Source organism: Dipodomys spectabilis, unplaced genomic scaffold (assembly GCF_019054845.1).
Source record: "Dipodomys spectabilis isolate Male_0828 unplaced genomic scaffold, ASM1905484v1 ptg000163l, whole genome shotgun sequence".
NCBI lineage: Eukaryota > Metazoa > Chordata > Mammalia > Rodentia > Heteromyidae > Dipodomys > Dipodomys spectabilis.
Window position 1 is genome coordinate 16,312,658 of NW_024870840.1, and position 483,945 is coordinate 16,796,602.

Consider the following 483,945-nt stretch of genomic DNA (forward strand, 5'->3'; position numbering starts at 1 on the left):
AAAGCGTGTGGGTGTCCTTCAGAGTTATCGGTGGCGGGTAAGGAAGGCCCATCAAGTACTTCCATGCAGGAGTCGTGCTACGGAGTGTCAGAGTCTTCCCTCCAACGTGACCTTTATTCGGACGCCTGTGGAGAATTGGGGTGCCTGGCGAGATGGGTGCCAGGTATTATGGAACGCCCCGCAGCTTGTGCGTGCGTGCGTGTGTGCGTGTGTGTGTGTGTATGTGTGTGTGTGTGTGCGCGCGCGCGCCCCAGACCCAGGGCTTGAACTCGGGGCCTGAACACTGTCTCCAACCGTTTATTGTTTATTGCCAGTTGAGCCACACCTCCACCTCTGGCATATTGCTGGTTAAATTGGCCTTGAGAGTCTTCAGGGACTTCCCTCCCCGGGCTGGCTTTGAGCCGTGATCCTCAGATCTCAGCCTCATAGAGTAATCAGGATGACAGGGGTGACCCTTCCATGCCTGGCTCCGAAGTCTCTTATAGTTTATTATTATTATTAATAGTATCAAGGTGATGTACAGAGAGGTCACAGTTACATGCGCCAGGTAAAGAGTACCTTTCTTTTTGGACGTCACCCCAGAAATTCCTCAATATACCAAGATGTCCCCCAATCTCTTTTTTGTGTGCCCCGATCTTTTTTAACACCCGGTGCAATTTGCAAGGCCGGGTGTGATCGCATCTTAGGCTGCCTTTCCAACAACAGTAAGCTGCATACCATACCTGCCACATTTGCCGTGCCTTACATATAAAATACATTCCTTCATCCATCATTTACTCAAGCAGGCAATGCTCACTGCATTGGAGATGGAGATAATAAAGTAGGCTCCCCCCCCAAAAAAAAAAGTCCTCATAAATTTTACAATTTCTCTCAATATTTACCGAGTTATTTATTTCTGGTGGTACTGGGGTTTGAACTCAAGGCTGAGTTGCTTGAGCCACACCTTCGCTTGTTTCTATGTGTTGGACTTTCCTCTATAAAATGCTCTTCTTTGGAATTCCCTCCTCACTAAAACCACCATGAGCTTCCTGGTATATTTGCACATACTCATTTGGACTCAAAATGTTACATAATATGTGAACAGATTTTGAACCTCCAATCTGAGCTATCAAAGCATCACTTGTCACACTATTAGAAGACTGCCTAATGAAAAAGATCTTTTTTTTTTTTTTTTGGTTGGTGGTGGGGCCTGAACTCTGTACCTGGGCACTGTCCCTCAGCTCTTCAGCTCAAGGCTAGCACTCTAACACACTGGAGCCATAGCACCACTTCCAGCTTTTTCTGCTTATGTGGTGCTGAGGAATCAAACCCAGGGCCTCATGCGTGCAAGGCAAGCACTCTACCAGTGAGTCACATTCTCAACACTAAATAAAAATCAATCAATTAATTAACTAATTTTAAAAGATCTTTTTTTATACCTAGCAATACCTGCTCAATAATAAATGCTGTGGATTGTCATAGCATTGTAAAGTGTCTCTAGTTCTCTCCAAAGTGTGACCTCTTAAGGACAGCATTTCATCCAATTTGTTTATTTTTGTATTATCAACGCCCTATACAGAGCCTGACATGTGAGCTCAAATGTTAATTGCTTGAAAGGAGTGTATCTGGCAGAGTTAAAAGGAGGAAAGAAATGGCAGTGATGACAGGCCTGAATTCTGACTCCTTCAAATTACTGTTGTTGTTAGCTGGTCCTGGGGCTTGAACTCAGGGCCTGGGCACTGTCCCTAAGCTTCTTTTGCTCAAGGCTAGCACTCTACCACTTTAGCCACAGCACCCTCTCTGGCTTTTTCTGTGTATGTGGTGCTGAGGAATAGAACCCAGGGCTTCATGCATGCTAGACAAGAATTATGCCACTAAGCCACATTCACAGCCCATCCTTCAAATTCTTAAACACCTTAAATAAAAGGGAACTTTAGACACTGACACACTCATGCACACACAGACAAGGCCATGTGAAGATTGGGGTTATGATAGACCACAACCCAAAGAACTAATAGAGGTTAGGAGAAGCCTAGACTAGTCCCTTCCTCCTTGCTTATAGAGGGAGCCTGGTCCTGATGACACCCTGATTTCAAACTTCTGGCCTCCAGAACTGTGTGAGGATAAGTTCCTTTTATATTAAGCCACCAAATATGTGGTATCCTATTATAGCAGTGCTAGTAAGCCAATAACAGCAATAAAATAAATCCATTTATCTAAGGAGCCAGTATGACTTAATAGTTGTCCCACTTATCTTACCACCAGACACGTATGTATCTTTGTTTTTTTTTAATTTTCTATAAAACACTCAAAACTATGTATAAGAAAACCCTTTGCTCACCAGAAAGTGAGCCAATACTGTTTTTTTCTGTTTTTTTTTTTGTTTGTTTGTTTGTTTGTTTTGGGGGGGGGTCCAGTCGTGGGGCCTGAACTCTAGGTCTGGGCACTGTCCCTCAGCTCTTCAGCTCAAGGCTAGCGCTCTACCACTTGAGCCACAGCGCCACTTCCGGCTTTTTTCTTTTTGTTTATTTGGTGCTGAGGAATCGAACCAAGGGCCTCATGCATGCATGGCAAGGGCTCTACCACTGAGCCACCTTCCCAACCCCCAATACTGTTTATTTTTAAGCCTGGAATGAGCTTTGGGTAATTATCTATCTGAACCTCTTGTCACTTATACAAAAGATGTAGCACACAGCCACTCTGCCCTTACGTGGATTGCCTCAAAATCTAGGGCCTATTGTACTTTTAAAATATACTGTTCTTTTAATGAATTAGAAAATAAGGAGATTGTGTCCATATAAGGCTTGTTTTCAAGCATTCCCCATGAGTGTGGGAGGCAAAAAGAATATTGATCAGTGTAGAGCTGACTTAAGTTTATGGATTGTTCATTCAAAAAAGATGATTTTTTTTTTTAGCAGACAGTTTTGTGGGGGTGTATGTGTAACTTCCGTGGAAATATAAGAGCACTAATAATTAGGGGCTGGGAAGGTGGCTCAGTGGTAGAGTGCTTGCCTCACATTCATGAGGCCCTGGGTTTGATTTCTCAGCATTACATTAGCAGAAAAAACTGGAAGTGTTGCTATGGCTCAAGTGGTAGAGTGTTAGCCTTGAGCTGAAGAGCTGAGGGACAGTGCCCAGGCCCAGAGTTCAGGCCCCATGACCACCACCACCAACAACAACAACAATAACAACAACAAACAAAACACTAGTTAATGAAAAGTGTCAGTACTATCAATTGTACATTCCCCAAATACTGAATGATTTTATGGTATATAGGTGGTTGTGATTGTTACTTTAATCTGGGATTTTTTTTGGTGGTGTGTTTGCCATTTAAATATGGCTATCTCTCATTGAGCACTTACTTAATGTCATGGTCTTTATAGAAAGTAGTACCATCTTTGTGACTTTTTTTTCTAGTACTAGAGCTTGAATTTAGGGCCAGGGTACTGTCTCTTAGATTTGTTTAGTTTTTTGGGGGAATGTGGCTTAGTGGTAGAGTGTTTGCCTAGCAAGCATGAAACCTGGGTTCAATTCTTCATTACTACCTAAACAGAAAGGGCCAGAAGTGGTGCTGTGGCTCTAGTGGTACAGTGTTAACCTTCCTTGAGCAAAAGAAGCTAAGGACAGTGCCCAGGCCTGAGTTCAAGCCCTAGGACTGGCAAAAAAAAAAGTTATTGCCTCTATTTCCAAATTCACCTTTCATTGCCTCTTCCTCCTTCATGGAAGTATACCATATGAGGATTTCTCCTTTGTCACTGACACTTTGGAAGTATACCATATGAGGATTTCTCCTTTGTCACTGACACTTTGGAAGTATACCATATGAGGATTTCTCCTTTGTCACTGACACTTTGGAAGTATACCATATGAGGATTTCTCCTTTGTCACTGACACATTAGAAGATGTTGAAAGGGACCTGGATTTGAAAGGAACTCTCTCCAAGTCCTGGTGTCCTTCCCCATCCCCCACATTTTTCCTTTTCTGACCTCCATGTTTGACAAATATTCTTGGGGAAAAGACATATAGAGAACTCACTTCTTTCAAGTTTCAGTGGCATCCTTGCTGGTGGGTTTTCTGAGTTCTCAGTGAGTCTCACAGACATCCAGAAGTAAGTTATCCAGCTTCTGTCCACCTGCATCCTGGGAAAGCATTTCTGGTGGTTTTCTCCCCACCAACCTCAGTTTGGTGATTAAAAGATTAGTCCTGGCCCAGGGCAAATCTAGTCATGTTGTTCCTTATCCTAAGCCTACAACCGCACCTCAGGTGAAGGCTGAATCCCACCTTGGAGTGGATTCCTAGCACCCCTTCTTCCAAGTACTATTTCTTAGGTACTCTTCTTCAGCCTTGGTGTATTCCTTTTTTTTTTTTTTTGTCAGTTGTGGGCACTGTCCCTCAGCTCTTTAGCTCACGGCAAGTGCTCTACCACTTGAGCCATAGCATCACTTCTGGTTTTCTGAGTGGTTAATTGGCAATAACAGTCTCATGGACTTTCCCACCCAGGCTGTCTTTGAACCTCCATCCTCAGATCTCAGCCTCCTGAGTAGCTAGGAATACAGGTGTGAGCCACCGGCACCTGGCCTTGGGATATTCTTCATAGAAGTGCCATTTATCTCTCCTTAGTTAATGACCTGATGTAATTCACAATATTTTATTAAATATTCCCCATTTGAATTTGTGTGTGTGTGTGTGTGTGTGTGTGTGTGTGTGTGTGTGTGTGGTTGTTGGTCATGGGGCTTGAACTCAGGGCCTGGGTGCTGTCCCTGAGTTCTTTTGCTCAAGGCTAGCACTCTCCTACTTTGAGTCTTGGTGTCACAGATTTCTGGCAGTTAATTGGAGATAAGAGTCTCATGTACTTTCCTTCCTGGCTTTGAACCACAATCCTCAGATCTCAGCTTCCAGAGTAGCTAGGAATACAGGCATAAGCCACCAGCGCCCAGCTTCCGTTTGACTTAGTGTTTTCCATCTCTTGTTTGGATACTGATGCAATTTGTTACTGGCCCCAGGCTACAAGGATGTGCTTGTGAACAGTTTTCTTGCTTGCTATTACCATTTTTCTTGATTGAGTGAATTTGGAAAGTGTAAATAGGTACCTATGTGGCAATTTGATATTGTGAAATATTTGCTAATGTTTCCCCCCCACCCTCTCCAGTTCTTTTTTTTTTTATTTTATTTTTGGCCTATGACCATCTCCTTGCAGGCATTGGCTAAGAGTCCTATTAACTCAGTACAACAGAACTAGAGGACAAAGGTAGTTCTCAACTCAAGAGCCTTGGCCCCTATGTAAATCTGGAAGTATTCCCTAACTCCCACTTCTTTCTCTAAAACCGGGGATAAGAGTCACAAAGAAAATAAGATAGATTAAGAATTTATGTCTTCTAAAATGGGATGGTATCTCCAGTACTTATCTAGGAGCTGCTCTAGTACCTAGATAAGCCCTGAGTGAGGTGAACGAGGGTAGCTGAAGCTATGTCAGCTTCCCATCTGGAATCTGGAGGCTGAGTCTCTTGGCAGTCCTGTCCCTTTGCCTATATGGGATACCACTGGGCAGGGAGGCGTAGCCATGCCACCTGCTAGCTAAGAGAACCAACAGGTTTTTCTAAGTGTCTTCTTTTCTTTAGAAAAGAGAGGTAAAAGTTAGGTGGCTTAGTGGTAGAGTGCTTGCCTTGCATGCCTGAGGCCCTGGGTTCAATTCCTCAGCACCACATAAGCAAAAAGAAAAAAAGCCGGAAGTGGCGCTGTGGCTCTAGTGGTAGAGCGCTAGCCTTGAGCTGAAGAGCTGAGGGACAGCGCCCAGGCCCAGAGTTCAGGCCCCACAACCGGACCCCCCCCCCAAAAAAAAAGTTAGCCTAAAGAGAAAATCAGCTAACCAAAAGGGTTGTGCCAAGGGGACAGACAGCATGAGGGAAAGTGTCACAGAGGTGACCCGCGGTCAGATGGGGACATGGGCACCTTCACAGAAGCCAGCCTGCTGAGGTTACGACATTTGGCAACCAGAGAGAATTATACAGGAAGCAGATGATAGTGCAGGCGACCTTTCTCAAGATGACATGTCCCTTAAGCTTGTGGGAACTTGATGGAGCAGAGGAAGGGGCACATTTGTTTCAGAATTCCTCAAGGTGAAATACAAAGAAAAATCCTACAACAACAGAGAAGGCCTAGAATTGCCCAGTTTTCTGCCTGTGAACAGCCTGAGACTAAGCTCAGCTATAGAAGAATGACAGCGGTTGCTCTTGGATTCTGGTTTATAGACTTTATATTTGCTGTCATATCCAGCCAAGTTATTGCAGCGTCACTGCGGGGCTTGAACTCTGGGCCTGGGCGCTGTCTCTCAGCTCTTCAGCTCAAGGCAAGTGCTCTACCTCTTGAGCCACAGCAACACTTCCAGTTTTCTGAGTGGTTTATTGGAGATAAGAGAGAGTCTCATGGACTTTCCTGCCCAGGCTGGCTTTGAACCCTGATCCTCCTATCTCAGTCTCCTGAGTAGCTAGGATTACAGGCATGAGCACCAGTGCTGTGCATGACCACTTTTTAGAAAGGATAAAGGAGTATATGGCCAGCAACCCAAACCAGGCTAGTGCCAAAAAGAAGTTTGGATCCCAAGGGAGGTGGGGTAGAGTGGGAACAGGGGAGGAGACTCTGGGTTTTATACAAGCTGATTATACACAAAATAGGCATTACTCAGATAAACAAATCAGGCAGGCTATCATCAACTTCTGACCAGGTGGTCAATTCCTTTCTAGCTGTGCAGAAATCATGTCACAACTTTTACAAATAATGCCTTTGGGTTTCTGTTATCCGTAGCCCCACCTAGTCTGCCCCCAACCCACATTCCAGCAACAGCCCTGCCAGGCCACATTCCTGCAACTGGGTGGGGGCCACATTCTGTCAACTGGATGCTAGAAAATCCCTTTGCCTAGAGGTAACTGTGGTCTACTTTGAAATGTCAAAGAAACTAAAAAGAAACTTCAACTCTTCAGGATTTAATTCTCCTAATTACTGGCTGGTGGTCCCCTAGCAGGCCAGGGATTCTCTTGTGTCAATCACTTTGCACTTGCCTCTGCCTGGAATGCTACCACCCCCAACTCCTCCTCCTCCTCCCCCCTCCTCCTCGTCCTCCTCTTCTTCCTCCCCCCTCCCCTTCCCCTTCTCTCCTCCCCCCTCCCTTCCCCTTCTCCCCTTCCTCTTCCCCCTCTCCTCCCTCTCCCCTCCTCCTCCCTCCCCCCTTCCCCTCCCCCTCCTCCTCTTCTTCCTCCTCCTCCTCCTCCCTTTTCCTTCAGGGATCCTCCCAGGGTCACTTTTAGGAAATCCCTCCTCCCTGTAGGTGCTATCTAATACCCTCATCATTTCCTAGTTGAACATCCCCTCAAGAATAAATCTATGACTTTTGGTGTTATTGAGATAGAAGCACTTGGAGAGGAGATGGAAGGGAGAATCAGATTTAGGAATCGATTTGTTAACCAAAGCCACAAACGAACAGATGAGTTCTTTAAAGAAAACACACATATTATGAGTTCAAGGTAGTGGAAGAAAGACTCTTCTGACTTCAAAGCTACATGTTTGTGGTTGTCATTAAAAATTGGTTTATATTAATTGTACAAAATAAGCCCAAACTGGCCTGGAGTTTCAGATACTCCTGCCTTCACCTCTGGACTGCTGGGATTAAGAATGTGGACCAACATACCTGGCTAGATTTGTTGTTGTTTGTTTGATTTTGGCCTGAACTCTTGAACCTGGGCTCTGTCCCTCAGCTCTTCAGCTCAAGGCTAGTGCTCTACCACTTTGGGCCACAGAGCCACTTCCAGTTTTTTCTGCTTAGGTGGTGTTGAGGAATCGAACCAGGGCCTCATGCTAGGCAAGCACTCTACCATTGAGCCACTTTCCCAGCCTAGATTTTTCACTGAGAATAGTAGACAAAACTAAGAGGCCATTGAAGGAAGTCAAGGATGCATAGATAGGCAGATTGCCACAACAGAGCTCCAGGATCTCAAGAGAGCAAAGAAAGTTCCTGGTAGTGGTGCTGCCATCTGTAGGCTAGTGATAGAAAAAAAGAAATGCCACAAGAATAGATAGATTCAGAAAATCTCCATCCTGTAAAAATGCACAAGCAACAAGGCTCAAGAAAAAAAAAAAGTGGTAGTGACTAGCCACTTAAATTGTGTGGAATCTAGTAGCCACAGCACTAACAAAAATAATCCTAGTATAATAACAGCATTTTTTATAAAGACAAGTTTAATTTCCATATATGAAATGTGGGCTGGGACTGTAGCTTAAGTGGCAGAGTACTTGCCTAGCAAACACAAGGCCTTGAATGCAAATCCCAGCACTAAGAAAAGTTTAACATAAGCGTTTACTTTTTTTGGGTATAAGGACAAACTTACTCTATTGATTTATGGAGACACGAATTCAATAAGGAGAGGTCAGGTAGAAAGCCACCTCTATGACACAGAGGACATGGGCCAAATCAAGACAAGATAAACACCTGAATGAATCATGGTTGTTGCACACCATCTGGCATCCTATGGCTTGCTATGTTCCACCAAGTTCATGTACTTTGTCATTCATTCAGTGGTTGTTACTTAGGGTAACAGCCTAGAACAAACTTCCTGGGACAAAACATTAATGTAGGGGGTAAAATGTATATGAATCATCACAGCTTTTGTCTTCCATTGCATCATTCCTGCATTAACCAATCATATTAGCTAATTTGCATAGTGTGATGGAAGAGTATCTTTTTTTTTTTTTGTCAGTTGTGGGGCTTGAACTCAGGATCTGGCCACTGTCCCTGAGCTTTTTCACTCAAGGCTAGCACTCTACCACTTTGAGCCATAGCTGTATTTTGTTTTTTTGTGTTTTGCTGGTTAATTGGAGAGAAGAGTCTCATGGTTTCCTGCCTGGGCTGGCTTCAAATCTCAGATCTCAACCTCCTGAGTAGCTACGATTATAGGTCTGAGCCACCAGCATCCTGTCCTGGAAGAGGAACTGTTAAGTAACTTTCGTCAGCCACCCTTAACATTCAAAGGGATCCTGACCTACTGAGCATTTTACATTTGGTCCCCACCAACTCCATTACACATTCAAGCCACCCACTCCACATTCAAGCATTTCTTTTCACTCTTTGCAACTTAATTCTACCCCAAGGCAAACTCTTTATCAATCTTATTTATTTAATGTGACTCTCAGTCTCCAAAGCCAGATGTTGAAGAAAATTAATTTCTTTTTTGTTTTTTGTTTTGTTTTGCCAGGCTTGGGGGGCTTGAACTCATGGTCTGGACACTGTCCCTGAGGTTTGTTTGCTCAAGGCTAGCACTCTACCACTTGAGCCCTAGTGCTACTTCTGGTCTTTTCTGTTTGTGTGGTACTGAGGGCTTCATTCATGCGAGGTATACACTCTACCACTAAGCCACATTCACAGCTAGGAAAATTAATTTCTACAAATCAACTTCACTTTTCATGTCACGTTTCCACTCTGCCAAGTTGGCTTGCAATTGATCACAGTTACTGCTGTAGTTTCTCTTTTATCTCTTGAGAGTCACACAGAGATGTGTGGCGCTCATGCACCGCCCACAGTGCTCACGTGTCTCTTTGCTGGCCACGATGACCATCCCCTCCACATGATGCTTTTAGGTTTGGGTGCTGTTGATTTTGTGTGCTACGTAATTTTGTGTTTTTTTTTTTTTTTTAATGTTGCAAACCCTGCAGGTGGCTCACCCCTATAATCATAGCTACTCAGGAAGCTAAGATCTGAGGATTGTCGTTCAAAGCCAGCCTGGACAGGAAAGTCTGTGAAACTCATTTCCGATTTTCCACTAAAAAAATTAGCAATGGAGCTGTGGCTTAAGTGGTAGAGCACCAGCCTTGAGTGTTAAAAGCTAAGGGACATATCCAGACTCAGCATTCAAGTTCCAGGACCAGAACGCACATGCATATTGTTTGTTTTTTGATGTTGTTTTGTTTTCCTGTTCAGATTTTCCGCATGTTGACACCTCCCAAAGCCACTATTACAGCTCTCTGGGGATAACATCTCTTTGATGCAATGTCACTACGTATTCCTCTTTCTTTGTTGGTGACATCTCTTCATCTTAATCTCTGGCCATTGGATCCCATTTCTTGCTTCTCTGAGATTCTTTTTTTTTGGGGGGGGGGGATCTCCGGTCATGGGACCTGAACTCTGGGCCTGGGTGCTGTCCCTCAGCTCTTCAGCTCAAGGCTAGCTCTCTACCACTTGAGCCACAGTGCCACTTCCGGCTTTTTTCTTTTTGCTTATGTGGTGCTGGGGGATCGAACCCAGGGCCTCATGCATGCAAGGCAAGTGCTCTACCACTGAGCCACCATCCCAGCCCTTCTCTGAGATTCTTTACTGCTTCATTTGGGTCCTAATCCCTTTCCTAGAAATTAAGTGGCTTTTGGTCGTTAACCACAAATGACTGAAAAATCTAATTTGTAGTACTTGTTTCAGATTGTGATTGAGTTGGCCCATTAAAATTTTTTTAGCATAATACAATCCTATATTATCAGGCTAAGTTCTGAGCAAATTGATCTTCTGGACCCTTGTCAAGTTACCACACAGTAAAAAGACTAACGGCCCCTCTCAACATCTGTCCAAATTGTACAATCATGAACAGATTAGCAATTATGGCCATTTTAAGCCATTTACTTTGGTATTGGTTTGTTAAGACAGCAATGATCATGGAAACACCACTAAAAAAGCCTAATATCATCAATAAATTTAAGATTAATGTTGACAAAATTTTTCTTCTGTATGTGTGCGCATGCACACATACACATGTGCATGTATGTGCATGCTAGTCTTGGGGCTTGAACTCATAGCCTAGGCACTGTCCCTGAGCTTTTTTTAACTCAAGACTAATGCTCCACAGTTTCACTTCTGGATGTTTAGTAGTTAATTGGAAATAAGAGTCTCATGTACTTTCCTGCCTAGGCTGGCTTCAAACTACAATTCTCAGCTCTCAGCCTCCTGAGAAGCTAGAATTACAGACATGAGGCACCAGTGCCTGGCCTTAAATCATTTTTTTTTTTTTATCAAGAGGAGTAATGGAACCCTTGTCTAGCATACTCAAAACTCTGAGTTTAATCTCCAACACACTGCAAACTAGCCAGCCTGGCACACAAACACACAAAACCCCAAGTGCACATCCTGAAATCAGACACAATAATTTCATCTGTTTGTTCCTCCAGCCTAGATATGGTAGTCCTTCCTGCTGATATGATCTCTGAGTTGTCTCCCTAGAGGCTATTTAACATTTCCAACACTAGTCTAGGTATTTATTTCCCCCCCCCCCCCCGCCCCCAACTTTGTTTGAAAAGACCTAAGGAGGTTCCCATTTCCTAGCTGGTCCCTGATGATTCCACTCACTAACATCTGTGGTACACCCTAGAGTAAGTAATCTATTGGGGAGCTACTGTTATCAAATCCATTTTTCAGATGAAGGAACTATAACACAGAGGGATTTAATAGCCTAACATTCCACAATCATATTTAGTATTGCTAATGTCTACAAGTGGTGAAGTACCATCAGAAAAATATGTATATATGTATATATACATACATACATACATATATATGTATATATGTTGTGGGGCTTGAACTCTGGGCTTGGGTGCTGTTTCTGAGCTTTTCAACTCAAGGCTAGTGCTCCACCACTTTGAGCCACAGCACCACTTCCGGTTTTCTGGTGGTTAATTGGAGATAAGAGTCTTATGGACTTTCTTGTCCGGGCTGCCTTTCAACTGCGGTCCTTAGATCTCAGCCTCCTGAGTAGCTAGGATTACAAGCTTGAGCCACCAGCAGCACCCAGCGACTTTCATGTTTTTTGTCAACTGAAAATTATTTTTCTGGGCTGGGAAGGTGGCTCAGTGGTAGAATGCTTGCATTGTATGCATGAGGCCCTGGGTTCGCTTCCTTAGTACCACATAAGCAGAAAAAGCTGGAAGTGGCGCTGTGGCTCAAGTGGTAGAGTGCTAGCCTTGAACTGAAGAGGGACAGTGCCCAGGCCCAGAGTTCAGGCCCCATGACCGACAAAAAAAGAAAAGAAAAGAAAATTTCTGCCAGGCGCTGTTGGCTCACGCCTGTAATCTTAGCTACTCAGGAGGCTGAGATCTGAGGATAGGAGTTCAAAGCCAGCCCAGGCAGGAAAATCCCTGAGACTCTTATCTCCAGTAAACTATTAGAAAACTGGAAGTGGCACTGAGGCTCAAGTGGTAGAGTGCTAGCCTTGAGCTGAAGAGCGCAGGGACAGCCCCCAGGCCCAGAGTTCAAGCCAACTGACAAAAAGAAAAAAAGAAAAGAAGAGAAACAGAGGCATACATAATGTCTAACTTAAACTCAGTAGATAGGTTCACAAAACCAGCAATTGCCTTTGGAAAGATCTGTGCTACCGTTGGAATAAGTGACTAATTTTCTAAACTTATGAACACATCTATTTTTGCTGTTGAAAAATCACCTTAGAATTCACATCCTGTTTTAGGCCACAGGTCTACATTAAGAAATACATGCTTGGAAAAGCTCACTTTCAGGTGATAGAACTGTTCTAATGGTTGTGGTATACATATATATTTAACTTTGGGAAGACTTAGAATTAAATATAGAAATATCAAGTGACCAAATACATAGTACTAAGACTTTCGTACTTTTGTGAATTCACCCTGTGAATTCACTCTGTGAATTCACACTCTGTGAATATTTTGTCTTTGCAACATTGATAATGTTTAAGATAACTGATAATAAGATTGACAATTGATAATAAGATAAATAAGATTGGTAGATCAATCTTCTGATTTCATCTGGAAATGTGTGGGGAAGAAACACATAGTGTAGTTGAGTTCAGATTGGTAGTTTATTAATGAAAGGTGTTAAGAGGATTTTATGGTTTGTAAACCAGAATATTGGAATATATAAAAGATTCATTGCCTTTGTAAATTTAATTTAGTCTGTAAGTACTTGGGGATGTTTTGCTCATCAGTATAGGTGATTAACTTGCTTAAAAGAAGAAAATTGAAAATGTTCAATTTATGAATGCAGTTTAAAGTGTTTAAAGGGAAATTTAATTAAACTAACTTTGTAAGCAGAATTGATTGGAGGAAGTTTAGTTTGTTCAGCCTGAGAATATTAACCAAAATCCCCTTATTAAAATGTACTAGAGTTGTCAATAGAATAATAAGATTTGTATGGTGAACTTAAAAGGCTTAAGGGAAACTAGGCTTCAATTCTTACCATTTTCATACCTTGAATGTGAGTTTAAAAGTAATCATTTCTGAACACATCACCAACCTTGCTTTTCTCCATGGACAAAAATACTCACAAGTATTTTAATTTTTTTTTCTGCATGAGAGCATTTGCTATTCATAAGATTGGCAACTGGAGGAAATGTCCCTAGCTATAAAGAAATGCAGCCAGATGCTGGTGGCTGGTATTTAGGCTGGTGGCCTAGCTATTTAGGAAGCTGAGATCTGAGGATCATGGTTTGAAGCCAGCTGGGCAGGAAAGTCTACAAGACTCTTTAGCTCCAATTAAGCACCAAAAAAGTTGGAGGTAGCTCTGTGGCTTAAGTGTTAGGGTGCTAGTCTTGAGTAAGAGACAGTGTTGAGGCAAAAAAAAAAAAAGAAAGAAAGAAAAAAGAAAAGAAAAAGAAATGCAAAAGTTCAGAAGAAGAGGGCTGGGAAGGTGGCTTAGTGGTAGAGCGCTTGCCTTGCATGCATAAGGCCCTGGGTTCGATTCCTCAGCACCACATAAGCAAAAAGAAAAAAGCCAGAAGTGGCGCTGTGGCTCAAGTGGTAGAGCACTAGCCTTGAGCTGAAGAGCTGAGGGACAGTGCCCAGGCCCAGAGTTCAGGCCCCACGACCGGACCCCAAAAAAAAGTTCAGAAGAAGAAAACTGGGAGAGTGGAATACTTGAGTTTAGAATTGCAAATCAACAATGATCACATTTTCCTAAGGGGCCATTTATATGTAAGGAACATCAGATATCCCTTATACCTTTCTGGTTTTTTGGGTTTTTTTTGTCTGTGTTTGTTGGTCGTAGGGCTTGAACTCTGGGCCTGGGGACTGTCCCTCAGCTCTTTAGCTAGTGCTCTACCACTTGAGCCACAGCGCCACGTCCGATTTTCTGGTGATTTATTGCAGGTAAGAGTCTCATGGACTTGCCTGCCCAGGCTGGCTTTGAACTATCCTCAGATCTCAGCCTACTAAGTAGCTAGGATTACAGGTATGAGCCACCGGCACCCTACTTCCCTTGTGCCTTTCTATACTGAAGGCTCCCTTAAAAAAATGTGAAAGTAGGGGCTGGGAAGGTAGCTCAGCGGTAGAGTGCATGCCTTGCAAGCATGAGGCCCTGAGTTCGATTCCTCAGCACCACATAAACAGAAAAAGCCAGAAGTGGTGCTGTGGCTTCAGTGGTAGAGCGCTAGCCTTGAGCTGAAGAGCTGAGGGACAGTGCCCAGACCCAAAGTTCAGGCCCCATGACCGGCAAAAAAAAAAAAAAGTGCAAGTATTATTTCTTACAATTTTCAGTTCAAATGTAATTTATTCCAGCTACAATGTGAATTAAATAGGCTTTGGGAACTAGCCTAGAGAGTAACCATTGTCAAAATTCAGATTGCACTGAAATTCCTTTTGAGAACATGAAAGAGCCAGAACATTTGTGGATTTAAAGTCAGATATTGACTTTCACAAATGAGAAAAAAATACAGAAATATCCAAGGGGAGTTTTAACTGCAGAGGACTTTCTCAGAAAGACAATACTTAGTAAGAAGTCTACTTTCGAGTGTGTGATAGTTACTATGGTTCCGGTAAGTGTCCCCAAGGCTGGTGTGTTAAAAGCTTGGTCATTACCCTTCAGCACTATTGAAAGGTGGAGGACTTATTTATTATTATTATTTTTTTATTTTTTGTGTATGAGAGGTCAAATTAGGAGTCTTTATTGGAGAGCTGGTGTCTCAAAGACTTGCAGCCCATCAGATACACTTAACACTGTTAGAAAACTGAGCAATGAGAGTAGGAGAGGAAAGAAAGAGCAGAAAAACAATACCAACAAACCAGATCAACCCCAATGGAGAGCTGAAGTGGCCATGGTGACCAGAGGAGAGACATGAGGCTTGGTGTGGTGCCTGAGCTGGTCCGGGCCTAAAGAGGGGCAGGGGCAGGGGGCAGGGTCACAAGGAGCTGGAGAGTCTCAGAAGTTCAGGCTCAGGACAGGACTGGTCCAGTAACTTACTGCCCAAGTCCTTGCCCCTGCTTCTAGGAATTCAGGCATGCCCATTAGCTGGGGGTGGAACTTCACCTTGGTGGTAGAATTTTTAAGAAGTAAGGGGGAAGTTAGGGCACCAAAGACATGCCCTGGAAGAGTACATTGGGACCCCAGCCTCAGCCTCTCTTTGCTTCCTTCCAATAGGAAAATTCTAGGCCTTTTCTATTCTTTTCTTTTTTTGGGTCTGGTCGTGGGCCTGAACTCTGGGCCTGGGAACAAACTGTCCCTCAGCTCTTCAGCTCAAGGCTAGCACTCTACCACTTGAGCCACAGCACCACTTCTGGCTTTTTTCTTTTTGCTTATGTGGTGCTGAGGAATCGAACCCAGGGCCTCATGCATGCAAGACAAACACTGAGCCACCTTCCCAGCCCCTCTAAGCTGTTTCTTGTTGATGCATTCAAAGCCACTATGATGTTTTCTGCCTTGCCACAGCCCAAAGCAACAAGGCCAAGTGATCACAGACTGAAACTATGAGTCCAAATAAACTATGAGTCCTTCTCCCTCATTGATTATCTCAGGTATTGTGTCACAGTAACACAACGCTGACAAATATAGCATGCAAATAGGTTTATGATCCTTCTTTCTTTGTACTTGTTAAAGTAGAACCAATTTAAAGGTAATTAATGAGTATGACAAGGTGAGATTGTAAGGCATTGACTAAAGTGTTTTCTTACTCTCTACCAAAAAAAAATTCCTTTAAATTCTTTGGTATTATATCTTGAGATTAATCCCTTCAAATAAATTGGGGAACTTCCAAGTACCTCAGAAGGAATAAGCACACCAGGACCCATGTGCACACACTCAAAGCAACCCCCCCCCCCCCCACACACTCGGCCCTAATAAGTTTTTGGATTTGTTGGCATCTGTGGTATCTGACTCTCCAGTGATGCAAAGATTCCTGGGCAAGGGAAAAGAGAGAAAGAGAGAGAGAGAGAGAGAGAGAGAGTTAGGGGAGAGTAGTTCCACAGAGAAAGGTAAAGAAGTTAGATGAAGACCTGAAGTGTTCCTTTCTACTGTACCTTTCTACTCTGAGATCAGCTAAAATCATGACTAAATATTTCAGTAATATTCCAGGAACTCAAAGAAAGTGAGCTCATGCTTCATTTTCTGCCTGGAACCTTGGAAGAGGCAGTGTTTTAGTACCACACTATTTAGTATAGCAGCCAGTATTACTTGTGGCTGATGAATCCTGGGAATGACTCTGATCCAAACTGACATGTACAGACAATGTAAAACACATTTGATTTTGAATCTTAGTATGACAGAAGAAAGCAAAACATGTCATCAATAATTTTTATAATATATTTACATTTAGATAATTATATGTTAGATATTATTTCAGGGAGTAAGTCATATGACTAAAATTAGCTTCCACCAATAATGTCAACATCCTTGATAAGATGTAGTGAAATGGCACTGTATCTCCATGGTCATTACAAATGTAATGATCATGAGAATCATGATGTTATCATGAGGAAATCTTCAAGTTTAGTTAATGGACTTCTTATAGTATACAATGAACAGTCCTCAAAAGATCAACCACCATCAAAAACAAGGCAAGTCTGAGAAGCTGTCACAGCTCAGAGGAACCCAAGGATAACTGGCAACTAATGTAATGTTATATTCCAGAAGGGATCATGGAACAGAAAAACTAAGAAATAAGAATAAACTATAGACTTCAATTGATGGTACACTGGTTATACACCAATGTTGGCTCACTAAGATTCAAGATGTCAATTGTAGGAGCAGTTGGGGTGCTGTGGAAGTACATGGGAATCTGTAGTATTTCTATTTTGTTTTGTTTTGTTTTTTTGGTTGTTGGTAGTGTTGGTTATGGGGCTTGAACTCTGGGCGAGTGCTATATCACTTGAGCCACAGCACCACTTCCAGTTTTCAAGAGGTTAATTGGAGATAATAGTCTCACGGACTTTCCTTGCCTGGGCTTGCTTTGAACCATGATCCCCAGATCTCAGCCTCTTGAGTAGCTAGGATTACAAGCATGAGCCACTGGATTTTTTGTTGTTGTTATTGGTCCTGGTGCTTGAACTCTGGGCTTGAGTGCTGTTCCTGAGCTCCATTTTGCTCAAGGCTAGTTCTCTAACACTTGAGACACAGGGCCACTTCTGGCTTTTTCTGTGATTAATTGGAGATACAGGTCTCATGGAATTTCCCAAACTGTAACCTTTAGATCTTGGTAGCTAGGATTACAGGCATGAACCACCAATGCCTGGCTCATATATATCATATATGTATATATATATATATATATATATATATATATATATATATATATATATATAGTTTTGTTTTGTTTTGTTTCAGTCCTGGGGCTTGAACTTAGCCTAGGCACTGTCTCTGAGCTCCTTTTGCTCAAGGCTAATGTTCTACTACTTGAGCCACTGAACTCTTCTAGATTTTTCTGTGGTACTGAGGAATTAAACCTGGGGCTTTATGCACTCTACCACTAAGCCACATCCCCAGCCCATATATCTATATATATATTCCTGAATCTGGTTTAAAGGTATAGTCTACAAATAGAAACAAGAACAACAGAGCAAAAGACTATCAACACGTAGAAGTAGATGTAGGTAATAGAAAAATAGAAATCAGGGACACATGAAGAAGAGTAAGCAAGGTCTCATTTTTTTTTTACTAGTACTTATCTGAAAATAACCTGCTAGACTATATATTTATTTTGTGAGGTTGTCAGCATCTAGGATCTAGGATCTTATTTTGCCTATGGCATCAACAAGAATGTTAAAGACACCAGAAGTATTCTCAACACAAAAAATAAATTAAAGTCAAGTGCTGGTGGCTCATGCCAGTCAACCTACCTACTCAGAAGGCTGAGATATAAGGATGGTGGTTTGAAGCTAGCCTGCACAGACAAATCTGAGAGACTCTTATCTGTAATTAATCAGCAAAAAGCCAGAAGTGAACGTGTGGCTCAAGTGTTAGAGCCACCAGCCATGAGTAGAAAACTAGTCATGCAAGATCAGGAGATTGTGAGTTCAAGCCCCACTACTGGCAATTGTGTACTCACACACACAAATACACACAGAGAATCTTGACTCCTAAAGCTTTAGTTTATTAGTAGTAAGCATACAATTTTTCTTTTTTTTGATGTGGTCGTGGGGCCTGAACTCTGGGCCTGGGCGCTGTCCCTCAGCTCTTCAGCTCAAGGCTAGCGCTCTACCACTTGAGCCACAGTGCCACTTCCGGCTTTTTTTTTCTGCTTATGTGGTGCTGAGGAATCGAACCCAGGGCCTCATGCATGCAAGGCAAGCGCTCTACCACTGAGCCACCTTCCCAGCCCGTGAGCATACAATTTTTTAAGGCAATGAGACAGATAAAAATTTGGTATACAATCTGAAGAAGATATTTTCTAGCTTCTTTCTGCTTTTCCTAGCAAAAAATAAAATTGCTCCTCAGGTCTTGTTTTAATGGTGCTGAGGGTCAAATCCAGGCTCTTACCCAGGCTAGGCAGCCACTCTACCCCCGAAGTACATCCTCAGCTCACTATCAAGAGTTATTTATAATATTTTTTTCAGGTTATTTATTTCCACATCATATCACCACTTGAGAACAATTTGTTCTGAAATATTGGGTGGCCATGGACCAACTTCACTGACTTTCAGGTCAACAGTTCTCTCCATTTCCATCTGCAACTTGGCTTTTATAACATGTAGATCAATTTTAGCATCTTCTCTGGCAAAGCAGGATAGAAACATCTTTATAGATAAAATGTGCTTGCTTTCTTAAGGAACACAGCTTACTTCCTCTGCAGGTTCTCAGTACACTTTCTCAGCAGGCAATCTCTGCTGGTTAGCCAGCTCTGCTCTACTGGTATTTTAATCTGCAAAGTGCTACCTTAAAGGTTTTCTCTTGTTCAAATGGCCTTTTTAAAAATGTAAGAGCTGCTATTTCATCTTCTTTGAACATCTTGCATAAGTATATGACACAGTAATTCCAAAATCCCTTGTCTGCCTTGTGGTTTCTCTTTGGTATGAAGAAAAATGAAGAGAGTGGTCTCTTATCTTTCTGTTTACAGTCAGTAATTCACATTCATTAGCCTGCATGCTAATTACTTACTGAAAACAGAATTGGATATGTGTGGTATAAATGGAATGAAATTTAACAGCTAAACCATTTAGGAGTTTGCTTTTTAAGTGTTACAAATGCTAAAACACCAAACACTTCTATATAGATGAGAATTATGATAAAATTCTACGAAGGTTAGAATTATGATGCAATCTAATCTCAATTATTCTTCCTTATATTATTTAAACTTTTATAAAGCTTTGTGGATTCTTCCTCAAGTTTTCTAGTTAGGAAGTGGTGCTGTTTCTCAAAGTAGTAGAGCGCCTTGAGCAAAAAAGAGCTCAGGAACAGCACCCAGGCCCTGAGTTTAAGCCCCCAAAATGGCATATATATATATATATATATATATATATACATATTTATATTATGAAGACAGCATTAACTGAAAAATTTTTGGTGGTGGTGGTGGTTATGGGGCTTGAATTCAGGGCCTGGTCCTGAGCTCCTTTTAGCTCAAGGTTAACACTACCACTATGAGACATAAGACCAGTTCCAGTCTTCTAGTGTTTCCCTGGAGGTAAGAGTCTCATGGACTTTTCCTGCCCAAGCTAGCTTCAAACCTCAGTCCTCAGATCTCAGTCTCCTAAGTAGCTAGGATTACTGGCATGAGCCACTGGCACCTGGCATAGTCATTTCTATTTATAGTATTATATAGAAATCTTTTATAATCACTATTAAGTATTCTAGAGTTTTACTGTCATAAAGATATACATTTACACTATAACTCAGTAAAAGGAATTCCAAACACACAACACACAAATAATTTTTGTTCTACATTACATCCAAAACACTCCATATAGAAAGTATACACTTAGGTATTAATAATGATTGGCCTATCTTATTCTACTGTTGACATTGTTCCACTGGTTAGATTCAATAATAAATTTGTAATCACTTGTTCATTGAGCATATGAACATTCAAAAACACAGAAATGACATTAAAGTTGACATTCTGCTCTTCTATCTTCCAAAGGTCAAAGTGAGTACCTAAACATTTTTTAGTCAAATATTGTGGCTCATTCCAAACTTTGGTATAATACTCATTTCCCAAAAGTAGTTCTCAAAGGGTGAAGTGCAGCTGGCTGCCAGTAGCTCATATCCCAATTCTATCTACCCAGGAGGCTAAGATCCTGAGGATGAAGGTTTGATACAGCTGGGGAGAGAAAGTCTGAGAGACTCCATTCCCAAAATAACCATCAAAAAGCAGAGCTGGAGACATTGCTCAAGCGATAGAGTACCAGATGAACAAGCATAAAGCCCCGAGTTTGAACCTTAGTATGGACAATACAACAAAGAGTAAAAAGGAAGGAAGGAAGAAAGAAAGGAAGGAAGGAAGGAAGGAAGAAAGGAAGGAAGGAAGGAAGGAAGGAAGGAAGGAAGGAAGGAAGGAAGGAAGGGAGCAGAGGCATAGTCATTTAGGCAGACCAAAGGGTGGGCTACAACTCTAATAGGTAGACATGATTTATTGCTCAAATTAACAAAGGTTTGACAGTTATCACCAGGATAGGATTTGAAGATCATGGCTACAGAATTCCCTTTTATCAGTTATGGGAAGCCTAGATTAGATCCATCTTTTATGAAAAGTCTGCTAAATGTCACCTCATTGTGAAATGTTTTCCCTGTGTAGCTCAGATGTTTGTGAGCTTGATGAGCCCTGATAACTAGAAGTTATACCTTGACCTGGCTTCCACTTCAGTCAGTTACTTTAGTGATTCCTAGAAGATACCTCAAGGTGTAAATGAAATTTTCCCTTTGCTTCTAGGTACCGTGTGTCCATTGACATTGTCTACATTGCTGCTTGGAGAAGAACTCAGCTTGGGAACACCCAGTACCCTGACAAGGACTGATTTAAAGTTTTATCTACAGGCACTTCCTCCAACTTCAAAACCTGGGTGCCTGAGTCATGTTTTCCAAGGATTTGAGGAGGTGGGTAGACATATTGTCCTCCATATTTTGGGTTTTTATTTTCCTAAACCAACTTGACATATATCCAGGGCCTGTAAACCTCTCCCAAATAGTCTCTCACTACCCTGTGGGTTCTGGGGGACAGCATTAATAGTTTTGGACCTTTTTATAGGGTAAACTCATATTAGTTCAAGCATTGCTTCTTATTATACTCTCCCAATTTCAATCCATGACAGAAGTATGTCTTAAGAATTTTTGAAGAAAATGTATTATTAGTGATTTTAAATTTTCTTTTAAAATTATCTTTAATTAGTTGTAAAGACTATTATTTGTTATTTTCTGGCTCCCAAATTTCCTTCTCTCTCTCTCTCTCTCTCTCTTTCTTTCTTCCTTCCTTCCTTCCTTCCTTCCTCCCTCCCTCTCTTCCTTCCTTCTCTTTTTCTCTCCCTCCCTTCCTCCTCATTCCTCCCTCCCTCCCTCCCTCCCTTTCTTCCTTCCTTCCTTCCTTCCTTCCTTCCTTCCTTCCTTCCTTCCTTCCTTCCTTCCTACCTTGCCTGCTTGCTTGCCTGCCTGCCTGCCTTCCTGCCTGCCTGCCTGCCTGCCTGCCTGCCTGCTTGCTTGCTTGCTTGCTTTTTTGGTGCTGGTATTAGATAGAATTGAACACAGGGCTTCAAACTCTTAGTTGGCTTTTCAGCTCAAGGCTGGTGCTTTACTACCTGAGCCACATTTCCACTTCTAGCTTTTTGGTGGATAATTAGAGATACGAATCTCACTGATTTGTCTGCTTGAGTTGACTTTGAACCATGGTTCTCATATCTGAACTTCCTCAGTAGATAGGATTTACTGTCATGAGCCACTGGTACCCAGATATCTGTAATTTTACTAATTTTCTTTATTTCTCCAGCACATTTATTTTCTGTCTCTCTGTGTTAAGACTTATGTGAGGAGCTAGCAGTATAAGAAAGCATAAAAGATATTTCTTTTCTTGTTTTTATTATTAATTTTTTGGTTGGTCCTGGGGCTTGAACTCTGGGCCTGGGCACTGTCTCTCAGCTCTTCAGCTCAAGGCAAGAGCTCCACCACTTGAGCCACAGTGCCACTTCTGGTTTCTGGTAGCTTATTGGAGATTAGAGTTTCATGGACTTTCCTGCCCAGGCTGGCTCTGAACCCCAATCCTTAGATCTCAGTCTCCTGAGTTGCTAGGATTACAAGTGTGAGCCACTAGTACCAGGCATAAAATAAGTTTCTTTATCTTTTTTTTCCTGGTCTTGTGGCTTGAACTCTGGACTTGGGCACTGTCCCTGAGCTTCTTGTTGCTCAATGCTAGCACTCTACCTCTTGAGCCACTTCTAGGTTTTTCAGAGTTGTTTACTGGAGATAAGAGTCTCATGGACTTTCCCACCCAGGCTGGCTTTGAACTGTGATCCTCAGATCTCAGCCTCCTGAGTAGCTAGGATTATAGATGTGAGCCACCGGCACCCAGCTATAAAATTTATTTCCTTGAGGAGTACATGACTTAGTTAATGGAGATGGACAAGTAGACAATCTTCCTGTTTTTGGTGGCTCTGATTCACTTTTCATATTCTAGGACATGATTAATTTGTGTTTCTTTCTCCATTCTATTCTTGGTTCCAGAAGATTCTTCTAGATAGCCACATGGCTTTGTATTCCCATTCCTTAAGTTTCCTGCTGATGAATTGGGGATAGGGAGAAAGTAGTGATCAAAAGCAAAAATATGAAAAAAAAACGGCAACAAACTCATTATTTTTTGTATGATGCTTTGGGAAACAAGCCAGAGGGAATTTAAAACTATACTATTTCTGTTATTACCATTTGTGATTATATTCCTTTTAGTGTGGAGAGTGTACTGGGGGTTGAATTCAGAGCCTCACCCTTTCTGGGCAGGAGATCTATCATTTATTTGAGCTCTGCCCCAGAATGGCTTACTTTGTCTGTCATTTTCCTTTTTTGTTGTTCTTGTTGTTTGGTGCTGGTCCTGGGGCTTGGACTAGGAGCCTGGACACTGACCCTGAGCTTTTGTGCTCAAGGATAGCACTCTACCCCTTGAGTCACAGCTCCACTTCTGGCTTTTTTAGTAGTTAATTGCATTTAAGAGTCTCACAGACTTTCCTGCCTGGGCTGGCTTGGAATTGTGATCCTCAGATCTCAGCATTATTTTTTTTTTTATGGGTCGTGGGGCTTGACCTCTGGGCTTGGGCACTGTCCCTCAGCTCTTCAGCGCAAGGCGAGCGCTCTACCACTTGAGCTACAGCGCCACTTCCAGTTTTCTGGTGGTTTATTGGAGATAGGAGTCTCACGGTCTCTCTTGCCCGGGCTGGCTTTGAACCGAGATCCTCAGATCTCAGCCTCCTGAGTAGCTAGGATTACAGGCGTGAGCCACCAGCACCCAGCAGATCTCAGCATTCTGAGTAGCTAGGATTACAGGCATGAGCCACCAGTCCCTAGCTCTATACCCCCCCCCACTCCCTTTTATTTTTGTGCTAGTCTTGGGGCTTGAACTTAGGGCCTGGGCACTTTCCCTGAGCTTCTTTTGATCAAGGATAGTGCTATGCCACTTGAGCCACAGCTCTACTTCTGGCTTTTTTGGGGGGTAGGTTTTGAACTACTACAACGCTCTTAAAGCTCTAGTTTGGATGAGGCACACAAGTGTTATCAGGCAGAGCAAGCCACGTGGCCACGCTTCACATCAGACAGAGGGTGGCAAAGAATTATGGCGTCACAGGGAAGGACCGCAGCCTGGACCATGTGTCTTTTGCTCTCTTTGAATAGTCTTCCCACAGAATCTCTAAAGCAGATATTTTGGTACCTACTTCGTAGCTGTCTCCACTTGCTCCCAATTACCTAGTACATCTAGTTTAAAGTAGCTGAGCTGGATGCTTTTCAAAATGCTTTAGGGGAGTTGGGGATTTAGCTCAGTAAAAGAGCCTGGCAAGTGCAACGCTCCAAGTTTGGTCCTGAGCTCTGGGGGAAAAATGCTTTAGTTATGACTTTTTTTGGGGGGAGGGGGTGTCGGTTGTGGGGCCTGAACTCTGGGCTTGGGCTGTCACGCAGCTCTTTAGCTCAAGGCTAGTGCTCTACCACTTGAGCCACAGCACCACTTCTGTCTTTTTCTGCTTAGGTGGTACTAAGGAATCGAACCCAGGGCCTTATGCATGCAAAACACTCTATCACTGAGCCACTTTCCCAGTCCTAGGTATGACTTTTTCCATGTAGTTTTATCCCAACCATTAGCTAAAAGATGATTAAAAATCTGCAGAAAAGAATGAAAAATCTACACATATTTGTATACCCAGTTTTTTGTTTTGTCTTGTTTTTTTGCCAGTCTTGGGGCTTGACCTCAGTGCCTGGGCACTGTCCCTGAGCTTCTTTGCTCAAGGCTAGTGCTCTACCACTTGAGCCACAGCACTACTTCCGGCTTTTTCTGTTTATGTGGTACGGAGGAATCAAATCCAGGGCTTCATGCATGCTAGGCAAGCAACTCTATCACTAACCCACATTCCCAGTTTTGCTTACCCTTAAGGAATTAAGAAAAAAAAATCTCAGGTATCAGTCACTAATGCCTGTAAGCTTAGTGACTGAGGAGGCTGAGATCTGAGGCTCACAGTTCAAAGCCAGTGAGGATAGGAAACCTATGAGACTCTTATCTCCAATTAGCCACTAAAAAGCCAGAAGTAGAGGTGTGGTTCAAGTAGGAGCCTTGAGCCAAAAAGCCTAGACCCTGAATTCAAGACCCAGGACACACCCACCCATTCTCTCTCTCTCTCCCCGTGTCTCTCTCTCTCTCTCTCTCTCTCTCTGTCTCTCTCGCTCTCTCGCTCTCTTTCTCTCTCTCCCCCTGAAATTCATGTAGGAGCTATAGGTACCCACTAGTTTTGCTGTTGCCTCTTACCACATGTGTATTGTCCACTCTACCGCACTGTACAGTGGAATTGTACTAGTCTTATTTATTCTTGTATCCCACTGGCTAACACAATATTTGGCATTAAAATATTTGATAAAAATATGTCAAACTGGGTGCTGGTGGCTCACGCCTATAATCCTGGCTACTCAGGAGGCTGAGATCTGAGGATTGCAGTTCAAAGCCAGCCAAGGCAAGAAAGTCTATGAGATTCTTATGTCCATTTAGCCACCAGAAAATTGAAGTGGCACTGTTGCTCAAGTGGTAGAGTGCTCGCCTTGAGCTGAAGAGCTGAGGGACAGTGCTCAGGCCCAGAGTTCAGGCCCCACAACCCACAAAAAAACAGATACAAGGCTGGGAAGGTGGCTCAGTGGTAGAGCGCTTGCCTTGCATGCATGAGGCCCTGTGTTCGATTCCTCAGCACCACATAAGCAAAAAGAAAAAAGCCAGAAGTGGCGCTGTGGCTCAAGAGGTAGAGTGCTAGCCTTGAGCTAAAGAGCTGAGGGACAGCGCCCAGGCCCAGGCCCCACGACCGACCAAAAAAAAAAAAAAAACCAGATACAATAATACTAAATCCACCAAGTCTTTGAAGATTGACTACTTCTTTCTGAATAGCAAAAATCTTGGATGGACTGAAGCTCCCTTCTGTGTTGGGAGTACATGAACTGGATTATTTCCCCCTCCTTCCTTCAGGGCTTCACAGCCAGAATTTATCAGGCTGGTAATGACAATTTCTGTTTGGCTTACAGCCCTGCAAGGGCAGCACCATGTAATAGCCTAATAAAGGTCTATAGCCTGGATGAGTGAGTGGGTACCAGCTGCATGTCATGCCATGAGTTCTCTCTTGGCAAACCTTCCTCCCAGCAGTACTCCAACCATCCAGCAGGTGGCAGGGGTGATCTCTGCTATGAACCTGCCATCTGGGTTTTGGTTATTGGTTTTTTCATAACACTGTTTTCTCAGATTGCGCCATGCTTCATGTTCTCCATCGTCTCCCATGACAAAGGACAGTTCTGATAGATATTCACTTATTCATTCACCTGTGCAGTAGAGGTTTATCATGTGTGGACTCTGTTCCTGGCACTGGGACTGCAGTGGAGAGAAAAACAGTCACAACCCCTGTCCCCTAGGAAAATTCCACTGTGGGGGGACAGCTAATCCTATGGGGAATTTCCAAAAACTTTGGATGCTTGTGGAAAGTACAGGACACTAGGAATATGAATAAAGAAATGAATCCAATGTACCCGAAGGATCAGGGGTGTTTTCTAGGGAAGTACAGTTTCTAGAGGATTCTGAAGGGTATCGGAGGCAAGTAGATCCAGAAACATGGGGAGAGCCTGAAGTTTATCCTTAGGGAGTCTTTGTTCTTTTCAGGAGAAGAGTGAAGGGTGAGAGTCCCACTAGACACAGAGGCTGGAGCTCATCTTCCTTGTCTCCAGTCCTAACTCTGCCATTTCCTAGCTACTCCTAAGATTGCTCATCTGCCCAGTGGGCCATGTGAAAGTATTTGCTTCCCGAGGACAGAGTAAGATTGTTCATGTACACATCGTGTGATGCCTAGGGTGATTTCTGGAATATTAGCAGTACTCATGCACCTCAATTCCCTTTCAGATTCAGAAACTCTGTTCCTGTGAATCAGAGTCAAGCTACCCACAGTGGCCTCCAATCTGCTAAGTTTCATTTTGGGTACTTCAAAAACCAAAACCTTGACACTCATTATGGTGTGCCACACACACACACACACACACACACACACACACACACACACACACACACACACACACACACACACACACACACACACACACACACACACACACACACACACACACACACACACACACACACACACACACACACACACACACACACACACACCTGGCTAAGTTTCACCCAACAGTAGGGAGTGTGTGAGCTCTGAACCACGTAATGCCTAATGTTTCATATAATTGTGTTTTCCTTATCCCGTAAGAGTTCACAGAGATGATGTGGCCACTTTGATAAAAACCAATCCTTGAATCTTAAAAGAACAAATTGTAGACTCTTTTATATTGTCCACACAGGATCTCTGTAGTGTCTTTTTATAGCCAATCAGTTTCAATTGCAATCTTTTATTCTCACTGGAGCATATAATCCCTTCATTCTCAAGGCTACTCACTATCCTCAATCAGGAACTTTCCTTGACTTTTTAATGAAGATTTTAATGGTTACATTTTGAGGGGTGCTTTGAAGTCTCTTTCCAATAATGGGAACACTAAAAAAGAGATATACAGAACATAATTAAATGGTCTCAGACTTGCTTAGATATCCAATTGTTTCCCTTAAAAAGCCTGAAAAAATAGAGAAGTAGTACTGGCAGAAAAAAAAAATCCTCTGAAATGAAGCTAACACTTTTTGTGTGTGTGCTGATCCTAGGCTAGAAATCAGGGACTGGATGCCATCCCTGAGCTTTTTGGCTTAAGGTTCTACCATTTGAGCTCCACTTCTAGCTTTGTAGTGGTTAATTGAAATAAGAGTCTCATTGACTTTCCTGCCTGCACTGGCTTCGTACCATAAGCCTCAGATCTTAACCTCTTGAGTAGCTAGGATTACATGAGTGAACCACCAGCACCTGGCTCTGTGGGGGAAGGAGAAAGGGGGGGGCGGGTTGTAGGGGCTGAACTCTGGGCACAAGCGCTGTTCCTCAACGCTTCAGCTCAAAGCTAGCACTCTACCACTTGAGCCACAATGCCACTTCTGACTTTTTTCTGCTTATGTGATGCTGAGGAATCAAACCCAGGACCTCATGCATGCAAAGCAACCACTCTACCACTGAGCCAACTTCCCAGCCCGGGCACTAGGACTTGAACTCAGGGCCTTGTACTCTCATTTGGCTGTTTGACTCAAGGTTGGTGCTCTACCACTTCAGCCACACCTCCACTTATGACTTTTTGCTGGATAATTGGAGATAGAGCCTTATGGACTTTTCTTCTCTGCCCGCCTTCAAACAAGGATCATCAGATCTCAACCTCCTAAGTAGCTGGAAATACAGTGTAAGCCACCAGCATCTCACATCTAACATTTTTTTTTGCCAGTACTATGGCCTGAACTCAGAGCCTGGGCACTGACCCTGAGCTTCTTTTTGCTTAAGGCCACTTCTGGCTCTTTCAGTTTGTGGTACTGAGAAATTGAACCCAGGGCTTCATGCATGCTGGGCAAGTATTCTACCCCTAAGCCACATTCCCAACCCCTCTAGCATCTTTTTTTTGTCGGTCATGGGGCTTGAACTCTGGGCTTGAACACTGTCCCTCAGCTCTTCAGCTCAAGGCTAGTACTCTACAACTTGAGCCACAGCACCACTTCTGGCTTTTTCTGTTTATGTGGTGCTGAGGAATTGAACCCAGGGCCTCATGCATGCAAGGCAAGCACTCTACCACTGAGCCACCTTCCCAGCCCCTCTAACATCTTTTAAGTTGCAAATTATTTTTGTTTCCTGGAATTATACTCTAGAATATAAATTGTAAAGATGAAAGATTTCACATCTTCCGCAGCCATCATAAGAACCACGGCCAATACCTACCTCTATATCAAAAGACAAGTTAATAAAAATATAGTATAACATTTATTTCAAGTTTTACGTGACATGGGAGCCTTTAGAAATGAAAACCCAAAGACCCAGTGAAAGTTATTTCTATTCCTTTGGTTTGATGACCGTGGTGTAGAAATGGGATTGGTTCAAAAGGTTATGGTCCATTGATACTAGACTGAGTGGGGAACCAAGCAAAGACTGGCTGTTCAGATTCTTCCTGCTTTCTCAGCCGCTGCCATTGCTTCAGATGTGGAAGACCCCTCTGCTACGAGCGTCTGAGGTCAGAGTTCCTTTATGCCCAGCTCTCGACGCAGATTGGTGGCAAGAGGGCAGAGTGACCTTGCTTCCGTGGCGCTCTCTGTCTCCTTCTGTTCCTAGTACTTTGGGGTAGCATATTTTGAATCTCAAAGTACTCAAGCCCACTTGAGTCTTGGTATTGTAAGCTTCGCTTTTCTAGCTTACTCATGATTCATTTCTCAGAACTCCCTTTGATTTTCCAAAGCATGCTAGAACTTTCTTGTAGCTATTTTGAATTTCGATTCCAATTTTATTCCTAGCTACATAGATACATACATGTCTGCATAGATCAGTATACACAAAGGATGCTGTAGGACATTGCTTATAACTCTGGGTATGGGGATTATGGGAAGCTCTTATTTTTATTGTTATAGTTTCCCTATGTAGTTTTGGTTTCATATGAAGCTGTGAGTTGGGTTTTCTAAGATGACTTAGAAAATAGTTTTCAAGTCTAATCAATTCCATTGAAATATAATTCACATATTTGGGGGAAAAACAAGTTAGTTGATAAGGGAAATGTTATATTTTTCTTGGAAAATTCCTCTGTTGCGGTATGCTTTGATTGTCAAGGGTTAATCTACAATTTTGCTTCACAATTCCTAAGTATCTTGCACTTGGATTGATTCGTTATCGAAACAGAGTCCACTTTTCTGGTGAAGAAAAGTCTACTGCTCAGCAGAGCACCTACCTTCAGATGGACTACATGAAATGAAACCTATCTCCAATCTAGCCAAAGAATCAATAAAAGCCGTTGGAATTAAGACAAGTCATAAATTTGCTCTCTAGATCTCACATTGCTGCCACTCTGAGCTGACCTTGCCTGACTTGATTACAAGGTCATTTTCCCTACACGTTTTACTCAACATTTTGAAAGGTATGAGGTGTTTGTTAAAACCTGATCCTTGGGGAAATATTTGCTCATTTTACAAGCAGCCCCTCCATTCCACATAATCCATTGCAGTGAGCGGTTGCTCTGCAGGGAAGCCCACGAGCCAAACCTTGACAGCTGCCTCAGCCTGGCAGGGCGGCCCTGCCTGGGCTTGCACGGCGGCGCTCCGTCATCATGCAGTCGGCATTCACGCTGTCTTTCCTGACCTCATTTCAAGTCAAACCTTTCATAACAATCTACAAAGGGAGTCTTTGTGCTCCCGAATGGTCATGGATTTATGATAGCTCTAATGTGAGGGAAAATACTCAACCTAGAGATTTGATTGGCATGTTTTTCTCTTGTTCTGAATAATTATCTTTCTAATAACAGCATATTTCCAGTACTCTGAACTTTAAGACCACTTATGAAGCAATAGAGCTCATTGATTTGATTTCAGAATTGAAAAGGACCAGGCATATTAGTGATTTTAATCTCATTAATGAAGAAACTGCTCCCCAAAGAAAATCAAGTGGTTGATCCCCTGGACATGGCCACATCGAAATGGACTTAGGCTTTCTGAGTTCCATCTCAGTGCCCTTTGCAATGCTTCATTACAGCCTTCCAGTGCTCTTCCCAGTGTTTTGTATTTTGTATCATTATTATTAGTGAGGCTCACTATGCAGCATGGAGGCCTTGTAGGTACCTGTGTGTCACACCAGCTCCCAGAAGTAAGTGTTGTCACGAACCCATCAGATAGATAAGAAAATCAAGCCATGGGGAAGATAAGTAACATAGCTAGCATTTTGAAGAACACTGAGTGAATACTCACACCTATAATCCTAGCTACTTAGGAGACTGAGATCTGTGGATCACTGTTTGAAGAAAATTCAGTGAGCCTCTTAGCCCCCAATTAACCAGCAAAAAAAAAAGGGCAGAAGTGGAGTTGTAGCTAAGGGGTAGAGCACCAGCCTTGAGTAGAAAAGCCAAGTGAGAGCACAAGGCAGTGAGTTCAAGTCCCAGGACCAACACCAAAAAGAACAGTCAAAGAAAGATGGAGATTTTTTAATTTTTTTTTTGGGGGGGGGGGGTCCGGTCGTGGGGCCTGAACTCTGGGCCTGGGCGCTGTCCCTCAGCTCTTCAGCTCAAGGCTAGCGCTCTACCACTTGAGCCACAGCACCACTTCCAGCTTTTTTTCTTTTTGCTTATGTGGTGCTGGGGAATCGAACCCAGGGCCTCATTCATGCAAGACAAGCGCTCTACCACTGAGCCACCTTCCCAGCCCAGATTTTTAAATTTTTGTTGTTATTATTAACAACAATTCCAGAAGTCAAGTAATGAGTACAGTTCTTCCTGGACAATGTCACCCCTTCCTTCACTTTTCCCGAAGTTTCCTTCTTCCAGCCCTGCCTACAAGTTGCATAGTTAATTTTTTACAGAGTAAATATTGAATACCATGAAAAATAAGGAGATTCGGATGTTCTTTCTGAACTCCAACTCAAATTTTAATGACTTTCCAGAAGCTTTTTTCCCCCTTGGGCATAAAGTATAAAACTATCTTTTAACAGCTTCTGCCAGGGCTGGGAAGTTGGCTCAGTGGTAGAGTGCTTGCCTCACATGCATGAAGCCCTGGGTTCAATTCTTCAGCACCACATAACCAGAAAAAAGCCAGAAATGGCGTTGTGGCTCAAGTGGTAGGGTGCTAGTGTTGACCTGAAGAGCTGAGGGACAGTGCCCAGGCCTAGAGTTCAGCTTTGCCTTAAATTCTCCTACTTGATACACATCTGGTCCCGTCCTAAGGGCACTTTCTCCTTCTGACCCATAACAGAATCAGAACTGAAACCTTGAAAAAGATGTTTCCTTTGTGTTTTAGTAACTACCCCCTCACATCTCTAAGGACCTAACGTGCTTCTCTTTGGCAAATGGGCCAGTAACAAAACTCTCGTGGAGTCCAAACAATGCTTTCAAGCCCTCTGGAATTATAGTACATAAGGACTGCGTGTGACAAGCTAGGATGGCTGAGTCAGGGCCTCTGGAAAGACAAGAGGGTGGAGTCCATCTGCGCTGCCCACCACAGGGAGAAAGGCTGAAACCTCATAAATAACCTCTTCCACGGGCTGTGCTGCCAGCTCAGAATGCGCTTTGCATGTATTCTGTTTGTTTTTAAAGAGGGTGTGAGAAAAAGGTTGCCATTTAAAAGTGCCCAGTACCCACAACCCACAAGAACAGATGGGCTTAGATTTGAAATAAATGAAAGGCTGAGTTGAAAACCAAACATTCTGGACGGATTACCCTTGGGACTGTTTTAAAAACAGCAATGTCCCTTACTGCAGTTGAAATGTAAATCTGTCTCTCCAACTTCAGTTAACACCTGTGATCTTCCAGGAAAATGCTTGCTTTATTAAGCAAGAGATCCCTTGTAATGAAGGGGAGGATATATATGACTGTAAAATTCTATTTCTTAGCCAGGCGCTGGTGGCCCACACCTGTAATCCTAGCTACTCAGGAGGCTGAGATCTGAGGATCACAGTTCAAAGCCAGCCCAGGCAGGAAAGACTGTGAGACTCCTATCTCCAATAACCACCAGAAAACTGGAAGTGGTGCTATGGCTCAAGTGGTAGAGCACTTGCTTTAAACTGCAAGAGCTCAGACACAGCGCCCAGGCCCAGAGTTCAAGCCCCATGACTGACTAAAAAAAAAAAAAAAAAAATTCTATTTCCTTTTCCTCTCTAAATGGCAAAGCTGATATAAAAGCCCCTCTATGGAAGAGGAAGAGGATTTTGTTTCCAAATATCATCTGATACTCTTTTCTAAAACCCACTTATGTGGGGCTGGGAAGGTGGCTCAGTGGTAGAGCGCTTGCCTTGCATGCATGAGGCCCTGGGTTCGATTCCTCAGCACCACATAAGCAAAAAGAAAAAAGCCAGAAGTGGCACTGTGGCTCAAGTGGTAGAGTGCTAGCCTTGAGCTGAAGAGCTGAGGGACAGCGCCCAGGCCCAGAGTTCAGGCCCCACTACCGGACCCCTTCCCCCCAAAAAATAAATAAATAAAAATAAAACCCACTTATAAAGTTTGAGATTAGGTAAAGATATTTTTTGCACACCTGTCTGCTCTTAGAAAGCTCTATGGCAGTAGGTGGCGCTCTAAGAATGAGATTACTGTAGTGTAAGGGAAGAGGAAGTCAAGCATGAAAACAAAATTACCAAAGATGCCTTTCTGAGGTGCCTTCTTGAAGGCAGCAGCTTTGCTCTGAACTCCCACAGGGCCCCACTCACCCCAACTGTGCAACTCTGGGCTATTGTTTGAGCAGAAGGATGACCACAGTTGCTTCCATCTTAGGATCACAGGATAGACAGGCCAGGAAGCACCTCTTATATAATGGATTTGCTTGGAGCCTTTCTATCCATCCTGGAGTCACATCAGCTCTAACCCGGCTCACTGTGTTGATGAAGACATTGAGACTGAAATAGAGGATCAGAGTCACCTGGCTTATTCTCAGTGGGCTTGCTCCTGGTCCATTGATTCTCAGCATTTCAAGGAGCCCTTACAGTTTTGGGACTTTGTGGATAATGAAATGGTACCAAAGGAACTTTGGGAGAGGTGGCCTGTTTGGGGTTGGAAACTGGGTCCTGGCAATCTCCTTGGCTGTGGACAGGGGCCATTAGACATCTATAGTGTTTCTCCTCTGTTCCTAGATTCATGATGGTCTTTCTAGTATGCCATATGAAAAAGGTCAGTCCCAAGTCTTTCTTGTCAAGCTAACTGTCTCAGGTCTCATTTTTGTTACTCAGACTTGAAATGACATAATTTTTTTTGGCTAGGCCTTTTAGCATGAATGCTTTGAAGTCTTGGAAATGTTCTGAGCAGCAGAGTATAGAAACAAGCAAAGCAAAAAATCTCTGCCATCACGAAGGAAGCAGAAAATACATAAGCAATTATTTAGCATGTTAATGATGAGTGCTAAGGAGAGAGGGGAGAGCAGAAAAGAAAGTATTAAGGACAGAGAAGAAACTGTCAGGAATAACCTCACTGAAAGTCCGATGTTAGGAGCAGGACCAGGCTTTAAATGTTAGGAACAGCAAAGAGACCATTTGATAACCTCTCTCTCTCTTTCTCTCTTGCTCACTCTATTTTTTGTGTCAGTTGTGGGGCTTGAATTCAGGGCCTGGCACTGTCCCTGAGCTATTTCACACAAGGTTAGCACTCTACCACTTTGAGCCACAGCGTCACTTCCAATTTTCTGGTGTTAATTGGAGAGAAAAGTCTCACCAAACTGTAATCCTCAGAGTAGCCTCCAGAGTAGAAAAGATTATAGGCATGAGCCACCAGTGCTGGGTTTTTGTTGTTTTTTTTTTTTTTGTCTCAATAGTGGGATTTGAACTCAGGAACTCATGCTGTCACTTGGCTTTTGTTTTGCTCAAGGTAGTACTCTACCACTTGAGCTACCTCTCTACTTGTAGCTTTTTGCTAGTTAATAGGAGATAAGACTCTCTTAGGCTTGTCTGCCCAGGCTAGCTTCAATCCAGGATCCTCAGCTCTTAGACTCCTGAGTAGCTTAGATTATAGGCATGAGCCACTGGTACCTGGGAAATTATTTCTAAATGTTTGCTGCGTATAGTATGTTTTTCTTTACCATTATGTCCCTCACTTCTCCAATCACTCATGATGTCATCTCTTTGGATAAGCCTTCTAAACCTGTTTAAACAATTCTCATCTGGCTAGTCTCTCTATCCTTGTCTCTTCCCTAGGCTGCCCACCCCAAAATACAAATACTGGCCTGATATTGGAGGCTCACACCTGTAATCCTAGCTGCTCTGAAGGCTGAGATCTGAGAATCTCCGTTCAAAGCCAGCCCAGGCAGAAAAGTCTGAGAGACTCTGATCTTCAATTAACCAGCCAAAAGCCACAAGTAGAGATGTGGCTCAAATGGTAAGAGCACCAGCCGTGAACATAAAAAAGCAAGCAAGAGCATGAGGCCCAGAGTTCAAGCTCTAGTACTAGCATGTATGCGTGCACGCGCACGCATATACACACACCTTAACCAATGAAAGTGTGGTATTTGAGACACAACATCTACATAAAATGTGATAGATTAGATGTAGGAAAAGATATAGGACATTAGTGAATAAACCACAGGAACAAAAAATAAATAATAGATAATGTATACGTTCATGGTAATAGCAATTTCTTGGTTGTACTAGATGTAAGATGTTGACAACCAGGAATGCTCTGTTCTGTCCCCACAAATTTTCTACATATGTAATGTTATTCCCAAGTAAGTTTGTTAAAAAAATTCTATTTTTGATGTGTCACTCATCTTCTCTAGATTCTTTCATGGCTCCCTAGTGCTTTGGGTCTCAAGTTAAAACTCCTTAGCCTAGCATAGAAGTTCACTTCTAGTTAGACATCGTTCAGCAGGCCCTCCGGATCGTGTATGGAGCTGGGAGTGCCACGCTCTTCCTCTGTTTATTGGCTGGTGGAGAACTCTGGCAAGGAAACAAGCAATTGAACCACAAGGGAAATGGGAACTAACACAGAGGGCAGGCAGTAGACCCGTGAAGGGAACCTGGAAGAGGATTGGGGAAGGCGTCAGGAGAGGAGTTAGAGAAGGCATCTGGCCGAAGTGCTGTGCCAGCTGAAACCGAAGTGGTGAGTCCAAGTCAGCCTGCTGCAGTTTACTTAGAAGGGAGGAGGGAAGGGAGATGGAGGAGGACCTAACATAAATACTGTTCTTGAAGATCCATCTTGAGCTAGAGGATCCACTGTCCTTGAAACCTATCTCTGAGGCCTGACTGATTATTTTCCTACCCCACCTACTGGGGACCCACCTCACTATTTCTGTTTTTATTCTTTCACACTTGGACAATCTTTTAAGACTCAGAAAAATGATGGTATCTTTTTTTTTTGTTTTGCTTGATGCCTTGGGTAATAACCCTAGTTTCTATGTGACTTATTCTCTGCCTTGAGCCCTGTCATCTTCTAGGCTGTGTGTTTTCCATTGCTATTTAATAATCCTCTGTATTGATTTATTACTCCTCTTTGACCTGCTGTGTGTTGAGCTTCAGAAAGTGGGCACCATGTCTTCCCAACTATGTACACAGAGCTTTGCAGAGTGCTGAGATCCCTGGGTACCTGCAGCCAAAGAGGCAGCTTCTTCGCCCACAGAATACAAGGAGGGAAAGCTCTCAGAGCTGGGCTGTACAGTTTACATGAGATATTTTTAAACTGTGCTTGCATCATGCTGTGGCAAAATACCTCATGATCAACATGTAAAGAGGAAAGGTTGATTTGGGTTCATTGTTTTGAAGGTTTTTCAGTTCTGGGTCTCTTGGTTCTATTACTTTGGGGCTATGGTAAGAGAGTATATTATGGGGACAGGAAATGGGGAGGAAAAGCAAGTCTCTTCACCTCATGCTTAGGATGTAAAGAAAAACAGAGGGAGATGGGGGAAAGAGTGGGAGGAGAGTACTGCAACCTCACAATCCCTTTTAAGGCACACTCTTTTTTTTTTGTTTTTTTTTGGGTCTGGTTGTGGGGCCTGAACTCTGGGCCTGGGCGCTGTCCCTCAGCTCTTCAGCTCAAGGATAGCGCTGTGCCACTTGAGCCACAGCGCCACTTCTGGCTTTTTTCTTTTTTGCTTATGTGGTGTTGAGGAATCGAACCCAGGGCCTCATGCCTGCAAGGCAAGCGCTCTACCACTGAGCCACCTTCCCAGCCCTTAAGGCACACTCTTGATGACCCAAGACCTCCCAACTAGGCCCCACCTCTCAAAGATTCCACCACCTTCCAGTAGCACCATGGGAGGGGACAAAACCCTTAACATATTCATCTATGGAGGATGTTTTAGATTTAAAACACAGCAGTAATCAAAGTCCTTAGTTCAGGGTCTAGTTCCATCACAACCACTTGATGAAAGATAGTAATGAATTGCTCTTATTAAAAGACCATAGAGGGGTTGGGAAGGTGGCTCAGTGGTAGAGCGCTTGCCTTGCATGCATGAGGCCCTGGGTTTGATTCCTCAGCACCACATACACAGAAAAAGCCAGAAGTGGCATTGTGGTTCAAGTGGTAGAGCACTAGCCTTGAGCTGAAGAGCCGAGGGACAGCGTCCAGGCCCAGAGTTCAGGCCTCACAACTGGCCAAAAAAAAAAAAAAAAAAGACCATTGGACTTTTAGCCAAGCTTTTGGTTCTGCTGCTCATTATCAAAGGAAAAAAAATTATCCGTCGGGGCTCTCTGGTCTTTCTTTGCTCATCTGGAAAGGAGGATTATAATAACTAATTTTACAGGCTGATGTGGAGACTCAAATTTATAATAACATACAGCGAATCAGTTCTTTGAAGGCTCTCATTCCTTTCCAGTATAATAACCATGATGTACTTTTCATTTTTCCCATTCACTGCTTTGAACCATGCTGTTCTATTCCTCTTTTCCCTTGGGTAGGGATTTTTGGTGATAGCTTGGGCAGATTTAATAACTTCCTAGTTGCCTAGGTGAGGTGAGAAGTTCTGTTTCATAGTTTAAGACATAGTTCTGTTCCTTTCCGTGACCCCAATAATAAACTTGATTAAAAGTTCTGTTTTTGGCCTCAGGCACATCATGCTCTGGGAGTTAGGAGTGGGAGGCCAGAGATGACCCTGAGATGAACTGCCCCTCTTCCCTGGGGTCATGAGTCATACATAGAGGAAGGCTGGACACTGGTTTCCTTCTGCAGTTGCCCACAAAGAGGACAATATAAAGCACTTGTCTCTAGCTTTCCTTGTTTTGTCTGAGTTTATCTAATGTTAGCGCCCTCTGCTGGAGTGGTGGTCTCCCTGCAGGGTTGTCATCTTATTGCCTAATTTAGAGGTATACACAGACTCCTACTCTTCTGCTTACTTTGCGACTTCTTGAAGCTTCAGAGCTTTCCAAGGTCTTTTTCACTGTGTGAAGGCCACAGAAAGCAGGGATGAAGTGAGGCTTTTCCTGCCTTCTTCCCAGTCATACCACACAGTACCACTGATGATTCCTTCTCTTCCTTCCCTTCTACCACGTCACCTATCTTAGTAATGGCACCCAGATCTAAGATTGTATCCACCAACCATCTATTCTTCTTTCTCAAAGCATATAGAGGAATGGAAATATGGATAGGCCATTCATAGGCTTCTAGAACATTCTCTAAAGGCTCGCTCACCACATTATATGTGGGGATAGCTTCATAGTGAGTCCCTTGGGCATCACAGACCAGCAAAAGAAATTATTAGAGAATGTGATGCTCTTCTTCCAGCATCACCAGTGTTTGAGTTTGGGATGCCATAATAAAACACCATAGACTGGGTTTAAGCAACAGACATTTAAATCTCACAGTTTTCTGGACTAGAGGTCTAAGGTCAGCGTGCCAGCTTGTGTTGTCTGTTGAGGACCATCTTTCTTGCTTACCATTATCTCCCTTCTTGTTGTATCCTCACATGGCAGAGAAAGACAGAGTAACCCCAATAAGGAAGTCAATGATCTCAATGTTCAGAGGCTCTGGAAGCTTCTTCAGCTTAGAATATTGGGCTCTCTAGCATCTTTGGACCTCAGCCTCCAGGAGTACAACAAAATAACAAAATCCCAATCAATATCTAACTCCATATTTGAAAATAACAGAACACTCTACAATGAAAGTCATTCATCTTAGCACTACTACTACTACTTATTATTATTATTATTTTGATTGGTCATGGAGCTTGAATTCAGGGTCTGGGCACTGTCCCTGAGCGTTTGTGCTCAAGGCTAGCACTCTACTGCTTAGAGCCACAGCTTCACTTCTGGTTTTCTGGTGATAAAATGGAGATAAGAGTCTCATGGACTTTCCTGCCTGGGCTGGCTTTGAACTGAGATCCTTAGATCTCATCCTTCTGAATAGCTAGGTTGCAGGTATAAGCCACTGGAGGCTGGCTTAGTATTATTATTAATTGTCTGTCCCGCACATGTTTTTCAAGTAGTGAATGAGATAAAGGCTCTGCAATCCTTGAATATGGAAACAAACTTGTAAGCAAATATGTAAACCAAATGCTGAGGCAGCGTCTTGGAAGGGTCCTGATTTAGAGTGAGCGCTCCAAAAAAGTCATTACTGAGGAAGCTATGTTTGAACTATGACTTCATGACAAGCCGGAGTACTCCAGAATGGCGTCCTAGCTGAGCATGATAAAGGAAAATGTCCAAAGACAGAAATAAGTATGGTGGGTTCTAGGAACAGACAAAAGACTAGTGTGGGTAGAGCGTGGAGAGGCAAGAGGTAAGGTCAGGGAAGGGTACAGAGGTCAAAGGATATTCTAGACTACAGTCATGAACTAGGCTCATTTCTGAGTACAAAAGAGATCTTGAAAACGTTAAAATGCACTGTAGTAACCTAGACCAACATAGGTTATAGGTTATTGAAGCGCATGTTCCCTGAAGAAGGAAAGTGAGCTCTAAGACTTGTAGTGCTTCCAGTGGTAATCCTAAAAAGATAGGCACACTTTCTAATCCCTAGAAGCGATGCATGTGACCTAACTTTGCAAAAATGCTCTTTGTAGATAGAAATAGGGATCTTAAGATGAGATCCTGCTGGATTAACTGATGGGCCCTAAATCCAAAGACAAGTGTCCTTGAAAGGTCAGCAGAGAAGGTTCTCATAGGGGGAAAAGGTCCTGTGAATGAGGCAGAGACTGGAATGAGGCAGCCACAAGCAGAAGATGGCCTGGAGTCACCTGAAGCTAAAAGAAGCAAGGAAGGCTTGTGTGTCAGTCAGGGCTCTCCAGAGAGGCAGAGCCGATAGATGCACACGTGCAGCCCCAAGGCTGACCTTGGAATTCACCTTCAGTGGCTGCCAGAGGCTCCAGGCCTCATCCCTGTCGGTAGCTTCCTGCAGCGTCAGATCCCTTGGATCATCCCGTCCAAAGGAAGGGCAGCTTGCAGAGCCTTTTCTTTTTTTCAAAGGCTGTCTTAAAACCAGCAGCTTTTTTTGGGTCACTCAGAAAATGGGCAGAGGTGAGTATAGAAAAGCCTTAGCAGGTGAGTTTCCAGCAATTGTGTTGTCTCTCCTCCCACCAAAGAAGCAGAGGGCACGTTGACAGAGATCTGCTCCAATGTGGGCAGCCCCTGATGGCCTTCACCCCTCTCTCCACGAAGCTGAGACTTGTCTTTCCTCTTCACATGCTCTCTTCTGTCCTTCCCATGTTGCATTTAGAAGCCAAGCTGCAGACTGAACAAAGTCCAGATGATCCCCACTAGACTGTATAGAGAAGAATCACGTTAGTAAACTCCACCCCAACTTAATAATGTAGAAGCGAACATTTCCCTCACGTTATGTTTCATAACATTAAAAATGCAAACATTAAAACACAATCAAAGGGCCCCAGAATGTTCCTTAGAATATTAAAACATCCTTGTAGACATATTTTTTTTGTGTGTGGTTGCTTAATAATCAGTTGTACAACCTTCCTGGCTATTAAAAACAGCATGTGGCCAGCATCTTTGTGGATATAGTTTTTGCCTGGCTTTGCAACCATTTATTGAGAATCAAGTTACTGGATTAAGCTTGTATTTGGCAATAATAAAAACCAATGTAAAATTGAGTAAGTGAATAAGCTTGTGTTGTTTTAAAGAACAAAATAGTTGCCATGTGTTAAAAGTATGCTTTTTTTTTTTTTTTTTTGTGGGCTTGAACTCAGAGCCTGGGTGCTGTCCCTGAGCTCTTTTGCTCAAGCCTAGTGCTCTACCACTTCTGAGCCATAGCACCACTTTTGGTTTTGTGGTAGTTAATTGGAGATAACAGTCTCACAGACTTCCCTGCTTGGGCTAGCTTTGAACCTCCATCCTCAGATCTTAGCCTCCTTAGTAGCTAGGATTACAGGTGTGAGCTACCAGCACCTGGCTAAGTATGAATATTTCTAAGGCTTTTTGTAGTTATTGTTTGGTGATAATGGGGTTTGAACTACACAGCCTTATGCTTGCTTGGCTGACACTCTACCACTTGAGCCATGCCTCCAGCCTAACTTTTTGTTGGTTATTTTGGAAATGGAGTCTTATACAGTTTTCTGCCCAGGCTGCTTTTAAATCTTAATCCTCAGCTCTCACCACTAGGATAGCTAATGTTACAGGTATAATCCACCAGTGCCCCAGCATTATTTTATTTTTTTACTGGACATATTAAATTGTGCATAGGAAGAGGTTTTCCTCATGCTGTTTCAGTACATACCTATACTAGATTCTTTCTTTCTCTTTCTTTCCTTCCTTCCATTTTTTCCTTCCTTCCCTCTTTTCTTTCCTTCCCTCTTTTCTTTCTTTCTTTCTCTCTTTCTTTCTCTCTTTCTCTTTCTTTCTTTCTTTCTCTCTTTATTTCCCTCTTTCTCTCTTTCTTTCTTTTTTTTTTTTTTGTTTTGCTGGACCTGTGGCTTGAACTCAGGACCTGGATGCTGTCCCTGAGCCTCTTTGTACTCAAGGCTAGTATGCTACCACTTGAGCCATAACACCACTTTTGGCTTTTTCTGAGTAGTTTATTGCAGATAAGAGTCTCACAGACGTTTCTGCATGGGTTGGCTTCAAACCTTGATCCTCAGATCTCAACCTCCTGAGTAGCTAGGATTATGAGCAGAAGCTACTGGCACCTGCCTTATTCTTGATTCTTAACAGCTAGATTGAACTAATGTGCCCATGCCATGTTTTTCCTTTCCTTTCCATTCAGAATGCTTTACACTGTCTGAGATGTACATTCTTCTTGAGAGAGACCATGAGAGGCCATACATGAGGACAAAACCCAATTTGTCAAGACTGAGAGGGCACTAAAATGAACAATTCCAGTGACTTTAGACATTGTCTACTACTATTCCACTAGTTTGTGTGTGTGTTCAACCATTAGGTCTTTCAACAGACATGTTAGAGAGGAATATTATTTTCATCTCCACTTTACAGATAAGAAAACTAGACAACTGGAAAGAGATGAACTTTCCTAATGTCACCCAACTAATTAGTAACAGGGCTAAGACTTAATAAGAGCAAGTAAGTGATACCAGTCCAGAGAACTAGGGCTGATTCTCCAGTCTTAACCACTCTACCACCCAGTCTGTTTACATAAATAGATCCATCCTGGGTCCTGGGGTCATTTCTGAGGAGGTATCTCTGGACTTCCTGTATTCTTTTTTTGTTGTTGTTGGTCATGGATCTTGAACTCTGGGCCTGGGCGCTGTCCCTCAGCTCTTCAGCTCAAGGCTAGTGCTCTATCACTTGAGCCACAGCGCTACTTTCAGTTTGCTGGTGTTTTATTGGCAATAAGAGTCTCATGGACCAGGGCTGGGAAGGTGGCTCAGTGGTAGAGCTCTTGCCTTGCATGCATGAGGCCCTGGGTTCGATTCCTCAGCACCACATAAGCCAAAAAGGAAAAAAAGCTGGAAGTGGCGCTGTGGCTCAAGTGGTAGAGTGCTAGCCTTGAGCTGAAGAGCTGAGAGACAGCGCCCAGGCCCAGAGTTCAGGCCCCACGACCCGCCCCCCCCCCCCAGCCCAAAGTCTCATGGACTTTCCTGCCCAGGCTGGCTTTGAACTACGATCCTCAGATCTCAGCCTCTTGAGTAGTTAGGATTACAGGTGTGAGTCACTGGCCCATGGCTGACTTCCTATATTCTTATTTCTTAAAAAAAATTAAAAAAAATTGCCAGTCCTGGGGCTGGAACTCAGGGCCTGGACACCATCCCTAAGCTTCTTTTGCTCAAAGCTAGCACTCTACCACTTGAGCCACAGGAAAACCCAGGGTTTCATGCTAGGCAAGCACTCTACCACTAAGCCATATTACCAGCCCTGTTTCTTTTTCTTTCTTTTTTTTTTTGTCGGTCATGGGGCTTGAACTCTAGGCCTGGGCGCTGTCCCTCAGCTCTTCAGCTCAAGGCAAGTGCTCTACCAGTTGAGCCACAGCAACACTTCTGGCTTTTTATGCTTATGTAGTGCTGAGGAATCAAACCCAGGGCCTCAGGCATGTGAGGCAAGCACTCTACCACTGAGCCACCTTTCCAGCCCCACTGTATTCTTATTTCTATGTTTAAAAAAGATGTATCTATTTACTTGGATCTATAAAATGACAAAAAGAAATCTCTATTTGTCAAAGCCTCTTTTTTTTTTTTTTTTCCAGTTGTGGGGCTTGAACCCAGGGCCTGTGCACTGTCCTTGAGCTCTTTTGCTCAAGGCTAGGGCTCTAGTTGGAGCCATAGCACCACTTCCAGTTTTTTGGTGGTTAATTGGAGGTAAGAGTCTCATAGACTTTGTTTCCTGGGCTGGCTTTGAATCACGATTTTTGGATCTCAGCCTTCTGAGTAGCTAGAATTACAGGTGTGAGCCACCAGCAGCTGGCAGAAAGCCTTTTTGTATACCCAAGGTTCCTACAAAGTGTGGCAGAAAGCAGTCCTGATCTTCAAGCTGTGGTATAGCTAAAATCCTCAGCTATTTTAATGCACTATATCATTCCACCCCACTGTCATTAGAGTACTAGTTTAACAAAGACAGGGAGTAGGCCTGGCATGATGGCTCACCCTATACCCCCTACCACTAGGGAGGCAGAAATAGAAGGATCATGGTCCAAGGCTGGCCGGGACAAAAGCACAAGGCCCTATCTAAAAAATAAACTATAAGCAAGAGGACTTGTAGATATGGTTCAAGCGGTGGAGTGTTTGACCCTTTGAGTTCCATACCCAGGACTGCCAAACAAACAAACCCAGGACAGAGATCACAGTAATTTTGTGCATTTTTAGCACAGTGCCTGATATATATTAGATGTTCAATACGTATGGTTTGAATGAACGTATAAGTTGAGAAATGGTTGAGAGCTAAGATTATAATAAACATAATCTCCTCCTCATGCTTTGCTTATCACACTGACATGCATTCTTCCTGCATAGGCTAGCGAGGAGAAAAGACAAGAGGTCTGCGCTTGGTGGTCATGTCAGTGCAGGCCAGCATAAAAAAAACAACAAAAAAACTCTGAATAAATAACCAAGTCAAGAAACCACTGAGAGGCCATTGTACTCTTCAGCTTCGTTTCCCAATCTTCTTGTGTCCTCATTCAGTCTTGTCTTCGGCTATTAGTTTCTTGCTTTTAATTCTAGACCACCTCTAACATCAATTTATCCTTTTGGTTTATGTGTCTCATATATGCTCTTTTCTTCTCCTTTGTCTCTCCTTATTTCCCTGGACGTAATGCAGGACTCCTCTCCACTCCTGATCAAGTGATTTCTCTCAGGTATACAGAGCTGTTTGCTACTCTATAATATACCCTGCTTCTGCCCTTCTCAACACTCATTTCAATTTCCGAGTGTGATTTATCCAGCAATCACACCATTCCCACAAATTGGCTTTGCAGAAAGCCTTAATGCATTTGTCTTGGCCCTGAAGGGCCAGCTCCTGACAATCCACAGCAATGCTTAGGTCTCCCTTTTGCTGATCCTTCACAGATTGGCCATGTGAGCCATTATTATGCTTATGACTAGACTGAGCCATTCATTCCGGAGTAGTGAATGTGGAAGGAGTCTGGCCTTCTCTGTCTGCTAGGAGGGATTCTGTATCCTCCTGGGAGACACCTGCTTTTACTCCCTGGGATGCAGTAGACAGAGCACTGGAAATGAGTTGAGCTGTCTCTGATGCCCATCTCTGCTCCAACCTCTTGACAAAGTCATTCACCCCCTTTGAACCTCGGTTTCCCAATTTCCAGAGAGTTGAACCCAGTGAATGCCAAGGCATAGTCTTGCCCTGGAATGTATGATTTTATAAACAAGAAATGGCAAGCTATCTTTTTAAGAAATCAATATTGCAAAGGCAACCTCACTCATCTATCAGGGGGAAAAGTCTCAGATTTTTCCTGTAAACATTTATTATAAAAACTAATCAGATTCTCTCTCAGAGATTGTGCTGAGTAAAATAGACAGGCTCAAATAGCAGGTAACATGAGGAATAAATGATTCAGGGTTAGATTAATGCCACAAATTCAAGAAAGAAAGGGCCTTGAAAGAAACAGAAGATGCTTCCAAGAGGAGGAATTCGTTTATATGTTTGTGCTCTCTTGCTTCTTGACCCCTGGCTCTCTGAGTTTTTGGCTTCTCCCAACAAGTATTTATTTTCCATTCACTGTTTAAAAATATTTTGTTCTGTGTGTAGTGTAAAAAGTTATCCTCAAAGGAAATTTATAAAATAACAAAGCATGTGCTGTTTGCTTTTTCTTCTTCTATAAATGTATTCAGGTAAGTTCAGTCCTCCTGGATCACAGCAAACCAGTAGGCAAGGTAGCTGCAGTTACTGAGGTACCAGACTCATGCCTGCACATCAGCCAATGCATGAGAGCATCACTGAGAACCCGAAATTTTGACAAACACAGACACAACTTAGGTTATTTACACAAACTCATGGCCACTTTTTTTTTGGCAGTCCTGGGGCTTGAACTCAGGCCCTGGGCACTGTACTGAGCTGCTTTTGCTCCAGGCTAGCACTCTACCACTTGAGCCCCAGTGCCATTTTTAGCTTTTTCTGTTTATGCATGCTTTATGCATGCTAGGCAAGCACTCTACTACTAAGCCACATTCCAGCTCTTAGAGAAGATATAACTTGACAGGTTAAGAGTAAACCAAGTCACCTTCCATAATGAGGAAGATAATTATCCAATCAGATGAAGGACTTGACAGAAGAAAGTTCCTTGGAGCAAGAAAAGATTCTTGGACATTGAACCTTCATCATCACTCCCTCTGTCCTCAGCCTTCTGATCCATCCCATTAGTTTTTTTGGGGGGGGAGACTTGCTTCAACAATCATTTGAGACAATTCCTTAAAATAAATCCCTTTTTCCTGCTGTATATATTACACACACACACACACACACACACACCCCCCACACACACCCACACACACACACACACACACAGACGTGCTCATACACACATTCATCCTGTTGGGTTTTCTTTTCTCTTTCCTGTTTTTCTTTTTCTATTTTCCTTTTGTCAGTCCTGGGGCTTGAACTCAGGGCCTAGGCTCTGTTCCTGAGCCTCTCTGTGCTCAAGGCTAGCATTCTAGCACTTGAGCCACACCTCTTCTTCCAGATTTTTCTAAATAATTTTTTGGAGATGAGAGTCTCATGGACTTTCCTGCCTGGACTGGCTTCCTCAGATCTCAGCCTCCAGAGTAGCTAGGATTACACGCATGAGCCATAGGTGCCTCTCTTCCTGTTTTTCTTTTGTACTTGCTAGGTAGCCACTTGAATTATGCCTTCTGCCTCCATGTTGGTTTATTGATTTGTTTGTTTGTTTGTTTTGTTTTTGTTTTTTACTTCCTGAAGAGCTTTGACTAGTGGAGATTTCCATGGTTGGTCTTACCCAGAGATAAAAACAGTAAAGACCTGTAGTTCAGATACAGATAGCAGAAAACTACAAAGTGGAATTCTATGTATTAGAATAGAAGCTCCAGCTTAGATAACCTGAGTGGCTGAGATATAGAATTATTGCTTTATATGGACAGATTAGTTGTTTCCAGCTGCTGCCATGTCTGGGAGTGCTGAAGGCACTGAGGCTTAGTCTGATTTAGGTGCACCTCTCTCAGGATGGGGAACCAAGTCCTGCCCCAGCAATTCCATCCCAGTAGTACTCTTTGTGCGAGTGGAATGTGGTATCTTTCTCATCTACTCTAAAACCACACTTACAGTCTGGCTGCGCTGTGATGGTAATGAATGGCACTGTCACATGCAGATCTGCTGCTCCATTTGCTCAAACTCCAGCTGCTTTTGGCTACCTTGCCTTCTAGATTGTAAGGCCATAAACAATCTGCATGGTCCAGTTTCCACTTCCTAATTTTAACTAGTTTTGTTCCCCATTAGGACCTTTGGATCTTGTACCCATTTCCTTAAATTCAGAGTTTGTGTTTACTATTTAGTCCTGAATTCTTTCCCTTCTGTAACATCATTGATCCTCCCTCCTCTAATCAATGGTGCTCATTCAGTGGTGCAAAGAAAATAAAAAATCTTTACATTCTGTCATTCAGGGACAGTTTTACTCATGTATAAACTTGACCAAGAAAGTGACACCATTTATTTATTTATTTATTTATTTATTTATGTAGGGTCCTGTCGTGGGGCCTGAACTCTGGGCCTGGGCGCTGTCCCTCAGCGCTCTACCACTTGAGCCACAGCGCCACTTCTGGCTTTTTTCTTTTTGTTTATGTGGTGCTGAGGAATTGAACCCAGGGCCTCAGGCATACAAGGCAAGCGCTCTACCACTGAGTCACCTTCCCAGCCCCGAGTTATACCATTTAATTAGACTGGAAGAACAAATCTGACAGATGAACATTGAGGTGTAAGGGAAATTAATTTTTTGAATTTTTAATTTTTTTTAAAGTAATCTTATGAAGGGGTTTCAATTCAACGCGTCAGTTTATGAGAACAATGCATCTTGAACAATCTACTTTCATAATTCTCCCTCATTTCTCCCAAGCCCATTCATCCCCTCAATTTTTTAGTTCCATTTTCACATATATACATTGAATATTACAACTGCGTGCATCCACCTTTTCTTTTGCCATTTGTATACCCCCATTCCCTGGACCTTACCCTCCTCTCCACACTGCATACCACAAGTTCCAGCTTCCCTGGTATTCATTTTGTTAAACTGTAAGTTCATTGTTTAAAGTAGTCACATAATTGGAAATTAAGAATTCTATTTTGGGGGCTGGGAAGGTGGCTCAGTGGTAGAGCACTTGCCTTGCATGCTCAAGGCCCTGGGTTCGATTCCTCAGCACCACATAAGAAAAAAGCCAGAAGTGGCGCTGTGGCTCAAGTGGTAGAGTGCTAGCCTTGAGCTGAAGAGCTGAGGGACAGAGCCCAGGCCCAGAGTTCAGGCCCCACGACCTGACCCCCCCCCCCCCCCAAAAAAAAAAAAGAATTCTATTTTGGACCCATTTGAGAAGAATAGGGGACTGTCAAATGCAAAAATGAAATAGGCGGTTTGATGTAGGAATCCAGAGTTCAAGGAAGAAACCCATATTAGAAATAGAAGTCTGGAAATCATCAGTACATGGATGAGAAAGCTCTGGGCTGGGTAAAGTCAACAAGGGAGAGTAAATTCCAGAACACTACAGTATCTGAGAGTGGGGAGAATGTAGAGGAACCAGCTAATACAAAACAGGAAGAGAAAAGGTATAAGTAGATAGACCAGGAAAAGGCTGAGGTTTAGAATCCAAGCGAAGGAAGAACTTGTAAGTCATCATCTGGGCCAAATGCTGTTGGCTGGTAAGGTCTAAGAAAATGAGGACTAAGTATTGAGCCATGGCCCACAATGTGAAGTCATCAACTTTGACCAAAGCAGTTTTGGTAACTTCTAGAAAGAAGGGAAAAAAACAGTGGTGAGTCTAGGTTAGTTTAGATAAACCTTTCTAAGAGTTTTTTTTTTTGAAAGGGAGAAGAGAAATTGTGCTCCTAGAATAGCACAAGTTAGATAATGTTCATTGTAGCTAAATAATGCTGCAATGAATATCTGAATAATTCCAGATGCATGTGTTAAACCCAAATTGAAAAATAATGTCCATCTCCATCCCAAGAGGATGATCAAGAGGGCAAGAGTTGTTCGTTTGAGCCCAGTTGGGTCCAAGCCTTCTTCAATCAGTGCTAGCAGGGAACTTTGATGGATGGAGAAGGTACCATTTAAACCACAGGGGATGTGTGTGTAGGAGTTGTTCTGACCAGATTTTTAAAGGTTAGCTAATATAGGTAGGGCACATCCCACACCTGGTCCACATAAAGCTCTCAAAGTCATTTGATATATGGTAGGACAGACACACGATGATTCTTGCTGGCTGCACAAGGTCCATCTGCCTGTATTAAAAACTTGTATGGCCCATAATGACATTATAAATATCCAAAAAGCCTTTAGCAGAAAAAAATTTCCCACCAGTTTACATTTCTGCTTATTTCTTAGGACAAACTCCCAAGTAAAATTAGCAGATCAAATAATATATTTTTAAGGCCCTTACCAAGCTGTTTGCCAATCTTTATTTCCACTTCCTGAGTATTAAAAGAACACTATAGGTACCATCAGTGTTTATTTACCACTATTTACCAGTGTGTACTTACTAACAATGCAAGTATTACAAAAGTAGAAAATGCTTTTTCATTGTTGCTTTAATTAAAAAAAAAAAAAACAGCAAGCTAGAAATCCACTGTTAATCAACACATGCATCAATAGTCCATTCATTGGGATGTTTAGTGTGGCCAGTAATGGCCAGGGAAGAGATCTCCAAAAGGGGAAGAGGCCTTTTCTGGGACCCTGGGGACTGAATTTTTGATGTTGCAGCAACTGCTACAAAAAGAAGAATTTGAGGGCACATCAAGGTAGATAGAGATCAAGAAAGGTCATTAGTCAACCAACATGAAGGAAAGATAGAAAGATAGTACACCACCCAGACGTGCGGGCAGGCACATCTGAGAAGAGATACTTTAATAATGTGAAATGGTGAAAAAGTAGGTTGGATTTTGGCTCAAATTCACCTTAGAACACCTTAGAACAAAGTGTTTCTCTCTTCGCTTTAACACCCGGTACAGCAGCATCGTTGACAGTCACACTGTCTTATCACTTGGGTCCAGAGACCTCAAGGTTGCTCTGTTAAAGTTGGCTCAGTTGGGACCCTTCACACCTGCGCTGTTGAGATCAGACAGTGGATGGGCTTTGCCACCTTCTCCTTTCAGGACAGGTGTCTATCCTTGAGATGAATGTTTTTTAATTTAATATTTTTAATATTTTTTTTGTGCCCAACGAAGTTATTTTCCCAGAATATAAGTGTCTGTTTGCTTTTAGAATATGCTAATCAGTGGTGCATGTGGACAAGGTCATTTGAGAGAAAATTGGTTTTTTTCCCCCATTTTTTTAAACCAAATGTTGCAGCTTAAAAAAAATACAAAATGAAAAAAACAAAACAAAACGCAATACAAAAATAGCACATGCTTGAAATCAAACTGTTCATGAACACAGTGCTATGTCCCTTTCTTCCTATATACTATATACCTATATGCAACTGCCTTGATGGAATTAATGGTAGACAGAGAAGCCTGGGACTCGCTCTGTCCCTCATGGTGGCTCTGTCACAGAATGTTTCCAAGCATAGCCTCACAGGCCTGATTCCTTCTAGAACCCTCTAGCTTGAGGGATTGGACAGCCCAGGAAGGGAAATGCAGGCTCAGGAAAGAGCAGAGGTCAAGGGGCCTACTCAGAGGCTTGTCCTGATGGCTCCAGCATGGCAGCTCCAGCCTCGGCTCCTGATTCCTTTTGTGATCTCTGTTCCCTTCAGTGACATTGCTGCCAATAGAAATTGAACATGCCCGAGGCCAAGGAGCAGGAGCTGATGGTGGAAACACTGCCAGGTCTCTCTGCCCTTTCGTCTAGCAGTGCTCCTCAGATGTCAACATGATCCATGATGCCTCTTCCCCATCAAGGCCTCTCATCACAGGGCTGGCCCAGCAGCTCCGTGCTGAAAGCGTGCACATTGTTCCCAGGCTGCCATGATTGAATTCCTCGGTTGAAAAATGAACCTCTATTCCAAATGTGGAGAGGAAAGCAGAGGGAGAGTTTCATCTCTAAGTGCTTCTTCTTTTTTTTTTTTGTCGGTCATGGGGCTTGAACTCTGGGTCTGGATGCTGTCCCTCAGCTCTTCTGCTCAAGGCTAGCATGCTACCACTTGAGCCATTATGCCATTTCTGGTTTTTCTGAGAGGTTTGTTGGCGATAATAGTCCCACGGACTTTCCTGCCTGGACTGGCTTTGAACTCAGATCTCAGTCTTCTGAATATTATAGGATTATAGGCATGAGCCACCGGTGCCCAGCTTTAGTTTTCTTAAGTCTAAGAACTCTGAGACCTGTACAACCTCCCAAGTTATATGGACAAGGCTCATCCTTCACCTTCATCCATCCCATGTCAATCAGGTAGGTCTGCTGTTTTTAATGGGACCATTATTTGATCCCTTCATTCTGTTTGGTCAAGTCTTCACTGGTTTCTTTTTAACAGAGAATATAGCATGGGGGAGCTAAGATGCAAGGCACAGTCAGTATCTTTTAGTCTCTAGCTTCTTCTTAGGAGAGTTCTTGGCCAGCCCCTGTAATCCTAGATACTCAGGAGACTGAGATCTGAGGATCACAATTTAAAACCAGACCAAGCAAGAAAGTCCAGTGAGACGTTTTATCTCTAATTAACCACCTAAAAGGCAGAAGTAGAGCAATAACTTTGAGCAAAAAAAGCCCAGAAACAGCACCTAGGCCCTGAGTTCAAGCTCCAGGACTGGCACTGGCACGCACGCGGGCACACACACACACACACACACACACGCACACACGCACGCACGCACGCACATACACATGCATGCATGAAGGTTCTTGAAAAAATATAGAGGGAAAATAAGTATCTCCTTTCAATGGTTACTAGCTCTGGAATGAGACAAATTCAAGTTCAAATTCCAGGTCTCTCACTGTCTGACTGCCTGTGGACAAATTTGGTAACCTGTCTTTATTTTTCTCTTCGATAAAATGGAGACGTGATCTGTGTGCCAGGAGGCTGTGGAATTGAATACATGCAAATTGTTTGGCACATAGCGCTTGGTATAGATTGACTATCATTATTACTAAGCTTTAGAATTATGTAACTGGGAACTGAAGCTTTATCTGAGATAGATCTTGGCCCATTTTTTCAGGTCCCTAACCTCCCTGTGCTTGTTTCCTTATCGGTAATGTCACAAAACATGCAAGTAAAATATAGATTTGGATAGCACACCCTCCCCCACTCAAACACTACAATTGTCCCCTCAGCTGTGCCAACCCTAGGCCAACTTATGAAACTGGTGGGTTCGTCTGATGGCCCTAGAATCCAGAGCCTGGTTCGGCCATGGGCTCCTCCTACCCTTTTCTCTCAAAGAGTTCATCCATATTCTGTTACTTCCATTTCCCTGTTTAAAATCCAGAATGAGTCAGGCATTGGTGGCTCCTGCCTGTAATTCTAACTATTCATGACTCTGAGACCTGAGGATTGTGGTTTGAAACCAGCCTGGGCAGAAAAGTCCATGTGACCCTTGTCTCCAATGAACCAGCAAAAAAGAAGTAGAGCTATGGCTTAGGGCTGGAGTTCAAACACCAGTTCTGGCACCAAAACAAACAAAAACAAAAACAAGATGGGCTCTAAGAATGAAGTCTAGTCCCTAAGACAAATCTCTTAAGACTGTTTGCAAATTCAGACCTTATCTTGAGAGCTAAAACAAGTTTCGGTTTGCTATCTCAGGAAATTTTAGGTGTCAGCAGCCTTGTAAGTATATTCTCCAGTATCTGACTTCATCAGTGCTCTTAATATTGCAGTCATTTACTGGTCACTCTTGAAGGAGGCCAGAGCTGAATGGAATATTAATTCACAGATGTATGAGATGGCATTTCAGTTAGCAATTGTGTCCAGCTGCTAATAGCAGAGATCCAACTTCAATCAAGTACAAGAAGCTTAACATTAAGAGACAGTGGTTACCTCTGTGGTCACATTAGGGACTTTGGTGTATCTTCTGCTTTGCTGTGTCCCCTCGGTATAACTTTTTATACTTGAAGTCACTCCATGGGCCCAGTCTGGCTCTGAGAGGTGCAGCCATTACATCTTTTTTCCAGAAAGGGAGACAAGGAAGGGAACAAGACAAAAAGCACCCCTCCCTACCCTGCTGAATTAGCTTCTTTATAGAGCTCTGCTGAAAACTCTCTGCAAAGATTTCCACTCATATCTCCCTAGCTGCAGGGAAACAGGGAAAAGTAGGCTTTTAGCTAAATACTGCCCTGATTAAAATCTAAGTTCTGTTGCTGACAAAGAAGGACAGTGGGTAGAAAAGTGCCATATTTACTATGAAGACCTTTCCTCCCTCCCTCCTTTCCTTTCCTTTCCTTCCTTCCTTCCTTCCTTCCTTCCTTCCTTCCTTCCTTCCTTCCTTCCTTTCTTCCTTCCTTCCTTCCTTTTCTTCTTTCCCTCCTTCTCTTTCTTTCTCCTTCCCTTCACTCTCTCTCCCCCCTTCCCTCCCTCCCTTCTCCTTTCTCTTCTCCTCTTTCTCTACTTCCCTCCTTTCACTTTTCCCTCCCTCCCTCCCTCCTTCCTTCCTTTCTTCCTTCCATTTGGGCTTGAACTCCAGTCCTCAAATACTCACTCAGCTTTTTCCCACTCATGGCTAGAGCTCTACCACTTGAGCCACACCTCCACTTTCAGCCTTTTGGTTAGTTTATAGAAGAGTCTCAGATTTATCTGCCCCATCTGGATTCATATCTCAATCCTCAGACCTCAGCCTCCTGAGTAGCTAAGACTGTGGGCATGAACAACTGGCACTCAACACTAGTTATCATTTCTTCTAAACCGGGTATACTCTTTGTTTATTCAGAGCTGAATAGGTGGACATATGTGAAGTCACTGACAGAATTAAGTCACTACCAAAAAAATAATAGTGTCCCCTAATTGTCACCCCCACCCCCATCAAAATCAAAGGTCTGCATCATTATAGGAGAGTTTATACAAGCTGTGTACAGTATTCATATTTACATTGTATAGGAGAGTTTATACAAACTGTGTACAGTATTCATATTTACATTGTAATTTCTCCTTCAATTCCTAACTATAGCTTCTTCTTTCTTAGTAGTTTCACTTCAGTTTGTTTTTAAATATACTGCACTGTTCAAGTTACTCCTATAACATCTCCATTCATCTTCCCAGTTGTGAGATTCAAGCTGTCCACTTTAGTGCTTTCTTTATTTTCCTCCTTCCTTCCCTCCCTCCCTCCCTTCTTTCCTTCCTTCCTCCCTCTTTCCCTCCCTTCCTGTCTCTCTTTCTTCCTTTTTTACTCTTATGCCAGTACTGGGACTTGAATTCAGAGCCATGAACTTTTGCTATTTCCATCAAGGTTGGTGTTTTACCACTTTAGCCATACTTCCACTTCCAGGTTTACTGGTGTATTAGACAAATCTTACAGATTTGTCTCCTCAGGCAGGCTTTGAACTTTGATCCTCAGATCTCAGCTTCCTGGGTAGCTAGGATTACAGGTGTGAGGCACCAGCGCCCCACCTATTTTAACATTTTTTAATGTACACCCACGTACAGTATGGCAACATTGTGTACAGTCACATTGAAGTAAGGAAACTGGGTCTATGTTTCCCCTAGATAATTGGCTCTTGATTTCCCCTGATTGTTTCCCTAGATGGTTTGCTTTTATTTAACACTTCTCTTAGGTTTAAGTATCCTTATCTGGTGTGCTTTTCTTCTGTATAACACTTTGGTTGGGTTAAATTCACACACCTTATGTGGTTTTGACCTATATAAGCTTTGTGCTAGCTGCAGTCGGGGCTGCTGGTCTTTGAGACAGGAGTTATCTGGCTCTCCAATAAAGACTTGTAATTTGGCCTCTTAAATTGTGGCTTCTCTGTTTCTCTGACTGAGTTTCCTTACAACAACATCATCGTGTAACTATTCCAACTATCCACCCACAGAACTTACATTCATCCTATAAAACCAAACTGCTGTACCCATGAAATGACATTTCTCCTTTTCTCACCTCTATCCATCACTACTACACTTCCTGTCTAAAAAAACAAATCACATAGGCCTGATCTATTTTATTTGTGCCTGATCTATTTTATTTAACCATAATGTTTTCAAGGTCCATCTGTGTTGTAGCATTTGTCAAAATTTCCTCCTTTCTTAAGGCTGAATAGTGCAAGTATATATTATGTTTGGTTTATCCATCCATCCATTGGTGGGCACTGGCTGTATCTACCTTTATGAATGCTGCTGCTGTGTAACTTTTTATCCTTTCATGTTCCTGCTTTCAGTTCCTTTGATTAGATACTCAAACATGGAGTTGCTAGACCAGCTGTTAATCCTGTTTTTTCTTTTCTTTCTGGTGCTGAGGATGGAGCCCAGGACCTCTTGTGTGCTTAGTTAGCGTGAGCTCTGATACCGACCTACATCTCAGCTTGGTAATTCTATTTTTCTTTATGTTTTAAGATAGGATTTCACTATGCAGTCCAGATTAGCCTAGAACTAATTTTTTGTTGTTGTTGTTGTTGGTTGTGGGGCTTGAACTCTGGGCCTGGGCGCTGTCCCTCAGCTCTTCAGCTCAAGGTGAGTGTTCTACCACTTGAGCCACAGCGCCACTTCTGGTTTCCTGGTAATTTATTGGAAGTAGGAATCTCACAGTCTTTCCTGCCAGGGCTGGCTTTGCACCTTGATCCTCAGATCTCAGCCTCCTGAGTAGCTAGGATTATAGGCGTGACCAGCGCTCGGCTACAGCTTCTGTTTCTTATTTAGCAATAGTTTCCTCACTGCTTTCTATCCCTTCTACATCAAATGATTCTCTCTCCATTGTTGACAGAGTTTCGTTTTTAAGTGTAAATACGATTTGTCATTTCCTTGATTAAAGCCTTTCTATGACTCCTGATTAGTTAAAGATGAAATTCAAAGCTTTGGCACAGCACAGAGATCTTCATGATTGAATTCCTTAGCTTGCCTTGTGTCATCTCCTAGTGCTCTCTCTACAACACATTGCCTGACATTCTGCACTTGTCAAATGGTTTAATTAATTCATGGAACAATTGTCTACTGAGACTGTGTGCTGGAGCAGTGAACTAAACAAAGTCCCTGCCCTCATGGATTTTCCATTTTGGTGGAGGTTGGTGGTGTTGGTACAAGTCTATAACCAAATTATATATGATGTTACCAAATATTAAGAGGCATAAAGAATGCTGGAAGTCATTGCTAGTTTAGATACAATAGTCAGGAAAGACTTCTCTAACCAACTTGTGAGCAAAGAGCTGAAGGTAATGAGAGAAACCCATAGGAATCTATGGGGCAATGTCTTTCTGAGTGTAAAGCTTTGTGAAAGAATGACCCTGGCATAAGCAGCAAGGAGTCAGAATGGCTACATAAAGCGAGCAAGGAAAAACATAGTTGAAGATGAGTTCAGAGAAGGAGAAGGGAAAGCAGATGATGTAGACTCTTCAAGCCATAGGAAAGACCCAGATGGATCCAAGATGGACAGTTATGGGCAGTTTTGAAAGGGGAGGATCAAGCTCTGATTGGCTGTTTGAGAAGGACCTCCTCAGTGCAATATGGTGTACACATAGTAGGGAAAAAGAATGGAACTGAAGAGGCCAGCTGTGAACATGCCAGGCAGAAGATACAGGTGACATGGACAAGGAAGGCTGGGATGGAGGTGGTGAGCAGTTAAGATATAATCTGAGCTGAGCACTGGTAGCGCACGCCTGTAATCCTAGTGTAAGGTATATTAAACAGGTAGGTTTCACTAGGTAGCCGATGAAGAGAACACTGCACACTATTCAGGCAGGAAAAGAAGTTTATTTACCGAACTGCTGCCCTGGCCATGCATGGTGGAGAGGCATGGCTGAAAAGGAAGGGGGCAACCCATCCCTGGGCCAGGACTTACCTAGGCCAGGGAAGAGGTGTGGCCAGGTGGGGAATCTGGATGTGACCTCAGAGTCTGGGACCCTCCTCAGGTCAGATGGGAGGCATGTGACCAGAGGTGGCCCAGGATGTGACCTAGCAGGAGGGGAAGGTGACTGCTTCCAGGTCTGCCAGTTACCTAGGTAACAGATAATGGGTGGAAACTTAGCCAAGAGGAAGGGAGGTGTTCCTGTACAGCCCTTGCACCTAACTACTCAGGAGACTGAGATCTGAGGATCACATTCACAGCCAGCCTGGGCAGGAAAGTCCGTGAGGCTCTTATCTCTAATAAACTACCAGAAGACTGGAAGTGGCGCTGTGGCTTAAGTAGTAGAGTGCTAACCTTGAGCTGAAGAGCTGAGGGACAAAGCCCAGGCCCAGAGTTCAAGCCCCACAAACCTCCAAAAAAAATAAAATAAAATCTGAAAATGGAGCTGACAGGATTTCCTGAATAATTGGCTATGGGATCTGAGAAGAAGGGAAAGATGATGCCAAAATTTGTGGTATACCACTGACATAGAATAATCAAAACTGTAATTATATAATCTTTCCGGAAATGTGAGCAACTATGATAAAATGTTAAGTGAGGAAACAATAGAATTTAAAATATTTGCTATTGAATACAAGTGTGTATGTTCCAAACAAAGAGTAAGGTGCCAAAATAGAAATATTTCTGTGTTAAGTAACTTCTTTAAAAAGCATCAGCCTTAGATCCTAGGTAGCAATGACAAAAAGTTAGCTTGCTCTTTTTAGGATCTGACCATCATGTGATTACAAAATTTAACTCTCTTGGTCTCAGGGCCTATGAAAGAGAGCTGGAGAATTTAGACATGACCTAGGACTGGGGGAGGGCGTGGAGGAGATCCCCTGGTACAACAGTGTCCTCTTACAGGTGACAGAACGGAAGCCCCCCAGATGTTAGAGTTCCGTAAAATCACACTGCCAATCACAGACAGAGTCCAACCTGAATGGAAGCCTGCTAATTCTTAATCCACCAGTACATATAAATCCTTACGTGTATTTCCCCCCTGCGTTTGGAATTATCTTGGAAATGGGTTTCTTACAGTTCACCGAAACCTTATTTCTTGGTTATTTATTCAAACTCATTGTATTCACATAGATTTGTTTGCAGGCAGAATATCCTGTTTTCAAAGTCAAGACGATGGGAAATGTCTTTTCCTCTGCAAAGCTTTGCACTATTTGTGAATCCTAATATTAGACGTGGAAACTTGGTAAATCCCATATGTGCAGAACAAATGCTTACTCCACATTTTTTCAGGGTCTCTCATTTATTCAGCAGGGCAAGTTATTAATAACTCTGTAGTGCCGGGCAAGATAGAGTTACTTGTCATAAGAAATTTTAGCCTGAAAGTAAGTAAAATCAAAACTTGGAAAACCTCACAAAACCCTCCAAGACTTACATTTATTAGATTCCCATCAATGTCACTTTCTTATTACTAAGGCATTTGGATAAATAACTACAGAGCAATTGGAGAGAAAATCTCCAATAGATGGGTTGTGTATCTTTTTTTTTTTTTTTTGTCAGTCATGGGGCTTGAACTCTGGATCTGAGAGCTGTCCCTCAGCTCTTCGGCTCAATGCGAGAACTCTACCACTTGAGCTACAGCGCCACTTCTGGTTTTCTGGTGGTTTATTGGAGACCAGAGTTTCACGGACTTTCCTTCCCAGGCTGGTTTTGAGCCATGATCCTCATATCTCAGCCTCCTGAGTAGCTAGGATTACAGGCATGAGCCACTGGTATCCAGTGGGTTGTGTTTCTTTTAGGGAAAATTCATGTGCTGCAGAGAAAGAGAAAGAGAGAGAGAGAGAGAGAGAGAGAAAGAAAGAGAGAGAGAGAGAAAAACAAGACTCTTGAAAAGAATGTTGGGTGGGTTTATGAGTATTGAGGTAATAGAGTAGATGGTTGAGAGAGCTGTAGGCTAGAACTCTGCACACCAAAGTCCTAGCATCTGTTCTATGGGTAAGTTCAAATCATCCTTGAGCTCCAGCTATGCCATGGGCAGCAGCAGATACTGTAGTAGTGAACTCAAGATCCATGCCCCTCTTTCCTTGCTTTTGGTAGGGACAGCAGTGTGCTGAGTCATTCTTCTGCAGCCATGGGTCCTGTTCCAGTGCATCCATCCCACTACAGGTTAAAACCATCCGAAAAGAAATTCCAACATGTCACAAAAACAAAACTTAAATTTGCCGTGCACTGAACACTATGCCAGATCCACACAGAAGGAGGGATGTGGAACTAGACCCTGCTCTGGCCTCTTCCCAGCACTGCTTGAGCCTTTACCACTTGTCTTGTCCATGGGCTATGTAGTTGTAACTGTAATCATTGCATCTGTTCTGAACATGTACAGATTTTTTTCTTTGTCATTATTCCCTAAACTATGTAATATAGCAACTATTTAGCTAGCATTCATGTTAAATTAGCTATTAAAAACAATCTACAGATTTAAAATAAGAGGATGTGTAGGTAATACACAAATATTGCACCATTTTTATTTTTAAGAAATTATCTGTAAGTACTTGTACAAGGGAAACTAAGTGCAATTCAACTCAATCTCAATCTAAATGTCAATCTATGAGTACAGCACATCTTCATCAATGTCACCCCTTCCCCATTTCTTCCAACCCCACCCGTCCCTTCAAATTATCTGGCTCCATTTTCATATATGTGCATCGAATATCATGTCTGTAGTTGTCCACCAGTCCTCTCTCCATTTGTCTGCTTCCTCTCTTGTTGAACTCCCCTGAAAAAATGTGTTTTGTCTTCCTAGTATTCCTTGTGTTAAACTATAAGTTAATTGTTCAAAGGAGTTACACCATTGAAATCCTCCCCTGCATATACTATACTTTAGTCAATTTGTTTGTGTATATGTATACATGTGGTTCTATGTATATTTTCATATGTGTTTATAATTTAGATCTAGCATGAGAGAAAACATGCACCCTTTGTCTCTCTGAGCTTGACTTCACTTAATATAATATCAATTTCCCTACAAATGATAGGATGTTATTCTTCCTGATGGATGATTATATTCTATTGTATATATACCACATTTTCTTGATCCACCAATCTACTGTAGGATATCTGGTCTGTTTCCATAACTTTTCTTTCTTTTCTTTTCTTTTTTTGGTTGGTCATGGGGTCTGAACTCTGGGCCTAGGTGCTGTCCCTCAGCTCTTCAGCTCAAGGCTCTACCTCTTGAGCCACAGCACCACTTCCGGGTTTTTCTGCATATGTGGTGCTGAGGAATTAAACCCAGGGCCTCATGCATGCAAGGCAAGGCAAGCACTCTACCACTGAGCCACCTTTCCAGCCCCTCCATAACTTTTCTATGGTAAATAATATAGCTATGAACATGGGTGATGGTACTACTTAACATAAAGGATTTGAGGGTCTGTAGATTTTGGTATCTGAGGGAGATGTGGGACCAGTCCCCACAGTGACTGAGGGACTATACTCTCTTTCAGTCTTTCTTGCAATTAAAGGTATCCTGCAACACAGGAGTAGAACATGATGGAGTTCACATGAAAGGCAGAGGTCTCTGGGAGCCAAGAGGACTCGGCTCCTTGAGTTGTTCAAAGTTTAGTTCTAGCCAGGCACTGGTGGCTCACACCTGTAATCCTAGCTACTCAGGAGGCTGAGACCTGAGGATCATGGTTCAAAGCCAGCTGGGGCAGGAAAGTCCATGAGACTCTTATCTCCAATAAATCACCAGAAAAGTGGAAGTGGTGCTATGGCTCAAGTGGTAGAGCACTAGCCATGAGCTAAAGTGCTGAGGGACAGCACCCAGGCCGAGTTCAAGCCCTATGACCAACAACAACAACAAAAAATTAGTTCTATTACCAACAAGTTCTGTGATAGAGAGAAAGGCACCCCATGAAGAAGAGAAATCTTGGCAAATCCATTGTAGGAAGTGATGTTTAAATTGGTTCATAAAACGTCTTTGGTCCTCTACTTTCTCATTTATAAAATGTAAGGATTGAACCAGATGCTATCTTTTTAAAAAATTAGTTATCATATGACTCTGTATTTTTTGTATATGGTATATTTGCATGCACATCTGCAAGGGGGGAGGGCACAGAACCAGAGGGAAAACAGAGAAAATGTGCAGCGGCGGAGCACACTGTCTGCACTGGCCATTGATGAAAGTGAACCATGCAACTCATGGGTGGGGAGGGAAGGGGAGAATGGGAGAGAACGAGGGAGCAGATGCAGCTGTGGAAAGGAAATGTCCTTAATACCTGATGTGTGAAAAGTTAACCCTGCTGTGTATCACCTCTAAAACAACAATAAAGTAAATTAAAAAGATAAAACTTGTTATCACAAAGGTGATGTACAGAGGGGTTACAGTTCCATGTGCCAGGGAGAGTTCTTTTTGGATAATGTCATCCCTTCCCTCACTCTCTCCCCAGATGCAATCTTGAGTTAAAAAAATAACAATTAAAAACATACTGCTAAATAGAGAAGAAATTTGAAATAGCAAAAAGCTACATTCTATTTGGAATTTTGAAAGACCCAGAGCTTTTGGATATTGTGTTGTGTGTCTGCATGTGAGAAATTCAACAACGTCAATATAAATCCACTGCTGAAGGCAAAAGACGGGCTTGACTATAAACCAAATGTATAGAAGGCTTTTTCTCTATTAATTTATTTTAGGACCTTTTTTATTTTTCAAGTCATTCTTCCATGGGCACAACTCAAATTGCAAAATTTCCAAACAATAAAGAGAACTACTTTCCTATTAATAGAGGTGAGAATGAAAGGAAGTGAATTTTCCATCAGAAAAAAAGGAGGGGCTGGAAATTAACTTGACAAACACTGGGACCAAAGAAAACGATCTCAAAAGGCAAATGCAACTTGACTTCCTTTTAACAGCTGAAAACTAATTTTGTCTAAGGCTTGAGAGTGAACAAAATGTTTTCATGTCCCTTATCTTATTTGATCCTCACAACAACCTGACAAGGGAGGCATTATTAATATCCTTGTTTGACAGAGAAAAGACTGATGGGCCTGCTCAAGATCAGGTAGCATAAGTAAGTGGTAGAACTTGGATTCAAATATAAAATTCTTTCTGTGATTCCAGAACTGTCTCAAATTTAATACAAAGATAATGATTCAGGCCACAGGTTGCTATTATTTGAAGCCAAGGGTAGGGAATTAGAAACCAGGATGTCAGGAGGTAACTACAAAAGACATGCACACACACATAGTAAAAGGATATATGTATCACATATATATATAATATGTATAATATTTTATATATGAGAATGAGCTAATAACTGCAACCAAGAACCAGCCATTCTTCACACAATAAAAGTTTACTTCTCCCTTTCAAGATGTAAATACTCCTGGTCACATGTCTGTCCTGAGTGGTTTTCATCTAAACGGTAATTTAGTGTTTAAGGATCTTTCCACTCCATGTTGCCACTGTCTTCAACATCTTGATGTTGCTGTGGAAGGGAGTGTGAGCAGAGAGCATGAAGTCACACATGTACTTAACCATCCACCTTGGCTCCATGGAGGTACATAGCATGTTTGCTCCCATTCCATTTGCCAGAACTGGTCACCTGACCCTATCTAGGAGAAACTGAGGCCGGGAAATGCCCTTCAATGAGCTGCTTGCTTTCTAGAATCAAGGCTAAGTAATAGGAAGGTAGCATGAATCTTTATCATCATCTGTCTCTGTAGTAGTCTGCAAAATAATTACAAGTGTGGTTCTTCTCATCATGAAAAAACAGAGAGGCCCACAAAACTTGTTCCATTGCCATGGAGAATCTCTAAGGCATTTTGTACCAAGAATATTTGCAAAATTAGGGAAGAATTGCACCATGGACATTGGCTCAGGTAGAAATATATCTAAAGGAAACAGAATTGGTTAGAGGTAGGGGAATGTTTCAGGAACACAGTGTTTTAAAGATGGGTCCTAGTTACTGCTTAGCAACCCCATTATGTGACAGGTTTAGAGTGCAGACCTGTGGAGGCAGGTTGCCTGAGGTCCTATGTGGATCATCTGTCTACTCTTACCCTTTTCCACCCTGCTTTCTACCCTAGAAAGCTTCTCTGTCAATTCTGCATTAAAGGGCTTTTAGCCATCCAGCTGTGTCTTGCTGGCGGGAAATGTAGGAGGAGAGGAGAGATCAGGGGTTTGTGCCCTAGGCTCCATTCTTGCTAGGTAGCCTTGAGTTTGCTGAGACCTTATATGGCTTCTCTCAGGCTTCAGTGCTTGCTACAACCCTCTAACCTTCTGGTAACTTCTCTGTCCTTGAGTCTGTCAAACCTAGGGTTTGAAGTAACAGCTCTTTAATCATCTACCCAGGGTTTCTGGACCATTCCATTCACACTTCTGTGGATAGTTGCTTTAAAAATATTATTCTTGAAGCTGGGCATGGGTGGCTCACACCTATGAACCTAGCTATTCAAGAGGCTGAGATCTGAAGATTGAGGTTTGAAGCCCAGCCCCAGCAAGAAAGTCCATGAGATTCTGTTCTCCAATAAACTACACAGAAAAATCTGGAAGTGGCACTGTGGCTCAATGGTAAAGCACTAGCCTTAAGCAGAAGAAGCTTAGGGACAGAGCCCAGGCCCCGAGTTCAAGCATCAGGACTAGCAAAAAAAATAAAATAAAATATTACTCTTGGGATTTGGGATTGGAGGTGTGGTTCAGGTGGTAGAGCATCAGCCACTGAGTAAAAGCTGCAGACCAAGAATTTCAATCCTGGTCTCAGATAAAAAGAAAAAGAAGCTGGACACCAGTGGCTCATGCCTATAATCCTAGGTACTCAGGAGGCTGAGATCTGAGGATTGCGGTTCAAAGCCAGCCTGGGCAGGAAAAGCCGTGAAACTCTTATCCCCAATAAACCACCAGAAAACCAGAAGTGGTGCTGTGGCTCAAGTAGTAGAGCACCTGCCTTGAGCTGAAGAGCAGAGGGACAGTGCTCAGGCCCAGAGTTCAAGCCCCATGATGGACAAAAAAAAGAGAAAGAAATGAAATGAAAAGAAATAACCAACCCTTCCCAGGCACTGGTGGCTCAGGCCTGTAAATCCTAACTACCCAGGAGACTGAGATTTGAGGATTGTGGTGGTTTACAATCAGCCCAGGCAGAAAAGTCCAAAAGACTCTTATCTCCAATTAACCACCCAAAATAGCCAGAAGTATGAGTGTGGCTCAAGAGTTAGAGTGTTAGCCTTGAACATAAATATTCAGGAATAGTGCCCAGTGCCTGAGTTCAAACCCCAGGACCAGCACACACACACACACACACACACACACACACACACACACACACACACGCACGCACACACACACACACACACACATACACATATACATATACTACATGTATAGATACATGTAGTATATGTATATGTGTGTATTTTGTATTTAAAGTTGTCATTTGCTTCCACTTTTCTTTTATATGAATCCATTAACATTATGTGTTCAACTCCAAGCAATAGGTCTGTTCTCTAGATAAACAAAAGATTTCATTTTTTCTGTTTATATATATATTTCTTTTTATCAGCCTCTGAGCTTTGAGGCTTTAGCCTCTTCCACATTATCCACCCAGGGCTGGGCTAGTCCTGGCACATCCTTCTTGATTATGTGTCCCTCTTGAGCATGCCCTTTGAAAATCTGATCTCATCAGCACAGTCTCCCCCACCCCCATCCCCAGTCACATGCCCCTCATGATTGCTCCCTGGATCTTCTAAAAGAAGAAATTGCTAACAAGGCAAGTGAAAGATTCATCAAATGTTTTGCTTTTTGCAGAATGAGAACTCCATCAGATATCAAAAAAGCTGAATTAGGAAGAATCCAGTATAGGAGGTAAGGAATTTGTTCTGAGATTTTTTTATTTCAGAGAAGTCCAGATGCACTGATTTCTGAAGTTAACTGTTCTTTGCCTAATTTTTCCCCCCCTTCCAGATTCTGTTAGAAGTCTCTATTTTATTTTATTTTACTTTACCTGTTTCTTTCCTAGTAATATGCTGAGTCTTCTTCCTTAATTCTCTCAATTTTGCATGGAAGATTTTGTCTGATTTCCAGTTTCTTCTAGCCTACCCTTCTTTGATCCTGTCTGTCTGAGAAGTAACTTTCTTCTGGCCTTGACTGGAACAGAACACATTCTTCCCTTTCATCCTCCTCTTCCTTTTCTTTTCTGGGAGGGCAGTGTGGGACAAGCAAACAATGGATTCTCAAGTCATACAGAGCTATGCTTCAATCCCAGTTCTGCTGCTTTGTTGGCTGAGTGACCTTGGAAAGGTGACTTACCTAAACCTCCCTTTACCCACTTGTAACATGGGCTTAACAAAGATTTCCAGCTCAGAGGACTATTTAGAGCAAATATACACTAGGTGCCAGTGGCTCACACCTGTAATCCTAGCTACTAAGGAGACTGAGATCTGAAGATCACAGTTCAAACCCAGCCCAGGTAGGAAAAGTCTGTGAGATTCTTACCTTCAATTAAACACCAAAACAAAAAACAAAAAACAAAAAACTGGAAGTGGAGCTGTAGCTCAAGTGGTAGATAGCCTTTAGCAAAAAGTTTAGGCATAGCGCCTAGACCCTGTTCAACGCTCGCCTGCCCCCCCCCCCGCCCCTTCCCCCCCCCCCCCCCCCAGAAACACACATGCATGCACACACACACACTGAAAGGAATCCTTCACCTCCATCCCAGGTGACCACCCAGAGGCAAGTAGGCACATGAGAAAGATTATTAGAAGGTTTATCAGAGGGGCCATATTTCCCAGGAAGGGGAGCACATGGCACCTGTCCCTATCCAGGTAGCAGGAGGGTCTAGGGGCAGGAAGTGAGGTAGGTGAGTGCTCAGGTGGGTCTGGGCAGAGAGAGGAAGTAGCCAGCTGTATGGTGGGAACTCCAGGGCAGGGAGGAGCTCAGGTATGGGTAGAGCTGAGGACCAAAGGTGGGGATAATGCTTACACACACAAATGACAAAATGAATGTACATGATTTGATACACATTGGTTATTTATTTATTTATTTGTTTGTTTATATTATGAGAATACCGTACAGAGGAGTTACAATTACATGGGCAAGATAACGAGTATTGTTGCCTCCTCTTTGTTTCCCCTTCCCATCCCTTCCCATACTCCCCTTCCTCCCCCACCTGGTCCTCCCCCACCCCCACCAAAGTTGTAAAGTTCGTTTTTCGACATAACGACTTGTACATCTCATTGTTGCAATGGGTCCACCTGTATCCCTAAACGATTTGTTTTTTCCTTTCCCCTCCACAAATTATACCAACATCAAATACAGTGAAAGTATGGGTTATACTGTGGGGGAAGGACATACAAAGCAACATAGAAATCATCTTATAAATATGTTAGAAACAATTGCATGAAAGGAAAAAAAACAAAAAAAAAACATTTGAATACTTATCTTCAGGTTCATTCCCCTAACATCAATTTATCTGACCTTTTCTGGTTGACTCAGACATATACTAGATATTGCAAATAAGGGAAACCATGGGACCTATGTTTCTTTGGGCCTGGCTTACTTCACTTAATATAATTTTTTCCAAGCCTTTCCATTTCCTAACAAATGGGGCAATGCCATTCTTTCTGATGGAGGCATAGAATTCCATTGTGTATATATACCACATTTTCTTGATCCATTCACCTATTGAGGGGCATCTGGGTTGGTTCCATATCTTAGCTATGGTAAATAATGCTGCAATAAACATAGTTGTGCTGGTAGCTTTAGTATGGTCTTGTTTGTGATCATTTGGGTAAATGCTCAAAAGTGGGGTTGCTGGGTCATAGGGGAACTCTATGTGGAATCTTTTGAGAAACCTCCATACTGCTTTCCAAAGTGGTTGAACAAGTTTACACTCCTACCAACAATGTAGTAAGGTTCCCTTCTGTCCACATTCCCTCCAGCATCTGTTGTTATTAGAGTTCTTGATTATAGCCATTCTACCTGGGGTGAGGTGGTATCTCAATGTTGTTTTGATTTGCATTTCTTTTATGGCTAGAGAGGTTGAGCATTTCTTCATGTATCTATTGGCCATCCTTCTTTCCTCTTCAGAGAAATTTCTCTTTAAGTCTTTAGCCCACTTATTTATTGGGCAGTTGTTTCTTTGAAGATTTGTTGGTGGTGGATTTAATTTTTTAAGTTCTTGGTATATTTTAGATATGAGACCCTTGTCTGTTGTATGGCTAGTGAAGATCTTCTCCCAATCCGTGGGCTTTCTATTGATCTTGCTAGCTATGTCCTTTGCCATGCAGAAGCTCTGCAATTTCATGCAGTCCCATTTGTCCAACCTTTCTTTGATTTCTTGTGTTTCTGGGTCTCTATTAAGAAAATTTCGGCCTGTGCCAAGGAGACCTAGGGTTTCTCCTATTCCATCCTGTAATGTGTCTGCTTTGACTCCAAGGTCTTTGATCCATTTGGAGTTGATTCTGGTGCAGGGTGATATACAAGGCTCTAGCTTTAGTTTTGTGCAGGGTGATATACAAGGCTCTAGCTTTAGTTTTTTACAAATAGTTAACCAATTTTGCCAGCACCATTTACTGAAGAGGCTGTCTTTCTTCCATTCTATTTTTTTAGCTCCCTTATTGAAAATTAGATGGCTATAGGTCTGTAGGTTCATTTCTGGATTTTCAATTCTATTCCATTGGTCCTGAGGTCTGTTCTTGTGCCAGTACTAAGCTGTTTTGGTTACTATGGCTTTGTTGTAGAGTTTGAAATTTGGTATTGATAGTCCTCCAGCACTGTTCTTTCTGTTAAGGATCGGTTTTGCTATTCATGGTCTTTTATTGTTCCATATTAATTTTTGGATTGCCTCTTCTATTTCCTTGAAGAATGAGGATGGAATATTGATAGGTATCGCATTGAATTTGTAGATACCTTTGGGAAGTATTGCCATTTTCACGATGTTGATCTTTCCAATCCAGGAGCATGGGAGTTTTTGCCACTTTTTAAGTTCTGTTTTGATTTCCTTTTTCAGGTTTTTAAAGTTTTCATCATAGAGGTCCTTCACTTCTTTGGTTAAGTTAATTCCTAGGTATTTTATTTTTTGTGGGGCTATTACAAATGGAGTTGCTTTCCTAATTTCAGCCACACTTTTCTCATTGTTGGCATACAGAAAAGCCATTGCTTTTTGAGGGTTAATTTTATACCCTGCTACTTTGCCAAAGTTTTGAATCAGCTTGAGTAATTTGGGAACAGAGTCCATGGGATTCTTTAAATACAAGATCATGTCATCTGCAAAGAGGGAGAGTTTTACTTCTTCTTTCCCTATTTGGATCCCATTTTTTGTTTGCATCTTGTCTTATTGCTGTAGCTAGGCATTCTAATACTAGATTGAATAGCAGTGGAGAGAGGGGGCATCCTTGTCTTGTTCCTGAGTTTAGAGGAAATGGCTTTAGTTTTTCACCATTGAGTATAATGCTGGCTGTAGGTTTGTCATATACAGCCTTTATTGTATTGAGGAATGTTCCATGGATTCCTAATTTTTCCAGAACCTTCATCATAAAGGGGTGTTGGATCTTGTCAAATGCTTTTTCTGCATCTATTGAGATAACCATGTGGTTCTTATCCTTGCTCTTGTTGATGTGATGAATTATGTTAATTGATTTGCATATATTGAACCAGCTTTGCATCCCTGAAATGAATCCTGTTTGATTGGGGTGTATGATTTTTTGGATGAATTGTTGAAGTCTATTGGCCAAAATTTTGTTGAGAAGTTTTGCATCAATGTTCATCAAAGATATGGGTCTATAGTTCTCTTTCTTTGATGAGCCCCTGGTTTTGGGATGAGAGTTATTATGGCTTCATAGAATGAGTTCAGTAGTGAACTTTTACAATTTCATTGAGGAGTTGAAGAAGTTTTCGTGTGAGTTCTGCTTTGAAGGCCTTGTAGAATTCCGCTGTAAAACCAGCTAGTCCTGGAATTTTCTTAGATTGGAGGTCTCTTATTGCTGTTTCTATTTCAATGCTTGATATGGGCCTGTTAACATGGTTTAACTCATCTTGGTTTAGTTTCGGCATGTCGATATTTGCTAGGAACAGGTCCATTTCTGCCAAGTTCTCAAACTTATTAGCATAAAGGTTTGAGAAGTATTCCCTTATAATGTTCTGAATCTTGGTTGTTTCTGTGGTGATGTTTCCATTCTCAACTCTGTGTTTATTTGTTTGGGTATGTTCTCTTCTTTTTCTGATAAGATTTGCTAAGGGTCTGTCTATTTTGTTAATTTTTGAAGAACCAACTCTTTGTTTTGTTGATTCATTCTATGTTTTTTTTGGATTCTAATTCATTTAATTCTGATTTAATTTTAATTATTTCTTTCCATCTACTGGATTGGGGTTTATCTTGCTGCTCTTTTTCAAGGAGGTTCAGATGTTTCATTCAGTTGTTGGTTTCGGATCTCTCCAATTCGTTGATGTAGGAACTCAGAGCTATAAACTTGCCTCTGAGTACTGCCTTTGCTGTGTCCCAGAAGAGCTGGTACTGTGTGTGTTCATTTTTGTTGAATATCATGAACACTTGCATTTTGTTTCTAATCCCTTCCATGACCCACTGGTGGTTCAACAGTGTGTTGTTCAACCTCCATATGTTACAGGACTTTCTTTGGTGGCTTTTGGTGTTGAGTTCTAATTTTATTCCTTTGTGGTCTGAGAGAATGCAAGGTATAACTTCAATGTTTCTGAATTTGGACAAGTTTGCTTTGTGACCTAAAATGTGGTCTATTTTGGAAAATGATCCATGTGCTGCTGAGAAAAACATGTATTCTGATGCTGCTGGGTGAAATATTCGGTAGATGTCTGTTAAATCTAGTTGGTCTATGCAGTTGTTTAGGTCTGCGGTTTCTCTGTTGAGTTTTTGCCAAGTTGATCTATACAGTGGGAATAGTGGTGTACATTGGTCATTCTTGTTATAATCTTCTGTACATTATCCAAATACCAAGATTCTAGATTTGATCTATTGTCCAAAGATGGAGCTGCTACATTTATTTATTTGTTTGTTTGTTTGTTTGTTTGTTTGTTTATTTTGAGGTACTGGAATTTGGGCTCAATTTTTTTAATGTTTGGTAGGTAGGTACCAATTCAACTATGACTTCAGCTCTTTTTGTTCTGGTTATTATTATTATTATTGTGGGGCTTGAACTCTGGGCTTGGGCACTGTGCCTGCACCCTTCAGCTCAGCACCCTTCAGCTCAAGGCAAGCACTCTACCACTTGAGCCACTGTGCCACTTCCGATATTCTAGTGGTTTATTGGAGATAAGAGTCTCATGGACTTTCCTGCCTGGGCTGGCTCTGAACTGTGATCCTTAGATCTCAGCCTCCTGAGTAGCTACGATTAAAAGTGTGAGCCACCAGCGCCCGGCTTGCTCTGGTTATTTTTGAGAGGTCTTGGCCATAGTTACCCTGTAAGACCAAAGCCAAAAGAGACTTTGTTCTTTATTTTCAGAGGCTGAAGCTTCAAATCTTGGAGGATGATTTTTAAAAATACTAAGAACAATGAAAAAGGATTGTTTTGTAGACCTGCTTTTTTGCATTAAAATTAACCACTGCATAAAAAGAAAAAGCAACAAATGCAAATAGTTTGGAATCTGGAAAATTCAAGTGTCAATGGTGTTTTACAATGCAACTAAGAATGAGTAAGGCTATGATTCTCCTATTTACACTTCTGCAGTATAGCTGGGATGACAGGGGCATGCAGTCACGCTCTGCTTTTTTGGTTGAGATGGAGTCTCTCAAATTTTTTTTGTCAGCCCAGGTTCATTTGGAATTGCAGTCCTCCTGATTTCAACCTTCTGTATAGATGGGATGGCAGGCATTTCCTACTATACCCAGTTTGTTATTCCTTATTCATTGCCCACTGATGACCTTCAATTTGTTCTAGTTATTGTTCTAAATAGAGCAGAGTCACTAAAAACACTACATAAAATCTGATTCAAACAGTATTTGTGGAGTACCTTATAAATACCAGATACAGTGCCAGATTTTCTATGAAAAAAAAGAGATTACTGCCAGTTGTGGAATCAAACAGGCAGTAAATAACTTTGTTTTGTACAGGGGATATAGACAACCATCAACAACTTTATTCTGGTTTGACTTCCAGTTTATTCTCATCATAGGCCAGTGTCAGGTGGTCTTTTCTGAACAGTTACCAAAAACAACCACTAGCACCTAAGATTTTGATGTCAAGGTATCATTTAATTTTAGTTATTTATTTTTATTGTAAAGATGCTATACAGAGGGTTACAGTTACATGAGTGAGGTAATGAATACACTTCCTCTTGAACATTGTTACCCCCTCCATTGTTTTCCCCCTACCATCCCTTCCCTCCCTACCTTCCCCGAGGTTCTTTTTTTTTTTTTTTTTTGATTGTGATTAAGTGATTACATAATTTCCCAAATTTCACAGTATTGTGGAATAATGATGCTCATTTAAAGTCACAAGTTCATTCTAACTTTCCTGGAGCAAATTGTCTATCACAGTCTATAACATACAACGGTGTTCACATGTTATACACCATACATGTGATCAGCAGCATGGGGATATTTAGTAGTGGTTCGACCAGATGAGTGGGAGTTCTTTGTTTCTTAAGTCCTGTTGGTTTTGTCCTATCACCTCACATTTTGGATTTAACATCCACTTATCAGGGAGACCATGTACCGTTTGTCTCTTCGCTCTTGGCTAACCTCGCTCAACATGATTCCTTCTAGCTCCATCCATTTCCCTGCAAATGCCATTATTTTGTCATTTCTAATGGCTGCATAATACTCCATTGTGTATAGATACCACAATTTTTGGATCCATTCATCTGTGGTGGGGCATCTGGGTTGTTTCCATATCCTAGCTATTGTGAATAGTCCTGCAATAAACATGGAGGTGCACGTGTCCTTGTATATTGGTTCCTGTTGTTCAGGGTAGATGCCTAGAAGTGGTATGACTAGGTTGTAAGGGAGGTCAATCTTTAGCTTTCTAAGGACCCTCCAGACTGCTTTCCAAAGTGGTTGCATAAGTGTACATTCCCATCAAGGTATCATTTTAAAATCACCTGTTTCTAGTACTCTTTGGCTTATCAGAAGACAGCACTTGCTCCGAATGACTATAATTTCAAAAGACTTTTTAATGGTCATTTGTTTTGTGATAAAGTTGCACATTTGTTCAAATTCTATTTATTCTCCGATTCTGTTCTTAAGAACTGAACCAGCTTTCTTCCTCCTCCATAGGGACCTGGCCCAATTTTCTGTTTCTATGGACACTGCGATTTGCATTTAAGCTCTTTATGCGGGAATTGTCACCTGGTTGATATATCTAGGCTTTGCCACCTTCAATTGTTTCTTCTCTCATTTAAACTCTTCCCTTTATCTATGCCAGGATTGTCACCTCTTTATTCTCCCCCCTTTGAAGTGTTATTTAAGGCTGTGACAATTTGGGGGTGGAAAGACTTCTCAAAGTCATTTACTTGTTTTCTGTTTGGAATGTTCTTGGGGGCAAGTAACAATATATGCAAAATGCCTTAGACAGCAGGCATGCACTTTTTCGTGGACCACTAATTGGAAATAAGTTTTCTCAGGGTTGTTTCAGAGGCTCAGCAATGTCTATGAGCATCCTAGCTCTTCTTATCTTTCTGTGATGGACCTTCAGCAATTTTGTAATGTCTTCTTTCAAGGTCCTAAGCAAGGTACTAACCACAGTGAATGATCACAGCCCCTCATTTCAGAATTCCCCAAAGAGCACGCAGATGCATGCAGTTTTGTCTTTTATCAGGAAGCACAAACTTTTCCTGAAGGCCTCCAGCCCAATTCTCCTTAATCTTACTGACCATAACCTACTGACACACTTATCCTCCTATTTAGTAATGTTATAAGGAAAAGAACCAGCCAAGTGCTAGTGGCTCAGGCCTGTAATCCTAGCCATTAAAGAAGATGAGGATCAGAGTTCAAAGCCAGCCTTGGTAAGAAAGTTCTTGAAATTCTTATCTCCAATTAACCACCAGAAAAACGAAAGTAGCACTGTGGCTCAAAGTGGTAGAATACTATCCTTGAGCAAAAGAGCTCAGAGACGGTGCCCAGGCCCCAAGTTCAAGCCCCATGACTGACAAAAAAAGAAAGGAAGAAAGGAGAAAAGAAAGAAAGAAAAAAGAGAGGAAGGAAGAAAGAAAAAAGAAAGAAAGAAGGAAAAGAAAGAGAAGTAAATCCTTAGTTTGAACTGTCATAATTAATTTCCGGGAGAGATAAAGTACATTACCACCCACAAACAACCAAGGTTCTGCTATCCAAGAAGAAATGAAAAGACTGTTAGATGGGCTCCTAGATAGTTTCTCTCTATGTAGCACAGCTGAGAAATCCAAGGTCCACTGAAGTCCACAAAGTGCCTTCAAAGTGTTGCAGATGAGACTAGACCCTTGGTCTTATATTTTAGAATTAAGTCCACCATTCTGTGTTCTTCAAAATCATCTTTAACCATAAAACTGCTGGGAAAGAAATGGAAGTCAGTAGGGAGCCAAGTCAAGAGGAATTCCTTTTCCTAGCTCATGTCCTAGACTTACCAGATGATAAACTTGTTAGGTCTAAACTTGTGAGGTTAATTCATCCATTCATTCAATAAGTATATATGACCCTTCTTCCAATATATTAGAAAATAGTGTCAGGTATTTAGAATATAGTTCATTTGTATAAATTCATCTACATAATTAACTGCTCAAATATTAAGTGGAAATACAGGAGTAGAATTGTGGAAATCATTAAAAGTGAGGACAGAGATAACCTGTTTTCTTAAAACCAACATTCTTTTCCGTTTCCTAGTTATATAGGAAGACTACAATTCCCAATCTCCTTTGCAATTAAGTGGGGCCATGTGACTGGCATCTGGCCAGTGGGATGTGGACAGAAGTAAATGTATGCCATTTGTAGGTCTAGTTATAAAACCCTTGATGCTGTTGACAGGGAGCATGAGAAATTATACATTCACACACAGTGAGACCAAAGGAGGATATTCTTAGGAGAGGAACACAAAGGCACAAATGCCTATGTGCCTCTGATCATATAACATAATATTTATTAAAATGAATGCCAGGAATTGGAAACAGATGTTTTTCTTTGTTGTTGTTTTCTTTTTTTTGTCTTGTTTGTTTGTTTATCTGTCTTTGGAAGAGTAAGAGGGGCACAGAAATGGAGGGAGACAGGATGAACAAATGCAGCAGTGGTATTCACTGTGTTGAAAAATGAACAACTTGAGGGTAAGGATGGGAAGGAAAAACTGGGAGAGAGTGAGAGAAGGGGTGACATTGCCCCAAAATGTACTCATCACCTGACTTACGTGTAACCTTAACCCCTTTGTACATTACTGTTACAATAATATTAGTAAATAAAAATTTATAAAAAGAAAATAGTTTTAGAGATAGTCTCATGTTTTCCTCATTGTTACTTCCCATGGATTCCTTCTAATATATGCTTTATCTTCTTTAAAATGAAGGGAAGCCCTTCTTTTTAAGTCTGGAAGGAACAACTTGGCTCAAGCCAAGATAATGGAGGGAGAATTTTTTTTTAAAGTTTAAGCTAGAATTTAGTTTAGGAAAACAAAATTAACGTAGGGAGAAAGAGAAAAACATTTCCTGATCCTCATGCTGGAAATGGGAGTTAAAGAATCCTGTGGAAGGAGAATTTAAGTTCTGTACTAGGATCAGCTTCAGCTGTGTTTTAAATTCCCTTCCAGTTGCAAGATTCTGTGTTCTCAAACATTCATTCCATTTCTGCCTCCTGACACCAATAACTGAATGGGGAGAAGATAGTAGAAACAAGTAAGATAAATGAAAGCCTTCTAAACTTCTAAGCTCTTTGCTTGCAAAGCTGAGATAGAAAACCTAGCTTCATGGGATTATTAGAAGGATTCAATGAGATAAAAAGAGATCATATGGTTCCACAATAAGATTTAGCATATCCTAAAATGATGCCATTTAAGTGATTAGGTTGTAATTGTTGGGAAACCCTACAGCAGAGCAGTTGAGAATCTGGACTTTGGAGCCAGACTGCCTACATTTAAATCCCTGCTCAGTCATTTACTTGTCACACCATTTGCATAAGTCACTCAGTTTCATACTGTTTCCATCTGCAAAAGTGACAATAATAACACTATCTGCTTCCTAAAGTTGCTGTGAGGACTGGTTTAATAGATTTAAAATGGTTAGGACAGTACCTGCCATAAACACTCAAAAATGTGAGCTGTTGGTGTGGTGGTGTATGTTTCCTGGCTCTCTTATATCTCCAACTCAGAGGAGACATCTTGACACCAAGTAGCCATTGTGTATGTAGTCATGGAGCTCTACATGTTAGAAGATGAAAAACTCCCTGTCCTGGTTTTTGACATATAATTTGTTTTTGTCATGTCTCACAATTCTCTTTCCAGTGTTTGGTCTAAATAGTAGGTCCATTATCAATCGAATTGGTTAAAGTTAAAATAGATTAAAATTCTATGCCTCTCCTTCCTGATTATAAAATCCTATACATATACATGTATATATAAAATCATATATATATATATATATATATATATATGTATGTATTTTGGGTCTGGTCGTGGGGCCTGAACTCTGGGCCTGGGCATTGTCCCTCAGCTCTTCAAGCTCAAGGCTAGCGCTCTACCACTTGAGCCACAGTGCCACTTCTGGCTTTTTTCTTTTTGCTTATGTGGTGCTGAGGAATAGAACCCAGGCCCTCATGCATGCAAGGCAAGCGCTCTACCACTGAGCCACCTTCCCAGCCCCATATACATATATTTCACATTAAATACAAGACATTTAATAATGGAGTATTCCACATGTTCTATTATTCAAATATTAAATCATTTCTAAAATAATCTAATACTTATTTGAATAAAAGCTACATTCCTATAAAAGTTGAGGGAAAAAATTTGTTAACTTTTGAAGTTTTAACACAATTGGGAGGTGCTTGGAATTCTGACCAATGCTCTGCATTTTCTGAGTTGGTGATATTGGCTATTAGCTATTGGCTACTTAGAAAAGATCACATAAATATAAGTACTAGAAATTGAACAACAGCCTTGGTCAATATGTCATAAAAGTGCACAGGAATATTGAAAAGGTTGTCAAAGATAACTAGTGTCTTGTGTAATGTTTGGAAGGCTTATCCAACCTCTAGATTGTTTTAATTGATTTGGACATAAAAGATATGCTGCAGAAGCTTCTAAATCTTTGGAATAGGCACTAGTGGCCAATGTCTTTGGGCTTTGCAAATATCACAAGCTCCTGTTCAAGTTAACCTGTACCCATTTCCTTAAAAATAACCTATCTGTAGGGGAGATTGAAAACAGTAGAGAGAACAGTCATAGATTGACTTTCACCCTACTTACTCAGCCTTAAAGAAATCAAGTCCAAAGAACAACCAAGTCAGTGGTTCTTCCAGAAGCCACTTACTCATCAACCTTCATGTCATTGTTATCTGCTTAACCTAGGAGGGGAGGTAGTTAGAACATAATGACTCTTTGAAGCTATCTAGAGTTAGAGTTTTAGCATTCAACGAAACCAGAATTTGAGTCCTGACTCCATTGTTTTCTGGCTGTGTGGCCATGTGGAACTATAATTTCCTAAGCTGTGAAATGAGGATCTCTCAGCTTTTACTGTGAGGAACTCTGAGAATTATAAAGTACTTTGCAAGGGAAATGACATATACTCATTTACAATAAACATATCGACTGTTATCATTATGTGTGATTATATTAGGTAAGTCCCTTCAGCTCTCTGGTCCTCAGTGTTCTTCATAAGTCAAAAGGATAATGACTCTTTGTGCTTATTTGAGGGTGTGGGATTACATTCGATGACCTTCCAGGGTCATGTCCTGTAATTTCTTGGATGTAAGTATCATCTGTCCATACATATGTGTGTGTATGTGTGTATGTGTGTGTGTTGTGCAAAGAGCATAGAGATGAAGCTGACTATGATAAAGAATCAGGATGTTGGTGTGTGGGTAAAGTCCACCCCGTATGGAGTCATTTGACACTTTATTCCATACTCCATATTCAGCATATTATTCATTAAACAGATACATAACAAATATATATTGAGTGCTGTTTTAGAAACTGTGCCAGAGCAATGAAAAGGAAAATCAGTGAGAACCCAGACTCAGTCGCTGTCCTTTTGAAGATCAGTTTCTACGACCTGAAATAGACACAAAAAGAAAAAGGCAAAAACAAACAAACTGAATACTGTGACCTAATCATATCCTGTGAGCTGTCTCTTCAAAGAGCTCACGCTGCCCTTCCTGCTGCCAGTGGACAAAACACTAACATTTCTGGCCTCTGTTAGATGAACCAGTCCCTTAACTAGCTTCCCTGTGTTTCTCCTGGTACCCTAATGTCTATTGTCAGCCATCAACCTATGTGGGTATGATACCATGATGCACTCTTACTTACATCCCACCGACAGCTTTCATTCCACTGAAACAGAAACCAAAGTCTTCCCTGCTTTCTTACCCCTGCCTTCTTGCCATTCCAGCCACACTGTCTGACTTGTTCTGCCTTTGACGTACCTTTGTGCTTCCTGACCCCTCTGTCTGGGGTACATTTTCTGTGCAGTTCTCTCCTTCGTCTCACTTGAATTTTCAGCTCCTGAGACAGGTCTGTCTAACTACTTTTTTTTTCCAAATAAACTCTAAAATCCTATCTATCTCCCTTGTAGTCCCCATTCTGCTTTATTTTATTGCAATTTCCTGAGCACTTACATGCAAGGGGCCACAATAAATCTTGTGTTTTTTTTTTTTTTTTCTAATGCTGACAAGTCCAGGATGTAAACATGAAGATAATCCCTACTCTTCAGATGCAGGAGACACAGAGCAGTCAGGTTGGCAAAGGAGCTAGGATGTGAGCCTCAGCTATCTGATGGTCTCCCTTAGTTGCCTACTATAATCCTATCCTTTTTTTTTCTTTTTTCTTTTGTGCTGACACTGGGGCTTGAACTCAGGACCTCATACTCATGCTTAGCTTTTCACTCAAGGATGGTGCTCTACCACTTGAGCCACACCTCCACTTCCGGCTTTTTGCTGGTTAACTGGAAATATGGGTCTCATGGATTTATCTGCCTGCACTGGCTTTATATGTCAATCCTCATATTTCATCCACCTGAGTAGCTAGGATTGTAGAGGCATGAGCACCAACACCTGACCGTACAAGGCTTTTCTTTGAGATGACTTCTTTGGTGCTTGAAGCCTTTTTAATTTTCTTTCCTATCCAGAGTGTCTATTCTGACATATCCATTTACCCTGTCCCTGAGTTGCTGAAGCTGGAGAGCACGTGCCACTCACTTCTGCATCCCTGCCATATCACAGGTATTAAGCATTCAGTAAGTTCGCTGTGCTCACCTCTATTAAAACCTGGTCAAGACTGGCAATGACCTCAGCCATTTCTGATGCAGAAATCAACCTCCTCATGCCTTGTCAATGCTACCATGCTAAAAGTTGTCCAGGGTTTGACATTTTTTAAACCAAACAATTATAAGTAATAGTTACAGAAACTAGCTCTGCTCGAGCCTGTGAAGAATGTTCAGCATGGCAGTGGGTGGGTGGCCATCTTTTGTTTATAAGTTAGGTGAACTGAAAAATATGTATGCGCAGCATGTTCACACATGCGCCCTCTTTAGACACAGAGAGAAACCAAAGCACAAGATATTTCACATGTCTCCTGCTGTAGCCACAGTGTGTTGTTTTAGTTTACTGGAGTGAGTGATTACCCACACCACAGAAAATTACTATTTTGGGCTTTGCTAAAGGGTGGTTTGTTCTGCAGAGCAGAAGTACAAAGAGACTAGGTCTCCAAAAGGAGTATTTTTGTCGAGAGAGTAGAGCGCCAGGATGTGGAGAAGCAGGAGTGCTGGATGAAGGTCAGGAATCCCGAATCTATACCCCTCGCTACCCTGGATGAAGTGTCACACTGGGACTGGGTTCTTCCTGCATTTTCAGTGTTTCCTAGGATCTGTGCTGGTCTGTGAAAGCATATTTGACAAATAACCTTGCCTTCCATGTCTCTGTTCTGTAATCTCTTCGGTAGCAACACGTGGAAACTGGGAGTTCAGACTGCAGAGTCCATTGGAACCCAGTGAAGACTGGGCCCCTGGGGCCCCTGCTTCCTCCCCTTGTGAAACAGAGGCAGCCATTGTCAGCAGCACATCACAGTGCAGTGTGAGGATTCCTGAGGGGTGATGTGGACATCTAGTTGGTACCTGACACCTCGTATGTCAAGGATAAAAGCTGATTAAAAGAATAATACCCATAACAATTGTCCAGACAGCATGCCAGGGCAGGGCACGCAGGGCAGGGCACGAGATGGGAGGTGTGAAGCAGAGGACACCATCCCTGAATTCAATGTGTAACATGACACACATTAACCTGAAAACGCCAAGCTGTGCCGGGCGCTGGGGAGGGACAGAGAGTGGGGGTGTCAGGATTCCCATAGGAGGTGGGGTGGGAGCCTCACCATGGACTTCCGAGATCTCAGAGGTGACAAGACAGGAGCCGGTCCCGATTTGTCTAGGTGACAGGAAGGAAGGAAGATGGTGAGGAGGCCACCGAAGGATGTGATGGACTGGGAAGGTGGCTCAGTGGTAGAGCGCTTGCCTAGCATACTTGAAGCCCTGGGTTCAATTCCTTAGTACCACATAAACAGAAAAAGCCAGAAGTGGTGCTGTGGCTCAAGTGGTAGAGTGCTAGCCTTGAGCAAAAGAAGCTCAGGGACAGAGCCCAGACCCTGAGTTGAAGCCCCAGAACTGGCCAAAAGAAAAAAGAAAAAAAAGAAGGATGTGATGGACTTTCAGAGGTCAGTTCACAGACAGCTTTGATGGAGGGTTTTTAATACACTATAAGTGAAGCAGGCCTGTCTGGCTTCTTTCTCAGTGTCTAAACCAGTAGTCATTTGTTTCCTCTCAACAGAAGAATCCTAGGTTGGCTTCACTGAAGGGTGGACATGATATTAGGGATGGGGTGGGCCTGGCTTGCGTTGCTATCAGCTGTCTTCATCTTTGCATGGTATGCCACCCCCCTGGCAGGGGACAGTGAATGTGTTCACAAGAGACAGTGTCAATTCACTGTCCAGCTATGAATTTCCCTGGAGAACACTGTCAGATGAGGCCTCCCTGCCTCCACCTTTCCCACCTCCTCTAATGTCTGCTGTGGTCTGAATTCACAGTGAGAGCCACCTGGAAGTCCATGGGTCCAGAATTCTTCCATTGAACAGGTTATGAGTATATGTGCTGAGATTCTGTAACAGGGTAAATTATTAAGATGAAATGGGGGGGAGGGGACTGCCACAAAAGACAAGCTAAAATTAGATCTGCTATCCTACCCACTCTGCAGAAAACAGGGCCCACAAGAGATTTCTAAAGATCCACTGGAAACCCACTTTGGGTCAGGAAAGGTGGGAGTTTGGAAATGGGGCACCAGAGCCTGATACTCTTGAGTGGGGGCATGGCTGCTGGACACCAGGTCCAATACCATCCCAACCACAGCAGCCATGAGACACTCGGTGAGCAGTCATAAATGCACAGTGGTAAACATGGCACCCACTCAGGAGTAAAGTAACCTCCTAGCCCAGTTTTCTGGGCTCAGCAAATTTGGAACTCCTATGTTACTGAATGGAGCAATAAAAAGAAAAGGAGAGACATGGATGAAGAGAGATAGAGACAGAGAGGTATCTCTTCTTTATCCCCAATTACTGACTCCCCAAAATGTCTTGTCACTAGCCAGGAGAAGACAAGGAACCTTGGCGCAGATTACATTCCTGAAATGGTTGATCTTGCCTATTTATTGATCAGATTGAAAAGCACCTAGGAGATTAATAAAGCACAGGTTCTGATCCCTGGTGTTTTCTGTGGAGATATTTCCAGAGAAGATTAACCGAATTATAGAAGATCTGCCCTGAATGTGGGAGGCAATCTAGGATCAGAAATTTGGTGGCCTAATTCCAAGACCAAAGCTCTTGATGGCTGCATGCTTCCCAGTTAGTCTGTACTCCTGGGCTTACTTTGGCAGCTCCTGATGGACTGGTTTTTCATGCCTCTCAGCATCCTCATGCTGGCAAAATGACTCCTAAAAAAAAAATCAAAGCCAAGCTTTGTGATCTATGCCAATTTTCATTGTATAAATATTCCTACCACAGTGCTTCACAACAACTAACAACTAACTCACAAAATTCCTGAACAGTTAACTCTTAACTCTCAAGAGCGGGTGATTGGAACTCTAGCCTATCACTGCCTTGACACCTTGAGGTTTAACAGACCTTTGAGTTTGGTCTTTGGATTCTGAATACAAAGCTCTGTTTAGTACCATAGGCATCTTTGCTAAACTGAGGCATACTAATACCTGTAACAGTAACTCAGCAAACCATTTTCTGGGGGACGACTTGCTTCTATATGAAACCTGATGTTTTATGGTTCACAGAAATAGAAGCAATGTCATATTAAAGAAATGCAGCACAGTTACATGAATTTGCCTCTCTTACCTCTAAATACTGGTTAGCATACTTGTAGGTTTATTCCAAAAATGTCAGTTTTAAGCCAGTGACCAGATGACAGAAGCTAAAGTTGACAGAAGCCAGATATTCTTCAACAGGATATTTCTTAAACTGAGGCCTGCATGTTCAACGCAAATTTAAAACATAATACATGTATTAAATATATATGGAATATACATGCATATATATATATATACATGTATACATAGATACACACGTTTGTGCATGTACATCTTTTAGATGAGTCTAGGCTAGCTTCAAACTCATGAGTCTCCTGCCTCAGCCACTCAAATGCTGAGATTACAGTAGTGTGCCACTATCCCTGGCTCCATGGTAGTCTTAGAAACATCATCAGTGCTCAAGACAAAGATCAAACTTCTCTTTACATACAGTGATTTGCAATCCACAGTCATTTAGCAAAAAGGCTGTAGTGTTCCATGGTAAACGAATACTTGAGTTGAATCAGGGGTGCCTGCCTTCTTAGTTCATGAGACCGCCTGTTCCTTGCCTTTAGGATCTGGGCACCTTTGAAAACATTCGCTGTTCCACCTGCTTTTCAGGGACTGAACAGATTCTTTTCAGCTTTATTCAGCTTCTTTTGCTTTTCTCCAAACCAGAGACAGCACCCAGATCTTGCTCGGTGACATTGAGAGCAGGCTAAATTGTCAATCTGTAATCTTCCAACTGATTTCTCCTGGTTCACCAGAGCAGGAGCTGCAGGAATGGCATTTCCTAGCTGCTAATGACCAGCTTCATTATCCTGCCGCCCTGAGCTAACGTTTTTTGCCTTTGGCTTATAACGGGAGTCATTAGATTCCAGAAAATTCTCTCTGTATCCTGTTTCTAAATTTGATTCCCCCAGAATCAGAGAGAATACAGATTTTCACCAAGCGTTGTGTGTAACAAGCCAGAATCTGGAAAAAAACAAGAAGCCCCATCACCTCAGTGCCTGGGCCTGGCCCCTAATTATAAGCCAGATGGACTAAAATGGGAACAATGGGCACATGTGCTGTAGCATGCTTGACGTTTTCCATAGGAAATTAAATAACATTTGTGTTCTTTTCCTCTTGCCCACTCCACTCTTCACTACCCTTCGCAATGAGACAGCTTAAACCCAGCTCTTTAATTCTCTCAGGGGCAAAGCGTTTGACAATTTCATTTTCTTTTGACCCTTGGATCAAAAAGGAAACGTCTCTCCTCTCTTCTACTTGCTTATTCTAGAAAGTGCTTCTCACCATGGCTATTGTATTTCACTCAGGATGCAACTTTCTTAAACAAGATGTCCCGAAAGGCTTACTGAAAGATACATCCTATTAAAAAAATGGCAAAAGTGGTACTTTAAAAAAAGAACTCAATCTTGTTCCAAGTGGATATGATTCTGCATTCAACAGATTTATTGTGGCGCAGTCTAATAGCAGGTTGTTGAAGTCGTGGATGTAAAATCATCCAGTGAGTCAAAACAAGGGCCATGTCTTCCCCATGTGGTCATCCTCTTGTTTAATATGTGTGTTCCTGCCTTGTAATGAGCTCAGTAATGGAAAGTTTAAAAGGAAATGTTCAGTAGCAATCTCAACAGATTGATGGAGTGTCTTGTAGGTGCATAGCAGTGGCCATCTGCTGTAGAAGCCGGAGGTTCAGTAAATGCAAGAGCTACAAGACTCGGGGTTCTGAGGCGGGGTATGCAGCACAGGTGGGTGGTCTCTTACCCCTCAGAGAGTTTGTCATCTAGAGTGGAGAAATCACTGGAACATGGGAAATTACTCAGGAACTAAATATTCCCTGAGCTTTTCCCATTGGCCAGACCTTTGCTCAGAGGGTCAAGACACAGGGTCGGGTCAAGGAAAATTGCTGTTTCTTATCATGAGGGGAATGTGGGTATGAAATGTCCTTCTCCCTTCAATAGGTATTTATTAATCATCTGCTGCATTCCAGCTGCTACTTTTGAAGCTGTGGATGCAGCAGTGAACAAAGCACAATCTATGGAGCCATTGAATTCTATAATAGTTTACTGGGGAGATGGAAAAGTAAAACAAGAAACAAATATACATAGAGTCGCAGGTAGCACTGAGTACTTTCAGGAATGGACTCTGATGGCTTAGGCATATAATCCTAACTACTCTGCAGGCTGTGATTGGGAAGATCTTGGTTCAAGGCCAACTGGGGTAGAAAAGTTTAAGAGATTCCTCACTCAACCTATAGCTGGGTGGAGTGGCATATACCTGTCATCTCAAGCTACCTGGGAGATTGTGATTGAGATGTCATGGTTCAAGGCTAGCCTAGGCAGAAAAGTCTGAAAGACTCTCTTACAATGAAGAAGCTGGGCACTGCAGCGGGTACCTTGAATTCAGCAGTGACAGGAAGCCTAAAGTAGGTATAGTAAGGTTTATGTGCATACCTAGGCATGGATAAGAGCCTATCCAAAGACAACAGCAATAAAAACTAGTAAAAAACAGGACCAAGTGATAGAGCAGCAGCCTAGCAAGCACAAACGAAAGTGGGTAAAGTGGGTTAAAAGTAATGGAGGAGCTAGGTGCTGGTGATTCACCCCCGTAATCCTAGTTACACAAGTGGCTGAGATCTGAGGATCATGGTTTGAAGCCAGCCTGGGCAAGAAAGTCCGTGGGACTCTTATCTCCACTAAACTACCAAAATGCTAGAAGTGGGGCTGTGGCTCAAGTGGTAGAGCGCCAGCCTTGAGCACAAAAAAGCTTAGGGACAGTGCCCAGGCCCAGAGTTCAGGTCCCAGGACTGGCACATCCAAAAAAATAAAAGTAATAGAGGGCGCTGTTTTGATAGGGAAGTCAGGAAACAAGTTCCTTCTGGGAAAAGAGTGGCCATTCTGGATCTCATAGACAAAGGGAACTGAAAAAGCAAAGGTCCATGGACAGACCATTATTTGGTTTAACAACTGTATTATTAAAATATAACACACATGTAGTAAAGTGTGAAAACCAAAGGCTAATGCTCCAAGATTTTGTACAAAGCAATCCACCCATGGAGTTCACCTAAGTGAAGAAATAAAGCAGACATCTCTCTCCTTCCCCCCGCCCAATCCTGACCTCAATTAGGCTGGACTTCTAACAACATGGATTTCTTTACTTTTTTTCATCTAAATTAAATCATACACTCTATGCCTTCTCATACCTGGTTTCGTTTGCTCAAGTTATTATTTTTTTCATGAGAGTCATTCATTTGCATTGTGTAAGAGCATTTTATTCATTCTCATTAGCACATGAAATTCATTATATGAGTATGTCATAATTTATCTGCCATTATTCTATTGATGGACATTTGGATTATTTCTGGTTTAGGGCTGTTACACACAATGCTGCTATGAGCATTCTAGCAGCTGTCTTCGGATGTTCCTATGTTTGTGTTCCTATTTGTTTATACAAATGAAAAATGTTTTGGATTAACCTGAATTCATTGGACTAATTAATAACCTATGGTGGTTTTTCAACAAAGAGCAGGCATTGATTAAACATGATGACCCAAAGTTCCCATTCATAAAAATAGTTTAAAAAATAATCATTTCCCTTTCACAATTTCTTTATGCTTGGATCCTTTAAGCTCCTATTCCCTCGGTCTTCATAAAATATATAATGGTTACTGTGAACTTCTGTCATCCCTCTGGGATGCCTGGCTCACTCTGTTCCTTCTGCTTCATTGTGATTTGGTTCTCTCTCTTAGCCAGCTTCCCTTTATCTCTTCTTCCTCCATCCCCCTTCCCCCATTTGCAGTTCTGTTGGGTAAATACCAAAAAATTAAATTGTTGGGATTTAAGGTCTGTATACATTAAGCTTTAATAGTAAGGTGATTATGACCATTTATGCTCCCACAACGAGTGAGTATACTAGTCTCATCCCATTTTGTTTTCTTCACATCACTGCTAATGCTTAGTGTTGAGAGAGTTATTTTTTGCTCTTGAGTTGGGTGCAGAGTTCTTTTTTTTTTTTTTTTTCTCAAGTTGGATACTTGATAGGATGTCTAGCTTTTAATAGTGCCCCAGTGTGACAGTGGGAGGTAAAGGGGTCTGATCCATTACATGGTTTCCTTGATGAGATGTGAGTTCCCAGGAGGGCATGGCACCATACAGAGGGAGAGGAGGAAAGAACTCTAAAGCATCTTGTGTGTACATGTGCGCACATAGCAGTACTGGGGCTTGAACTCAGGACCTGGATGCTTCCCCTTAGTGTTTTACCCTCAAAGCTAGCACTCTATCACTTGAGCTACACCTCTACTTCTGCCTTTTTTGGGGGGGTCAGTTATGGGGCTTGAACTCTGGGTGTGGGCACCATCCCTCAGCTCTTCAGCTCAAGGTGAGCACTTTATCACTTCAGCCACAGTACCACTTCCAGTTTTCTGGTGGTTTATTGGAGATAAGAGTCTCATGGACTTTCCTGCCCAGGCTGGCTTTGAACCATGATCCTCAGACCTCAGCCTCCTAAGTAGCTAGGATTACAGGCGTGAGCCACCGGCACCCAGCTTCTGGCTTTTTCTTTTTCTTTTTGATGAATAATTGAAGATAAGAGTCTTGGAATTTCCTCTCTGGGCTGACTTCGAGCTATGATCTTTAGATCTCAGCCTCCTGAGTAGCTATAAAATATGATCCTTTTTAATATTTCCAATGTTTAGAAGCTTTAAGCATCTGTTTTCACAGATAGATTTATTTGAGATGCAATCACATACCATATCATCCATCCATTTAATATACCCCAATTCAATAGTTTTTAGTGTGGCTATGAATTTATACAACTATTACCACTTTAGATGATTTCCCTCACCTTGAAAAGAAACCCTATACCTGTTTCCTATCCCCCAATATTCTGCCCCAGCCCTTAGAGATTTATAGAGACCTTCTATCTCTCTACAGTCTCCTATTGTGAACTTGTATATAAATGGAGCCACATGCTGTGTGGTCTTTTGTGTTTTGTTTCCTTTCCTGAGCACTGATGTTTCTTCCCAAGGTTCAATTCTTTTTTGTTGTTGTTGTTGTTGTTTTTTGTTTTTGGGTCCAGTCGTGAGCCTGAACTCTGGGCCTGGGCTGTCCCTCAGCTCTTCAGCTCAAGGCTAGTTCTCTACCACTTGAGCCACAGCGCCACTTCCGGCTTTTTTTTCCTGCTTATGTGGTGCTGAGGAATGGAACCCAGGGCCTCATGCATGCAAGGCAAGTGCTCTACCACTGAGCCACCTTCCCAGCCCCCCAAGGTTCCACTCAATTAGAGAATGCATCAGTAGTTCAGTCCTTTTCATGGCCACCTAAATTCTGTTGTTTGAATATACTACATATTGAATATACTGCATTATGAATGGACTATATGTCATTTATTTATTTATTTATTTACTTAGTTAGTTAGTTAGTTGATTATGGGTCTTGAACTCAGGGCCTGGGTGCTGTCTCTGAGCTCTTTTGCTCAAGCCTAATGTTCTACCTCTTTGAGCCACAGCACTACTTCTGGTTTTCTGGTGGTTAATGGGAAATAAGACTCTCACGGACCTTCCTGCCCCAGCTGGCTTTGAACCAAGATCCTCAGATCTCAGCCTCCTAAATAGCTAATATTATAGGTATGGGTCACCAGCAGTAGCTGTATGCTCTTTAATTGCTTAAAATATTGATGTTTTCTGTTTTATGATATAGCACATGATATTATGTACCATTTACCACATTAACATACAAAGTCTTTCTTCTGTGGCTTATAACTAAACAAATGAATAGATCCATACATTTGAAGCCCCCAAAAGAGACTTTCTTGATAGGAGATGGTGCTCAGGAAAGTTTGAAGATCTCTACATTAGAACCGATATTCTCTTTCCCTTGAGGTTGGAAAGTAGAATTGCTCCCATTTTGAGTTCATTTGTTTAGTTCTGATAATGAAGGTGAAAAGAGAAAGGGAAGAGTGCGTAGCCCTGTTTCACCTTGTTTAAACTGAATTCCTAGTCCCTGGGTCTGGACACTCTTTCTTCAGTGCATGTACCTGGCCATGTTCTGGGCCAGTCCAGCCTCTAGGTAGGATGGAACTCAGCTCTTTTAGTCACAGGTAAGAGTCTCATGCACCATAGCACAGAAGTTTTCTGTGCCCCACCCTTACCTCTTCAGGGACATGTGCTCATGTTTGGAGACAATTCTGATCATTACCATTAGCATCTGATGAGTAGAGACCAGAAATGTTGCTAAACATTCTGTAGTGTGCAGGACAGCCCTTGACAACAAAGACGTACCTACCTGGCCCCACAAGTCCATAATGCAAGTCTAGCATAGGAGAGGAGGGGATTATCAGGAAGTGAAGAAACAGGACCTGGGATGCTAAGAGTATGCATACACACACACACACACGCACACACACACACACACACACACACACACACACACACACACACATATCACCATAAGGCTGCATGTTTCTGCTTCTCTCTGAGAACAAGTATTATCCTCCTCCATTTGCAAGGACTTGTCTAATTCTCTGAGCAGTAGAGAAAGTAACCACCACCGCTCCTGAATTCACAGTTTTCACATCAAGTGATCCACAGAGACGGATGAACATCTCTGAACCATAATTCATCCAGCACATCACACTTGTCCCCTTCTTTTTATTTGGCTGGTGTTGGGGCCTGGCTGCTGTCCTTGAGCATTTTTGCTCAAGGCTAGTGCTCTACTCCTTGGAGCCACAGCTCTACTTCTAGTTTTCAGGTGGTTAATTGGAGATAAGAGTCTCATGGACTTTCCTGCTGGGGCTAACTTTGAACCTCAGCCTTCAGGTCCTCTTGAGTAGCTAGGATTACAGGTGTGAACTACCAGTGCCTGGCAACTTGTCCCCTTTTTATCCTACCTGTGCGGCAGATGGCAGCATCTCTGTCCCATGTCACCATCAGACTCTATCCCTGAGGGCTAGAAGGGTCACTGCTCAGAGGAGTGTCAGGCCAAAGTGCACACACGGTCTCATAGACCCTCTCTGGATTCCTGAGAATCAGATGCTATACCCTTGTCTGGACCCTGAACCCCTGGTCTCCCTCTCCATAGCTCCAGAATTGAGTACAACGGCCTAGCACTAGGGCACTCAGCAAAGACTCCTTGAAGGATTGAGATCTTTGACTCATTTTCTTGCACACATTCATGATAACAAAAGCCCCTATTTGTGCACCTCTTAATAATACAGCGTTCAATGAAACACAGAAAGTTCAAAAAATAAAAGGAAGAGAAACCTAACCACAGGGAGCAAGCATCTTGAGTTATATCCTTGCAAAGGGCATGCTTATTGAAGGAGAGCAAAACAAACATGGAAAGTGCTTGCTGAGAAGTGTTCCTTCCAGGGTAGTCACTGCTAGTCTTGGGCACTGAACCTGTACCTGGGAAAAGAAAATGCTCCTGTCAAGTTTCATTATGAAAACATGTAAACCTTTGTATTTTATAGCCTGAGCTGCTCTGGCTTGAAAAAATAAGACATGGGGGCTGGGGGGGGAGGCTGGGGAGGACAAAAAGGTCTCCAGAGACTGCAGCCTAGGAGAGAGCTATGTGCTTTTGTGGCCCCAAACAATACGTGTGGCATTGGTGTGGACCTTAGTTGTCCTAGGATGAAACCTGCTTGAATGAAAGCCCATCAGCAGGAGGATGGAGTTACCACACAACTTAAAAAAAGCAGCCAAGAATTGGTGGCTATAATCCTAGCTATTCGGGAGGCTGAGACCTAGAGAATGGCGATTCAAAAGCAGGCCTGGCAGGAAAGTCTATAAGATTTTATCTCCAATTAACCAGCAAAATGCCAGATTGGAGGCATAGCTCAAGTGGTAGAATGCCAGCCTTGAGTGAAAAAGTCAAATGAGAGCTCAAGGCCCATGAGTTCAAACCCCAGTACTGCCCCCCCAAAAAGGAAGAAAAAGAAGAAGAAAGCATTAAATGATTGTTCCGGGCTGGGTCATGTCATTCTCCCCCAAATTCACATGAGTATTTTCACCTCCAGGTCCTCAGGATATGACTGTCTTTGCAGTTTGGACCTTTAGAGAAGTGGTCAAGTTAAAACGAACCTGTTAGAGTGGCCTCCAATCCAATCCGGTGTCTTTTCAAGGACATACAAAGGACACCAGGGACACAGAACGCTCAAGAGGGAAAGGCCCTGCGGAAGACCCAAGGGTAAGGTAGTCATCTGCAAACCACGGGGAGATATCTCATAAGAAATCCACTCTATGGATAACTACATCTCTAGCCCAGACTGGCCTTGAACTCATGATCTTCCTGCCTCAGACTCCTAAGTGCTGGGATTACAGGCAAGAACCTCCATGCTTAGCTCTGATGGTTATTGACCTTAGATTTTAGCTTCCACCACTGTGAGACAATAACCTTTGTTGTTTAAGTCTACCAGTCTTCGATGTTATGATAGTTCTGCTCTCCTCCCATCACTTTCTTGTCCTTTTGAGTATGAGGATTTACTCTATTATTGCCTTGACTTACCCCTTGAACCCACAAAAGGAAAGTACAGAAACACTAACACTATGACAGCTTTATCAGACAGTTCCAGACAGGAAATCTGGAAAACCAGTGCAGATACACCCCACTCAACAAATTCTAATACTGTTTTGTTTTCCAATCAATGATCCACAGCAGGACTCCATGCAGTGCTCCATGTCTCTTAGAAGAGACCTTCGGGAATCCTCCTACATGGAACTTCTGCTGCCTTCTTCTCACAAGAAGCCAGTGGGATATGTAGCCCAAGAACTCTGATGCTAATACAAAACTGCTTAAGTTCCTTTCCCTTGCAAAGAGGTGGATTGTAAACTCAAGGGAGACAGGGTGACAAGTCCATTTAAAGCACTTTTGTTTAGATAGAATACTGAGGACAAAGGGAAGATTACAATTACAGCAAATGGATCTTGAGCACAGTGCTCACTGGAAGAAGACAGGGAGCATGCGCCATGTGGTTCCACCAATAGAAAGCAACACAAGCAATAATCTGACTCTGCTGTGAGAAGACAGAAGAATATTGGTTCCTACAGTGCTGTAACACATTGCCACACCCTGGTGGCTTAAAGCATTTATTCTCTAGAAGTCAGAAACCAAGGATCAGAGGGATACCTGCTGTCGAGTTTCTAGGGGTGGCGCCTGCCTTGCCTCTTTCAGCTTCCTGTGGCTGTTTGCAATCCATTTTTCCCTGGGTGTGTAGCTCTGTCACTCCATAGCCTGCTTCTATCCTCACAAGGCCATCTTCCTAGTGCCATGATCTGTGTTTTCCAGGGGGTCCTGTCGTATGTGTGGTCTTCCTTCTTCAGACATTGGATTCACTATGACCTCACTATGCACCTGACTCAGTCTCTAAATAAGATTACATTCAGGGGGCTGGGAAGGTGGCTCAGTGGTAGAGAGCTTGCCTTGCATGCATGAGGCCCTGGGTTCGATTCCTCAGCACCACATAAGCAAAAAGAAAAAAGCCGGAAGTAGCGCTGTGGCTCAAGTGGTAGAGCGCTAGCCTTGAGCTGAAGAGCTGAGGGACAGTGCCCAGGCCCAGAGTTCAGGCCCCATAACCGGACCCCCCCAAAAAAATAAAAGATTACATTCAGTCACAGGTGCCAGGTCTTAGGACTTGAGCGTTATCTTATTTTGGGGGCAGGGGCAGGAAACACAGCAGGAAGCACGAGGAATCTTCAGGGGTTCTGATGGTCTGCTTCTGCATCTGGATACTAGTTATGCCGACGTTTCAGTTGATGAAATTCATCCAGATGTTCCCTCAGGATGTGTGCTGCTCTCCCTGTGCATGTTATGTTTCCATAAAACTTTTTTTTACATCGCCTCTGTTTAGAATTTGTACTTATTTATTCCTTTGATTTATGTTGCTTTAAAATATTAGAGAGAAGAAACATCTATCAGTGTCTGAAACTAAGGCAAAAAGAAGGCAGTAATTGGATATATCAATGTGGACTTTGATTTCTCTCCCAGATTTCTGGTGGAGAAACCATAAGTAAAAGCCACTATGTGTTCAATATTTGATACTTTTATTTTTTTGCAACAGCAGCTGTGTACATTTGAAAAGATATTTGTGCCTAGTTGTCTGGAACATTCCATCCTTGTTGTGGATTGTTCTCTGGCCAAATGGATTCATAGCCACCCTTCAGTCATTACACACTCTAGTTGTAGGGTAGGGCCCCTTGCCTGAAACCCTGTAGAGAGTATCATGCAGAGTTGAACAGCACGGAGTTAGGATTAAGACAGATTAAGTTGGAATCCTACAGTCTTGCTATTTTCTTTTTTGTATTATACCCAGATATGGCTCAGTTTCCCCACCTATAAAATGGAGCAGTGTAATAGTATCAATTTCACACTTTTTTTGGGTCAGTCATGGGACTCTAACTCAGTGCCTGGGTGCTGTCCCTGAGCTCCTTTTCCTCAAGGCTAGCACTTTACCACTTTGAGCCACAGCTCCACTTCCTGGTTTTCTGATGGTTCATTGGAGGTAAGAGTCCCGAGAACTTTTCTGCCCTAGCTGGCTTTTAACCATGATCCTCATAGCTCAGGCTCCTGAGTGATTAGGATTACAGGCATGAGCCACTAGGGCTGGGCTTTCCTCTAAAACTTTTGTGAGTATTCACAGATAGTTAAGATAGGTAGATTAAATAGGTAGACAGATAATAGATAAGGTAGATAAATAGTTTATATAGATAGATTAGATTAGATAGATAGATAGATAGTTGGTAAATGTCTTGTTTCTCTAGAGAATCCCAATTAATACAATAGCCATCCTAATGTTTATAAAGGTATCATTAGTGTTTGAATATGTATTAGAAATGAATATATCATGTAATACTGTATAGAAAACTTTAATTTTGAGACTTCTTGTGAGCCAAACTGTGAATCATGTGATGCGCACATTGGCTATGGAAGCCAGTGTTATTACAAATGGGAAAAACTTAGCTATGAGAACTGTGCACAGGGAAAGCAAATAGCTCTTTTGTATGTCATGATTTGAACTCAGCAGTCTTGGACTGGAATCCTAACTTGTGCCAGATGATGCTCAGATACCACCTGGCTGTAATCACTTCACCCAATTTGGACCATTATGGTCTGTTTTTACCCACTGGATTTCTCTTTTGTGATATGGTCTGTTTTTGTGGATTTGTTTTTATTCATGGTTCCTGGATCATTGCTCCTGTAGTTGTTGCTATTTTCTAAGAATTGTGTTGGGGAATTTTAGGTGTGTGTGTGTGTGTGTGTGTGTGTGTGTGTGTGTGTGTGTGTGTGTGTGTGTGTGTGTGTGTGTGTGTGTGTGTGTGTGTGTGTGTGTGTGTGTATCTATCTATCTATCTATCTATCTATCTATCTATCTATCTATCTATCTATCCATCTTGCTGTCTTTCTCTCTCTTCCCTCATTGCTCCCTCTTGTTTTCTCTTACCTTCTGCTGCCCTCAATTCACCAGCTCCTTTTTCTCTTCCTCACTGCGGGGAGAGGGGGCCACAGAAACTAAAAACATACTCTAATCCTTCCCTTCCACTTCTCAACCCCATCCTGGCTGCCTATTTGTATATCCTTTATTTTAAACCACTCAGCACAATTATACTGTGCTGCGCCCCCCCCCCCCCCACTATACCTAGGAGCTGCTCTAGCGAATTATGGGACCCCAATATTGAGCTGGTTCTGTAAAAGTTCTGGAAGCGATGGTCTGTGGGTGTGGAGTGGGTATGGTCTGGGGGATGAGACCTCAGTGTGTGCGATCTGTCACTAGAAAGTGTGCACACTGAAGCACATTGGAGGACACCAGGTGTCTACAGCAAAACTGTGTACTCGCTGGTGAGAAATCTCTACACTTTTGAAGGTCACAGGAATTTTCTGTGTTGATTGCAATGTGATTTGTTTGTGTTTTTTTTCTCTTTTCCAACACACCTTCCCTCTTTCTAAAAGTCGTTCTGCACTTGTGTTCCTTTAAATCAATCAGAACTAGTGCTGTAGAATTCCCTCTGGTGGCCAGAGGTGGGAGGGGGCGGGTCACTGCAGAGCCCTGAATATCTGCCCTTGAGGAAAACCATTAGGAACTGTCAAATTCTTTATGAGAGAGGGAGGGAGAGAGGGGTGGGGGGAAAGCAAGAGAGAGAAGAGAGAGATCTTTTAAAAATGAAAATGATTCCCATAGTATATATCAGCCACATAATTAAAGTATACTCATCTATTAATTACACTTCAAGATGCAAGGCTCTTCTTTTACTAGGGTTAACTAAGGACAGACTTTTTTGGTCATCTTAAATTCCACTTCAAGAAAAGTTTCACAGGCTCAGTTGGACTCGGATTTCCATCCTGAAGAATTGCCCAGCCAAGCAATGAAGTCACCTTCAGAAGTTACTTACTTTCAGCTGAACTTGGTGGAAGCTAGAAGCATCGTTACAACTTCTTCTTTCTTTTAAGGAGCATATCCTTCCAGAGAGAGGTGGGGAGGGTAGGAGTGGGGGCAATGAGTCTCTCTTTAGAATAGTTGCAGATATCTTCCCATATGATTGATCTGACTGGGTCCCATCTTTCAAAACCAAAACCTAGATGGTTTTATCAAAGCAGTTTGCTTCGCCCTTGATCGACTTTTCAGAGTAATTGCCTCTGCCTTCTGCAATGTGTCTTGGGAATGTGCAGATTCTCACACTGCAAAGCATTAGCAACTTCTAGAAAGAAGTTTAGTAATGCATATCACACTTTGCATGCTTCCAAGACTCTTAAATCAGAAAACCATCTCAAAGACCATCCAATCATATCCTTGAGTTTTATAGAAAAGGAAGTTGGCAGCCGGGTACCCATGGCTCATACCTGTAATCCTAGCTACTCAGGAGGCTGAGATCTGAGGATCACAGTTTGAAGCCAGCTGAAGCAGCAAAGTCCATGAGAGTCTTATCTTCAATTAACCCCCCAAAGCCAGAGCTGTGGCCCAAGTGGTAGAGTGCTAGCCTTGAGCAAAAAAGCTCAGGGAGAGAGCCCATGCCCTGAGTTCAAGTCCCAGGACCAGCACACATACAAAAAAAGGAAGTTGGCAGTCATTGAGGGACTTTAAGTAAGGATGGCCCACCATCTCTCTCCTTGGGCTTTCCTGTTGAGTTCACTTACTAGATCTATTGATCATACACAGGGTTGAAGAAGCATTATACGTTGGGATAATATGCCCAAGCCAATGACACAAAATTCAACAAAGAGAAATAATGAAACACTGATTTTACACTCCGCACAAGGCCAAAGTGTCAAAATATAAAAGAAGGTCAAACTATTCACTGCAGTAGTCAAGACTCTTCAAAGTAGCCTGTCAATCTGCTTTTCTGAGTTCATCTCTCACCCTTCCCTCTAGACACCCACCTCTCCAGCTCAGATGCCCCTCTTGGGACGTTCTTCCTCCCCTTTGTTCATGTTGTTTTTCCCTGGGATGCCTTTTGGCCTCCCTTTGCCTACTGAAATGCGTCTCCTGTGAATCATCAAGATAATAAGTGACTTGAAGCTTCCCTCTCTTCTAGATGTTTCTCTTCAAAACAGAAACTCACTAGACTCACAAGACTTTAGTCACACTACATGTTTACGGCTGGAGTCCGCTCACTCTTTGTTTCTGGCCTGTGCTGTATCTGGAAGTTAAAAAACGTTAAATACCTGCTTTCAAGTGACACAGGCGATGTTGTGTGATGGTTAGTTCCTATGCCTCTGGGTCTCTGCTGTTAAATCCTGGACCCCTTAAGGTTAGGATCATGTGTAGTCACATACATATCCCAGGGCTTGGTGAAGGGTCTGGCATGCCTAAAGTTATCCAGAAATCTAAATGAGTTCATGAACTTTAAATATCTGCGATTTGAATCCTTGCCAGTCAACTTGCATCTTCACAGTATGTATGCTGAGAGACTTTAGTTAAAATCAGTATGATACACAAATGCAGTATTTTTTATTACTTTAGAGGTCTCTCATATTCTGAGGATATATTTAATTTATGTAGTTAGGCTCTCAAGGAAGCAGAGAGGCTGAAGACCACAGTTCTCAAAGGGGCAGTATGAAGTCAGAGAGAGAGAGAGAGAGAGAGAGAAAGCCATTTGATCTGGAGTAAGTTACTACTATATCTCTAGGCCTTGGTTTTCTTATCCTTCATAGCATTCTGGGAAAGAAAATTTTATCATATGCTGCATGAAAAGTGCCAATTTCTAACACACCATAAACATTTTATTGTTTACCGTTCAATAAAAGTAAATATTACCAAGTATTGGTGCCTCACACCTGTAATCCTAGCTATTCAGGAGGAGGAGATTTGAGGATCTTGGTTCAAAACTGGCCTGGGCAGAAAAGTCTTGGGAAATTCTTATCTCTAATTGACTCCTGAAAAGCCAGAAATGCTGAGCGGCTCAAAGTGGCCACTCAAGGCACTAGCCTTGAGCACAAAAGCTCACAAATAGTGCCCAGGCCCTGAGTTCAAGACCCAGAACTGGAAAAAAAGTAAATATTATTCTTGCTGTATCTATCAGTTCTCCAACTGTGCTCTCTTTTTCTCTTTCACATGCACGTGCACGCACGCACACACATTTATAGTGCCCAGTTTATACAGGGAAGTACAAGATGAATACATCCAGATATGTAGTTCAGAGCGCTTGGATTTTAGAAGTACTTTATGTGTTTGTATTTTTATGTCAACATTGCAGTTTGGGTCTTCAATCCAGCAACAAATGGATTTGAACAGTGTGAGTTAAGCTCTTTACCTCAGCAAAGCACAGTGACTTGCACTTAATCAAATCCAAAATAAGATCTAACTCTAAAGAAAGAGAATTACCTTTTTAAAGTCCAGGGGGAAAGAAAGTAGGCCAAGCTCCTTTGGACAAGCTGTTGGAAGGCATTCACTGCTTCTTTCAACTTTTCTTGTTACCCACACAGGAATAAATCTATTTGTTTGTGCCAGTGTCCATTATCTTCCCACTTCCACAGAAAGTGAACATTCAAATAATATGGAAGATTCTGGACATGACATCCTAATAAAGATTTATTCTTATAGAAAGTTTAAGTTCTGACTTTAGCTGTGTGATTTTTACCATCCTGCAGCCTTTCTGAGACTCAGTACTTGCTTTTCGATGTCTAAACGAAAGATAACTTGGCCCTTTCTTTAACCTGTGACTCAGTCTCCTTCTGAGCCTATACAAACAGGGGTAGTAATACAAATTTCAGAATTTGTCATGAAATGAACTAAGGGATATGTGTGTATATATAATATAAATTCATTATACCATATGCTATCTACATATAGCATATGGTATATTTATATAAATATACATATATGAATCCAGTAATCTCCTAATTGCATGAATGAATCAACTCATTAGCAAGGAGAGAGTGCTCATCATCTCTCAAATGTCTATCTACCTAATGAAGCTCAAATTCAAGATGACAGAATAGAAGTTCCTCCATTGAACTCTGTGAAGGAGATTCATATGTGGAAGAGTAAGACTGAGAAATCGCACCAAGAGCCACAAGAGAGGAAGAGGATAGCTGAAACGTGAGGTAAAACAGAAAGGAGACAGAAAACCAGGAAAGACTTGCAGCTCCAGCCTGGTCTCCCGGTGGAGGAGCGAAAATCAGTGCTTCCACCACCAGGCAACCTCTGTGACAGAGTGGCAGACCTAGCTAGGGGACTACTCCATACCATACTTAAACCCAGTGCAGGGATTTTGCAGGTCAATGACTTCCCCAGCATGATGCATCAGTATCAGATGGGACAGCCTTTTACTTCCCATACTCAGAGGCTGGCAGGGAGGTACCATCTTGCAATAATAATTCTGCCTGCGACTGACATAGTCAGTGTAATCAGATTATACTAGTTGTGTGCAGGCAGCCTGTGGCCAGGCAGGGTTAGAGACCGAGACACAATCTGGGGCTTGGAAATGAAGGAACATGAAGGATCAGCACATTCTGCAACTCCCAGCCATTGTGTGAGTGGACATGGAAAGAGAAAGAGTCAGCCCTCTGCACAGTGAGAGCAACTCGATAGCCCGAGGACCATTTCAAAAAGACAAAGAATCTAGTTTCTGCCGGTGGAGAGCTCTAATTACAAAGTGATCAGTTTATACTGAGAGCTGGCAGGCATCCTATGTATATTTATATTATATATGAATATATGTATATTTATATAAATTATATAGGCTATTTATATAAATTATATTTATATAAATCTAGGCTAGTGGGTTACCTGGGGAGTGAGTCTGCTATAAAAGCCAGTTTGGCTGGGTCTCTTGACAATTCAGTCTCTTGATATGTGACATCCTGAGCTCTTTGGAGACTCTGATAGCAAGAAGACCCTATCCCATTTTACATGCCACCTGCAATGTATGTGGGCATGAGTTTTTCTCTGTTATAGTTCCATCTGTAATGTATGTGGTCTTGACTTTCCACTTTTTGGTTAAAATTCATTATTTTCTTTTCTAAAATTTATAAACATCATAGCAGGTACGATGTATATTTCATTGACACTTTGATTTATATTTTCCTAATAAAGTCATGTTTTCTGACCTTATATGTTTTTCATTTTTATTGTTTTCACAATGATTGCTATTTCTTCTTTTGTCTTTTTCAGGTAGTACTGGTTGAACTTACAGCCTTGCACTTGCTAGGCTGGCACTCTATCATTAGAATCATGCCCCCAGTATTGGTTGCTGTTTTTAGGTTCTTTTATATATTTCTTTAAGAGCTACTATATGTATCATATGTTATCTCATTTTACCTGAAGTTATTCTAGACTTAATTTGAGTAAAATGTCTGTACTATTAATGACATATTTATCTATATATTAGAAACCAAATAATATAATACTATAATTATGAATTTAGATAATACTTCACTGCACATATTGAGGCGTCGTTCAAGGATATTTCAGAAAGAAACCCTGGAATTTGGTCTAAGATCTCTGTCTATTCTTCTATTCTACTGTCACTCAATTATCCATCTATCCACTCATTCATTCTTTATTCCAAGAAAAAAAATGCTAAGAGTCTTGTGAGAATTCATAAAGTTCTACAAGAGAACATAAGTTAGAAAAAGTAAGAAAGAGAAAAGCAATCTGAGTTAGAGATATAAAGTGAACAAGAGTAAACCAAGTACCAAGGTGCCTGTCCTACTTACTAGCCTGCAGGTCACCAGGTGGAAAGCCAAGAACTTGGCCTTGATCTTTGCAGCATAAAAGCAAAAAAGGGGAACTGGATCAGCTATACAGTATTTGGTACCCATTTGGTACAATTCTGCATCTAGGACCAGAAAGATTAAAAAATGTTTTCTGACCCCGCCCTCCACTCCCTCAAAATGTGTTCCATTTTGTTGAAATAGTTACATTTCTGGTTCTTCTTTGGGCATTTATTCAGTTTGCTGATGGCCCTCTCTCTTATTCATATTGGGTAACACCTGGGAATGCTGCTGCTCTGAAGCTGAGAGCTTTTGCTCCCCACAGGAACATTCTAGAAGCAGCTATTGTCCCTAGAGCCCCACTGTTTAATCCTTCCTGAAACAGCACTTTTACCATGGTACCTTTTGAATAATAATCACAAGTACCATCCACTGAGTACCTGCTTATGTTACCTTGATGACCTCCACAGTCATCCTAAATAAGAAAACATCTTGGTGAAATGCCTTTGAACAACTTGCAGTTAACAAAATGAATACCAAGAAGCTAAAACGTGTTCTATCAGAGAAGGGTGGGACTCAAGGGGAAAGCAGATGAATGGAGAGAGAAAGGGTAGGTAAATATAGTCACTGTGCGGATGTGAAGATGGAACTGGGTAATGTGAGGTGATGGATTGGGTTAGAATACATGGGGAGGAGGGGGATGGAAGGGGTAACACTGAGCAAGACGCATTGTACACATAAACAGGCTGAACTGAAACTCCTTAATTGAAACCACTTAAAGAGAATTAAAAAAAATAAAAATACAAAGAAAAGAGAGCATCATCATATTCTGTAGACATAGAAAAATGATCTGCTCGAGAGCTAGTAATCAGCAGAGGCAGGATTCAAAGCTAGCTCTGTCTGGCTATCTTCTCATCACTATTTCTGGTGTTTTGATGCTTCAGATATTATGATGTTTGATGATGATATTAATTACTCCCTAACTTCTCAGTAGCTGAAGACCTCCATGCTGTTGGTATAAAGGTTACTATGCTCTAGGAGAGAGGCCCCCAACACAGTGGAAGGGCATTGTTTTCTCTCATTGAAAGTCCAGAGTTGAGTGATCTGAATAGGCAGGAAGGCTCCGCCACACATCCATGGCTCCAGTTGTCACCATGCTCAGCTGTGAGAAGTAGATTAAGAAAGTCAAGGACAAGCACATGTAAAGAAATTGTTTGTATGCTATTGTGCTGAATGGCTTTCTGCTCACATTCCACAAGAGGTACAAAGAACTCTGGGAAATTCTGGCTCTAAGTGTTTGCCCAGCTAAAATACTATTTGTTTGAGTGAAGCTGTTGTACTTAAAGGAAAGAAGAGAAAGGAATATCTAAGAAATGGTTAACAGACTTCATCATGATCTTCCCAGAAAGTCTTTTCTTTTTTTTGATCTTGGGTTTTATTATGAATTAGCGTTTGCCCACAGAAGTGACTGTCATTTCACCATTTGTTTTTTAATGTGACTAAGAAATAGAACCTTGCCCCCATTCTTTGTTGCCTAAAGCAAAGTCAGTGTTCACATAATAATTTGGGGCTAAAAAACACATTTTGATGCTACAGATGGAGAAACTGAGATTCAAAGTGAGTGACTGGTCCAGCCTCACTGAAGAACTTAGTGGAAGTGGTAATTGAACCTCACTATCTTCATTTTACCCACCATGTGAATGTGGGTAAAGCTTAAGCTCCTCCCTTGCCACTTTCCTGGTGGAATGCAGTGGCAAGAAAATGAACAACACATCAGGGAAGGCCCAGAAGCTCTGAAATGCCTCTCCAAGGAAATTATTAGAGGTGAACAAAAGCAAAATCCCGTGAAATCCTTCCATCTATATAAGGCACAGTGATCTAATTTGCAAACCAATTTATTGTCTCCATGAAGACCTCCTGGTCATTTCAAAAGCTTCTTGCAAATCCTCCTGATACCTTGAAGACTAACCAGCTTGGTTATAAAGGATAACACCATGCATCAGAAAGGCCTATCCCAGGTGACACTATCCAAAGAGAAATGCACTCTTTACCTGACTTATGTAACTGTAACTCCTCTGTACATCACTTTTATAACAACAATAAAAAAAGAAACTATCTCATGCCAACATATAGCTAGAAAAATGACAATCCAGGACAGTGTGCTTTGTGTTTCTACTTTTCTTTCCCCTTTTCTCAGATCAGCTCCAGCTACTGGAGGATTCAGTGCTACTGAAGGGTTTGGAGGAAGTCCATGAGCTCACAAATCTAAGCAGATGATTCCCTTCAGCATTGCAATCAACCAGCCACCAGTAGGCCTGCTCAGCCTGATTTTTCAAAGGCTGGTTGTTTTCCATTGAGAAGAGAGGGGGGATTCCAAGGACCTCAGTTTCTTTTTTTTTTTTATTGTCAAGGTGATGTACAGAGAGGTTACAGTTACATAAGGTAATGAGTACATTTCTTGTCATACTTGTTACCCTTTCCTCTATTTTCTTCTACTTTCCCTCCCCCCAACCTCCCTCAAGTTGTACAGATCATTTCCAACATATTGTCTTGTATATATCACTGTTGTATTGGTTTCCTCCTTGTCTTCACCATTCTCTTGTTCCCCTTCCCTTCCCTAATTCAAATAAATGTATATACAATACCAGGGTACCAAAGTCAAATACAATGACAACAGGAGATATACCATAGGGGGAAAACATACAAAAGAAACAAAAAATATCACATAGTACATTAGAAACATCAACAACAAAGAAAAAACTCTTGTGTCCATGTCCATGTCTTGGAGTTCATTTTACTTAGCATCATCTTTTTTTTTTTTTTTTTGTCGGTCGTGGGGCTTGAACTCTGGGCCTGGGCGCTGTCCCTCAGCTCTTCAGCTCAAAGCAAGCACTCTACCACTTGAGCTACAGCGCCACTTCCGGTTTTCTGGTGGTTTATTGGAGATAGGAGTTTCACGGTCTCTCCTGTCCGGGCTGGCTTTGAACCGCGATCCTCAGATCTCAGCCTCCTGAGTAGCTAGGATTACAGGCATGAGCCACCAGCGCCCAGCTACTTAGCATCATCTTATATGGTCATATGTAATAGTTATTGAGCTATTCTGTTTATATGGTAAGATTATCCTAGACATATACTAATTATTGCAAATAAGGGAAACCATGGGACCTACGTTTCTTTGGGTCTAGCTTACTTCACTTAATATTATTTTTTCCAAGTCTTTCCATTTCCTTACAAATGGGACAGTGTCATTCTTTCTGATGGAAGCATAGAATTAATATATATATATATATATATATATATATTTTTTTTTTTTTTCTTGATCCATTCATCTACTGAGGAGCATCTGGGTTGGTTCCATATCTTAGCTATGGTAAATAATGCTGTGATAAACATAGTTGTGCTGGTAGCTTTAGTATGGTCTTGTTTGTGATCATTCAGGTAAATGCTCAAAAGTGGGATTGCTGCTCTATGTGTAGTCTTTTGAGGAACCTCCATTAAGCTTTCCAGAGTGGTTGAACAAGTTTACATTCCCACCAATGGTGCAGTAGCATTCCCTTTTGGCCACATCCTCTCCAGCATCTGCTGTTATTAGATTTCTTGATTATAGCCATTCTAACTGGGGTGAAGTGGAATCTCAATGTTGTTTTGATTTGCGTTTCTTTTATGGCTAGAGAGGTTGAGCAGTTCTTCATGTGTCTATTGGCTATTCTTATTTCCTCTTTAGAGAAGTCTCTCTTTAAGTCTTTAGCCTACTTATTAATGGGGCACTTGTTTCTTTGAGGATTTGTTTTTGGGGGATTTAATTTTTTACAGTATATTTTAGCTATGAGACCCTTGTCTATTCATTGTATGGCTAGTGAAGATCTTCTCCCAATCCATGGGCTTTCTATTGATCTTGCTAGATCTTTGCCATGCAGAAGCTCCACAGCTTCATGCAATCCCATTTGAAGGACCTCAGTTTCTGAGCCATCAATATCCAGTTACTGTCTGTGGGTGAGGGGAAGTGAAGATGAGGGGTGAATGCTCACAACACTGTGTATATAGGAGAGAGGGCAAGAAAAGTTTGAGAGGACAGAGAAAAAGAGGAAGAATTCTAGACTGTGTGTTAGCTAGGGTAAGCTTAAGGAGAATACAAGAAGGGGAATGTCACCGAGAGGTGTTGAAGTTGTGAGAATATGTGCATTTCGAGACAGAGGGAGACTAAGGAAGGAAAACTTTCAAGGAGAAAGAGGTGATTTAAGAGCCAGTTCCTCTCCTTTGCCCTGGGTGGCTGTCTATTCATAAGTCAATCAGCCGGGCACAGGCCATAGGAATTTCATGTTTGGAGGTCATGATTCTATCCACAGGGATTCAGAAGAAAGACCCAAGGGTCCCTTTATGGAGGTTGGAGGGAATGAAAACCAGAAGCAGCCATGGAGAGAAAATTTCTAGATGTCAGTTTTCTGGGACTGGAGATAAGGAGAAGATATTGCCCTGAGTTCATTAGGAGCAAGCCAGTTATATAAATTATGTCTGTCATATTAGGAATAATGCTATAAATATATATTGATTGACTTGGGAAGAGCCATAATTTAATATGAAGCAGAAAGACAGCTGGTCAAAGAGTATGCCTCAGTCAAGCTATGAAAATCATCTGGATGATAGACATAAATATCCAAACAGTTTTGAAATATTCAAAACTATATGAAAAGTAGCTGAGCCACAGTGATTATTTTGGAGGGTGGTAAGACCTTTTTCTGTTTATTCATTTCTTCATTCTTTTGCAACGAGAACATATTTCATTTATAATCAAGAAAATAAGAAAGAGAATGTATATGAACTAAAGAAAGGAGAACAGGATTTGAGTGAGATTAAAAAAAAATCAAGTGTGTGGGCAGGTGCCAGTGGCTCACACCTATAATCCTAGCTACTCAGGAGGCTGAGATCTGAGGCTCGTGGTTTGAAGCCAGCCTGGGCAGAAAATTCCCCATTAGACTCTTATCTTCAATTAACCACTCAAAAACCAGAAGTGGCGCTGTGGCTCAAGTACTAGAGCACTAGCTTTGAGCACAAAGAGGCTCAGGGACATCGCCCAGCCCCAGAATTCAAACTCCACAACTGACAAAACCAAACAAACAACAAAACACAAAAAACACGTGTATATTTATTTTTTTCTATGTTGGATGGTTGTAAAGACTGCTTGAAAACCCACAACAAGGACTACACTTGACAGACATGTGGCCAATTGGTGGCTACACATCTTGGGATTTTTTTTTTTCAGTTTCACTCCTATGATCTTCCTCCTGCATCCCCTGCTTCCATGCCCCACCTCCATCCCCTACCTGGCATTGTGGGTCAGAGATCCAGCTGATCTTTGGGAAAGGGCCTTCCCCGGTGGTACAGAGTTGGACTCAGATAGACTGTGCCCTTGTCCCCAGGGAAGAAGAGGAAGAGGAAGGGAGAAAGATATGAGGAAGAAAAGGTGTTTCCATCGGTTTTTCCTGTGTTCTGGAAACAGAGCTGAGTTGGTGCTGGGGAAAATGAGAATACATGTGCTGTGGTTCAGATGGACTCAGAAGACAGCTTTGTCCTGCTGGCTATGACACGCAGATTGGAAATGCTTGTGGAGAAAATGATCTTGCCAGTTGTCCACTGTGATTCATGACCCCCATTCCCTGTCTTAAAGGTAAAGTAGGAATTGGAGCTGGAACTGCTGACCACTGGCAAGATGAGCAGGATTATTGAAAAAAAAAAAAAAAACACCAAGGAAGTTGGTGGAAAATAGCCTTTGGGTCTTCAAGAGTTTGCCTTGAATATAACTGGTCTTGTTCCAGTTCATTCTTGGACTTGCTTCTCCATACAAGCATGCTTTTTTTAAATATATAAATGATGCATATCAAATAGGAGAATAAACCCTACTATTTAAAACATAATTGCTGACAGCTGCTTCTGCTCACAAACAGTGATATGATTTTTCTCTAGAGGAGATGCTGTTTTGTTTAGCAAAATTCAATTTAATTAGATGCTCAAACAAGCACCCCTCTGCAGCCCCTTCCCCCAGCCAATGGGGATGGTTGACCAGGAAACGAAGCCCTAAACTCTCTGATAGGAAATGAATAAAGATGAATGAGCTTTGAAAAGCAGGGGAGGAGTTTTAAAGAGATAGTGATTGGGGGAGAAGCTATGGAGAAATATGGCTGGAAAGATCCTTGTATCTGAGATAGTTTAAGAACGAGAGAAAGAGAAAGAAAGAGAAAGAGAATGTGTGTGTTTAATGCTCAGGGAGGATATTTAAAAAAAATCAGTTCTAGGTCTCTGTAGCCTATTAATTACCCCCTTATAAAGAGCATTATTCAAGTGACAGAGAGAATTGCCAGTGGTTTCGAAACTGCCCTGGGTCACAGTGATCAGTGATGCCTTGCTGTGCTACTCGGGGACTGTCAGTATTATACAGGAATTCGATCGGTGACATACAGAGAAGCCACGCTTTAAGAAGTCGAAATGCGAGTCTTTATTAAAATGCTGGCAGCTGCAAGTAGACTCACATCCCAAAACAACTTTCAGCCTCGAATGCAGCTAGCGCAAAGCGTATACAGGCCAAAACCACAAATTCCTGGACTTCTTGCTGCTTCTGGTTTGTTATTCACAAATGGGCAGACAGGAGAGGATACAATGAGGTTTACACAAAGCCCTTAGTACAGTGCATGGCTCATAGGAACCACTCGATAAATGTCAGCCTATGGTCATGACCAACTCAGGTGAGAAAATGGTAATGAGGATGAGGATGAGGATGATGACGATGGTGCTGATGACAGTGAAGAAGATGGTGATGGTGATGCCAATGATAACAAAAGCGCTGAAGCCCTGTTCTGAAATAGTTTACCTGCTGATATTTAATATCAACTAAAGCGAGTTGATTACAGGACTTAGTACAGTGGTCCCATGTGGCCCTAGATCCAGCAGAATCAGCTTCACCAGAGAACGTGGCAGGAATGCAGGTCCCAAGCCCCACCCCTGCCTACTGGAGCAGCGTCTGGGTGTGGGTCCAGTAATCCACACACTCACAAGCCTTCCCCTGTGTGATTCTCCTACCTGTGTTAGGCTCTGAAAACATCAAATTACGAGTGCTGATCCAGTGTTAGGTCCCAGTATGAGCGAGACAAGCATTGTTCTTTCACTGCCTATGGTTATAAGCATTTAGATGGTGGAGGAAAATCTCATTCAGGTGGAAGAAGTAGAGCTTTTGGTTTCCTAAAACTTGCTCTGATATTCCCATCCTTCCAGGAAAGTCTGTGTGCACCTCATCAGTTTGCCAATCTACTCAGAGCTCAGACTCCTATTGGACCTATTTGTTCTTCCTCTCCTGCCTTCTTCTTAGCATAGCATCTGAGTGCAAGGGGAAGCTGAGACCTGGCCCTGGAGGCAGAGGTAAGGTATCTGCACATGCCCAGTGAGTTCCCATGGTGGAGACTGCCTATTCCATCAGGTCTGTCAATTGACTCTAATACGTAGCTCTGGTTCTGATTGCTTTCACCTAGCTCCTTGTGCTGACCCTGCTGCTCCCTTTCCTAGCTTCCTTCCCCCTCCGTAGTCTCCCATCTCAGTCCACTGCCTAGACCTCCTCACATTCTGATAATATGGACAGCAGACAAGAGCCCAGAATACTTTAAGAACCAAATTCTGATGTACCCCATTGTCACACACTAGGTTTTCTTCCTTCTCTCTCTCTCTCTCTTTTTCATCCTTTAATGAAAAAGGCAAAAGAGTAGACATCTGTCTTGGAAAATTGAGATTTAATGAAAGCAGGTAACACTCTGGGAGGCCCTAGTTGCTGTAATTGTTTAAATATTCAATTCAAGATTTCTCCCAAGGACTCAGGGTCTGGGTTATATGACAAGACACATCAGGAATTAAATTTCTTCTTACTTTAGACAGAACACAAATTAAAGTCTCAGTAAATTTAACCTTAGGATGAAACCATCCCTTTTCTAATTACTGTAGGCTAGTCTCTCTTTTCTCTGCCTTCTAGAGTATACGCTGGAGTGAAATTTTTTTCATTCATTTAGAGCTCTGTACAGACTATGAAGACTTACTCTCTCAGAGTTCATTTTCTTAAGTCTGTGCTCTACCTGAGTAGTATGATATTGAAAGGCAAAGATTCTGATCATCATAACAGATATTAACTTGAGAGGTTACCATGTACTAGCTATGTTAGGCAGGATGGACTAACAACTAACAAATGACAGTAACAAATAACTCCCAAAGCCCAATGCTTAACCACTGAAGTTTGTTTTCCTCTCTTGCTCATTCTACCTGTGCATGGGAGTCTCAGGCAGCCTCTGTTCCATATAGATTCTCAGGACCGAGGTGGACAGAGGAACAATTGTGATTTGAGTGCCACAAGCAGAGCAAATGGGATATGGCAGATGGCATGATGTCTCTTAAAACCTTGTGTGGAAGTGACATGCCATTTTTGCTCACATTCCATTAACTCAGTCAAGTCCCACAGTCACACCTAACTTCCAACTGGAAAGGTTCAAACCTATCATGAGCCCAGAAGAGAAACAGAACCATGTTGAGCAGAGCTAACAGATTACACCAGCACTGTGTTGGTACCTCACTTGAGTTGTCTCCATCTTCACAACTCCTGATGGACAAGTCTCATCTGTTTTTATAGATGGGGAGCGAAGGTCACACAATTTTTAAGTGGTAGAAGAGGATTTGCCACCAGATCTGTTTGGTTCCAATGCCTGTGCTCATAACTCAAAGGCTCTATGGTGTTTTAAGAATAATGAGTTGACTTTTATGGAATTTGTAGACCATGTGAGAATTTTAACGTTTTGTATTTTATCTTACTTAATTCTACAAGAATTCTATGTGGCGGATCCAACTATTATTAGCCCCCTGTTAAAAGAAACTAAAACGTAGAGAAATTAAGATCTTACAAGGAAATATGTCCCTTATCTAACTAAGGATTGTTTCCAAATTCCATATGACACTGCAGGTTTCTGGGAGTGAATTGTTGTTGTTGTTTCATGGTTTTTGTTTTTTGGTGATAAGCACTTGGTGATAAGCTTTATTATTAAGGCAGAGTCTTACTTCGTAGTCCTGATAGGACTCAGAATGATCATCTTCCTGCATCCTAAGCGCTGGGATTACAGGTGTATGCCACCATGTCTAGGTCACTTGTGATGTTTTCCTTCTGACTCACGGACCCAAACCAGCTTTCTGGGAAGGGGGAGGAATGACATCTCTGATGCACACTATTAGAATTTGTACCCATGATTCTCTCATTCATAGTAGCCTTACTGCTCCAAGCAAAGCACCCAGATGCTGGTGGAAACTCTGTGAATCAAAAACCAGCAACACAGCCCCTCAGGTCAAGTCAGAGAGAGATGATGATGTCTTTGCCATTTGCCACTGCTTATGGGAATAGGTAGAGAAACAAATACATTCAGTGCCAGGTGCCAGGGAAATCCACCTGCCATCAATAGTTTTTAAGACTTAAGGCAATCAGGCAGTTGGAGAGGGGGAATCAAAATTATTTCCCAATGAAATAACTCCACATTTTAAATATAATTATAGAACTCATTACTGACCAGAACCAAAAATCCAAAGACATTAAGATGCTGTGGATGTAGACAGCATTCCCCTTTTCTCCCTGCCCCACCCCCACCCCCAGAGGCAGCTGTATTCTAAGGCTCAGAATAGAGACAGCAAGTCCACTCTGCTGTTATATAGGTAGAGCCGTGTGTACCCAGCCACTGCCCCCAAAGCCTATGTAGCTTGGGTGAAGAGATGCAAGCAGGTTTTAGGGAAGCTAGTTTCTAAGCCAGTGTAAAGTTTCCCTCTCCTAGCTGGCGTATGTGTTCAACTGTCTGGCCCTCTAAAATGCCATGAAGTTTTTTGTTGTTTTTTAAAATTATTATCAGCCTACGTTCATCATACAAGAGGGGCTGCATTGGGACATGTCCACACATGTAACCAAAATATCCCAATCAACCTCATCCACTCTACCCTTCTCCCTCATCCCACTTCCCCTTCTTAAAACAATCTCAGTGTTTTTTTTTCCTTTGTTCTATTACTGTTCTGTTTTTACATATGCAACTAGACTAAGTAGAGCACAATCATCCTCATCTTCTTTGTTAGCCCTTCCCATTCCCACTGGTACCCAGGCTCCCCTGCTCAACCTCTGGACTTCTTTTACTATCCTGACATTCTTTTTTACTATTTTACTATCCTGTCATTTTGGGGGGTAGGGTGGGTAGGGAGAATGCTTGAACTTGAGGCCTGAGCACTGTCCCTGAGCTCCTTTTGCTCAGGGCTAATGCTAGAACCACAGTGCCATTTCCAGCTTTCTGGTGGTAAATTAGAGATGAGAGTCTCCTGGATTTCCCTTCCCAGGCTGATTTTGAACAGAGATCCCAGATCTCAGCCTACTGGTGGCATGTGTGTGTGTGTGTGTGTGTGTGTGTGTGTGTGTGTGTAATAATATAATAATAGCACCCAGGGATCTCATTGATTCCAATGGATTTTGAAATGCATTAATTAATGCATTATGCTGGGATTCTCAGATCATAAGCAATGGATGCTACCACTACCCCCTGATCCTATTGCAGGGGCTTTAAGTCATCTAACCATCACAAGAACATATTAGGATGTTTTGTTTTGCTATAACAAAATCTCAGATGCTGGATAAAGAGGTTTATTTGGTTCCTCTAATCCCACACTTGCGGGCATGGGCAGCAGTGTGCTGGCATCCTTTTGAGGTCCTCTTGCTGCATCACAATGTGGCAGAGAAGCAGAAGAGGAAGCACTCAGGTGCTAAAGGGACACGTGTACAAGCCAGGAAGCAAGAGACTGAGGTGAGTTGAGGCTCCTGTATTGATTACAGCCTGCTTTCTTTGCTCTAATCAGCCAAGAGAGATCAGCTCCTCCCAGACCTAACCCACTCCAGTAGAACCAGCATTAATACATTCATGAGGATGGGGCTCCATGACCTAATTACTTTCTAGTCCACTTCACTTCTTAAAAGATTTTATCACCTCAACCCACCACACTAGAGACAAACTATAGCCAAACCAAAGCACCCTATAAAATAGGTACTGTTGTATCCTCACCGCCCCCCACCCTTTTTATTTTATAGATGAGGAAACAGGCCCAGAGAGGTCAACTGACTTGTATCAGTTAACTGACTTAATGCCCCGGCATTGTAGGAAGTGTGGCTGCCTAGCTCAGTTCTGAGCTATTTGATGCTATTGACTCTTATGGCACCTAAAGGCAGAAGCTATACAGATGAAACATCTAGAATGAACTAGTTCAGTTTAGCAGGGCTGACCAGACCTCACTCAGTGGGCATGTTTCTTTAAGAGAAGTGTAGACAAATTAAGAGACAATTAGGAAGAGACTAGTTAGTACATTAAGGTCTTGAAGCAGTGTCATTAATAATACACTCACTTTGAGGTCCTTACTACAGGAAGTGCTTTACTTGAATTGTTATAATTTTCTTATGTGATAAGTCCTAACTCCCCCACCCCCATTCCCAGTTGATAAAGAAACAGAGATACAAAGAGGTAGTAAGAATGATGATCTAAGCTGGGCAACAGTGGCTCATGCCTATAATCCTAGCTACTCAGGAGGCTGAGATCTGGGGATCGTGGTTCAAAGCCAGCCCGGGCAGGAAAGTCTATGAGACTCTTATCTCCAATTAGCTACCAGAAAACTGTGGCTCAGAGTGGTAGAGGGCTAGCCTTGACCAAAAGAGCTCAGGGACAGCACTCAGGCCCTAACTTCAAGCCCCACAACCGATATAAACATGCATACACACACACACACACACACACACACACACACACACACCTGATAATCTGCTCTCACACAAGTCCGAGTTACTAGGGCCAAGGTCCAAACTCTGCAGGGTATATTTGGTCCATTTTAATCCAGTTCTCTGCATGAGTGGTCTGTTAAAATACAAGTGCTGATCTGGTAGATCTGAGTGGATTTGAGGATCTACCTCTTTCAAAGACCCCAGGCAATGCCACTGGCCCCCAGACCATTCTTTCAGTAGAAGGCTGTGCCCCAGGTGGCTATGAAGGGAGGAACCAGGGATGGAATCTGAGGCACTCAGAGGGTTAGAATGAAGCATGACATGGCTGTCCTCAAATATTTAAAGGATCTCCCAGTGAAACGCAGAGCATTCTTGATGTGTAGAGCCCCCAGGAACAGAATGACGTGGACGCTTCCTTAGTTCCAGCTTTGACCTTGTGCTTGAGCTTCAGACTTCTAATAACTGCTTACTGGACTGGTTCCCTTGGGTGTGTCCTGAAGGCACCTAACTCCATGAGCAAGTACAGCCATTGCCCTTCCCTCTTTCTACTTTATTCACCTCCGTCAGGAGCTCAGACCCATCCTGGACTATACTCCCATTACCCTGATATCTAATTGACTATCAAAGTCTTCCTGTTTCTTTGGCAGATCTTTTTTTTTTTTTTTTTGTTGGTTGTGGGGCTTGAACTCTGGGCCTGGGCACCCTCCCTGAGCTTTTCAGCTCAAGGCAAGCACTCTACCACTTGAGCCACAGTGCCACTTCTAGTTTCCTGGTGGCTAATTGGAGATAAGAGTCTCACAGATGGTCCTGTGTGGGCTGGCTTTGAACCGAGGTCCTCAGATCTCAGCCTCCTGAGTAGCCAGGATTACAGGCGTGAGCCACCAGTGTGGGGCCTGGCACATCTTCTTGTGTCTTTGCCTCTCTTGCACCAGTTCTATCTCTCACCATGTTTACAATTCCATTCCCAGTGTCATCAGTCTGACCTTGCCACTCCATGCTTGTCTGCCAGATCTTTCTGATGCCTACATCTCATCACAGACTTCCTTTGTATAAACACCCACCCATGACTCTCATGGTCCTCAGGATGAAGTCCAGTCTGTGTAGATTAGCCAGTGCTTGGTCCCTATACTTTCCTGTCCTCCCTTTCCTTCCTTGTCCTATGATGCACACTGACCTCTACTAATACCCAAGGATTAGGGGGTTTTCCTGTTTACTCCTTCCAGCCACAGCCATGCTGGCTCCACACCTCCCTCCCCCAATATTCTTTGCCTGACAACCCTTCCTCATCCAGGCTTCATGCTGGCATTTCTCCTCTAGGAAACCCTAGCTGCTTTTCTTCTGGATTCTAGTACTCTAAGTATTCTAATACTTAGCCTCACTAAACTACCTAGCATACCAAGCAGTCATATTGTAATATGATCTGAACATCAACACTATGCTTTGTTTATAGAGGGGCCACAGAGTCTCACAAGGACATTTGTTACAAGGTGTCATTACTTGTTTAAAAGAAACTTGACTCCCAACAGGTCCTGTTGCTTCTACCTTTGAGATCCGGAATCCACCCACTTCTCACTCATTTGCTGCCTGACCCTCCACAACCTGTCAGTGGGGTCTCCAGACCGACCTTCTTCCCCATCCTCCCGTTTTCACATGGCATCAAAGTAAGAGCATTAGTCAGCTCCTGTCATTCTATGCAAAACCCTCCAGTGGTTTCCCATCACATCTAATGAAATCCCAAGTCCTCTCCATGGCCCTGAAGTTGTTATGCCCGTCCTTACATTCTCTCTCTCTCCCCCACATCCTCTAGCCATCCTAGTGTTCTGGCTTCTCATTTGCCAAGCACACATGGGCCTCAGGACTTTATTCTTGGTATTCTTCCACCCAGAATGTTCTCCCACAGAGTCCATGGTGCTCTCTAACCTTGTTTTTCTTTCTTTAAGACACTCTATGTCTTCATTATCTTATTCAGTTTCCCATTGCTGTCACAGAATATTCAAAACAGTCATTTATAAAGAAAAGAGATTTATTTTGGCTCAAGACTTCAAACACTAGGAAGTCTAAAATCAGTTACATCTGATGTAGGCTGTTTGGCTGCTTCAGCTCATGGTCAGGAAGCAAAAGGACAATCAGGCACCTTTGAAAGAGATGAAATAGATCTGGACTCCCATAGTAGCTCATCCATTCCTGGGAGAAGCATTCGTCCATTTACCTGGTTCTACCTCCATTGGTCACACCTCCCATTGTGCCCCCACCTTCTAGAGCTGCTACAATGAGGAAGTAAAAAGTTCCTGCTCAGGAACTGTTGGGAGACCCCTCAATCTATAGCATTCATATTTATTTTAAATTGTGTGTCTTCCCCACTACTATCTGAGTTCTTTGGGACTAAGCATTTTGTCTTGCTCTCTATTTTCTTCAAGGCCTACATCAATGCATGGCCCATGGCAGGCACTTGATGATGGCTTCATAAATATTTCATGAGTAGCGCCAGTGATTGGAAGCTCCCAGGAGACATTTTTCAGTTCATTAGGAGAAAAGACTTCCTGTCAGTGGGGCTGAAGATGGCAGGAACCAGCCTTGGATGGGACGAGTCTCTGTCATAGAGATGTTTAATTCATGGGAAGCTGGACAACTCTTTGATGGGCATGCGCACTGGAGACTCAATGCCAAGCGAGTGGGAGAGCTGGACAAGGGGGCCTAGTTCCACACCCCCTCCCCCAAGACATCATTGAGTTAGTTTCATATCCCTGCTGTGAACCTCAGAGATTGGCTGAAGGAGCCTTGATGTCAGAATACCCAACATTAAGTGTTGGCTTCTTTTCTTTTAATATAAATTCTATTTTTCAGTTTTTCAAATACCTGACTGTCCCAAAATGTTCATAAAGGAAAAGGAAGAAATCTCACACATGTGCGCACGCGCGCACACACACACACACACACACACACACACACACACACACACACACTTTCTCTCTCTTTCTCTTTCTCTCTCTCTCTCACCATCAGACTATCACTGTGATTTATTTTGGAATATCTTTTGCTAGTCTATTGTTTGTTTATTTGGGCTTTCTTTTGCTACTGCTGTCTTATCACGTACGTATTTGTATAGTTATGGATCAATAATCTATGGCTGCATAATAAATCACAATAGATAAATAAATCACAGCAAATCACATGGTGCCTTCAAGTGGATCTACACATATGTGTTATCTGTGGGGCATCAATTCACGGGGCTCAGTTGGGAGTTTTGTCATAGCTGTTCATGTAGCTGCCATCAGCCTGGGCCAGGGTTCCTCTCTCATAGGCTTCTTCACGCATGGACTAGTGCCTGGGCTAGGGACTCAAGGGCCTAAGACTCCTCAGACCTCTCTCTTCTTTTGTGGTCTGCTCATATTCTCTTTCCAGCATCAGCTTGGACAACACCATGCACTCATCATGTCTAGATGGCAAATACCTTTTAGACACAAAGCCAGGCAGGGTTCTTTTATGATCCAGCCAGGAAGTCAGTAGAAGGTGGGAGAAAGTGCTTTACTTCACTCTTCTTCATTGATTTCATTCTGTTCAACAAATATGAATGGAATGATTCCCAAAGGCAAGGTACCTGGGGACTTCAAGATGAATTCGACATAGTTCTATGGATTTGAATGTGGGACATGTACTCATAAGTCATTGTGGGTTTTTGGGGGGGGGGGAGGAGCTACACTAATTCTTCAGTAACAGATCTAAACAATTATTGGTTACTTCAGTGGTTTGAATTCATTAATCCATGTCAAGCACTGAGCCCAGTTCTTGGTTCATGGTAAGTGCTCATTCAATATCAGCATTTGCGGATTCACTCAGATTCATACTTGGCCTTCCTTTTCTCTGCTTTACAAGGGGAACCACAGTTTCTGGGCATTCTTACCCTACAATCCCCCAGGAAGGTTCAGCCATTGAAGGCTCTGGGAAAGAAACTGGAAAGCAGATTTCAGAGTAGCCAGAATGCCTGCCCCTTCTCTCTGTACCCTGGGGCATCTGTCCTGGCCTCTTAAGTTGGGCCCTCATGTGGTTTCAGCTCCGATTGTTCCTCTAGCCCCAGTGACTCATTATTCCTAACCGTCGAAGCTGTCTTTGGGGCCTTTATTGAGTTTCTCATGTCTACTATCTCCTGTATCATTCATTTCCTGATTAAATTCCTTTTGAGCAAAAGAACTAGAGTGTTTCATGTTTCCTGCTAAGATACTTATTGTCAGTATCTCACTTAACTGTACAATAACTCAATCAGGTATACTTATCTTACCAACAAGGAAATGGAGCCAGAGAAAGACTAAGCAAATTCTCTCAGGTCACCAAGTTATTAAATAATGAAACCACGAAAGGAACCTGGGTATATCTATCTTTGATCAGGTTCCTCATGAGCATGATGAGGTAAGACACATCAACTACTCACCTTGCTTTGAGAAACCTCTCCTAAAGCTTTCTGGCCAGTTCATAAGCTGGGGACAGGTGCATTCAGATGTCTTAGTGTTATCTTCCCTCTGGGAAGGCCATGTCCTCATGATGGTCCTCTCCTCAGGAGTCTGTGAGTGAATAAAACGCATGTGCTTCCTTTCTGCATGGCCGTGTTTTAGTGATTTATTGGTAATTTAGAAGGTTTTGCTGTCTAATGTCTAACACATAGAAAGGATAGGTAGTTAAACACAGGGTTTGCGGTCATGTCTATAAAACATCGAGCACCAGCCCTTGGAAGGAACATGGCTCACGTGATGAGGTATTTCTCCGCTGTTTCTGGAATCCACTGACAATGCCTTTTTCTATGAAGCCATCTATAACAGTCCAAGAAAGGCCCTGTTAATATAAAAGACACTCAAAATTTAGAATAGCTGCCTTTGAATGGGATTTTTAAAAAAAAATGAAGGAAAGCTTTACAAAGTGGAAAATGACTATTGTTCCCTAGAGCCTGGTATGAGGAATGGGAGCATCAGATTAATCTCAAACACCAAACAAGCATTAAAACTCCCTCGTGTTCCAGGAAGATATTACACTTGAACTCTGATGAAAGACAGCTTCACCATAGAGATCAGGGCAATTGACAAGAAGAGGTTTTACCTTTTCACTTACAAAATCCACTCTCAGGTTTTACCAGACAGGGGAGAACTAAAATTGGGTGGTGGGGGGGGGGAATTAATCTCTCAGGACTTTCTGAGTTGAATCTGGGGGTCCCTCCCAGGCTCCAACTACCTAAAAAAAAGTCATCTTTTGTGCAGGCACTTGAGTGATTTGAAGACCAGTTTCATCCTCCCCTGTTTGGTCTTCCTATTGTGAACAACACCGGAGTGTGGTCTTTAATGAGCACTCTTGAAAGGGGCTGTCGTTGCATCCGGACTCCAGAGAGCATGAGGAGAAAGATCCCATGTGCTGCACAGCTCCTTCCCACTCTCTGCCCCAGGAAACCAGTGAATCTTCCCTTTACAGTCTCTTCTTGCTTCTCAATTCAAAGCATTCTCCCTCCCCAGTTACACCTAAACTTGGTACAGCTCAAGGTCACATCTAGGCAGCAAGGTCAGAGAAACTCTCAGTGTGTGTTTTTTATGGATTCGTTCCTTGATTCATGAGGGCTGAGATGCTGTAGGTCGTCCACTGAGTTTCATTTCATCCAGAGAGATAAATCCTTTTCTGTGGCGCTCCAAGGGACTACAGCAAAAACAGCTCGAGAGATCTCAGTGAATCTCCGACTCACTCCAGATTAATTTAAATTCTTTACTTTCTAGTTGAACTGTACTTTTCAGAATTTCAGACGTTCAACTGCAGGCGAGATCTTAGTGTCTTGAATTTTGCAATATAGCTGTACGTTTCTGAAATCAGCAGGCCAGTCTTGGTGTACAAGCCCAGGCTTGAAGGAGGGATTTGAAGCACGCTCACTGCATTGGTCTTTCCGATTTTCTACCTCTTATCAATAATGCAAACAGCAGGTCTCACAGCTCAGAGCAGGCCCTGAGCAGAAAACTCCTAGAGAACAGGATGCATCCCCAGGGTTGCTGCAGATAGTAAATATGGAGGGGGGGCCAGCAGGTGATCTGGTGAGTGGGTTGCTCCAGCTAGCCCTGATTATGGCTAAGGAATCATTCATGAAGGGAAAAATAAAATAAATTGGCCACCCCGTACCCTTTACAGTATAAAGCCATATCTGTTTTTTTTAGTACCTTGTAGACAGTTCTCCTAATGTGTCTGTCATCAAACTCAGAAGGCTCTGGACTTGCTCCTCATACTCAGTGAGCACAGTTCATCAGGCCATTGTAGGGACCAAACTTTGACATAGCAGTAGGCAATTACTACTAATAACAAATGCTCTTCACAAGAGACTGATTTAGTGTTAACTAAAATCTTCTATTCCCAATTCCAAGCATCCAAGGAATGGCTTCTGATTGGCTCAGCCTAAGTCACATAGCCACATGCCATCCTAATTATCTTTGGGTACAACAACACAGGCCTCTTACAGCACGCACAATGATTTGGGGCCTATCACGATGGATGGAGGTCAGATTAGGGTCCTCAAGAACTGAGTAGAAACTCTAAATAATGTGTTTTATAATTGCCTTATAAAGAAAGAAGATCTGGGTAGTGATTTCTATTCTTTTCAGACTGTCACTCTCCCAGAACGGCATTCTTCTTTCAATTCTACACTTTCTAACTTAATTGTACTTTCAGAAATCAGTACAACTGCTTCTGGATGGATCTAACACTAGTGATTTAAGATATTTAAAAAAAATTGCCACGTAGCTTGCACATTTTTCTGTGAATAGTGTGGCATTCGATACATCCACCAAGATGAAGGCCAGATTAGAGGAAGCACCAAACTGTAAAGCCATTACCCAGATATTGACATTTTCAACCTTCACCCTTTGTTCTTAGTTTCTTCTCAGTCTGGAGTAGCTTTAAATAATCCAGCCATTGAAATTCTACTCCTTATTTCTAAGGAACAGTTCAAATATCAGTTCCTTCCTGAAGTTACCCTAATTCTACTAAGTTTTAAATGCCTCAAACATACAAAGGAAGCATGGTTAAATTTGACTTTTAGATACACTAAATTATCTTTACTATATCTCCTGAATACTTCATAAAATATATTAAAATTAGTTGTCCATTTGAAAATAAAAATCTAACTGGCTATCTTGTATCTTTAGCTAATCATTCCACTCCAGGTTAAATTAATTATGACGTTTCCTTTCTCATCACATTTTTGACTACACTCTTTTCTCTCATTTATTTTATTTTGCCATGTGGGTTAGTTGGTTGTTTCTGTTTTTATTCCACATTAAATTTTAAGATACTTGAGTACAGAATTGGTAGGCAAGTGGCTCTACCTCTGGGGTTCACTCATACCCAGTTGGTCAGAACTAAGGCAAAGAGCCAATGGTAGACAGTACAACTGTTTCCACTCTTCACTTTCCTTCCTTAATAGAACCCAGGCCATTGGCCTTGTGACATTCAGTGCCTCCTCCCATGCCAGTACGTGGAATCTATATTCCAGTCCCCTGATGTTGAGCTTGGCTAAAGGACTTGTTCTGAGCATGGACTGTAGATGGAAGGAACAGCATCTCAAGTCTATGAAGGGAAAGGCCTTAAGAAACATGACAAATTTCCACCCACCCACCTGAGCCTCTTCCCTCACCATAAGAGTAGGCATCTCCTGGTGATTGCTGTCCCTTTCATCTGGGTCCTAGAATGACAATGCCTGAAATACAACTGCACCAGACCCACACTGTGAACCCCAGCCCATCAGCCAAAGTAGCCAAAATAAAATAACGGAAAACAAAAATGTTCATTGTGGTGGCTAGAGAATAATTTATTACATAAGAAAACTGACTAATCCAGTCTCCTGACTGGACTGCTTTGGGGGTTTGATTTGGGTAGGGCTAATATTCAGTGATGACACTACAGAACAGTGTCTTGTTTATCAATAGGCTTTCTCTTACTTCGGGGAGTTGGAGTCAGTAATATGGTTGCCAAATATTTGACAAGTTGCCCTAGGTTTGGTTCTTGCTAGTTATATGGCTACCAAACCTACTTCTTTGGTCTTCTTAGAGATTCTGTGACATCCTGAGACCCTTGAATACATTAGTTTCTGCATGACCTTGGAGCAGGTTCTGTTTCTGTTTGTAACTTGGAATTGAGTATAAGAGCAGGTCAGCAGATGTGAGAGTCAAGGTCAAGGTACATCACCTCCTGAAGATGTTCCAACCTTTGCTTCCTTTGGGCTTTGGATTAAGACATAAACAACCTAAGAACTCGGATTCTAAAATCATAGATTTGTTATTAGTACTTAATAACATCATTTGCATGCTGCTAGGGAAAGGTTGTTTTTTTTTTCCTTTCAGACAAGTAGAAAAATTACTTGAAGAATCAAGAGACCTGGCTTCCAACCCTAGCCACGCAAGCAAACTCCATGGGCTTGAAAATGTTACTTCCCTTGGATCTTCATTTTTCTGTACTAAGAATTCCAACATTCTAATGCCTGCTCTCCTTTTAATGGTTATGGTCTAATCCCTCCTTCCCCAAATGGTGGGTGCATGTTAGAGAAAGCCATAAACTCTAAATAATACAATATGTATGATGTGAATCTCTGTTAATAAATAAGAGGCATTAATGATGAACAACTATGTGCATAAGCACACTGACCTGTCCAGAAGGATTGTACAAACCTGTTAGCTGTGGTTTTCTCAGGGTTCTGAGATTATGGGTGATTTAAATATTCTTTTTAAAATGTTCCTGCTTTTTTTTAAAATCGTTTTTATAATGAACACACATTACTTTTGTAATGAGAAAATATTTTTTAAACAAAGGCATTAATATGCTATGTTAATGTAGGGTATTTATTATAAAAAGTTCTCTTGAAAGGAATTTGGCAGAAAATGGGACTTCTTTTAGTAACACACACACACACACACACACACACACACACACACACACACACACACATAAAATGAAGGAGAGGGAAATGGTGGGAAATGATAGCCAAGAGGTGACAGGATCCTGTGACCACTCACAGGGAACAAGGCGAGGAGAGAAGTATGACATAGAAAGCCCATTTCTAAGCCCAGAGAGCCCACGGCAGCACGGCATTTAGTCATAAAACCATCCATCGCAGGGCTAACCGTGAGCAGCAAATGCACAGGAACTAAAAGAGAAATCTGATCCCAGCATGAGCCATAGGGTAGTGGACTGCCTGGCTCCAGCACCGGCGCAAACCCGACAGGTGACCTTGAGAAAAAGGGCCAGCCACTTTGTCTGGGTCCTGAAGTTCTGAGATGCCTATAGCATCCGTGTCGTGGGAAGACTCCCTCCTTGTGAAGTAGCTGATGAAGACAAGACAGTGACCGTAGGTTGTTTGAGGTGGTGGTAGTGGTGGAGAGAGACAGAGACAGAGAGGAGGGGAGAAACAGACTCGCAGGTTGTTCGAGGGGTTGGAGTTACTACTGACTGTTGCTAATGGTGAGGGCTTGACCCTTTCTTGGTGACCTCAGTTAAGCCTCACACCAACACTGTGAGTGCAGTACTGTTCTTATCTATCTGATAGGACAGCTGTAGCTTGGGGGAGTTCAAGTAACTCTGCGGTCACACAACTTAATAGCAGATTTGCCAAGGTGTGTCCTCTCACTTCCCTGGCTTAAAGCCCACCTAGGTCATGCCTCGAAGGACAGCAGAGAATGAGGAGACAGAGAAGGACATTCCGATCTGCCCAGGGAAAAATCAGAAAGGACTTCCTGGAAGAGGGGACTCACAAAGTGAATCTTGAAGGATGAGTAGGAGTTTGCATGGGGACAAGGAGGCATGAAGGACAGGCCAGGCTGGTGGCGGGGGGAGAGGGAGAGGGGTATGTGTAGAATATTTGGAGATACCAAATACCCTGGTGGAGCCGGAAGTATGGGGCCAGCAGGGGTAGCTGTGAGAAGGAGGAACCTGTTGAGACCCTTGGCTCCACAACTCTGGTACCTGGTGGCTTCTTCTCAAAAATCAATCACTGCCATGCGGCTATGCCAGCAGGCAGGGGTGAGCCAGCAGAAGCTTCTCGGGGGCCTGCCTCTCCCAGCCCAGTCGGGGAGCTCTTTTACAAAGAACAGAGTTGGGTCTTTTCCAAGATGTTCCCTGGCGGGCCTGAAGGCAGCTGGTCTGAGTGCCAGATATAGCAGCCAGGCTGGAATGAGAAAGAGAAAGTTCTAGCAAGGAAAGACAGACTTTTCACCAAAAAAAAAATGCACAGGGGTCAGGACTGCAGGCTTTGTGAATCATGGATGGGACACCTGGCTCTTCCGTCTGTCCAGAGGGTGACCTTGAAGGTGGGGCTCAACCTGCTCTGCCCTCAACAGCTTCTTAGGCAGAGGTGGACACCAGCCTGCTTATTTCTTGGCCCTTTGTGGGGATAAAATGAAGCAGTTCCTAGGAAGGATGCGGGACCGTGTCTGAAGCAGAGTAAGCATTCAGCTGATGCTGATCTTTGTTATAAACAGTTTTGGCTACTCATCCAGCACTTAACCAGGGAAGATTTAGTGAGTGGTTTCGGATGCCTAGTGCTGGATGACCTCCATGAGCAAGAATATGACATTCTTGCCCTCCTGGCCTTTATAATCTAGGGACAGAGACAGAAATAAATAGTATGTATAGTAATGTCAAGTAATAGTAAGCATTATATAGCTAATAAAATGACCAAGTAAAATCGGTGTGATGTGTGCACATGCGAGACAGAGAAAGCGAGAGAGAGACAGAGATAGAGAGAGACATAGACAGAAACAGAGAGAGACAGGGAGAGAGGCACATGGGAGCTTTAGATAAGATAATCAGGTAAGATTTCCCTGAAAGAATGACATTTGAGTGGAGATCTGAATCAAAAGAGCTCACCTTGTGAAACTACAGGGTCAAAACGATTGAGGTAGAGGACAGAGCAAATGCAAAGGCTAAAAGACAAGAGACAGATTGCCAGATTGGAGAGCTCCCAAGGAAGACAACAGCAGGAGATGGGGAGCAATGGGAGATAAAGGAAGACACTGGTACCAGTGTATTGGTCACTTGCTCAGGATGACAGGACTCATACTCAGTTTCCTGATCTACAGGGGAGAGCTGCCAGAATCTATTTTACTCAACAAAGCCAGAGCTTTGCCCAGGATCACACAGTGGCGATGGATCCACAAGGCAGAACTTGGGCCCAACAGACAGCTACACACTCATCATCCATCCCAACCATATTCCATCCTCCCAGGGAGGACTGCAGATTTGTTCTTGGCTGAGATGTATATGTGTGCAAGATATATGTGAGTGTGTGAGTGTATGTGTGTGTGTGCACACGTGTGCTGTGATTGGCAAGAAGACGGTGAACATTACTGATTTTCTTATCTCCGTATCCTAGCTCCTAGTTGTGGGAATATACAAGAAAGCATCTGATCAATTCAAGACAGAATGTAAATGACAAAATACAAAGCACTGACCTGGTGCTGTGGGAGGTTTCTAGAGAAGAGGGACCTGGCAGGGGAAATTGCATAGTTGAGTGGCTAAAGACTCCAGAACTAGACCTGAGAACTTGAACCCATCTCGCTATCTATCAACAGTTAGATTTGGCTCAACCTTCCTGTGCTCTGTCTTCATAGAGAAAATGAGAACAGTGCCAGGCTCCTATGGCTAACCCCTATAATCCTAGCTACTCAGGAGGCTGAGATCTAAGGATTGCAGTTCAAAGACAGCCCAGGCAAAAAAGTCCCTGTGAGACTCTTATCTCCAATTAAACACCAGAACACTGGGACAGCACCAAGGCCCTGAGTTCAAGCCCTGTGAGTGCCAAGGTGAACATCCTTAGCCCAGTGCTCTCCAGCTTTGCCCTCTTCTCTTGGCAAAACAAAGCCAGGAGCCATGATTCAATACATTGCTGCTGCCCCAAGTCCAACCTATCAGCTGCATGTGAATAGAGGGGGGAAAAAATCCACACCAAATTCCTGTGGGTTTTACATGAGATTCACCACCATAGACTTTACAGAGTATCTCTCCAATGAATCTGCCCTCTTGCTCTGCAGATGACCTTTGACCTCCAGTCACCTGCTCATCTCACCCACTAGGGTGCTGTCTGTGATAGCAGCTCTCTCTTCTCTTCTGGAATTGTTGTTGTTTTCCCCTCTCTACAGGGTTACAAGCCAGATCTCCTTTTCTATATAAACCTTTATGTAGTCCCACTGCATGATTTATCTATTCAGGAGAACAAATTATATCCCAATCCAACAGCTCAAGGCAACAAAGGCATAGTATCTCAGAGTTCTGCAGTTCAGGGTCTCTTGAATGCCTCTGCTTCAAAGTCTCGCTAGCTAGCTGCAGTCAGGGTGCCAGCGCGGGGTGGATAGGGCAGCTGCTGTCTTCTCTAGGCTGGATGGGCAGTGAGGGATTCCAAGGCCGCAGTGTGGCTGTTGGGAGGCCTCAGGTGCATATTGGCTCGGGGGCTGATACTTTAATTCCTTCCTACTTGGGCATCTCTACACAACAGCTCACAGCCTGGCTGTTCCAATCTTTCAGGGCCAGCAGTCCGAAAGCTAAGCCTTTTGTCTAACATGATGTGGCATGTGGTCCTATCGCTTCTGCCGCATTCTACTTGTTAGGAGTGAGTAAGTCAGCCAAGGAGGCACTGGGAGCCATGTTCCCTGCCCTTGGGAGGGGAAATAGTGCAGTCATTGTGGCTACTTGTCTCTCTGGACACATCTGAAGTACCTCCTGTAGAACCCACCATGTTGCAGGAGCTCAGCAAATGCCTGCCAATCTTCCTCACCATTTGCCATAGGCTTGCTGCTCTGTAGCCTCTAGAGAAACTTTGTCTGTATAAAGCAGAAGATTGAGAGCAATGTGACTATGCACATCACTTACAGAACCCTGGCATCATAGTTACATGGAACCCTTTTCAAAAGGTAGTTCTCAGGCCTTGCCTAGAGCTATTGGATCTCCTCTGTTGAGAGCAGGGCCTGGGATTCTGAATTCCAGCAAGCTTTCCAGAGAGTCTACTGTCCATCCATTGAGAGGCATGAGTCTGAGTCAGGTGCCACTGGCTCATACTTAGGAAGTTGAGATCTGAGGATCATGGTTCAAAGAAAGTCAGTGAGACTCTTATCTCTAATAAACTAATATTTTTGTAAAAAAGCCAAAAGTAGAGCTGTGGGTTCAAGAGATAGAGCACTAGTCTTGAGTAAAAAAGCTAATGGATAGCATCCAGGCCCTGAGTTCAAGCCCCCTGCCCACCCCCCACCCCCGTACACCCCCCCATACACACCTACTCCCCCCCCCCCCACAAGAGCATGCATCTGGTAGAACTGTCACCCTTTAATACCCTCCTATAAGGAGGGTCTGGGAAATTCTCTTCTTCAAATTCATCTCATGAGTTTGGCCATGTCATATCGTTTATTCAGCATGAGTTTCTTCACATATGCAGCAAAATTCAAAGTTGTTAGAGGACAAGTTAGGTGACACAACAAGAGTCTTGCTCATGTAGTCTTGGAATGGTCCACAGGTGAGAACTTCTCCAGTGCTTTGAACAGCAACAGCAGAACATCTACAAAAGGCTGTGCAGCCTAAAGCCTGGCATCTCAAGTACATAAAGGAATAAGCAATGTTCCCAGAGCTGGAAGGCACAAATAAGCCCAATGAGGTGACAGGCAGGATGGATGGGATTTCAAGAACAGCTGTTAAATAATGCTCCCTATTGACTCCTGGGGTGCTGCCCCAGGCTTCAGCTTCTTGACAGGGTGTCTCCTGTCCTGGGAGAGTCTGGCACCTGCAGAAATTTCTCTGTGGGGGAGGAATCACAGGGCTGTGTCTGGGGAGGTTTGATCTTGCCACTTTCTGGCTGTGTTGCCCCCAAAATCAGCATAGCAATTCACACATCACTTAAACAAGTGCTTGAGAAATATTGGATTCTCTCATCTGATAACTTCTGACCCTGGTGAGCAATCACTGAGCCGAGTGTGAGGCATCTGACAGAGCAGCTGGCACGCAGATAGGTCCTGATCACTGGCGGCCTTTGGGCTCACAAACGCAGGTGGCCTGACTGGTGGGCAGCGAGGAAGTAGAGAACACATTCTCCATGGGGACAGTATGATGCACCGAAGGTTAAAGTTTGGGGGAATGCAAGAACTATTCCCCTCGTAGACCCACTAAATAGTATGCAGTCCTTACTTCCACTTAACCACATCCAAAGAGCCACCATGTTTTGTCTGTTCAGTTTGTATGTCTGCCACCTTAACCCAGTTACTCACTGAATCATACCTGGATGATTCAGTAGCTACCTTCCTGAACCTCACAAATGGCGAGGAAGACTGGCAGGCATTTGCTAAGCCCTGCAACAGAGTGGACTCTACAGGAGGTACTTCACATGTGTCCAGGAGACAGGTAGCCTCAATGGCTGCACTATCCCCCTCCCCCCGTCAAGAGCAGGGAACATTTCCCCTTTGTCCTCCTTGCCTCCCATCTCACCCCATTCCAGTCATCTAGGATTGTTTTCTTTTGTTTGGGCTTTTCATCTTTCAAGCCCTCCCCTCTGTCACTCTCTCCTAAGAAAGTATTTTCGTGTGGGAGATGGATGATCGCAGATTTCCCCAAGAGGTTGTGTAGGATAAAGGCCACCGTCCTTTCATGACATAGTTTATGACCTCTCCCCATCCACCCACTTGACTTATGGTCCACACCATTGGCCACTGCCAATCCTTCTGTACCCCACATCTTTGCAGGTGCTCTTCTCAGTCTCAAATGCCCTTGTTGCTTTCTGCCAGCAAGCCCCAAACTCACAGCACTGCATTGCCTGGTATTTCCAGACAGGCTGGGGTTGATGCCTTTTCTCTATCCTCCACTTGAGGTCTAAAGCAATTTTTTCATTGATTTATTTGTGATCATTTTTCCATCTCCCCACGACTGTGTGAGCTCCTTAAAGACAGAGATCAAAAAGTTTTCTCTTGCATCCCTGGTGCTGAGGTCAGTGTCTAGTAACCGCTTACTACATGCTTAAGAAATACATGTAGAATAAGTGAACAGTATATCAAAGACTGCATAAAGTTTCATAAGTTGTGTGTGTTCATATGTGAGTAATTGCAATAGCTGAATCTAAATCCAGTGTTGTCAGAACTTTTGATCACATGGAACAATAAAACCCAAACTTGGCCTACTTTAGTTAAAAAAGAGCAGTAGGTCTATTGTAGTTTTTTTGTTTGTTCCTTTTTTTGTTTTGGTTTTTGTCAGTGGTGGGGCTTGAACACTGGGTCTAGGCACTGTCCCTGAGCTTTTCAGCTCAAGGCTAGCACTCTACCACTTGAGCCACAGTGCCACTTCTGGTTTTCTGAGTGGTTTATTGGAGATAAGAGTGTCACAGACTTTTCCTGCCAGGGCTGGCTTGGAACCGTGATCCTCACATCTCAGCCTCCTGTGTAGCTAGGATGCCAGGCATGAGCCTCCGGCGCCCGGCATCTGTTGTAGTTTTACATCACTGTGACATAATTCCTGACCCCAGGGTACTTGTGAGGTTTATTTAGCTCACAGTTTCAGAGGATCAGATCCAAGACTGGATGTCACCCTTGGTCTGGGCTCTGTGAAGGATGGGCGCTGATGGCACACATCATGGCAGGCATCGTCATATCTCAAACTGAGGAAGGGGAGAAATGAGTCCCAGGGTCCTCCCAGCCCCTGTGAGGGTATGACTCCCCCAGATCTAAAGACTTCTCATTAGGCCCCACCCTTTCTTGTGGTACTCATGATGGAGTCCAGGGCTTGTATATGCTAAGTACACATTCTGCCACTGAGCTATGCTTCCAGCTCAAGTCTCCTTGTCAGGATTTAAAACAGAAGTGTACGTAGTTTAAGTTTTTTCCCACCTGTAAAAGGTCCATAAGACTTCCCAATACCATTATTCTGAGGATCAAGCCTTTGCTTATGAACCACTGGGGAATACTTAACAACCCAACAGGAAGACCCCAAACTTTAAAGCCTGAAGAGTGGTGTCTGCATATCAGTCATGGCTGAACATAGGAAGTCCAATAATGGAATTGGAATAATCATTTTCTCTCTCATTTCCCCTCCTCTCTTCTCTCCTCTCCTCTACGCAACTCCTCCTCTTCTCTACTACTCTCCTCCACTCTCCTTTTCTCTTCTCCCTTCTTCCTCCTTTCTTCTCTCCTGCTTCCTTCTTCCTCTTCCTCTTTTCCTCTCTTCCTCCCTCCCTCCTTTATTTCTCTCCTCCCACCTATGTCCCCCAGCTGTTTTCTTCTTTGTCCACTCACAATGGATGATCCATTCATTTATGCTCCATGATTCTAGAAAAACAAAAAAGAACCCAATTCCCTCTCCTATGAATGATAGATCAAAGCTGTCACAGGAACTCTGATTACATGGTCTACAGGGCTCTGGGTTTCCTTGGAATAGTAATCATTTTAATCAAGGAAATGAGGTGCCACAGTTGGCTCAGTCTGAATCACACATTGACCCTGTGGCCAGAGGACAAGCAAGAGAGTGTGCGATCCCCACAGGTACCCGGTGGGATCAGGAGATCTAGTGACCATGAAAAGAAGGGCTCTGGGTGAAGGGAACAGAGTGTATCTTCCTTTTACTCTGTGTTCCCTTCATTACCAGAAAAGAGAAAACACATCTCTGCCGCCCCGGTGCTTTAAGGACTTGACTAAAAAGAACCTTGATCCTTGTGCCTTTCAGTCAGTTCTATTTATTTAAATGTGAGTGATTTGGGGAATTTCAGCTTGCGGGGGGCGGGGGGTAGAGAACTAAATACATACACAATTTTGTTTATCCCATTTACTACCCCTAGTTAGAGTTTATTAAATCTTTCCTGTAGGATAGTAGATCCTTTGTCAAAAGAATTACCTAATTAAATGATTTTCTTGACATAAGCAGACAATTTAAATTGAATTCATCTTAGTGTAAAATTGTCATTTTGAGTGTCCATTTTCGATTTCCAAACTTCCCTGCCTTGGACAAAGGGGTGAGCTACTTACTGCTTTTTCCTCTTCCTTGTGCCTGGGTGTTGCACAGGGAAAATGGCAAGAGGGCCTGAGAAGCACTGGCTCATTTCCTCTGCTCTCCTTTCTGAATCTGCAGCCAACAGGATGCTGAGAATCAGGAAGACTGGGGTTAGAGGCATGGATCAGGTGGTAAAGTGCCAGCTAATGAGTGAAAGTGTCAGATGTTAAATTGGAGTCCCAATCTCAGACAAATAAAAAGGAGAATCAGAGAGAGACAAACTATCTACTGGTTGATAGTAGGGACATGTCTTGTTTGGTGTGACACTGTGTATGTCTGCTTTTTCTAAAAATAACACTGACTCTCTTCTTAGTCCCCCCGCAGCCTAACCCTAACCCCTCTAGTATCTCCCAGAGTTTCCCTCATTTTATAAGCCATTCCTTTTCATGGCTACCTTGGACAGCTCTATGTCTCCTGACCCTTCTTTCAACCTCCTACTGCCTGACATGGAGTTTTGGAAATCTCTGGCTCATCTCTGACACTCTCAACTAAGGTAAAACCAAGTTTGGTTAAAGAGTGCTCCACTTCCTTTCTAAGTTCAAAACCAGAGGCCAAATGGTGACTGGTGGCTCACAACTATAATCCTAGCTACTTAGGAGGATTGAGATTTAAAACCAACCCAGGAAGAAAATGTCCATGAGAGTATTATAGCCAATTAACCAGTAAAAACCAAGAAGTGGGGGTATGGCTCAAGTGGTAGAGTATCAGTCTTAGACAAAAAGCTAAGGAAAGGCTCCCTGGCCCCGAGTTGAAGATCCATACTGACACAAAGCAAGTAAACAAAACCCTGTAGACCAAATATTGCATTCTATTCTCCCTAAATTCTTATTTTAAAATCCCAGTCCCCAGTGTCACAGTATAAGGGGTTTTGGCATTTGGCAGGTGATCATGAATATAATTAATAACTGTATATGAGTCCCCAGAGAGTTATCTTCCCTTTCCATCACATGAGGACCAGTAATAAGGTGATAACTATGAATATGATCCAGGAAGCAGCCCCTTGCCACACACTAAGTTGGGCTGTGCTTCTTGACTTCAGAAGTCTTTAAGTGAGAAACCCCTGGATGCATATATTTTCCCCAAATCAGAGCTGTTATTATTATATTCACTTAGATGGGGCATTTTTTTCTTGCTTGCCCAAAACACCAGGAAATTCCCCTTCTTCCTTCCTAGTCCCTCAATCAGAGCCCAAATTCACATGAGATCATGTACCATGCCATTCCCACATTCCAGGTACACACACTTGCTACCTTCTACCAAGATTCCTCTCACTCAGATGGCAGCCAGGGTTTGCTTACTGACACTGCAGTTCCACAAGTTTCCACAGAGGGAGCCATTCTCCACTTCTGGCAAGCTGACCCACAGTGATCTTAGAACTTTTTTTGTCCTCAATTTGCTAGGACTTTATACTATGATCTATGGATTTCTGGGGGTCTTCAAGACTCCAGGAGATTCACAAATTCAACTACTTTTATACTAAGAAATGATTAGCCACGCTGAGCATGGTAGCCCATGCCTGAGATCAGGAAAATCAGAGTTCCAGGCCTGCTCAGGCAAAAAATGCTTGTGAGAACCTATCTCAACAGAAAAGGCTAGGTCATACCAGCTGCAGCAAGAAGCATAACCAGGCAGATAGCAGTCCAGGCCAGCAAGAACCTATCTCAAAATTAACCAGAGCAAACAAACAAACAAACAAATAAATAGGCTGAAAGTGTGTCTTAAGCAGTAGAGTTCATGTTTTACAAGCACCAAACTCTGAGTTCAAATCCCAGTGCTGCCTTTAGACTATTGGGACTTTTGTGCTCGTGGAATGAAACAATGGTGGGAAAATCTGGTGATAGCTTAACATTTAATGAAATTTGCAGTACCCAAATGTACCAGCCAGTCTAAATTTGATTCTTTATCACTCTGCACTCACCTGTAGGAAAAAAAAATTCAGTTTCATTTAAGAATGTCTTGACAAAGAAGTAAAAATAATAAAAATCAGTAGATCTCAAACCTTGAATACACACTTTTATAGTAATCTTTTGTCATGGTGTAGAAAGTAGAACTAATATTTCTGCTGCATAGTTAACTTGGGTGCTTATCTTAAGACAACAACACTTTGAGACCATGCTTTAAGCTGAAAAGAAAAAAAACTACAAATCACCATTTTTATTTGAAGGAAAAACTGGCATCTCATATAATGTGAATGACTTGGGCATTTGACATCTATTTGAGCCTGGCACTTCTAGAAGAAACAAACTTGATAGTTTTTGTTGCCAATAATATAAATTGCGTTTTCAAGGACAAATTGGAATTTTTATAACATTTGCATTTGATTACTTGAGAACTTTCCATATTTAAAGACTTTTCAGATGACATGGAGGATGAATGAATGTGATTTATGGCTGGTATAATGAAATGTGTCAATAGTTATAAAAATAGAATCCTATCTGTAGAGCTAATATTTACAAATGGCAGAACAATGGATTATGTTACTTAAAAATGGGTAAGACATTGTAACAATGAGATGTGTAAGACTTTATGTTGAAAATGAACTTTACAACTTCAGGGGGGAAAGGGAGGAGTTGGGGAGGTGGGGAGGGAAGGGATGGTAGGGGGAAAACAAAGGAGGAGGTAACAATGCTCGAGGGGAAATGTACTCGTTACTTTATTCATGTAACTGTAACCCCTCTGTACAGTATTTTTACAATAAAAAATATATACAAAAAATGGGTAAGAGATCCATTCTAAGTACAAGGCAGACCAAAGGATTTTAAGTAACAAGGAACAAAAGCGATGCACACAAATAATGCTCAAGAAATTATTGTAGTGCTTGTCTAGCTTTGTTGTAAGAGCAAAGAAGAATATCCACGGTTATATAGAAAGTTAGCAAGATACTCTTCTTTTCTAAGCACATATTCCCATGAGACCAGATCTTCAGTAAAGCAACATTATGCAGCAGTTTGCATACAGAAAGAGATGAGACTATATCTAGTTTCTATAAAGCTAGATGTTAGTGAGATTTAAAAAACTGTAAAACAGTGCTACTCATCGGCTTTTTGTTTTTGCAAGTGTATTTCTTTTTCATAAAAAATTTACGTTGACACATAATGGGCTTATTTTCATTGGCTTTTTAGCTAAATTAAGTAAATATTTTCTATTCCAGTTTTAATTTCTATTACTACTAATATTCATAGATATAGCTCACAAAAATAAAATCTCTTTGGAATCATTAACAATTTTTATTAGGTTTTTTTTTCCCCTGGGGGAGGTACTGGTGTTTGAACTCAGGGCCTTTTGTTTGCTAAGCAGGTGTTTATCAATCACTTGAGCCATGCTTCTAGTCATGGAGTCATCCATCTTTTTGTTGTTGGTAGTGGTGGTTGTGGGGCTTGAACTCTGGGCTTGGGAGCTGTCCCTGTGCTCTTCAGCTCAAGGTGAGCACTCTACTGCTTGAGCCATAGCGTCACTTCTGGTTTTCTAGTTGTTTACTGGAGAGAAGTCTCACAGACTTTCCTGCCCAGGCTGACTTTGAACCATGATCCTCAGAGCTCAGCCTCCTGAGTAGCTAGGATTACAGGCGTGAGTCACTGGCACCTGGCATGTCATCTATCATTGTTAAGCATGTAGAGAGGTCTGTGAGTGAAAAAAAAAATGAGCACTGCTATGCTAGGAGATAAGAAAGACTCTCCTTTCCCCTACAGGAGAAAAAGGCTTACCTTTCAAATGCAGCAGGACCCATTGGGCTGGTGACTAAATATCCAACCATTTGTCACCTCATCTCTGTGTTATAGACTCAGTCCCCTGGCTGACTTTGAGAAGTCCTAGGTGAACATCTGGTCCAAACTTCTGTTTAGAAGGTTGGGTATCTTGTTTGGGAAATTTGTTTCAGTCTAGTTGTCCACTGCAGGATGTAGGAAGTCTCTCACCCATTGCTATGTTAAACCATCTTTAGTAGTTAGATGGTATTTCATGTTCCTTCTATGTGGAAGAGTAGTTATTCTACCATAATATAGATGTGAGACTGTGTTTAAAACCCTCATTACCATTTTGGTGTGTCAATAAACAGAAGTTGTAAGACTGGGTGTTATTTTGAAAAAGAGTATGGAACTGAGCAAATCCCCCAACCTTTCCACCTTCATTTTCTCATCTGTAAAATTAGGATAAAAATAGCAACCTTTCAGGTTGCTTAGAGATCATGCATATACATCACTGGATGAATAATAGCCAGTGAAATGACCTGTCATCGTCGTCATTGTCATCCATCCATCCATCATCCCAGTGGGGTGATTGGAGAAAAGTAGTTTCTATTGGAAGATGCTGAGCTGAGCAGCCTGAGCCCTTTTCAGTGCCCTTGCTGAATTCTCAGTGTTCCTTTCTCACAAGAAACTAAGGGTTTCTTTCTGAATGCTAGGGAACAGTAGGTTCACCAAACAAGATGAGCATCCAGCTCCTCTTCCTCCATTTTGTCCTGACAACGAGGAAATGCTTCCACTGTGGTTTAGGATTCCATTTCGCTGAAGATACTTTGCTTCTTATCCCCAGGTCCTTACAGGATGAGCCTTTTTTCGTCTCCTCCCTTCTTCCTACATGTGGTGTAACCTATAGTGGACTCAAAACACCCTCCATTGGATAACATGTTTGGCCAGCAGTGGAAAAAATAAACCTCTGGGTTTTAAGAGGAGGATCTGCTATAAAAAGCCATAGGAAGCTGCCGCGGCTGTTCTCTTGAGTATTGTTTTAGTTTCTGGATAAGGGTTCCACAAGGGGATTTTTAGGGAACGACGTGTGAAAACGGTGTGCTTCCTCATGCTGCTAAAATGGAAGCCCTGGGTCCCTTTCCTAGCTGGGGGAGGCAGATTAATGAGTTAGGGAGACACAGCGACTGGCTCTCAGCAGCTGGCTCCATTACCTCTCTGTTCAAGCTGTGCTCTGGGGCCTGGACCACAAGCTTGGTCGATTTTAACCTTGCTGGAGGACTTTGTTCCTTCCTTCTGTCTGTCTCCTTTTAACTTTCATATGTCTTACTTCTTGTGGAGAGGTTTGCTGGCACCTTGGGAAATGTCAGTGAGTTTCTCTTGAAAAATAAAGGAAGTAGATGAGGTCATGAAGATGATAACAGAGGAGCAGTTCTGGGAATGAACACAATATCCATTTGGGTATTTGATTTTTTTCTTTGTTTTATTAATATTATTATTTTTTAGTGTGAAAATACTGTACAGAGGGGTTACAATTACATGAGCAAGATAATCAGCACATTTCTTATCAAGCATTGTAGCCTCCTCCTTTGTTTCCCCTTCCCATCCCTTCCCATCCTCCCCCTGCCCCTCCACTCAACCCTCCTCCCCACCCCCCTACCAAAGTTGTAAAGTTCGTTTTCAACATAACGACTTGTACATCTCATTGTTGCAATGGGTCCACCTGTATCCCTATTTAAACGATTTGTTTTTTCCCTTCCCCTCCATAAATTATAACAACATCAAATACAGTGAAAGCAGGGGTTATACCGTGGGGGGTGGTATTTGATTTTTATGAAGCATTTGAGTGTTCAAGAAACTTGATTAGAAATCATTCAATTGTGTAGCTGGGCATACTAGCACATATCTATAATCCCAGCACTTGAGAGGTTAAGACAGGAAGACTACAAATTCAAGACCAGACTGAGCTACTGTCTTTCTTTTCCCCCCATTATTTAGAGAATACCTTATTAATTACTATAATCAAACCCACGTAGTCAAGACTCTTTCAAAATGTCAAAAAAGGAAGTAGGGAGAGGAGAGAAAAGAAACGAAATCATTTGATTGCAAGTTACAGCATTTTTCTGAGATGATCTCCAATAAAATATATATTTAGCATCAAGCATTAGATTCTCAGCATGGATAACATGTATAAAGACTCCTGAAAGCTGATACCAATTGCTCATGCTTATCGCATCCTAGCTACTCAGAAGGCTGAGATCTGAGGATCTCTATTTGAAGCCTGCCTGAGCAGAAAAGTTGTGAGACTCTTATTTCCAATTAACCACCAAAAAGTTAGAAGTGGAACTGTGGCTCAAGTAGTCAAGCACTAACCTTGAGCACAAAAGCTGAAGGATAGCGCCCAGGCTCTGAGTTCAAGCCCCAGTACCAACACACATACACTCGCATGAGCACGTGCACGCGAGCACACACACACACACACACACACACACACACACACACACACACACCTTCTGATAATTAAGAAGTTTACAGTTTTACAGCTCAGTCAAACTCAAGTTGACTGGCTTCAAACTCTTGATGTATCTTTTGTACTCTATCACCTTGGACAGGCAACATGTCTCTCTGTGCCGTTTCTCTTTACTATAAAGCAGAGAAAGCTTGAGAATCTGCATTTCTGTATTGTGATGTTTAAATGAGTAGCTATATATGGAAAGTGTGGACCAGTACCTGGCACCTTTATACATGTTATCCAGTGAGGATTTAGAGTAGCTCCTTTGTTTTAGGCCACCTCTAGGCCAAGATCTCAGGAAGAAGAGAAACAAAGAGCAGTGGACTCAACGTTCCGTGCCACTTTCCCTGTGAGGCATTTGTTTGATTCTAAGACATCAAGAAACAGAATAGAAAAGACAAGGAGTTTAAAACTGAGTGTCTTCGACATGGCAACTTGTACTTCTCATTGTTGCAATGGGTCCACCTGTATCCTTATTTAAACGACTTGTTTTTCCCCTTCCCCTCCACCAATTATACCGACATCAAATACAGTGAAAGCAGGGGTTATACTGTGGGGGAGGGACATACAAAGCAACATAGAAATCATCTTATAAATGTGTTAGAAACAAATGCATGAAAGAAAAAAACATTTAAATACATATCTAAGGGTTCATTTTCCTAACATCACCTTATCTGACCTTTTCTGCTTGACTCATACATATACTAGATATTGCAAATAAGGGAAACCATGGGACCTATGTTTCTTTGGGCTTGGCTTACTTCACTTAATATAATTTTTTCCAAGTCTTTCCATTTCCTAACAAATGGGGCAATGTCATTCTTTCTGATGGAGGCATAGAATTCCGTTGTGTATATATACCACATTTTCTTGATCCATTCATCTACTGAGGGGCATCTGGGTTGGTTCCATATCTTAGCTATGGTAAATAATGCTGCAATAAACATAGTTGTGCTGGTAGCTTTAGTGTGGTCTTGTTTGTAAACATTTGGGTAAATGCCCAAAAGTGGGATTGCTGGGTCATAGGGGAGCTCTATGTGAAGTCTTTTGAGGAACCTCCATACTACTTTCTAAAGTGGTTGAACAAGTTTACACTCCCACCAACAATGAAGTAAGGTTCCCTTCTGTCCACATCCCCTCCAGCATCTGTTGTTATTAGAGTTCTTGATTTTTGCCATTCTAACTGGGGTGATGTGGTATCTCAATGTTGTTTTGATTTGCATTTCTTTTATGGCTAGGGAGGATGAGCATTTCTTCATGTGTCTATTGGCCATCCTTCTTTCTTCTTCAGAGAAGTTTCTCTTTAAGTCTTTAGCCAATGAGAAGTACAAGTTGTCATGTCGAAAACGAACTTTACAACTTTGGTGGGGGAAGGGAGGATTGGGGGGGGGGGGGAAGCTGGGAAGGGATGTGACGGGTAAACAAAGGAGGAGGCTGCAATGCTTGATAAGAAATGTACTCATTATCTTGCCCATGTAATTGTAACCCCTCTGTACAGTATGTTCACAATAAAACATAAAAAAAAAAAATTAAAAAAAAAAAAAAACTGAGTGTCACTCCTACCAGACTTATGGGATGGAAGGAACCCAAAAAGGAATGGGAACGGAGCTATTCTTTACCTTGTATTTGGTGTCCAAAGGGTTAAAACCTAGGAATATAGATTAACTAGAAATGCTTTGATCCTCATAGAGACTGAAGCCTGGTTTTGAATCTGTTCCCTCATTGATTTAACTAAGGCGAACCAATCTGCCTTTACCTAGTTATTTATTAGAAGCAAAGTTTAATCCTCTCTGGAAAAACAACATGGGATAGTCATTTTCTTTTCTTTTTCTTTCTTTCTTTTCTTTTTTTTTTTTTTTTTGTTGGTCCTGGGGCTTGAACTCTGGGTTTGGGTGCTATCCCTCAGATCTTCAGCTCAAGGCAAGTGCTCTATCACTTGAGCTACAGCACCACTTCTGATTTTCTGAGTGGTTTATTGGAGATAAGAGTCTCACAGACTTTCCTGCCTGGGCTGGCTTTGAACCGTGATCCTCAGATCTCAGCCTCCTGAATAGCTAGGATCACAGGCGTGAGTCATGAGTGCCTGCCTACAACACAGAATTTAAATACTCAGATGCAGAGAGTTGAAATAAAAGGCTGGAAAAAAGTAGATGACATGATTAAAAAGAGAGCTGACATAATTATGTAACAACAGAGAAAGAATACTTTAAGGGAAGAATTATCAGGATAAAGAGAAGCATTTCAAAGCAATGGAAAGTTGAGCGACAGAATTTGCAAATATTCTAAGTTTGTATGAACTATTCACAACATTTCAAAAGGTAGAATAATGTGACAACTAAATAGAAATTAGAGAAATACACAGCGATTTTGGAGATTTTAACAAACCTTTCCAGTAACTGATAGAACAGGAGGCAACGAGGCTAGCATGATTATAAAGCATGTCCTAGTTGATATATATAGAACCTTAGACCTAACCACTACAGTGTCGATGCTTTCTGAGTTCCATCTCAATAAGTTTCAAAGGGATGAAATGAAGAACTAAGCTCTCTGACCACAAAGAAATTGAACTGGAAGTAAATAACAATGGCCAACTAAAATACCTCCAGATATTTGGAAATTAAGCAATATACATCTAAATAATCAAGTAACAATGAAATGGGGAGTTGTGCACACACCTGTAATCCCAGCACATGGAAAAAGCCAAAGTAGGAGGAATGCAAGTTCAAGGCCAGCCTGGGCTACATACTGATTTCTAGACCAGCCTAGACTGGTCAGGGAGACACGGTCTCAATAAAGAAATAATAATAATGATAAACCAGCGTCACATAGGAAATCAGAAAAGATTTAGAATGGAATGCTTATAAGACTACCTCACAAACACAAGGTCCTGAGTTCAAACCCAGTATTACCAATATAAATAAGCAAATGAATGAATGGATAAATAATAGATAAACCATGAGTGCTTATGGAAACATGTATATTGTTGCTAAAAGGAGTGCATATATGCATTTATATGTATATGTGTATGTGTATACATACATTAAATGTATTTGTATTTACATACATATATTGGAAAAGAAGGAAGGCTGCAATTAAATTACTTGAGTATCTACTGTGGTTCAGATGTCCTTTACTAAACCCATATTGAAATTCAACTACCATCACGATATTAAGTGGTGAAAAAAATTTTTTTTGGGTGGAGTCCAGTCATGGGGCCTGAACTCTGGGCCTGGGCGCTGTCTCTCAGCTCTTCAGCTCAAGGCTAGCACTCTACCACTTAAGCCACAGCGCCACTTCCGGCTTTTTTTTTCTTTTTTGCTTATGTGGTGCTGAGGAATCGAACCCAGGGCCTCAAGCATGCAAGGCAAGTGCTCTACCACTGAGCCACCTTCCCAGCCCCAAGAGGTGAAAATTTTAAGAGCTCTCAGCCCTCGTGAGTGGATTAGTGCCATTGCTGTAGGAGTGAGTTGGTGAGTCAGAGAGTAGGCTGATATAAACAGTCAGCTCCCCTTCCTGGTCTCTTTTGCTCCCTCATTTGCCTACAAACGGGCCAGCCTCTGATGCATTATGATGTAGCCAGGGGCCCCTACCAGATGACAGCCCTGCCCTGAAATCAAACTTCCTGACCTCCACAACCATGAGATGTACTTTTTTTTTTTCTTCCACAATTCACCAGGACTGCAGAATTCTGTCAGAGCAGCAGTAAAATAGATAGACTTTATATGAACAGTAAACTGTTCATATTAAGAAGCAAGTAAGCCCCCAGCTGGTTAAATCATTACGAGGTAGAAAGAAAGAAGGAACAGATATAAAAACAGAAATTGAAACAAATTTTGAGTGACAAACTCAACAAAAACAAGGGGTTATTTCTTTGAAAAGATTTACAAAATTGATTAATCACTTACAAATAAAAGTGAAAAAAAAAAGCTGGGTGCTGGTGGTGTATGCTTGTAATCCTAGCTACTCGGGAGGCTGAGATCTGAGGCTTGCAGTTCAAAGCCAGGCTGGGCGGGAAAGTCTACAATTAATTACCAAAGAAAAGATACAAGTAAAGCTGTAGCTCAAGTGGTAGAGCACTAGACTTGAGCAAAAAAAAATCTTAGGGACAGTGCCCAGACCCTGAGTTCAAGCCCTAGGACAGCATACAAAGAAAGGAAAGAAAAAGGAAGAAAGCAAGGAAGGAAGGAAGGAAAGGAGGAAGGGAGGGAGGGAGGAAGAAAAAGACTTCATAAGTAAAAAAGCAACATTAATATAGATTCTGTAAGTATTAACAATACAGAGGCTATTATAAACAAGTTACTTAAAGAAATGGACAAATTCCTTGGAAAGCAAAACTGACAGTTGAGGAAATGGAAACTCTGACTAGTAGGATCCGTGAAAGAAGCACAATGAATAATTTAAAACCATCCCACACAACCACATATTTTGCAATAGCTGGTAGCGTTGTTTGTCTATGCCCTGAGATCCTGTAATCTCATTCCTAGGAATATACATGCACTGTAGGCGAGCATATATCAACACCAAGTGGTCTGCAAAGAATAGTCATAGCAGCATTTGAAAACAAATTCAAATGTCTATCTGAGAATCGAAGGTGTCAATGAAATCACAATGCAAATGAATGAACTATTTTCACATGAAATAAAATGGGTGAGTAGTGTATAGTATTTGGAGGAAAGAGGATGGACACAAAAGAATATGTAAGATATGATCTCATTTATATAAAGCTCAAAAAGGTAAAGGCAAGCCAAAATAATGTGTTTCAGAAGAGAGTAGTATTGGAAAGGGAGGTGTTAGAAATGCTAGTGATGTTATATGCCTCCATCCAGTTAGTTGTTCTATGGATATGTTTATTCTATATTTGCACTTTTATGTGCATTATACTTCAGTGAGCATTTTATGTATGTGTATTACGCTTCAGTGAAAGTTTTATTCTGAAAACTGGGTATGGTGGCTCACAGCTACGATCCCAGCTACTAAAGAGGCCGAGGCAGGAAGATCACTGGGGCAAAATCAGTGAGCCTTTGTCTTAAAAGGGCTTGGGTGGTAGCTCAAGAAATAAAATGTGGACCAGGTGCTGGTGGTTCACACCTGTAATCCTAGCTACTCAGAAGGCTGAGATCTGAGGATCCCCATTCAAAACCAGCCAGAGAAGGAAAGTCTGTGAGTCTCTTGTTTCCAATTAACCATCAGAAAACCGGAAGTGGTGCTGTGATTCAAAGTTGTAGAGTGCTAGTCTTGAGCAGAAGAGCCAGGGAGAGTGCCCAGGCCTCAAGTTTAAGCCCCATGACTGACAAAAAATAATAAGAAGAAGTAGAGTGAGGGTGACATTGTCCAGAAAGAAATGTACTCTCTGTCTGACTTATGTAATTGTAACCCCCCTGTACATCACCTTTATAATAACAATTTTTAAGTAAAATGCTTACCATGCTAATGTAAAAGCCCAGGCTCAATCCCTAGTACTGCAAAAGTTCTATATGATTATCATTATTTTTGCTATTATAAAGAACTAGTAAAGGAAAGCTATTGGATTCACATCATACCCATATTTCCTTCGATCCTTCCTTAGCATCTGCGGGCCTTGGAATAAAGGTAAAGAATGTCAAATGCCATTTATATCAACATGTAAAAGTTACAAATCAGGTTATGGAGCTGTAAACTAAAAATACGATCCATCCACCTACTTTGACAAATATATTTTTATCATTACAAAAATATGATACCCTGGAAGGACAGATTTAAATTTAGAATTTTCAGTTTCAGAGTGCTTTAGTGACAGCCTAGAAAGAGGCAGGGACCAGTCCCCAGCCCAAAGGAACGCTGACTGGCTCTCTGCTGGGGAAGGGGGAGGAGCCTCACATAGTCACATGGCTATACCAGCCTATAGGAGTGCCTATAGATCCCCAGCCCTCCCTCTGCCACCAGTCCCAGGACAGAGAGATGTAAATGAGCAAGCAATGAGGTCTAGTTCAAGGCTTTACAGGTCCTGGGGACATTTTGGCAAGGAATAGAGGGTCCCAGACACCAAAGCATGCTGTGGAAGAGTGGGGTGCAGATCCCAGGTAGACACATCCTTAGCCTCATGGGCCTTTCGTTGTAGGGAGAGGAGCACAGTAGAGGAGAGTCTGTTCGGGACCCCTCTAAAGAGCAAACAGAGGTTTTGGCCCGAGGAAACACTCCATTTCTTTCCCTTTTTTTTTTTTTTTTAAGCCATCTATTCACTTTCAGCCACTGAAAGAGGCAGAGACAGGGAAAGAGACAGGGAGAGATTTCTAAATAGAATAGGTGAATTCCACACAGTGAGCACATGTCTGTGTTCTAGTCTATGTATAGAATGGAAGCCCCCCCCCCCCCCCCCCCCCCCCCCCCCCCCCCCCCCCCGCTCCAATCAAGATAGAGGTACCACACATGTGCAGGTTTTGCTCAGGACTTTATCCCAGAGCCTGGTGCTTAGTAGGTCTAATAAATAATTTGACTGCTGGGTACTGGTGGCTCATGCCTGTAATCCTAACTACTGAGGAAGCTGAGATTTGAGGATCACGATTCTAAGCCAGCCAGAGCAGAAAGAGTCCGTGAGAGTCTTTTTTTTGGGGGGGGAGGGTCCAGTCATGGGGCCTGAACTCTGGGCCTGGGCACTGTCCCTCAGCTCTTCAGCTCAAGGCTAGCGCTCTACCACTTGAGCCACAGCACCACTTCTGGCTTTTTTCTTTTTGCTTATGCGCTGCTGAGGAATCGAACCCAGGGCCTCAGGCATGCAAGGCAAGCACTCTATCACTGAGCCACCTTCCCAGCCCATCCGTGAGACTCTTATCTTCAGTTAACCTCAGAAAATCAGAAGTGGCTCTGTGGCTCAAATGGCAGAGCACTAGTCTTGAGTGGAATAGCTCAGGGACAATGCCCAGGCCCTGAGTTCAAGCCCCATGACCGACAACAATAATAATAACAACAGTAAAACAACAATAATATAATAATCCACCTAATAGTGAAGCTGTGTTTCCTTCAGCTTCCCATCTTTCTCACCCATAAGATCTTGCTGCTGTGAGGGCTGAGAGAGACACAGAACTTGTGTTTTGAATTGACAGTGAGGTCTGGCCGACTCACATCACCTCTAACAGATTAAAGAGTTCAGGACAATGGATCTGAATGCCATGAAGGACTGCACTGGTCCTTGAGGCCAGGGTCTCTGGGGGTACCAGCACCCCAGAAGCTAAATGTAAGTGTGAGAGTATAGAAGATTGATTATCCTGGGGAGATGCTTAGAATTTCCATGACCATTTCAAAGGTGTCTGTGACTCCCAGAATATCAAAAGCAGAGCCCCTGGTAACCCCTCTTCTGACAAGGACTCTGGGTGATGTGACTCAAGGTCACACAGAACTCTACTTCTAGCCACTGATTCCAGAAGCTTCTTTTTTACTGCTCCATAACACAGTTCATGTCCTTCTGTAGGGAGAGGTGACTTGCTAAGTGCTCCTTTACAGCTTTTCAAATTTAACCACACGTTTAGAACCATCTGGATTTCCTGGGGGGAAGGTAATTTTAACATACAACCGGGGCTGAAAAAAAAATCACTGGGCTTGAATATTTCACTGAGAAATATAGTGTGGGTAGAAGGCGGGAGGGGGGGGGGATGTTAAAGTGTTCACTCCTGCTCCAGGGGTCTCTTAGGCCCAGCGTTCTGACAGCAGGAGTCTAGAGTTTATATATCATAGAAGCAGATTCAAATAATAATAGGAAAAACCACAGTTCCACTTGATTAATGAATGAACAGATGCCCAATCATGCCACCAGCACTCATGCAAATTAGGAAGGCAGTGGACCACAGCTGGGTTAGGAAACCTCAGTCAGGTCTCCAAATTCTTGATTCTTCAGAAAAGATAGCTTAGCTCACGGAGCGCACACCTGGCTGATCTGTGTAGGCGCAAGCCAGGATGCTGACCCAGAGGGAGAGAGAATGGCTGGTCTGTAGGACAGGCAGGGCCCCACTGTACAAGTGATCACATGGCTCCAAGTAACCACCAGAAAACCAGAAAGTGAAGCTGTGACTCCAAGTGATAGAGTGCTGGTCTTGAGCAAAATAGCTCAGGGTCAGTGCCCAGGCCCTGAGTTCAAGCCCCATGACTGACCAAATAAATAAATAAATAAGACAATGTGGAAGAGGGATAGAAGCGTTGTCTTACTTGCAGCCCAGTCCCTCCATGGGTCGGGGGGGGGGCAGGGGTGGGGGCAGGGGAAGGCTGTAGGAGTCCTGGTCTCCCCACAGAAGGAATCCAATGGCCTTGGCACAGCTCTTGCTACTTCATGGAAAGGAACCTATTGGAGATCTCCAGCATGGCACTAGCCATGGCTCTCCCATTGATTGACAGTAGGGAAAAGGTGGGAATTAGGAAGAAGGCTCTAGGGTAGGAGGGAGAAGAGCACATGGCCTTGGAAGCCTGGTGATAACTGAAATATGGCCATGAGGTTCAAGGTCTGGGTTTCCTGGGGCCTTTAACCTGCATGAGGCAGAGGCAGTGGTCAGCACCAAGGAAGGGTGAATCCTGCAGGAAGGAAGGTTGCTTTGGCTGAATCCTGAAGGAAGAATTAGAAGTTTCCAGATGGATGATGGGTGGGTGGGGGGGCCGCGAGAGAAGGGGGGGGGGAATCAATTTTCACACATATTCAAACAATATTGGGAGGAACGTAAGTGCTGAATGCCAGGAATGTAGATTGCCTGAAAAAGGCATGTTGCAAGGAGGCAGAGCTAGGGCTACACGTATGTTTAAGTCAACGGTTACTTAGCTGACTTCCAAATGAAGGTATTCTTCATCAGAACCCAAGATACATCCACCACAAGCACCAACCCTACGAACAAACACAATATGAGCTTCTTTCCCTTTCTCCTCTCCTTACTCTAGCAGAACAAGTCTCCTGGTGAGTCCATACATATTCCTAATTACCTTTACATTTGAAGGGGGATGGCTCAAGTGGAACAGCACTTGCCTACCAAGCTTAAAGCCCTGAGTCCAAACCCCATTGGGGAGGAGACATTAAAAATATCATTTCTACCCATCCATCTATCCATCCATCCACCCATCTACCTACCCATCCACCCACCCATCCACCTACCTATCCATCCACCCATCCATCGACCCATCCACCTACCTATCCATCCATCCATCCACCCATCCACCTACCTATCCATCCATCCATCCACCCACCTACTTACCCATCCATCCACCCATCCACCCACCCATCCACCGACCCATCCACCCACCCACCCATCCATCCATCCATCCATCCACTCACCCATCTCTGGCATCCTTTCTACCTGTGTATGTCCGGTTCACCTTTGTAGGCCAATACTTGTCAGGAAGTCTTCCCCAATATCTTGCATCCCTCCTCATCTCCTCATTTCCATCCATTCCTGAAGATGCATAACACACGAATTAGCACTACATTAAACAATGACTTACAGTCCAGGGTATCAGAGAATTCATGATCCTCCTGCCTGTGCCTCCCTGAACACTAGACTTACAGGCATGCACTACCATGCCCAAATTCCATCCCTTATAAAGCCACTAATGCCATCATGGGCACCCTACGTGACCCAACTTCATGATCTCCCAAGGTTCCATCCATAAATACTATTAACCTATGAATTTGGAAATTAAGTTTCCAATGCAGGCCCTCTGGGAAGCACATTCAAACCATAGGAGCTCCATAGACCACCTGATGCCAGGGCTCAGCTGCTTCCCACAGCCTTAGTTATGCTTTACTCATTTGGCCCATTTTAGGGCACCATATGCCATTTCAGCTTCTCTTTCCTCCTGTCTTGTCATTTTTACCTCTGCTCACTTTGCCATCATTCTGCGGACTAGGAGCTTGGCCCTGTCTCCTTGACTGTCACTTTTATTCTGCTCTCTGGCTTAGTGAAAATGCCCTTCCCCACACAGTGTACTGCCCCCTATGACTAATTTACCCATTGATTTAACACCTATGGAATGTGCTTGGTATCTGTGAACGCTTCTGACTAGTGAAGGATTCAGAGAACACTTAGCCCCCACTCAGAAACCTGATAATCAAGTACTGACAGAGATCTTTTAAAACAACACGGTATGCTTATTTCAGAGTTTTATTCATAGGTGAACTCAAGACCCAACCGAGAGTGGTGGGAAGTGACAGATAGGGAAGGCTTCCTGGAAGTGGTGTTCCTTGAAATGAGGATAGATCTATAAGCATTAACAGGCAGAGCAAGGGGTGGGGTGGATGTGTGTGCTCACATAAGCAATAACATAAAGCCATAAGGGCATGGGATAGCATGGGCTATGACCAAGAGGACACGTGTCCCAAATGTTCTTGAAGATATGGCTGGAAGATAAGTGAGCATGGCCTGAACTGCAAGTGAGACAATTCTACTATGAGGATTAGAGATTTCATCAATGGCACCCATGCTTCCTGCCTGAATTCCTAATTAATTGAGAGAAGCTCCAAAGAGTCCTGCAGATGGAGATTAAAATGTGAGCATTATTACTGATAACACAATAAATATGGCATGTATCTGTCCAGATTGCTCACTAACACTTCCCAGTACTGAATTTAATTCATAAAATGCAGGCCTCTTCTACAGGAACAGATCTGCCTGGAGCTATTGATAATGCTTCAGGAACATGAGAGAAAGAGAGAGATACAAATGAGCATGCTCATTTCTTTGTCTTAATTTCACCAATCAGATACGTTCCTCTTCTTTCTCTAGGGAGAGAGCACAGAAGTGTTACTCTAATAATGAGCCCCTCTCCACTTGGAAACATGAAGCAGGGGGGAATTGAGGTTCCTATCTAACAAGCATCCACCACTTAACTGCCTGCTCCTGCTATCATGCAGCAAGCTTTGGTTCCACATGCAGAAACAATTCAGTTGGAAGATCCTACAACAGAATGGGTAAAAGGACATGGAAGCCCTTAGTACCCAGGGCTTGCTTGTTTGCCAGCAGAATTTAGAGACTGCACTATGTATAGCCAGAATGTCTGTGATATTTTCACTTCCATCTCCTTCACCCAGACAGTGTTATCAGAAAACCCTCCCTCTGGCTTATTGCTCATTCTGGCTAAAACGGCATAACCATCTTCTCCTTCTTGCCATACCTGTTATTAAGATGCAAACACAATTCAGATTTGTCATTACAACCATAATGATGGGGTACATGCTGGAGCCAGGGGAAGTTCTCCTCTTAGGAAAAGAGCAGTGACCAGGAGGTACCATTAAGCAGGTATTGACATTAAGAACAACCTTTAAAACAACCTTTTGAAAAGCATGTCTTCCTCCTCTGTCTTTTGTTTTAGCAGTTCCTTGGGGGGTGGGGGAAAGGCTTATCTCCCTTTGCAGATTTCTAGAATGTCAGGACTGAACGAAACCCTGAAACTGTTTGAAGCTGATTCTCCATTAATGCTTGAAAATACCCATAGCCTCTTCTCCCTGCCAAATGCCCATTCACTCTCTGCTTTTCTATAACATTGGTGTAATGCAAGCTCCCTCAGCAGCACAGAGCAGAGAATATGGTTGAGGCTTACTTGGATGGGACTCTAGGACACGGGCATAGACTCTTTGTCTTTATTTTCTATTTTGCTGAAATATTTGCGATTTTTTTTCTTACTACTGTGAAAAAACACACAGAACTGCATAATTCACTTTTTCCCTTCATAGTCTTTCGACAGGTCTATGACATTTCCAATTCTTATCATTTTTGGTTTTTCTTGTTTTACCTTCTAGCATATTGTGATTATTTTGGACCATTGTTGGAAAAACAAACACTCTGAACATCTAGCACTGGGTTTATTTAGATCTAAACAGATCGGTCATTCCACCAATGAATGACTCCAACTTTAAGTGAATTATTTTTGTTTTCTTTTAGTGGTCGTACTGGGCATTGAACTCAGGGCCTTGGGCTTATAAGGCAGGTGCTCTGCCACTTGAGCCACAACACTAGCTCTTCACTGGTTATTTTTGAGCCTAGTATATGATCCTCCTACTTGTGTTTCCCTAAGTCACTGAGTATGAAGGTGCAAATCACTGTGACACCTACTGTGCTTCTCCCATATCTGGAATAATAGGTATTCAAAACTGCACTTAGCCATTGGTTGAGTTGGAATTTCACACATTTCTTTTTGTTCAGGCTGGCCTCAAACTATAATCCTGGGGTCTTTGACTCCTGGGGTCTTTGATTACCTAGAGTTACAGACATGAGCCCCCATATATAACTTTTAAATAAGTTCTTCCTGACTTTGAATCTGAGTGGTCACTTTGTAACTCTCATTATTAAGTTGAAGACCTTGAAACACATTCTTCTCATGCTTCTGGAAGGTCATACTGGTATATGACTTTGACATTTATTAGGCACTGAGAAATCCACCATGGAAGTCCATGTGAGTCTAGCCCTGGTTGTCCAGATCTAACCTGACAGAGACACAAAGAAAACTGGTCCCTTGGCTGGGCCCTGTAATCCTAGCTACTGTAATCCTAGCTACTCAAGAGGCTGAGATCTGAGGATCGAGGTTTGAAGCCAGCCTGGGTAGAAAAGGCCATGAGACTCTTATATCCAATTAAGCACCAGAAACCCAGAAGTAGAGCTGTGGCTCAAAGTGGTAGAGCACTAACCTTGAGCAAAAAAGCTCAGGGACAGCGCCCAGGTCCTGAGTTCAAGCTCCACAACCAACAAAAAACAAAACAAAACAAAAACTGACAGTAGACTTGGAACAGAATCATCTGGATCTGGGTACTAAGTTCATCACTTTTTGTTATGATCCCCACATGTCTTTCAGTCTCAGATTTCTCATCTGTGGCTTAAAGATAAAAAATATTTACTAGCTTCTAGGATTATGATGATTAAATAGAAGTTATGGTTGCTGCTTTAAGAGCCATTCTACCTGGGTTCAAATTCCAGTCCTACTTCTGACTTACAGACAAGTCACTGAATTTCTCAGAACCTTAGTGTGCTCATGGAGAATACTGGAATTGTGGTGACTCCTACCTCATAGTGCTGTTGTAAGCAGAAGCCTCAGTTGTGCTCAGATAGACGTTAGCAGTGAACCACAAATATAGTAAACACGTGGGAAAATTACAAAAAAAAACCCAACCAACCCAGTCCTGACACAAAATACGTACATGTCATTACACACATATCAGTTTTCTTCCTTTATTCTCTTGATCCAGCTGTCTAGAAAAACCCTTCAAAGGAGAAGTGACATGAGTCTGATATGCTTAATCATTGTGAACTCATGCTGGCTGGTTGAGATTCACTTCCCTTTGTGGGATATTAGTTTTCAGGAAAGCAATCTTGGCATTGACTCAAAGTATCTCAGTCTAGCTGGGGAAATGCCGTGAACTCAGATGAGACAGTGGAGTCGCACGGGAGCTACAGGACCTTAGGAAAAAGGACTTCCTAGGAAAGTGACTTCAGTTCATTGTTGAAGGAAGATTTAGCAAGAGAGAGCTCAGGGAGCCATAAACACAAAGCCAAAGAAGTTAATAGAACACATGGGTTAGCAGGCTTCTACCTAGGTCTGAGTGTTTTCTTATTTGGACAGCAATTTGGATGAGTAATAAAATTAAGGCTTTGGGGCTGGGAAGGTGGCTCAGTGGTAGAGTGCTTGCCTTGCATGCATGAGGCCCTGGGTTCGATTCCTCAGCACCACATAAACAGAAAAAGCTGAAAGTGGCGCTGTGGCTCCAGTGGTAGAGCGCTAGCCTTGAGCTGAAGAGCTGAGGGACAGAGCTCAGGCCCAGAGTTCAGGCCCTATGACCAGCAAAAAATAAAATAAAATAATTAAGGCTTACATAATTTATAGATTATGACATTCATTTTGTAGCATTTACATTTATCTTTCTTGCTTTCATTTTAGCAAAATTGCTAATATGTCACTATACCCAATATTTTATGAAGGTCTTTTTTTTTGGTAGCAATGATCTTACATTTTAAAATGATTAATGTGATTTTTACATTTCAAAGGTCACTGTTTTGAAGTACATAGGCCTTGAAGACACTTTTATTGAAATAACTAAATGAATGTGGGAGACATACTACCAAAGCTCAAATGCTATTGTTACCACTCTTCCTGCTTCTCTTTCTATGTGGGCTTTTTGCTTCCTTGGGTGGAGTTATCTGGCTACCAGCAGCTCCACAATCATCCAATTATTTGAAGAGAGAGAAAGAGGCTGAACATGATTGGCTCAGCTGATCATGATTGGCTCAGTGATGAGCTAAGTGACACTGTGTGAACACAGCGGCCTCAGAGGCAGCCTACAGAACAGGACTTGTCATTACCATTAAGGAGTGACTCATCAAACGACGGGAGTAGCAGCCAGATGTGGTGGCAGTACCTGTAATCCCCGCACCTTGGGAAGTAGAAGTAGGAGGGTTGTGGTCCCAGGTTGCCCTAAGCTATAATTGGAGACCCTATCTGAAAAGCACGCAAACTGCAAAGGACCTGGGGCATGGTTCAAATGGTAGAGTGTTTGCATAGCAATCAGGAAGCCCTGAATTCAAATCCCAGTACTCCATGAAAAGGAGATCAGGGGGATGGGGATTCATTCCTTGAAGGAAGGAGCTGTGGTAATCCTAAACTCTGCACTTGGTCCCACCTACAGAACCTAGCATCTGGTGTCTAAGTGGCTCTGCTCCCAGGCTTTCCTTCCCTTCTAAGAACTCCACCCTATCATGGGGGCAAGATTTTGGGAAAGCAAAAGCTGGTGAATGGCTAATTCTTTGTAGGAGCAGATGCTGACCTAACACATTTCAATTCAGGCTCTGAATAGAATGTACACTGAAGTGGGAGTCACAAAGTTCAAGGCTGGGGCAGAGAATTCTGAAGAGGCAATAGCTGAGTCAGCTCGGGTGAACATGCCAGAAGGGAAGACAATGGGCTTGTTTAGTAAGAGGGTAGGAAGACTTGGTGACTACGATCTTGCTTTTGACTCAGTAGTCACCTAGAGAGAAAGTGGAAGGCAGTGGAAGTAGTTATTGCTGTACCTGTATAGCTTTTCAAGATGTAGAAGTTTGGCGTCAATCACTGATTCTCTCTCTGTGAGGCCAATCAAGAACATGTAAGGGCTGCCCACCTACCTACCTTACCCCCAAGCAGAAGCCTAAGGATCTATATTGCCTAAGTGGTTTGAAAGATCTATGGGAGCTACTATAGAGTCTATAGATAGGAATATATTCCCAAGAATCCATATAGTCCTTGATGGATCTCAATGGTTTGTGAGAGCTATATCTCCCAATGGATCGATATGGCCCAAGGTCAATTAATTTATGCTAATAATGCAAAAACTTTGTTAGTTGTTCTTCATCTGAGCAATTTTATACCTGGGAGTCATCAGTCAATAGCTGGAGAGATTGTTGGTTGTCACAACCTAGGAGAATGATGCTACTGTCATCCAAAGATGCTTCAAAACCTCCCGAGGCAGGAGACAGCCCACCTCACACAGAGGCCCAACGTCAGTGAGTTCAAGGTTGACCAGCCTCTGCCTACATAACTGAAAGAAGGAGGCCAGGGAGAGACACAAGATGATAGCACGAGAAGGAGGTCCCGGACACCAGCCTAACCTCTGTTCAATAGAAACTGACTTCCACACAGCACAGGGCACGTCAGTCTGGGACGATATGCCAGCTTCAGAATGACTCATCCTCTTCTAGTCCTCTTCTCTGGGACCTCCCTTGTGCTGGTGTCCCTTCTTGTTTCTCTGGCTGCCAGCCCTTTGGAGATGATCCCCAACTGCATTGCCATCTTCCCCAGTGGCCCACATACAATGCGAGTTTTATATGAGAGGACACCGAGTTCTGGTCATTTTGACTTACCTTGGGACAGCTCTGAAGGGTTCTTCTAGACCCAGAACAGCTTTCCTTTGGTGCCAGTTGCTTTGAGCCTGCACCAACCTCCATGAGTCCACCTGCCCGATCTTAATTTGTTCCCTTCCCTTACTCTCACACACAGATTCCAAGGACACTCCTTAGAGAACATCTTTGTTTGCAGAACACCACCACGTGGCCTGCTCCCTGGGATGCACCCCCCTTCCCCGCTATATCCCATGTATAAAGCCAGGATTCAACACTGGGAGTCATATCTCTCGCGTCTCCATCTTTGGTGTAGGGACTTCCTTTGATTCTTTGGGGGTGTCCTCACTTTCTTTTCCTTTGTCTGTAAAGTCTTCTTCATATTCCTTCACCCTTCCAGGGCAGCTTTAAAGGTGTAAATTTAGACACAATCCCCGTGACTCCCTCTGCCCCTGTCCAGGTGAAAGCGAGGCTCCCTTTTACATGGCTCCCCTCTGCTTTTCCTTTCTGGTGCTCTGGGCCAGATGTGATGCTTTAGTTGCAATGAACATCACACCTGGCTAGAAGTCCCTTCAACCACATATACAGGTTTCACAAGTATAAGTCTCAGGTAACAAGAGGTTCAGAGGCGATTCTGATGCCAGTGCAGTGGCTAAGTCCCCTCATTAGGGATGAGGAACAGGGCTTCGCATGCATTCTATGGGCAGCAAGGTGGGTTGCTTACAAACCCTGGTTGCTCTTTTACTGTGCTCACTCCATCTCTGGGGAGAAAGATGGCTATGTGGTTTGGTAAATTTGGTCAAGCTCTCTTTGGGGATGGAGTCTGTCACACACAGCACTTGTGTCTGATCTGTTTCTCCAGGTAGAATCTGACCCTAGTGCTACATTTGTCTTAAGTAACACTCAGGCTCAGCTCGTCCTCTGTGAAGCTCAAGCCATGTTCCAAGCATTTGCCAGCAACCAAGTTGGTGGCTTCCACTTCATCCCTGTCCTAATTACCTGACTTTTCACTTTGTTCAGAATTCAGAAGGGGAAGGAAGGAGCTACTCACCAGGCATCTTCAGACTCTCGACAGACACTCCCAGAAGCCCAGCTAGGGTATGTTTATCATCACTATACTAGCAGTGAGGCCCTTAGTCTCACAGGATGACTGCCACAATGGTAAATATCAGTGTCCTGTGACTACAGCCCAAGCTGGAAGGACAAGGAAAGTAGCTTTCTACTTTAAGCACAAGGAAAATAACTCCCAGAAACCCACTGAAAGATTCCCTTCCGATAGCCTATTGGCCAGACTGGGTCACATGACCATCAAGACTCATGACTGCTCTGGGGAAATCGATGTATTATGACATTTCAGTCTGGCTCAATCAAATGCTGCCAAATCATGTGGAACCTGGAGTATGTCCTTCCCAAAACAATCGGGGTTCGGTTAGCCAAAGAAAGGAGAGGATGGTGCTCAGAGGGCAGCCTGTGTATTTGTTGCAGGACTGTTCCCAACTAGGGTGCAGTGTTTATTGCTCTGAAGCCTCATTAGCAACCTGACTTTCCTTCCCCCTGTCTGTCCCATGAGGCTCTGGCGCTCCGTGCTGGGCCTTCAGCATCTACTCGAGCACTTCTGCACAGGAGGGCTTGATAATTATTCATGGGATCACAGGAGTAATTCCATGCTCAGAACTGCTGAGCACCTTAGTAAATGCCAACAGAAATGCCACATACACTCCCCTCGTTTGCAAGGTATTATGGTGCAGTCAAGGCAAGACTAATGCATTTAAATCCTTTCCTGTCAATATAAGTTAGGCACTTCTCTTCCTTTGTCCAAATAATATTTATCCAGTGTCTACAATGTCCAGAATCGTGGCAGGTACTGGGGATACAACAATAAAGAGAAAACAGGATTTGGATCTTCCTTTTCTTGGGAAAAGGCTGGAGGAAGATGGAGAAAACTAGCACGGTAAAGATAAACAGAGAGGACAAGAGAGCTCAAGAGGGAAGGCTCTGTGTTTTCCTTCCTACCTTCGAATCCATTGGACATAGTTCAGGGTCTTGTACCTTATAAGCACTCAAAGAAATAGCAGCTATTGTTTCCATGGGGAAAAATACTTATGAAAAACCCAACCTTTATGGGCAAGCATGGTTGGCTTTACTTTGTCATCTGAGATCAGGAGAAGGTAAATGATTTTCCCCAAGGAATGAGAGATAGAGCCATGGGCTCTGCCCCTGGCATGATCCTTGCCTGTCCTTCTTGCTGTTTTCCTGACATTGGATGCTCAGTGTTGGGAATGGTTCTGTCTCGCAGCTCCCCCACCCCCCAACCCATGAGCATCTAATCTGTCTTCTCGCATGGAGTGAGGAGAGCGCTATTCATTTTTCTCCTGTCCTTCAGCGAACAGCCCAGAGTTAAGTGGATGAAAATAGCCATCAGTGTGATTTCTCTCCTTTTCACTAATGACAGTACTTCTTTTGTATTGAAGCACTAATTATAATTAGTCATTTCCTAGAAAGTGTGCAAACATCACAGCACAGCTGGGAACCTGCATAATTTAAACATTATTGCTAATTTCACCTCACAATCTGTGATCGTGTGGGTTTTACAAAAGAGCCCTCCAACCCTGGAAGGTGGGGACAAAGGTCTTTTGTGTCATTATGGGCGCCTCTCTTCTGGCATCCTGTGCAGGCCTTTGCACTTAGAAGACTTCCTATGAAAATGGGAACAAATGTCCTCAAATATCTAAATGCTATTTTTTAGGTTAATCTCTCTAAAAGCCTTGGTTTGAAATTTCCTAGCTATAATTTTTATAGTTAGGTGGGTGGGGATGATTGTTCTCCAACTCAGATGTATAGGAAAACATTAAAAAAGATTTTTTTTTGAAGTCAGCTTCTTTATGACACTATTCATTTGTTCCACTGGATGTGGGAAATGAATCTCCAGCTTTATTGGGGACTGTTTCATGCCCCCAAGTTTTAGAATCTTGGGAGCACAGGTGATTGGTGTCGTTAGTGTCTAAGCTGTAGGGGACCCTTAATGTCTATAAGTCTCAGTCTCTGGTCTATCCCCAGGTTTGGGAATATTTGTGAATGGGAAGAGAGTCTTCCTGTGTCAGGCAACCGACAAGTTATCATCTCTGAAGCTCTTACATTTTTCTCAGAAAAAGTTTAAGAAGAAGGATGTGTGTGTGTGTGTGCACGCAAGTGTGCGTGCATGCATACGCATATACATACATAATGAAATCCATCTGTTCATGGAGATGCAGCTATGTGAAATATTGCCTTATTGCTTGAAATTCTTCCCTCACATCTACATCTTCACCCTGTGTCATATGGGTTTTCCTACAGAGGCAGAGGCATCTTTCCACCCCATAGTTTTTGAACCAACAGAGTATGGGCAGGAGAGATTGACTGTACAAAACTAGACTATCATTGTCACAGAATATCGTATCTATAGTGGCCTGAAGAACAGGAAACACTGTCTGCTTAGAATTCTGTCTTGTGGAGGCCAGACCAAATCATTCAAACTGGGGGAGGCAATTAACAACAATGGAAATTCAGCTCTGCTGGCAGTGAAGGCCTGGGAGGAGAGCTAAAGGTGTGGTAGAATCCTGAGGGAGGACTTAGTGGAGTGACAGGCTTTAAAGAGATAAAAGAGAGGAAGCCTGGAGGCCTGGCCTCCCTAGAAGCAGGAGCTAGGGTTCTAGCTAGGAGAAGGGATTGTCTTCAACTGCTGCCTGACCTGTGTGCGTATCCTCCTGTGAATCAACCCCTTTCAGCCCGAGGACCCAGCCAGCCAGATAACACAGCTGATCTGCCTAGCAGAGCCCTCTGGGCCATGCTTCTACAGGAATCCACAGGGATGGACTGGCCAAGAAGGCTGCGTAGGCCTCAGGCCAGTGAACCTGACAGTTCCTTAACATCTGGCTTTCCTTTTCAATCTATCACCTAAACACCAAGGTACAAACAGCACATGTTTTCCTCTAGGTAAAAGACTAGCATCCTCTGCTTTTGCGCCCACAGCAGATTCTGCTTATTAATAAGAATAACTTTCAATGCCAGACTCTGTGTGAATTCTGATCTTGTCCAATGGCTTCTTTTATTTCCTCCCCCATTTTTTTTTTGCCAATCCTAGGGCTTGAACTCAAGGCCTGGGCGCTGTCCCTGAGCTTCTTTTGCTCAAGGTTAGCACTCTACTAATTGAGCCACAGCACCACTTTTGGCTTTTTCTGTGTATGTGGTACTGAGGAATCAAACCCAGGGTTTCATGCACTCTAGGCAAGCACTCTACCACTAAGCCACATTCCCAGCCCCACTTTTTTTTTGGCAATAGTGGTATTTGTACTCAGTCCCTCTTGATTGTGAGCAGAATGGGCTGGAACTTTACCACTTGAGCAAAACCCCTAGCCTTAAAAAAAAAAAAAAAACAGTAGTGACAAGTGAATTCAGGGCTTCACACTTGCAAAGACTAACACTCTACTCACTTGAGCCATATATGCTCCAACCCTTTTGCTTTTAGGAGGTTTTGTTGGTTGGTTGTTTTTCCAGATGGAGTTCCTGCTTTGGGGCAGGCATCTTCTGTGACCTATGATTTGCCTACCTCTTCCTCCGGAGTATTTGGGATTACAGACTTGTACCATCATGACTGACCGTTTTCTGATTTGTTTTTCAAATAACCCTGCTGAGTAGATGTGATCCATTGAGTACATTTTACATGCAAAGAAACTGAGGATCTGAGAAGGAAAATACATTGTGCAGGTACAGACAAGTGATAAGAAGCAAAGCACTCCCCAGAACTCTATCCAGGGAACTAGAGTCCATGCTGGGAGTGAAATCATCCAAACCTTCCATCTGAACTGGAATTTCAGGTTCCAGGGGTTTATATTTCAGCAGACTTTGAGTCAAGGTTCCATTATCCATTGCCACCGTAAGCTTGGGTAATAGCCACCCACAAAGCCTTAGTGACATATAGCAGTAAACACCAGTTTATTTTAGTGCTGGTGCTGGGGCTTGAACTCAAGGCTTCGTGCCCTCACACAGCTTTTTTATTCACGATTGGCACTGTACCATTTGAGCCATGTCTCCACTTCTAGCTTTATGCTGGTTATTTGGACCTAAGAGCCTTGCAGATTTTCCCACCCACGCTGTGGTTTTTGGTAATTGGAGGATCACAATCTTCAGATCTCAGCTTTCTAAGGAGCTAAGATGATGAACTATGAGCCACCAGCACCTGACTAAGCACTGGTTTATCGCACCTGTCTGCCCCATCTAGGCTTGGCTGAAATTATTCATGAGCCCATGATCAGATGGACTTTGCTGGTGGGCTCCGCTGAACTGACTAGCTTTATCATCAAGCATGGGAGTTGGCTGGCTGTTGGCTGAGCCACCTTGGCCTTGAATAAGATGACTGATGCCTGGCTTCCCAGCTCTCCCTGTCTGTCTTCTTCTAGGTAAGCCAGATCTGTTTCAAGGCAATGCCAGGACAAGTAGAAACATGCCAACGCCATTCAAGTCTCTGCGTATACCACATTTTCTAAGAGTCCTTAGTGCAAGGCAAATCACAGGCTCAGCCTAGATTCCAGGTGAATCTTCATAGTGGAAAGTCCTGTGGCAAAGGGAATGGAGATGGGGGAGTAATATGGGGGGAGAGCATTTCCATCACCTTCCCAAGCTATAGTGTATTTCTACCCATTTCCTACTGTATCAAAATGCGTCTTGAAAACAGTATTTCAAGGTCATTGTCTTCCTGGCATAACTACAGTAAAACTCCAAGCTCTGTTAGGTGGTCCTGAAAATTTGTCCAAACTCAGCTGGGACCTCTCCCCACACTCGGGTGGGACCCCTCCTCACCTCCCTGGGCTCCAGCCACACTGGCGAAGGCTTTTTGTCTCCGGGCTTGGGGAACACTGATCCCCTTACCTGGTAAGTTTGTTGCCTTACCCCTCCCTTCTCTTCCTTCAGGGCTGTCTTCAATGCCACCTTCCCTGTCCTGATCCAACATTTGGCTCTCAATGTCAGTTTCTTCTTCTTCTTCTTTTTTTGTTAGTCCTGGGGCTTGAACTCAGGGCCTAGGTGCTGTCCCTGGGCTTCGTTTTACTCTATCACTTGAGCTGAAGTGTCACTTGAAACTTTTCTGAGTAGTTTATTGGAGATGTGAGTCTCAAGGACTTTCCGGCTTCAAAATGATATCCTTAGAACTCAGTCTCCTGAGATCTAGGATTACAGGCATGAGCCACTAGCACCCAGCTAATGTCAGCTTCTTATTCATACTCCCACTCGCAACTCCTCTGCTTTTCTTCCCACCTGCCTTCCCCATTAGCATACCAAGTCCAAGATGGACACTTGTCTGTCACCCTGGTTCCCTGCCCAGCCCAGTGCTTCAGCCCAGCGCTTCATGCATAGGGAGTGTGCTATGTACACATAGCTGGAGAATGGATGGAGAAAGAGATGAGTGAAATCTGGATATGACTCCCATGTCTGGATATGCTCCCAAAGCCACCTCTGTGCCCTTATAAATTCTAGACAGTTGTTATCACAGGCAGCAATTTTACCAGGGCAAAATTAGCATACATCCTCCTGCTTGATGTGTGATTGGGGAGCAGCCCCAGGAACACCATTCCAAAGCCTTCACCTTGTGCAAGTGAGTGAGCCATGGTACAGGGAATGGGGGAGGGGAGGAGGTGTTCTGTAGCACTTCAGATGGGTTCACGGGAGCTGAACTCAAACCCTGCTTTTCCTGTGTCCTTACCTGTGTCATTGATTGGTCAAACCCCTTGGTATCTGCATGCCTTGGTTTCCTCATCTGTGAAGTGGGGATAATAACCCCAGCTTGCAGAATGGGTAGCTGGGTGAACTGCACATGGTGTCAGGTGACTGTGGAGCAGGATCACAGACAGGGCAAAGTTTCCCATTATTTTCTCTCACCCAAACAGGGTCCATACATCTCCCCCCCCCCCAATACTCATTCCTCTGGGCCTCAGCAGCACAGGCTTGCAAACATTCTCCATGCATTCATACCGAGAGCTTTGTATCTCCCATGAGGATTGCACCATTTCTGAACAAGCTTAAGTATCACCTCTCATCCTGCAGCCCCCCTGTGCAGTGGCGTGAACACCAAAACACCAGGCCCTCACAGCAGCCCAGCCCTGCTCTCCAGCTCAGCAGCTGGTAGAGAGCCAAGTGGGCTGAGAATCCTCCAAGGCTCCAACTTCTACTGGGGACATTTCCCCAAAGAGTTCCTAGTAGAAAGTCTAAAGTAAGCTATTATTGCTCTCCTGTTTTACAGATCAAGAAACTGGGGCTCAGGGCGATCCATGACTTCAGGCTCTAGCTGTTATGCAAATAAGAACCTAAAAATGTGTATGTCAGATGGCATAAGGAACCAAAGAGGAGAGTCTTCATCTTGGCTACAGAAACCCTATGGAATTCCTACCTGTGCATTCTTTGATCACCTGATTCCTATGCTTCCTGCATATCTTTCCATTTTGTTCTTTTCCTTCAGAAGTGCATATGGGTTGGCTGACTTAAAACAGGAAGTGTCACACAGAAAGTAAAAAGTGGCTGATTTCATCTGTTCAGTATAATTGCTCTGGGTTCTTAATAGTGTTACATTGCTAAGACCTATCTCTTAGATCAACATCATCAACTTTCTATTTTCCAGTCATTTTTATAGAACAGTGAGAGAAAATGAAATAAAGTAGCTAACGTTCATTAAGCACCTTACTATCTTGTGCAATACCCATAAAATGTGTGTTGCATTTGTAATTGCCTAGGCCACATTATCAAGTATTTTCCTGAAAAGACTGAAATCCTGTTTGATTCAGCATGGAGAACCCAATCTTCCACTTAGCACGATACATGTCTGATGATTAAAAGAGTTTTCCACAGATGGGACTCCACCATCCTGCAGTTCACACCTTGACTCTCTTCTTCTCCATCTACCATAGCACCTTAGGGTCAGGTATAGGGCTGGACATAGGAGTTAATGTCACAATGAGCGTTAAGAATGTTTCAGAAGCCATCCTGCTCTAGGGTGGTAAGCAATAGCCTGGCCATACACACAACTAACTGTGAACACCAAAAGTATCCCGCTGGATCTAAACCACATGTTTCCCTACACATGTCCCCGTCAGTCAGATACCCCAAAATCTATGCCCCCCCACATGTGTGTCTGTCTCTGTGGATCTGGATGTGTATGCGTATGTGTAGGTGTAGGTGTGTGTGTGTATGTGTATGTCCGTGTGTGTCTGTATGGATGTTGCAGTTTTTCATCGCTCTGGCAAGTACACAGGAGCAAGTACCCAGGAGCTAAGATTGATTTCAGCCATAGACTCAGAGGTTTCAGGCCACATGGTCTGCTGGCTCACAGCTTACAGGCTCATGCCAAGGTGGACATCATAGAAGAAAGGCATGATGGAAGAAAGCTGTTCACCTCATACAAACCAGGGATGAAGGAGGGAAGGAAGGATGGAAGGAAGGAAGGAAGGAAGGAAAGGAAGGAAGGAAGGAAGGAAGGAAGGAAGGAAGGAAGGAAGGAAGGAAGGAAGGAAGGAAGGAAGGAAGGAAGGCAGGCAAGAGAGAAAAAGAGAGAGAGAGAGTATAACAGGGAAGGGAGGAGCTATACTTGCTCTTTTGTAAAAACCCACTCTTGAGACCTTACCAGTCCAGAAGACCTGCATTAATTCCTTCATAGTGTGTTATATCCGCCCCCCCCCACCTCCAATGATCTAATTACTTAGTACCAGACTCCACCTCTTAAAAGGTTCAGATCACCTCTCAGTATTGCCACACTCAGACCCAACACATGAACCCTAGCGGGGCACACCTAAACCCCATCCAGACCTCAGCAAGAATCCAGCCAAGTCCCACTGTCGGCTGCCTGCTTTGTAGGTAAAGTTGGAGACACAGCTGAGACTGTTTGTTTGCCTCCTTGCTACAAATGGAAAAGTATAGCAGCAGCAGCACAGTCCACGAATCTCTTAAAGACTAAATTATCTACTACCCTTGCTTAAAGGAGAAGCTTGCTGAGCTCACCTCCCCATTCCTTTCATGATCCTGGCCTTCCTCACTCACTAGCGTTGCCTCTCGGATCTAGCTCATCCTTGCTCACTTTCAAGAGTCTCATGAGGCTCATTGTTGTTCCTCTCGCTCATCACCCATCCTTCTGCCTTGGCCTTGGTGCTGGCTGGTCCCTCTGCTCTGCCGGGAATTTTCTTCCCCTGGAAGAATCCCTTTCCTTGCTTTTCTCCATGTTGAGCAGGTACTCACTTCTCACCCGGTCACTCCATTTAAATTGCAGCCCGCCTCTCCTTTGACAGCTCTGTCTATGCTCATGTTTTTCTTCATGACACTAATGTGACATAGACTTTACTTCCTTCCTTCTACTCCCCCCAAAGAAAGAGGCTTATCTTTTTTGCTCTCTGCTCTGTCCTCAAAGCCTACAATTGTACTCTGCACATAGTAGGTGCTCATTAAATGTTTGTCAAATGGGTGACTATAACAGAAAAGAATTAGAAATTTGTTACATAACTCAAGCCCCTCGCTCCTTCAGCTCTCTGGGAGGTTAGTTGCTTTCTTCTCATCCAGCACAAGATGTTCACTTCCCCTCCAGCTTCCCCTTTCACCTCTGGCCTTACCACCCACCTTTGGACTAACCTTCCTGCTCTAGGTATAAAAGAAAGAAGTGATGCATAGTAAGAGGGACTATCTGCACCAGGAAGGAAAAACTTCCTAGACAAGCCTGGCACACTCCTGCTCGCATGTCTTCGGCCGCAGTCGGCCACAGGAGGAGTCAGGAAATAAAGTCTTACAGCAAGATGTGCTCCTGCTCTAGAGAAAATCAAGTCTTTCATAGAAGGAAGAAAGGAGAAATGGTGAGTGGCAGGTGAGTCATAGCCTTAGCCACAGTTAGATTTGTTTCTCAGGGAGGAGATGTATAAGGAAGAACGTGGGGAATTCCCAGGACTGTGGAAAAGTACACAGTTTTTAGCTGATTTGAAGCAGGGGTAATCAATAGACTGATTCTTAGTCCTAAAGGAGGTGCAGCCCATGGCAAATGCCAAGAAACGGTAACTGTATGAATTAGTAAATGCAAGGCAGTGAATTCTGGGAAATGTGTGTGCACAGGCACACACACACACACGTACTTACAAATGGGTGTCTAAGCACCTGATTTCTTTATTGCCTGCTTTCTATAGACTGGTCATGGAGCTTATAGACACCGACAGTGGCAGTCCCATTTATGACAAGGATCTCCTAAACCTCTGTTTCAAAACTCATTAATTTGTGTGTGTGTGTGTGTGTGTGTGTGTGTGTGTGTGTGTGTGTACACATGCCAGTGTTGCAGCTTGAACTCAGGGCCTGGTGCTGAACCTGAGCTTTTTGTTCAAAGCTAGTGCTCTACCACTTGAGCCACAGCTTCACTTCCAACTTTTTGTGGGCTAATTGGAGATAAGATCTCAGAGACTTTCTTTTTCCAGGCTGCCTTCAAACTGTGATCCTCTGATCTCAGCCTCCTGAGTTGCTAGGATTTCAGGCTGAGTCATTGGTGCTCAGCAAAACTGATTAATCTTAAGGAAACTGTAAGGAGTTAGTAAGTGCTTAAGCAAGACTTGAACCTTGGCCATGGTCTCTAAGGCCTACGTGCCCTTAATCACATTCATTCAGTCATCCAACAAATACATATTTAGTGCTTGCTATGTACCCAGCACTATGGTAGTAATCCTATTACTATGTTGAGAAGATACTGCTCAAATCAAAAGACTTTAATTGGGGCTGGGAATGTGGCTTACTGGTAGAATGCCTGCTAGGCATGCATGAAGCCCTGGGTTCGATTCCTCAGTACCACATAAACAGAAAAGGCCAGAACTGATGCTGTGGCTCAAGAGGTAGAGTGCTAGCCTTGAGCACAGAGAGGCTCAGAGACAGAGCCCAGGCCCTGAGTTCAAGCCCCAGAACTGGCAAAAAAATAAAAAAGAAAAAAAAGAAAACTTTGATTTTGGTGAGTAAAGAGTAAGTACAAGCAAGTTAAAATGTAAATACCCTACCTGATTTTATCTATATGATTTTATTTTTTCTGCAAGTTTGTAACTAAAGAACGCACCAGTGTATCTTCATTGTCACATGCTTATTTTAATTTTCTCTGCTAGGTACATTTATGTGCATACTATTTGTTTAATGAGATTATAAATCACTTGAGATTAAGGAGTACGTGTGATTCATCATTGAGTTTTGATATTAAATGTACCTTTATTGCCTGCAGTTAGGACAGTAATGAGCATGAGGATCGATAAATTCCTGTTAGATGAAATAGGATTGACATTAGATAGGGTTTTTTTGTTGCAAGCAACAGAAAGCTACCTTGGGTGATTTAAGCAAGAAAAAGATTTATTGAAAGGATCTATCTCACCACCATTTTCCTAACACAGGCAAGAAGCAATAGAGGTTATACAACAGAACCTCAGCCAAAGTCATGGCTGGTCGATCTGTCAGCACTGGCACTACTGCTGCTAGACACTCAGTCTGCCACTGGTGGATACTATATGCTGATTTTTACTTTCAGACGACTGTATCGGCTAGATTATGCTGTAGTAACAAGTAGTCCCATGTCTTATTTGACAAAGATTGGTCCTGTTCTTTGTCCCATCCTCAGAGTTGCTCAAGGCCCCAGGCTTACAGAGGCTCCATTTCAACCCCAATGAATCCAGAAGCTATGAAAAGAAAAGAGTACAAGGAGAGTCATATACTCACACCTAAAGTTTCTTTCTGATATAATATATGCTATTTCTCCTCAAGCTTTGTTGATCAGGGTAAACACATGACTGTGCCCAATTTCCTAGGGGAAGAGGACATACAGTTTCACTAAGCACCCCCAAAGAGTTTCATAATTGTTGTCAGTTTGATGACTCCAAGATGCCAATGCCACCTCTGCCATGGATAGTTTCTCACTAGCTTTGCAATTCAAAATTGAAGCCGGGAATGGTGGCATACACCTGTAGTTCCAACATTTAGAAAGGCTGAGACAGAAGGTTCTCAAGTTTGAGGCCATCCTGGGCTCTACAGCAAGCCTCTCTAACTATGTTTAAAATCCCTGGGCCAGGTACTAGTGGCTCATAACTGTAATCCTAGCAAGATGGAAAAATTCAGAGTGGGAGAATCATGGTTCGAGGCTAGCCCAGGCAGAAAAGTTTGAGAGACCTCCTCTCAGCCCATAGCTGAGCACAGTCATCCCAGCTACATGGGAGGTTAAGGTTTGGAGGAAGAATCTGGTATAAGATTCCATCTCAGTCAAAGAGAGTTGGGTGTGGTGGTATACACCTGTCATTCCAGCTACAATAGGAAACCTAACATGAGTGGATCTCAGTCCATATGTGTCTGAACAGGAATCAAGACCCTGTCTCAAAAGTAACAAAGTCTCAAAGTGCAAAAAGAGGCTGGAGGTGTGGCTCAGTCAGGGGGTGTCTTCCTATATCAAGTGAGAGGCCCTGGGTTCAAATCCCAATACTACCCCCACCCCCCCAAAAAATTAATCCTAACATGTGTTCCACGGGCTACATTGTGTTTGGTGCTTTATCCAGAAGACACATGCGGCCTTTACTACACTGATAACAGAATTTTTCCATTTCTTCAGTTGATACCTAAACTGCTGGTCAGTATAGCTTGTCTCTGCTAGGACAATATAGGCCAGAAAGGCTGACCTCTGACCTCATCAAGGGGTAGCACCAGGTAAGCAGAGTATATTTATGTCCTTAAAAAAATGTATTTACCTGGAGCCAGTGGCTCACTCCTGTAATCCTATCTATTCAGGAGGCTGAGATTTGAGGGTGACAGTTCAAAGCCAGCCTGAACAAGAAAGTCTGTGAGACTCTTATCTCCAATTAACCACTAAAAGCCAGAAGTTAGATCTGTGGCTCAAGTGGTAGAGCAAAAAGGAGCTTAAGGACAGCTCCCAAGCTCAGATTTCAAGGCCCAGGACTGGCAAAAAAATGTATTCATGGAGGAATTAGGTCCGATCTGATGCTCTATAGTTTATCACTCTATACATATTAGTCCTCCAGGTTTCCTAAAATGTTGTAAAAGCCACTGGGGAAAAAAAAAGAAATCCAGCCAAATAATTGGTGAGGATTATGGATTCCTTCAGCTATTCTTTGTGAGAGAAGGCCTCTAAGCTAACTAATGATTCCACCTCCTGACATTAAGCTAGCCATTGGTTCCCATCTCTTGGCCAATGACTCCATCTCTTGGCCAATGGTCCCACCTCTTGGCTTCTCATAGACAAGTGGTCCTATCTCTTGACCAATGATCTCATCTCTTGATCTCTAGGCTAGTCAACAGTTTTACCTCTTGGCCTCTAAGCTGGCCAACGGCCCTACCACTTAGCATGTATATGCTTGGGCAATTCTTCCCCCACTGCTCCCCACCACTTGAGTGTGCACTTCATTTATTGACCTACCTCTAAGTAGTACATCAAGACAGAAGGACATCAGTGTTGAGACTAGGTTATAAAAGGACAGTGGCTTCTATCTTGGGCACCATTTCTTTTGCTCTGAGGGAAGCTTGCTGTCTTGTGGGATCTGTCCATAGAAGAAGGAACCTGAAGCTCTAGTCAGCACCACCTGAGTGATCTTGCACGTGGCTTTCCCCAAAGGCCTGCCCTGCTGCCCCGCCCCCCAATTACAGCCTCTCAGATTCTGAAGTAGAGGCTCCACCAAGATGTATGCCCAATCTGAGAAATCATAAATGTTGGTTGTTTCAAAGCCCTACATTTTGGAATAATTCTTTACATAAAAATAGGTAAGTAGTACATTCTTTCGTTCATTCAATAAATATCTAAGAGCACTCAGTGAGGCCCCTGGGAACATTACTGATCTCAGTAGAACTTACTTCTGCCCTAGTGGAGTTAATTAATTTAAAACATGTTTCTCTACTGCTGAAATAAATGAGGCTTTAATATGCAAATGTTCATCATGAATCTCTTAAAGGGGGAGAATGTGTTCAGATGATCCCAAACTTCTCAACTTTTTAATCTTATTTTATCTTCTTGTTCTGTAGTCTGTAAGTAAAGCTAAATGTGTGTGTGTGTGTGTGTGTGTGTGTGCGCACGCGTGCATGTGAGCGCGCATACACCTGGGCCAATATTGGGGCTTGAACTCAGGGCCTTATTCTCTTACTTGGCTTTTTCACTCAAGGCTGATACTTTACCACTTAAGCCACACCTCCACTTTCAGCTAGACGTTTCTGTCTGGGCTGGCTTTGACCTGAGATCTTCAGATCAACCTCCTGAGTAGCTAATATTACAGGTGTGAGCCACCATGCCTGGTTGTATCAGTACTTTCAAGATAGGGCCTTGACTGCAATCTTGGCTTAGACTGCCATCCTCCTCTTTGTACTTTCCTTTGTGAATGGCAGGTGTGTGCCGCTGTGCCCAGCCATTGACTGAGATAGAGTTTTACAAACATAGCCAGACTGACCTCAAGCTGAAATACACACTTCTCCAACTTCCAAGTAGGTAGGCTTGCAGGCCTCAACCATCACACCCAGCTTTAAACTCGTGGGCTGATTCTCCTTTGTAGAAATTCAAGCGTTCAGTATGGATTTCATAGCTGTTTTCCCCCTGGACTCTGCACACACTGGCACTAATTTACTGAGCAAACATTGACAGAGTATCTACTATATGGCAGAGCCTGCAAGCCTGGAATGGTTGCTCCTGAAGTATATTTGGGAAATTGCTAATTGTTTCATTTTACTTGTGAACATTAAAATCACAGCCTTGTTGCAAATAGCACCGCCTGTTGAAGCGGAGCCCTGTCCTCAAGGGCAGCTAGCATAATGGCATTGAAGTAGTGCCAGAAACACTTCATTGGACTGTATTTAAAATGTTTAAAGGATGCTGGGAACAAATAGAGCCCTGAAAAGGTCCTTCAAATCGAATGAATTCTTGGCATGTGAGGGAAACGGGCTTTGTCTTGTTAGTCCAACACATCGGGTGTTTTCAAACTCCCCTAGAAAACTGGGGGGAAGGGATGTCAGTTTAGAAAGCAGACTGAAATGGGGAGCGATTTTGTCTTTGGGACATTGCTCTTGAGGAATTCATGTGACCTTCCCGGATGCCATGACATAGCGAATGTTCTGGAACCAACCCATCCACTGACATGACCCATTTCTATCCTGGTGCTAAAATAAGAAGAAATGAGATGGATTGAAGATTTCAGAATATAAAATGTGAGGAGAGAAGATAAGAATATTGGATCATATTTAGCCTCTCAAGAAGAGGGAAGACCTTTTAAAACCTACCAACCTTTTAAGGAACAACTGCCACACATATCTAGGAGAAAATTAAAATTCTTTGATAGCAAAATAAGTTAAGTAAGTAAATTTAAACAAAGAAAAAGGCAAGTTGTGCAAGAATTTCTTGCAATCTCTATAACAGAACGAGCTATATGCTGAAATTCTGTAAGTAGCTCATAAAACTCAGCAAGGAAAAGACAAACATCTTAGGACCAAGAATAAATAAATAAAAGAGAAATCGACACACAGGGAATTCTCCTAAGCAAAGATATAAAACACAGAAGAGAGAAATAAATCATCCTCAAGGACAATTAAGCAAATGTTAAGACTATACTGAGAGGCAACATCATAAAACAAGATGGCACAGGCTCTGGTCCTTGCTACTGGGTTATGGCATCCAGCCTGTGTGACCTTCAGGAAGCTGCGGGAACTCTGCCTCAATTCCCTTATCTGTACGGTTATAGGCATCATATTTTTGTGGGTTTTTTTTGGCCTGGGCTAGCCTCAAACCTTGATCCTTCCTATCTCTACCTCCAAAATAGTCCAATCTTCTTAATATTCGATTTAGCATCGTGCATCAAATTCTTAGAACACTGTATATCCTTGAACTAAATTCCATCGTAGAATGTTTTTCCAAAGAAGTCAAATATATTCCTAGTTGTAAAGGCATTTTACAGAGCTGTGCATGTTTATGCAATGCTGAAAAGAAACTAACTATCCACCAATAGAGGTGTTGAGAAAATTATTGGACATCCGTTCAGTGGAATCGTATACAGTCATTATAAATGGTGAAAGAAAAGCTAGCAGTAGAATATGAATGACATGTTATTGGATATTATTACATCCATGAGTGTGATAATGGCCTTGTAAATTTCTTGTAGGGAAATAGAGAATGCATGCTGAAGTAACTCTAAGAGTTGGATGCATTTTCCTCTGAACTCATGTAGTTCAGAACAACAAAAATATATGCAGGGCCAGGTGCCGGTGGCTCATACCTGTAATCCTAGCTACTCAAGAGACTGAGATCTGAGAATCTTGGTTCAAAGGCAGCCTGGACAGGAAAGGCCGTGAGACTCTTATCTCCAATGAACCACCAGAAAACTGAAGTGGCACTGTGGCTCGAGAGGTAGAGTACTAGCCTTGAGCTGAAGAGCGCATACTTGTACATACATGCAGTATGTACTTCCCAGAGTCAGAGAGCAAATATGAGCAGTGGTGCAGAGGTTGGACAAGAATGGTTAATGACTCTGTCGGGAAGTTTTCAAAATCAAAAACTGGAAAAAAATGTAAGAAAACATCGAAGGGCAGGGACAAAAGTGATATATTTAACTGGGGAAAAAAAAGTAGACTATAAACCAGTAGTATTCAATAGGATCTCATTTCTGGTTAAAAGATGAGTCTTTGAAAATAGTAGCTAAGATAGGCACTGGTGGCTCAAACCTGTACTCCTAGGTACTCAGGAGGCTGAGATTTGAGATCTGAGGATTATGACTTGAAAGCAGCCAAGGCAGAGATTCTTATCGCCAATAAACTAACTGCCAAAGTGCTAACCTTGATCAAATGCAGCTCAGGAACAGCACCTAGGCTGTGAGTTCAAGCCCTAGGACTTGCATACACACACACACACACACACACACACACACACACACACACACACACACACACACTCACAAATGGTAGCTAGTGTTTATTGGAGACTTTCCACTTGTTCCGTAGTGTCTTGAGTCCATGAATTTTCTCACATGTCTACAATCAAATTAGAAGGAATTATGATTTGTCAACAAAAAAGTAAATAATAGATTGGAAATTCAGAGGTGAATGAGATATTTAAAAATCAAGCTGGGCCAGGTGCTGGTGGCTCATGCCTGTAATCCTAGCTACTCAGGAGGCTGAGATCTGAGGATCGTGATTCAAAGCCAGCCCGGACAGGAAAGGCCATAAGATTCTTTTTTTTTTAAAGGTTTATTTTGGCTAACAGTTCTTTTTTTTTTGGGTCCAGTTGTGGGGCCTGAACTCTGGGCCTAGGCGCTGTCCCTCAGCTCTTCAGCTCAAGGCTAGCGCTCTACCATTTGAGCCACAGCGCCACTTCCGGTTTTTTTCTTTCTGCTTATGTGGTGCTGAGGAATCGAACCCAGGGCCTCAGGCATGCAAGGCAAGCGCCCTACCACTGAGCCACCTTCCCAGCCTGGCCATAAGATTCTTATCTCCAATAAACCTCATAAAACCAGAAGTGGCACTGTGGCTCAAGTGGTAGAGCGCTGGCCTTGAGCTGTAGAGCTGAAAGACAGCACCCAAACCCAGAGTCAAGGCCCATGACTAACAACAACAACAACAACAACAAAAAATCAAGCTGAGTACCAGTGACTATAGCACTAGCTGCTAGGGAGGCTCATATCAGGAGGATCGCAGTTTGAGAACAAGGAGGGCAGAAAAATTCTAGAGACCCCTTATCAATTGAGAACTCGATACTGTTGTACACATCTGTCATCCAAGCTATGACAGGAAGCCAGGCAGAGTTTTGGCCTGGGCATGTGTTACGGAAAGAATCAAGATTGTATCTACAAAAAGGGACTGGAGGAATAGCTCTATAGTAAGAGGGCCTGCCACCCAAATATAAGGCCATGAGTTCAAACCCAGTACCATCAAGGAGAAAAATGTATCTAAAACATACACAGTCTTGAGTCTTCTTTATTTTTAACCTCAAGCCTATACTTGTATCCACTACTCTACTGCATAGAGAAAAGAGCAAACTGCTACCGTACCTGCTGGCCAAGACTTTGATCATAGTGAGTAGTGACTGGTAAGGGTTACAGTGATGGCACATGGTCAGTGCTTTATAGGAAACTTGCAAAATGGCAGTGTGAGGGGAGTGTGGAGGTTCTTATCAAGGTGGTAACATTTGAGCTGGGTTCTGAAGGTAAAACATGTGAAGACACAACAGATTTTAGTATACCACGAGTGGTACAGTTCCTCTACAAGACACTGTAATTTCTTTCAGAGAGTGCGATGAGGTTGGACAGGAGGCCTGCATTCTTCGTTTCTGGTGGCGATGGAACACAGTCAGTCACAGCAGCAGAGTAGAACTAGATCTGAATGGGGCAGTAAGACAGGTGCTGAGGGAGCCAGGGGAGTGAAGCTCTTTCAAGGCAGTCTGAACAAGAGGAGATGGGTGATGTCACCAGGGTAACGACCCTGGGGATTATAAGAACACAACAGAAAAGTCCTCCTTGGAAAATGACTGCCAGTACATTGGAACATTCTACCATAGACAAGTCTTATAGTATCAGAAGTTCCCTTTTTGTTGTTATTGTTGTTATTACAAAGGTGATGTACAGAGGGGTTAACTAAGTAACAGTTACCTAGGTCAGATAATGAGTCTCTTATCTTGTCTATTTTTTTGGTCAGTCATGGGGCTTGAACTCAGGGTCTGGGTGCTGTCCCTGAGCTCTTTTGCTCAAAGCTAGTGTTCAAGCCATGAGTCTGGCCCTGGGAAACCAAAGGAACCAAGCCTCTTTCAAAGAGTAGGGACAAGCTGGGAGCTGATGGTTCATGCCTGTGATCCTAGGTACTTCGGAGGCTGAGATCTGAGAACCATAGGTTCAAAGCCAGCCCAGGCAGGAAATTCTGTGCTACTCTTATCTCCAATGAATGGAAGTGGAGCTGTGGCTCAAAGTGGTAGAGCACTGCCCTTGAGTAAAAATGCTCAGGGACACCTCCCAGCCCCTCAGTTCAAGCCCCACAACCTCCCCCCCCCCCACACCTCCCACACACAAACAAAACAAAACAGTAGGGACAAGAGGTGGTTGGTGCATTTCAGAGAGGACTTTGGTAGAATAATGGAAAGAAAGGAATGGCTTGTTGGGGGGTGGGGTAGGGGAGTAACTGTCTAAAGTTACCCATCAGAGAATTGGGTCACAAGATGGAAACTTTCAAGTTAAAAATACTATAGTAGCATCATTTGGGAGCAGATTCCGTTACGAGGACATCGATCTATCTATCCACTCCAACAATCTTTCCTTCTTCCTTTTCCTTTCTTTCCCCTTCCTTTTCTCTTCTTCCTTTTCCTATTCATGTTGTTCTTTTAAGAGGAAACCTTACTACAAACCTCACACAAGTGTGGGATTACTGTGTAGCCCAGTCTGACCTTGAACGCACCATCCTCAGCCTCTGAGTGCTGAGATTCCACAAAGACATTAGCATGCCTGACCATTTTTTGAGTATGTCTAATGTTGCCAGGTGATGGGCTTTGTAGCTGTGAGTCCAGTTAGAGGGCAAAGACATTAACCAACTAGCATGAATCTATAATTACAAATTAGGACACATGCTGTGAAGGAGAAGTGAGCATGTGCTGAGGTTGAACCAGGGGAACTTGACCTAGTCTGGGGTCATGCGGTCAGGTCAGACCTCCCCAAGGAAAGGAAGTTAGGATCAGCCCAAGAGCAAAGCAGACTGTGGGTGGGAAGTATCCTGGAACCATTTCCATTTGCGATCTCATGTCACCCTAGCACCAGAGGGCACAGAGACACCACACATGCCTGTCTGTTTTCCTTCCACTCCCCAACTGCTCATCACCTGCACCATCAGATTTTAACAGACCAGATTGCTTGCAGATAATGAACTTGGGAAAGTTTGCATCTCCTTTGAGTCTGTCAGTGAAAGAAATTCCCTCCCCTCACCCCCAGTCTAGGATAATATTACTGGAGGATCTGAAGGCTGTATCTGTAGTATGTGGTTTTTATAATTGTTCACGAATATTCCACTCGGCTTTCTGGGTAGGTGATCTGTTTGTATTTTCCTGCTCCTTCGAAGGTAGATGTGGCTGATGACTGGTAATGAAATATGAACAGAAGGGATGCAGGAGTACATCTGAAAAGTCAGTCTGAAAGTCTGATTTGGAGCTGGCCACTGGTGGCTCACACCTGTCATCCTAGCTACTCAGGAAGCTGAGATATGAGGAATGTGGCACAAAGCCAGTCTGGGCAGGAAAATGAGACTCATTTCCATCTAACCATTATCCCTAATGAATGATGAACAGCAGGGCAGGGCCTAAGAGGCTAAGGAACTTGCTCAAGGTTACAAAGCTGCTAAGTGGTGGTGCAGGCTTCAAAGCCCAGCTGTGTGGCTACTAGATTCCCACATGATAGTATCAGGAGGCCCTGAGAAGATCCATACACATGACTACAGATGAATGAGGCCAGTTTGCATTATGGTTGTTGCACCAGCATTGAGCTGATACATCCAATGGTTTACTTGTAGAATGTGGCAAGATGAGTCTTCTATTCATGCTTTGATTGCTAGGCAGTCAGATTCATGGGCAGAAAACAATTTTACTTTCTTTTGAAAATGGCTCTGGTAAAAATGATGCTTTTTTTTGCAAAAAGTTCAGAAGTTTAAGAAAAAACAAAAAGGAAAGCATCAGAGAATGAACAAAAGTCGTCTTAAAAACCCAAAGGAACTAGATTATAGCTATTATTTCCATTCTATTTGCACATTTACATACTTATGTATATATTTAGCTCTACATTTTTCATAAATGAGATTTTTGCTTTGTATATACCTCCAAAACATATATTTTAAATTTTCCTTAATATACAGATAGATTTTGGAAATAAAGGTCACCATGGTTATTCTTTGCAACTCCTTCATATTCCTTTATATGAATTATTAGAATTAAATACATATGGCCTTATTAAAAGTTGTAATCCTAGCTACTGTAATCACACCTGTAATCCTAGGTACTCAAGAGGCTGAGATTTGAGGATCTTGGTTCAAAGCCAGCTTGGGCTAGAACATCTGTGAAACTCTTATCTCCAATTAACCATCAAAAAGCCAGAAGTAGAGCTGTGGCTTAAATGGTGGAGTACCAGCCTTGAACAAAAAAGATAAGAGATAGCACTCAGGCCCTGAGTTCAAGCTGCGTATGTGTGCACATACATACACATGTATTTTATTTCCTAAAGTACCATGTTAACTCAATATTAGCAAAAGCACCCCATATTACTTCAGAAACTGTTCAAGTATCACTTTGAATAACCACAAAATGTGACTTCCGAAAAGCCACATGTTGTGCATTTGACACACACTGTCAAGGCATCCTTCAAAATACTACCCAGCATTATGCTCTGTCTTGACACACTTCAATCAAGATTGGCCTTATAAACCTTTGCTCATCTGCTAGGCAAAATAATTCCAGTAGTTTCATTTCTGGATTTTCAATTTTTTGGTAGTGCTGGGGCTTGAACTCAGGGCCTTGCTTCTACAAAACAGTTGATTTGCCATGTAAGCCAGGCTTCCAGAACGTTTTATTTTTAAAATAGAGTCTTGTGTTTATGCCCTGGCCTGCTTGCACCTAGATCCCCCTCTTTATGCTTCTCACATAGTTAGGATGCCAGGCATGCACCATTGCCTGCAGCTGTTGATTGAGATGGGGTCTCTAGTGTATGCTCAGGCTCACATTGAATCTTGATCTTCCTGATCTTTGTGTTCTGAGTAGCTAGGATGACAGGCATGAGCCACCAATGCCTAGCTTTTGGATTTAAACATTTTTAATCTTCAGCATGTGCTTATCTGCATTGCTTAGACAATAACAAACATAAGACTTATAGCACTGAAGCATTATTTATGTTCATCCAAGCATTACTTATCCATAATAAGCAGAAACAACCAACTTGGAATCAGTATTCTAATTAAGGTTGAAGCATACCCAGAGAATATTTTGTAGCCACAATAAAAGAGTATTTTGGATGACTATCTAATAGCATGGGGAAATGATTCTACTATAAAACTTGGAGGAAACATTTTGAGAAGAATGCAAAATAGTTTACAGAATAATCACTGCTCTGTGTGTGTGTGTGTGTGTGTGTGTGTGTGTGTGTGTGTGTGCATCTGTGTTTCTGTCCATAGAAGTGTGTGTCTGTAGGAGTATATGTGTGCTCATAAGGCCAGAGAAGGAGGCAGAGTTCAGACTATTAGATTACCCCTTAGGAAAAGCTTCAATGTTATGGATAGAATATTTGTTAACAGATCTGGCCAGCTAGCTAATCAGTATGCATTTTGTGAACCTATAAAACAATGGAGAGTCTTTGCTTTTTTGTTGTTGTTGCTGTTACTTTGGGGCTTGAACTCAGGGCCTCACACTCTTAATTGGCTTTTGCATTCAAAACTGGCACTCTATCAGCCATATCTCTACTTCTGTTTTGTTTTATTTGGTTTGCTTGTTTGTTTGCCAGTAAATTGGAGATAGGAGTCTCACAGATTATTTTCTCTCCAGCCAGGCTGACTTTGGACTGTGATCCTCAGATCTCAGATTCCTGAATGTGTAGGATTACAGATGTGAGTCATAATAGCCCAGTTTACATTTGGTTTGGATAACACGATTTTTTTCATGTGATAAAATGAGAATGGGTCTGCTGGAAGATTTTCAGACTGGGTGGATTGGAGAACAAAAAGGCAGAAGATGGGTAGAAAATCACTAATAGTCAAAGTGAGAGGTAACAAGCGTATGTTAGGATGGTAGTAGCTACAGTGTGATGGCAGAGTTGGGGCTCATAGATACGAGGGAAACACCAGATAATCTACTGGCCCTCACTCCCAGCTTTGCTGAGGTCTGAGCAACAAATTACAAAGTGCGCGTGGTAAAGAGGTACAACGTGATATTTTGGCAGCATATGTATACATTTGTATAGAGAGATTCTATCTATCTATCTATCTATCTCCATTCTTCTGTGACAGACTCTTCATTTGTTTCCATCATTTGACTACTGCAAAGGACTCCAGTGAACACGGGATGCATTCAGCTCCTCTAAACAGTTCTTTAGTTTCCTTTGAATAGATATCCCCACGTAGGATGCCAAATCATAGTTCTAACTAAAATTTTTTCAAGGAAAAGTCTGCATTATTTTCCCTAATGACCATCCTAATTTACATTCCACTCACCATGCGCAGAGGCGCCCCTTCTCCTTGCCAATGCTTGTTATCTTTGACTTTTTGATAATCACCATCCTAACAGGTGTGAGGCGACAGCTCATTATGGTTTTGATTTGCAGCTCCCTGATGATGGTGGTATTAAACATCTTTTCATAGACCTGTTGGCCATCGTGAGCATCCAAACGAACAGCTCAAAGGCGGGTGGATTCTTCCTCTGTGCTAGGCCTGTGCATGGCAAACCTCCTCACAGTGAAGAGTCCAGGCAAATATGCAGTCTATAGCTACCAATGTGACAAGAGATTCACAGTCACAGGAGAGAGGAGCAGCAGAAGGACCAAACAAGTATTGGGAAGTCTGGGCAGGCTTCCCTTGTAGGAGCAGACTTCTCATAAAAGAGGAACTGCTGGGATTCCCAGATGAATAAAATGTAGTTTCTGCTAGGATGGGTGCTGCCACACAAGTAATCCAGGCAATGCCACTTGACACAGAGATGCAGCTAAGTCGTGCATATTTTTTTCTTTAGTCAAAAGCAAAAGAGCAGAGGCGATCACAGATTCATATCTGCAATTCTAAGTACTCAGGAAGCTGAGATCTGAGGATTTGAGTTCCAAGCCAACACCAAACTGGATTCAGTTAAGCAGACCCTTCCCTCCGCCCCCACCCCCCAAAAGAAGCTGGAAATGGAGCTGTGGCTCAAGTGGTATAGCCTCAGCCTTGAGGGAAAAAGCTAAAGGACAGCAACTAAGCCCTGAGTTCAAGCCCCAGGGCGGGGGAGCAGGGAGAGGGAGTGTGTGTGGAGAAAAAGAGGGAGAGAGGGAAAATTGTAAAGCTGAGCTGGTTGGCAGGTTGCCCATCAGGCAAAGTGGCACGTGAGCCCTTTCTGCAGCACATCTCCCAGGACTTTGGAAGATGGGCACAGGGTCCTCGCAGCAGCAGCAGCAGCAATAATAATAATAATAATAATAACTCCCTAGGGAGTCCTGGCGGCAGGTGGCTCCTGTCCTGAGATTCGGCCTCGGGGTGGCGTTCCTCGCCCAGGCCCCTCCGATTGCTTGCCTGGAACAGTCACAAGAACTGGTTTGGGTACCAAAAGGGAGTGGGGAGTGCGGAGATAGGGAGAAAGAAAACACCCCCCCCCCCAAACCCGCTGCAGGTATGGGGGGTGGCGGGGAAGCGAAATCAATCACTGGAGCAGAAAGTGAGCCAGGGACAGACTCGGTGCGGACCGCTGGGGACATCCCACCTCGGTGTGGGAATTCACCCGCGAGGAACAAGGCACCAGGCAACCAGGATGGCAGCCTCCCTGCCTCCATGATCCCACGGGTCCCCCACCCCCGTCCCCCCCAATTCCTGGGCCGCTCGCTGCTCCCCACTAGCTGCAGCCTTTGGTCAAGGCGGGGGGGGGGGGGGTGGTGAGGGGAGGAGGGGGGCGTGTTCGGAGGGCGGGGCCGCGTGGACAGGAAGAATTTTAAAAGAAGGGCAATTAGCATCCTCCGATGCCATTGGCTCTCCACGGGCCCTTCTTTGCATACTCCCGCCCCCCCCCTCCCCGGGCTGTCCGGGGCTCTGCTGGCGTTGGGCAGGCTTGGCAGGCTCGGGGCAGCTCCAGTGCTCCAGTGCGGGGCGGGCGGGAGCGGCGAGCGCGGGGCCGGCCGCCCGCGGAGCTGCGGCGGTGGCATCCGGGGCGGGCTTGGGGCGGGAGGGGTGGGTGGGTGGGTGGGGGGGTCGTACCCACACTGCGGCGGGCGGCATCTGGACCCACCCGAGCCCCGGGGAGGGGCGGGCTTGATGGACACTTTTTCTTTTGGCATGCCAGGGGCGAGTCCCGGCGGGAGCTTCCCCGCTGGCCTGGCTCGTTCCTAGCGCGTCCCAGCTCCGGCGGGGACGGGAGCCGACGGCGACAGCGCCCGTGCCCGGCTGTGTAATTCCAGCGGCGGCGGCGGTGGCTCCGGGAGGCAGCCCAAAGTAGTGACGCCCGGTGGGAAAGTGAGCCGAGCCAGCGCGGAGCCCGCGGAGCCCCCGCGACCCCCCGGCGGCCGCAGCATGAAGTGGCGCAGCGATGGCCAGGAGAGGTAAGAAGCCGGTGGTGCGGACGCTGGAGGATCTGACGCTGGACTCGGGTTATGGTGGCGCGGCGGACTCGGTGCGCTCCTCCAACTTGTCCCTGTGTTGCTCCGACTCGCACCCGGCGTCGTCCCCGTATGGCGGGAGCTGCTGGCCGCCTCTAGCTGACTCCATGCACAGCCGGCACAACAGCTTTGACACGGTCAACACTGCCCTGGTGGAAGACTCCGAGGGGCTGGACTGCGCCGGCCAGCACTGTTCGCGGCTGCTGCCGGACCTCGACGAGGTCCCCTGGACCCTCCAGGAGCTGGAGGCGCTGCTGCTGCGCTCTCGGGACCCCCGGGCAGGCCCGGCGCCCCCCGGCAGCCTGCCCAAGGACGCGCTGGCCAAGCTATCGATGCTGGTGAGCCGGGCGCTGGTGCGCATCGCCAAAGAGGCGCAGCGCCTGAGCCTGCGCTTCGCCAAGTGCACCAAGTATGAGATCCAGAGCGCCATGGAGATCGTGCTGTCCTGGGGCCTGGCTGCGCACTGCACCGCGGCCGCCCTGGCCGCCCTGTCCCTCTATAACATGAGCAGCGCCGGCGGCGACCGCCTGGGCCGCGGGAAGTCGGCGCGCTGCGGCCTCACCTTCTCCGTGGGCCGCGTGTACCGCTGGATGGTGGACAGCCGCGTGGCGCTGCGCATCCACGAGCACGCAGCCATCTACCTGACCGCCTGCATGGAGAGCCTCTTCCGGGACATCTACTCCCGGGTGGTGGCCTCCGGGCTACCCCGGAGCTGCGGTGGCCCGGGCTCGGGCTCCGGTTCCGGTTCCGGCTCCGGCCCAGGCCCCGGCTCAGGCCCGGGTGCGGCCCCCGCGGCGGAGAAAGAGCGGGAGGCGCCGCCGGGCGGGGGCGCGGCGAGCGGCGGCGCCTGCAGCGCAGCCAGCAGCGCCAGCGGGGGCAGCGGCTGTTGCGCCCCGCCCGGCCCGGGGGTCGCCGCCGCCGTCCCTGCGGCCGCCGCCGCCAACCACCACCACCATCACCACGCGCTCCACGAGGCGCCCAAGTTCACCGTGGAGACCCTGGAGCACACGGTCAACAACGACTCCGAGATCTGGGGGCTCCTGCAGCCCTACCAGCACCTCATCTGCGGGAAGAACGCCAGCGGTAAGTGGCGGCGCGGGTGCCCCACCTAACTCTCCCAACTCTTGGGCGCAAGTTCGTCTTGTGCCCCCCCCTCCCCACACCCCCTGGCTTCTTGTTGAACCGGGGCTTTGGGAGGGGCCACCCAGCTGCAGATCGTCAGAAGCCCCGCAGGTTGCATCCCTTAGCAAGCCCTCACTCAGGTCCTGGAGCGCAAAGCAGCCCGGGTCGGTGCGCAAAACCCCAAGGCGAGTTTCCAGGGCGGGTGTGAGGCGTTTGCGCCTAGTACCTACTTCTCATTTATTTATTTATCTTGTGCCAGAACGCGGTTCAGATGCGCCTTTCCCGTGCCCGCGAGCTAGGATCGGGCCACCACCGGGGGTTCTTGCACTTGTCCCCTCCCCGCCCTCCCTCGGGGGACGCTGGCCGGGGGTAACCCGGGAAGGGGCGGGGGCCGGCGGCAGGGACCCCTTCCGACCGGCCGGCAGAGGTGTGGCGTGGTGAGAGGTGGAGTCCGCAGCGCCAAGTTTGTTTTCTCCCCCTCTCCCGACGCCCTTCTCCGCCCCCCCAAAGCACCAGGCCCTCAGTGGCCACGTCCAGCTCCGGCCATTCAGGGTTCCGGGCTGGCGGGGGAGCCGCGCCTGTCACCCCCGGGGACGGGAGGGAGGCTCGTCAGGTGAGGGCGTCGTGCTCCCACGGATCCTGCCCTCCCCTCTCGGTGCGCATGCCCCCTCCCCCGATTTGGAGACTTCCCCTGGCGGGTTCGAACCCGCAGCCGCGTAGGGCGCAGAGGGGAGGGCGAGGGTGGGGACGCGTGCGTTCCAGCTGGCCCTGGCCGCCCCGCCGTCTGTCGCCGAAAGCCCGAGGAGACACTTCAAAAGCTTCAATTTTCCACAGGAAATGGTAGAAGCGTCACTGGGGACTGGAGGAGCTGGAGTCAAACTTTTGTTACATATTCAGTGGTTTGGCCGGAGGTTGGCGGGCTCGGGGCTGAAATGCAGCCCTTCTGGAGATTTCAGTCGTGTTGCTGCCTGTTTCCCGGGGACCCCCGGGAAGGGATGGAGCAGGCGCGACAAGTGTGTGCATGTGTGTGTGTGAACACAGGTGTGTTCATGTGTGCGCGCGCGAGCGTGTACATGTGCAGATGTGTATGTGTGTGAGTCGGTGCGTGCGTGTGTATGTGTGTGGGAGTGCCCGGTGAGTGTGCGCAGGAGCGAGCGAGCTCAGGGCCCTGGCACACCGCTCCAGCCCCAAACCCCTTGGAAACGGGCCCTGCTGCTCAGCTCTACTCCTTCACCTGGATTTGATCATCTGTGGGGGATGGGGAGGAAAAGGCAAAGTGTGTGTGGGGGTTGGCGGGGAGGGGGGGGGGTACGCATCAATCCCCACACATTCTCCAGGGTCTATTTGCCAGAGCCCTTCCCCCTTCTTTGCCAGCCAAAGAAGGGCACAGCACAACCCCCATTGATGATATCTACATACAAGGGCGCGCACACACACACACACACACACACACACACACACACACACACACACACACACACACACACACACACACACACACACTCCACATCCAGGCTGAGAATGGAAACATCTGGGGGAAGAGGGGAGGGAAAGGCAATGTGCTTCTTCACAATGAGGGGATTCACCTGTCACCATCCACCACCTCCAGGCAGATTGGTCTCTGGTTGGAAGCTCACTGCTCGTCTTCCTCTTCCCCCCCCCAAAAAAAAAGAGCCCAGAGGGGGTGACTCCTTCCCCCTACTCTGAACCCACCTCTTGGGGCTGGGACTCCCTTTTTCTTTCCCTCTCCCTCCATTGTTCTTTGTGAGGAATTCTCATCCTCCCCAAAATAATCCCGTTTTGCAAACCGGGGGACCCTGTCCCCCTTGTCCACCAGTCTCTTAAACTGTGACTCAGCCACTTTGTTGAACCTCAGAGGCCCCTCATCCGCCAAGCAAGGAGCCCCGTGTGCATGCCACGAAGCCCCAGTCCTCTGTAGCTCTGTTAGCAGCCTGTCTGCGTTTTTTCAAATAGATTGTACTTTTATGATCCTTCATCATGTCTTGTAATGACAGTGTTGGTGCTTATGCTTTTTTGGAGTAGGGATCATTTCAGGAAAGAAAAGACCACACTGTTGGTTTGGGGCAGGGTGAGTGTGGCTGGCTCTTTGGTTCCCACACCACTGAGCTTAACTCCTGGGATTTTTTGGGGGGGGATGTGGAGGGAGGAAGCAGGGGAGGGAGGCCTTGGACCTCCTCTGGAAGGAGACAGTGCTGTAATTCTCTGTGATCTCTTCATCTGGACTCCTTGGGCTTGTTCAAAATGGCAGGGCATGTGTGAGGAGCTGTGGAATGAGTGAGTAATGCCTTAACCACGTGAAACATACATTAAACATCAGGCCTAGTTCTTTGAGCTGTTTTTTTCGTGGCAGGTTTTTCTGAGCCAACAGCCTTATTAAGGAGAGCATAACTTTCCTACTAGATTTAACTCAGTAACACCCCTTATTCATTCATTTGGGAATTCATTTGCTAGTCAATATTTATTGAACAGTTTCTAAATGCTAGGAACTCAGTACTGGAAAAGAGATGAGGACCGACAGCACTACTCTCTATATTAATCCATCTCATCTCCCAGTGTTCAGTGTTCTTTCGAAAAAGCGCTAGAAGAGGGAACTGAGGCAGGAAACTTGAGCACCTTGTATAATTGAAGGTGGACAGCTGAGCTTCACACCACACTACTCTGTTCTTTCCTCCCTCTCCTCCCCTACCACCTTTGGCAGTACCAGGATTTGAACACTGGGCCCTGTGCTTGCTACGCACTCTACCACTAGAGCCACACCTCCAGTCCTTTTACTTTTTCAGATAAAGTTCCTTGCTTTTGCATAGGCTGGCTAGGGGTCATGACCTTTCTACCTCCACCTCCCAAATAGCTGTGATTAAAGGTGTGAGCCACCACACTTGGCAGCATCTAGGCCTTAATTACTATCTTATCTGGTGCTAGTGACAGATGAGTCTCCTGCCTTCGGGTCGTCCTTCACTATCTTCATAATTGAACAGAGACTCTGTACAACTTGACATTATTTTTGTCCTGATTGATTCACCTTTTGTTCCTACCACACTGAACCAGGCAGTACTGAACTTTACATTTTCACATGTCATATTCTTTGCTAAGTTTAAGACAGAGCCCAGTACACGGTGCTTATTAAGTACCTTTTGAGTTGAGCAAGTTGATGTTCTATATTATGCAGTGACAATTACTTTTGGAGTTTCTCAAATCTTCTTTGGTGTGTATGTGTGTGCACACCTGTACGAGCCCCGGTCCTAAGCCTTGAACCCAGACTCTGGGCACTGTCCCTCAGCTTTTTCACTCAAGGCTAGCCCTCTACCATTATAGCTACAGCTCTTCTTCTGGCTTTTTGGTGGTAAATTGAAGATGAGAATCTCACAGACTATCCTGCCAAGGCTGGCTTTGAACCATGATCCTCAGATCTCAGCCTCCTGAGTAGTGAGGATTACAGGCATGAGTCACCAGTGTTCGACTAAATACTATTTTAAAACCCAGAAAGAATGAGAAGGGAAGACTGGAAGAGGCCAAGGGTTGGGGGGAAAGGGGTGAAACCTGACGGAAAGAGCTCGCCTGGAATCTCAGCTGTTCTACTTTCTCGCAGGTGACTTTTGCTGAATTTGGTTTTCCTCATTTCCATAATGAGAACTCCATCAGAGAACCCAAACCTAGCTCATAGGGGGAGATTAGAGGCTTAGATCCGATTCTGTCTCTGAAAACCCCAGCCACATAGTAGGCACTCGATAATAATGACTTCCTTAAGAAACAGATTCACCAGTCTGGTGATAAGGGTACTTTGGGGATTTTGAGTTATCTCTTTCATTTCAGGGATCTCCAGTGATTTTTTTCCTAAACATTAATTAACAGAAACCCTTGCTAATACTGACTTGGTAGCCGGTAGTTTGCAGGTCATCTGTTTTTCTGTAACCAGTGGGCTCAAGTTTGCAGTAAATACTTGCTAGGCAGTTTTCCTGTCTCAGAGCTGGTCATTCTGTTCTTTACTGTTGTGTCTTGTGCTGGACAGAAATGTTACTTGAAGAATGCAGCCATCTGATGAGCCAACCTTACAGTGTCTTTCCTTACTGCACAGATTTTTAATTAACTGGCTCAATGTAAATTAAAACCTGGAATTTAGGTCAGTAGAGGGTTGTGTGTGTGTGTGTGTGTGTGTGTGTGTGTATGTGTGTGTGTACGCGTGCATGTGCACATTTGTCATTTCCCTGCTGTGCCATTTAAGTTGAATGTTTCAGGAAAATAAAATAAAAATAATAACCCAAGAAAGCCTTGAGGGACCAACCTGGAAAAAGGCAGGTCAAAGTCTGGGTGCTGTGGCTTGAATAGGAGGCAAACCTAATTCTAAATCTGTTACTCGGGGCTGGGAAGGTGGCTCAGTGATAGAGTGCTTGCCTTGCATGCATGAGGCCCTGGGTTCGATTCCTCAGCACCACATAAGCAGAAAAAGCCAGAAGTAGAGCTATGACTCTAGTGGTAGAGTGCTAGTCTTGAGCTGAAGAGCCAAGGGACAGTGCCCAGGCCCAGAGTTCAGGCCTCACGACCAACAACAACAACAAAAAATTATCTAAATCTGTTACTCTTTATGACCTTGAGCCAGATGACACATTCATCCTCTAAAAGTACTCTAATTATTATTTATTACTATTATTATTATATTCATCATCATCATTATTATTATCATCTGCTGAAAGGTAAATATAAAACAGCCATTGACTCTGGAATCAGACATACTTGTAAACTGTAGTTTTCCAATCTGTCAAATGGGTATCGTAACAATAATAGCTACTTTCACACAGCTTATTACCTACCAGGTGCTGCTTAAGTGTACTATAGTACACACAGTATGGTAATATTGTACTTGCCATATTAGCTATTTATAAAAGACAATCTCAGGTCTCCATAGCTTGTCACAATAGAAGATTATTTCTCACTTAAACTCTGATTGGGAGATGAGTAGGTGGGGCAGGGTGAGGTAGGTACTAAGCTTTGATTGGTGGAGAGTTTGCTTTGTGTATGGTCAGCTTGTGGCTTCCAGTGTGCCCTTGGACAACCAGCCAATAGGGACTGTAAGCAGGAGACAATCTGAAGAAAGGTATTGTAGAAGGGACCTATGTTGCTGGGGCCTACATGTCATTCATTGGCTACACTTGTCCCTGGGACTGTTTGCCCACCAAGTATCTGTGAACATCCTTGTCCTTCTTGACTTTTCCTTGAGGGAGAAGCCACTTTCTCTCTGGTCACTGATCCCCACTGAAAGCGATGGATCTTTGGATGGAGCTGGGTTATATGCACCCATTCTGGCCCAAAGAGCCAAGTCCGCTCCTGTGTTAGGCTTGATTCTGCTCTCTGCAAAGAACTTAGGATTTCGTTGTTCCTGCCATGGACCCAGTTCCGCGCAGAGGGAGGATTTTCTATGTTCATTACTCTTCGTGGCCATTGCCTGAAAGTAGGTTTGGAGGGCTCTAAATCTAAAGTTTAATGCGTTTGCCTTGGGTGAACCAGCTTGCAAGGAACGGGTTAGACTGGAATTTGTCAGTCAAGCTCTAGAACTTGCTTACAGAATATTTGTGAGGATCAAAGAATTTTTTGGACACTCAAAGATTATTTTAATGCTGCAATAGCAAAATGACTTAAAATCCAAGCTTAGAGATTTTACCAATGCGCTTCCCTCTACTGTTTAGTAGGATTTCCAGCTCTGCCTCTCTGTTGTATTAATCAGCTTTGCAGCACTGTGATGAAATACTTGAGGCAGCTACCATGATAAAGAAGAAAGGTTTATTTAGCTCAGTTCGGGGTGGGGGCGGGGGTGTTCAAGGGTATTGGCTCAGGTCTGCATGAGGATCCTGTGGAGAGTAGCAGATGATAATGGTGAGGGTACCTGGTGGAGTGAGTGGTCCTGGAGGAATCAGGAAGCAGAGGGAGCTGGGTAAGGCCAAACCATAGCCGGTGCCAGGTGTTTCAGGAGCCATATTCTTAATTCTTTCCCAATCCCAATGCTCAATCCTGGGCCGCATTTTATTTCTGGATCTTTGTACCTCTCCCTTTCTCTCTCATTGTCTTGGCTTTTACTGTTTAAGGTCTAGAATTAGTTGTGTTTTCCTCAATTATTTCTTTCTAATTTTTTCCTTGCTGGCTGATTTCGTACGTGAGCTCTAATAACCTGTTAAACTCAACTAGGAGCAATCAGAAAACTATATTACCTTTTTGATTTTCTACCACGTTCAGTCTGGCTGAAGTGGTGTGGTGCCTGTGGAAATGGTCAGCCGTCCGCCAGCTGGAGCAGGTGACTGAGAGGAACTCCTCTGATTGGGTGTGGTGGACAAAGTCTGGACAATCCTGTGGACATTTGTTGTTGTTTTTATACTGGGATTTGAACTCATGGCCTTATACTTGCCAGACAGGTGCTCTGTTATGGAGTCCCAGCCTAGTCCTTTTTGCTTTAGTTGTTTTGGAGTTTATGCCTGGGCCAGCCTGGATCACCATCCTCCTATTTATGCTTCCTGTGTAGCTGGGATGATAGGCATGTACCATTGTGTTCAGCTTTTCCTAGTGGCGATAAGCTGTTGTGAACTTGGTTTACAGGTTGGCCTCAAACTGCAGTCCTCCTAATCTTGGCCTCTGGGGTTGCTAGGATTATAGGCATTACCACTGGTACCCAACTTGTGAGAGGTTTTTTATGAACAATTCCCAACAGGTCCATTGATTCCTTCCCCATGCCAGTGGTCCCATGGCCTTAGTTAGATGCAGAGGGGCTGGAATTTGGGGTGTCTCTTCGCTGGGCAGGTGGATTTCCCCACAATTCTACTTTAAGCCTTTTTTTTCTTTTTGTCCATTGTGGGACTTGAACTCTAGATGCCTGAGTGCTGTCCTTGAGCTCTTTAGCTCAAGGCTAGCACTCTACCACTTGAGCCACAGCATCACTTCTGGTTTTCTGATGGTTAATTGGAGATAAGAGTCTCACAGATTTTCCTGCCTGGGCTGGCTTTGAACCGAACTGTGATCCTCAGATCTCAGCCTCCTGAGTAGCTAGGATTCCAGGTGTGAGCCACCAGTGCCTGCTCCTAAGTCTTTATTAGAGAGCCAGACCCCTCAATACCTGGAAGCAGGTGCAATGAGTAACCTACTTGGCAGGCTAAGAAGTTGGAGGACAGAAAGTTTAAGGAATCTGCCTTGAGTGACCCAGCTTGCAAGTGGCTGGCGGGACCGGAATTTGTCAGCCAGGCACTCAGACATGCTCACAGAATATTTGTGAGGACCAAAGACCTAATAAACACAAGGTGTTATCCCAGTATCTCATTCTCAGCACATACTTAAATAATGGCTATCTATTATCTACCTTCTCAGGGATCCTGCCATCCTGTGCTGGGAGGGAGGAAGGCTGAGCTCAGCAGCGAAGCTCCCTGTGTGGCCACAGACAGGAACTGGAAAGACTAGGGGCTCCAGGAGAACTGTGCTGTGCACCTCACTCTCCTCCTCTGCCCAGGGCCAGGCCAGGTACCATGTTCATCTTTCTACATGAATGACCTCTTTTCAGGGTGGCCCTGGTCTTGTGAAATGGGTGTTCCTGAACCTCATTTTCCTATGGGAAATCTGAAGGTCAGAACAGTTCAACCACTGGTTTTAAAAAGGATGTCACCCTGACTAAGTGGTAGGCTTGGGTTTGGGCTCAGTAGCTTGAGCACTGAACCAGTGCTCAGTTCTGGGTCCTGCGTGACTAGCAGAAGTGGGCGTGGCCGAGGGCAGGGCTGAGGCGGGGCCAGGGGGGATTTGCTGTGTTAATGATTGTATGTATATATATATGGGGGGTGCAGTACTTAGCCCCCACTCACCCGTTCCTCCCTGACTACTCCATGTCTCACTGCCCAGCCGTTCATCGGACCACAGGGCAGCCTCCTGTGCCAGTGTGCCAGTGGCCCTGTGCCAGTGGCTGGCTTTATTGTCCTCAGGGTCTAGCTCTACTCTTCCCACACTCTGCCCAGCTGGGTACGGCGCTAGGAAGTACAAAGCATGGCCTTTCTCACTTGTGGATAGGAAAGCAGAAAGCTCCGGACTCCGTGGAGAATTCATTCTGGCTCGGTGATTTTCACTCGAGCTCTCCCTGTATCGCAGCCCAGGCCTCCTGGGATCACAGAACTCTGGATGAAGTGGACCAGGGTTCAAGTTCTACCTCTACCGCGTTCGAGCCAGGTGCTGTGGACGAGTCTGCTCATCTCTCCCAGCCTCAATTTCCCAGTCTGTTTCATGAGCAGAGCAGCAGCACACCTCTATAGGTTCCCGGGGGGGGGGGGGGGGGATGAAATTAGTTAATTCAGGACAGTCTTAGACACCATCATACACACTCACTATCTATTCATAGATATTATGGGATGCTTCTTAAAGGTGCAGTCTCTGAATCTTGCCTCATTGACTCAAAGATTTCAGTCCATAAGCAATGGACTTCTGGGAGTGGACCACTTACCGGCTGATGTTGGGCAGAAAACTCTGTGACTCAGCTTTGAACTCAGGGCCTCCTGCTTGCTAGGCAGGTGCTCTACCATTGGAGCCACATCTTCAACCTCTTGTTTCGTCAGCATTTTATGCCTGGGCCATCCTGGGCTGTGATCTCCTCCTTGTGCTTTCCTGGGTCATTGAAGATGACACACACACACACAAGGTTGCATGCAGCCACAATGTTGCCCCTGCAGCTGCGATAAAGGTGGGTGCCAGCATACCCAGCTGTGGGTTGAGATGGAGTCTCAAGAACTTTTAGGCCCAGGCTGGCATTGAACTGTGATCCCTCTGATCTCTGCCTCCTGAAGAATGAAGATGACAGGCTTGAACCACTGTGCCTGGCTTAAACACAATTCTTAGGGCTGGTGTTGAAGTGCCTGGTAGGTAGGAAATGCTTCCTAAATATTAGCCCACAATTGGTCATTTTTTTTTATTGTATTCATTCTGACCATCTCTACAGGCACTGGGTTAGATGTGAAGGTCCCCGTCTTCATGCAGCTTGCTGGCCTGTGGTAGGCTTAGTTCATGCATCAGATGATAGTACAGATGTAAACTTGTGCCTTTGGCAGCTGCTGTGGAGAAGAGGAGTCCTGCTCTGTGCTCTTCGCTTGGGCTCTGAGCTGGTTAGAGGCATGGGGAGACTCCATGAAGGACATAGGGCTTCAGTGAAGCTGAGGCAAGGCCAGTTTGATGGAAAAGATAGGAAGAGCATGCCATGAATGCAAACAGCATGTGCAAAGGGCCTGTGGCAGAGAAGAACACTGTGGGAAGAAGGAAGACTTAAAATGGGAGCGGAGGTGAGGGGAGCCTGGCAGAGTTTTAGATCAAACAGGTGCCAGGTCTTTTCTGAGTGACCTGGAGAGCCTTGAAGAACTGTGTGGAGGAGAGGCAATGATCTGGGAAGCTCATGTGACTGCAGCACAGACGCACAGCAGATGGGAAAGAAAAAGGAGTGGATGTCTGTTGGAAGGCCAGGGAGGCCTGATTACCATGCTTTACCCAATAAGAAGCTGAGGCCGCAGGACTGTGTCTGGGCACAGAGTGGGTCTGCGGAGCTCGGGCTCCACAGCGGTCTCCAATTAGGTAGTGGCTGAACCAATGACAACCAGGCTGCGAAGAACAGGTGTGCCAAATGCAGGCTCACCTTAGCAGCAGAACAGGTGTGCCAAATGCAGGCTCACCTTAGCAGCAGAACAGGTGTGCCAAATGCAGGCTCACCTTAGCAGCAGAACAGGTGTGCCAAATGCAGGCTCACCTTAGCAGCAGAACAGGTGTGCCAAATGCAGGCTCACCTTAGCAGCGGGGAGCACCAGGGGTCAGTGGGAAGTGAGGATTGAAATCTGCCACCCCAGGCCAGCCCTGAAGCTCCGGGTTGTGTGGATTAACCTATTGTTCCTTGGGTCCCTAGGGCAGCCTTGAGGTCCACAGCACAAGAATTCTGCCAATATAGAATCCCCTGCTTTTCCTCCATTGATCTCTCTGAGTTCAAGCCTGGGGAGCCAGCTTGGCCATTCCCTCCCCACACCCCTGTGCTCAGCCCTTCTCCATCTCTGCCCCTCCCCTCAGCCCAGCCAGACTGGCTTCTTGCCCCCTGGCAGGCCTTTAGGCCCTGGGTGATTGGCTAATCACCACTCTGTGTGAACTGCACGCAGCAGCGGAGGCGGGAGGGGGGTGCGTGAGTGTTTGATGGGGACCGTGAAGCTTCTGGAAACATGGGCACTGAATGATTGATGGAGAACAGGAAGCTTCCAGAAACATAGGCCCTGAATGATGGGGTACCAGGAAGCTTATGGAATTATGGGCACTGAGTGATGGATGGGTACCAGGCAGCTTCTGGGAACTATGAGGTCTGGGAGGAAAGCGCTGCTCCTCCCTGGTGCTGCTGGGGGGTGGGGATGGCGGGGGCCACAGCGGCGGACACCACACATCAAGGTCAGGAGGGTCCTGGCCATGGAGGTGACCAGCCAGGGAGAAGCCTTCCCGAGAGGGCCGGGCAGGGGTGTGGAGCTTCGGAGGACGACACGGAGCCATCAGGAGAACAAGAGGGAAAGCAGACACTCCTGCCTGTCAGAGGCGCTGCTTTGGGTGGGGTTCAGCCCTGGTGCAAGGCCCTTGGGGGCCAGATCCCATCACTCAGCCTGTGGAAGTGGGCACCGGGCAGGAGAGACAAGTCTGGCGTCTAGGATGCCAGGTGTGTGTGTGTGAGGGGGTGCAGGTGTGCGCGCAGCCTCTCTGTCCTCCGTCTAACCCCTTGTCCGCTTTGCTTGCAGTCATCTTGCTCTCCTTGCTTGAGAGCTGTGTCTTCCACACAGCTGTGAGCAGGCTGGCGCTCTTTGGCGAGCCCAGCACGTGGCTGGCACGGCACAGGGGTCCAGGAGACGGAGGGTCCCTGATTCCTCCATTGAGCAGGAAGTCACCAGGGGTTCAGGGATGAGAAGGGGACCTGGGCTGTAGGACCCACACCCCTGGCCTCTGAGACTCGGCTCCCCGGATAGGCTTGGAGATGTGGACCTCAGGTTCTGGGGTTCTAGCATTGTGGATGGCAGCTGCTGCCTGGAGTGCTCCCCATGTGCCTGGCCCTGGCTTCGGCTGTGAGGAGCCACAGCCATTGGAGGAGAGGAATCATGGCCTCTGCTTTGCTGATGGGGTGGCGGGAGTGGTGGTTAGTAAGATGTGGGGCTGAGTTTCAGCCCCTGAGTCCCTGCCTGGCTCCTCTCTGCAGTACTGTGCGGTGGGAATGTGGGAAGCCCTCCTCTGTCCTTAAACACAGAGGGCTTATGGCCAGAAGAAGGCAGAGGAGCAAGCTGTTCAGAGTTCTCTGAAAAGGGAAGCAAGTACCTGCGTTTTCCAAGATGGCGTTGAACTTCAAAGGAATCATTAGAAAGAAAAGTGCTTCATGCATGGTTACTTAGTCCTTCCTTCGATCATTTGTCCACATTTTTTTTTTAATTGAGCATCTACTGTAGACTAGCATGACCCTAGATCCCTAGTATCCCTAGCAGATCAAAACAATTGCCTCCACAAGACTTACATTGAGGGGCTGGGAAGTTGGCTCAGTGGTGGAGTGCTCGCCTTGCATGCATGAGGCCCTGGGTTCGATTCCTCAGCACCACATAAGCAAAAAGAAAAAAGCTGGAAGTGGTGCTGTGGCTCAGGTGGTAGAGCGCTAGCCTTGAGCTGAAGAGCTGAGGGACAGCGCCCAGTCCCAGAGTTCAGACCCCACGACCGGACCCCCCCCCCAAAAAAAAAAAGACTTACATTGAGTTGGGGGAGGTCCTAAATAATCAACACATCCTGTGAAGAAACGATAGAGGGTATTAGAACGTGGGTCCCACCATTGGGGGGGGGGAGACAAGGTGGGGATCAGGAGATCTAGTGATGGTGAGTTGTAATTACGGTGTGATAAGGGTGGTCTTATTGAGAAGGTGACACAGACACTCAGCTGTGAAAGAGTAGCAGGAATTAGTCATGTTGATACCTAAGGTGATAGAGTTCCCCACGGAGGGGAAAGCCAGTGCAAAGGCCCTGAGGCAGAAATCCGAGTGCCAGAGAAGTAGGAGTGAACTAGGAGAGCCATGGAAAGCTGGGCCATTGAAAGTCAAGGCGGGTAAGTCCTCACAGACCACCAAAGACTTTGGTGTTCATTCTTAGGGATGTCATGGCAGGGTTTTGAGCCAGGATTGCCAGGGGTGGCTGCTGGTTAAAATAACAGAGTCCAGAGGAGCGAAAGCGAGGGCAGGGCAGGCAGTGTGTGGCGATCTGAGCTGCAGAGTAGGTGTCCTGGACCATGGGGGAAGCTGTGGAGGTTGAGTTAGAGGAGGGGGCTCATGCCATGTCTCCAAGGTAGCCATCCCGCTGGCTTGGATGCATGTGAGAGTGGGGTAAATAGGAAGGGGTAAGGCCCAAAAGCCGCTGCTGGAAACAACTGGAAGGTAAAGTTGCCACCACGGCAGTCTGGAGGTGGCAGGAAGTGCCGCCATCATCGGACGGCTCAGGCCAAGGCGCTTCTGGCTGTCCAGGGTGACATTTGACCCGGAAGCAGTCGTGTTTAGGAAGAAGAGAGAGTAGGGAAGGCAGGAGACTGAAGACCCAGGCCTTTCTGGAGTCAAGCGGGAGAGCTGCACAGGAGCAGCCAGGGAGAAGCCGGGATGTGTGAGTGTCAGTGGAAGGAAGCACATCCTACCGGGGTTGCTGGGGCGGTGGTGGGCAAGATGGCTGTCCTCTTCTCAAGCTACGTGAGCATGTCTGGCCAGGGCTTCAGACCCAGCAGAGATGCGGAGGAAACGTGCTAGTTCCCAAGCCCATCCCTTGCATGTGTCTTCTAGACAATGGGGACTTGGCCAAATCCGCATTTTCTCTCTGGGTCCCCTCGAGGGTCTTTGGGAGCCTGTGGGGGTGCAGTGGTGAGGTTTTCCACGCTGCCCTTCCCACGCACATTGGTAGACTTGCTTCCGTGTGGTGGAAGCTAGGCTCGTGCCCCAGGTATACACAGTTCGGACAGTGCAGGCCTGCAGGTGTGTCGGCCTGTCCTTCCTGCCTTGACATCAAACCAGCATCTTCCACATGGCTGTGCTTTGGCTAGGGCTATGGAGTCCATCTGGAAAAGCACAGGACTGGAGCTCAGAGAAGCAGCTGGGCCAGGTGGAGAGAGCAAGGTGGGCTCTGTGCCTGACACTTGGACCCGAAAGGGATGAAAGAAACACAAATAACGGCGGCTAGCCAATGTGGTAACTAAATAGTGCTGGTATGCCCATCATCCTCCATCCCAAGGTGACTGCCCTTTCCTCCCCTGGCCTTTTTCCTGAGTCAAAGCCCTTTTGTTTCCCCCTCACACCCCAACATGCAGACTTCCCAGGTGGCCTCTGTGATTCCAGGGAGCAGAGGCAAAGCTCATCAAAATCATCTCTCTCTGAACCCCAAAGAACCCTGTGTCCAGCCAGACACTTCCCAGCTTTCCAAGCCAAATGGCTAGCTGTCATCTGTCCAGACTGGCACCCTCAGCCCTTGCAGGCCTGACCTGGAACTCTGGCTGGCTTCTGCACTGGAAGGAGCTTTCTGTTTTGTCCTAAGAAGTGTTTGGTGGCTGAATAGAGGCCATCAGTCCTGGATCTCCATGGCCTCACATGGGCCAGGGGTGACTTTGGGAAACTGACCCACGTGACCTTGAGTCATGTATTGAAATCGCTCATCTGTCTGATTTTTTCTGGGGAGGGACCAGGGTGTGGTGGTTATAATGAAGAGTTTGTGGCTAGAGTGCTTCCTTCAACAACTTTGCCACCTTGTCAGCTTTCTCGTGGGACCTCTGTTTCCCCCCCTAGAACAGGGCCTGCCTCCCAGGAGCAATTTGGAGGATAAAATGGAATGGTAGGATGTCAATGCAAGCTTAATGTGCAGTGTCTTAGGTTCAATACACTCCAGACTGCACTGGAAAATTTTGGATTATGATATTGTCCTCCGGGCATCTACTATCTCCATCACAGCCCTCATCAGATTACATTGAGCGGTCCACTAACCTGGCACCCTTCCTCAGACATTTTTTCTGTCACTATTACAGCCTCTAGCACACAGTAGGCACTTTACCATATTTGTTTGTTGAAGGAGCAAGGCTACTGTACGCATGCTCCACTCAGAAGGGCTGAATCTGTTTGTCTGGTTTCACGGTTGTCTCTCCAGCACTTTGGTGAGTGCTAAATAAACCTTTGTGGCCAGTGAAGTGAACAAGAGATTTAGTGGAAACTAGCTGATGGTCGCAACGAAGAGCCCTTTGCAAACTGCCTGCCTGTGAGAGGCCTCTATATTTCTCAATTCTCAGCCCTGAAAAAGAGTTTTTTTTTTCTTTTTACAGCTTGTCTCCCTTTGAAGAACAAGAAAGAAATGAAAGCTCATTATTGCTCTCTTTTTTTGGCTGGTGAGACCATACCTCACCCTAATTCAAAGTGGAAAATCATGTTTGCGTGGACTCTGGGATGAAAGAGCCCTCAGCATCTCCCTTGCCTTTGGTCTGGGCACCAAATGGAGTTTGCAGACCTAACTCTAAGGAGATTCAGACTTCTGTGAGGTCCCATAGCATGGCTGTGATCGAAGTCCTGAGGGTTAGAGGTAGAAAGTCTCACAGAGGGCTGATATCTCCGCCATTTGCAGTTCCATGCTGCCCTGCCCTCCTGCAAAATGAAGTGAGATTTTGTCCTCTTCTCTTAGTTATTTTTGTTTGTTTGTTTTGTTGGTTGGGGGGACTTGAACTCAGGACTTGGAAGGTGTCCTTGAGCTTTTCTGCTCAAGGCTAGCATTTTACTACTTTGAGCCACAGCTTCTGTTCTGATTTTCTGGTGGTTAACTAGAGACGAGAGTCTCATGGACTTTCCTGCCCAGGCTGGCTTTGAACAGTGATCCTCAAATCTCAGCCTCTCCTGAGTATGATTACAGGCATGTAATCCTAGCACAGGGCTCTGTTTTTTGTTTGTTTTTTGGTGCAAGGAGTAGAGCTTGAATTTAGAATTTGGCTTTTTCTCTCAAGGCTGGCATGCTACCACTTAAGCCACATCTCTACTTCCAGATTTTGTTTTTATTTAGTTACTGGGGTTTGTACTAAGGGTACCACTTGAGCTACAGCTCTGCTTCCAGCTTTTTGCATGGTTAATTGGAGATAAGAGCCTCACAGAATTTCCTGCCAGACTGGCTTTGAACTGCAGTCCTCACATCTCAGCCTCTTGAGTAGCTAGGACTGGATTACAGGCATGAACCACCAGCTCCAGGCCTACTTTGGCTTTTTTTTTTTTTTTATGCTGATTAATTGGAGAAAAGAGTTTCTTGGATTTGTCTTCATGTTTGGCTTTGAACCATGATCCTCAGATCTCAGCCTCCTAGGTAGCTAGGATCACTAGCATTATGCCTTTTCTCTTCCCTTAGTTCTGATAATCACATGTCTCGTCTAGAAAGTCAACAGATGCCGGGCTCTGCCCAGCAACAACCCAATATTATGTCATCCAATACCTCCAATGGGGGACGTTCATTGGTTCCACTGTACAACAGAGAAAACAGACTCAGGGACTCGCCAAAGACCTTATACAGCAGGAGTGTAGGAGCTGGGAGTCCAAGCTCTGGTCACCTGGATAGTTGTCACTCTGTTCTTCTGTTAACCACATCAGCTGCTTCTGGCCAGATGCAACATGGCGTGTTAAAACACCCCTGACATGCTCCAATGATGCTAGACACAGGGCTCTAGCCATCAGTCAATTCTAGGGCAGGCGGAAATCAGCCAGCCAATGAACAGTCGATTGATGCATCTGCTTGTTGATGTGGTACTGGGAAGAAAGCAGCCACTGTTTGCTCATTTGCCTTGGGGTCTGCTGCTCATGGTCGTCTCTCTCCCCCTCTCTTCATCCTTCATCTGGGAAATGATCAGGGCCTACTACGTACTGGGCTCTGGTCTAATTGGAAAGTACTTGTCACTGCTAATATCCAATCTCATCACTTGGTAGGGAAGACTAGAACAGTGTGACACTTATTGGCTCCGTAAGAGTGGGTTAACCTAATGTTGCTATTGACTCACTCACATCTGCCTCGTCCTCCTTCCCCAGGGACCAAAAACACCTGCCAGCAAAGTGACACAGCAACAGGACGCTGCTGGGAGCCAGGAGATGTTTATTGGCCTATACTGTGGAGGGGAGGGGGGGTGAGGGGATGGGTCCTGGGGTTTAACTCAAGGGCTCAGTGCTGTCCTTGAGCTTTTTTTTTTTTTTTTCTCCTCAAGCTAGCGTTCTACCACTTAATCCACAGCTTCACTTCTAGTCTTTTGGTAGTTAATGGATTTCAGAATCTCACAGACTTTCTTACCCCGGCTGGCTTCCAACTGAGATCCTTAGATCTCATTCTCTGAGTAGCTAGGATTACAGGCATGAGTCAACAAACAGTGCCCAGCTTCTGACTGTAATTTTTGAATCCCACAGAACCTTATTAATACTAATTCTTTAGAATTACATAGTTTATAAAATCATATTAACTGGATGTGTTTGCCGGTGCCTATAATCCTAGCCACTTGGGAGAGAGGTAGATTCAGAAGGATCACAGGTAGAGGCCCAACCACAGGCAAAAAGCTCAAGATCCATTCACCTCAAAATCCTTATCTAGTCTGTGTTCTGGATCTTTATCATATCTTGTGCTTTTCAGGAAACAGCCTGTGTGCGTGCGTGCATGCACTTGTGCCTATGTGTATATGTATACATGTGTATTGTAAGTGTTTTGTGTATGTGTGCCCATATCAATCAGCTCAGCAGAATTACCAAAAATTTCTGCCAGATTCTAGCAGACATTGCATATTTGCTATAGCTCTGGAGTTTGGGTTAAGTTTGAGAAGATTTGTGGACTGTCATGTGGGCCTCTGCACCTATTTTTGTGTTGTTGTTGTTGGTCATGGGGCCTGAACTCTGGGCCTGGGGGCTGTCTCTCAGCTCTTCAGCTCAAGGCTAGCGCTCTACCACTTGAGCCACAGTGCCATTTCTGGTTTTCTGGTGGTTAATTGAGGTTAAGAGTCACATGGACTTTCCTGTCTGGGCTGGCTTTGAACCATGATCCTCACATCTCCTCCTAAGTAGCTAGGATTACAGGCGTGAGCCACCAGTGCTGGACTTGGGCCTCTATTCTATGCAGGTTCTGACCGTGTCTCCCAGGAGGCCACCTCACCACCATTGTGTTTGTGGCTGAAAACCTCATAATGATTTTGTTCAGATTATTTTGCTGTGTGCATATCATCACTCTCTCGTGGGGAAGGCTTGTATTTTCTCTGACATTGTCATGTGCAAAGTCTAGTGACCCTTTCCTACCCCACAGGTAACGACATGGCGGTGATAAATATTGAACATTCACAATAGTCACTTCACGTTAAGTGTTTTAGCCACCTCGTTCCTGTATTGATTATGGCTTTGCAACTTCCTTTGATGTTAGGGAGCTGATAATGTTCTTTTCTTTGGATCCAAGAATCCCTAAGAACAGAGTTGTCCTGTGGAACCAAGGGGTCCTGTGCTTATGACATAAAGGGACCTCAGGAAGTTCCCTCTGACTGAGGTGGGGTGAGGGTAGGTGGGGAGAAGATCTCAAAGCCTTCTGGAAGAAAAGCAGGGGAGCAGGTGTTGAAGGATGGAGAGTTTGTGCATTCCAGAGAGAGGGTGGCAGAGGATCCTCAGGAAGGGTTTATCTAGAAAGTTCCCAAGCCTATATGACACTACCTGTATTTAAATTTAGTTGGGCTTGTGTTTTATAAGTGCGTACAACAGTAGGCCTACCTCTACATATAGGTATAGATACTCACATATGTATATTAATATGCACATGTGTAAGCATGCCCATATATAATGTATGGGTATGTCTATACATTTACTTATTTAATGTATTCTGGTACTGGTGCTTGAACTCAAGGCCTTCTACTTTTGCTTAGCTTTTTCTGCACAGATTGTCTTTGATCCCTGCTCCTTAGATCTCAGCCTCCTGAATAGCCAGGATTACAGGTGTGAGTCACTGGTGCCTGGTAACATAACATACTCACATTTTTAAGGGACTCTTCCATTTGGTCTTCCTTTGACTGCCTTGAACACAAATTATCCCAACAGTATTTTAGATGCTGAGGATCTGTGGTGAAGTATCAAAGACAGTCAGAGGAGAGCTATTCATGGATCCTGTGTTCTACAGTGGAGGCCCACCACGAGCAAACTCCCATTCAAATATGGGATGTGATTTCAGTGATAAATTGGCATTAATTCAAGGATGGTGGTTTAGATGGGCGGCCAGCTAGGAGGGCCTCTGTGGGGTGGTGACTTCCGCCCAGGTGAGGAGGAGCTTGAGCTCCAGGCCAAGGACAAGAACATGTTGGAACCACACTGGTTCTTTTATGGTTTCTCTCAGGACTTGTGAACCTCCTTGCTGCCCTTTGAGTACCTGAGGTCCTGTGGCTACAGCAGGGTTGGGCTCCCCATCTAGCACCCTGTATGCGTTTTGAGCCACATTTGCAGATGGTGGTCAGCCTCTGTTCTAAGCCCAGGGTGATGGGTTGTCAGCCTAGGCTCTGCAGACACTCGTGTCTCCAGGCTCTCCAGACATTTCCTCTGCTGTTCTGGCAGTAGGAAATCTGTTTGCACTTTGGAAGAGTTGTTCTCCAGTAGCTGGCCCTGGTCCCAGGAAGAATGTGGGGCAGCTTAGCCCAGCAGCACAGCAGTGAGCAATTTCACCCGGAAGGTTGGGTGCTGGGCTTCCAAAGAGGGTGACTCAGGGCTGGGGTGCAGAACAGGTTTCCTGGTTGCTCACCTTCGCCCATTCATTTCCCAAACACACACTGGGCCTGCACATAGCAAGGCAGAGGTGCAGAGCTGTGTGAAATCTAGGCAGATGTTTGAGCTTGTGAAGCCTTTGTTCCTTCTGTTGTGAAACAGGGGTCCTGGAGTTTTGGATTGCAAGGTGGAGCAAGGAAAAAGACAGGCTGACAATTCAGTTTGGAAGGCAGATTAAGAAGCAGTGTTTTTTTTTTAAATGTAAGTATATCTTGAATATTGTATGTTTAGCTGATATTCTAACTCTGCATCCCTCCCTTTTTTTTGACAGTAGTGGGGGGCTGGACTCTGGGCCTGGGTGCTGTCCCTCAGCTCTTCAGCTCAAGAGTAGTACCCTACCACTTGAGCCACAGCTCCACTTGTGGCTTTTTTCTGCTTATGTGGTGCTGAGGAATCGAACCCAAGGCCTCATGCATGCGAGGCAAGTATCTACCACTGAGCCACCTTCCCAGCCCCACATCCTGAATTTTTAACTGGCAGCATTACCCAGGGATAACGCTTTAATCATGCCTGCAGCTGGGGACGTGTAACTCAGTGGCAGAGTATTTATTGGCTTAACCCTCAAAACTGAAAAACAAACAGACAAGCAAAAGGAAAACCCCAAAGCCTTGCTTTATGGAGCCTCCACTAGCAGCAGCAGAGACATGAAAAACTTAACATTGCTTGGCACAGTGGTTTTGACTCCTGATATATAGGTTTAGATAGAGTGAAACTGACATCTCTCTCCATTGGGACACTTACGAACTCCAGGCTCGCCCAAGAAGCCCCCAGTGAGTGGGGGATGGATACTACAGGATGCCCCAAATGCCAGTGCCTCAGTGAAACACAGGGTTTGCTTATCCATCTAGCGAGCCATCCGGGAAGATGAACTTCATGTTCCTCTCTCTAAGCAAAGGGTGACCTTTGCTGAGCAGCAAACAGACAAGCCATGACTTCTATTGTATTTTCTCTAGGCCATTTAAGTATAAAACAGACAGTAACTCAGGAGGAAAAAAAAATCCCATGTCTGCCTATGTTACGGAATTTGCACTTGCCAGATAACCTGGCAATCATATACTATCCTGCTTTCCTGAGGCAAGAAGCAAATTTGCCATGTGCCACCCAGGGCTCTAATAGGAGACACAATTGGCATCTCAGGCTCCAAACTAAAGTTTACCCAGTGCCTTTGTTTTAGGTAAAGCCCTAAAAATACTGAGAGAACCAGTTAGGACTCTTAAAGGGCCAGACACATCCCATGAGCCCTGGCGAATGCCTGCCCAGTACTGGCTGCCTCCCTTGCCTTTCATGAGGCAGCAGGGCTATTTTCATACATTGAGAGGGTTGTTTGAAACTCCTGAGAGCAGGGAGACTGTGGCAGGCTCCAGTGAGGAAGGAGTCTGGGCTGACTGGACCGGCCAGTGAGGCAGGTGGCAGGATGCACCACAAGGGTGTTGAAGATGCTTGTAGATGGCGGGCTTTGCAGCCTTGCAAGGTTAGTTGATTAGTATGTGCCAGGCCAGGCCAGGCCAGACCAGGCACTGCACTCTAAGTGGTTTTCATGCAATGCTCCTCTTGACCCTCACTCCATTCTCTGTGCTTATGGGGGGAGGATGGGGGTGTCCATTTTATAGGTGTTTTGGCCACTTGCCCAGCCATGTGGCCCCCCTCTGTACCCTGGAGCATTTGTGACCACAAGGTACTTCCCTTTCCCATGGGTCCTTGTGACATTCGAGCTGGTTCCTGTCTGCCGCGGACATGCCTGCTGTCTCTGCCTGTGGTGGTGGAGAGGGCTGGGTCTGACCTTTAGTGCCCCCTCCACATTGGCATCTGTGGGGCACCCCCATGAGGGACCGGTATCCCCTTCAAGCCAGCCACGAGTCAGGCTGAGCCAGGAGGTCTTTCCCGTGTGACCTCGCATGCTTCCTTCTAAAGGTGGTGCTCTGTTCCATCCACTTGCTGGCTTCTTTATTAATAGGTAAATCCATTCCTTCACTAACGATTCACCCAATGTATTCCAAAGAAAATAGTGAACAAGTGGACAGTGTTGCCTTTGTGCAACTTGGAATCTCAGCAGGAAGGATGTGGGAATAACGGGAGGGGGGGAAGGAAGGAGGGGGTCTTGGGTCCCCCCCCCTGCCCCTCGGTGTTGTTTCCAGTGTTCCTCTATCAGTGGAGGGAGGAGTGATCAGATTTGTGTTTTTTGAGCCTTTTCTATGGCTCACGGCTGTTGGATGAAAGAAAGGGGAGGGGCTGGGAAGGTGGCTTAGTGGTAGAGCGCTTGCCTCGCATGCATGAAGCCCTGGGTTCGATTCTTTAGCAACACATAAGCAGAAAAAAGCCAGAAGTGGTGTTGTGGCTCAAGTGGTAGAGCGCTAGCCTTGAGCTGAAGAGCTGAGGGACAGTGCCCAGGCCCAGAGTTCAGCCCCCCCTCGATGGACAAAAAAATGTAGGGGGGAAGAAATCAGGACTAGGCAGGGTTGACAAGGGAGAGATGAGATGGGTGTTCTGGGGAGGCAGAGAATGAAGGGATGGATTGGAATAGCAGGATGTCCAGTGACCTACATGGACTACTGTTTCTCCTTACCTCCTAAGAGGCAGTGAGGTGAGACAGTTCTTCCAGGATCAAAAATTCTCAGGATATTATTAATAGTCATCTGGGATCATTTGTGCCCAGGCTTCTTTTTTGGGGGGGGTGAGGGTGGGGTATGGACTGGTATTCTCCTGGAATTGCAACTTGATGAGTATCCTTTTGAAGAACTACTAGGCTGATTTCCAAAGAGATTGTACCGGTTACACCCTAGGAGTAGCACGTGAGAGTTCCAACTTGTCCACATCATTGACAACATTTGTTATTATCTCTGCATCTGACTGTAGCCATCCCAGTGGGTGTGAAGTGGTTTTCCAATAGGGAAGTTTCACCAAAGGCACACTTGAAGCCCTGACAATTCACTGACCTGTTTTCTGGCTTGGCGATTCTTCCTTTTCCAGGCTGTGATGACTAATTGTACCTTGTGTGGCCCTTTGGACTCTGCCTCCTGTTGCCTAGCACAGTGCATTTGAGAATCATCCATGGACTAGTCCTTTTTTTTTAAAATTTGTGGCTCAGTAGTATTTCATTGTATGATGATATACCAAGCGAGGATTCCTGCTCTTGTACACAACAAATTTGGAGCCCTCCCTGCCCCTTGACGGAGGAATCAGACATAAATCGAGCCTTCTCTCCTTGGTGTAGGGACTTTCAAAGATTGGGAGACCCTCCCCACGCTGCCAGCGATGCTGGAAGGCCTGGTTTGTTCTGCCAGTTTCCTCTGAGCTGCAGAGCTAGGCACACAATCCATGAGCTGCAGGCCCTGTGGCGTGCAGATCTGCTGGGGATTAGAGTTCTGCCTGCTGGCTCTGACACGGAGAGCGCTGTATGTGACCCTCAGCCCACCAAGGCAGGTGGCCTCTGGACCGCCCAGAACAGCTGGTACCTGGGAGTCCTAGGCTCCCACTTCCCAGCTGTCTCCCTTCTCATGGGGGTCCCCCAACCTTTCTTCGGCTGATACATAAAACCTTTTTCTCCAGGCCTTTATCTGCTTTCATCTTTTTGTGGTAGACTTGCAAGGCGGGGCTTTGAGGAAAGCATTTCGCCAACTTTCTGTTACAGGCACAGGGAGATGCAGTGATAACAAAATGGCAATGAACGTGTACCTACCCGGGTAGCTTTCTACGTCAGAACCCACCAGGCAGGTCTCATAACTTGATGCCAGGGAGAAAACAAGGTCCTGAGTGAATAACTCATTTCTTCAAAGCTACACTGCTGGTAAGCCATAGGGAAGGATTAGAATCCACCACCCAGGAGGCCTACACTTCATCGTTTGTGAGGTGACTTCATGAAATCCTTCCATCTCTTGTGCTGTGACTTAACTAACATTTTTGTTTGTTTAGCAAAAAACATGTCTGGTGCAAGACAAAAAAAGCGGTGACACAGAAAGTTTGCTGTTCTCATATCTTTGTACAATATATACATAACTCAATTCACATAACTCACAATAAAATTATATAATATATGTAACTCAAGATAAAAATGATCATGCCCACCTTGGGCCAACGGTGTCCACAGCTGACAGGTGGGCCAGGGCTAAGGGAGGGCATGGTTCAGGCGACAATGACGATTTTACAGGTCTGTCTCCCCTCACCCCTGCCCCATGGGAAGCCACAGGTAGGCAGGGCTGGGTTTTCTCCATCCTAGAATCCTCAGCACTAGGTAGCACAACAGAGCTATTGTGGAACATATGTGCATGCGTATACACACACACACACACACACACACACTCACACACACACACACACACACACACACACACACACACACACACACACACACACACACACACACACCAACGCCAATCCTGGGGTTTTACCTCAGGGCCTGGATGCTGCCCCTGACCTTTTTTTGCTTAAGGCTAGTACTCTACCACTTGAACCACAGCTCTACTTCCAGGTTTTTGTTTGTTTTGTTTTTGTTTGTGCTTCATTAGAAATAAGAGTCTCATGGGCTTTCCTGCTCCTGGCTGGCTTTGAACTACAATCTTAGCCTCCTGAGTAGCTAGGATTACAGTCATGAGCCACCAGCCCCCAGGGGCAGGAGGGATTTCTGTCCCTGCCTGTGGAGAGGAGAGCTGAGCACTGTGACTCAGCTGGGGCGCACAGAGTAGGTGGAGGCTGAAGTACTTTCTCCATGAGAAGCCCTTCCTGCTGGCTCAAGATGGCGGTGGGCCCTGTCATCTTATCCAGGTCCATCCAGCTACTCACGTATTGGCTAGCTTTGGTCTTGATGGGTAGGAGATGGTGCTTGATGTGTCTGGGCTGAAAAGCTCTTCCTTGGGGAATAACAAAAGTCGCTATTATCTCTTACAACTGTGAAAAAGTTGACTTGTCTGGGAAATTCCTTCCATTTTCTTTCTTCCCTCTCCTCCCTCTCTCCTTCCCATAAACATTAAACCACTTACTGTGTACTAGATGCCATCTCTGAGATACAGCAGGAAACAGTGCAGAGAATATCTGGTCCTCCGTAGAGCTTCTATTCTCCTGGGGTGGGGGTGGGGTACAGGGAATAGGTATCATTTGAAATGTAAAATATATAGTCCATTAAGTCGGGCTCTGTGCTTCTGAGAAAAACAAAGGCCAGGAGTAAGGGTGGTGACTGCCAGGAGGTTTTGATTTGAGCCGGTGTGGCAGGGGAAAGGCATCATTCAGAGGTTGATATTTTAGTAGGCTTTCAACAGTTAGGGAAGGCACTGTATAGATGGCAGGGAAGAGGGCTTTTTAGGTAGGAGGAATGGCAGGAACACACCTGTTCATGTTTGGAGACCAGTGAGGCAGCTGGCTGTGAATGAGTGTAGGAAATGAGTCCAAGTGAGTAACAGGGTAAGGTGCCTGGCAGGGAGGGTGGGGTGGGGGTGGCAGAGCTAGGAAAGGTTTTGGAATTGTATCCCATATTGATTCTCAAAACATCTCTGATGCACCCAACACCCACTGATTAAGAAACCTGAAGTGAGATGGGGGCGGGGGGGGGGGAGGGTTCCACTGCCCCGTGAAATATATGAGGTACTCCTGGGCCTCTGTGGGGCCATTCCCCAGTTCTTGCAGATTCTGCAGCCTCAGGTGTGGTTCACTAGTCTGACCTCCTGATCCCCAGAAATGCTGTCATTTCAGTGTCTGGAAGTTGACACAGACTAATAAAGAAGTCAGATGCCCTGTCCTGCCTGCATTCAGATGGAGGTCAGACAGGTGGCCGAGTGGGCGGGAGGCAGGAGGCAGCCGCATGGGCAGATGCCCTGGGGATGGGGTGGAATCCGTGGCCTGCAGGCTAGCAGGTCCTAGGGAAGTCCAGTCCAGGCCTCTCATTGGTGACTGAGAAGCCTGAGGTCTGTGGATGGTAAAAGATGCTAATTAGACCCTATGTGCCGATTGGGGTTTGGGGTCCCAGGACTTCCAGGCACCCGCTCCTGTTTATAGACATCCCATGCCTCCAGGCTCAGGTCTCTAGGCACCCAGAGTGCTTGCTGCTAGCCAGGTATTCTAGCTGCCTCTTACTGATGTCCTACTAAAGTAAAAGGTTAGGGGAGACGGCACCACTGGCCACCGTGTCACTGTGATGGTGATTGGCCTTTGTTGCTTTTCTACTGAGTCACTCAGCAGAGCCTGTGAGTCACCAAAGGTTAGCGCCCAGGTCCTGATCCCTCCTGTGTGTGGGGAGCTTCATGAATCTCAGTTCTAATTTTGATGGCCAGGTGATTTGATTCTCACTTTGTAGACAGGACTCATGACTGGAAGTTTAAAGAACTTGCCTGAGAGTTTGGAGCAAAGCTGAGTCTTTCCACTTCCCTTGGCTCCTATGTAATTGGCTGTCATTCTATAGGTTGGATTCTGGTGGTGCTGGGGTTACTGCCATTTTTGTTTCCCTTTCTAGTTTTCCTCTTCTCTCCTTTCTTCTCTTCCTTCTCTTTTTTCTTTCTTCCTTCCTCCCTCCCTCCCTTCCTTCCTCCTTTCTGTTTCCTTCCTTCCTTCCTTCCTTCCTTTCTTCCTTCCTTCCTTCCTTCCTTCCTTCCTCAGTTACATATCCATCACAGTGTACAGTTACCTGCTGTAACCAGGATCTGTGCGAACTACAGTGGGGCTGAAGAAGACAGAAGGCAGTGATTGCTGAGTTGTGTTTTGCAGGATGAGAAGAAGTCCATCTGAAAGAGATGGGTGAATGGCTGGAAGAGGGCCAGGAAAAGAACGAGGAGCTATTGGGGGTTGGGGTGTGGCTATTTGGAGAACTATACAAGTGTTGCTGGTCTGAAGCCTAGCCAGGGGGTAGGTGTGAGGACAGAGGGTTATAATATCATGCTTAAGCCAGGCCACAAGGCCTTGGGAGCCTTGTGGAGGAGTTGGGACTCACTTGGGCTGCCTTGGGGTTGAGGCACCATTTCCTGAATACCGTCTTTGCATATTTCTCCATGCATGTACATCAGAGCATTTCCTGAAACAGTAAGAATAAAATGTAAATGCGTGCCTCTTACCATCTAGGGATGAATGAGGCTAACAGCGCAGAACGTGGTCTTTCCAGATGTTTTTTGCTTGTTTGTTCCTTGCAAAATAGAAGCATGCTGTGATTCCATTTCCTCTCTGTGCCCTTAGATCAGGGGATCTTTACATGTTAATTACAGGCTCTCTGATGGAGGATACCATGAGAAATGGCCACATACTGTACAATCCTATGATCAGATTTATGATATGGGATATTTACACTGTTCCTTTGTTGTTGTTGTTGTTGTTTTCATTCTGCAAACAGCTCTGGAGTGAATTACCCTGCAGGGCAGCTTTTCACAGATACTTCATTACATCCCAAGGATAAATTCCTAAGGATGGCATGGCTGGATCTAACCAACCAGCTCATACAAACCCTTGGATGTCTTCCAGAAAAGATTCAGTGGTGACCACTGAACTCAGAGAATCCAGAAAAACAACAGATGGCTCCTTCCCCTCCGCGCAGTCTGACGTAGCTGAGGTGGATGGAAGTCGGTGGCTGCCACAGACTGAGCATTTATGTCTCTCCCTTCTCTCACTCAGTGCAGTGTTGAGCTCTCCGCCAAGTGAGAGGCGGGGCCTATTGGCAGGTGATTAGGTCATGAGTGTGATCCCAATTAATGACTGTGATTAATACTCTTACAGAAAATCCCAGACAGGCCCTTCCTGTTCTACCTTGTGGGAGCTGGGACTTACCACCCTCCAGAATGGGGAGACACGTGTTGTTTGAGCCTCACAGTCCATGATGTTTTTGCTATAGCAGCCGAGACAGACTCATAGTAGCAAAGTTGTGCAGCAGCAATTGGCTCCCTATTGAATCAGTGGTTCTATTCCTGCAATAAATCAGTGGCAGTATTTACTCTTGCAATAAATCTGTGTCAGTATCTATTCTTGCAATGAATTGGTGTCAGTATCTATTTCTGTCATGAATCAGGGTAAGTACCTACTCCTGCAATGAGCTAACTGGGAAGCAGGTAACTCAGGCAACAATGGCCAGGTGCAGAACTCAGGAAAAACACTCACTTCCTGTGGGCAGCTGGCTCCTAAGGAGAACTCAGGGAGGGACTGACCTGTGCTTGCCCAGCTCCTCCTGCCAAACTCAGGGACCAGTTGAGTCATCCTACCTCCCCAGAGAAAGGAACAGGTGACTGGTAGACAAATGGGTGTCTCAGAGCAAGACACACCAGGATAGAGAGATAATTACAAAACTGATAGTTACTTTGTACTGAGCGTCCATGTAGGCATTTGTATGATCTGCTCTTTGGATTCTCCAAACAATGAGATAGGTCCACTTGCTTCTGGGAGAAGAGGAAAGTGAGGGCTATGATTTAAGTTTCCTGCCAGCACCCAGAGGAGAATCCTGACTTCAGACTCTGCTCTCTCTGCCATTCCTAAATGACCTCCCATCTCCACGTTGCCTGACTTTTGAAAGGTTGCAAATCTTTAAATGCAGAGAGAGAGCAAAAGGCCAAGGCCCTCCAGCTTGTCTCAATGGCTCACCACTCGCACAGTGCTGGGGCAGACCTTCTGACCAGCCTTTGTCCCGTAAAATGCATTAACTGCTTTGGCAAGGGCACCGGGACAAGTATGTCCTCAATTATCACGACCAGCAATTATAGTGAGTCACAAACAACAGAGGACTTTGACGGAGTTCTGGCTTCAAAGGGGACTAAACGAGACACACATTTCCAGTGATTCCATTTTGGGGAGAAGGTGCTGGAGTTAGAACCCATGGCAGGCCCTCTACTACCTGAGCCATGCCCCCAGCCCTCAAATGATTCTATTTTGATGGAAGGATTGTAGCAGCTTAATAAGAGTTTTCTTTGATTGAGGGGGAAACAGTGAGTCCTTTAAAGACACAGCTTTTGATCAGAAAGAAAATACAAAATATGCACTGTGGGGGGTTATGGATAAGAACATTAAATGTGGTTTTCATTGTGTTTATCCCTCTGTAGTGGTAAGCTCAAGGTGCTGGGTAAAGAAAGAGAATCATGAGTATTTCTTTACATTGTTTCCCATAGTTCTGAGCAATTCCCCAGAGACTAGACTCCCCTTCTACTAGACTCTCCCATTTTCAAGTTTAATTGCCATATAAGCTGAAACTAGGCTGTGTTTTTCTTCTTCTTCTTCTTAAAGCAAGTAATTGTGCTGTCTCTTTTAATTATATGTTATTATATTTCTCTTATTCTTTAGACATTGGTTAAAGTATACTAAAGAGTCTGTAGACCTTGGTGTTTAATGTATTAGCATATCCGACTGATAACAATGTTAGTGGGATCCGTAAGTACTGAATTACACGTGTGGATTCTGGGATCTCAGTTCTGTGTCTTTCGCTTTACTTTTTGAATACTAAGTTCTGAGTTCAAGGCTTTGCATGGGCTAGGCAGGTGCTCTGTCACTCAAGCCACACCTCTAGCCCTTGCCTCCTACCTCTGCCTTCCTCCTGAGTAGCTGGACTGTACAGTACCATGGCCAGCTTGTTGTTTGAGTTAGGATCTCACTGATTGTCTTACCCTGGCTGGCCTCACACACTGATCCTCCTATCTCCACCTCCCAAATTGGGGAAGGTGGGGGAAGAGGGTCTCAATTCTTGAGGTTGATAGATGCAGAAAGCATATTAGGTAAGATCTTTGTATATAACAAAATCTTCTGGGAATAGAGGTGTAAATATTCTCCACCTCTTTGTGTGTGTGTTTGGGTGGGAGAGGTAACATCAGGAAACTCTAAGGCTGCAGTTGAGGCTGTAGAAAAGATCCAGGCTGAAGGGAAAAGGCACACAATAACTCACTTGTCACGTCTGTTGGTGATTGATTAGTCATGCCTGCTGAGGAGGGGGAATGAGAGGAGGGGGAAAGTACTTTCTCTGAGAGCTGCCCTTTCTCTTCCTCCATCCACTAGCAACCATATTAGTGAAAATGAAACACTGTGAGTGAAGGATGGCTTTTCCTTCAACTTCTAATTGGGATATTTAGCAAATGTGTTTTACTATTAAAATGAAAATGGGGTGGAAAATAGACTTAGTTTTATAATCTAAATTGGGTATTCTGTGGACAGAAAATATATTTTTAATGAGTGAGAAGGAAATCAACTCTCTTCATGTGAATTGCCAGATTTATTTTTTTCAGAGGAGAGAGAAACCTGATGGCAACTAGAACAGGGAGGGGCCTTGCCTGCAATTGAGGGCCCTGGGCCTCTGACTCACAATGCTTATTTCCCTCCACCTTTGTTCATTTTCCATGGAAGATCATCAAATTTAGAGGAAAGCTGAAGGAGCATTACAATAAATACCTGTGTAGCCTTGACCTCCACTTGCTGATGGTTAGCTGTGTGCCAGGACATTTGCATACTCTCTCTTCCTCTCTCCCCTCCCCATATTTCTCCCTGTGTACACATTTCTGTGCTGCGGAACCGCTGAAGGGATGTGGACAGAAGGGAACCTTACTACATTGTTGGTGGGAGTGTAAACTTGCTCAACCACTTTGGAAAGCAGTATGGAGGTTTCTCAAAAGATTCCACATAGAGTTCCCCTATGACCCAGCAACCCCACTTTTGGGCATTTACCCAAATGATCACAAACAAGACCATACTAAAGCTACCAGCACAACTATGTTTATTGCAGCATTATTTACCATAACTAAGATATGTATGGAACCAACGCAGATGCCCCTCAGTAGATGAATGGATCAAGAAAATATGGTATATATATATACAATGGAATTCTGTGCCTCCATCAGAAAGAATGACATTGCCCCATTTGTTAGGAAATGGAAAGACTTGGAGAAAATTATATTAAGTGAAGTCAGGCCCAAAGAAACATAGGTCCCATAGCTTCCGTTATTTGCAATAACTAGTATATGTCTGACACAAGCAGAAAAGGTCAGATAAGTTGATGTTAGGGGAATGAACCCCAAGATAAGTTCAAATGTTTTTTTGTTTTTTTTCCTTTCATGCAATTGTTTCTATCATATTTATAAGATGATTTCTATGTTGCTTTGTATGTCCCTCCCCCATAGTATAACCCCTGTTTTCACTGTATTTGATGTTGGTATAATTTGTGGAGGGGAAGGGAAATAAACAAATCTTTTAACTAGGGATACAGGTGGACCCATTGCAACAATGAGATGTACAAGTCGTTATGTCGACAAACAAACTTAACAACTTCGGTGGGGGCTGGGGGGAGGATCGGGTGGGGGGAGGGGAGGAGTATGGGAAGGGATGGGAAGGGGAAACAAAGGAGGAGGCTACAATGCTTGATAAGAAATGTACTCATTATCTTGCCCATGTAATTGTAACCCCTCTGTACGGTATTTTCACAATAAAAAAATAAGTAAGTTTCAGACACAACCTTTTCACCCCCAAATGTTTCAGCTGTATTCTCTGAGAATGTGACTCGTCACCTATGTCATTTCAACACCACTGTCACACCAAAGAAATGAACGATTAATTCAGTAATGCCATCTGCTACTCAGTTCCTATTTAATTCTCCTCTAATGTCCCAAGAGTGACTTTTACTTTTTATTACTTAAAAAAAAAATCTAGGAGCCAATTCACTACATTCAGTCATTCTTTAGTCGTTTAATCTAAGCACTCTCCTACTCTTGCCTTTTGATGCTTTTGTGACTAGCTGTTTTGAAGAAAAACAGTCTGGTTGTCTTATGGAATGTCTTATGGTTTCTCTATGGTTATATTGAAATGAAGTATACTTGTCAGGAATATCCTATTATTATCATTATTATATATTATTACCACCATCTTCTTTCTCTTCTTCCTCCTCCTTTTCCTCTTTCTTTTCTTCCTCCTCCTCCTCCTTTTCCTCCTCCAGTACTAGATTTGAACTCATGGCCTGCGCTTGGTAGACAGGCAAACTACCACTTGAGCCATGCCTCTAGCCTCTTTTGCTTTAGTTACTTTTTGGATAGGATATTGCATGTTTTCCCAGGGCTGACTTGGGTGGCCATCTCCGATTTCCATCTCACACACACACAGCTGGGACACATCCCACCATGCCTGGCTTAGTTGTTAAGATTGGGATCTTGCTGTTTTTTTCTAGACTGACCTTGAACTGTGATCCTCCTGATCTCTGCCTCCCCAGTAGCTGAGATTATCAGTGTGCATTGCCACTATCCACAGAATCACATTGAGGGCACAGCATGTCTGGTTGTCCCCTTAATTGGAAATGCTAAGGTTGAGCCTTCCATTAGAAGAAACAGCTTCAAGATCTTTCTGTTGTAATTCGTTGTAATCATGAAGCAATGTGTGAGTGATGCTTGGAAGTCATATGAGTCTCTTGGCTCCAAAAGCCTTCCCCCAGAACTTTCCGCGCCCACTGATGATCCTCCCAAAGTCAGAGATCACAGCGAGTATAGAAAATGGTGCCCCTCTCTTCCATGGCTCCTCCCACATTTACTGGCTCCCATTCCAGACGCCTGTGAGGCGGCAGCCTCCCCTGCTAAGCTTCATCTCACTTACCTATATAAAGAGCATAATAAGGAAGGTGGATGCAAGGATTCATCTTGATGACAAGCGTGGAAGAACTTGTATAAATGCCCAGAGGTCGATCATTGAATTCCTGTCATGTACACCCAAGGGGCTGCCTCAAATGCAATGGATGTATTTATAGGGTTATTTCTGTAAGAAATGCACGTAAATAATTCGGGATAGCTAAGAGACACGTAAACAAATATTGACAAGCTTCTATTGAGTGCCCACACAGTGCTTGGCAAGGGGATTAATAGCCAAATGCCTAGAATTAATTTGATGCATGGAGGGAGTGGAGAGATACTAGCAATAAGAACAAAAATTAATTTGCTAATTAATTCACTCATTATTTCACTCAATAAACATTTGATTAGGTGCTAGAAATATGAAATCAAGTAATTCCTGTTTCCTGTTCCCAAAGAGCTCCCAGTCCACAGCTTTTCTTCAGGGGTGGGAGCTGGGGACCCAAAGCCCACACCCAGATCTGCCCAACTCTAAGCCCAAAAATGGCAGTAGAGAGGAGAGCCATTCCTGCCCCTCATGTCTTTATCTCACACAGCTTTGCTATGATGTATTCAGGTACTCCATTTCCAAGCCAGTCCCCGCCCCCATCAGGCTACGTCCTCATGGAAACCAGCAAATATCAGAGCTTCCAGGAGCAGCACGGGAACCTTGTACCACTTCCTGAATTATGGGCTCAAGTAGGAGTCAAAGGTACACACACTGGGCCATCCTAGCTGGCCCTTTGCAATCAGCTAAGACCCTTCTAGCTGTTGTCAGGAAGCTAGAGTATGATGGCTAGCTGCTTACCATACAGGGTGGACACAGGCCACCAGGGCCATTTGCCTGGAGTTGGCCACAGTGGTTCAATCAGTTCTTGTCTCTTACAGGCTGCATGCTGCTTTGTACCCTCCACTCATGGCTCGTGGTATTTGTTCTTCATACCAAGAAGGCACAACCACATAGAGATCCCGATGGGAATACTAACTGGGTCACTCACCATGTGGTGAGGTAGAGGAAACTCCATGCTATTGAAAACCAATAGACCCAAAGGGTTTTCTTTGTTATTATTATTAATGTTTTTCTTTATTGTGAAAGTACCATACAGAGGGGTTACAATTACATGAGCAATGTAATGAGTACATTTCTTATCAAGCATCGTTGCCTCCTCCTTTGTTTCCCCTTAACATTCCTGCCCTCCTCCCCCCTCCCCTTCAACCCCTACACCCCCTCCACCCACCCCGCCAAAGTTCGTTTTTTGACATAGCATCTTGTACATCTCATTGTTGCAATGGGTCTACCTGTATCCCTATTTAAACAATTTGTTTTTTCCCTTCCCTTCCCCAAATTATATCAACATCAAATTCAGTGAAAACAAGGGTTATACTGTGGGGGAGGGACCTACAAAGCAACAAAGAAATCATCTTATAAATATGTTAGAAACAATAGCAAGAAAGAAAACCCATTTGAGTCCTTATCTTTGGGTTCATTTCGCTAACATCAACTTATCTGACCTTTTCTGCTTGTCTCAGACATATACTAGTTATTACAAATAAGGGAAACCATGGGACCTATGTTTCTTTGGGCCTGACTTCACTTAATATAATTTTTTCCAAGTCTTTCCATTTCCTAACAAATGGGGCAATGTCATTCTTTCTGATAGAGGCATAGAATTCCATTGTGTATATATACCACATTTTCTTGATCGATTCATCTACTGAGGGGCATCTGGGTTGGTTCTATATCTTAGCTATGGTAAATAATGCTACAATAACATAGTCGTGCTAGTAGCTTTAGAATAATCATGTTTGTGATCATTTAGATAAATGCCCAAAAGTGGGATTGATGGGTCATAGGGGAACTATATGTGGAATCTTTTGAGGAACCTCCATACTACTTTCCAAACACACCCAAATAAACAAACTCAGAGATGAGAATGGAAACATCACCACAACCAAGATTCAGGACATTATAAGGGAATACTTCTCAAACATATGCTAATAAGTTTGAGAACCTGGCAGAAATGGACCTTTTCCTAGCAAATATCGACATGCTGAAACTAAACCAAGATGAGTTAAACCAACTTATCAGGCCCATATCAAGCATTGAAATAGAAATAGCAATAAGAGACTTCCCATCCTAAGAAAAGCCCAGGAACGGGTAGATTTACAGCGGAATTCTACAAGGCCTTCAAAGCAGAGCTCACACTAATACTCCTCCAACTCTTCAATGAAATTGAAAGAAAAAGTTCACTACCGAACTCATTCTATGAAGCCATCATAACCCTCATCCCAAAACCAGGCAGGGACTCATCAAAGAAAGAGAACTATAGATCCATTTTTTTTTTTTATGAACATTGATGCAAAACTTCTCAACAAAATCTTGGCCAATCAACTCCAACAATTCATCCAAAAAAATCATACACCATGATCAAACAGGATTCATTTCAGGGACCTGAAGGGTTTTAAGGCAGATGGAGCCAGGTACCAGTAGCTCACACTTCTAATTCTAGCCACCCAGGAGGCTGAGATCTGAGCATTAAAGTTTGGAGCCAGCCTGAGCAGACAAGTCTGCAAAACTCTTATTTCCAGTTAACTAACAGAAATCTAGAACTAGATGTATAGCTCAGAGATAACCAGCCAGCAGCAAAAAAGCCTAGCAAGAAAACTAGGCCTCAAGTTAAAACAAAATGCATATGGAAGTCCACAGGAATTCCACAGGAATTTCCCCTCTTTCCTTTTCTCTTTTGGTCTCAGATACAATCAACAGTTGTTATCTTCATGGAAATCTGATTACTGCTTTTACTTCTTAATTTTCTTTTGTCTCCACTTCTGGTACTCATTGAAGTATTTATTAGGTATTTCTAAATAGGTGTGTGTCTTTGTAAAATATAGTGTTGCTATGTGTATGTGTGGCGCACATATCTGTGCGTGCGTGCGTGCGTGCGTGTGTGTGTGTGTGTGTGTGTGTGTGTGTGTTATCTGTAGAAATGATTCTGCACCAAGAAGCTCCTTGTGTGCTCACCCACCACTTCCCCCATGTCTGCTATGGTTTTAAGACCTGTCTGTACTGCTGGCTGTGCTTCTAGTTCATGGCTTCCAACAGACATAGTTGAATCAGTAGGCAAAACTATGCTTCAGTCACACTGTCAAATCACAGCTGCTGGAAATGCTGGCCATTCACTGCCTGTCTATACTCCATGTCCATTGGGTCAATGGTGCCTTGGCTTCAGGGACTTAGATTAGTGGAGCTTCCAGCATTCACCATAGCAGGAGGAAGTGGCAAAAGCCTGGTTTCTACCGACCTGCTTCTGGTAGGCACATGACACATAGATTTTTTTTTTTTGAAGCCTTCTGTCCAGAAGTAACCAAAATAAACATGACCATCTCCAACTTTATGTGGAGTGGGAAGTACATTCCCACAAGGAATTTAGGAGAGGAAAAAATTGAAATTATTGGTAAATAGTGCCACTATTACATTAGTAAGAGTCATTATGTAATTTGTATACTTTATACAAATTTGTAATTGTATGTATCCACTGTGTTTTGTCTTTATCCATTCTCTTATCAGCACCTGATTGCTTCTGATTCCTCTCTACCACAAGCTCTGAGACTGTCATTAATATCTTCTTATTTGTCCCCCATGGACTCATGCAGGTATCTAGGTTCAATATCTAGGAGTGGGTTTGTTGGTTTATATGTTTGTTTGTACATTTCTGATTTGGATAATTACTACTACATGAATCTTTAAGACAACTATACTAGTCTAGCCCCGGCATGGTAAAGGTTCTCATTTGTCCATATCCTCCAAAACTCAGTTATTTAGCATTCTAATTAGGCCAGTCCACTGAATCTCAAGTTGATTTAACTTCTGTCTTTACTAGTAAATTTTATCATCTTTTCCTATAGATTTTTTCATCAGTTGTGGGGCTTGAACTCTGGGTCTGGATACAGTTCCTGAGCCTTTTTACTCAAGGCTAGTGCTCTAGTACTTTGAGCCACAGCTCCACATCCAGTTAGTTGGAGTTTCACAGACTTTCCTGCCTGGGCTGGCTTCAAACTGAGATTCTCTGGTCACAGCCTCCTAAGTACCTAGGATTATAGACATGAGCCACCAGCACCCCAGCTTTTTTCATATAATTTTTGATCACAATAGTTTCTACTTCTAGGAGCTGCCTGTTTTTACTCACAGCCCAAATTTCAATTCCATTTCCTCTTCTTTTCCTATTGACTAACCGGAGGTTCTTACCCTAGTCAGAAGCTAATTCTTCCTTGGGTTTAGATATTACGAATGTCTTTTTCTACTCTGCCATCTCTCAGTGAACTTTTCCATATTGTAGCTTGTGAAATGGAAGCCCTTAATTTTGATGTAATCAAATCCCTTTTTATTGGGAGGGGGATTCTTTGGGAACCTTAATTAAGAATCACACTTCCTTCTATTTAGAGTTCTCATTCTCAGGATTTTCATTTACATAGTCACTTTTATACATAGTATATGGATCAAGGCAGACTCCACAGTTGGTACTGTTTACTTGGAAGGATCCAAAAGCAGAATTGTTATAGGGTCATTTATTAACACATAAGATGAAATGCCCAAGCCTTACTGTGCACTAAGTCTTCCATTCTTGGATTCATTTCTGAGCTTTTCATTCTGTTCTGGCCTCTCAACCTTAGTGTTGGAAAAACAAAACAGGGTGAGTTTTGTTTTGCAGAGTTATATGGTACACTCTGAATAAAGGCACCTCTCTGCTCCCCATAATACTGGGCTGTGGGCAGACAGGATGAGGCACAGCCTGAGGGTCAGATGAACCTGGGCTCATTTCCCCCTCGGAGCACTCACCTCTGAAAAAAATAGCCATGAGAATAAAACTAAGATCAAAACAAGCAAGGTCTCCGGGTCACAGCATCAAAGCCTGCAGCTGAGCTGAGCTGGGCTGCAGGAAGCAGTTTAGTTTAAAGGTTCTGTGAAGGAGCCCCTTTGTCAGACTTTCAGAAAAAGACCTTTTTTTTTTTCTCTTTTTGGATTGTGTGATTTAAGGTTTTGGTCTCTTGGCTGTGGCTCTGTCTTGTCACCTTTCCTGAGCCTCAGAAGGCTGTGAATCTAGGCAGGTCAGCTCTTCTTGGCCTCAATAGCAAAACAGGAAGGTCATCTTCCAAGAAGGATGACCACTTCTTCCAATATGGTGGCACTTCCTCCAGTATGATAGCTGCTTCCTCCAATATGGCGACCATTTCCTCCAATATGGTGGCCATTTTCTCCTATATGGCGGCCCTCAGTGGGTACTCCCTCCTTCCTCCTCCCTGTCATGGGTGTTTTAAACCACTGCTGGCACAGTGAATCTAGAACACTCTTCCTCCTCATTTTGTGGTACTAACAAAACAATCCTATCTTTGCACCCTGAGACCTGTGTGCTGTCTTTGGCCTAATCTCAGCATGGCTGCAAAGCAGGAGGATCATTCTGGAGTTTAGCTGTCAGAATGAGACTCAATCCCATCTCTAGGTTACACTTCCACCCTCACAGAATTCTGCAAATGCCCTAAAGGAGGGTGTGGACTGGAAGGGAGATGTAAGAAGTCTACCCAGTCATGACACTAGGACCAGCAGGGACAGAAGGACCTCTCTGCTGCCTGTCCAGTCCTGGGAAGGAAGGATTTGACTAGCAGGTCTCAGAAGGAGCTTCTGCCACTCTCTTAGGGATCCAAAAGGCTGTCGGGGACAGGAAGTGGGGGAAGGGAAAGCCAGAGCGAGCCTTGGTTTTAGAGCTCTCTGATTTTAAATAATCATATCTGGCTGGGTTGTCTCTGGATATTCATTTTGTAGCAGAAATTCCTTGTTTTTCTCTCTTCATAATATTAGGTATACACCTAATATTATGAAATAGGTTTTCAATGACTTGTCTATTTTTACACTGACGGTATATTAAAATTATAGTATTTCTAGTTGCCCATTTAAAGGATCGGTAGAGTTGGGACAGATGATGGGGGGAATGATGGAAGGGGTGAAATGATCAAGATGCATTGTCCTCATAACTTGATATGAAACCCCTTCATATAACTACTTAAAAATAATAAAAAAAAATTTAAAAATCAGAAGGAAGAGTGTAATTTACTTCTTCTTAAAGCCACATCCATGCAAGCTTGGATGGCAAAGATGTGCGTGCATCTGACAGTGGGGGTCTGCAGCAGACATAGGAACTGAGCCCAGCACTTTTTCCTCATTAAGCATAGCTGGGGCTTCAGAATCTTCGACCCTGCTCTAGGCAACCACACCTGAACATATCGGGCATGTGGGATGCAAGGTATTAGCTATCCTGCCTGTTAAGTAGTCCTCTTGTCTGACTCACAGTGGTTTGTTACTGGAGATAACTGGTACTTTGTACATTAGGTTATTAACAAGAGGCCAGTCTTAGCATTTTTATTTTATTTCACTACTCCATAAATTTTTGGAGAGACAATTCTATTCTTTTTCTATTCCCAGCCAGTACTAGGGTTTGAATTTAGGACCTAATGTCATCGCTTGATTTTTTTTCCCTCAAAACTGGAGCTCTGACATTTGAACCACACCTCCACTTTTCGCATTTTTCTGGTTAATAGGAAATAAGAGTCTGTCAGATTTGTCTGCTTGGGCTGCTTTTGAACTTCATTCCTCAGATCTCAGCCTCCTGAGTAGTCTGTGTGGGGGCACTGGCTTGAAATATCTGCTTTTGCTGCATTTTTATGGTCCTCATCAATTTCCACTTGTGGGATCAATGGGAGTGTTTATCTTCTCATTAAGACTGGGAGGGCAATGTTGAAATTATATTCAGGATCAGCTTTAGGTTTTACCTTGCTTCTTTCAATCTAAGCATCATTATATGCTGTCTCTTCTCATATGAATGAAAGACAACCAACAGTTAGAATAAAAGCTGGCAGTGCATCGAAACCCATTTCCTGCCCCCAAACCAGAACAAAGCAGGGACAATTTGTCTTATGTAAATTTCACAATATGGGAAACTGCCTCCCCTGAGCCAAAGTGCTATTCAAGTTGGTGTTTTCTTCAGCTAAGTCCTGGCAAGAATGTGGCATTGGGAAGTTGTTTATAGGGATGACCTCTGTCCCCAAGGACTAAGGGCCATAAGCTGTGCACACAACTAATCAAGCTGTTGCAGTAATCCTCTGATGGAAGACCTGCTCCATCTGAAGATGCTTTGTAAGCCCCGCCCACAGCCTCTGTCCATCACATAGGCTGTGATTGATCTCTCCTTGCCTTCCATTCTCTCCCCTCAGGCCTGTGATGACTGTTTCTCTCTCCTATTTTTTTTCTTTTTTTCTTTTCTCTTTTTTTTTTTTTAGGTGCTTTTTGCTCTCACTTGGCTTTTTGGCTCAAGGCTGGTACGCTATCATTTGAGCCCCATCTGCACTTTTGGCTTTTTGCTGGTTAATTAGAGATGAGAGTCTAATCAGATGCATCTGTCTGGGCTATCTTTGAACATCGATCCTCAGACCTCAGCCTCCTGAATAGTTAGGATTACTGCAATGTGCTATAATCTCCTAGCTCTCTTCCTTTTCTTACTTTAGTTTTCTTAGTGCCCTCTTTGACATTTTTTTAATGTGTTCATTGTCTGTCTCATGCTGGTCCAGGGCTGGGAGCTCTTGGACATTGTCTGGAGCTACCTGGCTGTCTCGCACATGCCTGGAACAGAGCTCTTCCATCTCAGCACTGGATATCTTGGACTAGATCCTACTTCTTGTGGGACTGTCTCAGGAGGGAACTAGGGGCCTACTTAAGATAACACTGACGACATGGAAAACACAAATACTTGGCAAATGAGTTAACACTATGCCGATGGTGGTCCTACTGTGTGCACATGGCTCCCTACCACTTCCTGTCTCACCTCCATGCAGACAGTGCCTCTGGCCTCCTGGGGTGATTGTGGGACTTAAGAGAATCTCCACATAGCTTCCAGAGAGCAAGGGGAGATGCAGAAGCTCTGGTTTGCTTCTCCAGCTTCGTCAACCCAAGTTCCCATCTCCAACCTCAACTGTGTTCACAGAGAGAAAAATGAGATCCTTGTGTGACTTGCCTGACCTATGTCACACACCCAGGGGATGATGATCCCAAGGACTGTTAAGTTCAGTCCTTTCTCTTCTGGGGTTTGAACGCTGGGCCTCATTTTTATTATGAACACAGGTGAGCACACTTGGATCATGGTTCTCCTATTTATGCCTCCTATGTAGCCAGGGTTCAAATAACTTCTTACTGTGCTTAGTTTGTTGATTGACATAGGAGCTTGCTAACTTTTTGCCTGCACTGATCTCTAACTGTGATCCTCCCAGTCTCTTCCTCTGGAGCAGTTGGGCTCAAAGGTGTGTACCACCACACCCAGCTCTAGAGAAAAGGGATAACTCTGCAGCTCAGCATCCTTTCCAAGCTCCAGGCCTGAACTTTCTGCTCTTGCTCAGTGAACTCTGTATCTGCTGACAGGAGCAAGCCCTAACAGAGACTGCCACTCGATCCTGTCTTTTCCCTGCAGTCTCCCTCTCTGCCCCTTTTCCAGATCAGAGGCTCCAAAGGCCTGCTGGCTCCCTTCTCTTCCCACCTCTCACAACCCTGTTGACTTGACAGTAGACACCGTCCAACTTCTGAACTGCCCTAGTTGTCTAACCTACATTTGCATGTCCTGCTGTTCATGGCCATTCTGAGCCCCTGCAGTGCTGGCTTTGAGGCCTGGCTGGGCTTCTCTGGTCCTCTCCTCCCCCTCCCAGCCTGGGACCTTTCCACACCAAGGCCAAGGTCAATGTCCTTCTCCACCCTCTTGTTCTTCTTAGCCTTTTCTAATGGAACCACCTGCCCACCTTCGCTTCAACAGCCTGCTGGGGTGTGGCAATTGCAAGTGACCCCTCCCCCAAGGAGATCCAAGGCCTTCAGGACCCTGGCAGAGGAAGATGAGCACCAGCTGGTGGCTTCTTTTTGTGTTAAGCAAGTTGTCACAGTAACCGCCTGGCCTCGTCTCTACTCTGTTCTAGCTGCTCAGAGTGCCTGTCACACCTGAGACTCTTGGCAGTCCCCTCCCACACTCCAGGTATTAGTTTTAGCAACAGCTTCCTTTCTAGGGAGTTCGTCTGATGATTCCTCACCCTTTGCTCTCCAAACCCCTGAGAGTTGGACCACTTTTTTCCCCCCTCCAGGCCCTGAAGGAAGGCTTCTGGACGGAAGGCCCCCAGTGTTCATGTGACACAGAGAAACGGTTTAACCACAGACTCCCAGTCTACCCTGATGGGGGGAGATGTTTCTTTCTACAACTGAGGGTAACTGTTAAGGGTTCTTTAAAAGAAGAGGAATACCAAGTGCCACTGGCTCATTGTTATAATGCTAGCTACTCAGGAGGCTGAGAGCCAAGGATCCTGGTTTGAAGAAAAGTCTATGAGATTTTCCTTTTTGGGGGGGGGGGGTGTCTGTCGTGGGACTTGAACTCTGGGCCTGGGCGCTGTCCCTCAGCTCTTCAGCTCAAGGCTAGCACTCTACCACTTGAGCCACAATGCCACTTCTGGCTTTTTTTTCTGCTTATGTGGTGCTGAGGAATCAAACCCAGGGCCTCAAGCATGCAAGGCAAGCGCTCTACCACTGAGCCATCTTCCCAGCCCTGAGATTTTCTTTTTTATCTCCAATGAACAAATAAGCCAGAAATAGAGCTGTGGTTCATGTGGTAGAACAGCAGCCTTGAGTAAAAGAAGAGCTAAGGGATAGTGCCCAGGTCCTGAATTTAAGCCTCAGAAATGGGATGCATGCATGTGTGTGCACACACGCACGTGCGCACATACACACACACTAAAACAGCATCCAGTCAGGTGTGGTGCTACACACCTGTAACCTCAGCACTCAGACAAAGGTGGGAGAATTGTGAGTTCAAGGCCAGCCTGGGCTGTATATGAAACTCTGCTGCAACTCCTGCACCCTCCCCCAAATGAAAAAGAACAACAACCAAGCCAGCGTCCAGTTCTCTGGGTGGTAGCAGAGTCCCCTTGGGGAAGAGAGCAGGGCCCAGGTCCTCTTGCCTGTCACTGGCTGAGAGACCTTCTGGGAAAAGTTCTCATTCCTCATCCACAACAGGGCAGCCCCTCTCTCAGTCCTGAGGCCAGTGAACGAGGCTGGGTGCTGCCTGGAGTTTCTGTGCCTTTGATTTCTCCACAAATGTCTCTCCCTGCCCCTTGTTTCCAGCGCTGACTCTGCAGCTTCCTGGCCCAGCTGCCCTGGTGTCCTCTCAGCTGGCCTGTTTGTTGTCAGGGCTTGGGTTGTAAGCATCCTGGTTCGCAGCTTCTGGTTGTTGAGTGTGTCTCTTTTGAGTGGTACCAGAGCTTGAACTCAGGGTTTTGAATTTCATTCAGCCTTCCTACTCAATAGCTGGTACTCTTGAGCTATGCCTCCAACCCAACTTTTTGCTAGTTAACTGGAGATGGAATCTTAGAGACTTTCCTGCCTGGGCTGGCTTTGAATTGGGATCCTCCAGATCTCAGCCTCCTGAGTAGCTAGGATTGCAGGTGTGAACCAGTGGTGTCAGGGTTCATCTTCCTGCTTTGCTCACCACTGCATTTCTGAGACCCTGAGCTCTTCATCCAGGTCCTGGATATGTACGGAACAAGCAAACAAACAAATGATGGATGGATGAATGAATGAATGAATGAATTGCATACATGCTGCAGACTCTGTGACCTTGAGACACAGAAGTATGCTGCTACGGACTAAAGCTAACAGTTCCCTCTTTAATTTGGGCATGTAGTACTGACCACAGTTCCATTTTATTGAGTAGTTACTTCATGCTAAGCACATGGATTATGTTTTATCAAAGCCTACCAGGTTATGCCCAGCACTTCTAATGGCTGCATGTTGTGGGTGGGAAGGGTCTCCATTTGAGCCTCAGTCTATCTGAACCCAGAGCCCAATCTCCCCAATACTCCTCTGTTTTTCTACTCTTCAGTGGAGGAAAAAGCTAGTGGGTTGTCCTGGAGCCAGAGATGGGCTGCCTAGAGCCCCTTCAGGACCAAAGGCCCTTCCCCCATACCTGCTATAAGACTCAGCTCTGTGCTCAGCCCTCATTGGAAACTGCCCTTGTTAGAGAGAGCTCCTGGACTGGTCACGCCCCCCTCCCTTGACAGACACATCCATGATCCACTGATATAAGAGGTTAACAACCCTGTCCATAGGCACCAACGCAGGACATCTCTGAAGGGACAGCCCAGCCTTCTGGCATGTAATAGGTGGGGGCTGTGGCTTCCCTCTAGAATGTATCACAGCCCAACTTCTCCTTCTGTCCCATTCTGCCTCTCCTCCTCCTCTGACAAAGGTAGAGCCCAGGAACACATTGTTGAGTGTTTATGTAGCCCATTATACATGTGTATACACATGTCACTTGTGTGACTCTCTTCTCTGCGAACCCAACCTACCTTATGGCCTCTCTCTAGATCCTTGAGGAAGAGCCTTGGATAGGAGGTGCTGGCACGTGCTCAGGATTGACTGCCCACTGCTAGTGATAACCACTTGAGGTGTCACATTCCATTTATAATTTATCTGTTTATAGTTCTGAGTTGGGATGTGCCTGGTTAGATGAATTACTCTTAACCCGTGCTCCACCCACAGCAGGCTCTTCTTCCTTGGTAAATGTCTGTTGGGAACTGGTTGGTCTAGGGGCAAGGAAGGCACAGCTCACACAGAGGAGGAAAAACCTCCTCTTATTGTGGTCCAACTGCATGGGGGCCACTTGCCTCAGTGGGATTCAGGCAAGAGTAATCAATACTCTGTCCATCATGCACTGTGTAGGACTGAGTGCTCCAATCACTGTCCTGGACTACTTCTAGTTTCCAGCCAGAGCAGGACACCTCATAGGCACTGGCAAAGTGTAAGAGGAAGAAAAGCAAATGGGCAGCGAGTGAGGTAAAAGGGAGAACCAAGGGAAGGGGGAAGGCAGGGAATCCAGTCTCATTCTGCACATCAGCCACCCAGTTGATTGCAAATGTCTCCCAACTTTGCAGAGCATTCCCTTAGCGCAAGGCCACTGCCATGATTCAGATGTGGTCCCTGTCCAGAAAATGCCATGACTCAGCTGTGGGCGTGTCCTCTCATGTCTTTCTTTGCTTTAGCTATATTCAGACATGCTCTACTGTACCTGAGTCCCACCTTAGATCTGACCTGGGCATCCTTCCATCTTCCCTTGCATCATACATCATTTACCAAGGCCTCAGCAGATTGCTGTTAAGTCCGGAGTGCTGCCCACATCCAGCCACACCCTGTGCTTAAAGACACTCATCCCTGTGGTTGCAGTTCATCCTTACCAAGTTTGGTACTGTTATATATATAGACAAGGAGCTTGAACTCGGGCCCTGAGCTCTTTCGCTCGATGCTAGTGCTCTGCCACTTTGCCCCCACAGCACTACTTCTGGTTTTCTGGTGGTTAATTGGAAATAAGAGTCTCACGGCCTTTCCTGCTTGGGCTGGTTTTGAACCATAGTCCTCAGATCTCTGCGTCACAGCAGCTAGGATTACAGGCGTGAGCCACTGGCGCCTGGCTCACCTTTCCATTTTTGGAGATCCCACTGTGACACCTCTGTGGGACCTCAAAGTTCCCTTCCTCTACCAGCCCTGGCTGCTTCTGTCTTTAGGAGTGAGAATGGATTTTCTGTCACTTGTGAAAATGTCCCCCGATGGGTCTTGGCTGGGAGCCCTGCCCTGTGGACAGGAATCAGGTTCCGCTGGAAGTTGTAAAACGGGAGGCTGTGGAATGCCGCCTTCGCCTGATATGAGAACTGATCCCATCCTTAGAGCACACACACACAGTAGAAGAAGGTGCTGGAAAGAATCCAAGAAGGAAGATTTCTGGTCCTAGCAGCAGCGGGGGAGGGGAACCCTCTGGGGTTTTCCTGACAGCTTGGATTTATCAGCTGCCTGTGAGTGGCTTTGGGCAAGTCACTGAACTTCCTGGAGCCTGGTTCCCCGGCAGGCAATAGGGATGACAAGGGGGTCCTCCCATTGGGGTTGTTGGAATGACACATTTCACTGAGGCCATGAGGGCGCCGGTTGGTGCAGCACAAGGTCCCAATTATCAGACAAGCCAAATTGAATCTTCCCTCTCAGCTCCATCTTTGCTTCCCTTGCTGACTCCCTTTCTCCTTTCCCAAATTGGGTCATCATCAACGGAGGCAGTTGCAAACAGAGATGACAATTAGACTGGGCCTTGAGATGTTCTAGAAGGAGGATTGGTAGAAAAGACTCCCAGAAGAAAGCTTTGGCTGGGGTATCCACTTTCCTTGCCCTGAATCGGGATGATCATCTGTCAATACAAAACAGTTCCTTCTCCACTTCAGCCAGGCTTGCACCTGTCTCCAGCGTCTCACGGCATGGTGTCTGCCCACAGTCCAGAAGGAGGGCAAACCCCAACCCACAGCCCCTCTACTCCACTCTAGGCCCTGCCGGTCCCAGCATGGCATGGCATGGCATGATGCTGTGATTCACCTGTGGCTCTGGGAAGCCTTGCCCTCAGCGGCTGCTGTGCAGAATGGTAGAACAGGTTCTCAGCACCGGCAGAGGGGTTCCGAGCCGAGGGCTGCTGAACAGACCTAGATTTATGAATGGATGTCATCAGCCTCCTGGTGTGTGGTTTATCACCAAAGATTATGGAAGACTGGGAGCTCTTATTTTCTAGAATGCTTTATGGTTCTCAATACTCTCATGAATCTCTTCATAATTTTCTGGGATTGGGATGAAATGCCTTTGTTTCTTCATGTTTGCTTTTTCCATATAAACTAGTAAAAAAAAAAAAAAAATCAACCAAAGGCCAGCAAGTAGAAGCCATGTCCACATGTGAACTTGGATGTTCCTCCCGCTGCTACTGAGCTGGTCTTTTCTTGCTTGGGAAAACAATGGCAGGTAGGGGGAGGGGACAGGCAGAAGGGACCTGAACCTAGATTTCCCTGCCTGTATAGACCCAGGGAGGACCCCCGGGGTTTAGACCATACCCTGTGCTTACAGCTGAAACAGCTGGAGCCAGAACTGGGAAATGCCCTGTTTAACCCAGGCTTACCTGCTGTCTACTGAACCCCGTGTCCTGAGTCACTGAACACATGATTTTAGGGTACCTACTGTGTGTAATTACCTAGAATCAGGGAGTGGCTTTATTTCTTTGTTTACATTTTTTTTCCTTTTTAACACTGAGCTGAGGTATTCTGGCCTCCAAAATAGGATCAATGTACCCATGAGTAGGGTGTGCACTGCGGGCAAGAACATTCTAGAGCATGTCTTGTTTCTTCCTTCCAGTGTTTCTTTACTTGCCACATTTTATAATGAACTATTTAACAATACAGCAATATGTCACCCATATATATTGTGTATACATTTTATATTGTATACACATATGTATAGATCTAGCACAAATTTTAAATCATAGATTAGATATGCCATATCCATGATCGATTATGCATATATAATGTACCCATACATCATGCACACCTATATGAGCTGCTGTGTACATTATATTATAGACATGTATACTTGTAATAGATATGTAACAGTATACCATATATATTTAATTATAGATTATATATAACCCACATATAGTAAATCTTTAGCAAAATGCACATACCCATAGTGAGGAGGGAGACATAAGAATGAAAGGGTTTTACCACCAAAAACATTCAGAGATGCCTGGTTTGCGGGATGCACAGTTTTTTCTGACCATTCTGCTCGCTTCTCCTTCCTGTACTCTGTCCTTCGCCTTTTCCTGGACTTTGTATTGCATTTGTGTTTGCTTACTCTCAGGCCTCCCTGTTTGTGTACATAAACCACCCGGCTCTGCTGTGTCCCAGCACCTGCAAAGCCAGTACTTGAGTAGTCACAGGCAGGGATGGAGAGCTGCTGCGGACAGATTGACAGGAGAACCCCTCAGAGTGGGCCAGGCCCAGAGAGCACTGGCCCAGCCCGGGGGTCTGCAGAGTCTTCCTAAGGAGCGAACCCCTGAGCTGCAACTGAAGGATAGGAAAGAGGCGTGCACCAGGTGGGGAACGGCAAGGACAGCTGGCAGAAGCAAGAGAGAGCAGGGCCTTCCAGAAGGTTCCACAGGCTGGTGCCTCATGAGTTCCTCAGGAAATGGCAGTGGAGGAAGCTGGAAACAAGATTAGATCCGATCATCACAGGCGTCCCCGTTGATTGAAGGAGATGAGAGTTGAGTCCCACAGGTGAGAAGACCCACGCTGTATGGTATGGCCAACGCCCAGACAGTCTATTTGCTTCCCAGCTCTGTTGCATGCCATCGGTGTGACTCTGGTGAGTTACTGGCCTTGCCTCTGCTTGCTCGACTGTACAATAGGCTGATAACGAAGGCCTCAGAGGCATTGGGAAGATCAAAGGAGGTACTTTGTGCAGCCCCTGGAGAGGGGTGAGGGCTTCCTGGCTTGCAAGCGTTATTCATTACAATTCCGTCTGCATGTGAAGCACCCTGCTGATCTCCAGGCTGGAATAGAGCTGTTAGCAAACCTACATAAACCACGCGGGCATCAAGCTTACATTTTAATTAGGGCAAAGAAAAACATAAATGGATAAAGAAATGAACAAGACCAAATCAGCCATGGAGAAGATTTAAAAAAAAAAAAGGAAAACAAGCACAAAGAAAACAGGCACAGAGGCAACCAGGCTATCTGCGGGTTGGCATCTAGAAAGAGGTGACTTCCTTGGAAGGTGGTTGGGCGTGTCAAGTTTCTAAAAGGATGGACACGGAGAGGAGAGGCGGTACAGGTGTCTGCCGAGAAGGGTTGGGTTGGAAAAGTCCCTGGTGTCTTTGAGCAGGGCTAGAGTGAGATTTAACTTCAAGAAGATCCTTGCTGGGCAGGCGCTGGTGGCTCACACCTGTCATCCTAGCTACTCAGGAGGCTGAGATCTGAGGATCAAAGCCTTCCTGGGCAGGAAAGTCTGAGACTCTTACCTCCAATTAACTACTAGGAAACCGGAAGTGGCACTGTGGCTCAAAGTGGTAGGGTGCTAGCTTGAGCAGAAAAGCTCACGGACAGAACCCAGGCCCTGAGTTCAAGCCCCATGCTTGACCAAGAAAAAAAAATCCCTTGTAGTTGCTGCCTGGCTTCGATGCAGGGTGGGAGGCTATTAGGATGGAGAAAACAGTGGGCTTGTCTGCATCCCTGCTCTTGCTCTTCACCTCCGGGATGGCCCCTTCTCCCTCCAGTGCTACAGTGCCCTTCTGGTCTTCTCCAGCCAAGTTCCAAATAAAAACAAGTCAGTTGCTGACTTGGTGGCCCTTTGGCTTTGGCAAAATCAACCAACAGGCAGTTGCTGCACTGGAAGCACAGGCCCAGCGTCCTAAAGCCTTCCAGGCTTTTCTCACTTGGCCTCCACCCTCACTGACCTGAGGCCATTACCTTGATCCTCTACCCACAGTCTGGCTTCAGCATTGGTCTCTAGCCCCCTATTGAGTCTTCCAGGCATTGTGTATTGAAACTGCAGCATGGAGTAGAAGTTAAAGCAGCCAATCCCAGGGTCAGACTGCCCGGCGTGAGTCATGCTAGCAGGACAACATGGGTAAATGTCTAACCTCTCTAGATTCTGGTTTCCTCCTAAAACTAGGACAGTAGTGTCTTACTGTGTTTCCTGTTCCTGTTATGAAATACCTGAGACTGGGTGATTTATTAAGAATAGAGGTTTCTTTGGCTCATGAGTGTGGAACAGGAAAGTACAAGAGCCAAGCACCTGTACATCCATGCTCAACCTGGTCCTGTGTCAAAACAGGACCTGACGTAGAAAGGGCCAGGGAGTATTTGGCAGAAGGAAGTGGAAGTGGGTGGTCAGGGCACCCATGCGGAAGGGCAAATGTGCGTATGTGCAAGAGGCAATGGGGGAGGCCGCCTGCCTTTCTGGCAATCTGCTTTTCCTCCCTCTCACAGAAACCCATCCCAAACAACAAGAGGGAGAATGTACACAATGAAAGCTCTGTTCCGAGACCCCCAACGCCTCCTCCCACCAGCCTTACTTCCCCACAGAACCCCATTGGCCATGAGATCCCAATGGGTACGTGAGGGAGCACATCATTTTCTGAGCACAGCCAACACTAACTAGCCGCCAGCTGCCAGTGAGCTTGTGTTGGCACCTCCCTTCACCCAGGGCCCAGCATGGAGGAAGTGGGTCCCTGCTGTATTAATTTCAGGCCCATTCAAAGGGAGAAGAGGCCCCCTATTCAAAGCCTACCTTTCCAGAGATGGTTGTAGGATTAATGAGGTAATGATGGCCCATTGTTTAGTCTGGCAGAACAAAGGCGCTGCATAAATATGCCTATTATTGTCATCATGTTTGCCCAGGCAGGCCTATTGTGGCTGGCTGGTTTATGGAAATGGTGTGTCCCTAGGTGATCTGAATTAGTGATAAGCAAATTCCAGACAGTTCCGATAATAACAGTGCTTTCTGTCTGCCCAGGGTCTTCCATGGTGAAGGTTTCCAAAGGGTTGCAATAAGTGGGATTCCTCTGCTCCCTGCCAAACATCCAATCACCTAGTACTGAACCTCAGGCCCTAGCCATGTGGCGTGCTGAACTGCACTGACTGAGAACTTGCATGGCCAGGCTGTTGGCTACATGTTAGGTCATGTTGGGTTTCCGACAGAAGAAGCACTGACAGATGCTTATCGATGCTCCGAGGGGCAGTGCTCCTGTGACCAGCACAGGTCTACCATATTGGACAGGCCAGGAGGTGTCAGCTTGGGTGTAATCACAGCAATGCCCACAGGCAATCAGTACCCCAGTTTCAAGGGGTCAATCCTTTGGCCTTTTCCTTCCAAGTCCTTGGATACTGAAGCCCCCACACCTTGGCTGAGATTTCCCAGAGGCTGAACAGTTCCTGGCAAGAGATTTGGCAGCTGAGGCTGAGTGCTTTGAACTTGAAATTGGGCTTGGAAGGTGGTTCCACAGCCTTCACCCTACCCTGGACCCTCGGACTGATGTATTTTGTTGTTGTTGTTTATTGTATTTCTGTTTTTGTGCCAGTCCTGGAGCTTGAATTGGATGCTTCCCCTGCGCTCTTTTGCTCAAGGCTAGTGCTCTACCACTTAAGTTCTCCACTTCCGGCTTTTATGGTGGTTAACGAGAGATACAGAATCTCATGTACTTTTTTACCCAGGCTGGCTTCAAAAACCGCAATCTTCAGATCTCAGCCTCCTGAGTTAGCCAGGATTACAGGCGTGAGCCACCAGTGCCCAGATACTTTCCTTTACTCTTTTGCCTTTTACTCAATGGACTTCGTTGAGCCTCCTTCCAGTCTCAGTCAAATGTCATACCTGTAAACTGATAGGTTGAATTGAAACCTAAAGATCATTTTAAAAAATTATAATAAAAAAATTATCCCATCTGCCTAAGCATGCACATGAACAAGTTTGGACCATGCAGTATTAATTCCCTTCCTTCATCATTGATCTGTTTCCAGCTGATGTTGAGATGTTTGGACCAATAACAATCCTTGTATGACTCCTGAAGGGCTGGGCCCTTGTTATCTTGGTGGCAGCATCCCCAGCATGGAACAGGGTGTGTGGCATCTGGTAGCTTCTCAGTGAACAAATGAGATTGTATGGGTGAAGGTAAAGCAGGGAACAAGAGGGCAGAGTCTCCTTAATAGTGTGTGAGATCAGAGCGTTGGCCTGCGGGAGGCATCTCTGCACCTTCAGGGATTTGGGTGACTTTTCCACCCTGCTCAGCCTATGTCTGATGAACTCACTGCTGGTCCACCCAATTTGGCCTCATGGAAGAAGTAGGCGTTCCTGAGTCTCTGGCATGAGGCCTTGTTCGGCCTTTCTTGGCTACGTCCACTCACCACAATTGCCGCGGGCGGCTCATCCGCCTGTGTCATGTCATGGTGGTAGCTTGATGTCTGTGAGGGCCTCTAAGGTGGGAAGCTGAGGAGTCTAAGGAAATTGGACCACTGGACCACGATCCTCCTGCTTATACTTCCTGTGTAGCTGAGATGACAGGCATCCACCACCACACCCAGATTATTGGTTGAGACGGGTTCACCCTGACTTTTTGCCTGGGCTGGCTTTGTACTGTGATCCTGTGAGCGGCCAGGATGACAGGCAGGAGCCTCTGTACCCATCTTCCCGTCTTGATGGTAGGTAATCTATCCCTCAGTCAGTCTGTCCACAAGTCGGTGACTCATTGAGCAGGTGCCATCTGCTAGGTGCTGAGGACTTGGTAGTGACAATCTAGGCAGAGTGTTTGTGCCAGCACCTCAGTGGCTGTCCAGTGGGTAGGGAGGAATGCACGTTTAGAGACGGTAGAGAGGGGGTCATGTATGTGTCTCTTTTGTGGTGCCTGCTTAGTGCCAGGCCATGAGCTGGGTGGAGTGTACTCCTCTTTGGGACCTCCCTGGCCACTGGGCACAGCCATGACTCCTCTCCAGGGAGCACAACACCTTCCGGCCCATCCCAGCCTGATGTGGGACATAGGCAATTCATTTCACATGAGTCGCAGTACAAACTTACCTCCACAGGGGCTCTGCTCCCTCTCCTCCCACATACTTCAGGAGAATTCCTCCTGGAGACTCTTCCAGAAGGCCTGGCCCAGCCAGCAGTGAGCCAGGTGGGTGGAGTCTTGATGCATGTTCTTTGTTTCCTGGACCTTCTATACCCTGAATCAGTCCAGGGCTTTCTGGTTCCAGGTCTTTCCCTGCCCCCCTCCCCATATTTTTCTTTTCTATTTTTTTTAGGGGGGGTCCAGTCGTGGGGCCTGAACTCTGGGCCTGGGCGCTGTCCCTCAGCTCTTCAGCTCAAGGCTAGTGCTCTACCACTTGAGCCACAGCACCACTTCTGGCTTTTTTTCTTTTTGCTTATGTGGTGCTGAGGAATTGAACCCAGGGCCTCAGGCATGCAAGGCAAATGCTCTACCACTAAGCCACCTTCCCAGCCCCTTTTCTATTTTTTTTTATTAAGCTTTTTTTTTTTATAGCCTTTCTCTCTCCTCCCTCTCATTTTCAAATGGTCTTTGTTTCATTTTGTTTGAGGCTCAGGTCTTGTTATGTAGCCTAGGCTGGCCAAGAACTTGAGATCCTCCTGTCTCCTGTCTTTTGAGTACTGGGATTACAGGTATGTGCCACCACACCCAGCCAGGGATCTGATAGTAGGTATGAAGTATTTCTCAGCAGTCAGTGATGATTGTCTGTGATTCATAGGGAAAGACTTCCCAGTTTATCCATAGAGGTATTCCTTTAACAAAGGTCAGATGTGTGGGCCCTGATCTGTGTTCCTTAAAGGAGTTTGTGTTTCCTAGGTTGGAGCAAATCAACAGGAAAAGATCAGACTTTCAGCTCTTTAATTTCCTTTCTCAGGGAAATGGATGTAAGCTGCAGGTGGGCGTTTACCTGTGGTAATTGGGCTGGCACCTATATACTTCAAAGATCACAAACTGAGGGAATGTTCAAGCTTGGAAAGTGGATCCAGAGGCCATAGGATTAACCTCAACAAATCTGCAATAAGATGTGAGGATTTTCTTTAATTACACAAAACTCTTTAAAGAAGCCATGCTCCCTGGGTGGCTTCCACGTTCCTCTTCCAGCCTCTTCTCAGCAATAGCTCTCTTTTAATGCTTGTGTACCTGGCCATTTAGATCCTTCATCTCATTGAAATTCACAATATCCTTATGATGTCTTTTTCCAAGCTCAAAAACTGAGATATGAGTATCACATATATGTAATCCCAGGTACTCGGGAGACAGACATACAAGCCAGGTTATGAGTTGAGACCAGCTCAGACAAGAGTTGGGCAGACCCCATTCAACAAACACGCTGGGCCTGGTCCTAAACATCTGTTGTCCCAGCCAATTCTGGAGATTGGAAAATTACGATCTGAGGCCAGTCCCCAGGACAAAGCACGAGATCTTATCTGGAAAGTAAGGAAAACAAAATGGGCTGGGGTGTGCACTGGTGGGTAGTGCCTAGCAAGTGCAAGGCCCTGAGTTCAAATCCCAGTACTACCAAAAAGAAAGGCATTTGAGATATAGCAAGCATTTGGATTTGCACTCAGGTGATGCGACCCCGGAGCCCACATTCTTCTGCCCCATGTTAACTTGTTGGGGTTATACCTTCTGAAATGAGCAGGGTAGCTCCAACTCCGGGCGGGGCGGGGAGGCAGGGTTGATCAGTGCTCACATCTACTCTCCTGGCCAGAGTGAACATTGTGGCTGTCAACTGCTGTGCAATAAACCACCCCACACGTAGGTGCACTGACTTAAACCTACCCGCTGCCTGGTCTCTTGAAATGCTGGGTTGGCTGAGCCCAGACGGGCAGTTCTGCCCCAGTGATATTGGCTGGGGCTACGGTAGGCTGCTATTTCCCTGGGACCGCAGATGCCTTGGTGGAGGGAAGATGGTTCATAGCGTGAGGTTGGGTGGGAGTCTGGGAGCCCTCCTCTAGTGCAGGACTTCTTCCTCTTCACAAAGCCTCCTGTGCCTTCTCCCTCCTTTCCTTCTTCCATCCCTCTCTCCTTCCCTCCCTGTCCCCTCTTTCCCTGAAGGAGGCTCTGAGCCCCTGAAGGAAGGGTTCCCATGCAAACCTCTTGCTATGGAGCACAGAAGCCCTCCGCCCTGTCTTCCTCCTTTCCTCTGAGCCTCCTCAGCTAGACCTTCCTCCCTCCTCTCCCCCTCGCTGGTCTTTGTGCCCTGGGAAGGGCCATCTTGGGCTGTGCCCACACTGGCCCCTGACCTGTCAGTGTCTCCCAGGGGCCAAACTTCACCTTGGTATGCACATGCCCTCTTCTTCCCTTTCGTAGCCTCCCTGTTTCCATAGCAACCTCCTTCATTTGTAATGACCGCCTGTAGGCCCTACGAACAGATATCCCCCTCCTCCCTGAGCCTGGTCCTGTACGTGGGGGCACATCCGGACATTTAATACACACTCGCTGACATGGAGTGAAAGGTGTGTTCGTAGAGAAAAGGCAACGCTTTGGGAGGGAACCAGACTTCCTGTGCCTCAGGGGAGATCTGCCATCTTTTGGAAGCCCCGATGGCAGATCTTGAGGCAGGGGTGGGTTGGCAGATGGTGCAGGCCGAGTTACCTTGTGGGGTGCTATACAAGGCCTGTGGCCTTGACAACCCCCTTTGACTCATGCACCAGCCCTCTGGGCATTCCTCTGTTCTACTTGTATCCTTGGCCAGTTGCCCTGACATAGTTCTGTTAGATGTTTTTGCTGAGCAGCTACTGTATCCACTGTTGGCAGTGCAGTTATCCGAGCCAGTTGCATCCAAGGTTTCCCTGATCTCAAGCAGGCAGGTGCGTGCTGCCAACTACCCACAGGCCACCTCTGTGCATGTCAGCTGCCATAGCACCCCAGGGCTGGGGAGTACTGCCCTCCCCCAGCAGAGATCTGCCCTGCCCTGGGTCTGTCCATTCCCAGTTGCTGCCCCTCCACCACTCACTATCCCCAAAGTTCCCATTTTTGCATAAAAGGAAGCCAAGGCCCAGAGCGGGTAAGCAACTGGTGAAAAGAATCATGGGAGGGGCTCAGGGACGGTAGGCAGAGATGCTCAGAGTGTGGTGCACCAGGAGGCTAGATCCGGAAGCCAGCAAGAAAATGAGCAGTGAGCTATAGACCAGGCCACAGCTAGCAGGTGTTTCCTGTTAACTCCTAACCGGGCAGGTCTTTCACCGGGAAGTCCTTCTGCCATAGGGGCCCACAGGAAACAGGAGGTGCCTGGCCAGGGTCCTTCTATTTTAATCCCTTGATAACCAGCCCAGCCTCCCTTTGCTGCCTGCTGTCATCCAGAGAGCCATACTATGCAGAGGTCCTGGGGTCTAACCTAGTATCTTCTCTTGCCTTGCCCCTTATCTCCCCAACTTATGTTTCTCCCATCTGTCCTGGATTCTCTCTACCCGTGTCTATTCAAGTTCAAGTTCAAATCCTGAGTCACAGCCAGGCATCTGTGGCTCACACCTGTCATCCTAGCTACTTGGGAGGCTAGATCTGAGGATCATGGTTCGAAACCTGCCCGGGGCCAGAAAGTCCACGAGACTCTTATCTGTAATTAACCAGCACAAAGGTAGAAGTGGAGCCATGGCTCAAGTGGTAGAGTGTCAGCTTTGAGTGGACCAGCACCAAAAAAAAAGAAATCTAAAACCCCTAATCACATAGTTTGTGAAGTCCCCATCTGCTTCCTAAACTGCAATCTTGTATCTGGATCAATGAGGACAACTGTAAGGAAAGATGAGGCAATACATGGAGAAAGTGTGTTTGTTCAGCAGCTGCCATCCAGCTCTGGATTGGCAGCAAAAACCTGGTAGACTGGAGCCTGCCCAGGGGTGGAGGTGGGGAGGGGATGCTGGGAGGTGGGCCTGACATAAGCAGAGACCTTATTTCACATGATGAATTTTAATCTTGTTTGCTTTGAAATTAATGTTCTTTTCAGTCATTAAAAATGCAGAGACTGTAAAACCCACCCATCAGAATGAACAGATGCTAATAATTTCTCATATTTGCCTGATTTTTCTCAAATAGAAGTAAAATGTTTTCACAAAAGCTTGTTAGACACGCCTTTCCTCTTTCTTCCTTCCTAGGAGGTTGGGGAAGCCTTCTTCTTAAATATGGGGCACAGGCTTCTGGTCTATACTCATAAATTATAGATGGCTTTTTATTTATGTGTTTCATTTGCATGTATAACTATGCATGCTGCTCAGCAACTCATGGTTTTAATCCAATACTTTTTGTTCCCCCAAGTGTACCTGTATTGAAATATCAAATTCCCCTGTGAATTTTGGTGACTGTGAGCTTTTTTCCTCTGTGTGTGTGTGTGTGTGTGTGTGCGTGTGTGTGTGTGTGTGTGTGTGTGTGTGTGCATATACCAGTCCTGGGGCTTGAACACAGGGTCTGGACACTGTTCCTAAGCTTTTGTTGCTTATTGCTAGAGCTCTACTATGTGAGTCACAGCTCCACTTCTGACCTTTTGGGTGGTTAATTAGAAATAAGAGTCTCATGAATTTTCCTGCCCTAGCTGCTTTTGAATCACGATCCTCAGATCTCAACTTCCCGAATAGCTAGGATTACAGGTGTGAGCCACAGCACCCGTCTTGGAGAATCTCATTTTCCCACAGTCCTCACCAATGCTTGGTATTCATTTTCAGATTGGGTGTGGGGTGGTTTCCCTCACTGATTTTCTTTTGCCTGTCCCCAGTCATCAGGAAGTTGAAGATTTCTCTGGGTTTTCTCAATGTTTCAGCCTCCTTTATCAGTAGAAAACTTGGTCAATTCTTTACCCATGTTTTTAATTGGTTGGCATGCCTTTAAAAACACGTTGTGGGAACTCTTGGTTTATCTTGGGACTGATTTTTTACCTGTCAGATATGTCCAAATACCTTTTTCAGATGAGTTCCTTATTCCTGTGTTTTGTTCATGTGGTTTTCTGTGATAAGGAAGTTTTCTAATTTCTTTTGACAGTACTGAAGATTAAACTCAAGGCTAAGCAGGTGCCCTACCATCTGAGCCATGCCGCCAGACCCTTTTTGTATTGGTGATCCTTAGACTAGGGTCTCACTGTATGTCTGGGTTGTCCTAGACTGCATTCCTCCTACCTGTGCTTCCCTGTGTCACTGTGGAGGACAGGCGTGAGCCACTGCACCAGCCCTTGTGCTTCCTTTGTAGCTGGGATAACAGGTGTGTACAACTACGCCCAGCCATGGTTGAGGTAAAGGCTTGAACTTTTCCCCAGGCTGGCCTCAAACCATGATCCCCCTATCTCTGCCTCCCAAAGATTAAGGATGCAGGCTTGGCCCACCACACCAAGTGGAAGTTTTCAATTTTGTTATGTTTTAGTTTTGCTTTAGTTTGGTTTTAGGTAGGGTCTAGTACTTTTGCTCAGCCAGCCTTCTACCTTCATATCCCAAACAGCTGGGATTACAGCCACCATGCCCTGCTGTTTCCCTGCTTTCTTAGCTTTTGTGTGAATTATAGATCTTGTTGGCAGTGGCACTGGAGTAGAGCTGGGGTGGGTACCCACTTGGAGAAGAAAAGCAGTGATAGATATCATGCCACTGTGGGTAGCAATGTGTACACAAGACCCACATTGGTTTGCTAAGGCCTGTTGTGTGTATGGCAGTTCTCAAAGTGACAGAGTCATTTTTCAAAGCAATTTAACCATGGCCACAAGCCTATCCCCATAGAGATTAGAGCATACAGACATACAGGGTTGTAAGTTGGTTCCCAGAGAACAACTTAAAGTCTCCAAACTCATTGTCAGGCCAGGTTTCCAATAGCAAGAGGTAGGGGGTGAGCGTTTCTTGGGCTGGGCTGTCTTGGGCAGGCCCAGTGCAACCAATGATGAAGTAACTTGAAATGTGTGTGCAAAATGGGAGCCTGAAAGATGCTTGGCTTATAACATTACATCTCTGGGGCAGCACTCAGGTGGGTTCTAGAGTATTCAAGAGCATTTGTGTTCTAGAACATTCAAGAACATTCTAGAACCTCTCTTCATTTCCCACTGGTGGTGGCACTCCTGTTCTACCATGGGATTCTTGAACCTTGCAGACTTACTTTAAAATCACTGCAGTTCAGAAGACCCCTAAATTGGGGTGGGGACAGGGAAGGAGATCCAGGGGTTGTTTACATCTGCTACTAAGAAGCCTGCTCTGATGCCTGGAATCTTAGCTACTCAGGAGGCTGAGATCCGAGGATCACAGTTCCAAGTCAGCCCAGGTAGGAAAGTCCATGAGACTCTTATTTCCAATTAACCAGAAAAAAAAAAAGCTGGAAATGGAACCTGTGGTTCAAGTGATTGACTGCTAGCCTTGACCACAAAAGTTGGACACCTAGGCTGAGTTTTAAGTGCCAGGATTCACACACACACACACACACACACACACACACACACACACACACACACACACACACACACACACACACACAACCTGTTCTACACTGGACTCATTGAACAGAGAGCCCAAGCAGAAGACTGTTTGGTACAATTTACAAAGTGCATTGTGGCTTGCCTATCTGTCTTGGAGCTCCCAGGCCTGGGGGCGGCGGCAGGGTGGGGGGAAGGTTGTGATCAGTGTAAGCTAGGCAGACTCCAGTGGGACCACTCTTGCATGGAGTTGGGGGTAGAGGAGATTTAGACACATACCAATATACAGAGAGTAGAACTCCGCCCAGCCAGTCCCTTGCCTCATGGAGAATGGTGTGATGCACAAATACAGTCTCAAAACAAGTCTACCGTGTTAGCATTCCTCCATCGAGAACTGGAGCAGGTCTCAGTTGCTTTGGCTGAGTGCCAGGTGAATTCATCAGCTGCGTGTTCAGAGGATTTGTTTGAAGATGAGTTATCCTGAAACAGAAGCACAGCTGGCTGGAGAAGAGAAATACAGCAATGCTCCCTTCATGTTGCTTGATCTTGCTCTGCCTCTTTCTTTGATTGACAGGCCTCCACTCAGGGCTGGGGTTGGGACCCTCCAGGGTGATAGGGAGATGCCAGGAAAGGGAAGATGCCAGGTTCCCCTCTCCCCTCCATTCTAGGCTAGAACTTATTGATTGGAAAAAGAGCATAGAACCACCTGCCTGGAAGCCAAATGAGAATAATGACTGTTTCCACCCTAGGCGGTGCTTGGCTTAGGTTGGCTTTTGACTTGACAATTTTTTGACTTTAACAGCACACCAAAAGCACGCCCATGCATCCCTTCGCTTTCGCTGTCGTATTCAATAAATTCCATGAAATATTCAACGCCGTGTGTGTAATAGACTTGGCGATAGATGATTTTCCCCTAACCGTAGCCCAGGATCAGTATTCGGAGCACGTGTAAGGCAGGCTAGGTCAGCTACAACGGCTAGCAGGTCAAGGACAGTACATGCATTTTTTTCCCACTTAGGATATCTTCAGCTTACAATGGGTTTATCTGGTCAGAGCTCTGACTTAGAGTAAGGCTCTGACCAGATAAACCTATTGTAAGCTGTGTCCAGCGCTTGCTAAATGCTTTCTATAGATTAGCGTGATAATATTCGCGTCATAAATACTCAAATAGACCCCATGAAGATGATTTAGAAGCAGTCAGTAAACCACCCAGGTGGTCCAGGCTCTCAATTATCTCCCTAACAAAATGTGTGTGTGTGTGTGTGTGTGTGTGTGTGTTTTCAGCGTTTGAAAAATGCTGTGTCATTATTTCTCTGTGTGCTTGTGCACATCGACTAAGCTGGAACAGTGAGATTGGTGGCCGATTGCCTATGTGTGTCCATCTTCAAGTGTCACCTCTCCATGTCTGACCATCCTTGTCTGTAACCCAGGATGTAACTGGCCCAGGATGAACTTCCTCCTCTCTGAACATTCAGCTAGACGATGCATCAAAGCGAGGTGTTGGCACCCAGAATGTGATCAGCATTCCTGTGGTCCCTGCTCTTCCTGTTATTTAGGAACACAGACCACAGAAAGAGTGATGTCCGGACTCTTGGGAGACCTGCCAAGCAGGGTGGCCTGCAGCAGGGCGCAGCTCAGCTATGCCCCAGCCAGGCCCCACTTCCTGGTTTTCTTTGTGGCCCTGATGACTGCAGGACTGGGAAAGAATTGAGAACTTCCTGTCGATGGCCCTGGATAAATTAAAATGTGTTAACTTGCATTTGCCATCTGGGAAGGGCCATGCCCTGTCTCATGCTGTGTGTGCCAGGCTGGTGACTCCTGCCCCCATTCACACACAGGGCCACGCGGTGCCAAGACTTCTCTCAGGGCCGCATCCCAGCTCCCATGGAAACCAGCGGGTTTGGTTCTGAGTCTGGAGACAGAGGAGGTGGCCTTGCATATTCGGGTTCCCAAACGGGCTGCCTTTCATGATCCAGTCTTTTCTTTGCTGATGGCAGATGCTCAGACTCAAGAAAGCAGAGCAAAAACTACAAGAGAAGAAAGAAAGCACAACAGAGAGACAGACCAACCCAAAGGATGGCTGGGGGAAGTGGGGGTTCCACAAGCCTGGCAGTTGGGCTGTCTGGGCTGTATGACTTACTTAGCTGTCTGTCTTTGGGGAATGTCAGGCTCGATCCTTTCCAGCTGGCTCTCTGCTTTAGTGATTACATTAACACTCAGTAATTATGGGAAATGGGTACTTCTCCAAGTCACCAGTATTCCCAAAGTGGCAGGACTGGGGACATTGAAATACCAGCAGGGGCTACTGAGGATGGGCCCTGCCCAACGCCTGACCAGGCTGTGGCCAAAGGAGCCAGAAATGACTTCAGAGTGCCATGTTCTCCTGCTCAGAGGCTGCTGAGCTGAGGTCCTGGCATTTAAATCACTTTCAGCAAAACACTGAAATGATGCTATGGCTGACACAGCACAGGGTTGACCCTGATGTGGGAGAAATTGCCAGTGTATAAGTCTTCCTGCTTTATGCAGAAAGAAAGCACATGATGAGTAACACGGAATCCCAGGGAACAGAAGCAATCTTTTGTCTTTAAGTCTCAGCGTGTTGCATTTTTTCACCTCAGCCTCTTTTGACACATCAGGTAACAACCACTTAGGGCTCCTGCTGGCTCATCCAGCCTCAGTCTCTCTTCTCCACCCTCTGCCCCTTGGCTTAGTCCTCCCTGACTCCTAAGCTGGTCCTGATGGAGTCAGCTGTGGAAAGCAATTCTAGTCAACAGCCATCCTTTGCTGCTGTGTCTGAACTGGATGCAAATCATTTGGCACCTGCTATTGAATTTCCACAACAAATGAGGTGTGGGCACTGTTCTTAGCAGGACCATCTCTATTTTAAAATGGGAAAACCAAAGCTCAGAGAGTACAGACCACTTACTAGAAGCTACACAGTCCTGAGTGACAAGTGAGGATGAAAACCCAGGTGATCTGACTCTAAAGTCTGTATACTCTTAGCAGCCATGAACAACTCTGACTTCCATGTGGAAAAATGACCAACCCAGCTTCAGATCCCAGCCCCACTGCCTAGGAGGCTGAGTTGTAACTTCTCAGAGCTATTGCTTTCTGGTCTATAGAGTAATCTTCATAGCAGCTGTCTTCTCGCCATTTCAATAATAAAGGAAGGTGATAGGAGACCTTTGAGATATTCTATCCCTGCCTCCTTTGCCAGCCCGGGGCAGAAGTCTGTGTTCCAGACTCACCTGCTGGCCTGCAGTGGCTTCCTTTGACTATTGGCTGCTGTTCAATCCTGCCTTGTCCTCCACAGCACAGATTTGCTGTCTCCCTAATCAGGACTTCATCACTTCCCTGGAGCCACTGCCTCTCCTCCATCATTCTGGACTTGAGGGAGGTGGTGGATGGACTTGTGGATGGTGCTAGTTCTCCCCCAACCCCATTTCACCCCACAATGGCCTTGCAGACAAAAATCCTAGCTAATTCCATTCTGCTAACTCCTCCTGATTCCTCTTCTTTTGGGCTTGGCATCTCTGCCTGGCTGCTATTGGAAACCCACAGAGCCAAGGATTTTCTGACAAGTAATGTGGCTCTCCAGTCTCTCGTGCCCTATGCCTCGTGTCCTCTAAAGCTGGGCTCTGGGGATGTGTGTCAGGGAGGGGACAGTCCCCAGCCGACCACTCACAGACCTGTGCTCCTCCTCCTTTGCCCAATGCCATGCACAGATTGTTGAAGGCACTGCAACGAGCCTCGGACCCAAATGAAGTCTGTAGGTTGTCTTTTAGAACAGCACCTGCCATGGTCCAGGCTTGGTCAGTAGATCACCTATGCAAGGGACACCTGTCTGTGTGATGAGCCCCTTTACTTCCATTCCATAGCAAAGCCTAGCGAGGCAGAAGAAGTGGGCCTGTGGCCCACATGGCAGATCTGGACATGTTCCTGGCCTTCTCCATAGTCCTGAGCCTGGCATGGCTCAGCTAGAAATGAGCGAGTGTTTTACCTGGCTCTATTTCCAAATCCACATGGTTGTTTTGTTTTGTAGGGTAAGGGGAGACATTACTTCTTTCCCAGCTCCCTCTAGCCAGGAGGTAACTTGGGGACCTAGCCACCACTTCTGGGGGCTCAAGTGGACCTCTCTAGTGCCCTTTCGAACTACAGAAAGAATAAAATGAGATCATGTCTCCAAACTGGTCAGCCTCTGAGGGCACTTAACAAACATTCTTCACCTCTCCTTGGCCAGGCTCTCCACCGATGCAGTACTCTTGTTTTCTTACAAAGACTGCAGCTCCCTGGGGCACAGGCCTGGATGGGCGAAGGGCACTTTGTGGACAGCTCTTCAGCAAATTGCTGCTCCCAGAGGGTAGAGGATGCTTGAGGCCCTGAGTGCACCGCTCCGTGAGGGCACAGGGTCACCAGGGAACGAATGCCAAGGGGTCCATCACTCCTCCAATCCACTCGAGGACACAGGCAAAGGGGACCTGACAAAACAAATGCCTGCACAGTTTTCGGAATCCATGTGGAAAATAGATCCGATGACAAGCAGATTGTATTCTAATGATCTGTGTCTGAATGCTGGAAAGAAGTTGTTTCCACAGCGAATGCTTTCCATATTCTCCTGCGGAGGGGCAGGAGTGGTGGGGGCAGGGGGGGGGAGGGAAAAGGGGAGGGGGACCAGGCCATGGGGGAAGCTAGCCCTGAGAGGACATGGTTTTCTGCCTAAGACAAATGGCAGCTGCTCTCCTGTGCACCCCTGTCATTGTGTCCTGTCTTGCTAAGATGTACACTAGAGACAGGCCTACCCAGGATGCCTTCGGTAGCAGAACCTCACCCCCTCCTGCCCCTCCCCCCTGTCTCCTGCAGCACCCTAAAAGATGGAGTATTTTGTGAACAGCTTGCTGGATTTGGGCTCTCCTGGGATTGCCTCTGGCTCTCAGGAATAATGCCTACCTAGTTTTTGCACCGGTTTGGGGAGCACTGATTAATGGCACGAAGAGTCTTGTTCGCAGCAGGTGCTTTGTCTCTGCCACAGTCGCCCTGATGGATGGCAAGATGCAGGCTTTCCCCGGTTGGGGCAGCCCGCAGGGCTCCCCAGCCCCTCTTCTGCCAACACCTCGCATTTGCTTCTAGTCTCAGGACCTGGCTGTGCAAGAACTCTGTTCCCCTGGCCCCGTGGGTGGGATGGTGTAGCCCTCCTCCGGGAGATGCACAGTCACAGGCTGTCACAGTATTGTCGCAAGTCAGGAATGGGGAGACCAGGGGAGGTTGGGGAACTCCACCCAGATCTAGCATTTGTAGGATTGGCAGGTCCCCAGGACAGATCTAGGCCGGGCTGACCCAGGGCTCTGCTGCCATACTTAGATGAGTGGATACAGGAACAGCAGAGACAAACCACTGGCTTGACTCACCAGCTTTTGGAGGTACCTCTGTGGGTTGTGACATACAGTCGCTCAGAGGATACTGGTGATGGTATAGAGTATCCATGCAGTACCTACTGGAGTGTAGCAGGGTGTGGTGGCCCAAGCAAAATGGTGGCCCTGGGGTCTTGGCTGTTTGAGCCAAGGTTCTGAAAAGTGTGTCAGTTCAGATTGTGACCATCTTATGGATCTTAAACTTTCTGATACCATCCACACAACTCTAGGCTTTAAAGAAGGTAGTCTGAATGCTTGGGATGGCTGGTTCTCCCATTTCCCCATCTTGTGGCCTGTCTGAGTTCCTTACTCCTTCTGAACCTCCATTTTCTGGTCTGTAAATAGGGAATGATAAACATGAGTTCATGCCCCGGCTGCTTCAGATTCTGCCTTTTGTACCACGGTGGCCTCAGGTATGGTGGGGGATTCACCTCTCAAGGGTCGCTGTGCGGAGATGGAGGGTGGGTGTGGGAAGGCTGAGCTGTGAACCCCCAGAATGCTCTACTGCCCCCACCCCTGTGTCAAACCTGCCTTTGCCACAAAATAAATACAACTGTCAGCTGGAAAAAATGAGGGGCACACCGACCAAATATGATAAACTGTCTCTCGCCTAGCATTGTGCTTTCCACAAAAGAAAAAAAAAAAACCACCATGCAGATGCTAAAAATGTACACAGCTTTGTGTTGCGCTTGCTTTGGCTAAGATTCTCCAGGCAAGGTAATTTAGCTGCACTGAACATAAAGGAGGGAAATGCACAGCGTGGTAATTTGCAAAGTTGTGCATCAGGTGCCTTGGCATAAACTGATATTGTGGGTTCGTTTTCTTTTTATTATTAAAGCCCAGAGCTGCACGGGCTGCGGCTTGGTGTCCTTATCAAGTGCGTACAGGGCGGGTGTTGACAGATCTAATTTGTAAATTTAAAGATTGTCAAGAAATGGTTTAACTACTCAGCAGGGTGGTAGAGAGCTCTGTTTTTGTAGGTGACAAGTGCCGGGTTTGGGAAAATGGGGAAGAGCACACACTTAACTGAGCATTTTAGTATCCTGAGTGCTTCAGGCATGCATTTTATTCTGTTGGACAATTTCTTTCTTAGCTGGTCCTGGGGCTTGAACTCTGTGCCTGGGCGTTGTCTCTGGGCTCCTTTTATCAAGGCTAGCACTCTACCACTTTAGCCACTGGGTCATTTCTGGCTTTTTCTGTGATTGATTGGAATTAAAAGTCTCAGGTATTTTCCTGCCTAGACTGGCTTTGAACCATGATCCTCAGACCTTAGCCTCCTCAGTGGCTAGGATTACAGGCGTGAGCCATGGGTGCCTGACGACAATTTCATTTTTTTTAATTTATTTTGCCAGTAGTTGTGGTTTGAACTCAGAGCCTTGAGCTTGCTCGATTGGTGCTCTACCACTTGAGTCATGCCTCCAGCCCAGCTTTTTGCTGGTTATTTTGAACATAGAGTATCAGACTTGTCTACCTTGGCTATCTTTGAACTGTGATCTTCCAGATCTCAGCCTCCTGCTAGGATTACAGGCCTGAGTCACCGCCAATTTACAGATGAAGAGAGTGAGGGCTGGGAACTGCAAGTATATCCAAGGTCATCCAGCAACTAAGTGGCAAAGCTGGCAATAGAACTGGCACCAACCTCTGTCCCTTGAGCCTACCCATGTTTCTGTGCTGTGGGAAAAGAGGGTGAGCCTTGGAGTCAGGAGGTTTGGAGTTCAAGTTCAGCTGATCATTATAGACCCTGACTTCATGCATGGTTCAGTGGGTAGTAATGAAGGCTGCATCATGTGCCAGGTCCTAGTCCTGAATTAGGCTTAAGGGCACCCCAGTTCCTACCCTGGTTAGATTTGAGGGCTTCCCCCGACCCCACCAGCCAAAGTATAATGCAAGAAGGGACCTCATGCTCTAAAGACTCATGGCCAGGAAAGATGAGGATTTGGAAGGCATCTGCCAGAAGGAGGTTAGAATGGATGTCTTTGAGAGTACAAATCAGTTCAGCTGTAGCTCTCCTCTCCCTCCCCTGTGCCTTCTCCCCTCTCCCCTGTCCTCTTCTCCTCTCTCTCTCTCTTTCTCTCTCTCCAGGTGTCTTGAAATTGTTAGGATTTCATGATAGTCATCTTGGAGCCATCACCAAGCATAGGCCCCTTCCAAGAATAGGCGGGGCCTTGGGCAGCTCCACAAGCAATACAGCTGTGGAGCCCTGGCCCTGAGATCCTGAGATCCCAGATTCTGGCAGAGCGAGCCTGGGCCTTCAGCCACTGACCGGAACCCAGCCACCTGATGACAGCTGTGTGAGAGATCCTGAATGAGAGCCACCCAGGGCACCTCAGGACGAGCACGGGATACGTGTTAATAAACAAATGATGGGAGTTGCCTGTCAATCAAAACAAGTCAGCTAGGCTAGAGGAGGACACGGGGTGGGTTGTAAGCAGAGGAAATGGTCCAAGTGTCTGGACCAGATGGCTGGGGCAAGAGGGGAGAAAGGGCAAAAGAGGGAGAGCCCAGGGGTCCTGGACTGGCATCTGAGAGGGGTTTGGAAGGGAAAGGCTTGAGTGGACTTGCATTGAGTGACAGTCACCATGGCTGCTGTATGATGGACAGGGATGCGGGTGAATGGACCATCAAAGAGGCCAAGAAAGGGGGAAACCTTAATGAGGGCTGCAGGAGGCCCTGGAAGGAGGAAAGAGGGCCTGTGCAGACTTTGGGGATGTGACAGATTTGAAGGAGAAAGGAGAGAGAACCCTTGAGGGGAAGGGAGCCCACCGTTTGACGGAAGGTGCCATTTCCAGATGGCATAAAATTGCAAAGTCAGTTCTTTGTAGCCTGGAGCCCTCGTGGCCGCCCCTGTGGAGGTGTTAATGGCTGCCTCGTGGGGGTGTTCTGTGTACTAAGATAGCACAATGTACATGGTGCACTCTCTGCAGGGTCTGACAGTCCTGATCACCCCTACAGTGATAGGGGATGCTTCATAAATGTGATTTCTCCATCCTTCTTCCCATGGAGCTTTTCCCTTGGCAAGTAGTAGCATCTTGGTGAGGCTTGGTACCCTCTGGTCCTCAGTTTCCCCATTCGTAAGGAAACCATGGGCCCTCAGAGCCGCCATGTTGGTGGTTATCAGCCTGAGGCCCCAGTAGAACCAATGGCTTTCTTCTTACCATGACTGACCCACTGTGCCCCTCCTGGCACGAGTTTTAGCTGGGCTGGTTAATGGGCAGTCTTGTTTATGATCTGAGTTTCCTCTAGCAAGGCTCAGGCTGGTGGCTCTGCCAACCAATAGCGTGTCATCTTATGGCCTGTGGCTCTGGGAGCCCCAGAGCTGTGACTCGCCTTCAGTGGGCTGTGTTTGTTCCTGCTTCAAAGATGCCAGGCCGCAGCACTCCTGACTCATCATGAAAGATGAACAACTGCAATATCATTTGGGATGTGTGGGTCTTGGTTGCAGCCTTCAGTACTAGGGTGGCCCTCCGTGACCCACTGCCACTGGCATCAACAGGCATTTACTTAGCGCCTAGTGGGTGCAAGGCACGGTACTGATACTCTCTGTCTAACCCTCACTGTATGCCTGCAACAGTACCCTGTGGGCTCTGTAATCTACTTCTTAGTGTGCAGATGAAGAAGCTGAGGTTTGGCAAGTTCGAAGCCCCACAGACCTGGTCTGAGCCTGGCTCGGCTGCCTGAGCCCTTGCATTTTCTGTTGGAGGTGATTCATCTCACCCTGTGAAGTGGAAGAGGAACGGGGAGGGGAGCCATGTGTCCTTCGTGTCCTCCAGATTTCAGCGACATTCACAGACTCACCAACAGAGGGACCACAGAGATGCCAGAGGCTGAGCAGGGTCTTGGGGACATTTAACTAGTGTGTGTATGTGTGTGTGTGCTTGTACCTGCACATGTGCACAGGGATGTGCATGCATAAATGCATGCACATGTACACACATGCACCAGTCCTGGAGCTTAAACTCAGGGCCTGGTTGCTCTCCCTGAGACTTTTCACTCAAGGCTAGCACTCTACCACTTGAGCCACAGCCCCACTTTTGGCTTTTGGTGGTTTATTGGAGATAAGAGTCTCATAGACTTTCCTGCCCAGACTTGCTTAGAACCATGATCCTCAGATCTCAGCCTCCTGAGTAGCTAGGATTACAGGTATGAGCCATTCTACTCTTTTACCAATGAGAGTAATGGGGTTCAGGAAGGCATACTGGTGATGCATAGATACATGAGGATGTCCCTTCAATGACCAGCCAGGCAGACTCAGAGCTTGCTCCCTGCCGGGCTTGGAAGCCTGGTTCTACCTAATTATGGTGGGGACAGCAGCATGGAGTGGCACGGTAGGAAGCTGTGAATGAAGGAAGGACTTCCTTCTCAGTTGCTCCCCACTCGCTGCCCTGCCCATCTGGTGGTTCCATCACTTCTGTGACTGGCCCGGGAACTCAGGATCATCAAAGTTAACAAAGAACTATTAAAACTCCAGATTTCCACACCCCTCCCCACTCCCAGCCTCGGCGCTCCAGACGCAGCCTGCCTGAGGTCAGCTGGAAATGGTACTTCTTTAAAGTCCCTGGTGATCACAGTGTGTAGTAGTTCAGTTTGCAAACTGCTGTCTCAGTCCAGTGTTGCCCAAAGCCTATTCCATGGGACACCAGCTTGGTTCCATAAGGATCGCGTACAGTCTTGCAGGCAAGTGAGCTGGAGGTAGCTGCACATTGTAGCTTCAGGAGTGATTTCCATTGCGACTGCATACCAGAGTACCCTGGCAACCTGTGTGTGGGGGGGGGGGGGGTGGGGGGGGGGGGTTGTACCTGTGCTTGTGCCTGTACTGGGGTTTGAACTAAGGACTTCATATTCTCACTTGGATTTTTCACTCATAGCTGGCAGGCCCTCTATCGCTCAAGGCAGGCCTTCAGTCCAGCTTTTTTGCTGGTTATTTTAGAGATGGAGTCTCAGGGACTTTTCTGTCCGTGCTAGCTTTGAACTGTGATCTTTACGATTTTAGCCTCCTAAGTAGTTAGGATTACAGACATGAGCCACTGGTGCCCAGCTCTCCCTGGAAACTTCTATAGCTTCTGCTGCCAAGCAGTGTTCCTGAGTCTCTCTCTGGGGAAGACTGTGGTATAGTTTGTAAAGCGCCCAAAAGACTTCAGTGGGTGGCTGCCATTACAAGCCGCTGGCTTAGCCCTAGTGAAGCTGGCTGCTTTGTTTGTTTAAATGAGAGTGAAGACTGAACTCTCGGCCTTGCATTTGCTAGGTATGTGTTCTGCTCTGTGAGCCATCTCTCCATCAGCCTGCTTTTCTTTTTCTTTCCTTCCTTCCTTCTTTCTTTCTTTCTTTTTCTTTCTTCCTTTTTTTTTTTTTGTCAGTCACAGGGCTTGAACTCTGGACCTGGGCGATGTCCCTCAGCTCTTCAGCTCAAGGCTAGTGCTCTACCACTTGAGCCACAGCACCACTTCTGGATTTTTCTGCTTATGTGGTGCTGATGAACCAAACCCAGGGCCTCATGCATGCAAGGCAAACAGTCTACCACTGAGCCACCTTCCCAGCCCCCTCAGTGCTGGGAATATATATATATATATACATATATATATATAATCGGTATATATAATGAATCTCTGAAAGGAGAGATGAAGCAGATTATTTTCTTTGCCTGGGTATTAGGGGTATAAGAGAAAGGAGATGGTTGGCTAGGGAAGGAAGGAAGGAGAGCGTGAGTCTTGGTAGGAAGAGATGGGGGTAGACAATGTGAAATTTAGAAGTCATTAGAATTTTGGACTGAAATGAGCATGCATATTTTTTGTTAGTCTGATTTGGGTACTGGAGATACATACATTAGCAATCATTCTCAGGCTACACAGCATTTCCAGATGTGGTCAAAACAGTGTCACATGTATTGCCTTAGTACAAACATGGTTACTCTGTGGGTTGTATGGATTGAAGATGTAGCTTCTGTCATCCTCTGCTTAAAAACTCTCAGCAGGCCCACCTTTCCACTCCTTGCTTTCTCTACCAAGCCCGAAGGAGGGGGTGCCATCAAAAGCTTTTTATGAAGTACCACCACATCCAAATGCCTTCATTACATGTGAATTTATATGGAAATTAAAGACATACTACCAGCACTAATTGGAGTTAAATTTCCTTTGGAGATTCAATAGCGAATAACTGGAAGTTCTCTTGTTTTCCAGGACCCCCAGCCAATCCTCACGGGGGGGGAGGGGGGGGGAGGCGGGGAATGCAGTTTGGAACCACTGCCTGATCTGGTTCTAGCATCAGCCATGTGGTTCCCATGGGAATGGCCACAGGTGGCTGGGCCTTCAGGCCACTACTAGAGATGTTCTAGGCTTCTTTGTGTGGCCATTTTGTGTCACTCAGATTTTTATTTTATTTTATTTTTTACAAGGCTGCCTCCTCTGAGACAGAATGGCCCAGGGCCATTCTGTTTAAAGCCACATTCCACCACCACCCCCTCTCATTTGCCTATTTCTATTCTCAGTGTCACACTTGCCCCCATGGGAGCTCTTCCTTGCAAGCTGGTTTATGGCCTGCTTCCTCCCATGAGGAGGGGCTCTGCAGTCTTTTTGGAAGCGCCCTGTGACTGTCAGATGACTACACAAACCGACACCTAAAGAGATTGGAACACAGTGTCCGGGCCAAGCTGTCAGTCAGTACATGGCAGAGCTAAGATATGACTCCCCAAACCTCTGTGGGCCCCCCCCCCGCCCAGGTTCAAGGTTCTTTGCATGATGCCAGGCTGCCCTCTGTCCTCGAATGGCTGATGAGAGCGGTTTGACAGTTTGGGTCTGAGATCTGTTACGATACCAGATGACTGTGGAATCTGAAAGGGGGGAAAAAAAGAAAAAGAAATGACTGGCATTTTATGCTCTGTTTCACAGCCAGCCAGTTATAGGAGGTTGGGAAAATTCCCAACTGTGAAATAATTCAGGCAGGCCTGGCTTCCCATTAGAAAAGTCTATCATCAGGAGCCTGAAGTATAAATGCTTGACTGGGTGTCACCAAAACAGGACAGGTACTGGGGTCAAGGTGTTTGTGAGACAAGAGGGGGGTGTCCAGCTACTTGTACACGTGTGTGTGTGTGTGTGTGTGTGTGTGTGTTGCAGTTTCAGAGCATAACATGAAGATCTCACACCTTCCTCCTTGCTATTGAGCATCTGCCAGCACTCACTGGATTCAGGTCGTTTCTGTTAGCAGGTTCAGGAAATCCAGCTAGGTGGCCCTCCCTCTGCCCCAAAGGCCCCCACACCCATTCCCTTAGACTGGGAAAAGGAGGACTTCATGAGGGAAAGGAGACCGCAGAAAAGAAGAGGACCACCCAAGGCTCTGGGTTCTGTTGAAGAGTAAACTACATAAATACAATGGATGCCTAGTTAGATATGTGTGTTGAGAAACCTGTCACCTCCCCCGGTTTCCTCTTTTCTCTTTCCAGGAATAAACCACTCACAGGTGAACTGAAAAGCACCGGCTTGCCTGAACCAGGCAATTGTTTCCATCTTGTACTTGCTCACAGCCACTCTGTGCAAGTCCTGCTGTCCCCAAGAGTCTTTCTGCTCAACACAGGATTCCTAATGATCAAGGGATGGGCAGAATCAGGAGTGTCAAACCCTTGAAGGAAAATAAATTACTCATTGATTTATTTTCCCCTGTCAGATTCTCTCTTCCCCATTGGTCATCAAAGCAACATTGCTGATATTCTGTTATAAGCCTGGCCTTCCATCCATCCATCATTCCACTCCATCCATCCATCCACCCCTCTGGCCATTAGGCCATCTACCCACCAATTCATCCACTCCATCCATCCATCCATCCATCCATCCATCCATCCATCCATCCATCCATCCATCCATCCATCCATCCATCTATCCATCCACTCCATACATCTACCCCTCTAGCCAAACAACAATCCATCTGTCTACCAATTCATCCATTCCATCCATCCACCCCCCAACTCATCCATTCCATCCATCTAGCCACTTACCTGTATATCCAATCACTCATATATCTATCCATCTTCCCTTCCTTTCATCCATCTACCCACTCATCCATCCACTCCATCCATCTGTCTGCTCACCTATATATCCAATCACCCGTTCATCTGTCCATCCATCCATTCAAGCATGGATCCATTCATTTAGCCTTTGGGGTGAAATAGAACCACCTCTGCCAGTAACTGGCATTGAGATCTTCCCGAGTTTCCCAGAGCTACAGTCACAAAACACTACAAAGTGGGCAGTTTGAACATGAGGTATTTAATCTCTCCCATTTTAGGGGTGTCAGTCCCCTCTGAAAGGGACACTTCCAACAGGCTGTGCTCTCTCTGAAGGCTCTGAGGGAGAAGCTTTGTTTTGGGTAGTTCCAGGCTTCACTTGACTTGTGACTACATTACTCTGACTTCTGCCCCTCTCTTTCCCTCTACCATCTCAGTGTACTACTTGTGCTGGATGTAGTGCAACCTGGGTAATGCTCAATGATCTATCTCAAGGTTCTTGGTTAGATCTCCAAGCTCCTTTTTTCAAATAAAGTTGGATTCACAGTTCAAGGACCCAGACATACCTTTGTGGGGGGGGCGACTTCTGAGCTCTGTGGCTTCTGTGGTGAGGGAGAGGTACCTCTCTGTCCTCCTGTCAGTCCAGGGGTCACTCTAACAAGCTTTGTGGTACTCATGAGTAGCTGGTCCTCCACCAATGCTATTCCCTCCTGCTCCCCCTCCCCCAACCAACCCGCAGCCCCAGGTCCTGGGGCTTGAACTCAGGGGCTTGAGCTTTTGTGCTCAAGGCTAGCACCCTACCTCCTCAGCCAAGCTCCACTTCTAGCTTTTTGGTTTCAATGGAGATAAGAGTCTCACAAAGTTTCCTGCCTGGGCTGGCTTCAAACCATGATCTTCAGACCTCAGCCTCCTGAGTAGCTGGGATGACAGGCGTGAGCCACCAGCGCCAGCCTATTGTGCTACTTCATGAGCGTTCTTCATGTGCAGAGACCCCATGCTGGGCTCACACCAGCTGTGCTGATGGCTGTGGCTCAGCCCTAGTTGGTATGCTTCTGCATGACTCCTGGGCACACCCGGGCCTACCTGTGGGGCTAACACCTGGCTGCTCTGACAAACCAGGTTCCCAACAGATGTGTAGATTGATCCACAGCCTCATAAGTAGGGAAATGTTAAAAACTGTTCTGGAAAATTCCTCAGCACATTCCATGGTACCTTTCTGGGGCTGTCAAGGGACAGAGGGAGCCAGTGTGTGGCTGTGAGAAGTCATTTCAGTCTTCCAACCATCCCTCACCTGGCCCTCCCAGCCTAGGGGTGGTTCTCAGTGCTGGAACTCACAAGGACTTTAGTCACCTAGTGTCCTATAGCAGGTGCTTCTGTTGACAGGGCTAAGAGTGGTGGCTGGTTGTGTCCACGGACTAGAAAGCCGTATCAGAGTTGGCTTGATAGAGATCCAACAGGGGTGTCTGCCCTTGCTCATCAGCTCCCTCCTGTCCCCTTATCTGAGGCTCAGACACTCAGCCAGGAGCTGGCTGAGGTTGATTTAGGACAGTGCCTTTGCAACTTGTTAAGTAAAGGTGTGCAGCAGCTTTCAGATCTTTCCCAGAATCCCACTTGGCAGAGCCAATGTCCACGGAGAGGCCCCTGTCCTCATTCTTGCCCTTCTGAGAGTCCCGTGCCCCGCCTAGGAGTTGTTTCAAGCTTCCAGGTAACAGATGGTGTGATAATTTAGTGCAATTAAAAGTAGCAGGTTGCTGGAATTTAATTAAGAAACAAAGGCACATGGAGAAGGCTGGCTCTCAGGGACAAAGCCAAGGGCCATGAGCAAGGCCACGGCTGCAGCGTGGTAGGGAACCTCAACCACAGCAGAACACAAACAAACAGTGCAGGGGATGTGGCCAGCCTGGCTCTATGCAGCGGTCCACAAGGGAGGGAGGGGATGTGTGTTCTGGAACCTTCTCTCCCTGCATGCCATCAAATTGATTTGAACCGATGGAACACATACAATAAAATCTAGACTATTTTTTAATGTACAGAGAGGTTCTCCATGATCTGGTCTCTCCTGTCTTTCCAGATGATTCTAGAATTAGTCTCGGTTTTCTTGAAGTCCTACTGTTTCTCTGTTATGTGAATTCATTCCGGTCTCAGGGCCTTTGCACTTGCTGTTTAATTCTGGATTATTCTTTCTGGGATGGATATTCCCTGATCAACCCATTCTCTTCATTCAGTCCCAGCTGAAGTATTTCTTCCTAGAACATTCTTCCTAAGGCCAACCTCTGTCCTGTGGTCACCCCAGCTACAGACAGCCTCTAGGGTTTGGCTCCTTATCTATAAAATAATGGTTCTTAGGGTGGTTATTAGGGTTCAGTGAGCTAATGCATGCAGAATGTCTGGTCTAGGCATTAGATCACATCAGGCCTACTCAACAAATATTCTTTTAAAAAAAAAAAATCAACTGCCATTGTTCAGCTGAGACTTGCTAATTTTCACTTGTGCTGGAAAAACAGGAGTTGGAAGAGTTCAGGGAACAGTGTCCCTAACAGGGGAACAGCATAGCAAAGGCAAGACCCCACACTGCAAGCCGGGAAAGGCCAGATGGGTGAGGAGGGGGCCTGATGTTTGTGGAGTGAGGGAGGTGTGGTGTGGTGAGGGTGGAGTCGCAGAGACCCGGATGGCAGGCCGGGAGGAGGGCAGCAGTGTCAGGCTTCTAGCAGCAGAGTTGTGGTCAGACCTGTGCAGTAGGAAGACTTAGCCTGATTTCCCCATAAAAGGAGCAAACCCAAGGCGAGGGTCCCTGTGGTGTCACCGAAACGCAGTGGGAGCATTTCAGAGGATTCCTTTCTGGAGCCAATCACACCTCTTTCCTTCCTAGGCCCTCTGCCCTCTCACCTCTCTGACCTGTGTGTGGGGTCGCTGGGGAGTGTGTCCTCAAGAGCTCTGACTTCAGTCCTAGCATGGATCCACAGCTCCATCACTGAGTTTACAGACTCCTTGCTGTTGCGTGCCTCTGTGTACACACTGTGTAGCCGGGCGCTGGTGGTTCGTGCCTACGCCTATAATCCTAGCCACTCAGGAAGCTGAGATGTGAGGATCGTGGTTTGAAGCCAACCCCAGGCAGGAAAGCCTGCGAGACTCTTATCTCCAATTAGCCACCAAAAACTGGAAGTGGAGCTCTGGCTCAAGTGGTTGAGGCATTAGCCTTGAGCTCAAAAGCTCAGGGATAGAACGCAGGCCCAGAGTCGAAGCTGTGGGACCCACACAGGCAAGCACGCACACGCACGCACACAGACACACACGCACACATACTGTGTATGTATTGGCTTTAAGAATAATAGAGGCCGTTCTCCCACCTCACTCCTGTTTCCTTCTACTTCTGCCTGCCCCTTCTTCTGCCGCTAATGCCAGGTAGGTATTCCCCAGGGAGCAGCCCAGCCCTGTGCCGCTTAGGTTACATGGCTTTGGTTGCAAATGTTTCTCGTCCCTTCTGCCAAGTTTCTAAGCTATTGCAAATATATATATATATATATATATATATATATATATATATATATATATATATATATATATATACAGAGTCTCAGAGCCTTTGTCTAAGGGGAATTCTGCTGCAGGATTATTGTCCAAGGCCCATTCTGAGCTTCCCCCTCTTTTTTTTTTTTATGTACATCTCTCAAGATGCTGAGTCTACTGAGAAAAATTTGCCTACAAGAGAAGGTGTGAGAATAGACAAGAAGTACAGCCCTATGGGGAGGCTTTTTAATTAGCTTCATCTACGGGTTGATCTTTTTTTTTTCCTCTTCCTGTTTAAACCTAATGTCTTGGTAGTTCTAGAGGAATTTGCCAGAGCCTTTAAACTGCATGGAGTAAAAGGAAAAGAGAGATCTGTGGCCAAGTGAGGAGAAGACATAGCCTTTCAACATCTGAAGCCCAGGGCCTCTTCTGGGACCTTCCATAGTGGGTAGGACGGCCAAGTGCTGACCACATAATGCATTAGTGCCGGAAGGGAGTGACCCCTCAGAGCCTCTTTAATGAAGAGAGAAAGAATCTGCTTAGGCTTCCTTAGAATTTAAGGCAAAGAGGACAAATCCACAGAGCTCTTCTACAAAGAGAAAAATGTAACAAGTACTGAACTGCCCTGTGGGGAAGCGGGGAGGGAGGGGAGACCATGGGTAGATTTATAGGCCTAGCCTCAAAGTCAATATGTAAAAGATAAAGTCCAATTACTTGATTGAAGCAAGGAAGTGGTCCCAAGGGACCTAAACCTACCCCCTATACCCCCCACCCCCACACCCAGCCTGAAGGTCAAGTGCACTTTGAAGACTGTGGGCCTTTTCCAGTCTTTCCACTGTACCAGTGGGAAGTGATGGAGATGGGAAGCTGCCTGCCCATGATCCAGCACTCACCCTGGCTCTTGGCAGATGTGTATGGTGCACCAGCAAGATGCCAGGCACTGTTCTAGGCACTGGGCCCCAGCAGTAAATGAGAGTGATTATTTTATAAGAATGGTCAAGGAAGGGCCTGGAAGAAGTGACAGGAAAATACTGGAGAAAGAGGACTGTGGACCAAGGAAAGGGCACGTGCAAAAGCTGCAACATAAGCCAGGCACCAGTGGCTCACACCGGTATTCCTAGCTACAAAGGAAGCTGAGTGCTAAAGATCATGGTTTTAAGCCAGCCCGAGCAGGAGCGTCCATGAGACTTGTTATCGCCAATGAACCACCACAAAGCCAGAAGTGGAATTTTGGTTCAAGTGGGGGAAGAAAATGCAGAGAGAATGTCTAGGCCCTGATTTCAAGCCCCTGGACCAGCACACACACACACACACACACACACACACACACACACGCACACACACACACACACACACACACACACACACACACACACAGAGCTGTAACATACGATATGATAGATATGACAGAGAGCTAGCAAGACAGGCAGCCTCGCCAGTTCCCAGGGAGTGAGGAAGAGCGATCGGAGATAGGTCAAATCGCAAGCCGGAAAGTGAGGGGACTCCAGGGACACCCAGGCCATGAGAAAACATTAGATTGTATCCAGAGTAAGATGGGAACCATAGGATGTTCAGCACAGAAGAATGACATCATTTAATTAGAAGGCTCTCTCAGCCTCTAAGCTGAGAACAGGCTGCAGGGATGTAAGAAAGGGAACACCGGGCTGGGAAGGTGGCTCAGTGGTAGAGCGCTTGTCTTGCAATGCTCGAGGCCCTGGGTTTGATTCCTCAGTACCACATAAGCAAAAAGAAAAAAGCCGGAAGTGGCGCTGTGGTTCAAGTGGTAGAGCGCTAGCCTTGAGCTGAAGAGCTGAGGGACAGCGCCCAGGCCCAGAGTTCAGGCCCCACGACCGGACCCCCCCCCCCCCAAAAAAAAAAAAAAAAAAGAAAGGGAACAGCAGCGGAGACTTTTCCTGCTGGTTTCCGTGAGTGATATTGGTGGCTTGGGACCTTGATGCTAGCAATAGAAAATGAAGTTATAGATTGTGAATATATTTTGATTTGGTAATGAATTGTTTAAGGAGCTTAACTTTTCACACCTCTTCTGTGAAAAGTGCCCTGTCAGGTTGGATTAAGATTCTTTCGCACAAAAAAGCAGAAATAGCACTCACATCGACTCTCATAACTGATCAGCCATTCATGGGTTTCAGGCCTAGCTGGTTCCAGGAGTGTACATAATAGATTCAGGACTTGGTCATGCTTTCTTTTCATCCCTGAGCTTGGCTTTACTTCTTGCATATAGCCCTAAGCTGCTCCATGCTTACATGAGCATGATGCATAATGGTTAGCGTAGGAAGAGGATGTTTCCACCACAATCATTTCAACAAAACTGATGATCCATCTACCTCGGCCCACTCATCCTTCCCTCACCTGCTCATCCCTGGCTCAATCAATCAGCCCCAAAAAGTAGAATACGTGGATGGGCCAAGCCTTGTCACATGCCCAATCTAGAGGCGGGCAAAAGCTGTATATCCTTAGAAATGGAGGAAAATGGCTGTGCTTTTAGCCAAAATTAATAATAATAATAGTTACAATTTGATTTCTTCTACCCAGGCATAATAAGAAATGTGTTTAAATAAGTGAAGGAGTGGTTGTGGTGGTGAGTGCTATATGGGCTCAATACCACTTCTCAGTGTCGGCCTCCATGTTATCCAGCTACAGAACATGATATTTCCACACTGAGAAGAAAAGAGCTAGAGCTGTGATGGTCACGTGGTCTCCAGCCACCTGATGAACCAGGGAAAATCAGGAAGTGTCCTCTCTCTGTTTCTCTCTGTCTCTCTCTCTCTTCCCTACCCCCCATTCAGAGGGGGCTGGCTTTGGCCTGCAGCTGTTGCGTGGAAAGAATGGAGACTCATAAAAAGCCAGGTGGGGAGGAGAGGTGGAGTGGGAGTGAGGACTGGCAGGAACTGTGGGACATGGCCCTCCCATGCCTAATGGCCCCAGACACTAGGTTTTCTGATTTTTTTTTTTAAAGGATATCTGCTTCCCATTGAATTATTCAAGCAAACGTTTGGTGACAATCTGATACCTCTCTAAGGGCGCTTCGGGCATCATGGGCTGTTCTGAGGGTGCCTGCTAGACTCATTTATACACACATCCCGAGAAGATACTGGTTTACTTTCATTAAAGTAACAGGTCCTTCTCCTTTCCCTCTCCAGCTGTAAATGACACCTATCACCTTCCCCCAGAGTTGTTTGCTTTGGGTTGTTTTTCTCTTGCCTGGATTGTGTTTGCCTCTAGGGCTGATTTATTCTTGCTAGTTAAGGACTCCCCCCACCCCCCTGCCCCCAATTTGCCCAAGCAATTGTTAACGTGACTCTTCTTCCCCAGATGGTACCACACAGGAGGTCACGTGATGTGGGAGGGATCAGCAAATGCCATTACCTTGAGATGCCAGAGCAGGCTCTGAAGCAGTGTTAATAAATAAAATAAAATATATACATAGTCAGACTCCGTACCCCAGGGACGTCTCCCTGGTTACCTACTCTGCAGCAGCCTCATCCACCGACCCTGGGGTCTAATTCAAGTTCAGCTATGTCTCCCCTGTGCATCTCTGAGAATTTTAAGTGTTTACATGGAGAACAGAGGCATCCTGCCTGCCTCTCTCTTCCCGCGCTCCCCCTCCCTCTGCACTTGACCATGAAAATGGCAGCATCGCTTCTCTGTGGTTCATCCGGGCCTGTGATTTTCTCTTGTGGAGGTGCTGAGTGGATTGAGAGACAGGAGTAGCAGTGAAAGAATGAAAGAGTTAGTGGAGATCTCCTATGCTTTGGGTCTGCCAAGGTTGAGGTCATTACATGAATAGGAATCACATGAAGCAGGTGTAAGTAAATAAAGCAAGGAGCCGGGCATGGCACTGCATGCCTTTAATCCCGCCTACTCAGGAGGCAGAAGTAGGAAGAATCATAGTCCAAGGCTAGTCTGGGCCCAAGTACAAGGTTCTGTCTAAAAATAAAGCTAAGGGCTCAGTGGTAGAGCGCTAGCCTTGAGCTGAAGGACAGCACCAGGCCCAGAGTTCAGGCCCCACGACTGACAACAAAAAGAAAGAAAGAAAGAGAGAGAGAGAGAGAGGAAGGAAGGAAGGAAGGAAGGAAGGAAGGAAGGAAGGAAGGAAGGAAGGAAGGAAGGAAGGAAGGAAGGAAGGAAGGGAAAAGAAAAGAAAAAGAAAAAGAAAAAGAAAAAAGGAAAAGAAAGCTAAGAAAAGGGCTGGAGGCATGGGTCAAATGGCAGATCATCTGCTTAGCAAGCTCCAGGCCCCAAGTTCAAACCAATACTACCAAAATGAATTAGTTGCTTAATTAATTATTAAAATGAGACTCATAAGCCTCTATCACAGAATCCTCTTCTGACCCAAACCTACAAGTCACCTCTCTGCTGCTGAAGGGAGAGATCATCTGAATTATCTCAGAATGCTGAAACTTAACTACTCTCTCAGAGGAGTCCAGGTCGGGGCTCAGTGGAGACTTGTATGCTCGCCTTCCTGTCCAAGGTGGGTGGGCCTACGTACTGTAGCCTGGCCAATCCCCTATCCCTCAGCTTCTTCATGGGACCTGCTCAGGCCCTCCCCCAGCCACCTAACTGGCCTCGCACTTCACTGGCCCATACGTCACCCAGAGAATCTCTATTACCTCCTATAGCTCCCATTACCTGGGTAGAGCCCGAGGCCCCGGCCAAGCCTGCTTCCATCCAAGCTTTATCCATAGACACTGTGCCCCCATCTCCCCCAACCCCCTTCATGTTCCATGCCTTTCCCAGAATCTCCTCCTCCTCCAGGAATGCCCATCTTTACTTTGTCTCCTGGCTCACACGTACCTCTTCGTTTTTGCTAAAGATAAGCTAAAAAATCACCTCCTCTGTTATGCAGCCAGCCTTTCAAATGAATGAAGCAGTGATTCCCACTACCTCACACACCTCAAAAACTAGATGCTAGCTAGATGTCCCATGGCTCACCTGAAATTCTAGCTACTCAGGAGGCTGAGACCTGAGGATCACAATTTGAAGCCAGCCCCAGCAGGAAATTCTGTGAGACATCTCTAGTTAACTATGAAAAGGCCAGAAGTGGAGCTGTGTGGCAGAGCAAAAGAAGCTCAGGGACAGCGCCCAGGCCCCAAGTTCAAACCCTAGGACTGCACAGACACACACAGACACAGACCACACACACACATACACACACACACACACACACACACACACACACACAGGTGCTAAGTGAAAGAAGCCAGATGCAAGAGGTCATCTGTTGTTTCCATTTATATGAAATTTCCAGGGAGAAGAGTAGGGCTTGATCGAGCCTTGGGATGGGGAGAGATGGAAAGATGGGAGCAACTACTGCATGAAGCTGTTGGAAATGTTTTGGTACTAGAAAAGATGTGGTGTATAGGTGTATAAAATTGTGCACATATGAAATGTGCTAGGCTTGTTCAAGGGTTAATTTTAGCAGGGCTCTGGTGGCTAACACCTGTAATCCTAGCCACTCAAGAGACTGAGCTCTGAGCATCGCTGTTGTAAACGAGCCCATGCTCCTCCCCACCCAGTTTTTTTTTGGTGAGACTTTTACTGTCAATGAACCAGCAAAAAGCTAGAAATGGAGGCATGGCTCAAGTAGTGGAGAAGCACCTTTGAACAGAAAAGCTAAGGGACAGCACCCAGGTCCTGAGTTCAAGTCTCAGGACAGGCACAAAAATGAAGAAGAAAACCAAAAGGTTAATTCTTCTGTGAATTTCATATCTATTAAACACAGACACAGAAAGTCATCTGACCTACACCACACAGGTGGACAGGCCTCTCTTGCCATGGTGGCTCACCGCTGGCCATCTAGATTTTTATCCAATGATCCCAGGACCTCAATCCACTCCTCATGTCCATGTCTGTGTTCCAAACAGCCTGTGCCTTCCCAGACCACCATCATCTACATCTGGCTGCCTGCCAGGCACCAGGGGGCTCAGGTGGGGGTGATCTGCCCCCAGACTCCCTGGGTAGCTGTAAGCTTTCAAATCCTACTGCTCTGGAATATGGAGATCCACCATCACTGCTTTCTGAAGTACCTGGAGTTCCACCTTCTGGGCTTCCTTGCTGCAGCTCCAGATCGCATTTGCATTCTAGCTGGACCGGCCTCATCCCTCCCTCCTCTGCTTGAGCTGGATTCACAGAGCTCTGGCCTACTTGCATAAATGCTAGCATCTCCTTTTTGGCTCCTATCTCTGGGGTGTTTCTGTTTTATTTACTCTCCTCTCCCCCTTCTGTGCCATCAGCATTTCACTGTGCCAGGTCTCCCTTCTTGAAGCAGTTTAGAATGATTAAGGACGAATAGTGGCCTGCTGGCCTGATTGTGTCTAGGACAGGGAGGGGCGGGGGCAGGGACGGGGGTGGGGTGGGGGAATCCCAAGCCTGCAGCAGGAGCTATGAGCCTGCTGCAGTGCAGAGCAGGGCCCATAAGCAGCGCTCTCCAGCTTCCTTAGGAGCACACAACCTGGGAGTCTAGCAGTGGACTGGCTCCGGCCAAGGGCCAGCTCCCTGACCACCATGGCAGGCTCTACTCCCAGGTTAGGGCTGCAGGGCACAGCTGGCATCCTCCAGTTTACCCAGTCCCCCACCACTTTTCCCTCCTTCCTGCCACAGCCAGGTGCTTTCCCCTCCTGGGCCTCCACCCCACACCTGGGTCTCTAACACACATTGACAAGGTCGGGCTTGCCCATTGGCTTGCTGAGACACGTTAGCATTGCTGGTTTCAGACTGTACCGAAAGGCAGCCATGGTAAAGGGGGGAAAGCAGAAATCTAGAAACTCAGCCTTGCCTTCTTCCTTCTTCTCCCTTCACTCAAAGCAGAAACCTGGCCATGCCTCTCTCCTTCCTCTCCCCTCCCTGCCAAATCCTGGGGTTTCTGTTTTCTCCCATCCCATCCCCTACCCAATACCTACTGCTGCTCCATCACTGGAGACCTAGCAATGGCCCTGTAACGTTCCTGTTTTTTATGCCATCTTCACCAGTTTCCTTCACTGCCTTCTGGTCTCCTGTATTTGTTTTCTTGTTGCTACTATGACAAATGACCACAAATGGAGCCTTACACAAATGTTCTTACAGACAAGAAATCAAACTGCCTATTCCTAGGGCAAAATCAAGAGGCAGCGGAGCTGATTCCTTCTGGAGGAAGTCTCTTCCCAAGACTGTCAGCTTTCCTTGGCTTGTGGCTGCATCAATCCATTTCTGCTTACATGGACCTCAGAACCCACTTGCGTAAGAACTGTCTTATAAGGACACTTGTGATTGCACTGGGCCTTCCCACATATTCCAGCTTAATCCCCCTATTTTGAGCTCCTGGATTTAATATACCTACACTCTCTTTTGCCATGTAAAGTTCCAGAGATTTAGAAAGTGGACATCTTTGAGTTGCCCTTATTTAGCCTACCATGGCCCAATCTCCCAAACTTTTCATCCCTGTCTGTGCTGGATCTCAGTGGTTTGCACATGGGTCTAACTAATTCTGACAGCCAAATCCAGTGAGTGCTGTCTAACCCTCATCTGTTAAGAGTGGCCAAGGTGGTATCATCAGTGCAAAGGCCCTGGATGCCAACTGTAGAATAAACTGATAGTCATCTTAGGACTTTACCCAGTGGTGTTGAGGTCAGACCTTCACACACAAATTGAAATCCTCCAGAGCAGCCTTAACCACTTGTCCTCTCTGTCTCCATCTTGTCTCTTCACATGTCCTAAATCCAGACAGTTGAAGCCACTCAACACCTCCTCAGTTCTTGGCACTTCCCCTCTCCAGCCCTTACTTGTCCTGGACCCTCTTTTACCTGGGATGCTACCTCCTCCCTCCTCTGCCACCCAAAATCAAGTGCTCACTCTCTGATTCTTGTAGCAGCTCACACAAAGCAATCAGTAGGCACTTAATGGATGCTTATTGATAGAAAAATGGAAGAAATGAACAAGCAAAAGAAAGGAGTCACAAAGACTTGCTCACCTAGTGAAATCCTGAATTGATTCCTAGATGTTCATGTGGTCAGCCTGTGGTATTTCATTGTTCCAAACTAAGACTGTCAGCCTCCTTCCCAGAATGCCGTTGGCCTTCTCTGAGTCCTGCTGTAGACAATTGGCATGCACTTGTATCTCTCTGCCCTGGGTATTTTCTAGCTGCTGGAGCACATGAAGCCTGACTCAGACAGACAGGTTGGACACGTTGGGAGCTTTTCCCAGGAGAGTCCCTGCATCAATGAAGGATAAGAGCTAGCAGATTTATATCTGGTATCCTCAGCTCCTTGGTGGGCCAGTTCTGGAGTGTGTTCCCCACTTTCTCAGTGAATCCCAGTAACAACAGAAGTGACTGTCTCATTGTAGCCCATTTAGACTGGTTTCCTTCCTTTCCTCCCTCCCAAATCAACAGTTCATACCCAGATCTCTGCCTTGGGGTCTGCTTTGGGAGAAATCCAAAAGAAAATATCACATACTGTGAAGAGATAAAATCCAATTCAAATAGTTGAGTCTTAACATTTCATGAGCACTTGCTAGGTGTCAGGCAGCACTCTTTAATCCTTAAAGCATCTCTGATAGGTGGCCCTGTTACCATTCCTGTTATCCATGAGAAAATACAGTCTACAAGGGTGTGAGGTTTGTTCCACAGCACAGAGCTGCCATGTTGCTTCACCAACCCTGCAGGCCTTAGCATCTAGTACAAAGGGAGGGAGGAAAGATCATCTTTAAATTAGGAGCATTTGTTATATGAGGTAGAATGGAGTAGGGTGTGCTTATTCCTCGAGATCAAAGCCCAGGAAGTGTGAGGCCTCTTTTCGAACCAGCTGGCAGGTGTGTCCACTCTTTTGCTTGTCTCCTTTGCTTCTGGGTTGAGTCAGTTCTGCCTTGGCCTGGGAAGAGTTCATGAAAGGGACTGGTTTGGGCCAGCTGCTCAGATGAACTTTGATTATACTTTTCCTGGATTAGCATAGCAATAGCCTATTCTTTTTCTTCCAGGCTCTACTGTCAACCTGGACAACTGGTCAACCTCAAGTCTCAGCCAATACCAGTTTTTAGAGTTCATTTTTCTGGCTATTCTGTATTCTTCACTGGGATGTATAAAAACACAGCTGTCCCCTTTTCTCACCGGAGCCAAACAGTCCCTCGCTATGGCCTGGTCTCTCAGCTCACCTGCCAGGTTTGGATTGGAAGTTCAGCTTCATGGAAACTACTGCTGTCTTACGCTTCATTATCTGCCATGGGGTGGAAAGGGGTTTTTGAAAGATTTGGCTAAAGGTATAGGTATTGGCCAGACAATTTTTTTATTAATGTGTAGAACTAGTTTTAGTTCATAGATATACATGGTACAAGGCAGCCATAGTGCAGTGGTCCAGGGACAGGCTTTGCTATGGTTGGCTTTTGCTAATGATGGCAAGTGAGGTACAGACCTGGCTTTATCAAGCAGAGCAGATAATTCTCCAGATAGACTCCATGACCTTATTCTTATAAACCTGTATCAACTTATTGGTTAAATGGTATAATTTTTCAAGGACTTACTAATAAGGCATTAATAAAAGGTAACCAAAACCATCGAGCGATTTCTAATCTGTTTTCTCTGCTTATTGTTATTGTGTGCAAAGCTGTGTTAGAGTATGATATGGTTTCTACTGTTCCTTTTTCATTTGGTATAGTATATCATGACCACTTTCTTGGAATAAGTATTATTCACCTAAAATGTAGTTTCAAAGTAGTTTTATATTTCTTTATATTTTATATTTCATATGTATTTACTCTGTCCCCTTACTTCATCATTTAGGTTGTTTCTGTTTTTGCATTTTTATAAATAGCATAAATTTGAGCATCCTTCAATACAATATTGATCATGTATCACAGATTTGTGTGTGTGACTCTTTTGCTCAAGGCTAGTGCTCTACCACTTGAGCCACATCTCTAATTTTAGCATTTTGCTGAAATTAAAGTCTCATGGACTTTTCTGTCACCTTCTGGCTTTTGAATCTCAACCTTCAGATCTTTAGTTACCTGAGTAACTAAAATTACAGGTGTGAAGTACTAGTGTCTAGGAAGGCATCTTATTTTTTACTAGGACCTGGGCTTGAACTTAGAGCCTCACATTCTTGTTCACAGGTTGTGGTCTATCACTTGAGCCATGCCCCTGCCCCTGATTTTTTTCTTGTGTGTGACTTTAGTGGGAGGATTGTAACATTCCACTATTAAATGTGATAATATTGACAATTAAGAGATATTCCCCATCACAGAGTTTTCCAAATCTTAAAGCAGGTTGTAAAATACAACTTTTCTCAAATAGTTAGCTAATCATAGTATCTCCTTCAATCAATCAACATAATTGAGGTGTACTATTAATTTTCTATGCCAGGCATGGCAATACATGCCTATAATCCTAGCACTTGGCATGCTGAACAGCAGGATTGTCAGTTCAAGATCAATCTGGGCTACAAAGTAAGACTCCATTTCAAGCAATAAACAAACAAAATGTGCTGAATCACATTTTATTATTATAGTGAACTCCTCTTAGCCAAGGCTTACTATAATTTTAAAGCACACCACCGCTGCAGAAAGCTTTAGAGCTGGGTTAACTTCATGAAGTAATTGGAAAGTTTCCAGGCTCTTCATTCTCAGCAATATATGGACAGGAAGTACTTGTGCCTCACTGCCCCGTCCCCTCCCCCCCATCTCTAGAAGATGAGTCAGACTCTATATAACCTGGATGGGTGGAGGTGAAGCTGTCAGAGCCAGGTGGGGGCTCTGAATCTGTGTGAAGAAAATGACTCATTCCATGCCGTTTCTCTTCTTACTCAATGCTGACCATTTGCAGCAGAGCACAAAGGAAAATGCTCCTCCCATTGCACAGGCTGGCTTGTTTAGTCACCTCTGCTCTCTGAAGAGTTCTGACATATGTCAGGTACTTAAACAAACCCAAAGTACGTAAGTCATTCTGTATAGCTAGAATTACATCTCTACCTGCTCCTCCAATCCTCATATAGCCTAGTGATGATGAGAGCACTGAGCTATAGAAGGCAAAGTTCATCTCTGAGATGTAAAGCTACAAGAGCAATAATACATGCTCTAAAACACTATGTTTTATTAGGCCAGCCAAATGCAGTGGCTCGGCTTGTAATCCTAGATACTTGGGAGGCAGAGTTAGGGAGATGATTGCTCAAGGCCACACCTGGCAAAAAGTTCTTTTTTTTTCTTTTTTTTTTTTTATTGTGAAAATACTGTACAGAGGGGTTACAATTACATGGGCAAGATAATGAGTACATTTCTTATCAAGCATTGTTGCCTCCTCCTTTGTTTCCCCTTCCCATACCCCCTCACCCCCCCTTACCCGATCCTCCCCCCCCCCCTCCCCGACCAAAGTTGTAAAGTTTGTTTTTCGACATAACGACTTGTACATCTCAGTGTTGCAATGGGTCCACCTGTATCCCTATTTAAACGATTTGTAAAAAGTTCTTGATGCTCCATCTCAACAAATGGCTGGGCATAGTAATACATGCCTGTTATCCCAGCTATGAGGGAAGCATGGTAACTTGGCATGGAGCTCAAGCCTATCATCCCCAGCGATATAGGGAAGCACTAATTGAAAGATTGAAAGCCCAGGCACAAAGCAAGATCCTACTCTGCAAATAAACTATGTGTAAAGGGGCTGGAAGCTGGGCACCAGTGTCTAATACATTTAGGCCTAGCTACTCAGAAGCCTGAGATCTGACGGTTGTGGTGTGAGGCCATCCCAGGCAGAAAAGATCAAAAGACTCTATCTCCAGTTAACCAGCAAAATGCCAAACTGGAGGTGGGACTCAAGTAGTAGAATGCCAGTCATGAGCAGAAAAAGCCAAGCAAGAGCAAGCAGCATTGAGTTTAAATTCAACCAGGGGTCAGTGAGTTAGGAGGTGTGGTTCAAGTACTAGAGCACCTTCCTAGAAAACTCTAGACCCTGAGCTCAATCATCAGTACCACCAAAAGGAAAACATATTGGTCCTCGATGCCAGAGCCCCCCAGCTCTATGGGAGGAACTAGTGCCCCTCCTTTTCCATGGAAAGAGCTCGGTATTCTTTCAGTCTTCATTGAGGACCTACTGGGTATTTAACACTGGTTCCTGGTGTGTTATAAGTAGCAGACATGGGCCCCGACTCATCTGGAAAATACTTATGGGAATCATAGCACTTAGCTGTGTGGCTAGGACAGAGCAGGTATCCAATAGCGATTTAGAATGATGGATGGTTCACTTCAGATCCCTTATCAGAAAGTTGGCCAAATGCCAATTTCTGGGCTCCATCCAAATTTTTCTATCAGAATCTGTCCAGGAGAGGCCCAATTACATGCATGAATTTCAAGCTCCTCCCAGAAGTGCTGATGCATGCTTTGATTTGAGACCCACATACCCTGGGCAGCCATTCTTAATGAAATGATGTTGAGAAAAACTGCCTTGTTCACCACCCACTCATTAACCAGCCCACCTCTTTGCCTGCCCCTTCTGGGCTAACATATTTAAGACAAGAAGAGCAGAGAGAGGAAGTGATGGGGTGGGGGGATGTCTCTAATGGATTTCTCCAAATCATAACGATGAGTTATAATTAGACATTGTAATTACCCACCCAGCTGTTGGGGAAATCATGAAGCATGACGTAGGTAGCTCAGCAAGGCTTTGCTTCTATAAGCTTGACAGACAAGATGGCCTGCAACAGACAGAACAAGGAAAAGAGGGAAGAGGCCACCATGGAAGGGAAGTAGCTTTGTTTCAAGTCTACTCTGTGCTGCTCTGAGTATATTCTGCATGCCTGAGCCCCTCTAACAGGATGAGTGAGGGTAAACCTCTGCTGTAGATTGGGGTGTCCCCCAAAAGCAAAGATGCAGTGCGTATGGATGGTGACTGCAGAGGAGGGGATAAGAATCAAAAAAGAGATGGCCATCAATAAAGAACACTATAGCACCAGGTGCCGGTGGCTCATGCCTGTATTCCTAGCTACTCAGAAGGCTGATATCTGAGGATTGTAGTTCAAACACAGCCCAAGCAGAAAAGTTCAGGAGAGTCTTATCTCTAATTAACCACCAGAAACCTGGAAGCAGCGCTGTGGCTCAAAGTGATAGAGCATTATCCTTGAGTGAAAAAGTTCAGGGACAGCACCTAGATCCTGAGTCCAAGCCCCATGACCAACAACAACCACAACACCCTAGCATGCCCATTCGATTTGTACTGCTGTAGCAAGTAACCAGAGGCTGGGTAGCTTACAAACAGCAGGTTTCCCAGGCTAGAGTGAGAGCATGTGGTGTAGGCTGGGCGCAGTTCTGCTGAGGGCCCTCCTCCAAGTTGCAGACTGCTCACTTTCTAGTTTAGTTCCACAGGGTGGAAAGAAAGCTAAAGACCCATTCATGAGCATCCATCTTCACAAACACATGCCTTCTCAAGTGTTTAAAACCAGTTACTAGTCCCCATCTCTGAATATAACAACAGTGTGAGTGTGGATGGGGGTGGGAGGGACACAGACATTCAATCCATACTTCCAACCATTTCATGGAGGGGGGGGGGGGTGACCCATCGGTGGTTGCAAGGCAGCCTGGGCTATTTACATGTTGTTCATGGAAGGCTAGTTCAAATTTGTTGCACTAAGTGAGTTCCCAAAACACAAAAAAACGATACTGGTATGGCGGGGTGCTGGTGGCTCACGTCCGTAGCCCTTGCTACTCAGGAGGATGAGATCTGAGAATCGGGTTTCAAAGCCAGCCCAGGCAGACAAATCTGAGAGACTATTAACCTCCTAACCACCAGAAATCTGGAAATGGAGTTATGACTCAAGCGTTAGAGTGATAACCTTGTGCAATAAAGCTAAGGGACAGTACCCAGGCCCTAAGTTCAAGCCCTAGTACCAACACATAAGAGAAAGGAAGGGAGGTGGGGGAGGAAGGAAAGAAGGGAGACAGACAGACAGACAGAAAGACAGACAGAGATGGTGGCAGTAGAAATCAGCTAGTGTGTCAAAGGGACAAGGTCGAGAGCACATGCGTAAGATATTCAGTGTCTGTACCAGCCTTTCCATAAGCCCCTGAGGGAGGCTCTTTGTCTTGTTCATCTCTGTGTCCAAAGTGCCTGCCCTATATTCAGATGTTCCAAACAAGTAGTTAATGCAAATCTGGGAGACAGATGCTGACTGTAATTTAACAACCAGAGAACTTATTTCTTTTTTTTTTTGGGTGTCTGGTCGTGGGGCCTGAACTCTGGGCCTGGGCACTGTCCCTCAGCTCTTCAGTTCAAGGCTAGTGCTCTACCCCTTGAGCCACAGGACCACTTCCGGCTTTTTTCTTTTTACTTATTTGATGCTGAGGAATCGAACCCAGGGCCTCATGCATGCAAGGCAAGCCACCTTCCCAGTCCCCCAGATAACTTATTCCTCTAACTATATTTCCCCAAAATGTGGTGGGACAGCCTATTAGCTCTGCTTATTAGCATATACTCATACACATAATAGGTGTTTTCTAATTCTGCTGCAATGAGAGAGGGGACAAGCAGGCACTGGTGGCTCATGCCTGTAATCCTAGCTACTCAGAGGGTGAGATCTGAGGATTGTGGTTCAAAGCCAACCCAAGCGGGATAGTCTGTGAGTCTCTCTTACCTTCAGTTAACCTGCAAAAAGCTAGACGTGGAGCTATGGTTCAAGTGGTAGAGCAGAGCTCCAGCCTTGGGCAAAAAAGCTAAGGGACAGCACCCAGGCTCTGAGTTCAGACTCTGATACCGGTACAAGAGGGAGAGGGGAAGGGAGGATGACTGATGATCTGTCTGGCCAAAGCCAGCTCTGGCCAGCACACAGAAGGTCAGTTGCTTGTTGCTGCTTTGAGGTATCCTATCCTATTTGGACATCTGAAGAAAGCAGTGGACATTTTCTCCCACCTCAAGCTCCTAAGTGTCAAGTCCATTTTGCATGTGATTTTGGGGGTAGAAGGAGCCCTTGAACTTCTGAGGATGTGAGAACATTTTGGAAGCAAGCTGGAGCTGTGGAGGTGCTGGACATTCATTCCCTGTGACTGCTGTAACATTGCCACCAACAGAATGCTTGGAAACAGAATGTTTCTTCTCTCTCAGCCTGTAGGCCACAAGTTCAGAGATGAAGGTGTCAACAGGTTTGCACTCATTCTGGAGATTACATGGGAGAACCTGTTCCCTGAAAGCCCCAGCTGGGGCCAGCTTTTCTTAGACACCTTGAGTTACTGTCTCTGTGAACTCCACTGTGTTGTTTCCTGGACACAAGAAGCATGGGGCGGGGGGGGGGGGGGGGACTTGTGTGGGCAGGGGGTATCACAAGGCACCTCTTTTGGGGGGAGGGATGGTCATAGTGCTTGAACTTGGGACCTGGGCACTATCTCTGAGCCCTTTTGCTCAAGGCTAGTTCTCTGCCACTTTGAGGCACAGTGCCACTTCCAATTTTCCAGTGGTTCATTGGAGATAAGCGTCTCACAAACTTTTCTGCCCAGCTGGCTTTGAACCATAATCCTCAGATCTCAGCCTCCTGAATAGCTAGGATTATAGGCATGAGCCACCAGTAAGGTACCTCTTTTTCATGCATTGGGGATAGCAGGTAGAGTCAGCCGGGAAGCCATTTTATTGGATTGATCTTCTTCAAGCCACAGAGGCACGTTCACCTTCAAGCACTGTCATATTCACTATACAGACGCTGTCATAGACTCTTACGGGTAGGATGCAATGTTTAATTAAAATTGAGTAGTATATGGCTTTTCTCAGCTTTTCTGTCCTTTTAGCCTTTCGGAACTTGTGTGCTATACTTGAGGAAGCACCAGAATAGTCCTCACATGCTCTATGCCTTGGCCTCAGGAAAAAACCTGTGCTTTCTAGAAACATCTGTGAAAACATCTCCCTGTCCTTCTCTGTGTGTCTCTCTCTTCCTCTTTCTCTTTTTGTGCTGATGCTGGGATTTGAACTTGTTAGGTTTTTAAAAAGAGGTAGCCGAGTAAGAACTGTACCACACACGTGGTATTCAGGTAAGGGGTAGGTTTATTCAGTAGACCTGCTGGGACCAGGCAAGGTTGGCACTCCACGTGGCTGGCAAAAGAAAAGGGGCGTCTGGCCCCAGATTAGGCCTTATATAGGGTAGGGGGTGGGGAAGGGTGTGTCCAGGTAAAGGAAAGTGGGATCAGGTGGGAGAAAGGTGTGGCCACATCAGGTTAAGATGTGACCTCAGCAGATGCGGATGTGACCTCTTCCAGGTGTCCCAGTTGCCTAGGTAACGCAGGTACTGGGCGAGGCCTGTTCGCCGTCCAGGAATGGACCTTACAGAACTCAGGGCCAGAGCACTATCTCTAAGCTTTTTTGCTCAAGGTTGGTGCTCTGCCTCTTGAGACACAACTCCATGTCCAGCTTTTTGGTTGTTAGTTGGCGATAAGAGTCTCACAGACTTTCCTGCTCAGGTTGGCTTCAAACTGAGATCTCAGCCTCCTGAGTGGCGAGGAGTTCAGGCATGAGCCACTGGTGCCAGGCTTATCTTTCTCTTTTTAACTAAGGCGTCACTGCCTTTTCTGTTACCCCCACACTGAGTTTTGAAGACCATTCAAAGTTCTCCCTTAGGATGAGACACCCAAGACACATTAATATTAGTAGCCCCAGATCCTTTTTAGTGAAATGACAACCACAGGTGGTTGTCTCCAGGAGACAGATGCTCCAGATGCGGTAACTATGTGCATCATGCAAGCACACAATCATTTGAAGATTTCTCAATGCATATCTGTTTTAGCTGTCGAAAACACTCTGGCTTATCGCCAATATTAGACAATTAGTAAACAGCAATGTGGTTTGCAAACATAAGGCTTTGCTGGTTTTATTTTATTATCGTGGTTGTTAATAGCCCTGGAAATGAGGCTCACATTTGTCTCTTGAACGGTTTGTTTGTTGCTTGAACTTAAAGACAGTTACACACACGCGTGCACACATACACACATACACACTCCAAAGGCTAATAACTGCATGTCTATAAATGGTGCTCTAATTCGTAGATCTGCACTCAGATGTCTGGGGTTTTACTTCTTCTAGAATGGAACCTTACCCAGACATGCTTGGCTTAATGATAAGGTTGATGGGATTGCTTTGACAAGACTGGGCTGAACTGAACAGTGGGAATGTTCAGAATGTGTAAGGAAGTTCTGTGCCCAATTAGTCCCTCGTCTCTTGACTGAGGCCTAGGAAGGCACTTGTAGGCGAGAAATCCCACTGCTACCTGGCTGTTAGGTGCTGTTGGGTGCATATCGGGGAATCACACAGGTACTGTACATCCCTATATAGTAACATGAGTAGACTTTCATTTAATGTCTAAACCACTGATTTGAGGCGTGACTGATATATAGCAAGTTATATATATATATATATATATATATAGATATATATATATATATATATATATATATGTACGTATATATGTATATGTGTGTATATGTGTGTGTGTATTGGTGCCAGTCCTAGGGCTTGAATTCAGGTACTAGGCACTGTCCCTGAGCTTTTTTGCTCAACTAGCACTCTACCACTTGAACCACACTTCCAATTTTTACATTTTGCTAGTTAATGGGAGATGAGAGTTTCATGGGCTTTCCTACTGGGGCTGGTATTGAATTGCAATCCTCACATCTCAGTGTCCTGTGTGGCTAGGATTACAGGCATGAGCCCCTGGTACCCGGGTGAGTCTCAATGAGTTTGAAGGTAAATATGCACCCATGAAATCCTCACTTTCACAACCATGCATATATCTATCTCTGGTTATCACTTCCTATTCTTTGCTCTGTCCACTTTATCATTATTGTTGGGTTTCTCGTATGTGTGTGTTTGTGTGTGTGTGTGTTTAAAACTTGCTAACAGGGTAAGCTTTTTAAATTGTGAATCTGTTAGCATTAATGCCCTGCTGTTTACCCATTAGTGGCTTCCTGTGGTGCCTAGAATAAAATCTGAATGCTTTCCCAGGACATATTTGATGGGCTGATAGTCAGCTGATCTCCACTGGAAAGGCTATGCAGTTATTAGACGTCTTCTCTGGATCATTATCTGGGAGCCCCACCGCCTCCCTTCCTCCAGAACTCCTCTTAATCCAGCAGTGAAGAATTCATACCTGACACCTATGGAGGGTCCAAAGTGAGGCCCCCCACTTCAGCACCCCATGCTGAGACTAGGGAGACCAACCCAACACGGAGGTTCTGCACTTCATCATCTGGCTACCACTTGCCCTCCAGGTACCCTATGGCCATGCTGACTGTCTCCCTCTGTTCTCCAGATACCCCATGTCTCCCTGCCTGGAAGATCTGTCTCCCAGACCTTATTCTTCCTCCCTGTGTTGGGCTGCCACCTCCTCAGAGAATTCTTCCCCACCTTGCCTGTGAATACGCAGCTCCCCTAAAACTAAAACATTGGTCTCCTGTGAGAACCAACTGCCTTACACAGCACCAGGCCCCCATGGTTCACCCACGTAAATTCTCAGGAGAAAGTCGGTGAGAGACAGGGAAAAGAGAGACAGAGTGAAGGAGTCATAAGGAGATGAAGGCTGAGCTTTAGACCTGATGTCTACAATAACCTTGGAAGTCTCACCATTGCCCTAGCATGTTTCTGGGGTCTCTTCTGCTTTATAACAGAGGAAAAGGAGGCTCCAGTGTGGAGTAAATTGCTTAGATCACACTGCTTTGGCTTCAGTCCAAAGTCAGCCAACGGCTAAATGGCTGCTATTTTCATCCGCTGTGAGATTGTGAACCCGAGGATGGAGCAGACAGTGTCCTGGCCTCTGCTCCAGTGGGAACAGCAGCTCAGGTTGCTGAGACTTTGAAGTACCTACTGGAGTGCTTGCTTAAAACTCAGATTTGTGATTTCCCTCTCAGAATTTGGATTCTCTTAAGCCTAGGGTTAAGCCCTGGCTCTTAAATGAAGTGTACTTTTTGATTAGAATTAAAGATATTCTTTTGTTGCTTATTCTCAAGGAAATCAAACATTTCGGGGGCCCAGTATAGAGGACAGAGCTGATACCCAGAAAACAGTAGCTAAACAAGTATCTGAGTGAGTGAGTGAGTGAATGTTTTATTTTTGGATTCTTTTTTTGGTGAAACAAGAATTTTCAAAGTATTCCAGATCTTGTTAGAACTTAATAGTGTTAGCATTGGCAGGGTCATAGATGGATGAATGGATGGATGGTGGATGGATGGGTAGGTAGATGGATGGGGGTTGTACGGATGGATAGAGGAATGGATAAATGGAGGGATGGTGGATGGATGACTATATAAATGGATGTATGGATGGTGATGGTAGATGGATGGGTAAATGGATGGATGAATGGTGATGGTAGATGGATGGGTAAATGGATGGATGAATGGATGGGTGGTAATGGTGGATGGATGGATGGATGGGTAAATGGATGGATGATGGATAGATGGTGGGTAGGTGGGTGGGTAGATAGGTAGTGGATAGATAGGTAGATGTGTAAGATAGATAGATAGATAGATAGATAGATAGATAGAGTACATTTTTCTTTTTTTTTTCTGCTTATGTGGTGCTGAGGAATCGAACCCAGGGCCTCATGCATGCAAGGCAAGCGCTCTACCACTGAGCCACCTTCCCAGCCCTAGATAGATAGATAGAATTTAATAGTGTCAGCTCTGATCAGTTCCCCTCTCTGGCTATGACCTAATTTGTGTCTGAAAAGTAAAGAAGACTATAGATTTCACTTTCTTCCTTTTCTGGTGAAAGCTAAGCAGTTCTTTGGTTTGTTTAACTGCCCATTTCAATGTGGACAGTTGATTTAGGGGGATATTATTTACGTGGCTGACTGTCTGACAGCTTTCTTCAGGCGAACGGAATTACACATAAAGAGATGTGTGAGGTTTTTCTTCCTTTCCTCTGGCTTCCTTTCCTTCTTTTCCTCCCATTGTAATGGCTCCTGGATAGGTGGTAAGGGACTCATGAAAAGCAAGAAGCATGTAAATTTTGTGAGATAATTGTGCTTTGTCGTGGCCTTGGAGAACTCATAAGTAAAGCACATTGAAGAGAGGTGGGGAGAAGGGAACTGTTCGCCAGCCTTCTCTTCTAGACCTGCTGTGCTCCATTCTCAGGAAACCTGACTTAGTCTGATTGGGCTACTCTAGTGAAATACTGAAAGTCAGCTGTGGTGGGCTCACCTGTAATCCTAGCTAGGTGGGAGGCACAAGCAAGAGGATTTCCATTTTGAGGCCAGCCTAAAAGGTAGGGAGACCCAAACTCAAAAACAACACATAAACAAAAAGGCTGGGGCGTGTGACTCACACACACTCTCCCCTGTGGCAGAGTACTTGCCACACAAGAAGAAGGCTCTGGTTTCAGTCTTCAGGACCTCAAAACAACAAAACAGAACAACATAACGTGGGTGGAACATAAACATTATTTCTCACAGCTTTAGGGGCAGAGAAGTCCAAGATGAAGGCACTTACAAATTTTATATCTGATAGGAGACCTTCTTTATAGGCCTTCTATTCATCCTGTGCTCAAGTAGGGGAAGGGATACGGTGTAGTGTGTGTGTGTGTGTGTGTGTGTGTGTGTGTGTGTGTGTGTGTGTGTGTGTGTGTGTGTTGGGGGGTATCTCCTCCTCTATAAGGGCACTGAGCCCATTTCCTTACAAATACTTAGACCATAGCAGTGCCATATTGTTTTTTAGATTTTTTTTAGTAGTAAGGATAAAACTGGGCAAATGATGATAAATAGATGAAGGGACCAATTTCCCCAGCAAAGGCAGGATTAAGCCATTGGGCTAACCACAAGAGAAAGGGATAGGCATTTGGGCAGAGCATGCAGCTGGATAGACAATCCAGTTCACTCCACTTAATCCATCCGTCCATTTTCCATTTGGCTCTTTCTTCAACCCTTGATAAATTTTATTTATTACTGCAGTCAGAATACATGATACACAAAGAAGAGACAAGCAACAAAAAGGCCAAAATCCATTCACCCCTAACTGCGTTCCAGACACTGATAAGGCCCATCAACTTTCCTGATGTGTGTGTGTATGTGTGTGTGTGTGTGTGTGTGTGTGTGTGTGTGTGTGTGTGTGTGTGTGTGTGTGTGTGTGTATACTGGGGCTTGAACTCAGGAATTGGGTGCTGCTATCCCTTAGCTTTTTCACTCAAGGCTGCCGCTCAAGGCTTCACTTTCAGCTTTTTGCTCATTAAGTGGAGATAAGCATTTTATGGACTTTTCTGCTCTGCCTGGCTTCAAATCATGATCCTCAGACTTCAGCCTCCCCAATAGCTGGGATTAAAAGCATGAACCACCAGAGCCTGGATCCCTTGACTCATTTAACCCTACCGCCATTCCCCAGCAGAACTTCCTGGCCAGCCCAGTGACTGGCACATTGTTGATGCTGAATAAATACGCAGTGAACTCATGCACAAATAAAAATAAGAAATTGAACAAAATACCTTCCGAGATAGCCATTATTTTTCCTGACTTAAAACCTGGAAAACTGAAATCAAGGACAAGGGAAGCGTGTTTTTTTTTACCATAGAAACCACACAATGTGAAAAGAGGCGGGCTCTGGGGTCCAAATCTATCTATTTGAGATGTAATTAACAAAATCCATGTCTGTTTATTTATGTACCCCCAAAAATGTTTGGGGAATTATTCAATAAGTCTCTAAGTTAGAAACTCAACCTTCTGGGGAAAAAGAGAAATGTTCTCACCCAGGTGAAACTGAAGAAAGGGCTCTCTGGGAGGTCTAGTAAGATGTCGTAAGAGTGGGAATGGGAGGGAGTGGAAAAGGATAAGAGGGAGCAGAGAGAAAGGGGGACAGGGTGGTATGCAGAGGAGTATCATCAAGGGCTGTAGTGCTAGATGCTGGCCCTGTTGGCCACATCTCCTGTGGGCACTGCTCTCTGCCCAGCCTGGACCTTTCTCTTCCTTCCACTAGTTCTGCTACTTCACCACTGAAGATTAGGACTCAGTCCAGGTTGTCCCAACTCTTGGACAGCATCCTCAGGTGTGAGTCTAAACTCATTGCCCTAGCCATTAGCCATGAGCATTGACTCACTTGGCGAACCAGGGTAGTGCCTAAAAACTCAGGAATGGATATAAGAAGATTGTTTCCTCTCTCCAAGCAATTTACAGTCCAGATGACTTGCTTTGCGAGTCATCAGTTGGAGTTTGGAGTTTTGTTACTTTGGTTCTTATCCCTTCTAATTTCTTTGGAACTACCCCTCTTTGCTTCCTAGTGACATTTTTAATGAGCTCATCCTTAATAGTCAGGCTCTGAACTGTTCCTACAAGCTGGGTGCCAGTGGCTCACACCTGTAATCCTAGCTACTCAGGCGGTTGAGTTCTGAAGATCGTGGTTCAGAGCCAGCCTGGGCAGGAAAGTCCATGAGACTCATCTCTAATTAACCACCAGAAAACCAGAAGTGGCGCTGTGGCGCAAATGGTAGAGCTCTTGCCTTGAGCTGAAGAGCTGAGGGACAGCGCCCAGGTCCAGAGTTCAAGCCCCACTACCTCCAAAAAAAAAAAAAACGTTCCTACAGGACTAAGCCAAATCAGTCACACAGCTGTCCTGGTGCAAGTACAGGCTGGAATTCTACGCCTTAATTCATTCCCTCCTCACAGCAACCCATAAAGCCAGAAAGTGATCCTCACCTTTTTGCAGCTGAATAAACCAAAGCTATAATGATCAGAGTGTAAGTTACACCGCTCACCATAAGTGATGGAGTCTGGTTTGGGAGATGGACCTCTAGCTGAGGTTAGTCTCATTTCTGCTTCCATCTGGGTCTCAGTCTTTTAATTCTCAAAACAGGGATTACAAAAGTGGCTGTCCCAGGGTTGCTCTGAAGGTCATTTAAAATAAATGTGCCTGGTGCCAGTGGCTCCCACAGAGTTCTAGCAACTCAGGAGACTGAGATCTGAGGATCACAGTTCAAAGCCAGCCTGGGAAAGAAAGCCTGTAAGACTCTTATCCCCAATAAACTACAAAAAAAAAAAAAACCCCACCTGGAAGTTGGGCTGTACCTCAAGTGGTTGAGGGATAGATAGCCTTGAGCAAAAAAGCTCAGGGACAACACCCAGACCCTGAGTTTGAGCTGCAAGACTGCCACAAATAATATTGATAATGATGATGATGATGAGATGATGATGATGATGATGATGATGATGTAGTAAAAGTCTTGGCCAGGCTTATCCTAGCTTAGCATCTGGCCCACCCAGCTCCTTTGCAAATATTTGGGAGACTGAAACACATCACAGGGCCCACCTGGAGATGAGTCAGAGTTGAAGCTCAAGTTCTCTTGGCACAAAATGTAATTTCCAACTTGTCTTGTTAGCTTGCAGGAGACTTTAATGAAGAGGGTCACCTGGAGCCTCTGATCTTCCTCTTAGCAATGGAGGTCTGGAGGTGGCTCCATAATTCATGTGGACAAAACCATTACATGGGTTGACCTGGACTTCTCGCATGAGCCATCTACCTGATAATTGATCAAACAGTGTGCAGATGTGCTGTAGCTATTTCAATTTCAAATATGGCAGTGCTGCTCAGAAAGCATTCGGGTTGCAGGCGCAAGGGCTTTCATTCTCCTTGTATCTGACCCCACACACACTTTCTGCTTGGGGTACAGGGTGGAGGGGGACATGGGTCCCAGGTAACCACCAACACAAGGGGCCACATAGAGTTTAAGGATGAAAGGAAGACTTCAAAATAAATCTGATGGCCTCCTTTGTTCTGTTGTTTTTGTTAGAGAGTTAGATGCCCTGAAACCACTGTGTTCTCCTCAGTGTTTAGAACATTCTTCTCCAGAAGAGAGTGATCTGGATGGCTGAGATGAACTCTGAGCTCTTAAGTGGATGGCCATCTCTAAAAGAATTAGAATTAAAAATAAAACACCCCTTAATAATTACAAGGCCCTTATTTGAAAGGTACTTCCCAATAGCTCCCTGGAGCTTTCCAGATCAAGAAACTGGGACTCCGAGAGGCAGAGCAATTTTCCCAGGGCAGCACAGCTTGTCAGCATGACAGCTAGGATCAGAGCTCCATTCAGGACTTGAGCGCAGCCTCTTGTCACTCTGTCTATATTTTGATGATTCTTTCCTTTGAGCTAAAATGGTATCCAGGAAGAAAGGAAAGTGGCTTTTAAAAAACAAGTTAATAGAAACCAGACACAAAAATAACTGAAAACTTAATGCAAAACTCCAAACCAAGCCCAAGAGTGGCCTGCAGAGAATCACCATAAACTACATCACCAGGAGCCTCTGAACTGGGCCACAGCCTGGACTGGTTTGTTGTAGGGCTTCAGGACCACTCAGAGAAGATCTTTTATGATGGCTTCACAATGGATAGAGGATAGATGAATGGATGAATGGCTGGCTGGATGGATGGATGTTGGGTAGATGAATGGATGAACCGATAATGGATGAATGGATGATGGATAGATGAATGGATGTTGGATGGATGAATGGATGGACAGATGATGGATGTTGGATGGATGGATGGATGATAGATGAATGGATGGATGGATGCTGGCTGGATAGATGGATGAATGATGGATTGGTGATGATGGATGAATAGATGATGGAGAGATAGATGTATGGATGATAGGTGGATGGACTGATGAATGGATGGATGGATGGATGGATGGGTGGATGGATGGATGGATGGATGGATGGGTGGATGGATGGATGGATGGATGAATGGATGGATGGGTGAATGGATGGATGGATGGATGGATGGATGGATGGATGGATGGGTGAATGGACAGGCTAAAGCAATATCTGGAAATGTGTGAAAAAGGCTCTTATGAAGTGCAGCCCAGCACTGAGACAGAAGGGACACATAAAAGCACCAAGAGAGGGCTGGGCTGGAGCCAGGTCACCAGGACCACTCTTGTCCTTCCACTTGGCTGTTGTGTGCTCTAGGCTGGCCCTCTGGTGTTTAATTACCCAGCAGGAGACCTGCAGGGCTGGACAGGCTAAGCCTCAGAGTCCTGTCCCTGGTGTGCCAGGTTCCGGAAGTCCAGGTGGCTGCAGAAGGGCAGCTGGGATCTCTCCTCTGCAGATGGGATTTCTCTTTACTGGCCAGGTCTGTCTCACAAGTGGTGAGCAGGCCGGATACGCTCTGATGAAGCAGAACACCCTAAATCTACTCTGCTCACATCCATGTCACGTCCACAGATGGCACCGAGGACAGGGAACAGATGGACACCCCCCAAATGTAGCAGTGTAAAGCTGCAAGGTCCCTCCACTTACCACTTCACTGAATCCTCATCCTACCCCAGGAAGGGGCTCTGTGTGGCTGGAGGAGGGGTTTGGAGCCCCTCCAAGCACCACGCAGAGATGGAACATAGTAATGGCAGCAGTTGGGTACTGTCTGCATACTTACAGCCACATGGCTGAATCTTCTAGACTTCTGCTTTCCTACTACAAAGTGGCTGCCATGGGGGTCCCCCACTGCTGAAGGAAAGCACATAGGACTTCATAGAGATGATATACCAGCACCTGGCACACAGTAGGTGCTCAGTAAATACCATTGCTCTTCTTCTCTTAATAATAAGTCCTTGCTATCTAAATGGTCAGTATGTGGTTACTGGAATTCTAAGTCAGGGGCCAGAGGAAAATGATTGGAGACTTTCTTTGGGTATTACTTGTCTCTGGTCTTCCTTATTCTGGTGATCTCTTTCCTCTCTCTTCTGCTAATAAGATAAAAGGAAGTCTAATTCTTCTCGGATTAAGATAGATACATACATATTATACATACTATATATATATATATATATATATGTATATTTTTTAAGATCCCCTGAAGTGATTCTGTAGGAACACGACATTAGAACGGGTGTCTTTCAGTGGGGAAGACAGAATCCATAGAGTGTTCCCTGCATTGTCACACCACCAACATACACACACACACACACACACACACACACACACTGCTTTGATGGCTTTTAGAGAGGTGACATTAAAGACAAACCAAGATGGCAGCATGGAGAATAATGGATTTGACAACTGGTTCACTTAGATGGCTCTCTCCACCCTCTTCCTTGCAAAACCAGAAGTGGAAACCTACCTTCTGTATCAGCTGCATGCTGGGATTCCAGCAGTGAGTCTGCTTAGGGAATATTCAGGGTCATCTGTGTGGGACACCCTGCCGCTCTGCCACCCAGCTGAGGCCTGCGTCTCCAGAGGGCTCAGGCGATGGCTGGATGGATGGATGCACTTGTGGAGTTCATAAATAACCATCTCCGCTCGGCCTGTTCTAAGTCAGGGAACACACTGCAGAAATAGATCCCATCTCACTCCAGGATGTCTTCAAGGGCAAGAAACCTTCAGACCAGAGTGGTCAGGGAAGCGGCTTCTCCCGTGTTGGGGAATTCCTGGTGAGAACGGAAGAGAAAGAGCCAGCAGTAGAGGGATGTGAGGAATGTGATCTCCAAACTTAGGGAAGGAATAAGCTTCTGTATTTGGGGAACCAGGGAGAAGCCAGGATGGCTGCATCATTAGGAGCAAGGGCCAAGAACTAGGAGGTAAGGACAGAGGATCAGCTCCTGAGGCTGGGAGATGAGATTTTATTTTTCTGTGTGTATTAACATATTAGCTGTACCAATTAATATTTAAATATGCACATCTCTAAGTGTGTGCCTATACAATGAGCAGTTTTCTACCCCTTTTCTTCACTCTCCTCTGCTCCTACTGGGAACAACCGGAAGTTGTTGGAGGGTTCCATAGATTGAATGTTGCTGTCGGCCCAAACTGACACTGTGAAATCCTAGCCCACAAGATGATGAGTGGTGTTAGGAAGGGAGGCTTTAGGGGGTGATTAAGTCGTCCGGATGGGGCCCTCAGGATTAGCATTGGGGCCTCAGGAAAGATCCCAAAGAGCTATCCATGCCCCACTACCATAGAGCAAAACTCCATCCGTGAACCAGAACACAGCCCTCTCCAGACTCCTCCACTGTCCCCCCTTGATCTGATTGCCCAGCTTCTAAAACCAAGAGACGTAAGCATCTGCTGTTCACCAGCTTCCTCGTTCAGGGGATTTTTTGTTACAGCAGCAGGAACAGACTAAGACAGAAGACTTTAAACATGGCAGTGATGTGCCAGACTTTGCATTGTAATTCCTCCGGGAAAGCAGCGGATGGGTGGCTTGGGGAAAGAATGGACATGGGTAGAGGCTGCTGGGGGTCCACAGACAGGAGGGGAAGGATGACCCGGAAGTGAGGTGCCAGGGAGGAGATGAGGAAATACACAGAACAGAGTTGAAGTCCAAGGGGACTTGGCTGCCCAAGGAGAGGAGGGGAGTGGCCAGAGAGGAGTCAGGATGAGACCCAAGGAGCTGCTGGCAGGAATCCCAGGGGGGAACCGCTTTAGGGAGAAGGCTGGATGCCATTAGTATGCTAATTTCTTGAAGACAGAGACCACTGACTTATTATATGCCCCCTTAGCACTCTACTGAGTGGCCTCAATGGGTGCTTGTTGCATGAATATACACCAGTGGGGGACAATGATCTGAAGACAGGGAGGTACCTGGTGGGTCCCCAAGTCAGAGGCTCTACTACTTGACCCACAGGGCCAAGGCCAGGGGGAACAGGGATAGCCCCTCCATGGGCATAAAGGATCAGTCAGGCAAGCACAGGTAAACTGGCAACTGCACAGGGCACATACTCACACAGCTGGCTTTGCACCCACCTAGGATGTTGACCACTCGGGGAGACCCAGGGCTTTGGAGATTAAAGGCTGCTGTGAAAGTTTCCTCAGTGGCAGCACAGGGTCCCAGATATTCCTGGAGCCCCCGGGGGGCTCAGACTGGGTGCAGGTGTTGTCACATACAATGCTTTGGCCTTGCACTCCCTTGTCTTGCGCCCTCTAGGGACAGGCCCTGGTATGGCTGGTGTCCTCCGTGCAAACCACAGGAGACCTTGCCCCATAGACTCAGAGTTCCTCTCTCCTTTTCTCCCTTCACTTCTAACATCTGTATCTCTATTCAGTAGTTTGAATTATGATAATAATAATCATAATAATTGTCATTATTAATGGCCATTCAGTATCCAGCCCCTGGTGTGGGTTGTGTTCCCAACTGAGCTCCTGATTGCCACAGTCATATTTAACCTTTGCCACTGCTAGAGGTCAGAGAGAATCTTCCATTCCATTCTTCAGAGATGAAAATGGAGGCTTAGAACAGTGGTGTCGCTTGCCCCAGGCCATTTGATGTCTGGTTGTGTCCATGGGAGAAGAAAGAAACAAGCAGCTGTTAGGGATTTCACCCTTCCTGTGTCAGGTCCCGCGAGGGGCCCCGGGGATCCGAGAGCTCAGTGGCCTAACATCACACAGCCAAATGAAGGGCAAAGCTGGGGTTTGAACCTGTGTCTCTTGAGTCTAAAGCAAGGGGGTGGTGTGACGTGTGGCCAAAATGGCGCTAGTTCTTGACTCTACTATCTTAGGCCGTTGTCCTAGCCTGAGGATCAAGGTTTGAAGCCAGCCTGGGCAGGAAAGACGGGGAGATTCTTATCTCCAATGAACCACCAGAAAACTGGAAGTGGTGCTGTGGGTGGAAGTGGTGGAGTGGTAGCCTTGAGTAGAAGAGCTGAGGGACAGCGCCCAGGCCCTGTGTTCAAGTCCCACTACCCACAAAAACAACAAACAAACAAACTGGGCCATTCTGCAAGGCCAGTTATGATAGGATAATTGGTGTGTGTCTCTGGGGGCAGTGTGTCCCAAGAGGTTTGGAGCAATGTCTTATGTCCAGGCCCCATCTCTTCCTGTCACTGTTTTGGTATGTCAGTAACAGTGAGGCAATACTGCATAACAAGTCACCCCCAGATTCACAGCGACATAAATAATATGTCTGAATGCTCGTGAGTGTGGGGACAACTGGATGGCTCTTATGTCTTATAGGTCAGCTGTAGATCAGTCAGCTTGGTTTTCTGGATTGATCACCCTTTGGTTTGGGGTCAGCTGGCTGCAGACAGATCTAAGATAACCTCAGAGCAGACAGTTCATTTTTTTCCCACCATGTGGATCCTACAGCAGACCACACCAGGTCCGGGCACCTGGCTTCGCTAGGACTTTGAGAGACAGTAGACTTGAATGAGTTTTCTTTACATCTAGCCTTCAATCCCAGCCAGGGCCTCCTGTCCCCTCCCTTCCCGCCCCCCAAGAAAAACCACAAGCAAGCTGACAGTCAGCATGGAAGGGCACTATCCGAGACTGTGGATGTTGAGGTGTGAGAAATTAAAAACAGTGCATAATTAATGCTTACTGATTCATCAACTGTGCACTTAATATATGCCAAGGCTGTCTTCAACTTGCTCTGGGTGATCACATTTGATCCCGATAATAGGCTCTGAAGTAGTTAGTAAGTTTACTAACTAAAGGAAACTAAAGCACAGAATGATTGTGCAACTTGCTCAAGGTCCCACAGCTAACAGGCGATAGAAGTAGACTTGAAGTTGAACCCTAGTGGGCTGGCCCTACAGCAATCTGTGTGTGTGTGTGTGTGTGTGTGTGTGTGTGTGTGTGTGTGTGTGTGTTGATCCTAAGGCTTGAACTCAGAGCCTGGACACTGTTCAAGGCTAGCACTCTACCACTTTGGGCCCTACAGCAGTCTGTGTGTGTGTGTGTGTGTGTGTGTGTTTTGATCCTAAGGCTTGAACTCAGAGCCTGGACACTGTTCAAGGCTAGCACTCTACCACTTTGGGCCACAACTCCACTTCCAGTTTTCTGGTGGCCCATTGGAGATAAGAGACTCACAGACTTTCCTGCCCCGGCTGGCTTTGAACCATGATCCTCAGATCTCAGCCTTCTGAGTAGCTAGGATTACAGGCATGAGCCACCAGCACTGGGCCCTTTCTGTCCCTTGATAACCACACTCAGCTCCCAGGCCTCCCAGGAGCCTGAATCATGTTTGGACACACTGCTCCTTGACAGCAGTGGTTATTTTTAATCTGAAGGTGTGGAACTCTGAGATAGGGCAGTCATGGCTCATTTAAATACAAACTGCTTCCAAGGCTAGCCCCCATTTTATTGCCTGGCAGCAGAGCTGGCCTCTAGAAAGATAGACTCCCAAGTTTTATTATCTGTCACCATGGCAATTTCGAAGACATTGGTTACATGGAAAGATTTCCTGACATCCCTTATTCATAAAGGCGCTGGTGAGTCCCAGGCAGGCTGATCTATGGCTCTTAATCAGCTAATGGATGGCATCGCTGGGCATCGGTGCTCAGTGTTGTCAGAGCAGGAAGGATCCCAGCAGCCCCAGCTCCCGACTGGAGAGGCCACCTTCTGCTTGATGCAAAGTGGCGTCTTGAAACCAGGAGCTGGTGGCTCATGTCTATAATCCTAGCTCCCCCAGGCAGGGAGGGGAGGTTGGTCTGAGATCACAGTTCAAAGCCAGCCTGGGCTCCAGAGTCCTGAAGGCCTGAACCCAGCTGCCTGCTGCTTGGCTAGCCTCATGTCCTGTCTAGTGTCTGCACCCTTGTGGCAGGACCATTCATGGGCTGCCATGAGAGGCAGTCAGTGCTTTGAGAACAAGCCCAAGGCTTTCACATCAGAAAGCAGTGAGTTCAAGTCCCTTCTGTGTCCCTGAGTAGATCTGTGACCTTGGGTAGCCTCTTTGACCTTGCTCAGCCCCAGTCTCTTCCTGCATAAAAGGAAAATAGTAGAGAATTTAATGGGATAACCTTACACAGGGTCAGGTAGGGCCTCTGTACTTTCCTCCTCCTCCTCCTCTTCCTCCTCCTCTTCTTCTTTGTTCTCCCCCTCTTCTTTTTTCCTCCTCCACCCCCTCTTTTTCTCCTCCTCCTTCGCTTCCTCCTCTTCTTTTTTCTTCCCTTCTTCCTCTTCCCCCACTTCTTCCTCCTCCTCCTTCTCCTCCTCCTCTTCTTTCTCTTCCTTCTCTCTTCCTCCTCCTCCTTCACTTGTCCTCCTCCTCTTCCTCTTCCTCCTCTTCCTCCTCTTCCTTCACTCCTCTTCCTTCACTCCTCCTCTTCCTCCTCCTTCTTGTCCTCTTTCTCCTCTTCCTTTTCCTCCTCCTCCTCCTTTCCTTTTCCTCCTCCTCTTCTTCCTCTTCCTCCTGCTCTTCCTCCTCTTCCTCCTCCTCCTTCTTGTTCTCCTCCCTCTCTTCTCTTCCTCTTCCTCCTTCTTGTCCTCCTCCTCCTTTCTCTTCCCTCTCCTCTTCCTCTTCCTTCTTGTCCTCCTCCTCCTCTTCCTCCTCCTCCTCTTTCACTGCTCCTCCTCTTCCTCCTCCTCCTTCACTCCTCCTCTTTCTCCTCCTTCTTGTCCTCTTTCTCCTCTTCCTTTTCCTCCTCCTCCTCTTCTTCCTCTTCCTCCTGCTCCTCCTCCTCTTCCTCCTGCTCTTCCTCCTCTTCCTCTCCCACCCCCTCCTCATGGCTGCAGTTGGCGTGCTCTACGGCCCCATCTCCCCGGTTGGGGTATACTAAGTGCCAGGCAGCATCATGGGCATCTCACGGGACTGGGCTGCAAAACTGTCCCTGCTCCCTGTGGGACAAGGGCTTTCTATTGTCATCTGACAGGCAGAGATAATGGGGTCGGAGTGACTTGCATGGGGTCACTCACCCAGCAAAGGCAGCGCTGGCCAGACGCCATGTGACACTCATGCCAAGGGCCACCTCTGGGCAGCTGGCCGTGGGACTGATGGCAAACGGCAGCCCAGAGGGACAGTTCAGGGGCCAGGACAGGATGTGGAGGGAGGAGCTCCGAGGGGCATAGCAGATGTCCCAGCTGGACGGTCCCGCTCACTCCCCACCCCTCCTGGGGAGGAAGCCACGAGATGCCTGAGGGCAAGGCCCTTTCCTTCATTTACCTGCTATGAGCTGCAGGCCACTGCGTGCAGGCACAGGTGCTGGTCTCCATGCTGGCCAGTGCTGATGGCTTAGCAGCCGCTGCCAGTAACCGAGAGCCTGCATCCTTCACCCCCTTCCTCCCCGGAGACCCCACCAGCGCCCAGCTCTAAATAAACAGCTAGTAGTGGCTGGAACTTCAGACGCATCTTCTATGTCCTTCCACAGCCAGACTGTGGTTCCCATTTTACAGGGGAGAAAAGCAAGGCCCAGAGACATTGAATCCAAGGTCAGAGGCTGGGCAGGGAGGGCCAAAGAATCAGAGCACAGAGTCTCCTCATGGTGCAGCTTGCCAATGGAACCATCGGCTGCCAATGGAACCATCGGTTCACAATGGATTGGTTCAACCCCGATGCTTTCTACGTACCCGCCCTGGGGGCCACACAGGAGATTCAGCTATAGACAGACACCATGCCTGCCTGCGTGCCTGCTTCTGACCATAAACACAAGGGAAAGGGAAAGTACAAAGCTTCCACAGAGAACTGAGGGATGAGGGGTCTGGGAAGTCCCCAGAAGCCCAGTGTACGGCAGGCTGTTCAGAGATAGCCCAGAGGAGGCAGCCTCGCATCTTCTGGTCCCTTCTGGATTTTTCTTTTTCAGAAAAAAAAATAATAATAATAAAAGAAAAGCTAGCTTCTTGTGTCCTGCCAGTGCCCCTGTCCTCAGTACTCTGCTTTCGCAAGGGGACAGTTTCTCCTCAGGGGTTTCTAAAACACCTGTCTTCCATTGCAAACTTAGGAAGGTTCTTCCCCCCACTTCTTCTCCTCCCCCTCCCTGCCCCCTCCGCCCCCATCCTGCTGCTGGGGGAAGAAAAGTGTGCTAGTCAGTTTTCTGTAGCTGTAACAAAATGCCTGAGATGATTAACATATAACTAGAAAAGGTTTGTTTGGACTCACAGTTTTCGAGGGCTCAGTCTATTATCAGTTGGTTTGTTGCTTCGGAACGTGTGACCAGACAGCACGCATGGTGGGGGAGGGTGTGAGAGAGAAAAGCCACTCCTATGGCTGGAAAGAGCTAGAACTAGGAAGAGACCAGGGTTCTACAACCTGCATCAAAGGAACACCCCCCAAGACCTCCCAAGAGGCTGCAGGTATTTTTTTTTACTAATATGTGTAATATATATTTTTTATTATTACTTTATTGTTATTAATAAAGGTGATGTACAGAAGGATTTACAATTATGCGAGTCAGGTCATTTTATTTTTCCTCAGGCACTGCTGGAGTTGGGAGCTCAGGTTAGGAAAGAGGCCTACTACCAAACCCAGCACTCAAGTCTTGAAGTTTTCTCAGTCTCCCAATAGCATTAGGATAAATAGCCAACCCTTGACTGCACAGACCTGTGAGGGGAAAAATGCAGAGAGAGAAAAAGGATCTTGGATTTGAGGGAGAAGGCTTGGGTTCTAGGCCCAGCTGTCTACTTCACAGCTGCGTGATCTCAGGTGAGTGGCCTGACCTCTCTGAGCCATTCTGTCATTGCCAGAGGAAGATGCCTGTTCTTGCTCTGAGTCCCTTGTGAGTCCGCTAGCTTGTCGGTCTGTCAGCAGCGCGGTGGTGTTGCTTCTGTGGCTGAGTCAGCTTCTCTCTTCTGTCTTCCACTGGAGCTTGGGGACTCTGAGACACAGCAAAGGAAGCAGGCCCTGTGAGGGCATCGGCAGAGACTGGAGTGGGGTGCTACAGTCCCAGGAACACCAAGGTTCCTGCAGAGTCCTCCCTGCCTGCCTCCTGAAGAAACCAGCTGTGCTGACCCCTGACTGGGAACTTCTGCCTCCAGGCTCCAGAGAGTACATTTCTGTTGTTTTCAGCCACTTAAGCTTTGGGAGTTGGTCACAGCAGCCCCAGGAATGAGCAGTCCACAGTCCCCACTTTGTCATTTTAACTCTGACTCCTGCCTGTGCTTCTGATACTGCCCGAGGCTTCACTGCGGTAGCCTCAAGAAGAAAGGCAGCTGTGAGGGTGGGGACGTCGGGAGGTGGAGGCTGGATGCGCTCTGGGCAACAAAACTCAGAAAGCAAAGCAGAGAATGAATAAATAGGGAGGGACATGCAAATGAGCAGATGAACAAATGGGGGGTGGGCATTCAAATGAGCTGGTGGCCAAATCAAGGAGAGGCATTCAAATGAGATGATGAATCAAAAAGGAGAGCCAGGTCACCAGGGGGCTCTGGAAGCCTGAATACCTGCATTGTGGCCTAGAGCAAAGCAGGTGTGTCCGTGGAGAGGCGGGGTGTTCCCCGGGGATGGGGATAGTGGGGAGACTCCAACCTTGAGACATAGTTAGAAATCGCTTTGATACAAGGCTGGGTGGGGCTTTCCAGACCCTGGAGAATATCCTCATTTTTTTTTTTTACACCTCATTTGCAGCAAGTTTAGCCTTGTTTGTACTGGTGCCTTAGAAAAGAGGTGACATTCTATCATTCTAACATTACTTTAGTATTCAATGCGTGAAACTATCCTGGGTCCTTCTGTCATTCCGCTTATAGATCTAGAACAGGTTCTGAGGTCAGAGGGATTTCTAAGCACAGGTTTGGGGGAAAATAAATGCTTCCCTGGAAGCCAAGGGAGGGGACCGCAAGTCCATCAGCAAGTGGCTGTGTGCTGCCTTTCTGCAGGCAGTACCGTGCTGGACTTCATGGAATAGTGGTGGTGATGATGGTAGTGATGAAAATGGTGGCAATGGTGGCGGTGATGATGGTGGTGGTAATGATGGTGGTGGTAATGGTGAAAATGATGGTGCCGATAGTGATGGTGGTTACGTTGATGCTGGTGATGGTAGTGGTGGTGGCAATGATCATGATAGTGATGGTAATGAAGGTGCTGGAGATGATGAGAGAAGATGGTTATGATAATGATGGTGATGATGGTGATGATGATCATGAGAGTGATGATGGTAATATCCATGGTGGTGGTGATGCTTGTAGTGATTATGATGACAGTGATGATGATGGTCATGATGATGATAGTCTTTATGTCACCAGATGGAGGGGAGTTTTAGTGAAGTTTTCCTTTAAAGGTAAGAACTCTTGCAGAGCACTGGCAGCTCGTGCCTATCACCCTAGCTACTCAGGAGGTTGAGATGTGAGGATTGCAGTTCAAAGCCAGCCTGGGCCAGAAAAGTCCATGAGACTCTTATCTCCAATAAACCACCAGAAAATTGGAAGTGGTGCTGTGGCTCAAGTGGTAAAGCGCTAACCTAGAGCTGAAGAGCTGAGGAACAGCGCCAAACCCAGTGTTCAAGCCCTACAACCAACAACAACTACAAAAAAAAAGTAGGAACTCTTCACGTAGGGTTCTTGACTTCAATCACAGAATAAGAATTTCTGGATAAGTCATGATGGTAAGAAAACTTGGCAGAGCTTTATTGAGTAAGTAAACAAGCAGGCAAGCAGACCAACAGACAAGCAGAAGGGCAAGGGAACACTCTAGCAGAGTGTGGGTGCTCTCATAGGGAGAGAGACAAAGACACAGAAAGACAAACACACAGAGAGACAGACTCGGAGAGAGATACATGTAGACACCAACGTAGAGAGACACACACACACACAGGTCCTTGGGCTGGTGGGGTATTTATATGGTAAAGGCAGGGAGTCTGGCTTCCAAGTTATATAAATAAAGCTAGGTGCTTTGTCTTTGCTCTAATCACACCTGGTGTTACTTTCTGAGTTTCCAGGTGACAATGCATCCGGCCATAAAGCAGATCCTTATCTTTGAAACAAGGAGGTGCCCTGCTATCTGCATTGTGGAGCAGGAGGTGGCTTCAGTCTGGGGAAGCGGCTTTCTCAGGAAGGCATACATCCTGTCAGACAACGGTTCATTCTTGGCCTTAAGGTTTTTACAGTTTATGAATCCCTTCTTGAGAAATTTGTCATCACTGCAGGTCAAGTCATTGCAAGAGCTTTAATCCTTTGGCTTTTTGCCAGCTCCAACATTGGCCCTTGCAGTGCTCTGACGTTCTTCATTCTATTTTTGCATTCCTTTTACTGTTTCCTTGAGGTCTTTTTCTTTTCATACAGGCCCTGTCTTGCCAGTCTGTGTTTGGGCTCATTTTCCTTTGCATAATCCAAGGAATCATAAATCATGCCAAAGCCAGTTGTTTTGCCACCACCAAAATGGGTTCTGAATCCACATACCTAGATGACATCAGGTGTGGTCTTATACATTTTGGCAAGTTTTTCCCGAATTTCTGTCTTAGGTACTATTGCCTTTCTAGGGTGAAGGACATCAATGGCCATCTGCTTCCTCAAAAGTAGTCAGTTGGTCATGAACTTCCTGTGTCATTCACGATGGCGACAGACCTTCAGACAGCCAGGGAGGAAAAGAGTCTGTTGTCTGTCTTTGAAGCAAAGATGGCACGTCTGTGTTTCTAAATACCACATTTCTGAGTTACCTTCACCAGGCCTCGGTGTCCTGAAGTTATCCTGCTTCATCCCCTCAAATGACTTTGTTCCCTTCATCTAAAGGGAAGTACATGAAGGAATATCTCCTGTAGGTACTGTCAGCTGACCATTTTCCCTAATCTATCCAATTTCAATGATGTTGATGATAGTGGTGATGATAGTGGTCAAGATGTTGATCATAGTGATTTTGATGATACGGTGGTGGCGGTGCCAGTGATGATGACAGTGTCCTTACCACTGTATCATTCCATTCTCACCAGCTCCCTATGAAAGTAGACTCTAGGATCATTTCCATTTTATACACAGATAACCGAAGCACAGTGGGGTTACGAACTGTAACCGGAGTCCTCCGCAGACCAAGAACTTTCTCTGGTGCTTTGCTATGGGTCCCAAGCCCCCTTCCCTTCCACCTTGGTGTCTAGAGAACCATTCTTGCCTGGAACCTCAGAGGTATTGGTCCCTGTGTGCCATCAATGACCTGTGGGACTGTGGACGGCTCTGCCCAGCTCTGAACTGCTGTCATTTCATCTGAGAACCAGGGGCAGAAGCAAATGCTCTCCCTGGCTCTGCCTGCACAGCCCTAGGAGAGAGAGAGGAAGCATGACTCTGAGAGGGGCTAATGGAGTCAGGTGTAGAAACAGCCTGGTGGGCATCCTGTCGTGTGTGTGTGTGTGTGTGTGTGTGTGTGTGTTCATGCAGTGGCTGGCAAAGGCCTCTGTGAGTGAGTTTGCGGAGACCTGAAAATGGTGAGGGAAGAAGCCATCTGGTGATCTGGGGGAATTAGGCAGGCAGAAGGATCAGCAGGTGCTAAGATGGTGGTCAGGGTAGGCTTGTTATCTGGGGGAACAGCTAACAGATGAGCAGGTGACAGAGCAGGGCTTCTCTCCCAGGGCTCCTTTATGTCCCAGGCCCACCCAGGGGGTGCTGGGAAGTGTCAGGGACCATGTGCAGCTGGCAGAGTTGGAGAAGGGCGGATGCTTCTGCCTTGAAAGAAGAAGGGGCTGAGGTGATGCTAGGCTCCATGCAGATTAACTGGTTGCCACCACACAGCAGCTGGGGAGGTTAGCACCCCGATTGCCTGAGGCACAGAGATAAAGAGACTTTCTCCAGGTTACAAGAGTGCGAGCACCACCCGCCACCCTACTAGGCAGACAGGCCCACCCTACTAGGCAGACAGGCCCAGTGTGGAAGCTCATGACATTAGGATCAGCTGCTTATATCCCTGTCCCCTCAAACCGTGGAGCCCTAGCCAGCCAAGCGTGGCACATAGGAGGACCTCACTGATAGTTTATTGGCTTTAAGTGGGCTGCTGAGAGGGCTGGGCAGGTGGCTCAGTGGTAGAGTGCTTGCCTTACATGCATGAGGCCCTGGGTTCGATTCCTCAGCACCACATAAACTGAAAAAGCCAGAAGTGGCGCTGTGGCTCAAGTGGTAGAGCACTAGCCTTGAGCTGAGGAGCTGAGGGACAGCGCCCAGGTCCAGAGTTCAAGCCCCATGACTAAATGCCATGGTGTCATTCCAAAGAGTTTGGGCATGAGGATGGAGGGGTGAGGATGGAGGGCAAGACCTCCCTCCTGCTTTCTGGTGATACCAGGGAGGGAGATCCATAGTCCAGGCCTTTGTCCTGGCGTCAAGCCCTCCGCTGGCGGCGCTGGATCACGAGGCTGCTGCTTTGCTCAGCCCTCAGGCCTCTGGCTGTGTGTACACCTGACCTCATGCACCCACTGTCAGGTCTCTTCCTACCTTCACATAGTCCCGGATCCAGCCCTCAATCTCTCCTCCCCACTCAATCACGGGATCACACACACCAGTGTCTTGCATGCTCTCTCCTATGAGATCTAGCTCTGTGCTTGCTGTTGCTCCTCAAAATGCTTCATTTCCCTTGAAGTCACTCTTCTCATGATTGCTTCCAGAAGCCCTACTGTGTGTCTAGCTTTGTTCTAAACACTGAAGCCACAGCTGAGCCAAACAGGGTGGCTTGGGGAAGCTGGGCACCACGAAGAACCAGCAGCAGCAGCGCAGTGCGCATGTGCATGGCTGCCTGAAGCACCCTCTCCCCCTCTTCCTCCAGGACGCTGCCTGCTGCGGGGTGGGGGGAGACAGGAGGCTCTGCTCATGGTGGAAGAGGGGAGCCTGACGCCAGGGTGGGCCAGGACAGGGTGAGAAGGGGCTCTGAGGAGACAGCATGGAGGGAGGAAGAAGTGGGCTTGAACTTGAGAGGTGGACGAGGCAGACAGGGAAGACCAGCTGGGGAGAAGGTGGGAGACCCAAGCGCTGGCATAGGAGGCTGCACATGTGAGCTCAGAACCCCTGCTTCAGCTGGAGGCACGTGGTGTTCCCATAGTGTGAACGTCCCCTCAGGGCCACCCACCCTGACCACAGATGGCTGTCACCTTGTAGGCACCTGCTGGGAGAGGGTTTTTTGGTGGCATTGGGAAGGGTTGATGTGTGAAAGAGAGCCCAGAGCATGAGGAACCTGCACGCCACCATGACCGCAGGTGGATGTGTGACTGGGGGGGCAGGGAGGGCGTCCTTGGACTTTTGCAGAGAGTGGCATTTGGAGTCAGTGGCAATTTTTTTTGGAAAGCAAAGAGCATGCAGAGCCTAGATTAAGCACACATTGGAAAGTGCCCTGGGATTGTTGAACAAGAAGTTGTGCAGCGAGCTGAGCACTGGTGGCTCACGCCTGTAATCCTAGCTACTCAAGAGACTGCGATCTGAGGATTGTGGTTCAAAGCAGGAAAGGCCGTGAGACTCTTAATCTCCAATGAACCACCAGAAAAATGGAAGTGGCGCTGTGGCTCAAGTGGTAGAGTGCTTGCCTTGAGCTGAGGGACAGTGCCCAGGCCCAGAGTTCAAGCCCCACAACTGTGAGAGAACCCAGGTAATCAGGATCACATATGAATCACAGAGGAAAGGGCCTTCAAAGGATGAATAGAAGTTGTCTGGCAGAGAGAAATGGTGGCATTCAAGGCAGTGGATACAGAATTTGGGAATGCAAATAGGAACAACCGGCCTGGCTTGCTCCCAGACCTTGTGACTGGTTCCTATGGCAAAACCTGGGTGTGTGTGTAAAGTCGTAAGTCTGAGAGGTAAGGTGGGGCTGGAGGTCACTCTGCCTGCCTATGAACCCAGGGGCTACCCCTGACTCAGTTCACATCCCCCATCCCACTACCCACTCTGCAACGTCAAAACCCAGAAGCCTCTGGAAGACAGAAGGCTTCCCTGCCACCCCTCTACCATAAGCTCAGCACAAATGCATTTGGCAGCTAAATTAAGTTGAAAGAACGTAAGGCCCATCATCGGGCATGGTGGCCCATGCCTAGAATCAGAAGTATTGTGATTCAGAGCAAGCTAGGGGGCGGGGGCTGAGGGGATGAGGAGGGGAATAGTGAGATCCTAGTTGAAATTGTTTTTTTAATGGGAGTAGAAGTTCCTCTTTGTAATCCCAGCCATAGGATGAATCAAGATTTAGATCAGCCCAAGGAAAACATGCAAGACCGTATCTAAACACCCAGCCCAAAAGGACTAGAGACATAGCTCTCATTGTAGAGTGCTTACTCAGCAAGCAGAAAAGCCCTGAGTTCAAACCCTAGTACTGAACAACAAGAACAACAAAAAGCCTTTAGGCACTTTGTTATAGCTCCATCTTGGATCCCTTGCAGTCATTACATAATACACAGCGAATCTACTGTCTCTGTGAAGTTCCAAGAATGCTTCTGGCCCAGAGAGTTCTGAAAAGGGACAGTGCCTCTCAGTGTCTACCTGACATTGCTGCAGAGGATGCAAACCGGTTTGTCCATGTGGCGCCTTGAGACCTGCCCCAGCCTGGCTGCTATACGCTCAGTAACAGGATGCTGTTTCTGGGCTTAGTTTCATGACATAGCCAACTGCAATCTTTCCATAGCAGAGCCTGGCTTGCCGCTGGCAGAAGGGGGGTGCAGAAAGCAACTGGGAGGGGCTCGGAACCCATCTCCACAGATGGCAACCTGGTCTCAGCAAGGACCACAACAGAGCCGGCTTTTGTATTTTGCTACCGCTGTGTGTGCTGGCCATGGGCCGATGGTCACACCCAGCTTACACCAGAGCTCCCAGTGGGTAGGCTGTGCCCAAAGCAGGCCTGGCCTGGCAGAGCACAGACAACCTACAGTAAGTTCCTCCGGCCACATGGGCCTATCTCTCCCACCCCCCCCTCCCCCTTGTCCTGAAGGCCAACCACAACACTTGGTAATAGTTGAATGAAATGAATTCCAGTGACTGTCTCTAAGCAGAAGCTACCGTCCGACCTGCTTAGCAAAGTCCTGGATGCTATTTAAATCCTAGCTCCAAAACACACAGACACGTGCGCACATACACACACATACACACATACACATAAGGACATACCCGTGCACATCTGTGGGCACATAAGTACTCAGACACATGTGTGCATCGAGATGTGTGCATGCATGCTCATGCTCACACTTGCATATGCATGTGCGCATGCATTCATATATGCATGTACACATCCTGCACCCAGACAGAAGACCCAACTTAATCTTGACCCTCTCAGGACTCCAGAGAAACCAGGGCTGGGACATGGTGAATCATATTCTCCTGCTTTTCCCGCTCACAAAGAGACTGAGGGGAAGGCCCGCCCCTCATCAAAGACTGCCCCTCTTTTTGTTGATGGAGGCTGTTTCCTTTGGCTGTTCCCTCTGGAGCCACTTCACCACTCACTGGGAAACACAAAGCAGAGGTATGGCTGGCTTCTAAGGGCTCCACATAGCTACTGACACATCGCTCCAGACGGGATCCGCGGCAGAGACCCCGGAGTAGACGACATGCAGGTGGGGTGCCTGCAGAGACCCTGCCTCCTCGCCCTGACCTGCTAGATTCTTGGGTTTTCTGAAACTCCTTCATGCTTTTCATCAGCAAGACACAAAGTCCACTCCTGGGCTCTTGATCAGAGTCCAGCAGCCCTGCCCACAGGAGCTGAAGCCTGCTGTACTGAGAGCAGAAGGTCCCAGACATAAGTCTCAGCAACAGGGATCTGCATGGTTGTTTTTAGTTGTTTGCATGTGCTGGTATTGGGGCTTGAACTCAGGGCCTTGCATCTTTTTCTGCTCAAGGCTAGTACTCTACCGTTGGAGCCCCTCTTCCATGCCTAGCTTTGTGCTGGCTGATTGGAGATAGGAGATTCTTGGATCTGTCTGCCCAGGCTGGTTTTGGAACTGCAATCCTCAGATCTCAGCTAGGGTGGAGCTAGGGAGCCAGGGTTGGCATTGTATTAATCAGGAAAAAAAGGGGGGAGTCAGGAATCTCATGACTGAAAGTTTAAAGGGACTCTGACTTGTGGGAAAGGGACCGTGGTGGGTAAGAGGACAGGAGGCAGCCAGGGACTGAGTGTGTAAGACACTGTGGGAAGAGGCTGGCTACAATTGGGAGACTCTGAAGGTGACTTTGAAGAAAAGAAGGCCACTTCCAAGTTCCCCTGGACAAGGCTAGGTATGGATGCCTCCAGCCCCCAAAATTGCAGATCTTAAGCTGAGGGCATTTCCTACCTGCTGGAAATGAAGTAGGGGTCTCATCTTTATCTAGAAGGGTCTTCATGGAGCACGTGGTCTGTATTGGGCACTGTTTTATTTAAGCAAAGCATCTAGCATCCTGATCTGTGGACCTTAGGTTCCAATGTGGGGAAGAATAGTAAGTCAATAAATACCATCATCCATTTTGATGTAAAGGGCCTTGGTAGAAGGCAGGGGTTGGGGTGGGGGTGGGGGTCGATTCTGTTATTCTTAAGAAGTAACATGAATACTGTGTTTACTGTACCAACAATTTTCTAGGCCTCAAACCTGTGATTTGTAGCAGTTAATGATAATAGCCATTCATCCGCCGGGTACTTTCTGTTGTCCTGCCCTGTGCCACTGCTAAAATGGGGTCCAGCAGAGGGCTGTAATGCTATCTGAGGATCCTGGTTCAAAGCCAGCCTGGCAGGAAGTCCATGAGATTCTTATCTCCAATGAACCACCAGAAAACCAGAAGTGGAGTTGTGGTAGCCTGGATAGCACTCAGGCCCTGAGATCAAGCCCCATGACCGGGTCCCCCCCACCACCTTGCAAAAAAAAGTGGGGTCCAGCAGATAGTAGCAGGGCTTCCTGACATTGAAGGCTGACATCTACCATCCCTGTCTCAGCTTCCTCCTCCGTGAAAGACGGGTGTGGTGGGGGATTACACAGATCTAATAAGTAGCATGTTTGCGGTTCATAGAGAGATGGATCCCAGAAGCCCAAAGGACAGCACATTCTTACCACCACTCAGCCAGTCCCAGCCACAGGCAGCTCCTGACAGCCGCAGGCCTCACCTACAGTCGGAGTCCAAAGGAGCATGGGAGCAGAGTGTGGACTTCCTGTGGGTAGCTGGCTCCCAAAAGTAGAACAGGAAGGAAGGTAAAAGGGGCTATATTGATGATGTACCGAGGAGGCTTAGTGCTAATGAGATACCAGGCAGTCTTGGTTCAAATCCTGGCTTTGCCCAGAGGTAGGTAGTTGACCTCAAACACGTCATCTGACCATTCTGGGACTTGGTTTACTCATTCCCAGGATTGCAGCAACACCCACAGATTGTGTGAGGATTAAGTAGAACAGCCTGGGTCGCGTCAAGCACAGTCAGCAATGCCAAAAACCCTCAAGACCTTAACAACAGAGTGATAAAAATATGAAGAAGTTGTTGTCCTTCTTCAATTCTTATTCATTCATTCATTATACTTTTTGGTAGTACTGAGGATTGAACTCAGGACCTTGTGCTTTCTGGGCACATGCCCTACCACTTGAACCACATCTCTAGCACTTTAATGCTAGGCCAACCTAGGCTACAATCCTCTCTACGTTGCTAGGGGTATCTGGCATGCACCCAACCATTGTGCTTACCCTGGAGCTGGGAGGGCAGGCACATACCACCATGTCCAGACATCGATTGAGGTGGAGTCTCAAGAACTTCTATAAACCTCAACTTGGTATCCCTGGATCCCTGACTCCCAAGTTGCTAGGAGTCCAGGCTTGAGCCACCCTTCCTCACACTGTTCAACTCTATAAACCCAACAGCTTTATGGTGGTTATAACTGTTACTTCTTCACAAGATTTTTCCCACTACTGGGGCTCGATTGTAGTTGAGTGCCTCCTTTCCAAATCATGGGGTGAGGAAGCCAGAGGCCTGTCCTCTTCACCACGCGCTTGCCTAGCATCTTTTATCCTGGGCTAGCCTAGCCACTCCCCACCTCCCCATGTAGTAAGGCCCAACAGCAGGTGTAGGGCGGGCAGCCACAGGAGCCCAGTGTGAATACTGCCCTTCGCAGACTCAAATACTCCCAATTTATCACTCAGAGCAGAGTGGCTTGCCATCTGCGGGGTCACCCCTGGGCCTTGTCGCTTATTATGACTGCTAATTAAAGATAAGAGTAACTGCCCCTGGTCTGGTGGCACCTGTCCAGTGCCTGGCTGGCTCAAACTGGCCCAGCTTCATCTGGGAGGGGCTATCTGTACTACTTGGGACGGTGGCCAGCAGACAGAAGAAACCCACTGCGTACAGAGAAAGCACTAAGCCATCTGGGAAGCTGGAGCCAGCCTGACGCCTCAGCAGTCAGCTGGGTGACAGGAGCTCTCGGTCTAATTGGGGGAATGACAGGAGAAAGAGGGTGAAATGTGGACGTCCTATTCCCACTGGTATCCCTGGCACCTTAGAACAGTTGTCCTTGTCAGAGAGAACAGCTGTGAAGGATTGAGCATGCCGGGCGTGAAGGGGCATTTCATAAATAATACACAGCTGAATGGCATGATGACAGGCCCTAAGCACACAGTTGGCACTTTGTGTTTTCAGTGCACATTATAATAATAGCTACTTCATGAAGCTTTGAGTCAGGTGTTAAACAGTTAAATATTGTGTGTTATATTCATTATCAAAGGATTCTCTATGAAGGGCGTTGTTACCCCCCTTTTTACAGAGGGGGAAATTAAGGGCTAGAGAAGTTAGGTAACGATTGCAGAGTTTCATAACTAAAGTGTTAGAGATAGGGGAAAGATCGTGAGAACCACCTCAGAGTCTCACAACTAAAGTGTTAGGGATCAGGAAAAGATCGTGAGACTTGGGAGTCCTTTAAGGGATCCTCTAGATAAACCAGATCGCCCAGGAAAGGAGTCTGGGTTTCATTCCCCTGGAATCATAGCATCAGGCACAGACGCAGGGACTCCCCAGGTCAAGGGGAAGAAAGAAGGATTGGAGAAGTATTTCTACAGATGGTCCCTAAATTATAGGAGTGCTCCAACTTGGCCGGTGTGCTGGCAATATGTATCTGCTAGAAACGATACTTCAGATTTTGTTTGGATCTTTTCCTAGCTAGCAGTGTGTGATGGGATGCTGGACAGTGGCCGCAGTCGGAATGTCCATCAGCTCTGCCATCCTAAGGTGAGACCTCACCGGTGTCCTGCAGTGAATGCTAGCACATGCATTCTGAGCACGTTGAAGGCAGGCCAGCCAGAACCCATACTCACTTGGTTAGGTGCATTTTCAGTTTACCATGGATTTGTTAGGATATAAATGCATTGTAAGGTGAGCAACATTTGGAGGGGGAACCAATGGCTGGTAGATACTGAGCCTCACTGTCTATGTGCCTGAGCCCTGTCTTACTGTATTTCCTCCTGGGAAGGTGGGTGGATGGTTCTACCCAGGGTGGGGTTTTTGTAAGTGGTTTGTGGTCCACAGCAGCTGTTTTCTCCCCAAACTCCCACCCCGCAGTGGTGGTCAGGTCAGGTTAAGGGTGAATGGCTTGGGTTCGCAGTGATGGTCAGGTCAGGTTAAGGGTGAATAGCTTGGGTTCGCAGTGGTGGTCAGGTCAGGTTAAGGGTGAATGGCTTGGGTTCTCAGGGCTCATCATGCTGATGCCCAGTGCAGGGTCACTCTTCGGTCACTCTCAGCCCCTCCTCTGGGAACAAGGACTTTATGCCCTCCCTCCTGGGCAGCACTGTGGCTTAGCAATGTGGGGCTCTAGTTTCTCCTCTGTACCTGGACTTAAAGTGCTTGTCCCTTGCCCTGGGTTTCCTATCCACTGCACATCAACTAGTGTATTCTGCAATGCTACCAAACCTCCTCTGGGGCCTCGCTCCAACCTCTTGTCATCCCCAGGGTCAAGATGGTGTTTAGAACCCAGGGTTCTGGGGCTGGGAAGGTGGCTCAGTGGTAGAGTGCTTGCCTTGCATGCATAAGGTCATGGGTTCGATTCCTCAACACCATGTAAGGAGAAAAAGCCAGAGAGGGTGCTGTGGCTTAAGTGGTAGAGTGCTAGCTTTGAGCTGAAGAGCTGAGGTACAGTGCCCAGGCCCAGAGTTTAGGCCCCATGACAAAGAAAGGAAGGAAGGAAGGAGAAGGAAGGAAGGAAGGAAGGAACCCAGGGCTCCAGTTGGTGTTGAGTCTAGGGCTCCTTGTTATTTCGTAACCCATGGAAGCAGATTGGGGACTAGCGAGGAAACAGCCAGGGATGCTTGAACCTGTCTGATGGAAAGGACTAGAACACAGCCTCCCGATGGGACCCCACAGAGTCAGGAGAAGTTCCCACATGAGCTAGTGATGGTGATAGGAGCGGTGATGAAGAACTCTGAGCCTGAAAGGCCCCAAGAATTTAGGATGGAAACCTAGATATAACATGTGGAAGGGAAAGCTAGCCTAGAACAAACATGGAGCAAGACACACACACACACACACACACACACACACACACACGCACACACACACACACACACACACACACCATGGATCCTGGAGCCAGATTCCCTGAGTTTGAAACCCTTCCATGCCATGCTAGCTGTGTGACCTTAAGCAATTTGCATTGACATCTACAAGCTGACTAGGACTTAGGCCACAGGGATGCTCTGATGAGAAAATGGACTCCTACCTGGCAGGGCTGAGGACAGTGCTTGTGTTACTGGGTCAAGCTGAGAGGACTTGGTATGCAGCACGAGGCTTCAGAGGAGAACCACTCCGCCTGGAGTTTTGGAGGGCAGATCCTGAGCCAGATTCTGAGCAGGGCTCCCAGCTGTGCATCTCCATAAGAGCCAGTCCGGCTCAACTGTCTCTTCAGAGGGATGTGACTGCTGCATCAGGACCCTGGGATGGAGCATCCCAGAAGATTTATTACAAGATATCACTACACTTAAGACAGTGTTGCTCCTATGAGCTGAGGGATTAAAGGCTGTGGGAGGCCTGGATGCCAAGGAAGATCGTAGGGGCTGTTCTCTTCTGAAATGGCTCTGCCCAGGACCAGCAGACACTAGGAAGAACTATAGTCAGCCTCAGAGATGGAGCATGGGGAGAAATCCCAAGAGCTAGTGTTTTGGATGCCCTGGACCCTGAGAGGCTAGAAAACATGTGTTGAATCAGAGCATGAGGACACTTCATTGTGCTATCTTTTGCACAGCACTGTCCCCCAGGCTTCTAAGTTGACAATTGCCCTCCCGAATGGAATGGTTAACAGATAGTTCTACCACTTGAGCCACAGTGCCACTTCTGGCTTTTTCTAAGTAGTTTATTGGAGAGTCTCACAGACTTTTCTGCTCAGGCTGGCTTCAAGTCACCATGATCCTCAGATCTAAGTCTTCTAAGTACCTAGGATTACAGACATGAGCCACTAACGCCTGGCAAGATTCTTTTGTTTGGGGTTTTCTTGTGTGTATGTGTATGTGCTGGTCCTGGGGCTTGAACTCAGGGCCTAGGTACTAAGCCTGAGCTTCTTTTGCTCAAGGCTAGCTCTCTACCACGTAAGCCACAACTCCACTTCCCACAGAGTATGATTATTTACCAAGCATCCTGGCTAGCTCAGCATTAATTCAGCTCAGCAGAGGACTTCCTCCTGTTCCATCCATCCTTCCCTTCCCCCCTCTCACACACCCTTTACCCCTCTGGGGTCATTCATGTGATGGCAACTCCCTGGGTCCAAGATCAGGAAGCAGTGTCTTTGAGGAACTGACCTTAGGATGCCAATGAGACTTGACCTTGACCTTCCTGAGCTTCTTCTCCTGCAGAATGAGAAGAATAAGAGCTAAACTGTCAAGTTGTCTTCATGACCAGCATCTGTGATGGGCTGACGTGGAACACTGCTTAGCTGGTCTCTGGGTACTCAGAGCAGCCAGAAGCAGGGCCCCAGCTGCCCAGGGCTGTCGTACCAGCTTCCTGCCTGTTGGCTCTAGGCCCTGACTTTGTCTCCCTGTAGCCTTTCACAGCACACAGAATGGTCTTCGTAGAACCCAGCTCTGAGTGTGCAGCCTCCCCTTACGACGTGAACCTGGGTCCGTTCTCAGGTCTCTGGATTGGACCCTGCATAGGGACTTCACATGAGTTTTACCTTTTCCTCTTCAGAGCAAAGCCATGCCGATGAGATTGTTGCCTTCGTTTTTAACCTGAGGAAACTGAGGCACGAGGGCATCCATGATGAAGCTGGGCTTTGCATCGAGTCTTCTGATCCAAAGTCTGTGTTCCCTCCTTTGTGCCAATTTATATTCTGCCACCCTGCCCCCAGGTACACCTGGCTACTGCTGGGGAAATTATTCAGGGCAGTTCAGCTGCAGATTACAATATCCCCATGTAGGACCTCCCAGCCTGGCTACTAGGCATTTTCTGTCTCCAAGATGGATCAGGGTGCAAACATTCTGCCAGCAGCTAGAGCATGATTTGCTTCTCTTCAGTGTCACGTGGGCACATCCTTCAGCAGGCTGGGGTGAGGAAAGCCAATGAAGGGGACCTTGGGACAGAGGCACAGAAGAGGGGCCAGCTGTCCAGTCCCTGGGTTGCACAGGGTAGACTGTACCTGCAACTGACTTAGAGGACTCAGCCCTTGCCGCCCGTCTGGGGGGCTTCTTGGGGGCACAGGGAGATGTCTGCTGGGAACTGGGACTACACAGCTGGCCTACATAGCCTATCCTCCTGTGACATGTCATCTGGAGACTTTGGTTTTTCTGGAAGAAAAAACAAAGAACCTGAAGTTGCCAACAGAGAAGGTGAAATCCTTAAAGGCCATCCATTCGTTGGCTCTTGGCTCCCTCATCTTCTTTCGTGGGTATCAGGAGATCCGATCCAGCCCCAGCCCCTTCTTAACCAGAGGGAAACCTGGATGTGTCACTGGGTTTTTGTTGTTGTTGATTTTTTTGTTAGTTATGGGGCTTGAAATTGGGGCCTGGATGCTGTTGCTGAGCTCTTTTGCTCAAGGCTAGCACTCTACCACTTGATCCATATCTCCACTTCCAGCTTTTTGGTGCTTAATTGGAGAAAAGAGTCTCACAGACTTTCCTGCCCAGGCTAGCTTTGAACTATGATCCTCAGATCTCAGCTTCCTGAGTAGCTAGGATTATAGATGTGAGCCACCAGCACCTGGCTTATGTGTCACCATTTTCTGAGGAATCAAATTTTGACATCTGCAAAATGGAGCTATGAATGGCTCCTACTCCCCGAGGCTTTACTCGAATTAAAAGGGGGTATGAGGGCGCCACGAAGACCATACCTGGCTTGCAGTAGTTACTCAAGGAGACTGTTATTTTTACTGGGGAGAATGACAACATCACCCTCTCATTTGCTCGCTCACTGTTCTGGTGGAGTGTCAGGAGTTCTAGACTGCTCAGCTGTCACTAGAGCTGTGACACAGACTCTGTCAGGGATGAAGCAGAGATGACTGGCCAAGGGCAAGCTGTGCCTGAGCTGCATTTTCTAGAACCTAGTGGACTGTAGTCAGCCAGGATTGCAGTGAGTGATGGCAAGTGTGTGTGTGTGTCTGTCTGTCCCCACCTCCATCCCGAGCTGGACCACAGCTCCCTTCCAGCAGAGGGCACTACATAGGGAAGACTATACAATGTAGGAGCGTGTATCTGAAGATGCCGGGCCTTCTGCTTAGCCGTCAGGGGTTAAGCAGAAAGAAGGCAAAAGGGCGTTGCTACCACCCCTTCTGACCACAGTGAAGTCAATGGGATCAGGGCCTCTCTCATGCTATTGAAGAGGTCGGTGGGAAGGTCCAACAGCATCACTATTAAAACAAACAAAACCCAAGGGAACAAAAAGCCAACTGCCTCCTCATGCTTCCTTGTGTGACAGTGACAAAGAGGGTGACTTTTTCTTGAGGTGGAGGGTCACGTGTGTTGGCAGGCATGCTGTCTCCCCAGGCCACCTCTGCCACACGTGTCAGAGGAGATGGGAATGATCATCTATCATGCTGGCGGTCTCTGGAGAGAAGACGTGTGAATGTTGTTGTGGGCTTTTCTCTCTCTTTTTTTTTAATGTGTTTTTTTTCTAAAGATACTGTACAGAGGAGTTACAGTTACATGAGTAAGGTAACGAGTGTATTTCCTATCAAGCATTGTTACCCCCTCCCCCCCATCCCCCACCCTGTTGTGGGGTTTTCTTCGTGTATGCTTCTGTGTGGATACCATAGTTATGGCATCCTAGTATCCAGGTAGACCTGGATGGTCTTTATATTTATTATTATTAATTATTATTATTATCTTTTAGGAGTTGTACAGGAGTTGCCATTTAACAAAACAGTTTGTAAATCCTGTGCATCTTGGTCAATTTCACTCCTTTCAACATTCTCATCCATTCCTCCCAACCTTGCTTAATTCTTTTTGGGGGGCTTGGGCGCTGTCCCTCAGCTCTTCAGCTCAAGGCAAACGCTTTACCACTTGAGCCACGGTGCCACTTCTGGCTTTTTCTGTGTATGTGGTACTGAGGGATCGAACCCAGGGCCTCATTTGTGCAAGGCAAGCACTCTACCGCTAAGCCACCTTCCCAACCCTCTGTGTCATATTTTTAAGGTTTAACCGTGTAGGCTATACATTGAATACTTGATGGTATCCTCTCCTCTTCCTCTTTATTTATCGGTCTCTTGATTTCTCTTTCTTTAATGATGTCTTCTGGCTATGAAAAAGACTCTTTTAGTAGCTCAAGAATGCTTTGTGTGTGTGTGTGTGTGTGTGTGTGTGTGTGTGTGTGTGTGTCCTGCAATGTTGTTATACATCAAAGTCCCAAAAAATGAAAATAGTAGAAGGCTTGACCCTCAGAAATGAATCAACTGACCTTGCCCATACATCATCCCCACTTCCAGCCCAAGACAGATTAGACCTGCAGGACAATAAATGAGATCATTGTTATTTTATTTATTTTTTTCATATTCTCTTGACATATAACTTTATTCCTTTAGAGAGAAGTGGGTCTGAGACTATACAAAACCGTGGTGGAAATTATTGTAGAGAAACAAAATAACGTCTGTATGGAAATCTGAAGAAATGACTTCATAGACCTTACTTTACCCTTAAAATGTTCTCTGGAACACAGGGGAGTGCAGGGAAAATTCCAGGATCCTGATAACAGAATTCATGAACTAAGGAGGGCAAACATCACTGAGTCTGAAAACAACCTGGTTGGGAGAGTTGTAAGAGTAACCTACAGATTAATTACAGAGTGCTTAGACCATCAAATTCTTGACCTTGTTACCTGTACCCACCACCTTGTGAAATCCTTATAACAACCCATTTATAGGTGAGAAACTTGAGACTCTGAGGGGAGCTTCTGTCACTCAGCTAGTGAACAGCAAGAACGGTTTCTGACTCAGGAGCACTTTCTGACTCAGCAGCCCATGTTCTATCTGAAAATTCCACCAAGTCATGTTGGGGGCTAGAGTTGAGCAGGAAAGTAAAAGGGTAGCATGAATGTATTTTTTAAAAGGAACTATGGCTCACCCCTGTAATCCTAGCTACTTAGGAGGCTGAGATCTGAGACCCACGATTCAAAGCCAGCTCAGGCAGAAAAATCCATTAATGAGACTTTCATCTCTAGTTAACTACCAGAAAACCGGAAGTGGTGCTGTGGCTCAAAGTGGCAGAGCTTAGCCTTGAGTGAAAACGTTCAGGAATAACACATAGGCCCTAAGTTCAACAACAACAACAAAAAAAAAAACGAGAAGAGAAAAAACTTTAAAAAAAGAAACTTCTGGTACCACGTTCCATCCTCCTTCTACTGGTGAGAAGTATGAAGCAGGGTATTACCTGCACCTTCTCTGGGCTTGAATGTGTTATGGCTGCTTTGCTAAGGCTTCCTCGACTCCATGGAAGCATTGAGTCTCCAGAAATTCTGCCGGCCCCAGGAAATAGTTCCACAAATGTCATTTTACCCCTTCTTACTCCAATGGGGTTGATCAGCCACTCAAGTCCACAAATAGCCATTGCTAGAACAACCCTTCATCGGCTAAGTTGTGTCTTCCAAGGAGACACAACTGAAGGTGCAGGAGATTCAAGAAGACAGTGTCATCAAGAGTTTAGGTTCTGCCAGGCGCTGGTAGCTCACACCTGTAATCCTAGCTACTCAAGAGATTGAGATCTGAGGATTGTGTTCAAAGCCAGACAGGCAGGAAAGTCCATGAGACTCTTATCTCCAATGAACCACCATAAAACCGGAAGTGGCGCTGTGGCTCAAGTAGTAGTGTGCTAGCCTTGAGCAGAAGAGCTCAGGGATAGCGCCCAGGACCAGAGTTCAAGCCTCATGACTGACACACACAAAAAAAAAGAGTTCTGCTGGCACATGGTGGTTCATGCCTGTGATCTCACCTACTTGGGAGCCAGAGGGAGGAGAAAGGATCACAATTCGAGACCAGCCTGGGCAATAAAGAGCAAGATCCTATTCGAGAAAATAAAAACACAAAAACTAAAAATGAAAGGACTGGGAATGGGTCTCACATGGTAGGAAGCTTGCTTTTCAAGCCTAAGGCTCTGGAGTCCATTTCCAGAGCCACAAAAAGAAAAATAAATTAGATTGTGGAGTCACTGCCGGATTCAGTCCTCACTCATCCCCTATGCTTAGCAGAGTCTCCTTAGAGGGCAGCCTAAACCCCTTGATGCTCCAGGGACAATGGGAAATGCTCTATGACTTTATTTGGGTCTTGGTTAACTTGATTATTTAAGCCAGTTGTCCATGCGCTGAGAGCAATGAAGTGCTACATTTGGAAAGGATATTGTAAATGATACCTTAACACGGTTAGCTTTTTTTGTCAGTCATGGGGCCTGAACTCTGTGCCTAGGCGCTGTTCCTTAGCTCTTCAGCTCAAGGCTAGTGCTCTACCACTTGAGCCCCAGTGCCACTTCCGGCTTTTTCTGCTTATGTGGTGCTGAGCAATTGAACCCAAGACCTCATGCATGCAAGGTAAGCACTCTACCACTAAGCCACCTTCCCAGGCCCAATACAGTTAGCTTTAAAAGGAAGAAATGATTTGGACCCTTTCCTCATCTAAATAGTGACTGTATCTACTTCACAGGAAGGGGTGGAGCTAACCAAGGCAGTACTGCCAGGTGCTCACCCTACCAGGACTCTATGAGTCTCCTCAATGCTACCTGGTTTATGGGTTGGCAGTGGGATTAGAACTCAGATCTTCCTGACTCCAAGGCTGAGCAGGGGCCATACCTTCTCAGGGACCAATGAATGTATAATAATGACCATACATCTGTCGAGGGAGGCTCTGTGGCTGAAGAATCTGCCTGCCCCTAGGTCAGAATTAAAGAAGAGATTCATGTATTCATCAGCTTATTCATTCATTTCATGAGCCAAGCAGATGGCGTCTTAGCCAAGCGCCCCAGAGCCTTAGCTGTGTGTGCAGTGGGTGTAACCACAGCATCTCTGTTCACGGTCTGGCCACAGGTGCCGTTGATAATCAGGAGCAACTGTGACCCCAGAAGTGTGTCGTTGCCTCTACATCATCATTCCATTCCTTCTCTTGTCCCGCCATTTGCTCATTCATTCCATTTGCATCAGGCCTTGCTCTAGGGACTGGATCTATGAGGCCATCTTGCCTTCCCAGCATGCAATGCAATGGATGGAACATTTCACCAGGACCTGGACTGATCCCTGGTGCTGGCCTGGTGGGATTCTAGGGCTTTGGAGAGAAGGTTAAAGAATAAACCAAGGTCTGAGGAAACTGTGTAGCTTCACCAGAAACCCAAGATCTTAGGTAAGAATGGAGATGTTGGGCCTGGAAAGATCTCTCCCTACTCAACCCTTTAGTTACACCTGCTGCTCACCTCACCCAGGGGAACTTTCTCATTCTCATGGTGAGAATTTATTAACCATGAATATTTTCCCATCTGGGGAAAATTAAAAAAGGAGCTGCTACCTACCGGACACTTGCTACTGTGCATGCACTCTTCTTCCTCTTCTTCTCATGGATGGGGAAAGATTGGAGGGGCAGGTTACCTTTGTCCCTCAGAAAAGCACAGGACCGACAGGATGTGCTGGTCGGTAGCTCTCACAGGCTCTGAAGCCCCCATTTCCCCTCCTCACACCAGTAGCTCGGAATCTTCTTCCACCATCCTGGAAAACTCTGGCCAAGCCCTGCCCCTCACACCTCTGCTTCCTTCCTGTGCCCTCTTCCTCATCCTCCCTCCCTGCCCTTCCTCCAACTCTGCCCAGCCAGGGGGAAGGACCCATGGGAGGAGGCCAAACCATCTTAACAGAAGCAAAGGAAACAGGGTGGCACTGAAGACTGGTACATTTGTGGGGGGGGGGGGAGGGAGGAGAGGAACAACTCAGAGAAGCCTCCTGCTGATTCCCCTTTGAGCCTGGGGTAGCCTAACCTCTCACATTCCCCAGAGCTAAACCAATGCCCTGTGGGCATCAAGGACTCCCAAGGAGCTTTACGCTGTGAAGTGCCAGCCAGCCCAGGTGCCAGCATCTATTGTTGGCTGAGGCTACTGTAGAGATCAGAGTGACAATAGACAAACCAGGAGCACATCAACCCCCAGGGCAGGGCAGCTGGCACTAGGGTGGGTCTAGGAGGCTCTGCTCTAATTGAAAATAGGGGAGCAAAGGCCACGCTACAGCCCCAGGAGTCCCCTGAGGTTAAGGAAGCCCTGGGGGCCTCCTCACTGAGGGACCTGGCAGAACAGCATTGCTGGAAAGGCCAGAAGTGGGTTGACCCTGGTTCTTCCTTTCACAGCCATGACAGGCTGGGACACTTCAGAGTGGAACAGGGAGAGGAATGCTGGGGGGCAGACCATCTACCTTGGGAAAGTCAGGCCTCTACCCTCTCTCATGGGGCTGGTCAGGGAATTTTTCCCAGTAGATACTTGTGTCCATCAGCAAAGCCCGCTCTGGGCTACTGGAAGCTTCTCAGACTCAAGGCTCTTCCTCCAGCCTAAAGCGTGTGACTTCGTGTTCTGATGAAGCCCTGTCACCAGCGGCTTGCGTCCTTCACACTGACGGATGGCCAGGTTGGGGGAGGGGGAATCTACATTTAGTGATGTCTGTGCCTTCTCAGATTTCAGAACCTGCCATCTCGCCATCCCTCGTCCTAAATAACAGACACAAACTGTCAGAAAGCAGAATCACATTGAGAAAAATCAAGTGGAACAAGTTCCCTCCTCTCCCCCCTGGGAAAAAAGTGTCCCCTTTTTCTCTATAGCTCAAATTCTTGATCACACACACACACACACACACACACACACCCCTATGGTAAATGATGAATAGATGACAATGCATGTGGATGTACACATAGACCTAGAGGAGCTGTGTGTGTGTGTGTGTGTGTGTGTGTGTTTATGTGCACGTGTGCAAACTTCAGATAGTAAAAACATTCGTCTAACCAGCCCCTGAGCTCCCTAATCAAACAATCTCTAAAAAGCCATCTTTAGAACTTGTCCTGGTGGGACATGTTTGTTTGCTGTGGAACCTCTTACTGAGAGGAGAAGGGGAAGGGAATGAGTGCACCCCTGCTCCTCCCTGCCCCCCTCCCCATACCTCTAGGTCACTGAGATAGTGCTCCACCCCTTCTGCCAGACACCCTCCATCCTCATTAACTGTGCCATGCTGGGTGGAGGAAACTCGGGCCACTTCCAGAGAGTCTGAGGGACTCTAATCCTTTCCTCAGGCCTTCAATCTGTGACTTTGGGCATTTTTGCGGGCTAATTGGACGTAAGAGACTCAGACTTTACTGCCTGGGCTGGCTTTGAACTGCCATCCTCAGATCTCAGCTTCTTGAGTAGCTAGGATTACAGGCCTGAGCCCTTGGTGCCCCACCTTTCATCAGTTTTAGTATCTGGCCACAGTGCTGGATGGATGTGAACATTCCATCAGATGCCCTGCTGTGAGAAAAGGGAGGGAGGGGCCTCCTAACCTGGGGGAGTCTGTCCTGACCAACAGTCAGAAAGGCCTGCTCTGGTTGGCAGACCTGGCGAACAGAGATGGCAAGTTGTCTAGCATCTCTGGGGAAGGGAGAGACTACCAAGGAAACATAGGAATTAGCCCAAATACCACTCAGTGGCTCTCCACGTTTTCTTCTTAGTGCCTCCTCCCTCCTCAGAAGTCTTATTGGACATCCTTTTCCTTCCTCTCTGCACAGGTGAGAATGTGAAGTATCTCTGTAGCATGCTTCCCAGGTGCCCAGGACAGGACCTGGGAGCTCTGCACTTGGCTCCCTGGGGTCCCTAGCCCTGCTGACCCTGCACACTCTCCCCCACGGCTGTAACCGTGATGAAAGCACAGCACCTTTTTAACAGCAGCAACAGAGGACAATTTAGAGTCCTCTTGCGGTTTGTTTTGCTCTATAATCAGCTGCTGAATTTGGCCTAATGGGATTCTAATGTTTTTAAAAGGCAATTTAGCAATCTTTATATTTTCGATGGGTTGTGAAAGACCTATTAGTTATTTATATCTGCGTACACATGCATGGCTGAAATGGCAGATTTATGCTTTTATGTGCCATTAACATCTACACTGTGTTAACAGCAGAATTTAGCTGGCCCTCAAGCTGCGCACGTGCATACACACACACACACACACACACACACACACACACGCACCTCTGTTGTTCCGTGTACTAGCCATAGGCTATTTCAACTTATTAAATATTCTGGAGAATACTTTCTTCCTATATCAGATCAAATAAGTAATAAGTCTATATCACCAGGCTGTTTAATTAAAGATAATCAGTCTTTGAAGACTTAAGAGTACAATTAGATATACTTAGTGCTAAAGCTTGGTTGAATGTGATTTAATCTTTTGTGGGTGACTCAGGATCTCAAAGGCCTGGGGGGGCTCTGTTATGAATATAAATAATCCTCTTACTCTGCAGAAGTTCTAAGGGAAAGTAATTTCTGGTTGGAAACCTGCCAGGTATACCAACTTATACTCTGGAGAGCATCCTTAATTTTACCTGAAAATGGTTTCCACAGATGTCTTGGCGTCATTGGCATAAAATGCTTCTGACAGCAGATGAGAATATCTCCTTTGTGTTCTGTTCTCCTTCATTTCTATACCATGTAGGAATCCTTATGGGGTGTTAATATTGTCATTAACATCTTTCTTTAACACTAATCTTCCTTGTTTACCAACAGTTTCATCTTGGATTCATTCATCTATTCGTTCAACTTGTCTTTAGGAAACAAATCTCCGTGAGAATAGAACTGGAGAATTGGCAACCAGGAAATGCCCAGGAAATTTACTTCTGAGCCAGGCAGTAGTGGCTCACACCTGTAAACCTAGCTTCTTAGGAAGCTGAGATCTGAGGATTGCAGTTCAAAGCCAACCTGGGCAAGAAAGTTTGCAAGACTATCATCTCCAATTAACTACCAAAAAGCAGGAGGTAGAGCTGTAGCTCAAGTGGTAGAGTGCTAGCCTTGAACAAAAAGCACAGAGACAGCACTGAGGCCCTGAGTTCAGGCCCCAGGACTGGCACACACATACACATACAGTACACACACACACACACACACACACACACACACACACACACTGCTTCTGAGAATGTAGTATATAGTCAAATATAAGTCTGGATGTTTTCTATAATGGATTTTAACATCCTGACTCTCAACCCACTGCTGTCTTGCCTTTCCAATGTAATCACCTTCACCAACTGAACTATATTCAGATGTTTAATGATGCAGAATTAAGATTAACTAAGAAAAGACAGGGATAAAGGGGGAAGTGAGTCAGGATGGCTGTACCTGATTTTAAAACATTTGTGAAACTATGATAACTGAACAATTTTATTCAGACAGAGGAAAAATAAAATCAATGAGTAACAGGAAAAACTAATATGGACCCAACTGTATTGAGATAAAGCAGTTGATTAAATGGAATCAATGTAAATCCTGGGGGAAAAGTATAGATTATTCAGCAACTATTGGTGTAATTGATTAGTTACTCCAGGGGAAGGGGGAAGAATAGAAACTAGCTCCCCACCTTACTCCAAATAAGGCACCATTTTCACTCTTCATCATAAAACTAAAATTATCAGCAAGAAACACAGCTAATTTTTTCAAATAATCTTGAATGGAGGAAAGGATCTCTAAATATAACCCAGACTTAGAGTCTAGAGAGAGAGAAAGGCTGATTACTTTTGTCTACATGGAATGAAGACACTTGTATTTGGAAAAATACTGAAAGATTCTCAGAAGGTAGTTGTTAAACCTGGAAAATATATGTGTGCAGCACAAATCAGACAAAGGGCTGGTTTCCTTAATGTAGAAAGAACACTTATAGAGCAGTAAGAATTCAAGATTTCTATAGAAAATTGAGTAGAAAATATACAGATACCGTATTAGCTATATAAATCTGTCATGTTGGGGCTGGGAAGGTGGCTCAGTGGTAGAGCGCTTGCCTTGCATGCATGAGGCCCTGGTTTAATTCCTCAGCACCACATAAGCAGAAAATAAAAGCCAGAAGTAGTGCTGTGGCTCAAGTGGTGGAGCACTAGCCTTGAGCTGAAGAGCTGAGGGACAGCGCCCAGGCCCAGAGTTCAGGCCCACAACCGGACCCAAAAATATATAAATAAATAAATCTGTCATGCTAATAGTTCTATGAAATAAAATTAAATGAGACACTTTCTCTAGCACTTGTTCTGGTTAGGGCATCACACAATTCCTTTACACAGTTGTGCTTACTGTGGTCTTTGCATTGATATTTGGCCCCCTGACTAGATTCTAAGTTTCATAAAGGACAAGATCCCCTTATACCATTATACCCTATAGAGAACTGCACATTGTGTAGACTTCATAAATACTAGTTGAATGAGTGAATGAATTCATGAATGAGAATGGATAGAAAGTTCTGGAATCCTACACAAGAAACCAATAGTAGTAGTAACCTGAGAGACAAGGGGCAGAGAAAAAGAGTTGGCTTTTTGCTTTACCATTTTATTCACTACCCATGATTAAGGTGTTTGAAATTGGAATGTCCACCTTGATAATGTTTTGAGAGCTATGATAATGTTTTAGGTAGATATCCAATACAGGCATGAGATGACAAGGAAGGAGAGGGCCAATCTGGGATGGATGGATGGATGGATTGGAGGGTTGACTGGTAGGTGGATGGATGGACGGATTGGAGGGTTGACTGGTAGGTGGATGGACGGATTGGTGGATGGTATGAATAAAAATAGCAACTGTTAGCGGGCCACAGAGAAGCCAAAAGAAAAATGCTCCTCACATTTGCAATACAAATATATGTACCCATTACCCATCCATACATACTGTATCGGTGCACCTCCTACTGTCCACAGTGCTTTCCGACTTTACCTGGGTCCTCTTACTTCTGACCTAACCACAAGAAAAACATGACCACCTGTTGCCCATGAGGAAGGAAAGCCATGAAGTCACCTTGGCTTCCTTTAACCTGCCCTTTCTGTCTTGCCTGCTGATATCTCAGTACTCAGCAGCTGCACTGTTTCCTTGTCTTAGGCCTATCCTTTCTGGGTTGGGAACTTCTGAAAAGCAGAACTTTCAGCTCCTTTGAACCTTTGGCATCTCTGAAGTAATTCTCAGGTTGGAGCTGAAAGGATGCTGTTCAGAGACGATGAGGTCTAGAGGGGATGAGAGGAAGAGGAAGAGCATATGGTGGGTCCAGAGCAGTGTCTCTAGAACTGGGGATGTGAAAGGGAAGCAAGAGGAATGAGCTGGCAGGTGAAGGTTTGGTTTGTAAGTCCCAGGTTTGGTTTTAGGCTCATGACCCAGGTCCTCTATGATCTACCTTCCTCCTGGTCAAGACTCTCCTCCCACCTCAGCTCGGCTCAGCTCATTCCCTCTTTACATTTCTCTGAGACTTTCTCCTCCCTGGAGTGCCCGCCAACAATAAGAATTATCATTATCCTAATAATAATGATGGCAGACACTGATTGGACTGTGTATAGAAATGAAGATTTATGTGTATTTATCTTATATTATCTCCCAGGAGGCCTGTGAGAATTACATTGAGACTTTTCCTCAAATAATCACAAGGAGACTGAGATATATACAGGGGAGGCCAAATAAATACCTACAGCGAACCTCCTGAGAACTGATTCAACCTGGGCCTTCAAGCTTCAGGATTCATGCTTCTTCTTCTTATTATTGTTAATATTTGGTGATACTGAGACTTGAACTCAGGGCAAGTGTCGTACCACTCTGTCATGTCACTGGCCCCATTTGCTTTTATTACTTTTTCATTATTTTTCCTAGGCATCTCATGAGTTTTGTCCGGTCACTCTTGGACTGTGATCCTCCTTCTTCTTCCTCTTACATTGCTGGGGTTACTAGTGCATACCACTAGGCCTGACCTGTGTTATTGAAATGGGAGCTTGTGCCTGGAATTACAGGTGTGAATCACTGTGCCCAGCTAGAATCCATACTCTTTCAACTTTATTCTGTGGCATTGACCTGCCAAGGTTCCAGCTGATGCCGAGCTCTCTGAGAAGCATCCCTGAAACTCCAGAGCTTCCTCAGGCTTGTCCTGCTGGGCTCCAACTGCAGGAGATAGAGTGTCCATGCACAGCTGTGCTCTGCATTTTCTTCATTGTATTTTATCCAGATATGGAGCTGTCTCCTGAGCCAGCCATGAATCTGAAGAGGCTTTGTGGTGCTCAGTGTTTGTAGCTGAATGGATGATGAGCCCTGAATGGCCTTATACTCTTGTAATGTGAACACATTCCTCAGACTCTGTGTCTGAATGTGTCCTTAAGCCCCTTCTGAGCATGCTCCATCTTTGTGTTTCTCTCATCTTCCTTCTGTCATGATCTGCCGTCAGACTTCCTAGGAACATTCTCTTATCAAGGGACCTTTTTCTGGAGGGACATAAAACCATGGTCCAGCCTCCAACTAGTTGGAGGAAGGAGCACCTGCTTCTGATAGACATATGTATAGATCATGCCAGCTCTAAATTCTTTCCCTGCTACCAAGCATCTTAAAGTAAAAAGAGGTTTCCTTGCTGGTTGTATGGAATTTAAAAAAAAAAAATCTTATTTCTTCATAAATTTGCCAGTGAAAGAAAGGCTTCTAGCACTGTCTGGGTTATTGAATTCCTAAATCTTTAGCTTCAAAGAACTTCATTTACTTAGATAATTAGCAAACATCTATCGACCCTGTCTCTGTGCCAGGCTGTCCATATATATTATCCCATTACTGCCTCCCAGCCAAGCTATGAGAGTGTGGAAAGCATCAAACTCTGCAGGGGAGGGCGGGGGTGGGGGGGGGCGGGGAGAACAGCCTCAGAGAAGCAAGCTAGGGCCCTGCTGCCCTACTGTATGGCTACATCGATGCTTTCCTGTTTGGAAAAGCCAAGCCCGATGCCAGGACCTCTGTGTTAAGTTCCAGGAGTTTACACAGAGGCAAGTTGAGCACTTGTCTGTCTTATGATCAGAGACAGGACACAGCCCACTGGGCTCCCATAGTCAGCCCAGCATGGCACCATTCTCATCACCAGCATCACTGAATGAGGGCTTGAAGGAAGATGGCTGGTGGCGGTCTAGCCTGGTTCTCTCCACATGGGTGAATAGCATCCCTGCCCCAGGTCCCCTAATAGACAGAGAGGGAAGGCAGGCATTTGCTAAACGGCACGCAGGAGAAATGTACCCTTTGCGGCCCCCATCAGAGATAAAAGGCCCCACATGAATTGTTCAGGGTCTCCCTGCTCCTCCCTCCCCCCAAGAGTGGCATGTGTTTTGGGTCCTGAGTGAACCTACTACTATAAGGTTTTCTGTCTCCAGTCTCACAGAGTTTAGAAAGATGATCTGCAAGACTGAATGCAGACTTTACATCAACCAAGCTACACCTTGGGGGACCAGGTACATAGTGGACTCTCACTGTCAGCCAGAGGCAGCAGACTGGAGAGCAGGAAAATCCTTGTCCGGGTGGAGGCAGCATGGGTGCTCAGCTGAGAGGGAGCCCAAGTCGTGAAGGCCCTCCATTCTACCTCAGCGCCCAGGTCAGAAAGCTTATCTATGGATGGGATGTGACATCCCAGACATTATTTGTCACTTTTAGAGGTCTGTCCATAGACCCTTTTAAGAAGTTAAATGAAAGCCTGGTACTGGTGGTTCATGCCTGTAATCCTAGCTACTCAGGAAGCTGAGAACTGAGGATGACGGTTCAAAGCCAGCCTGAGTAGGAAAGTCTGTGAGACTTTTATCTTCAATTAAACACCAAAAAGCTGGAAGTGGAGCTGTGGCTCAGATGGAGCACCGGCCTTGAGCAATAAAGCTAAAGGAAATTGCCTAGGCCCTGAGTTCAAGTCCCAGTACTGATACACACACAAATGAAGTCCTTATTCAAGTTCACAACATACCGCAAATCACAGGATTCCACCTCGCAGTCTCACTGCAGACACTGCCCCATGACCACCTGTTCGCCAAGAAAGTTAATTCTGTTACCTATAAAGTCAAACTTGAACTTCAATTCTAAGTCCTTACACTTAGGTCTTAATCATCAGGCTGGGGCTGTTCCTGGCTCCAACAACTGTCCTGTCTCTGACACTACATTTGATGCTGGGCCTTCTCGAACCTCGCCTAGAGATTTTATTTTTTTTTTTCACACAGAAATAAATGATTCGACTTCTGGTATAAGCCTCCTATGGAGTCATCAAAAAGAAAAGCCTTAGTATATAATCTTTGCATAATAGATCAATTATAGATTTCCCAAATCTCAGTGATCTAGCTCTCAAAGCTTCTTTGAATATGATACTTTCACATTTAAATTTCAAAACTCTCTTAAAGGAAGAGGGATAATTCCAAGGGGGAAATTGTTTATTCATGCCACTAATGCATAAAGTAACCCAAACTGTGGTTGGTATATGTGGGTTGATTCTCATCTGCATGCATGTGGGAGAGTCTTGAGTCTTGTTGCTAGGCACACATCAAATGTGTCAGTACTGGTCAGCTCCTCTCAATTATCTTCCTCAGCCCAACCAGCAGCCCCCGCTGCTACCCCCATTTCCCAGAATAAGAACATGAGGCCCAGAGAGGTTCTGTGACCTCTTTAAGGTCAGATGCTGGCACTGGCAGCTCTGGGCATGCAGTGCTGGGTTTCAGTCTCTGGGTCTCCTTTGTCTGTCCTTCAGCTGCTGTGTGAAGCAAAATTTGGAGGTGCAGATCAGCGCTAACTCGCAGCAAATAATGCAGATTCCAAGCAAACAATCATGGGAAACACTGGATTCACATGGACTGGAACACTGGATTCACATGGACTGGAACACTGGATTCACATGGACTGTTCATTACGTCCACCTCCCTGTCCACCTCCCTGTCATCTGGGCCTTGGTTCTTGGGCTTCCTTTGTGCGGCTCTCCATCTCTCCCTCTCTCACAAATGAGAACCCCATGACTGTGAAATTGGGGTTGTATGGCACTTTGGGTGCTAAGTTCTTCAAGGAGCAAGGCATTTCTGAATCAGAGACAGAGGCATCCAGGGTCTCAGGTGACCCCAGATTCAAACTTGCCTTAGCCTCTGTGACTCCCAGGGCAGAAGTGATTCTGCACTTCGATTGGCCTACAGGGGAAGAGTGGCCTTGCATGCTGAGCATTCCTGTGAGCGTCTGGCTTTCCCTAGGGAAGAGGTACAGGCATGGCAGACCCTCAGTGCCTAGATCATTGCCCGACATCAGGTGACTAGGTAAAGAAGATGCGATACACACATACCATGGAATATTACGCCAGAAAATATGATATATATTTACCGTGGAATATTACTCAGCCATTTGCAGGAAAGTGGGTGGAGCTAAAATCATTACGTCAAGTGAGATATACAAAAGCACACACAAAAAAACAAACACTGCATGGTTTATTGCTCATGTGTAGAAACTAGGCCTAAAATATGCACCTATCCCTGGCATATTCAAACTTACATATACGTATGGAGAGCGTATGATTGTCACTGTGAGGCTGGGGCGTGGGGAGGGGGACAGACAATGAGGGTGAATCATATGGAAATACAAGGTGTCTGTGTATGAAGATAGCCCAGGGAAACTCACTGAAAGCTGGTGGGGTGGGGCTGGGGATGCAGAAAGAGTGTGGAGATCTGACACTTACTTGTAATAGATGCCTAAATCAAGGCCCTGCCGAAGCCCCTTTGTGCAGTTACTATACATGAAATCCTGGGGAGAAAATGTGTCGGGAAAGTAAGGCAGGCTGTGTTGGGGCTGTGTTGCTGAGTGCTAACTGTGGGATGGGAAGACCAAGAGAAGGGGATATGGAGTATCTGCATATATGAAAGTAAAGTAATGAAATCTACCCAAGTTGTTTCAGGAAGGGGATCAAGAGACATTGTACTTGAATAATGAAAGGGCTCACAGTGGTCAAGACTCATTACATCCATATACTCCTTTTGAATGGCAACTCCTTTATTTTTAATATATTTTTTTTTATTGTAAAGATACTGTACAGAGTGGTTACAGTTACATGAGCAAGGTAATGAGTCCATTTCCTATCGAGCAATTCCTTTGTACAACTACTTAACCATAAAAAAATTAAAGAATAAGTGCTTAAAAAAATAAAGATACAGAGTCGTAGGAGAGCCAGTGGCTCACCTCCATAATCCTAGCTACTCAGGAGACTGATATCGGAGGATTACGTTTCAAAGCCAGCCCAGGCAGGAAAGTCCGTGAGACTCTTATCTCCGATTAACCACCAGAAAACCAGAAGTAGTGCTGTGGCTAGTGGTAGAGCACTCTCATTGAGCTGAAGAGTTGAGGGACAGCACCCAGGCCCAGAGTTCAAGCCCCATGACCAAAAAGAAAAAGAAAAGAAAAGAAAAAGGAGAGACAGAGACTGAGGGCAGTGATGGGAGGGAGTAAAGTTGATGGGTACAATGCATGCATCTGTGCATCTGTAGAAATGTCACCATAACCCTCCCCCCCCCCTTGTATAGCTAATATATACTAATTTTTTAAAAAAAATTAAAGCTCTACATGGTGGATATGTGGCTCAAACAGTAAGAGTGCTAGTCTGGAATGAGAAAGCTAATGGGTAGTGCCCAAGCCTTGAGTTCAAAAATAGTAGTAATAATAACCATAATTTTTTTGTCGGTCATGGAGCTTGAACTTGGGGCCTGGGCACTGTACCGAAGCTTTTTCCACTAAAGCCTACAGCTTTCCACTTTGAGCCATAGCTCCTCTTCCAGTTTTCTGGTGGTTCTTTATTGGAGATAATAATCTCATGGACTTTCCTGCCTGGGCTGGCTTTGAATGGCAATCCTCAGATCTCACCCTCCTGAGCAGCTACAATTCCAGGTGTGAGCCCCCGGCGCCAGGTGAATTTTTAAAATGAAAAAGCATTAAAAAACCTCTACAGCACAAACCTCACAGATCCCAACCTAGCTACACATTGGTTTGACATCAGTTGAACCAATAGAACGAGCCCTCTGAAGCCAGTGCTGGGCACATGGGGGAGGGGGAGGGGCAGGGCCTACTACAAGCTGGAGGAGAGGCGGGGAGGAGAGGGTTCTGTGTCTATGAGCATTGTGCATCCCCCTGAGAAAAAGATGTGTGCCCACATGTTTGTGCAAATCCCGTGTCTGGGAAGATCTTCGAAGGAATTCCAGGCAGCCATGCCTCAAAGAATACAGACGGTGGAGGGGAGGTCCCGTGGGGGTCCCGCCCAGGGGGGTCCCGTCCACCCCCGCCCAGCTTAGCAGCCCCCACCATTGGAGAGCTGATGTCCCACCTGCCTTTCTCTCTCTGCCCCCTTTCTTCTGGCTACAGGAGTGCTGTGCCTGCCAGACAGCTTGAACCTCCACCGGGACCCACAGAGACCCAGCAAGCCCGGAGAGCTGCCCATGTTCAGCCAGTCCGAGCTGAGGACCATCGAGCAGTCCCTGCTGGCCACCCGGGTGGGCAGCATCGCAGAACTGAGTAAGTCCTTCCCAGCCGGGTCTGATCTGTGCCCACAGTGGCACTCTGTCTCTCATACCACGCGATGCCAGCACTGACCTCTCACAGGGCAGTGTGTTGTACCTTAGATGGAGCGTGTGCTGTGGACACCGCCCCGTGCTAGGGTCCGCAGGATGGGAGGCCAGTGATCAGGAGTGAGGCACATCTAGCAGACTTCCCCAGGCCACACAGTGAGGTCAAGTTCTTCATCAGTTCTTCTTTGTAAGATAGAGAAGGAAACTGTACCCAACACAGAGGGAGTGGAGTTGTCGGGATACAATGGACGAGGGTCCATGAAGGACCTGACACAGTTCTGGGCACACGGCAGCGTCAGAGTGCTGCTCCCTGTTGATGTCCACGTGGGATCCATTTCAAGCGTGTGTCCCATCACCTCACCCCTCTGTTTAGAATCTCTGCTGTCTTCCCCTCTGGCCCACAGGAAAAAACAAACTCCTCTGAATTGCTTCTAGGCTCTCCCTACCCCTCCATGGTTTTCTCCTTTCCCTGCGGTGCCTTGCTCTTCGGACATAGCAGTCATAACCTCAGGACCTTTGCACTCACTGTCCTCTCTGCCTGAACCACTCCCTTCCCTCAGATATAGCTTGCTCGGTCATGACCTTCAACATTCATTCCAGTGTTGCTTTTTCTCAAGGAGGCTTTCTTTGACTTGTGTAAAAGGATAATTCCCTGAGCACTCTTGTATTTGTCCACTCAGGGTGTGATAAACAGTAAACAGTAGCTGGGCTCTGGTGGCTCACACCTGTAATCCTCACTACTCAGGAGGCTGAGATCTGAGGATCAAGGACCAGAGCCAGTCTGGATAGGAAAGTCTGTGAGGCTCTTATCTCCAATTAACCACCAGAGAACCAGAAGTGGTGCTTGTTAGGTTTTTAAAAAGAGGTAGCCGAGTAAGAACCACACCACGCACGTGGTATTCAGGTAAGGGGTAGGTTTATTCAGTAGACCTGCTGGGACCAGGCCAGCTTGGCACTCCACGTGGCTGGTAAAGAGAGCCTAGGAAAGACCTGGGAAAGAGAGAGAGCTGGGAAAGAGAGAGAGCAGGGAAAGAGCTGGCAAAGAGCTGGGAAAGAGAGAGCTGGGAAAGAGAGAGAAGGAAAGACAGCTAGAAAAGAGCTGGGAAAAAGGGGCGTCTGGGCCTGGGCTAGGCCTTATCTAGGGTATGGGCGGAGAAAGGTGTGGCCACATCAAATTCAGATGTGACCTCAGCGGATGCAGATGTGACCTCTTCCAGGTGTGCCAGTTGCCTAGGTAACACAGGTACTGGGCGGAGACTTTGCTTCGAGGAGGGTGGAGTCTGCTCACCATCCAGGAGCCGACCTTACAGTGCTGTGAGGGCAAAATGGTAAAGCACTCACCTTGAGCAAAAGAGCTCAGCAGCACCCAGGTCCTGAGTTCAAACCCCACGACTGACCCCTCCACAAAAAAAAAAAAAAGAAAAGAAAAAAGCAGTTATGACAGAAAGGAAGAACTGGGAGAGAAGGAAGGAAAGGATGACATTGTCCAAAAAGAAATGTACTCCTTACCTGACTTAAGAAACAGTAAACCCTCTGCATATCACTTTTATAATATCAATAAAAACTGAAAAAATAAAAATCAATTTAACAAAGCAGTTACCTAGAGGCTTTTCCTCTGAAGTGTGGAATAGTCGTTCTTGCTCTTATTACTGCATGACATCACAAGGCTTAGCATGATCCCACGAGGTACATTGGCATTGATTATACTCCCCAGGGAAACACTGCAGGAGAAATACCACCTGTGACCCTCCTGGAAACGTATACTCTGAGCACACACAGTTGAACACGGCTCCATGGCCTGGCCAGGAAGGGGCCAGGTTCAAAGCTCTATCCTGGGATAATTCCCAGGCCCCTCCTGGCCCGTTACTCAAGGAATTGGCCCTGCCTAATTCTGGTACTTTCTTAGTAGGAAGGATTTCTCTCCACAAACATGCTGCCTATCTAAGCAGGCAGCCTGCAGGGGAGACTGGCTACATAGACTCTTTTTCAGGAGAATTTGCTCTAGCAATTAAACACCGTCACCCCTGGGGGTTGACTTTCACAGGTGAATTGTAGGCATACAAATGAGGGTCGCTAATTGCCACTGCGTTTTGCACATTCATTTGCAAAGTCAGTCCTGCAGACTGTAAGTTCTGATGGTGTCAACTACAAGGAATAAGACCTTAACCGCCCCTTTCCCTCGCCCTCCCCCGCTCCAGGTCTGATTGTAATTGAGGCTGGCTTGTTGTGAAGCCTGGATCCGCACAGCCTGGCGCTCTCTGTGTCTAGAAAACTCTCCTTCATGTTCCCAAGTTACTCTGCCCAGGCAGGTAGTGGATGCCACTTCTCCCAACAGAGAAGTGGAGAGGGTTTGTCTCAAGCTGTTCTTCAAACAGGTCATGGCTTATCAGGGTTACAACGCAGCCCCCCCTGACAGCCACTCACTGTGAAAAACCTTTTCTTTTTTTTCTTTTTTCTTTTTTTTGTCATTACCAGAGCTTGAACTCGAGTCTGAGCAGCTGCCCCTTAGCCTTTTCACTCAGACCTGGCACTCTGCCACTTGAGCTATACCTCTTTTTGGCAGTTAATTGGAGATAAGAGTCTCGTGGATTTTCTTGCCTGTGCTGGCTTTCAGCCATGATCCTCAGATCTCAGCCTCCTGAGTGACAAGGATTACAGGTGTGAGCCACCATCACCCAGTTTGTGATCACCTTTAATGGGAATCCGCCCACCGTCTGAGGCAGGGATGGAGGTAAAAGTTGGCTAAGGAGTGTGCCCAAGGTCAAGCGCTCTGGCTAGCTGAAGAGCTGGAGTAGAATCCGGGATCCGGGGCCAAAGCTGCCAGCCATCTACGAAAACCCAGCCCCTCTCCTCTCCTGTTTCCAAGGACTCAGACGCTGACTTTTCAGCATGGGTTTGGGTGCAAGGAGCCTTTGTCCACAGTGCTCAGCGTGGCATGCAGGAGGGAGGGCCCGCTCCTGGGGCTGTGCAGAAGAGCCTGAGCTGGACAGCTGGAAGCAGCCCCCTCCCCCCAGAGTAGACCAGGGTACGATCCTAGACGATGTGCCACAACACTTGGTAATTTTAATTGCTATGCATATTTTATGAGTAGGAGAAAAACATTCGTTTTCCATTTATGGCGCTGATAGGAAGCTTCCCTTTTAATGGGTATATGTGTGTGACTGAATGCGCCAATTTAAAGAGAAATATTAAGCAAATAAATTGCACCAGCTGTGCATAGACCAGAGGGGCAAGGTGACGGTGATTCCCAAGGGGTGGACATCTGGGAAACTCAGCTCTCAGAGGACTGGACCCCAGGAAGTCTCCTGGAGCCATATTCCAGCCGCCAAAGCTTGGAGTGGATTCATGGAACTTGTAACCCGGGTGGAGGAGGCAGCAGGCAGCACTTGAGAACTCAACGTTTGAAACAGAGCCGGACATGTGGTCATAACGATGGCGGTGGATGGTAGTGGTGATGACGATGATGGTTATATGACGATGATGAGAATAATGGTAATGTCTAAGATGATATTGATGGTGGTGGTGATGATGATGATGATGATGATGATGATAATGCGGGTGATGATACAGCTGCTGGAAATAATGTAGCAGTGTGCTGAACTTGGTGATGGTTCTGATGTAAGTAGTTCTGCGCTGGAAAGCAGATCTAGGTACTTCTTATATGCTTTTCAAGTAATCCACCCAGCAAATCTGTTATCACCCCGCACTTACAGAGAGATGGACTGCCCTCCCCCAGGATTACACAGCTAGTGGTGGTAGGTCAGAGTCAGAGGAGAACATTCCCCACCAGACACTGCACACACACACACACACACACACACACACACACACACACACACACACACGGAGGAGGGCAGCGCACATCGCGCACTCACTGACTTTGAATCCCAGAGGAGACGGGTAGACACCTAACTGTGGAAAGCTACAAATATAAGCAGGAGTCCCAGGTACACAGGGGAAGGGGGTGGGAGTGGGGAGCTTGAGTCTGACCGGAGGCATCTGGAAGGCTTCACGGAAGAGGTGACAGAGGACCGAAGTCCTCAGTAGTCAGGAGGAGGTGGGGAAGGACAAGCCAAGGTGAGAAGCCAGCAAAAGGCTGGGAGCCTGGACGAGCAGGGGGAGTGAATGGCTGCCTAGGACACGAGCAGATGGCTAACTGGGCACCCACACCGTCTCTGCCCTCCGCTCTCCCACCTCCACTGTCTTCAATGGTACTGCACTGTGAATCAAGGGCCTGGGCTTGGTCGGCACGCGCTCTACCACTCCAGCCACTCTCCCATCCACTTTTCAGTTACTTTTTTCAAATAGAGCCTCACATTTCTGCTCCCCCAGACCTGGACATACAATCACCCTTTTTCCACTTCCCTCCCAGCCAGGATTACAAGCATGTGCCAAGATGCTAAATTTTTCTTTGTTGTTGTTGTTGCGATAAAAGCCTCAAACTTTCTGCCTGGGGGCTGGGAAGGTAGCTCAGCTTGCCTTGCATGCATGAGGCCCTGGGTTCCATTCCTCAGCACCACATAAGCAAAAAGAAAAAAGCCAGAAGTGGTGCTGTGGCTCAAGTGGTAGAGCACTAGCCTTGAGCTGAATTGCTGAGGGACAGCGCCCAGGCCCAGAGTTCAGGCCCCACGACCAAACCCCCCCCCCCCAAAAAAAAAAACTTTCTGTCTGGCTCCCTTTTGCTTTTTCTTCTTTTGTGCCATTTATCGGGACCCTTAGAGAGAGAGAGACAGAGACAGAGAGAAACAGACAGAGATAGACAGAGAGACAGAGACAGAGAGAGAGACAGAGAGAAAGAGAGAGAGAGAGAGAGGAGCAGATGGAAAGGTGAGCCTAGATGGACAAGCAAAGAAGTAACCACCTACCCCACCTTCCTCCCCCTTCTCCTCCCACCCCCAGACCTATAAATTTGTTATGCTGATTATAAAAACAGTATATACCAGAATTCAATGCTTGGGTTTTATCACGAAGTTGGACAGGAAATATTACCCAGAATCCCACAAAGCAGACAAGTCTCTGGGGGGAGGCCTTTACGTCCCTTCCCCTGGTATTTACTTGGTACATCACTTTTAATGACTTAATCCTGATCACACTGGGAGCGATTTTGAATTTCACTGTCTTCCAACTTACCGTGCTAACACCAGTCTTCTTCCTCATGAAATCCCAGTTGCGTTCAAACACTTTAAATGGCTGCTTATTCTTGTTACATTAGCTTGGTGGCTGGCTGTCCTGAATTTTCTTTTAACTGGACTATTTTTACTTTGGGAAGAGATCCAAAATTTGACCAACAAATTAAGACTTGGGTGTATAAATCCTTAGGCAAGAAGATCTGGGTGTATTTTGAATCCTAACATTGGGACAGATTCCCGAAAACGCTGACTGACTCAGGACTTGGGAGCATTAATAATGCCTTTTGCTTCAGAATGCAGAATTGCTCCAAAGATGGGTGAAGAGCTGGCCGGCTGCACTGACCTCCCTTTGAAGGGAGGGACTTGGGTCACTGTGGATTGAAAGATAGAAGCATCAGACAGGCCTAGGTCTGGAGCCTGGTCTGTCCTTTAGTAACCCTGGGGCTTCCATTCCCAAGTTCAGTACTGTGGATCTCATTGCTTACTGCAGGGACTATCATCCTTGGCCTCAACCCATTGATGGAAGAAAGTTCCCTGGACAGGACAAGCAGAGATGCCTCTGAATATTGTCAGACATCCCCTGCCTGGAAGAGCGGTCCTGTTTGCAGTTTTCTTTTTATAGGTCTTCCTGGGGGGTCTTCCCACCCAGCTGCCTCAAGAATTCCCTTCCCTAGCACTTCTTTTGTTCTTGGCTGTGTTTTCCAGCTGTGAGAGTTGGGATGAGAAGAGGCGTGCTCCAGCTAGGTGTGGTTAGACGCACTGAGGTTTGAGGAAGCAGCCTCTTGGTCCTTGTATGCTGTTGTAACAAAACACTTGAGACTGGGTAACTTGTTGGAGAACAGATATTTGTTTCCTCCTTGTGGAAGCTGGGAAGTCTTAAGATCAAGGTCCCCAGAGGTTCACGGTTACCAGGGCTGCTGTCGGCTGCCAAGATGGTGCCCTGTTGTTGTGGCCTAACACGGCATAAGGTGTGAGGGAAAGAGAAGAGACTTATTCCAGCTCCACTGCCCTTGTGTTGTCCCTGGGCCCTCAGGGTGCACACTGGAGTGAGGGCGTCCTCTTTACTCAGTCCACAGACTAAAACACCAAGCCCTTCAAGAACTGCCCTCACAGACACACCCAGAGATAAAGCCTTAGCTGCTATCTGGGCATCTCTAGTCCAGTCAGGTTGATCTCTGAAATTAACCACTGTATTCCTGGCTGGGATTTGCTTGTGGGGCCCTCCCCCCTCCCCCCCCACCCCCACCCCCGCCAGCTGTCCAGGTGTGTCAAGACAGTGTGTTGAACTCCAGTGAGCTTGTGTTTATGTGGCCTTAGGACTCGCACAGCGTGGAAGTTTCCTTCCTTCTGACAACTCCCATCAGAAGCAGTGGCTGCTGGAGTCTTGACCTTGGGAAGGCCAAGTGGGAAGAGCTAAAGAGCTCATTTCCACAAACAGCTGTCCCGCTGATCATGGCTCCTCAGACAGACAGCAGGAACCAAGAAGGGCTGCAGAGGAGGAAACCCCTGCCTCTCATTTTGCCTCCCTTACTTGGGTTTGGATTTCAGGTAGAATTGTCCCTTCAAAAGACTCAGGAGGAGAATGGAGAATCCGTGGGCTCTAAAGAGCCTGGTGTCAGGGGGATGATGAGGGACAGAGGTTAGGGAGGAACTAGCATTTTGTCAGATATTATGTTGGGGCTCCCTAGGAAAACAGAGCCAATTGATTGTAGGGAGAGGGTGAGAGAGAGAAAGTTATTTGAACAACGTGTATAGAGTTACAAGTCCAATAATTTTAAGTGGGGGGGGGGGGGGGAGGCGGGTCAGGCCAGGATAAGCTGATGTTACAGCTTGGGGGAGAATTCCTCCCTTCTTCAGGGAATTTCAGTCTTTGCTTCTCAGACTTGCAGCTGATTGGATGAAGCCCACCCACATTATGGAGGGCAAGGGACTTTACCTCCCTTGACTAGACCAACATCTGACCACACCAGGGGACCACAGCCCAGCCACACTGACCCATAAAACTAACCATTGTGCATGTCTTAGACAAGGGCCACAAGTGTGTGACACGGTCCGCTGTGCACAGGATGCTTTTAAATGGGACAGTGCATGCAATCACATTGATAGAACGGTTCTCTTATTGTGGTTATTTTATTGTAGTACTGGGATTGAACCCAGGGCCTTGGGCATGTTAGAGAAGTGCTCTTTCTCTTGAGCCACACGTCTGGTGCCACAGTGATTCTTTTAAATTCATCTCAGTCTTAATGGCTTAAGAAGGCCTGCACATGATAGGAACCGGCAGTTCTTCCCTACCACTTCTATTAATGACAAAGGGAAAGAAGGACAGAGTTCAGCTAGAAATGAATTATGCTGTTCTGTCTTCATGAGGTTTACTTTTGTAGGGATTTTTTTTTTTTGCTACTTATGGCAAGTGATATTGATTTTCCCTTTATGACACTGATATAACTTTCCCTTCTTTTTTATTAGGTAGATGAATTTATTAGATAGATGTTTATGATTAGATAGATGTATTTGTATTAGAAAGATGCATAATAATAAAATTGAATAAAACAAGCCAGATGCTGGTGGCTTACGCCTGTAATCCTAACTACTGAGGATCCTGAGCTCTGAGGATCATGGTTTGAAACCAACCTGGGCAGAAAAGTCTTATGAGACTCTTATTCTTCACTAACTAGCAAGAAGCCAAAAGTGGAGGTATGGCTCAAGTGGTAGAGCACCAGCCTTGTGCAGAGAAAAAAAAAGCTAAGTGAGAGTGTGAGACTTTGAGTTCAAGCCCAACATGAACACACAAAAAAAAATAAAATAAAAATAGATAAAACCTCACAACAGTGGCACTTGGACCTAGCCATGCTATGTGGCTATGAATGATTACAGAGTGGGAGACACCTTCTTAACCAGGAAGAGCCAGCGCATCTAGCAGCCCGGCCCCCACAGGAAGTTCCTCCCTGAACCAGTGAGGAGGAGAAGGAAAGAGGAGGAGGGAAGAGTTGGTGGTGGCCGCAACATGCAGGTGTGGGTTGTAGAGAAAGCACAGTGTCCTTCCCAGAAGATCTAAAGTCTTGTTTCTCTCCACAGGTGACCTGGTGTCCCGGGCCATGCATCACCTGCAGCCCCTCAATGCCAAACACCACGGCAACGGCACTCCCCTGCACCACAAGCAGGGGGCGCTGTACTGGGAGCCCGAGGCCCTGTACACCCTCTGCTACTTCATGCACTGCCCCCAGATGGAGTGGGAGAACCCCAACGTGGAGCCATCCAAAGTCAACCTCCAGGTGGAAAGGTAGGACATGCAGGGGCCTTGGCTGGCACAGCCTGGCGGTGGTGGGTGGCACTGCTCTGTGCTGGGTGAGGGCTGAGAAGGAAGAAATACCACTTCCCAAAACTTGCTGAAGGGATGCCGCTGGCAACGCTGGGCATCTTAGAGGCAGGTACTGTCTTTGGAGGTAGGTTTCAGAATAGCTGGTCCAGCCTGGCGCCGGTGGCTCACACCTGTAATCCTAGCTATTCAGGAGGCTGAGATCTGAAGATCACAGTTGGAAGCCAGCCCTGGTAGGAAAGCCTGCAAGACTCTTATCTCCAGTTAACCACCGAAAGCTAGAAGTAGAGCTGTGGCGCAGGTGGTAGAGTGCTAGCCTGGTACAAAATAAACGCTCAGGGACAGTACCCAGTCCCTGGGTTCAAGCCCCATGACCAGCACACAGACACACATACAGAGACACACACACAGACGGCTGCCCCAGTTCAGGATGAAGAGGGCCTGGGCCTGTAAGGGAGTGGGCCTGTAAGTGCCAGAGGTGTGACAGTGTCTGGGGTGTCACACGGGGGCATGGAGTACGCCACCGTCTTGGGCAAAGCATCCCAGCAGAACAGAAGCAGATGTGGTCAGGAGGTGGCCTCCCAGGGCAGGATGCTCTGGTGGAGGCTGCTTTGCTGTCCAGTGATCCAGAATCCTCGTGGGAGAGGCTGGTGGGGAGCATGATTTCTGAAGTCCCCATCCCAGTGTTTCCATGTCTGCGTGCCTCAACTTCCCCTTCTGTACACCTGGAGGTACCAGGATCCCATGCGGGCTGCTTCACCCCCCATAGAAGTGGGGGGAGGGGTCCAGAAACAGACTTCACCGCTGATGTTTCCCTTCCCCCACTTCCTTGAGCAGTTGCTTCTTAGATCCTTTCCCCAGGCCTTACTCACTCCGAAGTTCTGTGCAGAGTCCCCTGCTTAGCAGAATGCGAGGTTAGGAGAGCAGGATCTGTGATCTGGATGTCTGGGCTCAAATCCAGCTTCTTCTGACTGGAGGCTGAGGGGCCTTGGAAAAGTGCCTTCACCTCTCTGTGCCTCCATTCTTCACCTGCAGAAGAGGGCTACAAAGACTTAAATCCTGTGAACAGGGCAGCAGGAAACATAAATGAATGGAACAGTGCCGGGCACAAAGAAGCTCTCAGTGAATGCCAGCATTTATTGTGATATTGTAATAATATTACTCACATGGACACAGATGTATAACTCCTCACTCAATACGGCTCAATATGGCTTTCCTAGCTGGGCACTAGTGACTCACACTTGTAATCCTAGCTACTCACGAGGCTGAGATCTGAGGATCGCAGATCAAAGCCAGCCAGGGCAGGAAAGTCTGAGTGAGATTCATCTTCAATTAACCACCAGAAAATTGGAAGTGGCCCTGTGGCTCAAGTGGTAGAGCTGTAGCCTTGAGCTGAAGAGCTCAGGGACAGCACCCAGGCACAGAGTTCAAGTCCCACGACAAACATATATATATATATAAAAAGGAAACATATATATATATATATGTTTTTCCTTTTTATAACTTGGTTCTAAGAGGTTCTGGAAAGTTCACTGGTTGACCTGATTTTGCTATGGTAGATTGGGGCTCCCTTACAAGTCATTTGTTTTTGACACTCTTGGGATTTGAACTCTGGGTGGGCCTTGCAGCTTGCTAAGGCAGGTGTTCGACTGCCAATCATGCCTACAGCTAGGCTTCCTTCCAGAGTCACCTCTCAGCTTTCCATTAAGGGAAAGAGAGAGGAAAGGAGCTGAGAGGAGGTGGTTTCTTGTTTTCAAGAGCCCCAGGATAGCATTGGTACTCAGTCCAGTCTCGAGTTAACGCATCGGGGCAGTGCTCGGGTCTGCCACCCTCCCAGCCAAACCAGTGGGCACTCAGCACATAATTCTAATAGCAACTAAGCCATTAAAAAATCTAGGACATCCTCACTCCCTCCTGTGTCTAACAGATCTTCTCAATGACACACCTGGAATATTCCCCCTCTGTGTGTGTGTGTGTGTGTGTGTGTGTGTGTGTGTGTGTGTGTGTGTGTGTGTGTGTGTGTTGTAGCCACTGGGGCTTGAACTCAAGGCTTCATGCTTTTGCTTGACTTTTCTGCTCCACTACTTCAGCCATGACCCCCACTTCTGGCTTCTTGCTGGTTAATTGGAGAGATAAAAGTCTTAGGGACTTTCCCTGCTGGGGCTGGCTTTGAACCATGATCCTCAGATCTCAGCCTTCTGAGTAGCTAGGATTACAAGCATGAGCCACCGGTGCCCACCACATCTGGAACCTCCCTCCTTTTTCTGTTCCTTCCAGGCTGTAGCCACAGCTAGCACCTCCTCCTCTTCCTTTGCTCCCTCCTCACTGCCCCACACTGAACCTTATCCACATGGCTGCATGGTTTCCATACACTTGAGTTCCTCTTGGCCATTTTCCCTTCCAGGAGCTAGCCTTGGATTCACAGTGTGACTGGAGCAGCCACAAGAGTGAAAGGGTGCTCTAAGGATGCCAGGGTTTATTTATTTTGCTTTGTGCCAGTACTGGAGCTTGAACTCAGGACCTTGTGCTCTCTCTCACTTGACATTTTTTGCTCAAGATTAGAGTTCTACCACTTGAGCCACACCTCCACTTTTGAGGTCTTGCTGGTTAATTGGTGACTAAGAGTCTCACGGATACATCTGCCTGGCCTGGCTTTGAACCACCATCCTCAGATCTCAGCCTCTTGAGTAACTAGGATTACAGGCGTGAGCCACCAGTGCCTGACTAGAACACATTTGAAAGAGGCATGAGCCATCAAGGAGAGTAAAGTGAACAGGGCTCGGGATGGTCAGAGCCATTCGTCTCCAGCCTTCTATTCCCCACCTGGCTCAGTTTTCAAAATACAAAGTAGAAGTTAATGTTATATTTTTTTCATTTCTGTTCACTTTTTGTCTTCTGGAGAGAGAATGGTTTGGGGAGTGAAGTAAACCTCTAAAGTGAATCCCAACTTGGCTTCTCACAACTCTGAGAACTGAAACAACTTCCTGTCACCCCTGTACCTCTCCTTGTCACCTGTAGAAGGGGAAAAGGCCACACTCACAAGACTAGCACAGCAATGAATCCAAAATCATAGCTTAGCTCTCCTGGGCCATGCCTGGCCTGGTGTAGAAGGAGGTAATAGAAGGCAACGTTTTCTTTTTCTGTTTTAGTCTAAAATGCTACTGTCCTTGTCCCTGCAGAGGCCAGGGTGTGGTCATCTCTAGAATAGTAGCTACTTCTTCCCGATCCCTAATGCAGTTAACTGGGTGTTAGCAGTTAGCATGTGAATCAAAACCAGCACAGAACACCGTCTGTAGCCTACCCCATTAATCTTGATGGTAGGCTACTGATGGGTTTGTGGATTGGTTATATATTTACTTATTTATTTTCAGTGATGCTTTTTTTTAATTCCTTGTATTTGTTTAGCAAGTGTTCAACCACTTAAGCCATACCACAGCCTTTTTTTGGTTCTGGGTATTTACTTATTTATATATTTGATAGGGCCTCCTGTTTCTATTTATTTATTTACTTATATTATCCTTGGGCCTCCTGTCTTTCTTTGCCTGGAACCAAATTAGATAGTCATATGTCTGGCTTCCTGAGCAGCTAGAAACCCAGGTGTGTACCACCCCACTCTACTTATAGGTTGAGCTGAGGTCTGGTTTTTTTTCTTGCCTGAGCAAGCCTCCAACAGCGACCCTTCCAATCCACCTCCCAAGTAATTGGGATTGCAGGCTTGAAGTCTCATGCCTGGCCAGTGGTTTTCAAATCGAATCATCCTGAAACACAGACAAGATTTTCTTCCCCTCTATCATAACCGCTGCTGGGAACAGCAGTGATTCCCAGATAGTCTGGGCCATAGATCATCTCAATAAGTGGTTGCCACACAGTGTAAAAAAAAAAAACCTAATAGGTTAAAAAGGAGGGGTTCATGCCTTTAGGAAGCTGGTAATGCCTGGGAGGAACTCTGAAGACTAGGCAGATCATTAGCTCTGCTTCATGCAGTCTCACCAAAAACAAGCCAGAGTGTCTAGCGAGGGAGTGACAGATCTTGCCCCTGCTCTGAGCATGATATTACCCACAGATTGTGGCAGAATGCCTGCTGGGCAGTCTCACCTACAAGCTCAGCCACACAACCAGTCACCGGTGGCCAATGGTTTGAGGAAAATGAATGATGTGAATCAAAAACAGAATTAACACATGGAAGAAGTTACACCCAAAGAAACAGAGCTCACAAAGCAAACAGAGCAACACAGGACATCCATGGCCCCCAACCCCGTTGTCCAGAAGGCTCTCTCTTTACCAACAGCGCTCTCTCCTCTCACAGCCCAAGTGTCTCCTTCTCTGACCCAGCTGACAGGTGCAGCTCATTTCGACGCACTGCCCTGGACACCACCAGGTGAAGCACAAGGTAGAGAAGGCCAGCGATGGCTGCACTCAGTCTTTTCCACAAAGGACTGTGTGTGTGTGTTGGAATGGCAGGGAGAGCTGTGTTCCACACGAGTAGCTCCACCAGCCAAGAGGTTTACTGCAAACACCCACCAGACCCACAGTGGCTGCCTGGAGCAGAAGAAAACCTTGGGGAGAGCCAGCCAGGGTAGCAAGGGCTCACTCTTTCCCCCTCTGCAGACAAGTTTGACTTTGGGTTAATTCTTTGCTTCTGTCTCCCTGGAAACTGGCTAAAACTTGCATCCTCAGCTGTGTTACTAGGCAACACTGCTGGCAGTCAGAGTGACCCCACGCTGGTAAATCACATCTGGCCTGGGGTACTGGATAACGCTTACTAAAGAGTCAGAGCTCTGGGCTTCCTGAATGCCTCAACTCTTAGAACTGGTCATGCACCTTGGACACTGACTCCATGCAGCTCCACTCAGGAGCTACTGGGGCTTGGAGACCATGACTGCTCAAGCGGAGCTCACATCCACACACCTCAGTGTCCCCTGGGCAGATGGGTGTGGGTGCGGGGTGGTGTGTGGTGCTGGCCTGCCGAGCCAGATAAGGCCTCTGAATCTGAATGTTGGGTCCCTACTGACCATTGCCACGGTCACAGGGGCCCGAGAACCAGGCTTCTGGATCACACAGCCCGGAGCTGTGCCCCGTGTCAGTTTTCTCCAGCACTAATCTCATGGCCGTCATGCGGAGCATGGGCACAGACCTCACACCACCACCGTGACACTCCCGTCCCAGGGAGCTGAGAGCTAATGTCTCTGTCACCGCCTGTCCCGGCTGCAGTCACCTGTGTCACATTGCTTTGGTGGCCCAGCCTGAGCACCAGCAAGGGGAGCTTGAAGATGGACTCTTATCTTGGAGGACTAAGCTTGCCGTAGTATGAGAAGTTCCCAAACCCAGGATTGGAGTCCTTGCATCTGCGTGGCTCACTATATACTCTTTTAGTTTGCTTTTCTCCACTAAACAGTACCCGGATGCATTATTTGCATAATTCAGTATTTTGGGCCCTGATTGGCTGAAAACTGATTGGCTGACAAACCAGATGTGAGAGCTTAATACATCTCCAATCAGGAATGCATTATTTACATAATTCAGTACTTTGGACTCTGATTGGCCAACGACTGATTACCTGACAGTCACAACTGATTGGTTGACAAACTAGAAATGAAAACTAACTACAGCTTCAACCTGGAATGTCCAGGAAGCCTCAGGACCCAAAGGAAGGGAGAGGAGAACTCTCCAGGCACTTCAGAGCTGTCCTGAGTGCCTTTTCTCAGAGGAAGGATGCTAGTTCCTCATCTTCTAGAGAAAGGAGCATGTCCACCTTATTTAGAAGGCCCTAGAAGATCCAGCTCAGGGTTAGTGGGTCTGGGGGAACGTAGGGTTACCGGGTGACTAAGGACACGGGAGAGTAAGGAGACCAGTTATTAAACTAGTGGCCTGCAAGGCTGTATATGGACATTTGGAAGTGACCCAGATCCCAGCTGCCATTAAACGTTTGCATCTATCCATTCGCTCATTCATTTGTTCATTCGCTAATTGTGAACTCAGGGGTTTGCATTTGCTAGGCAAATACCAACTGCTTGAGCCACACTGCCAGCCCTTTATTGGTTCCGTTATCTTTGAGATCGAGTCTTATACTTTTTACCCAGGAGACAGACCTCAGTTCTACTTATGCCTCCCTGTGTGGCTGGGATTATAGACATGTGTCACCACACCTGGCTCTAAATGCTAAGGAAAGAAAAAAGTCCATGCTGAATTGGAAATAATTGACTAAGAAACGTTTTTTTTTTTTTTTTTTTTTTTTTTTGTCGGTCGTGGGGCTTGAACTCTGGGCCTGGGCGCTGTACCTCAGCTCTTCAGCTCAAGGCGAGTGCTCTACCACTTGAGCTACAGCGCCACTTCCGGTTTTCCGGTGGTTTATTGGAGATAGGAGTCTCATGGTCTCTCCTGCCCGGGCTGGCTTTGAACCACGATCCTCAGATCTCAGCCTCCTGAGTAGCTAGGATTACAGGCGTGAGCCACCAGCGCCCGGCTAGAAACGTTTTTTTAATGGTGTTTAGTGGCTCATGCCTGTAATTGGAGCTATTCAGGAGGAGATTAGAAGGATTACAGTTCAGTGCTACCAAAAAGGAGGAGGAGGAGGAGGAGGTGGAAGAAATGAAAGAGGGAGGGAGAAAAAAGAAACTTTTAAATATGATCCATTTATAATCTGGCCATGCTAAAATTATTCTAACCCTATGTTTGAAGCTGCAGGCTACAGCCCTTGGGTGAGCCCTTAAATCAAGGGTAGCGCAGAGATTAGCAAATAAATGGTACCCATCACCCATGTTTTTGCTAATAAAGTTTTATTGGCACACCCCCACCCCCAGGTGCTTGCCTGTTACTTCTGGCAGTTTTCGCACTGTGGCTCAGTTGATTCATTTTGACAGAGACTTGAAGATCCAAAGAGCTGACAAACATTACTCGGGCCTTTTCCAGAAAAAAATTGCTGACTTTAATGTTCATTTTTAAAACTTGACCTGGAATCGAATTTTAACAGTATCAGCGTATTCTGTATGAGATAAGGTAGGAGGTTGATGGAACCGTTCATGTTAACCGGAGCTGGTACACTTGCCTGGAATTCTGCACTGGTTGGAACTGGAATGCTTGCTTCAAGCTCTGATCCCAACCCATATTCCCTGGGCTGCTTCACTGCCTTAGACCATTATGAATAATATTTGAAAGCTTTGTCTCTAGTCCCTAGAAGAATTTCATAATCTTCCTGAATGTTTACGGGATATAAAATGAATACACGTCACTAAAGGAAATGTGATTGAGTACAAAAAGAGCTATAAAGAGGGAATCAGCATCTCTGGGCCCAGAGATCAGCTCTGTGGCTATCTGTGAAAGCATTTCCGTCCGGTCTGAGTCCCCTGCCCATGTGCAAAAGTGGCTGGGCTCTGTTGTGCTCCAGGGAGACAGTGCGTGGGGGTTTTGTTGCTTTCATAGCCTGGACATATGTGGTGTTTCACTGGACTGTTCTTTCGTTCCACATGGAATTTAAAGTCAAAAGATATCTTGGAACAAGAGAAAGTTCACTAGCTTCCTGAGAAAGATAAATAAAGACCAAGAGGGATTTGAGGATTCATTTGTAGTCCCGAGCACATTTGCAGAGAATCTACAAGCACCTTTGCATGTGCTTTTGCCTTCTTGTTAGAACACTCCTTCCTCCGTCCTTCCAAGATTCATTTTCAGCCTCACCTTCCTTCTACATCCTCCTTCCTTCCCTCCCACCTGAAAGGACACCGAGCGATCATAATAGGTGAATGGCATATAGTAGGTGCTCAATAAATGCTTGTAGAACGGAATAGAGCTACATCCGAAACAACACCCCGCTGACCAGCCTGGAATCTACTGTGTGTGTAGCTGTTTGTGTTTGCGGGGCTCTGAACTGTCATCCAACTGGTGAGCCTCACGTCCGTCCGTTGTCTCCAGCCTTTCAGAGATAGCGGTGCGGATAGCAGCCAGTGAGCTTCTGGGCTTCACAGTCTGGGATGGTGCATCTGCTCCTCTGCCCCCACCAAGGACTTGGAGCTGGGTTGACTTTGCTTTGTAAAATCTGTGTTTGCAAACAATGCCTCCCTCGTGTCTGTGATTTTCCAGGGCTTTTATGGATTTAATCACAGACTGAGTGACTTACCCAGGCCATGTCCCATTGCGGTTTTGTTGTTTGTTTTTGGTTTGTTTGGGGTTTTTTTTCCAGCTACAATTTGAGGAGCTTTACATGCAAATTTTCACACCATCATATTTTTTTTTCTGGAAAAGGTACATATATGTGCTCATTTATTTCTAACGTTGGAAACTACAAAAAAAAAAACCTAGTAAAAGGAAAGTTAAAATTCTCTATAATTTTCCTACCCAGAGGTTAGCTACAATTAGTACATTGCACTTTTTTTTCTTTTTTAATATAAATCGTGAGGGCTATTTTTTTTAAAGAGAGTTGAGTTGGACTTGTGTAACTTTATGTCCTTTTTAATTTCTCTTTATAGCATGCCATAAGCATTTTCTGCTGCTCTGGAATATTCTTGCCCATCATTTTTAATCACTGCATAATATTCCATCTTCTGAATGCATCATAATGTGCCTCCGAGTTCCCATATTGCTGATCAGTCATTTTGGATGGTTTCCAGTTTGTAAATTGCTATTCCTTTAAAACGACCCACCGTAGGATCACTAAAATATCTGGGGAGAAGAAACAGATATACAAAGAGTCATCTATTTGGAATAGAGCGACTGAGGGGTTCATTTGCAGGGCCTCTGTGAGAAATTGCAAGAGAACATGAATCAGGAGCCAGAAGGTCCAGGGAGACACCCCACAAGCTCACATTCCATAGTCATGACAGATCTTAGCACCTTACCACTCCAGGACCTCTCCCCGCCCGGCTCAGCAGAGCCAGGAAGAGCAAGGTCAGGCAGGGCTGCTCTCTGCATCTCCAGACATGGGCTGCAAAAAAGCGATGGGATTTCTTCAACCACGTAGTGAGTAGCCACAGTGGGACCTGGGAACAGGGTGGGGGCCTCAGGATGTGCAGCCATCCCACTGCTGCCCACCTGCATGGCTTCTAGAAGAGAGAGAGGCAACGAGGCAGCATCGGAAAGCAAGCTGTGACCTCGTTCCACCTACCCAGTTCATCGCATATGCCACTCAGCCAAGTCTGTAGAAACGAGCACACCACGTGGCCAGGAATTCATCTGCTGTCTGTGTTTTCTGTGTGTCTATGTTTGTTTGTTTTAACTCTGGAGTTCAGTTTTCTCTATCTTCTGTTTTCCTTGAATATCAGAAACATTGCAGCCAGGTGCCAGAATCATACTCCTGTAATCCTAGCTACTCAGGAGGCAGAGATATGAGGATCACGGTTCAAAGCCAACCCAGGCAGGAATATGCATAAGACTCTTTATCAACATTGAACCACCAAAAAGCCAGTCGTGAAGCTGTGACTCAAGTGGTAGAGTGGCATCCTTGAGCAAAATAGCTGAGGAACAGCACTCCAGGCCCAGAGTTCAGATCCCAGGACTGGCACACAAAATAAAAAAGAAAAGAAATGTTGCAGCCAGAGCTGGAAAGCTCATCCTTGTGGCTCTGCTCAGGAGGCTGAGATCTGAGAATCATGACTGGAAGCTAGCCCGGGCAGAAGAGATCGTGAGACTGTTTTACCCACTTGATCCTCAAAAAGCCAAAAGTGGAGCTGTGGCTGAGTTCATGTCATAGCACAGACACTTGTGTGCATGCGCGCACACACACACACACACACACACACACACACACACACACACACACACACACACACACACTTGTCTGAGAAATTAGTTGCTCAGTCCTGCAAACAGGCGAGGAATTCAGTGTACATTTGCCCTGTCAGGCTCAGGCCTGCCTGGGAATTTAGGCCCAGGTGCTGACAGAGGAAGGCAGATATTTTCCCAGGCTTCCCTTTCTCTTCCCACTGCCAAGGTCAAGCCATGGGGCTGGATCCAGCCCCTCCTACAGCCCTCACTCACAGTGTTCTCCAAGCCCCTGACCGGAGCCCCATCCCTACCCCCCCACCACGCCAGCCCCCTCCCCAGACCCTGGGCAGGGCGATGAGGAATAGAAGGAACTTCTTTTGTAAATGAGAAAGGAAACCATTCCATGGCAAAACCCAGGCAGAGCTGGGAATGTGGCTTAGTGGTAGAATGCTTGCCTGGCATGCATGAAGCCCTAGGTTCAATACCTCAGTACCACCTAAATAGAAAAAGCCAAAAGTGGCATTGTGGCTTAAGTGGTAGGGTGCTAGCCTTCAGCAAAAGAAGCTCAGGGACAGTGTCCAAGCTCTGAGTTCAAGGCTCAAGACTGTCAAAATATATATATATATATATATATATATATATATATACACATATACATATATACATACACACACACACACACACACACACACACACACCCCTAGAAGGTACCAACTAGGACCACAGAGAACCTTCCAGAAACACTTCCCAGGGAACTTACTAAGTCTAGGTCTACCCTGCCTTTTCCTTGATGGCTCCTTTCTGCCAGCCTACTAGGCACAGATCATGATGTAACAAGTACGTAGGCCCAGCCCCACACAACAGATGCCTTGGGGTTTGGGCTGCCCTGGGACCCCCTGCCTCAGCATCTGGAACCCCAGAGCCAATCATCTAATTCTATGGGTTCTTTGGACATTGATCCCTGGAGCTCCTCAATAAATAAAACCAGCCACATACCCCAGTGGCTCACACCTGTAATCCTAGCTACTCAGGAGTCTGAGATCTGAGGATCACAGTTCCAAGCCAGCCCAGGCAGGAAAGTCTGTGAGACTCTTATCTCCAATTAAACAGCACAAAGCTGGACGTGGCACTATGGCTCAAGTGGTAGAATGCCAGCCTTGAGCTAATAAAAAATGCCTAGGCCTTGAGTTCAAGCCCTGGGATCTACACACGAAAAATAATAATAAATAAACAGAACCAGCTTCGTGCTATGTTTACTATCTCTTTATTTTCTACCCTAACTCCCATCTTTTTCTCCCTCAGCTCCTCCACAGAATCCCACCCCAAGTTGCCCTGCATTTCCTCCTCTGATTTGCCCTGCCTGGGTGCTTTCTGTCAGCTCCCACACACCTTTTTATCCCCCCCACCCACCACCACCACCTTCCGAGCTCAGGGCAGTCTCCCAGCCCATCCTCCCTCCCTTCCCCAGGTCTGACCACCTTGGAATCACCTACTTCATTGTCCCATAAGGCCTTGCGTCATCCTTATCTCAGGGCTTCGCAGAGAGTGGCGTCTGTGTTTGTCTCAGAGTTCACTGGGCACCGAAACCTCTGCAGTATGCACAAGCATAGAGGCCGGCCATAGCAGCACCCAGAGTAGATAGTTCTAGAGCATCTCATAGACGGGGTAAAATACCTGTTCTCGTGAAGTCTCCCTTTTACCCAAGAGACAGAGCAGGACCCAATGCATGCATAATATCGTACCAGGCCTGGACATGTAGCATAAGGAGAAATAAAACTACATACCCAAACCAGGAACAGGGGATGAGAGGTGGACAGGCTCCTTGAAGAAGGTAGTGTTTTGGGCAGAGACTTAAAATCAGTAAGGCAGCAAGTTTTATGGACCCCTGAGGGCTGGAGAGAGCGGCAAGTGCAAAGGCCCTGGGGCCGGAGCATTCTTGGCAAGTTCATAAAGACCTACTAGAAGGTCAGGGAGGCTGGAGCAAACGGAGTGGGGAGAATCCTAGGAGTTGAAGTCCAAGGTGAGCAGGGCCAGTTGCTGCGGGATAGTGTTTGGGTTCTGTCCCCTAACTGGTGAGAATCACCACAAAGCTTAAAGTGAACTCTTTGAGTTGAATTAAACCAAAACAAATTAGGTCTCATTAGGCTAGACTACAAACCATTTTTTAACCAGGCAATATCTTAAGCCTGCCCTTATTACCTGCAGACCTGAAAGCATTTTGATCAGTCCCATTTCGCAGCTCTGAATCCTCCTTGCATGCAAGTTGAGCGGTTGTGGAGGAGCTCCGTCCAGGGCTGTGCCTAGGACCTTAGCTGGGGCCTCTCCCCTGCACCCCGCTGATCTTCATTGGGGAGCCCGTGTAGTCTGGGCCAAGGAACCTGCCCCCAATAGGCCAGCAGCTCTGTCATCTTTAACAGTCACTGAGATTTATTCTGGGCTTGGCAGGGTGCTGGGCTGGACTTTTAACCTAGTTTTTACTCAAATCTGGTTTTCATTCAGTCCTAATGACTCTGGATGCCTCCCCTCAGCACACCCAGAAGTGAGCCACATTGTACTTTTTAATTATTATTATTCTTTTACCTTGTTCTTTATATTGCATTCCAGTGAGTCCCCCTCACCTCCCCCTTCCCACCCCAGAGTCCATCAGGGAGACCACCAGCTCATAAAACAACAGATTTTCCAGGACTCTGTCACACATTCATTCATTCATTCACTTAACACAATCATTCATTTACTCCATGACAGTTGATTCAGGAGCTAGAGGATGATGGGACAGGACCCAGGACCAGAGTCCCTATCCTCCTCACCCAAGGAACAATCTAGAGAAACAAGCCAGGAAATGAGACAAACTTTACTGCCTGCAAGACTGGAGGACACAACTATGAATAATTCACCACCACCCCCTTGGCTGAGTGGTGCTAAAGACATGTGATGGCCCATTGCATTATGGGTGCAGGGCTCTGGGATGTGGGGGGGGGAGCCTAGCCCAGGGGAACGGAGGGTGATGGGGACGATGGAGAGAAAGGGAAGCACAGCAGGAGAAGGGACAGAGAGAGGATGAGTGCAGCGTTCTAGAAAGGACATTCGTCGCGATTAAACGGAAGAGAGCAACGTGGGCTGAGGTGTAGGTGGCATTCACAGGACAGCCGTACATCCATGTTCACACATTCGCCAGGATGGCTGTGGGAGTGCCTGCAGACAGGAATGCGAGTCAGGATGATATTCTAATGATAACGCAATGGACCCACTAAAACTGAGTAGAACTGAAAAGATCCAGTCTGAGCCAGGCATTGATGGCTCACTCCTGAGATCCTGGCTCCTCAAGAGGCTGAGACCTGAGGATCACAGTTTGAAACCAGCTTGATCAGCAAAGTCTGTGAGGCTCTTTATTTTTTTTCTTTTGTCAGTCATGGGGCTTGAACTGGGGGCCTGGGCGCAGTCTCTGAGCTCTTTTGCTCAAGGCTAGCGCTCTACCACTTTGAGCTACAGTACCACTTCCAGTTTTCTGGTGGTTAATTAGAGATGAGAGTCTCACAGACTTTCCTGCCAGGGCTGCCTTCGAACCACAATCCTCAGATCTCAGCCTCCTGAGTAGCAAGGATCACGGTGTGAGTCACAGGTGTCCGGTGTCTGTGAGACTCTTATCTCCAGTTAGCCAGCAAAAAGCTGGAAGTGAAGGTATGGCTTAAGTGGTAGAGCTCCAGCTTTGAGCAATAAAACTCAGGGACAGCACCCAGGTCCTGAGTTCAAGCCTCAGGACTGGTGCGCATGCACACACACACACACACACACACACACACACACACACACACACACACACCAAACCCACACACAAAAAGCAACAACACAGCCAGGCGCTGGTGGCTCACGCTTGTAACCCTAGCTACTCAGGAGGCTGAGATCTGAGGATCGCGGTTCAAAGCCAACCCGGGCAGGAGAGACCGTGAGACTCCTATCTCCAATAAACCACCAGAAAACCGGAAGTGGCACTGTAGCTCAAGTGGTAGAGCGCTCGTCTTGAGCTGAAGAGCTGAGGGACAGCGCCCAGGCCCAGAGTTCAAGCCCCACGACCGACCAAAAAAAAAAAAAAAAGCAACAACACAAAACCCACCCCACATGAGATTCAGGGGGGAAAAACAATGAACAAAGTCCAGCTATACCACCCATGGCCTACAGGGGGAGCTCCTGCACACAAGCTTCGTGTGCCCCATGGTCTTGCCAGTTTTCCCAGCAGGCCCTAACCCCTATTCTTACTGTGCTCCAGTCTTCCAGCCTGTCTACCTTCCCCTCTGCGTGTTGTAGGATGTGTTCAAGTAGGAGCTTCACTTACTCGAATCTGATTCTACACAAGACTCAACTCCTCTTCACCTTCCTACATACACCCCACTCACCACCACTATTCTTCTAAGCATACAGCCTTTTGGGTCTCCCAGGCCTGGGTTCAACCAGTTCATTCCTGCTATGGTGTGCCCAGTGCTGCACAAGAATTCCAGGCCTGCGCGGGGGCTGGACCAGCCAAACCTAAAGCTTTATAAGGGTTGAACCTCCAGTCCAAATGCCCAGACTAGGGGTACCTGGGAGGCAATTGTCTGCTTGTTCATCCTTAAACTCCACCTCTTTCCGTAAGGACAGGGGTTCCACAGGACTGGGCACTAAGTAAATGTTTGTCTGGTTATATAGATAACTATTCCCGTCAGCACATGCTCTGGCCCAGATGACTTTGAGTTTTCATCTTGTTGCCACAAGGTAGCTGGACCAAATGGCAAGTCACATGACACTTGGGCTCTTGGTTCCGGTCTGGAAATGGACTGGCCTGGTGCACAGAAATGGCAGGGAGTTGGGTAAGGTCTTTTTGTTGTTTGTTTTGTGATGGTCCTGGGGCTTGAACTTGGGATCTGGGCACTGTCCCTTAATTAGCTTTTACCACTTAAGGCTAGGGCTCTCCCACATGAGCCACAGCTGCATTGCCAGCTTTTTGTTTTGGTACTTCATTGGAGATGAGTCTCACACTCTTTCCTGCCTGGGCTGGCTTCAGTCCTAGATCTTCAGATCTCAGCCTCCTGAGTAGTTAGGATTATACAGACAGGAGCCACTGGCACCTGGCATCGAATGTACTTTTTAAATCTGATGTCTCAATTTGTGTTCAGTGTCTGATGTCAAAGATGGTTGACAGAAGGCTTCCAGGGAAAGGCATCTGCTAGCCGGGCACTTCCCTGACCCTCTCTGCCTAGGGTCACATCTGTGCCTCATGCACTCCCCCTTGAACCCAAGTCCTACCCAGAATCAGCTCCTGCAACCCAGCTGAGTACCTGCTCCCTGCCTTCACCCCTCCATCGGGGCACACAGAATACTCCCTGTGGCCAGAACCTCCATCTGACAGATTACTCAGGCGCTTCCTTGATCCCCTGCTTCCTACTGGCCCCTCTGCTGGCTCTAGGACTGGCTCAGGACTCCACCCCTTCCCTAGGGGGAGGGGTTGAGGAATCTCCTGGGAAGGGATTGGATGCATGCTCACTCCCTTCCGTCTTACCAGGTACTCAGCCTGAACATGGCACCCGTGTAGCCCTTCCCTAGACAGAACCAAGGTCCAGTTTAAGAAGCAGCCTGTATAGCCGGGCGCTGGTGACTCACATCTGTAATCCTAGCTACTCAGGAGGCTGGGATCTGAGGATTGTGGTTCAAAGCCAAGCCCAGGCAGGAAAGTCCAGAGTGAGACTTTTATCTCCAATTAACCACCAAAAAAAACTGGAAATGGAGCTATGGCTCAAAGTGGTAGAGCACTAGCCTTGAGCAGAAAAACTCAGAGACAGCACCCAGGCCCTGAGTTCAAGCCCCACAACCAACAATAGCAGCAACAACAACAAAGAAAGTGACCTGCCAGACCATCCCTTAGTAAAATCAGAAGTGTCCCCCAATTCCGTCATCCCTCACCTCATTGGTCAGCACAGTGCCAAATTGTCTACCAAGTAAACTGAGGCTTCTCCTTTTCTTTCCTTCCTTTCTCTATGCGCCTTTATTACTCTCTCTTTATCCTAGTAATTCTAGCTCATGCTCATCCTGTGCTCCTTCAAAGGAGCCGTCTTTGTCTACATGGTGATGCTCTTTTATCCTTGTCATCTCTGTCTCCGGGCTTTGGTGCCATCTGTCTGATGATGTTTACTTCTGTAGCATTTATTATCCATCTAATTCTGAAAGGGACCGGGGCTAGACTCACACAGGGTGTAGCAAAGCCGCAAAGCATAGATTACAATTTTGTTTAATGTCATTCATGAAGAGTAAGGAAGTCTAAGGTCTCAGAGTATTTCTCCTAAAGGTGTTTTGTTTTTTCATTATAACTGAGCACAAAATTTACCTTTGAATTTCCTGACTACCAAGGCATAAAGGGAAACAGACATTATGTAGCTCTCATTGTCGGACTAATTTAAATATATGTGAGCAAGTGCACACACACACACACACACATACACACACAATGTTTATAAAACTTTTTTTTTTAATTCTTGTGTGACTGTAACCATTTTAGCCTAGAGCTGATAGCCTTAGCCCTGTCTAGTGACATCCAGTTGGAGAGCTTCATGAAAATAATGTGGAACTGGGAGCTGGGAGCTCACACCTGTAATCCTAGCTACTCAGGAAGCTGAGAGCTAAAGATCATGGTTCAAAGCCAGCCTGCACAGGAAAATCCATGAGACTCCTATCTCCCAATTAACCACCAGAAAACAAGAAGTGGTGCTGTGGCTCAAACTGGTAGAACACTAGCCTGGAGCACAAGAGCTCAGAGACAGCACCCAGATCCTGAGTTCAAGCCCCACAACTAACAACAACAACAACAAAATCTATACTCAAGTCTAGGCTTAAGTCTAAGGGAAATAAATGAACTGAACTCAGAACAGTCAGGATCTTTCTAAGTCACACAGTCACATGTGCAAATGCCAGCGTTGGTTGTACAAAGATGCCCCACTTCAGAGCATGGAAATAATGGCACTTCCTTAACAGAAGAGAACTTGAGTCTCTATAGCCTGGCCCTTAGCAAGTCCTAAGTGAACAATGAGAGCCTCTCGGAAACTTAACTGCTAGTGGAAAAGACGCAGAGGAGGAAGTTGTAATTACGGAACTGCAGGGAACCCAGGGCAGCTGGAGGGAGGGAGGGAAAAAGGAAGCCTCTTCGCTGGGGTGGGATAGGGAGGTGAGGGCCAGGGATGTGCAGCCCTTTGTGGACAAGGTGGGTGGAGATTGTTCTTTGAGTGCCGTCTTTGCTCTGTCCTGCCTGCTTGTGCCTGTGCACACAGCCTGTTTCAGGGCCTTGACAGCAAGGCCAGAGGAGGTTCTGCGGTAGTCATGCACACCTGCGGGCCCTGGCAGGCAGAGACCACCTCCATGATTTCCATGCCCTCCTCAGCCCGTATCCCCTGACATCTGCCCTGCTCTGGGCAATTTATATAATTGCCATAAACAGAGCTGACTGTCCTCTTGACCTTTGGGCACAAAGTGGCTGACTTCAGGAAGCATTCATGTTTTTGCTTTTCCCTCCCATGATGCTTTGCTTTGTGCTCCTCACTCATGAGACTCGGGATGCTAGGAAAGCATCTTCATGCGACCCCCCTCCCCTCCCCAAGCTGCCTCCTATCTCAGCTAATTGTGTGTAGTGAGGGAAACCGGGCAAGGTGTCGGTGGTTACAGGTAGGGCAGGTGTGCAGGACGCACAATTAAATCTCATTGCAAGTGTGTATTAGTCAGGACTCCACAGAGAGACAGGAGCAATAGAATGTGGGTAGGAAGATTGTTAAGGAGATAGATACAGATGGACATGTGGCTAGATGGATGGAAGGATGGATCCGTGGATGAATGGACAGATGGTTGGATTCATTGATCTACTGACATGACAAGCCAATATGTAGAGAGGTAGATACGTAAAGATGGACGGGCAGACAGATACGTCAATAGGTGAATGGATGGCTGGGTCCCCTGATCAGTGGATTATTGATTGTCGTCAGTATGTAGAGATAAGTAGTAGAGACAGATGGTAGACTGATTTGTCGATACACCTCTTTCTCTCTCTCTCTCTCTCTCTCTCTGGCTCTGTAAAAGCCTGTGTGAATGGGGTGGGGAGGGAAGAAAGAAGAGAAAGACAAGAGAAAGATTTCATTCTGGAGACCCAGGGAGGAGTCAATGTTGTGCCAAGGCCAAGAGTACTCCCAGGTCACCCTCTGCTCTAGGGAAGGTCTGCCCTGCAGCTCATTGTAGCAGTTGGAGTGGGGCTGTTGGAACATCGTTCTCATAAATATAATAGAAACAAAGGGTAGTATTTTTTTTCCCTAAGCGTTCTCCACCCTCTCTTTGACCCAAGGCCCTAAAATTCTTCCCATCTCCAGCTCTTCCAAAAACAGAAAAAAGGAAACCATCACATTGCCATTTTCTCCCCCTCTGAGCAGACAAGATAAGAAGATTTTTAAATGAGTGGCTGGCAAAGAATTTATGAGCTTATAAACTCTTTGAGCTCAGAGTGACGAAAATAAGGCAATGTTGAAACGAGAGGATAAGTGCATAGAAAATTCCAGAGGAAGCCGGACTCCTGGAGGGGGCTCAAGGTTTCTTATGCTGAGACTAGCCAGTGGTGTTGGTAAAGGTGTTATTTGCCTGGCAGCAGGGCTTCTCTTTGCTGCTCTTTGGTAGTTATTCCTCAGGCATGCTGTGTGACCTGGGCCTATGGCATAAAAAGCAGCAATCCAAGGACAGCTCTGACAGACACAGCCCTCCAGGGACCAGAGCTGTGAGCTGTGTTTGGGGCCAGCAAGTGAAGGAAAGACAGGAAAACAGGAGGGGGAAGGGGTCCAACTCTGCCAGATAACCCAGGGGGCAGGGGGAAGGAGGGAGAAAAAGTCTCTGGGACTCGTTTCCAACTGTGATAGTGACAGTGACAGAAATCAGTCCTGCTTCACCTGAGACAGTGGAATCCAATTCAATTTCAAGTCCACGTGTGTTTATTGAGTGCCTGATTCCATCCCGGTGATGGAGAGTGGGAGAAAATGAGGGAGACAGACTGAGCCACAGGCTGGTACAGACAGAAATTTCCCTGGGAGCCTGTCCCACAGGTCCACTGGTCCAGAAACTCGAGCTTATTAGTTTTACCCTGTAAGAAATTGGTAAATCTTCGTCTTATTTCATGAACAAATATTTATGAAGTGTGTGCAGCCTGCCAGCTGCTGCTGTCCTGGAGCCGAGACCGGCTGAGTCTGTAGCAGCTCGCTGAGCCCAGCGGTCCCAGGTCCCTGTCCTTGTGCAGTTGACATGCGAACAGGACACTTGCAGAGTGGGGAGTGGGGGAGGGTGCTAGGGTCTATATGGAAGGCATCCCAGAGAGGCCACAGCTCCAGAGAAACATCTAGAGAAAGATGTGCATTTTGAACTATGGTTTGAAGGTTAAAAGGGGTGATTTTTCTTAAGAGCTGGGGCGGGGGGGCGGGGTGTACACTCAGGAGACAAAACTGTGTAACCAAGAGTGAATGTGCCAGGTCACCAAGGGTCTATGACCAGGTGCATGCTGGGTAACAGGGTACATGCTGGGAAAGTGAAAAACAATCTTGGTCTCTCCTGAAGTTCTCAGCATGTAGATTATCCATCGAACAGGTCAGGTATTTGGACTGGGATGTAGCTCAGTGGCACAGCACTTGCCTAGCAGGTTCAATGTCCTGGGTTCGATCCCCAGTACCAAATAAAAGACAAAAAAAAAAAAAATACTAGTTAAAAAATAGATAAAAGCAGATCCGTTTTGACTGTCAGCATAACTATGGTCATCCATCTCAGGATCCTGGCTGTAAAATGGGCAGATTCAGCTCCTTGTGGGTTCTCAGTGCTTGTTTGGGCTTTCCTGAGAGGAACTTTTTGAAAAGCTCAGTGGTTGCAGATTGGCAGCAGTCTATAAAGTAGGTCTGACTCAAGGAAAACTACAATCTGCCACCAGAGCTTAGGGGAAGTTCATGGCATCCGCCTACCTCAAGGGGACTGGCTGCCTTCCTGTTCCCTCCAGCCTGGGCTAAATGTCAACCCAATGGCCACAAGAAGCAGAGAGGAGCCTAGCACCTATCTGCATTGTCTGTTAGCAGACCAGGCCCCACTGAATGGCCGGAAATCCTTGGGATATTCTATAGAATCCATTTCTCAAAGAGTGGTCTACCTCTACTGAATCATACGGGATGCTGGGTGCAATTGTATTCTTGGTTTCTACACAGTCTGCATCTCTGGAGATAAGCCAGGAAATCTGCACACCACCCCCCTTCTCAGGCCCTCCCACGGTGACTTCAGAGCAGTTCTGTATCCCTCGGTCAGTAGCACAGGTGTCCAGAACAGCTGTAAAAAGCCAGTTCCTGTTGGGCGCCAGTGGCTCACGCCTGTCATCCTAGCTACTAGGATGCTGAGATCTGATGACCATGGTTCAAAGCCAGCCCAGGGAAAGAAAGTCAGTGAGACTCTTATCTCCAATTAACCACCAGAAAACTGGATGTGGTGCTATGGCTCAAGTGGTACAATGCTAGCCTTGAGCTGAAGAGCTCAGGGACAAACATCCAGGCCCAGAGTTCAAGCCCCACAAGTGACCAAAAAAAAAAAAAAATAGCCAGTTCCTGGGTCCACCCCAAAATCAGAAATGCTCAGGGAATTGGGACCAGCAACCTATGTTAAGGAAGTGTCCAGGTAATTTTGATGCACATTCAGTTCATAAGTGATATTTTGTTCTGTTTTTGTGCTGGTCCTAGGGCTTGGACTTAAGAGCCTGGGCTCTGTCCCTGAGTATGTTTGTTTGCTTGTTTGCTTGCTTGCTTTTTTCTCCCTCAAGGTTAGTGCTCTACCACTTAAGCCTCAGCAGCTCCACTTCTGGCATTTTGGTGATTAAATGGAGATAAAGCGTTTCAGGGACTTTCCTGCCTGGGCTGGCTTTGAACCTCCACCCTCAGATCTCAGCCTTCTGAGTAGCTAGGATTGCAGGGGTGGGCCACCAGCACTGAGCAGGACAAGGTTTTGGTTTTGTTTTTTAATATTTGTTTGTTTTTTAACTGCCCACCCTATACCAAGTAAGTCAGAATCCTAGGACAGGGCCTGGGTGTCATTTAGGCTGCCCCTGCCCCAGCCAGGCCAATGGGAGGCCTGAGTGTGTGATCTAGAAGAAATAGGAAAAATGTACACATACACCAAGAAAGTTAGAGCTGGGGCAGACTAAACCCGCAGCGAGTTAATCTCCCCACTGGGACTTGATCGCATTTCAGAGTTGGGGGGGGGGGGTCCACACCAAGGCCCCCAAGATGGGCTTTTGCTGGCAGCTGGCCTGGGCTTGGCTGGTTCAGAGCTGGGGCTGGGGGCGGGGGGTGCCCTGTGGGAAGGGGGCGCGGGTCCCCTCAGGGCCGGGGAGGCCCCCCCTCCGCAGGCAGCCGCCGGCTTCCCGGCGGTGGAGCTGCGGACCGCGCTTCCCGGCCCTCCCAGTGACTCATCTCCCTGGCGTTCACATGACGCGCAGCGGGACGGTGTCTGTCGCCGGCACCCTCCCGGTGGCCTCGGCATCCTCCCGTTTCACGGATGAGGAAACCGAGGCCCAAGGACTCCAGGCAGCCGGCCCCGGGGTCGCCTCCCGAGGGGCAGGGATGTCTCCAAAGGTCCCGCCCCGGGGAGGGGGCTTCAGAGGCGGGGTCTGCCGCCCAGAGGGGCCGGGCCGCGGGAAAGGGCCCGGAGGGGTGGGGTGGGGGGACCCGCGGCCCGGAGGTGGGGAGAGGGGACGCGCGGCCGGAGGGGTGGAGTGGGGGAACCCCGAGGCCCGGAGGGGTGGGGTGGGGGAACCCGCGGCCCGGAGGTGGGGAGGGGGAACCCGCGGCCCGGAGGTGGGAGGGTGGCCCCGGAGGTGGGGAGAGGGGACCCCGAGGCCCGGAGGTGGGGAGAGGGGACCCGCGGCCCGGAGGTGGGGTGGGATGGGACCCGCAGCCCGGAGGTGGGAGGGGGGGACCCGCAGCCCGGAGGTGGGAAGGGGGACCCGCGGCCCGGAGGTGGGAGGGGGGGCCCCGGAGGTGGGAGGGGGGACCCGCGGCCCGGAGGTGGGAGGGGGGACCCGCAGCCCGGAGGTGGGAGGGGGGACCCGCGGCCCGGAGGTGGGAGGGGGGCCCCGGAGGTGGGAGGGGGGACCCGCGGCCCGGAGGTGGGGAGGGGGGACCCGCGGCCCCGAGGTGGGAGGGGAGCCCCGGAGGTGGGGAGGGGGGACCCATGGCCCGGAGGTGGGAGGGGGGACCCATGGCCCGGAGGTGGGAGGGGGGACCCGGAGGTGGGGAGGGGGGACCCGCGGCCGGAGGTGGGAGGGGGGACCCGCGGCCCGGAGGTGGAGAGGGGGGGACCCGCGGCCCGGAGGTGGGAGGGGGGACCCGCGGCCCGGAGGTGGAGTGGGGGGGACCCCGCGGCCGGAGGTGGGGAGGGGGGACCCCGCGGCCCGGCCCCTGAGCCCGTGCTCTCCCGCAGGCCCTTCCTCGTGCTGCCCCCGCTGATGGAGTGGATCCGGGTGGCCGTGGCGCACGCCGGCCACCGCCGCAGCTTCTCCATGGACAGCGACGACGTGCGCCAGGCCGCGCGGCTGCTGCTGCCGGGCGTGGACTGCGAGCCGCGCCAGCTCAGGTAGGGCGGGCCGGGGGGAGGGGAAGGCGGGTGGGGGGGGGCAGGGGGGAGCGGGCCGGGGGTGCGGGCGGTGGGGGGGTGCGGGGGGGGTGCGGGCGGGGGGGGGGTGCGGGCGGGGGGGGTGCGGGCGGGGGTGGGCCGGGGGCGGGCCGGGGGGGCGGGGAAGGCGGGGGGGCAGGGGGGAGCGGGCCAGGGGTGCGGGCGGGGGGGGGGGTGCGGGCGGGGGTGGGCCGGGGGCGGGCCGGGGGGGGCGGGGAAGGCGGGGGGGGGGGGCGGGGGAGCGGGCCAGGGGTGCGGGCGGGGGGGGGGGGTGCGGGCGGGGGTGGGCCGGGGGCGGGCCGGGGGGGGGGCGGGGAAGGCGGGGGGGGGGGCGGGGGAGCGGGCCAGGGGTGCGGGCGGGGGGGATGCGGGGGGTGTGCGGACGGGGGTCAGTGGGGGTGGGGATGCGGGCACCGCCCCTCCCTCCTCCCCCCCCCTCGCGAGGATGGGGCGCCCGAGGCGCGGGCTCCGGACACGGATGGTGGGGGGGAGGAAAGAGGGAAAAAGAGGGCCTGAGCCGCTGCGGGATGCCGGTGGGCCATCGCTCTTGTCCTGGTGGCTCTCCTGCTTGTGCAGCTCCATCCCTCCCTCCCTGCGGCTCCGAGCCCCCTCCAACCCCCTCCTGCTCTGTGTCCCCTCTCAGCCCTCCTCCTGCTCTGTGTCCCCCCTCAGCCCTCCTCCTGCTCTGTGTCCCCCTCCACCCTCCCTCCTGCTCTGTGTCCCCCCTCCACCCTCCCTCCTGCTCTGTGTCCCCCCTCCACCCTCCCTCCTGCTCTGTGTCCCCCTCCACCCTCCCTCCTGCTCTGTGTCCCCCCTCCACCCTCCCTCCTGCTCTGTGTCCCCTCCACCCTCCCTCCTGCTCTGTGTCCCCCTCCACCCTCCCTCCTGCTCTGTGTCCCCTCCACCCTCCCTCCTGCTCTGTGTCCCCCCTCCACCCTCCCTCCTGCTCTGTGTCCCCTCCACCCTCCCTCCTGCTCTGTGTCCCCCTCCACCCCCCCTCCTGCTCTGTGCCCCCCTCCACCCTCCCTCCTGCTCTGTGTCCCCCTCCACCCCCCCTCCTGCTCTGTGTCCCCCTCCACCCTCCCTCCTGCTCTGTGTCCCCCCCAGCCCTCCTCCTGCTCTGTGTCCCCCTCAGCCCTCCTCCTGCTCTGTGTCCCCCTCCACCCCCCCTCCTGCTCTGTGTCCCCCTCAGCCCTCCTCCTGCTCTGTGTCCCCCTCCACCCTCCCTCCTGCTCTGTGTCCCCCTCCACCCTCCCTCCTGCTCTGTGTCCCCCCAGCCCTCCTCCTGCTCTGTGTCCCCCCCCAGCCCTCCTCCTGCTCTGTGTCCCCCTCCACCCTCCCTCCTGCTCTGTGTCCCCCCCCTCCACCCTCCCTCCTGCTCTGTGTCCCCCCAGCCCTCCTCCTGCTCTGTGTCCCCCTCCACCCCCCCTCCTGCTCTGTGTCCCCCTCCACCCCCCCTCCTGCTCTGTGTCCCCCCAGCCCCCCTCCTGCTCTGTGTCCCCCTCCACCCCCCCCTCCTGCTCTGTGTCCCCCCAGCCCTCCTCTGCACCCCCCCCCTCACTGTAAAACACTGCCTTTCTCTCCTTGCTGACTGAGCCCTGCAGAGTCATGCTTCTGGCTGGGTGAGGCGCCCCCTGCCTCTCTGTGTGTCTCCTGCCTGGGTCCTGCCCGTGACCCTCCAGAGAGGAAGGGCTGCCCATGCGTGGAGGCGTGGAGGCGGCTCCGTCCAACTCAATCAAGTGATTCCTAAGCTGCTCTAAATGGTCAAAACACAGAAACTCAAAGGGGTGTGTGTGAGTGCATGCACGTGTGTGTGTGCACGCGTGCGTGTGCGTGCACACGCATGTGCATGCAGTTTCCTGACACCCCTGGGTATTGCTGTCATCATTTTCAAATCCCCTTGCACCCACCTGGGGAGAAAGCTTCCTCCTTCCGGAGCTCACACAGCCCAGGGACAGCCAGGGCTGTGGGCATTTCGGCCCTTCTAGGACCTGATTGCTATCTAACAAGGAAATGAAAATGAAGAAGAAAAACTAAAATACCACCCACGAAGTCCCTGAGCTGCCTCAGCCCCAGAATACACAGGGGTTTAATCAAAGCCATGACCGCTAGCATTGATTACATGTTGAACCGTAAGCTGAGCCCTGCTTTGAATGCTCTACGTGGACTAATGAATATCTGATATTCCCTCCCCCAAACACTGTGACATGGGTGCCCACTTTAAAGATAAGGAAACTGAGGCCCAGCTAGGTTTTTGATCGCTAGTAATTGATCACTGTGTGAATTCAGATAGCCCAGATCTCTAGGCCCAGAGTTCCAACCACCCGGCTTTACTGCCTCTGGGTTTCTGTCTACAGTCTCTGGCTGTGCCACCACCCCACACACCTCTCACTAAGAGAGAGGCTGAGGAGGAACCTTTTATTGAGCACCTACTTCATGCCAGTCACGATCTGTCTCTAACCCCTGCAGCAACCTCAGAAGTCAGCACAGTCAGTACGCAATCAGAAATCACTGGTGGCACCGTTGGCAGGTGGAAGTGCCCCGGAAGAGATCTAGTGGTACCTAGGCCAAGTCTAGTCTCTGCCCACCATGCTTCCTGGGGGGGGGGGGGGGGGGGGGGGAAGAAGAGGACTGCCCTCAGCTCACTCCTTGCAAGCTCACTTGCTTGCAAGCTCCTGTGCCTGCAGTCAGCCCTGGATTGCTGGGGGTGGGGAAAGTGAGAACTCTCCATAATGCTTGCTCACAAAGTGATTCTGGTGGTCATGCTTCAGGAGACCCAATGGCTTAAAGGTGAAGAGCGTGGGATCCAGAGTCCCATTATCTATGTCCAAATAACATCTCAATGGTTCAATTAGCTGTGCAACTTTGGGAGAGAGAATTAACCTCTCTGGACCTTGGTTTTCCCCCAGATTAATATGAAAGATATTAATAGCAGAGGCTAGTGTAAGCACAAGGAGAGGTCATGGATATGAAGCATCTCACAGACAATGCTCACAGAGTGATCTTCTATTGTCTTAGCTACGATCCCCAAGTCTCCACTACCCAGAAATAATCATGACCACTCATGACCTAGGTATTGCTTTAAAGTTTGAAAGGCCCTGGATACCTTCTCATATAAGCCTTAAAATCAGCAACAGAAAGAACCAAGGCCTGGTGGAAGGAAGTAATTCCCAACACAACCCAGATGTGAAGTAACAGAATCACAGAGAGAACCCAGACAGCCCAAAGTATATCCATATACCCATGTGCATGCAGAACCCTCAGCATGGAGTCTGCACCCATGGATTCGGGGAAGGGGGAATCGCATCTGTGCTGAGCATGAACAGATAATTTTTCTAAATGATACAGTATTAGACGGGCCACTTGTGGCTCACACCTGCAATTCTAGCTACTCAAGAGGCTGAGATCTGAGGATCAGGGTTCAAAGCCAGCCTGGATAGGAAAGATCATGGGATTCTTATCCCAATTAACCAGCAAAAGAGAAATAGAGAGGTGTGGCTCTAGAACACCAGCCTCCAGTGAAAAGACCTAGCGAGAGCACAAAGGCCTGAGTTCAAGCCCCTGTACCAGTGCAATTTTTTTTAATATAGTATAAAATAGTGCAAGGACTTCATAGTGCTGACACTGTATTAGGAACCATAAGCAATCTAGAAATGACTTCATGTGTAAGGATGGTGTGTGTATACCAGTTTGCAAATGCTGTGCTCTCTTATGCAAGAATTAAGCATCCTAGGCTTTTGCCATCTCTAGGAAGTCCTGGACCACAGTCCATGGATAGTGAAGACAGCTGTATCATTTTGGAGCCCTTACCCTAGACAAGCCTCTCAGAGGATGCTGGCATCCCTCTTCTGGAAGCTTCTGTTCCTTTTCAGAATTCCGTAGACAAGAGGCCCCTCTGCAGGGAGCCATCAGGCCCTTCAGCGACCAAGTGTCTATGGTCACAGCCAGCAGTTCCCATCTCCACATCTGCCTGGCTGGAGGCCTCCATCCCTGCACGTGAAATTCCAGGGTGAAGGTGGCGGGTCCCCCCTGACTTCCCAGCTCCTCTTTGTCATCTGTCTTTCCATCCTTGACTCCATGTCCACCTGGATGTAGAAAAATGTACTGATGGATTGTTCCAGATATATTTTCATCCAACGTGGACGTGATTTTCAAAGAGAAATGGAAATACAGTCAGCCCTCGTATCCACATCCTTGGATTCCACCAGTGATGCACTGTGTATAACACCAGGTTATCCACACACACACAGACCACGCACAGACCAGGCATGACAACTAGCTGCAGAGCATTGACGTTGTCTTAGGCATTATAAGTTACCTGGGGGTCATTTAAAATAGAGGGGAAGATGTGTGCAGGCGGTGTGCAAATGCCATGCCGTTGCATACACAGCGTGAACATCCATAGATTTGGCCAGCCATGGAACACCCTAGAAACAACCCTCCATGTACTAGACTGTCTACAAGTCCACCAGCTTTTCTATACCGTATAGATAGAATGGGCTGGGCTGCAGCTCAGTGGTAGCTCACTTGCCCAGCACAAGACAGACCCTGGGCTCTGTCCTTAGCACTGCAAGAGAAGTAAGATACATAAGTAAATAGTAAAACTTATAGCGCTCATTAACTAGATGGAAAAAAGAGTGAGCCTAATCACATGTGACTCACACGAGATGAAAAATAAAATGCAAATTGTCACCACTGTGAAGGTGACAGGAGCAAAGACGTTTTATTCCATTTCGACATCCAGCAAAGATATCAGGGACCTACTCTGTGCCTTACATAAGCTGTCCTTGTAGTGTGTGTGTGTGTGTGTGTGTGTGTGTGTGTGTGTGTGTGTGCGTATCCCCAATAACTGGACGAAGCAGTCTCATTATCCCACCTTGCAAACTAGAAGACCAAGGCCTGTAATCCTATTTAGTCAGGAGGCCTGAGATCTGAGGATTATGGTTTAAGAGTCCATGGAACTCTTATTTCCGATTAACTACCTACAACTGAAAGCAGAGCTGTGGCTTAAGGGGTAGAGGACAAGCTTTGAGCAAAAGAAGCTCAGGGACAGCCCCCAGGCCCTGAGTTCAAGTCCTAGGACTAGCAGAAAAAATGAAAGAAAAAAAAAAAGCAAAAACAAAGGCTCACTGGGTTACGGAGCCTGTCCAGCACCACACAGCTGCGTTAAGGCATGAGGTGGAGCCGGTCTAGAATGGAGGACTGGGCAGGAATAGAAAACACAGCATGCATGCCTTTATGCCATGCCAGCCTTTTACTCTAGAACTTTTCAGGCGGGGCCTCTAATTGTGCATCAGAGCTCAGGCGCCCTGTCTAAATCTAAACATCAGGGGAAAGGTGAGGTCGCTCTGGTGTTGTACCAAATGCAGAAGCATGATATGCTGTCTCTGCAGTGTGGGGACATTAGTACCTGTAATTGCCTAGCAGCTGGCCACAGTCTCTGGGCAGGCAGGGAGTATCCAGGAAAGCCACCCTGGTTCAGGATCCCCAGCCCGAGTGCTAGTGTGCCATTGATTCTCAGAGTGACCTCAGACAGCTGCCCGCCGGAACTCCGCTTTTGTCTTTATTCTGCTATGGGAAGGCCTCAGCATGCTGATTAGATACGATAAAGGTACCACAGCGCACAACAGCAGCTCCCCAGCCAATGGGGGTCACCTATTTATTCTTCCTTAATGAAAGGAGCAGATCATCTAAGCCTTTTTTTCCCCTTTTCTTCATATTCTTGGAGTGGGAAAGAAATCAGGAGGAGCGATGGAGGGGAGGGAAAGAATAATTAATATGCTTTGACGGGGTTCATGTTTTCTTCATGGTTAGTTTAGAAATACTTCAAAAAGAAATACTAAGGTAAAAGCTGTTTCTTTCCTTGTGTGGGTGTTCCGGAGTGAAGGCTCACATTCACATCAAGGTAGCTAGGTGTGGATTCAGATTCTCTCTCCGGTGATAAATGATACCAACAGGTTCTAGCTGGTTGTTCTTCCAGATGGAGGGTTCATTTATGTGCAAGTGTTTCAAAGCAGATAGATTAGAGCTGATCCAGAATGAAAAGGCTCAGAGGTGGTGAGATATACCCTTTTAGAATGGGACCCGGAAGGCTTGTGTCATTACTTGCTTGCCTTTGGTTTGGGCATTTATTGAGCACCTACTACATACCATGCTCTACACAGATGCTTTTATCTAGGTCCTGCTGCTTTCTAGCAGGTGACCTGGAGTAATTCACTTCCCCCTGCCCGCCCCCGCCACCATCCTGTGCATGGATGGGTGGATGTGATGGTAGACTATGGTAGGGCCAGGGATGAACTTAATGAATTGCATTGCTGTTGACCCCCTACCCTCAATCCTTCCCAAGTCTCTTGAGCACCTCCTGAGCCTGATGGGTTTTGTCATTTGTTTGGTGTGGTTTGAACAGGCTTTTAAGGTGCAGAGTTTGCCACAAGAGCACTGGTCAGGAAATAGCAGCCAAGTGGTGCAGCAGGAAGTTCTGGGTCACTCACAGGCATGGACAGTGCTAATGGCCTACTGGACATACTGAGAGAGGAAGGATGGAAAGCCGTGAGTCAGGAGGCTGGTCATCCCCTGGTCTAGGGCCCCCACAGACACAGAATCCTCATGATCAAGGTCTTTAGAGCAAATGGTATCACATTTGCTTATAATTGCATATAGTCTTTAAAATACATATATATATATATATAAATATGTATATAATTTTTTGTGCTGACACTAAGGCTTGAACTCAGGGCCTAGGACTGTCCCTGAGCTTTTGTGCTCAAAGCTGGCTCTCTTCTACTTTGAGCCACAGCTCCACTTCTGGCTTTTTGGTGGTTAATTGAAGATCAGAGTCTCACAGACTTTCCTACCCTGCCTGGCTTTGAGCCATGATCCTCAGATCTCAGCCTCCTGAGTAAATACCACGACAGGGGTGAGCCACTGGTGTCCAGCTTTCTCTGGTATACTTTAAACCATCTCCAAATAACACACCTAGAACAAGTGGAATTGCTGCGTGTTGTGTAAGAAGATAATGACCAGAATGGTGGCTTGTGTGCTTGCAGTACAATTGTAACTTTTTTCTGAACTTTTTTTGTTTTTATGTTTTGTCAGTACTGTGGCTTGAACTTGAGGGCCCGGAACTTGCTGGGCTTGCTTAGAGCTGGTGCTCTATCACTTAAGCCACACCTCTAGCCCAGCTTTTTGCTGGTTGTTTTGAAGATGGGAATCTCAAGGACTTTTCTGCCTGGGCTAGCTTCAAACTGTGATCCTTTGGATCTTAGCCTCCTGAGTAGCTAAAATTATAGGTATGAATCACCAATGCCTGGCTTTTTTTCTGAATATTTTTTTTTTATCACATTTGACCAACTCCTCAGACTCACAGATTTGGAGGGCCTAAGTATCATCCGTTTGATCCAGACCTGTCTATATCAGACCTGTTCTATACGGACAGGAGACAGAGTCCTCAGGACTTAAACAATATGTTTGTATTTGCAGTATGTGTATATATATATAATATGTATATGTGTGCGTATATATATATATATATTATATGTATATATGTGTGTGTATACACACACACAGTGTGAGAACTGCCAAGAAAGTAAAACAGGGTGTGCACCAGAGGCAAACTGAGACCAAGGAAACACATGGACTGCGTGTTCGAAGGAGTCCTCAGGACTCACAGTGTGGAGCTCCTGCTATAAATGAGTACTTGGCACCTCGGGGGACAAGAGGCTTCGGGGGATGGCTGGGGTGGAGGGGAGATTGGATCTGGACCCGCATCCACACCACATCCATCCCTGAATCTGACCTTGGACCTCCCGTTCTCTCCTCAGAAGGTCATCTGAGGAAGCTGAACACCTGGGCCTGCACCTGGCTCGGCGGGGTTCTGGAAAGCTCCCCAGCCCTGCAGTCTAGTCTGCTCTCTCCTCTCAAGGCCTCGAGTGCCCTTGTCCTTCCCCTCACCCTGGACGGGTCTCACAAGGCCCCCGTGGACTCATCCACAGCCGTGGAATGCATCTTGGGAGGCCACCCCCTTCTTCAGCTGCCCAGGAATATGAGGCTCCAGCCCCCTACCCCCACCCCAGGCTCCTGTCCCTGCTTTGGCAAAGGGGATGCCCTCTCCTCAGGCCAGCAGAGTCCTCCTGGGGCTCAGTTGTCCTCACCTAATAGGATCAAGGACAGGGCCTGGAGCCTGCCCCAAGAGCTGGGCTAAGCGCACACCCCTGCCCTCAGCAAGCCCTGCAGGGCACCTTCTGTGGGACACAGAGAGGTCTCTGAATAATTACATCAGACCACTGGCTCTGTTCTGATAGGCCAGTAGTTCAGGTTGCCCCAGTGCCTCCCTTGAGGGCTAATTCTTGATTTTCCTCCTGAAGAAGAGACAGGAATGTTCCAGGGGGAGAAGGAGGGTGAGGGGGAGAGAAATCTGCCCACACAGAACCACGTGCACACAGGCATCAAGGTGGGAACTCCGTGCAAGAGGAAACACAAGAAATCCAGACAGGGGCTGGGAAGGTGGCTCAGTGGTAGAGCACTTGACTTGCATGCTGGAGGCCCTGGGTTCGATTCCTCAGCACCACATAAGCAAAAAGAAAAAAGCTGGAAGTGGCACTGTGGCTCAAGTGGTAGAGCGCTAGCCTTGAGCTGAAGAGCTGAGGGACAGCGCCCAGGCCCAGAGTTCAGGCCCCATGACCGGACCCAAAAAAAAAAAAGAAATCCAGACAGAGCATAAGTTTCCAATAAACAGTTCTCCTCCGTAGCAGGGGCTGGATTGAGAGCTGAGAGTCTGGATAAATGCAGCCTGGGGGCGGTGTTTTATGTGATGCCAAACAACTCGGACTTATCCTGTAGGAGGTGGGAGCGCTGGCTGATTTTTAATCAGAGAAGCGACATCAGATGTATAATTTAGAAAGAGGGATGGCTGGCAGTGTGGAAGATGCGCAGAGGCAGGCAGTGTAGAAAGCCTGAGGTCGCATGATCCAGTCTGAAGCAGGATTTGGAGAAAGGGGGAAGACCAGATAGAAACGGGAGATAGAAAGGACAAGACTTGCCAGGCGCTGGTGACTCACGCCTGTAATCCTAGGTACCCAGGAGGCTGAGAGCTAAGGATCTCAGTTCAAAGCCAGCCCTGGGCAGTAAAGTCCATAAGACTCTTCTCTCCAATTAACCCTACAAAAAAATGGGAGGGGCGCTGTGGCTCAAAGTGGTAGAGCACTAGTCTTATGCAAAAAAGTTCAGGGACAGTGTCCAGGCCCTGAGTTCAAGCCCCATGACTGACAAAAAAAATAAAGAGTGGGACTTGGTGAATGAGATGACCAAGGAATAAGAAGTGGTCAGAAAGGCCCAGACGGGCAGATGGGGTTCCCAGGAGGACATGAAGGGTGGGTATGTAATGAAGCCACTTTCAGGCAGAGCTGGGTGGCGGTGATAGCTGCACAGAAGTATGACTTTACTCCAGGGCTATAACTTTGGTCCTGGAGGTATTTGCAAATGAAAGAAAGAGAGAGAGAGAGAGAGAGAGAGAGAGAGAGAGAGAGAGAGAGCCATATGGAGCAGTGTGGAAGATGTCACCTCTGAGTGAAATGCCCCTGTGTATATTTGCTGCACTTCCCCAGACTAGGAGAGGAGACAAGAGGCTGATCACCAGAGCTGGCTTTCCGGGAGGGGAATTGGATGTCTAGGTGCGCCCATTTGCTAAGGATGGGAAACAAATTACTGATAAGTGAGTGATTTCAAACAACAGACGTTTATTGTTTCACAGTTCTGGAGGCTAAAAAAATTGTGGGCAGGGTAGGGCTCCCTCCAGAAGTCCTTAGTTCCCAGCTTCTGGTGGCCTCAAGCATCCGATAGCTTGTGGCAGCATCACGCAGATTCTACCTCTGTCTTCAACCAGCCATCTACTCTCCGTGCCAGTGTTAATTTTTGTCTTCTTGAAGAACAAGTAGTCAGATTAGATTAGACCCAGCCTGGTGGCCTCCTGCCTTTTGAGAAGACACTACATCCACTCATAATGGGAAGGAGGAAAAGTGGGAAGGAGACGTCCTTGGTGGTTGGTTTGCCTTGTATTTTTTTAACTTGACTCTGGGGTTCCTAACTTGAGAGCCTGCGCGACCTGGGGTGCTTTGTGCAAAGTTGATGAGCACAATGTGAGAGAAGCATTGGCGTGTAATTGCTGGTTGCTGCTCTTCCCCGGAGGTCCTTCCAGACTTTTCCAGCAGAGCAGAGTACCCAGGGATTCATTCCTCACCCAGATTCTCCTTGGAAGAAGAGCACAGGAGTTAGGAATACAGGCCTTGCAGCCAGACTGCCAGAGCTCAAATCCTGGCTAGACCAACTTACTCTTTGTGTGACCGTAGGTAAGTTACTTACCCCTCTGGTCTTAGTTTCTGTGTCTATCAAATGATGGCATCCATAAACCTACCTTATAAGACTATGGGGGGGGGTGAGATTTAATGAGATACTCCATATAAACCATGAATTTATATGGTATGTACACTGTATTTGTCCCAACAATACCTATTAAGACCAAGAAAGCCAGATCTTGCTAGTTGCCAAACATGGTAGCCTCAGCATCCTCTGAGAGCAAGAGAAGTGGATACCTGAATGGATGCATGTTATGGTGTTAGGACGCTGGCTTGCAGCCCGGGCTGAGGTCTAGTATGCCTTGGGGTGCCTGTCTCTGCTGCTGGGCCAGACCCCAGGCTGCAGGAGGAAAATCAGCAGAGGCTGACTGGCTTGGAGACTACTGCCCCCTCAAGTTCTTTATTTTCCGTGAAGCATGAGATTGAGAAGCCATCACTGGCTGAGTCGGAACTACCTCCAGGGCAGTGGGGCCAGCACAGATGGGGTCCCAAGTGGGAAATGATCCAGAAGTGGGGAGGAAAACAGGTGTACCAACCGCTACCGTGGCCCCTGATTGGCTGGGCTTTGTCTCAGTAGAAGCAAGGGGGAGCTGCTACAGGGCATGGAATGGAATATTCTTGGAAGAAAAGGTCACAGCATAGACTTGTATCTCAGAGAGTTGACTTCCTTCTCTCTTAGGGCTGGAGCAAAATCAGATGCCTTGTTCCTGGGGCCTGGCACATACTTCAGGCCTAATAAACATTTGTGGAAGAAAAGGAAAGAAGGAAGGGAAGGATACAAAAGGCCATAATGAAGCAGCCTGGCAGGGCTATAAGTGAAGTAACTAGACTTGAATTTTAGGGTGGTGGCACTAGGGATTAGACTGTGGGTCTCATTCCTGCTAGGCAAATACCCTACCCCTGGAGACACACACACACACACACACACACACACACACACAGCACTTTTTACTATAGTTTGCTTTTCAGATAGGGTCTTGCGCTTTTGCCCGAGCAAAATCTCAGGCTGAGATTCTTCTACCTCTGCCTCCTGATTAGCCGGGATTGCGCACATGTGCCTCCATCCTTGGTCCCCAGACTAGACTTTTCCTGAACTCATTAAGATGAAAAAAAGAAAAGAAAAGAATGAGATACATGTAGGGAGAAGAGAACTCAGGTGCAAGACTCAGAGAAGAGAGATCTAACTCAGGAAAGTTTCCAGAGGGCGGGATTCTGGCAAACAGATGCTATTGCAGTTCTAAGTGTGGAGGAAGTTAGAGGCATCACTATGAGACAAGGTCAGAGAAGAAGAAAGTAAGCAGCACCAGGGGCCTCAGATGGACAGGGGGTCCCAGAAGACAGGGTGGCTCCTGGCAGAGGCCTTGCTGGCTGAAAGCAGCCACATGCCTGGCAGTGAGGAAATCACGAGTCCTTTTAGCAGCCTGTGTGGGTGGCAGCCAGCCTGCAGGCGACAGACCGTTTGCCAACACTTGGAGTTTGTCCCACACTTCCAAAGTGTTAAAAGCAAAACAGAAACACATCGGGTACTTAGAGCAGCAACACTGAGGGGGCCCCCGTGGTAAGAGGCTTTTGGGGTTCGCTCCCAGATCTCCAGGGCTTCAGATCCAGGCTGGCAGTTGAACAATGCATAGTTGGCCATCTGGAATGTGGCTTCCTGGGAAACAATGATATATATATATTTTTTTTTAATTTTGTATTTGTTGGCCCATTTTTGATTCTGTTAGATTTCTGCCCAACATGTCAATGTACTCACAGGCCAGGAAAAAAAAAATCTCCCAAAGTCTAGTTTAAAAGTATGAGTTTACTCAGGATCAATGTCTTGGCTGAGCAATTCATCCAGCAGCCAGCCCTTAGTACAAAGGCAGAGCCTCTGCCCAAATTGCTCAGCCATAAAACCAAGGCCGAAGATGCCTTCAGCCAATGGAGGAGTGGGTCCCACCCTTCACAGAGCTTGCGAGTGTCCCCAGCTCCAAAATAGACCACTTTTCATCCAACAGGTGAGAACCACCAGAACGCATGATCTCCAGTGCCTCCCAGCTCTGACAGTTACACAGTTTCATGGCCAGACATCACAAGTGCCAAGTGGCAGCGATGTTCAGACCTACAGGGGAAACTGAGGCATGCATTCTCTCTGAGATCTCTGTGAGATGGCAGAACAGTTGACATGTCCCCAGGCATTGCTCGACCCACCTCCAAGCCGTCCCTGCTCCCACCCCTTGAGCAGCCTTCTCCCCTCCTTCCAATCTGAGACACCAACTAGTTCTCTGAGAGATTAGGCAACCGGCCCAACCAACAGTACATGGAAAACATGACCCAATTGGAATTCGAACCAGGCCTGCCTGACTCCAAAGCTTGTTTCTCCATACAAGGAGGCAGCTCTGATCAAAGGCTCCCTGGGAAATGTGGAGGTCTCTTTAACCACAGGACCACAGGCTCAGTTCTTCTGGGGAATTCTGATATATTTGTCAGCTTTGGCCAATGTCAGACCTCTCCATGAAGGCCAAACATAGGAATAGTCTACAAAGTGACAAGGAAATAAGCAAGAAGGGTTCGAGCCCCCTAGCCATCTTGGAATGCAGGTCGGAACCACACTCAGGTATGCATTTCATACCTGGCAGATGACCACAAAAAAAAAAAAGAAAAGGCCTGGTGATTACTCAATAAGAGTAAGAATGTAGAGTAGTGAGAATGCAAACACCCCCAGAGGAGACTCTGAGCCTGCTTTTAAGTACACTTGAAAACATATCATTCTACTCTTTTGTCTGTACCCTAGAGAGACACTTCCATGTGGAAATAGAGAGACCTCTAAAAAGATGTTCAGACACATGATGTTTATAATAGCAAAAGACAGAGAGGGGAAACCAAACTGTCTCCAGGCGCATAGATAAATAAATGATGGTATATTCTTTTAATAGGACGCCAAATAGCAATGAAAATAAGTGAACTAAACCCCTGTGTTATGTGGCTTAGTTCTCTGATAATGTACCAAAAGAGCAACTTGAAGGATTTATGCTGTATGCTACTTTTTTTTTTTAAGTCTTCAAACATGTGCTGGGCACTGATGGCTCACACCTATAATCCTAACATCTCAGGAGGCTGAGATCTGAGGATCATAGTTCAAAGCCAGCCTGGGCAGGAAAGTCCTTGAGACTTTTACCTCCAATTAACCACCAAAAAGTTGGAAGTACAGTTGTGATTCAAGTAAGTAGAGCACTAGCCTTGAGCACAAAAGCACAGGGACAGTGTCCAGGCCCTGAGTTCAAACCCCAGGACAAGCCAAAAAATAACGTTTTTAAACACGCAAGAGGTTGCATAATGTTAGAAATTCTTTTGCCCAATGCAAAGTATAAAGCAAATCTTGGGTCCTCCCAGGAATAAAGAAGACAGAATAGGATCTGAAATGCACTGAGTCTTTGCTTATCCTGGCAAAACTTCCATTGTTCATCTTAGTTTGCTGGCCAGCATGTAAGTGGTTTTTGGATTAGTCTAAATGTTATATGGGCCTAAAGATAATTCCCTAACAATGAAAATTATCTACTTAGTATTTGTAACAGTGAGTTTAGAAAGCCAGTTCTAGGTTCTTAATAAGCATTATTTTTTTAAAAAAAGTATTATATGCTTCAATCAATTTGGGAAACACTAGCTTAAATAACATAGGCTATAAATTTTTTTCAAATCCTCTGTTTCATGTATATATCAAAGACTTATTGTATTGGTGAACATGTTACTTAGAGGTAGGAGACCAGCAAATTCCCGCTACCTGCTCTCTGTGTTTGTAAGTGAAGTTGTGTGGTGTTAGATGGTTGGCGGGTTTACCAGTGCTTGCTTTTCCACTACAGTGGCAAAGGTCATTAGTCATGGCAGAGACCATGTGACCTCCAGAGCCTTCACTATCTGGCTCTTTACACAAAAAGTATGTGTACCCTGTGAGAGAGCATCTTGGGAGCCTGGGGTTGGGAGGGAATGCATTTGAGGACCTTAACATTAGATCTTTGCTCTCATGTCTCAAGAATTGGTTTGGTTTGTTCATTGATGAAAGTATTACAAAGTAGACCACCAGTCCTAGAATCTGTTGAGGATGGTGTGTACTTTTATCTTTTCATCATCCAGAGATGCTACACTTGGAACTTCCTGTGTGTTTCAGTGAATTGATTTAAATTTAAAAAGCAGGTAAGGTTAATTAGGCTATAGATTCGTTAACTGCCACAAACACAATATCTAGGTATGGATGACAGGAGTTTAAAATTCTCCCTCATGTAACAGCTCAAGTGTGAGGCCTTGGCTGGAGACAGGAGCTCTGTGAGTTCAGGACCCAGGATCCATCCATCTTGTTGCTCTGCTGTACCTTAAGTGGTACCTTATCTCTTCATGGCCCCACCTCAAAGGACTCTGTCTATTTAGTGGGGGGAAAGGACATGGAAGAGCAAGGCATATCCCAGAGATGGCACATATTGACTCCTGTCGTCAACACTTGGTCATATGACCACCCATAACTGCAAGAGAATCTGGGAAGTGTAGTCTTTCTCTAAACAGACAAGTATCCAACTAGGAATTCAAATCATACAACTATATAAGAAGATAGAGGCCAGGCTGGTGGCTCCTAGCTACTCAGGAGGTCGAGAGCTAAAGATCATAGTTCAAAGCCATCCTGGGCAGGAAAGTCTGTGCGACTCTTATCTCCAATTAGTCTCCCAAAAAAATGGAAGTAGGGGCTGGGAAGGTGGCTCAGCAGTAGAGTGCTTGCCTTACATGCGTGAGGCCCTGGGTTCGATTCCTCAGCACCACATAAGCAGAAAAAAAAAGCCGGAAGTGGCGCTGTGGCTCAAGTGGTAGAGTGCTAGCCTTGAGCTGAAGAGCTGAGGGACAGCGCCCAGGCCCAGAGTTCAGACCCCACAATTGGACCCCCCCCCCAAAAAAAAATGGAAGAAGTGGTAGAGCACTAGCCTGAGCAGAAGAGCTGAGGGTCAGCCCTCAGGCTCTGAGTTCAAGCTCTACGACCTCTCAAAAAAAGAAAAAAAAGGAAGATAGAATACTCTGAAGGACAATAAGTCCTCTGCTAGAAGAAATACTACTAAGAGCTTTGCATACCTAAACAGAGGTGACTTCTTTCCCTTGAGATAGGTAGATCTTATTTTCGGATTCAAAATAAGCCATGCTGCCAAAGCAAGAGATCTAGAATGCTACTTCATCATTTTCTACTCAAAATAATGTGACATGCATTTGGATATTAGCACAGCAATTCCATTCTCCTCTGTGTTTGTGTGTGTGTGTGTGTGTGTGTGTGTGTGTGTGTGTGTGTGTGTGTTTGCTTTTGAGATAAATCTTTTAGGGTATGTTTTAAACATGTTTGAACAGACCCAAATTTTCCATCTTTTGTGGAAAGCAAAGACAGCAGATTTTGCAGGAAGGGGTATCAACTTCTGAAGGAAGGTTCTGGAATGCTTGATGTTCTTCCCAAAGCAAGAGGGATCAGCAGAACTGAGGGTTAAGGGTTCACAATTCCTCTTCCTCGTCTCTTACATGCTTAATAATCTGATTCTTTCTTGACCATCAGTAGCAGCATGAAGCAAGCAAGTAGGCACAGTCTTTGGACCAAGATTTCTCCTAGGAACTTTACAAACATTACACATTCCATTTGCTGCAAAAATGTCACCATTTTTTTTCTTGGAAAGGTGCACAGGGATCTCAGTACAACTTCCCTCAGCACAAACACGCTCTCGATCTGTTTATCTTTTCTTTGCTACCCAGAAGGAAAGGGCGGGAGTCATTAGTTATGGAAAGGGACTTAGCCAGGGCTGGCTAGGGACGTGAGCTGAGGAGGGAATTGGGGCCCCCGTAGCCTCCTGCTTTGTCATTTCACGATTCATTTCCAAAGGCGCCATTTGATTGTCACACTCACTCGAGTCTTGTAATGGGAAGTGCTTCACATAGAAGAAATGATGCCCCAATGGTTTCTCACCCTACACGCAAGCTTTCAACTTCAGTGCCATTGACATTTGGACCTGGGTTATTCTTTGTTGAGCAGAGATGGGGAGGTGGAGGCGGTGCGGCCTCCGGTACATTCTCGTGAGTCTAGCACCATCTTCCTCTCAACCTTGTCAATGCCAGAAGCACCTCACCAGCATGACAACCAAAAACATCCCCTAACTTTATCCCCTGGGGGTCAAAATCACCCCTGTGGTTCACAATTACTGGCCTGACACTGGCCAGCTGAAATGACTTAGACCCAAGATGTGGATTCTTTCCCTAAGAAACAAAAAACAAAACTCTGACTCATCCAAATTAATCAACCTCTCAGCTCCCGGTTTCCTGACCTGGAGAACGCACAGAGGTGAGCTGCGCACTCTCCTTCAGCCTTGGCGGGCTGGAATTCTGTCTGCAAGCCAAAGCTGTTAAATGGAACTTGTCTCCAGAAGGTGATTTGAAGGAAGGCAAGATAAGGAAGGGGTAGAAGAACTGAGAGAGGCCCCCTTCCTACACCCACACCCACACCTCTACACAGGGTAGAAATGTGGAGTGGAGTGGGGAGGAACAGGTCTTGCTGGGAGGCCGGATGGGAAAAGGGGTGGCTGGGAGATTGGGACTCCCCTAAGGAGAACCTTACACTCAAAGGCTATGTGTGGGATTTGTGTCTCTTTGGCTCTCAGCCAGAATATAACATCATATGGTTACCCAGGCTGCATTGAGAGAGGTCCTGGCTGGATTTTAGCTCTGGACTGCACAGAGAGACAATGAAGTGGGGTGGGTTCAAATCTCAGTTCTACCACTGACTGGCTATACTCCTTGAGGAAGTTTCTTAGCCTCTCTAAGGCTACAGTGTCTTCTAAGAAATAAGGATACAGTCAGATGCTAGCAGCTCATGGCTGTAACCCTAGCTACCCAGGAGGCTAAGATCTGAAGATCCTGGGAAGACAAATCTTTGTGACTCTTTATCTCCAATTAATCAACAAAACTAGGATGTGGAGGTATGGATCTAGAGTTGATAGAGCACCAGCTGCCTTGAGCAGAAAAGCTAAGCAAGAGCATGCAATCCTGAGTTCAAGCCCTCATACTGGCACAAAAAGAAAAGAAAAAGAGGGAGGAAAGGAGAGAGTAGAGGTGGAAAGGAAGGAAAAGGAAGAAAGAAAATTTGTAAAGTTAGAAAGGATCAGATGCGGTCATATCTATGAATGGTTATATATGTATTATACATATACACATGCATGTATGCAAAGGCAAAACTCATATATCAAAGTACATGCATGTGTTTGTCTATGCACATTTAGAATAGTTCCTGACAGACACATGATAAATGCTTCCTGAGTATTTACTAGTATTCTTAGTATCTGAGAAGCAATAAAGCACTCTCAGGGTGGCAGAGATAGGCAAGTTGGAATGATTTAACAAACATTTCTTAGAATGAATACCTATCCTAGTTCATTCTTCCCACGGCCAGGGTCCAAACATAAATGCCACCCAGGCTGGGCTGGACATATCCTGAGTGGCCCTGGCCCCAGGGTAGAGGGCGGATGGAGAGGGCAAGTGTGTTCTTCCCCACAGTAAGTTTTCCCATTGGGACTGTTTGAAGGACCTCCTTAGTGGATAACGAGGGTCTGACCACCACATAGGCCACAGTCTTGAACTCAGACCTGGGTGCTGTCCTTGAACTATTTTGCTCAAGGCTAGCAGTGTTACACCACTCCAGCCACAGCTCCACTTCTGGCTTTCTGGTTGTTCATTGGAGATAAAAAGCCTCATAGACTTTCCTGCCCAGGCTGGCTTCAGACTGCAACCCTCAGATCTCAGCCTCCTGAGAAGCTAGGATTACAAGCAAGAGCCACCAATGCCCAGCTCCAACTTTTTTGTTTGTATTTTTTTTTTTGAAAGAGACAAGTCTGAGTTGCAATGGAGGTACAAGCAGTCCAATAGCTAACTCTTCCCCTTATCTGTTTTGCTCCCTTCTCTGTCCCCTCATCTGTACCTTGGGTACTAAGATCTGCCTTTGGGGCTCCTGGTATGGTTTAAGCACAGCTCCACCGTCTACCAGCTGTGACGCCTTGCATGGGACCTTTGTTCCTCTGTAACTAGGAATACACATCCCTGGTTCGGGGCTTTTGTTTGTTTGTCAGTCATGGGGCTTGAACTCTGGGCCTGGGTGCTGACTCTGAGCTCTTCAGCTAAAGGCAAGCGCTCTACCACTTGAGCCACAGCACCACTTCCAGTTTTCTGGTGATTAATTGGAAATAAGAGTTTCACGGACTCTCCTGCCCAGGCTGGCTTTGAACCTCTATCCTCAGATCTCAGCCTCCTGAATAGCTAGGATTATAGGCGTGAGCCACCAGCACCCAGCTTCAGGGGTTATTTTGAGGAAGAAGTGAGCTGTCATATGTGAAATGCTTTGTAGCAAATGGAGTGCTTATCGCTATGATCGGTCTTTCACTGTAGTGGGGAGTTCAGTGTTAACTGTTTCTCTGATTCTGACCCTCGCTCAAGCTCTAGATCCTCGCTCACTCGCTGTCTCTCTCTGAAGACAACCAATCTGACCCATGGCTGTGGGGAGCCATAGTGAAACCCAAAGGCAAATTTGGGGCCTTAAACAGCATGGCAAGGCTGCACGTTCACATTCATCCCAATACTGCAAATGGCTGCAATCCTGCAGCCATAGGCTTCCAGAACCTTCCCCGCGAGCAGGGGAAGACACCTCAGCCTGTACCTTCTGAGGTGGGCTTACCAGAGTGACCCTGGATCCAGCCCTCATGGAGCCTGAGCGCTGCCACAGGCCTTCCCGCCCTAGTGTGGTGTCAGGATGGGTCCTAGAATGGGTTCCAGAAACTGTTGGCATGCGACAAGAACTCTCCCCAACCTCTGTCATAACTTGTAACTTGTTGGCAAGCCGGTGCTACACAGGGCAGTAGCCTTCTGGGAGCCTAGCTTGCCTTGACTCTGGTGGAATTTGTTAGACACAGTGTCTAATTTGAAACCTTAAGATGCGCTGTGGTTGCCACATTCTGTAGTCACTGCCTCTGTGTTTACTTCTTCCACATATAGTGTGTTCTTTCTGGTCCACAGTTTGCCCTGTGATTGAGAATGACCATGGTGATGGCTGACCTTTAATGAGATCTGGGCTCTAAGCATTGTTTATAGATATCTTACCTCACTTGATCCGAACCCAATATCCTGGAGGGAGGTGTTCTTATAACTAAGCTCATTTTACAGATGGGGAAACCAAACAGCAAAGCAGAGAAGTAACTGGCTCCAAGGTTACAGCCTGGGAGTAGCAGAGCTGGGATTTGAACTCAGGTAGCAAGATATCAACATTCCTGCTTATAACATAGCTTTAAAAGATAGTAAATGAGGCTAGAATCTGTGGGATTCTTGGCACACAGGTACTACTCAGAGCTTCAAGAGTGAATGATGCTGCCTGGCGCTGGTGGTTCACGCCTGTAATCCTAGCTACTCAGGAGACTGAGATCTGAGGATTGCTGTTCAGAGCCAGCCTGGGCAGAAAATTAGAAGATTCTTATCTCTAATTAAATACCAAAAAGCCAGAGTTGGAACTGTGGCTCAAGCAAAAAACCTAAGGGATCCTAACTACTCAGGATCCAGGTATAAGGCAGGCCCAGGCATTGAAGTTCATGAGATTCCATCTCAACCCATGGCTGGGTATATTGATACATGCCTGTCATCTCAGCAGCACAGGGAAACAAATGGGAGGATCACAGTCCAGGCCAACTCAAGCATAAACACAAGACCCCATCTCAAAAATAACCAACACAACTCCACTTGAGCTAGTGGGAGTAGCTCAAGTGATAGAGCAGTTTACCTAGCACGTATATGCCCCTGAGTAGAATTCTTAGTATTGCCAAAAGAAAAAAAAGAACACAAGATAACAAATGCATGAAGGGTGTATGGCCATCCCCAGCTAGCCATATGTGCCACTTGGAGAGGACCAAGAGGTCAACAGAATGTACTAAACACCCACCAGCCTGCACACCACCTCCTGCCAAGGAAAGAAAAGGTTCACGGGCCTCTGGAAAATCTCTCTGAATAGTCCTGTTCCTGAAGTGGCAAAGCCAGTCTCTCTGCATTGAGGCACTTGAGAAATTAGAGAAATTGACCGCCTTGGTAGTTGACTTCTTAAATCGATTGGGATTTTTATTGCACCGTTGAAAGCCACTCAAAAGGAAACCACAAAGTTGGGGAAACCCCAGGTGACCAGCTTAATAGATTTCTGCATAAAGAAGTCAGACACAGAGGAAGGTATATTTATTTGCTCAGGACACTGAGAGACCACATCCCAGAGACTTTGAGTCCCTTTGGGGCCTTTCCAGAAGGAATCATGGAGCCCAAGCCCTGTTCACTCACTACTGCAAGGAAGGTTTTTTGCACAGTTCAATTTTCCAACCAACCAAGCTAAACAGAAAGCCATGTTTTCACAGGTTTTTTTTTTTTTTTTTTTTGGTGGGATGGGGCAGGGAATCTTGCTTACCTGCTTTGTTTGCTTGCCTGACTTAGCTGGCTGGAGTTCAGTAAGCAGAGCTTCTGTTTACTTTGTGTGTCTGTGGGATTCTTGGCAAACAGGTACTTCTCAGAGCTTCAAGAGTGAATGATGCTGCCTGGTGCTGGTGGCTCACACCTGTAATCCTAGCTACTCAGGAGACTGAGATCTGAGGATTGCTGTTCAGAGCCAGCCTGGGCAGAAAATTAGGAGATTCTTATCCCTCATTAAGTACCAAAAAGCCAGAGTTGGAACTGTGGCTCAAGCAAAAAACCTAAGGGACAGCGCCCAGGCCCCTAAGTTCAAACCCCAGTACCTATACAATAAATAAATACACATACATACATATATACAAACACCAGCTTCCTGTATCATTTATCAACATCATCTTAGCTGTAGTCATTTTCCTGCTTCTTGTCTCTTTCTAATTAAAATCAGGGACCTCAGGAACTGCTAAACACTTCTGATGTTCATGGAATTGTCTGACTGTGAGCCTGGAAACTCTTTGAACACATGGTCCGTCTCCCTCCTCAGAAGTCCCTAGCATAGGGTCCAGAACACCATGTCTACCAAACACGAGGAATATAGTGTGGCCATGGGGGTATAGGGAAGCTTAACTGAATATATCAGTGAAACACTTAGGCCATCAGAAGGAACTTAGAGACAGACAGGGGAAGTGATTTTCCATGACAGTGACTATTTATAGCATCATTGTCCCTACATGGGGCTCAACTCCAAAATGCAACCTCACTGGGCCCCGTTGTAGCTTATACCTGTAATCCTAGCTACGCAGGAGGCAGAGATCTGATTATTGCAGATTAAAGCCAGCCTGGGCAGAAAAATTATGAGATTCTTGTCTCCAATTAACCACCAAAAAGCTGGAAGTGGAGCTGTGGCTCAAGTGGTAGAGCTCCAGAAGTTCATGTCTAGGATTCTGATGCTGAATGAAGCCAGGCCTGTATCCCACCCTTCCACCACCCATCACCCCACGCAGTCTTCCCTGGAGGGGTCTCCCAATAATGTTGGGGTGGCTTGACTACCCCATCTGCCATGGGTAGATGCCTGATTCCTGGAGTCCATATCCTGGCCAACTGTAGGTCCCTAAATACCCTTCACTGTCCCTCCCAGGGCCTTCATACAAATAGACCAGTCCTGACACCTCATTCCTGGATCATGTGTGCAGATCAGACCCCATCTTAGCCTCCCTGGAGCCTGGCTGCACCACATCAGCACCCCCTGGTGGCCAGAAACAACAGCTAGCATCTGCATCTCCACTGTTAGCACTGACTGAACTAGCTCTAGAGACAGAAGTCAACCCAAGCAGAAAGTGACAAGAAATTGAGTTAGGGTGGGATTTTTATCTTCTCCAGTGCAGATGCCTATCTCTCCGATTTACCTGTGGGAAGCTGGTGAGCCTCCACGGTGCCATGAGAAGAGCTTGGCGTAAGCAGGTAGATATTGAATGGATTTGATTTAGTAATTAACTGCGATCCATTCACCCTGAGAAAGAAGTACCCTTCCTTTATAAACAGAGCCAGTGTCATCCGCTTGATCCTGGGTTGGCTCTCCTCTCTTTCCCCATCCCTGTCCTAGCTGCCTCTGACCCACCTGACAGTCTGAGATCTTTCTTCAGCTCTCATGTTCTCTTGTTCTGTTGAAAGGGAACTCTACCTATTCTATGTTCCTTGCGATCACATTTCCTTCTTTTTCCCTCTCTATCTCTCCCCTCCCCCCTCTCTCTTTGTTGGTTGTGGGGCTTGAGTTCTGGGCCTGGGCGCTGTCCCCGCACTCTTCAGCTCAAGGCTAGTGCTCTGCCACTTGAGCCACAGCACCACTTCCGGTTTTCTGAGTGGTTTATTGGAGATAAGAGTCTCACAGACTTTTCCTGCCTGGGCTGGCTTTGAACTGTGATCCTCAGATCTCAGCCTCTTGAGTAGCTAGGATTACAGGCATGAGCCACCGGCGCCTAGCACCTTCTTTATTTTATTCTATTTTATTTATGGTAGAGAGCATTCCTGGATGTTCCTCTAGGGCTGCTCCTCCAAGCTTGAGTGCTATCCTTTAGCTTTTTCACTCAAGGATGGCACTCTACCACTTGAACCACATCTCTATTTTTGGCTTTGGCTGGATAATTAGAGAGATAAGAGTCTCACGGACCTTCCTGCCTGGGCCAGCTTTGAACTTTGAGCCTCTTATCCTCCTGAGTAGCTAGAATGAAAGACGGGAACCACGCCCGATGCTTGGCAGGTCACATTTCTTCACACTTCCACACCCCTTGGTACTCTCTGGCAGCAAGATGGCCAGCCACACAGACAAGATGTCTGCTCTCAGAAGTCCCCAGCCTCACCTGGGGGAGCAGACAAGTGAGCAGCAAACAGTAGTAGATGCTGTGATTGCAGAATAAGATGACACAATAGGCATGCAGGCTGGTTCACCTTACAGACCTTGGCTCAAATCCCAGGTCTACCACTTGTAGAACAGGCAGACTTGGAGAAGGGCTGTGTCTGTTTCCCCGGGGTTGAAGGAGGAATCATGACTCTGTGCTTGTGTGGGGAGTAAATGAGTTAATGCACATAAAGAGTTCAGCAGAGGTTCTAATCCATACAGATATTCCGTTCATGTTGGCATTGAGAAGCTAAGTTCAACATGTGTGGGATGACGGGGAGGGATAAGACGGACAGATGGCACTCCTAATGGACGAAGGATGGAGAGACATCCAAGGGCAATTGTTTTCGTGGAGGCCACTGTGCTGAGGAGTTTATCTCTGCCTCTGCAGGGACCCAAGCACTGGGAACACCTGGTCAATGCATCCACGTGACTGATCTTTCCCTTCCTCAGGGCCGATGACTGCTTTTGCGCCTCACGGAAGCTGGATGCTGTGGCCATCGAAGCCAAGTTTAAGCAGGACCTGGGCTTCCGGATGCTGAACTGTGGGCGGACCGACCTGGTGAAGCAGGCCGTGTCTCTGCTGGGACCCGACGGAATCAACACCATGAGCGAACAGGTACAGGGCCCCCGGAGACCCAAACTCCACCCCCCTCCCCCCCAACCAACCTCCTCCTCAGGCATCAGGGCAAAATGGGGTGCAGCTGGCACCAGAGAAGTTCCCCCTGCTGCCACTCAGGTTGCTTTTTTTTTTTTTTAGTTTTTAAAATATAAAAATAGGCTCGTTCATGTTTATCGCAGCTGAAATGGAATAAATAAAAAGGGGGAAATAACTTCTATTTTAAGAAAGGAAATGAATGTCATCAGCCAGATGACCATTTATATTTAGTATGTGTCCTTCAAGGTCTTTTGCCAGCATTGTTAAAAGTAACCCATCTGTCTGTCATGGCACAGGACGGGCCCTTGCCAGCTTCACCAAATTTTAGGATATGTTTAAGAGACACGAAACTACTCAGGCACTGGTGGCTCGTGTCTGTAATCTTAGCAATTCACGAAGCTGAGATGAGAGGATTGCAGTTTGAAGGCAATTCCGGCATGAGACACTTATCTCCAATTAAGCATCAAAAATCCAGACGTGTATGAGCTATGGCTCCAGTGGTAGAGCATCAGCCTTGAGCACAAAAAGCCAAGCAAGAGCGTAAGACTCTGAGAGTGAGCCCAGTACTGCCAGGGGTGGAGGAGGACATGAAAATCAGCAGGCACACAGAGATCAGCCACAGTCCTCCTGATCTTGAAACTGAGAGGTACTGATGTTTAGCAGTCAAGGAGATAACTTTCCTGGGGAAAATATCACAGAGAAAACACACATGGGGTTGGAGGTATGGCTCAGTTGGTAGAATGCTAGCCAGTGAGCAAAAACATCAGTTACCAAGTTTGAGTCCCAAACTCAGACCAAAAAAAAAAAGAGAGAAAACACACAGAATATGTGTGTGTGTTCGCGCGCACATGCGTGCACATGTACGTGTGCATGCATGAATGTGCCAATCCTGGGGCTGGAACTCAGGGTCTGGGCACTGTTCTTGAGCTTCTGTGCTCAAGGCTAGTGCTTAAGCCAAGCTCCGCTTCTGGCTTTCTGGAGATAAGAGTCTCTCGGACTTTCCTGCCTGAGCTGGCTTTAAAACACAGTCCTCAGATCTTAGCCTCCTGAGTAGCTAGGATTATAGGCCCGAGCTGCCCATGCCCAGTCATCACACAGAAATTTCCAGCCTGACTTTCCAGATGGAGGATTACCCTGTACAAAGGAGTGAGCAGTGACTTTTATTTAATCACTGCTGATCTTTTCCTTGAGCAACACTAAGGGACTCTAATACACACACACGCTTACACACATATGCTCACACACCCCCACTCACACACTGTTTTCAAAGGGATTCATTGTATTGCTCTTTTCAGTATTTTGTGTTTAAAGCTACTTTGAAAACATTGTTGGTAGTGTTTTGTTAGAAATCACTTTAAATGGCTACATAAAATGATTATATGGCTTGTTCATTAACCATACCGCAATTACTGCTTATCTCAGGGATGTCTAATTACTTTTAAGAATAATGCTGGGCTGAACATACTTTACACAGTCTTTCTTCCAATCTTTGATTATTTCATTAGGAATACATTTGGTTGGTTGTTTGATAGCTCAAACTCATCAGCCTTTCTTAAACCCTAAATCTTCCATTACTTTCCCAGAAGTTTGATTCTTTTTTTCTCATCCACGTTTTACCGTTTTTCTTGTTTATCTAGAACTCTTTATATAGTAGGCGCATAGCCCTTTGCTCTAGTATAACAAATATGCCTCATAGAGTGTTTAAACCTTGTCCTCAATTATATGTTCTCCATGCTGAATGATTGCTCTCATGGCTTTGATGCCTAGTAATAGATCTAAAACCCAGTCAGCTCTCTTGGAAGGTCTCCATGTTTTCTAGATATCCTGAATGACACTAGAAGTCATCCTGGTTCATGATGTTAGAAAGGGCTCTATGTTGAACGTTTTCCCAGTGACTGTCAGCACCCATCCTATCTTCTGTTGGTTGCAGTGCTCTGTTTAGCAGGAGCAGGAGCAGCAGCTGTGGATCCCTCCTGTGCTCACCTTTTGCAGTAATAATGACAAACCCATCAGTGCTGGGACACTACATGTTCATGTCACCCTTGACCCTGAAAGCAAAGCAGATACGTGCTACATGATGCGAGAAACACCATCAAGGATAGAGTGTTCACCAGTTAGGCAGCTTAGGATCGATGTTGCAGATTCTAGAAAGTTCCAAAGAACCCAAAGTTGAAATCAGCCAACTTGACTTAGAAAGCTGTTTGGCCCATTGCCTTTGAGATCAAAAGAGGAGAATCCTCCACTTAAGCAAAGACAGATACTGAAAAGGTAATGTCAGCTCTCTTCCCTCCTTCCACTGTGGTTTCCAGAATATTCTTTCTGTCATGCTAGATTTGGAGCACAAGCTTCACCCCCCCTTTCTCTCTCTTTCTCTCTCTCTCTCTCTCTCTCTCTCTCTCTCTCACACACACACACACACACACACACACGTGCATACATGCATGCACATGCACGCTCACACACTCATTCCATTTGTTTCTGTTGACTGAGCAACAGCCACCTTGTAAATGTTCTCCATCTCTGGTTTTGGCCACCGCAGGGCATGACCCCCCTGATGTACGCCTGCGTCCGCGGGGACGAGGCGATGGTGCAGATGCTGCTGGATGCCGGAGCTGACCTGAATGTGGAGGTGAGGGTGCTGAGGGCTGCAGGCCCCCACGAGCCCAGAGAGGGGCCTTTTCCTTCTAGAGGCCCCCCCCCCACCCTGAAGGGAGCTCGGGTCAGCAAAACATCATTGCTCAGCCCCCTCAGTGGCTGTGGCCCTGGGTGAGATCACTTGGAGCTGCAGGCGATGCTGGCTTTGGTGGGCTGAGTGATTGCCAGTTCGTGACTCAGCGCCAGTCTGTTCACTCTGGGATCTGGGCAGAAAGAGCTCTCCTGAGCTGGCAGCCCATTCCCCTAGAAGGTTCCTTCCTCAGATCCCCTGCTCTCCCCAACTAAATCCTGGCTGACTCCTCTTGTGGGCTAAGTTGATTGATAGCTCTTCCAGTGAGAATCCAGGCTCCCAGGAGGCAATGCGGGAAAGTGGAACACAGAGTCCCCCAACCCCCTCCTTGGCAGGTTTAGAATCTGACAGATTGCTGTCATCCTAGCTACTCTGGAAGCTGAGATCTTAGGATGACAGGTCAATACCAGTCTAGGTGGGAAAATCCATGAGATTCTTATCTCCAGTTAACTAACAAGAAAAGAATCCAAAAGTGAGGGTATGGCTCAAATGGTAGAGGGCCAGCCTTCAGTGAAAAAGCCAAGTGAGAAAACAAGGCCCTTAGTTCAAACCCCAGAATAAATAAATAAATATGGAAACTTGACAGATGTGGTTCAAGTTCTGAAAGCACCACTTTCATCATGGCTGCTGTCAAGCCTTGACAGATAGGTGTGGCCTATCTGTCCCCAGATGTGAAATGACAATAGTGGCAGCATCACTTTATGGTGGTTGGAAAGAACAGATCATGAGTGTACTCAACATAGATTTACAACTCAGCTCCTATCAGTTGCTACACCCGGTGCTGAGACTCCAAAGATGTCAAATCTGGCCAGTTACCTGTGGCTCATGCCTGTAATCCTAGCTATTCAGGAGGCTGAGATCTGAGGATTGTGTTTAAAGCCAGACTGGGCAGGAAAGGCCATGAAACTCTTGCCTCCAGTGAACCATCAAAAAGTTGAAAATGAAGTTGTGACTCAGGTGGTAGCGTGCCAGCCTTGAGTAAAAAAGCTAAGGGAGAGTGTCTTAGCCCTGAGTTCAAGCCCAGTACTGGTATCAAAGAAAGAAAGAAAGAGAGAGAGAAAGAGAGAGAGACGAAGGAAGGAAGGAAGGGAGGGAGGGAGGGAGGGTGGGAGGGAGGAAGGAAAGGAAGGAAGGAAGGAAGGAAGGAAGAAATCTTACTCTTTACTGCCTGAATACCAGTTCTGCCATCAGAGAGATTGGCATTCCACCACCATCAATCAGTAACCTCGGAAAGCCTTTTCAGTCCAAAATCAGATGCCCCCTCAGGCTTAAAATACGATTTTTTAAAAAAGAACAGTGAGTTTTATATTCATCTGAGGAAATCATGTAATAGACATCGTCTTGGATCCAGACCCATTTGGGGTCTTGCAAGTTTCAAATATCTGGGGATTTGTCAGCCAGCCCTGCTGTGAGCCCCTAAGCATCTCCCAGACCCCTTCCATGACACTTCGGTGTTGGTCCTCAATGGAGAGGGCCCCAGACCCTCCTCTCTAGCCCACCCCATGCACCTCCACTCAGCATCTCCCCCAGCATCAGGGCTGAACTGCAGCCACTGAGGTTGCACAGCCCTGAAGAATGCCAGAAAGAGAAGCCTTATCTGGGGCTCATCTTGCAAGACCCCAATTTTTGGTTTCCCTGCCCTCTGTCTCTTAGCCTGGGGTGTTACAAGGCCTCCATGCTGAAAAAGAACCAATCTCACATTGCTCACTTATGGTGTGTCCAGTGGAAGTTTCATACCCGTGGGTATGAAACTTGAGGGTCCTTATCAACCAATAAGCCAGCAGAAGGGTGAACTGAGCCAATAAGGGTGCTGTGAGCAGACAGGAAGTCCCACCCTCAGAGAGGCAGTGGTTTTCCTGGCCTGAAAACTTAAAAGTGCACAGTCCATTGTCTGGGACTCACACTGCCTGCTGAGAACCTATGAGAAGTGTGTGACAGTCACTCTCAGAACCAGAAAGAAGGACAGAGAGGCAGAGGAGCTGACCTAGGGTAACCACCAGTACTATTACTATGCTATAACCATTAACCACCATTATTATGCTATTCCAGGGCAACCCTGGCATATGCATTAATGCCATTCAGAGAAGTAAAGCAGCCTTTTATTTCACTGAGAAATAGTGTCACCGCCTTCTAGATTAAACTCTCCAGACCTCAGTCTTCTGATGGCCTGCCTTCAGAAGATCACTGTTACAAGCAAGGTCCTAAGGGCCAGCCTACTCGCCCCTATCCTCAGTTCTGACAAGAAATTTGGGGGGCATTTCAATAGGGGAAAATCCCACCCAACACTTCCACCAACATTATGCCAGGAACTTTCCAGATTATATTTACCCATGCTCTCCACCACAGATAGGTCAGATTTGATAGCCTGAGTGATGTGAAGGTCACATTTTGAAAATAACTTCAATTTGTTTATAGGTTGTCAGTACTCCTCATAAATATCCATCCGTCCACCCCGAGACCCGCCATTGGACGGCTCTGACTTTTGCCGTGTTGCATGGACATATTCCTGTAGTTCAGGTATTAATGTGCTTCCCTCTCCACATCTGACCCTTGAACTCTAACCTCCTCTGCGATGCAAGTCTAAACCTCTCCCCGCATGCACCTCCCCCACGAGGTTCATATTGGTTCATTGCCGTTTCTGTGTGGCATATTTATCTCATCTGAATAGAAACATTCTTCTAACCCTCTCTTGGCAAAGCTTTAACCAATATGAAATCATCAGGTACCCACATGCATTCTCGTACACAAAGTAGCAAACCCACTAATGCTTCCGATGGCTCTGGGGTGGGGGCCACGGCTGTGACTTGGTGGATTTGCTCACTTGGTTTCTGGTAATGTGAACGTGAGACTTGCCTTTAGCATCTTCCCCTTGGGTATGGGCCTGCTATTCTGTAGAATCTAATGGTTTCAAATGAGTAGAAAGAAGCATGCAGAAGGCCAAGGGAGTGTTTCCAATTGGTGCTGGCTTGGGTTGGTGCAAGAGTCTTGAACAAGGCCATGGCATGCGAAATAGCTCCACGTATGGTAGCAGGCCCTTACTTCAGGTCCTGTGGACACAGTAATGTATGCCGCTGACACTTCTGGCTGTTGGAGATTTAATGGTCAAGTAATGGGCATCACTATACTGTAGGTCTTAAACTCTGTCTTCACTGCACCTGAAAAGGGAGACCAGCGCTCTCCGATCTGCACCACAACTGGCCCCACAGTGAGCACTGAGCCTGGGGATCCCAGGAACTCAGCTCCTTAACATAGCCCATGCCTCTGAACGCTGCAGAGGCTGGGAACAATAGCCCAGCAATGTTGGAAACTTGCAGGAACCTTTGTCATTTACTGGGTCATGGAGATTCCTTAACTCAGACCCAAAGTCATATTTCAGGAGGCTGAGTATGTGGCATGTCCCCAGGGAGCTGGTTTCGGCCTGTAGCATATTATATCCAGTCCTTCCTCCCAGTAAAAGACTTAAGAAAGTAGGGGTGGGTAGATATATAGGGGGACACAGATGCTACCCCTTAACAGGCAATGACATCTCTAGACTTCCAGTCAGGAACAGTGGCACGCAGAAATCAGGCTGACTCCCTGCCAAGGTGCAGCTGGCCGTGAGTGGCTGCCAAGGAAGCTGAGCCTACCCAGCAGCCCCAGGGAAGTGGTAAAGATGGCAGATTCACCTTGTTTTACATCAGCAGTGCTGACAGCATGTTCACTGTGAGTTAGATCCACGTGGACAGAATCTCTGTCTCCTTTAAGTATCTCTGGGATGTTGGGGAATACAACAGAATGGAGTCATGAAGCCAAACTTCTGGAACTTCTACCACTTTTATGAACTGATCTTGTTGGCCAGAAAACTTAGTTTTCACTAACCTGTCCTCACAGCCCTCCCTCCATTGGACTCTGGGATGGATTTTTCACTCTGGTTGACCACACATATCCCCTCCCCCCCACACACACATTTCCCCCTCCCCCAAAGATCATCAGAAGTCCTGAGGACATGATTGTAAGAAGCCACTCCAGTGCTCACTGAGGCCTGTGTAATCAATCCAAGAGAATCTTCCAATACTCTGGTGTCCAGGACTTCTAGCTCTGGGCTTCTAGAAACTTTAGGCTATACATAGACATCCTGGAGATCTTGTAAAACCTTCCACAGCTGTGGGGTGGGGCCGGACAGGCAGCCTTTCTAACACGCTCTCAGGTGAGGTTGCTGCTCTTATGCCAGGACCACACTGGGTAGATAGGCTGAGGTTCTAGACGATTCGAGAGGCCCTCAGTTCATCCTCCCAGGTCCAGTTGCCCTCCAGCCCTGTGTACAGGGTCACTGACCCAGAGGGAGGGAAAGATTTTTGGCCTGGCACCAATGGCCACCAGTTTATGGAAACCTCCTCACGACGCGTGCCCTTGACACATCTCAGTGGCCGCTCTTCCTTTGCAGCTCCTCCTCGATGCTGGGGCCAAGGTGGAAGGCTCGGTGGAGCATGGTGAGGAGAACTACTCAGAGACGCCCCTCCAGCTTGCCGCTGCTGTAGGTATGTTGCCCATTCTTACTCCAGCCAGGGGTCTTCTATATCCCGATCTCTGATTTGCCAGTGACTTTTTTTTTTTTTTTGCTTTATTCACTTATAAAAACCCCCTTCTCTGGGCTTGCAGGAAATTTTGAGCTGGTTAGTTTGCTGTTGGAGCGTGGTGCGGATCCCCTAATAGGAACCATGTACAGGAATGGAATTTCTACCACCCCCCAGGGTGACATGAACTCTTTCAGCCAGGCTGCAGCCCATGGACACAGGTAGGCTAGGATGGGCCAAGGCCTCAAGGTCCCAAGTGGTGCTTGTTAAAAATGCAGATTCCCAGGCCTACCCCAGACCCGTTATATCTCTGGATGTAGGGCCCAGTAGAATCGCAATGGTGGATCTAGGCCCCAGATCTGGCTAGAGTGACCTTACCTGTGAGCTTTCTACTAAGAGCCAAGGCTACATAGTACGTAGCCACGCAGGCTGGCTCTGTGTATTCATTCCCAGCCAGCTTTAACCACACAGGTGGGTCACTCTTGGTCAGTCTGGGCCAGGCTACACCAGATGTCAGCTACCACAAAGTTAACAGGAATCCATGTAAAATAACACAACCTTTCCAGTTTGACTATTCCCCTTCTACATTTCCTTCAGAGTCCCCATCCAAATGTGTTTTCCATCACCCTAGGTAACTCAGATTTCAATGTCAGGTCAGAGTTCTAGAACCTTCTAGATATAGTTCAACATTTGCCCTCCAGGAAACATGATCAGAAACACCCCACCATCTCCTTTATCCCAAAGCCCCCGGCCCCTGAAGCCATCACCCTGAAGTTTCCCTCGTCCAGATGGAGCAACATCCCCACTCCCCCCATCACACCACACCCCCAACCCACCGCTTCCATCTCTGAGTGTATTCCTCTCTGGGTTTATGATTGACAGGAATGTGTTCCGCAAACTGCTCGCTCAGCCTGAGAAGGAGAAGAGCGATATCCTGTCCCTGGAGGAGATTCTGGCCGAGGGGACTGACCTGGCAGAGACAGCCCCGCCCCCTCTGTGTGCCAGCCGAAACAGCAAAGCCAAACTGAGGGCCCTGAGGGAGGCCATGTATCACAGCGCTGAGCATGGCTACGTGGATGTCACAATTGATATCAGGAGCATAGGTCAGTTCTGGGCACCTTCACCAGCGGGCATCGCACTGCTCTCTGGCTGTCTGGCTCTCTCTTTCTCCTCGCTCTCTCTCTCTCTTACATACACACACTCACACACACACTCACACATACTCCTGGGCCCAGGGAGCTTCTTCACTGATTAGAACATTCTAAGCAAAGCCAACACACTCTCCTCATGGACAGCAATACCCAGCATGCCCCAAGAACCCATCCTCAGACATCTCACCCTGATTCCCAAACTCAGCCCCAGTCACCTGACAAGTTCGTCTGAATATAGATTGCCAGGCCCTACACCCAGAGGCTCTGCTGTTGAGGGTCTGGCTGGACAAAGGCTGGAAATCTTTATATTTAACAATCATCCCAGATGTCCCGAGTGCTGGAGGAATGGCAGCTGAGAGCCCCCACAGCATAGCGGCTGGACAGCCCTCGGGATGAGTCCACCCTTTCCTCACCAGCTCCTTTTCCACACCGAGCTTCAGCGGCCAAAGCCACTCAGAAAGGCAAGGGAGGGTAACTGTTCCTTGAGCGAACCAGCCCAGAGCCATCTGTGCAATGTCTAGGGATTGAACTAGTCCAAGCTGTCAGTTTAGCATCTGTAGGCAGGAACTGGTTCTGTGACCTATCAGGGAAGACAATGGCTGAGGAGAAAGCTCCATGCCATTCTTCTGGAGATAGGTTCTCCATGGTGATTGTTCAGTGTGTGGTATGTATATGCCACTAATGGTGAGAGCCTGTTTTGTAGGATTAGTCTACCTGCTAGGAACAGGATGAGATGTAGTGCTATCCTGCGTCTCTGCCTCACCACAAGGGAGATAAGCGGATTCCAGCAATTAGCTGCTGGAGCTGCATTAAAAAGGAGGACCTGATGTAGTATCCAGTGGGAATGTTTCATATGAGGGGACTATCAGGTGCCGCTGTCCACCTAACCAGTGCTGGAGATGATAAAGTCCACTGGTGGATTTCATCAGCTGTCAACATTCACCTGGGCATGGACATGTCAGCTAATCCCTTCCCTGAGCTTCTCCCCAGAAAGTAGAGAGGATGGAGATTGTAAACTCACAGGAATAGAATATACCTAATAGAATGCTTAACCATTCCAATAGTCCCCGCAGTGATTCTGTATCAGAAAGTTCTGTAATGTCTTACCATAATAACAATAATGATGATGGATGATGATGATGATGATGATGATGATGATATAGCCTACAGAAAAGCAGACACTCATAGTTCAGAGAATTGAGCTATGACCTTCAATTCCAACTTCTGCAAGTCTTGGCTCTGTTTATCAGAGGTCAGTCCTTTGAGCTCATAGTTTGCTAACATCTGAGGGGGAGGGAAAAATAACCAACTTCCAGATAAAAACATGCTTCCCCTTTTGGTTGTTTCCTGTCCTCCCCTCTTCTTCCTCCCCTTCCCCTCCTCCCCGGGCCTCTTCCCTTGCAGGTGTCCCGTGGACTCTTCACACGTGGCTCGAATCACTGCGCATCGCCTTCCAGCAGCACCGCAGGCCTCTCATCCAGTGCCTGCTCAAAGAGTTCAAGACCATCCAGGAGGAGGAATACACAGAGGAACTCATCACCCAAGGCCTGCCCCTCATGTTTGAGATTCTGAAAGCAAGCAAGGTACGAGAGGGCTGAAGCTATTGCGATCGTTAGAACTGGAGGTTCACCTATCCTAATGGTATCTGGGCCTGACACAGCCCTTCGGGTAGAAAGACCATTGTCCTATCAGCCAGGGGTGGGAAATGCACCCCAGCTACCTGCAGCTACTTATGCAAAATCATTTGTGGTGCAGGTGTTCAGCCAAAGTGTATGCGGGTGGATTAGACAGCTTCTGACTCAAAAGCTGTAATGCTGGGGGTGATACCAACAGGTGCACCCCAATAGCCTGTGAGGAACTGTAGGCAACAGTGCCTCCTGGGAACAGTCGATGAGGTGTATGATTCAGAAGGAAGAAGAGGGAGGTAGGCTCTAGGAGGCCCGTAGGCCTGGAGGGACCATGGAAATCAAGCAGGAAGAGGGAATGGATGTGGCCCACTGAATAAACAAGACTCAAATCCCTGTGATGGATTCTGAAAAAACAAGCACTGGATAGAAGCCTTTTTGGGTAGAGAGGGTTGGAGGAACCTAGCTCTGACCCCTGAGTGCTCACCACCATTACCAGAAACAAGGACATGCACCACCCCCGCATCCCTTCCCAAGTATCTCAGGACTACCCTGAGATTCATTCTTAAAAATCTCTCTGGGGATGGACTGGGAAGGTGGCTCAGTGGTAGAGTACTTGCCTTGCATGCATGATACCCTGGGTTTGATTCCTCAGTACCACATAAGCAAAAAGAAAAAAGCCGGAAGTGGTGCTGTGGCTCAAGTGGTAGAGCGCTAGCCTTAAGCTGAAGAGCTGAGGGACAGTACCCAGGCCCAGAGTTCAGGCCTCATGACCAGACCCAAAAAGAAAAAAATCTCTCTGGGGCTGGGTGCTGGTTGCTCACACCTGTAATCCTAACCAGTCAGGAGGCTGATATCTGAGGATCATGGTTCAAAGTCAGCCCAGGTAAGAAACTCTATGAGACTCTTATCTGTAATTTACCACCAGAAAATCAGAAGTGGCACTGTGGCTCAAAGTGGTAGAATGCTAAGCCTTGAACAAAAAAAACCTCAGGGACAACATCCGAGCCCTGAGTTCAAGACCCATTACTAACCAACACAAAAATCTCGAGCTGGGAAGGTGGCTCAGTGGTAGAGTGCTTGCCTTGCATGCATGAGGCCCTGGGTTCAATTCCTCAGCACTACATAAGCCAAAAAAGCTGGAAGTGGCACTATGACTCAAGTGGTAGAGTATTAGCCTTGAGCTGAAGAGCTGAGGGACAGCGCCCAGGCCCAAGTTCAGGCCCCACAACTGACAAAAAAATAATCTCTTTGGAAGCTGGATGCTGGTGGATCACGCCTGTAATCCTAGCTACTCAGGAGGCTGAGATCTGAGGCTCACGGTTCAAAGCCAGCCCAGGCAGGAAAGTTTGTGAGACTCTTATCTCCAATAAACCACTAAAAAACAGGAGGTGGTGCTGTAGCTCAAACAGTAGAGTGCTCGCCTTGAGCTGAAGATGCTGTACTCCCTGCTGAGGGGCCCTGAAACCCAATTGTATGTGATAAGGAGGACATCAGGGCTAGGCAGCCTTGGTGCTGTGGTCCCCTGCCGACATCAGTGTCAATAGCCAAAGACAAGATGAGGACATGGCCAGTGCCCCAGCACTCTGACCATGAGAATGCCAGGGAGGACCAGGCTCTGAGGACTTTGTGCCTTGGACCATATCATATACCTAAGGACCTCCTATCCAGGCTGAGGGTCAATGCAGCACAGTGGTTAAGGGCCTAGACTCTGGAGCCAATGTACAGGGGTTCAAATCTTGGTGCTATCATTTACTTACTTTTTGTCTCTCTGCTTCCAGCTTCCTATGAAACTGGAAATGATGACATGTGCAATCTGTATATATGGGGACATGGCTATACATATTTAAGCTTCAATGGAGAGTACCCTAATGCCATTTGAATGGTCTCCAACACCAACTGAGCACTTGCCAAGTGTCTGGCTATGCTGGGGAAGGCCTGGACAGATGGAAGTGAAGCATTTAACACCAGCAGCTACTGTGAATCGCATGTGGAGAACAGGCCACCTCTCTCGAGAACCTTGTTCTCAGTAATTCTCTCTGCAGACCATTCAATTCCCCAATTCACACCCGGAATTCAATGTTTTCCAAACTCACTCAGCATCACAGCCCTTTGAGAATACACTGTCTCGAAATATATTTTGCCTGTTTAACTACATGCCTGGCATTAATTCAAGCATGTTACATAAACTCATTTGCTCCTCACACACCACTTCTTTTTTTTGTTGGTGGTGGTGGTTGTGGGCTTGAACTTCTGGGCCTGGGCTCTGTCCCTCAGCTCTTCAACTCAGGGCAAGCACCCTACCACTTGAGCCACAGCACCACTTCCAATTTTCTGGTAGTTAATTGGAGATAAGCGTCTCACAGGGCTGGGAAGGTGGCTCAGTGGTAGAGCGCTTGCCTTGCATGACTGAGGCCCTGGATTCAATTCCTCAACACCACATAAGCAAAAAGAAAAAAGCCGGAAGTGGCGCTGTGGCTCAAGTGGTAGAGTGCTAGCTTGAGCTGAAGAGCTGAGGGACAGCGCCCAGGCCCAGAGTTTAGGCCTACCACTGGACAAAAAAAAAAAAGAGTCTCACAGACTTTCCTGCCTGGGCTGGCTTTAAACCTTGATCCTCAGATCTCAGCTTCCTGAGTAGCCAGGATTACAGGCGTGAGCCACCAGTGCCCAGCTTTACACACCACTTCTGAAGGAGATCCCATTCTTTGCTCCCATTTAACAGATAGGGAAGCTGAGGCGCAGAGAGGGTGAATCATTTGCCCCCAAAGACGCACATAGCTGATGTGACACACATAGCCAGGTTTGAACTCAGACGGTCCAACTCCAGTGCCAGCTCTCTTTACTTCTATGCCAGCACAGCCCTCCCCCACCCCAAGAATGGGCTTTGGGAAACTTGTAAAGTCCTAAGAAAAACTGTCCTATGAGGCAGAATACATAAGCTCCCCTCCTGAACTGGCTGGTGGTTGCCCACTGTGGGTACAGAAGGAGTTCAGAGCTGCCCATGCCAGACAGCAGGAGAGACCCCTCAGAGTGAGGACACCAAAACATGGCCCACCTGCTTTCAGAGCCTCTCAAAACACTTGGCTTCCAGTCCAAAGCTAATCTCATTAGGTGCTCTCATTAGCACCCAGCTGCAGCCTGGTGTCCCCAGACCCTGGCAGGCTGGGTTTGTGCTGGCATCCAGGCTGCTGACAAACACTGGACATGGGAGCAGGTGCACTAGCCCTAAGATAATGAGCTTCAGTGACTCCATTAAAAGCGAAGCCTGCTGGGAGCATTTCAAAGCCCAACACCTCCTTCCCCTCTGATTTAAAAATAAATGAATAAAAGGTTTTCACCCGAAATCACCTAAGAAACCATCTGAGGAAAGGCCTCACTGGGTCTGTGTTCCTTCGGTTGTCTGGGCTTGTCTGCTCTCTTTAGGCTGTAGTTGGAGTTTCAGAACTTACTGAGGCATCATGGGTACTTAGAAAACTGAACCTATGGTTTAAGTAAATCTAAAGTATGACAGATAAGTTCCCAGATCATAACTACAAAGCCTAGTAAATTTCCAGGTGAATAGACCATGATCCAACACTGGGCCTAGAAACACAGCATACCTAAGTCCCCGAGCCCCCAGTCAACCACCCAAGGGCTACCACTCTCCTAGCTTCTGATAACAGGCTTCATTTTGCTTCTAGCCCTGGTTTGACTCAAACAGCTCATTTACATAGGAAATACTTCTCTGAACCTCCCACATATGTAAGATTGACAGGCTCAGACCATCCAAACTGCCTTCCACAGATGCAACATTCCAACTAAGGATCATACAGACCACCTTCTACATATGAATCGGGCATAGAACCAGATGTAGAGTACACAGATTACCACACATGAACCATAAAAACTGCCTTCCACACAGGGAGCATGCAGCCTCTCTTCCACATGTGGACCATACAGATCACCAGATGTGGACCATATATAACTGTCTACTACATATAGACCAGACAGACCAACTTCCACATGTGGATCATACGGACTACCACATGTGAAGTATACAGATTACCACCCATGAGTCACACAGACTTCTTTCTGTACTACAGACCACCACAAATAGACCACACAGGCCACCTTCTATGTATGGACCATATAGATTGCCTTACACACACGGGCCATCAGATCACCTTCCACACATAGACCACATAGATCACCTGCCACACGTAGACCACATAGATCACCTGCCACACGTAGACCATCAGATCATCTTCCACACATGGACCATACAGACTGCCTGCCACATGTGGAACATTCAAGCTGCCTTCTACATGTGGACCGTACAGAAAATCACTGAAAACCACACCAACCACCTTTCCACATGTGGACCATACAGACCTCCTTCTGTAAGTGAACTGTAGAAGGCATGTCTTGCCTGTCATGTTGGCTGAGTGCAACAGCTATTAATTACCTAGAGATTTCTGCCCTGCTAGGCTGCCCTTCCCTGGCCCACTAGGTAGAGAATAGATTTGATATGTGGTATTCTATTCCTATGCCCTTTGGCATTTCTGAGTCACTGCTTTTCAGCATCAGGAATGGGATGCACGCAGCAAAATAAAGCCCAGTGAACAACATCTCTGCATTGCCTCTCTAGTGCTTGGAACCCCAGCTGGTTTTTACCTCTCCACCTCCTAGAGTCTGCTTTTATAAGTAACATTGAGCGTTTTCAATTCTATTTGTGTCTTAGTCTGTTATCCGGGGTTGTAACTGAAGATCTAAGGTAGAGCTAGCTTATAAAGGAAAGAGGCTTACTTTATTTAGATCACAAGCTAGCAGAAAAGAAGTCCAAGGCCATGAGACCACCAAAGGCCTCAGGTTGATTCTTCATGGCCAAAATGGGCACATGCAGAATAGAAACACCACACTAGACAGCCTCACTTATACCAACTCTCACAATAACCAACCTAGCTCCACAAGACTATATCCAGCCCTCTTAACGAACTGCTCACCTGTTCAGGGCCCAACCATCCCTGGGCATTGTTACACTGGGAACTGAATTTTAGTGGGGAAAACCATTTTAAAAACACAGTAAGTTAGCATAAAGAGGAAAGAAAAGCATCTCTGCTCTGCCTTCCCAGAAGTAGAAATAATAGTATGCTTTTTAAAAAATCATCCTGGGTATGCTGTTTTTATCCTCTTAAAATATCTGAGATCCAAAACACCATCCAAGAAGTGGCAAAGCCCCCAGTGGAACACTGGCTTTCAATGTCACCAAAAGCAAAAATCTCCTTTGAAACAGAAAAATAAATATTATATAATATATAATATTATAATATATATTATAAACTGTGAAGCCTCACACAAATGCTCCAGTCTCTTTATGTAATTATCTGGGGACAAAATGACAACTACTAAGTAAACCTAGATGATGTCCCCAACTTTTTGTTGTTGTGATCAAACACCTCTACAGCTTAAAGGAGGGAGAGCTGGTTGTGGCTCATGGTTACAGACAGGTCTGTCCATTGTTAGCTGCTTCTTTGTTTCTGAGTCAGCCCCTCATGGCTACAGTGTGTGGTAGAGCAAACCAACTCACCTCATGGCAGACAGGAAGCGGCCAGCTATATACTCTTCGAAGGCGAGCTATTCATGACCTACTTCTTCCACAGGCTCTACTTCCAAAGAATCGTGCCACAAGTTGGGGACCAAATGACCCACACATGAGCCTGTGGGGGAGCATTCAGATTCAAACTATAGCACCATTCTGTACAGAACTACTCTAATACCATCTGGGAATCCACAGTGTGAATTCAGAACCTTTGCAGATGAGATTCACTTGCAAAGGCAGTTTACTCCAAGGCCCTCATTTGTCAGCCTCAGGGTAAACACGGATGCAGGACAAGTGTGTGTTTATAGCAGTCTTTACCCTTTTGCTTGCCTACATTTATCAAACACTAGTTGGGCTCATAGACACACAGCCATAGGCAAGCCTCCTATTTTTCTATATTTTTCTAACCCCCTCCCCACCACTTTAGCCCTTTGCTTCAACCCCTCTGCCCAATAAAAAGCAGTAGAGCTGTGAGCTGGCCTCCTTCCACACACTGACGTTGGATGAATAGAGTCAGCTCCGAGTGAGAAGGGGTAACAAGGTCCATGGGCTCTGTGCAGTGACGGGCAGCTGGAAGTTGTTCCTCACCCTTTCTTTATTCATCTTTCTTGAGAAGTGATTCAACTCATTACTTCCACATTCAGAAATACATCAGCCCCAGAATCTTAAGACAGAAAAAAGCTGAGTCCACTGTTTGGCTTGTTAGGGGAGCATGGGGCCAAAGGGACTTCCTGCCGTGTATTTTGGGACAAATAGCTGCTCCAGAATTTGAGATTACTGATAAAAGTCGATTTGAGATTTAAAAAAAAAAAAGAAGAAAAGAAAACTTCCTAATTGGTAAGCCACAAAAATCTGCTTTCCCCAGTGGTTAGTAAGCAGCCAGGGCTAGCCCAGGTGAAATTCACTGCACATTTTATTGTGAATGTAAATATTCAGCAAAGCTAACCCACCACAAATAAGACACCACAAATAGGACAATGAGACCTGAATCTGGTAAATCCAGGACAGACCAGAGTACATGCATGTCCTCCGGGGGTGGGACCTGCGGTAAATGTTGGCGGTGGGGACTTTCATCTGGTAGATGTGCTCCTGTGGTGACAGCTTGGCTGTGACCATCCACGGCCCCCAGGAACTCAGCTCCTCTCTCTCCTCCTCTGCAGAACGAGGTGATCAGCCAGCAGCTGTGCGTCATCTTCACGCACTGCTATGGGCCCTACCCCATCCCCAAACTCACCGAAATCAAGCGGAAGCAGACCTCGCGCCTGGGTGAGTGGCTCCGGGTGACTTCCCAGATCCGTGCTGGCCGCTGTTGGCAATGTAAGGACCAGGAGGCAGCAATCTGTGGGGAGAGGGGGAGAAGGAGATGAGGGCTCTGGAGGGCAAACAGGAAATCAGTACAGGAGATGGAGATTAGAAGATCCCCTTTACTGGGTGATAAATAAATCTGGGGGAATGTGGACAGGGAGACTGGCCAGACCACCACTGGATCAAGCTTTCTCTTCAAGTCACAGACTGCGAACCCCACCCAGGCCCCAGGTCCCTGAGTGTCCCAGACAGAGGAGATTCTGCTCAAAGACCCGGCAGGGCATGGCAGCTCCCCCCCCTCCATCCACCAAGTCATCTCTGAGGCATCCCTCCTCCTCCCTGGAGAGGGAGGAACGGAGGAGAATGAGAGGACAAGTGTTTCTTGCTAATGGAAGTCCTTCTACAGACCTAGAAGAGAAAAACACTCCCCCCCCCCCCACACACACACATATACACTCATAAAAGCAAGTGGGGACATAGCTGATCCTTCTTGGACACTGCACTGAGCCAGCTGGCTGTGACCAGGAACTTGACCTCCAGTAGCTCCTGGGAGCCCCAAGAGGCAAGTCCTATGGCCCATCTCAGATTCCAGCAGCAGCATGGCACAGGGTGAAACTAGGACTGAGGCCAGATTCCTCTGCCTGAGCAAAGATGGTGCTGGAGGGGATGGAGGACTGGGTATGGGTGACCTCGGGAGAGGAAGCTGTGGGCACAGACCGTGCATCTGAGACAATGTCACCCTACGTGAGTTGTATTAGGTGGAGCGTTAGTTAGACTAGAAGGCTGGGTGCTGACACCTGGGAATAATCAGAAAGGCCAGCTCTGGCAGGTAGTGCCTAGAAGAGATTCTTGCTGGGTAGAGACTGACGAGGAACTGCAGCGGGGAAGGGCTGGCAGATACCCCCAACAGGCTACTCCCTCAGGAGCGTGGGGTCCACAAGGCTAAAATGACAGGTGTCCCGGAGGAGCTGCATGTTCATACAGGCAGCCATGGCATCTGAGTGCCCAGATTCCAATGCCGGCCTGGAGAGGTTACTGCAACCTCTGTGTACCTCAGTTTCCTCCACTGCTCAGCGAGGATATTGTGATCCCTGCTGGTCCTGGCCCTGAGCTGAGACTCTGTAAGTGCATGGTGGTTCCATTTTTTGTTGTTGTTGCCGTAAGAGATGAGGTGGGGAGGGGACAGGCTGCTTTGTCCCTGGCCCTAAGAAAGAAAAGATTGAGTTTTCCAATCACTGGGCAGATACACAGGGGGGAGGGGCAGCTCTTCTAAACCAGGTCTGTGGATAGGAAGCTGGACACCAACAAGCAGGAGGGAAGATGGGGTGGGCAGCGTTCACCTTTCATGCATGTAAAAGCCCTTTTAACTCTGTTAACAACAGCTCTGTTGCTGGAGAAACTCCTGTTTCGCCGGTGGGTGTGGCCTCCAGTGGGCGTGGCCTCCCGTGGACCCTGTCCTGTTTGCTTCTCCACTATCCCAAGAATCATCCTTGGCCTCGGTTTCCCTGTCTGCCCTCTCTTGTCCCTTCCACAAGAAGGGATCCGAGTATCACCCTGTTTTCTGCTACAGCCAGCCCTTCTCCCTTTCCTCTTCTAGATCCGCATTTTCTTAACAATAAGGAAATGTCCGACGTCACGTTCTTGGTGGAAGGAAGACCGTTTTACGCCCACAAAGTGCTGCTGTTTACAGCCTCTCCACGGTAGGTACCGCGCTTTGTTGTGCCTGTTGCTATCCCTTGCTCTTTGAAGTTCAATATTGGTGCTGTCTGCGCTCAACTGGTAGAGCTGCTTATCAAAATCACGGGCTGTAGGAGTACCAAGCTACCCCTTCCTACAACCTGGAACAATAAAACCCCATGCCAAGGGCTTGTGTACAGAATAAGGATTGTCTGTGGACTCCTTCCGCCAATGCCCTTGTGCAGTGAACAACCTGAGACACCTTACCTGGAAGCTTTGCTCTCAAAGCCAGCACTCCCTGAGTGCTACGGAGTAGATTTTGCCATATGCTGCTCAAATATATAAACCCTGAGCTTCTTCCCCCTAACTGTGGCTTCATGTGGAAGTAGTCAGAAACTCTTCACCCTCCCTGCTAGCTCTGCTGGGCCCTGTGAAGACCTGTCAACTGACAGGAGACCTGTCAATTCTCCTCCTCTCAGTTTGTATAAGTTCGGGTCCACAGTGGTGAACCAGAGGGCAGAGGATGCTGGTCTAAGGAGGAACTTTGTGGCCTTAGAAGGGAGTGGAGGGGGGCTGGGAAGGTGGCTCAGTGGTAGAGTGCTTGCCTCGTATGCATGAGGCCCTGGGTTTGATTCCTCAGCACCACATATACAGAAAAGCTGGAAGTGGCGCTATGGCTCAAGTGGTAGAGCACTAGCCTTGAGCTGAAGAGCTAAGGGACAGCGCCCAGGCCCACAGTTCAGGCCTCATGACCGACAAAAAAAAAAAAAAAAAAAAAGAGCTCTGTGTGTGCGCACGTGCGCGCGCACACACACAAGAGAGAGAGGGAGAGGGAGAGACTGCTGCCTTGCAAGAAGAAAGCCTTGAGTTCAGACCCTTGTACTGTACATGAATAATAGTGTAGCGGTATCTATTTTTTTGTTTGGGCAAAGGTACCATGGCTAGGTAAGACATCAGCACTGGATGATGCTGGTATAGGGGGAAACAGGATCTTCCAGCCTCCCTTCTGTGGATCTAACAGCTTCAAAATGAAAGGTTTAAAACAAAAGACCCAAGCAGGGTGTGTGGTGGCTCACACTTGTAGTCCTTGTTACTCAGGAGGCTGAGATCTGAGGATCACAGTTCAAACAAAGCCAGCCAGAACAGAAAAGTTCATACTTATCTCTAACCAGCAAAAAGCTGCAAGTGGAGCTGTAGCTCAATGGTAGATGACCAGCCTTGATCAAAAAAGCTAAGGGACAGCACTCCAGGCCCTGAATTCAAGCTCTGATACATTAAAAAAATAAAATAAAAATAAAACAAAAGACCAAGCTTGGCTTCCTCCACCAAGGTTCTGACAAGGCATCTACCCTCAGGAACCTGATAGTTTCGTGGATGAGCAGAAAATTGCATTGGAAAGGCAAGTCTCAGGCTGGGAATGTAGATTCCTGGTACTTTGGGTTTGACTCCTCAGTACCACATAAACACAAAATAAATAAATATATATATATATATATATGGAAAGACAGAAAGAAAGACAGAAAGAAGCAAGCAAGAAAGAAAAACAAACAAACAAAGAAACAAAGAAAGGAAGGAAGGAAGGAAAGACAGAGGCCAGGTCACCCCCCCCCCAGCACAACGGGACACCCTGGGGAGTGGGCATGTTGTATTACATGTCTACTATCCAACTCCATCAGACCCCTGCAGACAGGCCAGGGCTGCCACAGAGGCAGGAAACAGCAGGGCCTGGCCTCACCCAGCAAAGCCAGGCAGCCCCAAGCTCAGGGGCCATGCTCAGGCAGGAAGATGGGCGGCGCTGGGACAGTGCCAAGTGGTGGACAGGTTTTAGATGGCGGACATTGCCATCCAGTCGTCAGGTTGAGAAAGGAGGTGACAAAGAGAACAGTGAGAGATTGAGTCTGTTCCCTTTGTGTCTCACTCAGGTTCAAAGCTCTCCTCTCCAGCAAGCCCACCAACGACAGCACCTGTATAGAGATTGGTTATGTGAAGTACCCCATCTTTCAGGTGAGCCCTGGGGTGACTGGCAACACCGGGGGGGAGTGCGGGGAACATGTGACCACCTCCAATCCTCAGCCTGGGGTGTGGGCCACCTGAGGAGACCCCCACAAAGACCCGCCAGCCTCTGGCACAGCGGAGTCCTGCTCAGTGAATCATTCCCATTGCAGCTCCCAGCCCCATAGCCGATTACAGCATTCTCTAGGTGGGGTGAGGCTGCCCTGTGCTGACACAGCTCACACCAGGTAAACTGAGGGTGGGAAACCCAGCAGAAGTGGGCCAGGCATCAGCAGCTCACACCTGTAATCCTAGCGACTCAGGAGACTGAGATCTGAGGATCACGATTTGAAACCAGCCCAGGCAAGCAAGTCGGTGAGACTCTCCTCTCTAATGAAAGGCCAGAAGCGAAGCTCTGGCTGACATGGTAGAGCACCAGCCTTGAAAGAGCTAAGGGATAGCACCCAGTCCCTGAGTGAAGCCCCAGTACTGGATTCTATTCCTCAGCACCACATAAGCAGAAAAAGCCGGAAGTGGCGCTGTGGCTCAAGTGGTAAGGCGCTAGCCTTGATCTGAAATGTTGAGGGACAGCACCCAGGCCCCGAGTTCAGGCCCCACGACTGACCAAAAAAAAAAAAAAATGTGTGTAGCTGGGCACTGGTGGCTCACACCTGTAACCCTAGCTACTCAGGAGGCCAAGACCTGAGGATCTCGTTTCAAAGCCAGCCTGAGCAGAAAAGTCTGTAAGACTCTTTATGTCCAATTAACCACCAGAAAACCGGAAATGGCACTGTGGCTCAAGTGGTAGAGCACTAGCCTTAAGCTGAAGAGCTGAGGGACAACACCCAAGCCCAGAGTTCAAGCCCCACAACATACACACACACACACACACACACACACACACACACACACACACACACACACACACACACACACACACACACACACACACACAGAGCATGTGTGGTTGGGAGAACTGGCCCAGATTCCCACAGCTGCTCCTTACAAAGCTGAGTATGAGACCAGTCCAGTTCTCTTCCCTTCCTCCCTCCCATGGCCACCTGGGCCCTCCCTAAAGTCACTCAGCCCTACAGAGAGAATTCTAAGGCCCATTAGTATGTGGAGCCTGAGCAGGAAACCACACGTCTTGCCCCAGTGCTCTCCAGAGGGCCCTTTGACCATTAAAGCCTGGATAATTGTGGAGGTGGAGGTTGTTTTAATAAGGACTTGGCTCAGAGAAAGCCCAGGGTGAATGTTTGTCAAGCAGACTCGTGAATGAGACCCGCACAGGAAAGGAATCCCCAGATCAGTGATTGCTTTTGACTGCGGAAGGGTTCCTGGCCACATTAGCCACAAGTCCCTGGAACAGGAAGGGAAGATTTACAAGTCCTTGGGGACTGACCCGTGTGCCTGCCCCTTCCTGTAAAAGGAGAAAAGCCCCATTTGTGGCTTGAATTAAAGCAGGGAAGAACCCACAGGGAGGCTGGCTGGGGGGGGGGGGGGGGGGGGGCGGCTGTTTATACCACTTCCATGCTGCCAGACAGGTTTAAGTAAATGAAGCTGTGTTGGAGTTCCTCCCCACACGACCACCCCGCACCCTCCCGCCCCCAGGCTGTTCAGCATCCAAAGTCTGTTGGGACTACACCTGGCGTCTGCCAGGTTGTAAGCACCCGCCATTCAGACCCCTGCTTGGGCTGTTGGCAGCTGCCAAGAAAAACACCTCCATCACCAGGCCCTTGGGCCTAATAAGAGATCAGTTCACCCCCTTGTGTGGTAGGAACTGCAAGTGGCCGTGAGCCTCAAGATTTCCCCCTGGCAATAAGCAGTCTCTGAAGGCCATGGCTCCACCTTGAATAAATAAGATATAATGGTAGAGTGAAAGGTGAGCTCAGGTTGGGGCCGGTATGGTTGTAGCTCTGGTTATTATTATTATTATTATTGGTTTGGCCTTTCTAACAGGCAGGTGGGTTGTAACATTGATTTGTGTGAGTGCATGCCTATGTGTGTGTACGCTAATCCTGGGGCTTGAACTCAGGGCCTGTGTGCTATTCCTGAGCATTTTTGCTCAAGATTAGCCCTCTACCACTTGAGTCACAGCTCTACTTCTGGCTCTTTGGTAGTTAATTGGAGATAAGAGTCTCATGGATTTTCCTGCCTGGTCTGGCTTTGAACCAGAATATTCAGATCTCAGCTTCCTGAATAGCTAAGATTACAGGTGTGAGCAACCAGTGCCTGTCTGGAGTAAATTGATTTTAATGAGGCCAGTAGCCTGGCATTTGTACATGGGTATTCTGGATGCTTATGACTCCGCCTAGGTGTGAGGATGGAAAGTCTACAAGGCTATCACCAGCTCTGCAGTCACAAAAAGGAAAAAGCAATCCATATGAGGGAGAGTCGTATTCAGGTTTAAAGAACACATAGGACCTCATGATTGCTCTGTGCCAGGCACAGCCACAGCAATGTGGGAGACATCTGTATCCTAACTCTCTACTGAGGACAGGGCCTGGCCCATAGAAGCAGGGTAGGGAGCAGCAAGGAGATCTGAGCATCCCAGGGCAAGGACTTACTTACCAGGCACTGGTAGTTCATGCCTATAATCCTAGCTGCTCAGGAGGCTGAAAGCTGAGGATCATAATTTGAAGCTAGCCCAGGCAGGAAAGCCCATGAGATTCTTATCTCCCATTAACCAGCAAAAAGCCAGAAGTAGAACTGTGACTTAAGGCACTAACCTTAAGCAGAAAATGCTAAGGGACAGCTTTAAGTTTTAAGACCCTGAGTTTAAATCAAAGTATGAGCGGTTAAAGGGTCTGGGGTTGGAAGAGGAGTGCAGGGAGACTCTGATGTAGGTCAGCCATAGACACAGGTCCACAGTAGTTCCATCCATGGTGCTTGTCCAGACAGCAGGGACAGGAGATGGAGTGACCGCTAATTTGATATTTCCTTTGGATGGTATTATATTTTCTGGAATTTTAGCTGGACTCAGCATACCTGTAATCCTAGCTACTCAGGAGGCTGAGATCTGAAGATCAAGGTTCAAAGCCAGCCCAGACAGGAAAGCCCATGAGACTCTGATCTCCTATTAACCAGCAAAAAAGTAGAGGTGTGGCTCAAGTGGTAGAGCACCAGCCTTAAATGAAAAAGCTGAAGAAGAGTGTGAAGCACTGAGTTCAAAACCCAGGACTAGCACACACACACACACACACACACACACACACACACAATTCTACTAGGGTGATTGTACAACATTTTGAGTATCTTGAAAACTACTGCATCCACCATGTTAAATACCTGCGTTTTGTGTTCTGTGACTTTATCTCAGTACAACCATGAATGATATTTTGGAAGCAATTGCTTTAATTGCACACAGACAAGAAGTAGGTTCAAAGCCATTGGAAAGCGCCTCCTGGGGCCTGGAGAAAAGCAGGCATGGATTAGGCACTGGCCTGTGCTAGGCCCACTGGTCCTCACCATAACCCCATGAGGAAGGGAGTCCCATCCCCACTTTAAACACAGGGAAACTGAGGCACACTGTGTCTGACTTTATTCAGGTCATCCAGCTTCTCAGTGGCAGAGCTACAACAGACAGTCAGGCAGGTCGCCCGAGTTCATAGCAAGGAACCTAAAGGGTCAAGGTTGTCTATGTTGGTCACAGCAGCACGGGCTACCTCCTGGTTTATGAGCACTCAAACCCAGGGTATAACCAGTGCACAGATTTGTCCAACACAGCTGCCCTGGAGCCAAGCAGGGCCAAGCCAGTTTTATCAAGCATACAAGAGGAAGACAAAGGGGAGTAGAAGAGACTGGAGCAAACCAGACAGTCTGTGCACAAAAACGAACACTTGGTTGTCATGGGGATGTGGTGACGTGGAATTCAGACACATCCACTAGCCACACTCCCTTCAAGGGACACCCACTGGGAAAACTCTAGCAGTTGGACCAGGGTTTGGACATCCAGGATCACCTGGCTCAAAAGATAGCCTGGCTTGGGCCATCATCACCACCATCAGTGCACATAAAAGCCCCTCGATGGCTTTGTCTGGGATCCAGTCATGTTGTAATAAGGAGCTGGTTTGGAAAAGGTCAGAGCGGGTTGTGTTCCCAGGGCAGCGTCCCATGGGTTTAGGGGGCTGAGGCCATGTCACCTGCAAGGTCAGGTGGGGCTGGAGGCACACAGATATCCCAGAGCCAGCGTCCATGCATGGAGAAACCCATCCTGGAGATGGGGGGGAGGGAGCTGGAAACCCCAGGGAACAGAGTCGAGGTACTGACAGGAAATGGCCCCATACAGAAGTGGGTGAAGTTCTACAGTTGAGACGGTTGTGGGACAAGCATTGCTCACTGTGATCTCTCTTCCTGCTAGCTGGTCATGCAGTATCTCTACTACGGTGGCCCAGAGTCGCTCCTCATTAAAAACAACGAGATCATGGAGGTAAGGAGCTCACCACATCATTGGCTCTCCTGGCTTCCCATTGGATGAGTGATAGCTCCATAAACTGCTGCGTCAGCAGCTTTGGGGAAGACCTGCTCCTGGTTGCCTTTGGGTGGAGGTTCTGAGCTGGTGGTCCTCCCTCACTCCCTGATTCTCCCAAATAGAACAGGTTTCTCCAGAGGGCTAGAGGGCTCAAGCATGTCAGACTGGCTATGCAATAGGAGGTTCAAAGCCAGCATTGGCAAAAGTCTGTGAGACCTCCATCTTAACGAGCAAAGCAGTAATTCACACTGTTCATCTCAGCTGGACAGAAAGCATAAATAGGAGGATCACAGTCCAGGCCAGCCTAGACATAAAAGCATGACCCTACTCAGAACGTAAAAGGAGCTGTGGGCGTGGCTCAAGTGGTAGAGCACCTGCCTAGAGAGTATTGAGGCCCTGAATTCAAACCCCAGTGATTTCGATTCGAGCACTTCATTTTCTGACCCTCACTGCACACACAGCTCAGTGGAGAGCGATTTTTCTCACCGCTGCTCCTCCGTGCCTGTTACTCCCCTGTCTTCAGCCTCCCTGCTTCTCACGGGCGCTTTGTACGATTTTAGCTCCTGTCTGCTGCCAAGTTTTTCCAGCTAGAGGCCCTGCAGCGACACTGCGAGATTATCTGTGCAAAGAGCATCAACACTGACAACTGTGTGGACATTTACAACCACGCCAAGGTGAGTCCCCCCTTACAATGGCCCCCCCTTAGCAGGTGCTGCAGTGGTGGACAGACTCCATGTCCCCAGCCTGGATGCATGCTTAAGCTTTCTTTACCAGGTCTGCTGTCTGCTCAGATCCACAATCCCTAACCATCTCTCCCTCCAGAATACAGGCAAAGTAGGGACCCAGAAGCTCAACGTTAGAGCAGCACCTGTCAGATCTGCCATGCCCAGTGGAGCCTTCCTCTGGCTCAGCATGGCCTAGAAGGGACATTTTACAGACCTGGGCAGGGTCCCCAGCATTTCCTGGGGGCCCAGACACCTGTGTTTGTTGCACATGCTCCGGTGACATCGCCCTACCCCTCCACCTCCCAGCCCCATCTGTACATATGGATTCCAGCACTGGGTTTGTTCACAGGTGGGACAAGGAAGCAGAGAGGCGGCCAGATAGCGTTCCCGGGTTCCACTGCATTTTGTTTCATGAGCTGAGCTCCAGAGGGATTAGAGGTTGCTAGGAAGAAACGATGGAACAGGAATTTGTTTTAAACAAATTTTCCTCTCTTTGCATAAACTGGTGCGCAGTGTCCCTGTCCCCTGCTCCCACAGCACCACGGGAATACCCGACATGAGGAACACGCTCATTGTGGAAAAATCTGTTCTTATTTCTCGCCTGAAGACAATCAGCATCCGCAGCCAGATGCTGGTGGCTCACGCCTGTAATCTTTGCTACTTAAGAGGCTCAGGATCTCAGTTCAAAAATCAGCCTGGGCAGGGAAATCCGTGAGACTCTTATCTACCGTTAACCAGCTAAAAAAGCTGGAAGTGAAGCTGTGGCTCAAGTGGTGGAGCACCAGCCTTGACTGAAGGACAGTATCCAGGCCCTGGGTTCAAGACCCAGTCTCAGCACCAAAGATGAAAAACTTCAGAAGCCATTGTATTGATGCATGTCTGTAATCTCAGCACTCATGAGGCTAAGATAGGAGAGTAAGGTAGTGAGTTCAAGACCAGTCTGGGCCTCATAGAGAGTTTGAGGCTTGCCTGAGCTACATACCAAGACCCTTTCTCCAAAAACAAAACCAAAAGATTTAACATTCAGTGAGCCCTTTTAATGTGTGGCACTAAGTAAGAGCCTGTGTATCGCCATCTGAAATCCTTACAACCTTTTGGGTAAATGCCACCAGTAGTCTCATGTCATAGTAAGATGGCAGAGGCCCAGAGAGGCGAAGTATCCTACTTAAGGTCACATAGCTAATCCTGAGAATTTTTCAGTATTGAAAAATATGCACAGCAAAGAATTCACCACTTTAACCCTTTTTAAGTGTACAGTTTAGTGGCAGTATGCACAGTGCACATGGCGTGTGACCATCACTACACTAGAGGCCTCCTGGAAGTGGAAGCATTTCATGCATAATTTGTTCTTCTTATGACTGGCATAGTTCCCTCAGCCTCATATATTCGAGGTTCATCCACGCTGTAGTGTGCGTTATGTTTGTCTGTTTTAAGGCCGAGTAATATTCCACAACAGGCCTCTTTCCATGCATGTGTATATATGTAAATGACATTTTATTTATCCAGTCATCTGTTAGTAGAGACTTGAGTTGCTTCCACATTTTGGCCACTGTGAGTAATACTGCTATAAACAAGGATCGAAATGTCTGTTCTTCGGGTCCCTGCCTTCCCATTATTGGGGTGTATACCAGATATGCAGGCTTATTTCTCACCCTGGAAAACACAACTTCTTAACTCTGTATTGACTCTTGGGCCTAATAAATGTTTGAAATACTTCCAATAATCTCCCAGTATTCAAAAAAGATTTTCTGACTGGCTAGCCATGAATGAAAAGTATAATCTACATCACAGGGGCGTGCACACACACACACTCAGGTTAGTGAATATTATATCAGAATCTGGTTTCTCAGGACACATGCCTTTCTGTTTTCAAACAAGCCCCGGCTGGCCTCCACCTCTTGATCCTCCTGCCTCAGCCTCCCAAGCGCTGAGATTTCATGCAGCACCTCACCGGACTAAGATTTTGTTTTTAATCTTCAGCGAATCATTTTTCAGAAGAGCCTCAGTCTGCCCAGAAAGAGCCTGCTTCACCTGTGTTCCTCCGCCTGCCTCCTCCCTTGCCCACAGTCACTCACATTTTCCCAGGAAACCAACATCCACAAGTAGCTTTCCCAGGCCTGGCACCTTGGCAGGGAGCCCCACTTCAATCCCCTGAGGCTCCCTAGCAGTGCAGCACATCTCATGATTGAATAATGCAGCGCAGTGGGGCTCACACAGCCCAGTGTAACGTAAGCCCCACTGGGAAGGCAGGCAGATGTGAGATACAGCCATACAGGCTCTTTCTTGCAGGCCTGGGACTAACACACCGGCCTCAGCCTCCCAGCTCACCTCTGTTCTCTGTGAGATCTGGCCTTCCAGCGAGCTGCTCCTCCTGGTGGATGGAAGATGGCAGGCTACAAGGACTCTGTTGCTGGCAGATTGTGTGGCAGATTGACACTCGTTTTGTAAAAGACGTGATAAAACAAGAAACCAACTTTTGGTTTGGAACTCTGGGAAAGGCAAGCAGTTTCATGCTAATAGGCCTGGCTTCAAATGTCAGCAAGGATCTGTACTTCATCTAAGCGATGAGACAGCTCAGCTGAGGGGTCTTACACAGATGAAACTCACCCCATCCCTCCACAATTTAGCCGTCTTTTCTTCCTAGCAAAATTATAGGACTGTTTGGTCTTGAAATAAAGAGCACCTGGAGCTTGTAAGGTTCTTCAGAGTCTCTTTGCTTGACAAAGACGGATGAGCTGGTTTATCTAATTGAATCCCAGCCAATTCAGTAAGCTTAACTGTATCCCAGGATGAAGAGGACATATATTTGGGGAACCAGGGATCCCTAGTACTTATGAACCTCCTGTTATTTACTAAGATGTATTCATCAGAATCTAATAGGAAACTACCAGGCTGGGAGTTGAGGGGGTCAGTTCCTGGCTCAAATAGTGGAGTGCTTGTCTAGCAAGTGGAAGGCCCTGAGTTCAAACCCCAGTAGTGCCGTCAAAGCCAAAAGAAAAAAGAAGGAGGGGAGGGGAATTAGCAAGGCCTGGTTTCTACCTTTGAAAGAAAAATTACCTTTTAAGACAAGAATCAGCAAACCTATAAGTGGCAAAAAAATATATATTATTTTCCATTCTGCAGGTCTTAGAGCTGCTTTTAGCCCTACTTATCTCCATCGTGAAGAGACTGCCATGCATAATGTGCAAACACCACAGCTGTGTTCTAATAAAACTTTACTTACAAAAACAAGTGGTAGGCCAGATTTGACCCAGAGGTCTGTAGAACTCCAGACCCATTTGGCTCAGGAATGATTCATGTAGAGATAGATGAGCATGTAGATAGATAGCTGGCATGTAGTCACCATTAATAGTACCAAATATCATGAATGTAAGTATGATTATGCCCATTACTCTTCACTTAGGCTAACTTGTACTGAGCGACGCTTAACCTACAACACACGTGTCATGTGTCATAGAGGGGAGTCTCTGTCCATAGAATCAGAGACAGGCAGCTACGAGCCTCAGTTTCCCCACCTAGAGAAGAGGGCCTTGAACTCTGTGACTCGCAGAGCGGGGTTCCTGTGGAAGGAATGAAAGCATCGCTCAGATCCCTCCCAGCTCCAGGGCCTGTGTGTAAACTAGGGCCTCCATAGGACATGCTGCTAACAGCCTCCCCATCCTAGGCCTCTCATTGGCCACACAGTTCCTGTGCATTCAGGCCCAAAAGGTAGGCCCACCCCACTCATTCTGCAGCGTGGGAAACTGAGGTTCAGAGACGCAAGCTGACTTACCCGAGGCCAAAGACATGGAAGCATGGATGTCAGCCCTTAGGTGGGGAAGCTTCAAAGCCATACCTGGGAGACTGAGGGAGGGGACTGCGATGGGTGGGGAATCAGTGTCTCCTGTGTGTCCATCCTGCCCCCCCCATCATTACCTCAGAAGCATAACCATCCCCTCCCCTCCACAGTTCCTCGGAGTCACTGAGCTCTCTGCATACTGTGAAGGTTACTTCCTCAAAAACATGATGGTCCTCATCGAAAACGAAGCGTTCAAGCAGCTCCTCTATGACAAAAACGGAGAAGGGACGGGCCAGGACGTGCTCCAGGACTTGCAGAGGACGTTGGCCATCAGGATTCAGTCCATCCACCTGTCCTCCTCCAAAGGCTCCGTGGTATGAGGCCTCCAGCATGGCGGATGCTTCCTGGGAACGTCCCATTCTCCACACCAATGGAAATCCCTCCTTGGCATCTGTTTCGGGAGCTGGGCCAAGGAGCTGCATCTACTGCCTCAGCAGCTCTCGGATCAGCAAACTCGGCTCCCAGGGGCTCCTGTGGAAGGTCAGGGACATTGTGTCTGCAGAAACTTGACTCCAGAGCTTGAAGTCAACACTGGATAGCCAAAACAACTCCAATTGAAAGCATCTAGGCGCCAGAGACACACTCTGCCCGACCCACCATCAAGTGGGTGGACCAAGGCCCAAAAGTCCTCAGGTTCCTGGTGACTGTTGCAGACTTAGGACCCTGAAGAGAGTCCCAGTACCCGTGACTGGTTTGGTGGCTACCTCTGTGTAGGTGTCAGCCCTGATAGTTAATTGGCAAGGCGCTTACCTGTGGAGATCATTTGGCCAATTTTTAGGGGTGGGAACTTTTTAAAATATTCGTAATAGAACAACAACAAAGACACAGGGCAGTCTTATAGTCTACAATGTATTTCTAAAAGCTTAATGGTTCATTTTCAACTGAATTGTGTTTAGAGATCTGTGTTTTTGAGGTTATTTTCTGTTTGTTTTTTTTTAAACCGTAAAGTCACAAGTCCATCTCTGTAGACCATACGTCCGATGAATTCCTGCTGATATTCAAGATGAAATAATCCTGCCTTAGCGATCACAGTTATACAAAAGAGGTGCACTGCCAATAATTATCTCTAATCCAATAGTTGAAAATGATTTGCATGCTCTTTAGGGTGTGAAGAAAGCACCCCGAATAATAATCAAACACATTTGCATGGGGCCGAACTTGGACGATTGTTAAGTTTGTGCTTCATTTTTTTTTTTTAATTCTTTTGCCAAGATCCAAATGTTCTATCACTTCTTGGTAAAGGTGCATTTGGGAAAAACAAATCTATTCTTGTTCTTTTCCTAATTAGGAATGACTTTGGGATGCTTTTACAGAATGTGTTCAAAGAGGATTTGGGGAGCGGGGGGAGGGAGAGGGAGGGGAAAGCACGTCAGAGAATTTCCTATTAATCCCAGAGTTTTCTCAGTATTCTCAGAAGATGTGAATAATTTGTTACTAGCCAGAGAAGATGACTGCGTTAGAATATTTTTAAAGCAAAATATGTATGATAGAAAGGAGACTTTGTGTATTCCGAGGTGTACAGCACAGGGTTATCTATAATGAAAGCTTTTATTGACAGGGTTCTCTTTGCTCTGCCATATATTATATATTATATATTATATATATAAGCAAAAGAGATTGGTGAAGTGCCACAATATTCCAAATAACTTTTGAGTTGGCAGCCTTTTTTTTTTCTTTTTTTCCTTCCTGCCTTTTCATTTGAAACCTAGATACAGTCTGTGAAAAGCTGGAGAAAGACTTTCACTCTGTGGGAAGATAAGGCTTGGTTGGTAAACCTATTTCCTAGCATGCCTTTGGGAAGTTGTACCAGACCCTAGATTCTAAAGGAGTTGAGACTATCCTGTCGACTCCTTGAGCTCCTGCCGGAAGGACTGGTGTCAAGCCCTAGTTCACAGATGAGGCCACATCTGTCTGCAGAGTCTGGAGGCTCCTCTGAGATGGGGATCCACGCGGCTTCTTCTACATGGGCATCTGCACACCTCTCCCCAGCCCACCACCCAAAGAGGAAGGCTGCAATTGCCGGAGGAGGCCAAGTTACAGACACACAGCGTGCGGCGTGCCGATGCCTGTGTCTTCAGAGACTCTGTGTGATCGGATGTCTCCCTCCCCCCCCACACACACCCAACCTCAGCTGACTTCTCTGTGAATGTCTAATGCTAGCTTGGGGCCTCTAGTCATTTGATCTGTGCGTTGGCAACTCCCACTGGGGCCTGTTACAGTTTGGTGTGCTTTCTCTGTCATTAAAAGAAATAATTTTCCCAAATGTTATGGTGATGATGTGATTTGCGGTGAAGATCTAAGACCTGAACATGCCCTTCTGTGAAGAAACTGGCTGCTAGTGGCTCATGCCTGTAATCCTAGCTACTCAGGAGGCTGAAATGTGAAAATATTGGTTCAAAACCAGCCTGGGCAAGAAAGTCTAGGAGACTCATCTCCAATTAACCAGCAAAAAGCAGGAATTGGAGGTGTTGCTCAACTGGTAGGGCACCAGCCTTGAGTGGAAAAAGCCAAGTGAAAGTATGAGACCCTAAGTTTAAGCTTCAGTACTGGCATGAAAAAAGAAAGAGAAGAAGGAGAGAGAGAGAGAGAGGGAAGGAAGGAAGGAAGGAAGAGGGGAAAGAGGCAGGAAGAGAAGGAAGAAAGGAAGGAAGGAAGGAAGAAAAGGAAAAGTGTGGCCCTATAGAATGAACACACTAGACAGAAGGCAGAAGCTCGTGTGGCTGGCAGTGGATGGGAATGACGAGGCCCGGGGGCCTGTACACACTGCTGGGTGACGCACTGGGGGTACGTCACCATCGGTGCAACCACCTGGGCTGCTGCAGCAGTACCTGTTACCTGCTGTGGGGAACCTCATCTGCAAGGCAAAAAGGTGCCCTTGAGTGCATTGATGATGCTTTGGGGGAGTAGGTGGGAGATGAAGACAGACAAGTCATCGCAAATGGTGTGTCCCCACAAAGAGCAACATGGAGGCTACTGGATGTTGACAGCATTCTGCAATAGGGTTTTGAGGGTCCAGGGAGGGGCAGTAGCCTATGCTTAGCTGCCGTCATCACTGAGGTCATTGGGTCTAACTCCCCTTTCTAGGCCCTAGTTGGTTTGTTCTGATTCCTTCCCTGGCCCAAAATCAACCCAGGCCAATGTACAGATGAATACCCCTAATCCTCAAAGCCTACTAGAAGCAAGACAAAAGCCTGTTTACTTCAGAGAGGAGAACTTGGGGAAGGAGGGCATCTGGACCAGTGATGATGGACAAAGAACTGACCTTACCCACCTCCCAGAATGACCTCACACCCCACCTAGCAGTCCTGGCCAATTTCTTCTTCAAGAAGCAACAGAAACAACCTAGAGCCAGAGGCCAGCACCCTGAGTGGGTCCTGGAGAATAGAGGCGCCATTTATTTCTGACAATGTACCCCCGCAGCATAGCCTTGGGGAAAGTGAGCCATTTGAGTCATGCTTCTTAGGAAGTTGATCTACCATGTATTTGGCTCACCCGGCAGCTTTGTCAGCCAGGCCCCCACAGAGCCCTTCGCATCTGGGGGGTGGGGAGGTACTCCGCTTCCCTCCCCCTCCCCCTGGAAGGATTGAGTTTGGGGATTTAACCCAAAGGCTCCCACTTGGCTTTGGGGCCCTCCTCCAAGGTCATCCATCTTCAAATAACCTACCTGATTCTCGGGAGAGAATCCTCCACCATGGAGAGCAGGTGATATACCCCATGTCAGAGGCATGAGCAGCAGCAAGAAGGACGCACAGCCATACGTGCTAAGTGGAAATGGGGGAACCCTGAGATTCTGGGATTCTGGGTTTTCTCTATTTGTGATTCTGCTTTTTGAATCTCACACTGCTTTTTTTTTTTTAAATGTAAAGCCCCAGGCAAAAAGTGTTCCTCCAGCTGGGGTAGAGCCGGGTGTTGTCAAAACCCTTGTACCGGGGCTGGGAAGGTGGCTTAATGGTAGAGCCCTTGCCTTGCATGCATGAGGCCCTGGGTTCGATTCCTCAGCACCACATAAACAGAAAAGCTGGAAGTGGCGCTGTGGCTCAAGTGGTAGAGCGCTAGCCTTGAGCTGGAGAGCTGAGGGACAGCGCCCAGTCCCAGAGTTCAGGTCCCACGACCGGACCCAAAAAAATAAATAAACCCTTGTATCAGAGCAGACCCCCTCGCCCCAGGCTGTGTGGCTAATGGGTTCTGGAGGAAATCCCACCGGCCCTGGGGCCTCCCTCTTCTGAGTTTGGTGCCCATCTTCTCCACCCACATGGGCACTTGTCACTTTGAGTCACCAATAAAGGACACACAAGTATTTGCCTAACTCCTCTTCTGATCAGCGCCCCCCCCCCACCAACTGCACGTGCACGCACGCACAAACACGCACACACACATCTGGCAGCCCTGTCCCCTGGTCTCCATCCTCAAGCCTCTGAGACCCCCCCCACCCCCTTTCTCCACCCAGTTCTGCCCCTGACTAATTTTGAGACATTCGACAACCCATCTGGTTCCCTCATTTGAAAACTTGAGCTTATTAGTGGGCTAGTAGGGTTGTCAGAAGAATTAAAGGAGGCATTTGGTATGGTCCCTGCAACTGTTAATAGCAAAAAGAAGGCATTTCCGAGCTTCTAAGACTAAACAATAGAAGGAGAAATTGACAATTCATACAAGAAAAGGAAGGTTAATGAGTTTGCCCTTTGTTTCTAGAACTTTCTACAATAGCAATATCCATGATGGTTTGTGATTCTCCAGGTCTTTACAAACTTAGCCCAAGAGGATGTGGGGAAGTCTTGCCTTGAAACTGAGCTCATTTGCAATTTTTGTTCCCAGTTCAGTGAAGCAAAATCTTTTTTAAAAAATCTATGAAAGTTTGCTGGAGCCAGGTGCTAGTGGCTCACGCCTGTAATCCTAGCTACTCAGGAGGCTGAGATCTGAGGATCTCAGTTCGGGCTGGGAAGGTGGCTCAGTGGTAGAGCACTTGCCTTGCATGCCTGAGGCCCTGGGTTCAATTCCTCAGCACCACATAAGCAAAAAGAAAAAAGCTGGAAGTGGCGCTGTGGCTCAAGTGGTAGAGCGCTAGCCTTGAGCTGAAGAGCTGAGGGACAGTGCCAGTGCCCAGGCCCAGAGTTCAGGCCTCATGACTGGACCAAAATAAAAAAAAAAAAAAAAGAAAAGAAAACTGAGGATCTCAGTTCAAAGTCATCCTAGGCAGGAAAGTCCATGAGACTCTTATCTCCAATAAATCAGTAGAAAACCGGAAGTGGCACTGTGGCTCAAGCAATAGAGTACTTGCCTTGAGCTGAAGAGCACAGGGACAGCACCAAGGCCCAGAGTTCAAGCCCTACAACCAACAAAAAAAAAAAAAGAAAGAAAAGAAAGAAAGAAAGTTTTCTGGGCACTGGTGGCTCATGCCTGTAATTTTAGCTATTCAGGAGGTTGAAATCTGAAGATCTCAGTTTGAAGCCAACCAAGGCTGGAAAGTCCACGAGACTCATCTCCAATAAACCACCAAAAAAAAAAACCTGAATTGAATCTATGACTCAAGTGGTACAGCACCAGCCTTAAGGGAAGAAAAAAAAAAGCTCAGGAACAGCACCCAGGACCTGAGTTCAAGCCCCAAGGACCACCAAAAAAAAAAATCTCTGAAAATCAAGTTCTGCTGTTTTCCTATGAGTCAGATAAACTCAGGAATGTTTGGCTCTGTTGACTTAAGAATCCCAAGGAATGTCCTTAGTCTCAGGCCCCAGCCTGGTGCTCACACGTCTTTTGCCGCCATGTGGACAGCGACTCAACCCCCCAAACCTGCATGGAGAACCCTTCCTGTGATGAAATTTAATGTCACCTCCCTCCCTCCCGGCCAAGGCCTTGACTACAGCAGCATGGGCCTTCAGAGCAGGCAGCCCCCGGTGGTGGCTGGTAGGATCCTATTTATTTCATTCACCCTCATTTAAATATAACCCAGCAGATTTTGAACTTCCTGCTTGGGAGGAAAAAATAGAAGTCACAATCACTGTGCACTTGAGCTCACATGGCTGATGAGGCGGGCAGGGAACCAGGGCCCTGAGAAAGGACACATCTCCAAGTTTAGCTCCCAATATGAAAAGACAATCTGTCTGCATGAATAGGCAATTAAAAGAGACGCCCTGATCTTGATCTCTGTGTTCTCTGGCTGTTGCTTTGCAGAGCTGAGCTTCTGAGGGAGTTCTGAATTACCATGCTGGCCCCAGACCTCAGGATGAAGAGCTGCGGGGAGGAGGTTGGTTGGTGTGATGTGTGATGGAGGGGGCCCAGGGTAAGGTACCACCCCTCATCCCTGGGCCTGCTTCTGTCATCCGCTGCTTGGTGACTTTGGTCAGCCTCTTATGCATCCTGCATCTGTTTCCTCAGCTCTGAAATGAGGGGCCTTCTCCACCAGGGACATACCACGCTCGTGTTACTACTACCTGTGGATATTGGGGTGTTATAGTCATGCCATGCAGTGTGATTAAAAAAAACAAAAAACATTCTGGTTTGCATCCAGGAAGGCAAGGCCCTTAGGGAACAAAGCACCTAGCCAGATGCAGTGGCACAAACTTGTAATCCCTGGCTACTTGAGAGGTAGAGCTAGAGAGGCCAAGGGTCAAGGCCGACCCAGGGATAAAAATTCATTAACACTCCATCTGACTCAGTGGCTGTGCTTGATATCACACACTTGCCCTCTCAATAATGGAGAAAGCATGCTGGCTGGGCATCATGGTTCATGCCTGACATCCCCAGGCAAATCCATGAGTGTCATAGCCCAGGCCAGCCCTGGCAGAATGCAAGACCCTACCTTGAAAATCACTGAGACAAGCCAGGCACAGATGGCTCACACCTCTAATCCTAGCTACTCAGGAGGCTGAGATCTGAGGATTGTGGTTCAAAGCCAGCCCAGGCAGGAAAGTCTGTGAGACTCTTATCTCCAATAAACCATCAGAAAACTGGAAGTGGCGCTGTGGCTCAAGTGGTAGAGCGCTCTCCTTGAGCTGAAGAGCTGAGGGATAGTGCCCGAGCCCAGAGTTCAAGCCCCACGACCGACAAAAAAAAAAAAAGAAAAGGAAAAGAAAAGCACTGATACAAAAGGGGTGAGGAGCCGAGCTCAAGTGGTCGCATACCTGCCCAGCGAGTGTGAGATCCTGAGTTCAATTCCTCGTACCACCAAGAAAAGCAAAAAATAACTGGGCAGGGGAGGGGAGGGGAACCTCTAAGGACAACTCAGAAAAGCTGGCTCCTGGCAAGAAACCAAACCAAACCTTGCAACAAGGCTTGACGGCTATTATGGTCCGAAGATTGCTTCTCACTAGACCCCTGCCATCTCCTGTCCATTATTCAGGGTTTTGGTTTTTTCTTTCACTTTGTGTTGTGAAACAATTGCAGATTGGCAGGAAGCGGCAGGCAGTCCAACGAGGTTCTGTGTCCCCTCCACCAGGCCTCATCCCAACCGGTGACGCCTTACGTAAGTTTAGCCCAGGAAGTCCACGTTGGTACAACTGTGTTCAGCTGTGTCAACACCAGCACAGCCACCCTATGGTCACCACAAAGACTTTCCCCTTCTAGTCACTCCCGCACCCCTGGGACCCAATCCATGATCCTGGCATGCAACTCATCCAGTTGTCATTTCTATCATTGTATCCTTTCAAGACTTACACAAAGGTAGGTACCTGTAGTCCCAGCTTCTCAGGAGGCTGAGATCTGAGGTTCACAGTTTGAAACCAGCCCCATCAGGAAAGCCTGTAAGACTCCTATCTCCAATGGATCACCAAAAAGCCAGAAATGGAGACATGGCTCAAGTGGTAAATCTTCAGGTCTTGAGTGAAACCTTCAAGCAAGAACATGAAGCCCTGAGTTCAAGGCCTGCTACAGCTGTGCACAATAAAACACGAGTTATACAAACAGAGCCATGCAGTGAGTGTCTCTTCCAGACTGCCTTTTTCTCAGTCTGCCCCTGTTTTTTTAAGAGCCACTCAAGGGTGCCACAGATATCAAGTTTTCATTCCTTCTTCTTGTACTTCCTGACACCCCTCCCATCTTTTTGGGGGGATGGGAGGAGCTGGGATTGAATGGGGCCTTGCACATTCCAGGCAAGCTCTCCACCACTGAGACACATCCCTTTAGCAGATAGTGAGCAAGTCAGGGAATATGGCAATGAGGTAACTAGCTCTAACAGCCAACACCGCTCCTCAGATCCAGAAAACAACTGCATGTCCCTTGAGCACCAAACATGGGTGCCCCATCCTGCAGCCTAGGTCCCAAGGAAGCCTCTGTAAGTCAGGCTACCTGTGGTGTTAGCCCAACAGTCCTGGATTGATGATGGAGCCTGAAGCCTACCCTCCCACCTAAGCTAAATGGCCATTTGGCTCAGCCTCTAGAGCCTTCGGGAACAGCCTACTGGCAGCCTAAGGTGGGCCTTCCAGCTCATCCTTGTACACAGAGCTCTGGGGGTGGAGGCCGGCCCTGATTCATCTAATTAGGCTGAGTTAGAAATGGTTATCTGTAGCCAGGCACTGGTGGCTCATGCCTGTAATCCTAGCTACTCAGGAGGCTGAAACTGAGGCTCTCGGTTCAAAGCCAGCCTGGGCAGGAAAGTCCATGAGATTCTTATCTCCAATAAACCACCAGAAAACCGGAAGTGGCACTGTGGCTCAAGTGGTAGACCACTAGCCTTGAGCTGAAGAGCTGAGGGACAGCACCAAGGCCCAGAGTTCAAGCCCCATGACCGACAAAAGAAAAAAGAAAGAAAGAGAGAGACAGAGAGAGAGAGAGAAAGAAAGAGGAAGGAAGGAAGGAAGGAAGGAAGGAAGGAAGGAAGGAAGGAAGGAAGGAAGGATAAGAAAAATGGTTATCTGATCATCTCCAATGTTACATTTAAGATCCAGCATTTCTAACTCATCCAGGTGATACCAATGCTGGTGGGCCAGGTGTGAGAAAAGAGAAAGAGCAAAAAGGTGAAGTCAACAACCCAGCAGGTTTTACTTGGGCTGAACACCTGGGAAGGGCAACCAAGTCCTCTTCAGCCTGGCTGACGGGGAAATGGTGCACACCTCCCCTTACAACAAGGGTCTCTTTTTTACTAGGCAGCCTCTTGAGTAGCTAGGATGACGGGCATGAGCCATCAGTGCCAGCTGGAAGAAGATTATTAAGACGGATCCTCGAGAGGATGAAAAAGGAAATGATGGAAGACTGTCCTCTCCAAGTTCACACGCAGATGCCTCCATGGTGGTCAGGGCTGAGTGGAGGATGTGTCTCAACCTGGCGGCCGGGTGAGCTTGAGGAAATGGGTAGGTGGAGAAGGAGAAGTGGCAGGATTTCATCCAACATCTTTCATCACAGTCTCTCCTGTCAAGGGAACCAGCGCATTTCCAGCACTTGAAAGGGGCTCGTTCTCATGCATTAAAGATGGTGCCTGAGGAGGGAGGAGAAATCAGAGGCTGCTTTCCACTGAGCAGGTAATAAATGCACACTCTAAGGGCATGCAGTCTCTTTTCCCAGGAATTCTTTGCACAGGGCAATGGGTCTCTGCTCCTAAAACGTGAGGGTTTCTGTGGACCTGTAGGCTTCGTGTATCACAGATGGGTGATGGCAACATTGGTAGAGGCATGACTTCCAGGAAGAGGAAGAGGAAGGTGGTGGGGGGATCTGTGCTCTGGTATGCTCTGTGTGCTCAGAACCAGAGCAAACCACTCTGGATGATTCAGGAAGGATGTATCCAAAGATATTGCAGGACTCATATAGTCCTTGAAAAGGCTGGGAACGGAGCAAAGGTGGCTCAAATCAATAATCCTGGCTACTGAGGAGGCTGAGATCAAAGTCAGCCCAGGGAAGACAAATCTGTGAGACTCTTATCTCCAATTAACACACACACACACACACACACACACACACACACAGCTGAAGTGGAATTGTGGTGGTAGAGTGCCAGCCTTGAGCAAAAAAGCTAAGCAAGAGCAAGGAGGCCCAGAATTTAAGCCCTAGTACTGGCATGAGAGAAGGAGAGGGAGGGGAGGGGGGAGTGAGAAAAAAAACAAAGCAAGATATATGGGGCTATCTGTGTTGTCTTCAAGTGGCAGAAGAGATTTATATGTAAGAGAGGTCTATTTGCCAGGTGCTGGTGTCTCTCGTCTATAATCCTGGCTACTCAGAAGGATAAGATTTGAGGATCACAGTTCAAATCCCCCTGGGCAGAAAAGTCCCTATGAGACTTTTATCTCCAATTAACCACTCAAAAACCAGAAGTGGTGCTGTGGCTCAAAGTGGTCGAGCACTAGCCTTGAGCAAAAGAACTCAGGGACAGCACCCAGGCTCTGAGTTCAAGCCCCACAATTGACCAAAAAAAAGGGGGGGGGGGTTGTCTTTCACTCAGAGCCCAACAGGACCTGTTCCAATGATGGTCTCTACAAGAAATCAGAGTTTACCTCCATCTAGGAATATTGAAGAGTCAGAGAGGTAGTGAGTACCCCATCATTAGACGCATCCAAAAAAGCCGGTGGACCCTTTGACAGAGGTTGGAAGGGAGGGAAGGTAGAACTGAAAGGTCCTGGCAACTCGGGGACACTGTTATTACGCCTTCTCCCCCTCTGATCCGAATCGTCTACTTGGCCTGAGGAAACAGATATCAATCCTGATAGATCCGGGAGAGAATGTGTAATGGCCTCCCAGCCTTCATTTATTTTATTTTATTTATTTATTTCGCCAAGCCTGCATTTTATTAAAGCCTGGACCCTATTTATCCTCATCACGTTAGCCCGGCAGCGGGCTGGTTCATTATTCTCACTCAGCAAACACAGAAAGGGGGAGGAATGGGCCTCAGAACGGCCCCAGCTGGGAAGAGAGAGAAAGAAGAGGAAGCAATTCGGGCACTGAAAAATGTGGCTTGCTTTTCTAAAGTCAAAAAGGGGATTTTTGTCACTCAGTCAAGTTAGAGAAAGGCCCATATTAGGAGTAATGAATTCCAGTGAGGGAACTCGCATGACGATCACATCTGTCAAATATATTTTTGTGTTTTTTTTTAAATGCCAGTACTGGGGATTAAACTACTCAGGGCCTGGGTGCTGTCTCCCAGCTTTTTTACACAAGGCCAGCACTCTACCACTTGAGCCACAGTTCCACTTTTGGGCTTTTTTTTTTTTTTGGGGGGGGGTGTTGTTCATTGGAGACAAGAGTCTCATAAACTTCACTGTCAGGCTGGTTTTAAATCTTTTGGGGCGGGGAGGGGTTTGGTTGTGGGGCTTGAACTCTGGACCTGGGCATTGTTCCTCAGCTCTTCAGCTCAAGGCAAGCACTTTACCACTTGAGCCACAGCTCCACTTCCAATTTTCTGGTGGTTCATTGGAGATAAGAGTCTCATGAACTTTCCTGCCCAGGCTGGCTTTGAACGGTGATCCTCAGACCTCAGCCTCTTTTTTTTTTTTTTTTTTTTTTTTAAAAGGTGGCGATTAAGGCAGCCTAGTGGACGGTGGGATTTTCTTTTTTTTTTTTTATTTTTTTATTTTTTATTTTTTTTTATTTTTGCTTATGTGGTGCTGAGGAATCGAACCCAGGGCCTCTGACACACAAGGCAAGCGCTCTACCACTGAGCCACCTTCCCAGCCCCAGACCTCAGCCTCTTAAGTAACTAGGATTCCAGGCAGGAGCCACCTGTGCCCAGCTGGCTTTAAATCTTGATCCTCAGTTCTCAAGTAGCTAGGATTACAGGTGTGAGTCACCAGTGTGAAGCTGCTGCTGCTTTCTCTTCCTCTTTTTCTTCTCCTTTTCCTCCTCTTCCTCCTCTTTTTTCTTCTCTCCTCCTTTTCTTCCTCCTCTTCCCCTCCATTCCTCCTCCTCCTCCTCATTGGAGAGTACAGGATTGGTGAGCCCACCAGCCCACTCTCCAGACCCTCCCTGTCTTTCCCCTTTTGCAGTACTGTGCAGGAGTCTTGCTCCCTCAGGCCTCACTCATCTCCCTCATCCTGCTCTCTGGCTGGAGCTACCTCCAGCCTCACTTCCTACCTTTCCCGTGCTTACCATCTCTTCCACAGGGTTCTGCTTTCTGCTTATTTTTTTTAAAGTATTGTTATTATAAAGGTGATGTTCAGAGGTGTTACAGTTACTTAAGTCAGGTAGTGAGTACATTTCTTTTTTGATAATATTACTCCTTCCCTTGCTCTCTCCCAGTGTTTCCCGCCCACAAGTTGTAGAGTTCGTTTTCAACATAGTGTCCAGTGAGGGACCACTGCTGCATTTGTTCACCTTTGGTCCCTCTATTCCTGTGCCTCACCTTATCTCCCAAACACAGATAAATAAGACAAAAAAGAAAAGATAATGAAAATAACGAAGAAAAAAAATCCATGGTTTCCATTGCAAGGAGTTCATTTCGATAAATATTATTTCGTGTGATCAGAGGCTCATAGGCATTGTGCCTTTGTGTTCCTCTCCTAAGAGTGTCCTCCTTTGGTTTCACTGCGTGCGTGATGTCTAGAGTCCTGTATACTTTATCCTGTCCCGGTGTATTTTAGATCTAGCTCCCGTATATGAGAGAAAACATGCACCGTTTGTCTCCCTGAGCTTGGATTATCTCACTTAACATGATTTGTTCTAGGTTCATCCATTTCCCTGTAAATGGCATATGCTCTTTGCTTCTTAATGGGTGATCTTTGCGGTTTGGAAAATCCTATTCTTTTCCAGAGCACACTCTCATGGGCTCACTCTGTGGGGAGGGCTGGCTATAGACCAGATGGATACCTATGTCCCCAAAAAATCCATATGCAAAAATCCTGAACCTAATATGATGGGAGTTGGGAGGAGGGAGCTTTGACACAGGATTATTAGATGAGGAGTGGAATAAGACCTGTTTGATCCATGCCAAAGTGGGTAAAGCAAGAGACAGGGGGTGTAATTCAATAGCAGAGTACTTACATAACATGTGTAAGGCTCTGGGTTGTATTCCCAGCACTTAAAAAAAAAAGCCAAATTGGGATAAAGCAGAAAGAAACAAATGAAGAAACCACAAAACAAAAGGAGAAACAAACAAACAAACAAAAAAATCAAGGTCAAGTATAATCTTGAAGTGTCCACTAGGTGGAGCCAGACCCCTGCATTCAGGGGCTCCCCAGTTTTCTTCCAGTGAAGAGCTTGAATCTGTTTCATCCTGAAAGATTGAGAAATTTCATTCGCCATCTCATGCATTGTAAATCTTCAGCAAGTTTTCACAGTGCATGAGAATAAATGTGCCAGGTATGCGGATGCATCACTAAAGGTCATACTTGTGAGCACTGTAATGATAAAGTCTGCCACCAGCTTCTCTGCTTCAGAAACAAATCTCAATGCACTGACTTCATTCCATTCACCTATCCCTACCCAGGAACCAAGATGTCATCTTTCCTGTTCTTCCTCACATAATTATTTGGCCTGAACTCTGTGAGAACTTTGGGAATGCTGGAATGGAGAGACAGTATAGAGAAGACAAACGTGTGACTTGTGATTATTCAGCCTCATCTGTGCGGTGACAGCTAGAAGAGCCCGAATCCATGCTCATAATCCTTTGATTCTTGGGTTCTCATGATGGGGAAGAGCAGAGGGTTCCCAAGTCCATCCTTCCTCTGCTTCTTTAAACACTGTCCACGTCCTTCTTCCCCCAGATAGCTCTGTGAACGCCACCTAGTGGTAAAGATGGGACTGAGTTCTTCATGACTGGTTAGGGAAAGCCTTTACTTTTCTCGGGCACATTTCTGTCTTTCCTTCCAAAAGAGCAGTTCAGGTACAGAAGAAACTAGGTAGGAATACAGTCAAAAGACCCAGGCTCCGCCACCCAACTTACCCTTCATGATGTGTGGATTTAGGTCAGCCACTACCTTTTCCTGGGCCTCTCTCTTCTCATCTGTGCTACATTAAATATGGTCATAGAAATTGTGTTTTAATTTTTTGTGCTGATAACTGGCTTAACCATTATTACATACCTGTAATCCTAGCTACTCAGATCTCAGCCTACTGAGTAGCTAGGATTACAGGTGTGAGCTACAGGCACCTGGCTGAGAGTCAAATCTTGATGAGAAGGTTTAAGCCCCTGCTCCAGTTATTTATATCTTTAGACTCTTGAATTATCCTAGCATAGAAACTGCATTTACTGTCTACAATGGTTACAACCTGTCGTTACAGGAGAATTGATGATTGAATAATGATTAACTACCAAAACACTGTGTGGCACAAAGGAAAAGACCCTATCGTGGGAGTCATGACTCTAGACAAGGGTGCTACCTTCCTTGGACTTCAGTTTAGCAGGCTTATTCTGTTGATTTGTTCAGTAACTCTTGACACCTGTTGTGCCAGGCTCTGTTCACTGTGAATAATGAACAGCTCATAGCCACATGAGAATGGAAATCCAGTTCAGGTCTAGGAAAATAAAGTGTCACCTCTGGACACTCGATGGTGCTACTGTAAAGTCTGTTCAAGAGTTCAAGACCAGACCCGGCTGGAATTCCAGGAAACGCCTCGGGGGTTGCCCCGCCCACTCCGCGATGTCCCCGCCCACTCCGCGATGTCCCCGCCCACTCCGCGCAGATCCCGCCCCTGCCCCGCCCCCTTCCCCGCCGGCGCCGGCGAGTGACGTCAGAGCCCGCGCCTGCGCCTTGCCGGAAGTCCACGGCCGCTGTCTGGTGGTGGCTGATCTCCTTCGACCACGCCTGAGACCCTCCGAAGCCGAGCACCATGAACCGCAGCCGGCAGGTGACGTGCGTGGCCTGGGTCCGCTGCGGCGTGGCCAAAGAGACGCCGGACAAGGTGAGGCGTGGCCGCGTGGGCTGGGTCCCAGCCTCGGGCCCCTGCTCGCCGGCTCTGCCCCGGCCCCTGCCCCGGCCCGGCCCCGGCCCTGCCCCGGCTCTGCCCCGGCTCTGCCCCGGCCCCTGCTCGCCGGCTCTGCCCCGGCCCTGCTCGCCGGCCCTGCCCCGGCTCTGGCCCGGCCCCTGCTCGCCGGCTCTGCCCCGGCCCTGCTCGCCGGCTCTGGTCCAGCTCTGCCCCGGCCCCTGCTCGCCGGCCCTGCCCTGGCCCCTGCTCGCCGGCCCTGCCCTGGCCCCTGCTCGCCGGCCCTGCCCCGGCCCCTGCTCGCCGGCCCTGCCCTGGCCCCTGCTCGCCGGCTCTGGTCCAGCTCTGGCCCGGCCCTGCCCCGGCTCTGCCCCGGCCCCTGCTCGCCGGCTCTGGTCCAGCTCTGGCCCGACCCTGCCCCGGCCCTGCCCCGGCCCTGCCCCGGCTCTGCCCCGGCCCTGCCCCGGCTCTGGCCCGCCTGTCTTGACGGAGCCGCGGCTTCGAGGATCTGGGTCTCCTGGGCCTGAGGAGTCAGGACCCCGCCTCCGACCTGTACCCCCAGCCAGGCCGCACCCCCAAACTCGCGAGCCGGAGGGGTGGGGCGCGGCCGGGCGGGAAAGGTGGCCCGGGGCTCCTTGTGGGGGTGTAGCCGGGAAAAGTGGGGCGAATCCTACCCCCGCCCCGGCCTGTGCCCTGCGGCGCAGAAAACCGGGTTTGGGAGGCTGCCTGCCTTATGCGGGCCCGAGCCAGATTAACAATGCCTAGCTCAGCCACCCAGGAGGCTGAGATCTGAGGATCACGGTTCAAAGTCAGCCCGCGCAGGAAAGTCCGTGAGACTCTGATCTCCAATAAAACCACTAGAAAACCAGAAGTGGCGCTGTAGCTCAAATGGTAGAGCGCTAGCCTTGAGGAGGGGGAAAAAAAAAGCTCACGGACAGCGCCCAGACCCTGAGACCCTGGGTTCAGGCCCCAGGACTCGCGCGCGCGCGCACACACACAGACACCACACACACACAACACGGAAACCTTGCAGTAGTCCGTATTGATGGGGCAGGAAGTATGAAAGAAAAACCTCCAGGAGTTGGAGACTGAGTCCAAGCAGAGGTGAAGGGTTACTTGTTCATCAGACTTACGCCTTCTATTCATGTCAAGCATTGTCAGGGTCAGAAGACAGGCATGAACGAAACAGCCTTGCCCTTCGTAGAGTTGACATGTGCGTATATATTGTGTCTGAAATTAAGGGTCATAAAAGAGGAGAGGGGCTTTGCATGTGTTTCACTGGGACAATAATGGCAGAGCAGGCTGCAGGAATGCAGCAGTTGATTGTAGTCCCAGTAGATGTGAGTTTATTATTATTACTGTTCCTTCGTTGTTTTGTGTGGACCATACCAGGTCTTGAACTCTGGGGCTTGGCTCTTGCTTGGCTTAATTGCTCACTGATGATGCTCTCCAATTTGAGCCACACCTCCAGTCCATCTTTTTGCTGGTTAATTGAAGATGGATTCTTGCAGACTTTTTCTGGGCTGGCTTTGAACCTAGATCCTCTATATTTCAGCCTTTTGAATAGTTAGGATTTACAGGCCTGAGCCACCAGTACCCAGCTCAGACTGTTTCTCTGGTGTTTGGCCTGCAGCAGGAACTCATTGCCTGTTTATAGAATAGGGACAAAACATCTCAAAATTGGTCGAAGGAGAAAGTGGTTCTCATTAAAAAGGGACATATAATCTTTCAATTACTTGAAGACAGTGATTTCCAGATGAAAATAGGAGGTTTTTTTTTTGGGGGGGGGTTGTTTTGTTTTGTTTTGTTTTGGGGTCCAGTCGTGGGGCCTGAACTCTGGGCCTGGGCCCTGTCCCTCAGCTCTTCAGCTCAAGGCTAGCGCTCTACCACTTGAGCCACAGCGCCACTTCCAGCTTTTTCTGCTTATGTGGTACTAAGGAATCAAAACCCAGTGCCTCATGCATGCAAACAAGCACTCTACCACTGAGCTACCTCCCAAGCCCCTTGAACTCTTATTAAGGTAAAAGGTACCCAAGTGAGAAGCAGATGAAAAAAATATAAGACTAGAGAAGGAAAATTGGGGAGTAATCTGATCTAAAGAAGCAAGGTTTGTTTTGAGACTAAGTGGATACTGCAGTGATTGTAGGGAGCAGAGGTGGTTTGTTCAGGGATGCGCACCAGGAAGAACAGGGGAGGTACATTAGATAACATTTTTTTAAAAAGAAGACGAAATGGACTGCACAGAGCTCCTTTGCAAATCAGTGTGGGTTTTGTTGTTTGTTTTTAAAAACTAAAGAGTAGAATGTGCCTCATATCTAAGTAGGAAGGGGTCTTAAGTGTAAGAACCTGGAACTGGAGCTTTGATTCAAGTTGTAAAACACTAGCCTTGAGCATGAAAGCTTAGGAACAGTGCCCAGACCCTGAGTTCAAGCCCCAGGACCAGCACAAACAAAACAAACTAAAAAAAATACAAAAACAAAAACACAACTCTATTTTTGTTAAATTCAGAGAATTTAGGTCAATCTTTGGTTCTCATCCTGATGTCTCATAAAGTTACAATTTATATTTGTTCAAAGAGTTTTTAATTCAGGGATTTCCAATGATTTCTTTCAGTTCAGCATAATAAAATGTTTGCTTTCTTGTAGGTAGAGCTAAGCAAAGATGAAGTAAAGCGTCTCATTGCTGAAGCAAAGGAAAAATTACAGTAAGTTGAAGAACATTGGTGTCTGGGGTGGAGTCCAAATAAACTGCATATCTTAAATAATTGTGACTAAGCAGGCTTATGGTTGGCCGGCACCATTTGGGTGACATTTTTGCCTTCACTCTCACAGAGAAGAAGGTGGCAGTGAGGAGGAGGAGGTGGGCAGTCCTTCTGAAGATGGCATGCAAAGTGCCCGCACACAGGCACGAGCAAGGGAGCCCCCGGAGGATGGCGGCCCAGAGGAGGACCGCACGCTAGATGATGATGAGCTGGCTGAGTACGACTTAGACAAATACGACGAGGACGAGGACCCAGGTGAGAATCCAGTTGTGCCGCTTTGTCTTCCCAGGCTCAGTGCTTGTGGAATACCAGAGCCTGACTCCGGGTTTTATTGTCCTTGCCATCAGTCAACTAATTCAGCTCAAGATTTGGATGGAAAACATGTTAACTAAACTAGTTTAGAAGATAAGTTTTTTTTTTTTGTTTTGTTTTTTTTGGGGGGGGGGGGCGTCCGGTCATGGGGCCTGAACTCTGGGCCTGGGCGCTGTCCCTCAGCTCTTCAGCTCAAGGCTAGCGCTCTACCACTTGAGCCACAGCGCCACTTCCGGCTTTTTTCTTTTTGCTTATATGGTGCTGAGGAATCGAACCCAGGGCCTCTGGCATGCAAGGCATGCGCTCTACCACTGAGCCACCTTCCCAGCCCCTAGAAGATAAGTTCTGACCAGTTGGTCTAAAATACAAATCTAAAATCCAAGTGTTGTATGTTCTTTTTCATATAGCAGATATAATCATCTGAGGAGTCCTTGTATGCAGTTGTAATTGAAACTTATCTTTATGACTTTCTTTTAAGTACAGTCATGTTTTTCAGCATTACATTCTGAAAGGTAGTCATTGCACCACTATTGTTGAAACAATTAGAAAAAGAGAATTCCAAAGGCTTGGAATGTGGGTTAGTGGTAGAGTGCTTTCCTAGCATGCAGGAAGCTCTGGGTTTGATTCCTCAGTACCACATAAACAGAAAAGGCCAGAAGTGGCACTGTAGCTCAAATGGTAGAGTGCTAGCCTTGAGCAAAAGAAGCTCAGGGACAGTGTCCAGGCCCTGAGTTCAAGCCCCAGGATTGGCAAAAAGAAAAAAGAAAAAGACAGCTCCAGGTGTGAAGAGGAAAGGGAGGTAAAAAGGAAAGGAAGAAGTCTAGTAGAAAGTCTTAGAAGAAATAAAATAAACCAAGAAGATATATACAACTGTATTGTCCTTTGGGAAAGGGGATGGCAAACACTGGGTGAACTTGCTTTGTGGTCTTCTATCAGTGCCACCCAAAAGAAATAATTATTCAGGTTGAGAAATAGGTATTCAGTCTTGGCACTTGAGAACCTGTTAAAGAAGATATTCATATAACTTCCAAATCTATACATCTTTGGGACCTGGTGCAACTCCTTTGACAGAATCAGCAGTTCTCAGCTTAGAAAACCAGAAACAACTTGGAGAACATTAGCTCATTATAAAGATAGTCCACAGCAAAAGAATCAGGCTCACCTCACTGACTGGAAGGGAAGCTGTCCAGGGGTTTCTGGAGAGCGAGTGAGGGTAAATCCAAGTATGCCATTCACTAGGGGAAATAAAGAGGAGAGTGTACAGCATTCTCTCTTAGATCCATATGGCTCATTAATATATCAGCAGTTCTGTCAACACTTGGAATAAAGCATTCTGGTCAACCTTGTGAAACCCATCATTTCTCAATTTTGACCATGCGCCCCTTATTTATTTTACTGATTTTAGGGTTTCTGGACTTTTCTCTAGAGAACCTTGAGTCATGATTGCCTGGAAAAGGCAAGAGAATCTAAGCAGAGTTACTCATATTTTCTAAAAAAGCCTTAATTCTTTCATTGGAGCATTGTAGCTTCTGAGACCGACAGAAATGCATTCCAAAGGTCAAATAGAATGGCTCTTAAATATGCTCACTACTTTCTTTCCCAGCTATCGATGGTGCAGTTAGTTACGAATTAGATAGTTGCTCTAAGTCCAAAGACGGGCTTGGAAATATTTTTGTCAAGATGACCATTTTACTCATTTTGATTGATGAAATCTTATCATAGATGCTGAGACTCTTGGTGAATCTCTCATGGGTCTTACAGTCTATGGAAGTAATGATCAAGATCCTTATGTCACCCTGAAAGACACGGTAAATGTTCATGTTGCTTTTCTAATTACTCCCTTACATGTTGGCTGAACCATATTTGACCTCTGTCTCTAGCTAATGACTTTTTTTTCTTACCTCCTTAGGAACAATATGAACGTGATGATTTCTTGATTAAGCCCAGTGATAACCTCATAGTTTGTGGCCGAGCTGAACAGGAACAGTGCAATTTAGAGGTTCATGGTAAGTAAAATTAAGTCCCCTACCAGAAGGCTTTCTAAGTGATGGTAACATAATTGCAGTGTTGCTGTTCAGACATTTTAGGTGCTAGATCCTGCCTTTCCCCAGGTCAGTTGGTTATACAGTTAATTTTACACAGCTGTCCTTTTCTGCTTATTGCTCTGGGCACATCAAATCTAAGATTGTGTTTTCTTGTTTTGGCTGGACATGTAAAGTCTAAGATCTTTTTTTGGCAGTACTCAAGATTGAACTCAGAGCTTTGTACTTGCTAGGCAGGTGCTCTACTACTTGATCCATACCCTTTTCCAGTGGTTATTTTCTTTTTTTTCTATTTTTTCTATTTTTCTTTTTTTTGAGGGGTGAGGGGGGTCCGGTCGTGGGGCCTGAACTCTGGGCCTGGGTGCTGTCCCTCAGCTCTTCAGCTCAGGGCTAGCGCTCTACCACTTGAGCCACAGCGCCACTTCCGGCTTTTTTCTTTTTGCTTATGTGGTGCTGAGGAATTGAACCCAGGGCCTCAGGCATGCAAGGCAAGCGCTCTACCACTAAGCCACCTTCCCAGCCCTCCATTGGTTATTTTCAAAGTTGGGTCTCACTTTATTCCCAGGCCAGCCTGGGCTTCAGTCCTACTCATGGCTTCACATGGGCTGAGGAAGACAGAGTACATCCAGCCATTGTGCTTACTTGTTACCTCTGGGTAATAGGTGTGCGCCACCATGCCCAGACATGAGTTGAGATGGAATGTTTCAAACTTTTTTTTCCCATGGCTGGCCTTGGAACCTCATCCCCATCTCTTACCTCCCAGCTAGCGAGGATTACAAGCTCGAGCCACCATGCCCAACTAGTCTGTTTTTTACCATGGCAATAGACCCCTTAGATATATACAATTAAACAGGGCTTTTTATTATGTAAACATGTTTGCCAAGGTTAAGATTGTACTGGGTACACAGGATTTCTCCTGCTTTTCCAGTCATTTCAAATGCTTCCCCTTTGCAGAGTAGTCCCTTTTCTTCATAATACTTGAACACAGAAGGCCCCAATTCTCTTTTGGGCCCCAGTCCCCACTTCAGGAAGTGTTGGCTCCAAACCCAGTGCCTCCGGAGTTTCTTTTACATGTTTGGTTTTTAATTAACTTTGAAGACTGTTAACAATAAGTTTTGATTAGCTCTTCCATTTCTAAGTATGAATTCTTTTTTACCAATCATTACAGTTTATAACCAAGAAGAAGACTCTTTTTATGTCCACCATGATATTCTCCTTTCTGCATATCCTCTTAGTGTGGAATGGCTGAATTTTGATCCTAGCCCAGATGATTCTACAGGTAATTGGAAAACTTGAAGTTGCAAAAGTGTTTCTAGTCTATGGAGTGAATGAGTGAGTGTGTGAGCGTGTGTGTGTCTGTGTGTGTGTGCGCATGTGTGTGCAAGCTCACGCGCGTGCACATGCATGCGTGGGGTTTGAATTCAGAGCCTGTGTGCTGTTCCTTTCATTACTCTTGAACCACACCTCTGCTTCCACTTCTTATGTTAGCTAATAGTAGATGAGAGTCTCATGGACTTTCCTGTCAAGGCTGGCTTGGAACGTTGATCAGCAAATCTCAGCCTCCTGAATAGCTAAAATTACAGGCATGAGCTGTAGAGTTTCTTAATTTACGTAAATTTTGTGTTTTATATAAGCATATTCAGAATTGTTGCTAGTATTTATAAAGGCACTATCACTTTTCTGAAGTTTTAGTTATGTAGTTTTGTCTACTTTTTTTTCCACCCCTAATGATGATACTGAGGCTTGAACTCAGTAGAGGCTGAGCCCTCTACCTTTGAGTCATGCTTTCAGTGGTTAGGTTGTTACCAACACACCATCACTTAATTATTCAAGGTCTGTATTTGGGTATCCCCAGACTTCAGACTGGCTAAGAGTAGCTGCTCCATTGAAGGCTGAAGAACAAGACCTGGAAGTTTTTGGACTGTACTACTCTAAGGGTCCCATGCAAACAGTTTAAAGTAGCACAACATGTGACCCTTTTTTTTTTTTTTTTTTTTTTGTCAGTCGTGGGGCTTGAACTCTGGGCCTGGGCGCTGTCCCTCAGCTCTTCAGCTCAAGGCAAGTGAGTGCTCTACCACTTGAGCCACAGTGCCACTTCCAGTTTTCTGGGTGGTTTATTGGAGATAAGAGTCTCACAGGCTTTCCTTGTCCAGGCTGGCTTTAAATCGAGATCCTCAGATCTCAGCCTCCTGAGTAGCTAGGATTACAGGCATGAGGCGCCCAGCTTCTGTTTTGTTTTTACAGGTTTCAGATCTTGAACTCAAGACCTGAACTTGTGGCTCAAATGGTAGAGTGCCACACCTGCAGCCTAGCATTTTGCTGATTCATTGGAGGTAGACTCTCACAGACTTTTCTGCTTGGGCTGGCTTTGAACGTCCAACCTCAGCCTCTTGAGTAGCTTGGATTATAGGCGTGAACCACTGACATCTGGAATCCAACTGAGTATAATGTAATAACTTGTCTTAGAAAATTCAAGATAGAATAGAAATGGAGAGGCTTGTCCAAAATAACTAGATTCTCGTGTTAGTCACTTTAGCCTTATCTTGCCCAGTCTATAGTTTTGAATAAAGGCAAACACTGATAATCCTGACATCTTATGTCTTGTTCACTGACTTCTTACGTCTTAAATACTATTCATGTTCACCCTTGCATCCTCATCCTCACAAAAGCTGGAGAAGGAAGAAGAAGGTGGGTATATAGGTAGCAGTAGTTCTCATAATTGAAGCCAAGAGATTGGGCTGTTGTTAGTCAAGTTGAATTGTGACTCTGAAATCAGCAGCATAACATTGCATCACTAGTTACTGATGAAAAATGCAGACTTGAGTCCCCTTAAAATTACCTGAAAGAGAATCTTAAAATGATAGATTTACAAGCCTGAGAAGCACCTCTCTAGCCATCACTCCGCCTACAATAAGTTAGTTTGCTTTTACTCTGTGTAATCACAGCACACTGCTCTTCCTGCAGGAAACTACATTGCTGTGGGAAACATGACCCCTGTCATCGAGGTGTGGGACCTGGATATTGTGGACTCTTTAGAGCCAGTCTTCACGCTTGGAAAGAAGCTTTCGAAAAAGAAGAAGAAGAAAGGAAAGAAGGTAAACAAGTTCAGTATTTAAACCCTAAACACAAGTGGATAGTGTATTGGAGCAGAGAGGTTGAGAGAACATAGATTTCCCAGTCAGACGATCTTGGTGTGACAGGACAGGTGGTTATAATGTCATTGTAATTTCTACTTTCTTTTTTTTTCTTTTTTTTTTGGGGGGGGGGAGGGGTCCAGTCGTGGGGCCTGACCTCTGGGCCTGGGCGCTGTCCCTCAGCTCTCTCTTCAGCTTAAGGCTGGCGCTCTACCACTTGAGCACAGCGCCACTTCCAGCTTTTTTCTTTTTGCTTATGTGGTGCTGAGGAATCGAACCCAGGGCCTCATGCACGCAAGGCAAGCGCTCTACCACTGAGCCACCTTCCCAGCCCCCTGTAATTTCTACTTTCAAAAGAACCAATTTGAAGGAAATTTACTTATGACTACGTAAACCTCTGTTGGCATGTCCAGTTCTAATCTTTCCTCAAAACTGATATACTAGCTTTGAAATTCTGAAAAACAAAAGCTTCTATTTAGCCTTTTCTGTGTTGAATTCTAAATATTCCATGTATTCCCTCTTTTTTTTCTTCTTGCCAGCACTGGGGTTTGAACTGAAAGCTTTGTGCTTGCTAGGCAAATACTCTCCCACTAGAGCCACAATTCTAGCTCCTTGTATCCATTCCTGTAATTCTTAAATTATTAGGTTTTGCAGGAGGTGGGGAGCAATATTAATATTTGTAGGATTAGCAGCAAGTTCAAGAGATGGTTTAATTTCTTCCCTAAAAAGAATGTTTATTGTAGTTACCTAATATAAAAGAGTGTTTCTTTACTTCTGCAGCAGAGTATATTAGAGCAAAGCGTTAAGCCTAGAGTTTAATGAGTCTCGCAAATTTAACAATCACAATTAAAAAAGTAATTAAAGCAATCATTGCAGAGCTCCTCTGCAGAAGGGCATACGGATGCTGTCCTCGACCTTTCATGGAACAAGCTAATCAGGTAAAGAGGAACGACATTTGGATGATTGGAAAACCATTGTATCGTGTTCCTGCCTGTCTGCTTCCATGCTGTGTACCTTTCTTCTTTCCCCCACTTCCTCGTTGCTTGAAGCAACATCTCCATCTCCACATCACCCAGGAGCTCGAGACCAGTCTGCACGCATGGCCTCCACTTCTCCACTTAGATAGACAGCAAGCACCCAGCACCAGTGGTACAACAGCACTGGTTCTTCCAGATCTTTCTCACTTTACTTTGTTTCCAAATCTCATCCATGTCCTCTCCCCTGCCCCTATACATTGTGTAGAAATACACATGGCATTCCCCTGGCACCAACTTTTCAGTTTAGTAACTTTCCGTATCCTCACATCATAGTGCAGCTGTCCCCACCACCACCCCCAGATGTTCCCAGACTGAAGCAGCCCCTGAATCACTGAAGACACTGACTCTTCACCTTCCCTTCCTCCCAGCCCTGGCAGCCACCATTTTTCAGGGTTCATCTGCAGTCTGTATGTCAGACCTAATTCTCTTTGAATGCATATACCACAGTTTGTCCATCAGTAGCCACTGGAGTTGCGTCTGCTTTTGGGATGTTGAGAATAACACTGCTGTGAGTGTGGATGCACAGAGAGCTCACACTGCTTTCATGTCTTCTGGTGATTACTGCAAAGCTTAGAAAAGGTTTTGGGGCTTGTTTTTGTTTTGTTTGTTTGTTTTTGGTCAGTTGTGGGGCTTGAGCTCAGGGCCTAGGTACCATCCCTGGGCTTTTTTCACTCAAGGCTAGCCCTCTACTACTTTGAGCCACAGCGCTACTTCCAGTTTTCTGGTGGTTAATTGGAGAAAAGAGTCTCCCAGACTTTCCTGCCTCAGCTGGCTTTGAATTTCGATCCTCACATGTCTGCCTTCTGAGTATTTAGGATTACAAGCATGAGCCACTGGCACACAAAAATGTGCTTTTATTTTTATTTATTTATTTTTTGGGTGGGGGAGGGTCCGATCGTAGTGCCTGATCTCTTGGCCTGAGCGCTGTCCCTCAGCTCTTCAGCTCAAGGCTAGCGCTCTACCACTTGAGCCATAGCGCCACAAAAGTGTTTTTTTAATGTTTGTTTTCCATAGCTGCTGTACATTCCATATTCCTGCAAGCAATGTATATAGTGTTCTCATTTTTCCATTCTTCCAACATTTCTTTTGCTGCTGTTGTTGGATAATAGTCATCCTAGAGTTTATGAAGTGATATCTCTTGTAGGATTTTTGTTTCATATTATTTGGGGTACTTGTTTTCTTTCTTATTTTCCTTTTTTTTTTTTCCCCCAAGCTGTCCTCAGCTCTTAGGCCCAAGGTAACCTCCTTCCTTGGCCTCCCAAGTAGCTAGGATTGCAGGTCTGTGTGAGTTTGATGTGCATTTCTCATTGATCAATAATATTGAGTAATTTTATGCTTATTGGCCATTGCATACCTTTTCTGGAAAAAATGTCTGTTCAACTCCCTTTCCTATTTTCAAAATGGAATTGTAGGAGCTCCTTCTGGATATTAAAAATGCTAGTCAGAACTAGGATTTAAATACTTTCTCGGAGAAGGCTACAATGCTTAATAAGAAATGTACTCATGCCGGGCGCTGGTGGCTCACGCCTGTAATCCTAGCTACTCAGGAGGCTGAGATCTGAGGATCGCGGTTCAAAGCCAACCCGGGCAGGAAAGACCGTGAGACTCCTATCTCCAATAAACCACCAGAAAACCGGAAGTGGTGCTGAAGCTCAAGTGGTAGAGCGCTCGCCTTGAGCTGAAGAGCTGAGGGACAGCGCCCAGGCCCAGAGTTCAAGGCCCACGACCGACCAAAAAAAAAAAAGAAGAAGAAGAAATGTACTCATTATCTTGCCCATGTAATTGTAACCCCTCTGTACAGTATTTTCACAATAAAAAAAAAAAAGAAGAGAGAAAAAGAAAGAAAATACTTTCTCTCCTAAGTTTCAAGTTTTTCATATTGACAGTGTCCCTATTTATTTTTGTCATTTATGTTTTTGCTCTTACATCATTTTAAAAAAATTGTATAGCTCAAGGTGCTAAAGATTTACACCTGTGTCCTTCAGAAAACTTTATAGCATTAGCCCTTCCGTCTAAGTCTGTGACCCACTTTGAGGTATTTTTGTGTGTGGTAGGCCATGTAGTAGCCTAAAGTTTCTGAGAGGATGTCCTGTTGTCTCCACCACACTGGTTGAATAGACTGTTCTTCCCGATCAGACACTGAATTGTCAGAGGCCAAGGATTATTTCTGGACTCACTTGTTCTTCTGTTCATCTCTAGATCTATCCGTAGGCCAGCAGTACATTGTTGGGATTACTGTAACTTTTCAACAAGTTTTGAAATCAGATAATAGGCTTCCCAACTTTGCTCTTTGTTTTCAGGATTTTTTTTTGTTAGTTATTGAGTCCTTACATTTCTCTAAATTTTTAGAGCTAATTTAATTCTCAATTTTAATTCTGCAGAATGTGGCAGACTGTGGGATTTTGAATGGCAGTAGGTGAATGGGCACCTCAACTCACAGTTCAGTCTGTAGATGCCATGTTACCGCTTCCAGTACAGGAACATGGACTACCTTCTTGATGCTGTGGTAAATGGCATACTTTGCTTAGTGAATCATACTTTGTTTTTAAAAGACAACCTAGTTTGTTTCTTCTCTCTTTTCAGAAATGTGCTGGCAAGTGCATCTGCTGACAGCACTGTGGTTCTGTGGGATATGTCCGTGGGGAAGCCAGCAGCCACCTTAGCTGTGCACACAGACAAGGTGAGGGGACAGAAAGGGGCTACTAATCTCCAACACACATGCAGAGCTTCTCATGGCTTCTACCGTGATTCCATAAAGCCCAGTCTCCATAAAACCCCATTCGGTGCTGGGAGGGACAATGAGTGGAAGATTAGTTTCCTACAACATGTTCACAGAGGGCCCCAAGAAGACAGGCTGTCAGACCCAGCAGTAAGCACTGAAGCCAATCTGTGACCATGGCTGTGGGCTCCCTGGTACAAGCATGTGCTTGCAGTTTACCAAGGCCCTTTAACCACACCGCATTTCTTCTGGACTTCTTTTAACATTTGAGGGTGTTTGGTGCATTATTGTCGATGTCAGCTTTTATTTTGGAACATGTTTTGCCTTTTGAATATGCAACGTTTTACATTTCTTAACACAGACAATACTTTATAGGAAGGGAACAATTTTTATTAACACTGTGAAATCTGTTTTTGCCTAATAATAGGTAATGTTACTAAAAGCAAATGGAGATCTCTCCCCCTTAGGTCCAGACTCTGCAGTTTCATCCATTCGAAGCACAGACATTGATTTCTGGATCCTATGATAAGTAAGGAAGCACACAAGAGTCACTGCTGCTCTGTCCTGATCCTCTTGAATTGGAAAACTATCACTTGCAGTCCCAACCGAAGACATGTGTGAATTGTTAGCACAACTTAGTTTTCCTTTGCAGCTCTGGTCCTTTTGGTCTGCAAAGATCTGGATCTGTCACCACAATGTCTAGCTATGGGATCTAGCAACTGCATTGAGTTTAGAAGATATGTGAGTTCACCATTTTTGTGAAACAGCATCCTAGAAATCATTACTTAACTTAGTAGACAGTGATTCCTTAGACCCTTGTGACATCTCTCTGATCACATTGGCTTGGTTAGCCTGGGCAAAGAGACTTGTTTGTCTGCAAACACAGGCTGAACGAACAGCATGTTCAGGAGCAAAGCAGAGATACCACGACCTCTGGAGATCTACACTCCGAACTAGTTTTATCTTGGCGTGGTTTGGGCTTTTTTGTTGTTGTTGCTGCTGCTACTGTTTTGGGGGTTGGTATGATTTTACTTTTTCTGTTTTTATTTATGGTTTGGGGATTTTTTTGGCTAAAACAGGTCACATGGATTGGAAAATAGACTCTCTACCCTTATGGGAAGAATTCCCACATCACATGATGACAGAAGGCCTATATTTAGGGAGGGGTGAAGAATTGAGGCCTCCCAGGGGCTGACCCCTGTCATGTGCACACCTCCGTGAGGAACTGGAGTGAAAGTGGGAAAGATGGCTGGTAGGATCAGAGAGCAGTAAAGACCGGGTCCTTACCCTTTGGAAAAAATGGAAGTTTATCATCTGTCAGGATGATGGGAGGAGAATTACAGGCATTTCCCTTAGGACCCTCTCCCCCTCCCCCAAGCACAATAGCCTCATTGTGGAGAGTTGTGGCAAAGACATGAATCATGTGGAAAGAGAGGGTTCATCTTGGATATGCAAAGTCAAGCCACCATGAGTGTTCCCAGTGCCTTCAATTGAGCGACAGACCCAGAATCTACCAACTAGTAAAAGGGAGCTCATTTTTTCCTATCTTAAAAACATTATAGAACCTTAAAACCAGCTCTGAATAACTGAACCTTGACTTCACAGTGCTTCTGTTACCATTTCATTAAAAATAAAAACATAGGAAGACTTGAACTCTTCAAAGGCTAACTTGGCCTGACTGTGTCCAGGTCAGTGGCACTGTATGACTGCCGGAGTCCGGATGAAAGCCACCGAGTATGGCGCTTCAGCGGGCAGATCGAGAGAGTCACGTGGAATCACTTCTCACCTTGCCACTTTTTGGTAAGAACATTACACCATGGGTTATTTTTCCAGGGCTCTCACAACTACAGTTCTTTTAATTATACTTTAGAGAGCGTATCAACAAAAAACTTTCTTCTCTGTTAATAATGTGGAGCTTTTGGGTCTTAAGGTTGAAGAAAGGTTTGTCTTTTTCACAAGAGAATGGCTTAGCCATAAAAAGTTAGTGGCTATGTGAGTGATTTTGCTAATTGTCAACTACTCTAGATTAGCTACATTTTATTTTCACTTGCTTTTCATCATTTTATCTGTTTTATGAAATAGTAATCATAATTGATATTGTTTTATTTTGAGACATTTTGTTTATTTTGCAATATGTAGCCCAAGACTGGTTGTGAGCTCAGACTCTTCTTGCCTCTTTCCCTTAGAAAAATATTTTGGGGGGGCTGAGAATGTGGATTAGTGGCGACTGCTTGCCTAGCATGCATGAAGCCCTGGGTTTGATTACTCAGCACCACATAAACAGAAAAGGCCAGAAGTGGCGCTGTGGCTCATGTGGTAGATTGCTAACCTTGAGCAAAAGAAGTTTAGGGACAGTGCCCAGGCCCCGAGTTCAAACCCCAGAACTGGCCAAAAACAAAATATTTTTTTGCCAAGCACCAGTGGCTCACACCTGTAATCCTAGCTACTCAGGAGACTGAGATCTGAGGTTCGCAGTTCAAAGTCAGGCCGGGCAAGGGACGTCTGTGAGACTTTTATCTCCAGTTAACCACCAGAAGACTGAAGTGGCGCTGTGGCACAAGTGGTAAAGCACTTGCCTTGAGCTGAAGAGCTCAGGGACAGTATCCAGGCCCAGAGTTTAAGCCCCACTACCAACAAAAACAAAAATTAATATTTCCATCAGTCCAAGAAGATGCTTTTTTTTTTGAGAGGGGGGGGTAGTCCTGGGGCTTGAACTCAGGGCCTAGGCACTGTCCCTGAGCTCTTCAGCTGAAGGCTAAAGCTCTACCACTTGAGTCACAGCACCACTTCTGGCTTTTTCTGTGTATGTGGTGCTAAAGAATCGAACCCAGGGCTTTATGCATCCTAAGCAAGCACTCTACCACTGAGCCACATTCCCAGCCCCAGAAGATACTTTTAATTTAAATCCTTGTATATGAACCCATCCTTGACTCTGGATCTCTCCCTGTTCCTTCATTCTATCCCTTGTGGTTTTGCTGTTGCTGATTGTGCCAGTACTGGGACTTGAACTCGGGAGCATCAAGCTCTCATGCAGCTGGCCTGCTCATCACTGGTGCTTTTTTGCTGGTAATTTTGTTTGTTTGTTTGTTTTTGGGTCCGGTCATGGGGCCTGAACTCTGGGCCTGGGCGCTGTCCCTCAGCTCTTCAGCTCAAGGCTAGCGCTCTACCACTTGAGCTACAGCGCCCCTTCTGGCTTTTTTCTTTTTGCTTATGTGGTGCTGAGGAATCGAACCCAGGGCCTCTGGCATGCAAGGCAAGCGCTCTACCACTGAGCCACCTTCCCAGCCCCTGCTGGTAATTTTGGAGATGAAGTTTTGGAACTTTTTTGCCTGGGCTGGCTTTGAATATCTATCCCCTGATCTCAGTGTCCAGTGTAGGGTTACAGGCATGAGCCACTGATGCCCAGTACTTCCTTTTCTTGCAAGCCTAATAACCCTGAGCTGATCTGCCTGATTGAACGCCTGCCCCCACATCAGCATCACTGATCCTCACTAAACAAGCCATCTCCGCATCCCCTCATCCCTGTTCCCACACACACACTCCAGATTCACCAGGTGGGCATATCAGCTCCTACCCCAGGAGCTCCGCCCGCCAGGCCGCCCTGCTCTTCAGCGCTTACTTCTCAGTGTCCCCTGTGTCATCTCAAGTGTGACTGGCACCTCAGTGCTTCTACATCTTAACTGTCCTCCCTCCCCAACCCCAGCTGCATCGTAGTGCCACTGCTTAGTGGGCATGTCTGGACTAGTCCACGGGAGTGCACACAGCTCCTCCAAAAGTAAATTCTCTGTGTCCACGTCACTAATAAGCTCCAAGGCAAGTCAGACATGCAGCTGATTTGACTGTGAACTGGTTCCTCAGCCACTGGTAAACTTTGTTGTCACATAGAGGATTGTGCCCTGCTTGTTCTTTCAGGCTAGCACGGATGACGGCTTTGTTTATAATTTGGATGCCCGTTCAGATAAGCCAGTTTTTACACTTAACGCACACAACGACGAAATCTCTGGTGAGCAAAAAGTATTTCTTTCATTTCTGTCAATTTATGATGAAATCTGTATTTCAAAGCAACAAGAGTCACTGAACTCATATCTCCTGTAGGTCTCGATCTGAGCAGTCAGATCAAGGGCTGTCTTGTGACCGCTTCAGCAGACAAATACGTGAAGATTTGGGACATCTTAGGAGACAGGCCAAGCCTTGTGCATTCCAGGGACATGAAAATGGTGAGGAGTTGCCTGTTTTCTATATATTCAGTTTCTTGGCACTCTCTGGGAATCAGTGCATTAAAGAATGTATATTACAGATGTGCTGGGGAAGTTCATTTTGTGCCAAGTCAAGTTTGGTGGGAGATTTATGACTTAGAACAGCTTTAAGAAATTCATTGTGTGGATCCTCTCTACCTCCATACTTAACAGTCATTTGGTAAGACCAAGGGTGGAGTGAGAACCAGGTAGCCACATATTTCACCTTAAAGTCAAGCTTGGACATTAGGACCCTGGAGCTATTGGGTCACTTTACCACTAACTTTTTCTAACTATCTCTGACTATGCTGAAGTTTATTTTATACATACACACACACACAGTAGCAAAACATTAAAAATCCCAGTGACTTTTAGCAAAAAATGCATACTTGCTATATGCTGTCACAGTAGGATGTCATGTTGAGCTATTAAAAATTAAGTATAAGCTGGGTACCAGTGGCTCATACCTGTAATCCTAGTTACTCAGGAAGCTGAGATCTGAGAATCACAGTTCAAAGCCTTCCCAGGCAGGAAAGTCCCTGTAAGACTCATCTCCAATTAATCTCCAGAAAACCGGAAGTGGCGCTGTGGCTCAAAGTGGTAGAGTGCTAGCCAAGTGTAGCTTTACTCAACTTACAGGGAAGACAGGTTAAGGAAGCAGTTTTCACAGTATCATCCCATGCTTAAGTCTTATTTCAGTCTAGCAAACTGTTTCTAAAAAATGAACAGTGGTTATCCAGCTGCAGACTTATTGCAATGTTTCCTGTTGATATTTTCCATAGTACATGTTTTATCTAACAAGTTTTATATAGTAGTGAAATGTGGAAATATTAAAAGTTTAAAAAACGGCTTAAGGGGGTTGAGGATTTAGACCACTTACCTGGCAAGTGCAAAGCCCTGAGTTCAGTTCTCAGCTCTGCAAAAAAACAAAAATAATAAGGGCTGAGGATGTAGCTCAGCAGTAGAGCATCTGCCCAGCAACCCCTGGCTTTAAACCGCAACAACCCAGAAAAGGGGGTGGGTGGAGATTTCATAGTATCACTGCCATTGTTTAGAAGGTGAGCTGCAGGTTCCTGGTATCCATAGAGATGAGGCGGGCGAGGGACGCCGTAGGAGGACAGCGAAGGCAGATGGTCAGAGGGCGCACATCCTCACGGCACAGCTTTCGTGCCACACATGCCACACCCTCCCTTGACTGCCAGCTGCCTCTGCGGTGGTGAGCTGGCTTTGAGAACTCGGATCCCAGCGTCTTAGACACAGGACAGGTGCTCAGAAAAGGATTCAGTAACTCACTTCTGCCCTTTTCTCCTCAGGGAGTTCTCTTCTGTTCGTCTTGTTGCCCCGATCTGCCGTTTATTTATGCTTTCGGAGGTCAGAAAGAGGGGCTTCGGGTCTGGGACATCAGCACTGTATCCTCAGGTAAGAATCTTGAGTGTCCCGCTCTCTCTGAAAGGGCCCTGAAAGTACCAACCCAGAGTGCCTGGCTTGCATGTGTTCAGATGGCTGTAGTACAGTCCCTTTACTTCAGAAATATTGGGGTTCATGAATAAGGTTGTGTTCACACCTTATGTTTAAGTTTACGTTTTTGTTTTTGTTTTTTTTTGGGGGGGGGGGGTGGTTCCAGTCGTGGGGCCTGAACTCTGGGCCTGGGCACTGTCCCTCAGGTCTTCAGCTCAAGGCTAGCGCTCTACCACTTGAGCCACAGCGCCACTTCCGGCTTTTTTCTTTTTGCTTATGTGGTGCTGAGGAATTGAACCCAGGGCCTCAGGCATGCAAGGCTCTACCACTGAGCCACCTTCCCAGCCCCAAGTTTAAAGTGTTTTATTTATTTTTATTTTTATTTTTTTTTGCCAGTCCTGGTACTTGAACTCAGGGCCTAGGCTTCTTTTGCTCAAAGCCGGCACTCTACCACTTGAACCACAGCACCACTTCTGGCTTTTTCTATGTATGTGGTACTGAGGAATCGAACCCCAGGCTTCATGCATGCTAGACAAGCACTCTACTACTGAACCACATTCCCTCCCTAAAGTCTTTTAAATTGAAAGGTTTCCTGGGAAGACGGAAGGAAATGTTCTGTACTCAAAAAAGAGCCCTCCCCTTGCTAGTTACCAGAATACATAAGTGTGTCCCTTTCCCAACTGCTTTCTTCAAGATTGCTTTCCCAGGTGGCCAGTGTCTTCCCCTTAGAAGATGTGGCTGCTGCTTTATTATCTTGAGGTAGTCTGCTATGTCTTATAAACAGTTTAATATGCCCCCACTGTATGGTTCCTGAATCTTCCCTCCTATAAGGAACAAGGAGGTTTCTCTGGGTTACTCTGGCTTGAATTTATATGAAAGATCCTAAATCCACAAAGTTCTATGTAGTCACAATACAGAGGAGAGAGAGAGAGAGAGAAAACAACCTGAAATAGAATGGGAAGGCAGTGTCTCTAAGGGACGGAACACCTGTTAACCAAGGTAGATTAGCTACTTCCAGGGACGTTAGAGGAGTGTACCAGGAAAAAAAAAAAGACGAGGGCTGGGAAGGTGGCTCAGTGGTAGAGCGCTTACCTTGCATGCATGAGGCCCTGGGTTCCTCAGCACCACATAAGCAGAAAAAGCCAGAAGTAGCACTGTGGCTCAAGCAGTAGAGCATTAGCCTTGAGCTGAAATGCTTAGGGATAGCGCCCAGGCTCAGAGTTTAAGCCCAGGACTAGGGGGGCTGGTTGACTTTAGCACATTAATTTGGAATTCTAAGCTGGTTACTATCTCATTTGCAGTGTTACTTAAATACATTTTCATAACAAAGTTTCTACTCTAGAGTAAAGAAACTTGTCTCTTATGATGTAGAGACTTGATTTCTTGAGCTGTAGTTTCTTAACTGCTTGCTTGTTTTTAGTAAATGAAGCATTTGGACGGCGTGAGAGGCTTGTTCTCGGTAGTTCGCGAAGCTCGTCGATTAGTGGTCCTTTTGGGAACAGGAGCTCAGAAACACCAATGGAGTCTTAATGAAGATCATAGGATGTTCTCATTGGCTTACCTTGGAGCTGGCCTGAACATGTGCCATTTGTACCTCCAGCCAAGCAGAGGTACAGGAAGAAATTTCATTGCTACTGCCTCATGTTCCTCTGTAGGGGATCATGGCAGTATGGAGCTGGTCTTCGTGCCTGCCTTCACCTGGGTGGTGTATAGCGGGCTTGTTGGATTTCTTGAAAACACCAATAAAACGAATTCCTCTGTCACAGGAACTCCAGGTTTGTAAAATACATAGTAACTTAGAGGAAATAAATTTGAACAAGGGAGGGGCTTGTCATGTTGCCTAAAATGCTTTTGGATTGGGCTCCAATGTGCCTATGTCAGCCACCTGTAAGGCTCTGAGTACTGCAGTACTGAGAAGCTGGGATTATAGGTGCACACTACCACACATGCCTGTAGAATTTTTTTTTTTTCTGTTAGTCCTGGGACTTGAACTCTGAGCTTGGGTGCTGTCCCTACGCTCTCCAGCTCAAGGCGAGCACTCTACCACTTGAGCCATAGTGCCACTTCTGGTTTTCTAGTGGCTTATTGGAGATCAGAGTCTTACACACTTTTCTGCCTGGGCTGGCTTTGAACCATGATCCTCAGATCTCAGCCTCCTGAGTAGCTAGGATTACAGGCATGAGCCACCAGTGCCTGGCGCCTGTAGAATTTTTGACAGGAAAAGCATGTGATTTTTTTTCAGTTGTGGGGCTTGAACTCTGGGCCTGGGTGCTGTCCCTCAGCTCTTCAGGTCAAGGAGAGGAGCACTCTACCACTTGAGCTTCAGCTACATTCCTGGTTTTATGGTAGTAAATTGGAGATAGTCTCATGGACTTTCTGCCTTGTCAGGCTTCAAACTGGTCTACAGATCTTAGCCACCTGAGTAGCTAGGATCATATACATGAGCCACTGGCACCTGATGCCTACCCTCAATGTTTTCATTCCAGGCTAATCAATAAATGATACGGCACATAAATAGAAGAGGATAAAAATCTCAGATGCAGAGAATCCACTTGATAAAATTCAGTATTCCTTTATGATAAATGCTGTGAACAAGCATATAGAAGGATCATTCCTCGGTATAAATAAAAGCTCTACAGAACTACACCCACTATCATACTGAACAGGAGAAGAAAACATTGCCTCTTAAAATCAGGAGCAAGACAATTGTCCATTCTTACCAGTCTTATTCAATATGTTACTAGAAATAGTAGCCAAAGCAGTTAGGCAAGAAAAAAAGGCATAAAAGTGGAAAATGAAGCCATTATGCTTGTTTGCACGTTTTCACTACATAGAAATCTAAAAACACAAAAGACTACAGCATACAAAAGTTCAAAGCTTTTCTACACCAGACTTGGTTCAGAAAGAAATGAAAGCCATCCCCCACACAACAGGCATACACAAATACAATACCTAGACTTCCATAATGCAAATTATCAAACACTGATGCAAAAGAATTGAAAACATTAAGAAATACAGATGGGCTGGGAATGTGGCTTGATAGAGGTGCTTGTGCTTGCTTGCCTAGCATGTGGGAAGCCCCGGCTCAGTTCCTGAGACCATATAACAGAAAAAGCTGCAAGTGGCCCTGTGGTTCAAGTGGTACAGTGCTAGCCTTGAGCAAAAGAAGCTCAGGGACAGACAGGCCCTGAGTTCAAGCCCCAAGACTGGCAGGGAAAAAACAAGTACAGATGCCTGTGTTTATGGACTGGAAAAATTAATATTAAGGTGTCCATATTGCTCAAGTCAATCTAAGATAAAATAGAGTCCTTATCCAAATACCAATTACATTCTTTACAGAAAAAGAAAAAACCAAAACTTTGATATGTGCACAAAAGACCCCAAATAGCCAACACAGTCTTAAGCAAAAAAAAAGGGGGAGGAAGCATTACAATTTAGCATATACTGCAAAGAAAAGAAACCCCAAAACAGCATATCATAACAGTAATATCATAAAGATATACACAGACCAGTGGAACAGAAGAACAGAGTACAGAAATAAACACATTGACAGCCAACTGGCACTTGAGTTCCAAAAACAGGCTGAACGAAGAACAGGACAATCTCTTAAACAAATGATGCTGGGGAAAGAATACGACATGTAGAAGATTGAAACAACTCTCATCACTCATTGTGTACAAAAAAATGGGTCAAAGACCCTAAATATAAAGCCTAAAATTGAGCTTAATAGAGAAAATCATGAAACACTTCGAGATACTGGCATAGACTATACACAAAGATGAAATTGTCACAATAAAAGCCTTTAATGTTAGTAATTCTAAAATTAAAAATATACTAGGATAGCTGGGCACTGGTGGCTCACACTTGTAATCCCAGCTACTCAGGAGTTTGAAATCTAAGGATCATGGTTCAAAGCCAGCCTGAGCAGGAAAGGCCGGGAGACTCAACGCCAATAAACCACCAGAAAACTAGAAGTGGCGTTGTGGCTCAAGTGGTAGAGTGCTTGCTTTGAGCTGAAGAGCTGAGGGATAGCACCCAAGCCCAGAGTTCAAGCCCTTTGACTCATACACACACACATGTATTAGATATTACTCCACCGTGAAGAAACAACCTAGGCAGAATAAAAGAACAGAGTTGCCAGGGCTGGAAGTATGTCTTAGTAGTGGAGTGCTTGCCTAGCATGTGTGAAGCCCTGGGTTCAATTCCTCAGTACCATATAAACAGAAAAAGCCAGAAGTTATGCTGTAGCTCCACTGGTAGAGTGCTAGCCTTAAGCACAGCAAGGCTCAGGGACAGTGCCCAGGCCCTGAGTTCAAGCCCCAGGACTGGCAAAAAAAAAAAAAAAATTGCCAGCTGTTCATCCATAATAAAAATGTAAATTTTCCCAAAATAGCTAGCTATCTTTCATAGTGGTTTTGTCCCCATTCTTGCTACAAACTGATCTTGATGTTTGTCCTGTCTCAAAGCCTCAGCAAGTAAGCAGCTGGGTTCAGACATAGGTTGGGGCCTTGCAAGGGGAGCTGCAGAACAATGCATGCTCTCCATGAGCACCCTAGCTACCCACATGCAAATATGACTGGGGGCTGGGAAGCTGGCTCAGGGGTAGAGCACTTGCCTTGCATGCATGAGGCCCTGGGTTCGATTCTTCAACACCACATAAGCAGAAAAAAAAGCCGGAAGTGACACTGTGGCTCAAGTGGTAGAACGTTAGCCTTGAGCTGAAGAGCTGAGGGACAGTGCCCAGGCCCAGCTTAGGCCCCACAACCGGACCCCCAAAATATATATATATGTATATATATATATATATATATATATATATATATATACACACATATATATGTGTATATATACACATGTGTATATATACACATATATACATATATGATTGGTCTATATGGGATGAATAGCCTAGATTTTGTGATTTCCTGTGAAAACAGCTTTGTGGCAAGTTTCCTATTACTATGACACAATACCCAAGGCATCAGCCTATAAGGGGGATTTATTTTGGGGTCATGGTTCCAGAGGCTGCCAGCTGGCTGTTGCTTTGGAGCCTGAAACACAGTGGATCACCACAGAGGGTATTCATGGCAAAGCAGAGCTGCTCACACAGCTGGGAGGTGGAGAGCAGGCACACTCAGCCATCTCCTAGTCTCCACTCCCTCTAGATGGCAGCATTGGCTGGGAACCAAGCCTTCACCACACCGGCTTTGGGGAAAACATTTAAAATCCCAAACTTAGCTGGGCATCATAAGCTTTATGCCTGTAATCCTAGCTACTTAGGAGGCTGAGATCTGAGGATCTTGGTTCAAAGCTAGCCCAAGCAGAAAAGTCAGTGAGATTCATCTCCAACATACCACCAGACAACTGGAAGTGGTGCTGTGGCTCAAGTGGCAGTTAACCTTGAGCTGAAAAGCTGAGGGACAGTGCCCAGGCCCAGTGTTCAAACCCCACGACCAACAAAAATAAAATCCCAAACTTAAGTGGCACCAATAATAACCAAATCTATGCTATGCTGAGATCCTACTTGCAAAGAGGACCTTATTAGAGAGTTAATTCAGAGATCATGTGTAGAACACTCTTCAAATCTTGGCTCTGACACTTACTAGCTGTGTACCTGTGGGCTAATTAACCTCTGCTCTGTTCTGCTGCTGCTTCTGTAAACAATGGATCAGTGATAAGTCTTCTGTGAAGACATATTTAGAATGTTAGAACAAGCTGAGCACTGGTGGCTCATGCCTATAATCCTAGCTAACTCAGGAGGCTTGAGGCCTAGAAAATTGAGCTTTGAGTTCAGCACAGGTAGAAAATTCTGGGATATTCCATCTGCAATTAACCAGCAAAATGATGTATTAGAAGCGTGGCTTAAGTGATAGAGTGCCAGCCATGAGTAAAACAAGCCCTGAATTCCAGCTTCAGTACTGGCACAGAACAATGGCTGCCACAAATAAACACTATCATTATAACTTAAAACATTAAAAATCTGTTATTGATTTGGTAAGCCTGGCATTCTAAATCTTCAGTTACGTTTTCTTGACCCAACTCTTCTCTCAGAATTCAGCATTCCTGATAGGCGCTGGTAGCTCACATCTGTAATCCTAACTACTCAGGAGATCGAGATCTGAGGATCAGATCAAAGCCACTCTGGACAGGAAAGTCTGTAAGACTGTGATCTCTAATGAACCACCAAAAACCAGAAGTGGTGCTGTGGCTCAAAGTGGTAGAGTGCTAGCCTTGAGTGAAAAAGCTCAGGGACAGTGTCTAGGCCCTGAGTTCAAGCCCTACAACGAAAAACAAAAGCCTCTCTGCACACTGAACAGAACTAGGCATACCTTGTCTACATTTCTCTTTTTCGTTAAACCAGTCCTTGGGCCTGAACTCAGGACCTGGGCACTGTCCCTGAGCTTCTTTTGCTCAAGGCTAGCATTCTGGCACTTCGTGGCACCACTTCCTGCTTTTTCTATGTATGTGATACTGAAGAATTGAACCCAGGGCTTCATGCATGTTAGGCAAGCACTCTACCACTAAGCCACACTCCAAGCCCCTCCTTTTTTTGACACCCAAAACTTTTTTTGTTGGTCGTGGGGCTTGAACTCTGAGCCTGAGCGCTGTCCCTCAGCTCTTCAGCTCAAGGCTAGCACTTTACCACTTGAACCACAGCACCACTTCTGTTTTTCTGGCGGTTTATTGGAGATAAGAGTTTCACAGACTTTCCTGCCTGGGCTGGCTTTGAACCACAATCCTCAGATCTCAGCCTCCTGAGTAGCTAGGATTACAGCCGTGAGCCACCGGCGCCCAGCCCAAAACTTTTACTGGGGGTGAGCAAATGGGCCTCTAGGGACAGGCCTGGGCCCTCACTGCACAGTTTGCTCATTGGTGCTGCCTCCAGAGTTCTGAGGCTTCATCACATCTGGAAGCTCTGGTGGGGCTGGAGAAGGGCTTGATGTACAGCTTCACAGGCTTCATCTGCCCAGAAGGCCAGCCTGCTATGGCTGGGGCCTGTGGCTGCACTGTGGCTGGAAAAGCCACACTTGCCCAGCATTTCCCCATCGTCTAGAAGCTGGTCATCTTTGTAGAGCAGTGGCCCCTTGGCGACTGTGAAGAGGGTGGTCTTATAGTGCCAGATCATGAGGATCACATCCTGGGGGACCACAAGCCAGCTTCAGTGGCAGGGCACCAGCACCCCCATGCAGAACACTGCCCTGTCTGTCTCCTTAAACATCCCAGTCAACAAAAGTGCTGCCCTAATGTGACAATGGAATGGATGGTTCCTATGAGCTTGTTTGTACAGCGCTCATGTAATGATCATTGCTAGGGAACATGTCTCATGAGCAAGGTGTGATGGGGCTTCTGTAGTTGATCTGCAGGATTTGAGTAACCCCTATTTATTTTTGGTCATGGGGCTTGAACTCTGAGCTTGGGCGCTGTCTTTGAGCTCTCCAGCCCAAGGCCAACACTCTACCACTTGAGCCACAGTGCCACTTCGTTTTCTGGTGGTTAATGAGTCTCACGGACTTTCCTGCTCAGGCTGGCTTTGAACCACGATCTTCAGATCTCAGCCTCCTCAGTAGCAGGATTATAGGCGTGAGCCACCGGCACCTGGCCAGTGGCAGTAAGTATCTTGTCGACTTTTTGTTCCTGTAACAATCCTTTAAAGTGTACAAGCACGTTTATTTTTTGTGCCTGTCCTGAGCCTTTAACTCGGCCTGGCAGAGTCCCTGAGATTTTTCTCAAAGCTAGTGCTTTATCACTTGAGCCATTGTACCACTTGCAGCTTTTTCTGAGTAGTTTATTGGAGATGAATCTCAGGACTTTCTTGCTTGGGCTGGCTTTGAACTGCAATCCTCAGGTCTGACTGAGTAGGTAGGACTACAGGATTACAGGTATGAGCCACCAGCACCTGGCAAGTGTTAGCACTTCAAATGGTTTCTGAAAAACAAGCTGTCCTTCCTAGAGTTCTCAGTATGGAGGTCCAATAACCCTGAAATATACATATGTAAAAAAAACTAAGGAGCAAAAAAACATTGTTGACTCATTCCTGTAATCCCAGCTACTCAGGAGGCTGAGATATAAGGATCACAGTACAAAACCAGCCTGGACAGAAAAGTCTATGAGACTGTTATCTTCAATTAACCACCAGAAAAGTGGTAGAGCTCAGGGATAGTGCTCAAGCCGAGTTCAAGCCCCACCCACAATCAGGGGGGTAAAAAAATTGTTGAAGGGCTGTTTCATCCTGTTAGGCCAGGAGTGGGGAATAGGTGGCCCAAGTTCCAGGCGAGGCTCATAGATCATTTGGTGTTTGGAACAAACAATGCATTATCATCTGCTGCCCTCAGCCAAAATGCCTGTACGGATCATTTTGCCTGGCAAATGTTCTAACTACCCAAAGAGCCCTTGGCAGAATAAGAGGATCCCCATACCTCAATCTTCTGGTGGCAATACAGACCACCATGTTGTTTGCTGCCTTCCACATTACTTAAAATGATCTGTAACTACTGTTCTGGGAAGCTGCTGTTTTGTAGGTACCAGGTAGATGCTCTACCATGTGAGCCACTCTAGCTCTTTCCTACTGGTTACTTACGCAAGGGCCAGTCTAGACTGCGATCCTATTTGTTTTCATGTGTTACTAGGAATGACAGATATACACTACTATGAGCAGCCATTGGTTGAGACAGGGTCTCAATCATGGTTTGGCCATGATCTCGATCACCCCTAAAGCATGAGCATTTCAGGGTAAGACATTTTTGCTCAGCTAAGGCTTCACAAAGCCCAGAGACGAGTCCACTCATCACACCCTGCCTGAGTGGGACGCCCTTCCCCAGCAGCAGCAGTTGGCAGCCACTCATCTATCTTGGAGATGACTTAGAATGTGCCATTTAAAACCAATGGGGTAGAGAAAAGGAAAGCATGGTGAGACACTGTTAAGTAGCAGCAGGTACATTCTCCTTTGCTTTGGGGTTTTTTGACATCGGGCAGCATTTCCATACTGGGAAGTAAAGGACTTGAGCTTCATGTGACTGAGGCAGACAGAGCTTCTAGCACCAGGGGCTCCCGGGAACAAGGGAGCTCACCACGGGACACACTTGGCAGAAGCTGCCACCCCACCAGCCACCATGCAGCACCTGCTAGTTAGTTCTCAAGGTAGAGAGATGGGGAGGGAGGGATAGGGAGGTAGGGAATCCAGGAAGCACAACCTGTCTAGGCACCAGAGAAATCATCAGATGTTCTCAAAGCTAAGAAAACCTTCCCATTTAACCCCAGGAAAGTCTCAAGGTGTGGTCAGCTTCCCTCGGACTCAATCCTCCTCCTCCATGAAGATTATACAAGAAATCTTGTATTTAAAAAAAATTATTTTAATCCTTTCTAGAGGAATACAGATTTGAATGAAATACATTCGTTCCATAAATACATTAGCAGCAAAACCTTCTCCCCAGGGTCCTCTGGTCCAGAAGTTGTGCCTTCAGTTAGGAGGGATGTCCTATCTGCTGTCACTGGAGCATGCGTGCTTCTTCACGAAAGCTGCATCTGCCTGCTCACAGGGACCTGGGCACAGGCCTGGGTGGTGGTGACCACTGAGCCGTCACCTTCTGACTCCACTGGCATCCTCCATGCTCAGCTGGTCAGGTCCTTTGGCAGAGCTGCAAAGACCTAACCCTGCAAATGTCCCAATGCACTTGGAGTATTCTGTTGCTTTCAGTTGGCAACATTTAATGTTCTCTATCTACTTCTCAAGGAGCAAACCAAAGTTCTCCCTTCCTTCCCTTCCATGGGCTGAGATACCACTCTGGTGAGTCCACGGGCCACCAAGAGACAATTTAGACCCTCTTTAAATGACTCGAGGTTCTATGGGAGAGAGACATGGATAAACCTACAAAGAGCGCCACATAACATTAACCAGGTGACTCTACCTGGCTTCCATTAACACTAACTCCTGCATGGCCCCTCCTCCCTTCCTTCCCTCTATCATTACTCATTGGCTGACAGCTCCTTTTCTACCTGCCCTCTAGGAACCTGCTGGACATTCGGGAAGCAAGATGTAACTCCCAAATGGGCCAGGAGAGGCTAGCACAGGGGCTGCTTTGAATCTATGATTACAGTTCATGCTGCATGGTTCCACTGCTCTGCTTCAGCCCACTGTGCAATGTGTAAGGCGCACATCTGCATAAATGACCATCAGCAAGTGGATGGCAGTGGGGCAGCAATCGAATTTAGAGGTTAATATGTCATAGGACTGAGAGAAAAACAGAGTGGGAGAGTCTGAAATAAATCGGATTTTCTTGAGCAGAAGGCTACTGTGAAGCATTTCCAAAACTAAGTACATAAAAGAACAGATCTCCAAAGTTGGCCCTTGCCCTCCCATCCTTCACTGTGTTTCCACTCAGACACCTTTGTAAGTGCTTTATCCATTCCCAGTCTTGTTTTAACTGCTGGCTGGAAGGAAATCAGAAACCATTTTGGATCAAAATCACTGTAGTGGGTAACTGCCTAATGTGTGTCTTTCCCTTTGTGTTTCCGTCCAAAGCAACCGCGTTCTCTTTCATTTTTGTGCAGCGAGAGACTCTTCTGCTGAATATAAAGCACTGCTAATCCGACAGTCTTCTGCCCCCACAGCGTCTGCAAGGTCTTCTTCCTCAGAGTCGTCGTCGTCCTCGTCCTGTGCTGAGGAGCTGGAGGTGGGTCCTTTGCAGGTTTTCAAGTGGCGGGTAAGATGGTATTTGGTTAGATAAGCTTTCGTACATTTTTCACAGACATAATCCCGCTTTCCTTCATGAGAATTGAGGTGCTTCTTCAAGTGATTCGTTCTCAAGAACAGTTTATCACACTTGGGACACTTGATCTGGCGCTCTCTAGGAGAAACACAAGAAAAACTTGAGTTGGGATTGCAAATGGCGGCAGAGACACACACTCACTCTCCATAGCCCTGGGTGCTAGTCAGAGACATGCCATCTGTGAGAGTTCTTAAAATAGATACATGGAATTCATAAAACACAAGCAGTTTCAATAGTAAAGACTTTTCACACTTAGAATTCTATGCTAATGGAACCACCCAATATATCTATTTCTTCATGAATATGAAGCTTTTCCTGCCCTTCAAATTACCAAGGAGTTTGGCTGTTCCCCCAGATCGGCTTAGGTATCCCTGTTGTATGGTAAATGGTTACCTAGCCATTTTTCTTCCATCTCTGAGTCTCTATCAGCCAGCACAATGCCAAATATCAGGAGGTTAAATTTTTAAATGTCAAATTAAAAAGACAAGCCAGGCACTGTGGCTCACACCTGTAATCCTGAGGATCCCAGTTCAAAGCCAGCCCAGGCAAGAAAGTCCATGAGACACATCTCCAATAAACCACCAGAAAAACCAGAAACGGCACTGTGGCTCAAGTGGTAGAGTACTTGCCTTGAGCTGATGAGCTGAGAGACAGCACCCAGGCCCAGAGTTCAGGCCCCACAACAGATCCCCCCACCAAAAAATTAAGACAATACCAGGTGCTGGTGGCTCATGCCTGTAAGCCTAGCTACTCAGGAAGGAGGCTGAAATCTGAGGATCATGGCTCCAAAAGCCAGTCTGGGCAGGAAAGTCTGTAACGCTCATCTCTAATAAATTACAGAAAAAAAAATGGAAATGGAATTGTGGCTTAAAGTGGTAGAGCACTAGCCTTGAGCACAAAAGTTCAGGGACAGCACCCAATACCTGAGGTGAAGCCCCAGGACCAGCACCAAAAAATAAAAAGGACAAAAATACAGAAAGCATATGTGAAAAGTAAATATAGAAAACAGACTAGGAAGCTGGGCGTTGGTGGCTCACACCTGTAATCCTAGCTACATAGGAGGCTGAAATCAGGATCGCAGTTCAAAGCCAGCACGGGCAGGAAAGTCTGTGAGACTCTTATCTCCAATAAACCACTAGAGAACCAAAGTGGTGCTGTGGCTCAAGTGGTAGAGCACTTGCCTTGAGCTGAAGAGCGCAGGGAGGGCCCAAGCCCAGAGTCCAAGCCCCACAACCGACCAAAAACAACAAAAAAAAACCAGACAAGGGAAATCTTCCTCTGCTTGGCTACAAACAGGAGACATGAGCTGTACCATGAGCTGAAGTCTCAGCTGGCACCCAGATGCCAGGCCACCCACAGGCAGCTCACTACCCAAGAGCAACCTACTGCGTGTGGATGAGCACGTGCTGCTTGAGGTCCTGCCTCCGCATGAAGAGCTTGTCACAGTAATCACACTTGAGATTCTTCTCCCCGGTATGAATGACCATGTGTGACTCCAGATGCGCCTTCTGAGTGAAAGACTTGTCACATAAACTACACCTGTAGTTCTTCTGGCCTGCAAATTACCACATTAGCACCGCAAGTGAGACAGCTGCTGGCGCGCTCAAGATAAACAGGCCTATGCAGGGTGTGCAGCAGAGGCGGGAAGAAAGCAGGATTGATGGCTGTCTGGAGCCCTACAGACACTTGAAGCCATTTCATTCATTCTGCAATCAAAGTGAAGTAATCCTGACCTCTATTGGGAGGTCTTATTTAAATATATACATGTATTTCTGTGCATGCACACACATTTTATACTTGACATGATATAAAATATGGGGAAAACATCATTTATAATCCCCAGCACCCCACCTAACACAAAGAAACTCATGAGTCCTAGCACGTTGTACATTCTAAGCTCGACATTATATATAAGCTATACATTCTGAACTTTTCCTTTTTTTTTTTTGTTGGTCATGGGGCTTGAACTCTGGGGGGCCTGGGCGCTGTCCCTTGGCTCTTCAGCTCCTGGCGAGCACTCTACCACTTAAACCACAGCACCACTTCCAGTTTTCTAGTGGTTAATTGAAGATAAGAGTCTCACAGACTTTCCTTGCCCAAGCTGGTTTTGAACCGTGATCCTCAGATGTCAGCCTTCTGAGTAGTTAGGATTACAGGCGTGAGCTACCAGTGCCGGCTTTTCCTCTTTAAATATGTAACCTCATAAACCTTAAAGTCCTAAGAATACACAAGTATGACCTCCTCTAAGTCAAAAGTTAGTAAAGCTAACTTTTTTTTTTTTTTTTGGGTGGGGGGCGGGTCCAGTCGTGGGCCTAAACTCTGGGCCTGGACGCTGTCCTTCAGCTCTTCAGCTCAAGGCTAGCGCTCTACCACTTGAGCCACAGCACCACTTCTGGCTTTTTTCCTTTGCTTATGTGGTGCTGACGAATGGAACCCAAGGCCTTAAGCATGCAAGGCAAGCGCTCTACCACTGAGCCACCTTCCCAGCCCTAAAGCTAACTTTTTTGAGGCACGTTTTTCCTACAGGCTAGAGCGAGGTTTTAGGTTTGGAAGCCACACAAAAGGCTCTGTTGTAGCTGGGCACTGATGGCTCACAGCTGTAATCCTAGTTACTCAGGAGGCTGACATCTGAAGATCACTGTTTGAGGCCAACCCGTACATGAAAGACTTATCTCCAAATAACCACCGAAAAGCCAGAAGTGGAGCTGTGCCTCAAAGTGGCAGAGCATTAGCCTTAAGCACCAAAGCTCAGGGATAGTGTCTGGGGCCTAAGGTCAAGCCCCAGGACTGGCACCGGAAAAAAAGGTTTCTACTATAACTACAAGCCCAAGAAGAGGGGCTGGTTTACAAGGGATTTAGAAAATGGCAGCCAATGGGCTGGGAAGGTGGCTCAGTGGTAGAGCGCTTGCCTTGCATGCTCGAGGCCCTGGGTTCTATTTCTCAGCACCACATAAACAAAAAGAAAAAAGCCGGAAGTGGCGCTGTGGCTCAAGTGGTAGAGTGCTAGCCTTGAGCTGAGTTCAGGCCCCACGACCGGACCCAAAAAAAAAAAAAGAAAATGGCAGCCAAGAATCAAACAAGGCAGTGTTTGCTGAATAATGTTCAAAAGGAAACTTGCTGGCTGGGCTCAGAGCTGAGCTTAAGAAGACCAGAATGCTACTGTGGAATTCCCTTTATGTTCCAACACAGTGACCAACTTTCCCATTCTGAATTACATATTCCCAGTTACTTAAACTATGATGGGAATGCCTAGAAAGGAGAGCCCTCTAATAAAGTCCTAGCACTTGCTAGACGCCTCGCTCAGTTAACTACCCACCAAGGTCTGCCACCCAATGAGACACCCCCAAAAGCCATCTGGGTTCTCTGATATAAGGCAAAACCTTTAGGAGTGCCATTTATTTTTATTATTACAATTATCTTTAAGTGGTGTATAAAGGAGTTGTGGAGTGCCATTTCTAACTGTGTGACCCTCGCTCTCTGGGGGCCAGAGTATGTGCAGGGAGCTCACCTGTGTGTATCTTGAGGTGGGTCCGCAGGTTGCTTGGGTCACTGAAGGCCTTGCTACAGAAATCACACTTGTGGGGCTTCATTCCCATGTGGCCCATGATGTGCACATGGAGCTTGGAAGGAGAGATAAAAGCCTGCGGGCACATGGAGCACTTCCACTTCCGTTCTTTGCTATGGCCTGGCCCATGGCTGTTGCTGTGGCCCTGACCAGGGAGATGATTATGGATGTGGCTGGTCAGGTGAGCTTTGAACTCTGAATAGGAACTGCACTCCTTGCCACAGTTACAGAGGTGCACATCAGGGTGTTCAGGAACACCTTTAAAATTAAAAAAAAAAAAGAAATCCTGATACTGAAATGTCAAAACTTCCTTTATCAGCACTGGTACTGGGAACTGAACTCAGGGTCTTGCACTTGGCTAGACAGGTGCACTGTCACTTGAACCATGCCGCCAGTTCCTTTTTTATGCTACTTTTGGGGTAGGGTCTTACTTTTTGCTCAAGCCAGCTTGGACTGTATGTACTTCAGCATGTCACTCGGATGGTAGGTGTGTGGCATTGTGCCCAACTTGGGCACAGCTTCTTGGTAGCTGGGACCCAGGGATAGGCATCATAATACCTAACCACTGGTTGAGATGGGAGACCTGAGAACTTTTACGAACAGGCTGGCCTTGAACTAAAATCCCCAGATTCATGCTTTCCTAGAAGGCGGGAATACAAGCTTAAGCCTGGTTTCAAACACATGTTTGACATTAATAACTGCTGCTTGCAATTCTCCCTGCTATGAAATTTTCCAACTTGGCCCATTATCTGTAAAATTGAAATGTCATGTTCAAAGCTCTGTTCCCAGCATCCAAGAGTGTACCAGACACACAGAAAGCACCTGGTGAACACTGGATTATCAATCCTTTCCCAGGAAAAGTATTTACATTGGGTAGTGCAAACTCACTGTTACAAAGCACTTGTCAATATGACTAGAAAGAGAAAGCTAAGGCACATTAAATAAATCAAGGGTCTTTGCTGACTTCATGAACTTCAATTTCAACACTGCAGGTACAAAATGGAGCCTTAGAAGCTTCAAAGCCCCCAAATCAAAGTCCTAAAAAAACCCAAAATCTCATTTCATTTGGATGAATATAATATACTTAGTTCATTACATTCATCTTGGGAAGAGACTTTAACGCCCTCCCCCCAACAGAATTAGTAACTTGATTTTATATACAAAGTAAGTTTGTAATTTATTTCAACTTCCTTGTAAATCACCAAAACTTCTCCCTGGTCCTTGCTGTTTTTACTATGTTAGATTCATGACAAGTAAATCTTAACAAACTCACCCATCTGCTGAGCATAGTCCCGACTATAATAGAAGAGCAGTTCGTTTTCAGGTGGGATGTCTTGTGAGGTGCAGAAATAGATTTTTCCATCATGGGGATAAGCAACCAAATTCTGTTCTTCACGGTTCCTAAGTTATCAGACATAATAGACCAAGCATGTTAATTCTGTTTAAAAGACAGAATCTTACTATGTTGCCAAGGTTGGCCTCAAAACTCCTGGCTCAAGCTTTCCCAGGTAGTACCTAGACAGTGTACCACCACATCTGCCCAAGTATGATTTTTTCTTTTTTGTTTGGCAGTGTTGGTGCTCAAAGCTTCCTTGCTCATGCTAGCCATGCTTCTACTACTGCTCCTACACTAAGCTATGCCTCAGCCACTTCAGCCTAGTATTTTGGAATATATTAGAAGCATGTCATACACCTTATAATGAAATCTGTATGGAAGCTTAAGACAGAACTGTTTTCTCCAAACCATTTCTGGAATCCCTATGCTCCTGCTGGGAGGGACTTGTAGAGAAACACAATTCTTATTTCTGTACAGTAGCTAGTTGCTCTTTGTACTAAGAAAAATCAGAGCCGGGCACTGGTGGCTCACATATGCAATCCTAGCTACTCAGGAGGCTGAGATCTGAGAATCACAGTTCAAAGCCAGCCGGGACAGGAAAGACTGTGAGACTGTTATCTCCAATAAACCACTAGAAAACCTGAAGTGGCGCTGTGGCTCAAGCGGTAGGGCGCTCACCTTGAGCTGAAGAGTGCAAGGACAGCGCCCAAGCCCCAGAGTTCAAGCCCCACAACTGACAAAAAAAAGTCAGAGTCTGTTACTGGAAGTAAAAAGTATAAATAAAATAAAACCTTAAAAATATGACACAGAGGGGCTGGGAAGGTGGCTCAGTGGTGGAGTGTTTGCCTTGCATGCATGAGGCCCTGGGTTCGATTCCTCAGCACCACATAAGCAAAAAGAAAAAAGCTGGAAGTGGCGCTGTGGCTCAAGTGGTAGAGCGCTAGCCTTGAGCTGATGAGCTGAGGGACAGCGTCCAGGCCCAGAGTTCAGGCCCCACAACCGACAAAAAAAAAAAAAAAAAATGACAGATACTGAACTAACAAGAATCAACTCTAGTAACAGTAGGAAGGGCTAATAGCCAATACAAGAGAAGGCTCTCACTTGCAAATTCAATGGGAACTATTTTCTTTACTGTGCTGACAAGATAAATTTAAAAATTTTAATATAAAGGACAGTTTAACATGTTCTGAATTATAATCACCATTAGCAAACACTACTGGAACGATGATGTTAAAAAGCATCAGGTGCCTTGAGCCAGTGGCTCACGCCTGTAATCCTAGCTACTCAGGAGGCTGAGACCTGAGGATCATTGTTCAAAGCCAGCCTGGGCAGGAAAGTCTGTGAGACTCTTATCTCCAATTAATCACAGAAAAAGCTGCAAGTGGTGCTGTGGCTCAAGTGGTAGAGTGCTAGCCTTCAGCCAAAGAGCTCAGGGACAGTGCCCAGGCCCAGAATTCAAGCCCCCGGAATGGAGGGAAAAAAATTATCAGGCTTTAAGTACATCCAGCTATTGGTGGGAATGCAGGTTCTCCAGGTCTTCCCTATTTTATATAAAACTTCCTACTGAAAAACACCTGATGGTCACCATTTCTTTACTCTTACCTAGCTTTGCGCACAAACATCATCCAATTACATTCATTCTCGTCAGTTGTAATGATGCAGAATTCCAGGACACCATTGTGGTATATCTGTCAACAGAAAGCAAGCACGCACATCAAGTGAACTGACAAGTGATACAGGACCATATTATAGATTGGCCAGCAAGCCTTTGGTTGACTCACTGGCAGTAGGTAGCAGCTTTCCTAGTCCCTGTGAAAATAGATGGCTGCCTCTCCACATGCTTACTGCTTCATCAGTCCTATTTCCAGAAATAGGGTAAAGCTGGTGATCAGTGTACAGAATGTTACTAAGATACATAGCCAGAAAAGACCCAAAAAAACAAGGTACTTGTCTGTCTTCTTCACTATTATGAAGTGGCACAGAAGGACAGACTGTCCACTGAGGGTAGAAGTCTACCCTCCTCATTATTTTTCCAGTTATATCTAGCAATCCTCTGTACTCTACTCCCACCAACAATGGCCATTTACCTTTCCAATTATCCTAAGACCCACTCTCTCCCCACTTCAATTTTGAAAGCATCATTCTCAATTAGTTGACAGCCATAGCTGTTTTTGTCAAGATCTTGCATTCCTATGAAAAAGCTAGAGAAATAATTATAGCTTGCAATCCTAAAATTGTGATTCAAGATAAATATTTGAGAAACATTTTAATTTAAGAACTAAGATTTTATCATATAAACAAAAATCCATTGTTTCAGCTACAAAAGTATTAAAATGCATAAAATTATTTATTATTGGATTATCCCACAAATTCGAGACTAAATCAGCTTTTGGTGTTTGGGGTTTTGGAGGATTGCTGGGGGCAGGGTACGGAGTTAGTCTCTTTTCGTTCTTTTTTTTTTTTCGGTCAGTCGTGAGGCTTGAACGCTGGGCCTGAGCTCTTCAGCTCAAGGCTAGCACTCTACCACTTGAGCTACAGTGCCACTTCTGGTTTTCTGGTGGTTTACTGGAGATAAGAGTTTCACAGACTTTCCTGCCCAGGCTGGCTTTGAACTGAGATCCTCAAATCTCAGCCTCCTGAGTAGCTAGGATTACAAGTATGAGCCACTGGCACCTGGCTTCTCTTTTTATTCTTTTGACACTCTCTTCTGTGTCTATTTCAATTTCAAATGTGGTTACTGGTATAAGCATAGTATTTCCCTACTATAACTCTGAGAATTACATTCATTCCCTTTTTTGATATTCCAGTCTCATGAGTAGACTTCACTGCAGAGTCATCTGAAGACAGTCTTGTGCCTTCTAGTGATAGTCTACAATAGCCTTCAACTCTTCCAGAACTCTACTTGATGGATTTAAATATCTATTAAACCAAGAGGAATTTTCTCAAGTCAGATTTCAGATAACTTATGTATTTTTCCTTAAAAAATGATGTCTCCTCTCCAAAGAAACCACTGCTAAAAGGAAGTGGAGTGTGCACAATGACATTAGCCCCATGTGTCCTGAGCTGCTGGAGTGGGGATGAGAGGTCAGCTCTAGTCAGGATGACAAGTAGGCGGATCCAAAGTACTTGTCCAGTTAGCTAAGATTTCCCATTCCTAACCCATCCTTAAGGAAAATGCAATGTGGAGGCACAGCCCCCTCACGGGCATCCAGGAGGGTAGCCATGCCATGCAGATCATGTTTTCACTGGTGAAAACATGGAAGTCACTGCAATTATCAAGGATGTGCTTGACTTTCTATGCAGCCATGTCGTAAGTTTTACTGTCTCTGTTCTTTATGTTTGCCTTTGAGTGATTGCATGTCATCTCTGATGTACTTCCTTACTTCCTGTAGGCTTGTCTTTGTGAAGCTGGTTTCCTGTAAGCGCTGGTTGCGGTAATGTCCACTCCACATCAGCAATTACTGTGCTTTCATCACCTCCATCCTGAGGTATTCTATCACAGAGCAAGTAATCAGTGTTACCCTCTACCTCCAGGGACAGCTCATCAAAGATTGCCCAGACCTGGTGAGCAGGAAACAGCTTACCATGGCTGAGGAGGTCCTAATAAATGATTGTGATAAAGACTGGAGGGAGAAGAGGGCAGCACTAGTTTAGCAGGAACTCTGACCTCAGAGGGTGTGGTGCAGCCTGAGGGACATTCAGAGGAGCGAAGAATGAGTGGAATAGCCTAAATCACTTTATTCCTATTTGTCCAACAGCGACTGCTTTATGTCTTGGTTATGAAGAATAACACAGAAAATGTAACAGTAAATGACAGGTAGATGCATTGTTCAGTCAGTCCAGAATAATTCTAACTTTGTATCGGTTGTCAAACTACCTTATCATGAAGGTTATCAATACTTACCTTCCAGATATGGTTAACTGCCTTGTCTGTCCACTCTGCAACTTCCATAGAGTGACTTTGCTGACCAATTAGAGGCCCAAAGCAAGTCCGCACAGGAATGGTTTCTGCTGTCCAAACACCTGTCAATGGACAGACACACCAGTTACACAATCAGTGATTAAACAACCAACTGGATCCTGAGACAGGTGCTCAACACCTTGCAAAGAATCTCATTTTCAGTGAACCCAAGGACTACTGGTATGTCAGTATTGCTCGGAAAAAGCTAAAATAGTGGTGGCTGGCCTGTAAATGTGTAAAATGCAATAAGCACCTTAAATGGGCTCAAAAGGAGTATCAGAAATTCAAAAATCTAGTTTTATACAAAAGAAATCTGACATGTCTCTCCTAATTAATTATTCTGGAGTTAATAAAGAACAGGAAACATTTTGTTACAAAAATATAACAGAATTACTACAAAATAAACTTGTAAAACATTTTGTGCTCTATACTATCTAAGCTAGTTAGCACTTTAAAAACCCATGTCCTATATCCAAAGGAATGTAAGTCAATATACAAGAGATGCCTGTGGGGGGCTGGGAAGGTGGCTCAGTGGTAGAGCGCTTGCCTTGCATGCATGAGGCCCTGGGTTCAATTCCTCAGCACCACATAAGCAAAAAGAAAAAAGCCGGAAGTGACGCTGTGGCTCAAGTGGTAGAGTGCTAGCCTCGAGCTGAAGAGCTGAGGGACAGCGCCCAGGCCCAGAGTTCAGGCCCCACGACTGGACCCCCAAAAAAAAAAAAAAAGGTGGTTTTGGCCACATTTTCACAATAGCCAAGCTATATAATCCACCTAGGAGCCCACTGGCCAATGAATGGATAAAGAAAATTGTGCTATACACAGTAAGCTCACCTCAATACCAAATTTATTAACTTGGGGTTTTCATCAAGCACAGACAGAAAAAGTTTTTGGGTTTTTTTTTTGTCGGTAATGGGGTCTGAACTCTGGGCCTGGGCGCTGTCCCTCAGCACTTCAGCTCAAGGAAGCACTCACCACTAGAGCCACAGCGCCACTTCCGGTTTTCTGAGTGGTTTATTGGAGATAAGGGTCTTATAGACTTTTCCTGCCTGTGCTGGCTTTGAATCGAGATCCTCAGATCTCAGCCTCCTGAGTAGCTAGAATTACAAGTATGAGCCACTAGCACCCAGCTTAGAAAAAGTAATTTTAAAAAATGAAACTTTAGCCAGGTGCTGGTGGCTCATGCCTGTAATCCTAGCTACTCAGGAGGTTGAGATCTGAAGACTGCTATTCAAAACCAGCTCAAGCAGGAAAGTCCGTGAGATTCTTTTCTCCAATTAACCACCAGAAAACCAAGGTGGTGCTATGACTCAAATTTTAGAGTGCTCACCTTGAGCTTAAGAGTTCAGGGACAGAACCCAGGCCCAGAGTTCAAATCTCTTGGCCGACAAAAAAAAAAAGTAAAAAAAAAAAAAGAAAGAAAGAAAGAAAAGAAACTAAAAAACAAAGTGGCTGGGCATGGGTAGCTTGTAATCCTAGCTATTCAGGAAGCTGAGATCTGAGGATCACAGTCCAAAGCTAATTTACAAACTTTTGATCTACGTTTCTTTTGTGTCATAAAATTACCAGTGGAGAATTTTCCATGTTTCAACACAAGAAATTACATTTCAAACAATGTGCTGCTAGGAAAATTCAAGACTTCAAAAACCCAGGCTGGGGGCCATGGGGGGGAGGAGTGTAGTTGTGAAGGTAGGAGGGAAAGGATGGAGGGGAAAAACAAAGGAGGAGGCAACAATGCTTGATAAGAAATGTACTCATTACCTTGCTCATGTAACTGTAACCCCTCTGTACAGTATTTTCACAATGAAAAAATATTTAAAAAAAACAAACAGGATAGGATACTTTCCTCTATTCAAGTCTTTCCAAAAAAAAGAGGAGGGGAGAGTCTCCCAAGAAGTTTTCAACTTGATTTATTGTTATCACTACCAGACAACACAAATATTCCCTAAAAGCATGAATTTTAAGACATAACTGACCTTTAGATTAACTCCTAAGTTACAATACATCAAACTACAAGTGAAGACTTGGTAAAATTATATGGTTCCAAGATGCTTACCAACTTCTGCTCCCACAATTGACTGGCGTAGAACCAGCTGCTTTGGGAGCGAAAGTCGTGCTCTGCTCTCTATTGGAGTATCAGGAACAAAAGTCACTGGTCCGTGTTCAGGGCAGTCTGAGGGGTAGGCTCGGTCACAGAGAGTACACCCTGTGAACAGCAAGTGTGAGACACACATGGGTAGAATTCACCAGGTTAAATTACTACCAGGATTTTTTAAAAATTTAAGTGCTAATTACAAAATGTAATCAGTAAGAAGCAAGGTTGTAACAGAGATACTCTGATCAAAGAACCATCTTTTTATACTAAAATGTATGTCTACTCTCATGTCTCTCCAGATTTCATTAAGATTTGATTTTCTTTTGGTTTGGGTTCAACAGAACAAGTTTTCTATTCAGCGCATAAAAGATTAATAAAAAATAATCAAAACAAAAAGTACTGAAGATTTTTATTTTACTACTCCTAAATATAAACCAAAGAGAACTAAAAACAGGTTCATACAAAAACTTGTACATGAATGCTCAAAAAGCATTCACAGTAACCAAAAAGTGGAAGCAATTAAAATGTATATAAACTCCTAAATAAAATAAAATTCATTTATGGACTATTATTCAGCTCTGAAAAAAACCAAAGTACTGAGATATGCTTCATGCTACATTGATGAACTATTATAATATTATGCTAAAGCAAAATAGGCAGATAGTTTTTATCTCCCATTTCTTGCAAAGGGAGGAGAAAATGTCTCTTTTCCCTTTCTCCCTACTTCAACCTGGTTAGAGTAAATCCTTGCTAAAACCCTACTTGTAAGACTTTTATTTTTGGAGGGGTACTGGGCCTGGGGCTTGACCTCAGAGCTTAGGCAGTCCCTAAGCTTTTGCTCAAGGCTAGTGGTCTACCACTTGAATCACAGCTCCACTTTCAGCTTTTTGGTGGACAATTGGAGCTGGCTTTGAACTGTGAACTTTAGATCTGATTCCTGAGTAGCTAGGATACAAGCATGATCCACTGGAGCCTGGCTGAGACCACCCCCCCACAAACACCTTTTTGTGAGATACTCTGATATGCTTTTCATGAGTGTATCTCAAGGATGTGTGATCTTATGTAAAAGCTGAGAAGTTGAGGGAACCCCTCATTCATTCTCGTGTCAGAAATTGGATAGCCTGAACTAGAAGTTGAATCTCATGAGGTATGGAACGTGTTTAGCTTTGGTACTTTTCTGTCTAAATTTATTAGCCATAGAGAGTGAGAACTTTGTCTCTTCTCCCAGACTGGCCATTGGAGGGAGGAAAACAGAGGCAGAAATGGACAATGAGAAAGGGGATAGAAGAGTTGTTCTCTTGTTAGTCCTATAGGTACCCGGTGGTTTTTTCAGCCTTTCAAGTAACTCAGATAGGGCTGGGAAGGTGGCTCAGTGGTAGAGCGCTTGCCTTGCATGCATGAGGCCCTGGGTTCGATTCCTCAGCACCATGTAAGAAAAAAAAAAGCCGGAAGTAGCGCTGTGGCTCAAGTGGTAGAGCGCTAGCCTTGAGTCGAAGAGCTGAGGGACAGCGCCCAGGCCCAGAGTTCAGGCCCCACGACCAGACCCAAGAAAAAAAAAAAACAAGTAACTCAGATATGGTTGAAAGACTGAAAAGTCAATTAGTACTTTAAATGGCATGAGGCTAAGTACTACTAGAGTTACTGCTGTCTCAATTCCCCTGGATTTGTTCCCATTTAAAGTTAACTTCTTAAGTTTGCTTAAACTCTCTTTACTAACAATTCTCCTCATTAGGTCTTGCTTTGGAGATGGGTCATTTTTCCCATCATGGATATGTCAGACCCAGGAAAAGAAACAGGCCACATCTAGGTGGCTGTAGGTACCTGCCTAAGCCAATTGGTTGCCTTTCAACAATCAAGGCCTGAGGCAGGTTACTTTGTGATCAGTCTGTGGTTAAAACTTCTAGGGCAAAGCATGGCACGGGTGGCTCAGATCTGTAATCCTAGTTACTCAAGAGGCTGAAATCTGAGGATCAAAGTTTATAGCTGGTGGACAACAAAGTCCATGAGACTCTTAGCACCAATAAACTACCAAAACCAAACGTGGAATAGTGGCTCAAAGAGTAGAGCAAAAGCAGCTGAGGGACAGAGCAAAAGCCCAGGCTCTGAGTTCAAGCCCAGGACCAGGACACACACACACACACACACACACACACACACACACACACACGGATGCAGGCACACATGCACACACACACACACCCCTACCCCTCTTCTATGGGTAAAAAAAGTTATAACAAAATGGAGGCATAGGGCTGGGAAGGTGGCTCAGTGGTAGAGCGCTTGCCTTGCATGCATGAGGCCCTGGGTTTGATTCCTCAGCACCACATAAGCAAAAAGAAAAAAGCTGGAAGTGGCGCTGTGGCTCAAGTGGTAGAGCGCTAGCTTTGAGCTGAAGAGCTGAGGGACAGCGCCCAGGCCCAGAGTTCAGGCCCAGGACTGGACCCAAAAAAAAAAAAAAAAAAGTGGAGGCACATGTACACTGGAAACTTTCCTGTACTGAGAGTGGCATGACAATGCTAGTAGTGGAGGTATCAACCAGAGACCACCACTTTAGTGGGACATAGCCTCTGAAAGATGGAGATCTCAGGTCCCCCCCCCCCGCCCCGCCCCCATCTACCGCTGCCATTTCTTGGATCTGGTCCTCTTCCAGAGATGTACTAGAAGCATGATGCCCCTGGTCTCCCTCCCTTAGATAACACATGGAAGGGGGCTTGGGAACAAGTGTTCAGCTAAACTGCATCTTCAGGCACCAGGACCACTTTAATCCCAATAATCTGAAGACTATACTGCAGCCTGGCCCCAGTAGCAGCTATCATACCAAGAAATCAATGATTCCAAGATGGGGATCTAAATTTTAGCACCAAGTTAGAATTATATCTTTTGTAAAATTTCAAAATTATGGGACTAATTATTCAATTAAAATAATACACGACTGCTAATTATGATTGATTAAAGGATATTACTCAAGAAGGGAATGAAAAACCTAATCTGTTTCTAGGACAGTTAACCTAGACTCAGAAACTATACAAATATCAGCCCAGATTCAAGGGAAGGACAAACATTTCTGAGGATGTCTTTTTTGAGGGGGGGTCATTAATGGGGCTTGAACTTAGGGGCTGGGCGCTGTCCTTGAGTTTTTCCACTCAAGGCTACCTTCTACCACTTTGAGCCAGTGTCATTTCTAGTTTTCTGGTGGTTTAATTGGAGATATGAGTCTCGCAGACTTTCTTGCCTGGGCTGGCTTTGAACCACAATCCTCAGATCTCAGCCTTCTTGAATAGCTAGGACTATAGGCATGAACCACTGGCACCTGGCATGGGGTATCTTATTAGTCAATAAGCCCCAGCTATCTGTCCTAAGCTACAGAAAAGAAAGTGGGTACCCAGACCCCACTTAAAGATTTAGTAAATTTGATATGTGAGGCTTTTAACAGCACAGATTTAATAAAATAAAAAATAAAAAATGATTGAGAGGTCAATTATAGGCAAAGAGGCAAGCCCAATTATTTCGCTTTTAAAAAGCAAGGTCAGCAATGATTAAAGTCAGAAATTTCTCTCTAAAGGAAAGCCTCTTTGGGGAAACTCTAAGCAACAGGCTGGTTCTTATAACTAAAGGAATAGCCAGGGGCCGGTGGCTCACGCCTGTAATCCAAGCTACTCAGGAGGCTGAGATCTGAGGATCACGGTTCAAAGCCAGCCCGGGCAGGGAAGTCCATGAGACTCTTATCTCCAATAAACTACTAGAAAAAAAATCAGAAGTGGCACTGTGGCTCAAGCGATAGAGTGCTCTCCTTGAGCTGAAGAGCGTAGGGACAGTGCCCAAGCCCAAAGTTCAAGCCCCATGACCACCACCACCACCACCAACAACAACAAAAAAAAAACTAAAAGGAGCAAGTTATAAATGTGAAGAACCAGGGCAATGGACAGTGAATGCCCTCTGAAGGGGCAATGGTATCTAGGGACATGCGGCCAAGCATGTCCCTGAGAGGAAACTCCCTCTCCAGGAGGGAAGCACATCCAAATGACAAAGCCTTGAAGACTAAAGATGCCCCAAAGTTGCCACTATTTCAGCCTCAGTCAACTCCTAATACACTATGAGAAACCTTGAATGTTTCCCAATGTGGCTAAAAGATCAATTCTAATAGATAATAGGCCCCAATTTTCTGTCTTAGCTGCCTTAGCTGACTTCCACAGAAGTCAGTAAATGAAGGTGTGGTAACTGATGTTGAGAAAACCACAAACATCAAAAGGGTCACTGCTTTCTTGACTTAAAAGAATAAAGTCAGGCACCGGTGGCTCATTCCTGTAACCCAAGTTACTCAAGAGGCTGAGATCTGAGGATCACAGTTCAAAGCCAGCACAGGCAGGAAAGTCTGTGAGACTCATCTCCAATAAATCACTAGAAAACCGGAAGTGGCGCTGTGGCTCAAGTGGTAGAGCACTAGCCTTGAGCTGAAGTAGGGACAGTGCCCAAAGCCATCGTTCAAGCTCCACAACTGACAAAAAAAAAAAAAGAATATTTTGATGTCTTCTGATCCTGGTCATCTTCTGGTCCTGATCTTGGCAGCCTGTCAGCCAAATTTCTGGTTAACTGAATTTCCCATTTCACTTCCTAAAGACTGGGAAATTTTTTGTTGTTGTTGTTTTTTGGGGGGGGGGCTCCCTTTTCTAGACAGAGCCAACAGTCCATGCTCAGCAAACACAGTTACAGAAGTCAGACCATGGGCCCTCTGAACTCTTTAAGATTAAAAGGGACCAAAGTCATTTAGGAGGGAAATAAAGGACTAGATGAGGAGCTAGGGAAAAATATAATTTTTAATATATCAAAATGGCCAGACTCAGACATTAAGGCCATGCACTGAAAAAACAGGTCAATTCTCCCATCATGCCTCTTTTAAATGTTAAATTGCAGTAACCTACCTAACTCTGCCTTTTCTGAAATGTAGAAGGGGTTGCCTAAATTTGCCTGTTCCTTTGAGATGGTTTTTTAAAAATATCTGAGAACTCTTCATGAATAAGTAGACACAGAATAAAAAATATGTCTGGCAAAAGGAAATTCTGAAGGCTGTTTTGGGTGGGGCTCACCCATTTTACTCACAAGCAACCATTATCTAGTCTCACTAGATTAAGAGGTGCTGGATGATGTGTATATTTTGACCAGCTAAAAAAGTATAAAGGCTATACCTAGGAACTGCCATTTTGAGTCTTTAACTCCCATTTCCTTCATGAGAAGCAGGAAATACCTATCTTCGCCATTTCTCCCTTTAACTCTGTTATGCTAAAATAAGTCCTTGCTAAACTTTAAAAGGAGCAGACAGGGAAGGCATATGATTGCATTTATACAAAATGTCTAGAGTAGGAAAATCACACATAGCAAACGATCATTTGGTGCCTGCGAATGGTGTAGAAGGAGTGAAGAATGACTGCGAATGCTATTTGGTAAGAAAAGTCTGTATAGATGATTATAACTTTTGGAAGTAAATACCTGTGATGACCGTACAACATTTGAATATGCCAAAAATTCACTTAGTGCACTTTAAAATGCATACACATAAACAATATCTCAACTAATGGTCTTCATGTTAATTACAATACTGGATGAAAATATGAACTTGAGATGTGTTAATACCAAGAATGTGCATCACTCCCTTCTTCTCTTCCTGTTCCATATTATCACTAGCTGGTTTCATCCCATTGCCACGGCCACAAGTATACTATCTTAATGTTGATGATTCCTAAATATTTCCAGTTAGAATTGATCCTATTCAGCTCCATATACAACTTTCTTTTTTTTTTTTTGGTCCGGTCATGGGGCCTGAACTCTGGGCCTGGGCGCTGTCCCTCAGCTCTTCAGCTCAAGGCTAGTGCTCTACCACTTGAGCCACAGCGCCACTTCCGGCTTTTTTTTTCTTTTTGCTTATGTGGTGCTGAGGAATCAAACCCAAGGGCCTCAGGCACGCAAGTCAAGCGCTCTACCACTGAGCCACCTTCCCAGGCCCTCATATACAACTTTCTTAGATCCTGAAACTAACTTTACCACCGCCCCAAACATAAAAACAAAACATCAAAAAAACAAAATCCCGTCCACCTTTTATTATTTATTCACCTCATTAATCCGCTTCCAGAAGCCAGGATTTTCTTAACCTTGGCCAGTCCACAAGCTCTACTCACTTCTCTAGAATGTCTACTACTTCCTTCACTGGAGTTAAAGGATGACTGGAAAACCATCACCTTTCATGTGAATTTGGCACATCATCTCAATGTACTTCTCTAACTACCCTGACATTTTTCACAGAACCTAATCTCAACCTTCTTCGTTTGCTCTTAGAAGATCTTGTCCCAGTTCCTACTTCTTTTATCAGGTGACCCCTCCCATCTCCATTTTACATTTCAACAAATCTGAAACATTCTTGATTCTTTTAATTCTAGGCACTGACAGGTGCAAACTCCCAGCTTCCTGTCAACTGTTTTCATTTTTCTTGTCCTTAAGGTCTGTGCTAACATGTATGTTACCTCCCAACTTTCTACACTGGTTGTTTTCCCTCAGGCTGTTTTAGCAACAAGAGCTAACTCCATCTTCACACTGACCATTCTGTGATCCAATAGTTTGCTTGTCCATGCCTTCTATTACACTACAGGTTCCTTAAAGGTATATCCTATCTCTGTACACTGCTCTATCCCCAGACCACAAGTTAAGCATGCAGGTTAAGTACACATTTCATGCATGAAACATGAAGAAACACCAAAAACCCACCACGTGGATGTGGCTTTGCATTATTGCCCAATAAAAATAAATTTTACATGTCAAACTACAATAATTGCCAGGCACTGGTGGCTCATGCCTGTAATCGTAGCTACTCAGGAGGCTGAGATCCGAGGATCACAGTTCAAAGCCAGCCCAGGCAGGAAAGACCATGAGACTCTTATATCCAACTAACCATCAGAAAACCTGAAGTAGAGCTGTGGCTCAAAGTGGCAGAGGACTAGTCTTGAGCACAAAAGCTCAGGGACAGCACCCAGGCCCTGAGTTCCAGCCCCAAAATCAACAACAAAAAAACTAGAAGAAAAAAAAAAAGCCAATAATAATTTATATGTATTCTGAACAAAAAAGTATTACATTTATATCCATCTATATTTCTCCAGCTATAAAAGTAATTTAATTTTGGGCTGGGAAGGTGTCTCAGTGGTAGAGCGCTTGTCTTGCATTCATGAGGCCCTGGGTTCGATTCCCCAGCACCACATAAGCAAAAAGAAAAAAGCCGGAAGTGGCACTGTGGCTCAAGTGGTAGAGCGCTAGCCTTGAGCTGAGGAGCTGAGGGACAGCGCCCAGGCCCAGAGTTCAGGCCCACGACTGGACCCAAAAAAAAAAAAAAGTAATTTAATTTTTTTAGTCTTATGCTTAAAGAGCACAGTGAATGTCATATAGACTAATTCTATAAAATTCCATGCTATAACCCTTATTTGTAAAGCCTTAGAAAATACCTTAAGCATTATCAAGCAAGTTTATCTCTAAATACAGAAGTGACTACTTTTATGTTTCTTTCCTCTAGGATACTGTAAAAAAAAAAAACAACAACTAATATTTGGCTTTATATTATACTACAAGACTTAATGCATAATATTTGGCACATTTCTTAGCTTACTTGAGGTAAAGGCACCACTTCAATAAAAGGATCATAGGCAAAAACCTCCAAAGACCAATAACTTCCTATATATTCCCTTAAATTAATGCAGAACACTGACTGAACCTAGTAGGGACGATGGTCTTTTTAAACCAAAATTTCTAAAAGAGAAAGGCTAAGCACACTCACAAATTGTAAACAAGGTTGCCATGTTTTCCTTGTTTGAATTGGAGTCTTCCATTTGCAGTGAAGATGGTACAAAAGAAAGACTGTCTGAAGATACATCTACATGACCTGTTCCCATAGCAACCTCCTGGGTGATGGAGGAGACAGCCACAGGTTCTAGGCTGAGGCCAACTTCATGAAGGGAAACAGATTCTAGGGAGGCAAGGTTGTGTGAGGTAGAGAGTGCCACGCTTACAGAGTTGGTGCTCATAGCCACGGTGTGGATGGAGTCACTGAGGGCACTGTCCGACATCCCGTTGACCCGACTTGCAATGTGGTCTGTCTCCATGACCACAGGGAGCTCCAGTCCATTCCCATGAATAGGTAGCACACCGCCATGTCCTACAGGGTCTGCTGTCAGGTTGTTGCTCACAGAATCCACGGAGAGAGGTTCATGACTTCTGGAGCCATTTGGAATTTGAGAATGCTCGCCTGCAACACCATCCATTGTAAGCTCCTCTGCCATTCCATCTGTAGAGATTGGGCTGGTAACCCGGGAAACATTCTCCATAGTGATTGTTGTGTCCAACGCCACCTCATGGCCATCACTAGGATGAAGACTTTGGGCACCATGTGTGTTCACAGAACGTGAGTCTATTGAAACAATGCCTGGTTCTAATCCAACATTTCCATTGGACTGATAGGGATCGAGCGCTGAAGGGTTATTGGCAATCGATAGTGCTGTGTTACCATCCACATTTATAGAGTTGGGGTGGATGTACTGAGGAGGTGGCCTGTCAGCTAAATAAGAAAGAATACCTGAGAACAAAAAAAGATCAGAAATAGAAATTTCTTACTACATTGTTAAATATAATAAATTTCAATTGCTATAAATTACTTCCCTCAAATACAACCAAATTAAAATAATCTACTTAACATATATATTTTTTTCTGGGGGTGTGTGTCAGTTGTGGGGCTTGAACTGTCCCTGAGCCTCTTTGTGCTCAAGGCTGACACTCTACCAATTCAGCAACAGCTCCACTTCTAGTTGGTTTTTTTTTTTTTTTTGGGTCCGGTCGTGGGCCCTGAACTCTGGGCCTGGGCGTTGTCCCTCAGCTCTTCAGTTCAAGGCTAGCACTCTACCACTTGAGCCACAGCGCCACTTCCGGCTTTTTTCTTTTTCCTTATGTGGTGCTGGGAATCGAACCCAGGGCCTCAGGCATGCAAGGCAAGCGCTCTACCACTGAGCTACCTTCCTAGCCCCACTTCTGGTTTTTTGAGGGGTTAATTGGAGGTAAGAGTCTCATGAGGACTTTCCTGCCTGGACTAGCTTCAAACCGCAATCCTCAGATCTCAGCCTCCTGAGAGGCTAGGCTCCTAATTAGGTATACTTTTTAAAAAGTAGTGACATGAACATACCATAATTTTTCCTGTCAAACTCAAATCCCAATAGCTTGATGCAAACTATAAATGACTGAAGTGCTACCTTTAGTATTTACATGGTTGCAATCCCTAATTCCTAACATGCAAAAATTTGCTGTACAGACATAATTAAGTAGGGCAATGATGGCTACAATCTGTAATCCTAGCTACCTGGGAGACTGAAGGATTGTGGCTCAAGGCCAGGCTGGGAAGAAAAGTTCAGGAGTCTCATGAACTCTCCTCAATTCATAGCTGGGCATAGTGATATCTGTCACCAAAGCTACATAGGAAATGGATTGGAAGGCCAAGGCAGCTGGGACAGAAGTCTACAAGAATGCTAGGCTCCGGTGGCTCGTGCCTGGCTGAGATCTGAGGATTATGGTTCAAAGCCAGCCTTAACAGGAAAGTCCATGAGACTCTTATCACCAATTAACCACCAAAACCCCAAAGTGGTACTGTGGCTCAAGTGGTACAGCACTAGCCTTGAGCTGAAGAGCTGAGGGACAGCATCCAAGCCCAGAGTTCAAGCCCAATGACCGACCAAAAGAAAAAGACTGATATAGTAAGTCATTGGGAGAGCCAGACTTTTCCATCTGGAGATGAATATATAATGACAAAGACAAAAAAGAATGATTCAAATCACTAAGAACTGAGGTTAAAAGATGGCCCCATTATTTTTCCTAACAAGAAGATAAAACTTACCAGGTAGAATGGTTCTGAAGTAACTGCTCTCGAGGTGAGGGTAAGGTGGTGGAGGTAGGGTATAGTTTCTTTCAGGTAACCCACACATCACCCCTCGATCCCCAATACCCATTGGGAGCATCAGAGACAAAGCAGAAGGCAGAGAGCTTAATGAGGGACCCAGGTTTGGAATTGCCACAGGAAGACCTACAAAATAAAAAATTATTAAATTTCACCTTAGTAATCTTAATACTATACAGATTTCCACAAACAGGACAAAACAGTGTAATTTCAAAACTAATTCTCTAGGGGCTGGGAAGGTGGCTCAGTGGTAGAGCACTTGCCTTGCATGCATGAGGCCTTGGGTGCAATTCCTCAGCACCACATAAGCAAAAAGTAAAAAGCCGGAAGTGGTGCTGTGGCTCAAGTGGTAGAGCGTTAGCTTTGAGCTGAAGAGCTGAGGGACAGCGTCCAGGCCCAGAGTTCAGGCCCCACAACCGGACCCCCCCCCAAAAAAAAATTCTCTAGTTTTAATGTGTCAAATGAATCCTCCCATTGTCTGTATTGCTCCTAAGTCATTGCGCATATGTCATTCACAAATAAAATCCTAATGTATATAGGGACTGGTGTGGTGGCACACACCTGAAATTCCAGGTACACAGGAGGTCAGATTAGGAGAATCAGTTTGAGGCCACCCTGGCAGAAAAGTTGACCAGATCCCATCTCAACAAGTACGCTGATATGGTAAATCTTACCTATAATTCTGCTACACAGGAAGCATTTGAGAATTGCCATGCAAGGCTATCTGAAATATAACTGAAGTAAAAATGGGCTGGGACATGACTCTAAGGGTTAAGTGACTTCTACTGTGTCTAAATATCATAATGAATACTAATAAGTTTGGGCAGTGCTGATTTATACATTTCTGCAAGGAGCAATATTTTAATTTTTTAATTTTTTTTTTTGTCGGTCCAGGGCTTGAACTCTGGGTCTAGGCGCTGTCACTCAGCTCTTCAGCTCAAGGCAAGCGCTCTACCACTTGAGTCACAGCACCACTTCTGGTTTTGAATGGTTTAGTGGAGATAAGAGTCTCATGGATATTCTTTCCCAGGCTGGCTCTGAACTGTGTGATCCTCAGATCTCAGCCTCCTGAGTATCTGATTACAGGTGTGAGCCACCGGTGCCCGGCTATTTTTTTTTTTTTGTCGGTCATGGGGCTTGAACTCTAGGCCTGAACACTGTCCCTCAGCACTTCAGCTCAAGGCTAGCCTTCTACCACTTGAGCCACAGCGCCACTTCCGGTTTTCTGAGTGGTTTGTTGGAGATAAGAGTCTCATGGACTTTCCTGCCTGGACTGGCTTTGAACTGCAATCCTCAGATCTCAGCCTCCTGAATAGCTAGGATTCCGGCGCCCAGCAGGAGCAATATTTTTAATAGGCTTTTACTCTTTTTTTTTTTTTTGTCAGTCATGGGGCCTGAACTCTGGGCCTGAGCACTGTCCTGCAGCTCTACAGCTCAAGGCAAGCGCTCTACCACTTGAGCTACAGCTCCACTTCCGGTTTTCTGGTGGTTTATTGGAGATAAGAGTTTCACAGACATTCCTGCCCAGGCTGGCTTTGAACGGCAATCCTTAGACCTCAGCCTCTTGAGTAGCTAGGATTACAGGCATGAGCCACCGGCACCCTGTGGCTTTTTCTCCTTAACAAGAGTTTCTACTAAAAGGAATGCCTAAAAGGTACTTAGGCATTCAGACAGGTTAACAACTAACTTAAAATTTCTTTTGAAGCTGGGCACTGGTGGCTCACATCTGTAATTCTAGATACTCAGGAAGCTGAGATCTGAGGATTGGGATTCAAAGCCAGCCCCAACAGGAAAGTCTGTGAGACTCTTATCTCCAATTAATCACTAAAAAGCTGGAAGTGGAGCTGTGGCTCAAGTGGTCAAATGCTCACTGTGAGTAAAAAAATCTTAGATACAACATATGGACCCTGAGACTATCACAAAAAGAAAAAACTCTTTTGTGGAAACGAAAATAAAGAGATTTTAGTTTCAATAAAGATTGTCAATTGCTGCACGGTACTTTACTAATTTAATAGGTAATTCTCCATGGAGAGCTATTCAAACATCTTATGGATTAATTTAAAATAACTTCAAACATTAACAACTAGTTTGGTAAAGTCTAATACATTATAATGCAATACACCCTTCAGAGTCAATTGCTTACTCCTATCTTTTACATTTCAATAGAGAAAGAAAGTAAAACTAGACAGGAAGAGGTTTACAAAGTACAATGAAGGGTTAGAACAAATTTGCATCTTTCTCTGGTTGATAAAGCTATCTTGCCTTCCACAATTTCTGACCTGGCAAACTTGTAATTGCTCAGTTTCAAACCTAGTGAAAAAATGAGGCCCAATTCCCCATGCTTTGGGAACTAATGAGTAAGTTTAACTGGTTGTCTTCTATTAACCCAGGGACACTGTGCCAATGTGTGAACCAGATGAGTGGTTAAGCCCAAATAACATGCAAAGTTTAAAAAAACAAAACAAAACAAAAAACTATCAGAAAAAGAAAAAAAAAAAGCCGGGCGCCGGTAGCTCATGCCTATATACTCAGATCTCAGGAGGCTGAGATCAATACTCAGATCCTGAGATCTGAGTATTGTGGTTCAAAGCCAGCCTGGGCAGGAACGTCCGTGAGTCCAAATAACCACCAGAAAACCAGAAGTGGCGCTGTGGCTCAAGTGGTAGAGCTCTTTCCTTGAACTGAGCTGAGCAAGAGGGCCCAAGCCCAGAGTTCAAGCCCTATGATGACAAAAAAAAAAAAGAAAAAAAAAAAAAAACCTGCTACTACTATGAGAACTCTGGAAGGCTTTAAAACTTTTCTTCCATGCCAGCAATGTGGTACTGCCTTCAGGCCTGCCTGTCTCTTCCACCCTTAGAAGTGTGCAGAACTGATCAGAAAATGTGGTAACTCTCCCTTACCACCTACCTGGGGCAGGGATGGCACTGTGAGTGGGGGAGGCAGCCAAGCCCAGGTGACTTCCTGAGACTGGCAAGGCATTGCTCACAGAGGATGAAGTCAGTTGCTCCATCCCCACTGGGCTCAGGTTCATTTCATTCATCCTAGGAAAGAGCACACACAATCAGTTAAACAAAAAAATTACCTCAGTGATTCCATTAAGTTATCCAAGAGTCTGAATTTGTAGGGATGGAGGAACTGAATCTGATCAACTACTCATTTTGGAGGTCACAACTCTGAGATGGCTGATGTCCTATTCTCTCTAGAGGAAACAGAAACAGAGGTTTATAACTCATGTCAGTGTCATACAGCAGTGACAGACACTACCCAAAGCAAAGTCCACAATCTATACAGCACACTGGCAAACACAGTTTGTTTTTAAATTATCCAGCATTTTGATCTCAATAGTTATTGTCTCTAACAGCTTATTACTTCATATTGGTAGTTTTTTTTTTAAGGCACTTTGTTTAAAACTATGCAAAAACGAACTCATCTCTTTTATCAGCAGTTAAGGTGATACTGGGTCTCATCAATATCATCAATGGTGTGAAGCACTGTATTTCCCCTAAGGTTTAGTACTTTAATATAATCTCATCGGTATCAAGGTTCACTATGTAAGTTTTGTTGTAACTTTATTAAAATGTCCTTCAAGCCAGGCGCCAGCAGCTCATGCTTATAATCCTAGCTACTCAGGAGGTTGAGATTTGAGGATCGCAGTTCAAAGCCAGCCCAGGCAGGAAAGTCCATGAGACTCTTATCTCCAATAAACCACTAGAAAAAAAAAAACAGAAGTGGCGCTGTGGCTCAAGCAGTAGAGCGCTGGCCTTGAGCTGAAGAGCTCAGGGACAGCGCCCAAGCCCAGAGTTCAAGCCTCATGACCGACAAAAAAAAAAAATGTCCTTCAAATCCTCAGACAACATCGGCAAAATAAGGCAGATAAGGAAACTAAGGTTCATGAGGCTGGGCACATGCGCCAAAGCAGCACAATTCAGTGACAGCCCAAGACTTCCCACAAAGCACTGCCAAAATGGTTTTAACGCACCAAAGTTATAAGACACACAGTCCATGAGGACTGAAGAATCAATCACCTTCCCTATGCAATCTATCTTAACGTACACTAAAAACATCTAGAGCATAAAAGTAATACTGACCTGAGCAAGCCATTATTGGAAGCTATTATCAAAAAGAACTGGATTGAAGCCAGGCACTGGTGGCGCACATCTGTAATCCTAGCTACTCAGGAGGCTGAGATCTGAGGATCACGGTTCAAAGCCAGCCTAGGCAGGAAAGTCCGTGAGATTCTTATCTCCAATAAACTACTAGAAAACCGAAGTGGTGCTGTGGCTCAAGGGGTAGAGCGCTCGCCTTGAGCTGAAGAGCACAGGGACAGCACCCAAGCCAGAGTTCAAGCCCCACGAAAGACCAAAAAAAAGAACTGGATTATAGTGAGAGTTTAGGCACTGTCATCATAATCATCATTTAAAGAGGCTGGCCAGCAAGGTATTCAAGGTAGGTCTCTAATGACCTCTAATGCTTACTTGGCATCATGGTGACACATCTTCTCTATGTGCTAGGGTACATGGAGCAGCTGGGTTAAGGCTATATGGTAGACAGTACATTGACCAGGTACAAGGGGGCTGGGCAGGGATGGGGAGCAGCAAGGGAGACGAATCAAATGGAGCTACACAATAGAAGCATACTTAAATAGGTTTTTAAGTCAGGCACCGATGGCTCACAACTGTAATCCTAGCTACTCAGGAGGCTGAGATCTGAGGATCACGGCTCAAAGCCAGCCCAGGCAAGAAAATCCGTAAGACTCTTATCTCCAATTAACCACTAGAAAACCGTAAGTGGCGCTGTGGCTCAAGAAGTAGAGCTCTAGCCTTGAGCTGAAGAGCTGAGGGACAGTGCCCTGGCCCAGAGTTCAAGCCCCACGACTGACAAAAATAAATAACAGGTTTTTAATTCTGAAAAACAGCAATGACATCAGTCAACATGAAACTAGTAATAGGTACACATACTGTACCTTGCCATATATAATGCATTGGTTTACATGATTTACATCTCTCTCTTAATCCTCATATTATAAGACAGACATTCTTAATCCTGAGGAAACTTGGGCTAAGAAACTTAACTCAAGATCCCATAACTAGTCAGAAGCAGAGTTAGGATTCTGACTCAAATCTAATTTAAGAAAATACTATTTCTTAATGTAGTAAGAAAATTACAGTCAAAGATAATACTTTGCAGCTGGGATATAGCTCAGTGGCAAAACACTTGTCTAGTAAGTACAATGTCCTGAATTAAATCCCCAGTATCAAAAAATGAAAAAGACAAAAGAAAATAGTTTTAGCCAGGCATTGGTGGCTCACGCCTGTAATACTACTCAGGAGGCTGAGATCCGAGGACTGTGGTTCAAAGCCAGCCCAGGCAGGAAAGTCTGTGAGACTTTTCTCCAATAAACCATCAGAAAACTAGAAGAGGTGCTGTGGCTCAAGTGTTAGAGCTCTTGTCTTGAGCTGAAGAGCTGAGGGACAGGGTGCAGGCCCAGAGTTCAAGCCCCAGGGCTGACAAAAAAAGAATAGTTTTTTTAAAAAATATCTATTTGCCTTTTATATATACAACTTCTCGTGAAGTTTATTGTTTTGGGTTTTTTTTTTTTGACAGTTATGAGACCTGAACTCTGGGCCTGAACGCTGTCCGTCAGCTCTTCAGGTCAAGGCTAGTGCTCTACCACTGAGCCACAGCACCACTTCCGGTTTTTTTTTTTTTTCTGCTTATGTGGTGCTGAGGAATCAAACCCAGGGCCTCATGCATGAGAGGCAAGCATTCTACCATTGAGCCACCTTTCCAGCCCAGACTAGGTGTTTTGATAAGATTTTAATTGGATGGAGCAATATAAAATCCATTATCCTTACCAGAAAAAAAAAAAAAAAAGCTAATGCCACACGGCAAATGAAGCACATCATACATACATTTTTATTATTCTACAAAAGAATGCAAAACTCCTATAGCCCAAAGAAGCCATAAGCTACCATAAGGCAGCTGCAGGCTAACTTAGTGTTGAGTTTCTGGTCTTCAACTGGTTTACGAGACTTTTATAACTTTTTATAGGGGCAATCCTATCTAAAATAACAATCACTGGAGCCAATGAACTATAAGAAATTTGTTAAAATAACTTTTTTTTAAGTAAATTTGAAAGTTTGTAACTTCAATTTCCATTTTGAACCTTCCTGAATATTTATCTGTGTACTGAATCTCAAAATCAAAATGTTTTTATTCAAAGCAGTTCAAACGAGAGTTTAAAGCCAGCAGCTCAGCAGATTGCTGCTTTGCTGTGAGTCCCTAAAATGTGATGACCTCAGCAGATAGAAACCAAAGGTAACTAGCATCCTACAGGCAGAGGAAGGGAATGTACATTAGGATTCTCTTGAGACTTCCCATTCCAAAGTTCAATCCTAACTCCCTCCTCATAAGGGAATCTCAGAAGCCAGCATGCAAGAAAAGCTAAAGTCAAGATACTAAGTCCTCTCCTTTTACTCATCTCTGATAAAAATCATTTCCTCTATTCTCCTACGGTTTAGCTTCTAGCCAACCTGTGGAACCATTGCTAGCTGTTTATCTCACATCTCTTTCTTGGAATAAAAGAGGTAGCTAAGCAAAATGCAGTCACTCTGAAAAATGTAAATTTCAGTAATTTCAACCAATTTGTGTTTTAGCCTCCTAATTCTTCTAAACATACAGCTTTTGAAAGGATTCTGCAGTAACAGCCATTGCCATTACATGCAGAATTCTATACCGTACTGGCATGGCACTTTAAAGTACTTTAAACAATGGAAGCTTGGGGGAAGCTAGTGTGGTGGTGCACAACCGTAATTCCAGAAGGTTGACACAAGGGGATGAATTTGAGGGCAATCTGGGCTACATAGTAAAACTCCATCTCTAAAAGAAAGGTCAGTCCTGCACTGGTGGCTCATACCTGTTAGTCCTAAGCTGTTTGGGGAGAGGCTGAGATCATGGTTTGAAGCCAACCCAGGAAGAAATCCTAATCTCTTACAGAAGGACTTGCCTCCTCTTTAACCATTCTTTCTACTTTTCCAAAGCTGGAATATGAAGGAATTAACCCCATCCTATTGTCCCGGGCACATACAGACACTAGGCAAAACCCCAGGTATGCAGGGCAATGCAACTAAGCCCAGCTGTATTCATTCCATTGTGGGCCCAACCGAAAAGCTCCCAACTACCTGGCTTTCTCATTAACCTCTGCCTTCTTGCTCAGATAGATTCTCATAAAGCCCAGCTCACAGTCTCCAAGCCCACAGGAAGGCTGTGTCCCTTGCTGCTCTGTCTCAATAAACTGTCCTCGCCTGCGGATGATGGAATCTGGCCTGTTTCCTTCCTTTCTCCTCCATTTTTCCCAACGCTTAACCACCTAATAGCTAGAAGAGAGGTGTAACTTAAGTGGTAGGGCGAAAAGCCTTGAGTGATGCTACGGGAGAGTGACCTGGCCCCGAATTCAAGCCCCCAGTACTGGCACTGGCGCACGCACGCGCACACACACACACACAGACTCACACACTTTTTTATTTTAGTTTAATATGAAAGCTTGCAAGAATTAAGAACTCTTAACCTAATCCTTGGAGCCTACCGTAGGTTCCTGCCAAACTCCAGGTGAAGCACGAGGATGACGTTAAAAAGAAAAGAAAAAGAGACGACGTTTTCCTGATTGAGGGAATCGACGACGAAATAACACGTCGACGTAGGAAAAGGCTGTCACCGAGATGGCTTTTCGTGTGTGACCCGAGAGAGGTCAACCAGGATGAACGAAGAGCGTTACCCTCCAACCTAACCCCAGCTGCGGGACGTTTCTGTCGTGGCCTTGGGGACCCAAAGCCTCGTTGCACATCACCCCCCACACACACCCGCAACCCTCTCCGTGGTCCCGGGCCGCGTCCCGCGCGCCCCCACGCACCTGTGATGCATCTGCTCGCGGCCGGGCGTCGGAGAAAGCAGCGCTGGGGGCGGCGGCGCCGCGGCATCAGGCGGCGCGTCCGGCGTCACGTGCTACCGCCGCGGGCTCACAACCGCCGCCCCGCCGCGGCCTCTGGTTCCGGGGACCGCCGGGGGCCGCCCCGCTCCCGCCGAGGGCCGGCGGCCGCGCACCCCGCCGCGGGACGAGGCATGCCGGGGGACACCCGAGGCCTTTCCTTCCACAAGCGCCGGGAGGGGGGCTGCCCGAGCTGCGGGAGGGGGGCGAGAGCGGTCACCGACACGGGGTTGGGGGGGGGACGCCCTTCCCGCCCCGCTAGCGTCCCCGGGCCACACGGGCGCGGCGACACCGGCGCCTCCCGAGGGGCCCAGCAGGCCGCCCTCGTCCGCCCGGCCGGCCCGGCCCGCGCGCGCAGCCCACCTGCCGTCGGCGCGGAGGACGCGCGCCCGCCCGGTCGCTTTGTTCCTCATCCGGCCAGAGCTCGCCCCGGGTGCCCACGACCCCGCGCCCCCGGGGGCCGCTCCCCTAACGTTTCCCGCGCGGCCCCGCCCCGCCGCGTCCCGCCCCGCCCGACCTCCTCCTCCTCCTCAGGACCGCGCCCTCCGCGTGCGTTTCCGGCTCCTCGGCCACTCGGGGGCGCTCGAGCCCCGCCCACCTCGGTCTGCGCGTGCGTCTTACAGAAACCCCAGCCTGAGGGGCAGAACCGCGAGAGCGCTTCTCGGTTCAAGCCGGCCCCGTCCAATCGAGTGCAGAGCGCTCGATCCACAGTTGCTAGGCGACCGGTTGCTGCTGGGATCTCTTTCCGGGCGGTCTGGAGTCCTGCAGACTCCGGGTTTCCGTCTTCCCGGCACGCCCCCCAGGAGAGCCACGTGGTCCCAAATATTAGAAATGAATATATGAAACCGCGGGGGAGGCAGGCGTGGGGGTGGTGGGAAGGGGTGGGAGGGGGAAAACAAAGGAGGGGGTAACAGTGCTCCATAGGAAAGGTACTCATTACCTTACTTTTGTAACTGTAACCCTCTGTACAGCATTTTTACAAGAAAAAACACTTTTAAAAAAGAGACTTGAGGGCTGGGAAGGTGGCTCAGTGGTAGAGCGCTTGCCTTGCATGCTCGAGGCCCTGGGTTCGATTCCTCAGCACCACATAAGCAAAAAGAAAAAAGCCAGAAGTGGCGCTGTGGCTCCAGTGGTAGAGCGCTAGCCTTGAGCTAAGAGCTGAGGAACAGCGCCCAGGCCCAGAGTTCAGGCCCCACGACCGGACCCATTAAAAAAAAAGGGACTTGAAACAGAATTGGCGATGTGGCCCAAAAGGAATGGGGATTATATGAGTGCTGACCCTTAACTTCCACTCCACTTGAGTCACACTTCCATTTCCGGTATTTTGCTAGTTAATTGTGAGTCTCACCGACTATACTGTTCCAGCTGGCTTCCAACCATGATCTTCAGATCTCAGCCTCCTGATTATCTAAAATTAAAGGTTTGAGCCACCAGCCCCAGGCCTATATGCTGATATTTTTCACCTGTGTTGCACAGGAAAAGGGTGTCCAATTTTCCTGTTTTGCATCCGACCTGACGTATATGAAGGGAATTTGTATCAAGTGCCTCCCCCCTCTTGCTTTGTGCCCTACTGTATGCCAGGCACTGTGCTGAAAACAGAAGAGCTACTAAGAAGGTTTTCAGGGAAATGGTGCCAAGCCGCACAGGGAGCAACTCTGAAAATACAGTACACTACCCTGCCTGGTAGCTTCCTGGCACCTGCACAACAGCAACCCCGGAGTTCCTTCTGTCCTAGAGATGTTTATTGAAGTGCTAACTTCCAACACAAAAATATGAGGCAAGACACAGGTCCTGATTTCAACAGCATGCAGATGAGTGGGGCGGGTGACTTGTGAAATTCAGTCTGCTGTGAATGAGCACAGAGGGGTGCACAACCCCTGGTTCTGACCAGGAGTGGTACCAGCTCCCTGACTTCTCATAAAAAGAATGCTCATTTGGGATGAGGAATGTTCACTTATGGGACATCCATAGGTCACATTGTTTTGCTTTTGTGTTTTCACAAAAATCTGAAAGCCAAGCCATCATATCACATGTGAGAGACAGAATCCCCTGAATTTGCAGCTTCTACCCGGGGGGCCTACCCGGGAGCTTTCACTCTGATGCAGGTTTTTGAACAGAGTGAAGTGCAGAGGTGGATGTAAAATCAGGTCAAATAAATGTAAGAACTAAAAGTACTGTAATATAGTGATGAGCCTTTTTTTTTAATGACAAACTTCAAAATGACTTCTTCAAAAAAGAACTCTTAGACTTGAAAAGACACTTGGACAAAATGAGGAGTCAAGCCAAAGACTGAGAGAAAATATTTCTAGAACAAGGACCTGATGAAGGATTTGTACTTGAATAAAAAACCTTTTTAAATCAACATTAAGAAAAAAAAACAGTATTTTAAATTGTGCTAAATATATGGGCAATCATTTCACTAAAGAAGATATATGAGGGCTGGGATGTAGCTCAGTGGCAAAGCGCTTGCCTAGCAAGTGCAAGGATCATGTCTATAATCCTAGTTACTCAGGAGGCTGACATCTGATGATCAAGGCTGGAAGTCAGCCTGGGCAGAAACGTCTATGAGAGCCAGCAAAAAGCTAGAGGTAAAGGTATAACTCAAGTGGTAGAGTGCCAGTTTTGAGGCCTCATAGGCCATATAAGGCTTCAGGTCAAGCCCCAGTATTGGGTGTGTGTGTGTGTGTGTGTGTGTGTATGTGTGTGTGTGTGTACAAGCACTCACAAAGCCCCATGTGATCTCATAATCTACCAACTTGCTTTTCTGGTGGGCTTTTCTCCCATATGAAGGACATTCTCAATCCATGAACAAATGATAACATAAATCATGGGACATAGTAGGTTGAAGCTATAACCTTTCAAAATATGATGAATTTATGCCTGAAAGGAATGATTATTTTATTTTATTTGCCTTGATGGGAGTGTTTTTCCAGTTGCTTAAGGCAAATCATTTAATGTAAACAGGGAAGCCCAGAACTTGTCAATAAAAAAAAAACAAAACATGTTGGGACTACACCTTGGCTCTCAAGGAATAGACAGGAAAAAAAAGAAGAGATGGTCGTAAATGTAGGGGTTTTTTCGTCTTCTTGTTTTTAAGTTGTGCTTTGAAAGAAGGTGCCTTTCATGTGCAGGTTTGCAGAAGAAGAAATCTGATTTTTGATGTGATAACATATTCTCTGACATGAACCGTACAGTTGAGAGTGTTTTTTTTAATGACACTTTCATCTTCAAAGCCCTTTGCCAACACAGATGGATTAATTATTCATATTTTTGGTTGCTTGTTAAAAAGGCAAGTCTGCGCGTTAAAAAGGCAAGTCTTCAAAGCAGGGTTCTCTCTTGGAACTGGGGCCCTCTGCTTTTCTAACCTCTAGAAAGAAAAGGGAGTCTATTCTTCTTAGAAAGACGAATATAATGAGGGGGGAAAATGCTGGGGACCAGAGGAAGATACTGTCCTAGGCTGTGTAGGATGAGAAGCCGGATTGGAAGCTGTGTTTACAGTAAACACTGTGAGACAGAACTACAAATGTTAGTATTTTTTCCTCCCAGTCTTTGATGTGATTTTAAAAACTAGCACGAGGACATGAAATGCCTCATGTCAAACCTACCTTGGCACATAATCTATGGATCCTTATATCTGTTGTTAGTTGTTTTTTTCTGGTTTCTCCCAGAAAGTGTCTAACTGGTTTAAACAAAACAAAACAAAACAAAAAGTCAGGGAGAAGAAACTCTGAAGCTTCCCAGAGGTGGAGAGGGTGGAGAACTGGGGTGATGGGGGGGGGGGGGGGCGCATGGACTTGACGCGAGCTCTAACCACAAGGGAGCAGCAGTCTCCTTCCCCGGGCTGCACGCTGCCCTCCACCTCCCCAAATGAAGAAGCAGCAAGTGCCAGTCCGCAAACGCGCCAAGCGCGCTCCGCAGGACACCCGGGCGGGCGCGCGGGCGCCGGGAACCACGGAGAGCACCGTCGGGGTCTGATTTTCCAGGAGGAAAAGGCCTCCCGTTCAACTTGGGCTCCGCCGACAGATCTTCTGCAGGCTCCCGGGAGGGAAGAAGCTTTGGGAGCATCTGGAAGATTCCTCCTCGGATCGGAGGATCGAAGCCCCTGACAGCGTCGGGGAGGGCGGGGACCACGCTGCGGGGTGTCCCGGGTGAGGAAGCTCCTTGGTCCTCGTCTTCTTCTTTTGGACCCATCCTGGGACTTGAACTCAGGGGCTCGGGCGCTGCACCCGGAGCTGCCCAAGGTTGGCGCTCCACCACTTAAGCCACAACTCCGCGTCTGGCTTTTTTTTTTTTTTTTTTTGGTGGTTCAGCTCACGGATTTTCCTGCCCGAGCTGGCTTCCTCCCGGGAAGCTGGGCTTACAGGCGGAGGCCACCGGTACTCTTTGCTATCTTTGGAAATAAGATCGACGGGGAATCCCGGTTCCAAGCGCTGGATCAGGGCTAGGAGCATTATTATTATTATTATTTTATTGAATTTTGCCATCTCTGATCTGAGTCTTTACCAAGTGATCGCGCAGTGCCATGAACTTCAGAAGCCACGCCAAGTCTCCTTGAAGCCTGTCCGGGAACCGAGCACCCAGCACCTTCTCCAAAGACCCGCGGTGCCAGGCAGTCTGGATGCACCAGCACCTCCGCGAACCCTCTTGGGTTCCTCTTCTCAAGGACCGATGGAGAAACGTAAGCCGACCGTGCCGTACCCGCTGCGCCCGGTGCCCCTGGCCCGAGTCCCTCCCGGGGAGGCGTTCGGGGTCCCCGACCGCCAGGACCAAGCGCGCAGTTGGGAGCGCAGACGGCCGTGCCCGCCCCTGCCGCTGGAGGGCGCCGCGGAGCCCGCCTTCCTGCGCCTGCGCAACGAGCGCGAGCGGCGGCGCGTGCGCTGCGTGAACGAGGGCTACGCGCGCCTGCGGGACCGCCTGCCCCGCGAGCTGGCCGCCCGGAGGCTCAGCAAGGTGGAGACGCTGCGCGCCGCCATCGGCTACATCCGGGACCTCCAGGAGCTGCTGGAGCGCCACGCGCGCGCCCGGGACAGCCCGGCGGGGGCCGCCCCGCAGCGCAGGGCGGATTGCAACAGCGACGGCGAGTCCAAGGCCTCCTCGGCGCCCTCGCCCTGCAGCGAGCCCGAGGACGGGGCCAGCTAGCGGGGGGCCAGCGCCCGGCCCGGCCCGGCCGGCCCCCAGCCCCGCCCGGCCGGCCCCTCCCGGCCGGCCGGCATCCAGCCCGGCCCCGCCCGGCCCCCCCGCGCCTTCTGCATTTTTGATCTGCTTTCTTTGCCGTCCTAAATTTTAGGGGGGGTGGGGGGTGGGAGCTCCAAGGAGGAGGAAAGCACATTTGATGTCGGCGTGGTTCCACTCTGCTCTCATTAGTTATGTGCCAGCAACTGAGGGGTGCTTATGCTGAACCCTAAACCCTCCCTCCCTCCTTCCCTTCCCTCCCTTCCTTCCTTCTTTCCTTTCTTCCCTCCCGCCCTCCCTCCCTTCCTTCCTTCTTTCCTTTCTTCCCTCCCGCCCTCCCTCCCTTCCTTCCTTCTTTCCTTTCTTCCCTCCGGCCCTCCCTCCCTTCCTTCCCTCCCTCCCTTCCTCCCTTCCACCCTTCCCTTCCTCCCTCCCTCCTTTTCTTCTTCCCTTCCTCCCTCCCTCTTTCCTCGCCAATACTGGTGCTTAAATCCAGGGGCTCAGGCTTCTTTTTTGCTCACAGCTGGTGCTCTACCACTCGAGCTACGCCTCTTGTCCAGTATCTTGCTGGTTGTTTAGAGATGGGAGTCTTTTCACATCACCTGGGGGAATTGTGTTAGAAGTCTAATTGTCACCGTGCTGTGGGTGAAGGTGAATGGGTTGACATTTTTTTTCTCTTACCAGTGTGGGTACTAGAGCTTGAACTCAGGGCTCAAGACTAGCACTCAGCCACTTGAATGAACCACGACTCCACTTCCAGCTTTTTGGTGGCTAATTGGAGATAAGAGTCTCCTGGACTTTCCTGCTGGCTTTGATCGGTGTTATCTTCGGATCTTTGCCTCCTGAGTAGTTTGGATTACAGGTCTGAGCCACTGGACTCCCGGCTCTTCAGAACATGTACCCACGTACTGCTGGACCTCAGCACCATGGTTCCAGCCGGAGTCACGGTGTAGAAGGACCGTTATGTGTCACACAGACTGGTCAACAAATAGCCAGTTGGAAAATTTATAGCATACTAAATAAGATAGGTACTATGTCTTGTTTTTACGATCTCTTTGGAAGACACCCCAGATCTGTAAGACAACCTGTTTTCCCTCTCTGACTTTATGCAGTTTTCATCTCCTATTTCTTGGCCTTCCCCTTTTCAGTTCTCACTCCGTCTAACCTTTGGCTAAAGTGATAATGCGACTTTAAAAATAAAATGAAAATGTACATAGTGCCTTTTGGTGGTTGAACTGCATGGTGGGAGCCAGCAGGATGGATGGAGGTTGGTAGGTTTCCAAGGGTTTTAACCCTTGAGAGTTTTCAGGTATATTGAAATTGTCCACCTGCCCTTTCAAAGTATTTGATCTTGATCATCTTTCCTCACTGAGAAGCAATGATAAAGACACTTGATAAGTTAGATGCATGTTGACACATGAAAATAAACTGCCTATGTTGTTTTCTAACAGGACAAGTTTCTCTTACCATAAGGACAACTTTGTTAAGAGGGTCAAGGTGGAGGAAGGGCAGGGAATAGGAAGATCACAAATGTTTGGGGGCCTCTTTTTTTTTGGCAGGTCTTGGGGCTTGAACTCAGGGCCTGGATGCTAACCCTGATCTTTTTTGTTCAAGGCTAGTGCTGTACCACTTGAGCTACAGCTTTACTCCTGGGTTTTTGGTGGTTGATTGGAGGTAAGAGTCTCACAGCACAGACTTTCCTGTTTGGGCTGGCTTCAAATCCCAATCCTCAGGTCTCAGCCTCCTGAGTAGCTAGTGTTACAGTCGTGGGCGACCAGTGCCTGGCTTTGGGCCTGTCCCCACAGTGGCCTCAGAGATAAGTATTCTCACTCCTTTTCCCACCTATGTCAGCTGAGGGATTACTCAGTGATTGCTTTTCACTTGGCAAGATTTCGTTTTATTTAATTCTCATAAATTTGAAGGGAAAGAGTCTTCCTTGCATGGGGAACAGGAAATGTTTCTTTATCCATTTCTGCCTACCTTAGCCCATCATAGCAAAACAAAGCCTTGCTAAAACTTTAAGAAACATAAATTTCTAGGGAGGATATTATACACATACTTTGTTTAAAAAAGGAAGTTTGAAGAGAATATATATCTTGACAAGGTTAATGTTGCTAGGATTGCTTGATGTCAAGACTCAGTCCCAACTCTCTGTCCCCAAAGGACAAGATGCTGATGATAGAGATGATTTGGTCCTTCCTTCTTCCTTATCTTTTGGCAGTACTGGGCTTTATTCTTAAGAGGTTTATACCTGGTAGGCACTCTACCATTTGAACCACATTACTTACTCCTTTTGCTTTTACTCATTTCTGTGGCAAGAACCAGAGAAGCTGGAAGCAGACTCAAGCTAGCATGAGATCACAGCTGTTAAAAAAACAGGATATAGTTTATATGAGGGAAGGTGTGGCTGACATCATATGAATCAGACGTCAGGTGGTTTACATATGAGGGGAACCCACTGAGTTGGAGCCAGTAAAAGATCTCTAGAGACCTTTGTAAGCACACAAAATGCTGGATGGGCCAGGCGCTGGTGGCTCACGCCTGTAATCCTAGCTACTTGGGTCTAGGATCTGAGGATCATGGTTCAAAGCCAGCCAGGGCAGGAAAGTCCTTGAGACTCTTATCTCCAATAAGCCACCAGAAAATCAGAAGTGGCATTGTGGCTCAAGTGATAGAGTGCTAGCCTTGAGCTGAAGAGCTGAGGGACAGCGCCCAGGCCCAGAGTTCAAGTTCCACCAACAACAAAAAGCTGGGTGGGCTGAGGAGTACATGAGAATTGAGAAGTAGGGATGGGCTTGAAGGCTGGTCTTTCGGGATGCTATGATGAATAGAGAGAGCTGGGATGATGGTACTAAGGACCAGGTAGAGGAAAAGATGATATACCAGAGCCAGTTTTGGGAGCTTGGAATCTTACAGGTAAAGCAGTCCTGTTGATTCAGAAGTTCATGGGGTCAGCGCCAAAGCCCAGAGTTCAAGCCCCACGATCGCCCCCCCCCCCCCCAAAAAAAAAAAGTTCATGGGGTCGAAGCCCAAGGAGTTTGAAATCAAGTGACATGACTAGGAATCTGGAGAGATTACAGGAGAGGATGAGCTAAGACTAGGGTTGGTGTTCACTATCCTTGAAGATGGAGTCTGGTCTGCCATGAGTGGACGATAGAGATGAAAATCAGGGAAAGGGTTGTATGGAAAGTGTACTTCCACTCTCCTCTCCTCTCTCCTTCCTTCCTTTCTTCCTTTTTTCCTCCCTCCCTCTCTTCCTCCCTCCTTTCCTATCTGTCTTTCTCTCTCTTTTCCCCCCTTCTTTTCTGTTTAATAAAATCCAGATTCTAGATGACTGGAAGACAAAAAGCAAACTGATAGCAGCAAACATAAGTGAATTAGGAAAGCTCTCAGAAGCATGTTAGCAGTTTTTAATTTTTAAGAAAACTTTTGCACAGATCTTCTCTGTAAGGACACAAAACTTTGAATGATGTTCATATTTATTTTATAATTTAAATTTTTATGACTAAGCAACTCGGGAAAGTCCCTCAGTACTTGCATTAAGAGATAATGATAATATATGCAACATATATTGCCCAAGAATTTGGCAGCAAATAGTAGGTGCTCAATTATTTATTAATTCCCCTTGTCTTCGGTTTCTGGTTTGTGTGTGTGTGCCAATCCTGGGATTTTAACTTAGAGCCTGGGCACACTGTTCCCTGAGATATTTTTTTTCCTTCAAGGCTAGCATTCTACCACTTGAGCCACAGCTCCATTTTTGGTTTTTTGATAGTTAGTTGGATAAAAGTCTCATGGACTTTTCTGCCCAGGCTAGTTTTGAATCACAATCCTCAGATCTAAGCCTCCTGGGTAGATAAGATTATAGGCATGAGCCATTGGTGCCCAGTTCTATAATCTTTGATGTGGGAGAGGGCCTTCACCAGAATCTACCCTTGCTCACACCCTGATCTTGGATTTCTGGCCTCCAGGGCTGAGAAATACTTGCTCTTTTAAGGCACCCAATCTAAGTTACTTCCGTATAGCAGTCCAGACTGTGGCAAAGCCACAGTACCAACCATAGCAAGTGTACCAAGGCACCAGAAGACTGTGTCAGGGTCAAAAGCTTTGGGAGCTTATCCAAAGCTCCCAAAGTTATGGCTGTCATCTCCAAAGAAAGTAGAGAGCAATGCCATTTGTCACTCTGGGAAGGGGAAGTAGGTTATTTCTCTATGGATTGCCCACCCCCCACTTTCCCTGCCTCCTGCCTTTCATCTCCAGGCCAGACAGACAGGCTGCTGGGAGAGCCTGAAGTCGCTTTCTGTTTTCTTTACTGGCCTATGAAACTAAAAATCTGCTTCCAGCTCTCTGATTCTTATCGCAGAGGTTGATGTGTGTGTTCTTGCAGGCTGTCTGGGTGGTGAGGTTGGCTTTTAATCCTCTCAGAGCTGCTTACATGTGTCCTCTGGTGAAGGCCTGTCAGCCATCTTTTCATGTTGAGTTATTCACTGCCATTAGCCACCACCAACATGGGACCACTGTGCAGCAGAAAGACATTTTTTCCAGAGGCAGAACTTTCCAAACTGGTTTTTGCCTACAAAGCAGGCCTGGAGGGGGACACTCCCGAAGGTGTTTCGTGTTTCTCTGATAGTGGGGAAAAAATAAAGAAGGGTTCTAAATCATACCATCATACAGGGCCTTGGAAAACAACCTGCTTAGACTCCAATTGTTTTCAAGACATGAGAATTAAAGTGTGCAGTATACCTGGGCTTTCTTCAAAGACTTCTTTTTTTTTTTTTTTTTTTTGAGGTTTTTCTTTTTTTTTTTTTTTTTATTGTAAAGCTACTATACAGAGGGTTACAGTTACATGAGTGAGGTTATGAGTACACTTCCTCTTGAACATTGTTACCCCCTCCATTGTTTTCCCCCTACCATCCCCTCCCTCCCTCCCTTCCCCGAGGTTCTTTTTTTTTTTTTTTTTTTTGATTGTGATTAAATGATTACATAATTTCAAAGTCACAAGTTCATTCTAACTTCCCTGGAGCAAATTGTCTACCACAGTCTGTAATATATAACAGTGTTCACATGTTATGTACCATATTTGTGATCAGCAGCATGAGGATATTTAGTAGTGGTTCAACCAGATGAGCGGGAGTTCTTTGTTTCTTAAGTCCTGTTAGTTTTGTCGTATCACCTAACCTTTTGGATTTAGCATCCACTTATGAGGGAGACCATGTACCGTTTGTCTCTTCGTTCTTGGCTTACCTCGCTCAACATGATTCCTTCTAGCTCCATCCATTTCCCTGCAAATGCCATTATTTTGTCATTTCTAATGGCTGCATAATATTCCATTGTGTATAGATACCACAATTTTTGGATCCATTCATCTGTGGTGGGGCACCTAGGTTGTTTCCATATCCTAGCTATTGCGAACAGTGCTGCAATAAACATGGAGGTGCACGTGTCCTTGTATATTGGTTCCTGTTGTTCAGGGTAGATGCCTAGAAGTGGTATGACTGGGTCGTAAGGGAGGTCAATCCTTAGCTTTCTAAGGACCCTCCAGACTGCTTTCCAAAGTGGTTGTATAAGTGTACATTCCCACCAGCAGTGTAATAGGGTTCCTCTTTCTCCACATCCCCTCCAGCATTTGTCGTTGGCTGATTTGTGGATGTGGGACATTCTGACTGGGGTAAGGTGGTATCTCAGGGTTGTCTTTATTTGCATTTCCTTCACCACCAGGGATGATGAACATTTCCTCATGTGTTTCTTTGCCATTTTTATTTCTTCATTTGAGAAGTCCCTCTTTAGTTCCTTGCCCATTTAGTAATTGGTTTGTTAGGTTTGGGAGGGATTAGTTTCTTGAGTTCCCTGTATATACAGGATGTTAACCCCTTGTCTGATATATTGCTGGTAAATATTTTTTCCCAATTAGTTGGTTGTCTTTCTAGCTTAGTTGCGATAGATTTAGCTGTGCAGAAGCTTTTTATTTTAAGGTAGTCCCATTTGTCGAGTCTCTCTCCAACTTGTTGTGACCCTGGGACTCTGTTCAGGAAGTTCCTTCCTGTGCCTATTAGTTCAAGTGTCTCTCCTACTCTGTCCTGCAGTAGTTTCAGAGATTCAGGTTTAATGTTAAGGTCTTTAATCCATTTTGAGTTGATGTTGGTGCATGGTGATAGGCTGGGGTCCACTTTTAGTTTTCTGCATGTGGCTGCCCAGTTTTCCCAGCACCAGCGGTTGAAGAGGCTGTGTTTCTTCCATTGTATGTCTTTGGCTCCTTTGTCGAATATCAGCTGGCTGTAGGCCTGTGGATTTATATCTGGATCTTCTATTCTGTTCCATTGGTCTTCGGGTCTGTTTTTGTGCCAGTACCATGCTGTCTTTGTGATTATAGCTCTGTAGTAGAGTTTGAAGTTCGGCATGGATAGCCCTCCCATATTGTCTTTATCCCCTAGAATTGTTTTGGCTATTCTAGGTCTTTTGTTGTTCCATATAAATTTTTGGACTGTTTTCTGTATTTCAGTGATGTACGTCATTGGGATTTTAATAGGAATTGCATTGAATTTGTATATTAGTTTTGGAAGTATCACCATCTTTACTATATTAAGTCGGCCTATCCAGGAGCATGGGAGGTCTTTCCATTTCCTAGTGTCTTCTGCAATTTCTTTCTTTAACTTTTTATAGTTCTCATTAAATAGTTCTTTTACATCTTTGGTTAGGTTAATTCCTAAATATTTTATTTTTTGGGAGGTTATTGTGAATGGGGTTGCTCCCTTTATTTCCCTCTCTTCCTGTGCGTTATCAGTGTATAGGAAGGCAACTGATTTTTGTGGGTTTATTTTGTATCCTGCTATTTTGCCGAAGTGACTTATGATTTCTAAAAGTTTGGGGATGGAGTTTTTGGGATCGTGGAGGTATAGTATCATGTCGTCTGCAAAAAGGGATAGTTTCACTTCTTCTTTCCCTATGCGGATCCCTTTAATGTCTTTTTCTTGCCTTATTGCCCTGGCTAAGGGTTCTAGGACTATGTTGAAGAGGAGTGGAGACAGTGGACATCCTTGCCTTGTTCCTGTTTTTAGGAGGATTGGTTGTAGCTTTTCCCCATTAAGTATAATATTGGCTATTGGTCTGTCATAAATGGCTTTTATTGTTTTTAGAAATGTTCCTTCTATTCCTATTTTCTCCAGAGCTTTTAGCATGAATGAATGTTGAATTTTATCAAAGGCCTTTTCTGCATCTGTGGCGATAATCATGTGATTCTTGACCTTGGCTCTGTTGATATGCTGGATTACATTTATTGACTTACGTATGTTAAACCATCCCTGTGTCTCTGGGATGAAGCCTACCTGATCATAGTGTATTATTTTTTTTATGTGTTTCTGGATTCTGTTAGCTAGAATCTTGTTAAGGATCTTTGCATCTGTGTTCATCAAGGAGATTGGCCTGTAATTCTCCTTTTTGGTTGGGTCTTTGCCTGGTTTGGGGATGAGTGTGATATTGGCTTCGTAGAATGAGTTTGGGATAGCTCCCTCCTTCTCTGTTTCTCTGAAGAGCTTGAGGAGTATGGGTATTAGTTCTTCTTTAAAGGTCTTATAGAATTCTGCTGTGAATCCATCTGGTCCTGGGCTTTTTTTTGTTGGAAGAC

At 46.0% G+C, this 483,945-nt stretch overlaps 4 protein-coding genes and 1 pseudogene across 4 annotated transcripts; 3 read left to right on the forward strand and 2 right to left on the reverse strand.

The window, feature by feature from the left end:
- Positions 1 to 173,766: 173,766 nt before the first annotated feature.
- Btbd11 (BTB domain containing 11) lies at positions 173,767 to 399,832 on the forward strand. Its single transcript, XM_042693126.1, has 17 exons — positions 173,767 to 175,170; positions 314,481 to 314,630; positions 322,888 to 323,092; positions 345,311 to 345,463; positions 369,167 to 369,332; positions 371,911 to 372,000; positions 374,512 to 374,613; positions 376,520 to 376,613; positions 376,735 to 376,870; positions 377,532 to 377,752; positions 379,205 to 379,383; positions 386,164 to 386,269; positions 387,906 to 388,008; positions 389,908 to 389,989; positions 394,338 to 394,406; positions 395,009 to 395,122; positions 399,122 to 399,832. Exons 1-17 carry the CDS (start codon positions 174,018 to 174,020, stop codon positions 399,329 to 399,331), a joined length of 3,333 nt encoding a protein of 1,110 aa, XP_042549060.1. The 5' UTR covers positions 173,767 to 174,017; the 3' UTR covers positions 399,332 to 399,832.
- On the reverse strand, positions 284,969 to 285,357 carry LOC122119151 (annotated as a pseudogene).
- A 13,780-nt stretch (positions 399,833 to 413,612) lies between the features above and the next one.
- Positions 413,613 to 433,244, forward strand: Pwp1 (PWP1 homolog, endonuclein). The gene is made up of 15 exons (XM_042693127.1): positions 413,613 to 413,762; positions 416,429 to 416,487; positions 416,615 to 416,799; positions 418,579 to 418,664; positions 418,766 to 418,862; positions 420,067 to 420,177; positions 421,863 to 421,993; positions 422,909 to 422,970; positions 425,653 to 425,749; positions 426,256 to 426,317; positions 427,477 to 427,588; positions 429,701 to 429,791; positions 429,884 to 430,005; positions 431,337 to 431,442; positions 432,902 to 433,244. The coding sequence occupies exons 1-15, from the start codon at positions 413,691 to 413,693 to the stop codon at positions 433,009 to 433,011; spliced, it is 1,503 nt and encodes a 500-aa protein (XP_042549061.1). The 5' UTR covers positions 413,613 to 413,690; the 3' UTR covers positions 433,012 to 433,244.
- A 7,566-nt stretch (positions 433,245 to 440,810) lies between these two features.
- Prdm4 (PR/SET domain 4) lies at positions 440,811 to 471,214 on the reverse strand. The gene is made up of 11 exons (XM_042693271.1): positions 471,081 to 471,214; positions 466,079 to 466,212; positions 463,112 to 463,297; positions 461,012 to 461,806; positions 453,163 to 453,312; positions 451,053 to 451,171; positions 448,751 to 448,836; positions 447,086 to 447,213; positions 445,756 to 446,070; positions 443,634 to 443,802; positions 440,811 to 442,325 (listed from the first exon to the last, which is right to left on the reverse strand). Exons 1-11 carry the CDS (start codon positions 471,089 to 471,091, stop codon positions 442,016 to 442,018), a joined length of 2,403 nt encoding a protein of 800 aa, XP_042549205.1. The 5' UTR covers positions 471,092 to 471,214; the 3' UTR covers positions 440,811 to 442,015.
- A 4,609-nt stretch (positions 471,215 to 475,823) lies between these two features.
- On the forward strand, positions 475,824 to 476,294 carry Ascl4 (achaete-scute family bHLH transcription factor 4). Its single transcript, XM_042693040.1, has one exon. The coding sequence runs from the start codon at positions 475,824 to 475,826 to the stop codon at positions 476,292 to 476,294; it is 471 nt and encodes a 156-aa protein (XP_042548974.1).
- Positions 476,295 to 483,945: the final 7,651 nt, after the last annotated feature.

Bases quoted from the DNA above. Each gene is read 5' to 3' on its own strand.
- Ascl4 (XM_042693040.1), top strand. From the start codon at position 475,824: ATGGAGAAACGTAAGCCGACCGTGCCGTACCCGCTGCGCCCGGTGCCC.
- Prdm4 (XM_042693271.1), bottom strand. The intron at 446,071-447,085 runs GTGAGTTTGTTA...TTAATTTTAAAG, and splicing joins GGACTATGCTCAGCAGATGG to GTGTTCCTGAACACCCTGAT. The intron at 443,803-445,755 runs GTGAGCTCCCTG...GGTAATTTGCAG, and splicing joins CCACCTCAAGATACACACAG to GCCAGAAGAACTACAGGTGT.
- Btbd11 (XM_042693126.1), top strand. From the start codon at position 174,018: ATGGCCAGGAGAGGTAAGAAGCCGGTGGTGCGGACGCTGGAGGATCTG. The intron at 376,871-377,531 runs GTAGGCTAGGAT...TATGATTGACAG, and splicing joins GCTGCAGCCCATGGACACAG to GAATGTGTTCCGCAAACTGC. The intron at 379,384-386,163 runs GTACGAGAGGGC...CCTCCTCTGCAG, and splicing joins AGATTCTGAAAGCAAGCAAG to AACGAGGTGATCAGCCAGCA.
- Pwp1 (XM_042693127.1), top strand. From the start codon at position 413,691: ATGAACCGCAGCCGGCAGGTGACGTGCGTGGCCTGGGTCCGCTGCGGC. The intron at 416,488-416,614 runs GTAAGTTGAAGA...TCACTCTCACAG, and splicing joins GAAGCAAAGGAAAAATTACA to AGAAGAAGGTGGCAGTGAGG. The intron at 416,800-418,578 runs GTGAGAATCCAG...ATCTTATCATAG, and splicing joins CGACGAGGACGAGGACCCAG to ATGCTGAGACTCTTGGTGAA.